Source organism: Mirounga angustirostris, unplaced genomic scaffold, assembly GCF_029215605.1.
Source record: "Mirounga angustirostris isolate CCGP_5_RB_7025 unplaced genomic scaffold, mMirAng1.0.hap1 SCAF_9, whole genome shotgun sequence".
Lineage (NCBI taxonomy): Eukaryota > Metazoa > Chordata > Mammalia > Carnivora > Phocidae > Mirounga > Mirounga angustirostris.
Window position 1 is genome coordinate 104,006,227 of NW_026991717.1, and position 487,587 is coordinate 104,493,813.

Genomic DNA, 487,587 nt, shown 5'->3' on the forward strand with positions numbered 1-487,587 from the left:
AGGGGCAGAAGTAGAGGGAGAAGCGGACTCCCTGCTGAGCGGGGAGCCAACTCGGGGCTCCATCCCAGGACCCTGGGATCATGACCTGAGCTGAAGGCAGACATTTAACCGACTGAGCCACCCAAGTGCACCCCATTCACAAACTTTTAAACAGAACTTTAATAGTGGTTAAAATGGGCTGTCATGATAATAAAACATTTTAAAAAGAAAAAAACTATATATATTCCAGATAACTTCTAAACATTTTATCCTTTTTAGTCATCTATCAAAACTTCAATGTTATTATGGGTACATGTGAATTTTCATCTTTAACATTTAACAGTTAATTGTTTTTATGGCTAGTTATATGTTACTATACAAAGAAGTTTTATTTTTAAGTGAGGGGCCAGAAATTTTGTTGTATACATTGTCTGGCATATAGAACACTACTTTATTCATTGTAAAAGTTAAATATGTAAAAAATGATTTATGTTGTCTTGTTTCATAAGTGGAGAGACAAGTGATATCAGGAAACTAAGTCTACAATATTTTAAATATTTGGGACCAAGTGATTAGTCCTCAGCAGATAATTACAGGAAATATTTTCTTTTGGGAAAATATTATAATATCTGAATAGTTTTTTTAAGTCACATACATGACTAAATATTTGTAGATTTATAGTATGTAGTTTAGTTTTACAATATTAACATTTGGTCCTCAAGACAACCCCATTTGTGGTGGGGAAGCTATTCCTGTCTAAAACAATAGAAACAAACTGTAATAGGGTTGAGATTTCTAACATCAGAACCTAATCTAACTCCCCTGCTTCTTCCATACTACTACTCTGTACAGTAGACTGTTCAAGATGTTCAGATACAGCAGTAGTTGAGATGAAATGAATAGAATGAAAAAGTGCTACGTGAATTGTGTTGAGTTTAGGGCAAGATATATAATAAAAAATTTAGATAAAATAAGTAGGCCTGCAAGATCTTGTCCATTTTTGCTAAAACCAACACTCCATGATGCTTTATATAACTTTGAAGTATTTGGACCAAATGGATGTCGTCCTGTGGTGACTCAGGATGGATCATAAAAAGAACTTTAGTCAAACTTACATGGCTTCTTTGCTGTCCTTTCCCCTGGGCCCACATTCATGTATAACTCTGATGAGAAGGAAAGAACAGCAAGTTTACGGGGCGCCTGCGTGGCTCAGTTGGTTAAGCGACTGCCTTCGGCTCAGGTCATGATCCTGGAGTCCCTGGATCGAGTCCCGCATCGGGCTCCCTGTTCGGCGGGGAGTCTGCTTCTCCCTCTGACCCTCCCCCCTCTCATGTGCTCTCTCTCTCTCATTCTCTCTCACTCAAATAAATAAAATCTTTAAAAAACAAAAAACAGCAAGTTTAGACAGATGCCTGTTAGCGAAGTGCAAGCACCAAAAGAAGAGTGTTTGCCTCAATACTAAGTGGAGACTAAGACTTCTCAAGGCAGTGTAGCCTCCAACTTGATACAGATCTTTCAGCCGGTGGGAGAAAAGAGTATTAGTCAACTAGGACCGCCATAACACAATACCCCAGACTTGGTGGTTTAAACAAGAGAAGCTTATCTGCTCACATTCTGGAGGCTTGAAGCGCGAGAGCAAGGGGCAGACAGATTTGGTTTCTCTTCAGGCCTCTCTCCTTGGCTTGCCAATGACTGAACTCATGTTGCCTCTCCACAAGGTTGTCTCCTGTGCGTGTCAGCCCCTGGTGTCTCTCCTAACCTGCTGCTATGAGGAAACCACTCAGATTAGATTAGGGCCCACTCTACTGGCCTCCTTTTAACTTCGTCCTGGCTTTAAAGGCCCTATCTTCAAATTCAGTCACATTCTGAGATACTAGGGGTTAGGGCTTCAACGTGAATTGATCCCGTAAAAGAGTTCAAAGAAAGGAAAACTTTGAGGAGGTAGAAACACTGACTATACATACTGAGCCCTTGGTCCTGGAATGTTCACTACCCGACTCAATGGTAGGGAAGAAGTCGAGTGGGAAGCCCTTGGCCTCACTACAAGCCAGCTTTTCTCAGACCCTTTTGTTTCTTCTGTCGACCCAGTGGACATGAGGACACAGGGTGTGACCAGCCGCGGTTGCTGATGTGCCTCTCAGGGAAGTGAGCATACAGCTTCAAGGACCTCTTCACCAACCTTTCTCTCTCCTCCCACAAATCCACCCAGTGACAGAAATGGTCAGATCCTCACCTCAAACCCTCACTGGTGTGGTCTTCAGAAGCTTTGAAAACAGATTAAGATGGCCCATAATCAATGACAAGACTATATCCAACAGGGCCAAATCCTACTCATTCTGTTTCCCCTCTCAACTAGAGCTCTGCAATCTTACCCATCCACATTCCCCAGAAAGCCTTGTAATAACTATACCAGATATTATCAGAATTCACATAAGACATTCCCCGCCATTTTAAATGCTCCACATTCCGTCTGAATGTGATTTAATTTAGTAAAACAAGAACATTCTCATTATGCTCACAGAGAAATGAAGGCTTCAACACTCCTTGATTCCACATTACTTCTTGATTCCACAGAGAAATAAAATTCACAAAATGTATTCCAAATGTCTGTCTGCTGCTCTTTTTTCCCTAATTTTTCTCTGTTCCATCCAGGAGGGCTTTGGGGGGGGCTTCCCAGTCAGGGCTCCCCCAACAGTGGTTGATTCCAAAGCCAAGTTCCTCATGTATCCCCCCTTTCTAGTGTTCAGAATAATCTACAGGTAGATTAGAATATTGTACTGCCACAAAAGAAAATACAGTACACATTAGGATCTACTGTGACCACTGTAACTAATTACTATCAAAACATAAATCTTCTTATGCAGTAGTATTTTTTAAAAAATCAGTCCTGTCATTGTGGTACTTAGAATTCAGTCCCTGGTGTTATGACACAAATAATATGTAAATATAAGTAAATGATATTTAAATATGTAAATAAAAAACAAATTTTCTAAATGTTTATTTATCAAAGCTTGGTGAAGGCCTAAAATATGTCTTTTTTTTTTCCTTTTTTGCCCTGCATTTCATATAATGCTGGCTGGCAGTAAGGGCGAAAGATGCTGGATAAATGATGACTCCCTGCTCATGCTCTCTCTCTCTCTCTGTATCTCTGTGTCTCAAATGAATAAATAAAAAAAACCTATAATAAATGAGTCGAGACTTGAATCATGATAAAAAGAAATTGATAAGTAAGAAATTAAATTACAAGATGAATGTCTTGATTTTGTTTGAAAATGTAAATATAGTTTGTTCCATGGGACTCTCCAAACCGTAAATGATATATTCAGTGATGCCAATTAGTGCCCTGATCTTCTAGCTGATGGTTGTCTAACTTACCTTATAATGCCAGCACACAGGCGGGTGGAGGGCTGAGTCCAGATCTGGTGTCCTGGGCTAGGTTGGAGGTATGTGGACAAAACCCAGAGTGATGGAGACCTGGAGTCAGATATCTAGGCAAGAACAGTCTTAGAAGGAAGGGGGGCATGTTAAAGTGTCACATGGAAATTAATCTTAAATCATGGTCTAGACACAGAGAATAGGAAAGAATAGAAGAGAAGACACGAGAAGACAGAACAAAGGATGATGGGAGGTAGACTGGTAGAGCCTGGACAAACTCCCAGGGGCAGGATTACTCAAAGGAATGATCCCTGGATAATAAGGGCCCCAAGCCTTTGAGCAATGAAGGAGTGAATAAGAACTCTTAAGTTAGTGGAACAAACAACAGTTTTAATGCTGCTGGTTTATGATGTATCTGCTAACATTTTATCTCTTTTTCTAATATAGTCTAGAAAAGTATTTATCTTTGGAAGAAGTTATTTTTCACTGTAATTGGATCACTTTTGTTTCTGGTATTACCACCATTTGTTTTCATGGCATTAGAGATTTGGACTTACATTGAAGGAATTTATTTTTCATTCACCACCATAACTGCAATTGGTTTCGGAGACTATACAATAGTGAATCTTAATAATCTCGAAATAAGATTAGCTATCACAACAACAGATTGAAAAATAAAGGATCGAATGGAAATTTTAACAGATTTCTTTGAGAGATAAGATGAAGGTCAAGCCCTTTTAAATAAATCTCCATTGTATGAATAAACTCACCCTGTTCTCCTTCCTCTCTCCTCTGCAGTGATCACTGACTATGGGAATAAGATGCAGAGTACTTCCTCTTAAACTGAATGTCTCTGCTTGCTCACATATGATAAACAAAAGGCACATATAATCAAAACACCAGGCACATATAATCAAAACACTTATATCATGTACCTTATATAATTTTTCCAGAAAGTATTTCAAATTCCTTCCTAAAATAAAGGTGGGAAAAGGAGAAGGTTGGAGCCATACAGACACTAAATGTTTTCACAAATATCTGAGTCAGATTAAAATAGCCCATAAGTCATTTTGGATCTAGATTTCTAAATGGGCAGTTATTTTCTTTCTTTTTTTAAAATTAACATATAATGTATGATTTGTTTCAGGGGTACAGGTCTGTGATTCATCAGTCTTACACAATTCACAGTGCTCACCATAGCACATACCCTCCCCAATGTCTATCACCCAACCACCCCATCCCTCCCACCCCCCACAACTCCAGCAACCCTCAGTTTGTTTCCTGAGATTAAGAGATTCTTATGGTTTGTCTCCCTCTCTGGTTTCGTCTTGTTTCATTTTTCCCTCCCTTCCCCTATGATCCTCTGTCTTGTTTCTCAAATTCCTCATATCAGTGAGATCATATGATACTTGTCTTTCTCTAATTGACTTATTTCGCTTAGCATAATACCCTCTAGTTCCATCCACATTGTTGCAAATGGCAGGATTTAATTTTTTTGATGGCTGCATAATATTCCATTGTATATGTATACCACATCTTCTTTATCCATTCATTTGTTGATGGACATCTAGGCTCTTTCCATAGTTTGGCTATTGTGGACATTGCTGCTATAAACATTGGGGTGCATGTGCCCCTTTGGATCACTACATTTGTATCTTTGGGGTAAATACCCTGTAGTGCAATTGCTGGGTCGTACGGTAGCTCTATTTTCAACTTTTTGAGGAACCTCCATACTGTTTTCCAGGGTGGCTGCACCAGCTTGCATTCCCACCAACAGTGTAAGAGGGTTCCCTTTTCTCCACATCCTCGCCAACATCTGTCATTTCCTAACTTGTTAATTTTAGCCATTCTGACTGGTGTGAGGTGGTATCTAATTGAGGTTTTGATTTGTATTTCCCTGATAATGGGCAGTTATTTTTGTTCAGCACTTTAAAGATGCCATTTCAGGGGTGCCTGGGTGGCTCAGTCGTTAAATGTCTGCCTTTGGCTCAGGTCATGATCCCAGGGTCTTGGGATCAAGCCACGTGTCGGGCTCCCTGCTCAGCGGGAAGACTGCTTCTCCTTCTCCCACTCCCCCCCACTTGTGTTCCCTCTCTTGCTGTCTCTCTCTCTCTCAAAAAATAAATAAAATCTTAAAAAAAAAAAAATGTTTCATTCCCTGATTTCCATCATTTCTGATAAGTCAGCTGTTGGTCTTATAGAGGGTACCTCCTTTGAGGTAAACAGCTTATCCCTTGCACCTTACCTGTTTCCCCCAGCACCGCACCCGATTGTAAGCTTTTATCTTGGTCTTTGGTTTTCAGCGATTTATTAATTACTTCAGTGTAGTTTGCTTTGCATTTATTTTGCTTGGGGAATCACAGAGATTGTTGAATTGAGGAATTTATATTTTTCATCTGTTTTGAAAAATTCTCAACTACTATCTGTTTGAATATTGAGTATTCCTTGTTTTCTATTTCTGGGACTCCAATTGTATGAATATAAGACCTCCTCACTGGGTTTCACATGTTCTAATGTATTTTCTGTATTTTCCTTTGTCTTCTCAGGATATTTTTTGTTAACCTGTCTTCTAGTTTACTAATTCTAACTTCTATATGTAATGTGCTTTTAAATCCATTTAATGAGTTCTTAACATAATATTTTTTTAGTTCTAAAATGTCCTTTTATCATCCCACCTTTTTTGGTAGATTTGAATTCTCTGATGAAATTCTTCATCTTTTCATCTATTTTTCCATATTCTCTTATGTTTAAGAGAACATAATCATAGTCTATAGTTCTTATCTACTAATTTCAATATCTGGAACACTTATAGGTCTATTCTATGGTCTTTTTTCTTCTGATTTTTGGCCATATGATTCTGTTTCTTAGCATGCCCAATAATTTTTGTTGTATGCTGGGCATTGTGTAGTTTAGAAATTATAGCTGCTTCAGGTAATGCTATCTTCCTCCAGAGAGATTTTACTGTTTTCTCTGTTAGACATATGGAGATATAGAAGTGTGGGGAGGATAATGAACACCTTCATGCAGTCAAAGAATGATCTGAGACTAGATTGCAGGTTTGGTAAGGTTTGGTCTCCTTTTGGTTTCTCCTTGTTCCCAAATTGTAGTTATTCATGACCTTCAAAGGAAAGCCTGGTATGTTCACAAGGTCACTCCCTTATGTTGATCTTTTTTTTTTTAAAGATTTTATTTATTTATTTGACAGGGAGAGACACCGCGAGAGAGGGAACACAAGCAGGGGGAGTGGGGGAGGGAGAAGCAGGCTTCCCTTGGAGCAGGGAGCCCGATGCAGGGCTCGATCCCAGGACCCCGGGATCACGACCTGAGCCAAAGGCAGACGCTTAATGACTGAGCCACCCAGGCGTCCCCCTTAGGTTGATCTTGAAGCCAATTTTTTGTTTCCTGGTACTTGCATATACTGGAAATTCTGTTCTGCTTTTAAAGTTTTTTGGCTTTTTAGCCTTCAACTTCATGCAGCTTCAAAATGTGGCAATATATTGGAGGGGAAAACAGACTGTAGGTTCTAAACCCTTGAGATCTGCAACTTTGTCAGTGTAGCCATGTAGGACTACCGAAAGCTCTGATGATTTCTCTGATCCTCAGTAGTGTTCTTCTTCTTAGATAAAGCCCAGATCCATAGCCTCTTGCTTGCGCCCAGAATCTGCACAAGAGCCAAGGATAAAAGCAGTTACAGATTTTCTGCCTTAGTTTCCCTACCTGGTATCTTAATCCTCTTAGTCTTCATTGCTTTAGCAACTCTCTAGTGCCTTTAAACATATGATTTTTAAAAATGTATCTGATATTTCTAGTTCTCAGCTGGAGCATTGTTCCATCAGTAGCTACTCCATCATACCCAGAATGGAAGTGTCCCTATAATATTTCTTTTTAATCTATATAGGACTAAAAATTAAGTCATAAATATTTAGCATCTAGATTGATTTTATAAAAATAAACATATTTTGAGGATACACACCTAAAACTCTAAGAACTATTTTTAAATATCACTCAGAAAAGTCTCTGTTACATTTTTTCCAGAGCAGAGATAGTTGGCACTTCCTTGGCATTCAGATAGAAATTTTCTCCTAATTTTATTCTAGAACTTCTCATCTCATATTATATAGTTTACTACTCATCTTTTTTTCTAATCACATTCTCTTATCAGTAAAAAGAATGATAATTTTAAAAATGAAGACATTTTCAAAGACATGAAAGTTTCCCATGTTCATTGAAGAAAATTAAGAGAGCACAGCTAGGTATAGTTTCTAGTTTCTAGTTTGCAGCCTGGCTACAGTTATTTGGGTTCTGGGTTGTTCTCCAGGGGCCAGCTTCTCTTTGCCAGCCCCTGCCTTCACTCAGTGAAACCTGGTTTGCTTCAGGTAGATTCCCTGCGTTCTCCTGCCCTGCTTCCAGGCTTCAGTGCACAACCTCTCTTGCACTTGGAAAACCCACAGTGGGAATCACTCTACAGGAAAGCAAGCAACCATGCATAGCTCTCCTCCTAGGAAGCACTTGTCACTTTCTAAAATTTAGCTCATTTAAGACTTTTTTCCCCATGTCCTCAGCTGTCTGAGTTTATTTAAGTAGAACTATAATCTTGTAGCTTATCTAGTTTGTTGTTGTTGTTGTTGTTGTTGTTAGATTAGCTAGGGATGATAATCTCTTGTGATTTTTTTCTACGTACTAATGCAGAAATTCCTTATACTTGTATGGTTTTTAGTTAGCAAAATATGCACTCAGATTATGTCAGATTATGGACTCTCAGTTTTAGGTATATTTTGCTTTTATTAGTGTATGTCTGCTCATGTACACACACTCATGTGCTTTGGGAGGCAGTATTTGGAAGAAGTTGCATCAGAGACAGTTAACCAAATATCATTTTAAGTCAAAAGTGTGTGTAGCCTTCCAATTATACTTATTCAGTTTACTCTCTGATAATTATACTGCATTAATCTTAGCTGGTTGATTTATGAAATTACAGATAAATATTGAATAACTTAATGTCTGATAATTTAAGATATTTCCTGTTATGTCATGCTCTGATAAGCACAGTTAAATTGTATTCTTGTGATAAATCACAATGTTTATTGTGTTTTGTGTCACTGGTTACTTCTCTTTGCCTTCATAACTCATGCTCTTTCAGCTACACCTCTTCATACATGTAGATTGCAATTGTGAAAAATAAATGATAAGGCCTGGAGGGAATGTAAAAGTTCTAGTATTGAAGTATTAGAATGATTGAATTATGAGTGATTTTCTTTCCCTTCTTCAAAGAGTTCCCCAAGATTTCTAATGATGAAGGCAATGGGGTGCCTGGGTGGTTCAGTTGGTTAAGTGTCTGCCTTTGGCTCAGGTCATGATTCTGGGGTCCTGGGATTGAGGCCTGCATCAGGCTCCCAGCAGAGCGGGAAGCCTGCTTCTCTCTCTGCCAATCTCTCTCTGTCTCTCATGAATAAATAAATAAAATCTTTAAAAGAATGATGAAGGCAATGAATTTACAGAATTTTAAACTCAGATATACAGATAAGTGGCACAATGAAATGAAGTGTATTTTTGTTAACAAAATCTGAATCCCATTTTAAATGATTGTGATATATATTTACCTTTTCTTTTTCTCATTTTAAAGGTTTCCTAGCAGTAGCAATGGTAAATAAATTACTCATTGTAAAATATTATACTTATTATGGTATTCAAAAGGATACTTTTCAAAGGGAAAGAGAATTTTTACCTTCTAGATGTACTCTAAAAATGAATAGAATCTGAATATGTGGAATTTATATTCTTTCCTTGAAATCAGTGATAATTTTAGATATGCTTTATATTAGCTTGTTCTCAGGATCAGATCCTAAAAGGAAGCATTTTTCTAGGTAGTAATGAACAGAAAGAAAATATGATGGAGAAAAGTCACCATCTGATTATTTGCATTTTATTTACCTCTTATCCTTAGTTTCAAATCCTCTAACAGAGAATAAGGACATCACTTATTCAATCTTATTATTAATTTGGAATCTCCATGGTCTTGCCTGGATTGCTCTTCTATTTAACTTAATAGCCAACTTTTTTCAAGAAATGGAATCAAAGCTACATAAAGACACATCTGAAATAGAAGTTGGAGAAGAAAAAAGAAGCCAAGCGCTAAATATCAATGTTCAGTAGGTTTCCTCCACCCAAACTGCAAAGGGTTTCTATAGATCACGTCCGAAAGTGTCAGAACAGGAATGAGGAAAAGAAAAACAACCAGCTATTTCTCCATAAACCTCTTGTGTGCATTATATTTCCATGTTGAAATTTATTCATTTATTTTAATTTTGTGTTGTCATTAAGAAAAATAAGAATATAATGCAAATCTCAACTTTACTTGTCAACTTTCCCCGTATCAACCTCACCCCATATTTGGACTCACACTGGCATTTGTATACAATAGAAGCTCATTCTGAAAGCTGTGCTTGCAATTCTTTTCCCATCATGTATTTTAATAAAGGTAGAAATACTTACAAAACTGTATAGAGCTATTTTCATTGGGATCTGTTTCTTTACACATTATTTCTAATCATCAATCCATTGTTTCTTAAAATTTTGTGTGTTTTTTAAAGCCCTATCAAACCAAAAAGTATATTAACCCCAAAAGTATGGCTTGAGAGATTTATTTCAGAAGGTATGATCTATAAATTATAGCATTATCCTTTTTGGGAAAGTGAGGAAATTTTCTCTTCAACACTATGAAATATTGTTCACGGTGTTCTTTTTTAAAAACCAAGGTGTGAATTCTCTCCCTATAGACACAGGTATGGGTATGGACATAGACAAAGGCATGTTTGTGTCTGCAGTTCCTGGATAAATGTGAGAGCCAGAGAGCTTTTCTGTAGCTTATGAAAAGACCTTTATCTCTCGCAGTGGAAGGTCATAGCTGAACAAGAAGCTGAAACCCTAGTTCTTAGAGTCACGGTGCTCTAGAGACCTTTGAATACTCAGTCAAAGCAGGTCTATTATGCAAAAGCTAGGGCCCTAGTGTGCATCCTGAAGCTTGGGACAGGGAAGTCTGCTGACTCTACATCCTTTACCCCTGGACCCCTGTGCTAGCTGAGGTGACTCACCTTTCCTTGATGAGAGACGCTGCTGTGTACCGGAAAATGCTGCAGGAGCCTCTCCCTGACAAGCTATCAGATGTTCCTCTCAGAAGAAACCCTCACCTCCTTTCCTGTCTGCCAGGTCAACATCTAGAGTTAAATCCCTGCATCAACTTCCAGGGGACATTATGGTCTGATAAGGAAGGAAAGATACTATACAACAAAGAATTGCAAGAATTCGTTGACCTGTGCCTGGGATTTGATTTGGAATGTTCCATGATCAAGGTGTACAAGATGTAAAACTGGTCATACAAGAATCATAAGCTTAGGGGCACTTGCTCACGACAACATTTAACCCTGTATTAGGCTGGGTTTTTCAGAGAAGCAAAACCAATCTTTATATAAAAATTGTTAAACCGGGAGCCCATTAGACTGAGGTGATGTCTAATGCCTTGGCGGCCTAAGTAAGCAAACCAAGACCTAAGTTTCAAGGTTAAGAAATCAAAACCTGAGGAAAACCAATTACAAACAGCTAATTAGACCTTCCCAAATAAGGCAGCTGCCTAAGATACAGCCAATCAAATAATTCCCTTGCTTTGCTTCTGGGTCTTTTCTGTAAGTCCTGCCCCTAGCTCCTGTTGGTGGGGTGTGCTTAACCACTTCTGTTTTGGCACTGCCCAACTCAAATTTATTTTTGCTCAAATAGACTCCTAAAATTTTTAATGTATCTCAGTTTATCTTTTACCAATACGGATCTTCCTTGACTTAAAATGAGTTATGCCTGGATAAACCCATCATATACTGAAAATATCGTAAGATGAAAATACATTTAGTACACCTACCAAACATCATAGCTTAGCCTAGCCCACCTTAAATATGCCGCAAACACTTGCATTAGCCTACTGTGGCCAAAATCATCTAACACAAAGCCTATTTATAACGAAAGGTTGAATGTCTCGTGCAATATATTGAATACTGTGCTGAAAGCGAAAAACAGAATGGTTGTATGAGTACAGAGTGGTTGTCCATGCATCTACTGTTTATCCTCATGATTGGGTTGCCAACTAGGAGCTGGTTAGTTTGGGAAGCACTTGTAAAAGAGATTCCACAGAGGTCCCTAACCCCCCCTTCCACCATGTGAGGACATAGCAAGAGGTGCTGACTATAAACCAGGAAGAGGGCCTCACCCAATCATGCTGGCACTCTGATCTCATCATCCAGCCTCCAGAACTGTAGGAAATAAATTTCTGTTGTTTATAAGCCAGCCAGTCTATGGTATTTTGTTATAACAGCCTGAATAGACTGAGACACTTGGGTCAAATCTGATCTGAATGGCCCGTTTGCCCAAGCAGACCCTAGGATCAGGGGGAGAGGGGGCACAAGGAAGAACACCGCAGCGCCCTCCCCTCTCCCCGCTTTTTTTTTGCTTTGGGATGTATTTACAGGTATAGGGCAAGCAGATGCAACAAGTAGCTTCTCTCCATTTTCTGGTCTCAGAATTGTTTAATAAAGCCCTGTTATTCCCCCTGCCTACCTCATGGTGACAAGAATGTAACTAAGGTGCAACAAGTAAATTTGTCCAGTAGTGACCCTGGGAATTCATTCCAGGTAGCGTGGATGTTAAGATGGCAGGGACTAGGGGAATCTCCCCTTGTGCCAGAGCTTCCCACCCCTGTCCCTGACCCCATCCCCAGGAGGAGCTACAACTTTCCATAGGCCCCAACATCTCCAGGTGCTGAGCTGCCGTGTTTCCCAGACAAATCCCTAAATGGCTGCATCTAAAGCCAGAATGCCTGGCACCCAAACACTCTTGTTTGTTTCTAATGAAGTCAATCTCATGCCTAACCAATAAGAATTGCGGAAATCAATGAAGACTAGTTCTGAATAAACAAGGGTTGTTTATTCAGAGCTGGCTATAGCAAGAGAGTCACCCACCATGACTTGTATTTGGCAGAGACTCAAAGTCAGGCAAGGGAAATGGAAGAGCTTTATAGGGAGAAAAAGGGAAAGCTTCAGGTGTGCTCTCATCAGACACGGTTGGTATGGGGAAGCTGGAAAGGGCTAACTAGAAGCAGAGCATCTCATGTGGTTACCGCGGGGGAACACTTTTGGCTTACTCTGATTGGTCCTGAGCTGGAAGCAGGGGTGATAAAAGGAAGCTGGCAGTCACTGAGCAAGGCCTGACCACTCTGGGCAGATTCCTGCAAATGTGGTGGTTTGGCTTCCCAGACCGGTTGCTGCAGAAGTGGTGAGTCTGGGTTCTATTATCATATATGATCTGGCCATTGTCTGTATATTCAGACTCTCAGAATGGAGAGCAATGGTGGGTGGGAGTCTCCAGACCTACAAAGATTCAGAGATCTATGACTGTTCAGCAGTACCCAGCCCCAGCACTCTTCTTTTGGGAATAGGCCAAGACTGAAGGACGGACATATGCCTTCTCCTGAGCTAAACTCTCCCAGAAAAGCCTGCTCTTTAACCAGTGGTTCTTAACTCAGGAGGTAGTTTTATCCGCACAGGGGATGTTTGGCAATGTCTGGAGATATTTCTGGTTATCACAACTGGGGTATGCCGCTGGCATCTAAGGGGTAGATGCCAGGGATGCGGCTCAATATCTTCTAATACACATGTGACAGCCCCACACAATAAGCCATTATCTGGCCCAAAATGTCAGTAGTGCCAAATCCCAACATACACTGTGGGGTGCTTTGGAATTTACCTTTATTATCCCTATAGAAAGATACAATGAAATGTTCAACAATAATAGGCAATTTCTCTAAGTATATATCCTAAGGATAGAGAAAGCTACAAAAAAATTTTATGATGAATTGTATTACAGGTTTCTTTATAAATCAGAAAAATTGGCAACCACCTAAACAACGAGGGAATGAATTTTGGTCCATCCACCCAGTGGAATATTAGGTACCCTTAAAAATATTTCCTTATATAATATTCAGTGACATGGAAAATGATACATAATTTAATGGTAAGTAAAAACAACTAGGACAGAAAATGGAATATAGCCATACTGTTCAGTGTTGTGGAATTCACCTTTATTCTTGCATGACAACACCACGATGGGACCCTCCCTCCATCTCAGCAGTCTTCCTGGGGATGCAATAGACTAGGATATTAAATGAAAATTGTCCTATTCCAGCTGATCAGAGTTCCCCAAAATTTTAATTGTTGAACCCCTAAAGATATATGTTATGAATAAGTTATTCAGCTCTAGGTTGAGTGTTCAGGTGATCTCTTTTTCTGCTTCATGGTTCTTCTCACAAAAGGTTTAAGGTGCCTGCCTGAACAACCCAAATATATCATGCAAGTGTATTACTCTAGACTTCAGGGAGGATAAAAAAATTTCTTTGAGGTCTTCTTCACTCAGGTAACAATGAATCCTCACTGAGCTATTTGCCTCCTTAATGGAAACAGTTTATTTATACTCATATTGATAAAGATTCTCTAGGGATTTTTTTTTAAGATTCATTTATTTATTTGAGAGAGCGAGAATGAGAGAGAGAGTACATGAGAAGGGGGAGGGTTAGAGGGAGAAGCAGGCTCCTCGCCGAGCAGGGAGCCCGATGCGGGACTCGATCTAAGGACTCCAGGATCATGACCTGAGCTGAAGGCAGTCGCTTAACCAACTGAGCCACCCAGGCACCCTCTAGGGATCTTTTTGATAATTGGTACACATACTTCACCTAGAAGCTAGTTTAGGGATTGTACATAACAAATAGTACTTCTCCCACTGCTGTGTATATATAATGACTTGATCCCTTACATTGCTGAATATAATCCCATATGGCCCAGACTTCACCCATAAATACTTGAGTACATGATCTGGGTGTTATTAGTAAGTCTGTAGTTAGTGTCTGCATATGGCTCCTCTTGTCATGGAAGGCAAAGACTTGTCCTGCTGATCCCATATAGCTAGAAATTGCCTTATTTCCTGAAGAGGAAATGGTCTTGCAGGAAGTGAAGTTATACCTCCACCTATGAACAGTACTGGACATTATTAGAATCAACAGGATCGAGGGAACCATATTGGAAAAGGAGAAAAAAATCAATTAGCAGCTTTTATTTATTTTTTAAAAAGATTTTTATTTTTATTTATTTGACAGAGGGAGACACAGCAAGAAAGGGAACACCAGCAGGGGCAGAGGGAGAGGGAGAAGCAGGCTTCCCGCTGAGCAGGGAGCCCGATGTGGGGCTCGATCCCAGGATTCTGGGGTCATGACCTGAGCCGAAGGCAGACGCTTAACGACTGAGCCACCCAGGCACCCCTCAAGTAGCAACTTTTAAGCAATTGCTGTGTGATCATTTCTTAGTCCCTGTTAAGCCATGTGTTCAGCTTCATTCCCAAAGCCTTTGATACTATAGCTAACTCAAAATATTCTTCTATTTGGCCTCAAGGACTTTCTACTTTGCTTTAAACCTTTCAGTGATTGGTAATACCAAGACTCTCTGTCCAGGGTTAGTCAGTGGGTTGACCTAAAATGGATCCCTCTGATTTTTTTAAAAAATATTTATTTATTTATTTATTTATTTATTTATTTATTTATTTATTTATTTATTTATTTATTTATTTATTCGAGCAAGAAGAGAGAGAGCTCACAAGTGGTGAGAGGGGCAGAGGGAGAGAGAGAGAAGCAGACTCTCTGCTGAGCATGGAGCCTGATGTGCAGTAAAACAATTCACAAAGTGGTTAGGGTCTTCTGTTCAAGGACATCATTAAAGGTATCCTGGTGATACAGTGAATATCACCGTCAGTGGGGAAATACACAGCTTTTCTCCTAAGGTCAGGCACACGACAGGGATGTCCACTCTTACCACTTTTGTTCAACATAGTCCTAGTAGTCCTAGCCTCAGCAATCAAACAACAGAAAGAAATAAAAGGCATCCAAATTGGCAAAGAAAGTCAAACTTTCACTCTTTGCAGATGACATGATACTCTATGTTGAAAACCCAAAAGACTCCACCCGAAAATTGCTAGAACTCATACAGAAATTCAGCAAAGTGGCAGGATATAAAATTAATGCACAGAAGTCAGTTGCATTTCTATACACTAACAACAAAGCAGAAGAAAGAGAAATCAAAGAATCAGTCCCATTTACAATTGCACCAAAAACCATTAGATACCTAGGAATAAACCTAACCAAAGAGATAAAGGATCTGTACCCTAAAAACTATAGAACACTATGCAAGAAATTGAGGAAGACACAAAGAAATGGAAAAACATTCCATGCTCATGGGTTAGAAGAATAAATATTGTTAAAATGTCTATACTACCCAAAGCAACCTACACATTCATTGCAATCCCTATCAAAATACCATCAACATTTTTCACAGAGCTGGAACAAACATTCCTAAAATTTGCATGGAACCAGAAAAGGCCTCGAACAACAAAAGGAATGTTGAAAAAGAAAACCAAAGCTGGTGGCATCACAATTCTGGACTTAAAGCTGTATTACAAAGTATGGTACTGATACAAAAACAGACACATGTATCAATGGAACAGAATAGAGAACCCAGAAATGGATCTACAACTCTATGGTCAACTACTCTTCAACAAAGCAGGAAAGAATGTCCAATGGAAAAAAGACAGTCACTTCAACAAATGGTGTTGGGAAAATTGGACAGCCACATGTAGAAGAATGAAACTGGACCATTTTCTTACATCACACACAAAAATAAACTCAAAATGGATGAAAGACCTACATGTGAGATAGGAATCCATCAAAATGCTGTAGGAGAACACAGGCAAGAACCTCTTTGATCTTGGCCACAGCAACTTCTTGCTAGACATGTCTTCAAAGGCAAGGAAAACAAAAGCAAAAATGAACTATTCGGACTTCGTCAAGATAAAATCTTTTGCATAGCAAAGGAAACGGTCAACAAAACTAAAAGACAGCCTATGGAATGGGAGAAGATATTTGCAAATGTCTTATCAGATAAAGGGCTAGTATCCAAAATCTATAAAGAATTTATCAAACTCAACACCCAAAGAACCAATAATCCAATCAAGAAACCGGCAGGAGACATGAACAGACATTTCTCCAAAGAAGACATACAAATGGCCAATAGACACATGAAGAAATGTTCCACATCACTTGGCATCAGGGAAATACAAATCAAAACCACAATGACACACCACCTCACACCAGTCAGAATTGCTAAAATTAACAAGCCAGGAAAAAACAACAAATGTTGGTGAAGATGTGGAGAAAGGGAAACCCTCTTACACTGTTGGTGGGAATGCAAGCTGGTGCAGCCACTCTGGAAAACAGTGTGGAGGTTCCTCGAAAAATTAAAAATAGAGCTACCCTATGACCCAGCAATTGCACTACTAGGTATTTATCCAAAGGATACAAACATAATGATTCAAAGGGGCACATGCACCCCAATGTTTATAGCAGCAATGTACACAATAGCCAAACTATGGAAAGAGCTCAGGTGTCCATCGACAGATGAATGGATAAAGAAGATGTGGGGTGTGTGTGTGTGTGTGTGATATGGAATATTACTCAGCCACCAAAAAGAATGAACTCTTACTATTTGCAATGATGTGGATGGAACTAGAGGGTATTATGCTATGCAAAATAAGTCAGTCAGAGAAAGACAAATCATATATATGATTTCACTCATATGTGGAATTTAAGAAACAAAACAGATGAACATAGGGGAAGGAAAGGAAAAATACAATTAAATCAGAGAGGGAGACAAACCATAAGAGATTCTTAACTCTAGGAAACAAACTGAGGGTTGCTGGAGGGGTGGTGTGTGGGGAATAGGGTAACTGGGTGATGGGCATTAAGGAGGGCTCTTGATGTAGTGAGTACTAGGTATTATAGGCAACTGATGAATCACTAAATTCTACCTCTAAAACTAATAATACACCATATGTTAATTAAATTGATTTTAGATTTAAAAAAGGAAAAAATAAAATAAAGGTGTCCTGGAAATAAAGAATAATGCCAACGTGATGGATGACTTCTCAATGTAGTATCGGCTAAAAAAAATTGTTTTTAGAGATGGGGGCAGGGACAGAGGAAGAGGGAGAAAATCTTAAGTCCCCTCACACAGGGACTTGATCTCACGACCCTGAGATCATGACCTGAGCCGAAATCAAGAGTTGGTTGCTTAACCAACTAAGCCACGCAGGTGCCCCTGGATCCCTCTGATTCTGTAAAACAAAAATGTATATGGATATTTCTGTTCTAAACAATGTTTGTTTTTCTTTAGTCAGAATCTTTTTCTGAATGAACCACGCACTTTTTTTTATTCTTATGTTAATCCCCATATATTACATCATTAGTTTTAGATGTAGTGTTCCATGATTCATTGTTTGTGCATAACACCCAGTGCTCCATGCAGAACGTGCCCTCCTCAATACCAACACCAAGCCAACCCATCCTCCCACCCCCCTCCCCCCCAGAACCCTCAGTTTGTTTTTCAGAGTCCATTGTCTCTCATGGTTCGTCTACCCCTCCGATTTCCCCCCTTCATTCTTCCCCTCCTGCTACCTTTTCTTCTTCTTCTTCTTTTTTCTTCTCCTTCTCCTTCTCCTTCTCCTCCTTCTCCTTCTCCTTCTTCTTCCTCTTCTTTCTTAACATATATTGCATTATTTGTTTCAGAGGTACAGATCTGAGATTCAACAGTCTTGCACAATTCACAGCGCTTACCAGAGCACATACTCTCCCCAGTGTCTATCACCCAGTCACCCCATCCCTCCCACCCCACCCCCACTCCAGCAACCCTCAGTTTGTTTCCTGCGATTAAGAATTCCTCATATCAGTGAGGTCATATGATACATGTCTTTCTCTTTTTGACTTATTTCGCTCAACATAATACCCTCCAGTTCCATCCATGTCGTTGCAAATGGCAAGATCTCATTCCTTTTGATGGCTGCATAATATTCCATTGTGTATATATACCACCTCTTCTTTATCCATTTATCTGTCGATGGACATCTTGGCTCTTTCCACAGTTTGGCTATTGTGGACATTGCTGCTATAAACATCGGGGTGCACGTACCCTTTCGGATCCCTACTTTTGTATCTTTGGGGTAAATACCCAGTAGTGCAATTGCTGGATTATATGGTAGCTCTATTTTCAACTTTTTGAGGAACCTCCATCCTGTTTTCCAGAGTGGCTGCACCAGCTTGCATTCCCACCAACAGTGTAGGAGGGTTCCCCTTTCTCCTCATCCCCGCCAACATCTGTCGTTTCCTGACTTGTTAATTTTAGCCATTCTGACTGGTGTGAGGTGGTATCTCATTGAGGTTTTGATTTGGATTTCCCTGATGCCAAGCGATATTGAACACTTTTTCATGTGTCTGTTGGCCATTTGGATGTCTTCTTTGGAAAAATGTCTGTTCATGTCTTCTGCCCATTTCTTGATTGGATTCTTTGTTCTTTGGGTGTTGAGTTTGATGAGTTCTTTATAGATTTTGGATACTAGCCCTTTATCTGATATGTCATTTGCAAATATCTTCTCCCATTCTGTTGGTTGTCTTTTGGTTTTGTTGACTGTTTCCTTTGCTTTGCAAAAGCTTTTTATCTTGATGAAGTCCCAATAGTTCATTTTTGCCCTTGCTTCCCTTGCCTTTGGCGATGTTTCTAGGAAGAAGTTGCTGCGGCTGAGGTCAAAGAGGTTGCTGCCTGTGTTCTCCTTTAGGATTTTGATGGACTCCTGTCTCACATTGAGGTCTTTCAACCATTTGGAGTCTATTTTTGTGTGTGGTGTAAGGAAATGGTCCAATTTCATTCTTCTGCATGTGGCTATCCAATTTTCCCAACACCATTTGTTGAAGAGACTGTCTTTTTTCCATTGGACATTCTTTCCTGCTTTGTTGAAGAGTAGTTGACCATAGAGTTGAGGGTCCATTTCTGGGCTCTCTATTCTGTTCCATTGATCTATGTGTCTGTTTTTATGCCAGTACCATACTGTCTTGATGATGACAGCTTTGTAATAGAGCTGGAAGTCCGGAATTGTGATGCCGCCAGCTTTGCTTTTCTTTTTCAACATTCTTCTAGCTATTCGCGGTCTTTTCTGGTTCCATACAAATTTTAGGATTATTTGTTCCATTTCTTTGAAAAAAGTGGATGGTATTTTGATGGGGATTGCATTGAATGTGTAGATTGCTCTAGGTAGCATTGACATCTTCACAATATTTGTTCTTCCAATCCATGAGCATGGAACGTTTTTCCATTTCTTTGTGTCTTCCTCAATTTCTTTCATAAGTATTTTATAGTTTTCTGAGTACAGATCCTTTGTCTCTTTGGTTAGATTTATTCCTAGGTATCTTATGGTTTTGGGTGCAATTGTAAATGGGATCAACTCCTTAATTTCTTTCTTCTGTCTTGTTGTTGGTGTATAGGAATGCCACTGACTTCTGTGCATTGATTTTATATCCTGCCACTTTACTGAATTCCTGTATGAGTTCTAGCAGTTTTGGAGTGCAGTCTTTTGAGTTTTCCACATAAAGTATCATATCATCTGCAAAGAGTGAGAGTTTGACTTCTTCTTTGCCAATTTGGATGCCTTTTATTTCTTTTTGTTGTCTGATTGCTGTGGCTAGGACTTCCAATACTATGTTGAATAGCAGTAGTGATAGTGGACATCCCTGCCGCGTTCCTTACCTTAGGGGGAAAGCTCTCAGTTTTTCCCCATTGAGAATGATATTCGCTGTAGGTTTTTCATAGATGGCTTTTATGATATTGAGGTATGTACCCTCTATGCCTATACTCTGAAGAGTTTTGATCAAGAAAGGATGCTGTACTTTGTCAAATGCTTTTTCTGCATCTATTGAGAGGATCATATGATTCTTGTTCTTTCTTTTGTTAATGTATTGTATCACGTTGATTGATTTGCGGATGTTGAACCAACCTTGCAGCCCAGGGATAAATCCCACTTGGTCGTGGTGAATAATCCTTTTAATGTACTGTTGGATCCTATTGGCTAATATTTTGGTGAGAATTTTTGCATCCATGTTCATCAGGGATATTGGTCTGTAATTCTCCTTTTTGATGGGGTCTTTGTCTGGTTTTGGGATCAAGGTAATGCTGGCCTCATAAAATGAGTTTGGAAGTTTTCCTTCCATTTCTATTTTTTGGAACAGTTTCAGAAGAATAGGTATTAATTCTTCTTGAAATGTTTGGTAGAATTCCCCTGGGAAGCCATCTGGCCCTGGGCTTTTGTTTTTTGGGAGATTTTTGATGACTGCTTCAATTTCCTTAGTGGTTATAGGTCTGTTCAGGTTTTCTATTTCTTCCTGGTTCAGTTTTGGTAGTTGATACATCTCTAGGAATGCATCCATTTCTTCCAGGTTATTTAATTTGCTGGCATAGAGTTGCTCATAATATGTTCTTATCATTGTTTGTATTTCTTTGGTGTTGGTTGTGATCTCTCCTCTTTCATTCATGATTTTGTTGATTTGGGTCGTTTCTCTTCTCTTTTTGATAAGTCTGGCCAGGGGTTTATCAATCTTGTTAATTCTTTCAAAGAACCAGCTCCTAGTTTCGTTGATCTGTTCTACTGTTCTTTTAGTTTCTATTTCATTGATTTCTGCTCTGATCTTTATGATTTCTCTTCTCCTGCTGGGTTTAGGCTTTATTTGCTGTTCTTTCTCCAGCTCCTTTAGGTGTAGGGTTAGGTTGTGTACTTGAGACCTTTCTTGTTTCTTGAGAAAGGCTTATATTGCTATATACTTTCCTCTTAGGACTGCCTTTGCTGCATCCCAAAGATTTTGAACAGTTGTGTTTTCATTTTCATTGGTTTCCATGTATTTTTTTAATTCTTCTTTAATTTCCTGGTTGACCCATTCATTCTTCAGTAGGATGCTCTTTAGACTCCATGTATTTGAGTTCTTTCTGACTTTCATCTTGTGATTGAGTTCTAGTTTCAAAGCATTGTGGTCAGAAAATAGGCAGGGAATGATCCCAATCTTTTGGTACCAGTTGAGACCTGATTTATGACCTAGGATGTGATCTATTCTGGAGAATGTTCCATGGGCACTAGAGAAGAATGTGTATTCTGTTGCCTTGGGATGGAATGTTCAGAATATGTCTGTGAAGTCCATTTGGTCCAGTGTGTCATTTAAAGTCTTTATTTCCTTGTTGATCTTTTGCTTAGAAAATCTGTCCATTTCAGTGAGGGGGTGTTAAAGTCCCCCACTATTATTGTATTGTTGTCGATGTGTTTCTTTGCTTTTGTTATTAATTGCCTTATATAATTGGCTGCTCCCATGTTAGGGGCATAGATATTTACAATTTTTAGATCTTCTTGTTGGAAAGACCCTTTAAGTAGGATATAATGTCCTTCCTCATCTCTTATTACAGTCTTTGGTTTAAAATCTAATTTGTCTGATATAAGGATTGCCACCCCAGCTTTCTTTTGGTGTCCATTAGCATGGTAAATGGTTTTCCACCCCCTCACTTTCAATCTATGGGTGTCTTTGGTTCTAAAATGAGTCTCTTGCAGACAGCATATCGATGGGTCTTGTTTTTTAATCCAGTCTGATAGCCTGTGTCTTTTGATTGGGGCATTTAGCCCATTTACATTCAGGGTAACTATGGAAAGATAGGAATTTAGTGCCATTGTATTGCCTGTAAGGTGACTGTTACCGTATATTGTCTGTGTTCTTTCTGGTCTATGTTGCTTTTAGGGTCTCTCTTTGTTTAGAGGACCCCTTTCAAGATTTCTTGGAGGGCTGGTTTCGTGTTTGCAAATTCCTTTAGTTTTTGTTTGTCCTGGAAGCTTTTTATCTCTCCTTCAATTTTCAATGACAGCCTAGCTGGATAGAGTATTCTTGGCTGCATATTTTTCTCATTTAGTGCTCTGAATGTATCCTGCCAGTCCTTTCTGGCCTGCCAGGTCTCTGTGGATAGGTCTGTTGCCAATCTAATATTTCTACCATTGTAGGTTACATATCTCTTCTCCTGAGCTGCTCTCAGGATTTTCTCTTTGTCTATGAGACTCGTAAGTTTTACTATTAGATGTCGGGGTGTTGACCTATTTTTATTGATTTTGAGGGGGGTTCTCTTTGCTTCCTGGATTTTGATGCCTGTTTCCTTCCCCAAATTAGGGAAGTTCTCTGCTATAATTTGCTCCATTATACCTTCTGCCCCTCTCTCTCTTTCTTTTTCTTCTGGGATCCCAATTATTCTAATGTTGTTTCGTCTTATGGTATCGCTTATCTCTCGAATTCTGCCCTCGTGATCCAGTAGTTGTTTATTTCTCTTTTTCTCAGCTTCTTTATTTTCCATCATTTTGTCTTCTATATTACTGATTCTCTCTTCTGCCTCATTTATCGTAGCAGTTAGCGCCCCCATTTTTTATTGCACCTCATTAATAGCCTTTTTGATTTCTACTTGGTTAGATTTTAGCTCTTTTACTTCTCCAGAAAGGGTTTCTCTAATAACTTCCATATTTTTTTTCAAGCCCAGCTAGTATCTTTAAAGTGATGATTCTGAACTCTAGATCTGACATTGTAGTAATGTCCGTATTGAGTAGGTCCCTGGCAGTCGGTACTACCTCTTGTTCTTTTTGTTGCGGTGATTTTTTCCATCTTGTCGTTTTGTGCAGAGAATAGATTAATGAGAGAACAAAATGCTAGCAGAGTAACCACGTCCCCAGAAAATATACTCTAAACAAATCAGAAAAGACCTGAAGCAGTGGAAAAAGAAAGGGAAAGAGAGAAAAAAGAAAAAGAAAAAAAAGAAAAAGATAAAGATAAAAACAAACAAAAACAAACAAAACAAAACAACAACAACAAAAAAACCCAGAATGTGATCAAATATGATCAGCCTGGTATATAGATCAGTGCCACACACTAGATTTGGGGTGTATTTTGGTCTTTTAGAAGAAAGTGCCTCCCAAAATTTTAAAGAAAGAAAAACTTATATATGTACAAAAATAAGGGTTGATATGATGAAGGGATGGAATATGACTGTAAAGATGGAAATTATAAAAAATTTTATAAAAGGAATTGATAAGAAGTTGTTTGAAAAAAGAAAGAAGAGGATTTAAAAAAAGAAAAAGAAAAAAAAGGAGAGAATGTGATCAGGCAGGGGAGTAGAAAAAACTATATACTAGAGATTTAGGGTATATTTTAATCTGTTAGAAGAAACTATCTCAAAATTTTAAAGAGAGAACAACTTTTATATATATGCCAAAAATACGGGTAACTACTATGAAGGGATAGAATATGACTCTAAAAATGAAAAATAAAAATGTTTTTTTAAAAAAAGGGATTGATAAGATGTTGGTTGAAAAAGGGAAAAAGAAAAATTAAAAATTAAAAAAAAAAACAGTTAAAAAAATTAACTTTGAAAGACTAAAGAATCATGGTAAAAAAGCCGTGAATTCTATGTGCAGTAGTCCCCTAGCGCTGGAGTTCTGCCGTTCTCATTGATCGGTAAACTTGGTTTTGGCTGGCGGTTCTCGCTGATCTTCTGGGGAGGGGCCTGTTGCCGTGGTTTCCAAATGTCTCTGCCGGAGGCGGAATTGCCCCGCCCTTGCCCCCTCCCGGCTGAGTAATCTGCTGGGTTTGCTCTCCGGGGCTTTTGTTCCCTGCGAGCTTTCCGTACAGCTTTGGAGGCGGAGAGTGAAAATGGCGGCCTCCCAATCTCCGCGCCCCGGAGGAGCCGAGAACTCGGGGCCCCGCTCCTCAGTGAGCCCCCAGAGAAAAGCCGTCAGTCACTCCCGTCTCCCCGGTCTCCACCGCGCTCCGTGCTCACCCGGCCTGCGACCGCGCACCTCTGTCTCTGGCACCCGACCCCGGGTGGAGTCTCCAAACCCAGCAGATCCCTGCGGTGCGCTCCCGCGCGGCTCCTCCCAGGGGAGGAAGGTGAGTCTCCCCGGATCTGCCGCTTGTTGGGTCCCTGCTGGAGGAGCAGGGGCCCGACTGTGCCGTGGATCACGGTTTATGGCCACCCCGAGCTGAGAGCCCGCGCCTGGGCTCCGCCTCTGCAGCCGGCTTCCCTGCTGCGTTACCTGGGAGCTCTGCTGCCCTCAGGCACCCCCGGTCTTTCTGTGACCCCGAGGGTCCTGAGACCACACTGTCCCGGAGGGTTCCACCCCCCGCTTAGCCACCAGAGTGACGTCCCTCAGCAGAGCAGACTTTTAAAAGTTCCGATTTTGTGCTCCGCGGCTCTATCACTTGCCAGAAGCGGCCGACGGAGGCCCCTCCCCCGCCGTCTATCCTCCCGAATATCGCACGTCCTACCTTCCAGAAAGTGGTCGCTTTTCTGATGAGAGAGTTGTTGCTCTTCTTTTCTTCGATCTCCTGTTGAGTTTGTAGGTGTTCAGAATGGTTTGATCCCTATCCAGCTGAATTCCTGAGAGGAGACGAAATCCAGGTCTCCTAAGCCTCTGCCATCTTGCTCCGCCCCCCCTCGAACCACGCACTCTTATCACGGAAAGTAAACGAGGCCATTCTAATTTTAATTCAAGTTCAGAGCTCTTCATTGTATATTCGCAAAATTCTTCATGGTGCACGTGGCCAAATATCACCCATATTCTTTCCTCTTTTACCTTTTTCTACCACATGGCAATAGACAGAGGATCTTGTCCTGATGCCATCTTCCTGAGAGAAAGAATCAGGATAACCGAACACGAAGAGCTACAATATTAGAGCTCAGGCCAGGTTCACCCTGGACCACCTCACAGTCCTGAGTGTGTGGAGGTAGAGGGCATGAGGTTCATCCACCACTGCAGCTCAGGCAGGAATTCGCACAGGTTCCTGTGGTGGTAAACAGAGCAGAAGCTCAACTGAGGTGTCACTTTGGCACAACTGGGGACGAGTGCTTCTGTTGTGGCCAGAAAGGTCTGCTCTGAGCAGAGCTTTGGTATAATCTCAAGAAATCAGCTTTTAGTAGGGATGTTCTATAGCCTTAGGGGGATGTGTCTAAGTTCTAGATCCAGAGGCAAAGCAGGAAGAACCATCGTTAGTCCTTTGGACAGGAAATGCTTCACAAAGTCTTCTGGGGATTATCTGCAGAAGGAGGAACCTGGGAGGAAGGAAAGCTATTTTAACCACTAGTGAGAAAGGGCATCATCCAGCAGTTTGATCAGAACATTGGCAGAAGAGGGGCGCCTGGGTATCTTAGTCGTTGGGCATCTGCCTTCGACTCAGGTCATGATCCCAGGGTCCTGGGATCGAGCCCCGCATCCGGCTCCCCGCTCGGCGGGAAACCTGCTTCTCCCTCTCCCACTCCCCCTGCTTGTGTTCCCTCTTTCGCTGTCTCTCTTTCTGTGTCAAAAAATATATATATATATATTAAAAAAAAAAAAGAGGGGTGCCTGGGTGGCTCAGTCATTGGGCATCTGCCTTCAGCTCAGTCATGATCTCAGGGTCCTGGAATTGAGCCCAGCATCAGGCTCCCCGCTCCACAGGAGTCCTGCTTCTCCCTCTCCCACTCCCCCTGCCTGTGTTCCCTCTCTCACTGTCTCTCTCTGTCAAGTGAATGAATAAAATCTTAAAAAAAAAAAAAAATTGGGGGAGCGGGGAGCACCTGGGTGGCTCAGTCATTAAGCATCTGCCTTCGGCTCAGGTCATGATCCCAGGGTCCTGGGATCGAGCCCCGCATCGGGCTCCCTGCTCGGTGGGAAGCCTGCTTCTCCCTCTCCCACTCCCCCTACTTGTGTTCCCTCTCTCACTGTGTCTCTCTCTGTCAAATAAATAAATAAAATCTTAAAAAAAAAAAAAAAAACATTGGCAGAAGAGATATTACTTTGTACTTTTAGGTGGCAAATAGGACATACAGGTTATAAAGCTACAGACTAAAATAGCTAAGAGAACATACTTCAACTGAAAATGTCCAAGTAAATATAATAAAAAGCATATAAAATGACAATAAAGTTAATAATAAGTAATAGGAGATAATTAAAACCAGAAGAGAAATAGAAAGTATGAAAGACAGAAGAGGTTGAGGCTGTTAGTAAGCAATAAAATAAAACTGAAATACAGATGTTGGGACTTATCTCCTGTGCCCCCACCGACCTGGGAGAAGATGGGTTCCTTTGAGCATGTCAGGTACCAAAGCTTCACAGACTTCCTGTTTGGACGGTTTGCCCAAGCTCACTGCAAGAACTCCTGGGGCCATGAAGGTGGGCATATTGTAAACCTTCAGAGAGAAACCTCCGGACGTGGTTCTAGCCACCTTTTCTTCTTGGCCCCAGAAGATATACAAAACCAAGGCCCAGTTCCTTCTCAAGCAGTGTGTTTGGGTAGATGTATATTTTGTGCTTGTTATTTTAATCTTTAAAATTCTGTTATTTTACTAAAAGAATTTCCAATTAACTGAATTGTGTAAATCTGGGCTTTTATTTTCCCATGCCAGGTGAAATCCTTGCTGGTTAGTCACAGAAAACCAACATTTAGAATAGCACCAACAGCTACTTAAATGTAGACATAATATCTAAAAAGAAAGAATTGTGCCTGAAGAACTAGCCTTAAAAATAAATACTTATAAAGCAGTTGCTAATGTTACTTTCCAGTGATTTTCCCTAACTGCCCATCCTTTTAATGTAAATTAAACTCACTAAGCTTAGATTTGTGGATTTGGCACTGTTTGTTAGTCACTTCTCTCTCTCTCTCTCTCTGTTTCTTTATTAGAGAGAAAGAGCAGGGGGGAGGGGCAGAGGGAGAAGAGAGAATCCCAAGCAGACCCCCAGCTGAGCATGGACCTGATGCAGGGCTCGATCTCATGACCCTGAGATCATGACCTGAGCCAAACCAAGAGTTGAATGCTTAACCCACTGAGACACTCAGGTGCCCCCGTTGGTCATTTTCTACTTATGTTATCAAAGGTGGCTGCTTTTAAAATAATAAATACATATAAATCTACTCAGGGATCAAGTGCTCTTACTGGGCAGGCTATAAATGGTCAGTACTTAAATCTTGGGGTTGAAGTTGAAAATGGTTTTTTCCTCATAGCTTTGATGATATTATTTCATATTTTTCTAGCACCTAGTTTGATAAGAAATCAAGTGCCAGTGTGCATCTCACTGTTTGATTCTCATTGTTTAATCCACCCTCACCTATCTCTCTCTCTGTCTCTATTTTCCAGATTTTTTAAAAGATTTTATTTATTTATTTGACAGATTGAGAGAGAGCGCGCAAGCAGGGTGAGCAGCAGGGCAGAGGCAGAGGGAGAAGTGAGGCAGGGAGCCCAATGCAGGCCTCAATCCCAGGACCCTGGGACCATAACCTGAGCTAAAGAAGATGCTTAACCTACTGAGCCACCCACATGCCCCTTTTTTCCAGATTTTTTCCCCCTGAAATTTCATACTAATGATCCAATATATGGGACTTTAATTTTTCACTGTGGCAGGCCCATGGTGATCTTTTCTATATGAAAAGTGGTTATGTTCATCTCTGGGAAACTCTGTTTTACTATTTTTCACACTGGAGTTCCCATTACTGGGTTGATTGGCTTCCTACATAGATTCCCCTGGATCTCATATTTTCTTTAAAAATGAGTTTTTGTCTTGTTGCTCTACTTTATGGAATATTTTCTTGGCTTTATCTTCTAATCCTTTATTAATTTTTTTGTTGGGAGATAATGGCTTTCAGGTCCAAACACTTTTTATTAAAAAAAAAAAAATGTGCTGTTTGTTTTTCCTATTATCCAGTTCTTGTTGTCAGAATAAAATATTTTCATAAGATCTCCAAAGAGACTCATCAGGCTCTCTTCTGTTCCACGAGCTATTTTCTTCAGGCCCATTTATTTCCTGCTTGTTTATTTTGGTCTCTTATTTTGGAGACTAATCTCAGTAGCGTTTAAGTAGTGGTCTTAAGATGGTCATAAATATTTGAGAATGCACAAGCAAAAAGCCATAGCAACTGGTGAGATTTGCTTTTAGATGGCCAGCAGGGGGGTGGTTGGTTGATACAGTAAGAGGCTGCTAAATGCCAGAATGTAGAGGTCTTTGCTTCTGGGGCACTGACTTTCTTTAGAGAAATATCCTCCAGTTTGGGGCTTGGGAAATATAGCAACTATGAAGTGTTGGGTTGGAGAAGGTAAGGGGGTATTAACAGTTCTGCATATAGATTTTTGAATTAGTGCCCATGATTTTAGCTCCACAACCAACTCTTACCCTGGAGTTTCCAAGCCTTGAGCCTCTTTGAGACTAACGCCATGACTGTCTACATATGCTAGCTTCTGGTTTTCTCTTGCTTCTCTATCTGACATCATTCCTCTATTTACTTTCTGTCTTCCCCAAATTTGTTGAAATCTCTTGTCTGCTGTTGGCCTCCCTCCCCTTTTCTTCATCAGTCTGGTTTACCTGAATAGAGTATTATCTTAAAGAAAAGTGAACTTGGTGAGTTGGATGCTGGGGAAAACCTGGTCTATCTATGAATCTGGGTCAAGTTAGAGCACATGATTCTGCAAATCAGTGTGTTGTGCAGAATGTGGTAAAAGAGGAGGGCTGGGACTAGGATGATATGAGTGAGGCACTCATTCATTGCCTTGGGTACAAAATTTAAGGTGACATGCACCAAAAAACTCAATTGAGTCAAAATTATTAAAAGTATCAAAATTTTAAATAAAGACAGGATTAGTAACAGTGCCATTTCAAGTCATACTGAAGTCCAAAGCAATAGGAAAAAATCAGTAATCTGATCCTGCCTTTATTTAAAATTTTGATATTTTGTTCATCATAGTTTTTTGCATAATTTTTTATATAAAAAGGGGTGCTTGGGTGGCTCAGACGGTTAATTGTTCAACTCTTGATTTCAGCTCAAGTCATGATCTTGGGGTTGTGAGATCGAGCCCCACGTAAGGCTCTGCACTGGGTATGGAGCCTGCTTAAGATTCTCTCTCTGCCCCTCCCCCACCTCAAAAAAATATTACACTAACGTATGATGTATCTTGATTAATGAGATTTTTTGGAGATCCCTTAAATTTTGTGCAAGCCGGTGAGATTGAAATAGCTGGCAGAGAGAACAACTTACATAAGTCTTTGCAAATTATAAGAAGTGTTTTATAACCAGTTAAGAAATTGTTGCTCTACCATTTCCTAAAATGTTTCCCTCATTCATAAGGTTGAAGATGGCTCACTATACAAAGGCAGAAATTTACCTAATTGCCTCATTGCCCACTTGGTTAATCTATTTCTAGTTAGGACTGATGATGGGAAAAGTCAGGAACACAGAAGTATAGTATCTGGACATAACAGGTACTAAAATGCTACGTGAATGAATATATACTTACAGTGTTGATACCATTATCAAAAGTGCATAAATAAGATTCACTTCTAAATAAGGCAGAATGTGAAAAATTATGAAACACACAATTAAAACCTATAGTTCAAAAACTGCTTTTAAGCACACTGGTTCAGTTACAGCCAGTTCTATGGGAAGGAAGAATTGAACACTCATATCAGAACCTTTTGTATATCTTTTTATTCTTAGTTATATATATTTATAGTAAATTGTATAAAATTTTCATTAAATTTTTTAAACGCTCAAAAAAAGTGGCAAAGCTGACATACAAATGACCACCACTGAAACAGAATTGAGGAAACAGAAAAGCGGTTTAATGTTTCAAACTTATCCTTTAATTTGAAAATGTAAAATATCAGACAAAAAGAAAAGTTATTCAAGATATTAAAAATAAAAGAGTTAGCAGTATTAAACACTCAATAAAGATAATGAATACCAGAATAAACACTGCTGAAAATGGAAATTAGAACATCAAGAAAAATTCATCAAGAATATAGAGAAAAAGAGAAATGTAGAATTAAGGTGACAAATGCAGAAGATAAAGAAGATACATTAAGCTCTGTAATCATTTTGAAAAATGATCTTCTACCAAAAGCCATCTGCTAAAATTCAGTGTCTTGCAGAGAAACACTTCAGAAGCTAGAAAGACATGCAAAATCCCTTTGCTTAATGGAGGGCATCTTTCAGAAATAACCAGATATGTAACAGGGTTAGTCCCATCTAAGTTAGGAAAAAATTAAGTTGCCCTTAATAACCACTTAAACATTATTTTGAAGGTATTTGATGCAATAAGATAAAGAAGAATAAATTCTAAAAAAGGATGTCAAATAGTTTCCCTAGAAAATATAAGGAAACAACTAATAAACTATATTAGCCAAGAACAACTAAAACACTAAATCAAGTAGGAATCAACCATAACAGTGCCATGTTGGGATAAAAATAAATATACAAATTCTAATAAATTTTTAATACCAAAAATGGTTTTAAATATAATGGCAGACATTAAAAAGATCCATCTCCCATCTTTTTCAATACTCTGTTCAGAGAAGCCAGACTGATGAAGAAGAGGGAAGGGAGGCCACCAGCAGATAAGAGGTTTCAACAAATTTCTGGAAGAAAATTGCTAAATTATAACATAGGAGAACATCTAGGTAACCTTGGGTTTGGTGATGAGTTTTTACATGCATAACACAAAAAGCACAGTCCATGAAAGAAAATATTTGCTAAGTTGGACTTAATTAAAATTAAAAACTTTTACCCTGGCAAAGGCAATGTTAAGAAAAATACTTGCAAAACGTATATCCAATAAAGGACTTGTCTCCAAAATATACAAAGAACTCTTAAAACTCAACATTTAAAAAATGGGCAAAATATCTGGACACACACCTCATCAGAAAAGATACACAGATGGCAAATAAACATAACAAAAGATGCTCAATATTAAATGTCATTAGGGAATTACAAATTAAAACAATAATTAGCTACAACTACATGCCTATTAGGATGGCTAAATATATTAAATATATATATATTTGTATCCCAATATGGCACTATTATGTTTGATTCCTACCTGATTTAAAACACAGCATCAAATGCTGATGAGGATAGGGAGCAACAGGAACTCATTTATTGATGGTGGGAATGCAAAATGATGCAGTCACTTTGGAAGACAGTCTGGCAGTTTCTTACAAAGGTAAACATAGTCTTATCATGCAATCCAACATTTGTACTCCTTCGTATTTACCTAAATGAGTTAAAAATGTCCACACAGGAAACTGCATGAATGTTTATAGCAACTTTTTTATAATTGCCAAATAGGTGAATGGATAAAGAAACTGGCATATCCACACATGGAATTTTTTAAAAAGATTAGCCTGGTGATGGGTATTAAGGAGGGCACGTACTGCATGGAGCACTGGGTGTTAAATGAAAACAATGAATCATGGAACACAACATCAAAAACTAATGATGTACTGTATGGTGACTAACATAAAATAAAATTAAATTTAAAAAAAGAATTATTTTTATTTATTTATTTATTTATTTATTTATTTATTTATTTATTTATTTATTTATTTTAGAGAGAGAGAGAGAACATGAGCAGAAGGGGCATAGGGAGAGAGAATCTCAAGCAGACTCCACACAGGGCTCGATCTTGCAACCATGAGATCACGACCTGAGACAAAACCAAGAGTTGGACCTTAACCAACTGGGCCACCCAGGCACCCCAACACATGGAATATTATTCAGTAATAAAATTAAATGAACTATCAAGGTATGAAAAGACATAGAGGAGCCTTAGGTACATATTGTTAAGTGAAAGAAGCCAGTCTGAAAAGATCACATACATATTGTATGATTCCAACCATATAATATTCTGGAAAGGGCAAAACTATAGAGACAGTGAAGATCAGTGGTTGGGTGAGGTTCGGGGGAAGGGAGGGAGGGAAGAATATGTAGAGTACAGAGGATTTTTAGAGCAATGAAACTGATCTGTATAGTAGTGTAATGGTGGATACATTATATTATACATTGTCAAAATCCATAGAACTGCACAACACAAAGAGTGAACTTGAATGTAAACTAAGGACTGTAGTTAATAATGTTAGTCAATTGTAACAAATGTATCATGCTAATGCAAGATGTTAATAACAGAGGAAAATGCTTTGGAGGGGAAAGGAAGAGGAGGTATATGGGAATTGTCTGTATTTTCTGCTCCATTTTTTCTGTAAACCTAAAACTACTTTAAAAAAAAAAAGTCTATTAAAAAAACCCCACTAAATTGGCATTTTTGCTAGAAGCGTGGTATTTAAAAAAAAAAAAAAAACTAAGTCTCCAGAGAAAATAGAAAATTCTTTATTTTATTTTTTTTTAAGATTTTTTTTTTTTTAAAGATTTTATTTATTTATTTGAGAGAGAGAGAATGAGAGACAGAGAGCATGAGAGGGAGGAGGGTCAGAGGGAGAAGCAGACTCCCTGCCGAGCAGGGAGCCCGATGCGGGACTCGATCCCGGGACTCAAGGATCATGACCTGAGCTGAAGGCAGTCGCTTAACCAACTGAGCCACCCAGGCGCCCTTTTTTAAAGATTTTATTTATTTATTTGAGAGAGAGAGGGAGAGAGAGAGAACAAGCAGGATGAGGAGAAGAGGGAGAAGTGGACTCCCTGCCTAGCATGGAGCTGGACATGGGACTTGATCCTGGGACTCCAGGATCATGACCTGAACCAATGGCAGATGCTTAACTGACTGAGCCACCCAGGAACCCTGAAAATTCTTTATTTTATGAGCGAAATCTGATCCTAATATTTTTGCCAAGGTCAGAAAAAACCTTGTACTTTTTGTCTCCCATAAAAACCACTGTGCTGTACGTATCTTGATTGCTGACACTTTTTTCTGACTTTTCTTTTCACACTATTATGAAATAAAAGATTTCTTTTCTTGTAACGTCAATCCAGTCTGCTCCCGAAAAACAATCCATTAGCATAAAAGGATTATGGGGGCTCATTTTTTGGTTGGTTGGTTAGTTAATGGGTTGGATTTTAGAATGGACTTTAATTTAAAACAGCTTCATCCTTAACCTAGGAGGCCTTTCCGGGCACCAGAAGCATCCCGAGATCCTTGCTTGAACACCAAGCTTTAGATGCTCCACTCAAGTCTTCCTCCAAACCACCATAGTCTCTAACTTAGAGTAATACAGAAGCTTCCTAACTGCTTTCTGCCCTTTCCACACTTACAGTCTATTAGCAGAGGAACAAAAGATGTTCTTTTTAAGCGTTAAGTCAAATGGTGTCATGACTCCCAAAAATCCTCAGGAGTCCCACTCTGGTGCAGCCACACTAGCCTTGCTGTCCCTGGAGCTTTTGCCTTTGTAGATGCCGCTGCCTGGAGTTCCTGTCCCCCAGGGCTAGCTGACTTGTTCCCTCAGTCCCTTCAAGTTTTTGCTTACACGTCACCTTTCAGGATGGCCCACGTTAACCCCTACATTTCAAAGGTTTTCCTCTCTTCTTTGATTTGTAGAAATTATTATTTTCTAATACATGATTTTTTTGTTGTTTATTGTGCTTATTATCTTTCATTTCTAAACTGCAAACCCCTGGGCAGGGATTTTGTTTGCTTTCTTCACAGCTGTATTCCCAATAGCTAAAACTAGCTTGAAACATAGTAGGTGCTCAATAAGTATTTATTGAATGAATGAAATGGACAACAGTGCCCTCTAAGAGCAGATTTCTTCCTGAAGTTTCTATAGTAACACCCGTATTCAATCTGAGCCACTGTATAGGGTGATCAACATGGTTTTCATAGACCTGAATTACCTCTTTAGTAGAAACGGCTCTATGCACTGCACAGCCATAGAATGTAGAAACTGTTAGATATGGCCTCTGCTACTCTTGAATAATTTTTGAAGACCCATAGGCTATGTATCACAATCACATAAATAATTTTTATCCAAGAGCAAGTGTTAAATATAGCCCTGCATCCATATTTTTATTTGCGGTTAAAGGTGTCCAACTTTTTCAACACTAGTTTTATGGTGAAATATTTTCTGAAGTCAAAGAAGCTGATCTACTTATTACCTTTCTAAAATCAAAGAATAGTTACTGTGCATTTGTAATTGTATTTGATGCCTAAGAGTAGAGGAACCGCCACCATCCTATTGATAGTAACTGCCTCAATCCGTTGAGTTCATACTGACATCTGGAGGTCGAGTTTGGTACTACATTTCACTTTTCTTAGCTCTACTCGTGCCTTCAACCCCTTTTTATAAAGAAGTAAAATATCTGGACATTAAAGATATCAAAAAACAGTAAGAAAAAGTTTGTTTCACTTTTTGTATCTTCTACAAGATCTCTGCTGCTTGGAAAATTTGGGTATAACTCTGGGAAAAGAATAACAGTAACTGTGATGAACTGTTCTTGAGAACCAGCTAGATGTCCTGCTGCATTCTAGGGGCTTTGCTTGCAGCAACTGATTTCATCTTCAGACCACCCTATGAAATAAGGACTATTATTATCCTTATTTTACAGTTGAGATGCAGCCTCAGAGTGGCTGGTAATTCCTCACGGTCACTTAGTCATGGTGGAGCAGAAGTGGAACCCAAATCCGTGTGACTTCAGCATCCAGCTGGGGCTGTTGCAGAGGTTCTGCAAAAAGGAATGTGTTGTGGGGTCAAAAGAAATTTCTGTGAAGAATAAAGCACCCTGGAGCCAAGTTATATAATTTCCTAAGTCATAAGCATTCAAAATATGCCATAAAATGTTTCTTTGGAAGAGAATTGGTAGGAAGGGGCAGGAGTGTCTCAGAAACAGTATCATTTGCCAACTAAGTGTGAGGTCTATTTGTGAGCTGTTTTCTTGGGTCAAATGAGTTGGGCCCTACCTGCCCTAACGGGAACGTGAGACACCATTTATTTGAGGCCCACATTTGTGAAGAGCCTCAAATGTAGATCTCCAAATGGGAGATACCGAGCATTCTGCAAGATGATGAATTTCATCTACAATTTCATGCTTGTGTTTGATTAAATGATAGTCCAGCTCCGTCATGTGTTATGAATATGTAACTTTTGCAAATGTAATTATGTTCTAAAATAGCATAATTATGTTGTACTGTATTTCTGCATTAAAAGTAGTAAGTGTAGACATGCTATACTTCAAGTATTATAACTCTTTGGCATTTAAAAAAATGTTAATAAACTAAGAGCCGCCAAAGACGGAAGGGGGCCGCATCACTATTGCCCTTCTAAATGTCCCAACTGTGCAGTTCTATAATTCCACAACTGCACCTGGAACAGTTAGCCAGGAAAGTGGTAATCATTGCTTTAAGGCCCCTCTTCCCAAACTCAGCCTTCCCTTCTAGTAGTTTCTCTTAAGTATTGGCAGGGCTTTGCTGATAAGTCAAAAGCTAAAGGCATGGTTGAAGAAGTCTCTAAGAAATTAGAAGATACTTTGCTTTTGAAAGATGGCTGATTAACTAATGAACTTTACTCAGAGCATTTTGGCCAGTGTGGTTCTTGTACTTGGCTAAAGGGACTTAGCTGAGTTTAATGTCTCTGAATGATTTAATCCTTCCAATAATGAGGGTTTTTTTTTTTAAAGAAAAGTTTTTTGTTATAGTAAGTTGGTAACAATTAATGAATATCTCAAAAGAAAGAAAGTTAATGAATTTTTCTATCAAAATTCATGGTAGGACTGGCAAATGTCAGTAGTCACAATGTTTTCTCTCCTCCTGTTCCTAGCCATATGCCCAGAGATCATAAATGAGGGGATTACTTCTTAAACTTCATCCCTCCATGTTTCCCTCTGTTACAAACTCATCAACTCAATATGTTGACGATAGCAGTCTGGCAAGAGCCAGTGTCTATCTACCAGCTTGGGAGACAAAGGAAGATCTGTTAGGATTAAGACTGTTTCTCATTATTGCACTATATATGGTTTCTGTGAATCAATTAAAGACACTCATTTCACAACCCTTTATGCCTCCTATTCTGGGAAAATGCAATCTGCTAGTATTATTACTTACGTGAGAATCAAATGTATTAATTTGGGTAGTTGGAATAGAAAATATTCAAGCTAGGAACTTCAGTTACCCTTGGCTCCTTACATTCCTTCATACATACCCACACAACCTCTGATATATGTATATAGTCTTTTTTGTTCTTCTTCATAAAAGCACTAAAATCATTCCAAGATCTCTATCCACAATGTAATAGGGTTGTAATTGTCTTCCTGCCTCCAGTATACAACCCTTCAAATGTTCCTTCCATGCTAGTTAGCGTGATCTGGTTAAGGGTGGTGTTGCTTATGTTAAACAGACTGGAGTTTGAACCACAACCCTGTCATTTAATAGTTGGGTAACCTTGGGCAAGCTATTTACCCTCAATTTCCACATCAGTAAAATGAGGATAATAATTATATTTAGTTCATAAAGTGTATGAGTACACTCCCATATATGACTAATAGAGCCTTCTGTAGAAGTTCATTGAAATGTTAAGGGTTTATAGACATAAATTGACCTTTTAAAAGGTAATTTTCTTATGGAAATTGTGATGATTAATTGCATATATCAACTTGACTGGAACACAGAGTACCCAGTTATCTAGTTAAATATTCTAGGTATGTCTGTGAGGATGTTTCTGCATGAGACTAACATTTGAACTGGTAGACAGAGTAAAGCAGATTGCTCTACCCAATGTGGATGGATCTCATCCAATCTATTGGAGGTCTGAAAAGAACAAAAGGCAGGTTAAGGAAGCATTTGGTCTCTCTGACTGTTGTCTTTGTTTTTGTTTTTTTAAGTAGGCTCCACACCCAGCATGGAGCCCAATGCAGGGCTTAAATTCACGACCCTGAGATCAACACCTGAGCTAAGATCAAGAGTTGGACGTTTAGCTGACTAAGCTACCTAGGCACTCTTGACTGTTTTTGAACTGGGATATTGGCTCTCCAGATTCTCAGACTTTTGAACTCAGACTGCAGCTACACCACTGGCTCTCCTGGGTCTCCAGACAGCAGACCATGGGACCTCTCAGCCTCCCTAATCAAGTAAGCAAGCCAATTCCTTATAATAAATCTCCTTATATATGCAGTATATATATATATATATATATATATATATATATATATATATATATATATATATATGTGTGTGTGTGTGTGTGTGTGTGTGTGTGTGTGTGTGTGTATGTGTATATATATATATATATATATATACCCTCCCCCCCATATATAATATATTCTGTTTTTTCTGGAAAATCTTGACAAAATCCAAGGTAGATACTACACTAATTTGTGTAAAACATTTTGAATGTTCTTAAGGTACTGAGCAATTCCAAATGAAATAATGGGATGTGAGGGCGATCTGGCTGCGACATCTGTCACCCCATTGATCGCCAGGGTTGATTCGGCTGATCTGGCTGGCTAGGCGGGTGTCCCCTTCCTCCCTCACCGCTCCATGTGCGTCCCTCCCGAAGCTGCGCGCTCGGTCGAAGAGGACGACCTTCCCCGATAGAGGAGGACCGTTCTTCAGTCAAGGGTATACGAGTAGCTGCGCTCCCCCTGCTAGAACCTCCAAACAAGCTCTCAAGGTCCAAATGAAATAATGTTTCTAAGAATTATAATTTATTAGATCTTATCCAAAGAAAGACATGTGCAACATTAGTTTTTGGCTGTTTATTGAAAGAGGCAAAGAAGTTATGAAACCAATTGAAAGGGTCTGATTTTGTGTGCTAAATAAGGAATCTGCCAGGGTATGAGGGTGATGTTCGCTAGAAAGTTCCAAACATCTTCGTTTGCAAATTTATTCAATTTGGTAGATATGATTTTTGAAAGTCAACACTTTGGAATTTATAATTTTGAAGTCCTAATTCATTTTATAAGAACTCAGGAGTGGTCTTTGGTGTTAGACTACAAAAAGAACAAAATAAAATATTTAGAATATATAGAAGTTCAAATCCCTTAAAATTGAGCACCATGCACTGAGATAACTTTATTGAGATTTCCAATACTGTTCAACAGCTCTGGTGTACTAGATGTCTTAGAAATCTACCTCTGTGTATACATCTATCTTTTTATTACTAAGCTTTATTTTTCAAAATAGACTATTCCATTTACAAGAAGCATTGTTCATTTAAATACCTGGCTTTAAATTTCTCCCAGGAGTGTTATTATGTTCACCTGTAAACAACAGGATTAAACATTGCATTTCTGGCTGTGATTTTGGAAAGTTCTTATCAGGATGCCTTGTTCTGTCAGCATTACTTCTGTTGATGGTATATAATGAGCTCTTGATGGTATATATTGAGGCAGTGATACTGCTGGTTTGCATTTTCATTCCCTTGTAGTCTTTGCTTGCCTGTGAATATTACTGAGATTAAGTAAGCCTTTAGAAGATATTTCAGTATACTATTTTTTTCAGTATGCTATTTAAAACTTTCTAAATACTGTGCCATTTTAGTATGTTCTGGTTAGCAAATATCTATTCTGTTAGCTTTCATACTTGCTTATTGTTGAGGTTTTTTTGCAAGTACTTCAAGCTCTTTTTTAATGGACCTTATTGTTGTGTCAATTTCAGTGAATTAATATCTTTACATTTAAATTGCTGGTGAATGGGTCTGAATGATGACATAAAGCTAGATTCATTTTAAATACAGATGAAATAGGTCATCTGATTTATGACTTCTGCAGTGAATCAATAAAAATGAATGTGTGAAACATATATATATATATATAATATATATATTCACACTGGAATTTAAAGTTCTATATGACTGATTAATCAAAAAGATTTCAAAAACTTTACAGGAGGTGAGAAATTTTCTATAAGTGTTTAATTTAGTGAAATTAATATTCTGCAGCTAGTAACACAAATGAACTACTTACCATGAACTATAATGTATACAGGTATATATTCAAGATGGTTTGCACAGGGCACCTGGGTGGCTCAGTCAGTTAAGCATCTGCCTTTGGCTTGGGTCATGATCCCAGGATCCTGGGATCGAGTCCCCCATCAAGCTCCCTGCTCAGCAGGGAGTCTGCTTCTCCCTCTGCCTCTGCCTCTGCCTCTGCCTCTCTCTCTCTCATGAATAAATAAATAAAATCTTAAAAAAAAGATGGTTTGCACAAAAATATCATGCAATAAACATACAGCATTAAGGAACTGGATATCCATTGTATGGATATGCCACATAGAGTTTATTCATTCATTAGCTAATGGGTATTTGGGTTGTTTCCACATTTTGGCTATTATGAGCAATACTGCTATGAACATATGAACATTCATATATAATTTTTTGTGTGAAGAAATGTTTTCATTCCTTTTTGATATATACATAGGGGTAGAGCTTCTGGGTCATATGGTAACTCTTTTTAGCATTGTGAGAAATTGCCAAACTGTTTTAATAGTAGCTGCACCACTTTACTGTCCCATCAGCAAGATAAGAGGGTTCCAATTTCTCTACATCTTTGCCAACACTTATCATCTTATTGTTATTATTACTCTAGCCATACTAGTGTGTGTAATATGGTATCTTATTGTGGTTTTGATTTGCATTTCCCTAATGATTAATGATGTTGAGCATCTTTTTATATGCTTATTAGTCATTTACGTATCTTCTTTAGAGAAATGTCTATTTGATTCCTTTGCTCCTTTTTAAATTAGATTATTTGTCTTTTTATTGCTGTAAGAATTTTTAACATATTCTGGATACTAGGCCTTTATCAAATATGTTATTTAGTAATACTTTCTCCCATTGTGTGAATTGTCTTTTCACTTTCTTGATAGTATATTTTGACTCAAAAAAGATTTTAATTCTTGATGAAGTTCAATTTATCTATCTTTCTTTGGTTGCTTGTGCTTTAGACAGGACACCTAAAGCACAAGCAACCAAAGAAAAATAGAAGAAACTACTGTCTGATCAAAAGTCACAAAGACTCGGGGCACCTGGGTGGCTCAGTTGGTTAAGCGACTGCCTTCGGCTCAGGTCATGATCCTGGAGTCCCGGGATTGAGTCCCACATCAGGCTCCCTGCTCGGCAGGGAGTCTGCTTCTCCCTCTGACCCTTCTCCCTCTCATGCTTTCTGTCTCTCATTCTCTCTCTCTCAAATAAATAAATAAAATCTTTAAAAAAAAAAAAGTCACAAAGACTCACTCAAATCTTTTCTCCTAAGAGTTTTAAGATTTTAGCTCTTACACTTAGAACTTTGATCCAGTTTGAATTAATTTTTGTATGGGATGTTAGCTTAGGTAGGGGTCCAAATTCATTTTTTGTGCATAGATATCCAGTTGACCCAATACCATTTGTTGAAAAGATTATCCTTTTTCCATTGAATGGTCTTAGCACTCTTGTCAAACATCAGTTGACCACCATAGGAGATAGATAGATAGATAGATAGATAGATAGATAGATAGATAGATAGATAGATATAGATATAGATAAAATACAAAGAGTGAAACCTAATGTAAATCATGGACTTTAGTTAATAATAAATGTCAATATTGGTTCATCAGTTGTAACAATTGTACCACACTAATGCAAGATGTTAATAACAGGGGAAACTATGAAGTGATATAAGGGGGTATCTGGTAACTCTCTGTACTCTGCCCAGTTCTTCTGTAAACCTAAGACTGCTCTAAAACAATTAAGTTTATTATTTAAAAATCAATTGACCATAGATGTCTGGATGTATTTCTCTACTCCTATTCCGTTGATCTCTATATCTACCCTTATGTGAGTACCATGTTGCTTTTATTGCTGTAATGTTGTAATTTTTTAATCCAGGAAGTATGAGTCCTCAAACTGTCCTTTTTCAAAATTGTTTTTGCTATTCTGAATGTCCTGACTTTCCGTATGAATTTTAGGATTAGCTTGTTAATTTCTGCAGAAAGAAAAAAGCAACTGGAATTTTCATAGGAAATTATGGCTAATTGCAACATGAATTTTAATGGTCTATTTATATGTTTAAATCTTCCCTACTCTAATGCTCTATTGTGTGCTCCTTATAAACAGGAGCCAAGTTTTAGTCATGGTTAATTCCTCAGCCCACATCACTTAAGACTTTCACATGGTTAAAAAAGTCTCAAGAAATACTGATTGCTAGGGTAGTTGAGTGACTAGTTGATTGATAGAAAAAAAATCAACTAGTTCAAAGTTTCCCTCACCCCAGCTATTTTATATTAGATCAAATTGAATCCTGTTGGCCAAGTAGCTTATCCAAGTTAACACAGATAGATTGTGGTAGAACACACATCAATGTTCTGCTTCTTGCCTTTGTCCTTATTATGTAGAATACTGATTCTTTTATGTAAGTGTGAGGCATATGCATGTATACGAAGTGGGGTAATACACCTATGTTCTTTGGGCTTTTTTTTTTTTTTAAGATTTTATTTTATTTATTTATTTGACAGAGAGAGACACAGCGAGAGAGGGAACACAAGCAGGGGGGGAGTGGGAGAGGGAGAAGCAGGCTCCCTGCCGAGCAGGGAGCCCGATGTGGGGCTCGATCCCAGGACCCTGAGACCATGACCCTAGCTGAAGGCAGACGCTTAACGACTGAGCCACCCAGGCGCCCCTGGGCTAACTTTTTAAAAATATGTTAATAGTAAGAATAATGCTTAATATGATGATGTTAATTTGAAGCAGTGATGAGCCACAAAATACATAGCCTGGAGATTTGCTTTGTTGCTTTGAAGAATTTATAAACACAAAAAGGCTTTATAAAAATAATCCTTCTTACAAAATACTTTTTTGATATGTTACTGTTGAATTTTGGGTATGTATATAAATACTTAATGTCTGGGGGTCTTTATACAGTATATTTACATATCTCCTTATACGGTATATTTATTCTAAGGTGAAAGTGTACTTATCTATTGGAAAAGACACTAAGTACATGTTGCATGGGATTTATCTTTTATACTGGTATTTTCATTACACATGAATTTTGGATACCTGGGTGAGCAAGTGGTGACATGCTATAAAAGGATTTCCTCTGTTCCATTTTCCCATAATCAGTGTACTCTATGGCCTCAATAAAGGAGAAAGTTGAACAGAAAGGAATTATTTTAGATTCTTTCACGGACTTTCAGATGATTGGAGTTTGTAAAATAGTTTTGGCTTCTAACTCCTATAGATAAATGCTGTATTTCTGGTTATACTTTTACTTCAAATCTTGTTAATTCTGTGGCTATAAATGTTAATAGAATTCCGAGATTCAACTGACATACCTAATACATAGTCACCAAACCCAATGATGCTTAAAGAGATAAATGCAAAATACAGTCCTTCCTTGTAAGTCCAGCCTTCTGTATGCATGAAAAGTAATGATGGTAGCAAGATGAAAATGACAAGTCCAGTTACCAAGAAAAAGATGAGTGTGTAAATTTTAATTTTTCTCTAAAAAAGAAGAAAAATAAGAAAGGAAAGAAGGAAGGAAGGAAGGAGGGGAGGGATTGGGAGGGGAGAAGGAGTGAGGGAGGAAAGGAAGGAAGGAAGGAAAGAAGGAAGGAAGGAGGAAGGAAGGAAAGAGAAAGGACGGGAGGAAGGAAGGAGATAGGGAGGGAGATAGGAAGGGAAGGAGGAAGAGAGATGTTAAAATCAACCCAACTTGGGTCCCTGGGTGGCTCAGTCATTAAGCGTCTGCCTTCGGCTCAGGTCATGATCGCAGGGTTCTGGGATCGAGCCCCGCATGGGCTCCCTGCTCAGCGGGAAGCCTGCTTCTCCCTCTCCCACTCCCCCTGCTTGTGTTCCCTCTCTCGCTGTGTCTCTCCCTGTCAAATGGATAAATAAAATCTTAAAAAAAGAAGAATTAAAAAAATAAAAATAAAATCAACCCAAGTTTAGTCAGAGAGCTATTGACAACTAAACCACCATTTGCACCTTACAGATCCTTTCCTGACCAAGGACTTGCTTGGTGTATCCTACTTCACTCTGATTCACAGACAGACTTCTTTTGCATCTAGGAGTATTTCCCAGCTCAGTAAACTGAATCATCTTCCTCCTTGTAAGTCTCTGTTACTGATCCTTTAAATCAGTTTTCTCTCTTCATGCATTTTAATGAACTTTACATTATTTTCATGTAAAACAATTCCTTCGTTCCTGCCCTCCCAAGGTCTCAGACTATAATGTTCTTTTGCCTTATGACTTGCTTACTCCCACCTCCAGCTCTGGGTCCCACTGGTGTGCAAAAAGGTAGGATGGACAATCACTATTTGGACATTAACTTTTTGAGGCTAATAAATTGATCATATTTTGTTAAGAGACATCCCACCACCTCAAATTACAAGAGAAAATAAATGAATTTTCCCATCTGAAAATTGGATATTCCATTTACAGTTCCATATCATATTAACTAATTAAATGCTTTTTATGATCTAATTCAAATTCATTCAGTAAGCATTTATTGTTTTCTATTAGTATCATGAGAGATACTCAAGAGACAAAGTAAAACAAAGAAAGTTTGTCCACACAGAGATTACAGTTTTGTGGGAGGAAAGGAGAAGAGACAGATAAGTAAACTAACATTAGAAATAACATGTTTTAAACTTTCATTTATAAAGCACTTCATATAGGACAGACACTGCTAAGGGCTATACATACTTTTTGATTTATTACTGTAAAGGGCCATCTTGTCAAAATTGTCTTAAATTTTAGTGTTTATATAATATGCTTATTGCAATGCTGACATTGCATTGTAAGATTTTCAGTACTTTCTAAATTTGTTGGAATATGGAGCTGATGTAATACAATTCTTCTTTGTATTCTTTTCTCTGAAATTTGAAAACAGAGACTCATTATTCAACTTTAGAGATGTTCAAGACTATATAACCAACCCGTGGAAAATTAGGGCAGAATTAGAGGAAAGTGGAAGAATTGGATAGCTAACTTGTAGTATGTATTTTGGGACTGTTAAGGAGCTTTGGAAAGAAGAAGAGATTAATATTCAAAAATCTCATTTTCTAAGGTAACTACTGTTAATAGCTCCTTTTATTTAACTTTGTATGATAGTGGCAAACTCAGAGTATGCTACGTCACTGATAAAATGGTATTTGGATCGTGCTATTATCTGGTACTTGAGTGACTCCGTCTGATGAGTTTGTTTTTTTTTTTTTAAGATTTTATTTATTTATTTGACAGAGAGAGACACAGCAAGAGAGGGAACACAAGCAGGGGGGAGTGGGAGAGGGAGAAGCAGGCTTCCCGCAGAGCAGGGAGCCTGGTGCGGGGCTCGATCCCAGGACCCTGAGATCATGACCTGAGCCGAAGGCAGACGCTTAACGACTGAGCCACCCAGGCGGTCCCTGATGAGTTTCTTTAGACATATCTATAAGCATGTAAATAAGGTACAACCTTGGCCTTGCATAGGCTCTGGAAGGCAACATGCAAGAGATCTTGAGTTTCTGAAACAGCCAAATCTTTGATACCAGACATAATTACAAGTGTTGATAACATTCTTCCAGGGAGGGAAATGGGTAAAATCTTTGCAGATGCCATATGATCTCCTTCCTTGAAGGGGAAAGAAACTTCTCTGGTTGAACTATTTCACAGAGGATTTTTGGTCCCTAAGGAATGCTCAAAGCTCTTGCCTCTCTATTCACCCTCAAGAAAGAATTGTTGGTAAGAATGGGTCAAGTCCAAGAGCATTCACTGATCACTACTGTAGAGTAGGTGGCCAAATAATCTCCTAGGAGTTTCTTTCTCTGGACTCCACTTCCTTGGGGCTAGGGAAGTAACAACTAGCTAACTAGCCACTCTTACTCATCGCTGCTCTGTCCTGAGAAGACCTGGGGCAGCTGGCTTAGAGCAAGCCTGTTTAGACATCAAGCTGACCGTTTAATGATCACTCTGAAGCCAGTAGGTATGAGTCCAAATAGGGCTAGGGCAAGCATACCAAATACACATACACACACACAAATAGTTAGAGGGATCCCCAAGAAAACATAGAAGACACAGAATATCTGAACCATAGGAGTTCGGGAGCAAGTGACCCATAACCTAATGGATAATAAAAGACAAGTTTATTATTTGTTCAATACTACTACTCTTTGGAACCTGCACTTTTTGATGTTTTGTTGTTGATGTTTTTTTGTGACATATAACTTTTAAAAGTATTATCCAGTCATTTTATATCCAGGAGTTTCTCCTAATGAAATGATCAGAAAAGTGCATGGAACACTACATCAAAATAAATAAATAAACAAACAAACAAACAAAAAGAATATCACTAAAGCATTATTTGAGTGAATAATTGAAACTAACATAAGTATCTAACATTAGAAGGGATATGCTGAGGAAAATGGCTCAATAAAATATTTTGCAGTTTTTAAGAATTACATTGTGGAAGTATATTCAATGATATGGGAAATTAATCATATATTGCCGGGCAAAAAAAAAAGACTTTTTTGTGGATTCTGCTATAACCATTTATAACATCTATTTATGGGATAACAAAAAGCAAAATGGAGAGATTTGCTCCTTTGCATATAGTCAACTTGAATAAGTCAGTCTTGCTACTGAATCTAATTTTAATCTCTACATGTTAGTATTTGGTGCCTTATATATAGCACAAGATTTAACAAAATTTCATTTTTCCAAATTGTGGATTTGGAGTTGCTTTTGCGAAACACACAGACATACACACACAAAGAGTTGACAATTTTATCCCTTCTTTGCCCATGGCTCTTAAGTTCAATTTTTATTTTCAATGATATAAAAGAATATGAATGAAGTATCTCTCTCTCTCTCTCTCTCTCTCTCTCTCTCTCTCTCACACACACACACACACACACACACACATACACAAAGGCGGGGGAAGAATGCCTTACCAAAGTTTTACAATTTTTCATGGAGTTCTTACAAAAGTTCCCTTGGTTGCCTGTAGTGATATTTTAAACAGCCTGGCAATGTTAAAGCCATTGCAACATGAGGAGTTCATGTCCATTTAAAGTCATGCCTGGGGGTGCCTGGGTGGCTCAGTCATTGGGCGTCTGCCTTCGGCTCAGGTCATGATCCCGGGGTCCTGGGATCAAGCCCCACGTCAGGCTCCCTGGCTTCTCCCTCTCCCACCCCCCACCCCGCTTGTGTTCCTGCTCTCGTTATCTCTCTCTCTGTCAAATAAATATTAATTAATTAATTAATTAATTTAAAAAATGAAGTCATGCCTGAACTCATATAAATTCATAGTTTGCCTTAACTCACATTTGTTTAGAAGAATGTATTTCAATAATAAAGGCAAAGTAGGCTTATCGACTGTTTCCAGACTACAAAGTAAGGACTGCCTCTGTTCTTCAGGCAAGCTGGTACTTTGATTGATTCTGTCTCGTCAAGATAAAAATATAAGGACATCAAATGATAGAGAATGGTCAAATGGTTTCACCTCTCTTAACCACCCCCCTCACCGCCCACCCCCGCCCCCCCACCCCCGTTACACAGAACCAGTGAATGCAGTTGAACTGCCTGAAGTTAAAATTATTCATCCACTGTGGCCCCAAGCTGGAACGGCTTAGGAATCAGATGACAAAACTCATGCCCTCTGTTGCAAGCAGGCTGTGAAGGCACATACATGACTTGCGTCTTTCCACAATGTCAGCTTTATTCAGTCATTAGCAAGGTTACCGTAACTGTAAAGCAGGTTCAGGATTCCAAATTCAATGACATTTCACTACACATTTAACTTAGTTTCTTACCATCACACAAAGCAAAGTATAATACAAAGTCCTGACAAACAAAATACAACAAGGGGTAAAAAATTAACAAACCAAATGCAGAGTCAGTGCACATGCATGGGAGAGATGAGGACTCAGTCCAGCCTGGGTCAGCTCTCTGAACATGCTGCTTATTATGTTCAAGCAGTGAAGGGTCTCTGTTATGTTCAGAGATCAGTCAGGCAGAGCCTTGGTTGGTGGTTGCCTTTCTGATGCAGTCAGACGTGGAAGGGTCAGCATCTGGAGAGTAGTTTGCTGCAAAAGTCTTCGATTTTTGAAAGCTGCTTAATCAGTCTTAGGCCTTTGCAGGTCTCTTCTGGTTCTGCTGGTTATCAGTTCTGGGAGTCGTCAGCCTGTGCTGGTTCCAGCAATATCTAATCTTAGCAGCAATGCCCTTGGTTGCTTATGTTCCTGCTTGACATGAGTGACTCCGTCTTGCTCTCTACATCCACCAATCACCTGGACTTCTGTGAACACTCCAGGCGATACACCAAAGGAGGTGGTCATTCTGACCCCTGTTGTTATTATCCTCGGGGCAGAAACCATAGATCACGGTGACATCCAATCCCAACATATGGGACCCTAAAAGTCCACGATTCTCTCAATTCTTTTATTGAAATATAATAAGCAAGTGAGAATGGTTTCTAAACATATGATTTTGCTGAGAATTTGCAGGCATTGCATTCTCCATAACTATAAATATGCATCCTATTTTTAGTAAAGGAAATATATCTGAGCATGCCATACTGAGAATAACAGTCATCATTTATTAACCTTCTCTAGTCTCATGAGAAGGAAAATTCCACAGCAGTGCCAGAGGCCTCTGGCAGTCTAAACTGGTATTTCCCAGGAATCTCCTGAGGGTCTTTGGCAATGGCTCTCTTAAGTTATGTTTATTCTTTTTGTAAACCCTGGCAGTTGCTCTTAGTTTAAATTAAAATATCACAGAATTGTCTAAAATTTAGCAGAAACCTATGGTAACTTCTTTCTTTTAAAATCACAAAATTCTCTAGCCAATTCCAAATCCTTCTAGCTGAATTCCAAAGAAACTTGTAGACATCTTAGTTCTATCCGGAGTCCTGGAAAGTCTGACTGGTTCTTGCTTTGCTACTTATCTCACTCGTATGTTGGAAGACTAGATGGAAATGCCATTGCCAAGACCACCTCCGCTAAAGAGAAAAGGCACATCAAATTTGTTATGGAAGACACAAGTGATCTAAAATCACAAATAAAGGGGAAGCTGCATGTAGTGGTGAAATATCATCTTAAAAATAAAAGCGGGTTCTGAATTTGCAGGTTGAAGGGGTTATGACTTATGTAGACAAAGTTCCATGCTATAATAATTTAAATACTTGGCATTCTAAATAAAAAATAAAACGAAATTAAACTAAAAATAAAGCACCTTACTCACCTATTGTGCTTAATGTGGATGTCACAAATGAAAAAGAATTCTTAAAATTCCAACTCAAAGAATTTCATTTAAGGGAATTATTCCGTTTTTTACAGAAAAAAATCAGTGCCTACAAAGTAACACAGAACAGAAAGAAGTAAGCATGAGCTTGATGAAATATATGACCTTTCCCTTAAAGCAATATGAAAAGCAAAGCACCACTGTGGAATTTAGATTCCATCAGCGGATAATAAACATAAGTATTGTCTAATCTGTTAGGAGGTGATAAGAGGTAAGAGCACAATAAGGTGGGACAGGGAAAGCCTCATTGAGGAGATAAGATTTGGGCCAGGACTTCAAAGCAATGAAAAAGTTAGCCAAATATTTGAGAAAAGAACATTCCAAGCAGAGGAAACAACCAGATCAAAGGTAAGAGCCTGGGCTATTCTAGAGACCAAGCGTTGTGACTAGAGCAAAGTTGAGGGCAGAGTAATAGAAGAGTAAATAGAGAAGGATGACCAAATCATGTAAGATTAAAGAGGTTTACCTTTCAATCTGACAGAAATGGGGAGAATCACTGAAAGTTTTGAGCAGGGATGACTTACCTACCAAAGGGATACCAGAAGGATCACTTGGCTGCTGTTATTTTGAAAAGAATATGGAGAACCAAGTCAGAACCAGGTCTATTAGGAGAATATTGCAGAACTCCAGAAGCTCCAGAAGAGACCAAATGGTGGCTCAGTGAGACCAAGTGGGGGTGAGAAGCAGTGAGAATCTGATATGTTTCAGAGGCCCAGCCAGCAGGTTTTCCTGAGAGATTACAACTAAGAGGAAGAGCATAGTCAAGGATGACTACCAGACCTTTCACCTGAGCAGTCAAAAGAATGGAGTTGCCATCAACTGAGGTGAGGAAGGCAGTGGTGACTGGGGTGGGTGGCAAATTCTCCTTTTGAAAGGAAAAGAGTAGGTGCTCATTTTTGGAAATGATGAGCCTGAACACTTTGTTAGACATCCAAGGGGAGATTTCAAATAGGCAAGTGGATTCACAGCCTGGAATTTGTGGGAAAGGCCTCAGCTGGAGATAAAAATTGGAGAGTTTTTGGCACATACATGGTATTTAAAGCCATGAGAGAGATGAACCACAAAAGAAATGAGAATAAATAGAAAAGAGAAAAGTTCTGAGGACTGCATCCAGGAGGTCTTCAATATTATTGAGAAGAATGGAGCCAGCAAATTCAACTCAGAAGAAAAAACAGATGAAACATGAGGCAAATCAGGTTAGATGTGGTATCCTGGAAGCCATGTGAAGAAGGTATATCAAAAAGGAGAGAGGGATCACCAGTGGTAAATGCTGCTGATAGGTCATGTAAGATGAGGCCAGACTGTAAAGAAATTTTAACTATGGCCATGTTTTTGAGTGACTCTATAGGAGGGGCGTGTGTGGATTGCTGGTTGAAATGGTGAACACCATAATCACTTGTAAATAGTATACAATAAATTATGGCATAAAGATGACATTAGGGCTACATGTAATTTTTTTTTTAAAGATTTATTTATTTGAGAGAGCGGGAATGAGAGAGAGAGAGAGTACATGAGAGGGGGGAGGGTTAGAGGGAGAAGCAGGCTCCTCCCCGAGCAGGGAGCCCGATGCGGGACTCGATCCCGGGACTCCAGGATCATGACCTGAGCCGAAGGCAGTCGCTTAACCAACTGAGCCACCCAGGTGCCCAGGGCTACATGTAATTTTAAGTAGTGCAGCGGGCTCTTTTTTCTTGCCTACTTTCCTAAAACTCCATTAAAATAACACTAAAAGCATTCAATACAAAATAATAAAACATAACACTGAAAAGCAAGAATCATAGTTAAATCTAAATTGTGAAGTATTTCCAAAAGACATAAAAGAAATGAAACTGATTACTAAAGAAACAGAGACAAAAAGCCCAAACTCAAAAGAAAAAATAGACACAATCTGCCATAGGGATGAATGCTGCTTTTCACATAAAATTCCCAGAGGTACTTCAAGTTCAGCATCCTTCATTAGACACGGGGCAGGTAGATACACATAGTAGTTATTAAAGGAAGGAAGGGAGGGAGAAAGGTAAGGGGAGGTTTTGTGCCCAATGCTCTCCTTAAGACTTGCCTGACCAATAGCAAAACCAGACAAAAATAACATAAAATGATTACACAACTCTGAATATCCTAAAAACCACTGAACTGTGAATTTTAAGTAAGTGAATTGTAGGAGTAGGTGAACAGTATCTCAATAAAGCTTTTATTTTTAAAGAGCACATAATGATTTATGTAATCACCACTAAAACCAAGATACAGAGCTATTCTGTTGACAAAACACAAAACTCTCCCTCATGCTCCCCCTTGATAGTCACACAGCTACCACCACCACCCCAGCCTTAACTTCTCTTAACCACTAATCTGTTTTCCATCTCTATAATACTGGTTTGATGCTTCTTTAAGAATTCCAGATATTAACTAAAATTTTCTATCTTTTCCTAGATTTTCTTAAACTATTAACCATACTTATTTTAAAGTCTTTAGGTGATAACTCTGTATCAAATCATTGGTGAGTCTCTAATGCTTGTGGTTCAGTTAGTTTCCAGTCAGTTGTTCCTATTTTTAATCATATTTCCTAATTTCTAATTGGCTGCCGGCCATTGTATATGAAAATTTGTGGAGAGACTCTGGATGATGTTATCTTCCTTAAAAAAGAGGGTTTGGGGTTTATTTGGCAGGCAGATGGAATACCAGCCGATCACTTGAATCCTGTTGAGAGTTGATTTTATACTTTGTTAGAGCTTGCTGTATCTTCAGTTTTCCTTATAGGATGTGGTGTTTCTGGGATCTCAACAGACAACTCGGGGTGTTTCCCAAATCCCCTCAAACTTGGTGAGCCTTGAACTCCAACTTGCATCTCCCCGGGGAACAGATGGCTGCTCAAGTCTTCACACAGCTCTTTGGAATCACAGACACTGCTTTCATTTGTTTTTCTGAGGCCTTACTCTGCACATGTACGACTGAGGAGGTGGCCAACAGCCTGAGAGGAATTCATAGTAGATGTGGTATTTGTGAGCTTTCTTACTTTGAGGATTCCTCCTCTCTGGGATTTTCTTCTCAAATTGCAAGCACTGTTAGAGCCCCACGTTCTGACTGGTCACTTCAGCCTCGTAAGGCTACGGCTCTCTGCCAAGACTTACTGCCCTCACCAAGTCAACTGGGAAGTAACTCACAGAGCAGAAGACAAGTAAATGTGGAACTTCGCTCATGCGCTTGCTTTAAATGGTCATTCCCCTTTTGGGTCCGACCTGCTTTGCCTATACTCCTGTGTTTTCACACAGTTATTTTTGCAATATTTGTTTTATTTTGCTTTGATAATTGTTGTCAATGGAAGAGTTGGTCCAGTACTAGTTATTCTTTCCTGACCCTCAGGATATCTTACAGAGTTCCTCTGCCCTTGATGTATCTGCTCTGTAACTTTTCCTCTTCCCTGTATCTGTCTTACCCCCTTTGCATTCTCTTACTGTTTTCTTTATGTCTCCTACCACTAGAAGGGCTTATCTCTTTTCCCTCTCTCTTCAGAGGACAGTAAACTAGTGCTATTATTTATGCAAGTTTAGGTAAAACACACAGGAAGGCATTCTATAAAATCTTTTATCTACAGCTGTCTTTCATACAACTGGCAAATTTATAACTCTCAAAACAAAACCTCTTTATCTCTTACCTGCAAAAAGATTTCAAGCTCTTCTGGAGTTATGTTGGCATAGTTACTCATGAAAGCTTCTCTGGCCTCCAAAAAGGAATTTTTCAACTCCTCCTGAATGTCTGTCTCCAAAGCTTGAAATATATTCGACCCCATCAAGCAGTAGCTCACAAAAGCAATCAGTTATATGTACCTATAGACTGGGAAGCAACCATCTCTGTTAGATAACTAGAGAAAAATGGAACAAGAGGCACAGGAAGCCAGATTGCTTGTCTCCTTCCCCAAAACAAAAGGCAAACAACAAGAAAGGTCTCTTCCCCATAATGAAAAATGTGATCTTATACTTAAATAAATATATAGAAGTAAACAATCCCAAAATATTCACACAAAGCAAAATGAAATTTGAACTCCAGTTGTATCCTGACACAAAGTATCCTTGTCTGTGAAAATATAAGGGGAAAAATTTATTTCTGGGGCATGTTAGTCAAAGTAAGAGTAGAGAAGGGACTTCGTTCAAATACCACTGTTTAATCACTCATACGCTGGCAGTTAGAGGCAGATGAGTCCAGGATAGCTTATTCTTGAGCAATGTTTCTGTACGTTCAAAAATATGGATTATTAGTTAGTTTGCCCAATCCAGATGAATTTGGATGGATTTTCTACCCTGAGGTCTTTTTCTAATCCTCATTTCCTGTTCTCCGTGCTGCTTAGCATGAAGGAATTAAAAGCTACTTATTGAGTAGAAAAAACAGCCATTATTCTTGATGAGACCTGACTCTAACATGGGACCTGACAATGCAGCCAAATGATTGTCCTGCATTTCTCCAAAGAAATCATACAAGTGGCCAACAGACATATGAAAAAATGCTCAACATCACTCAGCATCAGGGAAATACAAATCAAAACCACAATGAGATACCACCTCATACCAGTCAGAATGGCTAAAATTAACAACTCAGGAAACAACAGATGTTGGCGAGCATGCAGAGAAAGGGGAACCCTCTTACACTGTTGGTGGGAATGCAAGCTGGTGCAGCCACTCTGGAAAACAGTATGGAGGTTCCTCAAAAAGTTAAAAATAGAGCTTCCCTATGACCCAGGAATTGCACTACTAGGGATTTACCCCAAAGATACAAATGTAGTGATCCTAAGGGGTACCTGCACCCCAATGTTTATAGCAGCGATGTCCACAATAGCCAAACTATGGAAAGAGCTGAGATGTCCATGGACAACAGCAACAAATGATTGTCCTGATTCTCAGAGAAATTCTTTGGAGATAGCCTTGATTTTTTATACAGCTGTTTCAAACCTACCTCCTTACCAATCTCTTCCATCAGAAACTGAATCAGATAAAATAAAAAAAAAAAGACTGAATCATATCTCAACACTACAAGCCCTTGGCATTGTGGAATAGCTTTGTCATTATTTGATTTACAAAGTAAAATTATATTTTGGAAGTGTCATGGAACAATTAGAAACATTTCCTCAGATAGATATATATTAAAGTCAATATAACAGTTGGAGTACATACTTTGAAATAACAAATGAACCAATATAGAAATGATAGATATTCTTCAAAGGACCAGAAATTTAATCTCTCTATATACAGATATTTTAACTTCCGTTAAAATTATAAAAATAGTAACATTTTTTCCAGATTTTTGGTATGAGTACATTGTTTGCTAGTCTGTGTTCAAAGAATAGTATTAGACTTCAAGAAGAAAAGAGACCCAAGTAAAATAGGATTTATCAGATCCTACTTTATTTTTATTGTATTCTATGAATAAGGAAAAAAAGAAAAAATTCTAAGATTCACTGTAAGAGTAATAAGAAGGAATACACATCCAGTGATTTGTCAAGAAACATTATACTATTAGGAGAAAACAATCTCCAGGCAAGTCTTCGCCCAAAACTAGGCTGTAACTCACCAGGCTAAGCTTCCACTCAAAGAGAACATCTTTAAGCAGTCCTACCTTTAAGTGGGTAGTTTTCCTTATCTTCATTTTTCGTGGTGTGCTTAGGCAATACTCTTTCAGCATATGAGTGGTAATGCAGAACCCTTCTAAGTGATCTCATATCAACACCACAATGACTTCTGGAGCCTTGAATAGCTAGTTCTACAGATAGTCCCCCTCCCCTTGGTTACAATGGATTTGTTTCCCATGGCTGCTGTAACAAATTACCACAACCTTAAGGGCTTAGAACACAAATTTATGATTACACTTCTGGCGGTCATAAATTCAAAGTGGGTCTCACTGAGCGCAAGGCAAGGTGTCAGCAGGGCTATATTCTTTCTGGAGGCATTAGGGAGTTATCCATTTCCTTGTCTTCTCCAATTTATAGAGACTGTCTGCATTTCTTGGCTTGCGCCTCTTCCTTCATCTTCAAAGTCAGCAGTGTAGCATCTTCAAATTTCCCTGACTCCGACTCTTCTACCCCCCTCTTTTATTTAAAAGGACCCTCATGAATATATCGTGCCCACCCTGATAATCCAGAGTAATCTCCCCATCTCAAGGTCAGTTTATTGGCAACCTAATTCCTCCCTTGCCAAATAAAATAACATACATATTAACCAAAATAATATAATTTACAATCTTGGCTCAAGTTAAGGGCTCAATAAAATGTAACTATTTTTAGTACTATGTAAATGACTAGCATAGGGACCAATGTATAGCAGATGGCCACTAAATTCATACCATAACTATGAAGAAATGCTAAGTGTTATTAGTCATGGAGTTATTATGTTTGATATGGGTGCTGCATCACATTCATCTTAGTATTTCTCACAATTTTATAGCATATGTAGGTATGCATTATATATGTCTGCTATTCAGATCAGTCAGAATTCATTCGGCTAAAAATATAACCCCACCTCAAATTTTCTTAAACAAAAATAAGAAATTTATCAGCTCACATACCTGAAAAATGCAGGCATGGATGACCTCTGGAGCAGACATTATTGGTACTTGCCCAAGTACCTACCTCTCTCTCTGTAGTAAAAGTCTGAGGGTTTTTATCTGACTTTGGGAGCAAGACCAGCCATACAAAGGGCAAGGCAGAAGTGTCAAAGGGTTAATGTCCCTGAAAGCAGCCAGAAAACAAAGAACTGGGGAGCTAGTGAAAAACTTCTCCAGCTTCCTAGCCCCTCAAAGAGGATGACTCTGATACATATCCAATACTGCCTCCCAAGATCCTCAGTGGTACTGAGCCCCAGTTGGCCACAATATTAATATGCTGAAAAAGGCATCCTTGATGGTCTTCTTTCACTTCTCAGTCTCTTTTCCTCACCCCCCTTACCAACATTTCTGAGTTCACCTCCCAAATAAATTACTTGCTCTCAACTTGAGAGCATTGTTTCAACATTTGGACAGCAACTCTAACCCCCCCAGATATTGCCCTTAGCTGGTGTCCTAATCAGGTCTCAATAAGGCATTCTACCACGTAAGGGTCAGAGTGATGAGGAATGAACTCAGAAGTTCTTATAGAGTCAAAATTGGAGGAGTGCAGGGATTTAGGAAATCAACGAAAGATGGAATTCATTCTAATGGTTTCTTAGTTTTCTAATCTTCTAATTCTTTCTTAATTTTAGGGGAGATGGGCAAACAATTTAATCATAGTATCCTTCTTGAGACCAGTCTGTTAGGAATCTTGGAAGAGTCATATGAAGAATGTTGAAGAGGTGGGAGTGGAGATCTTCCCCAAGAAGTGGACAGGCAGTTTATCTTCCTGGAAGCATGTCACATTCTGTAGCCAGGGCCATCACATACAGCCTGAAGGTTGTGCATGACCCAACTCCAGGGGCACCATTTACAGAGACTAGCATGAATGGCAGCCCTGGAGTTGTTCTGTGCCACATCTGCATCTGTATAGAGTCCCTTTCTGTAGCCATAGCTCCAGTCCTGATAAGAGTTAAAGCTTAGGAAGGGGTGGTCTCACCAGGTGCATTGTTTTTGTTTTGTTTTTTTTCAAAGCCAAGGACTTCTACTTCATTTTTTCTTTCTTTCTTCCAAGCTTTTATTTGAACTCAAGTTAGTTAACATATAGTATAGTATTGGTTTCAGGGGTAGAATTTAGTGATTCATCATTACATGTAACACCCAGTGCTCATCCCAACAAGCGCCCTCCTTAATGCCCATCACCCATATACCCATCCCCCCACATACCTCCCCTCCAGCAACCCTCAGTTTGTTCTCTATCAGTTTGTTCTCTAGTCTCTCATGGTTTGCCTCCCTCTCTATTTTTATCTTATTTTTCCTTCCCTTCCCCTATGTTCATCTGTTTTGTTTCTTAAATTCCACATATGAGTGAAACCATATGGTATTTGTATCTCTGACTTATTTCACTTAGCATAATACACTCTAGTTCCATCCAAGTTGTTGCAAATGGCAAAATTTCATTCTTTTTGATGCCTAAGTAATATTCCATTGTGTGTGTGTGTATCTGTATCTGTATGTGTGTATGTATGTGTGTGTGTGTATATATATATATACACACACCACATCTTCTTTATCCATTCATTAGTCAATGGACACTTGGGCTCTTTCCATAGTTTGGCTATTGTTGGTAATGCTGCTATAAACATGGGGGTGTGTGTACCCCTTTGAATCTGTACTTTTGTATTCTTTGGGTAAATACCTAGTAGTGCAATTGCTGGGTTATAGCGTAGTTCTGTTTTTAACTTTTTGAGGAACCTCCATATAGTTTTCCAGAGTGGCTGCACCAGTTTTCATTCCCACCAACAGTGCAAAAGAGTTCCCCTTTTTCTGCATCCTCACCAACACTGTTGTTTCCTGGGTTGTTAATTTTAGTCATTCTGATAGGTGTGAGATGGTATCTCATTCTGGTTTTGATTTGTATTTCCTTGATGATGAATGATGTTGAGCATCTCTTCATGTGTTTGTTAGCCATCTGGATGTCTTCTTCTGCCTATTTCTTAACTGGATTATTTGTTTTCTGAGTGTTGAGTTTGATAAGTTCTTTATGGATTTTGGATACTAACCTTTTATCAAGTATGTCATTTGCAAATATCTTCTCCCATTCCATAGGCTGCCTTTTAGTTTTGTTGATTGTTTCCTTCACTGTGCAGAAGGCTTTTATCTTGATGAAGTCCCGATTGTTCATTTTTGCTTTTGTTACCCTTGTCCCAGCGACGTGTCTAGTAAGAAGTTGCTGAGACCAAGATCAAAGAGGTTACTGCCTGTGTTCTCCTCTAGGATTTTGATGGTTTCCTGTCTCACATTTAGATCTTTCATCCATTTTATTATTTTTTTTTAAGATTTTATTTATTTATTTATTTATTAGAGAGCGAGTGGGAGAGAAACAGCATGAGAGGGGAGAGGGTTAGAGGGAGAAGCAGGCTCCCTGCTGAGCCGGGAGCCTGATGTGGGACTCGATCCCAGGACTCCGGGATCATGACCTGAGCGGAAGGCAGTCACTTAACCAACTGAGCCACCCAGGCGTCCTAGATCTTTCATCCATTTTAAATTTATTTTTGTGTATAGTGTAAGAAAGTGGTCCAATTTCATTCTTCTGCATGTGGCTTTCCAGTTTTCCCAACACCCTTTGTTGAAGAGACTGTCTTTTTTCCATTGGATATTCTTTCCTGCTTTGTCAAAGATTAGTTGACCATAGAGTTGAGGTCCATTTCTGGATTCTCTATCCTGTTCCATTGATCTATGAGTCTGTTTTTGTGCCAGTACCATACTGTCTTGATGATTACAGCTTTGTAATACCACTTCAAGTCCAGAACTGTGATGCTTCCCACTTTGCTTTTTTCTTTCTTTCTTTCTTTCTTTCTTTCTTTCTTTCTTTCTTTCTTTCTTTCTTTCTTTCTTTCTTTCTTTCTTTCTTTCTTTCTTTCTTTCTTTCCTTCCTTCCTTCCTTCCTTCCTTCCTTCCTTCCTTCCTTCCTTCCTTCCTTCTTTCTTTCTTTCTTTCTTTCTTTCTTTCTTCTTTGTTTCTTTCTTACTTTTGCTTTTTTCAACATTCCTTTGGCTATTCAGGGTCTTTCCTGGTTCCATACAAATTTTGGAATTGTTTGTTCTAGCTCTGTGAAAAATGCTGGTATTATTTTGATAGGGATTGCATTGAATGTGTAGATTGCTTTGGGTAGTATAGACATTTTAACAATATTTGCTCTTCCAATCCATGAGGATGGAATGTTTGTCTGTTTCTTTGAGGTCTACTTCAATTTCCTTCATAAGTGCTCTATAGTTTTTGGCATATAGATCTTTTACCTTTTGGTTAGGTTTATTCCTAGGTGTCTTATGGTTTTTGGTGCAATTGTAAATGGGATTGATTCCTTGATTTCTCTTTCTGCTGCTTCATTATTGGTGTATAGAAATGCAACACATTTTTGTATGTTGACTTTATATCCTGCAACTTTGCTGAATTCCTGTATCAGTTGTAGCAATTTTTGGTAGAGTCTTTTTATGTGTGTGTGTCCTCTGCAAAGACTGAAAGTTTGACTTCTTCCTTGCTGATTTAGATGCCTTTTATTTCTTTTTGTTGTCTGATTGCTGTGGCTAGGACTTCCAGTAGTATGCTGAACAACAGTGGTGAGAGTAGACATCCCTGTCGTGTTCTTGACCTTAGGGGAAAAGCTCTCAGTTTTTCCCTATTGAGGATACTATTAGCTCTGGGTCTTTCCTATATGGACTTTATGATGTTAAGGTATGTTCCTTCTATCCCTACTTTCTTGAGGGTTTTTATCAAGAAAGGATGCTATATTTTGTCACATGCTTTTTCTGTATCTATTGAAAGGATCATATGGTTCTTATCCTTTTATTAATGTGGTGTATCATGTTGATTGATTTGCAGATATTGAATCACTCCTGCAGCCCAGGAATAAATTCCACTTGATAGTAGTGAACAATTCTTTTAAAGTAGTTTTGCATTTGATTTGCTAGTATCTTGTTGAGAATATTTGCAGCCATGTTCATAAGGGATATTGGTCTGTAATTCTCCTTTTTGGTGGAGTCTTTGTCTGGTTTTGGAATCAAGGTAATCCTGGCCTCATAGAATGAGTTTAGAAGTTGTCCTTCCATTTCTATTTTTTTGAATAGTTTCAGAAGAATAGATATTAGCTCCCTTTAAATGTTTGGTAGAATTTCCCTGGGAAGCCATCCGGCCCTGGCCTCTTGTTTGTTGGGAGATTTTTGATTACTGATTCAATTTCTTTGTTGGTTACAAGTCTGTTCAAATTTTCTATTTCTTCCTGTTTCAGTTTTGGTAATTTGTATGTTTCTAGGAATTTATCCATTTCTTCCAGATTGCCCAATTTGTTGGCATATAATTGCTCATAATATTGTCTTATAATTGTTTGTATTTCTTCCGTGTTGGTTGTGATTTCCTCTCTTACATTTGTGATTTTATTTATTTGGGTCCTTTCCCTTTTCTTTTTGATTAGTCTGGCTAGGAGTTTGTCAATTTTGTTAATTCTTTCAAAGAACCAGCCCCTAGTTTTGTTGATCTGTTCTACTGTATTTTTGAATTCTGTATGATTTGTTTCTGCTCTAATCTTTATTATTTCTCTTCTTCTGCTCGTTTTGGGCTTTATTTCATGTTCTTTTTCCAGCTTCAGTAGAAGCATTTTTAATAATAATGAGAAATTGAAACAGCCTGATCAGTAAAGCATTGGTTAGTAAATGGAATCTTCAGCAGACTTTTAAAAATGTGGTCAATCTATATAAGACAAAAGAAGTGTTACAGATACGTAAAATAGAAGAGGAAGGGTATAAAAGTTGTGCTGATTTTATACTTACTTCTGTATTTAAATGTATCAGTAAGTATGCTTGGGTGTTGACTTAAAGCCACTGTGTCTAACAAAATGACAGCAAGACAGAATTCTCATGGCTGTATCTCCTGATGTCAATCTTTAAAGTAAGAATCCTTTAAAACCTTTAGTGCAAGCTTTCACTAACAAGCTGTCTGTCATCTGTCTAACTTCAGTCCAGGATCATACGGCCCATGTTTATATAATCACTTCTGCTAGACACAGTCTTGGAAAAGATAAATATGATGGTTAAGATTAAATGCAAATGCAAAATGTTGAGTGTCTCTTACCATGTTGAAATGAGATACAGCCAATTCTGCTCTGTGAAATAGGCTAGGAATTAGAATCGCATTTGCACAATAACTAATGCAAGAATTTCTGAATTCTGCACACCAGTGTACTTATCTGCCAGCCCTGACTCACCTTCTCAAGTGGACCTAGTGATTTGAACTAGTATCTTAGGTAGGGACTTGGACATGGCAGAATCCTTGACAAAGGTCTCATTTTGACTGTCTGCTAGGTTTGAATTGGTCACACACACACATTGTACCCTGCCCCTGTCCAAGAAAGCCTCAAGTTTAGTTTAAAATCATCTGTCTGACTGTGTTTTTCTACTCCCCTGTGAATTATAGGTGCCCATCCATACTTTAGCGTATTTGTTGTACTTGTATAGTTATGAATCCTCAAAAATAAAAATTGGCATGTCAGTGATAATTTTGGTTGTTTATTTTTAGGGGGGAACAGATTCAAGGGAGCAAATTAATTGGAATTCAATGAATTTCTTATTTTTACTATATGAGAAAATAACAAAGCTCTTGGAAAAAAAATTGTAGGGAAAAAAAAAATCTGAGAAATTGTAGGGAATCTCGGTTGAATCTAAAAGTTTGGCTAAAGTGCTTAGGCAAAAAAAAAAAAAAAAAAAAAAGTGAAGCTGACCCAACCTGATGCCAAACAGCTGCTTTAAATGTACAGTTAGAAGAATGTCAATTTGTGCAAGAATGACAGAAAAGGTTGATTTTTAAATTTCAAAATGAAGGGAGAAAAGTACCATGTCTACATTAGTTCTAGCATGCCCTTTTTAATAATTTATATTTAACATGTGCATGTTAATGTTTGTTTGCTTTTAAAAATAAGTTCTTGAGCCTTCTAAAAGAACTCTAAACTTAGTACTCTGAATTTTCAGGTTTAATGTAAACCATTTGGGTTTTTAAATGTTCTTTGAAAGTCTCTATGCTTAAAAAGTGTTTCTGTTTGGAAAAGACACCTTCCAAGCAACCAATTAAAATGCTTGAAAATATAGAGCTTCCATTTATAAAAGGATTAAAAACAGTTTTTTCATACAGAAGTTTGAACTGTGTTTTCATAAAAAATGAAAAAATATATTTAACATTTCTCAGTTTCAAGATAAATCCCTAGTCAGTTCATCCAGGATGTTATTATAAATTAAACTATGTTTTAACTTATACTTTGGTTTCTCAACAAAAATTTATGCAAAAAAATAATTCCTGTGCATTTCAGAACTATAGCAGGACAAAATACACTAAGGTATAATCTTTACATGCATAAATTGGAATATAGGTTGAGCTGTATGTAACAGGGGTCCAAAGTAATAGAATGAGTTAGTTAGAAGTTTATTTTTCTGTAGCTCACTGGTCTGGAAGCAAATGGTGTCATGCTGGTTTAAGGCATCTGCTCCATGAGGTTTACTCAGGGACCCAGATTCCTATGTTATTTTACCATCTCTAAGATGTTCCACTTATTCTCATGGTCCATGATGGTCCACTATCTCATCCACAGTTGAAGCAAGGAAGGAAAAAAGAAGGCAGAGTAAGACATACCTCCTCCACTTTAAAGGCACAATCCTGATTTGTACACACTACCATTTATATACCACTGACCCGATCTTAGTCTCAGGGCCCATCTAGGTGCAAGGGAGGCAGGGACTTGGTGGAAATTCAAAATGTCTATCATACAAGAATAAGAGAATGGGTATTGAGGACAGCTAACAAGCAGTTTCTTTCACAGACTGCCCCTTTTGCCACCCAAATACCAACTGACATGACTTACCTTCCCTTTTCCTGCAGGGATGCTGCCAAAGTCCCTTCCAGTTGTATCATCAAGTTCCAAATCTAGGATCTGTTGGTGATGGGCAGTTCTCTCCATTATGTGACTCTTTTTGGTCTGATCAGCTACAGTCCAAGAGAAAGCTCTTTTCCCACCAACAGTGGTAGATTTGGGAAAAAGAGGAAATACACCACAGTTACTGTTTCCAGAGGGATAACCAAGTCCTTCCAGTCAGGGATAGTGAAGACCCCCTGTCCTGGTGATGAAGCATGTCCCTGATTTAGCTCTGAGGGGCACTACCTACTGTCCATGACTCTTAGTGGTAGAAGGTTATTCCTTGCCCATCGATCCTGTGATCACATCCAAAGGCACTGAAGAGTAAACATTTCTTGGGGACCACACAGCTTGTTTGTACAATTTGCTAACTGTTGGAGCATGTTTACAAATCCAGAAGTTGCTTAGGGAGACTAATGTATAGAAAATATAATTTCATATTTATACTTCCAATTCCAGTCATCTCTTCATCTCCTTGTCCCATTTTATTTTTGTACCTCCTTTATCTCAGTAAGAGCCTATTTCTTCCACTTTCTGATTTATCAATTACTTTGACTCATAGAAATACCAATAAAGACATATCGCCAAAAAAAGGACATTATAAGGAAAAGGTTGGTTTCCTTAATGTTTAAAGTGTACTTCTACACACAGAGAAATCAGCAAAAGACAAGAACAAAAATTTGCCCCCAAAATTATAAATGGCCAATGAATAGATGAGCTAATCAAATCTGTCATTGTTCTATTCTGAGAAGAAAATAAGATGTGTAATTATCATAGCAGTTGGCCACACAGTAAGTCCTAAATAAATGCTGTGATAATGATGATCATGATGATTATTCTGGGGAGTAACCTAAAAACAAAGCAATGGTGTACCATTTCTCACATTTTGAATTAGACAGTTTTTTAAAAATAATTTTTAATATAATGGTAACACATAATGTTGGTGACAATATTAAGAAAGCAACTATTCTCATATACTTCCTGTGGAATATAAATTACTATTAGTTTTTGGAAGGCAACTTAAAAATATGGATCAAAAACTTTGAAGTTTTGCAAACTCTCACTCAGCAATTGCATTTTAAGGCAATTTTCTTAAGGGGATAATCAAATAAATGTGACAAGATTTATGTACAAGAATGCTTGCCAGCCAAGAAAAGGGGGGGGGGGGGGAAGACCCGGAAAGAAACTAAGTATCTATCTATAAAGAATTGGCTAAATGAATTATGATGCATCCAGCCTGTTTTAATTTTCTTTAGACTCCCTGAATTGTTCAACTGTTTTAAGCTCTTTTTACCACCAGATATTTATAAAGAAAAATAATTCTAATTATTGGATATGAGAGCAAAATGAGAGCTATAACTATTTTCCAGTGCCATGTCCCACCCCACCCCCAAAGCCTTTCCCCCTTGTCCTGGTAAAAGACTTTCATTGGTCCAGATAGATTTCCCTTCAGAATTGTTGTGTTTTACTCCTCCTGATTCATGGATCATATATGTAAGTCCACAAGATTTCCAACTTAGAATGATGTAGAATGGAAAGGTTGGGCAGGATTTCATTCAGGCAAAATAGAGGTAATACTGACTGCAGCAGCCTCAGTGTGTCCAGAGCTTAGAGCATTTATAGTGTCTCTCCAGATTTCTGTCCACCAGAATAGATAGCTTTTTATCACTGTTCAAGGCTATTACATCAGAAGAGGCAGAGATAGTATCCCTCTTTGGTCTATATTTCACTTTAAGGCTCAGGAAGAGAAGAGCAGGTCGAACTAACATTGGCAAAACTTTTATCTAACATAAGGAGACAAGTCTAATAAATTAGAATATTCTTCTGCGTGGGTCCTGTTGACCTTCACAAAATTATCTTTTAATTTATGAGGATTCCCATTCTCTTAGGTCCTGGTTGCTGTATTTTTACAAGAGGAAAACCATCTGTAGAAGAAAGTTCCTCTTTAATAACCACTTTGGGATCCACTTTGTATCCTTGAGATAATTGTGTGTTAAGGGGTTTTTCCCCCTTTTTTGTCATTGGGTCATGATCAGAGCTATCCAACTCACCCCAAAATTTCAATTACTTTGAATATCAGAAACATGGGAGTGAGATCTGGGTCTCCTTCTCTTGATGCTCTGGGAATTCTCAGGTAAAGCATGTCAGCTTCTGCCTGGACAAGTGCCTTACTACATAATATTTTTTTCTGATTCTAAAAATAATGCTTTCTCTTAATAAAGAATGTATGCAATAAAGGAAGATCCAGAGGGAAAAAGTATTTACATTATTATTACTTCCAACACACAGAGAAAAACATTGTTAATATTTCGATAAATTTCCTTAGTATCTTTTATGCTTATTTATCTATACATTGTTGAATATATAAGGATTATATTCTACGTACACTTAACATTTGCACTAAATTAACTTTATAATAATATTTAATATATACTCACTTAATATTATATCTGAAGTTTCTTAAATTATTTGTCTTCTGGGAGGCCTGGGTAGCTCAGTCGGTTAAGCATCTGCCTTTGGCTCAGGTCATGATCCCAGGATTCTGGGTTCAAGCCCCATGTCGGGCTCTCTGCTCAGTGGGGAGCCTGCTTCTCCCTCTACGAGCCGCTCCCCCTGCTTGTGTCCTCGCTTGCTCTCTCTCTGACAAAAAAATGAAATCTTTAAAAGATAGAATATAATAAAATTATTTGTCTTCAGAAGTATAATTTTAAAGGGCTGCATAACATTCCAATATAGGAATGTACCATAATTTATTTAACCAAATACCCTTTGCTGGACATTTAAGTGGCTTTCTATTCTCCTTCATTACAAATAAAGCTGTAACATTCTTGTACATAAATCTTTCTTTTCATCTCTAAATATATTTTAGGATGTATTCCTTTATAGGGCTTTACTGGACAAGTCTATCCGTAGAACATTTAACATTCTCCTTTATAGAAACAGATCAAAGGGGAATGCACTTCTTATCATCCAGGAAACAAAGATGATGTTTTAGCTTTGACTTTTTTTTTAATTTGTGGTCTAGAAGTTTGCCCTGGAGTAATGCACGAGTAGATAGAAATCAATTTTGAAGTGTCTTTTTCAACCCAAGCTTACTCCTTTCAAATCTGAGAACAAAACATTGATACTTTCTTTTTTATTGATACTTTTTTTATTATTTTAAAATTTTTTATTTGAGTATAGTTGACAATGTTACATTAGTTTCAAGTGTACAGCATAGTGATTCTACAACTTTATATATTATGCTGTCCTCACCACAAGTGAAGCTACCATCTGTCACCATACGCTATTATAATATCATTGACTATATTCCTTATGCTGTGCCTTTTATTCCCATGACTTATTCATTTCATAACTGAAAACCTGTATCTCTTACTCCCCTTCACCCATTTGCCCCCTTCCACCTCTCTCCCCTCTGACAAACATCAGTTTGTTGTCTGTATTTATAGGTCTGATCCTGCTTTTTCTTTGTTTACTCATTTGTATTTTTTTAGATTCCACATATAAGTGAAATCATATGGTATTTGTCTTTCTCAATCTGACTTATTTCACTTAGCATAATACCCTCTAGATCTATCCATGGTTTCACAAATGGCACAATCCCATCTTTTTTTGGCTATGTAATATTCCATTGTGTGTATGTATACATGTGTATAATTTTATATATATATATATTACATCATCCTTATCCATTTGTTTATCAGTGGACACTTAGGTTGCTTCTATATCTTGGATATTGTAAATAATGCTGCAATAAACATAAGGGTACATATGTCTTTTCAAATTAACATTTTTGTTTTCTTTGGGTTAATGTCCAGTAGTGAATTTTTAAAAATTTTTTTGAGGAATCTCTATGCTCTATCTCTATGTTTTCCACAGTGGCTGCACCAAGTTGCATTCCCACCAACAGTGCATGAGGGTTCCTTTTTCTCCACATTCTTGCTGACACTTGTTATTTCTTGTCTTTTTGATTTTAACCATTCTGACAGGTGTCAGGTGACATCTCATTGTGGTTTTGATTTGGATTTCCCCGATGCCAAGTGATATGGAGCATTTCTTCATGTGTCCGTTGGCCATCTGGATGTCTTCTTTGGAGAAATGTCTGTTCAGGTCCTCTGCCCATATTAAATTGGATTGTTTGGTGTTTTAGTGTTGAGTTATATAAGTTCTTTATTTTGGATATTAACTCCATATTGGATATATCATTTGCAAAGATCTTTTCCCATTAGTAGGTTGCCTTTTTGTTTTGTTGATGGTTTCCTTCACTGTGCAAAAGCTTTTTATTTTCATGTAGCCCTAATTGTTTCCCTTGCCTTAGGAGACATATCTAGAAAAATGTTACTACGGCCCACATCAGAGAAATTGCTGCCTGTGTTCTTTTTTTTTTCCTTAAGATTTTATCTATTTATTTGAGAGAGAGAGAGAGCGTGAGCACAAGCAGGGGAAAGCTAGAGAGAGAGAGAAAGGAAGAAGCAGACCCTCTGCTAAGCAGGGGGCCCGATGCGGGGCTTGATCTCAGGCGCCTGGGATCATGACCTGTGCTGAAGGCAGATGCTTAACCGACTAAACCACCCAGGTGCCCCACTGCCTGTGTTCTCTTCTAGGAGTTTTATGGTTTCAGGTCTCATAGTTAGGTCTTTAATCCATTTTGAGTTTATTTTGTGTATGGTTTAAGAAAGTGATCCAGTTTCATTTTTTTTAATGTTGCTGTCCAATTTTCCTAGCACCATTTATTGAAGAGACTATTTTTTCCCCATTGTATATTCTTGCCTCCTTTGTTGTAGATTAATTGACCATAGAAGCATGGGTTCATTTCTGGACTGCCTATTCTATTCCATTATCTATGTGTCTCTTTTTGTGCTAGTACTATACTATTGTGATTACAACAGCTTTATAGTATATCTTGAAATCTGGAATTGTGGTACCTCCAGTTTTGTTTTTCTTTCTCAAGATTGTTTTGGTTATTTGTGGTCTTTTGTGGTTCCATAGAAATTTTAGTATTATTTGTTCTAGTTTTTTGAAAAAATGCTGTTAGTATATTGTTAGGGATTGCATTATATCTATAGTTGTTTTGGATAGTATGGACATTTTAACAGTATTTGTTCTTCCAATCCATAAGCATGGAATATCTTTCCACTTCTTTGTGTTGTCTTCAATTTCTTTTACCAATGTTTCATAGTTTTACAGTTTATTCCTAGGCATTTTATTCCTTTTGGTGCAATTGTGAATTGGGTTGTTTTCTTAATTTCTCTTTCTGCTGCTCTGTTATTAGTGTATAGAAATTTCTGGGTATTAATTTTGTGTCCTGCAACTTTACCAAATTCATTTATTCTAGTGGTTTTTGGTGGAGTCTTTAAGATGTTCTATGTATGGTATCATGTCATCTGCAAATAGTGATTCTTTCACTAAGACAAAGCCCTTTCAAAGAGCAGTAATTCATGGAATGGTAATCTACAGGTCAAATAAATTGGATTCTGGCATAAACCTTAACCATAAAGAATGTTTCAGGTTCTATATTACATTTTAGCTGATTTCAAGTAAAACACTGCAGTAACCTCCTTAGACATGGCATTCAAGCATGACCATTGCAAATGTACAGTTTGGATGTGATATGGGAGCTTAATAAAGGCTTCCATGTTGATTTTCAATGCATAACAGGGGAAGGTGTCCCCACCTGGGAACTGCTTTCCCAACCACTGCTGCAGTCATTCAGGCCCACCCAGCTTATACTCCTTGGTTATACACATTGCTAACTTTGGCTCATCTCTATGTGCTTAAGAAGTACTAACTCCCTTTTTGATAATGTGTTTCATAATGCTTTAACCTCATAGGTTTTTTAGTACAACGCTCTCTACAAACTGTTTTCAGGTACATTTTTAAACAGTGAAAATTCCCCACCCACCACCCCGAAAACCTTGCATGGAGCTCCAGTATATGAGAAAAAACAAAGCTGCTCTGATTGAAACTAGGCAGGGTTTCTTTCCTAAAACTTTATTCATCCCTACTCCCAAGCCAAGTGGCCCCCAAATAATTTCAGAGAATCTGTAAGTTTAAAAACCAGAGGCAAAAAAACAACCAACCAACCAACCACAGGCTTATCCCAAACACAAACTTGGTTCACTGAGAAAGGAAGTGGTAGTGATCATCAAGGTACCCAAAAGCATACCTGAAGCACTCTCAAGCAATTTAACTTTTTTTTAAAGGAGATCTTAAAACTTCAGTTGTTCCATTTACATAACTGGAACTAATAAGCCTCTTAGCATACTTACTTTTTAGATGCTTGCACCTAGTTCAGCACAGACTTCATTTTCCTGAGCAATTCTAAGGGCTAATTAACAGGTCTTACATGTTTTAAGTGCTAGATAATAGTGCTATCCCATTGGCAGGAGGAAGACAGACTGTAGTAGCTTTATTTGGAGCACAAAGGAAGACTAAAACATCTAGAATTTAGACAGTGGTAAATTCTGAAAGTCAATGCAATGTTTACCCAGTGCCCACTAACTTATGGGGTCACCCGACTTCTCCCATACTTCTGGAAAGAAATGATAATGTAGCAAGGTCTTCTAGGCCTGAAATTGTTCCTATTCAATAATGTTATCCTAATGATGCAGAGACTTTTAGTCATCTTATTATGGTACTTTATGGTCTTGTTTTTATTGACATTTATTAACAAAGCATATTGCCTGTGACTACTGACATGGCATATATAGGTGTAAGACAATTCAATTATACTTTAGAACTGAGGGCCAAACCACAAGATATGGAAGCACAGCCCAATATACAACTAACCAGATTACCTCACACAGTCTGTAATGCTCTGGGATTTTCCTTGGGTACTAGGATAGAAAGAGCCACTCTTTAGTTTGCATGTTCTTTTTATTATATCAGAGGATTTTTGAAACCATCATCTCCCAATTCTTAGAAATCCTTAACATGTACATAAGAACTGAAGAACATAGAAACCCTCGAGTCCATGCAATTCAAACCTATGCCCTCTTCAAACATGTAGTTGTCACAATTGGATGAAGGATGTATTAACAGAAAAATTCCAACAGAGCCTGTTAAAGATACAAAGTGTTTTTAATGGCAATGCATACAAAAATATCTAGAGGTGGTTACACAAAGCAGGAGACAACGCAGCATGCTCTCAAAGGTACAGCTTCCCAGATTCCCACGAGGACTGTCACCAGCACTGGGTGAAGATCACAGGCATGAGAAGTTGCCCTTGTATTTCTTATAGATGACTTTGTATCTTTCTGCCTGCCCCCTGCTCCCATCATACTTTCCTACCTGCTGCCAACTGCTCTGAACACTACCTGCTCACCAGCTGCGAGTAACATACAAAATAACCCCAGGCCCAGGGTTCTAGCCCATGGGAAGTGTAGTTCTACAGCATAACCATGCAGACAGAATAAAATGGCTTGTAAGATAAAAGCTAAAAAATGGTAACCAGAGAGTAAAGAGACAAGGGATCTCACTCTGACTTGTTTTGAAGATACTGAAACTTCTCACTGGATATGTTTAAGTCAATCCTTGGCCAACTGTTTGGAATGCCCATCATTTTATTTTATTTTATTTTATTTTATTTTATTTTATTTTATTTTATTTTATTTTATTTTATTTTATTTTATTTTATTTTATTTTATTTTATTTTATTTAAAGATTGTATTTATTTATTTGACAGAGAGATAGAGAGAGAGCACAAGTAGACAGAGCTGCAGGCAGAGGGAGAGGGAAAGGGAGAAGCAGATGCCCCGCTGAGCAGGGAGCCCGATGTGGGGCTTGATCCCAGGACCCTGGGATCATGACCTGAGCCGAAGGCAGATGCTTAATGACTGAGCCAACCAGGCGCCCCATCATCATTTTATTTATTTAATTTTAGCATGTCTTTTATCCCTGTCCACACTACCTAATGAACAATACTACCGGGTTCACATAGTCTACTCTGTGCTTGTTTTGGAATCTGTCCATAAAAGCAAACTTCATACAAAGAGGCTGCATATAAATGGTAGAAAGAGGAAGAATAATTTGATGGTTTATAAATGATTGATGATTGACCAGCTACTTAAAGATACAACTTGAAATTAGGAAAAGAAATTACACATTTTCTCTAATTGGTCACAAATACTAATTTGAAGGACAGATTAAAAATGAAATATAATTTCTTAATCATATGGACTATGGTAAGACTCAGCATTAATAACCAGGTAAGAATCCAACCTGGTACACAAAGGTACAATAGGAGGTTGGAAGCCTTTAGTTAGAGAGTGGTACCAGGTAGGGATAAACCGCAAATGACAAAACACGTTTCCAGAACACTATGTAATACATAAGTATTTGATTGTTCACCCAGTTGGTGATTTTATTAGCTAAGTCCTTTGCTGCTGTGAACATGCATTGGGACAGCATATTGAAATAAATAGTGTATAGTGTGTTTTAGGGACAGAAAGGTGTGTTCCTAACGAGACTTTTTGGAATTCACCTTATTTGTGGGATGTTAGTAATCCCAACATGGCTGAAATCTGTTTCATAGTAATAGATAATTATAGTGATGCAAAATTTTCCCTCTTGATGCCTATTTCCCCCACCAAGCAACTGAAGTCTGTTTGTTTTGTATTTTAGATCTCCAAATACTACTCACAAAACTGGATTTATCCCTATGACTCATACCATTTTTAATTAATATCATCTGTTCTTGTTCTAATTTTGGTTATTGTCTAGTTCAATTTTTAGAAATTAGTTTTCAGTCACTCACATAGTAAACTTAAAAATGGCTTTTGGCTGAAACAGGAGCAGCATCTGTGAGCAATCTACAAAGATTATGAAATCATCATACCACCCAGCAGGTAGAGTGACAGGATCTCCTAGGAAAACCGAGCATGATTATGCCAGGACAGGAATGGCACGTTCCAGAATGGCTGGCATTTGCTGAGCTCTCCTGCATCCACTGTCAGCCCTGTCATGCATCCTACTTAAAGGGCAACCCAGAACATCCTCCCTTCATTTTGTCCCCTAATCTACATATAGCCAAAGGAAGCCGAGGGACCCCAAAATGTGGCCATAAAACATCATGTATTAAATAAAACTGGAGTGGAACTGACATGAGACGGTTGTCCTTGTCATTCTCCTAGGGCCCTTCCATCTGAGATGTGACTGTACTGAAGGATGCAGTTTGTCTCGGGTCAGCTTTCATAGAGATGATAAAATCCCATTTTTTGGCATATATCCTCAAACAATTGACTTTTTTTTTTTATAAAGGTTTTATTTATTTATTTGACAGAAAGAGACACAGCGAGAGAGAGGGAACACAAGCAGGGGGAGTGGGAGAGGGAGAAGCAGGCTTCCCATGGAGCAGGGAGTCCGATGCGGGGTTCGATCCCAGGAACCTGGGATCATGACCTGAGCTGAAGGCAGATGCTTAACAACTGAGCCACCCAGGTGCCCCAATTGACTTTTTTTTTAAACGGGAAGTCAATCCCAGCTTAATCTTCTGAGTAGGAAACTTCCTATAACATAAAACGCAGGCACAAAGGAAAAAAGAGTCTCTATACATCAGTTTCCCTTCCTCTTTTTTAAACAAAATACTACATGCCAACTTGCAAGTGAAGCTTTGAAAGCTCTAATTTTCCTCTTTGAAGCCTCAAAGGGTGGCATTGGCAAGGATAGATCCTATTTCACATATAAAAGCCAGCCGGGTTTCTTCTCAATTGCTAGGAACATCTGGTATCCCTCTAGGGTCTATTTGAGATCCATAATTATTTCTTTACCATGTTAATGATTACAAATATCTCTTTCCCACTACCCTGCTTCTTCCAGACTTTTCTTTCTTTACTCTTGACACACCATTGTAAGAAAAATAAATAAGACAATTCCTAATTCCATGGTTGAAGTCTCTGCCTCACAAAATGATAATCATCAACAGGAAGAATGGTTCATAAGTAATGGTCTGAACAAAGTGATTCTAATACCAAATGTAAGATAATTGCTTTTCTTAGAAACCATCAATCTATTTTTCTATCTTCACTGCTCCCTGTGGATCCAAAATCCCTCTCTCCAGGGATATATTTGGCCTCCAGTATTGTGGGGGAAAATTTTATTTTTTACAATGCCAGTAATTTGGAAAAAGACCACCCAATCTTAATTTGCCTTACTTCCATGTTTTATCTTTCTATTGGCAGGGAAGCCAGATTCTCAAACCAACACCTCACTTAGGCCTGGGAAGATATTTAGCCATAATGGATCTGCCAACCCCTGCCTCCTGAGTATGAAACAGTTCCTTTAACCAACTGGAGACATTCAAGCTGGAGCAGGAAGAACACTTCTTGTACATGAAGGGTCATCTGCCCTATAAACACCTCAGAAATCACCAATAGCCTTTTTACTGAGCTATAGGAGGATTCTACAACTCTAGGATTCTTCAACTCAGTATTTACATGCTATGTCTTTAGCAATAATAATGATAAAACACAAATTCTAGAATGGAAAAAATCTGAGATCTCATTGTACCTGAGACTGGGGGTTTATAGACTCCTGCCTGACATCTGTGGACCATCTTTCCTTAATTACCTAGTATGCTTAGATATTCCAGCATATTCTGGGGAAATTGCAATGGACCATTTCTCCTCAAAGAGTGGTCCAAGAGCTATACCTACCTAAGTGTTGAACGACATTTCCCTTCTCATGACATATAATTAGATTCAGACAAGAGTCTGACACACATTGAAGAGCTGGAGCTATCATTCTGTCTCTTCCCACCCAGAATCTGAGTTTCCTGAGGGCAGGATTCTTGTCCCTGTGCACATGAGAGCCTCCCCAGTGCCTAGAACAGAGACTGGCACACTCAGCAGGAGTTGAATAAATATCTGCTGAATGAATGAATGAGAGAAAACTTTAGGACAATAAATCATCAAAAGTCTCTGTGTGGGACAATCAGTAAATGTGGAGGAGTCCTGAGGATGAGCAGAATAAGTGGACCAGAGTTGATGGAACAAACTTAACAGAGAAGATGGGACTTGAACTGGCCATGAAGGCAGAGCAAGATTCCAGTAAGTGGAAGGCTCTCCACAGAATGGGAGTGGGGTGGGGGATAAGAGCCAGGGCGAGGAGTAAAAGGGGACCTGCAGGGAGATCCCTCTCTCTTTACCTTCTCCAAAGCCTGTCATGATGGTGGAGGGTGTTTTGGTCCACCATCTGGGGTCTGCCTCCCTCAGTGTCCCTTGCAGCCACCTTCATTTGTGGCCACTTTCTTATACCACTTCTTGGAAGTCAGTTACCAGTCCCCTTGCAACTCCTTCTGATAGATGAGCAGAGAGAAATGGGCAGGAGCCCCAGCCCTTCATCCCTTTCTAATCCCCAGTAATCTCTCCTGTGTGTCTTTGTCTTGCTCTCTCCAGAACCTTCTCTCTCTCCTCCCTTTCTCTGGACACCTGGCATCCTCTTATCCATGGGTTTGACCTAAAAGCTTCTGGTGTTTGTGCTTTCCCTACTACAAAGATTCTTGAGGTGGACTTCCAGTATGTCCAGGTAATCTTAGCAAATTGGGGAGAAGGGACAATTCAGGGAGAAAAAAATGTAATTTCTGTAAATTACACTTCCACAATTTCTGCCAGTGGCTATAGACCTCTCTCTGCTTTCCTAAAGCACTTTAGCTATAACTAAATAAATGTAAAACTTGTCAAAAAGAGTTGGAAAGCAACCCAAAATGCTGGGCTCAAACCTGATTTGTGTCCTCTGGGGAATTTAGAATCTTTTTTTTTTTTTTTTAAGATTTTATTTATTTATTTGACAGAGAGAGACACAGCAAGAGAGGGAACACAAGCAGGGGGAGTGGCAAGGGAGAAGCAGGCTTCCCCGCAAAGCAGGGAGCCCGATGCGGGGCTTGATCCCAGGACCCTGGGATCATGACCTGAGTGAAGGCAGACACTTAATGACTGAGCCACCCAGGCGCCCCTGGGGAATTTAGAATCTAACAGAAAATGCTACAGCACAATCAGGACCTTGCTTGTCCGTGACCTTATTAATTAAATACAACAACAGGGGCTGGTCTGAGAGTAGGACTACATGTGACTAAGATAATTAAATTGAGGAAAAAACAAACTGAACTGAAGCAAAGAGATTTGACTTCCTGCATGAGTCATCCAAAGAGAGTGAGGATTTAAAAATTTACAAATTTTTAAGTTTTTTAAAAAAAATCAATGAAATGAAACAAAAACAAAAATAGGTGAGCTAATTTAGACTGAGAAAATAAAGTCAATTCTTCTTTAGGAAAGGAACATCTGAAGGTGTGCTGGGAAGGCAGCTTACCCTGTTGAAGCCTCCTGCCTCTCCTTCAACTGTGGGCCTCCTGGCAGGCACATAACAGCTTCATGTGTAATTGCATTAAATTTGAGGACACTTAGGTGTGGTATTAATAGCATGTCTTGGGCGCCTGGGTGGCTCAGTTGGTTAAGCGACTGCCTTCCGCTCAGGTCATGATCCTGGAGTCCCTGGATCGAGTCCCGCATCGGGCTCCCTGCTCGGCGGGGAGCCTGCTTCTCCCTCTGACCCTCCCCCCTCTCATGTGCTCTCTGTCTCTCTCATTCTCTCTGTCTCAAATAAATAAATAAAATCTTTAAAAAAAAAAAATAGCATGTCTTTGTATTTTTTTCATGGCTTAAGGAGCAATAACTGATTACTGTAGGCTAGAACTGCTTTGTCCTAGAGATACCTGAAAGTGGTCTATTTATCTATTAATCTTTCTGTCCATCTATTGACCAGTCATTTGATTTATCAACCAGTCAATTAACTGATGTATAAATCTTCCTTCCTTCCTTACTCTCGCCCTCCCTCCCTCCCTTCTTGTCTTCTCTCCTTGCAAACTATAATCTAAACTAAACCTAGAGTTAGGCATTGCCTGGAAGTTGAGCTCTGAATTTTAATCTTACCTTGGGTCCTCACTAATAAGATATCACCAATGTGTGTGACCTGTAACTTCCATACCTATTGAATGGAGGGATTAGATTAGTTCCTTACCAGTGCAGCCACTAGTTAAAGGCAAACCTAGCCTCTGGATCAGAGTGCCTCCATAGAGATCCCTGACTTACCACTTCCTATTTGTGTGACCTTTGTCAACTTATTTAACCTCACTGTGCCTCAGTTTCCTTATCTGTGAAAATGAGATCATAATTGTACCTATTGGCTATTTAGAAGATGAAATGAGATATGATATATAAAAAACTTAGAACAGAGCATGGTACATATTAAATGCCCAATAAACATTAAAATTATTAAATTTTTATTTAAAATTTTTTTAATATTTCATTTTTTATTTTATTTTAATTCCAGTATAGTTAATATACAGTGGTATATTAGTTTCAGGTGTACAATACAGTGATTCTGCAATTCCATACATTACTCAGGGCTCATCATGATAAGTGTACTCTTAATCCTCTTCATATAGTTCACCCATCCCCTCACCCACCTCCCCTCTGGTAACCATCAGTTTGTTCTCCATAATTAAGAGTCTTTTTTGGGGGTGCCTGGGTGGCTCAGTTGGTTAAGCGACTGCCTTCGGCTCAGGTCATGATCCTGGAGTCCCGGGATCGAGTCCCGCATCGGGCTCCCTGCTCGGCAGGGAGTCTGCTTCTGCCTCTGACCCTCCTCCCTCTCATGCTCTCTGTCTCTCATTCTCTCTCTCTCAAATAAATAAAATAAAATCTTAAAAAAAAAAAAGAGTCTTTTTTGGTTTGTCTTTTTTTTTCTTTGCTTTATTTCTTAAATTCCATATATGAGTGAAATCATACGGTATTTGTCTTTCTCTGACTTATTTCATTTAGCATTATACTCTCTAGATCCATCCATGTTGTTGCAAATGACAAGATTTCATTCTTTTTTATGACTGAATAATATTCCATTGTATATGTATGCCACTTTTTTATCCATTCATCATCTATCAGTGGACATATGGACTGCTTCTATAACTTGGCTATTGTAAATAATGCTGCAATAAACATAGAGATGCATATATCTTTTCAACTTCCTGTTTTCATATTCTTAGGGTAAATACCCAGTAGTGGAATTACTGGATCATATAGAATTCTAGTTTGTTGAGGGTTTTCATCATGAATGGATGTTGTTCTTGTCAAATGTTCTTTCTGCATCTATTGAAATCATACAGTTTTTATCCTTTCTCTTGTTGATGTAATGTACCACATTGGTTGATTTGTGAATATTGAACCCTCCTTGCATCCCAGGAATAAATCCCACTTGATCATGGTGAATGATTTTTTAAATGTATTGTTGGATTCAGTTTGCTACTATCTTGTTGAGGATTTTTGCATCTATGTTCATCAGAGATATATGCCTGTAGTTCTCTTTTTTTGTAGTGTCTTTATTTGGTTTTGGTATCAGGGTAATGCTGATCTCATTGAATGAATTTAGAAGTTTTCTTCCTCTTCTATTTTTTTGGAATAGTTTGAGAAGACTAAGTATTAGCTGTTATTTATATGTTTGGTAGAATTTGCCTGTGAAGCCATCTGCTCCTGGACTTTTGTTTGTTGGGAGTTTTTTGATTACGGATTCAATTTCATTGCTACTAATCAGTCTGTTCAAAATTTCTATTTCTTCCTGCTTCAGTTTTGGTCGGTTTATGTTTCTAAGAATTTAACCATTTCTTCTAGGTTGTCCATTTGTTGGCATATAATTTTTCATAATATTCTCTTATAATCCTTTGTGTTTCTGTGGTGTTGGTTATTATTTCTCCTCTTTCATATCTGATTTTGTTTATTTGTGTCTTCTCTGCTTTTTTTTATGATGATGAGTCTGGCTAAAGTTTTATTAATTTCATGGATCTTTTCAAAGAACCAGCTCCTGGTTTCATTGATCTGTTCTATTGGGTTTTTTAGTTTTTATACTGTTTATTTTTGCTCTAGTCTTTATTATTTCCTTTCTTCTACTGTTTTGGGTCTTGTTGTTTTCTTCTAGCTCCTAGGGGTGTTAGGTTAAGTTGTTTGAGATTTTTCTTACTTCTTGAGATAGACCTGTATTGCCATAAACTTTCCTCTTGGGACAGCTTTCCCTGCACCCCAAAGATTTTGGATCATTGTGTTTTTATTTTCATTTTTCTCCATGTATTTTTTTATTTCCTTTGTAATTTTGTGGTTGACCCACTCATTGTTTAGTATCATGTTATTTAACCTCCATGTATTTGTGTGCTTTCCAGACTTTTTCTTGTAATTAATTTCCAGTTTCATAATGTTGTGGTCAGAAAAGATCAATGGTATGACTTCAATCCTTTTGAATTTGTTGAGACTTATTTTGTGACCTGATATGTGGTCTACTCTGGAGAATGTTCCGTGTGCACTTGAAAAGGTTATGTATTCTGCTGTTTTAAGATGGAATATTCTTAATACATCTGTTTGATCCATCTGGTCCAGTGTGTCATTCAGAACCACTATTTTCGATGATCTGTTGATTTTCTGTTTGGGTGATCTGTCTATTGATGTAAGTAAGGTGTTAAATTCCCCTACTATTATTGCCTTACTATCACCTACTTCATTTATGTTTGTTATTAGCTGCTTTATGTATTTGAGTGCTCCTATGTTGAATGCATAAATATTTACAATGTTATATCTTCTTGTTGGATTGTTCCCTTTATGATTTTATAGTATCCTTCTTTGTCTCTTATTACAGTGTTTGTTTTAAAGTCTATTTTGTCTGATATAAGTATTACTACTCCAGCTTTCTTTTCACTTCCACTTGCATGATAATTGCTTTTCCATCCTTCACTTTCAATCTGCATGTGTCTTTAGGTCTGAAGTGAGTTTCTTGTAAGCAGCATATAGATAGGTCTTACATTTTTATCCATTCTGTCACCCTATGTCTTTTGATTGGAACATTTAGTCCATTTATATTCAAAGTAATATTTGATAGGTATGTTCTTATTGTCATTTTGTTGTTTGTTTTATGGTTGTTTTGTAGTTCTTCTCTGTTCCTTTTTACTCTTGCTCTGTTCTGTCATGGTTTGCTGGCTTTCTTTAGTGATACACTTGGATTCCTTTCTCTTTAGTTTTGCATATTTATTACTGGGTTTTGATTTGTGGTTACAATTAGGTTTGTATATAACATCTCCTGCATATAGCCATTATATTAAATTGATGGTCACTTAAGTTTGAACCTATTTTTTACTCCTCTTCCCTCCACATTTTAGGTATATGGTGTCATCCTTTACATCCTTTTTTAAAAAAATTTTTAAAGATTTTATTTATTTATTTATTTATTTATTTATTTATTTATTTATTTATTTATTTATTTATGAGAGAGAGAGTGGGGAAAGTAGCACAGGGAGACTGGCAAGCAGACTCCACGCTGAGCACAGAGCCTGATGAGGGGCTCCATCCCATAACCCTGAGATCACGACCTGAGTCGAAAGGAAGAGTTGGACACTCAACCAAATGAGCCACCCAGGCGCCCCTTTACATCCTTTTATTTTATGAATCCCTTGACTGGTTTTTATAGATATACTTAGTTTTACTGCTTCTGTGCTTCCTAATTTTCTTACTCCTACTTATGATCTTTCCTTTCCACTCAAAGGGCCCCCTTTAACAATTCTTGTAGGGAGGATTTAATGGTCATGAATTCCTTTAACTTTTGTTTATCTGAGAAACTCTTTATCTCTCCTTCTATTCTGAATAGTAGCCTTGCGGAATAGAGTACTCTTGGCTGCAGGTTTTTTTCTTTCAGCACTTGGAGTGTATCATGCCACTCCCCTCTGGCCTGCAAAGTTTCTGCTGAAAAATCAGCTGGTAGGGGCGCCTGGGTGGCTCAGTTGGTTAAGCGACTGCCTTCGGCTCAGGTCATGATCCTGGAGTCCCAGGATCGAGTCCCGCATCGGGCTCCTTGCTCAGCAGGGAGTCTGCTTCTCCCTCTGACCCTCCCCCCTCTCATGCTCTCTCTCTCTCTATCTCATTCTCTCTCAAATAAATAAATAAAATCTTTTAAAAAAAATCAGCTGGTAGTCTTATGGGATTTCCCTTTTATGTAACTGTTTTCTCTTTTCTTTTCTCTTTTGAAAAGAAAGAGACTTTTCTCTTGCTTTTAAAATTCTCTCTTTACCACTGTCTTTTGCCATTTTAATTACTATGTGTCTTGGTGTGGACTTCCTTGGGTTGATTTTGTTGGGGGCTCTCTGTGCCTCCTGGATCTGGATTTCTGTTTCCTTCCCCAGATTCAGGAAGTTTTCAGCTATTATTCCTTCAAATAAATTTTCTGTCCCCTTCTTTCCCTTTTGGATTCTGGGATCCCTATAATGCAAATATTATTATGGTGTTACTGCGTTCTCTAAGTCTATTTTCATTTATTATTATTTTTTCTCTCTCCTGTTCAGCTCAATTGCTTTCCATTCCTCTGTCCTTCAGGTCACTGATCCATTCTTCTGCTTCCTTTAGTCTACTATGTATTCCATCTAGTGTATTTTTAATTTCAGTTATTGAGTCCTGCATCTCTGATTGGTTCTTTTTTTATGTTTTCTGTCTCTTTGTTAAAGGTCTTCCTGAGGTTCTCCACTCTTCTCCAGTCCAATGAGTATCTGTATGACCATTACTTTAAATATTCTATCAGGCATGTTACTCATCTCCATTTCATTTAGGTCTCTTGCTGTGATGTTGTTCTGTTCTTTTGTTTAGGACATATTCCTCTGTCTCCTCATTTTGTCTAACTCTCTACATCTGTTTCTGTGTATTAGGACAGTCAGCTACGTCTCCTGCTCTTGAAAGCAGTGGCCTTATGAAGAAGAGGTCCTGTAGTGCCCTGCAGTACAATGTCCCTGTGCACCAGAACCTTGTACTTCAGAGGTGTCTCCTAGCATGTTGCATGTGCCCTACTGTTGTGGCTGAACGGCTTTTGCCTTCAGTCCAATTGTCTGCAATGACTCTCTTTGCCTGTTGTTGGCAGGGTTTGTTCCCTGTGTTGTTTGTGGGCCACTCTGGAGCCACCTTGGGCTTGAGTTGTTTCCAAAGATGCAATAGCATCAGACTTTAGGACACTTTCCCTGTGTTGTCCCCTGAAAGCTTTCATTGATGACCAGAGTCTGCAGTCAGACCAGATGCCTGTCCCCCAGCCCACTGTTGGCACTGCAGTTGGACTGGTGCATGTGGTTATATTCCTCTCTCCCCAGGGTAGGAGTCACTTTAGAGTGGTGCTGGCCCCAGTCAGGGCTGCTTGCACACCCCCACACTTGTGGCACTGCTTTGGATGGGCTCTGGCCAAAGGCACATTGGATGGGTCAGGACTGCAAAAGAACAAGGTGGTGGACTTGTGGTGTTAGCAAGATTGGCATGGTCTGCTGTGGAAGAAGACCTGGAACCAAGGCCTGCCTGGAGGGGGTTTGTCCACAGGGGAATGCGAGGTTGGGCATGCTGTTAGCAAGCTTGGTGGAGAGTTTTAGTGCTAGACTAGTTCCCACAGGTGTTCCTGTATCTAGGCTGGAGGGCAGAAGGGAAATGGCACCTGCCAGCTCCTCTGTTCCCGGAGAAGTCTCCTAGTAATCTTGCCCCTCTAGCACATGCTCTGAGATTAGTAAACAAATCTCTCTCCCATATACCCCAGATGTTTTTCAAACTGCTGCTTCTCTGCTCTATCTCTGCAGGGCTGTTTGTTGTGCTGTCTCTTTAAGGGTGGAGACTCAGTTTCCTCTCACCCTCCCAGCTCTCACAGAACCAAGCCCACTGATTTTTAAAGTTCCAGGTGTTAAGCTTTGATGTTTGTAAAAAACTTGCAAAATTCAGCCCCTCTGGTTTCCAAAGCCAAGTGTTATGGGGATTTGTCTTCCCCCACATGCATTCTCCATGTGGGCTCCCTGATGTGAGACTCTGTTTCTCTCTATTCTCTGTATCTATGGTGTCCCTCCCTTCCTTGGGATAGTCCCTCAGGTCTGTTTAGCTCCCAACCACATCTCCCGCCCTTCCTACCCTCTTTGATGTGGCCTCTTCTGTACATTTACCTATAGAGAGTCTGTTCTTCCAGTCTTCAGGTCATTTTCTGGATTATTTACACTCATGGATGTATTATCAAACTGCATCTGTGGGACAAGATGAGCTTATGGTCCTCCTACTCCCCCATCTTTCCCAGAAGTCAAGATTATTAAATTTTTCTAAGTAAAAACAAAGAGATTTGCCTATTTGAGAGATGAGACTAAATAACTTGGAAGATTAAGTGACACATGGAAACTCAACACCACTGGTTTTCTCTCTGCAGCCTGCTGTTTAGTCTCCTGAGACACCCCATTGTCCTAGAAATGAACAAATCAGGCATGTGCTGTGACAGTGCTAAGCTGATTAAAAGAAATATCATGTTTGAATAAAAAGATAATTAGCTGAAGTGCTTGAAGAATAGAATATCACGGTTACCTCAGTGTTTGCTAGAGAATGCCAGATCTATATATAATAACTTTACATAAAAAGCTAGAAAATGCTTTATAAAATCATTAGACTCAGTGAGCCCACTTTCCTGCCTCAGTAAACAGAATGTGGTGAATATAATTAAATTCTTTTGTAATTATATAAAAGTAACTTTCTATAGAAATACATAAATTATATATATATGTATATATATATAAAACATGTAATTATCTTAAATTCCTTTTAAAATAACAATAATTCTAAAACTTATACTACCTCCAGGTCATGTTTAAATGCACTAAGGGGACTAGTCTGGACCTTCCACTGTATCCCAGCAGAGCCCAGAATAGAGGAGTGTTGATGAGCAAGGGGATTCATGCCTCCCAATTCCAGCACACAGAAATTATGTTGCACGGTCATCACTAATGTGCACCAAGCAATTTTTCATTCACCCTGAAAATGCTTTTTTAAAGCTCCAATCCATGTATCTGTGGTTCTTTTCCAGTTTTTTTGAAAACTACAGACAAATTATCCATTTAAGTGAAAGTTCTAATCACTTGAGTTTCAGTTAACTGGGGTTTTACAGTTTTCCAGGCCTCTGTTCTCTCCATATGTTACTGGTCAATCTATTTCAGCTGCTAACTCAGGAAATGAAGGGGTGAGCCCTGGCACTGCTGTGGCCAACTGCTGTGTCCTGGGAAATCCCAAAGGGGCTAGACAAATTGGAAGCACAACTCCTGGCTGGGTTTGCTAACACTGTTGCCCAACAAACTCAGATAAACTTGTCGCAAGAGAGGCCAATGAGTCAAGAGACAAGGATTTGAAAAAGAAAAAGGGAGAAATTTATTTTGGATGCCAGCAGCCAGAGCAGGTGGCAGGCTCAAGCCTTGACAAGTGACCTCTCTACCGGTAAGATGGACACCTAGAGATTTATAGGGAGAGAGAGGTTTGGGGGGTACATGCAAGAAAGCAAGCAGAAAGTGTGTGATCACAAGTGGGGGTTGGTATGTGTTCAGCGGTGATTATGGGCAGAGAAGGGGCCCTGTGGGATGTGGTCTCTAGGCATTCCATTGCTAGCAGGGCTCTTATGGCCTGGTGATTGGAACCCTCTGGTCATTGCAAAATGTCTTCATCAGTGCCTCAAGGGAGTACAATAAGAAATAAGGACAATAGGTTTCAGTTACAGCATGAGTTAAGTGGTCTTGCCTATTTCTGGTTTTAATTCCTGGGGACTACAGTTGAGCAAGGGAGCTCACTGACACATATGGCAGCAACTGGTAGACCAAGATAAAATGTCAGCTTCCCTAAATTGCGCTCAGAAGGGAGTACCAGGAGAGGAACATGCATTGATTTTAGTAAAGAATTATTCATACTTCGGTTCTGAAGTCAGTCAATCACCATCTGTTGACATATTTGCCACTTGGTATTCTAGGGAGCTTCTATTCTCTATTAAGCCTGAAACTGGGATCACTGTTATTTCTATTTAACTTGCTGTCATGGTTGTTGCTCTGTGTGTATGTGTGTATATGTGTGTGTGTGTACACCTATGTTTATATGTGTGTATGTATGCCTATGTGTGTGTCCAGTCTGAGCCTCTGACCCGTATTGAGCTCAACAATGGAGTAGAGGTGGAGGCTGCTGCTGGAAAGCCACAGAGAGTTGCCACCTGTCCATCTCTGACATGGGTGGGGGAGCAAAGGGAGCAAAATTAATCTTATACAGAAGTTGAGATCACTGATGTCCTCCTCTCTCCTCAAACAGCACCACTTCCCTTAATTGGCTGGTGCTCCCCCTCCTGGTTTCCCTATGGTGCTTTCTCCCTCAGGACTGCCATTTGGAAACCTTGCTTCCCCAGTCCCCTCAGCCACTCCCATGCCCCCACCATTCAAAATGCCTGTTGTCCTGCCCCTTTCTTAGAGGAGCTTGTTCTCAGCTAGTTATCTTGTGGGATGAGATTTGCTAAGGCTCATACTTAGGTTTTAGAGATTATTAACAACTTAATATGTAATTTCTCCTATGTAACAAATTCATATTTAAACTAGCAGTTCTCAAACAGTGTTTTACCTCCCTTCAGTTTCCCCTGTAATCATCTGATGGTAGACTTTTAGAAATCTCAGTAGGGAAGAAGTTTGAAGGGAAAATAAAACTCTTCTGACATCCTCTGTTGTCATCATGAAAGTGCCTCCCTACTTCTACAAGCAAGGCAGGGCCTGGACAGCATCCCCCAATATTCAGAGGTAGCTGCTGCCATTCTAGGATTTATAGTCCATTTGGCTAATTACTTTCTAGGCTCCCCCTGCTAAAGTCTCGGAACCAGAATACCATGTAAGAGAAGTGGTGGCCAGAGATTTGTGACTGAACCCTCACATTGCATCTTTCTCACTGGCTAGTAGCCAGGATTTTTATCACATTTATTGCATATGTTAACATCACCAAAGTGGGTCAACAGGAATGAGATCCACACCTCAACTGATCCAGGTAGAGTTAGGGCAACCAGGGACCTGTTTATTTTAATGTATTTTAAGATGACTCAAGCCCTGTTTACTGTCTGGTTATGTTGCTTAGAAACCTCATAATTCTGACCTGAATCCAAGTTATAAATGGAACGTTTGGAAAACTATGGAAAAATGTTCTTGGAACTCTATTCAGGAAACTTTTTTCCATGTTATCTATATATGACTCTTATATGTAGGTATAACTTCATAGATAATAACTTAAAACAATCTATTTTGGGGTGTTAGTCCCTGTATCATAAAGGAAAACACATTATTCTATTCCCCAAGTTCCTGCCTCAGATTATAAAAGAGACACTTCCACTAAATTGGTGGTGTTGGAAAGAAACTTTTCTCTGCCTTTTCCTCCATTCATTCTCCCTAGGGAGGAATAGTAACCAAAACTAGTGGGCATACCTGGCATCTATCAGGCAGGCGTCACTATGTCAGCAACAACTGCCCATGTGTGTCTTCTTTCTTCCTCTCACCTCTCTCTAGGGAGACGGCCTCCCTGCAGCTACCTATGCCTTCCTCTCCTCCACACTATAAGCCTGCTGGGAAAGGGTCTGTCTTTGCCAGTAAAGACCAAGACTTGTCCAGCTGCTTTGCCAGGACCAGGTAGTATATGCAATTCAAGGCACAAGACTAAAAGAGATCTCTTGGACTCTGTAGTCTGAGCTACATTTTCCAATCCAGCTTTACCAGTAATCAAGCTGTTATTTTGGTTTCTTATTCTTACTTCTCAGTTTTCCCAGAACTTGAAAGAAGAATGTGATTCACTCAAGCCCAACAGATTTGTATAATGAAATGATGGAATAGGAGCATCTTTATACCTGCAAGGAATCTTAAAGATCATGCTAAATAATTCCTGTGTGATTCATGAGCCAATGAAGACCTGGAGGCATTAAGCTACTTGCCCAAAGTTTCTCAGATTTTTTTGTGACCACAATGACAGGAAGACTCTCTGGACTTTGGATTCCGGCATCTCGACATTACTGTTAAGGCAGTGGCCAACCCTGATCATAGGCACTTTAAATCTTTGTGTCTCTCTCCCAACATCACCTTGGGGGACTTCAACATCCAAAGGTGCCCTTTTAGCAAGCAGGTTTCTCAGTTCTGACTTTCCCCCTCTCCAGTGAACATTTGCCCCACCTCACTTGAGCCAATCACTATAAGAGTCACACACAGTATATTTTCAGTAGCTTAAATTTCTCTACCACCAAAATCACTCATTTAAATACTGTTATTTTCTTCCTATCCCCACCCCCCCACCCCCACCTATCCCTCCTGCTTGCTAATGAAATCACCACCACTGCAGCTATTTTTCAGCCACATTGACACCCCCATCAGTTGGCCTCCTCTATTTTCTCTTCCACTGCCCCACCCCCACCACCTTGTTCTCACTTTCTCAATATCAAGCTTAGATTCCAGGGCCCTCATTTCAATCACTTTTTAAATTTATTCCCTTAATCCTACCAACCCTCTGTCCATTCATCAGACCCTAACAAAACAACCTGGGATAAATCTCACTCTTCAACTTCCCCATTCCTGAACTCAGGCAGACGAATACTGCTGAAGAAAATCACACAGGAAAATGTGCACCTCCATAAATTCAAGGTCTCCAGCTTCTCCTGTCATGGTGGCATTGCCTAATAAGCCTACTACATTTCTCTGGCATCTCATTCTCGTTTCCTGTACAATGAAAGTTTCAAAATCTGTATATGCTCCTTAAACCTCTGAATCCTGGGGTGCCTGGGTGACTCAGTAGGTTGAGCATCAGACTCTTGATTTCCACTTAGGTCATGATCTCAGGGTCCTGGGATCCAGCCCTGTGTCAGGCTCTGTGCTTGGCGCAGAGTGTGCTTGTCCCTCTCCCTCTGCAATGCCCCATACTTGCTCTATCTCTCTCTTTTCTCTCTCTCTCTCAAATAAATAAAATCTTTAAAACAAGAACCCCTGAATCCCTTTCTGCCTCTCAACTGCAGATGCCTCTTTGTTTAGATAAAATGTAAATCACCAGGTGAGAACTCCTCAACTCAAAATGACCAAACTCATTCTCTTCTCTTCCCATCACAGTGGAGGTACATGCTTCCTTCCCAGTGTCAGTCTCTTCACCCATGTTCAGGAGTCCATCTCCCTCACCTCTGATAAACCCGATACAGCTGTTCTCTCCGCTGTGCTATAGCACACATAGCATTCTTGAACTCTTCACATACCTGTCAGACGAAATTATCTTTGTTGAGTTGTAGCAGTGAGGGTCATGATGAAATCTGTCAGACAAAATATCAAGGGATACAGATCCAGTGACATGGCATATTCTAGTATTTTTCAAGTGTGTCATCCCACTCATATAAAGCATCTCTATATATAATAAATTATTTTGTAGGCACTTAAGTATGCTAGAGCTTCTATCATCTTCAAAACAAACAGACATATAAACCAGGAGACAGAAATGCTCCGTCCATTGTACATTACACCTCCATTGCCCTATCTTTTCAGAAAAGGTGTCTGTACTCTACGCTTCTATTTCTTCACCAGCTTTCACTCCTTAACTTTCGTCTATTCATCTCCCCACCTGCCCCAGTACCTGCCCCTACTAAACCCACCAGTGAATGTTCCCTTTCTTTTCTCATCTTACTCTTTCAGCAGCATCCATCCCAGCAGACTATCCCTTCCACCTCAAGACAGAAAGATGACATTGTCCTCTCCTTGTTTTCTTCAGAATCCCCAAGCCATGTCTCAGTCTGTTTCACTGCTGCATCCATGGCACTGTGAGCACCTCCTCAATGTCCAAGCTCCGTTACGTTCAAAGCTAAACCGGTGTTGCCCAGGTATTCAAGTCGCAGGCTCACAGCCAATGAGCTGTGGAGGACTTGACTTCACTCTCAACATTTGTGTGGGTTGTGTGTGGCTCAGGTTTATCATTAGAATCCCATTCTGAGGCTTATCAAACTTTGGTTCAGAGATGGACCCGTGATCCAGTTCTAGCTAACAAAAGGAGAGTTTTTGTAGGGACTTCAGAGGGAAAATCTTCCTCCTTCTCTGAGAAAATAATAGAACCACTCTCCTTTCTCAGTGTGAAAAAGAAGCATGTAGCCATGCAAATTTTAAGCAGCTATCCTGCAACTACATAAAAGAGTCAGGCTTGAGAAGGAAGTCAACACCGCATAAGGCAGTGCCCAGACATGGGAAGAAATTGAGAAGTTAAAGGCATGATTAAACTGCTGAATCTAACCAATCCTGAGGCCCACATTCCCACTGGGCTTTCTCATTTCATAACCTGTTATTGCTCGAGTCACTCTGGATTGGTCTAATTATTTGCAGCCAAACTCATTGTTTCTGACTCAGTGACCTATAATTTGTGGATTTCCTCTACGGTCTGATTGTTTTTCTCTTCCCAATTTTCATCCATCCCCAGGGCTCCAGTAACCATTTACATGTTGATGGTCAAAATTGTATTTCTAGACCAGACCTCTCCTCTAAAGGCTAGACATATATATTTAAGTGCTGACTAGGTATCTCCCCATAGGTGGTTCACAGGTAACTTAAACTCCTCAAGTCCAGCACTAAACTGATCTCCAAATTCACCACTTCCCCAGGTCCTCATATACAGCCTGTTTCCCCTACAGGGTTCCCTGGCTTAATAAATGCATGAAGCCTAACCTTTGGAGCCTTCTCTACCTTGCTCCTCATATTCAATCAATCACTTCCTGTCAATTCTACCTTCTAAGTACTCTAATTCATCCATTTCCCTCCATCTTTACTGCCTTTGCCTTGGTCCAAACCTCCAACATCTTTGCCTGAAATATGCAATAGCCTCTCCTAACTGATCTCCCTGCCCTACGTGTTACCCTCTCTAATGCATTATCCACTTTGCAACCTGAAGGAGCTTTAAAAAATGGAAATTTGATCGTGATGTTCTCTGCATAAACTTTTAAAGAGTCCAAAATCATTATAGTTAATATCATCCCTCACATTAATCCTGCCCCAAAACAGTGATAACAATAACAATTGTAACAGTTTCATATTTCATCTATCTTGTTTATTTATCAAACTCCTAAGTTCTTTACAATATTTCATTTACTCTTCCCAATGACACCACAAAGAAGCTATGACATTGTCATTCATTTACAAGAAGGGAAACTGAGGTTAGAGGGGAGATCAGGGAGCTTTCCCTAGGTTACCCAGCTGGAAATCAGAAAGTTGGGATTTGAGCCCAGGTTTGCTTGATTCCAGAGATTGAGTTCTTAACTGGCACTTTGTATGACTACAGGCCTTATGATTTGATCCTTCCTCACCTCAGGCAACTCTTTCCTAGGTTAATAATCCATCCATACCAGTCTTCTTCCTGTTCCTCAAATATGCAGCTCTTCCTTATCAGTTCTTTCTGTCTGGAACATTCTTTCTCTCCCTGCTTCTGAGACAGGTCAGGTATCAGGACTTGCTGATGTGGTATCTCACAGATACTATCAAAAACTCAGGTTCTTTATGCCTTTTGCTGTGTAGTCCACAGCCTCTATTTCATCCTTCTGGGCCATGAAATAGCACATGCAGTACTTGGGCATGCTGCAAAAAAGGCTAACTTGGTTGATTTATTAGATTTCCAATGTCCAATGTCTTACAATGATTTGCGCCATTTGTCCTTGAGATAGTTTGGCACTTAGGGACCAATGGATACAATCTGAATTGCAGGAGCATATGTTTAAGAGACCATATGGTAGAACATTGGAGGACAAAACTGACAAAAGTATGCTACAGCTTGCTGCAAAGTCTTGTGTATACACAAGAGCCAGTTCAGTGTTTTGGCAGCAGATGGAATTTGCAGATAGCCTCCATGGACATCCCAAGTGGCTAGAATTATTATCCACACACCCTTCTTATGGAAATTGATCCAAGTACTTGGATAGACACATACCTCAGACTCTCAAAATTGGAGATATCTGTGATCATCCATAACTTTTTGGAGCAGGCCCTCAATTATCATTCAAACTCAGCATGAAGCATTTTCTTGAAGAATCAGAGAAAGAAGACCTAAATATCACTGTTAAGAAACAGAAAATGGGGGTGCCTGGGTGGCTCAGTTGGTTGGGCGACTGCCTCCGGCTCAGGTAATGATCCTGGAGTCCCAGGATCGAGTCCCACATCGGGCTCCCTGCTCAGCAGGGAGTCTGCTTCTCCCTCTGACCCTCCCCCCCGCTATGTGCTCTCTCTGTCTCTCTCATGCTCTCTCTCGCAAATAAATAAATAAAATCTTAAAAAAAAAAAAAGAAACAAAATGGGGGCATCTGGGTGGTTCAGTCGGTTAAGTGTCCAACTCTTGATTCCACTCAGGTCATGATCTCAGGATCGTGAGATCGAGCCCCACATCAAACTCTGCACTGAGCATGGAGTTTGCTTAAGGTTCTCTCTCTCCCTCTCCCTCTGGCCCTCCCCCCTGCTTGCTCTCTCTCTAAAAATATTAATAAATAAAAACTAAAAATTAAAATCACTTCTGTGCCTTAGCAGTCCTAACTAATCTAGAAAGGAGCAACTCTGTGAACAGGAATTTATCCTTAGGGACCCACACTCAAAATTGCTTCACTACTTTAAATAGCCTCACTAACCAAGCTCAATATGTGTTTTAAGTCCAAGAAATAGCCATGCATTTCCAAGATGATATTCCTGTATACATAGTAAATAGAGTATCAGGCCACTTGACACCATGGTTAACGATATAAAAATTTTAGTTGTTTCTAAGAGAACGTCTTATAAGGTCTATTAATAGAAGTTTCTCAGAATGACAAAAACTAGAGATGGAGATGATTACTAGTCACCAATGGTTAGAAAGGAGTAGGGGGACGAAGGTGACTATGGCTATGAAAGGATGGCCTGAGGATCCTTGTGATGGAACTATTCCATTGCTTGACTGTGGTGGTGGCCACACAAATCTATACATGTGATAAAATTGCGTAGAACTAAACATATACATAGACAAATAAGTGCAGGTAAAACTAATGAAATCTGAATCAAGTTGATGGATTGTATTAGTGTTAAAAAAGTGAATTCCCGGGCGCCTGGGTGGCTCAGTTGGTTAAGCGACTGCCTTTGGCTCAGGTCATGATCCTGGAGGCCCTGGATCAAGTCCCGCATCGGGCTCCCTGCTCGGCAGGGGGTCTGCTTCTCCCTCTGCCCTCTTCCCTCTCGTGCTCTCTGTCTCTCATTCTCTCTCTCTCAAATAAATAAATAAAATCTTTAAAAAAAAAAGTGAATTCCCTCCTCCTATAACTTCAGACTCTCCATTCATTCACTGATTCATATATTCATTTAACATATTTGCTGAGTATATTATATATGAGCCACTATGCCATCAAACTAATTCATCGAAGTTGTGAGATATGCTACAATGAAAAATGTCCAATTCCTGAAGCATGTAAAACAGGGAGACCTCACCTTGTCATCTAGGTCAATGAAGACTTTCCTAAGAGAGCATTGCTTAAGGTAAACCTTAATGGATGAGTAAGCAGAAGCTAGGTAAATAGCTAGGATCTTAGCATTGGGAAAGGGAAGTGTTTCAGGCAGAGAGAATGCATGTGTTCACTCAAGTGTTGCCTTGAGCTGGGAAGCAACATGGCTTAGAGGAACTGAAGGTTGTTCAACAAGACTGGAGCAAAGAGATTGGGGGAGAGAGGTACAAGATGCAGACGAGTTACTCAGGAGCTTGACAGAGTGTTGTAGGCAAGTTCATGGGAGGAGGTGGCTGAGGAGAAGTAAATAAGGTCCCTGGAGATGAGAGTGTCAAGGAAGTAAGACACCAAGCAGTTGTTATGGGCCATCCATATGAACGATGATGATTGTAGGAGTCAGATCAGAGATGAGATAGATGTCAAAGTCTTCTGCAAATGGAAAGAAGTTCTAACAGTGGCACCAAGGAGTAGCTGGAGAAATTTTATCTCATACCCCATAATCTCCATTAACCTCCCAAAGTTACTCAAATAATAGTTGTAGTTGTCATCACCGTCATAATAGTAGTAGTAGTAAAATTATTGATATGGGCAAGAGATTGATTGCCGTGTGGTAGCATAGGAAATTAGGTGTCTTAAATGCTAGATCAGATTGATGCCTGGGGGGAGGGACTGAACTTTTTTGATAGAACTCTCCTGTCTTCAGCTTCTCCCTCTATATTGGATTCTTCCAGTCTATAGGTAAGTCCAGATCTTCCTTATTGTAATATCCTCTCTTAATCCTGCATCTATTCCAGGAGCTGCTCACTGTTTACAGCTAAACTTACATGAAGAGCTGACGGCAGTGGAATGGTGGTGTCAGAGTTGTCCCTGGGGACAAGAGAAGGACATTGGCTACTAAGGTCACCTCTATCCCTGTCTTTCAGCTCCCACTCCCACCCTAGGCTATGGGGGTCCACTGAAATGATGGAAGATTATTTGTATTTTAGCCTGGCTTATGAAGAGAGGAGAAAAGTTGAGAAAGACAAAAACTGCTTCTTGTCATAAGAAGGCAGAGGAGAAACTTCCTGAAGGCATGAAGGTGGGCAGCCTTACCTATCTAGTTTCAAAGGTATAGCCACAGCACAGCACTACTGCTTCTCCACGTGACATGAGATAGAGTAATGCAGAGAAAAGATTCAAGCCCAAGCAGATCACTAGGAAATCTGAAGTTGCCTGACAGCCAACAGGAACGTCCTGCAAAGGATATTGATAGTTGAGGACCATTTCTCTCATAGCATAGCCTTCAGTGGAGAAATGCACCTGCCAGAATTTCAGGGTATTCTTGACAGGATTCCAAGTGCGTGAGCATTTTCACATTAGAAAAAGAAAAATTCCACAGAGCTGTGTATTAGATACAAGGACCCCAAAGATAATAAAGCATTAAAAGAGAAGAATAGGCAAACAAAATGGCAGCTCTAAAGAGGATGTGGAGTTCTTTGTGGCTAACAGTGAAGGAAGAAAGCAAGCAAGCAAACAACTGAAAGCTGAAAAGTTCAGAATCCAGTAAGAGAAAAGAGGCTAGTTATAGATGGTGACTCTGGAATGAGATCAGAGCTGTGGGGCCCCTCCCACACATCAGACACAACCACAACATTCTTAATATTGGGATAGAAGTCTACAGAAGACACACAGAAAGTCAAACCGTCAATGTCCAATCTTCCTTCAAACAGACTTCCCATTTCCAGAACTTTCTCTACCAGAACTCTCTGATGGCATTCCAAAGGAAATTATGAATAATTAGAAAGGAAACCCAAGGAGTGGGGATTCAGATGGCACAGCAAGAAAAGAAAAGAAAAAAAAATTCAAACCTATGTGATGGTCACATAGGTTAATGTCACAGTGACATTTATAACACAGAGAAGTAAGTGACTAGAATTAACTAGCAGACTAATCTCCCAGGTGTTCAGTCTCTCCTAATGAGAATTAAAAGTTACCTGGAAAAACACTTTTAAGAAACTATTCAAAAAACAAGTATTGGCAAGGATGTGGAGAAAAAGGAACACTTGTGCACTGTTAGTGGGAATGCAAACTGGTACAGCCACTGTGGAAAACAGGATGAAGGGTCCTCAAAAAATTAAAAATAGAACTACCCTATGATGCAGTAATATTTACTGGGAATACAGTAATACAGTATTTACCCAAAGAATACAAAAACACTAATTTAAAAAGATATATACAACCCTATGTTTATAGCACCAAATTATGGAAGCTGCCCAAGTGTCCATCAATAGATGAATGGATAAAGAAGATGTGGTATTGGGGTATCTGAGTGGCTCAGTCAGTTAAGCATCCGACTCTTAATATCAGGTCAGGTCTTGATCTCAGGGTCGTGAGTTCAATCCCTGCATTGGGCTCCATGATGGGTGTCGAGCATACTTAAATAAATTTTAAAAGGAAGATGTAGTATATATATACAATGGAATATTAGTCATTAAAAAAAAGAATAAAATCTTGCCATTTGCAACAACATGGATGGAGTTAGAGAGTATAATGCTAAGCGAAATAAGCCAGAGAGAGACAACTACCGTATGATTTCACTTATAGGTGAAAGTTAAGAAACAAAACAAACGAATAAAGGGAAAAAAGAGACAAACCAAAACACAAACTCTTAACTATAGAGAACAAACTGGTTGCCTGAAGAGGGGTGGGTGGGGGATGGGTTAAATAGATGATGGGATTAAGGAGTGCACCTGTTGTGATGAGCACTGGGTAATGTATGGAAGTGTTGAATCACTATATTGTACACCTGAAACTAATACAACACCAAATGTTAACTATATTGGAATTAAAAATTTAGAGAGAGATAGCATTCCAATACAGCTTTTAAAAAGAGACTATTATTTACCTTTTCTTAACTTCAGAATTATAAAGTACTAATTTAATCAAAATATGCTATGTGAGTATTAATGCATGAGCATGGAAAATAATGCAAACTCTAGTCAATTAATATGAAAGCCTGAGGTCGCCTTTTGTTTGAAACATGCCTGATTGTATGAACTTTGACATATTTGGTTAATATTTATGGTGTGTGAATTACACACCTCTCTAAATGAAACTATGTGCAATGTTTTGCAGTTTTCTTAATAGACTGATTATCTTCATACCATCAGGAGAAACTTCAGATTTCCATTTTATGAAGTAAGAGACCAAATTAGCATTCTTGTTTTTCAAAAATGATGAGCATGTATATCAATGAAGTGCTTTGAGGTTTTCATGTTTTATTTGTTTATTTATAGAAAGTATGATGCATCTCTTTTAAAAAACCAAAGACTAACTCTTTGGTTTATAGTTATATCTGAATAGATGTTTGTAATATTTGATCACAGGACATCAATGAAGACCAGCACATGCTACGATAACTTATTGAACATCATCCACTCATGCCGATTCCACCTCCTCAGTTGACAGCAATATGACTTTTTCTTTCATCTTTGTGACAAAACAGTTGGTAAATCCACCTGGTACTTATTTGCATCCTCATGATTTTATTTTATTTTATTTATTTTATTTTTTTAAAGATTTTATTTATTTATTTGAGACAGAGAGAATGAGAGAGCACGTGAGAGGGGGGAGGGTCAGAGGAGAAGCAGGCTCCCTGCTGAGCAGGGAGCCCGATGCGGGACTCGAGCCAGGGACTCCAGGATCATGACCTGAGCCGAAGGCAGTCGCTTAACCAACTGAGCCACCAGGCGCCCGCATCCTCATGATTTTAAACTCCAAAGCACTGCATCCCCATGCCTACTCCTTATGATATACTCTCTTATCCATTGCCCTTCCAGGCACCACACCTTTCTGGTTTCCCATCTACTGCTGTAGTTCCTTCTTCTAAATCTGTTTTGTGGACTTATTTCTGCCCCTCAGTTCAACCTTCAAATATTCTTCAGGGTTCCATCCTCAATTCAATTCAACAAGCATTTTTGAGCACCAACGAATGCACTAGGTGTGATGATCAATGCTATAGATGCAAAGATAAACAAGACATGCAAATCATGAGACAAGCATATCAATAAATAAGTATAATCTATATTTCAGTGCTCCAATAAAAATGTGGGTCTCCGAGGATAAAGTAGTGAACTCTGTTCTCTCTTCACCTGCTCTTCTGTGTATCCTGATTGGGCCCTTTCAATGATAAGAGATGGAAGTTCACACACGTGAATTCAAACGAGGAAGGGTTTATTGTAATGGTACACGTGGGGTGATAAAGGACAAAGGTATCTCACTGGAACCAAAGGAAAGTGAGTGCTCCATTTCCTCTGCCACATCACTTAATGCTGCATTGTACTTTCTTCTTTCTCACAACGTCACTTTGCATTCAGACCACAATGGTTCTTTATGGTGTAGCATCTTCTCAGTGCTCATAACCACTACCAATCGCCACCTTTGCTCAATGTGTACTGACACTGACTCCCAAAGGAGAGAAACCTGATGGGCTGGCTTACCTTTTAGCCCTAGGCTTTGTCAGCCTAAGAAGGGACTCCACTCCCAATCCAACCCACTGTAGCTGGAAGAGGGATGAATACTCCCCTGCTAATAAATCTCAGAGGCTTAGAAAGAACTCTGTTCTCTACCATAACCTATGAAGCTCACATGAACTGGCCTTGCCCACCTCTCCAACTTCATTTCATGATGAAATTCTTAAACTGCAGCAGGGTTTTTTTCCACCTAAGGGTTACTGCATGTGGTGTTTCCACTGCCTGTATCATGAACTAGAATGTGAGCCCATGAGACAGGGACCCTGTCTGTTTTGTTCTCCAAATGATCACTCATGCCTACCACAATGCCCAGGACAATGGCAACTCAAAAAGTATCTGTCAAGTGAATGTGGAATGAATGATTGAAACATAGTAGAAAGCATTAAGGCTTACCTCAACAGCAGAGGCTGTGGATGGGAAGATAGAATTACTGATGTCCAGCTTATTGCCCAAGCATATCTCCTCCCATGTTTCCTACTCCTGATGTTTTTCACACCTATATATTATCAGTCAACATTCTGTTCTCAATTTAAATCTGCATTTCCAACTTCCTCTAAATATCCTCAACTGGACATCCCACAATGATGTCGGACTAACATTTATCTCTCAAAACTGCACCTCTTCCCATATTCCTTCTTTCTTATGGCTTCCCCCATTTAACTACTCACCAAAATCAGAAACATGATAATCATCTTTTCTTGCTGCCCTTATTCATCCCTTAAAACAATTTTCTTATAAAATTCTTTTTATTTTCCCTCTTTAAATGGCTTTCAAATCCATCCTCCCCTCCCCAGCCTTTTAACTGATCCTTGCCCCCCTCTCTTGCTCCATTTCCTTTTTTCTCCTCCCCTCGCACATTGTTCTTCAGGAATATTGAATGCCTACTCTTTTAAACTTCCTTATATTCATGTGCATCCTGTTTCCTCTACTTGGAATGTCCTTCCCACCATCCGCCTTTAACCTGAAACTCCCAGGAGAACAAGTCAACCTTCAAACACTAAATGGACACTCTCTCTTTTGGAAAGAATGATGAAGGAATTGAAAAGGAAATAATAATAATAATAATAATAATAATAATAATAATAATAATAATAATAATAATAATAAGGTTCCTTACTCTGCTTGAAGGCCCTAGAAAAAAGTTTAACAATTTTTGAAGACATGAAGTCCAAGTGCCTGAGCATTCTGCCCACAGGAAGATTACTGTGAAAATACTAAGCGCTATCACAAAGAATCTAGCAAATGAAATTAGAACAACTAAACTGGCAAGAAAATCTAACAACTACTAAGTTCCTGTGGAACACAGATAAACATTTGTCATAGGGATCAGAGGTATCCATGATATGAAACTTTAGGTCCTTAGGTCTGAAAGATATTGCACCAAGTCTCAGTAGCTAACCTGTTAAGCTCAACTCACATCTGAAGTCAGTAAATGAATGGATCTTCAGCACAGTTATGACAAAATAAAACAGCAAGTTTTATACTTACTGTGGCCTCTAAATCATTTTCTCCATGAGGTGGAATGAAGAAAGAGACTGTTCCTAGATCAACTGCAATGTGTTGGGGAGTGTCCCCCACACTACCAACAAGCAATGCTCAGGACGCTGGCTGGGTGTTCTGCAATTCTACTCAATTCTGACACTATTTACCTGGAGATAGCACCAGATTCCAAGGGCTAAGGGCTCAGTCCTACAAGACTGCCCCCTCTCCACTTCAGATGCCAGTCACAAGCCAGGTTATTATCCGTGATTCTGACTAACTAGCTATAACAAAGTTCCCATGATCCCCCTTCTTCCTTGGGATTGATTAATTTGCTAAAGAGGCTCACAGAACTCAGGAAATATTCTACTTACTAGATTAATGCTTTATTATAAAAGGATAAAACTCAGGAACTGCCAGATGGAAGAGATGCATAAAGCAAGGTATGGGGGAAGGGCACAGAGCTTCCACACTCTTTCCCAGGGCAACACTCTCCCAGCACCTCCACATGTTCACCAACCTGGGAGCTCTCCAAATCCTGTCCTTTGGGGGTTTTATGGAAGCTTCATTACATAGGCATAATTGATTGAATCATTGGATATTGGTGATTGATTCAACCTTCAGTCCCTCTCCCTTCCCCAGGGTCTGGGGGTGGGACTGGAAGTTCCAACCCTCTAATCACTTGGTTGGTTCCTCTGGCAACTAGCCCGCATCCTTACGTGCTTCCCAAAAGTCATCCAATTAACATAACAAAAAGCGCCTTTGTGGTTCTCTTCACTTAGGAAATTCCAAGGATTTCCGGAGCTCTGTGCCAGAAAGGGGACAAAGAACAAACGTATTTATTATAAATCACAATATCACAGAAACCATCTATTTTTTTAGGAAAGACATGCTGTTAACAGGGGAAATCAGACCATTGTAGATCATATTAAAGAATGAGGCAAAGGATCTACCAGTGACATAGATGTCACCTCTTCTGTGAACCTTTTCATTACTCTCTAATTCAATATAGAATTAAGTCTCCTATGACCCTCTTCTGCATCTCATAAATACTTATATTATTGTACATATCTCTTTCTTATATCTGTCTCCCCTACTGGATTTTAAACTATTTAAGGACAGAGACACCTTGCACCATTTGTACTCTCTGTGTCTGCTCAGGCTTGACCCTATAGCTGCCTGATGAACTAAGTACACTAAACTTAACTAAAGAACTCTCTGTCCTCCCAGAGATTGTTACTGGCAGAGGAACACTGTAAGCTAAAGTAAAGAATATGCATGTATTTTACTGACTGGAACTCCGATACCTAAGTAGAAGCAATGTCCAAAACAAAGCCAGGTTTCCTGACAGGACTTAAAATCAAGTGTTCTTTGTTTTGAGAATCTATCTGAACCTCTTGCAGCCTTCATCTGCTAACTCTTGCTGATTGCTTAATGCTCTCCAGCTGTTTTCACTCCCAAGCTTTTATTTCTTTCACTGACCACAAGGCACTGAGCAACTTACAAAGAAATAGTATTTTGAATAGAATTATTTCATATATTTACCTCCCAATTTTGCAGCCCTACCACCATCCACTGCAAACATAATCTACCCTCTCTCCATTTATAGCTATGTGAGTATTCCATCACTGTAAATTCCAGTGTAATCCAGAATTCTTCTCTTACATACCAGCTTGGCACATCTATCCATCCCAATGCTTATTGGCAATTAGTTTCTACTCTGCTTTCTTTTATACATGCTGACATCTCTGGTCATTCCATGAACGTGAATTGTCTATGAAAATGACACCAAAGAGGTACAGTCCATTCATAGTTTTTATTAGGTTTTTTAATTTTAATTCCAGTATAGTGTACATAAAATGTTATATTAGTTTTCAGGTGTACAATATAGTGATTCAACAATTCTATATGTTACTCAGTGCTTATCAAGATAAGTGTACTCTTTAATCCCCTTCACATATTTCATCCAACCTCTCCTCTGGTAATCATCTGTTCTCTGTAGATAAGAGTCTGTTTTTTGGTTTGTCTCTCTCCCTCTCTCTTTTTTTATCCCTTTATTCATTTGTTTTGTTTCTTAAATTCCACATGAGTGAAATCATATGGTAATTGTCTTTCTCTGACTGGCTTATTTCGCTTAGCATTATACTCTCTAACTCCATCCATGTTGTTGCAAATGGCAAGGTTGCATTCTTTTTATGGCTGAATAATATTCCATTATATATATATATATATACCACTTCTTAATCCATTCATCTGTCAATGGACACTTGGGCTACTTCCATAATTTGGCCATGGTAAATAATGCTGTTATAAATAGCATGGTGCATGTATCCCCTTGAATTAGTGATTTTGTATTTTTTTAGCAAATACCCAGTAGAGTGATTGGATCATAGGGTAATTCTATTTTTAACTTTTTAAAGATTCTCCATACTGCCTTCCACAATGGCTGCACCACTTTCCATTCCCACTAACAGTGCATAAGAGTTCCTTTTTCTCCACATCCCCACCAACACTTATTGTTTCTTGTGTTTTTTATTTTAGCCGTTCTGACAGGTGTGAGTTGATATCTCATTTTGGTTTTGATTTTCATTTCCCTGATGGTGAGTGATGTTGAACATCTTTTCATGTGTCTGTTGACCATCTGTATGTTTTCTTTGGAGAAATGTTTGTTCATGTGTTCTGCCCATTTTTAAATTAGATTATTTGGGTTTTTGATGTTGTAGAAGTTCTTTATGTATTTTGGATACTAACCTGTTATCAGATATGTCATTTGCAAATATCTTCTCTTCCTTACCAATTTGGATGGCTTTTATTTCTTTTTCTTGTCTGATCACTGTGGCTAGGACTTGCAGTACAATGATAAATAGAAGTGGTGAGAGTGGACATCCTACTCTTGTTCCTGACCTTAAAGGAAAAGTTCTCAGTTTTTCCCCATTGAGGATGATGTTAACTGTGGGTTTTTTATATGAAGCCTTTATTATGTTGAGATATGTTCCCTCTAAACCTACTTTGTTGAGGATTTTTATCATGAATGAATGTTGTTCTTTGTCAACTGCTCTTTCTGCATCTATCGAAATAATCCTAGGCTTTTTATACTTTCTCTTATTGATGTGATGTATCATGTTGATTGATTTGCAAATATTGAACCACCCTTGCATCCCAGGAATAAATCCCACTTGATCATGGTGAATTTTTTTTAATGTATTGCTGCATTTGGTTTACTAGTATTTTGTTGAGGATTTTTGCATCTATGTTCATCAGAGATATAAGCCTGTGGTTATCTTATTTTGTAGTGTCTTTATCTGGTTTTGTTATCGGGGTAATGCAGACCTCATTGAATGAATTTGGAAGTTTTCTTCCCTCTTCTAGTTTTTGGAATAGTTTGAGAAGAATAGATATTAACTCTTCTTTAAATGTTTGGTAAAATTTGCCTGTGAAGCCATCTGGTGCTGGACTTTTGTTGGGAGTTTTTTGATTACTGATTCAATTTCGTTGCTAGTAATTGGTCTGTTCAGATTTTTTATTTCTTCCTGCTTCAGTTTTGGTAGGTTATATGATTCTGGAATTTATCCATTTCTTCTAGGTTGTCCAATTTGTTGGCATGTAATTTTTCATAATATGCTCTTACAATCCTTTGTATTTCTGTGGTTGTTATTTCTCCTCTTTCATTTCTGATTTTGTTTGAGTCCTGTCTCTCTCTTTTTATTTTTATTTTTTGATGAGTCTGGCCAAAGGTTTATTAATGTTGTTGATCTTTTCAAAGAACCAAGCTCCTGGTTTCATTGATCTGTTCTATTGTCTTTTAGTTTCTCTTTTTTTTTTTTTTAAAGGTTTTATTTATTTATTTGACAGAGAGAGACACAGTGAGAGAGGGAACACAAGCAGGGGGAGTGGGAGAGGGAGAAGCAGGCCTCCCACCGAGCAGGGAGCCCGATGCGGGGCTCGATCCCAGGACCCTGGGACCATGACCTGAGCCAAAGGCAGACGCTTAACAACTGAGCCACCCAGGCGCCCCTGTCTTTTAGTTTCTATATCATTTATTTCTGCTCTAATTTTTATTATTTCCTTCCTTCTCCTGGTTTTGGGTTTTGTTTGTTCTTTTTTAGCTCCTTTAGGTGTAAGATTAGGTTGTTTATTTGAGATTTTCTTTTGCTTCTGAAATAGGCCTGCATTGCTGTAAACTTCCCTTTTAGAACTGCTTTTGTAGTCCATCCATTTTCACATGGAAAAGCTACTTGAGGAATGGCTTAATGATAACTGTCCAAATCCCAATGGCCTAATAGAAAGCATTCCTTTTCCATGACAACATGTCTAGCTATCCTGAAAAAATCATGTTCTTTTTGTGTATTCTTTGCCTGGGATGTTTAGCCGAGCATCACTGCCTAAAGAAAAAAAGCAGAGGACTAGAAGTCATGAGTCTAGGGTTCCAGTCAAGGATTCTAGCTCTGTGATCTTGGTCAGGTCACCTACTTCTTTCTGTCTTCATTGTTGATTTCACTAGACAAGCACTTGGGCTAAGAATAAAATAAAATAAAATGTCCAGAATTTGTGCTAAAGGTGCTTTTAGCGTCAAGAACTGTGAAGGGTCTAAGATATTACCATACTTGAAATCCAGTGAGTTGGGCTGCCACAAATTCATGAAAACTGGCAAACACACACACACACACACACAGCCCACAAAAAAACCACACATGAGATTCCTGTATCAGACACAAAGGACTTTATTATGATGACATAGCAAACAACATGAGCATCAGCAGAATTTACATCAGCCGTTCTTGTTCCCAAGCAGCATGGGTATGACACAGATGGACCCAGAAGAAGCCTGCACACAATTGGTTGCATTTTAGGACAGGAACTCTGAGTATAGAGTACATGAATCTTTTATAAGGAGCAATAAGCATGCCTGCCTTTGCTCTAGAATAGACTCTCTATTTCCCAAGGCTGTTTGCTATATAAATATCCTTGAAAAAATAGTACAGAACAGAAAGCAATCAGTGCCTTCCTCCCAAGACATGAAGAAATGGAAGAGACCCATGCAGAACTGTCTCCCAGAATTTAGCAATGTTTATATAAAGGAAGTATTGTGCTTATGCATCACTTTACTGGGAAAACTATTTCCAGAAGATGTACTTAGTTATGATCTTTCATTAGAATTCAAATTTAATGCAAATGATAACATACCTTTTCTATAAGCATATAGAAAACTTCACTTTTATAGGAGCCTTATTCTCTCAAACACCAAGCATAAATATTTTATCTATTTAATGAGATTTCATGTTGAGTTTTTACCATCTACCTTTTTTATGAGGCCCTAATATGGACCAGACACTGTGCTAGGTATTTGCTTGACCTGTATAATCTCATTTTATCTTCAAAAAATACTGTGAGATAGGTATGATTCGACAGATGTTGGAAACTGAAGCTAAGTGATCAAAATCTAGGTACTTCTGCTTCCTAAAGCCATGCTTTTCCACTAACTTGGTAGCCAACCACTACCACTGGAAGTCAAGTCACATTGATGCCTGAAGCACAGTCATTGACATTTAAAGTTCAGTAAGTGCTGCCTGAACATGAGTCTTTCTTACTGTCTACAGCAGGGCATCAGTTCTTAGTGTGGACGGGAAATATCTGGGGAGGATGTGAAGATATGGTCTCTTGGGCTTCAACCCAGGATGTTCTGATTTACCTGATCTTTGTTGTGGTCCAATAATCTCAATTTTAAACAAACTCTTCAAAGTGTTTTAATGCAGGTGGCCCTTGAACTTCATCTTAGAAACACTTGGACCAAGCTATAATGAGAATGATATAAGACAAGGTTGCCACTCTAGAACAGATTACAGATTCCTTTTACAAATATGAGAGTGCTGATTCGTTTGGAGAACTACTAAGAAGCTAATCAGAAAGGAAAATGCAAGTCAATCAATCAATTAATTAAAAACATTTTATCAACTAGATACAGGATTTGGCTATAAAAAAATTACAGGAAAAGATAGTGTCCAAAATACATAAGGGATCAGATTCATTATTTCATGATCTAAATTAAGGATTCTAGATCCTGAGTCTATTCATAAGGAAAATTTATTTCTCACTTCCCAAAGGTTTTATGAGAAATAATGAAGACTGCCAAGCAGAGAACAATGTGAAATTTGCAGCCTCTCTGAGCCTCAGCAAAATGGAAAAAATAAAATCAACTTCTTAGGGTTGTTATAAAGATTAAAATTACTTTTCCAGTGCCTAGCATAGTGTCTATGATACAGTTTCATATATTTTTCAAGTTTGTCTCTAACATAGCTGAATAAAATCACTGATATTTAATGATGTCGTGTGTTTTATAAATATAATCTAATTGTAGAGAAATGAGATGTATTTTATTTTAAATGAAGGATATAGATAGAAAATAAGAAAAAGTAAAGGTTGCAGTATATCTCAGGTTGATATTTAAAGGTCACTTGTTCTGTCTGAAAGCTGCCATGTATAGTCCATTTTTCTTTTTCATTTTTGCTATTCAATTTCTGTCTTCAGTATAGTGAGCTGAATGATTCCTTTCATGCCCTCTACTGGATACTTTAAGTTAAGCATCAATAACACTGCAAAGTAACCAAAATAATGGTGTACATGATCTTTAAACCTTCTTCCGTAGCTTTTATTTATTTATTTTTTGGGGGGGAGGCATAGTATACTTTATTGATGGTACATGACAAGGTAGGGGTCCCCAAGCCCCTCCCCTTCTTCAGGGGATCTGGTATGGAAACGGTGGAGGTCGGGAGATTCTCAGTGTTTTGGGGGATAAGTTGGGGCAGGGACTCCCCAGCAGCTGAGGGCCTCTCTCTTCCTCTTGCTCTCGCTGGGGCTGGTGGTCCAGGGGGCTCTTACTCCTTGGAGGCCATGTAGACCATAAGGTCCACCACCCGGTTGCTGTAGCCAAATTCATTGTCATACCAGGAAATGAGCTTGACAAAGTGGTCGTTGAGAGCAATGTCAGCCCCGGGATTGAAGGTGGAGGAGTGGGTGTCACTGTTAAATTCGCAAGAGACAACCTGGTCCTCAGTGTACCCCAGGATGCCCTTGAGGGGGCCCTCTGATGCCTGCTTTACCACCTTCTTGATGTTGTCGTATTTGGCAGCTTTCTCCAGGCGGTAAGTCAGATCCACGACGGACACACTGGGGGTGGGGACACGGAAGGCCATGCCAGTGAGCTTCCCATTCAGCTCAAGGATGACCTTGCCCACAGCCTTGGCAGCGCCACTGCCCTTGACTACCACATGCCATTCACCACATTTTGACCTCTAGCCATACTCTGGGTACTCCTTGGACTTCCCCACAATCAAGCAATTAAAAGGTTAAGGCCTGGTCTATTTGCTCCAGGAAATTGCCTGACCCAGTCCACCCAGCCCTCTAGATCCTTCTGGCCCTGTAACGGCTACATGGCTACAGTCCTGTCTGAATTAAACATGACCTTCAAACATCACTCTCGTAGTGCTACTGCCTAGCTGCAATTTAGCAAGGCCAGAAAAGAAAGAAGGGCTTCCAGTTCTCAGCCTATGTTTTTCTCTCTACATAGCAGTAATAGGTAAGATTTAGGGAACACTTATGTGCCGGGCACAATATGCATTTTTTTTTTCATCCTTATTTTACAGATAAGTAAACCAGAAACATCTAGTAACTTTCATGAGATCCCACAGATAGTGCATGGGAAAGCTAGAATTTGAAGCAGATCTGACCAATACCAAAACCAGCTATTGGGTAAAATTCACCCAATGTTGCAAGCTCAAGACAGTCCAAAGAATATGCAGCAGGCTCTGAAGAAACTTCCAGCAAAGGAATTCACAAAATGGTTTACACAGAGTCAGGATCACTAGGAGGAGTATAGAGTCACCCAACGTGGGAGGTGGACAGTCTCCTGCATTTCTCACCAGATGGTCTCCATTACTCTCAGAAGCACCCTGTACTTCAGAGAGGGCAAGGGAACTAAATTTTGGAATACCTGGGATGCCGTTCCCCTTGAAACCAGATGGGAAGAGAGGTCCCAGACTCCTTCTTCAACTTTTTTTTAAGTAGGCTCCATGACCAACATAGAGCCCAATGTGGGGCTTGAACTCATGACCCTGAGATCAAAATCTTAGCTGAAATCAAGAGTTGGCCACTTAACCCAGGGTCCCTCAAGTTGCTTGTTAATATTGAGTTATAGGAACTTTATAAAAAGTGCAGTTATAACTATAATACAAATATAAAACAAACATGTATCAAACTTTCCATTTAATTCATTAATTAACTGAAGAAATTGGTAATGAGGACCTCAAATAACTCAACAGGAAAACCAATTAAATGGACATAATACATTGCTTAGTGGTTGAGAGAATAAGGCTCTATCAACAAGCAGTTCAGAGGAGAAGCCAAAAAGCAGAAACATTTATAAATCAGGAACATGGAAATGAATTAGCAAATGGAAACAAAACTGGTGCTTTTTGGGAGGGAAGAGGGAAGAAAGTCAACCCTCCACTGGGCCGAATTTATTTGTGTGTCTATTGACATATTTGCATTGCTTTCAGTTTTCTACAAGTTGACTTTGCTCTCTCCAGAATTGTAAAATAGCCTCTTCAAAGACAAAGGTACATATTACTATAGGCAGATAACCCCCAGTCATTACAGCATTCCCTCAAAAAAATATTACTCTTGTTTGCTATTCCAATGTCTTCAGTGTTTCCTTACATGGATCAAGTGGAAGAAAAATTAACAGGATGGATCCATGAGCATTGTCCTTTCCTTAGGAGCATTTGCCATTGGGTTTGGCTCAGGGAATCAGTAAGAAAAATTAGGAAAGTTCACAATCTGCTCGTCAGCACCAGTCCCAGCATATTATTTCAGAGATGAATTATAAAAGGAAAGACATTTTCACATTCATTCATTCATGCAACTCATTCTTTTTTTTTTTTTCTTTAAATTTATTTGACACAGAGAGAGAGACAGTGAGAGAGGGAACACAAACGGGGGGAGTAGGAGAGGGAGAAGCAGGCCTCCCGCTGAGCAGGGAGCCCGATGTGGGGCTCGACCCCAGGACCCTGAGATCATGACCCGAGCCGAAGGCAGATGCTTAACCAACTGAGCCACCCAGGTGCCCCTCATGCAACTCATTCTTATTGACACCTACTACATGCCCAGTTCTAGGAAAACTACGAGTCCACATGAGTTTACAGAAAACTACTCAAGTAACTGTAAATGAAAACATTTAACTGCAAATAAGGTGAGCTACGAGCCTGAAAACACAGTGTGGAAAATCCTGTTTACCTCTTAGGCAGGCTGTCTGATCAGCTTGCTCACCCTTTTTTTTTTTTTTCATGACTGATATGACTTGTCTGTGAATTTCTCCATCTATTCCTACCATCCCCAACCCTAATGCCAGAACATTCTTGGTCATGGTAAAGTTTCTATTAGAATACCTGCAGTAAAGTAGTAGGTCTTAAAGCTAATATCATGGTGAGCCTGGGGTAAGATTTTTCTTTAATATCAAAATCATATCCCTCTCCAACAAAAGTACAAGTAAAGGACCTTACTTCCAGGCCTTTATCTTCAGCCATCTTAACTAAGATATTATTTAGACTTGATTTCAAGTTTGCAAACTTCAAAGCAAACCAGATCTGTATTGATCAAAACACAAACTACGGTTGGGCAGAAGTGCCACTGAAGGGCTGAAAGAAAGGTAACATGTTTATACCAGCAGGTGGCAGTGTTGCTTCTCCAAATAGCTCACAGATCAGCAAGGCTCTTGAATTTCAGGCTAGAAACAAGGTTAGGCTATTTTGTGACTAATTCTGGGCCTGGTTCAGGTGTATACTTTACAGAAAGGAATGTGACTTAGTGCTACTTCAAAGTTCACCATCATAGTAGTACTCAAAATATACACAGAAGTAAAATATAATAAGAATTTTTTTAAAGCCCAATATGAGTCTCAGTAGACGTGTACTGAACCTACATAGAAGGTTCCCTGCTAGGAGTTCTGTGTGGAAGACATAGAGAAGTAAAGGGCCTTAATTCTTGAGAACTTTGGAATATACTTGGGAAGAAGAACTATATACATAAAATCATCAGAATTCATCTTAAAATTCTGGCCCCAATCTAGATGCTTCTGGATCTTTCCTCCTCTGAAACACTAAACTGGTTGCTTTCTGTCTAACCCATAGGGTCTTTCTCCATCCTTAGCTTATCATGGCCATATTTTCTTTACCACTTTCACTTGTTTGACTTGAAATATCTCAGCGCTTTATATTTCTGGTACTGGAAGGCAAAAAAAAAGTCTTAGTGTAGCCCCTTCCCAGTGGAAATAAAGGCCGTTTTTCAACCTTTATTCCCAGACAGCCAAAGAGCTCTGAACTCCAAGATCCTGGATGATTCCTGACTTGAGCTTTGCAGTCGTCCCAAGGCCAGCATGATATTTCCCACAGAAACCTCAGCAGCCTGACCATGCTTAACAAAAGTTTAGCAGCCAAGAATTTTAAAAGAAAAAAAAAAAAAAGCTGATATTGCTTATACTCCCAACATCAACCATTTCACAAACTGCATTTCAGGGTATTTACTAACTAATGTTCTGACAAAGAATAATAAGCAGAAGCTCCTCAGCTTGCCTAAAGAACAACAACAATAATAATAATTAATAGCCTGTTCTGGGTCTTTCTCTCATGCTAAGGCTCTTATTTGGTTTTGATGAAAAGCAAGTCACTGTAAGAACACTGCATCTATGTCACAAGGCTCAGACTCAGAAAGCTCATTAATCTCAGTGAGTATCTCTGGCACAACTTTGCCTAACTCCAGAATTCACATAGCTGGGGTGGAAGAGGCCATTAGTTGTATGTTATTTCACGATATTTACAGACCCTAGAAAAAATGTAGCCGATTTACACACTGTCACTGAAATCTACTGCTCCATCTTCTCTCCACCAGCTCTCGGGTTTGAGATTGTTGGACTAGTTGAAGTTCATTGCTGAGAACACAATGGCTGATGCTACAGAGTGGGGAGTGCCAGGTCAGCAGCATCAGCAACTGGACCACTAAAGCCACATGAGCCTGCTCCATAAATGCCCATTTTTCATCTTTAGTGGGCTTCAGAGTTAAATAGCTAAGACAGACAATGCAAAGAAAAATATGCCTGCAGTAAAACATGGAAACTACACAATGGCTAAAATTAAGTCTTCATACCAATCATGCATTTTTAATGTGAACATTTATGGAACTCCCCCTTAATGTTTAGACAGTATTTTTCTTCATTGGTTATTTATGATGCTTTGAGCTGGGAACACAAGCTATATGAGAAAGCCAGAGAATGGGATTTACTTAACAACTGACAGCCTTGTCCTATCGTAAATAACAAAGAGAAAGCCCATCCTCTCTTCAAGCTGCATCTTGATAAATAAACTTAAAAAGAAAAAGCTACCAGACCTCATCACATCTTTTTTCCTTCCTAGCCTGGAAGTCCCTATTACATAATGTCTGATGGGTTTCTTTTCTCCACTAGGGGATCTCTGCCATGTTACTAACTTAATTGTGCCATTTTATTATTTGGAATTTGAATATGGGGGAAACCATTTCTAATAAAATTGAAGAGCTAATAATTGAATGCCTTCAGATAAGTCAAAATAGCTGGGGGTGGGGGGAGTGCTGGAGATTAACATAAAATTAGATCTGAGAGCAGGAAAAAAAAAAGGAAGGGGCTTGAGAACCCCAGGAGTGAAACTGTCCCCCTTGTTTGTTCACTTCTTCAGTGTTGATGTTGACCCCTCTTTGAATGCAGTCTTTATTTTGGAATGTGAGTGTGAGATTCCCTAGGAGAGTATTAAAGGTCTGCAGTGGACATTGCCCCGGGACTGAGCTTCTGCAAACAAATTCTTCCCTGTAAAAATGAGTAACCGAGCCCACGTGCTAAGGCTCAAGGCTGGACCATTGTTTATTTATTTGCATGTCTCCCAAATGAAGATACATGTCCTAAACAGCCATCCAAGTAATTCTGCCACCTTTGGAGAAACGGAGACTGATGTGGGCGCTGAGTCTCGAGAAAATGAGTTAATGCCCACTTCACCCTCAGGATAAGCCCTAGAAATACTTAAGATGCCTGGAGTAAACAGGAAAGCTGGAACTCACCAGAGGGAACTTGGGAGGCAGCTTATTTGTGTTTGAGGAGGTGATCCCGTGAGTCACTCGTGACCGTTCCCGTGTTTAAAGGAGACTTTCCAACTTCTGTTCTTACAACGCCAAGAGATTTTGCACTACGTGGTAAATAAAATACAGCAAACAAGATAGAGTAACTGCTTTTTTTTTGTTAAGGTTTTTTATTTATTTATTTGACAGAGAGAGACACAGCTAGAGAGGGAACACAAGCAGGGGGAGTCGGAGAGGGAGAAGCAGACTCCCCTCGGAGCAGGGAGCCCAATGTGGGGCTCATCCCAGAACCCTGGGATCATGACCTGAGCCGAAGGCAGATGGTTAACAACTGAGCCACCCAGGCACCCCCAGTAACTGCTTTAAGTAGTTTCATCAGCCAACTACCCACCAGGCATGGTGGTTTTCCTCTACCCGACTCTGTCCTGATTCCAAATCTTCACAGCAGATTTGCTGATAACGGTGAACTTCACTTAGCCCATACCAGACAGACTGTGGGGGCCATGTTGATGTCTACCTTTTGTTGAGCTCATTCTTAAAATAGTACCTTCCTGCCAGGGCACCATCTAAGGTGACACATATTGCCAGAAGAGAGCAAGACAAGAGGGGGCAAAACAAGTTAATGGAACTACACCACTGACATGCCCTCAGAAATGGCTCCAGATGTGAAGATTAGCTGGGCTGGCCCAACAGAAAAATTATCAAGATGGAGACTTTTGGATTATGCAGATCTCCTTGCTATGTAAACTGAGGGTAAGGACTTCAATTTCTAGAAGAATTTCCAATTCCATTTCTGGAAGTATTCTATAGTTTCAAACATAGACTTGGTCCTAACCATCTGTGGGTCAACATATATAACACCAATAAGTGTTTTTTCAAAATAAAATAAAATCACAATTATTTCTCATTCTGAGTAGTTACACCAAAGTGTTCACTTTGTGAAAAATTATTGAGCTGTCCACTTAAAATTGTGTAGGTTTCCATAGACTTCAAGAAAAAGTTTACTTAAAAAAAAAAAGGCAGAGGATTGTTCTAGATATGGGGTCAGCAAATTATGGTCTGTGGGCCAAATCCTGCCACCTTCTTTTTTTTTTTTTGACCATGGGCTATGAACGGTTTGTATATTTTTAAATGGTTGAAAAAGAACAACAACAAAAAATATTTTGTGGCACGTGAAAATTACAGGAATCTCATAAATAAAGTTTTAAAATAAAGCCCATAAAGGAAAAACTAAGAGTTCTTCCCCTTAGGTCAAGAACACTATAGGGATGTCCACTCTTACCGCTATTGTTCAACATAGTACTAAAGTCCTAGCCTCAGCAGCCAGACAACAAAAAGAAATAAAAGGCATCCGAATCACCGAGGAAGAAGTCAAACTTTCACTGTTTGCAGACAACATGGTACTCTATGTAGAAAACCCAGAAGACTACACAAAAAATTGCTAGAACTGATACAGGAATTCAGCAAAGTCGCAGGATATAAAATCAATGTACGGAAATCTGTTGCATTTCTATACACTAATAATGAAGCAACAGAAAGAGAAACCAAGGAATCAATCCCATTTATAATTGCACCAAAAATCATAAGATATATAGGAATAAACATAACCAAAGAGTTAAAGATCTGTATGCTGAAAACTATAGAATATTTATGAAAGAAATTGAAGAAGATACAAAGAAATGGAAAAACATTCCATGCTCATGGATTGGAAGAACAAATTTTGTTAAAATGTCTATACTACCCAAAGTAATCTATACATTCAATGCAATCCCTATCAAAATAACACCAGCATTTTTCACAGAGCTAGAACAAACAATTCCAAAATTTGTATGGAACCAGAAAAGACCCCAAAGAGCCAAAAGAATGTTGAAAAAGAAAAGCAAAGCTGGAGCATCATGATTCTGGACTTAAAGCTCTAGTACAAAGCTGTAATCATCAAGCCAGTATGGTACTAGCACAAAAACAGACACATAGATCAATGGAACAGAAGAGAACCCAGAAATGGACCCTCAGCTCTAGGGTCAACTAGTCTTCGATGAAGCAGGAAAGAATATCCAATGGAAAAAAAACAGTCTCTTCAACAAATGGTGTTGAAAACTGGACAGCATCATGCAGAAGAATGAAACTGGACCACTTTCTTATACCATACACAAAAATAAATTCAAAATGGATGAAAGACCTAAATGTGAGACAGGAAACCATCAAAATCCTAGAGGAGAACACAGGCAGCAATCTCCTTGACCTCAGACGCAGCAACTTCTTACTAGACAGGTCTCCAGAGGCAAGGGAAACAAAAGAAAAATGAACTACTGGGACTTAATCAAGATAAAAAGCTTTTTGCACAACGAAGGAAACAATCAACAAAACTGAAAGGCAACTGATGGAATGAGAGAAGATATTTGCAAATTACATTTCTGATAAAGGGTTAGTATCCAAAATCCATAAAGAACTTATCAAACTCAACACCCAGAAAACAAATAATTCAGTTAAGAAATGGACAGAAGACATGAATAGACACTTTTTCTAAAGAAGACATCCAAATGGCTGACACAAGAAAAGATGCACATCACTCATCATCAGGGAAATACAAATCAAAACCACAATAAGATACCACCTCACACCTGTCAGATGGCTAAAAGTAATAACTAAGGAAACAACAGATGTTGGTGAGGATGCAGAGAAAGGGGAACCGTCTTACACTGTTGGTGGGAGTGCAAGATGGTACAGCCACTCTGGAAAACAGTATGGAAGTTCCCCAAAAGCTTAAAAATAGAACTACCCTACAACCCAGCAATTGCACTACTGGGTATTTATCCCAAAGATAAAGATGTAGTGAAAAGAAGGGGCACATGCACCCCAATGTTCATAGCAACAATGTCCACAATAGTCAAACTATGGAAAGAGCCAAGATGTCCATCAACTGATGAATGGATAAAGAGATGTGGTATATACATACAGTGGAATATTACTCAGCTATCAGAAAGGATGAATACCTACCATTTACATCGACATGGATGGAACTGGAGGGTATTATGCTAAGTGAAATAAGTCAATCAGAGAAAGATAATTATCATATGGTTTCACTCATATGTGGAATATAAGAAACGATACAGAGGACCATAGGAGAAGAGAGGGAAAACTGAATGGGAAGAAATCAGAGAGGGAGACAAACCATGAGTGACTTGTAACTATGGGAAAGAAACTGAGGGTTACTGGAGGGGAGGTGGATGGGTGTATGGTGTAACTGGGTGATGGGCATTAAGGAGGGCACGTGATGTGATGAGCGCTGGGTGTTATACGCAACTAATGAATCACTGAACATTATATCAAAAACTAATGATGTACTACATGTTGGCTAATTGAATAAAAAAAAAAAAGAATCACGTCTTTGGTGGTCTTATGTCCTTTGTCTCCTTAAATCTAGAACAAGTTGTCAGCAAACATTTTCTGGACCAGATATAAATACAAATATTTATATATAAATAATATACTATGACATAAAAATAATATAAGTATTTTAGGTTTTGCATGTCATACTTTTCTTTTGCAACTACCTAACTCTGTTGTTATAGCATGAAAGGAGCCATAAATAATATGCAATAGGAAGGGATGTAGCTGTTTCAACAAAACTTTATGGGTTTTATTTATTTGTTTATTTTAAATTAAATTAAGGATACTTAACATATAGTTTAGCATTGGTTTCAGGAGTAGAATTTAGTGATTCATCATTACATATAACACGCAGTGCTCATCCCAGCAAGTGCTCTCCTTAATGTCCATCACCCAGTTACCCCATCCTCCCACCCACCTCCCCTCCAGCAACCCTCAGTTTGTTCTCTGTAGTTGAGTCTCTTATGGTTTGCCTTCTTCTCTGTTTTTATCTCATTTTATTCTTCCTTCCCTTCCCCTATGGTCCTCTGTTTTGTTTCTTAAATTCCACATATGAGTGAAACCATATGATAATTGTCTTTCTCTGACTGACTTATTTCTTTTAGCATAATACCCTCCAGTTCCATCCATGTCGATGTAAATGGTAGGTATTCATCCTTTCTGATAGCTGAGTAATATTCCACTGTATGTATATACCACATCTTCTTTATCCATTCATCAGTTGATGGACATCTTGGCTCCTTCCAAAGTTTGGCTATTGTGGACACTTGCTGCTATAAACATTGGGGTGCATATGCCCCTTCTTTTTACTACATCTTTATCTTTGGAGTAAATACCCAGTGGTGCAATTGCTAGGTTGCAGGGTAGCTCTATTTTTAACGTCTTGAGGAACCTCCATACTGTTTTCCAGAGTGGCTGTGACAATTTTCATTCCCACCAACAGTGTAAGGGGCTCCCCTTTCTCTACATCCTTGCCAACATTTGTTGTTCCCTGTCTTGTTGATTTTAGCCATTCTAACTGGTATAAGGTGGTATTCTCATTGTGGTTTTGATTTGTATTTCCCTGATGGCAAGTGTTGTAGAGCATTTTTTCATGTGTCTTTTGGCCATTTGTATGTCTTCTTTGGAGAAGTGCAAAGACATGATTCTTGACTGGACCTAGGTCAGAAAAAAAAAAAAATGCTTTAAAGGACGTTTTGGAAACCATTTGGGAAATGTGAGTACATTCGGTGTAATTACATGGTGTTTTTAAAACCATGTTAAATTTCCCAGTGTGATAATGGTGTTGTGGTTAATATGGGAGAATGTTCTTGCTCTTAGGAGATACTACAACTTGCAAATTGGTGGGAGAGATGTATACGAAGAGCAAACAAATGTATCATAAATGTGACAACATGTTAATAATTACTGAATCCAGGTGAAGGATACAGAGGATTTATCCTACTATTCTCTAAACACTTCTGTAGATGTGAAAGTTTTCAAAGCAAAAAGTTGGGGGAAACAAGAAATACAAACCAAAAACAATAATAGCTTTAAAAGAAGTCACCAGACGGGGGAGAGGTGATCAATTGGTAGGACATGCTGAGGGTCAGTCAGTTAGCAGAAGTGGTTTGAGGTTTGCACAGAAACCTCTTAAGCAGTTATGCTTTGAGGTTTTAATCTATCAGCCCATGGCTCTCATCCTTGTGGCTTTTCTGAATTCTCCTCTGTTTTTTCTGAGCCAATTCCAGACTGCCAGGGGTTTACCAAAGATTTACCTGTTATTCGATCTCCACATTCAAAGCAAAAATGATAGTGTTTATGCTGTCTTTCGAGAAACTAAAAAAATTACCTCCCACATAAATGTACTTTCTAGTTTTTTTCTGGTGGGACACAGAAATCATCATTAGCTGTCACTTTGCCTTTTAAGAATTATTTAATTCCTTGAAGATTTATTATCTCTTTAATCAGAGCATACTCAATGCACCAGTAATGATCAGCAATGTACCAGTAATTATACACCATTTTCAACCTATATTTCATCTTTGAATTTTTATGGGAGCTTCTTTTCTAAATTATGCTTTTGTCTGTGGGCTGTCATTTTGAGGTTTAGGAACCAGCTGAGGTATAGATTATCTTGAAAGGTTGCATATGGATCTGCAAGGGTTTAGAAATTTCATTCAGAAGCACTTGCAGGCAGGGGTCATGAAGGATTTGTGACTCTGGAATGTAATGTCACTCTTGTGACATTATGTAATTGTCACTCTTCAAGACAAGTCCCTTGGCTCCTTGGCTTGTAATATAAAATTTCTCACAATTCATTTTGTCTCAGTTCATCAAGCAGAGACTATGCTTCTCAAGGAAATGAAATCTGTTTCAGCGTTTGTTTTATTAATAAAGTCGATGGTCTCTTCAAAGCAAAAACATAGATCAGAAATCATTCTTCACCACTGGCTCAGATTAAAAAAAAAAAAAAAACTCTCCAACTGTCACAGAAAGAAACTAGGCTTAATTCAATGTAAAATGCATGAACCAGTTTCTAAAAACAAAATTGGAAGCACTTTAGTTGCTATAACCTTCATTCCAGGAAAGTGAGTTATATGAGTGTCATATCGTTTTATGAACCTTGAAGATTAAAATGATTTTTGGTAGACATCATGTCGGCTTCCTATTTGAATCAGTCCAGAATGAAGCTGAATAGAATTATAGGGAAAAAATGAATGACTGTTACTGGCAGTGAAAGAACCGGGCATTGCCAATAACTTTTTAAGCACATATATACACATTTCACACTCCCTTCAAATCTTTTCTTGGTTATATCCACAGAGGCTGAAGGATCTATACCAGTGGTAACCTCTTAAGATTGATTTCTGATAACTCAGACTGCTTGTGGCATGATCCACTGCAAAGTGTGGAAGAAGACAATAGTCATTAGCTCTCTGTGACCCCATATCTCTAATTCCCCTTCAAGGTCAGCAACAGGTAGCTTTACTTTCTACCTCCAAGGAGATGAAGCTCTGATAGAAATGAAATGTTCAGTGAGCCCTGCAAAAAGGGTTTTGCAAAGTAAAGTGCAAAAGTTAAACGATCAGACACAGGTAGTGGGAATAATATTCTATACCTTTCCTTCTTGATAACTTATTTTTATTCTCCTTCTATCATTTATGCTGAATCTTAAGGCTGAGGCATATTGCCCCAGGGAAGAAAAGACACCAAAAATGCCAAGAAGAAAAGAAAGAATCAAACAGTAGGGTTAAAAGTCTGTATTGAATTTCACAATAGGTTATTTATTTATTTGAGAGAGAGACAGACAGACAGACAGACAGAGCACTAGCAGGGGGAGGGGCAGAGGGAGAAGAAGGCTCCCTGCTGAGCAGGGAGTATGACACGGGGCTCCATCCCAGGACCCTGGGATCATCATGACCTAAGTCTCCTGGGATCAGGGCCTGAGCCGAAGGCAGATGCTTAACTGACCACCCAGGCACCCCCCAAATAGGTATTTAAACCTATGCAGGTTTCAGGAGGGAAAAAAGAAAGTTTTCCTGAACTCCAGAAAGGAAAAAACGTGAAGTGCTCAGGACATAGTATTTATATGATAAAGTGCAGTGTCTGATTGCAAAAGTGGTTTTCATGAAACACAGAGAGAAGAGAGAGAACACTGGCGGGAAGGGGCTGGAGAGACGGGAGGGTAGAGGGACTGAAAGGGAGTGAGTGATGCGTGTCTCTGTAGAAGGGCCCTGGCGCTGCCTCCTCTGGGTCCAAATTCCTAGGGGGTGGTGATGGCAAGCCCCAGGAAGATGAGGGAAGATGCGACTGGAGGGGACGGGTGCCCAGCATCCTGTCTGAAATGCTGGAAGGAAATGGCCTCCCTGGGCGCCCCACGCCAATGGGGCGTGGCCATAGTAAAATGGGAACTACGGAGCAGGTGCTGAGAGAAAGGAAGTGAGGCAGACCTGCTTCACACAGACACTACTTTGAGCCCCCTGCCCCTGCAGCACGAGCAGGCGGCCCCGAGTGATCCAGGCCTTGGCTGCGGTGCCAGCCTGCAGAGGAGGGAGGGGGACCCGCAGGAGAGCTCCAGGGAGGGCAGCCAGACTGGGACACGTGATGGGAGAAGCTGACTCTCACAAGCTCGGCAGCAGCCACCGGCCAGAGTTGAGTCAGGAACTGTGTCAACAGGGGAGGAAGCTGAACCCAGCAGAGTGGTTGCCCTGAGGCGAGCCTGTTGTGTGAACAGGCTTTGAGTTACTGTCAACAGTGGATGCCAGCAGAGAAGTGATTGTAGCCCAAAGCTTTCTCTTTCAATGCCAAGATTAAACACAAATCCCCCACAGCCTCTGACCACTCCTGGGGTAGATGGGAAGGACAACAGGGAAGAGATGAAACAAGGAAATGTCTATGTACCCCTAAAGAGACTGAGCTTAAGCTGAATGTGGTGGTTCTTGACCAGGGACATTTGCAAAAGTCTGGAGAAATGTTTTGTGTGGTACAATGGGGGTGGGGAAGCGGCTGATGGCATCAGGTCAGCAGAGGCCAGGGAGGCGCTAAACATCGTACAAGGCACAGGGCAGGCCCCCCAACAAAGAATTGTCCTTGCCCAAGATGTGAACAGTATTGAGGTTGAGAAACCCTGCATCCAAGTGATTGGGTTACCACCATCTGCAGAAATGAAATTATGAGAAATGTTAAAAGTTATATTTTTGCACACCCAAGTTCCTATAACTGAACACACACACACACACATTATAATTCAAAGTACAAAGATGGAGATTTGAAGAAAATGGTGAATGGAACATAAAATGGTGAGGTATAGTTCTGAGAAACTAACATTTAAAGGTCAGGTAGGAAAAACCAGTGAAGAAGACCTGGGGGACGGAGTACAAAAGGCCAAGAGAAAAGAGTGGCTCCAGAAGGACAGAATGGCCAAGTGGGTAAAACACTCTGAGAGGTCAAGATACTTAGTAAAAACTCTATTGGTTGGATTCAACCTCCTGACTCTTAGGGCAGGCGGGAATGCATGAGATGCAGAGAACAAGGGAAAGGTTAGCCCTAGGTAGAAGTTCCTCCCCCACTGCAACAGGAGAGGACAAGAGAAGGGTCCAGATACAAGTAAGTTTGTAAATTTCATTGCAAATAAATTGTGAATTTCCCACATCAGAGGCAAAACCATCTGCTGAAACTGCGAGGGGGAGCGGAGAAGAGAAGGCCAAGGGCATGGACAATTTGAAATGGTAATGGTGGAGAGCTGGTGGGTCAGTCAAGTGAAGAAACATGGTAGGGTGCATGAGCAGTGTTGAGCGCCCACCTGAGACTGGTGAGCACGGAACTGCAGTGATAACCATCAGTGTACCGTGCGGTGTTTAGCCAGCTCTCTTCAGCTGCAGGGGCAGTCACAGAGGAGACAGCGAGATGAGGCAGCATAGGGTTTAGGTGGGAGCAGTGGTTCTTCACCAGGGTTTGTGTCAGAAATCACTAAATCACTTTGGAATTGTTTGGAAACCCTCACACACATGTGTAGCCTCCCTCCCAGGCTCCATAAACCTGAAGGCTACTCTGGGCACTTCTGTGTAGAGGAAGTTCCCCAGTGATGTGCAGCTCCCAGTTAGGAACCACTGATCCATTTAGGGCGCAAACAAAGACAAAACTGGCAAGGGAGTCCACAAGGGAGGATTAGAATGATTGGCAGTAAAATCCAAACTAGATTGGGAAGAGAAGTAGAGACACAGGGTCTCACAGATAAGGATAACACAAATCAGTCAGTAGAGAGGAGGTCTTAATAAATTCAGATAACATGTCCCATGTAGAAAGAGTTCTGATGTCAGGTTTTGGATTCAGCAAATTTAGGGTACATTTCCATTCTCACCATAAATTTTAATCGAGGAGAAAAAAATAACCTGTAATCTCCCATAAAGCTGTGTTTTCTTATAAAAATAGCCCAGAATTGCTTGTCATTTCTTTGATACTAATTAAACAGTGAGGTTTCCAAAGACCAATTATGGCATATAATGCTGCTCATAGGAGTAATAAGCATTTCCCCCATTATTCATACACACACACACACACACCTTCCCATGGTGGATAAAAGACAGAGAGACGAACACTTTAAGCACTGGAAGAGGAAACCCATGATGGCAAGGGCCCCACCCTGACAACTGGAGCCCTGCCACCCTTCGATCATCCCACAGAAGCCACAGTATCTTGTCCTCCAAACGGTGTAAGAGGAACACTAAGGAAGAAAAAACTTTGTGACTTTCTTGTACATCAGGCATTATATGTCTGTACATATACAAATATGACAAAAGGAACAAGAGGGCTGGATCAGATAGTCCCTTGCCATTTCCTTATAAATTCACTTTCATAATCCTTTTGGAGTAAATAAATGATTACTCAAAAGAACATTATTTTAGGTCAGAGGCAGAAAGAAGACTTGAATAACCAGGGCCCTAAGGAATGAATTTAGGACAATTTTTCATCCGTGGTGACTAAATTATTTAGACAAGTCATCTCTTTAAGACCAATGAATTTTTAAAGTTGTCTGGTTCTAATTCAAGAATATTGGCTATGATCACCGACATTCTTATCCCCTCACAATCTTTCGGCCCCACTCTGTCAATGAGGGATTACTCATGGGGTGGGTTCTGTGTCTAACACAGAGCCAGTAGGAGGGAACAGAGCTACGCACCAGCCTTGCGGGGCTGAGCAGAGAACCCGTGCAGAGCAGAGAACCCCTCTGAAAACTGGCCTCCTGGCCAGGCCTATTGTGACTTTGCCTGACACACTTTATGGGATTCTCCACACTGCAGGGGTGGCTTCTCCTTGTATCATTCTCTCAGCGACAAGTTTCTATACTATACTTTAGTGGCTCCTCAGGTTTGGGGTTTTGTTTTTCTGTGTTTCCAGAATTGGGTCCAAATTCACTGGGGTGGTAGAAATACTGCTGAAGGGCAGAGGGCCAGATCAGATAGTCTCTTAAGACCTCCTCTAGCTCTGCTGCTTAATGACTGTAATTTAAGTTCATTGAAAGATGGTGCCAGAACGCTGGGTGCCTCACAATATCTTGTGAATAAAAATCCCTGGAAAAGAAATGTAACTGGTCCTCACTGAGAAATCTCTCTCCAAAAATGAAAATAAGGAATCATTGAGGATATACATGTGGAGATACCAAGTTCTAGACATCAAAGACGAGACCAGAGTAATGCAGAGTTGGAGTATGCAGAGTGGCACCCAGAGATTTGAGAGTAATGTTCAGGTGATGATCTACAGCTCCGGGGAGTCCAGGCCTCAGATACTCAGAATGATTTATGACTGCAGAGCTACGTATAAGAAATTTATTTGTGAGTGAAATAAAGAAAGATGAGCTAGTATCTCAAGTGTAACCCTCGAGAAATAGCTAAGTCCTTTTAGAGGATACAACCTAATATATGAGCATTTCTAATCTTGACCAACCTTCTGGAAGTGGGTACATACTGCATGGGTGTTCATGCAACCAGAGTTATTGCAGATTTCAATTAATTTCATTCATTTGGAAAATTATCTTTTACTTCTGAAACTCATTTGGCTAGACAGTGCCTAAACTAAGGCCTAGAGACATTGCCCAGGGTCACTCAGATCATAAAAAACTACCGAGTCAAACTATGCCAGACTCCTAAATCTGGACACTTAACCATTATGCAATGTTAACATTCTATTAAAGAATTCCATTGTTCATTCAGTCAACTGCTTCTATTGATCAGAGAACCAATGGAAGTTTTAAAGTATGATCAGCCTTGTTTCTAGAAGGCTCACCCTGGCACTGGAGTGGGGGATGACATACGTGGGGAAGAGACTGGTGGTGGGGAAACAGTTCAGGATGCTATTGCAGTAGTCCAAGCAAGACATGAGGAAGACTTCCACTTACATAGTTGCTGTGGAGATGGAGACAAGGGAGCAAATTAATATATAGTTTTATGGTAGAATTAGTAACAATGGACAAGAAGTGGGATAGTGAGGGTTATGGGCAAAGGAATTATTGAGGATAACTCTGTCCTCTAGCATGGAGCTTGAGTGATGACATTGATGGAAGAGGGGAGAGAGGGAGATACAAAGGCCAAGAATGGGTTAATGAGGACAGCAGGGATAATGAATTCCATTTGGGTGCCTAAGGTTGTTCATGCAGAGCAAAAGACAGTCATATGTAGGAGTTGTGACTATATGCATAGAGGTTAAAGTCAAGAGAACAGTAAAACCACCCAGGGAGCGTCTATAGAGTTAGAAGAGAAAGAGACCACATACTGGAACCTGTGAAACACCAGTATTTATGACAGGGGCAGAAAAAGAGGAACAAGCAGAAAACACCCAGAAGCTGAACACTGAGTGGTAAGAGAACCATGGGAAGGGTTTCAGTAAGGAAATGATACAGAGAAGCCAAGCAAAAGAGGTCCAAATATAAATCTTCAGATTTAGCCCTTAGAAAGCTATTAGCACCATGCAAATCGAGCAGGGGAAGTCAATGTCATTTGAGTCATCAAAGCCTATTTCGAATTAGGAATAGACTACTTTCCTGATGGAAGAAGAAGGTTTAAGGAGTCTTGGTCTGGCTTTAAAAAAGTATATGCCAGGCATCTGGTATGCCTATAAATTCAAAACTAGGTGTTTGACTAGATTCAAAACACCAGCATCACTTGATCTAATTTTCTATTTAAATTCAAAGTCAAAATGAGAGACCTTCAAGATAGTAAATGCTTGACATCTCATAATTTTTTAAAGGTTTTATTTATTTTTGCACCCATGCATGAGAGAGAGCACACACACACAAGCCGGGGAGCGGGGGAGGGGCAGAGGGAGAAGCAGACTCCCCACTGAGCAGGGGGCCCAATGGGGGACATGATCCCAGGATGCTGGGATCATGACCTGAGCTGAAAGCAGACGCTTTACCGACTGAGCCACTCAGGCGCCCTCTCATAATTGTTTTTATGTAAGGAAAACAGAAGCATGTTACATAAAGGATAGATGCCCAGAGATTTTTGGTTAATTCAGGACTCACATTTATTTCAAGACTAGTATGATTCAGGACTAAACCTGGTGAGACAGAGCATGTATTTTCATTTACCTAAATGGCTAACAGGAAACTATCATGTACCAGGCAACAAATCAGTGATCCACTGGGCCCACCAATTTTGAAATCATGCTATTTGTGACATGTTTTTAATTTGTGACTTCTCCTCTCAATTTCTGTACATTAAAGAAAACTTTTTAATTTTTATATTATACTATTTTAATATAGATAATTCAAATTCACATAAAATATACCCCCACTGCTTATGTTAAATGTTACTTAATATATTAAATATCTGAAGAGGCTTTTTAGAACCTAATATTTGACAAATCTAATGGAGAATACATTTTTACTTTACCATATTGCTTTGTAAACAAGTTCTATACAAGATATTTTGTATTATCTTTATTCAAATATTGAAGTAATTGAGTAACATCTTACTATTTGATACACTTCTTTAAGAAGCTAATGGAACTTGTAAGGTATTTGTGTCACTTTGAACTAATCTCCACTTTGAGTGGGCCGCCTACCCCCAACCCAGTGTTTTATGTGAAGGGCATAAATTATTCTGTTTTACAGTTGAGACACTGGGTCTCTGAGAAAGTGAAAAAAACAACTTGAGTTATGGGCAAGTCAGAGATTAAATCAGACAAAGAATGGACAGATTTCTGTGCTCTCAGCCTGTTCTTTCCTTCTTTGTTACACCACAAGTAGGCTGCCTTTTTTTCCCATAACCCTCCCCACTCTACCAATTTGATGGAATCAATTGCATTATTTGGATTAAAATAAGAAAAAAGAAGTCCTTGTCTTGTCATTTTCACTTGTGTAACTGGTAAGATAACAATCTTACAATATCTAGAACTCCAAGTATTTGTTACCTCCAAATTGCAAAGGCCAATGATTAATATATAACGGGCCAACATTAACACGTTAACAAAGTTAACATTGAAGTTGACTGGGAAAGAATGGCTACATGAAGTATGTCCAGCTGTAAACATCCCACAGTCACAGAAAATAGGAGGGGCTCTTTGAAGTTGGAAAGTCATTTAGCTTGGAGGCCTCAGAGGAGAACACTTCAACCACAGCTGCTGAGACAAAGGGAAAAAAAAAACAATTTTTCATTCACAATCTAATTCTGCAAAGACTGAGTCCAAACTGATTAGAGGGCATGTAACAGACAAATGGGCTTGAACAATGGAACAGAGTGTGTTTTAAGTTTGGGATTAGGAAACTGGAGCCTCGAACTTTCTTTAGGATTTAAGTTTGGGACTAGGAAACTGGAGCCTCGAAATTTCTTTAAGGTTTTGCCAATGACTTGCATCCTGGTTTTACCCTAATTATCTGTGCCCCTTGTCTCCCTCCAGTGTTTAATCTCTTTGCATATAAAAAAGGGGGAAAGAGGATCACTTGTAGTATGTTTTGTATGATACATACTGAAGTAACAAACTGATAAAAAATTCTGTTCAGTCCTAGCTGGAGACTGGTAGATACGCTAGACCACCAAGAGTTAAGAGAATGGGTGAATTTTTAAGAAGCAATTATTTTCTTTCCTTCATTTACATTTCAATGTGAAAAATATTGGAAAGTACAGAAAAATAAAAATAATTAAAATTCACACATGAATCCAGAAATCATAGCTGTTGACATTGGGTGTATCTCCTTTTAGTCTTACGTGTCTATGTGCTGTGGCACTCTCTGAAGACATACACCATTAAAGAGAAAAAATGTTTTTAGTAAATTACAATCAGACAATTATATATAGTCTTATATATATACAAGGTATATATGCAAGGTATATATATAAGACTATATATAAGCCTGCAATGTTCGCTGAATAGAAAATATCAATATTTATAAAAATAATTTTTGAGGATTTTTCATGGCTCCCATTTTATTCTATTAAATGCACTTAACATTATTTATTTAATCAATCCCATGTTGTTAGATATTTGGGTTATTTTCAACTTTTTGTCACCAAAAAAACATACTGTATTAAATATCTTTAAACATGAATCCTTGTAGCTAATTGATTATATGATTAAGATAAATTTGGGGTATTAAAATCACTAAGTAAAAGGATATGAATATTCTGGGCTCTTGATATATATTACCTAATGGCTTTCCAGAAGGGTTATACCAAATTGTGCTCAGTTCAGTATTGGATAGGAGTGTACATTTCCCTGAATTTTCCTTTTGCTTTCATCTTTAATATTTAATAGGTTTTAAAAAGAGTATTTTGCTTGTTTCAGTTTCTTTGATTATTAATGAGCAGTCTTACTGAAGTAGGATAAATATCTGTGCATTTTTAATTGAATCTCTTATTTTTCAACCTAGAAGACACAATCTACCATCTCATCAAAAGAATTTCTGGAAGATCAAACTTCCAGCTTACAGTTAGGTAGTACTTAGGAATGGAAAGTCCCGGAGGATACTCAGATATCTGCCAATGATCTAGAACAGGAAAAACTGCAAATATACGGTGCCTTTATTCTTGCTCCTCTCCCAGCTCATTAACTGGCAGCCATCACTAACTGATCTGGCACTGTTTTCTCAGTGAGCCTAGGTGTACTCTCAGGATTCTTCTCAGCACTGGTACTTGAAATGGAACCAGTTGGGCCTAGAGTGCAGCCTACAATCCCATTGGAAAAGATAAAGGCAGGGAACTTAAAATGCTACATGGCTGCTGGACTCTCCCTCTGTTCCAGTCCTCTTCCAAATATGTTAGCTACACACAAATGTTCCTATTGTATATACTCCATTAATACACCCACAATGCACCTGTGGAAGTTCTTGCCCCTTTCCATGTCCTCCTTAGCTTCTAGAACAATACTCCTTGAAGATACTTGATAAATAGCCATTGGCCATCTAACAATATGATTGTCAGGATTCTTCCTAGGTTTCTTCATGCTCGATGTAAATTCCTCCTCCAAAGTTCACTGTCCAACATTCAGTTATGTTTCTTCTCTCTTCCTATTCCTTTCCATTTTAATGTCCCTTTGTAATGGAACTTTACCATTCCCTAAAGAGACACCATTTCATGGGAGCCTGAATGGCCGTGTCCATTCAATAAGCCCAGGAGAGGGTGACTACTACGTGGCGTCTTTCAAAATCAATAAAATCGTTTTTGTTTTTTTTTTAAGATTTTATTTATTTATTTGACAGACACAGCGAGAGAGGGAACACAAGCAGGGTGAGGGGCAGAGGGAGAAGCAGGCTTCCCGCCGAGCAGGGAGCCCGATGCGGGGCTCGATCCCAGGACCCTGGGATCATGACCTGAGCTGAAGGCAGTCGCTTAACCGACTGAGCCACCCAGGCGCCCCAATAAAATCGTTTTTATGTAGACCATCCATCTTGGAGAAATGGTGCCCTCTTATTTTGCTGCAGAAGAAGGAAGCAGCTGGTGAAGAGTCAATAATGAGAGCTGAACTTTCGATGAGCACGGAAGGATCAAGCTGGAGGAAGTGATGATGAATGACTAGTCAGCCTTTCTCAGAAAGGAGCTTAGCCTGGACCCCAGTTCCTGCAACTCTACTCTTCCAACTGCTTTCACCACCCACAACCAATCCTGACCTTAGGCAGGAAGGTTTTTAAGATTTTCTAGTCCCAGGGCACCTGGCTGGCTCAGTCAGTAGAACGTGCGACACTTCTTTTTTAATTGATTATTTTTTTAACTTAAATTCAATTAATTAACATATAATGTATTATTTGTTTCAGGGGTAGAGGTCTGTGATTCATCAGTCTTATATAATACCCAGTTCTCCTTATAACATATACCCTCCCCAATGTCCATCACCCACTTACCCCATCCCCCCCACCCCCTCCCCACCAGCAACCCTCAGTTTGTTTCCTAAGATTAAGAGTCTCTTAAGGTTTGTCTCCCTCTCCAGTTTCATCTTGTTTCATTTTTTTCTCTCTTCCCCTATGATCCCCTGCCTTAGAACATGCAACTCTTGATCTCAGGGTCATGAGTTCAAGCCCCACGTTGGGTGTGGAGACTACTTTAAAAAATTGTAAAAAAAAAAATTATATATATATATATATATATATACACTTACATACACATATATGTGTATATATATATATTCTAGTCCCATTTGAGATTCAGTGCATCTGGCTCTGACCTGGGCACAAGAATTGGTCAGGGAACTTCCCACATATTCAATCAGTCATTCAACATTTTTGAGTACCTATTATGTGCCAGACACATAGTGAACAAGACAGGCATGATACCTGCCAAAGGCAATATAAGGAATAGTTTAGGGAAGTTTTAGATACCCCACCATCTCCTTTAGCCCTCCCTACCCCAAATAAATTCCTAGCCCTTCTCATAATCAGATTGTCACTCAAATCTCTTATGGAAATTCTGGAGCTAGCATTTGTCTGATCCCTGCCCACAAAGAACTTATATTAGTGGGTCAAACACCAACAGGTAAGCAGTCAGTGACAACCCAGTACTACAAGTGCTCTCATGGGGGCACTAAGTAGTGCTGTGAACACTCAAGACAGACATTGAACCAAGGTTCACAGAAATGACATTCAAGATGAGACCTAAAGCGTGATATGACCTAGGTAGCAAGAGAGGTAGGGGATAGAGTCCTAAGCAGAGGATTCAGTATCTACAAAGGCCAGGAGGAAATAAAATAGGACTTAGTCTAAGAACTCTTAATTTGGGAGGGTAGAATGTGAATAGGTGAAGGGTAAGGGAAACAAGGTAAATTACAAGAAACGAAGATGGGGAAATGGGCAGGGCTAGATGGAACAGTCGTGGGGTTTGGACTCTATCCCAAAAGAAATGGAAAGCCAATGTGTTTTAAGCAAGCAAATGAACTGATCAGTTTGTGTTTAGAAAGACTCTTCTAGCCACAGGGTGGAGAATGAAGGAGAAAGAAGCAAAGCTAGAGAGGAGGGCTTCACCCAGGCTACAGACGGTCATGTGGTTGGAGCCAGGGTAGTGGCAAAAGGGATGGGAAGTATGAGTGTTGTATTCGTTTTCTAGGGTCTGTATCATAAACCAGTTGGCTTAAAACAACAAAAATGTATTACTTCACAGGTATAGAGGCTAGAAGTTTGAAATCAGGATGTTGGCAGGGTCATGCTTCCTTTGACGCCTCTATCAGAGAACTTGCTTGACTCTTCTAGCTTCTGGCATGTGCCAGCAATCCCTAGCTTATAGGTACACTGCTCTAGTCACATAGACGTCTTTTCCCTGTCTATCTTCACATCACCTTCCCTCTGGGTGTGTCTGTCTCTGCATCCAAATTTCCCCTTTATAAAAACACCAGTATATTGGATTAAAGCCCACCCTAATGACTTCTTTTTAAGTTGATTACATCTATGAAGACTTTATTTCCAAAAAAGGTCACACTCTCAGGTAGTAGGGATTAAGACTTTAATATATCTTTTTAAGGGACACAGTTCAACCCATAACAAGGGTTCTTTTTTACACCGAGTCCCAGGCTCCACTTGACACCCTGGGTCAGATGGGTGCCTTGTTCCCTGGGCCTGGGGCCCTGTCGTCCTGGATACGGCACTGTCTTGTTCTTAATATTCCTCATTCCAAGGGCTAGAGACTTGTCTCAGCCGGGGAAATGGGATCTTTGGGACTTTCCTCCCTACCACTGCTTTTGCCAGTTCAGCTCTCAGAATATTTTCTGTATCTGAATTCCTCAGCCGAGGCTCTATCCATCTTCCACAACATCCCATTCCCAGGAGGCAACATTCCTGTTGCCAGTTGCCATCCCCGACTATCATCTGTTACCAATGTTGCAATCCACTAGGTCTGTACTTCTCAAAGTGTGGTCCATAGACCACCTGCAGCAGAATCACTCAGGAGTACTGTTAAAAATATCATTTATTTTGAGCCACCCAACCCCACTGAATCAGGACCTCTGGCTGCAGGGTCCAAGAGTCTATGTCTCTAACAAGCTATCCTAGTGGTTTTTGTGAACCCTCAAGTTTTAGGAACACTACTCTAGATTATGTGTTCTGCTTACCTGGATTTCCCACCAGGCCCTGCTACAGGTCTGCTTCTCAGAGATGGCACGTTTCTGAAGGCAGATGTTCTTTCCAGTCAGACACATACTGTTATGGTTAAACCAACCCTTCTGAGCCAATGTAGATCTCACAGCCAGAGAGGAAAGAATAATACTGAAATAAACCATTCTTATGAAGAAAAGACCCAAGTATTAGGATTTCACTGAGCCTGGTAAAGATGTATAATTTCATACAATCAGGAAAATGAAATGAGAATAAAACTATTTATTAAGAATACCCCCCAAATTAAAGATCTGAAACAGTATCCATAATAGAATCATCTAAAGATTAAATGTATTATATATATTTATATATGTGTAAAGTGTATATATTATATGAAGATGTATAAAACTGATAATAGAGATAGTCTATCCAGAGCCCTGACCACTTTCCTCATCCCCAACCTACTCCAAAAAAAAAAAAAAAATCGTAGGCTGAAAGTTTTCAGTCACCTGATATTTAGTTTCAAAGATCAAGTCTACCTTAATCTTGGTGTTTTAAAAAATTTAGATTTTTGGAGTTTGGCTCCAGTATAAGTGAGTTACATGACAGATGTAAGTACATAAAAATACCAATTTTTAGAGCATGGTTCACAAATGATTTCTTACAATTTTCCTTGAGGGACTGAAGTTTCAACTCTATTTAAAGCACCAGAAGAGAGCAGGCATGGGGCCCAGTGCAGAAACAGCATTCCTGTGGGTACTGAGTAAATATTTGATGATGTTGATCATGTTCTTGCCCAAGGCTGAGAGATTGTCACCAACAGAGAGGTGGATGATCATCTCTCAAATGGTTTGGTCTTATTTGTACATAAAACTCGTATCAGAGGTGCCTGGGTGGTATAGTCAGTTAGGCGTCTGACTCTTGGTTTTGGCTCAGGTTGTAATCTTAGGGTCCTGGGATCAAACCCCGCATTGGGCTCTGCGCTCAGCACGGAGTCTGCTTAGGACTCTCTCTCCCTCTCCTTCTGCCCCTCCCCACCACACACAGTCTCTCTCTCTCTAAAATAAATAAACAAATCTAAAAAAAAAAAAACAACTCATGTCAGACTTTTACTTATTAGTAACATTTTATGTTGTAAGAAGAGAGGAGTTTTCTAAGCACAGATGCCTACCAGTTATTTGCATGTAAATCCTTTAGTATACAGAATAGGATTGAGAAACTCCAAAACAATGCATGGCTTGATGGAATGACTGATCTCACATTTAAAGCAAAGGAAGCATCAAAGGGGTTATTTAAATAGGGTAAGTCTACATAAACTGACTTGCACTTCAGTGATAGTTCCTGGATATTTCAGTCAAGTTATGATGTTATTCACTTGATTTGCTCATTTTATAAAGATGAACCCTCCATAATTACACTAAGTTTACAGGAAAAGATGCTTCCATTCAATTATTTTTTTAAAGATTTTATTTATTTATGTGACAGAGAGAGACACAGCGAGGGAGGGAACACAAGCAGGGGGAGTGGGAGAGGGAGAAGCAGGTTTCCCCCTAAGCAGGGAGCCCCATGTGGGGCTCGATCCCAGGATTCTGGGATCATGACCTGAGCTGAAGGCAGACGCTAAACAACTGAGCCACCCAGGCGCCCCCTCATTCGATTTTTTTTATTCAATAAGTTTGCATTTCTAATATCAACAACCAACCTGTATGTAACCAGCATCTGGTATGTCTTATTAATCTGTTTTTCACCCTGCTTTCATAATTCAAACATAAACTCTTTTCTTGATATTTTTTTCTGTGTTTTTACATGTATGTTTTTTAACATTTTTTTAAAAGATTTTATTTATTCATTTGTCAGACAGAGAGAGAGAGAGAGAAAGCACAAGCTGGGGGAGCGACAGGCAGAGGGAGAAGCAGACTCTCCCCTGAGCAGGGAGGCAGATGCAGGACTCGATCCCTGGACCCTGAGATCATGACCTGAGCCGAAGGCAAATACTTACCCAACTGAGCCACCCAGGCATCCCTACATGTGTGTTCTTTAAATAGCTGATGCTGGGGTAAAGGAGTTTTATGGTAACAGGCACAGCCAGAGATCGTTGAACCTCTGACTCCACCAGAAACCTAGCAAATTTTACTTGAGTAAGAGGGAGGAAGAGGGAGCTTGTCTTTGCTGCCTTCTGGTCTCCTTTTTGACCTTGGATCTGCCATGTTCACAACACCCTCTGCTGAGTCTCCCCAAGTCGTCCTCTGTTGTGCAAAACCTCTTTTAAAATACCATGTAGGTTTTACTCTCCATCACTCCTACCAAGTCCCCTGTAAAATGGAAGAGATAAAATGCTGCATTCTCATTTTCCCCATTCTATTTCAAGGTATTTTCCTTCGCTAGGAATTAAGAAAATTTAGATGATTAAAGTAGCTCAGAGTAATGTTATGTTATAAAAGAAGAATATGTTCAGTTAAATGTAGAAAGAAGAACAATGAAATAGGATTCTCAGGGGCCCTCAGCATGGCTGTCTTCTTCATGGCCTTCCTTTTCCATGACAGATAAACAAGGGGAACAATTGGGCACCCCATCTTTGAAAGGATGCCTCCTCATCTTCCTACATACTGCATCCATTCCAATCCACTTTTCTGTGATTGGTTAGTCTCAGCCCTTCAGATATAAATATGACTATGCTTTGACGATCTTATGTGTAGACCTCAGAGAGTGTTACTTTGTCATCTGCCACCGTGAAGTGGTCCTCCTAAAACCCAGAAAGAAGACACGAAGAAAGCTTTGGTTTCTCTTCATTGTGTATCCTCTTCACACAAAATCATTTCTCTGGCTTTAAATACTGTTAAGTAATTTGGGAATCCCAAACTATGTAAATAAACACACCCTTCTCTAAGTTTCAGTTATACATAAATTAAACTACTTCCTTAAAAGACTTTTTGGAAAACAGTGGCCAGCTTTGAAAATGTGTGTTCAGTTTTTCACTGAACACAATTCAGAAACAACCCTATGGTAGGTTGTTAGTATTTGCTTTTAAGGAGCAGCTATAAAAGAATTCACTGGGACAAACATTAGGTTGAGTTTTAAAAGACCAAGGTAGTGCGGTTTTTAGTAGTTGCAGATTTTATAAGCTTAAGAATGGTAAACTAGTGTTCTTTACCCTTCTTACTTCTTTTCTAGTGAGACACATTGGGTTAAGTTCTATTTTTAAATGTATCTGAGCCTGTTGAGAAGAAATTTAAACAAAGGCCCGGATACTGGTTCCAGTAAAACTTCAAGCTCCAAGACCAAAATCCAGCACAACTGGCTGAGCTTAGCTTTAGAACAAGCTCAGCTTAGGGACAGTGCCATGACACAGGGCCAATCACTACACAAATCACGTTCTGCCAAGCAGCGTTCTGAGTGCAAGTCTGAATTACTGGAGGAAGGAAAGTTGATGGCATTTCCCCTCCATTTTGAGATTCATCAACAGTGCTTCACAATAGAAGAAAAGAATATGACTGTCGTATAATAGCAGAATGCATTCGTACAGAAGGAACAGTCGGCTTCCTCATGTGGACAGCCAATTCAATACATAAGCATTTCAGGCTGATAAAAGGAGGGTACATCCAGGGGAACCCATCACTAAAGCACTCAGGAGACAAATAGGGATAGAGCCTGATGTAATGTTGCAAGCAAATAACACTCGAAGGCATGCTAACTCTTCCTGTCACTATGCAATACTTGAAGTCTAGAGAAAAACCTTTAGACTAGTAGCTGTGCTGGTTAGAATACAGGTCAAGATCTTATAACCCAACACTACAGTGCCTTAAGTAAGATCAGAATTTATTTCTTTCACACATAATTGGCCAGAGGCAGTTGGGCATTCCAAGGCAAGAAGGTGGCTCTGGTTCAAGGTCAGACAGGAAGCCAGGTTGCTTTGATTTTGTTGCCCTGCTTCCCGTTAAGGAGTTGCTCTCAACCTCATGATCGATGGTGGCTCACTAGTACCAGACCAGTGTCAGTGAACAAAAGCAGGACATGAGAAAAGAGAGGGCATCCAACCTCTTTTTCAAAGACATGCCCCAGAAATCACATGCATCCTGTATCTTCACAGCTAGATGCAAAGTATTGGGAAAAATCTAAAACTCAAGGACTTTTCTTGCTCAGATGGGGATGCATATTGGGGTTCAATTAGAACATTTCCATAGTAATTAAATGACAAGCTTCAGAATACATGTGTGTGTGCACACATGCACATGCACTCTCATACACAGCATTCTTAAGAGTGATTAGGGGCTTACATAGAAGGTAATATTGCCTAATGATTAAGATAGATCAAAGGTAGGGTGCCTGGGTGGCTCAGTTGGTTAAGCAACTGCCTTCGGCTCAGGTCACAATCCTGGAGTCCCAGGATCGAGTCCCGCATCGGGCTCCCTGCTCAGCGGGGAGTCTGCTTCTCCCTCGGACCCTCCCCCCTCTCATGCTCTCTCTATCTCATTCTCTCTCTCAAATAAATAAATAAAATCTTTAAAAAAAAAAAAAAGATAGATCAACGGTAGACTTTGAGGCCAGAGAGACCTGAGTTTGAATCTTGGCTCTATCATTGACTAGATGTATAGCTCTTCTAAACGTTAATTTTCTTACCTGTAAATAGGGATAATTCTTACCTCATAGAAATGTTATAAGGGGCAAATTAAATAACATGTACTATTGGATAATAAAAAATTTTTCTGATCTTTGTCCTGGATTCCTGGCAAGAAGCTTCTAAAACCCTTGGAATTTCCCAAATGTCTTTGTTATTTATGAGCCTCTTGGGTTGCTGAGTTCGTGCTATCAAGATGGAGATGGGTCAGGATAGGGGCTGTTACCCAAAAGACCAACCATGTAATTAGAGGGTTGGGGCTTTGGGCCATGTGGTATCAGCCAAATCTCCCTACCTTTTTGGAGGGCAGGGAGGGAGGTTGGGCTGGAGATTGAGTTCATTCATGTGGCCAATGATTTAATATGCTATGAAATCTCAATAAAAACTCTGGGCACCAAAGCTTAGGGGAGCTTCCTGGTTGGGGAACACAGTTGAGGCCAGGAGAGTGACACACTTTGATTCCACAAGGAGACAACAAAGAAACGCTGCATTTGGGACCCTCCCATTCCTCACTCCATGTGTCTCTTCATTTGGTTCTGATTTGTGTCCTTTAAAGTAAAACTTTAATAATAAGTATAGTGTTTTCTTGAATTCTGTGCTTGTTTTAGTGAATTATCAAGCCCCCAAATCTGTAGCCAGTCAGAAGTATAGGTGGCCTGGGGACTTCCGAAGTGTGGCTGACATCTGAAGTGAGGGCAGGCTTGTGGAGGATCGGGCCCTTCACTTGTGGGGTCTGAGCCAAAATTGAATTATAGTGCACCAGGTGGGGTCAGAATATGTATAAAATGCTTAGACAGTAACTGGAACATGTGAGAGCTTAATAAAGGCTAAGTGCTATTGTTGCTTTTAATTATTATTAAAAAAAATTATCCCTAATTGATTGAATTACCAGAATCTAGTGATGTTGAAATAATCTTTAACTATTATTCTGCAGTCCTTCTCATCAGAGGTTCATAAAAGTTTTCCTCAACATGAGGCTGGCTCCAGGCCTCCTTCTATGAATAGAGAGCTGAAATGAGGGCCTTGTATCCATCCCAAGTTAGTCGACAGCACCCAGTTTAAAGGCTCCCACGTGAGTGCCACTCACAAAGCACGCAGACTTATGAGCCCCTCCGAACTGGGAGTCACCTGAAGAAGGTAGAGGTCACCTCATGGCTGTATTCTGAGGGCCTGCCACCACGTGGAAGGGGAACCCCAGCTCACAACGCCTGAATGGCTGAGGCCTGAGGCAAAGAGGAATTACCAAGATTGGATAAGATGTGGGGAAGATCTTTTAAATACACAAGAGTGGTAGAAAAAAACATGTGATTTGCAGTTTGATAGCACTGTTCAAACCTAGTCTTTGCAACTAGCCAACCACGTGATTGGGGATAAATGTTTTAATCCTCCTGAATCTCAGTTTCTCCCCTATATAAAATGGAATAACAATGAGTCACTCCTGAGGTGGTTGGGAGGCAGCAGGGAGAGGATGCATGTAGAGTATTTGCCACAGTACCCAGCTCGCGGAAGCCGCTGGATGCATGTGAGCTCCCTTCCCCTTTGCTTCATGGGGCATGGTGGGGAGGGAAATCCTTCCACTCCCTTACTATTTAAAAAGCCCAGTGCAAAAAGCTTTCTAGGATCGGATTACCAGTTATTCTTTTCCTGAAAGGCAAGTCTTAGGTTACAGTTTTACTGTAAACATCTCCAAAACACTGTAGGCGGAAAGATCAAGGAGATTTGCAGTTCCTAGAAGGATGCATGCTATCCCATGAAGGTTCGAATTTCAAGGCTGATCTGCTCATGGATTGGATTCTGTCATCGGGAGTTCTCTTTCTCCGTGTGGCTTCTCAGAAGATAATCTGACCTTCACAGTTTATTCCCCACAATTTGTCCCTTTGCACGGGTCGTGTTTTTGATCACTTTGGCATTTAGAGAACATTCCTGTATGGGATGGAACTGAACTGAACTCTTCCAGTAATGAAAAATCTTACTTAGCCAGGGCTTTCAACTCTTCATCTCTCCTGTCTGCCCGATGCGAAAATCCTGCCTGCCTCTATTACCAAAATAGAAATGACTGTGAAGTTCGAGGTCGCTTTCAACAGATAACTATTTATGTGGTGCCCTAGGGAGGCAGGATATAGGTCCTTCAGAAGGAATGTGCTTTTATGGTGCACATGGTCTCTAAGTTGCTAGGCTTAAAAACGTCATTAGACTGATAACTGATGAATGAATAATTAAGTATTTGTAATTAAGGATGTGTGCAAATGTTAACTATAAAAATGTTCACCCCAGTATTTCTCAGTGTTTCTACCTCATAAAATAATAATTCATAAAAGAGTAGTTAATAATTATCGAAGTCTGTATAATAGAATATTATTTAGCCTTTAAAAATGAAGTTGTAGAAGTATGTTTATTAACACATTTGTATATTAGCAATCTACATGTGCAAAATAATAAAATTATGCATTATACAATCCCATCTTGCTTTAAAAAATTATATTATTTGTATATCATAAAAATACCAAGGAAAATGTCTAAAAGGGCATGTACTAAAAAGCAAATGTAGAACTACAGTTGATTTTTACTTTCTTTTTTCTTGAATATAGTTTCAGTCTTTCTATAATGAACACACATTACCGGCATCCTTTTTTTTTTTTTTTTTAAGATTTTATTTTTTAACTAATCTCTACACCCAACATGGGGCTTGGAACTTAGAGCCCCAAGAACAAGAGTCACATGCTCCACCAACAGCCAATCAGGGGCCTCACTGCTGGTATATATTGTTAAAGCTTTTGTTAAAATAATTATTTTCTGACCACCAGACTAGGCTCAGGAGATGTAAGGAAAGCGTAATAAGGTTTCCCGGTGAAAAGAGAGTTTCTATGCTGGAAGAGGTAATGTAACAGAAGAGCAAGCCTCGGCTGAGCACAAGGATGCTGGCATCCATCACACATTCGCCTCTGTGCGAGATAACCTTGGGCAAGCCATACCCATTTTCTGTACATCACTTTTTCCACATGGAAAAGCACAGTGACATTCCACACCTTGATACACTATCACCGAGACTGGGTGCGTACCTCCTGCACGCTCTGGGTCACAGGAAAAACCCGCCACACTGTCAGCACTCTGGATTTCCATTTGTGATGTGAGCTAGGGGTTTGTTGGAGTATTTATTTAGTATTTCTATTTATTTTTGCTATTATTAGATTATGTTCTGGAAACTTTTCCATGCATCATGGAGAGAGGCTTCTCTGTGGGTAATCTCGAATTGGTAATCATTTCCATCAGGAGCAGAGAAGCTGTTTTGCTTTTTGCTTCTCTGTTAAGCTCGAGGAGCTCTTTTGTAAGTCTCGGTATTGCTTGCTTGCTTGTGCAGGCCTTGCTAAAGTGAAATTTCACCAATAGCATGGCCTCTGACAATAGAACTGGGTAACTCAGGGAAAGGGAAGTTAAGAGTTTTTAATGGCTACTTAGACAATATGCGAGCCACTAAAGAGAAAATAGATGACAAAACAAGAGAAATTCCGTAAAATTGTATAGGTTGGTCTTCAGCTTTTATGAAGAGTCTTTATAACTTTTACTTGAGACTCCATGGCTCATAGGCTTGAATTTTTGCAACGTCTAATGGGATGGTAAAATGCTAATTTAATTATTTAGGAAGAGTGGAGAGCAGGGGAATTGCTACCAATTGTTTCTTCAAATTAAACTTAATAGGATAAATCTGACCTTGGGCATTTAAATCGGAAAAAATAACAATGTTGGTTAAGTCTTCAGATGGACTTCGGAGACCGTCTTTCTGATTAGCTCTATAACATGCAGACTTCTCCCTTTGGCAGAAAACCGGAGTACTGGAATTCTGAGGTCCCAGATGATCAATGTCAGGTGGCTAATTATGATTCATTTTCAATTCCAATTTAACCATTAATTGAAGTAGGTATCCTTGACTGAACATTCGGTGCCAGAAAAGCTCAAAAAGAAAACGTGATACACAATCCTCCTGAAAAGCCACTGATGGGTTCCATTATCACCTTTATATCTGTTGCTCCTGGTAGCTATAGTAACTAGCATTTAAGAAACAAACACAAAAATCAAAGTCCTAGGCTGATGCAACGGCTCTCAGATGGCTTTGTTCCCTGTCTAAGATTTCCCTGCCTACTCTTGCATCATATTTCATGTCCAAAGCCTCGAGTGACTAACTTACTGCTTGGGGATGTGCAGGCTAAGGGGGAAAGGGTAGGATGGAGACCACCTGCCCTTTCAGAGAAAAAAACCAATCTAGATGCCCTGTGTGGTTAGGGAGACTCAGCGCCCTCCGTGTTCTGCTGGGAAAGAAAGAGGCTTGTCTGTGACAACTGTTGGCTTGTGAGCAGTGCTTGTCCAGGCCCCTCCGGAAGCGACGGTGGGCTCAGGCCCGCAATGCCTGGCCACAAACTCACCATAACCTTGCTTGGGGGTGGGAGGGTGGGAGGGGTCGGTTCCAATTCTAGCCCAAAAAGGACCAGTGATTTTTCAAGTGTTGAATTCCAAGGAAAAGAGAGGAAGGGAGCAGAGTGGGAGAGGGAAGCTAAGCTAGAACGAATACTCTGAGATTTTCGGGAAAACAAATTGGGCCAGTGATTTTTATTCGGACTTAAGTAAGCATTTTGGTTTATTTCATCTATTTTTGTAGCAGATATGGGCAATGTGTTTAAATGGAAAAGCGGTAAATAGAAACCCTTCCATTCAGGTACTTATATTTTCAGCATAAAGAGATGGCTGACAAACTGTATCCAAGACTGGCCTAGTAAGCTAAAAGCACACTTTTCTGGCATTCCAGTAATTAAGAAAAATTAGGGCACCTCCCAAACAGGTACAGACCCCAAAGTGTCCCTTTTGGAAGACTACATATGACATTACATTGCAGGGACATTAACCTTGCTTGGAATAGTTTTACACACAGAAACCCTTCACTGAACGATAAACTAGTAATTCCCAAGCCTTTCTTTAAAGGGAGCTTAATATTTTGGTTGGCAGATGTGCCCGGGGAAGTATTACATTAATAATACTTGCTTTTTACACAGTTCCTTTCTTCATGAAGTTAGAATGCTTTATGATGGATCAGATTTACCAATTGAAAAGAGAATGAATTCGCTTGAGCTTTTATGACTTACTCTGTCAAAAAAATACTCTAAAGAAGCACAAAAGTAAAGCCCTGATTCATGCCTGAGGGAAAGGCTAAATGATGAATGGCTTGAGAAACATAGAGAAAGTTGCAATATATATAAGGTAATAATCCATTCATCAGATATGGGGAAAATATGCAATATTTCTTTGTTAATGAAGATGATAACTGTGTAATCAGGCCTTGGACTTACCAAATTAGGTTGGACCTACATCCAATGACCTGGGGATAAAAAATATAAAAAATTACAGCCTATAACACAAGTGCTTCTTTTTCTCAGGCCCCAGACTCAATCACATCCATAGGGTAAAAGCTCTCGGACACTGCTACGTGGAGAGATGGCTTGTGGAAAAGAGTTCTAGAACTTTCCTATTTGTCTGAAGTGCTGCGTATGACATTTAGGCCTGAAAAGTTCATTTATTCATTTAGTTCCATGGTCAGTGCCCATGTAAGGGATAGGCAAGGTGAGGGAAGCAGGAGTCCCATCCTATTTATCTTATCTGCCTTTTTAGTGCTAAAGGAAAAAGCAACAACAGTGAAAGAGGTACCACTGTTGGAAATGCTTTTTTGTTTCGGTCAATTGGCAGACAAGTATAATGTGATTTCTTTTTTTTTTTATTTTAAAGATTTTATTTATTTATTTGACAGAGAGAGAGATAGCAAGAGCAGGAACACAAGCAGAGGAGTGGGAGAGGGAGAAGCAGGCTTTCTGCCGAGCAGGGAGCCCGATGCGGGGCTCAATCCCAGGACCCTGGGATCATGACCTGAGCCGAAGGCAGACGCTTAACGACTGAGCCACGCAGGCGCCCATAATATGATTTCTTAATGTAAAGGGACAGATGCCATTTATTGCAGCAATTAGCAAAAGAAGGGTATGGCTTACTGATTGCTATAGCTAAGAGTCGTGCTGATAAATACGAAGTTGACATTTATAAGGCATTATGCCCTGAGCAGTCCAGACATTCACTACGAGGGACACAGGGAGCCAATCTCCAGGTTTCAGTTATAAGTGACTTCGTAAGGCTACTTGCCTGGCTTTTTGAAAGCCTTGATCCAAAAACACAGTGTAAGAAAGTGGTCCAGTTTCATTCTTCCGCATGTTGCTGTCCGGTTTTCCCAACACCATTTGTTGAAGAGACTGTCTTTTTCCCATTGGATATTCTCTTGGGCTTTGTTGAAGATTAATTGATCATATAGTTGTGGGTTCATTTTTGGGTTTTCTATTCTGTTCTATTGATCTGTGTCTATATTTTTGTGTCAGTACCAGACTGTTTTGATCACTACAGCTTTGTAATATAACCTGAAGTCCAGAATTTTGAGGCCTCCAGCTCTGCTGTTCCTTTTCAAGGTTTTTTCACTATTCAGGGTCTTTTGTGGATCTGTAAAAATTTTAGGATTCTTTGTTTTAGTTCTGTGAAAAATGCTGTTGGTATTTTGATAGAGGTTGCATTAAATGTGTAGATTGCTTTGGGTAGTACAGACATTTTAACAATATTTGTTTCTCTGGTCCATGAGCATGGAATGTCTTTCCATTTCTTTGTGTCCTCTTCAATTTCTTTCATTAAGTGTTTTATAGTTTTTAGAGTACAGATCTTCTACCTCTTTGGTTAGGTTTATTCCTAGGTATCTTACTGTTTTGGGTGCAATTGTAAATGAGTTTGCTTTCTTAATTTCTCTTTCTGCTGGTTCATTATTGGTGTATAGAAATGCAACAGATTTCTGTATATTGATTCTGTATCCTGCAACTTTATTGAATTTGTGTATCAGTTCTAGCAATTTTTTGGTGGAGTCTTTTGGGTTTTCTATATAGAATACCATTTGCAAATAGTGAAAGTTTGAGTTCTTCCATGCCAATTTGGATGCTTTTTATTTCATTTTGTTGTCTGATTCCTGAGGTTAGGAGTTCTACCTTCTCACACCAAACACACAAACAAATTCAAAATGGATAAAAGACCTAAATGTGAGACATGAAACCATCAAAATCCTAGAGGAGAATATAACCTCTTTGACATCAGCCATAGCAACTTCTTTCTAGATGTCTCCTGAGGCAAGGGAAACAAAAGCAAAAAAAAAGTATTGGGACTTTTGCATAAATAAAAACTTCTGCACAGCAAAGGAAACAATCAACAAAACTAAAAGGCAACCTGTGGAATGGAAGAAGATATTTGCAAATGTCATATCTGAGAAAGGGTTAGTATCCAAAATCTATAAAGAACTTATCAAACTCAAAAACGAATAATACAATTAAAAAATCAGCAGAAGACATGAATAGACATTTTTGCAAAGAAGACATACAGATGGCCAACAGATACATGAAAAAATGCTCCACATTACTGATCGTCAGGGAAATACAAATAAAAACTACAATGAGATATTACCTCATACCTGTCAGAATGGCTAAAATCAACAACACAAGAAACAACAGGTGTTGGCAAGGATGTGGAGAAAAGGGAACCCTCTTGCACAGTTGGTGGGAATGCAAACTGGTGCAACCACTCTGGAAAATAATATGGAGGTTCCTCAAAGAGTTAAAAAAATAGAACTACCCTATGACCCAGCAAATTGCACTACTAGATATTTACCCAATGAATATAAAAATACTAATTTGAAGAGACACATGCACCTGATATTTATAACAGCATTATCTACAATAGCCAAATTATGGAAACAGCCCAAGTGTCCATCAAATGAAGAATGGATAAAGAAGATGTGACATATATATATATATATCACCCAGGTGCCCCCATTTGCTCAACATTTTATCAGTTGTTGGTCTTCTGACTTTTCCACAATTGAGAAAAAACCATGAGTAATGCAAATAAAGGACATGTCAGAGGTGGACATTGCTATAGTCATTCCTTTTTTTTCTAAAGATTTTATTTATTTATTTGACAGAGAGAGACACAACAAGAGAAGCAGGTTTCCCCTAAGCAGGGAGCCCGATGTGGGGCTCGATCCCAGGACCCTGGGATCATGACCTGAGCTGAAGGCAGACACTTAACAACTGAGCCACCCAGGCGCCCCTCCTATATTCATTCTTTCTACAGATACTTGCTGTATGTGACTGTGCCAAGAGCAAAGCCAGACTCGTCCCCAGTCTATATAGGGTGGAATTGGGGGATAGGAAAGTGTTGAGGCAGGGTGGGACACCAGAATCCCTTCCAAAAAAGAGGTAGTTCTAGAATTGAATCTTGTACAGGAGAGTGGGTTAGAAAGAGGGGCATGGAGAGGGAAGAAGTGCCTGGTAAACGCAACACACCTAGAGCTTCCAAAGCACTTTTCAGTTGCCTACTCTCAAACATGAGCAGCCAGAGATTGCCACTCCCTCAGGAAAGCTCCTAACATGAAAATCAAAGATTAAACCCCAAACTAAAAAAAAAAAAAAAGAAAAAAAAAGACAGTACTTTGAGGAAATAAAAATAATGTAAGAACTCTCCTAAAGAAATCATTATTAATAACTTTATTGAAATTAGGGAAGGTGTAGGGGTGCTGAGTCGCTCAGTCGGTTGGGCGGCTGCCTTCAGCTCGGGTCATGATCTCAGGGTCCTGGGATCAAGCCCCACATGCTTCTCCCTCTCCTTCTACCCCTTCCCCTTCTTGTGCTCTCTCTCTCTCTCAAATAAATAAATAAAAATCTTTTTAAAAAAATTAGAGAAGATATACCCATGAAACAAGAACAGAATGTTATAAAAAACTGAAAAGCAAACAAACAAAAAACTTTTGGAAATAAAAATCGATGTAGAGGAAAAACTAAGGAAATAAAGTAATTTGACTTTTAAGATGGACAAAGCTGAAGCATATTACTATGTTATAATTTTTTTTCATAAAAGTCTACACACTAGAATTATTTCTAATACCCCAAAGAACTGACTATGAGAGAGGAGTATTGAGGAGAAGTAAAAGATTTTATTTCTATTTCTCAGTCTAGAGAGGAAAATTATTGTTTCCCATCCTGTGAGTTCTTGGTCACAAAATCATGTGACAAAAGGTGGCAGGACTCTGTGTGTTATCCGTTAAAGAATAATTTTTACACAAGGATAAAATAATGACTCTCATACAAATATAAAATAAACATGTGAAAAGTACTTTTTTTCTAATGCTAAGGGAACCAGCCAGATATTATAATTGGTTGAGAAGAGAACTCAAAGTACCCATACCTTATAGTGAGAAAAGGAAAGCTGAAATAACTTTGAAGGACAAGACTTGGAAAGTGAATTTTATTTGCCTTAGTTTTGAGAGTGAGTCTGAAAAGAAGCTAGGTAGTGTGTGAAAAATCTTAGTAATATTTGCTCAGTTTTGAGCTTTTTTTATTTGCTTTTTTGTTTGTTTACAGATTAATGCCTTTGCCTACAACATGAAGGATTACTCTTTAAGTGTAATCTGCCTAGATAGCAAAAATTCTGTGCCTTGCATCGGGGAAATACAAATCAAAACCTCAATGAGATACCACCTCACACCAGTCAGAATGGCTAAAATTAACAAGTCAGGAAACGACAGATGTTGGTGGGGATGTGGAGAAAGGGGAACCCTCCTACACTGTTGGTGGGAATGCAAGCTGGTGCAGCCACTCTGGAAAACAGTATGGATGTTCCTCAAAAATGTAGTGATCTGAAGGGGTACATGCACCCCAATGTTTATAGCAGCAATGTCCACAATAGCCAAACTATGGAAAGAGCCAAGATGTCCATCAACAGATGAATGGATAAAGAAGATGTAATGTACACACACACACACACACACACACACACACACTGGAATATTATGCAGTCATCAAAAAAATGAAATCTTGCCATTTGCAACGACATGGATGGAACTAGAGGGTATTATGCTAAATAAAATAAGTCAATCAAAGAAAGACAATTATCATATGATCTCACTGATATGAGGAATTTGAGAAACAAGACAGAGGATCATAGGGGAAAGGAGGGAAAAACGAAACAAGAGGAAACCAGAGAGGGAGACAAACCATAAGAGACTCTTAATCTCAGGAAACAAACTGAGGGTTGCTGGAGTAGAGTGGGGTGGGAGGGGTGGGGTGGGGGGGTGATGGACACTGGGGAGGGTATGTGCTATGGTGAGTGCTGTGAATTGTGTAAGATCGTTGAATCACAGACCTGTACCCCTGAAACAAATAATACATTATATGTTAATATAAATAAATAAAAATTCTGTGCCTTAGAAAAATGTTCTGTGCTCCATGTTGATTTTATTATATCTTTTATTATTTAAGCACCTCCCCGCCAAAGATTCCTCACTTATAATAGAGCTATGGTTCTTTTTAACTGTGTTAGTTTCTGTGTTTATGTTTAAATGCTTTATTGCCACTTTGACTAAATAGGTGACGACGTGCTCTATCACAATCACCCACCCGCTCATCTTAAATGAACATCCAAAACTTCTCTGATAACTTTTTTGACTTCTATGCTTCCCAGAAAGTGGGCTGGCCCTTGACAAAATTGTTAATTAGGTGAATTCTTCTTCAGCTCCTTTCTTTTACATCCTAATTTCTCTTTTTTTGCTGGTTCCACACAGCTCCTTTCAAGGACCCAGCACAGGGAAGTGCACTTGCAGTTGCCCAAGGCATTGCCTTAGCCAAGTGAAACCGATGAAATGGTTGCTGAAGATGGTCCCTTGTCCTAACTCCTCTATCAAAACCCACCTGCCCTGTGTTTCCTTCCCAAGGTCTCCTGTTACCTCTTAATCTGACAAACTCTTCCATGGTAAGGAATCGATAATGGCCCTTCCTAGATCTCATTTGCATTATAGCAGAAGAAAACACTAAGATGTATTTAAGTAGTAGGGTACATATTGAGTACGGTTGTATGTTGGGCATTATGCTCTACGTACATCAGCAGACATGGTCCATTCCTAGAATCAAGAAGCTTACATTCCATTAAGTTAAGTCAATGTGGTAAGTGCTATGGTAAAGTTTTATATAAAAAGTCCCAGAAGCCCTCACCTTTATGTTCAAATAACTTTTAAGAAGAGCACCAAGATGGTTGAATGGGAAAAAGAATATTCTTTTCAACAAATGGTACTGGGACAACTGAATATTTACATGTTAAAAAAACAAAAAACACAAAATTGGGCCTCTCTCGCATACCATATGCAGAAATTAATTGAAAATGTATCAAAGATCTAAATATAAGAGTAAACTAGAAGGGCGCCTGGGTGGCTCAGTCATTAAGCGTCTGCCTTCGGCTCAGGTCATGATCCCAGGGTCCTGGGATCGAGCCCTACATCGGGCTCCCTGCTCAGTGGGAAGCCTGCTTCTCCCTCTCCCACTCCCCCTGCTTGTGTTCCCTCTCTCGCTATCTCTCTCTGTTAGATAAATGAATAAAATCTTAAAAAAAAAAAAAAAGAGTAAACTAGAAAACTCAGAAGAAAACATTAGAATAAGCCTTCATTACCTGGGTTAAGCAACGGTTTTCTAGATACAATACCCGAAGCACAAGCAACCAAATTAAAAATAAATAAGTCGATCTTCATCACAATTATGAAAAAGTTTTGTGCTTCAAAGGACACCATCAAGAAAGTGAAAAGACAACACACAGAATGGAAGCAAAAACTTTCAAATCAAATATATGATAAGAGACTAATATCCAGAATATGTAAAGGACTCCAGAATAGAAATTTTTCCTAAGAAGACATACAAATGGCTAATAAGCATATAAAAAGATGTTCAACTTCCTTAATCATTAGAGAAATGCAAATCAAAATCACAAGGAGAACTTCATCATGCAAATTAGGAGGGTATAATTAAAAGGACAGACAATAACAACTGTTGAGAAGGATGTAGAAAAATTGAAACCTTCATACACTGCTGGTGAGAATGTAAAATGGTAAAGGCACTTTGAAAAACACTTTGGTAGTTCCTCAAAATGTTAAACATAGAGTTACTATAGGACCCTGATTTTCCACTCCTAGATACATACCCAAGAGAAGTGAAAACATGTCCATACAAAACCTTGTACATGAATGTTCATACCAGCATTGTTCATAATAGCCAAAAAATGGAAACAACCCACATGTCTATCAATTGGTGAATGGATAAACAAAATGTCACATATCCATATAGTGGAATATTATTTGGCCATAAAAAGGAATGACATACTGATATATGCTGCAACATGAATAAACCTTAAAAATACTATACTAAGTAGAATGGCAAAAATGGGCAGGGAAAGAAACAACAAATGTTGGAGAGGTTGTGGAGAAAGGGGAACCCTCTTACACTGTTGGTGGGAATGCAAGTTGGTACAGCCACTTTGGAAAACAGTGTGGAGGTGCCTCAAAAATTTAAAAATAGAGCTACCCTATGACCCAGCAATTGCACTACTGGGTATTTACCCCAAAGACACAGATGTAGTGAAAAGAAGGGCCATATGCGCCCCAATGTTCATAGCAGCAATGTCCGCAATAGCCAAACTGTGGAAAGAGCCGAGATGCCCTTCAACAGATGAATGGATAAAGAAGATGTGGTCCATATATACAATGGAATATCACTCAGCCATCAGAAAGGATGAATACCCAACTTTTACATCAACATGGATGGGACTGGAGGAGATTATGCTAAGTGAAATAAGTCAAGCAGAGAAAGTCAATTATCATATGGTTTCACTTATTTGTGGAACATAAGGAATAGCATGGAGGACACTAGGAGAAGGAAGGGAAAAATGAGGTGGGGGGGAATTGGAGGGAGAGATGAACCATGAGAAACTAGGGACTCTGAGAAACAAACAGGGTTTTAGAGGGGAGGGGGGGGGATTGGTTAGCCCGGCGATGGGTATTAAGGCGGGCACGTACTGCATGGAGCACTGGGTATTATACGAAAACAATGGATCGTGGATCACCACATCCAAAACCAATGATGTATTGTATGGTGACTAACATAACATAATAAAATTAAAAGAAAAAGAATATTATACTAAGTGAAAGAAGTTAGTCACAAAAGTATAGCGTACGGTTCTGTTTATGTGAAATATCCAGAATAGGCAAAACCATAGAGAAAGAGAATAGATGAGTGGTTTGCCACTCTCAGGGGCGGAGAGGAGTAAGGGAGTGACCACTAATGGATACAGGGTTTCTTTTAGGGATGATGAACTGTTCAGAAATCAGATTGTGGTGATGGTTGCATAACTCAGAATATTCTAGAAGCCACTGAACTGTATGCTTTAAATGAGTGAATTTTATAGTTTCTGAAATATACCTCAATATATCTGTATATGAAAAAGTCCCAGAAATATGGAGTAAATTTGAAGAGAAGGGAAATCTTTATGAAGACAATGACATTTGACCTATGGATTAAAGGCAGAGGAGTAGTTTTCTGCATAAAGTAAAAGGACTTTTCAGCCAAAGAGAAAGCAAGAGATTGTGAACTACATGGTACAGTTGACCCTTGAACAACACTAGTTTGAACTGTATGAGGTCCTCTTATACCTGGAGTTTTCCAATAAGCACAGTACAGAACTGTAAATGTACTTTCTTTTCCTTATGATTTTCTTAATAACATTTCTTTTGTCTACCTTTATTGTAAGAATACAGTATATAATACATATAACATAAATAAAATGTATTTATTGACTGTTTGTTATCAGGTTTCAGTAGGCTATTAGTAGTTAAGTTTTGGGAGAGTCAAAAGTTATGCATGGATTTTCAACAGCTCAGGGGGCAGCACCCCAACCCCTGCCATGTTGTTCAAGGGTCAACTATATTTGGGAAATGTGTGACCAAGTCATGCCTAGAAAAAGGTTTGTGGGAAATAAGAATAGAAAGGAGGTGGTGTGCCTGGGTGGCTCAGTTGGTTAAGCCTCCGACTCCTGGTTTTGGCTCAGGTTGTGATCTCAGGGTCATGAGATCGAGGCCTGTGTCTGTCCACACTCAGGGGGGAGTGTGCTTGAGATTTCCCCCCTTTCCCTCTGCCCCTCCAGCTCATGCTCTCTTTCAAATCAATAAGTAAATCTTTAAAAAAAAAAAAAAGTAAGAATGGAAAGGAGGGCCTGGATTAGCCAGTCTCATCAGGAAAGAGAAGGAGTGACCAAAAAGGGGTAATTAAAGAGAATGCGATGAAGAGATTGACCACAGAGGTGTGGACAGAGGTAAAAGAATCCAAAAGGAATGATGAAGCTCACCTCAGACCAACAACAGCAGGAAGTTGTTACCGTCCCTAAGCCTGAGGTCGAGTGGAGGAGGCAGGCAATGAGCAGAACTTAGTGAGAGCCATAGCTACAGGAAAGAATCAAATTGATTTGGACGTGAGGTGGAGGAATGCAGCCACTGCCAACCCTTAGAGGGAAGAAGCCCAAGGGTGGGGCAGGGGATGGACTACCATGATTGCTATCTTTCCCACCCTCCAGTATCCTGTCAGCTGACCCACAAGGCAGAGCACAGAACCTGTTGATATAGTCCATGCAGGTCAGCCTCCTGGGGTGGAGAGCCAGGCCAAGTGTGAAGAGTGAGTCTGGAGAGGAAACAGCTCAGGGCCAGATCATAAAAGACCCGTGTGCCTTGCCAAGCAGTCTGGACTTTGTCCTGCAGACAGGAGGAAACCATAAAAAGGGTTTAAGTAGGGAAGTGACTGTAATGTGATAGTTTAGATGGAGAGAACCTAAAACTGGTTCTCAAAGTATGGTACCCAGACCAGCAGCATCTGCATCACCTGGGAACTTGTCGGAAATGCAAATTCTTGGGTCCCCTCACTAAATTATGGGCGTGGGACCCAGCGATCTGTATTTTAACAAGCATCTTCAGGTGTGATTCTGGTGTGTGCTTAAGTTGGAGAACCACTGGCCTAGAACATTATTCCTGAGTCACATGCTCTGCAGAATTACTGGAAAATATTTATGTGTAGTAGATATTCATAGAAATAGTCTGGAAGGATATACTTCAAAATATTAATAATTCTTATCTCTAGGTGGTAAAATTACATGGGTTTTACTTTCTTTTATTTGTATTTTAGTGAATTTTCATAATGCACATGCATTTTGAGATAAGAAATATAAGTTATTTAAAAGAGAAGGCAGTGCTTGCTTCAGCAGCATATACTAAAATTGGAACAATACAGAGAAGATTAGCATGGTCCTTGCACAAGGAGGACATGCAAATTCATCAAATGTTCCATATTTTTAAAAAAATAATTCAAAAATAAAAGAGAAGGCAGAAAATATAATGGAAATATGTTAATACTTAAACACTTAAAATTTTAAAAATATGTGTATATAACTAAATTACCATAAACAAAATTAAAAGAGATGTCAAGCTGAGAAGAATTTGTAAATTATATGACAGTGGGTTGATAAGAAAAAGAATATCCCAATATAAAAGTTGGCTAAAGTTATAAACCATAGTCTAAAAAAGAAGAAATGTGAATGAGAATTCACAATAAGAATGAATAAGAATGTGAATTTTTAAAGATGTGGATATGACTTTTTTAAAAAAATGTTGCCAATAATCAAAGAAATGAAAAATTAAAACAAGGCACACTTTTTGCTTATCTGATTGGCAAAGATTGAGTAGTACAGTTTTGTGAGATTGTGGAAAATGAATATTTTATCATGGTTTCAATAAGAATATAAAGAGTTACAAAATTTTTAGATGGAAATTTCAAAATATCTTCTGAAAGCCTTAAAATACAGTTTTTGATCAGATAGGAATTTTTCCTGAGAATATAATCAGATAATTGTCCATAAGTGTATGTTTACTTAATAAACATTGAAAAGATGCTTAACTACACTACTAATCTGAGAAACTGGACTGAAAACAATAAGCTATATTTCATCCATGACACTGTCAAAGCTTAACATTTTTTCCAATGTCAAGCATTGTCAAGGTTCTGAAAATCCAGATGTGTATTGTTGGTATACCCACTTTGGAAGACAAATTTGACACTGTCTATTAAAAAAAATACTATGCTTAATCCGACCAGTGACTCTCCCTTTGGTGTCTAACCTAGAGAAGCTACACATCTGCAAAGAGAGAGAAATAAGCACATGCATGTTCACCTACTATTCATAATAGAACCCCCACAAAAAAGAGGAGCAGCCTAAATTTCCATACATAAGGAACAGATAAATAAGAGATAGTAACATTGTAGGGGCGCCTGGGTGGCTCAGTTGGTTAAGTGACTACCTTGGGCTCAGGTCATGATCCTGGAGTCCCGGGATCGAGTCCCACATCGGGCTCCCTGCTAAGCAGGGAGTCTGCTTCTCCCTCTGACCCTCCCCCTCCAATGTGGTCTCTCTCTCTCTCATTCTCTTTCTCTCAAATAAATAAATAAATAAAATCTTTACAAAGAGAGAGAGATAGTAACACTGTAATATGAAGGAATGAGTTAGATTTCTATAGAACTACACAGGAACAGATTATCAAAAAGATTACTGAAAGAAAAAGCAAACTACAGAATGATATATGCAGAACAATACTGTTTATGTAAAAAAAATAAGATTTTACTAAATGTTTTTGATACATATATGTTGTATGTATATTATGTATAAAAATGGGTTACAATGTGCACCAAACTCATCATAGTTACTTCTCTCCAGAGAAAGGAGGGGACCAATTTAGAAGACAGTCGCCAAAGGGAGTTTTCATTTTACTTAGAACAGTCTCATCTCTCTTTTTTTTAAAGAAGAATATTTGTATACTTTAAAAATATTTGTATACTTTAAAAACACATGGAAAAGCTGGGAAATAATGTCTTGAAACATCAATAGTAATTAATTTGGGGTAGTGGGAAATGGGTATTAGTTTCTGCTTTTTATGTTTTATTTATTAAAAATTCAAGCTCTTCCCCAAAAGACATGTATATAAAGAATCTTTACCATAGCTTTGTTGAAGAAGAAGAGGAAGGAGGAGGAAGAGGAGGAGGAGGAGTGGGAGGAGGAGAAGAAGAAAGAAGAAAAAAGGGTGGAGGGAAGGAAGGAAGGAAGGAAGGAAGGAAGGAAGGAAGGAAGGAAGGAAGGAAAGGAAAAAGGACAAAAAAATCTGAAAGGCTCTATGGTATATGATTCTGGCTGCTAGGGTTTGGGGGAAGAAGGGATGAATAGGAGGAGCACAGAGGATTTTGAGGGCAGTGAAACCACATTGTATGATATTTTAATAGTGGATATATGTCATGTTATATGTGTTCAAACCCACAGCACGGATGACACCAAGTGTGAATCCTAATGTAAATTCGGGACTTTGGGTGATAATGATGTGTCAGTGTAGGTTCACCAATCATAACAAATGTACCACTCTGATGAAGGATGTAGATAATGGGGAGGCTGTGCATATGTGGGGGCAGAGGGTATATGGGATATTTCTGTACCTTCCTCTCGGTTTTGCTGTGAACCTAAAACTACCCTAAAAAAATAAAGTCTATTAAAAAAAAAACAACCTAAAAGTTCCAACATAGAGAGTTGATCAAATTATGGTATACTGTAGAAGAAAGGTATGGTATACCTTTCCTTTGGTAGAAGAAACTATCATTAACAACAGTAATAATATGAAGACATTTTTAAGTTTACAGGGAAGTATAAGATTAAAGGTTTTTTTTAAGATTTTATTTATTTGCGAGAGAGAGAATGAGAGACAGAGAGCATGAGAGGGAGGAGGGTCAGAGGGAGAAGCAGACTCCCTGCCGAGCAGGGAGCCCGATGCGGGACTCGATCCCGGGACTCCAGGATCATGACCTGAGCCGAAGGCAGTCGCTTAACCAACTGAGCCACCCAGGCGCCCAAGATTAAAGTTTTTAAAAAGGCAGGTGCAGGGACCCCTGGGTAGCTCATCGGTTAAGCGTCTGCCTTCAGCTCAGGTCATGATCCCAGGGTCCCGGGATGGAGCCTGTATCGGCTCCTTGCTCGGCGGGAAGCCTGCTTCTCCCTCTGCCCCTCCCCCTGCTTGTGCTCTCTATCTCTCTGATGAATAAATAAATAAAATACTTAAAAAAAAAAAAAAAGGCAGGTGCAAACAGAATTAATCTTAGGAATCCATTTTGTGAAAAAGAACATTACTGAAAGATGGATCTATGGCAACTTGTCTTATAGCTTATCTTTATTTTCTCACTTATCTTAAGAGAGCCTTATTAATTAAAATAAAGCTGACAAAAGAAAAAGAATCTAGCAAGGGTAGGGAAGAAAGATAAGTCAATGGCACATCTAGTATTGCCCTAGGGGATATTTGATTTTTATTTGGCTTCTATTCCTCCCTTTTGTTATCTGAAAACACACACACACACATGCACACGACTGTCCAGCAGCTCCTTTTCCCAAAAGACACCCAGAATTTCATGCTGCCACGGGAACCCCTATGACGGGCAAAAAGGATTTGAAACATAATTTCAAATGAAAATGCAAGTGATTTATTGTATTACGTCCTAATGTGGGACAGCTGAGGACACAGCAATGTGTTCCATGTATAGGAACCTGGGTTCCAGTAGCCACCAGTATTTCTTTTTTTTTTTTTAAGATTTTATTTATTTGCGAGAGAGACAATGAGAGAGAGACAGAGAGCATGAGAGGGAGGAGGGTCAGAGGGAGAAGTAGACTCCCTGCCGAGCAGGGAGCCCGATGCAGGACTTGATCCCGGGACTCCAGGATCATGACCTGAGCCCAAGGCAGTCGCTTAACCAACTGAGCCACCCAGGCGCCCCGCCACCAGTATTTCTAAACCGTAGAGAGCCAAGCCACCTGACTCAGAATTATCTGGAGTGCATCTTGAAAAGGAAAGCTCCTCCCAAGGCCTGACCCTTGGGGCAAGAGGCCAGGGCACCAGCAGAAATAAACACTCTGGAAGATTTCCTACGCGCTCTCAAACTCAAAAACCTTTGCCAGAGACTAATCACCGAATCACTGGAATTTTTCAGAAACCTGGATTCTTCATTAAAGGGCCAGTCCTAACAATTGAGGTGAGGATAGTGTCTTTGAGCTTGCTTTGAAGAGTCCCAACACCAGAGAGGTAGAAGCTATTATCAGTTACACTCCCTCAGAGGCAGAGCCTTGGCATTTTACAGATGACCAGAGACAGAAGGAAATGCTTTCAGAATGAATTATCTTTAGGGAGCCCCCGATAGGAGAGATAGTATGGGCCAGGGAATTCCTCTCAATCTAAAGCACAGAGGAACGGTGCGGGGAGCCAGGGCCGGGCCTATCATGTAGGTGATGAGCGTGTAAGGACATAAATCAGACTTCCCAGAATGCAGGGAATTCTTCTGATGCATCGCAAAGAAAGTCTGTTTTTGACAAAGGACTGCCTTCAGTCCCAAAGTACCTCAGGATGATAACAAGACTTGCTAAATATTCCTTAGAAAACTCTAAAATGATTTGCCCTATCCCTTTCCTGCCTCCAACCAATTTCTGACCGTAGGATGTGGAGACAGAACAGGAAAGCAAAACATCTCCTCCCCAGTAAATGTGAGTTTTCGCACACATGGAACACCCTCCAGAGTGGAATGTTCTAGACCTCCACTGTTCCCTATGTAACCTTACTGGCCACGTGTGGCTATTTGAGCACTTGCAATGTGGCTGGTATGAATTGAGATGGGCTGTAAGTGTAAAATACATAGATTTTGAAGACAGTGTAAAAAAAAGAATGTAAATTACTTAACTTTTATTTGGTTACATGTTGAAAAGATATTTTGTTAAAATATATTATTACAATTGCTTTCTTCTCCTGTTTTTTCGTACTTTTTTTTTTTTAATGTGGCTACTAGAACACCTTAAAGTATATATGTGACTTGTATTTCTATCAGACAGCAGTGCCTGAGAACGAAAAAGTAAGCAGGTGCTGCCTAGCAAAAATGTAAGTGGGAGATAGGTATTCTATTGCTTTTCAACCTAGCCCAAACTGAAGCACAGCTTCCATTTCAAAAACGTCTCTCTCTGGGCACCTGGGTGGCTCAGTCGTTAAGCATCTGCCTTCGACTCAGGTCATGATCCCAGGGTCCTGGGATCGAGCCCTGCATTGGGCTCCCTGCTCCGCAGGAAGCCTGCTTCTCCCTCTCCCACTCTCCCTCCTGTGTTCCCTCTCTCACTGTGTCTCTCTCTGTCAAATAAATAAATAAAATTTAAAAAAAAAAGTCTCTCTCTGAACTTCTCTCAAATTGCTGAGATTTCTCTCCTTTCCTTTGGTGATGTTCCTCGTGGTGAAATGAGAGATGCAGTCTTATTTTCACTTTTTTCATCTCTCAGTTCTTCAAGGTCAGAGGCCACGGTGCCTTCTGTGTTTTGCATGGCTCTTCACCCACGATGAATGCAAGATAAAGATTTGACCCACAATGATCACCATCTGTGCAAACTCCCTTCTATTGTTCACACCTGACGGGTGTTCATCAGCATTTGTGGTTGTTCATTAGCACACAGGTTTATAGATGAGCAACCATAGCTAATTGATGAGCATTTATTGCTAATGAGTAAAGGCTGATTGAGAGATGATAATAGAGTTCTAGTTAACTCTGAACAATAGATCAAAAGGCAATTCAAGCACCAGAAGACACCTGTTTGTGCAAAGCATAGGGGAGTAAGTATACATTTAACCAGGAAAAAAAGAAGCACTGAGATTAGAATTGTACATAGAGGGGCATCTGGGTGGCTCAGTCGGTTAAGCGTCTGCCTTCGGCTCAGGTCATGGTCCCAGGGTCCTGGGATCTGGGATCGAGCCCCGCATCGGGCTCCCTGCTGGGCGGGAAGCCTGCTTCTCCCTCTCTCCCTCCCCCTGCTTGTGTTCCCTCTCTCGCTGTCTCTCTCTCTGTCAAATAAATAAATAAAATCTTAAAAAAAAAAAAAAAAGAATTGTACATAGAGTACGCATTCAGTAACCACAGCAGGAAAGACTTTGGTCTGAAAAGGGAATAGCTGGCTAGAAGGGATTTTAGACATGAGTTTAGGTTTTAGAGCCGCTTAAGACATGTCTCCTAAGCTGGGCAAAGCTAGAGTCTCTTGCAGCTCTTTGTGTGTTTAATTACACATTGAGCTCTTCTTATGAAATGATAAATAGCTCGTGCAGGTGTGCATACATCTACCCCAGCACACACACGCACACACGCGCACACACATATATGTACACACATTTGCTCACGCACTTCACCTCACACCATCCCCCTTCTATGGCTAAAAGCTCCACAGTTCCCATAAAAACCCCTCATGGGAAACGAGGAGCTTTTCAAATACGAATCTGGAAAAATTTAGAGGATTATAATGTTTAATCTTAAAACATTTGTTATTCTGCTGCTGCTTGTACCAGTGGGCAATTACCAAAACAAGGATTAACTAAAATCCGACTTTGGCCAGTTCAGGAAAATCTGTGGGTCAAGGGGAGGAGTTTGTGAAAATCACAAACACATTTTAAAGGATTAAGCAACTCACTTGCAGTGTTTCTGTGGGACCTGCCCCATTCCCTCCTATTCCAATACTCTCCCCTGCTCCCCCCACAACGCCTACTCTGACTTGGTTTTCATATTGTTTGTTGGTTTTTTGCTTTTGCTTTTTTTTTCCCTGAAGATTTTATTTATTTATTTGACAGAGAGAGACACAGCGAGAGAGGGCACACAAGCAGGGGGAGGGGGAGAGGGAGAAGCAGGCTTCCCGCAGAGCAGGGAGCCCGATGCGAGGCTCGATCCCAGGACCCTGGGACCATGACCTGAGCCGAAGGCAGATGCCTAACGACTGAGCCACCCAGGCGCCCCTGTTTGTTGGTTTTTAAATATTGCAACTAGTGCCAACTAGAAATAACCTGTGTTTGCAAGATTCATTTCTAAAAATTAAAATGATTCTAGAAAATTAGGAGCTATCAGCCATTCACACCTTTGTGTGAACTTGTTCAATGACACCTGAGACCAGCTGTGTTGGAAAAATAGATGGAGGGGCTCTGACCGAGGGGAGGAGAGGGCAAGTAATCTGCTGGACTTGGAGAACCTTCGGAATTCAGACAGACCTTGGAAGGTACCATGGTGAAGAACACTGAGTGCCACGAGGAAATGCAAGTCTGGTGAGAAGGGCACCAGCTACGGAGAGAGCAAGGCCCAAAGCAAGGTAAGGAAACAGATGAGGACACGCTTCACCTGGTTCAGATTCTCCTAGGGCACCATCCACTGGCTCAGGAGAAGGAAAAGGAGTGCTCTTTCCTCTCTTCTGCCCTCTGCATTCCTGCCAAGACTGTCCCCTTTCCCCACCATTCAGACTTCAGGCTAGCACGATTAATGCTGTGACTATTCTGTGGTGTGTTTGCTTTTTTGGTCTAGCCTGGGAACCTGATCACCATTTAAAACATTAGTTGTTTTTTGTTTTCTTGTTTTTTTAAAAAAAAAAAACCCAAGTATTCTCTATTGCAAGCAGGTGAAATGGGCACAAAATGAACTTTGGGGACAAAATAATTCTTAAGAATAAACTACCCATATATATAGTTTGGATAATAGCCTCATGCTTCTGATAAAGTTATCTTTATACTCTTGAGATGATTAATCTATGATCCCTTAATAAAACAGTAATTTTTAATGAAAAAATTCATTTCATAAAAAAACCACATTATCTTTTTAAGTTCATTCTTATCATTATTCTGCAGACTGGTGAAAATGTTTTTAAGAACGGCATGTGGGGCCCTGTTCTAAGCTGCTGCAGCCTCAGTACTAGTGTGGTTTTTCCAGAATTCTCTCTGCATTCCATCTGACGATACCTACCAGGCTGACTTCCTCTCTTCCTGGTTCAAAACCACTCTCCCCACCCCCCACCCCAAGCCTATCACCATGTTTCTCTTTCCTATTTGAGGGAAAATGCTCAGCTCCCTGCACCCAGTAAGGAACTGGTCTTTTCTCAGCTCAGGATCTGATGCCACACTTCTGCCCAAGTTGAGTAAAATGACATGTACTCCATTTCTGGAACTCAATAGCAGAATGAAGCCACAAGAGAAAAATACAGAGCATTGCACAGCGTTTTGAGGAGGGTTGTTCTCTTTTATTACAAATGCAGGGGATGGAGGGTGCCGGTAAATAGCTAACAACTGGGTCTTCAGGGAAAGCTCTAATTTGTAGCATTTGCAGATTTCTATGATGTAACTCTTCCCACCATGATTGATTTCTAGCTACCAATATGATGTCCCTGACTGGACTGACCAGAGTGCAGTTGAGGAGGGATGTACTGCAGTATTCCATGATGTAGTATTTGCACCATTCAGTTTCAGGTGGAATTTCAAGATCATAGATAACAGTAAAATATAGTAACAATGAACATGTGATGAGTTTCGAGTATTTATCACCTTTGTTTTTATTTTTATTTTTTTTTAAAGATTTTATTTATTTGAGAGAGAGAATGAGACAGAGAGCATGAGAGAGGGGAGGGTCAGAGGGAGAAGCAGACTCCCCGCTGAGCAGGGAGCCCGATGTGGGACTCGATCCCGGGACTCCAGGATCATGACCTGAGCTGAAGGTAGTTGCATAACCAACTGAGCCACCCAGGCGCCCTCACCTTTGTTTTTAATATAACTTATTTAACTGTAAGTTTATATAATTAAGTTTTTAATACTAACGGTGTTTAACAACTGGCTCACAGGGGCCCCTGGATGGCTCAGTCAGTTAAGCATTGGACTCTTGATTTCAGCTCAGGTCATGATTTCAGGGTCATGAGATCCAGCCTCGGGTCAGCAGATTCCACGCTCAGATTCTGCTTGAGATTCTCTCCACACACACCCCCCTTCGTGTGTTCTCTCTCTCAAAAAGCAAAACAAAACAAAATCAACTGGCTCACAAAATCCCTGAAATCTAACGATGGGTTTTTGTGAGGCAGGGCCATGGGGCTTTGGCCTGCCACAGATGTAGCTCTACCTTGAACAGGGGACTCTTCACCTATACATTTTAAGTAGGGATATGTATCGTGAAAAGGCTTCTCAAGATGATAGCTGAAGGGATCTGCCACCAAAGTTTTAGGGATACAATCAAACACATTTAAAATCATATATTCATCTGAGACATCTGGGTTTTCTTTAGAGGTTCCCATCCTAGCATTGACCTTACTCAAAGCTCTTCAACTTGCAAATTCTAGGGGGCTTGTAGCCAGAGGTGGGATAGTTTCCAGCATAGTTCACTTTCATGTGTAAGTCAAGAGGGGGACAACCCTGTTATTCAGAATCACTGTTACACGTGAGTGAAAAGTAACGGGGTTATGTTTTACTTCCTTTAACTATGTTTAGATTTAAATGAGTATAATTTCCTAAAACAATAACATAAATCCCAGAGAAGAAAACCTGTCACTTGCAGGAAAGCAAAGCCAGAATAAAGCATTTCAATATCTCCTTCTCCACTTTAGCTGGGTGGTTAGTCTTCTGACAACCCAAAATATTATTTTAGGAGCTTGAGACACAGGGAGAGGGCATAGACAACCCAAGAGAAAAGGTTACAATCACAGTTTGGTGAAGAGAAAACACTCTCACAAAGATAATATGCCATGACATATTGTATGGCATATGTGTGGCTTTCCATGAGAAATTCCACATCACAAGGTTCTCATGTAATACAGGACTAAAGTCGCCCCTAATCTCCAAATCCAGTGTCTAAGGCTAGCATAACCTGCTGTGAAACAAGACTCTTACATAAATCCTACATGCTGTAATATTTCAGCTACAAAGGAGATTATATCTGCCAGGATAATTCCCAATGAGGAAAGTTACAGAAAAAGTAAGTAGAATTCTTTCCCTCCACAGAACACCCAGCCCAACTTCTACGTGTAGATAAGGTTTTGCCACATGGAGACTGACCATTTTGGGGTTAAAGAGCCCACGCAGAGATTGGATGTTTAAAGAGAAAAAGAAAATGAAAATTATGTGACATACTCAGTAGGGGATATTTTGAGAGCTAACTTGGGATGGTTTATCTAAAATGCATGGCCAGGGAATTTTTACCAATGGAAGGTCAGTAGAGTCTTCACATGAGAATTCCTGATCCAGAGTGACAGGACTGTGTACCTGGAGGCAAGACTTCAGCCTTCCAAACCAGAAACAGTCAGCATTAAAGCCATGCAATGCAGAAAGTACTTGGCATTTTCTGTTTGTTTTTCTTGATAAGTTTCAGGTTGCTATCTTCAGTTTTTAGATCCTATCTTTATTTCCTAATCAGATGTCCAACTTCTTTAAATTTATGTGACTATAACATGCTGGTGTGTAACAGTGCTGAGATCAACAAAGCCCATTTTCTCTTGTTTGGGTTCACCTCGTGTTCTGGGTTGAATTTTGTCCCACCCCCCACCCCCACCTCACCACCAAATACATATGCTGAAATCCTAACCCCCAGTACCTTAGGGTGTGACCTTACTTGGAAATAGGGACTTTACAGAGATAATCAAGCTAAAGAGAGGTCATTAAGGTGGGCCCTAATCCAACATGACTGGAGTCTTTATAAAAAGGGGAAATTTGGACACAGAGACAGACACACATGGAGGGAAGACTATGTGAAGAGACATAGGGAATGAACGGCCACATGCAAGCCAAGGAGAGAGGCCTGGAACAGATCTTCCCTCACAGCCCTTAGAAGGAACCATCGGCCCACACCTTGATTTTGGACTTCTAGCCTCCAGAACTGTGACACAAATTTTTCTTATTTAAGCCACCCAGTCTGTGGTACTTTGTTATGAATCTCTAGCATATGAACACACCTAGCATATCCTCGAGGGCCAGATAACTATGGACAACAGAAGGTGCTTCCTTTTCCCTCAGACATTCATTCCTATCTGAAAGTTCCTTCAGCTACCCCATTGACATTCTTAGAATTCATCTCTACCAGTTTAAGTTCCTTTCAGGACATGATTCAGTTCTCTCAGCAAAAACCAGACCTGGGCTAATAGGAAACATCAATCGTAGCATCCACAAATAATAAAACAAGTATCTAGGAAATTTGGCAATACATATCAAAAGCATCCGCGTTATATTTCTACTTTTTTTTTAAAGATTTTATTTGTTTATTTGACAGAGAGAGACACAGCAAGAGAGGGAACACAAGCAGGGGGAGTGGGAGAGGGAGAAGCAGGCTTCTGGACGAGCAGGGAGCCCAATGCAGGGCTCGATCCCAGGACCCTGGGATCATGACCTGAGCCAAAGGCAGACGCCTAACGACTGAGCCACCCAGGTGCCCCTGTATTTCTACTTCTAAAGACATACTCATGGATGGGCACAAAAATTGAAGTAGGAGGTACATCAGAGTTATTTTTAATACCAAAATATTGGAAGTGACTTCTTGTACAATAGATGATTGATGAAATAAAGGATGGTTATCTTGACATAGTATTTTATTATGTAGCCATTAAAATGCAGATGTAAAAAAAATGTACTGACATAGAAAATTCCCAAGATTTATTTTCAAATAAGATAAGCCAATTGTAAAATAAAATGATCCCAGGTTTGAAAGAGGAGGGCAGAGGAAGAACGGTTAATATTTCTCTCTGGTTGGTAAACTTATGGGTGATTTTATTGCCTTAAGTAGCAGTATTTTCTAAATTCTCTATAAAACAACATGAATTCCTGTTATAATTAGGAAAAAAAAGCCCTTGGGTATAAGAATTCATAAAATAATTCTTATGGGCATGATCTTGAGATAATCTGGCCTAGTTTTAAATTTATATAACTATTTCATTTTCACATAATGCACATACATAAAAGCACACAAATTGTAAATGTACAGCATGATGAATTTTCAAAGTGAAATACCCATGTAACCAGCTCCCAGACAAAAAATTTGAGCAATGCGAGCATCCTAGAGCTCTCCTCCTTGTAACTATCCCCTAAAGGTAACTACTCTTCCATCTTTTAACACCATTATTATTTTTACCTATTTTTTAGTTTTATGTAAATATATACAATATATACTCTTTTGCTTAATGTTGTTTTTGTGAAGACTCATCCATATTTTTACAAGTAGACATGCCTTATTCATTCTCATTTTGCCAGATAGCAGGAGTTGCCAAATTATGGCTCACAGGCCAGTTGTTGATTTTGTAAATAACATTTTATTGGACCATAGCTGTGCCCATTTCTTTACATCTTGGCTGCTTTCATGCTACAATGGCAGAGTTGAGTAGTTATAACAGAGATCACATGGCCCACAAGACCTTACTATCTAGCCCATTACAGAAAAAGTTTGCCACCTTCTGCTTTATGGTATTAATTATGTGCCTTTGCCACAATCTATCTATCCATTCTACTTTGCAAAAACAACTGTGCTATTTCTAGTTTGGGGCTATGATGAGGTTGCCAGGTTCAACAAGTAAAACTATAGACTTCCCAGTTAAATTTGAATTTCAGACCAACCAACAATATTTTTAGTATGTCTCAAATATGGCCTGGCCACCCTGGGCTATAATAGAATAGCTATTAACATTCAAATATGTGTCTTTTGGTGAACACATATACACAGTTCTGTTGGGTATATTCCTAGGAGTGAATTGTTGAGCTGTAATATACCTATGTGTACGTTCACATTCAGCAGACACTAATAAAGAGTTTTCCAAAGCAGTCGTTCAAATTGATACTCTTACTGGCACTGTATGATTTAGTTGCCCGTCAGTAATATAGTTAGTTAGTCCTTTTAATTTTAACCAATCTGATGGGTGTGTCGTAGTATCCCACTGCGGTCTTTACTTGCATTTTCCTGATGACTAATTAGTTTGAGCACCTTTTCACATGCTCAATTTCACATGCTCACTTTGAAATGTCACAATTTCACATGTGCACATGCTCATTGACCATTTGGATATGGGATTTGTATGTGTGTATGTGTAGTGCCTAGTTAAGATTTTTGGCCATTTTTTGGGTTGGGTTATCTGCCTTTTTCATGCTAGTAGATGAAAATTTGGCATGATCCGGCTTAAAATGTTGAACTGGAACAATCAGATTTTTTTCTCTTTTTTCTCTTTCATTCTCTCTTTTTCTGTATTTTGACCTGGAAAAGATGTAGAAAAAAAGATGGGTTTCAGCCTGACAGGCTCTGAAAATTCATAAGGTGATAGAGCATCACTGTCCAAAAGAACTTTCTCAAATGACAAGAATACTCTATATCTGAGATACTCAATATAGTAAACCTATCCTCATGTGGCCTTGTTTGAAATGTGGCAATTGTGACGGAGGAAGTGAATGTTACGTTTTATTTAATTTTAATTAATTTAAGTTTAAATAGCCACATAGGGCCAGTGGGGCTACAGAATTGAATAGTACAGGTCTCATAGATGGGCCAAGCATAAACCAGTTATGAATAAGCTAGTATAGGGATCCTAGCTAAGATAGTCAAAGGAGAGTTTCTTCTTTTTCTTCTTCTTCTTTTTTTTTAAAGTTTTAACTTTTTAAAGTAATCTCTACACCCAATGTGGGGCTGGAACTCGTGACCTGGATATAAAGAATCACATGCTCTTCTGACTGAGCCAGCCAGGCACCCCTCAAAGGAGAGTTTCTGTTTCCGAATTCCCAGGAGCCGTTCAGATGAGACTGGTCTAAAGAGTTTTGAGTGGCTGGAGCTATTTTCATACCCCCTTTTACTGTGGTCTGATCTTATTAATGTTCCTGTTCTTAGATTTCTGTAAGATTGCATCTCCCTTGTACTGCCCTGATGCTGGTTTTTCAGCTTTTCCGAGTTCTTAATTAAACAAGTGAAATGAGTCTTTTCCGAGTGACTTTGCTGTGACTAAATTGATTAGTTGGCTCAGAATACTCTAAAGTCCTCTCCCTTGGGAAGAACCAAATTTTACCGTGAAGACCTTGACAGATTTACCAGCTTTACTCAACACCTCTTGGGGTGGCTGCCAAGTTCACAACCCTTTTTCCTCTCTGGGAAGACACCCAGACACACAGGGATAGGTCCTCAGTGACCATATTTAAGCCACAAGATCTTGTCATCTTCTCTACAGAGGAGTGGTTCAAAAACTTTCACATGGTTCTGAATCAGCGGGAGGACTTTTTAAAACATAGATTGTGGGACCCATCCCTGCAGTTTCTTTTCCAGTAGGTCTGTGGTTGGGACCCAAGCATTTGCATTTGTAACAAGTTCTCAGGTGATACTGATGCTGCAGGTCTGGGGCCCCACACTTTAGGAACCACTGCTGGAGATAATTACCTCAGGGACAGTCACCCTGAGATAGGGCTATCAGCTTCTCTCAGGAATTTGTGACTTGGAACAAAGAGATGTGGAGACTGAGGGCTGTTAGAGCAGCGCTCTGGAGAGAAGTTCCAAAAACTATCACTGTTTCTTCTCTGAGCTGGTAGGTGGAGCCTTAGTTACTTAATCCTTTCACTTAATCCTATTACTTTCATTATTTTCCATAAACTGGCCATAGAAAAGTTTCTCTTGCCTGCCCCTAAAAGAACTTGAACTTTAGACACAAGTATTAGACCCAAGAACTTGTGTCTTTAGATACAAGAACTTAGAACTTGAACTACGACACAAATATATCAGTTATGGGTTCCACCAGAAAAACAAAAACCATTCTAAGTATTTAAAACAGACATAATACAGTACAGGGAATTGGTCATGGGGTGATAGAAAGTCTGAGAAGCCAAACAGGCAATGAGAGATTAGCAACAGCAGGAAGCCCCCTCTGCCCCTAGGCTGGAGGGACAAGGGGAGAAGGTGGCATTAACAGAGGCTGAGGTGAACTGGAAGAAGCTGGAACCACAGTGGACCAGCCCAACGTGGGAAATGCTGCTGCCCTTGCCAGAAACATCACCCAGTGGTGGAGAAGTGGAAGTGGAGAAATACCCTGGGCTCACGCTTGCTCTTGCTTCCAACCTCTCAGCAGGGCCTCTCTCCACTCAGGAGCCGGGGGCAGATGGCCTGTGATAGTGACGACAGCTTGGGGCAGTGGGGAAGGACAAGGCATGGATCTGAAAACAAGCCAAGGCCAAGCACTGTTCAATTTGGATTTCTCATTTTTTTTTCCCAAAGTACATTTTGCCTACTTACAATTTAGTGAGATAATATGTGCTTGCTATATAATTTCTAATAGTTTCTTGTTAAGAACAAATTTTTTAAAAATTAGCTTTTTACTGTTTCATAATTACGGTTGACATTTGAGATAATCTTCAGGGGAAAACTGCACATGATAACAAGAATCAGCATCTGAATTTTCAATGGCAGAAATGTTCGTATTTGTCTCATCTAATTTAATGCTCAAAAACCTTGTGAAGTAGGTTTTGTTGTTAACTCCATTTGAAGAATAAGAAAGTCGAGGCTCAGAGGGAGTAAGCAACACAGAATAAGCAAAGTCACATTGCTCAAAAGTGGTAAAATGGCATGATCCCAAACCTGGGCTCAGCACATAACCTCAATTGTTGCAAAATACCAAGCTATTGTGTGAAAACACATGCAAAGCTACAAACTTAAAATTCTTTCTCTGTTTATATCTCATTTCCTCCCTTATCTAAAGCCCAAGGTGTAGAGTAAAACCTTGTAACCAGAACTGAGAGAGGTTATTTTTGAAAGATCAGCAAAATACCCTAAGACACCTTCCCCCTCCTCCACCTGTAGATGGTCAATTAAATCTATTCTCAGTAGTCCCACAGTTCCCTAATTAATAGGCAACGATTATGGGGCAAGACGGGGTCTTTCATAAGATCATTCTAGAATAACAGCAATCATTTAAAAAAGAAAAGAAAAAAGGCAAAGAAACCCTTTGAGCATGTAAATTAAGCTAGACAGAGTGGGTGTTTTTGATGTCTCATGAGACTATTTAGTCACTTAGAATTAAATACAAACACACACAATGAGTGTATATGAATGTATGTGCATGCGTCTCATAGAGAGGAAGAGAGAGACAGTTCCCTTCTGTCTCGATAGAAGTTGTTAATCTCCCTCTGGTCCCACATCCACAGACTGCCTTTCTGCTGCTGAAGAGCCATCTTTGTTTCCCCTGGTTACCAATGAAACCATGTGCAGGGATCAGTTCAAATCCATCACCACTTACAGAAAAATGCTTCCAAATATAACACCTTACTTTCTGTATGTTATCGACATATCTATTGAATAGGAAGGACAGCTCACATGTGCGCATCCACACATTTTTGTGCTTAGAGTCTACCGTATACGATGTCTTTTACATATGGAAAGGAGCTGTGTAACATGGCACATCCCTATAACATTAATTGCTATAGAGAGTGGAATTTTTTTCTGCAGGCAGGCTCCATCCTCTCCTTCATTGCTGAAGACCCAAGAGAAATTGCTGTAAAGTGATTTGTCCTATAAAGTTACTCCTTGGAGTGCACCTCAATAATATACTTTTATCTATAAGGATAAGCCCTGCCTTATAGAGTCTCCACATCCAATTTATTGACTCAATAAATTTCAGGCTTACTGATTATGTTTCCATCTAAAAGCTTTACACAGTTATAAAACTGGAGAGCCTTTAGAATCATTTCAGGTCAAGTTTCTTTCTGAATATTTTTCCACAATGAGCTGCAATACATTAAGCCTACCCATTAACTAGAATATCACCCGTTATACTCTTGATCTGATGGCCAAGGGAACATTTGCATTGTCTGGGTTCCATTTAACACAATATTTGAAATGGATAGAGTAGCTCAGAACATTCAAAGTTATCTTCCTTCACTGGAGAAAAATGTGTATGGTCTGTAAGGAATAGGCTTGTTAAAAGAAAATCAGAATTCAGCACTAAAACTCCTCTCTCAGCAAAACAAAGCATCTCTCTCTCTCCCCTGAGATCTTCAACCAGTTCTGTGAATATTTTTCTCTTGAACCCAAGTTAGTGTTGCATAATGAAATGAAAAAATAAGAGTGATAAGCTTTCCACCAATAATTAGGTGGAGTTGTTTGAAATCTTAATCATGAACTTTTTTGTACAGTCTTCTAGAGATTTTGCTAGTGGAAATAAGGGTGTGAGCTGATCCTTATTTGTGATTGAGATACATCAAGTACCATTATCATTTACCTTTACAACTGGAGTAACTAGATGCATTGATTTCTTTTATTCACTTAAAAAGACACCTGGAGATTTGCTCTCAGTGTTAATTTTTGATAATACTTGGTATTCATTGAATAATGAAAAATGTCACGGTAAAATTTTACATACGAAAATAAAATCTTCCTAAAGGGTCAGAACTCTGCTACACACCTTTTGCTTACCTTTAACTCAACATTTGACTGTATTAAGATCACAGCATTCTCGAACAGCACGATGTTGCTTGGTTTAGGTCATTTAAAAAAAAATACTTGAGAGAAAGGTATGGGAAATGAGGGGAGAGTGTTGTGGATTTAAAAGTACACGTGTATATATGTGTCGTTTATTAAAACTTCAGACAAGGACGTCGTCTTCCTGGGAGTTGAGAGCGTCAGGGCGGGAAGTCAGCTGCAGGGAAGAACAAAAGCATGGCTGCGCGACAGTACTATCTCTGCAGCAGCAGCAGGCTCCCTGATGGAGGGTTGCAGCGACTGCCTGTTACGCCGCCTTTTTACTAGTGACAGCCTCCGTTATTCTGTCAGCTCAGCCAACTAAGCTGTTCCCTGCGTTCTGGTTGGTCACCCGGACTCCGTTAAATGGGAGAAGGAAAGAGGACAGAAAGATGAATTGTACTAAGTGGGGCACACAGGGATTTCTCTTCTTCGGGGCCGGCATCGCCTCATCCTCGGGGACGTGGGGGAATTCCAGGGCGGCTTTTAACCCAGAAACCAGTGCGTCCTATTAATTAGTTTCTACGCGCAAGGACGGCAGTGAAAGGCTTAATCTTCTCTTTCCAGCTGGGGCCAAGAGCCGGGTTGATCAGAACTGCCTGGCCCGTGCGCACCAGCGCCGGACCCCTGGTGGCCCTCAGAGCCCGCACTGGGCAGAGTGGAGGTCAAGTCAAAGGGCACGACGGCAGGGTGCCCTCCCCCCACATCCCCCGCCCGCGCTGTCCGCAGCTCGGCTTCTTGAACGACCACCGCTAACACTGCAAGGCTGGAGGGCGGGGAGGGGGCGGGTCCCGGCGGGGGCGGGACCAAAGGGAGGGGACGAAGCGGCCGAGGAATATTTCGGGAAGTGTAGTTCTTCGAACCCCAGTTAGCGTAGCTACCCGTCTGTGCTTGGGAGACCCAGACTACAACTCCCAGGGGTGTGCGGGCCCGGCTGGGGAGTCCATGCGCAGTGGGCGCCACATTGTATCCTATCAGGCGAGGAGAGGGTGATGTCACCTGCGAGTTGGTAACCTACGAGCGGCTGTGAAGGAAACTGTTTAACCGGATCCCATTGTACCCGGAGCGCAGAGCCGCCTTTCCAGCATGCAGGGGCTGCTCAGGTAAGGGGGACGTGCCGCCTCGCCCGCCGCACTCATTCATTAAGTAGCACCGCGCGGTGGCGCCGGGGTGGGCGCGCTTCTTCGGGCCCGGCGCTGGGTTCGCGGCTCGCCCTCCCGCTGCCTTTCCTGAGCCCCAGGGCCAGTAGGTAAATATTAAACCCGTCCTTCAGGTTGGGTATGGGTGGGAAAGGGACCTAGACAGCTCCCGGCTGCCAAGCTGGGTTTGGGAAAATGGCTGCAAGCGCGGCGAAAAGCAAGGCGAGCCCGGAGGAAGGCGCCCCCGAGGACAGGGGTCCCTCCCTCCTTTCTTTCTGTGGCGCTAGGATGCCAAAAGAGCAGGCAGGGTACCACTCGCCGCCTTGCTGTGGGCTCCCGAGGCTGCGGCGTTGGGGTGCCGGGGCGTCGTGGCCTCGGCTGGGGGCCCTGCCTCGGTAGGGAGCTGCTGGTCCGGGAGGCTCCGAGGCAGGCGTGGTGGACTCGGAGGCGGCGACAGGGAAGGAGGGACTCGTTTAGCCGCCGGCCCGCGTCCGAGCAGAACCCCAAACATCCTTGCAGCCCTCACTTCAAGCTTTATTCGAAAGGGACGGGGTGACTGTAATTCCAAGAAAGTTGGAAGCTAAAGGTCTCACAGGAGACGAGGGAAACCCGCGCTGCGGAAGGAGCATGGGGGTGTTGGCGGACAGCAGTGAGTGGAGGCTGCGCCGCCTGCGGAGCGGGTTTGAGGCGCCGCAGAGCGCTCCCGCCTCTCTGCCTGGGAAAGGTGCATCTTGGTTCCCCCTGCTCTGATTGCTCCCTCCACACAGAGCACCTGAGCGGGGGCGAAGCATCTGCCCGGAGCCCTGGGCTGGGAGGTGGTAAGGCGGTGCGGGGTGTCGAATAATCAGATGATAAGGCTCGCTGTGAGGCAGGAGGGCTGGGCAATAGGCACCAGCTGGTGTCGAAAATCCAACCGCTCGTGATGGGCTTGCCCTTGTACTTGAGACGCGCTCGAGGCCCGAGAACTCCATAAAGTCCTCTGGATTTCCTTTCCCTAGCACTCTCATTCTTTCGTATACTCATTCATTCATCAAACCCTGCGAATGGCTCTTATCAAGTTGCTCACGGCCTGGCGTTGGGGTGTTGTGTTCCCTCACCACCCCCCCCCCAAATATTTTAGTGGGCCCAGGAATAGACACCTACGCTTTCTTTCCTCCAACTCGGTCCCCCACCCCATCTCCACCAGCAGGAGAGCATCAACAAGAGCAAATGCTACCCGTGACCGTTTTGCTCTCATTGAGTTGGTAGTTGCTTGAGCCTGGAGAAGGACCCAGTGAATTGAAGCGGAGTTTGTCTGCAAGATGAATCCCGTTGCCATGGCGACTCCTGTCGTCGGAATCTTAACTGCTCCCACTGCTGTTTCAATTCGATGTGGCTCTGCGGGCAGCTGGGAGGGCGTGGCCAGTAGGTGTGGTCAAATGCTCGTTCCGGGCCCAGCTGCTCTCTCTCCTTCACCCGTTTCACGGCCCAGGCCTCTCGCCACTCTCTTAGAAGTAGCTTGGACACAGTTCAAGACCCCTTTTCCTCTCGTGTGCCCGTACCTGAACTCTCCCCCTCTCCGGAAGTCATAGTTTGGAGCCTTTTTCCTGAGGCAAGCTCTGAAAACTACAATGGAATGATCTTTGCCTTTCAGGCTAGATGCATACTGTTCCTAATAACATACCTGACAGTGTTAGAGGCAGCTTTCTCAAGGAGGGCGTGTCCTCTGTTTTGCATGAAGAGAGCTCTCTGGCCACCAGTAAAGGGCCTCAATTTGCTCTAGGTGCAGCTCTCTGAAAGTTTATAGGGACAATTAATGACTGAAATTGAATTATGGAAGTCAGTATCATCCCTTGTGGTTCTCATAAAATCTAAAAGCCCGCCACCTGCCTGAGGGATGCAGGTCCTTGAGAATGAAGCAGATTGGGCAGGGATCTAGGAGGCCTGGGTCCTGCTGGGACTCTGTCATTGCTGGTTACCCCACCCTGGGGTTAACCTTTTACCTCAGGGGACCTTGGTCAGTAGTAATGTGGGGGAGGGATAGAGAGCGTTTCCCAAAGTTGATTCGCGGTATAGAATCTTGTGACTCTACAAGGACTTGGTCATTGTCTTTTCTCAAAATAATCTGAAGATGAGTTAAATTCAGCTTCTGACACTGTGGCTTTGGGTTAATATCTCTTTGGGTTAATATTACTTGTATGCTTTGACTGGCAAAATAGCCTGGCTCCTCGTGGCAGTCCTTCAAAGTGGGCAAGGCAGCCATAATCCTCTTTATAATAACATTTCTTTTTTCTTTAAACATTTTTAAAAAAGATTTTATTTATTTATTTGACACAGAGAGACACAGCGAGAAAGGGAACACAAGCAGGGGGAGTGGGAGAGGGAGAAGCAGGTTTCCCGCCCAGCAGGGAGCCCGATTCGGGGCTCGGTCCCAGGACTCTGGGATCAAGACCTGAGCCCAAGGCAGTCCTGGGATCAAGACCTGAGCCCAAGGCAGACGCTTAACGACTGAGCCACCCAGGCGCCCCTATAAAAATATTTCTAATATTACTAGTATTATCCCTCTATCTGGACTTCTCTTTATCCTTGTGTCTTAGAATTGTTTAGGTTTTGCTTTTTTATAGATTCTTGATGAATGCAGTTATTTGTAATTTAATTGCATTAAGTATAATTGAATTACACAAATATTTTGTTTACCTTCTACTTTTATTACATACCAAGGTGGATTATCACAGATATTGCAGTTAAGGGGGAAAAGGCTATATCTGTGAGTGTCTATGCATGTGCATTTGTGCTCAGGTAAATGCTTGGGGATGCTGAGTGCCAGGTGGTTGACAATCATCATCTTGTTTTAAGTAGGTGTTTACATCCTCATGAGGAAACAGAATCAGAAATTGTCACTCACTCTTTGTTTTTGTCCTAGAACTTATCATTGACTGAAAATCTCCTTCAATTAATCAATTTTTCTTGTGTCTCTATAATTCTGACAGTTCTAATGTGTGGCTTTTTTTTTCCCACTCCCCTAAGGTCTTTGAGGGCAGGGTCTTTGTCTTGTCCTTCCCTGTCTCTCTAGCAATTAGTGTTTGATCACTGGCAGGTATTTAATAAATATTTGTTGAGTCAATAGTAGAACCATGATTGGAGATTCAAGATTGCATTCTTTCCATTGATAGTTCTGGCATCAGTTGTAATATTCCTGTAGCTTTCTGTGAAGTAGTTTCATCACAGCATAAATGAAAACTCCCATGTAGCACATAACTTGAAGTATAAAAGGCCTCCCGTGTGTTTGAAATAGATGTATTTTGTAATCATTTGTTGTTTGTTTTTTTTTTAAGATTTTATTTGTTTTTTGACAGAGAGAGAGACAGCGAGAGAGGGAACACAAGCAGGGGGAGTGGGAGAGGGAGAAACAGGCTTCCCGCTGAGCGAGGAGCCTGATGTGGGGCTCGATCCCAGGACCCTGGGATCATGACCTGAGCTGAAGGCAGACGCCCAACGACTGAGCCACCCAGGTGCCCTTGTAATCATTTGTTTTTGGAATACATTCACTCACTTAGACTTTTTTTTTTCTTAAAATTCTTGTTACAGTTCTTAATACAATTCTTATTACCCCAAAGCAGATACTTCTGTATTTCTAGATTTCTCTTGTACTATCCTTGACCCAGACACTTTCCCAGGAGGTGTATGACAGAAGAGACACACACACAGGCACACACAGACACACCAAGGGAAAGATAACTAGAGGCTTTTGCCAGGCCACCTCTGGTACCTGAGGCACCAGTTGGGTAGAGGAGGTGGGCAATGGCTCTCTCATCTGGGGTGGAGTTTACCCAAAAACAGGATCAGTTGTCCCATGTGGCTAATGTGAGAGAAGAAATGGGGGTAGGAAACATTTGTCCAATATTTGTAACATTCCGTTATCAGTAGTCAGATTCTGTGGGTTTTTAGAAGTATAAATTAGTAAGGAGGTGCGATACTAGCGAGAGTGCAGTGGGTCATGTCCTTGGGTGGTGCTTACAGGAGCTTAGTGAGTAGGTGCCAAGGAATTTGAATCCTGGCTTTCTTGCTCTGTGGATAGGCTCTGGGTGTTAAGAATGCCTGTGTGTCTGTGTGTGGTTTTATTTGAGCTACTTTGTTTAAAAGGCTGCTTTTAGTGTTGGTACTGTGGTCATCAGAACAAATAAGGTGTTTACAAACAAAACGAGGTTAAGATTGAAAGTGTTTCATTGTGTAAATATTTTGGGGATGTTATAAAGAGTGGCTTTGGCTTGAGAATCTTGAGGTCTTCTGTGAAATCACTTAAAAAGTTACAGCTGTTGGATCAGGGGAAACAAGCTTTCCAACAAAGCTTGGTACCACTGAGAGCCTTAGGTGTTTGGTTCAGGAAAATAATCACAGAGCTTGTAACTTCTGTGGGGCCCTCCCTGGCTTCATCTCATGCTCCTGGTATTTCCAAGTTTTAAGGCTCTCCTTCTATTGCAGGAAACAAAGCAACTTTGCCAATTTAGGTTAGCAAACTCGTTTAAATTCTAGAGAGGGCACAGTCAAAACGGAAATTTTTCTATTCTGTGAATTTTTTTCTTCTCCGAATAAGGGATGTGGACTACTGTCACTTATTTTGGCATTACGATTTCTAACTTGGTAATGGAGGAAATCTTCCAAGTGAGTTATGTATCCTAAACACTCACAGAATCTGTTCTTGGTGATTTTCCCGAGAGCTGTTTAGAGGTAACTGATTGCATAGGTACTGTTTAAGAAATCGATAAGGAGGGCAGTTTCTCTATGTGGCTTGGGGGTATCATCTGGTCGGTGGAGCAGGCTGGGGTGGAGGATACCTCCTTTGAGGTTATATTCGCTTAGCAAGTATACTGTCTTTTTCTGTAGATTGTGTTTAGAGTGGCTGAGGGCAGCTGATAGAGATCTGAAGTGCCTCCCTGCCCCTCTGGTTCCTCCAAGCCACCACTTAGTACCCCCACTGAAAGGGACAGATGCAGATGAGATGCAAGTTGATTTTGGTGACCTATATTCCACTCTAGCAGGCTGTTTTTGCAGGAAAAAGAAAAAGTTTGCCTTTTCATTTTCTGGCATCCTTTCCACTGTTCCAGGAGGAGGGAACTGAGTATTTCAAAGTGAGTTTGCATTCATAGCACCCAGGTCTAAAAATTAGTTAAACACTAATTAATCCATGAGCACTGCAGCAAGTATATGGAGGCCTCTCCCTGCGTCCCCCCTCCCCTGCAGTTAATCTGAGGTTACCCAATACATACTCAGCTTTGGTGACCTTTATTTTCCTTGTTGATGTTTAAGCACTCCTGGTTTTTATAACCATCTGTGACTTTCTGCAGTAATGGCTTCCCTCATTTGGAATGGGTGCTCCTCTGAGGTTCTAAATTCTCCTTGTGCTCTCAGATCCATCTTGAGGAGATTCCACAGATTCCAGGAACCCTTCCCTGCTTCAGCTTTTACTGACCCCCTCTGCTCCTTCCTCCTTAGAGCCCTTAGCCTGACCACAGAACTTAACCAGCATGATGCTAATAGTCAAGGTACGATGCAATAGTCAAGGACCCTTGTGCCGGGTCCTGCCTAATATTTTACATGGGCTTAACCATTGATTCCTCTAACAGCTCTATGAGTTGAGTACTATCATCACTATTTTACAAATGAAGAAACTGAGGCATGAAGAAGTTAAGGAACTTGCCTAGCTCTGGTCATGCAACTGGTCAGTGGCAGACTAGGTTAGGGAGCCAGGCAGCCTAGTTCTTTACACCCACATGATTGCTTTGTCTCTGGTTTTCCTATGTGGTACATTCTTTTCTCTCCATCGAGTTAGGGGGGGATCACAACATCCTTTGTATCTCAATTCTGAAACAGTGCTGGGGCAGTAAGTGCTGGGCCAGTTGAGAGTAAAAATGCTTCTTCAGTTAATGGTTCCTTAAAGTCTGACTTTCTGGAGCAGCAGATGTTGCATGAGATTAAAAATGTTGCATTTGTGTATTTGGATGATACTACTTTTGAACTCCCTCCTTTTGGCTATGTGGGTGATAGGCAAATTATTTGGAAAAAAAAAAAAAAAAAAGAAATGCTCTTATATGCCATCTCTAAATCCATTTGGAGCCTGTCCAGCATTAGACTGTATTTGTTAACTGAGATAACTTTTCAATAGGTTGAATCTCTTATCTGAAAAAAAAAAAAAAACCCTGCTCACCCAGAACAGAGCCACAGAAGCCTGTGACTCCCATAACTTCTGAGCTTCCCTCCTCCTTGTTGTCTTTTAACATAAATTGTGAAAGCTCTTTTGAAAGGGAAATAATGAGAACTTGAGTAGTAGTCAAACATGTAATCTAATATTGGGTTATCCTTAGATATTAAAATAAGCTTTTTTATTGCCCACCTCAGAAGGGAGACTTTTATTTATTTTTACAGTGGAGCAAATTTGGTATCAAATATACGATTGCAGTTCTTCTAAACCATAGCCACTATTGTGATTAAATGTGGAAACCAAGGGAAGCAGGTTCAGTTTCCAGTGTAGTTGGTACGATTTCCTGACTTACAATAGATCTTTTCCTTTTGGCTTAAAGTGGGTATTGTGCCACTTTGACAATATTTAATGAAGACAATTGAGTAAAACTCAAACTGTGTCATTTAGGGAAATAATAGGAAAGTTATGCCCTAACAATATATTGCCAGGAAGAGAAAATGAAAACAAAGGGCTTATTAGCAATTTGGCTACTCAAACATAATATTCATTCAACAGACATTGATTTCAGAAACTTTTTTTTTTTATTCATCTTGTTACACTTCCTGAGTATGTCAGTCACCTTTAGTAATAACCTGAGTTCATTCTGTTCTATAAATTGCACCAGGATTAGAATTGAAGGTACCTTGTATTCTGACAGGTACATAATTAGGGTCAACTGTTAAACTAGTCTTTGTCTTTTTCATTTCTGGGGGAAAAAAAAAACAGTCTTCTGTGTAGTTGGCAAACATTGCCCATCTGATGGGCTTTCTGAATTCAGGCTTCCAAGAGTAGATAGCCCAGATCCCAGCTTTGGGCATTGTCTGGGCAATAGAGATGCCCATCTTTTGTTTTTTGAAATGGATTCTTATATTCTGCTTTTTGGCTAAGCTCAGTTTGGTAGTGATGTGCAAACCAGATCAAGGCCATGGGTTAGTTTTGCCTTGTTTCGGAGCCACAAACTACTGTAACTTTAATCAACCTTTTTTTTTTTTTTAACTTTTTAAAATTTAATTTAGTTGTTTTTTTTTTAAAGATTTTATTTATTTATTCATGAGAGACAGAGAGAGAGACAGAGGCAGAGGGAGAAGCAGGCTCCCCGCGGAGCAGGGAGCCCGATGCGGGACTCGATCCCAGGACCCTGGGATCATGACCTGAGCCGAACGCAGACGCTCAACTGACTGAGCCACCCAGGCGTCCCTTTTTTTTTTTTTTTTTTTTTTTTTAAAGTAGGCTCTGTACCTAAGGTGGGGCTTGAACTTGGAACCCTGAGATTAAGAGTCCCATACTCAGGGACACCTGGGTGGCTCAGTCAGTTAAGTGTTGCACTCTTGATTTTGGCTCAGGTCATGATCCCAGGGTCCTGAGATCACCCTGTGTCAAGCTCTGTGTCAGAGTCTCTCTTTTGTCTCTCTGCCCCCCACTGCTCGCACTCGCTCTCCTTCTTTCTCTGTCTCAAATAAATAAATCTTTAAAAAGAGAAAAAGTTGCATGCTCTACTGACTGAGCCATCCAGGTGCCCCCCTCCCTTTTTAAAAAATTCATCATGCTTTTGGCAACAAAGGAGACTAGACAGCACATTGTGGATATGTTAACGCATCGCTGTCACCAGAATGGCAAAAGATGGTGCCATATTACAAAATGAACTGATGGGGATCTTAGTTTTTTCAGACCCTGTTAAGTTAGAGGCAAGGCTTTGCCAGCACTTTGCCAAGGAACTATATGCTTCTGCAGGTGTCCTATGAAGAGTGAGTTAGAACTAAGAGCAGCTTCCTAAAACTTTGCCAAAGCCCCATAGCCTTGGTTGTTTCTGTTTCTTGGGGATGTGACAAATCATTAGTGGATGTTTTGGTGCCGTTTCTTGGCTTTGCTATTCTTCCATAAAACCTCCGCAGATTTGCATCCTAGAAGAAGAGGGAAGGATGGTGGTCAAAGTCATTCACCAGGTCAGTTAGATTGTTCTTGTGTCTAAATTTGTATTTGTTTCACGGAGATTTGGTAAAACTGAGCAGTGAAATGTTAAGACATGAATTAAATTAGAACCTGTAGTTCTTTTTTTTGCCTTTTTAAAAAAATTTAAAGTTAGTTAACATATAGTGTAGTATTGGTTTTAGGGGTAGAATTTAGTGATTCATCATTACTTATAACACCCAGTGTTCATCCCAACAATTGCTCTCTTTAATGCCCATCATCCATTTAGCCCACCCTGCCCCACCCACCTCCCCTCGGGCAACCCTCAGTTTATTATCTGTATAAAGAATCACTTATGGTCTGCCTTTCTGTCTTTGTTTTATTTTTCCTTTCCTTCCCCTATGTTCATCTGTTTTGTCTCTTAAATTCTACATATGAGTGAAAATATATGACATTTGTCTTTCTCTGACTGACTTATATCACTCAGTATAATACCCTCTGGTTCCATCCATGTTGTTGCACATGGCAAGATTTCATTCTTTTTGATGGCCGAGTAATATTTCATTGTATGTATGTATATATATAATCACAACTTCTTTTCTGCAATAAGAGGATTAGACTAAGGGCCCTTCTAAATCCTGAGAATTTATTACCAAAAATACTCTAAAAAGTTAAAGAAATGAAGCAGACAAAACATTTGAAGGTCCTTGCTACACTCCCTACTCTTCAAAGTTGGTGAAATTGTGGATACAGAAAATGTCATATGGTTTCATCCAAGGTAAGTGACTTTGGATTTATTTTTTTAAATGCACCCCATTATTAGAGGTTATTTGATTTAGGATGATGGTGGCAAAAGAAACAACAATAACATTTCTGTTTATTTCCCATTCTGTTTGTGTGTGGCAGTCTTGTTTGCATGAGAGGTGCACCCCTCCCCCGGCAATTACTCAGTTCTCAGGGGTAATTTGAGCAGAAAGTCAGAGACAGCGTGGAATGAATTGGGCTGGAATTGAAGGTGATGGTTGAGACTGCATCATGTTCAGAACGTTAAATGAAAGGCCTGTTATTATACTTTTGCATTTTAAAAATCAAGGATGGAGATTGGATTGGACTGGAAAACCTCTATGATCCATTTAGGGCTTGACAATCCATGTGCAGGTGACACTACAGAAGTTCCAGGAACTGTGGCAAGAAACTGCCTTGCCTATGACATTTTCTGCTAAGGGATTGGTTTATATAAAAAATATATATATACTATTTTTAGTTTGACCCAGTTTCTTTTCAGGCTGTGACTGAAGCTATCTTTCTAACGTACTCCATCTTTTCCTACTATACTCCTTGAATTGTAACTTGAGCCTGGAGGAGCCATGAACTGCCTCCTTGTCAGGTCTGCACTCATAGCCTCCCTCTGGGCAAAGGAGAAGATTGTCCCCAGTCTGCCAGGTTTCACGTGAGGGGGACCACAACCACTGACCTCACAAAGGAGCCTCTCTTCCCCCTTAACCTCCTAATGAAGAACAGGGAGCTATGTGGTAGCAGAGGGGGGGCTGCTTACATTTTAATCCTCCCAAGCTAGATTGTTTTTCTGCTGGAATAAGTTGGGGAAAGTAGGTGGACTGGAGGACGGAGGGGGTTATTGGGTCTCACTTATCTTATCATTTGTTTCCCTCTGGATTGCGTTTGTTTATACTGCCTCCTCAGGCCAGGAATTCCTCCAGCAGAAAGCATGCATACACACGGGGATATTCAGATCCGATCCGGCTTCCTTCTTCTTGTGTTCCATTTGCTGACTTGGCTTTCCTCTCTGCAGCCTGATCTGAAGGAGGGCTGGAGATACTTAACCTGTTTTTAATTCTTCCGTTATGTGGAAAAGAGATCTTAAAACAGTGACTTGGGGCCAACATGTTAATGTTTTTCTGATGGGAAAAGAGGATGGTGATGAGTAGGTTTAAATTCAACATTTATGTATAACTTATTTCTGTTGGTAGAGAGTTTAGTCATGAATGTTTGACACCTTAAAATGAAATCTTTTCACCTTTTGGTTGTTGTGATGTGATGTAATTGCACAGAGAAAAAAGAAACACCAGTTAATTTTAGGTTCAGATGTGGGTAATCTTAGCAACTCACCTCAAACTCTTCGGCCCCTGTTTCCTCGTCTGTGAGATGATGTGAAAATTACAACATTTTGTGAGCATGGTGTCATAAAATAACGACCATACTTGTATGGCATTGTGTAGTATTGATGTAATGCCCACTGGGTGTCCCTAGGATGGAAATCAGGAAGAGGAGGATGCCATTTTTTTCACCCTCAGCGTTAACCTTGGCCCCTGCTCTTAGCACTATGTATCTGAGATGCCGAAGCGAAACCCTTAAAATCTGATCCCTAGTCTGTTCTTAATTGAACAGTGTCTGGTTATGTTCCCCAGTCCCGGCGCTCAGGAAATTTCACAGGATGTAAGGGATGAGGCTGGACAGTGTTTTGGGGTGATCGTCCAATTCTGTTTAAATTGATAAACTCTTTAAGCCAGAGTTTGACTACCAGTGGTACACGGGATGGTAGCCAGCTGTCATGTTTTGTTTGGCTAACACAGTGTTATTTATTTTTTTTAAAGATTTTATTTATTTATTTGAGAGAGAGAGAATGAGAGAGATTACATGAGAGGGGGGAGGGTCAGCGGGAGAAGCAGACTCCCTGCCGAGCAGGGAGCCCGATGCGGGACTCGATCCCGGGACTCCAGGATCACGACCTGAGCTGAAGGCAGTCGCTTAACCGACTGAGCCACCCAGGTGCCCAAACACAGTGTTATTTTTAAAAAATGATTTTAGGGAGCATTTACACTCTGATTTGGCACGGGCCCCACCACACCCTAGTGCCTCATACACAGCCACTTTATGTGGTATTTCTTTATCTCCTTGGACCTTGAAGGCATTTGAGTTTGCGATCCCTATTTTAAAATAAATTAAAATTGTAATGGAAGTCTCTTCAAACCAGTGGGCTGGCAAATGACCCAATCCAGGGCTCTTCCACTTCAGTGTTATTGGCATTTGGGACAGGATAGTTCTTCGTTGTAGGGGGCTGTATTGTGTAGTGTAGGATGTTTAGCAGCATCCTTGGCCTCTACCCACTAGATACCAGTAGCAACCTTTCCCCCCATTTTACAACCAAAACCGTCCCCAGACATTGCCAAATGTCCCCAGAGGGGCAAAATTGGCCTTGGTTGAGAGCCAGCTGACAGATTTTGGATAGCCTGAGAACTTTAAACATTAGATACGGCTTGGATATTTAGGGATAAATTGGAATTCATCTGGGAAACCGAGCAACCCTGCTGTTTTTATTTATTTGGGCAGTTGGTGAGAGCAAAGTAAAGGTCAGTGGATTAGACCCTGTGAGGTCATTTCTCCATTCTTCCATGACCACTGCCTGGGAGGCCAGCCACATTTTAAGGACATATTCTTGGTCACAACAGGGGACTCCGTGAGACACTGATGCTGGGTCAGGGCAAGCCCACCAGAGCTCGTGGGTAAACAACTTTGAAGCCCATGGCCTGTGTTGATTGGTCAGTAATGTTATCTGTGGATAAGGAAGATGAGGCTTTGGGGAAAGAAAAGGTTGGCTCTGTCATTATTGTCAAAGGCCAAAATGCTTAGAAAAGGGGAGGGGGGCTTCAGCCTTTAAAAATGACAGCTTATCTCACATTAGCAGTGTGGGAAGAGCTCTGAAAAAGATTAACAGAGTAATATTTCATTTTTTTTCCCTCTTCCTCAACCAAGAATGTCTTTAAAAATGGAATCTAAAACTTGGGCTTTGGCAACACTCAAAATTGGCTCTCAGAAAAACATTGGTAAGATTTTCAGTGTACATAAGGGGAATGTTATGAAGTTTTAATTAACTAACCCAAGCTCAGGTCTTGAGCACCTAATGCAAAGATAATGCTTCGGGAAGCACACAGTTTTCAGTTAAAACAGAAGCCAAAGTCCCTTGTCAGAGGGTTAGGTGGGACTTCTAAAGGGGTCCATGCCTCTTACTGAAGGCTGTTTGTTGGTTCTCTGCCCTGCATGGGAGTCAGAATATCCTCTGTGGTGGATATAAAAAGGAGACCTATCAGGATTCTGGTTTAGTAGATGTCTGGGTTTGGACCTAATCTTAAAGCTCCCCAGGTAATTCTGATAATTAGCCAGGACTGAAAACAAGTGGATGAGCAAAAGATCTGAAAAATTTGAGACATTACCTTCTTTTCAAGATGATTCCCTAGGAGATTCAACTTGCACATTCACCTATTGTTTAAAAGAACAGGAAACAAACTACCCCATTACAAATGGCAAACACCAGGAGTGCCTTTGAGATAAAGTGGGTGGAAGGGTGGTAGTAGTAAATGCTTTACTAGGTTCTATTCTAGAAAAATCCACAGCTATGTTTCACTCAGTGAGTTTCTCATTAGACTCTTCTGGCTTCATAAACAGAGGGTGGATTTGTTTGTTACAAGTTTCTTTCCTTAGTCTATGCCATGTGCCATGGTGGAGCCCAGACTACAAAGTCCCAGAGTTATAACTACCAAAGGTGGAAAATAGAATAAAATGGCTCCCTTTACTTGGATTCTACTTAGAATTTCAGATCCAGATTTCTGTCAAGCATAGCAGAGACAAGGGAATAGCTAAGTTTCAGGGGGGAAATATACAGAGCATTTTATGGACCATCTCATAAGCCATGGAAGCAACACCTTAAAATATTCATTCATTCATTTATTCATTTGGCTTGTAGATATGTTTTAATGTTGGGTGTGAACATTTAAGAATGCTGTTTTAAATTCCAGATTTTTGCCTTTGGAATACAGAACACTTGTCTTACTTAAATAAAGCCCAGATCATCCTCAGTCTTCAGCTTCTGATATAAGCAAGTTACATTGTGCAGTAGGGGAAGTCTCTCCAATGAAAGATTTTTTTGCGTTCACTGGCAAGTAGTTTCATGTTTTGTGTATTTGGATCATGTCCGTGTTTTCAAAGGAATGTTCATAGCATCAGTTATAAGAAGCAGTACTCTACAATCCCAAATCACAGTTTTTCCAGTATTTGTTATGCCCGTAGATCAAATCTTCTACCCTCAGTTCTTCCTCAGGTGTTGATTTTGTGTTTCAGGTGACCAAATGTTTTCTGGTACTAGAGAAACATTACATGGTATTAAAGAAAGAATGACAGTTAAAAAGACAGAATACAGGGTTTCTTTTTAGGGGTGATGAAAATGTTCTAAAAATCATGGTGATGGTTGCACAGTTTGTAAATACACTAGAAAACAACTACACTGTATATTTTAAATGGATGCATTTTATGGCATATGAATTTTATATCTCAGTAAAGCTGTTAATTTAAAAAAAGGGCTAAAAAGAATCCTACTTAAGTGCAACCTTAGAATTTTAGACCTTAGGGATAATACCCATGACATACTTTCCCATTTCTTTTCTTCATGTACATCTCAATTTTTTCCCCTAAATAACATATATAAAATGGAGAAAGGATAGTTGTGATGATTCCTTAATATTTATGGACCACCTGAGACATTGGAAACCTTGTTATAAAGAAATGGACTCTGGCTCCTATTTTTTTCACACCTCCTAATCATGAGCCAGGGCATTAAAGGATAGAAAGCTTTGTACTGTTTTATACCTACTGTGATGAAAAGCTAAAGATTTTGGTGATACATTTGGCTTAGTCACAATTTGCCCTAAACTTGTTCCATATGATTATTTTGCAGGATTTTTTGCTGTAGAAGCCTTCACACTGTAAAAAGCACTCAAGTATGTAATCTTGCCTGTAAAGCTAACTGTGTGTGTTGGATAAGGAATATTTCATTTATAAGGGATTATGTAGCTCAGGGTTTCTAAAATTTGGATTCATGATCCTTTGAGAAACACTGCATTAAAAGTTAAATTGCTGAAGGTTTAGGTACTCAGTGTCAATGGGATCATAAACTCATGTGCAGAAGGTGAGCTTTGGGGTACTGTGGTGTACTCTTCGGGTATCAGATGCTTATCCAGGCATATTAGTTTTATTGCTATGTAACAAATCACCACAAATTTAGTGGTTTAAAACCCCACCAGGTCAGAAGTCTGGGCATGCTGTGGCTAGGTTCTCTGCTTAGGGTCTCAGCAGGCTAAAATTCACATGTCAGCTAAGGCTGCAGTTCTCATTTGGGGCTCATGGGTTCTTCCATGCTCCATAGTTGTTGGCAGAATTTATTTCTTTGTGACCATAGGAACTGAAGATAACTAGCTGTCAGCAAGGGACTGTTTTTAGCTCCTAGAGGCCACCCACATTTCATATCACGTGGCCCACATTGGCAGTTCACACATGCATGTTTCCTTTCTTGCAGGCTAGCTGGAGCACATTTCTCTGACTTCCTTTTCTGCCATCAGCCAGAGAAAAGGTGAAGATTAAGGTCTTACCTGATTAGGCCAGGCCCACCCAAGATAATCTCCCTTTAACCATCCAATGTATCATAACCATGAGAGTGATGTCTCCTCATAATCATAGGTTCCACTCTTAAAGGGTAATGGGGAGTGCTACCTGTCATACCAGATAGCAGAAATTACGCCAGTTAACTGTTGATGATTATTAAGATGAACATCCAAAAATCCAGGAAATAAATAACACCTCACAAATATGCTTCTGGACCCCTTCTGTCTTCCTAAAATATCTCCCTCTCAGATTAATGGCTTTCCATTCTTACTTTTCTTGTTTCAAGTAGAGTGAAAATGAAGATATTTTTAAAATGTTTTATTATTGAAAGTTTCCTACACACATACACCCACGTAGAATGACTAATATAGCTAATATGAGAATTTTACATATATCCACAGCTTCATCAATGATCAATTCATGGTGAATCTTTCATTTTTGCCCCCAACTACTTTATATCAACTCCGGGATTTTTTTTTTTTTTTTAAGATTTATTTATTTATTTTGGTGGGGGAGAGAGAGAGATTGATTGAGAATCTCAAGGAGGCTCCAGGCCCAGTGTGGAGCTGTATGCAGTCAGTAGTTGATCTCCCGAACTTGAGATCATGACCCAAGCTGAAATCAAGAGTTGGATGCTCAACTGAATGAGCCACTCAGGTGCCCCAACTCTGAGATTATTTTAAAGCAAATTCCAGACATCTTATAATTTCACCTGTAAATATTTTAGCATTTATATCCAAAAATATCAGAACTCTTTAAAAATGTAACTAAAATACCATTATCATACATAAAATAATTTATATTATTTCTTTAAAATTACCAGACATCTCATCAGCTTTCAAATTTACACTTTTTAAAAAGTTTGTTAACTCAAGATTCCAATAAGGTTCACACATTGCAGGTTTTGTTTTTTGTTTTAATATTCCTTAAGCCTCTCTAAATCCTGTGCAACATTTTTCTTTCTAACATACTTGTGAAAAGAACTGGGTTATTTGTCCTATAGAATTTCCCATAGTCTAGATCTAATTGTACAACATCCCTCTCTCTCTTTCATCCATTTCCTATAAATTAGTTAAGATGAAAATAATTGATGCCACGGACCTGTCTGGTCACTAGCGGTAGAAAAGCTTATTTAGTGAAAGGAATGTATAGATAGATAATTTACTAGATTCATGTTTGGATAGATACTTAGAAAAATATTTGGGAGTAGAGCAAGTATGCTAGGTTTTTTGGACTCGTATTACTGAGAGCAGTTTAAGTGTTATATACTTAGAGTGCATGAATTAATGCAGGTTAAATTCTTATAGGAAATATACAACCTATAGATTCATTAAGTGATACTTAGATTTGCTTAGTTTTTTGGCCTAGTGTTTTTGTTAAATCGGGTTTTAGCTTCCATAAAAGGAAAAAAAATTCTTAAGGAGAAAGGTATTTCATTTTTGAATTTCAGAAAATAACCAGATTTTAAAAATTGTGAAGATCATAAAATAATTGCTTTTTTGTAGGAGGGCTTTGCTAATTATTTATCCGTAGGCTCTCCAAAGACCTATCCTTTGTCCTCAAAGAACATGATGTATATTTAAAATTCTTACCATTGAAATATTTTATTTTTTAAAAATGCAACAGTTAATATTGTTTTAGGAGAACAATTTTATATGACTGCCATTGAAAGAAAGAGGTTATCTAATTTAAATTTTGTTTTAAAGGAAAAAATAGCATTGGGTTGAGATAAGTAACAGCTTAATTAGACCATAATTACTTAGAATAGGGGATACAGACCTTTTTCTATAAAGGGACAGATAGTAAATATTTTCAGTTTTGTAGGCCATGCTGTTCTTGTCATTATTGTAGGAAAAATAGCCATAGACAGTATGTAAACAAATGGGTGTGGTAAGTTGGAGAGAAGTGACATCTTGACAATATTGAGTCTTATCCGTGCACATGGATTCTCTCTCCATTTATTTTGTTCTTTGATTTCTTCATTAGAGTTTTATATTTTCTTCATATAGGTCGTGTACATATTTTATTAGACTTCTACCTAAGTATTTCATTTTGGGGGGTGCCTAATGTCACTGGTATTGTTTTTAATGTCACTTTTCACTCTTTCATTGTTGGCATATTGAAAAGCAGTTGACTTTTATTATTAACCTTGTATCCTGCAACCTGGTTTTTGTTTTGTTTTGTTTTTGTTTGTTTTTTATAGATAGTCTTTATCAAATTGAGAAAGTTCTTTTTTATTCCTAGTTTACAGAGAGTTTTTTTTTGTTTTTTTGTTTTAATCATAATGGGTGTTGGATTTTGTCAAATACTTCTCCTGCATCTATTAATATGATCATGTGATTTGCATACCTGGGATAAATCCCATTTGACTGTAGTGTATAATTCATCTTATATGTTTTTGGGTTCAATTTGCTAATTTTTTTTTGTAATATATTTGTCTGGTTTTGCTATGAGCATAATTCTGGCTTAATAGAATGAGTTAGGAAATACTCTACTTAAATTCTCTGAAAGAGATTATAGAGAATTGGTATAATTTTTTTCCTTAAATGTTTGGTAGAATTCACCAGTGAACCCATCTGGGCCTGGTGCTTTCTGTTTTAGAAGGTTATTAATTACTGAGTTGTCTGTTTTTATTGGTGTTAAGGCCTGCATGCAGAAACTGATCTGTTCCTGGATAGTTGATGCTAAAGAATTATTTTTGGAGTTAAAAAATAAGATTCTCAAAATTATAAAATAAACACATCAACAATTTTATTTACTTATTAGTGAAGGAACCAGTAAGATGTTAGTACCAGTTTAAAAGATAATTTGAAGGGCGCCTGGGTGGCTCAGTCATTAAGTGTCTGCCTTCGGCTCAGGTCATGTTCCCAGGGTCCTGGGATCGAGCCCTGTATCAGGCTCCCTGCTCTGTGGGAACCCTGTTTCTCCCTCTCCCACTGCCCCTCCTCGTGTTCCCTCTCTGGCTGTCTCTCTCTGTGTCAAATAAATAAAATTAAAAAAAATTTTGAAAAAAGATATATATCCTTCTGTCTGTACATCCATTGATCCATCTTCCTGTCCACAAGCAGAAATGCTGAAATAAATTCGTAGTAGATACAAAACTAGTTAATATCCTAAAGGACTATAAAAATTAATGTTTTTTCTTCCTACATGTATGTAAATCAGTTGTATTTCTACCAGGCAAAATCTGTTTGCTTTGTTATAGATAAGGGCCATTACACTGCTGCTGTGTGTTTTTTACAAATTAACTTTCCTACCCCTACAGAGCTATGAAATAGTCTGGCCCAGTGGGTTCTCAAACTTCTTTGTTTCAGGATGCTTTGATCCTATTAAGTATTGAAGATCCCAAAGAAATCTGTTTGTGTAATGTATTAATTAGATTAGAATCAGAATGGAGAAACTTTATTCTTTCATTTAAAAAAATAACGAAACCTATTTTATGTTATCATCTGAGTGATGACTTCATCATGGGTCTTGAAAGTTTTGGAAAATTCCACTGTGTACTTGTTGAGAGAATGAGAGAGAAATGGCAAATAACATCTTGATATTATTATGAAAATAGTTTTGAGCTCATAAACACCCTGACAAGACCCGAGGCTCTCTAGGCCTCCCCAAACCACATTTTGAGAACCACTGGCCTATTTAAAAGGGTGGGGGGGGGAGGTCAAAGATAATCCCTGGAGGACCTGCTAGACCACAAATAGCATTCTACTGAAAAGATACCCAGTAATCTATTTTGCCTGTTTCTAAATCTTATTTTTTTTTTCTTAAAAGTAGTCCCTCCTTTGACAAAATGTCATCCTGCCCAGCATGAGGCATTATCAAGGTTGTTTTCAAGCTATTAAGTCAGAAACTTATTTTTTTATTATAAAATTAATACAGGTTACTATATGAAAAAATGAAAAAAAATAGGAAGTATAAAGGAATAAGAGAAATCTTACCAAGAAGGCAAATAATGTTAACATTATGGGAATACATCTTTATGAAGTTTGAAAAAAAAATTTTGATTATATATTATCTGTCCTTTTTTGCATCCTTCCCCCAACCAAATGTTGTCATAAGCATATTTCATGTTACTAAAACTTTTTTAAAAATTGAAGTATAGTTGACACTAAAACTTTTTATTGTGGTAAAAAATACACATCATAGAATTTACCATCTTAACCCTTATTAAGTATATAGTTCCAGAGTGTTAAGTATATTTACATTGTTGTGAAACAGATATCTAGAACCTTTAATCTTGCTGAACTGAAACACTACCACTTAAACAACTCCCCTTTGCCTCCCCCTACATCTCCCTTTACCCCAGCCCCTGGTAACCACCATTCTACTCTCTTTATCTATTAAAGTGACTACTTTAGATATCTTATGTAAGTGGACTCATACAGTATTCTTTTGTGGCTGGCTTATTTACTTAGCATAATAAGATCCTTAAGATTCATCCATTTTGTAGCATGTGCAGGATTTTCTTCTTTTTTTAAAACTGCATAGTATTTCATTGTATGTATGTACCACATTTTGTTTATGCATTCAACCATTGATGGACACTGGGGTTGCTTCCACCTCTTGGCTATTGTGAATAGTGCTGCAATGAGCATGAGTATGCAAACATCTCTTTTGAGACGAAGCTTTCAATTTTGGGGGATATACCCTGAGCCTAGAACATGGTAGTTCTTTTTTTAATATTTTGAAAAGCTGCCATACTATTTGTTATAGCCCTCGTACCATTTTACATTCCCACCAACAAAAGTGCGCATCCTCATCAACATTTTGGGGATTTTGTGGTTATTTTTTGATGGTAGCCATCTTAATGAGTATGAGATTATTAAAACCCTTAATAAACTTCTTAGATGGCAGCCTTTATTTCCTTTATATGCTGTATAGGATAATCATTTTCCCAATGTCTTTCCATTAAAAACCATTTGAACATCTTTTTCATGTTACAGATTTTTTTTGTTTTTAGGATACATTCTTAGATATGAAATAAATGGGTCAAAGGGTATATAATTTTTAAGGTTTTTTTTTTTTATAAATACTGCCTCAAGAAAAGTTTTGCCAGTTGACTGAATCAGAGTGTTAGAGCATCTTTCATTTCACACCTGTTTATGCTGAGTATTATTATCTTACAATTATCTGTGACTGAACAACTGGTAAGTGCTGTCCCATCATATTTTAATTTGCATTTTAGGAATTTGTTCAATATAACTTTTTTTCTCCAGACCATTTGTATTTTGTCTTTCTCAAACGACCTGCTTGCGCATTTACCTGTTTAAATCTCAGTGTTTTATTTTCTTATTTTTATTTTTTTTTTAAGATTTTATTTATTTATTTGAGAGAGAGAATGAGAGAGAGAGAGCATGAGAGTGGGGAGGGTCAGGGGGAGAAGCAGACTCCCTGCTGAGCAGGGAGCCCGATGTGGGACTCGATCCCAGGACTCCAGGATCATGACCTGAGCCGAAGGCAGTCGCTTAACCAACTGAGCCACCCAGGCGCCCTAAATCTCAGTGTTTTAAATAGATCATACAAAATTAATTAGCTATGCAAAGATGAAGCTACCAGAACTTTTCATAAATGCAGTAAACAATCATGGACCCCATTAGAAGGAAACTTATGAGCCCTTCAGGCACATTTAAAATGACCTAAAATATTTCTCTGTGATAAGGGTCTCTGGCTGCAGATTTGAGTAATTAGTTATCTTAACAAGCCCTTTTCTCATTACGTGAAGGGAAACCTTCGGTCAGCTCCTGTCATTTTATGGCCAATTTGCGTTTCCTGGAGTTTGCCTCAGTTGTTTCTTACTATCTGTGCTTTTTCTGCTGACAGTGAGACTCTGCTACATAGAAGGCACTTGTAAAGGCAGAGAGGACAGGGAGATGATATGTAGTTTTTCCACTGGATTGAACATGTTTGGAAGAATAGGAGGTAGAACAATGAAATAATCCAAATATTATGAGGAGGGAGGCAGAAGTTTGTATTAGAGTGGTTTATGTGATAAAAGAAATGTTATACCCAGTCCTTTTTGTTTATAAATGGTATTGTAGAACAGATATTTGAATGCTTAGCTAAAATATTTAAAGCATTTTGCCTGTACTGCACTCAATATTACAAAACTGCAGTATTTATCACAATACGACTATCTTCACGTCAGTGTGTCATAAGTCCATATTATAGGGGAAATGGATTTTCTCCTGCCTTAAGTGCTCTAGGTTTGTTCTAATTTAAACAGAAAATAATCCTCTTCCAAGCAGAGAGAGAGAGGTTCATGCTTTAAAACTAATTTTAAATAATTATGGTAACCCAGTAATAGAATATAATGCTGTGTCTACCAGCATACTTTAGAGAAGACAACTTAGTGTTATCATGGCTCTGTTCACGTTATTATTATTTTTTTCTGGGACTCTGTTTTGAGGCACTGTAGCTGTCTGTCTTCCTTCAAGAAGTAGCAAACAAAATGCAGAACATATCCCATGGAGCTTTCTGGTAAGGCGAGTGTTGGCCAGCAGTCCCTGCCATGGTCTGACCCAGTGGTGTAAAGGCCTTCGAGAGGATTCTCTGGAGTAAGGGACCATGATCCTGAGGAGAAGGCTCCCTTTGCATTCTCTCTGAAACATCAATTCCTGTCTTTCTCGCCTGGAAGAGTGGCTATTTCTCTCCAGCTGATGGGTTCGTTCCCAGGCACCACTCAAATCACAAATGGTCTGATGCATTGTAAAATTGACTGATGGACTAGAATTCCCAAGAGTACCAAATGCCTTTGTAAGTAGAGAATCAGACAATATTCACACATTCTGTGGACAAATGACATCTCCAGTGCAAAATGGACCATGACATATTTTATCTTAATTTTCTTTTTTTTTTTAAGATTTTATTCATTTGAAACATAGAGAGCGAGCACAAGCAGGGGGAGCTGCAGCAGAGGGAGAGAGAGAAGCAGGCTTCCCGCTGATCAGGGAGCCCGACGTGGGGCTTGATCCCAGGACCCTGGGATCATGACCTGAGCCGAAGGCAGACGCTTAACCGACTGAGCCACCCAGGCACCCTTATGTTAATTTTCTATAATGCTTTCTTGATTTGCAATGGCAAAATCTTGTAGGAAACAAAATAGAGATTATAAAGTCTTATTCTGTGGCTGATAAAGTTCTGGATTAAAAGTATTCAAACATACTTTTCTTATTAATGGTAAGGAGTTCCATATTATTTTATGAATTTACCAAAAAAATTGATTTGAGAAATGTAAAATGCCTGCTCTGTCATTTTTTGATTTAGCCAATCCCTGATAACTCTTATTATAAAAGTTTTAGGTAGAATATATGACTGATGGAGTCACATTTTGTAACTTTATGTAGATTTCATTATTTAAAGGGGCTGGTCCTAAGTATGTCAAGCTTTGACAAACAGTTTGTAAAATATAACATCATTAATTTTCTACCGAGATTGGTAACTATTATTTGGTTTGTATTTACCTAGATTCTTAAATGTATAATTTATCTTCTATTGAGGAAACATTTTTATTTTATTTTATTACTATTATTGTTTTAAAAAGATTTTATTCTTTTAAGTAATCTCTACACCCAATACGGGGCTTGAACTCACAACCCCGAGATCAAGAGTTGCATGCTGTATTGACTGACCCAGCCAGGTGCCCCTTGAAGAAACCTTTCTAATTACCTTGGTTTAAAAGGGACAAAGTATGGGTGCATATTATGGCAACAACGCTACAGTTTTCTTAGTACAATCCTCTAGTTGAGAGGCATGAACTTTTTTGAAGTGAGAACTTTTTTTTTATAGTATCAAATAGAAAGCCCTTATATTATATTAGGAGAACTAATACAAGTAATTAAGTCAAGATTTCAAGCCACACATTATGACAGCTCATGTTGTAGAAAACTCTCCAGTAGGGGAATGCAAACTCTTGAGCATGCTCTCTTCTTGTGTGACTTTGGCCAACAATCTGTTGGGCTTCAATTTCCTCAGATGTAAATGGCGAGGTTTGAATTAGCTCACCAGTTCTGTGACAGTTTTGTTGTCTCTAGTGGTTTTTTTAAAGGGGGGTAGCATTCACTGTCTTGAGTTGATCCTGAGCATTCTGCATCAGAAGCCAGGATTGACCCCTTTTTAGAGCTAGCAAATTGAAATCTGGAATAAGTGATTTGCCTAGTAATAAATTTAGTGTGATGATAGAATCAGAGAGCTCAGGTCTCCACTAACCTCTTAGATGCCTATTTGACACATTCTGGTTGTCAGACACATTCTGGTTGTCCCATACACCTGTCCTTCCCTCCACTTCCTATCCCCTACACAGCCATGGCAGACGTGTTTATCTCCTGCTTATCTAATGTGACATTTCTTTCCTACTCAGCCTGGACATGGCCTCAGAGCCCTTCTTGAAGCACTAGTCTAATAGCCACAGCTAATAGACAGGAAATCTTAACTAGTTTGACATGATAGGTAGTAGAATCTTTAAAATAAAAAGTCCACTGAAGGTTTTTTTAAGGAGATTTACTTGTTTGATTCAAGTGGAATATTGTGGCTTTCTCTTTAGCAGGGGTTCCCAGTGTGATGATTCCTTTTTAATTTAAAAAAAATTCTGGATTCCCACATGACCATGAACTCAGTAACACTTTAAATGAATTTGTTTCATCAATCCCGACATATAGATTCACTTAGAAAAATGGGCATACATACCTGTGTGAGACATTTACATGTCCCTCCCCTACCCCATCCCCACCCACCAAGAGTACAGCATTAGAAACTGTTACTCTCTACCACTTTGTCTTTTTTTCTTGGTTTCAGTTTAAATATATATATTTTTAAGATTTTATTTATTCATGAGAATAAGAGAGAGAGCACAAGCAGGAGGAACAGCAGAGGGAGAGGGAGACGCAGACTCCCCACTGAGCAGGGAGCCCTATTATGGGACTCTATCCCAGGACCCTGGGATCATGACCTGAGCCAAAGGCAGACGCTTAACTGACTGAGCCACCCAGGGGCCCCTCAGTTTAAATTTTAAAAGTAGGATTGAGTTTTTATTTTTAAGGGATCTCATCAGTTGTTTTCATACTATGTACTGTGGAGTCCCAATTCCAGGAGGTGCCTTGGGGAGAGTCCCCCTATCCCCACACCCCTTCCAGCTCTAACCAGCCTGTTTACTTCAAACTCTTCTACATCTTGGGGTCCTCCTTGAGATTTTATTTGGATAAAGGGTTTCACAGCTTTAAAAAACTTGAAAAACACTCATAATCTGACATTCCCATCTTACACAGAGTGTTTTGGAGTTACCCTGTGAACATTGGAGCCAGGGTGAGGACCCCAGTTGTCCGGCTTGCAGGCCACTCTTCATCCCCCTACCCGAGCGGCTATTCCTAGGAGCAGTGGAGGTTGTAAACGGACACCACTGCCTGCTGGGAGTGGAGCACATACTTCTATGGAAAGAAAAATTGTTTACGTTGTAATACCAGGGGAGGGACTCAAATCTGTTTCCACCCTTGAATACAAGGCTGTGTGGTATACATATTTGTAAATGTTTGCCTTGTTTGGGTGTGGGCTTCTCTAACTATTTGGGGTGGGTAGAGGGATGGTGAAGCTTTTTTTTTTTAAACGTTACTTTATTATTTTTTTTTGTCTTTTTTTTAATTTTTTTTTTTTTTTAAGATTTTATTTATTTATTTGACAGAGAGAGAGATAGCGAGAGCAGGAATACAAGCAGGGGGAGTGGGAGAGGGAGAAGCAGGCTTCCCGCCGAGCAGAGAGCCCGATGTGGGACTCGATCCCAGGACCCTGGGACCATGACCTGAGCCGAAGGCAGACGCTTAACGACTGAGCCACCCAGGCGCCCTAAAACGTTACTTTAAAACAGTGAAGAGTGATGCCATGGGCAGAAGACTGCTTCCCTTCTCTCTCCTCCCAGTGCTGTGCTCCTTCCCTGCTGTGTTTGGGGCATGCTTTACCTTGTCCTGATTTTTAAGCACTGTCCAAGCAGAGTCTTTGGTGTCTTTCCTAGATTTTGATATCTATCAAAGGACAACCTCAGTTCAGGGCTCATTTCTCTGCAGTGGTCATCTTTTGCCATTATCGGATCAGCATGCCATCAAGACACCAGCCAACAGGGCGCCTGGGTGGCTCAGTTGGTTAAGCGACTGCCTTCGGCTCAGGTCATGATCCTGGAGTCCCGGGATCGAGTCCCGCATCGGGCTCCCTGCTCGGCAGGGAGTCTGCTTCTCCCTCTGACCCTCCTCCCTCTCATGCTCTCTGTCTCTCATTCTCTCTCAAATAAATAAATAAAATCTTTAAAAAAAAAAAAAAAGACACCAGCCAACAGGATGCTTAACATACCTGGCCTGGGCTACGCTACTCTGCCTGGGGAGTTAGCACACAGCCCAACGTCCCTCCGAGGCCTGCCATGATCTGCTGTGATTTCTAGGATTTGCTTTCCTTGTTGACCTTGGCCATTTGGGGCTGTAGGTGATCCAGGATAGCTGGAATGAGTGTCTGGTGACAGATGGTGGAGGTGCTGTGTACTCTCGCGCTATACCTGGGTGTGGAGTGTTAAGTGCCTTCCCGGTTGGCGGGCCGAGGTGGTGCTGACTGCTCCCGCAGATCCCTGACAGGCCTCTTGCTTCCTGACCCTCTCAGGAAGGTCCTCCTCTCTCTCGTGGAGACGCTGTTCTTTTCACTGCGGCGAAGCCAAATGCCTCATTTTGGCCAACAGTTTCAACTTCTTCCTTTCCCATTTTTTTTTTTTAATTTTTATTTATTTATTTGACAGAGAGAGACACAGTGAGAGAGGGAACACAAGCAGGGGGAGTGGGAGAGGGAGAAGCAGCCTTCCCGCCGAGCAGAGCCCGATGCGGGGCTCCATCCCAGGACCCTGGAACCGTGACCCGAGCCGAAAGCAGACGCTCAACGACTGAGCCACCCAGGCGCCCCCCTTTCCCATATGTTTTAACAGATTCGATGATGAGAAAAGGAAAGGACTTTCTCTGGCCCGGCTCACTTTTTACTGAAGCAGTGGAGCAAAAAGTTAGGAAATAAAGAGAAGAGAGAAAAAAGGAACATAGGAGAATGTTACATCGGAAAACCGACTATTAGATAATTAAGCAGTAATTTTTGCTCCTAAGTCGTAAAGCTGAGATGTACAGGAAGTTTGGGGAACTTAGTGGAAGACTTCATTCAAGCAGGAATTTCTTGCGATTTTCCACATGGCAATTAAAATAACTGCTACCTTTTCCTTTCGTCTGTCAGCTCTCCAACAGTCTATCCTTCCAGGTAAGACATTTCAGGTCTGACTTCTTTTGCTTCTTGATTTCCAATTTTAGTATATGTGCTGCCGAAGCGAGAACTGCTTCTTGATTTCCATCCTCGATTCTTCCCTTCCTTCTTTCTTCTCTTGATAAGATATATTTTACATACGTAAGTCATGTATTTTAGAGTAAATTTGTTTTTTTTCCCCCATTCATGGGCTTATTCAGAGTTGTACAACCATCCCCACCGTCTAATCCTTGAACATTTTCTTCCTTTTAAATTTTTAAAAAAAGTTTTGTATTTACTTCAGTAATCTCTACACCCACCACGGGGCTCGAACTCATGACTCTTGAGATCAAGAGTCGCATGCTCTTCTCACTGAGCCAGCCAGGCGCCCCTAATCCTAGAACATTTCAACTCTCCAGAAAGGAACTTCAAAGGCATTAGCAGTCATCTGTGACTGCAGTCATTCTCCTGCTACTCCCATCCTCACCCCCACCCCCATCTCCATCCCAGGCCACCAGGAATCTGCTTTCTGTCTGTATGGATTGGCCTATTCTGGACATTTAATGTAAATGGAGTCATACAGTATGTGACCATTGGCCTATTCTGGACATTTAATGTAAATGGAGTCATACAATATGTGGCCTTCTGTGACGGGCTTCTTTCACTTAGAATAAAGTTTCCAAAAGTTCATCTGTGTCATAGCATATATCAGTACAACAGTTCTTTTTGTTGCCAAATAATATTTCATTTATGGATATACCACATTTTGTTTATTCGTGGACATTTTGGTTGTTTCCATTCTTTGGTTATTATGAAGAATGCTGCTATCACTGTCTGTGTACAAGTTTTTGAGTGAATGTATATTTTCAGTTTTCTTGGGTAAATACCTAAGAATAGAATTGCTGGGTCATATGGAGACTCTCTGTTTAACATTTTGAGGAACTGCCAAATTGTTTTCCAAAGTGGCTGTACCATTTATTTCCACCAGCAATGAATGAGGGTTCCAATTTCTTTACATCTCAGGTGTTTCTTAAATACTATATTTTTGTTGTGTTTACAGAATGCTTCCTTTCGTCTTAGTGGGTATGGGAACAGGGAGCTGAATGATAATTTTGGAGGAAATGAAACAAATGAAAATCAAATAAATTATTTTCAGATTGGCTCAGTGTAGTTCTGGAAACCTTTCAGCCCTGAGCCTACTAACCTTCCTGTTTGACTGGATATAACATTACCAGGAATTTTACTTTCCTGCTTTTATTCTCCCTGAGGAGAAAAAAGAAATATGTCTTTTCCTCAGCTAGACATGGAAGGTTCAAACAAACATAAAAGACCCCTGAGTTATTAACAATTCCACTGGAACATGTACTTGGTTTATGCCCAGAATAGTTTCTCTCCAGTCATTCTCTTGGTGCTTCCTCTGTGCTGTTCTCCACCGGAGCGTAACCTAAGAGCTGAATCAAGGTTTGTTCAGTCGGTGTTTGGAAAAGAAACGGTGACTGGATGCTGGTCAGCTGGCTCGGGGCCACTGGCAGGCCTGCCCTAGACCATGCTTTCTGCAGGCCGCAGCATCTCAGGCTTGTTACAGGCCTGCACCAGGCATTGGTTTCATTTGCCATGTCTGAGCTCAGGATGAGAAGACCTTTCATAATCCACCGTGGCCTTGAACAGGCAAGTTCAGAGATCCTGGAAATGGCCCAGGACACCAGCCAAAGACAAGATCCTGGATCCCTTGCTCTGTGTGGGACCTGGGGAGTAGGCAGGGAGTAGGACTTGAGAACAACAAGAAATGGAGAAATGAAATGTCCTTTCTTAGTCCTGGTACATAGATATAACTCCCACTGCCTTCTGGCCACTGTTGGTTACTTTGGGTTGTATATTGGCAGTATGTAATCAGATTACTGTAGCAGGGAAGGCCTGCCTCTGATGACTGCCCTTCTCGCGTGCCCTCATTTTTATTCTTGCAGGATAGAACTTTATGAATGATGTTTGCAAGCGTAGATTGCCTCTAGATTTTCATTCCTACACCCAGTGTGAGCCTCTGTCACTCTCCTTGTGACACAGGGAGGGTTGGGAAGGTATTTGTCCCTGGGGCCTCTCCAGCCCTGTTTTCGCTGGTCTGCTCCTCTGAGCGCCGTCTAGTCGTACGTCCTCTGACTTGCCGGAATCCCTCCCTGAAATGACCCACTCAAATCAGGACAGGACCTCCTGTTCCTGTCTGCTCTCCATTAAAAACTGCCCATCTCGGGCACGTGCATTCAAGGTCCTGTGTTATCTCTGTCAAGTCAGTATCTTGCTTTCATTAAAATGAGGTTGGCCTTGTTGAGTGTGTGTGTGTGTGTGGGGGGGTGATTTTTGGACAGCTGCCTATTTATTACACCCCTGCAGATTGCCTATGCACTTTATTATGCCTATATTGCAGAGATTAGGCTCTCTCAAAACAGGTTTTAAGTACAACTATTTCAAGGGTCAATTTCATATCACTGTGAAGTATTTATTGGTATACTTTAAGATTAGAGTAACAGTTGATGTGTTTTCTGTTAGCTATGTCTCTATGTAATTTCTGTAATTGTGTATTTGGCTTAGTTACTTCAATTGGAACTGTAAAGAGTTGAATTCTAAATATATACACATATATTTCTTTTGACTTATTATGGTCCAGCCATGCTTTGACTGGATTGAGAGTTCATAATACCATCCCACACTCCCCCAAATAGGAGTTTCCTGCAGTTTAAACAATTTTAAAACAGATCTTTGTTCATCTGGCGTTGTGTTTGACCTGGTCTTGGGAGAAAGAGAACTGTCTGAAAAAGGCTGGTTCTCATGTGGGTGGGGGTGGAAAACTGGTTCTTCCTAATCTGTACATGTACCTTTTTTGTTGCTGGCCACCGTGAACTCAGAGGCAGCCTGTCTGACCTGCCGGGTCTCAGGTCTAGCTTCCTGTGAGTGTCCGTGACTGACTTCTAAGGCATCAGTCACCGTAACACTTCATACTTCATACCTTCACCTTGAGTACTGTGAGTGGATTTATCTACATTACAGTTTATCCAATATAAGTCCAGTATTATTTGATAAAGGAAAATTGCCCTTTCATCTCTTTGTGATATCTTTAGTGGGCTTCTGACTATATCAGTGTGTGGTTTGTAACTGAAGTTACGAGAAGTCTGAGATTGATTCTTCTAAATAAAACACGTCCTATGCTGTCCAAAATGGTAGCAACTAGCCATTTGGGGCTATTTAATTAATAGTTAGTTAAAATTAAATTAGAAGTGGAATTCATCATTCATGCTAGCCACATTTCAGACCTTCATTAGCCACATGTGGCTGGTGGCTACTCTCTTGGACAGTGCAGAGATAGAGCATGTCCGTCGTCACGGAAAGTTGGCTGACTATAGACTTTTCTCTGTCCCATAAGGGCCAAGCATGATATTAATGACAGCAAAGAGAAAGCTTTGCTTAGGTGAATTCAGGTGCTGGTAAATTATTGCTGCCTATTCCTAGCCTAAAATGAGAGAAGTAACAGAATGTGTCATTCATGCTTCAGTTGTTTCTGGGCAGTGTTTCCTTGCAATGGTTCCGTTTCCAAAGGGTCAACTTGCTCATATTCCAATGCATGTTAGACTTTCTGAAACAGTATAAATAATTACTATCTACCATCCCTTCCATTAGAACTGATACTTCTAGGGGCACCTGGCTGGCTCAGTCTGTAGAGCATGGGTCCCTTGATCTCTGGGTTGTAAGTTTGAGCCCCACGTTGGGTGTAGAGATTACTTTAAAGTAACATCTTTAGTTAATTAATTTAAATAACATCTTTAAAAAAAAAAAACCAAAAACCTGATACCTCTAATTCTGTGTCCAGGAGTGAGATGAGGGTAATTAAAATTTTACCAAGGTATATTTATTGGCCTGTTTCCTAATGGCCGTGAATGTTTCCTAAAGGCACATGAATGTATGAGTTTCATTTTAAGCAGGCTTTGTCTTTTGGGAGATTAGGTTGCATTTTGGTTTAAATTTATGTCTATTGACTTTTAGTTCTTTGGAGATATTTTTAAGACTGGATATTTGTTAACTCTATCTATCTACCTTGAAATTTGTATTCACAAGTTATAAATTTATGACCAGAAGATTTGGGCACAAGTCTTCCACTCCCTCACCCTACCACCAGTGACTATTAAGTTGTTGATGCTTTTGTGTAACTGACATCCAAGGGTTGAGACTACATACAAGCCATAGAACATAGGCACACAACGTGTTAGCTCTCCAGGAAGGTTCTGGTAAATGGACAGAGGAGTGGCAATTAACTGAAAGACCTTTCCTAGCCAATGTAAGCATTCCTTTTTTAACTTCATTACCTCGAATAATTCTCAGTGGCTTAAGAATATATAACTGTGTTCTTTCTAAAGTGGGCATTTGGTGTGGTGATGGTGTGTACATCAAAATTATATCTAAATTCCTCTTAGGCCAGGGGTATGATACTGAAGAGGAATTTAACACTCTCTATCGCCAGCACCCACCCCCTCTCCAACACCATCAACAGCCTATCTTCAGAAACCTTGTACGTGAGGTTATATGAAATTTTATAAATAATATTTTCCTGAAGGCTGGAAAAAACTCCATAGCAATTAGCCAGTTGTTGGCATAAACGTTGCCATGCTGTTGTGTGAGTATCCTGGTTCTTGTTCTCCACTGTCTTCTGGAACAAGCAAGAGCACTTCTTATTTTTGTTCAGCACTTCAAAAAGCAGCTCTTATATTCTCTCTTTCATGAAGAATCACTCATTTTCTTTATTCTTTTATTATTTTTCATGCCTGGTTAGAGTTGGTAGCACTTTTCAAAAAAAATTTTTTTTTAAGCCCATGATAAATTTATGTGTAAACTATGATAGAATACTCCCTCCTCCAAGAGTAAAACTTGAGATAAAGTCTAGAAAATTGGAATTTCTACTCTTCAGAACTGATCTTAGGTCTAGTAAAAAATTAGTGTCAATATCTTTCATATGTTCATGAACATATAAACACATAATGTTTAGTTTGAACATGAACTTGGCTGTCATGTTCTGATTCATTGAGTGCTTACTCTGGCTTCTTGTTCTCAGGGTCCTGCTTTTCTAGTATTCCTTAGGTGTCCGCTCCTTTGCTTCAGGGACTGTACTACTACATCTAGCCATGCTTTTATTCATTTTTAACTCTGATCTAATATCTTGCTCCAAATGCATACATTTACCTTGGCTGGGTGCTAGCCATAGATTGTGTTTGGACCCAAGAGTGATTCCTGTGTTTTTTGAAAACACAGATTTTCCAGAATGGCATCTGTATTACTCATCATTGAGCCATGTTGAAAAGTATTATCTTGGATTTAGTTCTTGATTTTAAGCATTTGATCCACATTTCAAGGCGCCTCCTTCTGTGGTTTTGTTTTACCAGAAGCTTCTGGCAGGAGATAGACTGATCTGAAGAAGAGATCCATGGAAGTCAGAGAATTGATGGCTCTATTTTCTGGACATATCATAGAACTTAACTAAATTTTAAGCTCCTGAAAGGCAAGGACAGTGTATGTACTACCTGTACTTAACCTGTAAGTATTTAATCTATAGTACTTAACTTAAAATTGGCTAACTCCAGAGCAAACATGCTCAGTGTGGGGTTTTTTTGTTTTGTTTTTCATTTTCTTTAACATTTAAGGTACTAAAATTGAATATTCTATATTAAAGATGTTTGCCTAGTTTTGAACAATGATCTGGCTTATTACATGGTTTCTTTATTAAGCATACTCATTGTTTCCAATAATACTTATTATGAGTCTATTAATGATAATTAATAGCTTTCATGAAGAAGCCGGAAATTGAATGTGGTTAGTGAAGCAACACTGATGAAACTCTTTTTTCCTCTAACACAAGGTAGGACTTGGCTATCTCTTTCTTTGCCATTCGTTGCTTCTCCTCTCCACCTTACTCCACAGATTCATTTAGCCCTATTTCTTCCATTACCAATGAGGACCCCTGGAACTAAATATAGTGGCTTTAGGATTCTGGATTTGTCATGATGTGCAGTAGAGTGCTGTGTTTGGTGGGCAGAGATCAGAGCCCAGCAGTGGGCCAGCATTTCCACTACTAGCTCTGTGATTCTGGGCAGGGTTTGATCTAACTACCTCTTTTGTAAAATGAGTATTATGATGCCTGGCTTCCCTGCCTACTTAGAGGAGGCTTGTGAAGATCAGTGGAGAGATAGTACATGGGATCATTTTGCACAGTACTATAAAATGTAAGCTCTCAGTACTAAAAAGAGTGGTAAATTGCCTGTGTTTGTCCATAGGTTGATATTTATACTCACTGAACCCTCTTATTCATGAATGTGTTAAGAAACACAAGCTTTATGGCATTGGGGCAAATAAAAAAAGTGCAAGGAATCCAGTGGGACATAGGCTCAAAATATATTTTAATTGCTTGATGATGCTTTTGCATTTGAATGATCAATGTGGTACTTCTTATTATTTTCCAGTAGTTGAGAATGGAGCTTGAGAGATTTTTCACTGGAGTCCATTTGGTAGACTGCCCCTGGGGACACTCAACTTGGTAGAACAGTATTGAACTAATGCCTGCTTCCTTGGTGTGCTGTTCTCTGGGCCGACTTGGTTTGTACCCCTGGAAGATCATAGAGAAGCCACCAAGTAGGACCAAAGGCGCTACTTCTTTATCCTTTTTCTTTTAGCTGATGCATCAGAATTACTTTGATTGTAAGCAAGAGAAACTAAACTTAAGCAAAAAAGGAAAAAAAAAAAAGTTGCCTGAAGAATATGAGGTAGCCCTTGTACCTGTAAGAAAGCTGGAGAGACTTAGAATTCCGAGGAGAAAGTCTACTTCATCTATCCTAGGTCTTTGTTCAGCATTGGCACATTTTTGGCAGGGTTAGAGGGATAGCAAGTGTGACCCCAAGAGTGCAAGGAGAAGGGGTAGGTGATTGCCTATAAAATCCATATGCCAGACAGGCAAAAACAACACTAGATTTCAGCAGGATTCTCAGTTCTCTGAAATGGGGGGGGGGGGGGCAACTTAACATGCTTTTGTCCATGTATCTGCCAGCATGGGTTAAACCCCCCTTTTACTAACAAGAGAAATAGAAGTTGAGAAAGACCAAAGAAGAAAGGATCTTCATTAGATTGGGAGGCATTTGTCCTGAAAATACAGTACAAGGGCTCTTTCCCTAGAATCTAGGAATGGGCCATGGTACTCAATAGCAATAATATCCCTAGATCATTTTACATCGAGTGGCACTGCCCAATGGTCTCCAGTCATGTCTCTGTCAGATTCTTTTCTCACTTCTGTATTTTAATAAGAAGTGTTCAGCCGGGCGCCTGGATGGCTCAGTTGGTTAAGCGACTGCCTTCGGCTCAGGTCATGATCCTGGAGTCCTGGGATCAAGTCCCGCATCGGGCTCCCTGCTCGGCAGGGAGTCTGCTTCTCCCTCTGACCCTCCTCCCTCTCATGTTCTCTGTCTCTCATTCTCTCTGTCTCAAATAAATAAATAAAATCTTTAAAAAAAAAAAAAAAGTGTTCAGCCTACGTCCAGTGTTTCCAACTAACTACTCTTAAGTCAAAATAATTCATTTCTCCATGGCTTAATTAATATATGGTATACCTTTAAAATAATTCTCTTATGTTCTAATTTTAGCTTCTAATTCTTAATACAGACTCTATTGTAAATACAGTGGGTACTTTAGAAAGTGAACCACCACAGAAATGGGTTTACAGATGAGCAGGAAAGGTGTGGTGTACCTGTCATTTCCTTCCTTCTGTCCCACAGTCCTGAAAATGTGCTTTCAGTGAAAAAGGCGCAAGTCTCTGACTCTCCATCACAGACCACCTATGTAAGTCACCTTCTTGTTTGCTTCCATTGTTTAACTGAGACAACTGGCTGTGAGATTGTGAGATCTACTTTTGTGTGAAAGTCCTGAAGGACTTGTTTGGGATGGCCAGGTATCAGAGGTGTGCTTTGCAAATTTAATTTGTCACAACTCTGAACATCCCTGGAAGTGTTCATTCTGTGCTGCATAAAGTATGCCAAAAAAAAAAAAAAGGGTTTGGATGTGGGCCTGGATTTTTGGGACAGGTAATCTGTAACAACATCCTTGTGTAGATTTCCACGGCATCCCAGACCAGATCTGGTGCTCCTGAGCATGAATAGGAAAAATCTTTCACACTGTAAGTTCTTCCACTAAAACTTGACTCTTCTTGAGGGCAGAGATGGGGTCTCGTTTTCTGTCCTACCATCACTGCTGGGCACCCATATGCACGCCCAGGACTATTGAATGGGTGTTACTCATAGCTCCAAAGGCAGGGTGTCACAGTGGGACTCAGTGACATCTGCCCAGTCATTACCACCAAGCTCTATCTTTGCTTTATACTGAAATAGTCAAGGTGGGACTGTTTTTCCCATGTGACCAAAAGGACGTATTCTTATGCCTTCTCTCTGCTCTTATATAGTGAAAAGGGATCCTTTGGTACTCCATTTCTTTATTTTTGCACTACCATTGTATTTCTATAATTTTAAATAGTGTGCAAAAAAGAAGTAAGGCCCATCTTTTTCTACTTGCCATTGGGGAAAAGATTGACCTCAGCTGGAGGCAGCATGGAGCATAGAATCTGGTTACTAGTAGATACCCTTTAAATATTTTTTGAAGAAGTGCTGGAATTACATATGTCAACCCATAGGCTGTGGGTTTTTTTTTTTAAACACCACTTTTTTTTTTTTTTTTCATTTTTAAGGGGGACGAGGGAACACCCTAGGCAGTGATACTGAAATCTTTTAAATTGTGGCATGATAGGAAAATGTAACCACAGTGTCAACATTCTGTCATCTTCTATTCATCTTTCTTTATGGAAAAAAAATAATTATAGTGGTTCTCACTGACACAATTCCAAGGATTTAATGTTTCCCATGACATAGACATTAAGATGTTTTACCTAGAGATAGTATCAGCTTCTCCTAGAATTTAGAATGACATTCTTGCCCATTATTTTCCTTTGTGTTCCCCTGCCCCCAAGAAAACTAGAGGAAGGAGAAATTGATTTTTTACTATTGGTCGAATATGGTTTAGAGCATCACTTGACTTTATAATATCTGGAAATTCACTTAATTCAAACTGTTTTGTCTTCCCACACATTTCAAATGAACACTAACAGGAAAATACCTCTGTAGATGCAGAAGGGTTATTTTTAGACTGTGCTCCTATATTTGGGCTTCATTGCTCAGATTTTTTTCCCCTAGGGCCAGGGTCATATTTATGTGTGCTATGCTTGATAGCTTTTCCTTACTCTTGTCTTTACTCAAGAACCACCTGGAGGCCAGCACACTCAGTACACATGTCATTTTGTAATCTGAATAAATCCTGTCTTCCTTGCCTGCCTTTTCCCACTGTCCTTCCCTTAAGTGTTGTAGATCAAAAGGTTACTTTGTTTTAGACTTACCTCTGGTTTTAAGTAATTTTTTTCTCCTAGTTACAACTGGCAGTCCTTTGGTAGAGTGAATACTCTCCATTTTTCTCCTCTGAATTCTAAAACACCTTAATTTTTTATTGATTTTTTTAAAGTTATATTACATTTAGAAAATGTTAGGGAAGTCATCTAATAAATTTTTTAAAATGAAGGGTAGAGTATGAATATTGTAGCTGTGATGAGCCAGCAAGTATTGAAACTAAAGTTCTTCCCAGGGTGTTTCTTTAGTTTATGCCGTTTTGCCCAACCTGACACATCAGCTGTGGAAGTTACTGATTTAACACGTTTAGTAATGACACTCTTGGTTCTCACTGAGCAGAGGATGCTTTTTGTAGTTTGTTTTCCATTATATTTGGAAGAAATCTTCCTGACACCACTGTATCATTTAGAATTTGATTTTGGTGAGTTGTAGGTTTGATTTTTGTGAGTTTGATTTAGAAACTCACTTTACATGGCTCTTAAAGGGAGGTAAAACCAAGAATAAAAAACATGCAAATAAGATGAAAAGGAACTTTTCATTTACTTGTGACCTATCCTGGCTCTTTGTATATTCATTCTGCTCTCATTTTGAAGTAAATAAAGTAGAAAGATTTCACTTTTTTTTTTTTTTTTTTACCTTCTAACAGGGGTCAACAGTAATAGTCATAGGTTCTAGGAACTTGGTAAGAGTACATAAGTTTGCATAAAAGCTGCTTGATTAAACTTCTTGGTTGAAATTCAAAGGAAGGAGGCTTAACCCCACCATGTGGGTCAGCTTCTGTTCTTAGAAAATCCTCAGAGACCCTTCAGCAAAGCCATGGCTCTGGATGGTGGTGGCCATGGCTATTTTCCTGCCTATAAATAGTTCACTAGGTTGAAATGAATCCCCCGTTGCCCATTTTAATAGTAGAATGTATGAGATAATGGAACAGCAATGGGGTAAATTTAGTGCTGTCAGCTTACTGGTATAAGCCTTAGTGGATTTAGAAATTTAAGGCCCAGGCGCCTGGGTGGCTCAGTTGGTTGAGCGGCTGCCTTCGGCTCGGGTCATGATCCTGGAGTCCCTGGATCGAGTCCCACATCAGGCTCCCTGCTCGGTGGGGAGTCTGCTTCTCCCTCTGACCCTCCCTCCTCTCATGTGCTTGCTCTCTCTCATTCTCTCTCTCTCTCAAATAAATAAATAAAATCTTTAAAAAAAAAAAAAGAAATTTAAGGCCCATCATTAACTCTCTTTCCCTTGCAAATGGAATTTCAGCTGAGATGGAGATGAGGCAAACCACATGACAAATCCATTATTTCTCTGTGAAAGGGCAGGTGTCTGGATGGGCCTCTTACCACTTCCTTACAAATAGGTCTCCAGTGGGGCCATAGTGGAACTAGACTTAGGTAGCCTTTGTCAACTGGAGGTCTGACTGGGTTGTACAGTGACTAGTCTAAGTGGAAACAAACATTGCAGCTAAGCAAGCACAGTGGTGATGATGACATGGGGGTTGAGAGGACTTTTTTTCAAATAAGGATCCCCTTACCCGGGGAGGTAGTAGTGTTCCACAGGGTAACACGGAGCCTCTTCCTGGGCCTGAGTTTCTTTCTATCCAAGCAAATATACATTTGTAAAACAAAACAGATACTAAATTGACCGGAGTCTTCCAAGTCATGTGAATTTAAGAAGCAGCATTCTATGGCATGTGGGACTCCTTCTATCATCCTGTTGACAGAATTTAAAGTTTTCTCTCTTAAACAGCTGTATACTTGCTGTCAACATGTCTTTTGCTGCTTATAATGATGTAGAAGTTAAGACAGATCAAATTCAAATGTTTCTAGCAGATAGGTAATGTAACTGAGCATGGGAAGGAAAGCAGTCATTCACTTTGCATATTAAACACACAAGAATATTCATTTCCACTTGTCTCCCATTTTTCTTTGGACATGTGGCTCACTGTCTTCTATTTCCCACTTTTGATAGAAATGAAGCCCAAGAAGTATTTTAAGGGGGAAAAAAAAAAGAGCAAACAATAATAATGAAAAATGGCAGCTGACTCCTAGCCTTGATGTTGGAGAAAGAGTAGGCAGTGCTGGGACGATGGCAAACTGTGCATCAACTTGTCGTTGCTTGGGAATGAAAGTTCTGTGTTAATAGGATGTCCAGGGGCGCCTGGGTGGCTCAGTCATTAAGCGTCTGCCTTCTGCTTAGGTCATGATCCCAGGGTCCTGGGATCAAGCCCCGCATCAGCCTCCCTGCTCCGCAGGAAGCCTGCTTTTCCCTCTCCCACTCCCCCTGCTTGTGTTCCCTGTCTCGCTGTGTCTCTGTCTGTCAAATAAATAAAATCTTAAAAAAAAAAAAAAAGGATGTCCAACTACTTGGCAATTAATAAAACTACATTTTAAAACATTATTATTTTTTAAGGAGACTGTTTGGTCTAGTGGTTAAGAGTTTGGCTCTGGAACCAGACAGTGACTTCAAATCTCAGTTGCACCATTTATCACCTATGTGACCTTGGGCAATATACTTAATCTTTGAATCTCAGAGCCTCGCTGTAAAACAGTGCCAGTAATAAAAACCACATCATATAGGACTTGATGAGATAGTCCATTGAGAAGAACTCAGTGTCTGGCATATAGTAAGCATTTAACAAACATTAGCTGCTACCATATTATTAGTCAACACTGAGTAGGTCTAAGAGTTTGTTGGTGGACCACCAAAATGCAACTTCTGTTGCTTATAGACTTTGGAGCTGGCCAGTTTTGGATCTAAGTGATGCCATTTACCGAATGAGTATTTTTGGGCAAATTATATAACCCCTCTGGGCATTTGTTTCTAATCAATTGTAAGTATGGCAAAATAGGACCTACCTCTGGGTTTAATGAGGATTCAGTGAGGTAAAGCATGTAAGGTGATTGGTGCATTTGATTAGTATATTATTTACTGAGCACCTAATAAAGTGTCCACCAGCCTGAAGGTTACTACTGTTTTGTTTTAAGATTTTATTTATTTGTTAGAGAGAGAGCACAAGCAGGAGGAGCTGCAGGCAGAGGGAGAAGCAGGCTCCCCGCTGAGCAAGGAGCCTGATGTGGGACTCGATCCCAGGACCCTGGGATCATGACCTGAGCCGAAGGCAGCAGATTAACCGACTGAGCCACCCAGACATCCCAGGTTACTACTGATTTATCCCTGCTTTACAGGGGAGAAAACTGATTCTCTTGGGAAGTTGCGTGCTGGTTTTTCTCTGGCTTTGCTGTTGCTTGATGGTTCATGCTTCAGCATAGTTTTCAACACTGCTCTTCTATAGCAGTTTAAATCTGCTTATAAATATCCATACCATACCTGTCATCACACAGTGTTCACCGATGAGCGGGCCTTGTTCTGCAGATCTGTGCATTGTCATGTCTTAGTGAAGGCCAGTTGGTTGTCATACCTCCAGAATATCTCGTAACTACTCATTCTCCCTAGATTTAGTTGTTCACTGAGAGTCATGGTTTTATCAGAGCACCTCTGCCTTGGCCTTTCTTCTGAATGCCGTTGACTTCTTTTATTTTTGGATCTAAACATGGAAAATTGTCTTTTCAGATTCATAAATCTTCTAAAAAAAAAAATGAAGAAAAAGAAAGGGCCTTAACAGAGGAGACTGATTTGGTGGCTATTCAGCAACATGTTGAAATTTTCTGCAGTGAAACAGTCCTCCATTTACTTTGGAGATGGCAAACCAAGCCATATGGTGTATCTTTCCAGGCTTTCAAGGAAAATTACATTTTGTCCAAACCAGCCAACTGCTTCGAAAGATTTTTGGTGGGGACATGCACACAGCTGGTACTCAGAGGTGGTGAGGAGACAGACCTCATTTCATTGAATGAATAGCCTAGTAGACTTAGGAAAATAGGCTTAATTATGCTTAATAACGGGAAATTCTCTTTCTTAAAAAAAAAAAATCCCATTTGAAATGGTCACTTTATGTCTTTCCAATGAGAAGAGCAGTCAGTCTTTTTTGGGAGGGGGGTTGTACAGGGAGAAGGGGTAATTACTTCCTTAGCAGAAAATGTCTCTAACAAAGTGTTCTTTCTTGGGCTGCTTGGCATTTGAGCTTCAGGTAATTTTCAGCAGATCAAAAGGAAGTGGCAAAATGAAGTTGCCAAAGCAATCCTTATGCTATGATTAGTCTTTTTTTAATCTAGTAGTGTTTTTTAATAGCTAAGGAGCTGGAGATGGAAATTTACTAGAATCATGATTTTGTTATGATTCATTGGCCCTTGCTGACCCCTTGACCTTATTACCTTATGCCTCTTTCTCTTTTCCACTGTGCTTCAGGTACATTAGTCGCCTTTTTGTTTCTTGAGAAGGCCTAGCATTTCTTCCCCTTGAGCCTTTGCTCTTCCCTCTGCCTGGGATGATCTTTAGATCTTTGCATGTTTGGCTTCTCATCATTCAAATGTCCATTCCAGTGGCATCTCCTGAGCAGTCATCCTCATGACTTTGCATCTCCTTAAGAATTACCACCGCTTCAGAGTCCTTGGCTACTCTCTCTAAATATCCTATTTTATCTATCTGGAATTGAAATAGTCATGGCTGTCTGTCTCCTCTTAAGAGAATATGACCTTGAAGACAGGGGCCTCATCTTTCCAGTTCATTAATGGGTCTCCAGCCCCTAGAACAGTTTCCAAAGATTAATTAATATATGCTTGTATATATATTTGTTGAATGAATGAGTGAATTTATTTTATTTATTTTTTTTTTTTTAAAGATTTTATTTATTTATTTGACACAGAGAGACACAGCGAGAGAGGGAACACAAGTAGGGGGAGTGGGAGAGGGAGAAGCAGGCGTCCCGCAGAGCAGGGAGCCCGATGTGGGGCTCGATCCCAGGACCCTGAGATCATGACCTGAGCCGAAGGCAGACGCTTAACCGACTGAGCCACCCAGGCGCCCCGAATTTATTTTAATATGTGTTTTTGAAAACATCCCCAAACTGTTCTTGTTTCGTGTACTTAATATAGACCAGAGGTCAACAAACTTTTCTATAAGGTGCTACATAGTAAATGTTTTAGGTTTTGGGGGCCAGATATCTCTGTTGCAACTACTCAGAAAGCAGGTACAGACAGTGTGTAAACCTAGGTGTGGCTGTGATCCAGTAAAAGTTCATTTACAAAAATTATTGGTGAGGGGTGGGGTGCTGTATTTGGCTTTTAGGCTGTAGTTTGCCCACCTTTTATGTAGAGTCCATCCGTTTTAACCTATACATTCTAGAGTATATTTGAAAGAGTGAGGTTTGAAGAGTAGCTGTCTTACTTAATTGGAAGCTCTATATGTTCATTTGGTTTACAACTAGGAGAATTATGAACATCTGTTCTTGTTCTTCTAGAAGAAAACATGTAGTGAAACTTACTTGTAGCAGGTCAGCAACATTCCAAAAGAGACGTCTCACAGAGGGTGAAATACATATTCAACACTGTTGTAACAGAAAAATTCATTAGTGATTGAGCATTGCAGTGGAAATACCAGGAGAAATACGTAGGAGAACTGAAAATTGAAAAAGTTTATTTTGACCACTCCTGGCCAACCTAGGCTAATATAGGGTTTAGTTTAGCCTGATGCAGCAGATTTAGGAAATGGAATGATCTGAAATTATGGAGAACTTTATGTACTTTTCTTTAGAATAAGTCAAGGTTACCTTATGCCATTGGCATACTTGTGAAAACTTGAGTTTATAAATGTTTTTGTACCAGGACCGACACTAGTAAGACACTACCAAATGTCTGAACTTCGCTAATAGCCAAGGAAACTGTTAGTCCTGGACCTTCTCCCCTTCTTCCCACCCTGCTGCCCGGAGCAGGAACCAGCTGGTCCGTGGAAAGTCTCTCTGAACTAGCTCTTTTTGTTATTTGAAGGATTACAGATTCACAGATGATAGCCCCAGAGTTTGCTTCTGGAATTGGGTTTCTACTTTTCTTTTATGACTGAAAGAGTTAAAGAAAATGCAATGAAAGTTGACTTGTTCTACTAAGCAGTTAGAATTAGATTATAATAATCTTGATAAAAATCCAGTGGTTTTTTTTTTTTTTAAAGATTTTATTTTTTTATTTGACAGACACAGTGAGAGAGGGAACACAAGCAGGGGGACTGGGAGAGGGAGAAGCAGGCTTCCCGCTGAGCAGGGAGCCCGATGTGGGGCTCAATCCCAGGACCCTGGGATCACGACCTGAGCCGAAGGCAGACGCTTAACGACTGAGCCACCCAGGCGCCACCCAGGCAGTATTTAAAACAGCATCATTAATAAACCTAAAACATTTGTATAGGTTTTTGTTTGTTTTTTGTTGTTGTTGTTTGTTTTGTTTTTTGTTTTTTTACCTACCAATCATTTTAAAGTGTGGTAAACACATTTGTATGGGTTTTTGAGACTAATTTGCTAGGTGAGTGTTCCCCGTTATTAAGAATGTTTAGAATCATTCCTGAGTCTTATTTATAACTTCTATGTCTTCAAATTAGTGTGTGTCATAACTTGTTTCTCCTTCAGAACTACGTGTTCTGGTTAGAATGATTGGTGAGGAGATAATTGACAATCTTGAAGAGTCAGATATTTGTTCTTGACATTGCAGTCTTTCCATCAGTGGGTCCAAAGGCTATTTAGAGAGAAATATTGGAGGCACAAATGATTCTTGTTCTTAACCTAATGGCTCAGGTCCTAGAAAGATGAGAGATGACTGTCTTGGATGTCTTTCATCCAGTTTGTTTGTTTGTTGAGATGTCTTTATGACCTTATGAATGAGAGAAAGTTCAAGGGAGTTTAGCAGCACCACAGTCCTCAGCTAGACGGTTGTCATAGACCCAAATGGAACCTGGAGTTTCTCAGGATGTGTCTCTATAAGGAGCAGGCAGCTGGCTTTTGCGGTCTTTTCCTTAGGCTCCACTAAGATAGAACAGTTCTCTAAAGGCCTATTCATATTTCATCTTTTTTGAAAAATTTCTGAGGTCATCCTAATTAGAAGTGCCCTTTATGTCCTCTGAACACTTAGAATACTTAATACCTCTTTTGTGGCATTTATATCTATTGCTCGGTATTTTGCTGTGTTCATGAGTCTCTTCTCTGTTAGATTCTAAGTTCCTTAATGACTGGAACCAAGTGTGATTTCTCTTGTTTTCCACTCTGTAGAGATAGTCTTGGATATAGTTTCTCTTTGCTCTGTGTTCTCATAGCACATCTACAAGTCAGCCTCTCCCTCTTATCTGTTTGATTTCTAAAAGGCACAGAGTATGGCTTGTTCCACTTTATATTCCTTAATCCTTCATATATAACCCTTGACAAATAGCTGCTTAATTAATGTTTAGATGAGTGGAAGAATCAGTAAAGCTGTAGTTGACCCAATAGAACTCCGGACTACCTACATTTGTATGGTTTTTGCCACTATAGACACCTCCTGGAAGTACAGTGTATTGCCCTCTAAAACATCACATATATTGATGATGCATAATAATCAACTATTTGGAACATAACCTAAATGATGTTTCTTCCATCAGAAGCTTTCAACAAAAGAGCCCAAGGCTACTCTTTGTTAGATAATTCTAGGATGGTCAGGCTGGCAGATCAGAATATTGGAAGAAGGATGGCCTGAATTCAAGTCCCTACTCTGCTGCTTAGGAGTGGTTTGAGCTTGTGGAGGTCACTTTAGTGCTCAGTGATGGTTTCTCATCTGTAAAGTAGAAGTGAAAACAGTATCTGGTTGCCTGTGCTTCTCTTCCTCTCAGAGTTGTTGGGAAAATCAAATGGCGCCATGCATACACAAGTACTTAGAAAACTAAATTACCTTACAAAGGGAATATACTATTACATGTTATGAAATAGGGTGATACCCTATGGTTTTAACTTTTACATTTTTCTTTTTCTTTTTCTTTTTTTTAAAGATTTTATTTATTTATTTGAGAGAGAGAGAGCACATGAGAGGGGGGAGGGTCAGAGGGAGAAGCAGACTCCCTGCTGAGCAGGGAGCCCGACGCAGGACTTGATCCTGGGACTCCAGGATCATGACCTGAGCCGAAGGCAGTCGCCCAACCAACTGAGCCACCCAGGCGCCCATCTTTTACATTTTTCTTGTGGTTCTATAAAATAAATAATCCAACCTATCATTAGGACAGTTGGCTATTACCCAAATAGGGGCCTCAATTCCACCTGTTACACCCAAGTCCTGCAAAAAAGGATAGTAATGCCCGGTTAGTGAAACACAGTTTCCTTACTGCCATGCTAGTTCTTTTCCTAGATGGAAAAAGAGAGATGTAGCTAATGTATTTTAGCCCTCCAGCAGAACATTAAATTCTATTGACCACACCTTTGCCTACTCCAGTTTCTCCACCCCCTTCTTTCTCACCTCCCCCAACTGGTTTGACACCTTTACCTGTGATACGTTCTTTTGCAAGGCCTAATGGTAGAATTTTCAGATTCTTGATACTTTCCTTAAATTGTGCTTTGCTTCTGTCTCCCCCAACCCTTGTTAGATTCCTTTCCTTGCCACACAGTCTGTCTCTCACAAACTCTACTGCTGGGGACAAAATTAGAGATGAATGAGTAAAATTTTGGATTGTGGCCTATCTTTGAGAAAGGGCAGTGGAGTGGTTATTTCTGAATGCTTCCTGCTTAGGCATGATGATGACTTTTACATTCTATATTCTAACTATGTCTTTTCAGCACCATACACACCAAAACTTGTGTTATTTCCAAGCCACAGAGAATAAGTCCCCCATTGGCTTATTTAAGATTCCTGGAAAGTCAGTCTGGCAAAATTTTGTTTCCAAAAATAGGAATCATTTGAGAAAAGAGGTGTTACATTATTCATATTGATTTGTGAGCAGCAAAGTCTTTAGAGCCTTCTCTAAAATGAAACATTTGTGTTTGGATGTATGACTTGTTTGTCAGCTTGATTATTAGGTCAATTCTTGGAAAATAATGCCATAGCTTGAGAGACACGGGTTTGTGGTTTGAGGGGTGTAGTTGGTAGAAAGAGAGTCGGCTTTGGAATGAGATAGGTATGGTTTAAATCCTTGCGGACACCTCCTAGTTCTACGGATTTTCTTGGTTGCTTTCTTTATTGTAAAATTTGACATCTGCTTCCCAGCATGATGATAAAAATTAGATAAAATGATGCATACTGATGTTCCACATGGTCTCTGACACTTGGGAGGCGCTCAGTAAGTGAGAGTTTCCATCTCATTTAGTCAAGTGGAACATGAATCAAGGTTGTTTGTTCATTTTTTGCACTGTGAAGGGACAGAACCCACTTAAATTGGTCTAAGGGAAAAAAGTTCATTGAAACATGCACTGGTAAGATATCTGACTTGAGACTTAGCTGGATCTAGTAGTTAAATGATGTCATTAAAACCTCCTCATCTCCCCATTCCTCTTGTCCCATTTCTCAGTTCTTCTGTTGTCTATGCTGGCTTCATTTTTAGCAGTTTCCAACACATGGTGGAAAAGGCAGCTATTCTAAATTCCATGTGTTTATGGTCCTTGTATCTCATGATTCCAGGAAAAAGAAAGCAACTCTCTCATCTACAGCATCAATGCACATAAAGACCTCTGGTCTTTGTTTTGGGTCCCCATCTCTAGATGAGTCACTGCCCAGGGGATAGAGTGCCTCGGTTGGCCACGCCATTGCCATGTGCCGACTGCTATCAGTAGAGAGGCAGCATCACTTGGTTGACTACCCCTTTAGAATCACATGGAGGAGGAGATGAGGTAGTTCCCATAGGTGTGTGAGTAGATAAATAGGTAAGAAAGGTGTCCATTAGAGAGAGCAATCACAGGTGCCAAGACAGATACAGCATGTTCCCAAATTTTGCTGCGTGTGCGTGTGTGCATATGCACCAGCAAGTGTGCTTTAAGGACTCCTTTAGTGCATTTGGTTGTGTGTTCAGGCTGAGGCCTGTGGTAAACCACAGGGGATCTGGGAATTGCCTGAAATGATACTTAGCATTTTATATGTATATACAGAAAAATATTTCTTTCCCCGAGTGAATGTTGTGCGACATGTTCTCTCCAATACAGTTAATAGGGGCTGTTTCTAAGATTCTGCAAAATCCTTGGCTCATCCTCTGCAACATGTTGGGAAAACTTCAGGAAAGTTCCTTTTACAACTGTCCTTGGAAGATCAGCTGTAGATTCATTCTCTTAGGGTTCCACCACTTCCTATTTCCTCCAGTGGGACCTTTATCTTGACTGATGTTTATTAAAAAAGAAAATATTGGTTTTTGAGACTTGGCTAAAATTAGCTGTATTTTGTAAGATTTGAACCAATTAATTTTGTGGGAGCTTTTGTGTTTGTAATTGATAGCTCACCAATGGTGGTGCATGCTGGTATAAACGACCGGTTGAAGAGGCTAGCTGTTCACATAGTTCTGCTTTTCTCAGGCATGAGGGGCTTCTACAGTGTACTACCATTTTTCCTCTTAATTGTAGAATTGTAGACAGGAGAGAGAATTCTGTTTGACTGGAGCCAATTCAAACATTGGAACCAAAAGAGCTTTCCTGCTTACTCAAAATCCAAATGGTGGTTTTATAGCAATAGGTGGAAAGGGCTATTGCACTCCGTCCATTTTTAGAGAGAGAAATAAGGTGGTGTTGGTTCTAGGCTTAGGAGTTATGTGCAGACTTTTATACTGATCCTAAATCCAGAGCTTATTTCTTACAGCTTTCTAACCACGAACTACCCTTCGTCGAGGTTAATTGTTTCCTATATGGGGATTCGATGCTGTGAGGATTAGATGGCTCAAATAAAGGCAGGAGCAACATGCTTCTAAAATGGGTCCTCTGGTTCACTTCATCGGGTGTTAGAACTGGAAAGGATCCTTGAAGAGTCTCACTTGCCTCTGTAAGGATAAACGGAGTCTCCAAGAGGCTGAACAACTTAACTAGGGTCCCAGGGCTACTTGAGGAACAGAGCTGGAATTCAGGTCTAGGGACCCCTTCAGACTAGTAATTTTTTCCCCAGCTATCCCACTTTTTTCTCCGGCATTATCCCCAAAGCATTGTTTTCCTTATAGCACAGCTCAACTGTGGACTCTTGAGGGCAAGAACCAAATTGGTCTTTTTTATCATCATGTGCCCAGTAGTAGCACGAATTAGCAGCAGCAGTAACAGTAGTAGTTGTAATGGTAGGATGATAATAATAATCATGTCTCTAAGAACTTACTCTGGCCAGACATTATTTTTTATATTTTACATATATTTACTTATTTAATCCAAACAACAACCCCCTGATCTGGGTACTATTATTTTCATTTTACAGATGAGGAAACTGAGCTCCAGACAAAAGGGCCTAAAATATGCCTAGAAGGCACTTGGTAAATATTTGCTCAGTCCTTAGAATTTCCAAAGCACCTTCCTAGTCATTATAGAATGTGATGACACTTCACGGGAGGGCATTATTCAGAGGAAATGGTGGCCCAGAGGGCTCTAAGAGACTGAGGTTGGAGGCATAGTGGTAGACCCAGGACCTACTTCGATCCTTTCCTTCTGACCTTGTTAGGGTCATCATTGGATTTCTACAAAAGCACATCCTAAAGGTTAATGGCGAGGGAAGCTCTGAGGCAGCGTCTGGTTTTATATTTACCCACAGGTTGGCCATTTCCAGCATTCTTCATTGCTTTGTATAGATCCAAATTACTATCTGGTATCAATTTCTTTCTGCCTGAAGGACTCCCTTGAAAGAGTGTTGGCCTTTGTTCTGTCACGTAGTCAAGTTACTTGGGATCAGTGAGACCCTTTTGAAGCTGCTTTGAAGCCCTGGGTCTAGGACTCTTTTGGGACCTTTCCTGATGTTTTCTGTAAACTGGCTCTTTCTACTCAGGCTGGTGGGAATGCCAGTTATTCCCAGCCCAGTGTGAACCCTGGGTTCTTGTGCAGAGCAGTACTCAGCCAACGATTTGAGGGGACCCCTTTGTAGATTTCCACAGTTGCTGCCTCATTCTCCCTGAACTTTATCTCTGACTCCTCAACTTAGCAAGACCACTGAGCTTGGCTTGGCTTGGGTTCCCTCTTCCTGCCCTACTGCCTAGTACGTTGGGGTGATAGTAGAGCTCATCTCACTTGGAATTTCCTTCCCTCAGGGATCACTGTCCTGCAGTGCCTTTTTCTAGTAGTTAATACAGTTGTTTCATGTATTCTGTCCACTTGTCTAGTTATTTGTAGTGGGAGGGCAATTCCTGTAGCAGTTAATCCCTCATGGATGGAGATGGAAGGCCAGTGTCTTGTTTGAGGTTCCAAACATTAGCAGGGTACCCTATGTCCCCTGTTTGTTAAGTACAGACATCACCCTCTACTTCCATTTACTTCCTCTCCTCGGCTATATTCAAGGGAACATGGAAGTTACTGGCAAACTGAATTGTTATTTGAAGCAAGTAGAATCTGCTCTTCCCTGTCAAAGATGAGGTGGAAAATTGACTACTCTGTTTACTCACTGCTCACAGAGCCAGAGTCTGGACCTTGAAATGACGTAAGAAGCCTTGGGCTTGTATGCCTGCGAACTAGCTGTGCTAGGGCAAGATCCACATCTGTTTTGTTCATCCTTGTATCCCAAAACTAAACAGGAGAGTGGGCACATACTAGGCCCATGAATGAATGAATGAATGAATAAAAATGTATAAATTATCACACAGAATTGTGAACTTGGGATTTCTGTGTATGTATGTGGGGGAGAGGAGTGATTCTTGACTGCCTGTGAGTTGTACCTATGAGGAAAAACCAGTTTGACGCCTGCCTGCGTGCGTGCATGCATGCGTGTGTGTGTGTGTGTGTGTGTTTAGGTTGATTACCTGTGGGCATCTCTGTCCTGGGTTGCTTTTCCAGTCTGAGCAAGTACAGTTGTTAACCAGCGTGTTTTTCCACAAAGAGACTGGCTTTTACCTTTACGTGTCACTACTCTGTGAGGTGGGTGGTGTTTGTAAGAGGAGAAACCACAGAAGGAGCCAGTAGCCAGGTTAGCAAGAGCATTTGTCACAACTCTGTCTACTGCTGATGAATAGGAGGGAGACCTACCGAAAAGAGATTGTCCTGGTTGATTATTTTCGTGGAATGGAAAGTGGTGTGTATAAGGTAAATGATGATTTTAGGAGGAAAAAAAAAGAGACACGGGACACAGGAAAAAAGGTGGTGGTATATATGTAGAAATCATGTATAAATAAAAATAAAGCAATTTTTTATCATCATCTTAATGTAGATTGAATGTTCTCTTAAAATGCATAGCCTAACTTTTTTGACTTTGTTACTCTGAGGTCTCTTTTAGTTTTATACCATCTCTTATTTTGACATTAATTTTCTTGTCCTTTTTTTTTTTTTTTTAAAGATTTTATTTATTTTTTAGAGAGCGAGCGAGAGAGAAACAGCATGAGAGGGGAGAGGGTCAGAGGGAGAGGCAGGCTCCCCGCTGAGCCGGGAGCCCGATGTGGGACTCGATCCCAGGACCCTGGGATCATGACCTGAGCCGAAGGCAGACGCTTAACCATCTGAGCCACCCAGGCGCCCGTCTTGTCCTTCTTTAAAAAAAATAGTTACCAGTGTTTGCCTTCATCTTCTGTGATCAGCTGTTATGCTTTCATTTGGTGCCCTTTTGTAATTTATACTCCCCATTACTGTATTTGCTTGCTTATTTAAGATTGGGTCAGAAGCCATGAATGTAAGAGGATACACTGTACTAGTATTTCAGTAGCTTTAGAATTGGGCTTTAGGAAGCAGGACATTAAGATTACTAAGCAAGTTCATTCCTTCTGGGTCAAACTTCCTAATAAATACCTACCAAAAAATTCCATCATTAGACACTTCTAGTCTTTTATATAAATGCTCCTGGGGCTGCCAGCTAGAGAGCGGATTCTCTGAAGATAAAGGTAGCAGTATTTACTTCTGTAGCAAAGAATACTGTGGATTTAAGGGGATTCTGAACTGTACTATTTGGTGAAAGTGAGCAGCTATGTTTCTGTTGCTATGGTGATGAGTTGGCATTGCATTGATATATATAGTATTGTCTTTAGGAAATGGTTTGGTAGCTTCTTCTCCTTTTCTCTCCCCACCTCCTTTTCTAAATTAATTATAAGTATAAAGAAAAAAAGTCATTGTTCATTATTGGTGTTTTACAGTTGAACAGATTGTTTTCATTTTGAGAACTAACAATTGTAGGGGTGGGTGTGGTAAAGTGGAAAAGTGCAGAAATTAAACAACTAAGGTCAGAGTGTAGAAATTCATTGACCTTGGACTGTGTTCTTAGGGGGAGACACTTAAGGATTCACTGCTTCTCTCTTTTATTAATTGAGATAACAAATGGATGTAAAGCATGTTGAAAGTGGCTGGCGTATTGAAGAGAACTGATAAATGAAAGTCATTTAAAAAAAATTTTTTTTTGATTAAGTAAATTCTACCCCCAACATAGGGCTTGAACTCATGACACTGAAATCAAGAGTCATATGCTCTACTGACTGAGCCAGCCAGGTGCCCCAGAAAGTCACTTAATTTTTAAAAGGACTAGTTACTTTCTAAACTTTTGGAAACAGCTTGATAATCAAGGCAAAAAAAAAAAAAAAAAATGTAGTCCAAGCCCATTTTTTTTTTTAAACATTAGAATAGAAGGAACTAAGATACAAACAAGTTTCCTTCCTTTTCCAGTGTCTATTTCATTCTCTAGGAGGAGCTACTTAATGGGTTTTTGTAGCTCTTATTTTATCACAGGCTAGACAATTTCTTTGCATGTTCAAATAAGTATATTCCTTTTTACATTTGTGATATTTTGATTTTGATTCCACAACTTGGACTTCTGATATACTTTAGACCTCTTAATGATAGAAGAGATGTCCCATTATTATTATTATTATTTTTTAAAGACTTATTTATTTGAGAGAGAGAGCACGAGTTTAGGGAGAGGCAGAGGGAGAGGGAGTGAGAGAATCTCAAGCAGACTCCCTGCTGAGCACGGAGCCCTACGTAGGGCTTGTTCTCACGACCCTGAGATCATGAGCTGAGCTGAAATCGAGAGTTGGTCATTCAACCAACTGAGCCACCCAGGCGCCCCTCCCATTCTTTTTAATGGTTGTATAGTATTTCATCACACAGAGGTACCCTACATCATTTAACCAGTCTTACATTGATAGCTTCTTGATGACTTTAGCCACTTGATGACTTTTGGCTGTTTAACAATATTTCTCAGAATATGAAGTACAAATATTATCCTCAGTCCAACTACTCCAGGCTTTGTATATAAGTCAAAGTAACCATTTTTTTTTTTAAGGTTTTATTTATGAGAGAGAGAGAGCAAGAGAGAGTGTGAGCAGGGGGAGGGGCAGAGGGAGAGGAAGAAACAGGCTCCCTGACGTGGGGCTTGATCCCACGACCCCAGGGTCATGACTGAGCCAACGCAGATGCTTAACCAACTGAGCCACCCAGGTGCCCCTGAAGTGACAACTTGAAACAGCTTTTTTTGTTATTGCATTTAGAACAAATTTTGCAAGAGAGGCAGTCTCTTTGGTGTCTACTGAGTTATGCAATAAAGCAATTACTGTTCTCACCTAATTATATAGAAAATTACAGAGTAGGGTGGAGTGGGCACACTGTCTATTATCAGCTTCCTTCACACTTCCCCCTTGATGACTGTGAAATGGCCTTTTTTTTTTTTTTTTTTGGCCTGGTTTAAATCAAGAGTGTAGTAATCCATGTGTCGTAATAAAATTCAGTAAAGATCTTTCTTCGCTATATGTTCAGCTCATGCAGTTTCAGAATCATTAAGCTATGTGAATAACTTCCCAAGGATGTTTGTCACATGGAGAGAAATCACCAATGAGAAAATAGTCTTTATTGTAGCTGCTGGTTATTTCTATTTTGGTGGATTGTTAGCTTTGCTTATGAAAAGAGATGATATATGTTTACCAGTTCACTCACTCAACACACATGTTCTCCTGTCCTTGGCAATGCCTGCTAGCTCTTACAGCTTTCCCCTATCCCGTCTCTATCCTCAAGGTCTATGCATTGCTTTTATTATGTACAGGTTAGGCCGTTTTGATGTTCATATTAAAAGGAAAACACTGTCCTTCTGAGATCACAAGCCTCCTTTGTACTTCCTTAAGACTCTATCTCTGTATGACTTCTTAACTTTCTGAAATGGCATCACTATCCCACTCTTCCAAGGTCATCTGGGATTTCTGGAAGTGACTTGGAACTCATGTGCCAAAGGAACCCCTGTTAACTCAAGAGGTATCAAATCGAGTTCCTTCAGTCTTTGATATTTTCCCAGAGTTTGATAGGCATAACACATTGGGTGATGCTGGACCATTTGTTCATACCTGGTCATCATTGTCCTGTGATTTGTGTGTATTTATTTTCTATTATCTTGTGACGATCTCAGAAAAATCCATTTTACTTTTCCCTTTTCCAGTGTATATTTTCCAGTGTATGCACCCAATGCATTGCTTCCACAGTAATGTTAACTTTGGTTCACTGGGACGGACACCAGTATACCGGTAATCATTTTGCAGTTCTCAGAATCATAGATTTCCTCTCCAGCTGTTTGCAATGAATATTTAGTGATATTTGAAGGAATCAGGTTTCAATTACATAAACTTTGGAAGATGTAGCCAGGAAATAATTAGAATCTTATCTTGTAGGACTATTGTCAGCATTCGGGCTTCAATTTCATAAAATTCCTTGATAAAATCTTGGTTCAGGAAAGACCATCTCTTGCCTTTTATGAATTATGAAATCACCATGTTTTCATTTGGTTCTATAAACACTGTGGTGACTTTTTAATGATTGATAAAGAGGTCCCCACGGGTGCCTGGGTAGCTCAGTCAGTTAAGCCTCTGACTTCGGCTCAGGTCATGATCTCAGGGTCCTGGGATGGAGCCCTATGTCAGGCTCCCCGCTCGGCAGGGAATCTGCTTCTGCTTCTCCCTCTCCCGTTCCCTCAGCTCATGCTTGCTCGCTCTCTCTCAAATAAATAAAATCTTAAAAAAAAAAAAAAAAAGGACCCCAAACTTTTCACCTTTTAAAGATAGAACCTCAGGAGCATGTATTTGGGAAAAAATTGTTGGAAGCCAGCTTTAAAGTTGTTGTAGTCAAACATTCAGTGCCCAAGTAAATGTGGATGATGCATACCTTTTTAAAATTTCCTAAAATAGAGAAGAATTTTGAAAATTGTACTGAATTCCCTTTTATAAAAATATAGTTTTAAATATATTTGATTGCATCGTAAGACTGTACCAAGTACTAAGTTTCATTCCATGTATGAGCATCCTTAAGCCTCTTGTTCTGGGCCATATTTGTGATGCCCTTATAATTTCTGATCCACAATAGAAGTATAAATGAAACAGAGACAGATAAAAAGAGCCAATAGTAGAACTTCCCAACTTTATTTTTAAACTGGCCCTGTGACCAGTTGAAGAACTTCCAACGTAATGGCTTTAGTGAACCCAGAAATTCTCCACTAATTGCCTCTTGGGGTATGCAAAATTTAAGATGAAACAAAACATTTTTTAAAAGTTTGTCACATTGTCATCCCTGTGGCTGGTACCTGCAGACTTGGGAGTATTCTTCCTCTCTGTGTTCATCAAGGTTGCATCTAGCATTACATTGAAGTTTTTATTTATTTTATTATTTTTTTAAGATTTTATTTATTTATTTGACAGAGAGATAGCACAAGTAGGCAGAGAGGCAGGCAGAGGAAGAGGGAGAAGCAGGCTCCCTGCCGAGCAGGGAGCCCGATGCGGGACTCGATCCCAGGACCCTGGGATCATGACTTGAGCCGAAGACAGCTGCTTAACCGACTGAGCCACCCAGGCACCCCAACATTACATTGAAGTTTTTAGATTTGTTGGCTGATGTAGAACAACTTTGAAATGGGCCATTTTGGTGGATCTACAAATCAATATAATATCGACAGTGAAGCTGTCTGCATTTTTGGGCATGGGTTTCAAGTATGCACAAAGCAAGCTGTAATTTTAAATAAGACTAATGAGTTATTCAGGTGTATACTTAGGGTTTTAATGGGGTTATTGGGAAGGCTTGCAAACTTTCTAGTTTCAGTAGAATACTATATGATGTGCTTATAAGAGTTCATTATCCATGTGAAACCATAGGTTCCAAAAACTTAGATGCACGTGGAAATAAGAGCCACTGTTTACTGAGCATCTTCCATGTGCCAAGCATTTGGCTACTAAATTCTTTAACAACTTTACAGTTTATATTTCCAATTCTGGAAGGATTTCTATGCATTCACATATATAGATGTTTGTGTATTGTTACAAATACAGTTTTGTTTTAGCTTTAACATAGATGGTGATACATATGTTTTGCTATGCAGCTTGATTTCTTTCTCTTTTTTACCTCCTTTAGCATGTTAGATCTTTCCCATGTCAGTATTCACGGACCTAGGACATTCTTTGAACCTGGGCATAGGATTCTGTAGCACTGGTTCACAAACTTATCTGTACATTGGAATCACTATGGGCCCCCAATACCAGAAAATCTGATGTAATTGGTATGGAGTAAATAATGCCCGGGCATCGGAGTATGAGAACCAGTGGTTTTGTTTGTTTGCTGGTTTGTTTTTTTATTGGGTGGGGAGGAGGGGCAGAAGGAGAGAGAATCTTAAGCAGGCTCCACACCGGGTGTGGAGCTCGATCTCACAACCCTGAAATGATGACCTGAGCTGAAATCAAGAGTTGGACGCTTAACCGACTAAGCCACCCAGGTGTCCGGAGAACCAGTGTTTTTATATTGCGGGTGTACCAACATTTATCAAAACATCCACCTGTTGAAGGACACATAGATGATTCTCTATTACAAATGATGAATGGGTTTTCTGTTACAGCGTTGTAGTGAATATCTTTGTTAATATATCTCTGTACTCATGTGTGAGTATATCTGTAGGTTCATCCCTATATATGGAATCTAGGAATTCTTAGATGTGGATCAGAGGGCCAGTACATTAAAAACAACAATAGATATTGCCATTTTGCATTCCATTGAGGCGATGCAATTGACTTTCCCAGCCACAGATTATTAGATTGCTCATTGTGGGGCTGAGGTGCGCACCGCACCCCCCCCCCCCCCCGCCGCCTCCATTAAGAAAAAGTTTGTTCTGATTTTGGAGGGTTGTATATCTAAGTGTTTATGGAGGTTCCCAACATGAAGAGAGATTGGGGAAATCCCATGTCGAAGCTTCATTTCTCTTGGTCTTTTTAGTGCTGTGTGCTTTGGAAGTTAGTTTTATAGGCTGACATGACAAAGTAATGCCTTCACTTCCAGTCGTTAGAGGGTATGTGTGTCTCCCATGAAGGGCTGGGGCAGGTTGGATTGAAGAAGCAGCACCCACTAGAGGCACACAACCTCTCAAACAGGTGGGGGCCGGAATGCCTCTTTACTGCCTTATTTCTACACCTGAACTTGCATCCAGTTGAAGCTTTTACCATCATCTTTTCATGAGTCTCTCTTGAAGATTTATGATGTAAAATTTGTAGGTAGAATTTTTATGAAGGGCAGGGTGGTACTTTCGAAGGGAGTTCCAGTTTTCATAATGTGCCTCCGTCATCTGCCCTTCTTGTTTCTGGGTGGCTTCTCCTCGCCTTGTCATGCGCAGGACTCATTAGTAACAGCCTGAGCGTAGGTGTGGTGCTGGCCTTGCCCAAAATGAACCCCTCTGAGTAGTAGGCATTGTGGAGAGACTCAGGATCTAGTAAACAACTCACCACACTGTAATTTTAAACCCAGGAATCACCATGGACCTAGCTTTCTATAAACATTCTTTACATTTGTAATGGCAAATGGTGGCCATGTCCGCACATGTTCAGAATGACCTTTCTGAGGCAAAAGTGTGAAAGCCTGTGGCTCCGGGTGTTTGCAGTAGGTTGTCTAGTGTGGTGATCAATTCCCAAGACTTCATTGGATAGAAGGATGCCTTCAGATGTACAAAGTAGAATAATAAGTAGGTGAGGTTAGTGCCTGAGTAAAATGTGAAGGGGAATCGGGTCGGTGTTGCCAATGTCAGCGTCCTTGCAGTGACTGAGTGGGGTGTGCCGTGTGGTAGCTCTTGGGTAAATGGTTGGATTGAAATACTCATCTGTCGGGTGCCTGGGTGGCTCAGTTGGTTAAGCAACTGCCTTCGGCTCAGGTCATGATCCTGGAGTCCCTGGATCGAGTCCCACATCGGGCTCCCTGCTCGGCAGGGAGTCTGCTTCTCCCTCTGACCCTTCCCCCCTCTCATGTGTTCTCTCTCATTCTCTCTCTCTCAAATAAATAAATAAAATCTTAAAAAAAAAAAAAAAGAAATACTCATCTGTCGAATGCTTCAAAATATACAGGAAAGCTAAGACTTTTTTAAAGTGCCTTTTCCCACATTGCCCCTAAAACTCTCAGAGAATTTCCCACAATTCGCAGATAAGCTGACTAACCTGCAGAGCCCTTGATTTAGTGATGACAACTGCCCTGTAGAGATTAAACCAGCCTCATTCCAGGAATTTGTTCTGCCGATACACACAGGAATGTCAGAGAAAGGAATCTGGTTAACACATTTCCACCAAACAGTAGTTAGCAAATATAAATCCTCCTTCCAACTTTTTAATGTAGTTCTCACTTCCCTTTGTAACGTCCACTTAAAATCCATCAAACATTTATAGAGGACTTTAGGATGTTGAAGTCTTTCCTACAGTTCCTCCAGGAGAGAAGTGGGTGAGCTGCTATTTGAACCCGGGTCAGGTCTCCACGGCTGCCTGTGTGTCATGTTGCGTCTGTTCATTAGTTTTACCCTAACTGAAAAGCACAGACATTTTCCATGAGAAAGATGGGGGTTTCTTAATAGTTACCAGAGAATGAGGCTAAGTTTAACCAAGAACTTTTGTTCCACATGGTGTTTCATTTTCTCTTGTTGCAATTCTATTAATCTTGGCATAAAAGTGGTCAGAAGAACATGAACAGAGGAAGGTAATTAGTGAGTTTTGAATTTTCTTTCAGTAAACATGAACATAAAAAGTCCTGTAGGCAAGCTTTTATTTCTTCATTTTCAGTCCAGAGAACTGTAGTTTACCTAGGATGCCAGTGGACATTCTTCTCCATAAAGGCCTGCGTACAAGTAAAAATTATACCCACTTGGCAATAAAATACCTTGATGATAAAATGTAGTTATGATATTTGAGAGGGAATAAGATCGAATAGCCTCTGGTTTGGGGGCTGTGAGGGTCAGTAGCAGACTTCACTTTCCCAAGAGACCATGTGTTAGGTCCTCACTGGGGAGAGGAACTTATATTACTGTGAAGGTGACATGGCGAGTCCTTGGCCCAGAGTACCTCCAGTTTATCTTCTCTAAGTCCTATTCAGCTTTACTTGAAGATCTGGAACACGTAAGTTTTTCAAACTAAGTATATATCCAACCTCTTCTTTCTCAGGATTTGCCAGAATTATTTCAATTGTGAGAAGGTTCCAAAAAATGAGTAGTCTACTTGTTTTTAGGCACTATCTTTTAATATCCCTTACATTTTTGGTTGTGGATAGCACCAAAGTGTTGGCTACTTGTTTGGGAAGGTCTGAGACCTCACGTACCTGATGTGTGGTCAGTGCAGTGGGGGAGGCCTTTTAAGAGGCACCACATCTGCCTGTTGCCGTGAAGACTCTGACTTCAGGGGTCACTTCAGTGGGGTCAGAAGAGGACCGGAGCACGTAGGGTACAGGCAGTTGTTGGTGTCTTGCAACGTACAGGTGTTCTCCTCTGGTGACTGTGATGTCTCACTCTCCTGGTCTTCCTGAAAGAGCTGCTGGGTGATTCAGGAAAGTTGCTTGTTTTACATGTTTGTTAAAGAACAAAACTTGGCCCGTTGGAAGAGTGAGAGCTTTGATGTGACAACCGGCCACTGAGTTGTAGCTTCCAACGTTTGTGTAACCCCTCCTTTAAATTTGTCTTTGTACAATTTAAGTGGATCCCTTAGTGGCACTGAAGAGAGAAACCTAAAGGGGGAAAACGATTTTCATTTCTTTCGGCTTCGGCTTAAATTTGTTTATTGACTTAACTCACAGACTAGCAACAGGTCCACAGGCCCAAGGGCACACAGGCTGTCTGGCAAGGCTGTGCTTTCTTTGGTGGGGAGCTCCAGTGACACTTTTGGTTTGGCCCTTCTCCCAGATGATCAAGAAGAGATGTCCTGGCTTCCAGACTGGTTTCTGTCACGTGAACAACACATACTTCCTAACTCGAGAACCGGGTTGTATTGGCTTTAGGGATTTATGGCCTAAACCCATGGTTAAAGTATTGAGTCATGACAGAAGAGTCATTGCCAGCTTTTAGGGTGAAACCTGGAAGTCCCCTCCTTTGCTCTTTACATGAACAGGGGATGTTTTCTGGCAGGAGTCTGTGACTTGGGCTTGGAAGAAAGGCTTAATTATGTGCTGGTTGAGGCTTGGGCTGGCTTGAGGGTGTGCATGGACTTCACTTGGGTTCCTTCCTCCCTTATCTAGGGAGGAAGTGGGGAAGGATTGGGACAAGTTTTGGCTTCCACTTTGTGCACACCCCCCGCCTGCACCACTGTAGAGTGGGCACAGAGGAGGGGGTGTGCTTTGCGTTCACTCACCTGCTTTAGGCAGTGGGTCAGAGAGTATCTTCAGGGTGCCTGGGGCTTTTTTGGATGTTTGGGTTTTAGTCTTCCTGTCAATGGTGGGGTGCCCGTATTGTTTTCCTCTTTCTTCAGGAAAGTCAGTGGGCTGAGGGGACTGACTGCAGGGTGTATTTCCAAAAGCCACTTCCAGAAGTGCCCCGTTAGAACATCCTTTTGGGACGGAGTGTGTGGAAACGGATGGCCCTCGGCTGGACATACTTACTGAGAAACGCCCTTTCCGTTTCCTGGTGGAGAGGATGTTGAAACTTGCGGGGAAAACACATCCCCTTTCAAACGTTCCTCCTGCAACCTTTAGACTGTATCCCATGATTTTTTTAAAGCTCCAAATAGTATTTGGCATCTGGTGTGCTTGGGAAATGAAACCAGACATAAGGAATGTGAGAGGGGAGAGAGATGACCAAGGAAAGAAGCAAAGCAGTTTTTTTTTCTTTTCACATTCTTCTTGATAAAGAGAATTTAGGTTAATGTTATCTGTTGTTGAAAACAAAAGTGCATGTCAGGGCCCTTTGGAAAATTGCAAAATGTGGGGCAAGCAGCAGCTCTGAAAACAATAGGTATGGCAGTTAAAATGGAGGGTTCCCCAACCATTCTCTTTAAAGTGGCTCTTAGGGCATATATATATATATATATTTTTTTTTTTTTTTTTTTGCTTGTTCCTCTTTTTATGTCTGTGACATTGTCTTAGAAAGTCCAGAGACCATTTACAATGCAGAAACAATGACATATTTTAGTATTGAAATTAAAATTGGAGAATTAAATGTGAATTGTCTTGATTAAAAAAAAAATAGAAGTGGGTCACGGTATACATGGTCCCCCACCACAGTTGGCAAGTACATGCAGAAACTCTCAACTGTCTAACCAAGTTGGTGACTGGTGGGAACTCAGTCTCTCATTGTCTCCCTTCCGGCAGGATCTAAGTTGTTTCCCTGGAACCACTTTGGTTAGAGGAGAACCTTGATACCTTAGCCAGTGAGCGTATCCCTCAGTCTGGACAGACATCTTATCAATGTGTGGCAAAAGTCCCTGATGAAGCAATTAGAAAGATGTATGCGTCTTTTTTTGTCAACATGATTTCCAAATTTACCCCATACATTAGGTACCAATATTGTGTTGCTTTGTGGGAAGCAAACCTTACGTATCCCATATGTGTTGTGACTTGGCATTATCAAAAAAAAGTGTTAAGGAGGGTTTTCTCGGAGACTGTGAGTTCTCCAATGTTTTATATCATCACGATCATCATATCTATATTCCCGAAAATTTGGCCCTCATTTTTTGACTGTTACCACATTGAGAGTCTTGTTTGTTTTGTTAAAGAGCAGTACAAATGACTCTGATTTCGAGCTAGGCCGCAGATGGATTAAATTTCTTATTCTTTGCTAAGCAAAATGCACCTGCTCCAGAATCTTAAGTAGCTTTTTAATTGCTTCCTTGTGCACGGCATAGCAATAGTCATCTGTAATGTTATAGATGGATTGCATTTTGGATGTCCCAGAAGTGACTTCTTCCCCTCTGCAATGGTGCCAGAAGCTGAGATTAGAAGATGTGTTCTGGTTGAGGGCCCAGCTGTCATGGTGGAATTAGTCCTTTCCCTCAGGCTGATCTGATTAAAAAGGGGCCAAGCTGTGGAAGCATAGGCCCCAGGTTTCAGTAACAGCATTCCTTCTTGATTGGACAGAGTTAGCAACTTAGCTGCTCCCTGAATGTCCTCACTAGGCCGTGATCTCCCTGAATCTGAATTTTCTTCATCTTTGTCTCCAGCATCTAATACTGTGTCTGGCTTACTAAGGTTCAGCTGTGATAGCTGAGGAAGTGAATACTTTCTTGGGCAAAGTGTTTATTGAGTGTAAGGAATAGGGAAAAGATTCTATCAGTGGGTCTATTTCCCATAGAGCTTACTTGTGAGGGTGGGTGGAAAAACCAGGCACCAGCTAGTTCAGCCAGAAAGAAGCTCCTTGCTCAAGGGAAGCTGCAGATACCCGGAGGATGAAGTCTGTGAGGCTCCTGTCAGCATCAGAAAGCTTGACAAGTGGCTAAGGAGCACTTGGCGGTGTGATTGACTTTACATGTCTTGGCATTTCTGAAAAACAGATCTGCAGGCAACTGTGGGAAGAACACCCAGTCACACAACCCTGAAGTTCAGACACGAGACCATCTGTTCACTTAGGCATTTATGTCTTTGCATTCAACAAACATTTATAGAGAATATACCATGTGCCAGGGACTGAATGAAACCTAGTCCCTGTCTTCAGGATCTCATAGTCCAGTGGGGAAAACAGACATGAATTTAAAAAAAATCTAGACAACCAAAAAACACTCAACTATGTATATGGTGCTTGGGCTGTGAAAAGAAATGTGTGACCATTTCTGGGAAACCTAAGGCCCATTAAAATAGTAGTATTTGAGTGGGTCTTAAATGGTGAGTGGAAGATGGTCAGGTACAGAAGGAAAAGAGCGCTCTAAGCTGAGGGAACTATGGATGTGTGGGCTCAGAAGTGTGACTCCTGTCAAGGTATGATTTCTATACGTACACAGGTGTGTGGGGGGCATGTGAGTGGGCAGTGTTCATGATATTGGAAGGCAAGGGTAGAAAATAAAGTAGGCAAGGGCTAGGCCATGGAGGGTCTTATGGTCCATGCCGGAAGCTGCACTGTATCCAGGAGACACTGCAGAGCTGAGTGACACAGTCAGATTTATGATGTGCTGAGAATAAATCCCAGACTCCTCCCTCCGGTGGGCAAGGCCCTGGGGTCTGGGCTCCTACCCTCTCCAGCTTTTTCTCTCTCAATACTGCCATTACTCATTACGCCCCCGCCACACTGGTCTTCCTTCCCTGACTCAGAGGTGCCAAGTTCCCCACCTGCTCTGGGCTTCTGCATATACTCCTTCTGCCTGGAGTCCTCTTCCCCCAACACTTTGCAGGGCTAGTTCCATTTATCCATTAGGTCTCAGCTTAAATGCCCTCTCTTTGGAAAGGCTGTCCATGATCAGTATTCAACGGTATTGAAACAGTATTAAACAGTATGGAAAGTCGCTGTCTCTACCACCACCACCAGCATCCTACCATTTTCTTTCACTTTCTTCTTGTATCCCCTGTAACACTAATTAAAATTAATATAGTTTAGTTTACTTGTTTTTTTTCCATGCCTTTTCCCAAACAAACAGTTTTTCTAAAACTCCCTGAAGGGTACATCATCTCATTTTCGTCCCTCTTTCCTTAGTGCTTAGCACAGTGTTTGGCACATAATCAGTACTAAACAAGCTTTTTTTTAAGAAACAGTTTATTAGCACTGGATGTTATACGCAAACAATGAATCATGGAACACTACATCAAAAACTAATGATATACTGTGTGGTGACTAACATAACATTAAAAAAAATTAAAAGAAATAAAATAAAAAGTTTATTTATTTTTAGTAATCTCTAACATCCAGTGTGGGGCTCAAATTTACAACCCCAAGGTCAAGAGTCTCATGCTCTTCGATTGAGCCAGCCAGGCACCCCAGGACTCAACAAACTTTTGAGTTAATGAATTAAATGATGAATATGATGAACTAGGGCAGTTGTTGATGACTTGCAGCCCATGGGCCTTCTTGGGCACACCACCTATTTTTGTATGGTCTATAAAACAAATTAAAAAAAAATATTTTGTGACATGAGAAAGTTATATGAAATTCAAATTTCAGGGCGCCTGGGTGGCTCAGTCGTTAGGCATCTGCCTTCTGCTCAGGTCATGATCCTAGGGTTCTGGCGGGGTTCCCTGCTCACCTGGGAGCCTGCTTCTCTCCCACTCCCCCTGCTTGTGTTCCCTCTCTCACTGTCTCTCTCTCTGTCAAATAGATAAATAAAATCTTTTTTTTAAAAGATTTTATTTATTTATTTGAAACAGAGAGAATGAGAGACAGAATATGAGAGGGAGGAGGGTCAGAGGGAGAAGCAGACTCCCCGCTGAGCAGGGAGCCCGATGCGGGACTCGATCCCGGGACTCCAGGATCATGACCTGAGCTGAAGGCAGTCGCTTAACCAACTGAGCCACCCAGGCGCCCGATAAATAAAATCTTAAAAAAAAAAAAATTCAAATTTCAGTGTCTACAATAAAGTTTTATTGGCACATAAGCATGCCCATTTTTTAAAGATGCCTGTGGTTGCTTTCATAATAAAATGGCAGGGTTAACTAGTTGTGATAGAGGCTTAAGGGTCCACAAAGCCTAAAATATTTACTATTTGGCCCTTTACAGAAAAGGTTTGTCAACCCCTAGACTGGGGAATCATGGGCCAAAAAGAAGAATTGAAGAACTCTTGTAGTCATTTTGGTGAGAGATAAGGGGAGGCTGAACCAAGGTCATGGCCTGGAGGTTGGAGAGGGTGGGGATTGGATTCCAATTGGATTAAGCATGCAGGTTCCCTGACCTCTGTCAAGCTTCCCTGCCCCATTCCCAACCAGGCTTCTCCAATCAACATCTCCTGATGTTTCCCAGCAAAGCAAGTCTCTAACTTCTCTCTTCCTAACTGCCCCACTCCCTCCCAAGTCCCTCCTTAGGTCCAACATGTGAAATGAGGATGATGGAATGAAGTGATGGGTGTGAATATGCTTAGTAAAATCACATACACACACAGGCAGCTGTTGGGATTACTTTCTCATTTGTGATGTGCTAGAGCAGTTAAGGAGGGTCGGCCAGAAGTGTCTACTGCCACTGAGGGGTCATGGGATGATTATTTTGCTTCCATTTTGGTCTGTATCTGGGAGACTAGGTTCTGATCAGCAGAATTCCAAATAATGTGTATTAAAAATGGCAGCCTGTTGGAAATCTCAACGCTTTGCCATCATCTACAGTTTAAAGATGGATTTAATGGAGGACCTTGTATTTGGAGTTACACAGAAGAGCCAGCATAAAAACTTGGCCTTCCCACCTTGTGCCTTTGTTTGCACTGTTCCAAAATGCTCTGCTTTCCATAATCTATCAAAGCTCCACTCATCCATCAGATACCATTCCCAGATTCTTCCCAGTGGACTTTATGCTTGATTACATAGCACTGACTGGTATGATGTGCCATATGACCTTTGTTACAACTATTTGGTGCACTACTTTCTCACCGGATTATAAGCTCCTAGTGACCCATTTCACTGATGTATCTTTAGGTGCTTATAGTGCCTGGTATATAATAGGTATTAACACACATTTGCCAAAGGAATCCCAGGTACTGCGTATTGCCTCCTGTAGCCTTGCACAAGTACACTCTAGGCCAGGAGGTGTATACTTCAACAGATTGAGATATTGGATGTCTCAGCCAAGTCTTTATTCCAGAGCCGGTTGGATCATCACATAGGGCTACAAGAGGGACACGCTGCCCTTAACATTTCCCTCCCCTTCCCATTCTAATTGCCAGCTTCCTGAGACCACTGTCCCTTAAGTGAGCAGGATCTTGACTCTAGAAGTGTTTGCAAATCCTAGTTATTTATGAGAACTTTTACTGGAGTTTGTATCATTGTATGAGATTGTTTTTAAAAAGCCATATGGCATCATGTTGTACACATCATTAATTCTTTGATTTGCTTTTTTCACTTGACAGTACAACTTGGGAATTTTCCCAAGGGAGTACATATAATTGTAATCTTAAACTATATAATCATTAAAAATCTAATTTTGTGGTAGAAATTCAAATTCAAAAGTGTACAAAATGAAAAGGAATAGTTCTCCAGTCCCCTATTTTTATTTTACAGGCTACTGCTATTATTAGCCCTTTCTTATATATATTCATAAGTACGTATATACATTCTTTAAAACATAATCTTGTAGTATATATATCATACAGCATCTTGAACATGTTTCCATATCTACATGTACAGATACCTTATTTTTAAATGAGTACACAGTGTTCTATTATGTGAATATACTATAACCATGTCCTTATTGGTGAACTCATTTGATCTTTTCTGTCTGAAAATCTCTGAATCTTCTAGTTCATCTGAAGTCACTCTTCCTTTGTTATGAATTTAAATTATTCAACATGATAAACAGTAACTGAGTGCCTCCTTCCTTCCTGGCACTGTGCAGGGCATGAGTGCCAACAATTTGCTTGATGTACAGTTCCTTCCCTTGACTTGGAGTTAATCATGGTCTAACAGGAACGTACTCTCTTGAGGAACTTAGAATGTGATATGAGCTGGAATGAATAGATATGCCTCAGCATACGTATCATTAATTCTACTTTGGGAAGGTAGAAAAGAAGAAATTGATATCAAACTTTAAAGGGTAAGAGATCCTAGATTCCTAGGGGTGAGGAAGAGCAGGTCATTCTTGCAGGGGAGTTAAAGAACAAGACGGGTTGACAAGAAAGAGCATGTGATAGGCAAAGAATGGCCAGTAGCCCAGTGCGATTGGGGGCATATGCTGTGTCATGCAGGGGTAGGGTTGTACTGTTTGCTCAGCAGTTGGTCACAGGAAACATTCAACAAGTGAATAGAAGGATGTGCTCTTTGCCCAGCTGGACTCCAAATCCACTTGGGGTTGTCCTCTCTGTGCCCTACAGGGCCATATCAACCGTCTCCAGTGAAGAGGTCTCTGCTTGAATTGGACTGACTTAAAAAACAAAACAAACAAAAACAACAAAAAAACTTACCCATTTTTTTCTTCCTTAACCATGTCCTGTCTTCTTTTTTGCAGAGTTTAGTCACTTCAAGAAATAGAACAGAATTCAGCCATGGCCCCAAGGAAGAGAGGTGGACGGGGGATCTCGTTCATCTTCTGCTGTTTCCGAAATAATGATCACCCAGAAATCACCTATCGGCTGCGAAACGATAGCAACTTTGCGCTTCAGACCATGGAGCCAGCATTACCCATGCCCCCTGTGGAGGAGCTGGATGTCATGTTCAGTGAACTTGTGGTGAGTCCCCAACTTCCTTCCTGGCAGTGGTTGAGAGCCAGGAGTAGGGAGAGGATGTGCATGGTTTGGTTTGGTTAGCCATGGGCTTGGCCCTTTTTCAGTGAAATGACCCCTTTATATTGGCACCCCAACTGTGAGCACTGAGCCTCCAGAGGAAGAGAAAGAAGAGGGTAGCATTACCACATTGAAGGGCTTTGCTTTAAGTGGAGGGATTTAGACCCTTAGGTCTTCAAATATGTGGCAGAACTGCATCCTAAGTTGCTCTTTCTATTCTTCCCCATTCCAGTCTGAGTCTATATTGTGTGCATAAATAATTCCCTCATCTGCTTCACACCTTCCACAATTCCCTAATGCTTTCTCCACCCCTACTCTCAATGTATAGTATTAATGTCTTTTTAAAAATTAGTCATACTCCTCCTCCTGTCCTCGATCCTTTGATGAAGGACATTATTATGTAAGTACAGTATAATTATTTATCCTAATGATAGGATTGTAATAATAACTGTTGTGGGAAACTTTTTATAGATCCTATCATATTTTAGAATCCACTATACTGAAGTGAGAGATGTATCTGGTATAGGACCCATTCATCAAAAGATGTAAGTGCTTTCTTTAGCTTAGCTTTTCAGGCACTTCTGAAGTAATGTTTCTTTCCATTCTATGTTTTTGGGGATATTATGGCACAGTTTAAAGGGTAGTGGCATGGAAATTAGGAAGACGTTGGTTCGAATTACTGTTCCGACTTTATTATGGAAAAAGCCTATAAGCCTGTTTTCTGGAAAGTGAGAAAAAAATAATGCCTCCTCCTAGTTTGATGTAGTGTCTAAGAAGAATTTACATAGTGGGAATGGCCCAATGCCTGACCCTCATTAGGTGCTCAATAAATGTTACATGAGTACTCTATCCTCCCTTTATCACCACTGGCATTTTGTAATGGAGTTAGTTCTAATCGGACCATTTATATCTGTTCAACAGATATTAGAAAGTACTATCATTTTTCATGACTCTTAGGTCAAGAAAGTAACATAGGTTTTGTTACTGCCCTCCAGGGCTAATATCTGAACTGATCAGATCAGTCCAGCTCTTCTAGACCAGAATTTACCCTATAAGCTTATCATATGAGATAAGCCAATATGAGAGGGTACTATGAAGCTGGTGTTTGAGTTCTGGTCTCCTGAGTGGATTAACGGGCCTGTTACCAACCAAAATTGGTTGGGAAAAGGAAGAAATGGCTCTTGGCAGCATGTTTGTATTTTATGACGTTGATGAATATTTTCAGTGTTTAAGAAATCTCTCTCCTTGGGCACCTGGGTGGCTCAGTCGTTAAGCGTCTGCCTTCGGCTCAGGTCATGATCCCAGGGTCCCGGGATCGAGCCCTGCATCGGGCTCCCTGCTCAGTGGGAAGCCTGCTTCTCCCTCTCCCACCCCCCACCCCCCTACCCCCGCTTGTGTTCCCTGTCTTGCTGTGTCTCTCTCTGTGAAATAAATAAATAAAATCTTTTTTTTTTTTAAGATTTTTATTTATTTATTTGAGAGAGAGAATGAGATAGAGCATGAGAAGGGGGAGGGTCAGAGGGAGAAGCAGACTCCCCGCTGAGCAGGGAGCCGGATGCGGCACTCGATCCCGGAACTCCGGGATCATGACCTGAGCCGAAGGCAGTCACTTAACCAACTGAGCCACCCAGGCGCCCAATAAATAAAATCTTAAAAAAAAAAAAAAGAAAAAGAAATCTCTCTCCTCTCCCGCCTCTGCATGCAGAGACTCTGTTCTAGGTGTTAATCGGGAGGTTCAAAATGGAAAACTAGAACCTGCTCCTAAACAGCTGATAGTTTCAGTAGCAAAAGGGGACTGATACAGGTATAACACCACTAAAGGAAGAAGCACAACCTACTTCTGCATAGATTGTGTATAGATGTGTTGTGAGGTGTAGGACATGGTGATGAGGAGGGTAGTCACAGAAGACTTTCTGGAGGAGGTGAGCTGTGAGGAGCGATTGAAGGTGAGAAAAAAAGTGAAGGGGGTCTGTGTTAATGGCTGTCTCAGTCATCTTCAGGTAGTTCATCCTGTGATAGCAAAACCTCAGTGGTTACGAATGGCAGTGGCTTAGCACTTGTTAATGCTACATGTCTAGCTGTGATTCTGTTTCTCATCATCTTCCATCCAAGACCCAAGCCTGGTGAAGGAGGAAGGAGAGACATGGTAAAATGCTAGCAGGCTCTAAGCTCATGTTTGGAAATGATACATGACACTTCTGCCCACATTTCTTTGGCCATTGAAAATCACCTGGCCACTCCTGAGTTCACAGAGTAAGGATGGATCATTCTTCTGTAGAGGTTGGCACTGCAAATTGCATGGACAGTCCTGAGGTCACTGGGGGGTGGGGGGTGGAGGACACATAATCCTTTTCCAGGGAGAGGCAGTGAATCATCTACCATGATGGCTATCAAGAAGGGCAATAATGATGTATTCACGGGCTTGGTTTTATTTCCCACTTAAAACTATTTTAAAACCAAAAGTCAGCCTAAAGAGATAGATGTCGCTGATAGATGAAGGCCTTCGTGGTGGTAACGGAGCTGGCAGGCAGAGCTAGCACCTCAAAGCACCCACATCCACTGTCTTTTCAATTGTATTCTATCAGACTCAAAATGAGACCTAAGCCAGAGGCCGTGTGGTGGCAGCTCCATGTACATCTTGAAGACAGCTCATTGTTCTGTATTCATAAGGGAGAAAATTCCACTCTCTGCCTTATTGATGTCTTTATTCTGTGTGAAAATTGCCTACAGCTGTTAGCTGTTAAAAAGCCAATGCCAAACCAGAACTTTAAGCTGAAACCGTTGGAAAACAAATTATTTTGAGGTTTATATCTGTCCTGGTGAGTGACGGATGGATTTCTGTCTACTCCTGACTTTAGGGACTTAGACCACAAATCCATCCAATGGGCAGGGGTGTCCTGGGGCAAGAGAGGTGGTTCAAAGCCACTGGAAACTTCTGCCCTGGGTTCTCTTGAGTGTTCACAGAAGCACTTCTGCCTCTGCCCATGCACAGAAAAGGGAGGCCACGTGGGGAAGGGGGTACCGCATGGCCTGTGGGGTCGGACCACTCTGCAACCTGTGGTGGCTTCCTTTAAATGGTTTCTGTTGGAATTTAAGTTTATTGCCTTGCCTATAAAATGGGGATAGTATCGTATCTCAGATAGGGTTGGTGTAAAGAAGATAATGTCTTTTAAAAGGCTAGCTTCTAGGGACACCTGGGTGGCTCAGTCGTTAAGCGTCTGCCTTCAGCTCAGGTCATGATCCCAGGGTCCTGGGATCGAGCCCCACATCAGGCTCCCTACTCTGCAGGAAGCCTACTTCTCACTCTCCCACTCCCCCTGCTTGTGTTCCCTCTCTCGCTGTCTCTCTCTCTGTCAAATAAAATCTTTAAAATAAATAAATAAATAAATAAATAAAAGGCTAGCTTCTATTAGGTGCTTTACACCTCCCATCCTAGTGCAGTGAGAGGAATGGAAAGTAATTCAGGTGTTTCCCGGGCACAAAACCCTAAGCAGATATGCCAGGTTTTTACTTTTCTTGAAAGCTAATCTGCCTGCTGTGAGTGAGCCAATGTGGGTCCTAACTTGCAGGGCATTTGACCTCTGTATCTGTTGGAAAGCATCTCATCACAGCCGGTTGTTGTAAGCTGGTTTCCTTTGCCTCTTCTGATGACGCAGTAATTTAATGTTTTTAAAGTGGTACTGAATAGGTTGCTTGCAGAATTGCTTACTGCAACCTTATCATCTCATAAATAAAGCAAAGCTGAATGGGAGGTCAGCCATGGGAATCTGTGAAGAAGGTGGGCTGCGAGGAGCACCTGCTACAGGCAGTGGAGGCAGACTCATTCCAATTTCAGGATGTAGTGGTTCCTGGGGGTCCCAGTCCAAAAGCCTGCTTATCTTTTTTTTTTTTTTAAATAACAGCTTTATTGAGATCTAATTTACAGACTATATAATTCACCTATTTATAGCGTATAACTCAATGGCTGTTAGTATATTCACGAAGTTGTGCAACAATTACCGCAATAAATTTTAGAACATTTTCATGACATCCAGAAGCAACTCCCTTATCTATTAACTGTCACTTCTCATTTCTCCCCAACTCAACCATCCCCTGGCTACCTCTAATCTACTTCTGTTTCTGTGAATTTGCCTATTCTGGGCATTTCATGAAATGGAATCATATGATATGTGGTCCTTTGTGACTGGCTTCTTTCACTTAGCATAATCTTCAGTTTATCCATGTTGTAGTATATATCAGCACTTCTTTTCCTTTTGTGGTTGGATAATACTCCACTGTATGGACATACCACATTTTGTTTATCCATTCATCATTGATGGACATTTTGGTTGTTGCCATTCTTTAGCTATTATGAATAATGCTACTGTAAACTTCATTCACATACAAGTTTTTGCATGGAAATGTATTTTCAGTTCTCATGGATATAGACCTAAGAGTGGAATTTCTGGGCCATATGGTAACATAATGCTTAGCTTTTGAGGAACTGGCTACACCATTTTACATTCCCACCTGCAGTGTGTAAGGGTTCCAGTTTGACCCCATCTTTGCCAACACTTGTTATTACTTCCTACAGATTGACCTGCTGTTTTTAAAGCTATTCTATATCTCCTGGAGAACTGAGGACATGTAACTTGGAAATTTTTTTAACTAATTAATTATTTATTTTTGTGAGTTGTCGAATAGAAGTAGTCTCTACGCTAACAATTTTTTTTTTTTTTAAAGATTTTATTTATTTATTTGAGAGAGAGAGAATGAGAGACAGAGAGCATGAGAGGGAGAAGCAGACTCCCTGCTGAGCAGGGAGCTCGATGCGGGACTCGATCCCGGGACTCCAGGATCATGACCTGAGCCGAAGGCAGTCGTTTAACCAACTGAGCCACCCAGGCGCCCCTACGCTAACAATTTTTAACTGAGTGATGTATTTAAAAAATATTCAGTTGAGAGCTTTTGTAATCTCTGCTATGTATTTTATGCCTTTCAGGCATTGATCCTTTTTTTCCTGTCTTACCTCCCCCACCTTCTCGCCCCACTTTTTCTGCTTTGTCCTTTGCTTCAGCCACAAATTGTGAGCATAACCAACCTAAGACTCAATACGGTTCCCATAAAATAAGATTATCTATGGTCTTTCTACAGGCTTTTAAAGGTCTTAGATTTCCCCCCCTACAACCTATTTGAAGACTCCTAGGCATTATAACTCTGTAAGTGGTCCTTATTCAAGTAACTTGTTCATCTCAATGTTAGCAAATAGAAGATTTCCTTTAGGATGAACAGAAAAATGTGTCATTAATTGACTGGTCAGTTCTTTTGGGGTGTATGCGCGTGATAAGTGCCTGCTCTATGCCCCAAGGTAACTAGTGAGCAAAGCAGCAATGATTCTTCATGAATTTGTGGGACTGAAGGTCTAGTGTGGGAAACAGGCAACTAAACATGTAATCTTATCCAGAGTGCCCAAGGATTATAAGGGGCTCCTCCCCAGTATATATTGTTGGGGAAGAATGTTCAGTTCCCTTTTTTCATGAGGAGGGAGTCCCACTCACAGGTTCCACATGTATAACCCTAGCTCTCTTATCCAGAAACTCCTAGCTTCTCTTCCGGCTCCTCTTGGGGATATGCATAGTTGAGTCCCTCTCTCTTCCTCAATTCTCTCTAAATCAGCCTCCTTTTAGGAAAACACATTTTGTGGCCCTTGGTGCTATAAATTACCTAGGAGTAAGCCCCCTTGGGGAGTTCTGCAGTTGTCCAGCTGGCAGTAAGTGTCTAATTCAGCATTGAAATCTCAGCAAGGCCACTTGTCCGCAGGTGCAAGGTGGGTTCTCCAACTCCACTTTAATGTGTAAAAAAGAAGGTATTTGATTTCCATTCTTGCTTGGCTCCTTAACTTAGCTGTTGGTTAATTCCAAACTTTCTATTTGCTCACACCTACCCCCAAACCCCACAGATTCCTAAACTAGTGTGGAAGGGTCTTGGAAGGCTTTGTGGAGGAAGTTTCATTTAATGTAAGACATGAAAATCAAGTAGGAATATCCAGGCAAGGAGAAGAGAGGAATGTTACAGACTGTGAGAACAACATGTGTAGGGGGCTGGGAGGTGAGAGAAAGCACGGAAGGCTCAAGGAACAGAAAGCTCCGTGTAGATGGAACATGAAATAGGAGGCTGGGAGGACTGAGGTTTCTGAGAAGAGGTTCTGGAAAAGGGGATGGGGATGATTGTATTATTGGTTTAGTTATATAAGATTCTTATTTGAATGAGAGGAAGGTATCTCTGCTTTCTTACAGTTTTCTCAGCGAACTAAATATATAAAAGTACAGCAGAGTATTTTGCTGTCTGATTACATATACAAAAATAACCATTGCTCTTTGAAGTCTCTGTAAAGTGTTGATAAGTTTAGCAAAAGGTGTCCTGTCTTGTTGAATAGATTCTGTTTTCATTTGAGTCCAGTTGTTGAGGTGAGGTGCTTTCTTGCTGCAATGTATACCTCCTCAGGGTACTTTAATTTTGAAATGAAAAGGAAAGAGAATTACGAGGAGCCCCCTTTTGCTCTTCCACCCAACGCATAGACTCCTGCATACACCAGAAATTGGTGGGCTAAGGGTTACCTACAGAATATTCCACAGTCACAGTGATGCTGGAATTGGTGTCTCCTAACAGGTTCCCTCAGCTCTCTTGCCTTGTGAAACATGCAGATGTTCAACTGCTTTACCTGGCTGAGATTTTAGGTGAGAAACCAGGTTTAAGATAAACCTGGTTATGGTTTTGAAGTGTTTTGCACCAAATCTCCATTCTTCTAGTACACGCATTGTTTTAATGTATTTGGAATCAGTTTCATAGATTTATTAGAGGAAAGCTTTCATTTCTAATACAGTACATCACTATGAATTTATGACTAGTTGGAAATATGCATCATGGACCCGACCTTGCCTAAATCTGAAATGTGACCAATTACATTTTACACTTTTCTGGTTAATCTGTCTTCTTTTGAATTCACTGCTCAGTCTTCATTTATTTGGCCAATGGGTCTAATGTTTTAAGATAATATACTAGAGTACTGTGCCTTCCAAGAAATATAAACTATTTTAAAGAAACTTACTAAAAACTTCATTATTGATCACAAAACTACCATTTATACTATTGAGGATTGTCAGTGAAAATTAAATCTCAATGGGGAATGTGGTGATGCTGGATACCATAGGTTGATGGGAAGATTTGTATACTCATAAATATAATTAATCACTAGACATCAGTTTTATTATTAGTTACTGGGGACATTAGTAGCCAGTATAGAATTTGAGAAATGAAGATAGCAGGGATGAGAGAATTTAGTTGACTTATCAGAATCAGATGAATTCACAGTCAAGGTAAACTGTGCCAAGTGAATTCACTTGGGAATCTACATCAGTAAACTTTTCATTTTTCAATATATTCTGAAGTCACTTTGGTATGAAAGGAGCTACAGGAATCCAAATTTGTCTTACAGATTTGCCGGTGCACAAATTTTGTTCTTTTCCTAGCTATGTGAATTTTTACCCATCTTCTCAGGCTGCCAACATAATTTCATTTATTACTAGGACTATCTTAAGCTCTTTTTAATAAAAATTCTTCCATTATTACTAGAATTGATGACAAGTTTCAACACTTTTTATCTCTTTGTTTTTAAACTCGCCTTTCACACTAAGGCCATGACTAAGAATAGAAAGTTTCTCATAGGAGCTATTCAGTTCCCTGTCTCCAAGAAAAGATGCAAAAGTTGGGTAGCAAGAACATTTAATTTTAACCTGATTGAAGGAAAAAAAAAAAACTGTAAAGAATCTAGTTTTAATCTATTGTTTCTTAGAGTGTAAAGGATTTCTCTCAGTAATTAAGCAGAGAAAATCAGACTATATAAAGACTTCAAAGAAATGTTAGAATAGTCTCAAAGTGTTCAGTTGTCTGGAAGCCAAAAATCAGAATCCAGTGAAAAAATTGATATTAAAATTGTTCTATTTTCATGAGGTTAAAATTCTTTTCGTTTGATAAACCTATAAAGGTCAAAGAGAAATATTCTGTTTAGCTAAAGGACATGATTAGTTGACAATAAAGAAAAATATATATATATTGAATAGGTCTTCCCCTGACTCTGTGGCATTTTTGGATACCTCAACTTGATGAGTTTATAGAAAAATGTTTAGAACAGTATGAAAATATGCAATACATCACAGAGGGAAGTGGGAAAGTAGATATGGGCTTAAATGTATTCAGTGCTAAAATTCCTGTGTAGCAGATGTGAACTGCTGCCAATACACGGTCAGTTCACAGGTCACAAAAAAGTGATCCCAAACCCAGAACTTCATAAACAAATTATTTTGGCCCCGAGAACAGCTGATGGTTTGTGATACAGGGTGATGTTACTATAGGTGGTTTTGCTTGCTTTTATCTGCTGTACTTCCGAATAGAACATTGCGTTACTTCTCAGAATTAGAGTAGGGTTAGCAGTAGATCTTCATCCCAAAGGACAGTCTACGTTTCTTTGTACTGGTTGGAGGCCCTGTCTGCTTAAAGATAGTAAGATGGTCAGCATGGCTTCTTAAGCTCCCCTCTTGTCTTCTGATTTACTAAACAAATCCAGTAAAGCTTAAGGTGAGACCACAAAACCATTTTATTCCTTCTAGTACTAAATTTATATTTTATCTTGCCAGGATCATTCCAAATGTCCTTTCCTATAGGCTATTAAGTATAGATTTTTTACTGCATGTTAGATACTTAGATCAATACACTTATTTCTGGGTGCTTCATAATTTAGATTTACAGGGACTGAAATGGGAGGGGGAGTGTGGAAAGATGGAGGAAAGAAACACGAAAACTTTTTTCTTTTAATACAAATAGCTGCAAAACCATCTTTGAACTAATGATGTTAGAAAATGACTATGAGTCCCCTTGGCCTTGATGAATTTCATTACTATGAATTCTAAAGAGACTGAGCAGTATATACCTACTTACCTGATTATTTAACTTAATCCTCAGGCTACCGTGTGCAGATTACGCAAAGTCAACATACTGTATTGACTTGCCAACTCTCTACATGTCCCCATATAAATCAATACAAGTTTTAAAAGACTGGGAAAATAATTTCATCTCCATAAGTCATGTGGTTTAGTAGGCTTTCCAGTATAAATTTGAAAATGTGTTTCAGTAATGGCTAGAACAGTCTGGTAGTTTGTATAAATAACTGCACATGAAAATATATATCGATGCATTGGAATTCGTCTAAACATCATTTGCTCACATAAAACGTATGTCACATGGCCTGTGGGAGGTAAATGCCCAGTATGTGGATAGTGTATTTCAGTTTTAACTGTCCTCAATTTTATCCACTGTACTTGGAATCCTCCCCTCCCCCACCTTCAAAACCCAGATTTACTCAGGAATTTCAGACTGTTTCTTGATGTGTGTTACAGGAGCTCAGTACCAGTTACATCTTTTAGTTATGATTTTTTGGCTTATGGATAAAGAACCATATCTCTGTATATTTTTTGGAAAATAAGATCCTTAAAAATGTAGCAATTTTTTCCCTCTTGTCCAATTTTAAATGAATCCACTGGAAACATCCTACAGCTGCTGTTTATTTCATTACACAATGGAATATTTAAGAACTAAATTAAACCAAATGACTGAAAGCTTATTTAGAATGTATTTACAAGTTGTTTTCAGGAAAGATGGGTATTTCTTGGATGTAGAAGAAAAAATCAAGTCCTTTACCATCTTTTAAACAATCAGATGGTTTGAGTTTATTCCCATATGGACACTCACTTTGTTAAATCCATCTATGGATAGACACCTTTGCATTTTCAGAGAGCAGAATGACACACAGGCATTGTAATCCGGGTTTTCATCCTGAGGAACCCCAGGGCCCAGAGTAGGGTGTGGCCCAGAGTGGGTGCTCAGTAAATGCTTGTGGCCTGGATGAGTAACTAATTACTAAAGGTTAATACTTGAGATGCTCAGTAACTATTTGAATGCATGCATGCGTGCATCTGTGCATGAATTCATGACTGCTGAATCCTCCAGCGGTTGGGTATATATTCTGAATTATTCTCAAAGTAGAAGTGATGGATTTGGGCTGATCCTTGCACCCTTCCTGTCCCCCATCCACTGTTACCATTCTCTTTAGTCCTACTCTTCATAGGGGAGCACCAAAATATCTAGCATCAAGGGTAACAGCTTGAGAGGATAAGGTTGATAAGGTTTAAGAATTATTTTCTGTCCAGTCTCTCTGCTGTAAGTGACTGATAAATAGCTGCAATGTGGGAAGAGACCTATTGTGCTAAATATTTTTTGACCCAAATAAAACTTAAGTGTTGGCTGAGCTGCCACAAAGTCTCTGAAGAGCTTGCTGAGCAGATGTGGGAAGGGCCTGGGCTGGGGAGAGCACCACAGGTGTCATTCAGGGAAGGGGAACTCGGTTTCACAGTTGCCCCCAGGGCCTTTGGGTGCCTTTCTATGTCTATCACTCTACCCTGGTTCTTTGTCCCAGGAGACAAAGTCCTTCCATTCATTCAGTTAGGGAAACACTGCTTAGAAATTCTCTCAGTTAAGCCTTGTCACCACCAGAAGTTGTACCAGATTATAGATGTAAAAACTGGATATTTAGGTGGCTGGATGGATATTGGGAGATAATTTTAACATATACTTAGGACAGAGTTATTTATTTTAGATTCCTGGAACACTGCTGGTGATGCGTATAATTAAAAGTTAAAGTTGCTCTAATGAGTTCTGGTTGAAATAACACAAGCTATATAAGAAGCCTACAGGTTTAGCAGCAGATTTTGTCTAGCAAACTGGTTATAGTGTGCATTGCCTACTATTAAAGGAAGGGAAATAGTATAAAACACTTAACCATTGGTAGTAAGAAACTAAAAATTATTTCTATTAGTCAGCCTTTGCTTGTGGGATCTCACTTCTTATTTTTATATATCGAATGGAAAACATGTCTGTCAGACACAGAGAACATGACTGGGTATAGGTGGTGGTGAGTCATACTGTGGTATTTCGTGTAGTGACTAAGAATGTTGGCAGAAATCTTACCGGCTGAAAACCTTCAACGTTTGTTCTCTTGTGTGTACACATCCATTTTGGGATTTAAAGCACTCTGTTGTTTTCCATTTATGTTTTTCCTGACTGGTTAGGAGCAGGTAATAAGTCACTGAATGTACTTCTATTTAAACTGACAAATGTGGAATCTCACTTTCAGATTTCAAATGGTTTGAAATGTTTCTCAAGGTCACTGTGGTTAAATTTTAAGAGCTGCATTGGCAGTCCGTGACTTATGGATGTGATGGTCACTTGCTGTGGTAGGGATGGATGTTCATAAATTTGATGAAATGTCTCAGCCTAATAGTACATTTTCTCTCTACGTTTGTAAAACTGTAATTTGGCCTTTTCTCCCATGACATTGTACTTATCACTACGTTATATGACTTAAGGCCTAGTCACTTGTGCCCCCGAGCGTCTGACTTGTTTCTGGTAGTGTTGAGTTATGGGATGAAAGGAGAGGGTTAATGACAGGGTTAAATCCAGAAACAGCTAATGTAGGGTGTATGTTAAGTGAACCTGAGGATTGCTGAGGATTTCCTGTGGGGAAATCTTTGGTGGGTGGGGCTAGGGTGGGTGAATTGGGTCTCCATACTGTGGGCAAATACCTGAAGTATGTAATTTGAAGGAGAAAAGTTAGCTTTGTCTGAGTAATAATAATGGTTAGAAATTCCCTGAGGTCTGTACATTGAGTCAGATGGCTCGTTACCTGGTCAAGACCACTAAAAAGCAAAAACAAAAACACACAAAACAGTAAGTTGGTTGGCAGGGTGACCCCTGGGACCTTTCTTAGCTTCTTGTCTCCTCTTTTTTTTTTAATTCCCCCCCCACCGGCATTAATTGCATGTCCTATTACCTCTGCGTGAATCTGTATTAGTATGTATGTAAAGAGTTAGCTTAACTCATTAGAAATAGAAATCCAGAATTCCTTTGTTAAAGATTTCTTTTGTTGATCTGGAAACTTACTTGTTGGCTCACTGAAATCTATTGATTTGGTGGATTTTCAAAGAATAAATGCTTTCAGTACTGTGTTGGAAGTTTTATAAATAACTCCCTATTTCAGTTTAGCCAAATCTCTAAAAAGAGCTCTTTCAACTCATTTAAGACCCTTATTGTATATTTTTTCAAAATTCCTTCCCTTGCTTTATCTAGCAAATCAATCCATTTCCTTAGATTTATTTGTACTGTGCCAATTGTTTTATGATTTATATACATTTCTTTATAGCGCTGCCTGCTTACTGTGCAGTGTAGGACCAGTGAGATTTCTTTGTACAGAACCTTTCAGAAGTGGGTCTTAATAATATGCTTTGTTTGTGATGAAGCCTAGAACTTTAGTTCCCACAGCTGGGCTTCGCTCGAAGGTCCTTTTTTCTTCATAGAAAATATATAATTTATACCGTTTTTCAAGATACTGTATCTCAAATATAGATTTTATGAACATATTAAAAGTAATTAATATTTTCTCTAAGAAAAGCCTATATAGGCTTTTGTTTGCTGGTTTTAGTTTTCAAGAAGCTTGAGCTCTGAGGGGAAGAGGAATGATGCTTGGTGCGATTGTTTCTCCTTTTTATCACTGGCTAAATTATTTTCCTTCAATTAACTTAAAACTCTGTCCAACAAAAAAATAATATGAAAGAAAATTCTGTGGCCAGTGAAAGGAGCTGGGCCATCCAAGTCTAGGGTGTAGGAGTAGGAACTAAATTTGTTCTGCTCGTCTTGGCATTAATTGACAATCCCCAAAATAATATCCGACTTAGCATGACTGTAAAATAACAAAACAAAACAAAAAGTAAGGTGATCTAGAAGCCTCCAGGATGCCTCCTGGGATTGGGCTAATTACATTTGTTAATCTTCGCGGAAAACTTGCTTATTAATTCACAAAGGCACGGAGGAGCCAACAGTTTTCTATAGCGCCCCCAGTAGGGAAACATGAAAACCAAAACACTGAAAAGGTTTTAATGTATCATTAAATTTAACTTATCACTTTAATATTAAAGGACCTTAGGGGAAATACTATCTCTTGGTCTAAATGGAATACATATTAATAGAGTCTATATAATTTTCAAGGAAAGGATATTTCATATAAGTGATCTTTGGTTGGTTTCAAACAAAAGTTGTGTCTGAAATTATAACAGTTCCCAGAGCAAACTACTTATCCTAAAGGGGACCACATTTTTCCTTTTCTTTACATTTTTTTTTTTTTTTCCAGTCAGGCTCTCTTCTAAGCCAACTGCTGGGTTTATCTAATGTTCAATCAGAAATTTCTTTCCTCGTGGATCACCACATCAAAAACCAATGATGTATGGTGACTAACATAACATAATAAAATTTAAAAAAAAGGAATTTCTTTCCTTGTGGTTTCCTCAAGGTTGTTTTCTCTACTCTGAATTTTTTCTTTTCCTTGGGGGTCCCACAACCAAACTTGATTCTTTTTCTTTAGCAGCCTATTGAGATGTAATTTACGTGCTATAGAATCCACCTATGGTAAGTGTACAGTTCAGTGAATTTAGTAAATGTATGCAGCTGTGCAGGATTGCCACAGTCCTGCTCCAGAACATCTCCATCACCCTGCCCATTTGCAGTCAGCCCTGCCTGCCTCTAGCCCCAGACAACCACCAGTCTGCTTTCTGCCCCACAGATGTACTTTTTCTAAAAAATTTCATGTAAAGAGATACTGAGATCTAGTGATCCTGCCTTGTTTTTCATGATTGCCTTTTCCAATATTTGAATTAAGTATCAAAATAAAAAATCTCTGTAATCTGGGGAAAAAAGAGGTGGGGGACAGCATGTGCAAAAATTTCAGAAGTGGGCAACTTGTGACCAGAAGTGCTAAAGGGTGGCTGGTGGCTAAGCGGTGGTGGCCGTGGCGGTGGTCGCGGCAGAAGAGGAGAAGGGACAAGTCAGCATATCGCAAAGGGCCTCCACCTACCTGCTGAGGAATTTTGGACTTTATCCTGAAAAGAAAGGGAACCACTGAAGCTTTCTATCATCTTGTCTTCCTAACTAGATTCTTAAATTCCATGAAATCAAGGTCTGTTATTCATCTTTGTATTCTTTTGTCTGGCCAGGGTCCTGGAATGGGTAGGACAGCGAGTAAGTGTTGATTGATCTCTAAGGCTGTGATAGTCTCTTAAGAGTCTTGCATGCTTGATTCAGCCATATTATTAAAATGGAATGAGTCAGAGCAGAGATACTTTTGGAGTGGAGGGGTGGGGGTCTTATTACACTCTGGGCCTTGTGCCGAGGCACTCCCAGCCATTATCTAATTCAATCTATGTCATTCTTACTCAGAATCTGCCAGTGACCTCTGCTCTTAAGAGAAAGACCAAAGTTCATAGTATCTTTCAAAGCTACTGTTCACTCACTGCCTGTCGTGCTTTTTACCTATTTAGTTCCTATTCATCTCTCAGCTTTCGCTTTGCTTCCTTGGGGGCAGCCTTCATTGCCCTGCCTTTCCCCACAACAGGTGGACTGTCAGAGCTCAGCTTCCTGTGTGATCATATCTTTGTTCATGTGACTGCTGGATTTCCCTTCTCACTCAAAATATGAGCTCTGTGATACTTTTTTGTCCCTTGCACCTAGCACAATGCCTGGCATTTAATAAATACTCACAAAAAAAAATTGGTTGCGTGAATTCGTGAATCCTCAAGAGATCTCTGTCAGATATATATTATCATTCTCATTTTTCAGGTGAAGAGATTGAAGTCCAGAGGTTAAGTCACTTGCACAAGGTTGCATAACCCATGAGAGCCAGACCTGGAACTCAGGACTGGCTGACAACGGCATCCTCCTCTTTCTGCTAATGGACACTCAGTAGGCTGTGAGTGCAGCAGATGGATACATTTTCATACTTGCATCAGTGCCATGATTTTACCTACCTGCTGAATGACCAACAGAATGGACAACCTGGTGGTTGAGAACATGGGCTGTGTAAACAGTCTAGACTCCAGTACCTCCTCCACCATTTACTAGCTTTGTTACCTTGAGCAAGCTACTTAATCTTTCTATGATTCGGTTTCCCGGAGGATGGGGTAACAGTACCCATTTTATAGGATTGTTGTGAAAATAAATTAATTCATACAAAACAGTACTACTGAGCACAAAGAAAGTACTCAATAGTTGTTAGCTATTACCGTTACCAGTATCCATTATTTCTTCCCCATTTTCTTTTTCTGTAAATTTCTTAAATTTTATTATTTTTAAAAAGATTCATTTATTTGAGGTGGGGGAGAGAGAGAAAGAGAGAGAAAGCATGCGGGGGTGGGAGGGTTGGAAGGGCAGAGGGAAAGAATCTTAAGCAGGCTCCATCTTCAGTGTGGAGGCCATCATGGGGCTCATTTCACGGCCCTGAGATCATGACCTGAGCCAAAATCAAAAATCCGATGTTTAACAGACTGAGCCACCCAGGTACCCCGCCTCCATTTTCTTAGTGTAATTCAAAATTAGATCCAATCGCTTCTCGGCCTTTTGCCTACATCAAGTGCAAAATTAGATCCAAAGACCCTATAGCAATTTTTAATTTTTTTATTTTATGGAAATTCTCTTCTTGAGTAAAACCATCTGCTTCTAAGTCCTAGTTCAACTGTGGAGGCATTATTCTACTTGTAACAGCAAAATATAGTAATATTAATACTTATTAATCCTCTTCGCTGTGAATTTCTAGGTTTTAGGATTCACCTGTTTCTTTATACCTCTGCTCAGATAGCACAAACACAGTGTTGTAGTGTAGTAAAAGATGCAACGTGAGTAGTGCTGTTTTCTCTTACAAATAACAAACCTTTTCCCCAAACTAAGCAGCATATTATCGAGCTGTTTGAATAACTGACCTGACCCCCCCACCCCCCCTCCACCACCACCACCAAAAAAACCCCCGTAATTGTTGGGAAGTGATTTATGTCACATTACTTCCCTCATTCATCAATAGGTGAGAGCAGGTATGACTTATAGGAAATTAAAAAAGGAAGAAAGTAAGAAAAATAATCACTTCACATATTTAATAGTTGCATGCCAAAATCTTAACATTTTTAGCATGTTCCCTCATAATGGGATTTTCTGTAAATATCTTTCATTCCTTCCCTGATTGTTCATTGTTAAAATTCTTAACTAGTTTCTCGTGGTTAGGCTGTCATAGTGCATGGGTGTGTGTTTTAGTGACTTAACTGTTTACTTTGCTCTTAAAAGAAAATAGCACCTGATTTATGTCTAAGTGACGAGAGAAATAACAATACTGCAGCCACCCAGCTACCCGCCCTATGCCAAGCATTACCCCATACTTAGTCCATGTTGCTAATCTTCACAATAGCCCTGCAAGTGGAATGATATGCCCATCCTGAAGATGAGGAAGTAGAGGCTTAAGGAGATGAAGAACTTCCCCAGGAAGTTCACACCGTATCAGGCCCTGAGTGGCTGGGCCCTGGAGGTGTAGGTGGTAACAGAATAAGGCAGAAGGGATAACTAGAAGCAAGCCTGGCAAAGTCAGTTGGGGTTTTAAATGGAAGACCTCAAAGGCAAGCTGAGGAATATGTAATTAATTTTGTCGGGGTGTGGAACTAGTGAAGTTTTTTGAACTGGGAGCTCAAAACAGCACAGGAGCTTGATTTTTAAGGCGCTGGTCTTAAAGTGTCCCCGGACCAGCAGCATCAGCAACACTTGGAAACTTTTTAGATACTCAGATTTTCACACTCGCTCCCAGCGGTTCAGTCTTTAAACACTGGGCAATCAATGATTTAAGGAGTCCTCCAGATGATTCTGAGGTTCTCTCAGGTTTAAGTACCGCTGCTTTAATGAATTCTGGGTGTGCCGTAGGGAGGGTTGGAAAGGCAAGAAGAAGCAGTGGGGAGGCTATTGCCCGGAGCTGATGGAGTGGATACAAGAGCATAAATTTGGGTGGTTTCATTGGGAATCAAAAAAGGAAAAATCGTGACACCTTTCACGAAAGAAATGACAGGACTTGATGATAAATGGAGGTAGGAGTATGAGGTGTGAAGCCCATGTCTACTAGTGGCAGAATTACAAGTATATACCAAGGGCATTCAGAGGGGGAACGTGTTTATGCTCCTCAGGGATCGAAACCTCATTGTGCCTTAATTTACGGCATCTTTTTATGTGCCTCACACCCACCAGTCTGCACCCTCAACTAGGTAACTTTCCCTCTAGTAATAAAAATGTACTAGACGCGGGCGCCTGGGTGGCTCAGTTGGTTAAGCAACTGCCTTCGGCTCAGGTCATGATCCTGGAGTCCCAGGATCGAGTCCCGCATCGGGCTCCCTGCTCGGCAGGGAGTCTGTTTCTCCCTCTGACCCTCCCCCCTCTCCTGCTCTCTCTCTCTCATTCTCTCTCTCTCAAATAAATAAATAAATAAATAATCTTAAAAAAAAAAATGTACTAGACGCTCAATGCCAGTAACAGACCAGGGATGATTGAGTTATTAAATGCCAAGAGCTTTTCTCCAAACACTATATATTCATCATCCTATTGTTGTTATTCATTAGTTATGGATGTTTGTAAATTGCCTTCCCTTAGTGTCCAATCTAAGCTGCATTCCACTGTAAAATTAATGTTTCCAGACACTGATCTGAGAGGCTGAGTCTGGGTTCTGGAGTTTGACAGCTGCGGGCTGAAAACCAGCCCCGTCATTACTAGGTGTGTGGTCTGGAGCAAGTTACATACCCAATCTTCCACCTAAATTTCCCCTAGCTGTATTACAATAGGCATTGTTACTACAATGAGGACATAAATAATGAGTGGACTCAGGGTTGTTGTGGGAACTGAGACCATGCCTGCACAACGCTTGGTGCGTAAAGTTCTGAATAAATATTAGTAGGATTTATGGCAATGAAGATGCCATGTGCTTGTTCACAACCTTCATTGGCTCTCCTTGGTCAAGAGAAGAAACTCCTTATTCTGACATTTATGACTTTTCACAACTGGTCACTCCCTACCTCCCAAACCTTTCATGTGACGATTCTTTGCATCATTCAGTGCTTCCGCTAAGCCGGTCGCTGTCCCCCAAACACAGCTCATCTGTTCTCACACCCCCGCCTTTGGTTCCGTTACTCTCCTCCTCTCATCATGTCCAAGTTCTTCAGGTCCAGCCTGATACCCAGTGTTTGTTGAGCCACCCCCAGTGAACCACCATCTGTAATACGAGTAATCCTTCCAAACTCCCGGAGCTTTGATGGCCTTTAATGCTCACCGGACCCTCTACAGCAGAGCACACTGGCTCGGGTGTTCTGTCTGTGCCCAGCCCGCTTTCCCACACCCTTCGGGAGGTGTAGGGTGAATCTTGTCGTCCTTGCTGTGCTCGGTACTCAGCCCCATGCCAGAGACATGCTTTCTTAGCAGTGGCAACACATACCTTGCCTTCTTGGTCTTTTCCAAGTTCACTGAACTATATGTTGGTGCGGTTTTTTTTTTTTCTTCTTTTCCCTAATGATATTGATAACCTCTCCTATAGGAATAACGTTTAATCTATGAAATACTAATTATTATTTTTTTCCCCTCAGGATGAACTTGACCTGACAGACAAACACAGGGAAGCCATGTTTGCACTTCCAGCTGAGAAAAAATGGCAAATATACTGTAGCAAGAAAAAGGTAAGAGATTCGTTGTGTTTATGGTTAACTGGAAAATGATCACTTTTCATGCCCTTTGCTCTCCCTTTTCACCACTGAAATTCAGACAGCTCTTTGTAATGTACAAACCAGATCATGGCCTCGTTGCTACATGCGGCGCAGTGCCAACAGCTTGGATATTGTTTTTATGAACACTTCGTTGGACACCTCCCCATATCCCCCACACCTGTAACCATTATTTGTAATCCTGTGCAACTGAGACCCAATCTGATAGTGGTGTACACAAAAATCAGAGTTTTCCACCTGTTCTTTCCATAAAAGTTGGTATCTCAGTAGATTAGGAGTAGTATTCTGGGGTCTCAATCTTCCTTTCCCATCTCCTAGCACTTTCCATTTCAGTGACTCTAGGGTGTGGCCTTGTCCTCATGGTCCAAGGTATCTCTCTGGCCATTTCATGTTCTAAACTAAGGATGGAGGAAGGGGGAAGAAGGCGACACACTTCCCCACCTCCCCTCTTAGGGACATGTCCCGGGAATCATCCACCTGAATTCCCCTCATACCCCACTGTTAGCTACATGGCCCCACCTGCAAGGAAAGCAGTCTTTATTTTTGGTCCTGTTACCTTTGCAGAAGGGAAGAATGGATATCAGCACTCATGGTGTAGGCATCACCCCATGGACTGTATCTCCTGCAATAAAGTTCACTCTGCCATCTTTTAAACCCTGTGGCAAATTTGCAGACTGTGCCCACCCCATTTTTGGAACCAGTCAAGTTCATGGCCATCTTTTTCCACTTTTTCTTCTGTTCCAGTAGGAACTTGAATCAAGATGGGGTAAATAGGAAGGGCAGTTTAGCACCGAAGGGAAACGTTACCTGTCCCCAAGGCAGTGGACACTCTAGTTACTCACTCCTGCCCCAAGGAAATAGGAACAAACTGTAGCAATCTGATTTCCTTTTAAGACACAGTATCAGTCAGAGAACCCTCTTCTTATGCGACTAGTGCATTTGCCCATGTGACTGTCTCTCAGCCCCACTGCCTCTTTGCTGCCTTGTTTGGTTGCCGTGCCAGCCTTCCAGGAACATCTCTGCCATATCAAGCCTGCATGTACCCCTTTGCAGCCAGACTTGTGCCTCTCTGGGCGAGCCACCATGGCTTAACTCCTCTTTGTAACTCCAGCATCAGATACATTGAAATAAGTGTATGATGAGCGAACCACTAAGTTGTCATTAGTCTTATACTGAACTGTCAAAAAAAAAAAAAAAAAAAAAAATTGAAAGCACAATTAGTTTTCCACCTGAGCAGTTACAACTGATAAAACTACATGTGGGGTTTGGTTCCGGGGGCCTTTGTTGAGAGACATGTCCAGCTGTAACCTCTCCGTGTGGTTTCTGAGCTGCTACCAGATCAGACTAAGTTGTAGTCTTAAGGATTCCTAATCTAGTAGTAACCAGGAAAATGTGTTTGTGAATGACTTTGTCCTCTTTTCTCTTTGTACATGGCTCTCTCTTGTTGAACTCATTGTCATGGCTCAGGAAACAGATGTAATACACTGGGAAAGAATTTTAAAAATAAAAAGGGTTCAGTTCTGAAAGTGATGGAATTGGATGGTCTTGGAAAACAAGGGACCATCTTAAAGACCTAGCCCCTGGTACTGAGAAGGAAAAATCTTCAAGTGCCTGTATGCACATAGGACATTGTCTATTTTGGCTCATCCAAGTGCAGTTTTTTCTCAAAATTAGGAAACAATATGAAGTGAGGATTGAGAATATACACTGGAGGAAAGGAAAGGGCAAGGAAATGGGAGCAGCTTACTGAGGGGAAAGTTTTCTTCTTTCCCAGATTTTATTACACCCTTGACAGCAATTGAAAGTTAATCATGGAAACTACTGCCCCTTAGATTAGAAAAGGCGAACCCTGGAGGATAGTAATGACCTTGGATGTGCAGCTGCTGCTCATTTTTCAATTTCCAGGCCTATCAAATCCCCTTGCAAACCCTGTCTCATGTGCACATGGTGAGGTTGCCATTTTGTCGGAGGATAGATATGGATGTGGCCACTGGCCTCAGAATCCCGTTCCTTGACGGATGGGCCCTTCCTCCTACTACCTGGCCAGACTGCACAGATCCTTGGAAGTGCAGTTCTCCTGCTCGCTTCACTCCTGCGGCCTGGATTCCTTACGTGACCGCCAAGGCATGGCTGAGTGGGAAAGCCATTTTAACTCTTTAGGGATTCCCATGGATTTATACATCTGCCTCACTTTAAAATGGATGCTAGTTGTTGCTAAATTAAGGATTTTCTTGATTAGAGCTTCTCAAAATGTTAAAACTCTGCTCTGTGTTTGGTCTGAAACTGACCTTTTGGGGCGCTGTAATAAATAGGGAAATAATACAGTGAATACGAGAACAAAAACCTAAGTGTGAAAAGGGCATGATGTTTACCTGTCTTCACGTAATGTGATTTCGTAAGGAACAGGTTGCCCGTTCTCAAAATGGAGCCCACGGTGGCCATCTTTATTACGAAGAACAGACTGTTTTCCTTGGACCATATCTTAGGTAGCCTTTTCAAATCAGGCTTGTCACCAGCAAGCCAAACCATATCCATTTCTCAGGCCAAGGGAAAGCTACAGACTCATGGCTTCTTAGATTTTTCCATCTTTCAAGATTAGAACCCAGGGCATTACAGACATTCTCACACATAGTGAAGCCATAGAGTAAGGGCCCATGAAAGCCAACAGAAACAGACCCATGAGTTGGTGAAAAGCAGGCTTTCTGTGTAAAAGTGCACCGCAGTTGTGGAGGCAAACGAGACTGGGAACTGAGGATGGGGCCAGGCCTTCCTCAGCCAAGTGGCTCTTTTCCACCCAATGGTGACTTGAGTCCCGGCAGCGGCTGTCTGCTTATCAAGCTCTGTGCTCGTTTCTCACACTTGCCTCTATCTACATCTCTAGTTGAAAACCCATTTCCAGAGCCAAAATGAAAGCAGTGAAAGTATTTCTGGGGCTAAAAGAATTGGAAAGAAATTAATTGGAGGCTTGCCTAATTGAGTAATCCGGGGGAGAGTGAGAGATGGATGTTGTGGCCTTGTTGAAAGTCCAAACAAATCTGTAAAAACGACTAGACTGGTTGGTCAGCCATGGTTTGTCCTATGCCGCAGTCCACTGTCAAATGTTTTTTAACTTTCATGAAAGGACCACAAAAAGGTCCTGTTGGTGGGGCTGGAGGTATTTTCAAATAGGAAATGTTTGTGGTTCTTATCTTTAAAGGTAATTCCCTTTTTAGTTCCAATCACAACATACTCTTTTGTTTAAGTGAGGTTTTTCCCAGTCCCTAGCCAGAAACTGCATCTGTTAACAATCTTTTGGATTTTAAACTGAAACTTTTTAAACAATGAACCATCTGACCACGAGAGGCATCTGGCCATGCTTTGTTTGCGTATTGTTAACACGATTTTTAAACCCTGGGAAAAGTAAGGAGAGGGCTTCAGGGAGAGAGAGAAGAAACTGCTTTGTACACTGCGTCACGGCGACAACGATCCTGTCGGCACTGGCAGAAACCTTTAATTGCGGCTCTTCGCAGGGGTGATTCGCTCTGGTTGTGTCACTTACCCGGTCCTTATAGGCATCCAGGAAGTACTTGCTCCCCCTCCTTGAGCTTCCGAGCTTACAGAGTAGGTGAATGGTGCTCCCTGTTAGCTGTAGCGTCATCAGGAATTTGAGGCAAAGATCAGGATTTGAGGAGTGCACCAATTGCCCTCCTTTTGTTTCCGATCTCTAAAGCCAAGCTTTGAGTAAATGGCTTTGGATTCTCCATATTGCATTTCTGTATCTTTTCAGTTCTTCTGCAGAGAAGATGAGTTTTTACTCTGCCACCGAGGGTGTGTTTGACTGTTAGGAGATCTGTAAAGAGGCTTAAACTTTTGAAAAAAGAATTCAATCCTTTAAGAATCTCGTCTAACCTGGCTGCGGTGGAGTTGTTGAGATGTGTGCAAAGTACCAGTCTGGTGCTAGGTACATTTTGAAGACATCTAGGAGAAGGGGCTGAAAATTCAGCTGGTACTTTTTCATTCACTCCCTTCATTTGGTTTACATATCCTATTGGATCACTTCCCCACAAAAAGCAATTCTCCTTTCACCACACACACACAAAGATTAAAATTGTATTGTGTACGGTTGTCAGGATGCAGCTCTTTCAGTTCCTTGAGAGTTGAGGTCCTTGTGCCTTTAAAGGAACATATGCTAAAGTGGTGGAATTAAGACAAGAGGGACCATAGGTTTTCTGCACAACTGTCAGACAAACCAGCTGTAAAATGAGGAGGCAAGATGATACGTTCATCCTCTAGTTGTTTCCAGTTTCTTAATGAGAAGCTGCTGTGGATAGGCTGGGACGAGAAGCAGCGGTTTGGTATTGGACCTGGAAGACCTGAGAAGGAAGAGAAGCTAGGTATCCTTTCTTTACTATAATTGTTTAAACATACAGTAGAGTGAGCTTGGATTTTCAAGTGTTCACCTTATTAGCTCTCAAGATTTGGGAGACGGAATCGGTCGAAAGGCAAAAACTACTTTTCAGTAATTGTATTCTAGAGTTCTTAACAAGTACTCAGGTTGGTTTCCTGCCAATGAGTTTTCACCTGATAATGGATTTCAGTTGGCATTTGTACACCCAAGTGCTAAGGGGTTGAAGAAAGTGGCAGAAGTAGAAGTGATCAGAAATAAGACTGCGCTGTCTTTTGCCCTCTACTTCTCTAAAAGAACAAATGAGGGGAGCACAGAAGCTGGAGGACAGTGGGCATCTCCAGGCTCTGCAGGCTCTGAAACTCTCTGCCTTACCTACATATTCCCTGACTCTGACAGATAAGGGTTTGTGTATAACTCCATACTGAACCACTAAGAAACAGCTAGCTTGGAACATCTGGGGCCCAACTCCATGAAGCCATGCAATTGGTGAAGGGCAAAATGGTTTGTGATTCACCTAAGGTGTATTGAGTACTTCTCTAGGGCAGACTCTTGGCTAAATTCTGGGGATGACTAAACAAATAAATCAGATTTCCTGGAGTGGATGATCCTGGTAGGAGAAGCAGATAAGATCAAATAATTGCCAAGTCTTGTCATAAGCTCCATAATAGGGTAAGCAAACAGGCTCTGGGGCACAAAGGAAGGAGCCACCAATCTTTGGGGGTAGATGTGTGTGACTCAGACAACAGTTCCTTCACCACTTTGTCCTGTCTAGCAGTTACACCAGTGAGAGAGCTGATATTGTCATGCTTTTATCCCATCATCTAGATGCTGGCTCCTTTGTCAACAGTTGAGCTATGTTCACATGCACTGTATACTTTCCCTCTTGGTTTGTACTTTGTTCTTTGTCCCTTTTCCAATACTGAAAAGGTCAACATTAGACTGTTGGCCTAATCTGATCTTCACTAAACACAATTTGTAGGGCTTGTTAGGAAATCTGTAAAGAGGCTTAAACTTTTGAAAAAAGAAGACACAGTGGGGGAAGACTGAAATAACTGAGGTTTGTTCAGCCTAGAGAAGAGAAGGTCAGGTAGAAACTCCAACATAGTTTAAAAAAGAAAGAAAGAAAGAGAGAGAGAGAGAAAAGAAAAGAAAAGAAAAGAAACTCCAACATAGGCTGATGTTCACTGAGCATACCCCAGTGAAACTATGGTAACTGTCAAAATATTGCCAACTTCCTTGGTAAAGTGCAGCTGCCTCAAACCCTCCTGATAAAAATCTCCGTGACAGTCTGATCCTTCCCCCAAGGGTCCACCAGTTTTCCCCCACGATTCAAGCGTTAACTCCTGGCATGGCACCAAGGGGACCCTAAGACGCTGTTCCCACATTAAATCGTTGATTCCGATTCATTGATGCCCATGCTATGCTGGTTGATAAGTATTTTGAACATTGGCCTACGTATGAGGTGCTGATTGACCTGAAGATAGTGATCAAAACCATTTGATAATATGTATTCAGAGCCTGAAACATTCTCCCACGGAAGTGATGAGAAATATTGCAAAGGTCCAGGGTGAGGCAGTTCTTTGTAATGTTGCTCCTGAAAGCCCATGATTGTAACCAACTTAAAAGAGGATGGTTATATTGTAATACACAACCCTAACAAGAGTATTTTGTAGCCATTGAAAAGTCATGTTTTCAAAAGAAATTTTAATGACATGGGAAACTGCTCAGCCTATAATGATAAGGTTTTTTTTTTTTTTTTTTTTAGAAGGCATAAAACCATAATCAGTACGATCAAAGTTTGCAAAGGAGTATAGATAGAGGTAGGCAGACAGAAACAGTTGCTTGGTGGGATTGTGGGTGATTTACTTTAATTTTTTTCTTTGTATAGATATTTCCCAAATTTTCTACAGTACCTTCTCCCCCTTACTTTGGGGTATTTTTTCCCCAGTTGTAAAAATAAAATTGCTCTTTTTAAAACATACAAAAAATGTATTTGTATCAGTCAGGTTTCAGAGAAGCAGGACTACTGGCAGAGACCCACAGAGCAAAGAGATTCACCCTGACATAATCATGAAGCTGACTGGGCACTCTCCATAAGGCTGTCGCCTTTGTTTCTGTTGCTGGAGCTCCATGTCCTTGGAGCTCCATGTCCTTGGAGTTCCATGTCCTTGGAACAGGCAATTGGGAAGGAAGGTGGATATAAACTAGGAGAGAGCAAGGATAGGCTGGAGTCCACAGGACAGACTGAAGCCCAAGTCAGTTCCCTTGGCCTCTGACTCTGGTGTGGGTGTCGTGCAGAAGCCTGAGCCATTCATCCTGGAGCTCAGCACACACACACCTGGCCTAGGAGAAGCTGAAGGAGGAGCCAGGGGAAGGTGGAGCAGTTGCAGACCCGCCTGCTATTCCACACCAACAAGGTGAGCCTGCAGATAAAGGACAACCTGTATGAAGTACAAAATGGCAGCTGCTTCCCTTCCCCATCTCCTGTGAGAATCTCTCTTGTGGCTCACCGTACCCGGCAACCTACCAGAAGGGATATTGTTCAGCCTAGCCAACTCGAACATTACAAAGCCACCACATACTTCTACGGAAATTAGGAGGAAAAATAAATATTATTTTTAAAATGCAACCAGTGCTTGTGTTGTTGAGGCAACTCTCCCCCCCTCCCCACCCCCCTTTGTCTAGCTCAGGGACCTGTTTTTTCCCCTCTATCTCCTCTCTTTTTTCCCTCTTCCCTGGTGACATTAAAACAAAGGTGAATCTGTAACCCACCCAAAGTTTTTCAGTACCATGGATCTATTTAGGCAATAACTGTGAAATCATAAGGATCTTGGCCCTGGTGAGATTTCCTGAGTTTTCTGCCCAGAAACCCACTGAAGCCATGTTTCTCATTCCCCTTTACCCCCTAAGTAGTACAGTCTCAAACCTAGTGACCCATTTCCTTTCTTTATTTTCTTTTTATTGAAAAAGCCAGTGCTATCAAAATGAACACCCAATTTTAGATTTGGAGTCGAAAATTCAAGGATCCTCTGCTTCTGGCAGCCCTTAAACCAATGCTGTATTTCAAAAAATGGTGATTGGTTCATGAGTATTTTTGTGCCTCCTATTCCTGCAGTCCCTTTGTTTATTAACATCAGTTTGGGGCATTTTTTTCCTTCCCAGGGTTAACCAGTTCTGTCATTCCAGCTGTGCCTGCTACGACCCGTCTTGAAGCATGCGGAAGGGTCCTAAGCTAGGAGTTTTGTATTGATACCCAGTAGGCACCCAGCTCCATTAATGAAGAAGCAGTAAGCAAACTTGCCTGTAGAATGAACCAGAACATATCTCTCTTTCTTGGTGCTCGGAGAAGTGAGCAAATCTAAAATATTGTGGGCAATTTCTGTAGTCTTCCGTTCGGGTTTTATGTTCTGGTTCTGTACAGGTCTCTTTTTCAGCCTTGAGATGTTGCCAGTCTTGGGGTGGATTATCTCCAAAGGCCTTTTCAGGCAAGGGATCTGCCCTCAAGCTTCCTAAATTATGTTTACCCCTCATGGTTATTCTAAACTGTATTGTAATGTGTGTGCAACACTTTTTTCTAAGATAAACAGAAGGCAAATAATAGCTATGAGAAAATACTTTGCACAAAGGCCATTTGAAGGGTGACCGGGAGAGGGAGGGTGCCATTTACTAGGGCGTATTTCCGAACCCCTCTGATTTCTCTCTCCTTCTCTGTAAAATGAGACCAACGTCACAGAGTGGTTGTGGAAAGGGAGATAATACAACTTCAGAGTTACCAGAGAGCTTGGGCATGGTCATGACAGTTGTTGCCACTGTCAACTTCAGTGATGGTGACTAGGATCAAAATAGTAGTGTGGACTCACTTTCGGCTTGTTTCCACTCATGCTAGTCTGGGATTCATCTCCATATTCTTAAATCATAATACTTCGTTTTCTTAGAACAGTAGTGAAGATTTCAAAAGCCCCTGCCTTAGTTGAACCTCAGAACCTTTTGGCGGCAGAAATAGTAAGTTAGGAGGATACAGTGTAGATAAGAGAAGAAACCAAGCAAATCTTCGCTGTTACCACCAGAAATTGGTAAAAGGAGGTCCCCTTTATGTCAGAAGTTCTAGGGCAGTGTGATTAACATGTAGTCCCTAAGCTCCTGGGGAGCCCTGAATCTGGTATCAGGAGCACCCTTAATTTATGTTTGGGAAGACTGAGACCCTGAGAAAGTCAGTCTCTACTCCACTTCTTTCTTCTCATTCCCGTGCCCACTGCAGTGCTTCTGTCCCTGCTGACCCCGTGTAGTCCCTGGGAATGCTCCCATCATCAGGCTTGCCTGGCAAAGCAGTTGTGAATACCAGCTGAATTCTGGGAAATGGGTATGTGTGTGGGTTGAGCCAGTTTTTCAATAAAATTAAAATTCCTCCTTTGCTGCCTAGAAAAGGCAAGTGGTTGAAAAATACTTTCAGTTTCTGAAATAAGAGTTTTTAGATGAAAACATTGCTCTTGCTGTTTTTTTGCAGTGGGGAAAAATCCCATCACAGTAGGACACAACACCAAGAGGTTCTACTAAATGAGTCAACTTTACAAATAAGTAATTTATTAGGTTGAAGTAAACTGGGATTACAAGTGCCCTGTTCAGCAGCAACATTTGTCCAGAGTTACAGCATTATAACTCAGTAGTGCATTCTAGCTGTGTGATTTCCAAAAATAAGCTAAGGAAACAAAACTTCAATGTTGAGGAGATAATGAAACAATGTTTTAGCACAGATACCACCATTGTTAGAAATCTTAAACCTAATTACCAGAGCAGACATTCTGGGTTCTGAGAAATTGGCATTCTCGAAAATTTCTAGAAAAGAAAACTAACAAATTTCTGATAACTTTCCCTTCCACTTGTGGGATAAAGTGTTATAAATTTTTGTTGTGAATTTTAAATATACAAAAAAGTACAAAATATAATAAACACCCATGTTGAACAGATGCTAACATTTTATCATAATCACTATGGGTTTTTTAAAAAATAAAGCATTATAAATATAGTAGTGGAAGCCCAAAGGTGACCTATTCTGGAGGTTTTATGTGTTTTCTTTTCCTTGCCCATGTATTTATAACCTTACTCTGCATGTATATATTCATAAACAGTATATGGTATTTCTTCATTTTAACTGCAATCTAATGTTCCATTATATGAACACGCCACAGTTTAATTATTTTATACCCCTTTGGATAATGCTTATTTGCAATTTTTTCATTATTTTAAAAAAATATGGCAATGAACAACCTTGTGCATGTGTTTGAGAATTTTTCTGGCATAAACACCAAGACATGTAATTACTGGGTTGTTTGCTAAGAACATTTTCCCTTTAATTACTCTCCAAAGTTGTTGTAACAATTTATACCTGCAGCAGATTAGTTGCCAACCTCTGAGGGGAGGGAACTGGTATTTTGTTGCCCTGGTCAATCACTTTACTGAAGTTTGAATGTTTCAGATACAAGAAGCTGTCGTTCAGGCTCTTCCATTTTTCTCCAATATGTCTTAGCAAATCAAACTGAAGTAAAAATTACTGGAATAGAAAGTGCTCATTTAAAGAAGAAAAACCCAAAGTTTGGAAAATGAAAAACATTCCATTCAAATACCCATAAAAAGCCATACAAAAGTACAAAACACTGGAAGTGTATAAAAATGGACAGTTCACTCAGCATTATGTTTGTTTGATTTGACTACAAAGGAAACTGCTCTGTGTGTGGTTCACTCTTCCTCTCCTCCAGACCTCTTTGCACCCTCAGTCCCACACCCAGGCAAATTGTGTTTGCATCTTTAGCAAGCTCTTGGCTGATGTCTGCCGTCACCCAACGCAGGAAGTCCCTCTGAGGCACTAGCCACTTCCCTGGCGGGCAAGTGAAGTAGAGGTGCAGAGCCAGCGCATCTGCGCAGGGGAGCCGACCGGCCGTGGTTGGAAATGCCACAGTGGTTTGCGTCTTCCTCTAACCAGAGTACCTTCGTCTCAAGCATCTGTAAAAATCGTGAAAGCCTTCTCCTTTCTCATACTCCTCGATTCCTTTGGATGTTAAGAAATTAAGATGTGTAATTGCTGTGTGTCTGTCCCCCATGCCTGAATTCTGAACTAGTTTCTGCATACAAGTCATTTCCTGGATTTGGGGATTGTTGATTCTTCAGTCTATAAATACTCTAGTTCTTGATAGCATTGTAAAAGCAGCGAGTATGTATCTGCTTTGTGGATACCGTCTCTCTTTCGTGCTTCCTCATACTTGCGTTTCTGCAGTGAGTAACACCCCTTTATCAAAGGCCTTGCTTTCCCTGTAAATAGGGAACACCAAGCTGGAAGGTGGGGGCGGGCGGGGGGAGAGAATGACCCTGTATTTGTATTCACTTAGAATCTCAAACAACAATGAAAACAAGTAAGTGATACAGAGCTGGAAAAAGTAGGCTATCTTGGTTTGACAAATCCATGAATGTGGAGTCATGGGGAGAGAGGGTGTTGTGTGTCCTGTGGAGATCAATTTTTCCCCCTGGAATGGGGGCTAGAGAAGCAGCTCCCCCAGCTTTCACTCTGTGCTTGTCATTCATGCCTACTTTGGTGCTGCCCTGTGGGGAGGACACTCCTACTTGAGCTGCAGTCGCTGGAAAAGATTTGTAGTTTTGGGGTTTGAATGGAATCCCTGGGAGGGCAGTGGTTCTCAGCTGCTGCCATAGAACAGCTATCTTTGACTTCCAAATCTTAATTCGTAAGCAGATTCCTTTTGACAGCTCTGGTACAGAACAGATTCCATCGTGTGTTAATTGCAGAGTTAGGAGTACAGGACTATCTTGGAGCTCTCAGTCTTTGCCATAGAGTACTTGTTAACAGTGCTGCTCTGGAACCAAGGCTCTAAATGCAGCTCTGTGAGGCCCTTTGAGCCCCTTGCCTGTGTGTGTGTTGAAGCACGTAGGCACAACTCTTACTTCACTTCCAAAACTCTGCAATCTGTAGGTGTAGAAATACACATTGAGTTTCTCAGTGATAGTTGTATCTCTGATGGAAAGAGATATTACTGTATCTCACATCTGAGAATCCAGAACTAGCTGCCTATTCTGATTATCACCAGCTCAGTGGGTCCCTGAGGGCCACACAGCACAGGAGACCCTCCAGATCCGTGCACATCCTTGGTTTCAGTATTCCTTAGAACTGTGGCTTCCTTCCCTGGTTGACTGTCTGCACTGTGAATAACCTCAAGCAGAGTTGGCAGAAAGGTTTATCTTTAGATTACCAACTCTGAACACTTGGGGGTTGAAGCCTGGAGCACTTTGAGAAACATTCAGAGGTTACGAATGGAGTCAGTGAGACTAGCGTGATAATTAATTACCAATGTCTGCCATGACACATGATGGGAGAATGAGGCATATGTAGCAAATTTTGCCATCCTTGTCCTGGAGGGCTCCTCTTGCTCCTAGATTGTAGTTGGACGTAAGTATCATATTGCGTGCTCTTCCCCGCCCTGGGTGTCTTCCCTGGTCTTCTGCAGACTCTCTAAGTGCTAAGGCACCTAGTTTCATAGAACGGATACCCCAAGCCTGTCTGATTTCACCATCTCCTAGAGATAGGTCTATGAGGGACATCAGTGGAAGGAAGTATCCACTTTAGGAGAGGTATCAAAGAAGAAAAAAAGCCCCTTTTCCTGAGTTTTTCCTATATTCGCATTTATTTTATTCTTTTCACTGATAGCGCTAGCACACCTAATACTTTGGAATCCATATTCTGCTGAGTGCATTTCAGAGCTTCACCCCCTCGTGAAGTGGAAAGAAACTGAGCTTCCAGTATAACTTAGAATATGCTGCTAATACTTCTAATTTGGGGTTCTCCAAATTCCTTATACTCCAGAAACCTAGTAATTTGTGGAGCTGGAAATGGGTTACAGTAGAAAGTCTACGAAAGAATACCAACTTTAAATTACAGTGTCTTAAATTCTCTTGTTCTTCTTCAATGCAGTATGGGAACAACATTTGCCTTAAGAAGTCTTAAGATCGGCTCCTTTTATCTGTCCTCCTGTGTAAGGAAAGGCTCACTGTTTCCTCAGTCTCTAAGATGTACTTCCCATGTCCTCACATGTAGGCGTTTCTTAGATGGTGACATCTTCCAACTGATGCTTTTCTTTTTTATTTCTTCTGCCGGCAGTGCTGCCACTAATTCAGTAGTAGGCCATAGAGTAAATGATAACTTAAAATCAGAAATGTAGTGATGACTGCCCTTCTTGGGGACAATTAATCCCGTCCTAGCATTTTTCACAGTCCTCCTGAGAATGGCTCTCTGAATGGAATATGCCTTTATGGGCTCACTGTTTCCCCTGATTCTCTGCTTAGCTTAATTACTGTTTTCCAAAGCCCTCTCTTTATAGCCTTGTATTAAGCATTATATTGCAAATCATAAACACACTTGATTGTTTTCCCAGGAGCAGGTTACAGAACATCAAAACCTGCTTTACGACATTCTGAAAGGCTGGTCTGGTAGCAGCAAATCTGGTAGCAAGATGTGAAGCAACAGAGGCATTGACACCACTGATTGGATTTCCACACTGCATACGGGTTTAGCCATGTGTCCAAACATGTTAATTTACCAACCAGCTGGACTGAATTGTACCTGGGTCCGTAGCACTCCATGGTGGCATGTGGGTCAAAGGCTTGACTCTTACCAAGCTACACAGAAGTAATTTGTTTTATGCCATTGTATACCTTTGTGTCATAGGCAACAGGGGAATGTGGGCTTGTATCATTTCTGAAAATAATAATTGGAGAATGTTTCTTTTTCTTTGCCATGAAAGTGAGGGGGAATTGTCATCTAAAATTGGCTTCAGATGTTGAAGTTACACTGATTGAGATTTTTAGACTCCAGTCATATTCCATGCTGTGAAGTGCTTTGCCAAAGAAATGACTTGTTAAAATAAATAAAATAAATGCCTCGTAGTTTAGGAAGTGGACTGTGAAGTCTCTGCTTTTAGTTCTAAGTAAAGATTGTGGCTCTTTTCTTAGATGTATCAGCACATGAAATGCATTTTCCCCCAGGATCCTGTAGCATATGACTTTTAAGATTTTGGTTCTGGAAAGTCAGCCAAGGCTTTTTCAGGAAAGAACAGGGTGTTGGAACAGACTGAGCCCCTGAGCTGTTTCAGAAATGCCATTGGTCTCTTTACTCTTGAAGTCATATTATTACTGTTCTCTATGTTCCATTGCTGCCGTCCTCATAGGAAGACTAGATCTCTTTCAAGTGACGCTCTTTTTCTGGGGTTTGCGATTTGGGGGAGAACAAAAATGATAGATGGCTGAGAAGTAGCACAAGCCTTATTTTTAATGTGCAGTGTTTCATTTCAGCTCACTCAGAAATATTTGATCATTTTTACTAGCGTAAATAAAGCTTGTGACAGATAAAAAATACTAATGGAACATTTTGTGCTATCAACAAATGTCTCAAAGCATTTTTCCCAGTTGAGCTTAGGAATGCTTACATTTGATTTTTATTTTGAAGTTAGAAGATACATTGATAAAGACTGGAGATCAGTAAAAATGCAGGAGAGTTAATAATACTTGGCTGTTTCTTTTTATCATGATGAAAAAAGGGAGTAAAGTCTACAAGTGGGCACAATTCTTTGTAACTGTACTTGTAATAACTGAGAACCTATTGTCAGAAGTTTGTGATATTCTAAGAAACTCTCACGTTTGAAAGCATATTCTCATCGGTCTCATATGTCCTGTTTTCATGTCTCACTAACAAGGAAAGCAGAAGCTTTGTTCTTTTATCCATGTGTTCTAACACCTAGTACAGTGCCTAGGCCTTTATAAAACTCAATAAATATTTATTGGATGAGTAAATGAATGAGAAGGAAAGCAAATGACTCTTTAGATTCAGTTCAGCTCTGAATTTTTTGGACATGTTGAGCAGAGGGATTCTGCTCCTATTGTGCCCTTGAGAAGTCCTGCATTCAACAGTATAGTGTCCCTACTGCTCTCAGTGTAGGCTATGTGTTACTCTTATTTTTTTTTTTTAAAGATTTTATTTATTTGAGAGAGAGAATGAGATAGAGCATGAGAGGGGGGAGGGTCAGAGGGAGAAGCAGACTCCCCGCTGAGCAGGGAGCCCTATGCGGGACACCATCCCGGGACTCCAGGATCGTGACCTGAGCCGAAGGCAGTTGCTTAACCAACTGAGCCACCCAGGCACCCCTATGTGTTACTCTTAAATGGTGTTGGGCTCCAGACCAAACTATTAGGGAACAGTGGTCGGGTATTATAGCTTTTTTTCTGGCTGGGGAATGGGAGGGATTAGGAGCAGGTCTAAACTCACTTGAGCTCACAGCTTTTTGTTTTTCCCCCCTCAAATGAGCTGTGCAAGAATTCTTGGAAATACCCCGACTATTCATCCAATAAATTTCTGGGGAGGATAGAGGACCGGGTGTAACAGTGGGTATAAGGGGGACAGAATAGAGTGGTCTCAGTGGTTTCAAGTCAGAAACTCAGTGATACACAAATAGAAACCATGCCACACAGCCATGGCGAGGCAACGGAAACTGGCAGATTGAGGTGAAGTGGTCAGGAGAGGATAGGTGTTCTTCAGCAAGAGCTTTGGGCAAGCCTGAGCATCTGGGTAATTTAGGTGTGAGGAGCCTAGAGCAGATAGAGTGTTAGTCATACAGCTTGGCTTCCACATCACATTTTTATAGATTGTGTCCTCTTCATCCAGGAAGTACTAGTCATGCATCTGTTATTCTGCTAGAGTGTAGTTATATTGAAATGGGAGGAAAAATGTACTGAAAGTTCTGTCTGTAGCACTCTTCAGAGTATTCTTCACTTTTTACCATCCTTGAGCTATTTAAGAAATCTGAAAAATGTTTAAAAAAAAAAAACTAGTAGCAGTATAATTGATTATGTCCTGATGACCATTTTTGCATTTATTTGCACATACATAATTATATACGCCTTTGCCTTTAGATTCTCTTTTGAACCTGTTGTAACATCTTATTAGTGCCCTCATTTATTAATGAGTTCAGAAAAATCTTTGATATCAGTTCATGCCATGATTTTACCTTTTAAAGATTATCCTCTATCAACATAGAATTGTAAACTTCAAGAATTGATAGAGAAGGGGCTAACTTATTTTAAATGATCTGAGATCTTGAATCATATTTTAGACTGGAGTACATGATATGATAGCAGGAGGCTCTCTGGGAAAATGTGCATCATATATGGATTCTAGTGAGCTTTTTTATATCTGGAAAGAGCAGAGCTCGGGGGTCAGAAGAGGTGTTAAACTTCACACTCATACAAGGAAGAAATTCCTATGATGTTTGAAAGGATGATGTACAGGAGAGAAGCAAGGGCAGGATAAGTGGAATCCAAACACCTGAAAAGCAATGATCCAATAAATGAAGCTTAAACTTCCCAGAAAGTTTCTCAGCAGCTAGTGAGCCTAGGTCCTATTCACCCTTTTTTAAGTCTGTTAACTTATATTTGTGTTTTAGAGATAAAGCATCCTCAATCTTATTAAGACCTATTTTATTATTGAGTTTATGGCCAGTGTTGTTACAATATATGTACTTAATAAAATAATGAACTACATGTGTTTTACTGTGCTTCATGAGATATGTATCTTTTATTCTAAATCATAAATGTTATTTGTTGTGAACCATCAAGAAAGCAAGAACTTGTGTTTCTTCTTGGGTAGATATTTTGGTCAGAAATCTTCCATGTGACCTCTTAGAGACTGTCTAGAGTTACGCATCACTGACACGTGAGCAGATCCCTTTCAGGGGGATTTAAATGTATTTGTTGGAGTTACTTTTGCAAAGAGTAGACATGAGGGTGTGATAAACTTATGGAAAATTTGAGATTTACTTATGAATTGAGGAAGATAAACTTTTGCTATATAGCCAGTGGAGAATTTTTGGCTTGGTAAAGAGAAGACTTTGGGAGGACATAATAGCTTTATTCAAACTGTTTAAATATTTTCAGGGTTATTGTTCATAGGAGAAATTAGACTTATTCCATGCAGTTCCCAAGGGCAAAACTAAGGCCAACAAGTTCTTGAAGTTATAAGGAGACATCTGTCAATTCAGTCTCAGGGAATTTTCTAACAGGGAGGGTGCTGGTTCCAAACATTTGTGGACTCTTTGAAGCCTTCTCTCAGAGAACATAGGATCGATCACCTGCTGGTGACCTTATATGAGGGACCCCCTGTGAGGGGAAACTTGGACTAGGGTGTCTCTAGGGTCCGAGACCTTGCTATGTAATTATGTGATGGCTTTCCTTAAAAACATACAGATGTTCAGCAGCACCAGGAAAAATGGGGAAGGAGATTTGCTCCTCTGACATGGTTCTAAATGCTAAATGTGAAAGCCATTGTTACTGCAAGTCAGCCTCCAGTCTTTCCAGAAACTGACTGATATTCTGAGGCTTAGGAGGAGGTGTTGGGTTTCCTGGCAGATGCAGAAGCTGCTGTTCTGTAATCATTCTTTGTGTGGGCCCAGCCGGATTTGGGCAGCAGACCCACTTGATGTGTAATTGTGCCAGTGGCCAAACAGTGTAACCAGATTGGCAGTCCCAGGGACCACATCACTGTCTTGAAATGTGACAACGTAGGAAGTAGTCTTTGAAACCAACTGCCTCCCTTCGGCAAGCTTCAAATGTAGGGTATAGTTTTAGCCCACTGTGAGGGGCTGGAGGGAAGGCTGTTGGAAGGACTGAGCAAGCAACCGTCTCAGGAATCCAGGTCTGTGGACCTGCCGCTGCTTCTCTTCCCAGTGAAAGAACAAGACAAAGATTTGGAGGCAAAGCTCAGACCAAATGATGCTATGCTACTTTAAAGATTTCATTCATTCATTCATGAGAGAGAGAGAGGGAGAAAGGCAGAGGGGGAGGGAGAGAGAGAGAATCCCAAGCAGACTCTCCACTGAGTGCGGAGCCCGAGACGGGGCTCAATCTCATGACCCTGAAATCATGACCTGAGCCAAAACCAAGCGCCCGACGCTGAACAGACTGAGCCACCCAGGTGCCCCTATGCTATTTTTAAAAAAGTGGGATTAAACTACTTTTCAAGGAGCAGTGAGCTTGGGAAGATGGTGGACTTTTCAGGCATGGTTAAGTCCTGCTGCTTCTCTAGAAAACAATGCAAGTTACCAGGCAAATTCCACATTGTGAGCTGATCCTAACTTGGGGCTGGGCTTTACTGGAGATGGAGTGGCTTCCAGGAGAGGAGAAAACCTGGGAAATAATTGATGACCAAGTTGGAACTTGATGCATTCCCGCCTTCTTGAGAGCCAAGCTTGTTCTAGCATAGGGCCCATGGGCTATGGGCCCATGGGCCAAATCCAGCCACTTAAATGTTTTTGGTAAATAAAGTGTTACTGAAACATGGCGGTGCTCCTCCATGTAAGTGTTAGCTGTAGCCGCTTTCACACTGTACCAGGGCAGAGTTGAGTGGTTGCAAAAGACTGTGTGGCCCCTGAAGCCTAAGACACTTACCTGGCGGTTCACAGGAGAAGTTTGCCAACCCCTGGTCTGTCAGGGTAGTCCCTGCTTCACCATGACTGTCTTTTGAGAAGATGCTGATTACAATATTACTGAGCCAGAAGGGAAAGTCAGCAGAAGGTATCAGTAAGGACTTCCGAAAAATATTTTCCATCTTCCATCTTCCCTGCTCTTCCCTGTTCCTTGGACCTGTTCCTCGGCACCTATTTCCTATCATTCACTTAGGTTTAGTAGATGACACACCCATCAGGGAGTCATACCTAATAGAATAAAATATTTTGGCCCGTCTGCCCCTTTGTCCTTAGTATGCTGTAAAAATTCTAGGAACAGAGTAAATTTAGTTAACATCTGTTGCGTTCGTTAGTATATGGGGCTGGGTCCACGAAAAACAAAATAGCAATGACAATGGTTCAGGTAGCTTTTTTTTTTTTTTAAGATTTTATTTATTTATTTGAGAGAGAATGAGAGAGAGAGCTCGAGAAGGGGGAGGGTCCAAGGGAGAAGCAGACCCCCTGCTGAGCAGGGAGCCCGATGCGGGACTCGATCCCGGGACTCCAGGATCATGACCTGAGCCAAAGGCAGTCGCTTAACCGACTGAGCCACCCAGGCGCCCCAGGTAGCTATTTTGATCATTAACAAGGATGGGATTTCTTGATCCTACATATGATCAGAGTTAACATGTTTTCTAGTACCATTTTCTTCATAAATGGGACAGCTTTTTATTAGTATTTAGTTGCCTTTGTCCTATAATAAAAATTATCAGAATGAATTTTATTTTGTATTATACTGAAACAGTGCCTTTCCGCTGTTGAAGTTCATTTAGTTTTAATATGTCTCTACTATTTTTGAGTTGGTGGTACTATTATACATCGTTAGAGGATTTTTAGCCAATCTAGACAGTGAAAGGATGTGTCTTTCACAAGTATTATCTAAGAACCTCATAGGTTTGTAACAGTGAACGTGGAGATTTATGACTTTAGTTGACCAAGTATATATTGCTTCAGCCTGTGATTTGTGGTCTAGTGAACAACCACAGAACATGTTCTTTGCAATTAATTGACCTTTGTACAACCTATTTTGGGTCTTACTAACAGCATCTGAAACTGAAGAAAAACTCTACCAGTTCTTACATATTATTACTTAGAAAATGATCCTGTTAAAAATTTGCCCTGTGGTAATTTCGAAAGAAGTTATTCTTAAAGACTTAATTTTTAAACTGTGCTTTGAGTCTCACTGAAAGACTTTAGCTGTTACTAAGAAATTGTTTGCCACACAGATATGTAAGTGTGGAAATGTTGAAAATTTTAGCATCTTTCAGGTACATAAATCTTAGTCCAAATCATAAAATTCCTTTACATGAACTTTTGATATTAGGGTTGTAGTGTGTTATAGAAATAGAAAATCTAGTGAGGAGACAATAGGGAAATGTTCTTACATTTTGCTGTGGGGAACAGAGGGGTGCCCCAGGTGTAGAGAACAGAGATATCCCAAATGTTGCAGGATCATGTTAATACAGATCATCTGAAAAAGTAAAGCACTTGTCCTAACAGAATATACAGTGCTTTAGAACTTCTATGAAAATAGTGCATGTTCGTGGCAAAATAAAAGTTTGAATTATACAAAAGTTAGTAAAAGACCTACCCAGAGGTAGCCATTGTTCAATTTTCTTGTGTTTATTTCCAGAAATGTTTGTAGGTTAAGTGTACATTTTTTTATCCTACAGATGAGAAATGATATTCGAAGGCATTCCTCCCTGCCCTGCCCCCTCATACTCTATTTGGTCATTTTGAATGTGACTACGTAATTCTACTTCATTCTGTGTTACTGCTACAAAGTAATTTATTCAGCCATCTTCCTTGCCATATATTTGTTCACTTTGTTACTTGCTTACTCAAACAGCACTGCAGTGAAAAAGGTGTAAATATATAATTGTGGGCTAACTTCCTGAAAGTAGACTTAAAGGAAGGTCACTTCCTTCCTGTGTGTGTGTGTTTTAAATTTGAGCAATTACCGCCAAATGTACCTCCAAATTTTTATAGTCCTAGCATAACAAGGACTTAGAATGGCCATAGCTGGAGATTCTGGAATAGTATCCTTATCATCCTAGCTAACATTTTTCAAGCATGTTCTGTGTGTATTGTTCTCAGTGCTTTCTTTACTTGTAATAATCTATTAAATCCTCACAACGACCCTATGAAGTAGGCACCCATTTTACAGATAAACTAAAACTGAGTCACATAATGAGGTTACTTAACTTGCCTGCCTATAAGTAGTGAGTGCTGAAGATTCAAATATGTGTCTGTTGATGGTGATAGAAAAGGGGAACACAGCCAGCTTGGATTGGTAGAGAGAAATGATCATGACGTGAGAGACAGAAGTCTGGGGCTTAGCTGTGAATGTTTACCTCGGAAAGAGTACAAAGAAATAGTACAGAATTTATTCTTACGGGCAAAGTGATGTTGAGGAAAAAATAAATGCGCTCTTATGCATTTAAAGAGAATCGGAGAGGATCTCTTGGAATTTTTTTCACTAGCCACTGACCAGAGATTTGGAATGAAAAAATGTGCCAGTTGAAAATGAGGCCAAGTTAGAAAAACTGTGTATTTCTTTATCTTCTAAATGAGTTGGTTAATTAAAGCCTGATTTAAAGAAAAAAAAACTAATGTTCTTTTTTTTTTTTTTAAGATTTTTATTTATTTATTTGTCAGAGAGAGAGAGCACAAGCAGGGGGAGCAGCAGAGGGAGAGGGAGAAGCAGGCTCCTCACTGAGCAAGGAGCCCGATGTTGGACTCGATCCCAGGACCCTAGGATCATGACCTGAGCCGAAGGCAGACGCTTAACAACTGAGCCACCCAGGCATCCCAAAAAGTAAATGTTCTTGAAGGTCCCTTGTGCTATACCAGTTTCCTTTTCTAGCAAAGGGGTTTTTGTTTTGTTTTGTTGTTTCTTCAGAATTTGAGACAATGGGAACAAAGTAGATAACAAGAAAAGAGCTTCAAACTAGTTAGTGCAGGCTGAAAGCAAAGTAAAGTGTCAGAGCCTTCATCCAGTGAGAAGGTTTGTCCACCAATATTCTCTTACACATGACTATCAACCTACCAAGGAAATAGCATGAGTTGGATTAGAGAAATAGTAAAATTAATGTTGTTTTTTTTTTTCCCTGTCCAATTACCCTATAAAAGAAGTAGCTATTTAAAGTTAAGTATTTTGTAATTGAGTCACTGAAGAAGATAAATTAAAAAAAAAACAATCATTGGTTTTAGAAATTGGGCCCTCAAACTAAAGACAGTGCACACTGGTTTTCCATGACACCTCACTATTAGAGTTCTGTAGAATCTTAGAGCTTATAGGGACTTTAGAAACCGTCTGGTCTTACCCTCTCAATTTGGTGAGAGAAAAATGAGGCCCAGGGATACTCAAACTTACCAAGAAATGCCAACTGAGTAAACCAAAAAGTAAATTCTGGAATCTCATCTTCAGATGGAAAATCTGGTCATCTTTCCACCATCCCATCGCTCTGAAAATAAGTGATATTTGCAGATATCTAAAAACAGTAATCAGAAGATTTAACAAAATAAAATGTTTATATCAGTTCAGTGCTAATTATTTAATAGACCTAAAGATAGGCATATAAACATAAATGTTTGTAGCACTTTTAAAAGGGATCAAAACTAGATTTTAATACAAATTAACCATTCTGTAGGTAGAATGAAAAAGGATTTAATGTGATTGCTAGAATTTGTATTCTCATAGGGCAAAACCTTCTCTAGATGTCATTTAGTGTTATAATCCGTTTTAAAAGAAGGAAAAATAGCTTTTTTAAAGAATAGAACAAAGCTAATATCCTTGCTTACTAGAGAAAAGTTCAATAGAATCGGTCAAGGCAGTAGTCAAAAGCAGGGTTAGATGTGTATGGTTTAGGGAGGGATTTGTTTGCAATTCCAGTGTCTGGAACTGCTTAGTGCTGTTAGCTCATCTTTAAGCGCTCTTGAGAAATCCCCACGAAGATGGCTATTAGACTGGTGTGTAACAGAACAGGAGAACAGGTTAGGGTAAAGCTTCATAAATGCTGTCTGTATGCACACACATATATATATATAGATAAGGCATTGATAGAGGGGCAGAAGAGGTCCCACAGAAAAAGTCTGGAGAAGAGGGATCAGAGGTCATCCATGTAAGACATCAGACCTTAGAACAATATTCAGAATTAGAATAATATTCAGAAATGTTGAATGTAGCAAAGATAGCAATAAAGGTTTAGGGAAAAGTAAATTCATTTTTGGCCACTAACCATGTTTGAGTTTCTTTCCTTTTTTTTTTTTTTTAAGATTTTATTTATTTATTTGACAGAGACAGCGAGAGGGAACACAAGCAGGGGGAGTGGGAGAGGGAGAAGCAGGCTTCCTGCCAAGCAGAGAGCCTGATACGGGGCTCCATCCCAGGACCCCGGATCATGACCTGAGCCGAAGGCAGACACTTAATGACTGAGCCACCCAGGCGCCCCACCATGTTTGAATTTCTCATACAGTAAAGTGGTTAGGAGTTAAAGGCCAGCTTTGCACTTACTGTATATTGCTTGTGATTAATCTGAGGTCTAATCTTAGGAAAGAGGTTGCCCTGATTCTTTCCCACTGCCTCTGAATTTCTAGCAGGATGACCTTTGGCAACTCACTGGTCTTCTCTTTGCCTCTGTTTCCTCCTCACTAAAATGAGTGAAATAACAGTGGCTACCTCATCTGGTAGATTACATGAAGAACACAGTGCTTAGAACAATTTTTTAAATGTTTGTTCATAAGCTATGAATGTGTTAGATATTACTGTTGCTTCCATTACAACTAATGCAGTCTATACAATCTTGTTTATTTTTCCACTTGTTTCTTCGTAACAAAGAAAATAGAGGGGAGGCAGATGGCTCAAAGAATAACACATGTTAGAGGCTGGTAACACATAGGACCCAGTTGCTTTCTGGGAATATCAGACACCTAGACTTTCATCAGCAGTTTCTTTCATGGACTTCTTAGGAGAGAGTCTTCTCCTCAGCATGCCTCGGTGTCCAGTGCTTTTGAAGGAACCCCCCCGCCCCGCAAGAACAATTGCATTCATCTATTTCTGGCCTGTGGCTCTGCGTAACTATAGACTCTAGCAGCCGCACAAAGTAGGAGCAGAGAATTGATGCACAGATGTGTTTCACTTGGCTACTGGAGTGCACATCTGTACAGAAGGAACAGAATTGCACAGAGGAAACTGGAGACACATTGCCAAAATGAAGAACTCTGAGGATCACCCCCAGGAATATAGTGATAACAGTACTTTCACGAGAAGCTTTTACATACATTAGCTCATTTGATATTCTCAGCACTGAAGCATGTGAAATAAAAATGAAGTTTTCTTTCCCCTGTTTTGACTACAGTATCTAGGTCTACTCTTAATATGTTTACATTACTAAAGCATTTCCAAAGTGTAAAGATTTCTCTCTATATACTAATCTTCAGCTTCTAAAATGATCTCCTGTTCTGTTAACCATGACAGTTAAGCTTACAGCAGACAGGCTCTCAGGGGACCCCAGACACGGGACAGGATTTTGTTGTAGTTTTGGAAACTTGCCCTAGTTTGAGGGACTAGGAAGATCTGGCACCTTCTATTTGATTTTATAGGTTCAAATACTGTTGGCTGTTGCTGTGGGTTTTGGCTTGCTGAATACATTGGTAACAGCGGGGTTTTGCTAACTTTAACACTCCATTTTAGGAGGAGAGAAGGGTTCAGCATTTACACTGCCATTGTAGCTAGTTTATTAACATGTTATATTTAAGCAATATATTTAACCGAGGACTGTTCTAAAAACTCATCAGATTTCCTCAGCTTTTTAAAACCATGCGAGTGTAATGCAGTCCAACTTCAAAGCTGCTGCTATAGCCATTGTCCCCATCATCTGGCTCGTTCAGTCTCCGGATGAAATTCGTGCAACTGCTCAAGTTCAGGTATCTGTTACTGCCAGCTTTTAAGGCACCGTAAGCACTACTTACTTTGCCTGCTTTTTGTGACTACTTAACGAATAGTTTTGAAATTACGTTTCTTTTATCTCGCCACAGTAGACGTGCCTAGAAAGATTTGCTTAGAAAAAGTGTTTTTGAGGTCAAGTATAGGGCTGAAATTAAAAGCCCCGCCTTGAAACTGCTATCCCAAAGATTGGGATTCTGACATCAGTAAATCGGTAGTAACTGCTTCATTGTCTCATAGCAGCTACGTGTACCTGGCCCAGCATCTTTTCCAAGGGCACAGGGGATGTCAATTTTACGGAGGTGCTCTCTGAACGTGAAGCTAGAGAATGTCGAAATTTTCCTCTTCGAGTCTAGTTGATCACACAGATGACTTCCAGCCACTTAGGTGTGCAAACATGCCTGGAAAGCTCCAACTACAATGCCGTCTTCGGATGGACTCGGTGTTGGCATGGAGCAGAAGCCATAGCCCCCTGATTTTGGGGGGAAGTGAGGGCTCAGGCTGGGGGCTACTATCCACAGAAGCCCTGAGGGCCCTGGTGCTGGCTTCAGGTCACCCTGTTTTGTAAGACGAAAGACTGGCCAGAGCGGTTCAGGAAGGGTTCCTGAATTCCTGGGTTCCAGTTGCCGTCAGCTCAGATGCATTTCTCAAACTCACAAGCTGTCACAGCATGAGGGCTGGGCCTGTGAGTAATGTATGTTCATTTTACTACTTTCCGTCCAGTGTCAGGCTTTATTCTACCTTTTCATCGGAAGCAGTACCTAGTTTTGGTTACATCAAATGAAACCCTTCAAAATTTTTACTTTTTTCTGGAGTCTGAATAAACTAACTAAAATAGTCTTAATTAACAACTGGCCAAATCCTATGGTCATTTTTAAAGACAGTTTTCCTTCTTTTGTGGATTTCATCCAGACAAATAGTTGAGCAATGCTGTCCTCAGTGCCTCACAGGATCTAGAGATCCTTTTTCCTCACAACAAACACTGTGCCCTTCCCAATGTTATTGTGCCCCTGAAGGAAAACAATGTCGTATCATAGTGTGGCTAAGTTCCCATTTAAATTCCCCTTTATAGTCAATAATACTGTAAAAACTTTTTTTTTTTTTTTTGAGAGCGAGCAAGTGGGCGGGCAAGCCGGGGTGGGGGTGGAGGGGCAGAAGGAGAGGGAGAAAGACAATCTTAAGTAGGCTCCATGCCTAGGGCAGAGCCCGACTCAGGGCTTGATCTCACGACCTGAGCTGAAATCAAGAGTTGGACACTTAACCAACTGAGCCACCCAGGTGTTCCTACTGTAGCAACATTTTATGGTGACAGATGGTAACTAGGTTTATTATGGTTGCCATTTTGTATCATATATAAATGTCACATCACCATGTTGTACCCCTGAAACTAATACAATACTTTATGCCCATTGTTCTTCAATTTTTTAAAAATATAAATTAAAAAAGTGATAAAATAATAAGTTCCCCTTGATCCATGGTTCAGAAAATGTCCCCTTTGTCATACCTAACTCATACCTAACTCTGACTGTAACTCTGTCTTGTCCCTAGGTGAGTGAACAGTCTGATGATCAGAGCCAACATTTGAAGACAAATATCTTCTATCATTGTCTTCTAATGGCTTATATAGGTCATTGTCTAGATGCTCTGAAAGTCAGATGTGCTTATGGCCGTTGTGTGTATATATCTGGTGGTATATTACTTTTTTTTTTTTGCTTTCTGTTTAGGATCAGGAAGAAAACAAGGGAGCAACAAGTTGGCCTGAATTCTACATCGATCAGCTCAATTCCATGGCTGCTGTAGGTATACTTTCTGCTCAGTGGCACACAGTTTAAAATGCAAATTTAGCACACAATTGCACAATAAATTCATTTGAGTAAGAACTACCAAATGTCATTATCTTTCCAAACTCCATTCCAAACACTCAGTGTTGGTGGGGAGGGGCAGGGGAAGGAGGGCAGCAGTGGTACTTGGCAAAATGATTTTTTCCAGTATGTTTTACATAAAATCAGCACACACTAAAATATATGTGAGTTTAATGTTAAAAGAGGAAATGTAATCTAAATCTGGCTTATGTTCAACTTTAACTTGCAGTTGCTCTCACCAGTCATTTGGAGCGTTGTTATGGCAGTACTATTCTACAAGTTAATACCATTTTAAAATAATACAATGAAACTATTCCTTCACTGTTCTCCTCCCATTCTCCTCTTCACCTCGGACTTGCTTAGTTACTAGATTCTTGATTTTACAGGGCAGCCAGGTACTCTTTCACTCCTATAAATAACAAAGGGAGTTTATGGAATAAGTGGTGAATAAAAGACATAATAATTATGCTGAGATGTCCTTGGGAAATCTTTGGTTAAGTAATTGCTTAAAATGCATTTTCAGTGCCTAAAATACGCCTTCTGATCACATGGATGTCTGTGTAATGTCAGCATTCTGAGCACCTTAAAGGGCACCTATTGATCCCAGCTAAAATATGCTAAAATATGCAGAAAACAAGTCATCAACCTTTGAGCCTTAGTAAATCAGATCCTATTCATGTCGATAAAAACTGGCGATTGCCCGTGGTGCAACAGTCTTTTCCTCTGTGGGTACACTCATGATTTTAAGATCACTCTGTTAGATTCAACTTTGAGTTTATAATATCCAAGCACGATGGTAGCTTCCATAATAAATGCTTTTCTCTACCTTTCCTTTTCTTCCTTCCCCAGGGTCTTTTTGGAGAATTAGCTACTTAACACTTAAGGCAGACATTTAAAAAAAAAACAATATCTAATATTTTGTTGCTGCTGCAAAAGTTAAAAACTGATTAGAATATGTGAATCACTCACACTTTTTTACTAAACTTTCAGAGACCTTGGCTTCTAGTAACTTCCTCTTTTCTAGCTTTTTCTTTGAAGATATTTCTTCTGCTTTTGCACAATGAATAATAAACAGCCTAGTAAATGTGAACGGGGCTGTATAAATTATAGAAGAAACTGCATAAGATTTTGCCCCGAGGATTTCTAGTCTAAAAGCACTGCAGAAAATAACATCCAACATCCTTATCCAAGGCTTCCTACACAATGGCAAAGATGAGAAAAGGGTGATCTCAGCAGTTGTATAAATACGTTAGCAAAGTGTGGGGCTTGTGACAACCATCAGGGATTCTTCTGTGCACAGCCTAAGCAATAATAAGTTAGAGCCATTTACATTTCCTACGTGTGGAGGTTAAGTTCTAAATTCTTGTTCCTGGCTGTTAGGGAAAAAAAAGAGCTGTGGGTCAGGCTGTCTCTCTTTCTGATTAAGTCAGCATTGTTTGATGTAACAAGGGAAGTTGCTTCTTCGTTAATGAATTCACTTCTATAAATGGAAAAGTGCTAAATACTATGGCATTTTCTTTTTTTCAAATTTTGGGGGCAATTAGGTTAATTTGTCCTTTAGTGACTTAACCCATGCCTTGTATGGAGTCAGCCTGGCTCATTTCCTGCACAAGAAGGTCTGTGATGTGTGCTTTGAGCCTCCTTTCTCCTTCGGCCAGCTCCTTGGACAACCCCATGCTGCATTCATGAGTCATCTACATTTTAATTGTATTTGCTTCCTAATCCGAAATCCTTTCCGAGAGTATCTCAAGGCAATTAAATTGTCAGTCATTTTGCTATTCTTTATGTGCTTAACACCTAACAAAGCTTTCTAATGCTCCTTTAAGGACAGAGCTGGTATCTTTCTAGGGTTAAAGGTAAAATGCAGTAACAACTCCTGAGTTAATGAGACCTCAGAACTCCATGTATAACAGGCAAGGAGGTCTGATGAGACCAAAACCCTATGCTGAATTTTCTGTTTTTCTCACCAAATTTGTTGCCACCACCTCCTCCTGTGGTTCTGTCTGGTCTCTCTGCTAACTGTAGTGGAGAATTCCCAATGACACACAGCAGAGAGCCTGAGACATTGTCCCTGGGGACTGGAAAGACATACAGTTCCTCCAAATCGTTTCATGGCCCCACAGCTCAACTTGAGCTCTCTAGCTTAGGGATTTGTTCAAGGGGATTTATCCACATTGTTATCGTCCTTTGTCTTCAGCATCACTAGCGACTACTGACTGCTCTTGAGCGCGCAGCATGTGACAGGCAGTATAACAGGCACTTTACGTGTTGTTTTAAATCCTTCACAAGCACCCCGTGCTGGAAGTGCTATTTATAGAAAGGAGTCTGGGACTTGGAGAAAGGTTACCTTGCCCAAGGTCATCTAATTAGGAACAGTAGAGCTGGAATTTAAACCTATCAGTCTGAGCTCAAAGATTCCATTCTAATTTGCCTCTCACTCAGTTTTTAAAACCCTTTGGCAAGTCAGAGAGGCCTGGTAATCACCGCCCCCCTCCCCCTCCCCCCGCCCCCGCCCCGACCTCCCGACTTTTCTGAGGTGGGGCAGGCATCTGTTTTCTTTAGTGCTTCCAGAATCTGATGAACAGTCCAGGTTGAGAACTGCAGCAGTTCCTGGGCTACGAAGCCATTTGTGGAACAAGTTCAGTTACGTTACGTAAGCTTCTTAACAAGAATGCTTTGTTCTTTGAAGGACCCCGGAGTGATCTGTTGGCTTTTAAAGAGTGAAAAACAGTATAATAAAAAGTACAGCGCAACAGGTTCAAGAAGGACCTGGGCTTCCTTTGGATGTGGCTTCACCGTGCGCTCTCAGGGAGGAAGGATGTGAGGTGAAGTTCAGCGTGCTTAGCAGACTGGCTTACTGATTTCACACCAGTGAAAGGTTTCCAGCGGGAGCTTAGCTCCAGACCCCCAGCAGGAATGATGTCGTGTCCACTTTGATCTCTCTCTCAGATCTGTGTGTTCCAGTATACACCTTAGTAGCTTGTATCAGAAGATGCTCTCCCAGGAGGCACTTTGTCCTTTGCCCACTTCTCAGGTGAGCAGGGATCTAGTAAGTACATAGAGCTCCCAAGGAGGCCACCACAAGCCTCACCTGAGTATGCCAAGGTGCATACTACATGGTTGGCCTAGCAGCTATCTTTAGAAAGGTAGGCATGTCTCCTCTTTCTGTGAAAAACTGCAAATCAAGCCTTCTTCCTAAATGTGAAGCTTGAAAACTTTAGACTTCATATAATTTATTTTATTTTGAAAAGTCACATTAGAATATCACATTCATCTGCATATCCTCAGTTTTCTCAGTATAACGAACACAATCTTTGATTCAAATCTAATTTTATCACATACAGAAAAGAGTGTGTTGCCTGAAAGGAAGGTAATGGTCCTGACACTGGGAAAGGAAATTCTAATTCAATTTTCTTGACTTTTTATAAATCTCCCAGCTCTACTAGCGAGAGACTTAATGTAGTCTGTCTTTATTCAGATGTTCCACACACTCCAATGTTAAAAGAATAAATACGTACATCTTTCTTTGGTATTAGTGAGCCATAATAAGGATTGCGTGTCTTTAATTTGGGTATAGTTTTGTGTGATTAAGCTTAGGGACAAGCAGTGATGTTCATAAATGGCTTGATTCTGAGCTGCAGATTCAAAGTGATTGCTTCAGAGTCTAAAACGAGTTCAGCTGTGCCATAGGAGATTAAACATACTTGGCTGGATTCGGGCTGAATTTTCCAGGGAATGGGTCTCACAGAGCTGTGAAGAAATTTATTGGCTATTTCTGCACACAGCTTCTTCCCCTGCCGTCCTCTGGTCACAGCTGTCCAGGCACATCACCAGCAAGAGGACAGGGTCAGCGGAAACAATAACACGTTTGAAAAACAAGACTTTACTGATTCTTATTTCAGTTGCCTTAAATGATACTGATATATTTCTTTGTTTGGAGCTTTAACCCTCCTAATTGTGAAGTCAAATTTAGGTTTTAATTAACATTTAGTTACTTACTACTGATACTATTAACTTGAAAAAATGAAGTAAAGTCACCCTTTGATGATCTGCGGTCCTGAAAGAAAGGGAGAGACTGGATCATTGAGACACAGGGATAAGAAACAAACTTTTTTTCCCCCCAGTACCCCAGCCTATTTCCCAGCCTCGCATTTTATCAGAATTGGTAGCAGGTAAGGAAACTGAGATCTTAAAAAAAAAAAAAGAATAGCATGTGTTCAGAATAGGATGATGGCAAGGGACCAGTGGTTCTGTGGGTGGAGGCTCCTGAGGCCATTAAGACTTGAGGGTACTTTCAGTACAACCAGTTGATCATGGGCTTAAAGGAATGGAAAATACTTTTTCACAAAGATAAACCTTACTAGCATCCATGACTGTAATGTCAACTGAGATCTGTTTCCTTAGAGCCTTGTTCTTCAGAGTGTGGCCCATAGACCTTGTAACATCAGCACTGCATGGAAACTAGTCAGAAATGCAGCATCTTGGGCTTCCCTCCAGACACACGAAATCAGAACCCTCATTTTAACAAGAGCCCCAGGAGATCCATGTCTACATTAAAGTTTGGGAAGCATTGCTCAAAGATCCCCGGTAGGGAGGGTGTAAGCACCCCCCCCCCCACACACACACACCACAGCCTAATTTCCAAGTGATGTTAAGTATTTACTCTGAAAGAATTGTCCATCTTAGTATCATGTCCGATTTGATTGTTCCTGTTAAATAATTTGATGTAACACAAAGTGTAAAAGATTCTACTTTTCGGCTTGAGGATTCCGCAAACTGCCTTGGTTTGATAGTGTGATAATGTTACTAACTTCATTTGCCAGAATGCTGTATTTAACTGCAGATCCAACCCTCTTTCTATCAAATATAAATAGTAATGTCTTCATCAGAGTGTAGTTATCTCTACTGAAGATTCTAAACATTTCTTAAAGCTTTATTTAAATTTTGAAAGAACTTTCAATAGAGATAACAAATCTGGAATTCTTAGTACTTTTGCTCTATATTTTGGTTTTATAGCAACCCTAGTCATAGATGTACTGATTGTTTATTTGTATTAAAAGTGATATTAGCATGTAATCTGTGGACTTGTCTTGCTTGTACCCTAATTAAATCATAGAATTTGAAGAGGTAACTTCAGTTTTCTTTGCATAGAGAAAATCTCTCCTGGCTTTAGAGAAGGAAGAGGAAGAAGAGAGAAGTAAAACTATAGAGAGTTTGAAGACAGCACTAAGGACAAAACCAATGAGGTAATTCTTTCTTGGGTAGCATGTATTACTTCTCTCTCTTTTTTTCTTTTTTCTTCTTCTGTCCTTTCTTTCTCCCTTCTTTCCTACCCTACTTTCTTCTTTTTTCTGCAATAGCCAAACTTTTAAGGAAGTCTTAAATTAAAAGCATTCCATTGGATCATGGGTGAAATACTTTAATCATTGAACATTGAATAAATTGATTTTCTTCAATTAAAGATATACAGCCAGCTGTTAAGATGGCTAAAATTTAAAAAGAGACTAGCAAGTGTTGGTGCAGATGTGGAGAAATTGCAACCCTTGTACATTGTTGGTGGGAAAGTAAAATGGTGCAGCCACTTCGGAAAACAGTTGGACGGTTCCTCTGAATGTTAAACATAGTGTTGTTCTATCACTGGACAATTCTACTCCTTGATATATAGCCGAGGGAACAGGAATGTTCATGTTAACAGTATTCATAATGACCAAAAAGTAGAAACAACCCAAATTCTATCAGCTGATGAATGGATAAATAGAATGTGATATATCCATACAATGAATTGTTATTCAGTCCTAGAGAGGAATAGACTATTGATAACATGCTAGAACATGGATGAGCCTTGAAAATATTTATGCAAAGTAAAAGAAGCCAGATGAAAAAAGACAACATACTGCATGATTCCATTTATATGAAATGTCCAGAAAAGACCAATCTATACAGACAGAAAGATTAGTGGTTGCTTAGGGTTGGGGAGGGGGGGAAATGGTCTTTTGGGGAAGACTAGAGTGTTATGAAATCAGATGATGTCAGTGATTGCACAGCTCTGTGAAAATCACTGAATTGTACGTTTGAAAATATGAATTTTATGGCATGTGAGTTATATCTCAATAAAACTGTTGCTTAAAAGAGATGGGCAGTCAGCCTCCACTGTGTATCTCCCACACCTTCATTTTCCATTAATTAGTCTTTAAGGTTTGGTGGGATATTGGGATGCTTCTAGGTACATTTCATTAACGTAGGAGCTGTGAATGAAGCCAGTTGATTTAACCAGCTGGACTATATCTGCGTTGTGTGACTGCATGGAATGGCTGGAAAATAAAGATTTCCTTTTCTTAATTTGACTATAAAATGCTAACTAAGAAAAATATACTGATTTATCAAAAATTCTATGCAGTTGTATGACAGAGGTTTTGTAGCCAATCCTAACTACATCAGTGTGTCCCTATTTGTGTGTGTTTGCATTCTCAGATGTTAATAGGTATCCAAGACTAAATAAGTTTGGAAATTTCTGGAGCAGTCATATAAACAAGTTATGTTACTTCTGAAATTTTCAGAACTTCACATTATATGTGCATCGTGAATGATTCTCACTGATCAACTTTACAGTAAATAAATGCCATGGATATCAATTAATATGCAGTAACAAAGGCTTGCTTTTGTTTTGTTTTAGCCATTTATTTATTTAGTTTTTTAAGTAGGCTCCAGGCCCATCATGGGGCTTGAACTCACAAGACTGAAATCAAGAGTCGCATGCTCTATGGACTGAGCCAGCCAGGCGCCCCTTATTTGTTTTACATAGAGGGATTCCAGTAGCATGTCCTACAAAAGAAGAGTTTGCTACAAAATGTTAGTAATATAGATTATCATTTGTTTGACAAATATCCTGGAGCTTAAGGATGCTCTGACTTTCATTGATATGGGTCAATGGTTAACATAAAGGTGTTTAGGGGCTGGATGCTATGATAACACAGGATCAGCAGATGACTTTAACTTAAGACACATATTCTGAGTGTCTTCTTGTTCCTGATTTTACTGTGGTTATATGATCTGTTCATTGTTTTTTTGTATCGGTTGAGATCTGTTTATCTCAAATAGATATTATTTCACATTTCTGGTAGACCTGACCATTGGGTTTGTGCTGAGGAAGAGGTCAGGAATTAAGAAGACTTCATCCATCTAGGTCTTTGGTACTTCAGGAAATACATCTTCCTTTCTCCTGCCCCTGCAAAACTTTTCCTTTAAGGGCTATTAGAAAATTCCAAAGAGACCTAGGTCTGATCCATTTTAACCTTCTTCTCCTGCCAGGTTTGTAACCAGATTCATCGACTTGGATGGCCTGTCATGTATTCTCAACTTTCTAAAGACCATGGACTACGAGACCTCAGAGTCTCGAATACATACCTCTCTCATTGGATGTATAAAGGCGCTAATGAACAACTCTCAAGGTCGGGCTCATGTCCTGGCTCATTCTGAGAGTATTAATGTGATTGCTCAGAGTCTGAGCACAGAGAACATTAAAACGAAGGTGGCCGTGCTGGAAATCTTGGGCGCCGTGTGCCTGGTTCCCGGGGGCCACAAGAAGGTTCTGCAGGCCATGCTGCACTACCAGAAGTATGCCAGTGAAAGAACTCGCTTTCAGGTGGGCATGCTCGCTCTACGCTTTGTCATCCACCCCTTCTGACAGGTGCTTTCCTGGCCCTGAGGGGGGGAACATAACTTGAGATTTCCCTCTGTGGTGATGACTCAAGTGTTTCCTTCCTCTTGGGTTTTAGTACCAGAGTATAATATGCTTTCAATAGTTGATCAACCTGGGATTTTAGATTTACTGAATTTGAAAATATGACCCTGCTTCCTACACATGCTGTAGCAGGTATCTTTTGAATTCACTAAATGCAGTGTTCCCTGAAAGTCTTACAGGTTGCCATTCTTGATTTAGTATCAATATAAACAGTGAGATCCTGTCACCGTATTTATACCCAAATATAAAAAGCAAGCCAAGTCTACAAAGCGCAGTCTTTTGTATTTTGTATACATGTATAAATGAACATAGGTGAGGTAGGAAGTTTGAAAGTAAGAGTTTTTTGAACTAATTTTAGGAAAAATAAAAGGTGGCTTTCTATGGATTAATGTAATTCTGACTAAACACAAGATTTAAAAAATTTACTTCCGAATATAAAAATTAATAAAATGAGCGTAAGATTAGTGATGATTCAGTCCTTTGTTTTTATAGACGTTGATTAATGACTTGGATAAAAGCACAGGGCGGTATCGAGATGAAGTGAGTCTCAAGACTGCCATCATGTCCTTCATCAATGCAGTGCTAAGCCAAGGTGCAGGAGTGGTAAGAGCCTTCCGTACTACTCTTGAAAACATGCATTATTAAAGAATAATCTTTTTTAAAATTTCTATGTACATAGTCCAAAAAGCATAAATATGTGTTTTATCACCCTTTCACTTTCAGGAAAGTTTGGACTTTAGACTTCATCTTCGCTATGAATTTCTGATGTTAGGAATTCAGCCTGTAATAGATAAATTAAGGGAACATGAAAATTCAACATTAGATAGGTAAGTCAGACTGTTATCATCTAATTCATGCTTTTTCCGTGTACGCAGTGCCTGTGAATTGCATGTGACCTTTCTGTAACATAAGGAGCTGGCCCCCAAATATTAGTTCAATGAATGGTGCTTTTATATTAAGACTTTGTCAGTGAAAGAAGCAGCACAGCGTACAGAGAACTTAATGCGGGTTGTGGCATCAGACTGAATCCACATCCTTGTCCTACCCCTTAACTTGCTATGTATTCTGGTCAAGTTACTCAATCTTTCTGAATCTTACTGGTTGTTTTTTTTTCCCCCCCAAGAAATAGTGATAATAATGATGATAATGATGACCACTATCTTTTATGGGCTGTTATGAAGATTAACTATAAAACATGGAATCACTTGGCACCATGATAGGCATTCTGTGAATGTGAATTTTCACTCTCTTGTTCATTTGCTCTTGTTTGCAATCATTTCACTATTTCTAAGATATCCCACTAGCTCTCAGATCTTTCCTTCTACTGCTCCCCTCCCTCATTCATGCACTCTGACATGCTCTTCTCCTTGGAAGTCTATGAACATGTCAAAATACTTTTGCCTCAGGGCCTTTGCACTTGCTATTTTCTCAGCATTAAAAGATCTTCCTACAGATGTCCAAATTGTTTATTTCCTTCTTCCCTTCAGAGAGACCTTTTCCAGCCAGTGTGTGTACACAACTCACCTCACCTCCCATCATTCTCTTTTCCCTTTACCCTGATGTGTTTGTCTTCATAGAACTTACCATCCCCAGTATCTAAAATACATAGTAGGGGTTCAATAAATGAATAAGTGAATGGCATGAATATTTCTTTTGTGGTCTTAATTCATCAATCAGGCAAGTGTAGGTATGTGGGCTCATTTTTCCATAAAGGGAGTCTGTGAGCAGAATCTGGACTTGACTGTTTTTGGATTTGATAAACATTTATTATCTACTATGTACTAGGCATCCTAGGCTCTTAAATTTGTCTCTTATTGTGATCTCATTTCAGTCAGAATATGTCTTTTTCCTTAGAACATAGTTAAGCAAAGGCATTCAAATTTTGTTGTCTTATTTCTTTTAGAGAAATCTGAATATTCAGGAAAGGTCTTAGTATTAATGTCCTGATTCCCATGTGCTTATGTTTGTAGGATGTTCTACTTTTAATAGCTTCTCTTTTATTGGATTTCAGACATTTAGATTTTTTTGAAATGCTCCGAAATGAAGATGAACTAGAATTTGCCAAAAGATTTGAACTGGTAGGTATGCTCACAATTATTCTGATTTAACTCATCAACTCAAGGAATTTCCCTGTTGTAATGTGTGTTGAGTTGACATGGACTTGGTATACCTGGAGGATTAGCTCTGTTTACCTTGGATTTGCTTACCTTGCATTGCAGGTATTGAGGATATTGGGTGTTTGACTTAGATTTCTTTTTCATACGGAATAGGTTCACATAGACACAAAAAGTGCGACTCAGATGTTTGAGCTGACCAGGAAGAGGCTGACCCATAGTGAAGCTTACCCTCACTTCATGTCCATCCTGCACCACTGCCTCCAAATGCCTTGTGAGTGTGTTTGTGACTTACATGTGTGTTTTCAAATGTTTGGACATCATCCAAAGGACTCTGTCTTCTGAACAGTGCTGATTAGTTTGGGTGCACACCAGGGATTCCAACCTTGGTTTTGTGACAGTCCAAAGTGTCACACAGCTCAAGGGGTATTGTGACATTCCAAAACTGAGATGAATTATAACCTACTTTGATTTTAAAAATAAATATATGCCTTGCAACACATTTCAAAAGGGATAGAAAATGCCTCTCAGTCACATAAATGATCATTGCATGTCAGAATTCCAGAAACTTTGGGAAGTGCTGGTGCAGATGTTGTAAACATCTCTGGTTCTGTGGCTCCAGTGGGTGACCGCTATTGAAAAATATTCATCCTAGTTTAGAAACAACTTCAAGTATTTTTCCTCCATTCTTTTCTTTTTTAGACAAGAGAAGTGGCAACACCGTTCAGTACTGGCTACTACTAGATAGAATTATACAGCAAATAGTTATTCAAAATGACAAAGGACAGGACCCCGACACCACACCTTTGGAAAACTTTAATATTAAGAATGTCGTACGAATGTAAGTTTCTTATTTTGTGGTCTGTGAAATAATAGTCACTGTGTAAGATATTTATTTTATCCTACTTTAAAATAGCAGCTGGGAGAACTGAAATGTTCTAGACGTCAAATATGAGTTCCTATATATACATATGTAATATATCTGAGTAACGTCCGGGTTTAAATGGCTTTCATGCACACTGAGGGTTTTCTGTGCAGTGGACTATTTTTGTACCTAGAGAGCATGCATTTTGGCAGTGGGCCTTTTATGGTTTTTTGTAATGAATACTCCTTTAACTATTATACAGGTTGGTTAATGAAAATGAAGTTAAGCAGTGGAAAGAACAAGCGGAAAAGATGAGAAAAGGTAAATAATGAGGCCCCGACAAGAGAAGAGGCCATGTTACTGGTTATTGGGCAACTCTGTTCTCTGTATATTTTAGAAATTTGTGCTGATACTTCTTACTGACTTTAGTGCATCAAAAAGTCTTTCCTTTTCTATGTCTTAAGGGCGTTTTTGCCCTGTTTTCTCTTGAATCGAGCTATTTTAGTTGTCCTGCTGATTGCCAAATATTTTTTCCTTTTATTATAATTATGTAAATTTTTTTGGAAGAGTTTGTAGCATTTGCTGTTTGGTATTCATTGATACAAATTTTCTTAACTACTACTCCTTCCAGCCCTCCCCCCGCCCCATAACTGTTTGTCAAGTCACACTATGTTTTAAGAAATGTCATAAAGAACACCAGGGATGACCCAGAATTTTAAAAGAGAAACCCAGGCCACTTGGTTTCAGCAGTCCCATTCACCATGTGACCTTATTTGGCACCAGTTATGAACAGAAAAATCATGTAGAAATTACTGACCATTGTCGATACATACATTATGAGACATTCTTAGACCAGCTCTTGGTGAGTATTTGAATATGTCTTGGGTATTAACACTCAGCATCAAATGCCAGGAGGGTCATTTGTGCCCATCACTGTGCCAGCTCAGAGAATGGACATAAGTTGCCCCACTTCCTTCAAAATACTAGCAACTAAAGTTGGCCCTTTTGTAAAAACAGTCCTATTCCTGGCCTCTGCTCTTTCACTATGCTGGTTAACTGATTTCCTTTTCCTTGTCCAAGTTATTTAGCCACGGCCAATGAAACACAATAGCACTCACCCCGATATTTAGTGTGTTGAAAAGAGGGTCCAAGAGATGCCAAAGCATTTCCTTTTCCCTCATCACATTTGTCCTTTTCCTTTGAGCAGAAAAGCAGGGCCACCACTGAGAGCAGAAAATACCGCATGTGAAGTACACTTCTGTTACAGGTTCCTCACGTGAATTCAGATTGCTCTCACATAAGTGAGGTTGCCACATACATTTTCATTAATAGATTCCAGAAACTGCTATAGAAAGAAGAGAAACACTGACTAAAAGGTTGGGGTAAAGAGAGATTATAATGAAGAGAAAATGGTCGGGTGGTACTTTAGGGGTACACTGTAGAGCATGGGGATTCAGGGGTGCAAGCTGAGGAGAGTACCTAGGACAGAAGCTTTGGAGTCATTCAGTCATTTGTTCAGTGGATGCTTGTTGAATGCCTGTATGTGTCAGGCACTGTGCTGGGCTCTGGGTGTGTGCGTAAGGAGTCATGTCTTCTTCTCCACTCTCCTCTGTAAGATGCACGTTACACCCAACTCACAGGGTTGTTATAAAGATTAAATGACAAAACAAATACAGAGACTCCAACGTAGTGCCTGGCACATATGGTTGCACAGTAAATGATAGGGACTGTGGTAGGATTCTGAGGTGTACAAGAGGTAATGGCCAAGGTCAGTAAGGTCACAGGGGGTGTGTAAGAAAGGAGGTGCTGTAGATAAAATGAACTCTTTTCTGAAAGCTTCAAGTAGCAAGGCTGTATTAAAGAGGGCACACGTTGATGAATCAGAGTGTGGAGGCTGTGAGGAGATGGGAAGTTCTTTGGACCTGAAAAGTGGAGATAAATGGATGTCCATTGTGGAGAGAATCCTTTCAGCAGCAGCTTACCAGACCTGTATTACATCAGAATCCACTAAGGGGCATTTGAAAACAAATTCCTAAGCCCTATCCTCCCAACCCATAGAACAGACTCCCAAAATGTTAAAATCTCTCAGGTGGTTCTGAAGCACAGCTGGATTTGTCAAAGCTTCAGGACCAATGATAAGAGGCAAGTCTTAAAATTGAGGAAGAGAAATGAAATGGAGATAGAAGGAAAATGGGGTGCAGTGAGGTCGTTTTTAGACACATCTCTGAAGAAGTTGGGGATGCATTCGCAGAGTGGTAGAAGTGGGCTGATGGTTATTTTAACCTCAAGGCTTTAGGCTTGAACTCTTCTCTGTAAACTGGTTTGGGGGGACTCAAAGTAAGAGACGGAGAAAGCAAGAATTTCAATGTGTTATCAGATTCAGAAATAGAGACCAATTCTGTGTAGCTCTGCCCCAGTGGATTATATCTCTAGTGGGTTTACTAAATAAAAAGAGTAGGAATTGGGGCCAAGTATTTGAAATGAAAATCTGCAGCCTAAACTTGATCAGTCCTCTTCCCAAAGCCCCTCACTCCTGTGAGGGACTGGAGTCAGCAGACATACTGGCAATGTAAATAAGCATTTGGCTAAATTGGATGCCTTGTTCCATTAGAGCAGGATTGGGAAGTCAGTAAAACTACAGCAGAGAGTTAATATTTTTCTCCCCAGATTATGGTGATTCTCATGCCCTGCCCTTAAGGTTTTTAATGCTAAGATGATAACATTTGCTTTCACAAGTTTTAAGAATTATTTATCAGAAGCATGAAATACTTCAAGTCCAAGTAGCCTTCTGAGAGGAGAATGGGAGAGGGGACTCCGTGTTGGGACAGATGCCGTCTGGTATCAGCCTTTCCTCACAGAGCAAGATCCTCCCCTTCAGCCCTGTGCTCATTGGACACGAGCCAGCAAACTAGCTAATAAACAATGGCTTCTCTGGTTCTCATTTCTAATTTGTGAAAAGAGGCCCTTTTAATATTTGTTTTCCCTAGAGTGGTTAAAGGGCCATTTTTATGACAGGATCCTGAAGTAAGTACCAAACAAGCCCTATTCTCCTCCACAAATAGGTGTTCACACTAGTGTCCATCTTCAGAACTGTGACTTTAGGGTCTCTTCCGTATTTTACAAAATGTAGCTAATAACGTTGTTCATCTAAGGACCCCTCCAAGGGCGAACACCACTGAGCCTGCAAGTCGCTCCCTTTGATGGAGGAGAGGAATAATATTTACCCAATAAAGAGCCTCACAATCATCCTCAGCCAATTTTCTGTTTAGAGAAAGCACTTCAGCTTTGAAGAGTCCCCTGTTTTCATGTCCCATTGTTTTCTTGTGTAGAGCACAATGAGTTACAACAGAAATTGGAAAAGAAGGAGCGTGAATGTGATGCCAAGACCCAAGAGAAGGAGGAGATGATGCAGACCTTAAATAAAATGAAAGAGAAACTTGAAAAGGAGACTAGCGAGCATAAGCAAGTCAAGCAGCAGGTGGTGGATCTCACGGCACAGCTCCACGAGCTCAACAGGGTGAGGGCTGGGGCCGCGGGCCGGGTCTTCCGTTCCTGGGCAGCTGCCGAGGCCTCACTTACCCTGGAGCCCCTCACCTTAGGCAGACAGCTTCTGCCTGGGGGAATAAATCCTTGTGATTTATCACAGTGGTTATAAGACTCACTCCCTCTGCTATTGTGTGGGTTAGGCAGCAGAGGCGGTGTGGGGTGTGCGTTTTTAATACAGATCCTCTAATCAGAGCAAAGCAAAATCACATTGACTTCTTAAAATGAAAACTGATTCTGTGAAAACCAAACCATGATGTTACAAGAAGTGAGAGATACATGAATGAATGAATGCTTTACAGATAAGCACTGAGGTCCGAAATACAAAGAGCTGCCTCAGTCGTCCATGAAGACCCTAAAGTTCATTTGATTTACTGCCCCTTTAAACCCATTTTCTCAGAAATGTGAATTTCTCTATAACACACATTTTAGGCAAAGTTTCAGACTCTCAGAATCATCCAATGAATTTACGTCTTCCACTGATCTTCTCTTGTCTTTTTTTTTTTTTTTTTTTTTTTTTACCTTTTCAGAGAGCTGTCTGTGCTTCAATCCCAGGTGGACCCTCACCTGGAGCCCCAGGGGGGCCCTTTCCTTCCTCTGTACCAGGGTCCCTCCTTCCGCCCCCACCACCTCCACCCCTGCCAGGTGGGATGCTTCCTCCTCCGCCCCCTCCCCTTCCTCCAGGCGGCCCTCCCCCTCCCCCGGGGCCGCCTCCCTTAGGGGGGATCATGCCACCTCCTGGTGCTCCACTGGGTCTGGCACTCAAGAAGAAAAACATTCCTCAGCCCACAAATGCCCTGAAATCCTTCAACTGGTCTAAGCTGCCCGAGGTAAGCCATTTGTTCTAATTTTCCCTCTAATGGATAGCATTAGCAGCTCACTATGTTGTGCCTGAAAAGGGAAACAGCCCTGGCTATTAAATGATTTCATTTTCTAGTATGGACTCGAGTTCTCACTAGCTCAGATATTTACGTGATAAAACTGAAATAAATGACGTGTTGTTTGAAGCCAGCCCCCTTTGAGCATCTGGTAGAATGAAAAATTAGGGATAGCAGCACTTTGAAGAAAAATAAATAAATAACCACGTCTGTTCTTTTTGTGTATAAACTATAAACTCTAGAACTTATTAACTTGTTGTTTGCAGAATAAACTGGAAGGCACAGTATGGACTGAAATTGATGATACAAAAGTCTTCAAAATTCTAGATCTTGAAGACCTGGAAAGAACTTTCTCTGCCTACCAAAGACAGCAGGTAACAACATGTGCTCTCCAAAATGCTAAAAGAGGAAAAAAAAAAAATCATGTCCTTGTGCACGGTCCCTGGGCCATCTGCCACCCCATGATGTGATAGGCATCTTAGTTCTAGGCTGTTGGGTCTACCCTGGTACGTTCCTGCCAAGCAGTGTGGTGTGTATGTGTCCACATGTGTGTCTAGGTGCCCGTCAGTTATGTGTGTGACGTGTTGAAGCTCATACCCTTGTCTCCATTGATGGAAGGAGTTCTGTATATTATTGTTATCACTTGTGCTTAGCCCAGATGGGTCACCAGGAGCATATACTACTAGGAGAGCTACCTAACTTGTATTGCCCCCTCACAGGGTTTGTTTCTCAAGCCATTTTAGTTTATCTGGCTTTTAAATATATATATCAAAGTGGTTATTATCGGAAGTGGACTGCTCTGAAGTAGATGGAATCTTTAGAAGGGCAGAAGCTTGTAGATAACTAGAATTTGGCAGCTAGCTAGAAACTCGGAGAGGAGTTTTGACTGTATGTCATGAACATGATAGACTCAGAAGTGGGGCTGGGAAGGCAGAGTAAGTTGGTGGATGGCACTGATATGGAGAGGACCAGAGAAGCTTCTGAAACATGAACAGAGCGTTTGTGGTACTAGTGAGAATACTAGTGATACTTGGTGCTTTCTGGCTCTCCGTGTCGATGTGGCCAGGTAGTGAGCATTACGCCATAAGCCCTGGTCACATCTGGGTGGTACCTCTTACTCCTGGAGAGGGCATCTTAGTAGATCCTCCTAACGGTAGACCAGAAGAGGTCACAGGAAGGTGGCTGGGTACAGAGAATTTCAGAAGAACAGGGAAAAGGGGGAGTAGAGTCCCAGTCAATCAGACACCTGGAAAGGGCAACATTGTATCCTAGAGTATGAGCAGAAAGATTCTTCAGGGTGACTGAAGAGATGCTGCAGAGAGCAGAGCGCATCTTAACTAGGAACGCATGGGTGCCAGGCATCTGCCCAGGGGCTTTCCTTGGGCTTTGCTGCGAGACCTTTAATGCCTGCATGAATCATGCCCGGGGGTTGGGGGGGGCATCCTCAGACAAGCTGCACACTTCCTGGTCTGCTTAGGCTGGGCCTGGTTCTCAAGAAAGAGTGTCTCAGAACAGAACGAGCAAGCACCAGGGAGAAGATGGACTGAGACTGGGGAGAAGCAAAAGCTGACAGGTTTTTATTTCAAAACCTTTGATGTATCTGAAATTGAAGAGAAGAGGTAGTGTATGCCTTTTAGCCAGAATATTTTCACTGAGAGGGAAAGCCTCTCCGCAGTGCATTTTAGACTATGTTAGTAAAGTACAAAAATGCAGGTAGTTGTCTGCTATGGTAGCATGACCCTAAAACAGGAGCCCTCAGCTGGGACCTCCCTCCCTCCCCCATAAGTATGAAGCGGTTGTACACACAAAGGAAAACAAAGAAAAAGATGGTAAGACATGTCCAGTAGAGAGCCAGACACTTTAACTTTCAAAGGACAAAGGGTATGTTTTAGGGCCCTCATATGGCAGGTGCTTGGATCATACTCATTCCTGATTGACTGCAATGGGCCTCCTCACTCTGTCTTTCTCTGCTGACCCAGGAAGGTGTTCTCTGGGCCTTGACATGAAGTCATAGGACATTTAACAAATTTCCTGGTAGATTCAAATGATCTTCTGACCTCATTACACATCCAAGTGATTTCCCACTTCAGTTTTAGTCACCAATACTGGGCCATTCTGGTTGCCTAAGGTGAAGGTTTGGGAATTCAGAAAAGTAAATTAAAAGAAGGAAAAACAGCAGTTATTCCAAATGATGCTGTCCAAGTCTGAGCATGTAGGCTGCATTTATTATGAAGGCAGGTGGTTAAAAGGCCCAAGTTTACAAGACTTGTAATTAACAGGCTTTCAGCAGAAGGTGCAGAAGGATGCTGCCAAAGTGCTCTGGGACAAATATGTGGACAGTTCTCAAGAGCTCTGGGAGACAGGGTTGCAGAAAGCCTAGCAATTGGGTAATTGTCTCCTAGCAACCAATCTCTGTTTAAGTAATCAGTAGTCATTCCAGTCAGTATAGACCAGAACATTTCAGTTGTACTTAACACTAAGTAGATGGGTAAGTAGAATCATTTGTGATATTTTCAATAGCACTTCCTGGAAAAAAAATTTCAACACACTTGGCTCAGCTTAATTGAAGTATGTTTCCCCTCTTGCTGCAAGAATTTGAGATGAGATTTTTAAACCACAGATATATTTCCCAAATGAAGGTAATTGGAGCCATTTTATTGAGTTTATTGAATGTCAAGAGACAAAAGAAAAATACAAAGATGCAGACATTCTAGTAGGAATATGTAGGACAGAGTAAAGGAAATGGGGTGCCTGTCATTGAGTGTTCCCTAGTCTCCTATCTAATGGCAGTGTCTAAGACCCGTGCATTTTCATTTTAATCTTGGCAATGCACTATGTAATTATCATCACACTTGAACTGCTCTCTTTTCCACTCCCAAATGAATACTGGGAGCCTATTTTTTTCTATGGTATCTCCTCTTTCTTCCCTCCAGTTATAAAACCCTGGTCAGATTGTCTGAACTTCAGCCAGTTTGAACAAGTTAGTATCTCAGAGAAGCAGAACACATGAATACCATTACCTGCATGCCTGTAACAAGAACACTACACAGAGTAAGATTTTGAACAAAATCTCAGGTATGAGATTAATATAATTTAGGTGAACTCTGGTTAATGATATTTAGGAGAGATTTTAATAAAATATGTACACATACACAACATATGCCCAATTGATCTGAGAAATATTTTATCATTAAAATCAAAGCAGATTATTTATAATGTCCACTTTGTATATGAAATACTTCAAAGGTTGCAAATGTATTAAACTGTTACACAGGCTTATAATGCAACTTGCAGTATAAAAGCAAAGAGGACGACAATCTGCAAACAACCATAATATAGACTAAAAAAGGATGATATTAAGTATCTACTACATTTTTGGTGCCGAGTCTGAAATGCACAGTCTCAATCTCATCAACCCCAAAATTTGGTTCTCAAGGCGCTCTTATACTTACTTTTTATTTAACCCTCACACCAGCTCTATGAGGTATTATTCCTATCTCATCAATAATAGAAATATGGCTTAGCATATACTCAGTGTCTGAACAGGTGGCACAGCCAGGTTACAAAGTGGTGTAAATTTTCAGTTTCACTTTGTTCTGATGCCTGGTCTTGTTCATGATGAAAATCAGGCTTTGTAAAGGATTTTCTGTAATCCCAATTTTAAGAATAAGACCATTTCTATTCAGGATTTTTTTTTCCAGTGTGGCTAGCAAAGGTGTACAGAGCTGATTATGTAAGCTTATGTGCCACATGAAATGGAATTTAATAGTGTGCAGTTATTCCCCTGCTTACATTCCAGAAGTTCATTTGCAAGTCAATTATCTCAGAACCTCTCTTTCTCGTTGAAACTATATTATGCGTGATTTCCAGGCCAACCACAAAAGACTTAATACATAATGTGCATTGCATAGTAGTACTATTTCAGATAGAGTTAAACAATATTCATTTTGGTTTTGTGGGAAATTTTCATGTTGAGATGTTATAAATTCATTCTCCCTATCCATGCAGTTGGGTAGAGGAAAATGAATTTCCTATATACCTAAGGGGAGTCATATCTTTGTAGCAATAAATTAACAGCTCATATCTCCATTTCTTCTCCCAGTTCTTTGCCTGAGGACACTCCTTCTTTATCAGCATATAGTATAACATTTGAAAGCCTCTCAGCTCTGATTTAGGGAACAAAGGATAACTGTTATCCCAAGCTCCAGAATCTGACCTCTCCTGCTAATATGTAAAAGACAAGTCATTCTTGGGCTCCCATTTGGAACATTCAATTCTATCTTCTGATTTTTTTTTTTATATAAATGGTCAAAGAATTTTTTTTTTCTTATTCTTTTTACATTTTCATTATTCTGTAGATCTAGATTTCACATTGAAAAATTATGAATTAGGATATTTTCAATAATCTTGGCCCTTAGCCATGGCACATGAAGAAAGAAGAGAAACTTATGAATGATGGTTTTTCTTAAACCAAGTATAAGGTAGAGGTTCTGTAATTGACTCCATGGTAAGAGTTAATTAAAGGCAGGGTTTTGTATAAATAGTATGTATTTATATGAATAGTATGCATTTTTCTAGAGAGGGATCCCTAGCTTTTATCAGATTTACAAAGGGACCTCAACCTCAAAAAGATTAAGAACCATTCAGGTAAGGATTATTATTATCTGTGAAGTGTTATCATTATGTCATTCCAGAACCTTATCTCTAAGAATCTATCATCACTGGTTCCTGAAAATGCAAGTCCCAACTTTCTATTTACCAAAGCCCTACATCAAAAATCATCTGAAAGAATCAGACATCCTGTTAGGTAGAACCAAATATAGGTGATCCTGCATTGTTTGGCCCAAGCCAATTAGTGAATAATTTAAAGTTTCAAAAAGAATGATAACTTATTGGAAAGAGACCTGGGGAAGCATCATTATTTTTAACATACCCCCTCTAATAAGCTTTGTGATTTCATTTAAAATGTGTTGGTTAAAGGGCCCCTAAAGAAGGGAAATCTCAAGGCTAACAATTAACTAAAGTCTCCCATGGCGTTCCTCATCCTCACCTCTGGAAAGATAGGATATAATACTTAGCTTTTAACTGTTACACTTAATTGCTGCTGCTGGTAACAAATGGGAGATCTTGACCAGCTGTGAAAAAGAGAGCAATAGGAGAAAAAATGGGCTTGATCAACAGCTTGAAAGATAATTGTATTGTATGATAGCTTCCAAGTATTGAGCTCATAAATATGTGTCATGTACTCTACAAAATGCTTTACACGAATCATCGTGTTTTATCATCACAGTAATAATCTAGTTGTTAATTCCATTTTGCAGATAGTAAGACTGAGCTGCAAGCCTCACACCTAATAAATGATAGTTGCCTGATTCCATAGCCCACAACGGTAAAGGTCAGAAGTCTTAATTTTCTGACAGTGGGAACTTAACAGAGACTTAAGTTGCTAGAGAACTTCATAGAAGTTTCTTCTTTGAAAGCCAGACACTAAGAGCTGGATCTAAATTCAGCTAGCAACTTGTCTCTTTGAGAGAGAGAGAAGTTGGATAAGATGACTTCCTGGAATTCCCTTCCTGCCCTTGGAAAGAGACACTGCTTTCCGAGGGCAAGTGTCCTAAGGAGTTTCAGAGTAGAAAACCTGGTGGTTACAACCAGGACAAAAGAAAACCATGGCATCAGAGAAGAAGAAAGGTTTCTTGTGGTTATCCACTTATTTTTAAATGCCATTCTAGAGAAGCAATCCCTCCTTGTGTGGGTGGAGCAGAAGAGGGACACGTTTTGTTTCCTGCTGGAAATGATGTGGGACAGCTCATCTGTGTAAAATTGGCCTTAGCTGTGCAGCCGGGGCCAGTGAGGCCTTGAGGAATCTGCTGGGCAACTGCTGGTTGTGCAAGCCGTTGGCCTGGAAGCTGGGGTGTGTTTTGCACACCAAAGCTTTACTCATTCCAGCATGGCAGAAATATGTAAAGAAAGCTGTTAACTTTCTCTCAATGTGTCAGTTACTTCTTCCTCTTGCTCTTCTTCGCTCCAAGTCTTGTCTGGAGCATTTCAGGAGGAGGCTACTGACCTCGTGTGCTTGAACAACCCTGAGGCAGCTGGGACAGGGCCACGAAGGGGCTGCACACCACATGATCACTTACTGTCTCTTAATTGCACGGTCTTTTTCCTCATACCTACCCCCAGTGCCACCAGGCATTGTTTGGACTCTTGGGATATTGAGGGTTAATATTACTGACGTATATTGTTGAATTTGTCTGGTGTATTTTCTTAATCCTTCCTTATGGCACAAGAAGACAGGAGATTATTTCAACCCAAAACAAAAAAAAGCATATTTTGCTAGTAGACATGACCATGGGAGAAGTTTCCCCAAGTTGGTGGAATTGATGGATATTTTCTGCTTCAAGTGAAAATCATCATGTTGAATAAATGGAGCCCATTTCTCTTTCAAAGAGAATTTGTTCCTTTCCCAGCTTGGGTCTTTCTGGAGTATCCTAAGTCCTTTCTTCTTTGAATTTGATTTGCCCCCATTGAAAATTGTGTACAGCACATGTTTTCTCTCTTTCCCCAGAATGCTTAGTTCCATGCTCTTCATTGTATCTTCAGCCAGCCTCCCCCATCTTCATCAACTCTCATTGCTGGTCCTTGGGGCATAAATCCTCTCTTACCCTGTGTCACTGATTTCCTTGACTGCTTTGACTTTCTCCCACTTGTTGCTGTGATTTCTGAACTGCATGTGTCTGATTTGCCTTTTCCATGCCTCTGCCATGGCTGTAGGATTTCTTTGTGAACAGTAACTCCAAGCAGGTAAGTAAGCAACCACCTAAACCTTGCTTACTATAACTTCTTGGCTCACTATAAGCTCAGAATGTCTTGGTTATCCAATTTTTTTTCAGATAGTATAACGCAGGGCTTAGGTAATTCCGCATTGGGTTTCAATCCTTAACTGATATTTAGAGGTCTGCCTGAAATCTCAGCCTGACAGGAGACAGTTGAAGTTTGATCACATGGTGCCTCTTACTATAAACTCCATATTGTCTTTGTTTAACTAAACTGTTACACAGTTCCAGAGCTCTTTGGTTTTCTTACATTTTAAAAATGCCACGATCCATTTTTAAAATTGATTCTGACCTCTAATAAAATTAAACTTTCTATTTATCAAGTTAGTCTGTATTTTTCACCTTGATGCCCAGTTTACTCAAATAGTAATTGGGTTTTTTTGCCTCTTCCACCATAAATTATTACTGGCCATCATTGCTTACAGCTTTTCGTACAGCAGCAGCAGAGTATGCAAAGTAGTGTTTTGTTGTTAATTCAAGTAATTTAACTAATGCCTTGAACTGCCCCCTGTCTGTTATGCATCAGACTCCAGGGTGATGAAAGGTACCATCTAGGCTTGGGAGCTTCCTGTTGCACATGAGGACGTTTGGGAGGCTTTATTGTTCAGCTTTTTGAGTGGTCAGGATGCAAATGGTTCTGGAGTGAATGGGCCCTGCAAATGGCCGGGACTAGCAATGGCAAGCCTCAGCCGAGCTTGATTCATAGTGACAGTTCTTCTGTCTGCTATCCATAGGGATTTGGGAGACAAAAGGAGTGCACCACTCACTGATAATTTATGCACGCTTAGCATCTTCAACTTAGAGATGCACTTTGTTCTTCCAAAACTGCTTTTTCAAATGTGGGTGGTCAGCTTTTCTTACTATTTCCCTTTGTCAACTCGATTTTAGCCTTTCGTTTCAACTCCACCACTTCCCTGTGCTCCCTCCCTCACCATCTCCGCTTCGCCTGTGTGCGTGTGTGTGTGTGTGTGTGTGTGTGTAAACAAAATACAAAGGAAAAGTGTGTATCTGAAGTTGGAATGTCCCTGTTTGACTTTGATGGATTTCTTTCATGCTCTTTATAGAAAGAAGCAGATGCCATTGATGACACACTGAGTTCCAAACTTAAAGTCAAAGAACTTTCAGTGATTGATGGTCGGAGAGCTCAGAATTGCAACATCCTTCTGTCGAGGTATTGTTGGTGTTGAATAAACATTTCTGGTAGGACCAGCTTTCCTCTCCTGTGGCTCCAAACCACATGTTTGTACTTATTCTTTTAACTAGACTCTGCTGAGATTCCGTTCTTTGGATTCTCTTCTGTCTAAGGTGAGGAGAACTCGTGGCCCTCACTTTCCCTGTGTGGAATGCATCAGAGCTGGATGCTTCCTTTCTCAGGGTTTAATTTCCACAGACTCCAGAAGTTAAAGAGCAGAACATCCCAAATCAGTGTTTTGTTTATTTTCCAGAGAGCCTGTAAAATGGACTTTACCTTTATTTATATTTCCTGGCTTTAGAGATATTTTGATTGTTGAGTAACACTGTCCCAGAATCCGCAACAACGATGACAGCTCTTTGTTTCATTTTGCTTTTCTGTGTCACCTTTTTATACTTCAAGTTTCTGATTTCATGCTCTTTTTGAACATTTTTGTGACTAAAGAGATACGTAAATCTCAAACCCCAGTGAAATGCTAATTTATTCATTTCAGCCCTGTTCAGAAATCTTTCTCATAATTAACGAACCATCACGGCCTTGGAACTTGAAAAGAAGAAAGGAAATTTGGGAGGCTGGAATCTGCTTGTAGCTTCAGGCACTGTGTCAGGTCATCCTGGGCATTTCAAGTAGCTTTTCTGTATCTAATTTCTTCTTTTCTCTAGAAGGGACTTTTCTGTCAGGCAAAGATACTTAACGCTTATGAGGTGAATGAAGATCCTGAATTTGGGGGCATTAAGTATATGTCGCATTGGTCACGTTCTGGAAAGAATGTTGTATATGTATTAAAGCTGGTGTAAGGTGGCTTCGCTTTCAGGGAGAGTAAAGAGGGAAGGTGGCAGTCTTTATTTTTTATTTATTCAGAGAGCGCAAGCAGGGGGAGGCGCAGAGGAAGAGGGAAAGAGAGAATCTCAAGCAGACTCTCTGCTGAGCGCAGAGCCTGACGTGGGGCTCGATCTCACGACCCTGAGTTCATGACCTGAGCTGCAGTCAAGAGTCAGACATAACCGACTGAGCCACCCAGGCACCCCGGCGGTCTTTATTTTTTAGATGGTCTTACAGTGAGTTTCTTTTAACACAAAGCACTGCTGCTTGGTTTACAGCATGGAGCTTGATTATTAGCCAGATATATATGACTTTAGGGAGCAAGTGTTTCTTTTAGTAAAAGAGAAACTGAAGCTTAGTGAGATCCCTGAGTTTTAATACAACCAGTAAGGTAACATGAACCATCCTGTTAGCATTTCTTTTTTTTTTTTTAAAGATTTTATTTATTTGACAGAGACACAACGAAGAGAGGGAATACAAGCAGGGGGAGTGGGAGAGGGAGAAGCAGGCTTCCCGCCGAGCAGGGAGCCTGATGCAGGGCCCCATCCCAGGTTAGCATTTCATTTGTGCCTCTGGCTGGAAGCTGTGTAAATGGCCAGGCCCTCTACTTAGCCGCAGTTTTTCTCCCTGAACACATGCTCAGGAAGATACTAATGAAAAATCTGAAGGTCTCCTTATTTTTATCTTCAATGGTATGTACAGTTCGTTTTGTTATAATTTCTTTTTACAAGTCACATTCTTAATAGTGACATTAAATGAAAATTTGGGGAAAGTTTTTTTTTCCCCCTAAAGCCTGGAATTTCTGCCTATATTTTCTGCTTTTGCAGTCTAGAGGAACACTTTTAAACAGCTTAACAAAGGGAGCTATCACTCTGAATTTCTATAGTACTTAAGTGCTCGTCGCAGTAAAATCTGTGACCCAGTTCCTCATAGACAGATTATTCTCAGCATGAGATGTCAGTGAGGATAATAATACTAACACTAGTTATAGATAAGGTTACAACTCTTTCTGGCAAATTTCCCATCTCATTATTGAAGGAATTATTTCCAATTTGTAGTGTGCCAATTTCCTTGTTACCTCAGAAGTGTCAGAGCCTAAGGTGACTTAGAACTTGTGTGTATCTAAACTCTCTCTGGAAGATAATTTTGAGAAATTGCCTTGTATCTGTTAAATTATCTATTAAAATCCAATTTAACAAATGAGTGTTACTATAATGAGCATAATTAAAAAGTGTATTGTACATAACAAGGTAATTTTAAGTCCCAGTTGACCTTATAGCGATTAGACCTTACGGATCGGGTTCTAAAACCATCTTTCCCACAGAGGATTCAGCCCTACATGCTTTTCTGCTCCATGATCAATGGGTTTACTCCTGTCAGGAAAGCACAGAACTGACTTGTAATATGCTATGTGGTAAAGGTAATAGAAATAAAGCAGATTTCATTTTTTTGTTTGTTTGTTTGTTTTTTAAAGATTTTATTTATTTATTTGAGAGAGAGAATGAGAGAGAGAGAGCATGAGATGGGGGAGGGTCAGAGGGAGAAGCAGACCCCCCGCTGAGCAGGGAGCCCGACGCGGGACTCGATCCCGGGACTCCAGGATCATGACCTGAGCCGAAGGCAGTCGCCCAACCAACTGAGCCACCCAGGCACCCCGAAGCAGATTTAGTTTTAATTTGGGTTATATTTAGTTGTTTAACCAGTCAGCAGTTCACCTTGCTTTCATTCCCCTCTCTTCGTTGGCAATGCGTTACTACACACAAAAGGAGCTAGGGGCTAGAAGGAAGAAAGAAATCTATGGAAGTGTGTGCGATGCTTTTTTCTTAGAGTTACCACTTGGGAGCATTTATTTTCCTGGCACTAGGCAGGGTGCCACAGAGTGGACTGTGACTTTGAAAGTTCATGGCTCACTGGAGAAGAGAAACGACAGGCACGGTGGCTTGGGAACAGCTCAGGCCTAGGCTGATCTGACCAGAAGGAGCCAGGAGCTCAGCCAAGTGAGAAGGACACTGACGGAGCTCACCAGAGAAAGGGGGCCTCAAAGAGTGATAACAGTTACAGGGTGGGAGCGGGGGGGCGAGGGGGGAGGCAGTTCCAAAGAGGGGCACCACAGAAGCCAAGGCACCCGACAGGTCAGCGCACAGCTGATGAGAGCCCTGCGATTGTAGCGATCATCAGTCATAAAGAATGAGACTGAGCAAGAGAGCCCGGGACCCATGCCTGGTGCCTTGGTGAGGGCATTGCTGAGCCAGGGTCAAGTCGTGCCCTCCTCATCTGTAGAAGGGAGATGGGCAGAGGACTGGCCTTGCGGCGGGCTCTCGGTGTGGGAATGTTAGACCTGGTGCGTGTGAAGCAGTTGCTGCCGGGACCCGCATGCGGTCGCTGCTCAGTCAGTGGCCTGTGATCCCATGGGATCAGGAATTGGTGCAAGTTGTTTTAATAAGGTCTGAAGTCTGCTCTCTAGGTTTTGCAGGAGAGGTTGGAAGGGGTCGAGAGCTGGCCGCGAGAGCAGCCACTAGATAGGAGGCCCTTATGTCCAGGTGAGACCTGACGAGAGACAGAATTGAAAGAGACACGACCCTCAGTAGGACTTGGACACCGGTGTTGTGCATGGGGACAATGAATAGGAGTGTTTCCAAGTGGATGTCAAGATTTCCTTCCTTTCCACACTTACTGTCTTTCTTCTTTTCTACGTATTTCATTCCCCGAGACTGGCGACCCTGTCTGTTTCTTACCTTGCTGACGAGGAGTTTAATTCCCAGCAACACCGTGTTCTCCCCATATTCTACCACAGTATAAGCCTGTGATGTATTCCATGGGGAATATTTTAATGAGCACATATGTGTGCAGCGTTTGGTTATCCCTAAAAGCTGGCCCTTACCTCCCACACTGAAGAAGTTAGTGGACCCTTTGGTTAGAGCACCTGCCACAGCCCTGCCCAGAGCAGAGAAGGGAGTCAGAAGGAAGCCCCTCCTGTCCCACAGGCAAAGTGGGGGAGGGACATGCGGGCCCTATACATGGAACTCGCCGCCTGAGTGGCCAGGATCACTTGCAGCTCCCAGGAAGAGACTGCCTGGAAGGTGTGAGTTTGAAACAAAAGCTCCAGGCCACGAGGGACCCTGCCTGTCACAGACTTGCGAGTGGAATGGACATGATGTTCCTCAAACTAAGAACCCCTGCCTCAGGCTGCAGGCGGAGCGAGCAACAACTTACTGGGTATAGGCAGGCGGCATGTGGCAATTTTTTTTTTTAAGATTTTATTTATTTATTTATTTGAGAGAGAGAATGAGAGAGCGAGCATGAGATGGGGGAGAGTCAGAGGGAGAAGCAGACCCCCCGCTAAGCAGGGAGCCCGATGCGGGACTCGATCCCGGGACTCCAGGATCATGACCTGAGCCGAAGGCAGTCGCTTAACCAACTGAGCCACCCAGGCACCCCGGCATGTGGCAATTTAAAATTCACTCTGCTTTATTCCCTAAAACAGACCTCTCCCTTCCCCCCCCCAAAAAAAAAGAAATGTGGAAGCTGGTTTATACTGCAAAATGAACCCACCTAAAATACACTTTTATGAAGTGTGGTGTCGTTCTTGTTTTCCAGATGCTCACTTAACATGGCAGCCGGGGTGCAGTAAACCACACAAAGCTACTTTAAAGTGGGGAGATTTGGCTTACATCCACCGAAGCAGACCTAAGGCTGATCGAGCCATCCATCCCTAACTTATTTTAATTATGCCTGAATGTTCCAATTCTCTTGGCAAATTTTTGAAATACCTGAGTGGAGCAAGGTAGACTTAAATACTGTTTTTAAATGGCCGGTTTGTTTCCTGCCTTGTAAAGAAAGTTGAGGTGGATGTCTCAAAAGTTGCCATCCTGCCAAGCTTTAACAGCAATTAAAACGTTAGAATTGGTAGAGTCCTTAAATTACAGAGATTAGCAACTCATTCTGTGGATGACAGATGATATTAAGAACCCGGCAACCTACAGAACCATCCCAGAGGGCGGAGTCCCCTTCTCCTCTTTCCCCGGGGGTACAGTTTCTTTGTCTGCTCCAACAGGCCACATGCAAAGCAGTATGTTGACAGGTAGATTTTCTTAAGTACTATCCATTAAAGTCCCGAGTCTCTTTGTGGGACACATAAAGAGAAACCAAAATTGTTATGAATTAGAGCCAGTGTGTAGTCCAGACAGCCTCTGGGGGTTGAGAAGCATAAATATATACAATTTCAAAAGCAAGAATTTCTGCACTCCATATGGGGAGCTAATGAAATGCAAATCTGATACTTCGAGTATTGTTCTCACTCCGATTTTCAACTCCTTTTAAATGCAAAACAGAAGGACTCAGCAGAACCACACGTAAAGTAGTTTCTTCGGCTCAGTGTGAAAAGGACACGGAACTAATTTATTTTTTTCTGACAAGTGGAGCTTTTCTCAGGACGACTCTGGATGTTTCCACAGCCAGTTGGTTTTCATTAGTGGCAGTTTCAACCTTCCTTAATGTTCCTCTTCCTTGGCCTTGCATGGCTGAACTGCGGTAGTTGCTCTAACTGCCTCAAAGCCTTCCGTGTCCTGGAATTGAGGGCTACCCAGAGCCTGTTCAGTGAAGCCAGGATACGGTTTTTATTCTATCATATGTCTTACCCATGCCAGTTCGGCTAAATTGTTCCCGTTAACTTGGGGGGTTTTCCATCATGATGTTCTGGTGAAAATGTTTGCGGGGTGATGATTGTCCCAAGAATGACTAAAATAGTCTGAAGTCTGTGCAGGTCCAGGGAATTAGGATGGCACCACACCTCCGACTAGGTGATAGAATGGGTCTCATTTTAGAACATGGGCAATTTTAGGGCACCTGGGTGGCTCAGTCAGTTACGCCTCTTAAGACTCTTGATCTCGGGCGCCTGGGTGGCTCAGTCGGTTAAGCGACTGCCTTCCGCTCAGGTCATGATCCCGGCGTCCCGGGATCGAGTCCCGCGTCGGGCTCCCTGCTCGGCGGGGGGTCTGCTTCTCCCTTTGACCATCTCCCCTCTCATGCTCTATCTCATTCTCTCTCTCAAATAAATAAAATCTTTAAAAAAAAAAAAAAGACTCTTGATCCCACAGTCGTGAGATCTAGCCCTGTATTGATCAACGCACATTCTCTCTCTCCCTAAAAAAAAAAAGGGCAATTTCACATATTGCCAGATGCTATGTTTGGATTTGAAAACATGAGATAAAAGAGAATGCTACTAGTACGATAAGATTCACGAATTTGTCTCTTCCCTTTCCTACTTATTGGCATATGAAAGAGCATTCAGTGTAACTAGCAAGATGGCTGGTTTAAACAAGATCATGTCAAAATCTAGAGAAAGGGACAAGCCAGAGTTGTCCAGAGCGGGGTGTGCATCGTCCCACTCTACTCCAGGGTTCTTTCCTCTTTCTGTGACCTTTGTGTCCACCCCTGCACTCAGGCTGCCCTCTCGTTTATCTGTGAGAACACAAGTGTTTCAGCTTATTATTTGATTCTCCCAAACACTATAACCACCTTTAAAATAAGAACCCTGTCTTCTAATTCTTGGTTAATACTCCTGGGCCTAATCGATGTTGTGTACAGAGAGGAAACTGGTGAAATGATGGGTGTGAGAGTGCTTTGGGAAGTGTTCGTGATAACCCTACTAAGCACGGTGTAACGATCACGTAATTGCCTGTGAATGTGTAGGTTACATTACGAAAGTCCTGCTGCGGCATGTCCCCGGTAGAGTAATACCTCTAGTTTAGTGAGCCTTATCCATGGCCAGGCAGGGTGCTGAATGCTTTACATGCAGTATTTCATTCTGTAGATGAGAAAACTAGGCTTAAGAAAACCTTCATCAAGGTCACACTGGCCCGGCATTGTCAGCCAGGACTGGGGCCCAGCCTGATGCCAAAGCCCCCGCCTTCAAATGTTCCCCGTGAAGGCTTGCTCTGTGTTTGTGTGTTTATGTCTTTATCTCTAGGCCTAAATGTGATTTTTTTTCTTGAAGATCATAGACTAGAACAGACCAAATAATGTTAATATGCCACTTTAGTGGTAGTTTAATAAGGAAGTAAGTTTTGTTTTTTTGTTTTTTTAAGTAAGTCTGGATCTAATGCTTACAAATAGAACAAAAGAGTGACTCTGTTGTTCTAGCTAATAATCTGATTAAGACTTTTCCCCCTGGTTAAGACTATTGGTTGTGTCTAATAAAAACACATTTTTACAAGTATGTTTTAATTTCATGCCTCTTTATAGCCCACACTTTGTTTTGCTGACACAAACAAGACATAAATCCTTATTTAAATTAGTAAATCATATAAATTTATGGTAAACAGAAAACAGATTTGTGGTTTTGCATAAATTCTTCCCTAAAAGATATTAACTAGATAAGCAGATTTGTAAAAGGAATTTGGGGTTAGGAATCAAGAGTTTCGTGTTTGGGGCACCTGGGTGGCTCAGTCATTAAGCGTCTGCCTTCGGCTCAGGTCATGATCCCAGGGTCCTGGGATCGAGTCCCACATCAGGCTCCCTGCTCCGCGGGGAACCCTGCTTCTCCCTCTCCCACTCCCCCTGCTTGTGTTTCCCCTCTCTCTGTCTCTCTCTGTCAAATAAATAAGTAAAATCTTAAAAAAAAAAAAAGAGTTTCGCGTTTGTGTTAGATACTGCCACTTTCCATATGTTTGACCTTGGGCAAATCAGTTAGCCATTCTGAGCCTCAGTTTCTCCTTCCATTAAAAAAAAAAAATGAGCATCACAGTTATTTTAAACCTCTAATGAAATTATGTATGTGAAAACTCCTCATGAAGTGCCTTATGCATTTTAGCCTGCATATTAACTATTGAACTTTTTAATGATAACAGATTTCCACCTATCTGAAAGCAAACTTTAAGCACTCCTAATGAATAATCAAGTTCAGAATTTAGTTTTTTGGGGCACTGGGTGGCTCAGTCGGTTAAGCATCCAACTCTTAATTTTGGCTCTGGTCATGATCTCAGGGTTGTGAGATCAGGCTCTGCGCTGGACGTGGAACCTGCTTGAAATTCTCTCTCCCTCTCCCTCTGTACCTCTGCTTGCGTGTGTACTCTCTCTCTCTCTCTCAAATAAATAAATAAATCTTAAAAATCTTAAAAAAAAAGAATTTAGTTTTTCTCGGTCATCTACAATTCATGGATACTATATATTAAAGAAATCAGTGTGTATCGGTGTTTTCCCTGTTTCTCATCCTCCAACCCCTTACTTAAGGAAACTAAACAATAGAACATAACAGCTTTGTTCTCTGTGTCAGCAGAGCATTACGGAGTCCTGAAAGAATGTTAAAGCAATTTAAAAATACTATTTTTAGGTGTGATATTGTCAGGAAATAAGCTTTCCTTAAGAGATTTTGAGAAAAACAGTTCTTGAAAATCAGCAGCTGAAGTAGCAGAAGGAATTATCTTGCATTAAATTTTAATACTCAAGCCAATATTGTTAACAACAAAATAAAATATTCTTTATCCAGGTTGAAACTGTCCAATGATGAAATCAAACGGGCAATTCTAACAATGGACGAGCAGGAAGATCTGCCCAAGGACATGTTGGAACAGGTGAGCTGCCAGACATATCTCAGAGCATAAGTGACAACTGGCTTTCAGCAGGGAGTGGGATATTGAGAAAATCTGGTTGTTGCTGGTGGATAATTTCCTCATCTCTGAACCAAAGTTGAATGTGGCTGTCTTAAGAGACTTTATTCTCTTGTTGCTCCTCAAAATGTTGGGTGAAAAAGAAGGTCACAAGTTTGTCAGATGCCTGGGACCCACAATGCCAGATTCGGTCCCTCGTACTGCAATTAAGTTATTAAGCCTTCATAGGTCATGCACAATCTATTAGCTTTAGGGAAGTCTGTTGGACAGGAATATGGAGCATCTCACTAGCACTATGAGATCACAGACTACTACATAAACTGATTCATTACTGAATCCTTAATATAGTTTGTGTCTTGGCTGTGACTCACCATTCCTACACCACAGGAGTTACTGTTAAACCCCCTAGCTCTATCATCTGCATCAAAATAATTCATATTAACCATGGCCAGACAAGCTGAATGGAGCGACCTAGCCTCTCTTCATGCAGTATTCCTGTAACACGTTCTGTGGAGCTGTTCCAACTCTGTTATGTGTTTCTCAGCAGCTTTGTTCAGTTGTCCCCTAAATGACAATGTTGTTGAACTAGCAGTTGGTTCAGGGATTATTACCTGTCTCTCGGTCTGGCCCTAAGTTTTTCTGTGCTTTGTGGAGATCATCTCCACTTTCTGAGACTGTTCTGTCTGCTTGTCTCATTGTCCTTGGTACAAAATCCTATTTTGCATGATTTTGGTTTAGAGGTCCACATCTGTTAGTGCCAAGTCCACTGAAGGCTGACTGTGGACCCCAGAGATCATGATGCCAGGCTGAACTTGAGGTCTCAGCTGTAGGCATGCTCAGCTCCCAGAAGCAGAGGAGGAGGCTGTTTTGTGTTGATAACTGTGATCTTGGGTGGCATGGCTGCTTATGCATTTTCCATAGTGTTCTCACTGCTGTCCGAAAAGGCCTCTGACAGAGAAGGGAGGAGTGATGTGTGCGGTGTCACCACACCCCAGTGCACCTGCCCCACCTAAAACCTGCAGCTGCAGTCGTCCTGGGGGAAACCCTCACACTTAGCGATGGAATAAGTTGTCATGCTGTCCTTTCTGAGGTTTGACTTCGTTACCAATAGTCCATGACACTGTATCCAAGCCTGTTAGGATACTTTGTGTACAAATAGTTTAAAAATAATTCCTAAACTGAAGATTAATTTTTTAGAGCATTTTACAGCTTCTCTGCATATCCTTCCCTCTCCGTCTGCAACTAGTCCTAACAAGGGTCTCTGCCCGGAAGTGTGGCCCAGACCCCCTATGCCCCTCTCCAGCCCCCAGCTGGCCCTGCACTCTGGTTGCCTGCATCAGAAGCTGCTCACACGGGAGGGAGGAACTATGCAGAAAGCTGCTTTGGTCCTTAGGCCTTCAGCCCCTGTTGACAAGGTCATATGTTTAAAATTCCACAAGATCTGTTTACTGTGAAATCGCATCCAGCAAAATTCCTCCTTGAGGGAAGGGATTTCAAGATCTTGCCAAAAGGGCTTACAGTGCAAAGAGAATGTACTTCAAATAAATACAAGTAAGAAAATCAATCTACTGAAGCAGAATCTGGGCAAGTGGGAAACTTTTGACCTGGTCTACCCTGATAATTCTGTGTGTCTTACTTTCTGGTCATCTACCATACTCTTTCTTTTCCTCCTTATTCTACTCTTCTTCCTCTGCTTCCTCTTCCTTCACACAGTACTTCTCCCAGACAAACTTGAAGCTAGCATCTCTTTACTCCTAGTTATGATTTGCATTTGAACCACATCATTCCCTCCTCTCCTGCTTTTAGCTGCTGAGCTCAGAACTCAGACGAGATTGATACCCTCCTCTTTCTTGGAATGCATACCTTTCTCCTCATTCCCAGGTGTTTGTCTAACTCTTCATTCCTCTTTTAAAACTATCCATACATAGTCTATCACTTGACTCTGCTTTGGGAAGGACTGAACCCTTAGCATGTGCCTCTCACAGTGTCCTAAACCAAAGAGAGCTAGTGATTGTGTTATCGTGAACAGGGGCCTATGGGCTTAGCACACACAAACCATTGTGTGTGTCTTGGGGGTAGGGGGAGTCCCTCAGACTAGAACTGAATTTCCTTGCACAGTAGATAAAAACAAGGGGAGAAAACAAGTCTTTTTCTCTCTCTTCCTTCTCCCTTCCCCTTGCCTTACTACCTTCCTCCCTTCCTCCTTGAACTGAGGAAGAGCAAAAAGATATTTGTCCTGTCCACTGGCACCTTTTGAACACAGGAACATAAATGCCTAGAATCTATCAGGCCACCAGACCAGCGAGTCCACTGGCATCCACATCCATTACATCCCATCAGGAAAGAGGGGGTGTCTCTGGCCTCTGCTCTGGCCCAGCCCTTCCTTCTGCTCAGGGACCCAGCCAGATCAGAGCACCCTATCCCCCTCTCCTCGATCCTACACCTTTTCCTCTTGACTCTTAACTTGTTCGAGTCTCAACCTTTCACAAAACACCTTTTAATACCACACATGCCCATCTAGCTACTGTCCTCTCTCTTTTTTGATACAAGCAAAGTTCTTGAAAGCTTGTCCACACTCACCTCCTGTTCACTTTTCCTCACCTCCCTAAAGCTGTTCTCACTAAGGACTCGCCACCTCCTTGTTGCCAAAGCTAGGGGGCTCTTTGCAGTCCTTATCTTCCTTGATTTGCTACTGGTACGTGACACCAATGGCCACTTGCCCCATGGTGAAATGTGTTTCTTTGGCATTTCATTGTGTCCTCTGAAGGTTCCTCCTCTTGTCCTCATTCCTCAAACACTGACTTCTTTCCAGCCCTGCTTTGTTTCTCTTGATGGTTCCCCTGGTTACCTCACTCACATCCTTGCATGTTACAGCCAGTATCGATGCTTTGTCTTCCAAACAGGTCTCTTTAGGATGTCAGACCCATTTGTCCACCTGCCGACTAGGAATCACTACTTGGTTCTCTTGCCAGTATTTCAAACACTGAACTCACTTTCTCCCCACCCACTCTCCTCCAGCCATTTCTTCCTGGGTTTCCTGTTATGCTCTGTATACATTGTTGCCTAAGCCAGAAGCCTGGACCTTATCCTTTTGACCCTCTACCATAATCCATCATCCATCAACAAGTCAGGCCAGTTCTGTTCAATTCCCTAAATAGCTCTAGAATCTACCCACTACCCAATCCAGGCCACTGTCCTCTCTCACCTGGATTATTGTACCAACAGTCTAATCACAACTCCCTAATACTTTTGATCTTTTCTAATTCTTTCTCCATCCTGTGAGCGTGGTGGTCTTTTTAAAATGTTAATTCGTTCCCCTACCTAAGACTTCAAGTTATATCACAGAACCCTCAAAGTAAAGACTGAACTTCTTATAAGGTCCTTGCTACTCCCTGACCTTGACCACTGCTGCCCTCCCCCCTGCCATTATAGCTGTTCTACTTGCATAAATGCTGTGCCGCCCACTCCAGACCCTGGCACATGCTGTGTACTCTGCCTCGAATATATTTTCAACTGCACACCATTCACCTGTAGTTCTAAGTCTCTTTCCCTGCTGATGGCACCCAGACTGATTGCCTTTTCTGAGGTCCCTTCGTTAAATCCAACAGACTTTGGAAACCTACTAAATGAACCATCCAAATGCCAGCTTCAAGTTTTGGGGAGGATCTTGGGGTCCAGAGTGTCAGTGTCATTAAAAAATGTGTATATCCAAGGGCATCTGCCAGAAAATAGCACACATGGACAAGGCTGTGGGTACATATACACATATTTGTGACTGTAAAGGAAATCAGACACAGAGTACTTTTTCAACTTTAAATATTATTGCTATTTCTCCCACAATCCATGCTCATTTCTTCCGCCAAAATAAAATACAGAATCAAAAACTAAATCCTACTGTGTTCTTCTCATCCATCTCGACATGGAGCAAAAAAATGAGATGGAATTAGATAAGCAGAGAAATAAACAAGTTGAATGGAAAATACACATAGAATTAGTCATTCCAGCATGATGTAATAGAAAAAAGCATTGAGCTGGGAGTCAGGAGACCTAAGTTCTATTTCTGACGATTACATGAACTTTCTTTGTAATCCTGGGTAAGCGGCTTTGTCTCTCTGGACCTCATTTGCATCATCTTCTAATGAGAGTGTTGAATCTCCCAAATCCCTCTAATGGTCTATGCAAAATGGATCCGGGTAAAGAACTTCCACAATCTGATATGAGAGACAACATAGAATAGAAAGGTGCCAGGAATGAATCTTATACCAGTTTAACTACTTGTAAGTAAAAAAGAAAAGATTTTTCCCCCAGTTTCATTGAATATTACTGACAACATCACTATAAATTTAAAGCATACAGCATAGTAGTTTGATTTACAAATGTGAAATGATATTGCAATAATTTTAGTAAGTACCATCTGTCATGTCCTATAGATACAATAAAAAAGGAAAAAAAAATTCTTCCTTGTGATGACAATTCTTAGAATTGACCTTCTTAACAACGTTCCTGTACATTATATAACAGTGTTACATCCCTCATGCTGTACATTACATCCCTAGAACTTAGTTGTAACTGGAAGTTGGTACCTTTAGACCACCTAACTGGAAAGATTAGTCATTTGTATTATATCTTAACAATGACCTGTAGCAGAGTTTATAAATTAAACAAAGTTACAATCTCATCTTTGGGGCAAATTAACTGAAAGAGTGAAAAATTACTGCAAGAATTTAGTTATAAACCTCAGTTTTAATATTTGTGTGTACTTTTTAGCTCTTGAAATTTGTTCCCGAAAAAAGTGACATTGACCTGTTGGAGGAACATAAACATGAACTGGATCGGATGGCCAAGGCTGATAGATTCCTTTTTGAAATGAGCCGGTAAGTTTGAAAATGCATAAAATGTGAACATGCCCCTTACCTTTCTTGGGAAGTTAAACTTCCGATTCTGTTTGAATTATTTGGGCCAGTAACTTGGGTTAACTTAAACCCTTTTTAAATTACAGAATCTTCTTAAGTCTGAGTTGTGTGGAATTTGTTTATGTGAGTTCTTGCCCATGGGTGAGCCAGTGTTAGCATTTCTTCATAATTACCTCTGGTTCTGGACCTAAACAACTCATAACTTTTCCTGGTTCCAGATGGTGTCATTCTCCCCACCACTTTGACTGCTATGGGATTGTATCTCACTCCTCTCTGTACCTCAGCATCTCAAAAAATGGACAGACTCAGCAGTGTCGACCTGAAGCCCACATACATGAACAGCTAGGGTCTGGATGTCAAATCATGACACATGCAGACATCTCTAATCAATCATGGCACACTTCCCACAGAGCCTTGGCAAGCATTCTCAACCCTTCTCCAGAAAACCCAGAGGCAGCCACTGCTTCATAATTTTCTTTGGCATGTGAGCTGAGTCTATTTGCCATCCCAGGCCTGGAAAATTGATTCTGCATTAGACAAGGACCAGTGGTCCTGAGACTGTCCTTCAACCCCAGGGCAGAGCTCTTCCCCCGAGTACCAAAGGCCTACGAGTGTAGCCAAGAGGAAAGTGTCTCTCACTCTACATTTCTGTCATATCCAGACTTACTTTTGTTGTTGTTCCATCTCAACTTGCCATTTTATATACTACTCTAGGACAAAGGCTGGTTTTGGAATTTTGACAGGTGTGCCCAGCAAGCCTGTGTGTAGATAAATAGACGATCACCTGCTGTCATTTTGTAGTTGTCTAGATCTGTGCATGCATCCTCCCCCTTGATCTTCCCATCAGCCCCGCCAGGAGGGCTGTTGGGTAGGGAGGTATTCTCTTCCATCTAATGGAGGAGTTTAGTTACCTATTGAAGGTCACCTAACAAGAGGAGAACCTGGGCTGCAAACCCAGGTCTGTTTGATTATATGGGGCTACTGGACTGAAGTTTCCAATAGAGAGCAGATAAGGCAGTGATTTGATTTCAGAAGGCCTTGGCAAGAATGCCTGCCCTCATCCTTTCAGCAGCAGCAACTTAGTGTGACCAGGGGCCAGTTTGCATCCTGTTATCTCTGGTCACTGGTTGCTGTCTTGGAAGGCAGAGCCTGCCAGCCCTGAGGAAAGCAGATAGGGAGCTAGTTGTAAAGAAAGAGGATGGTTTGGGGACATGAGTGGGGAGTGTATGATATGAGGAGAGAATGATGGAGACAAGTTTTACTCTGCAGCTTTGCCAAAGGCAGACTCTCGAAAGTTAAGCATGGGAGAAACTTAGGAAACAGCCCCTTATTTGCAGCAGTATGGGGAGAGGCTTTATATTTTCATTCCTTTTTATCTCCTCTGTTCACAAGAGCTCCTGGGACTCTGAGGAGGGGAGGAGGCAACTTTCCTTTTCTTTTAGCAGTTGCCTGATCTGTTTAGAGCTAAGGATCCAGCTGCCATTGCCCAAATACCCGCTGTTGGTCGAAGGGAAATGGGCTCTCCAGACAAAGTGGCCTCATTTCCTGTGCTCCTGTCCAGGAGAGGGTGAGGGGTGTGTGTGTGTGTGTGTGTGTGTGTGTGTGTGTGTGTGTGTTTTGGGGGGGCATGCTCTAAGGTACCTCCATATCCATTGAATGAACATAGACATCTTAAGTAAATAAATGTTCATCAATACATGCTTGCTCTTACAGAATTAATCATTATCAGCAAAGACTACAATCACTGTACTTCAAAAAGAAGTTTGCAGAGCGTGTGGCAGAAGTGAAACCTAAAGTAGAAGGTAAAGTCAGGCCTCCAGATTGAAAATGATGTTCATCATAAGTGCCCATTTGCAAATACAATCCAAGTGCAGATAGTAAACAGGATCTGTTGGGTGATTTTTTTTTGCTTAAAATCTTTTGGTATGCTGATGGGTAATTACTTAAGGTCCACACTTGGCCCTCTGGTCTAGCCTGGGTTCTGGAGCTCACAGCACATCTCCTGGGCTCCTCTGTAGAAGTGGGCTTTTAACTTCCTGGGAGTTGGTGAGAAATATATTTGACTGTTACTAGCGTTAAATCTATAACTAGCTTTATCACAGTGGTGCTTTACTAGATATTTCTCGGGGAAGATTTAAGGCTATTAAATTTTTAAGTGTTTGAAACATGGGCAGCTGAAGAGCACAGCCACAGAGTGCAAACTGGACTCAGGACTGTGCTCAAGCCCCAATCCCTGATGACAACAACAAGCTGTAACATGAAACACATTTGGCCAGGTTTTTTTGTCAATAGATTTGATCAATAATCCTGTTGATCTGACTTACACTGGGCAAGAAAGTGTTTGCACAGGAATGTGGGAAATGCAGTCACTTTCTGTGTGTTCTTAACTGCTTATGGTTGATGAATCAGCCAAGAAAAGGACTAAGAAAGGATAGGATTGTGCAGCTACCTGTGGGTCAGCTGGCTCTAGAGCCCTGTCCCCTCGCTCTCTGCTTCTGGATTAGGTGTTTTGTAAGTGCTCCCTGGTAGTCCAATGACCCAGTCTTACATCTTCAATATCTGCTCTCAGGTGTGTGGATTTAGGATGGGTATCACTGAAGAGTCTTGGTTGTAGTAGTTGTGTTTGTGTGTGCTTTATTTTGAAGCAATTCGTTCTGGCTCAGAAGAGGTGTTTCGGAGCCGCGCCCTGAAGCAGTTGCTGGAAGTGGTTTTGGCATTTGGAAATTACATGAATAAAGGCCAAAGGGGCAATGCATATGGATTCAAGATCTCCAGCCTAAACAAGATTGCTGACACAAAATCTAGTATTGACAAGTAAGTACGGTATCTTCCAACACTTGGAGGATCCAGGAGCTGAAGTCAGACCCCTCTGGGCCTCCTGGGCCTCCCTGATACTGCAGCCCCTGGTTTGCTTGTCTCTCACTCATGTTCTTTCCCTCTCCAGCACTGACTTCTCTCTTCTCTCCTAATCACAAATAACCCTAAATTCCCATCGGACCAATTATCCTTCATCCATTTTCAGTCCCCAGGGATAGCATCTAGTCTTAAGTTTTTGGGTTTTCTTGGATAAACTTTGTATTATAGTGTAATACACTAAGGACAAGTCCACTAGTCAGAAATGTACAGCTGGATGAATTTTCACAATCTGAACCTCTATATAACTAGTGCCCCGATCAAGAGACAGAATGTGACCCGCATGCTACTGGTCTCTTCATGACCTCTCCCAGTCATGACCCCTCCACAGAGAACTCTGTTCCAGGGAAAAGAAAAAAAAAAACTGACAGCTGATGAGAGAATGTGAAGCTTGTTGGGGTTTTAGGATATGCCTTCCTTCCTTTATGCACTGAAGCTAGCAGCTATAAAAAATTATGAGGTATAAATGCATTTTGGCTGTTGGTATTAAGCTGCTCCTTCCAAGACTCCTCAAAATGTTTCCTAGAAAGTGTGTTTTAGGTGAATGGATTCTTGTTAGAAACACCGAGAGGTGAAAAATGCTCTGGTGTCATTAACAGGTAGGATCATTAGGCGTAACAACACTAGTTTCCCAGGAAGCTCTGTTTCGCTAAGGTTCTTACTGACTTCAAAGCCACTTGCATAATTGTTTCTAAGGTGAATTTCCCTGCATCCAAATTCTTTTTAGAAATATGGGCTGTTCACCCTAATTTTCCCTCACTAGTAAGGCTTTTTACTCTATATTTTCTATAAAATTAGTGACGCATAGCATTATGGCAACCCTGAATCCATCCCATAAGAAATAAGCCGTGTGTCAAGTTGTAGGGCTAAAGCTTATTTTTTGCCTCATGTAGAGAGAAATTAACAAAGCACAGCTATGATCACCACCTTATTTTTAATGTAAGCGCTTGATCCTTCCAGAGCGCTTTTGCATTTGATTGTGTGGCATACACGGGCCAAAGTGCTATATCGCCTGTTGTCAGATAAAGAAACCGAGGCAGTGTCAAGTGGTTCATTTAGCTTGCCTAAGATCACAAGCAAGGTATTTGGCCTCTGCAGGTATTTGATGCCTGTTCTGCTGCCCTCAGCTCTACTCCAACAACAGATGGATTATTCGGAAGTTGTAGTAGATCGCTGCAACATCTTAGCTGCATTTAAAGAGCAGTCACCTTTTTAAGGAAGGGTGTTCTCTTCAACTCGGCTTGCAAGTTGGAGAGGAAGGAGACCCTCACTACCAGTTAGTCCTCTCTCTCCTTCTCCCTCCCCCATCCCCCTCCCTCTCTTTCACCCCCTCTCCCCCTCTTCCTTCTCTCTCTTTCCCTTGATACCCTCCGCCCCCTCATTACTGATAACCTGGCACTTACTATGTAATTATCTGCTTATTGAAGTTACCATAGAATTTAATACACAAGCCTTTTCAAAATAATAAATTAAAAACATTTCTGATCTCTTTTTCCTCTTCTTCCTGTGAATATTTGGTCCCTAGAAATAGTACCAGTGTCTTATAAACCCATAGTGCCTAGCAGAGTGCCTTGTTTATAAGCAGTCACTCAGTAAATGCTCAGTTGAATCTAATCAGACCGTATGAGAGTGGAACAGTTAGCAGTGCAGGGTACGTTCACTCTGCTTTAAATGCTTGTTTCCGGTCATACCAGCAAATAATCAAATGTGTGGCTGTTTTCATTCTTCAAGAATTTATATTCAGTCAAATGAGGTGTTATTTGGATAGCAAATAAAGGTGAATGTTCTGATCTAGTATGAAGTCTTTCTACACTAAGAAAAGTATATGTGGTTAATTAAATTTAGTTTCTCTAAACAACAAAGCATCTCTGTGAAAGAATGAAGAGAAATGGCTCTACCCTTTCTCATAATGGTAGCTGGGATTTGGTCCCTTCTGCAGGAGGCACTTGGGCCGACACTCAGATTCTGTGAACAGCAACATTGGAATGGAAGGATAACAGCTCAATATCTGCAAAGTAAATGGCCAGAATCATTAGCCACTGCTTTACTTGTCTGAGCTATTGTTTTCTAATTACTTCTTGAAAGCAAGAAAAAGGAAGGAAAAAATTTTTTCATACGTGGGCCAGTTGACTCAGAGAATGGGATCACATTGACTTCTGTGAAGATGCAGGGGCAACCAGAAATGAAAACCATTTCATTATTATGGGAAAGGAAATTATTTGACAACTCTGCTTCACTTTAGTTGGGGGTGGGTGCGGCTGTTATGACTTAGCCTCGTAAATTAGCAAACTGCCTAAAAATTATGAACATGTCTTTAAAGAAATACATTTACGTCCTCTTGATTATGGTAACTTTCAGTAGACTAGTGGTTCTTGATCCTGGCTCTTAGAATTACTGGGGAGTTTTTAAAAATGCTCGTGCCTAGCCCCACCCCCATTCCAATGAAATGAATCTCGGGTTGGCCCAGGCATCTGGGATCCAGGTGACTGTAATGTGCCCTGGAGTCAGGGACAACGGGACCGGACTACCACAGCTTGGCCTAACAGACGGTGTTATCAGGCATCCACTTTTTCAGACCAGGTCAGTCAGGGTTCAGTTCTGTCACCACCAAAGAGGGAGCTGGGTTATACAGTTAGGAGCTGAAGTGTTGCTAAAATTAGGAAGTGGATTCTTGGCTGCAAGGATGTCATAGTCATGATGGCACAGTCCTGGCCCACTTCCAGGCCCAGCCCTACAGCAGGGGACCTCCTAACTTTTTGACCACCCTTTGCTACAACCACAAAACAGATGAGTCCGAGGGGACGAAAGCTAGCAAAATAAATGAGTCAGAGGGGGAAAAGTTATCACAGAGTTGAAAAAGCTTAAATGAGAATTATCAATAAATTCTTATCAGTGAGTCGCTGCCCTGTACTTTTAGATGTGAAAAATAGCTGTCCTTTTTAGTGAATTAAGCATCCCTCTGTCCCCATCCCCCCCCCCCCATCCTTATTGTGAGCCTCAGGGCACACCTTGTCTTTGGTAGGTATGTCCCCACTGGCAGGGGTTCCACTTCATTTCCATCATCCAGATTTTGAAGGATGCTTGTTATGAGGCAAAGTAGTAAATCTTGACCCCTTTGCTTTTGAAGATACATGCTTCCTTTTGTCATATGGTTACGTAAATCTCATGTAGGCTATCCCCTATTCCCTTCTCTTGAGAATCCCTGCCTTGGAGGAATCTCCAAATTTCGAAGTGAATGCAGGAATATAGCATTCTTGCAGGTTCAGCCACTTGAATATACATATCATATACAGATATTAACCATGTTTAATACTTTTTCCGTTTTTTAATTGTAGGAACATCACACTTTTGCACTATCTCATAACTATTGTGGAAAATAAATACCCCAAGGTCCTCAATCTAAATGAAGAACTGCGGGACATTCCTCAAGCAGCAAAAGTAAAGTAAGTACTTACAGGGATTGTTTTAGTTTTTTTAAAATCACTTGAACTGTGCTTTAGCGATTGAGGTAGTTAGCTGGCATTGCATGAAGAGGGTCCTTCTGTTTGCTTTCCCCTGAACAGCATATGAAGTAAAGTTTGAATCCTATCCAAGTCACTGAAATATGTTACATGGTTTTGAATATATATGTTTTCTAGCTCTTTTGGACTACTCCTGCATGTAATTTTTAACTTCCAGAAAACCTAATTTTCTGAGTTATTAAGAGTATAAGAAAGGAATGTGGTTTCCCTAGTACTTTTGAAAGGTAGTTCTATTAAATACAGGTAGGAGCACCCTTAGTCAACGAGGATACAAAGCTAAGCAAATAGAACTTAAATGTCAGGACGTTGCTAGTAATTTTCACATGTGCACACACTCTCAGAAACCAAGGCAACCTTTTAATGGAAAGCAGTCTTTATGCAAATGAAGAAACTAAAAATAAAATGGAAATTTGCCAAACTTTCACCACAAGACTTCACACCACTTTTCAGAGACTGAAGAGCAGGCAATTTTCCTTGTTGTTCTTCCCTCCTCCTTTTGGCCCTTTAAAAATGTGTGTGTGTGTGTGTATGTGTGTATTTAAAACTGCATCTTTTTGCAGTGATTTTGAAAAGTATGATGAGCAGGCTAATTTTTCCCTCTTTTTGTAGAATTTATAGAAATGTGAGACATGAAATTAAAAAGTTAACTGAAATATTGGTGAATTTGTTTACATCTGAATTATCTGAGAGGATTATGTTAATAATCTCTGATGTTTAAAAGCCATCAAATGGAAAGTTTTATAGGAGAAGCCCAGGAAACTTTCTCTATACAAAAAGACAGTGAAATCTAGTTAGTACAACTTTAAGAAATATCATTGTTGATTGAAATTTAAGCCATCACCAGGGTATCCGCCGGCTCAGGCAATAGAGCATGCCACTCTTGATCTTGGGGTTGAGTTTAAGCCCCATGTTGGGTGTAGAGATTACTTAAAAATAGATCCTTTAAAATAAAAATAAATTTAAGCCATCACCTTATAATATTCACATGACCAGAGCTTCAGTGAAGAGCAATGCAGTTATTATGAAGAGTACAATATGAGCATGATTGTGGATAAGAGTTTCTTTTACTTGTTCGAAGGGAGCCGTGAATTGCAAAAAACTTATTTCCACGTATAATAATTTGCTTAAGTCAGATTTTCGTGAGATTGAAACCTGAAGTATTTTTGTACAGAAGGGAGACATTTCTATTTTGCTATTTTTAATCTATAAAATATACCTGCTGGCTGTGGGAAACAGAAACCATAATTCCATATCTAAATTCCCTAAATTTAAAATGTTATCTTTCTGTGAGATCGGAGCATGGAAGGGAATTTTAAACATTTAAAATAAACTAGTGTGGACTTCCAAGCAGGAGATATGTAAACCCATCATCTATTTAATACATTTAAGTCACATGTTGGTTACTAAAATGTTACTATTTACAACAGCATGACTGAGCTAGACAAAGAAATAAGTACCCTGAGAAGTGGCCTGAAAGCAGTAGAGATGGTGAGTATGTGTTTCTTTTTCTTAGCCCCAGTCTCTTCACTACCCCTAGTGCTGATGATGTCCAGCATGGTGGTATGCCCAGGAGAAACATTTATTGATTAAAGAAATAACGAAGTAAGAAAACAAGAGCAGTGAAGAAGCAAAGGCAGGTTGTGTCACCCTGGTGACTCAGCTCCAGGACGTCTTGGGGGTATCCCAGGAGCAGGAACCGGGGAGCTAGGCCTAAGATTGCACCAGTTTTCTTACCTGTAAGGCAGGGCTCATTAAAGCAGATTGGGCTAGATAATCTTCAAGGATCCTCTCTGTGTCCACGTTCTATTAATAAGTGATGTTCTTTCTCAGAAGAGCAGTGGAAGACCTCTGTTGTCTTGGAGTTGGTCCTTTGGGGAGTATTTATTGAACAGACAGACAGACATTTGGGTGTACGGTCCATTCTCAAGGCCAGGAGTCATGATGATTCAGAGTCCTTGCCCTCCAGGTGTTGCAATGGCCGAGAGCAGTAGGTCTGCTCTTGAGAACACATCCAGATAAGCACAGTGATTACAAAGATGCCTTGAGGAAGAAGGGTGGATTTAGGTTAGTCCAAAGCTTGTGGAATGATTGGCATTTATTAGAGGAAGCTTCTCTTCTGGAGGAGATGAACTTTGAGCTGTGACTTAGGAGGAGGGTGGGGTGAACTCAGGTACACAAGAGCGAGGTTGTCCCAGGGCCAGGCCTCTGTGGAAGGAGAACAGGCCATGCCATTGGAGGCAGAGGAGTCAGTGGGCTTACACATGGCCCCGGAGGCCGAGCGCCACGTGGGTACCACCCAGTGCTGCCTCGAGCCAGGAGGCAGGTCAGGACAAGGAACCTGCTCAGGAGAGTGGTCCTAGCTCTGGCTTGGCACTAGACAAAGGACACTGCTCTGCAGGCAGCTTGGAAGGGTGCCCTTCTCTTAAGTATCTTTCAGATCATTTATCAGCAATGTCATGAGGACCCTCCTCCTTTTTTTTTTTTTTTTAAATAGTAAGACTATGCCATTGAAAGCAGTTGATGTCAGGGGCGCCTGGGTGGCTCAGTCGGTTAAGCGGCTGCCTTCGGCTCAAGTCATGATCCCAGGGTCCTGGGATCGAGCTCTGCCTACTTGTGTTCTCTCTTTATCTCTCTGTCAGATAAATAAATAAAATCTTTAAAAAAAAAAAAAAAGCAGTTGATGTCACTAAAGACAGAACTCTATAATAAAAGTTAAAGTCACAATGTCTAATCTTTTTCTGTTTATTTTTAATAGGGAGCATGTAAGGTTTTGTTTGTTTGTTTGTTTGGTTTTTGGTTTTTTTTTTTTCCTTTTTTGGGGGTCGGGAATGCTCTTTCAAAAGTAAAGGAGATGAACTGAATGAAGTCTTTTTCTGCCAACCCCAGTAGGCCAAGACACTGAGTGAGCAGCAAGTAGGATGGTGCTTCTCAGATTTCAGAGGCCCAACTGGATAAGGGCAGTTTGGGATGAGACTTGTTTTATAGCCTTCTCTTGGTTCCCATTTCCTCCCAGTGGAAGGCTTTCTTGAGACTAGTGTGGCAGTTACAACAGCCCTAAAGCCTGGTCATGGATGCTCTGACCTTTGCATCTAAGCTAGTTCAGAGCAAGGCATGGGGAGGGGTCCTGGTGGGGAGGAAGTTTTGGGTTTGGGGTCTATTAAAAGTAGTTGTGCTGAAATCTCTCCAGCACCTGGGTCATGTACACTGTAACACATTTTTCATAGGAAAGGGGCTACAGAAACCTTCCCTTCCCCGAGCATACATGTCAAGATGGAGCACCCGAAGGAAATAATGGGAGGCAAACCTTGGCCTGTCTAAATATTCATGAATCCTAATTGTGCTTGACACAAATGGATTATATTGTTTGAAGATACCAAAGATGGAGTTCTTAATTTGAATGGAATAAGATTTTACATGAATGAAACACTTTAAAATTTTATATCTCTGTGCCTCACATACATACATGCTCACTTTTAAGGCCAAAGCGCTAGAATTGTGGCAATTTATTCCAACCAGAGCAAGTTCCATATTTTATAACTTTCCACTTGTGTTATTTCTTCGATTCTCATGGTGATGTGGATATTGCCTGCTTTTTTTACAAGTGAAGAAACTGAGGCCCAGGCCACTTGTCACGGATAAGAACCAAATCAGTGGTGGAGCTGAATCAGAACCCATAGCCTGTGACCTCTCCACTCCTGCTTGTTAGTGCCTCTGCCAAGGCAGTTATGGAAGAAAATAGGTGCAGGTTAAGTTAGTTGGTGCCCAGCGTAGCTGTTGCTGAGACTGTGGAGTCAGACAGATCTGAGTTCAAATTCTAGCTCTTTCACCTATCAGCTTTGAGCTAAGCTTTGGCTTTGAGCTAAGAATTTAATCCCTCTAAACTTCAATTTATGTGTCTGTACAATGAGGACAATAATCCCTCACTCACAGAGGGTGGGATTAAGAAAGTGCATCTAGCAATGGTTGAAATTAATTACTAAAATTAGATTTGAATCATCTGTGTGTTCATCACCCTGGTAATGGAGAATATGGGTAATTAATAAGACACTGATACTTGTCTGTTCACAAAAACAAAATAGTGTAGACAAGAAGAAAAATGGTAAATGATTATGGTGCCAAACACTACAGTTGAAATTCCACTGACCCAGATATCCGCATGGAGAAGAAAGTCATTAGACTTGGCAGGAGGGAAAGAAGGAAAAATCAAGGAACCAGAATTCTGAGCATAGAATATCAATAATCAAACTACCTTGCTTTCAGTCACACACCTTTGGAATCCAATTTGCTCTCCTTATTTAGCTTCTATTAATTATCTAAATGCTAATCTACTTACGTCCTAAAGCTAGTGTAAGAAATCACACTGTTAAAGTACTCAGATAATTGGCTAAATTGCTGTTTGCAAATATGTGGGTGCACGTGGGCATGGCTCTGGCATGGTAGACAGAAGGGCCGGGGGACCTAGGGTATCACAAAGTGTTTTAGAGTAGGTTTTGATGTGTTCGTCATTCTGACTTATTAAATTCGAGGTATATGGAAAATCAGACAAGGTGAGTCCGCATTTGCAGGCTTCCTTGACGTTATCCACTTCCTGTGTTTAAGGAGCTGGAATATCAAAAGTCTCAGCCCCCACAACACGGAGACAAGTTTGTGTCTGTTGTCAGCCAGTTCATCACAGTGGCCAGCTTCAGCTTCTCTGATGTGGAAGACCTTCTAGCAGAAGCTAAAGACCTGGTAAGTTGCCCCTTGCATACTGAGTGTTGTTTAACAGGGCTGATACCTGCAGATGTTCAACATTTTCATATCCAGGGCTGTGATCAATTGAAATACACCCTTTTTGTCTGACTGGCTTGTGTCGCCTTTAGGTTAGCAAGACCTCAGAGTATCTGGATGGTGTAAGACCAGTAAAGATTTTGCAATTTTCTTATGGTTGATTTTGGGTTAAAGTTACCTCTGGGAACCAGAAGAGTAGATTACGAAGACCAGAGGCAGGATAAAATGTGAGATAGGTGTGACCAAGGCCACGTGTCCCAGTACCTGTAAGTTATATGCTCTCCCAAGATAGAGACTTAGGGCAGGAGATTCCCTCTTAAAATCTCCAGCAGAACTTATTAAAGGAGATACACTTTTTTTTTTTAATGTTATGTTAATTACCATACATTACATCATTAGTTTTTGATGTAGTGATCCATGATTCATTGTTTGCAGATAACACCCAGTGCTCCATTCAATAACGTGCCCTCTTTAATACCCATCACCACGCTAACCCATCCCCCCACCCCCCTCCCCTCGAGAAACCTCTGTTTGTTTCTCAGAGTCCATAGTCTCTCATGGTAGGAGATACACTTTAATTCACAGCCTCATGGCAAGAGGCATATGTCTTAATAATACAGCACTTTATATGATTTTTGCTATTTCAAAATTTTGTTTTCCTCTAAAGGAAAAGTTTCATTGGCAATAACTAGGACCTTAGCTCCTCCCCCTCCCCACTATTTCCTCTTCCAAAATACATACACATTTATATACATGTGCATGTACACATTCGCTCACTTTCTCTCACCCCGCCTTCTCATTGTTAATAAGTGATCTTAAGCCCCTACCCCAACCTGTCGAGCTCTTCCACTATGCTCATCTCTCAGTTGCCACAACAGTCTTTAGCTTTAACTTTCCTTTGAAACTTGAGTAATGGATGTCATTTCCCTGTAATCATCTGTTTAGTAATAGAAATGGATGATTGTTTATGTAGAGTGTATATACACAACTGCTTACAGTTCAGAAGAAGACTGTATTAGGATACATTAGCTAGTCTCAACCATAAACCCCACCTCCAACATGATCAAATAAATGGAAAGATAATGTGTGGTCAGAGGACTGCTGTTAAAAGTCCAGCTTCTGCTGTCCCATGATTGATGTCAGCAACCTCCACTGCCATCCCCCCGTCCCCCACCCGTCTCTGAGGTGTGCCTCACCACTTCGGATGACACAGATCTGTAAAGGAGGGGACTCCTCCTCCCAAACCAGGCAGTACAGAATCTACTGCTTTGAGGGCTCAAACATTTTTATAAGAATCCACCCTACAGTTGATTTTTGATGTAAAAACACACACTTACGCACAACCTACTATTTTTTTTTTTTTTTTAATTTTAGTGTGGGAACTTTTAGTCTGGGACTAGTTTTCTTCAGATTTCTAAGACTAAAATATACATGACTTCATCATCACTAGAATTCCTAGATAAAAAGATCATTCAGGATGGCTTGGAGTGCATGAACTTGAATGTTTTAGAGACTCAGTTGTAGGCCGTCTAATGCCATTTTGTTCATACCAGAACTTTTAGAAATTAGCTTATAAAGCCATGAAGGCAAGCTAGAGCTTTGCATGTGGCATGTGAACAATGTATTTGTCCCTAAAGAACTCTGGTTTCCAATAGAATATTTCCAAATAAGTAAAACATTGAGAACAACTCCTCAGTGAAGAGAGAAACGGCAAAAGAACATTTTTATTATAAATTTAAAGATATGACATGACAACTATAAGACACACACACATATAACTTTGTAATTGTTTTATCTCAGAATAAATATTGAGGGGGAATTGGAGGAAGATAGTCAAAAAGTACAAACTTCCAGTTATAAGATAGATAAGTATAGGGGTTGTAATGTACAACATGATGATTGTAGTTAACACTGCTGCATGCTACGTTTGAAAGTTATTAGGAGAGTAGACCCTTTTGTGTGTATCTGTATGGGGTGATGGATGTTAACTAAACTTTGGTAATCATTTCACAATATATTGAAGTCAAGACATTACGCTGTGCACCTTAATTTTATACAGTGCTGTGTGTCCATTATATTTCAGTAAAACTAGGGCGAAAAAATAAAAGAGAATAAATGCTGAAAACATTTACTAGAGGGAGATAGTATTACTGAAATATCAGAAAAAAATATAATAAAGGCAAATAATGCAAGAAAAATAAAAGCAATTAGGAAATCTTGGGTTGGGGGCACTGCACAAACACTTCATAGTCTAAATGAAGAGAATTAAAGATCTGGAAAATGTTAAGTAGTTGATTAGGCATAGGGAATGAGAATTCATTTGACTCTGAAGCTGGAAACACCTTCCTTAGCAGCTTAGGAGTAACAGCATTAGATCCTTACAGAGGGAAGAAAAATTCTAACAAACATTGTGACTGGCATTGAACATTATTTGGCTAGTCATGATACCACTAAGACTCCTAAAAGCATGCGATCTTGAGTTATGAAGATAACTACCAGGAGAACTAAAACTAGAAGAGTACAGCATAGGGACTATAGTCAGGAATAGTGTAATAACATTCGGTGACAGATGGGGACTACACTTTTCCTGGTGAGCACTGCATACTGTATAGAATTGTTGATTCATTGTGTTGTACACCTGAAACTAATGTAACACTGTATGTTAATTATACTTCAATTTAAAGAATTAATATATTAAATAAATGGATACATTCACCAATCCAAAGGAAAAAAGAAAAACCGAGGAGACTGGAAATAACTATTCTGTTACAATATACATATATTTGTATTAATTTTTTTAAAATTCTCCCTTAATATTTTGCATTTTAGCTATTTTGAGAGGATTTGCACCAAGAAGGTTCTCTCTTAACAAAGGATTTGGAATAAAATTGTATTCTCAGTCATAAATTCGGTGTTGCATTAATGATTCCGTAGTCCGTGACTGTTTTCTAGCTGAGGCCCAGGAAATATCACAATACTAGCATTACTTAGGATTAGGAAAAGCAGCTAAGAAGCACTGGATCCCATTTGCTTTTGATATTAACCATATGGCACCAATAAATGATATTAAACTACTTCAAAGAAAAGTTAAAAGTCCAAGTTTCCCTACCCCTGCCGAGTTTGCTATTAGTTTTATGTCTTGAGTGCTCTGCCCTATGATATTTTGCTTTCTTGTTTTTACTACTGTTTAGTTAATAAAAAGTCAGAGTAGGTCATCAATGGTGTTAAGCTGAAATGAGGTGGAAAAGAATAAATGGTTTCAAAAGTCAAGGAGTATTAAATTTTTTACTTTAGTGGTGATTGATGGGCCTGTTCAGCAACCAAAGATAAATACAGGCTCACTAAAATCCAGCAAGTTATATTTGACTCTTTTTGAGCTTCACTACTTCTAGAGAGATTTCTGTTTGATCACAGAATTCCCTTGGAACCCTGAACTTCTTAAAACTCACTTTTTTCCCCCCAGTTTACTAAAGCAGTGAAACACTTTGGGGAAGAGGCTAGCAAAATCCAGCCGGATGAGTTCTTTGGCATTTTTGATCAGTTTCTTCAAGCCGTGTCAGAAGCCAAACAAGAGAACGAAAACATGAGAAAGAAGAAGGAGGAGGAGGAACGCCGTGCTCGCATGGAAGCCCAGGTAAGAGAATGAGGACGTCAGCCGTTTCCATCTCCTGGAAGTACCATGTACCAGTGCTGCCTCTCCTTGGTGTGTAGATGGAGCTGTGATGTGCCTGCAGGAAGGAGGGCATCAAGGTGCTCTCTAGAATGCTGCTCGGAGTTTAAATCAGTATAAGTTTCTCTTGGGCAATCTGGCAATGTATATCCAAAGCCTGAAAAAATATATTTCTACATCCTCTGACCTGGAGTTTCATTTCTTAGAAGTTATTCTAAAGAAATAATCATAAGTTTGCCCAAAGAGAACAGCAGTCTTTATAATAGCCCTCACATGGAAACAACCTGAACATTTACCAACCAGGCATTAGCTTCAAATGGTACAATAGCTACATAATGGAATATTTATTCAGTCCTTTAAAGTCATGTTTTCAAAGAATATTTAGTAATAAAAGAAAGCTAACAAAATTATTTCTATGTGAAATCTTTTTTTTTTTTTGGTAAGTGTTAATAAGGAAAATGATAGTGGTGGGGTATACCCCCAGCACGTTCACAATGGTTATCTCTTAACAGTAGGATTAACGATGATTTTCCCACTCTTATTTATATGAATTATCTAAATTTTCTATAATGTACGTGTATAATTTGGCTTTCCATAAACTCGTGTGTAGCAGGCTCCAGGCATCCACAGGAGATAGAAGCTGAGCCTTTGATGTGAGGACAGTGGCCCGATGAGCATTTGCTTTAGTCTGTCTGTACCATCAAAGAAACCAGTATTTGGGGTCTGTTCAGTGATAACTTCCTGGTTCCATTGTAGCAACAGGAATTGCCTCGATTGCTCTTGTTTTAACTAGAATATCATGAGGTTTACCTAGATTCTAGATGGTGAGTGTCTAATTACAAAGTAGTGGTCGTCTTTCTTCATTATTCATTGCTTCTACAATAAGACCTCAAGTCCCAGTTCCCCCTCTCTTGTGAGGTCCGAGTGGCTTAGCAGCTATTGGATGCACATGGGTTGATGTGACTGGAGTATGGCCATACTTCAAAGACTTCATCTCCACTGAAAACAAAACAACACTTTGACACTTCTGTAAGAGGATGCTTTCTATTTGCAGCTCAAAGAACAACGTGAAAGGGAACGTAAAATGAGGAAAGCAAAAGAGAATAGTGAAGAGGGTGGAGAGTTCGATGACCTGGTTTCAGCTCTACGCTCAGGAGAAGTATTTGACAAAGACCTTTCTAAACTGAAACGGAATCGCAAGCGTATTACCAACCAGATGACGGACAGCAGCCGAGAGAGACCAGTCACAAAACTTAATTTCTAATTTTCCTTGGATACTTTTTTAGAACGCTCATTAGCAGCCCTTTGAAGTGACTAGAACTTTTCATTACACTGCCTTGCAATCCAAACAGTGGCAATTTCTTCCTTCATCTGTGAGTGAATGCGTGAATGTATGTGTATGTAAATGTATGTGTACATATATATTAAAAAAATGTATATAGAAGTCTGAGTGTTGTCTGGAGACCTATATGTATGGTTAAAAAAAAAAATCTATGTTAATGTATGTGCTCAGAAACCCTTTGTGTATGCATTCATAATGAGTATGGCTCATTTTCTTCCCCTGAACACCACGGCTATTCAGAAGCACAATGCTATCTCCTGAAAGAGATGACAGAGACATTCCCTAGAGTAAAAAGGAAAAACAAAAGCAAAAAAAAAAAGAAGGCTTGAGAAATATTTTATGGTTTCCAAGCTTGGTATACTTTGAAATTATTTTCACTGGTGAAACTGGTGTTGGAAAAATATAGATTTAAAATGGTTTTTGATAGTTGACAATGTGACACTGGTGTAGCCCATCAGTGACTGATAGGACCAGCTTAGAATTTCCGACATTGGTGTGGGGGTGCAGTCTGTAAATGTTTATTGAGAACATCTTGCACACAATCTGAATTATGTAGAATGTCAATCAGACTTTTTTTTTTTAATATATTTAAAACTTGGGCATCGATTTTTTTTCCCCTAATTTCATCGAGTTCTCTGCCAAGCGCTCTTGAAGATTTCTTTACATTGCTTTTGAAAAGAACACTATTTATCTGAATGCAATTCATGCTCTTGTTAAAGAACAAGGTTGCCAGAATGTGCTTGTTGTTATAACAATAGAGATATATAAACTTTAAAAATAAAAATTTCCCACCCAAGACCTAAAAGGAGGGATTCTCTGAAGGGATAAAAATTATTTAAAATTTTTTATGGGGTGCCTTTTTTTTCTTTTCTTTTCTTTTTTTTTTTTTTTTTTTTCCTATTTTGTAGGACAAGCTGCATCTTCTGTCTATATGGGTCTGGACTAAAGGACACTTAGTGAATGCACAGAATGTCAACAACACCAACAGAGATGCCAAGATCTATTTATCTCTAAGTATGTTTGAAGTGGTTTGTTGTTTATATGTTGTCATTTTAAATTGTGTGTCAATAAAGCTACCTGTAAAATTTCAGTCCAAAAGATAAAGCTCTCAGGGAGAAATGAATAAAAACAATGAACATTAGAAAATAAAATATAGATGCTTACCATTAACCTACCAACTCTTAATATCCTTAAATTATATATAAAGAGGACTGTTACTTTTTTTTTTTTTTTGGCTTTGCTTTATTTATTTGTAGTGGGGGAGGGGGGCTAAGATTCTCTCTTTTCTTTCTATCAATCCTGTTGTGGTTGGGTTTCCTGTGGAGAGAGTAGTTTGTCCTGTTGCACTAGAACATTATTTACTCACTAAATTGAGTCAGTCAATTAACAAATATTTATTAAACACCTACTATGTGCCAGGCTTAGTAGGGCTACAGTAATAAGCAAGACAAAGTCCCTGCCCCCAAGGAGCTTATGTTCTAATGGGGATAAAGGGGTGAATAGAATACCAATATGCGCTGTACAGGAATCATGCTATTTAAAAATGATCTGTATAAACTATAATGCTTAGTGCAGATGGCAAGGTCTCTGCACTATGTGAAAGCTGTGAAATAGTGCTCTAAGAGTTGTCAAGAGCAGTGGTTTTACATTTTTTTCCCCCTCATTGCAAGCTTAGAGACTTTCTACCCATTTTATGGAAGTAAATGACTCTAGCTAATAAGGCGGTCATAAACTCACAGCAGAGGTTGTGCTCCCCAGCCCCTAGTAACCAAGGTCTGCAAATGCACCGGGTTAAAGGTGCAGACAGAGACTTTGCTCCAAAAGGCTTGAAGATTAGGAATGGGAGATGATGGTGGATGTGTCTATTCCTTAACAAAAGTGCCTCTATTTTCTTTTCTATTTATAGCAAGAGAAATTTGGTCTGGCTCAATTTTGGAACTGTATTTTGAAAATGGCTTTGTTTTACAGTTTAAGGAATGGACAAGTGGATGGAGTGTCACATAAAGGAGCAAGCCCGTGTAGTGTGTCCCTCTTGCCCTTTGTAATCATCTTCATTTTGATACGGCCATCCTGGTAGGCCTTACCATATCCATTTTTGGTTTCTTTCCCCAAAAGCTTTGTGCAGGTAATTCCATGTGCCATTGTTGAAAAAAAAAATCTACTTTTTAGATTGGTGCTGGTGTAAGTAGCCACTTTTCTCTCTTGGGTGTGTATTTTAAAGTTTTTTGTTTGTTTTTTTAAATTAATGCCAAAAAGAAAGCATTATAATTTGTAAACTTAATTACATGTCTTGTATCTTATTAGCTTAGTAGTTGGAACCTCTTAGTCTTTAGGTGCAAGACTGTTGTTATAGTACCAAGAAAAAAAATGTTGTATGTGCTATGAGATTGTACTTTTTTTTTAAAAAGCAATATGCAATAAAGAGACGAATTCATTGGGTGTATGTATATGCTCTCTGTGAGTTATTAAAACAGCATTATCAAACTTCTTTGTACTTTGCACTATTAAATATTGACAATTGTTTGCTAAGTCAAGAATATATACATATTTTTTAGCTTGTACATACTGGACCTAGAATTGTACAGTTTTTTGCTATGGTAGCATTCAGTATGTTCACAGACTGATATATGCTACCTCTTTCTGTCACTTTTCTATAACCTCTTTGTATGACTCCATAGAGTTACAGTTTCTCAGCATGGCTACTGGTGAAATTATTCAACTGGTGATAAGAATGTCTGGTCTCGAGAATCAAAATTGTTTACATTTTGAAGCATTTCCTTTTTTAAAATTAATTTATGATATAGGTCAAGATGAGAAGTATCACCTGTGCAGAACAAGGGATGTGTATTATATCCTCTGAAAATTGGGGCTTTTTCTTGGCCCCACATTGCTTTGGCTGCCTGGCCATCCTCAACCCAATTTGAAGTCAAGCTAAAAACAAATTGTCCTGGTGGCTGATAGAGGACCTAAGCACTTCTGATCTTTGGAATGGACTCATGATGGTCTTAAAATTGCCAACTATCTTGTATTTCATCTAGTCCGTGGGCACTGCTTGGTATTCAAAGACGACTACTTTTCTCTTATGGAGGGCATTCAGATGGGAGAGAGCTTTCTGCATGGTAGACAGTTTTTTTATTCCATCCCATAAACTGAACGTACAATTACCAATTTGTACATTTGGGTGTGGAGCTGTGTACAAAACCACCTAGACCCTCAGTTGCTCATGGAGTATTGATAGAAGTAGAGAAAAATATGAAACTTTCAGATCATTACATTTCCTTTTACATCTTCAATTTCTCCTAAAAAAATCATTGCTGGGGGAAAATGTACTTCTGTTAAAGGGACGAAGCTACTTGAAACCTCCAGGACTTTGCTCCTTTTCTGTAACATGGGTTTATGTGACGCAAAAGGTTAATCTTTATTAAACTAGTTTAAACGCAGTTATTCAAAAGATCAAGTTCTGAGTTTTCTGAGTAGGTTTTTTTTTTTTTTTTAATAACATCAGCTGTTTCCTACCACGTAGTAAACCTAAAATAAGAACTCCCAAGGTTTAACAGCTACTTGATACCATTCAGTTCCAGATCACTAGCTAGCTTCAAGAACCACTGGACTGTGTGTAGATCTAAAGTCAGGGTTCTAGGGTTTTTTGCATCCAAGTCATTTATAGACCATCACTATGTTGGGCTAGGTGCCCATTTTTTCAAAGTGGTGTATATATTGGTTTGTCTCTATATCCCTGTGCCCCTGTTAATATGAACTCTAATGAAGTCTAAAAACCTGGTGAGTCTACCATTAAGAGATGGCTTAAAATCTATAGTTCTTTATCTTGGAGAAAGTTTAGAACCCCTGGAGGAAGGAGTTTCCTGTTTATAAGGATTTTCATGTTTTTCATAGCAAAGACCAATCAGAATTATTTTTCACTGGTCTTGGGGGGAAAACCTCGATCTAACCTTTGGTCTTTTCCCTGACATACTTTTGTCTACTGCAATCAACTATGTTTCCATGGTGTCAAACAAACAACATGAACATAGGATTGCACACTAAGGGTTTTTGACAAAGGAGATCCTTATTTTTATCAAACCTTGATACAGTTTTCTTTCCCCATGGGAAAAAGAGAGATCCCCAAGTATAATTTTGTCATGTCATTTACATAAAGTATTTGTTTTTTATGCTTCTATGCCTACAGTTTCTTCTACTGGAAGGAGGAAGAAACAGTTCTGTATTGGTCTTCGGTACCATCTCCCATTTCATTTATACCCATTATGGTCATGTGGGGACATTGCTATGGCAAAGGAACCTGCAGTCCCCCCACCATGGGATGGTAAGCATCTCTTGTTAGTGTCCTCACCCCATTCTCCTACCCCCACCTCCAGTGTAGAGGAACTGCCCTGACTTTCCTGGGATGGGAAGGGGTGCCCGGAGAGGAAGTGATTGTAATGCTGAGCAGCAACTCAGGAAGACGGGCACAGGGGAGAGAAGGAAGTGTCTCCACCAGCTGCTTAAAAAGAGAAAAGCCTGTGTGTGGATGGCCAAGACACTTCCCTACCAAATTAAGTCAAGTTGCCTTACTCCCTTTTACATAATCCTCTTAGCTAAATTCCCTTTGATGATTTATTGTGCCCTTTGACTTCCCCAGTTCATTCACATCCGTGTGTATCACCCTATGTGTAAAGCCCAACAGGGTAGCTTCTCACACTTCCTTGGACTTCCATTCAGACCAGTACCCTTTGAGACTTCAGCCCTGTCTCTAAAACCTCCTGATTACCTCTTACACCCAAAGGATCTTGCTGTCCATTCCTTAACTCTTTAGAAAGCAGGGGAGTGGAGGTGGGGGGTCAGAAAATCACTAGTAATCTAATTCACACTTAGGCAGTTCAGATTATAAGCCTTTAGGATTTCCAGTTTGAGTTTCTGCAAGTTGATTGTCATCTGAAGGCTCACAGGAAGAGCCTGTCCTTTTTCTCTCGGTCTTTCTTCCCTCCAACCTCCACCGTAATAAAGACTTCATTATTAAGAATTCTCTTAAAACACCTTTTGCAGAAAACAGCTCTCCTACTGCCTTGAATGAGATATTTCACCCTGAAAAGCAACAGCTGTTTAGTGACCTGACATTTTTATGGCTGGTGAGTTCACACTAAAAGGTTGGACTTCTAATGTCTGCTAGAGGCGTTGTTAGGAGTGGGGGTCCCTGCTAAAGGATTAATGCACGTAGGAAAGGAGATTCTCTTACATGACCTGGGGAAATGATGCTTCGAGGGCAATTAGCATTGACTTTCTTTCAAAAGAACATGCCAAAGGTGACCCTCATCATGGACTTTCCTACAGGAATGTGGCAAAGGTGAGCCTGAACAATCCTGAAACTACCTATAGTCATTAAAGGATTCCCCGCGGAAGACGACTGCCAAGTTCCCTTGCGCTGATTTCTGAGCAACACCAGAACCTAAGAACTCACTTCCAGAGTTTGTCTGTAACCCTAGGCACGTCTCCCAAACACCTTTTTTGGGAAGTTCCAAAAGTTCCGCTGCAGGATGTTGTAGTCCTGCCTCTGAGGCCCGAAGTCCCTGGGAGCTAGGGAATCGTGGCAGCCAACTCCCTCGCTGAAATTAAACCCACTTCTCCTAATTGCACAGTTCCCCAGCCACAGCCGAAAGCAGAGCCTCTGCCCTGGCTGCGTGGAAGGAAAAGGTGGAAGGTCAATGGCTGAGGGCGGATTCCATGTCAGCAGCGAAGAAGCTCACGTGAGGGCTTCCTTTTGTTTTACCAGGTAACTGGTAACACTGATCCCTAGAGTCCCACCGGGTCTGCACCAACACCACTTACGTGCATTATTTAGTCAGAAAATCAATGTATATCATCAACGGGGCTTTTCCCTGGAGAGGTTGTGGTAACCCAGGAGGAGTGTGGTTGGAAGAGGAGGAAGGAACAAATCAAAGTGAGTGGATGGGCCCCAGCGGAATGCCGCGTTCTAACAGGTACTGCCTTGTAAGAGCAACTCCGACAAAAGAAAATGCATCCCAGTGAGGAGGTTTGGAAACTGACTCAGAAGCATCCACTGACAAGAAACTTGAAGCCTGCAAAACCCATTACTAAGGCGACAGGGCAGCTGGCCTCGTATCTGAAGAGGGCGAAGACTTATTCTGCCTACACCAGTTGGCAGGGCTACAACCAATTGGTGAAAGTCACCAACAAATTGAGGTCATCTTTTTTTTTTTTTTTTTTTTTTTATAAAAACGTGGAGCCCAATGCAGGGCTTGAATGTCCCACCCTGAGATCAAGACTTGAGCTGAGATCAAGAGCCTGTCACTTAACTGATCTAGCCCCCCAGGTTCCCCTAGAGCTCATCTTGTAGAGAACTTTCAAACTCCTTGAGCTGCCGGCCATCAGGCTGCTGCCTCCTGCGATAATGAGTTCACCCATCCTTAGAGACCTTCAAACCTGTAAACTCAGAAGTTTGGGACTAAGTGACAGGTTGGATAGATGATTTTTTTTAAAGCTTTTTACTTGGAAATAATTTCAAACTTAGAAAAAAATTGCAAAAATTAAAATAGCGCAAGGAATATCTTATGCCCTTTTCTCAGGTTCACTTAATGTTAACGTTTTACCCCGTTCGCTTCATCATTTCTCTTGTTCTCCCTTTGTGTGTGTGCGTACAGATAATGTTTTTTTCTGAACCATTTGAGAGCAAGTTGCTTACATCATGGCCCTTAAAATTCCTGAGTATTCCAGTGTGCCTTTCCTAAGAGTAGGAAACCTCTTGTACAGAACCTCAGTACATTGACCGACCTCATGACTTTATATTGATATTTGCATCTAACTAACCACCCAAGTTCCAATTTTGTCAGTTGATAGAATAATGAATATCCTTGATAGCCTTTCTCCCCTCCAGAAAAGGATCTAGTCCAAGATCAGATAGTGCTTTAGTTGTCATATTTTCCAGACTCTTAAACTCTCTGATCTTCGTGTGCTGGGATAGTGACAGTTTTGAACAGTAGTCCTCTGGGAGGCAGAATGTCCTATGTCCTAATTCCCAGAACCTGTGAACATGTCCCCTTACACAGCAAAGAAGACATTGCAGATGTGATTAAGTAAGGATTTTGACATAGATTATGCCAGATCAGCCAGGCAGGCCCAGTGTAATTACAAGCATCCTTTGAGGAGGGAGGTAGGAACCTCAGAGACAGAGAAGGAGATGTGAGGACAGAGGCAGAGGTTGGAGTACTGTGATTGCCGGCTTTGAAGATGGAGGGGTACCACAAGACAAGGAATGCAAGGCCCCCCCCCCCCTTTTTTTAACTAGAACTTCCTTTGTATTGTGTTTGTCTGAGTTTCTTTTTTGTTATGTTGAGGTTATCCGTTGTGTGCTGGAATGCAGCATGGGCACAATCAGAGAATCCCATCCAGAGGCACACAATGTTTGTTTCAAAATTGCTTCTTACATAACACGACAAAAACCTAACCTACTAGAGGATACAGAATCTATTCTGCCCTCTTCTGCTTCCCCTCCCCACATCCTACTCTGTTCCAGACTGAGGATGTATGACCAAAAACTGTGTTCATAAGTTACATGGATGGGTTCATTCTTTTTTTCTCTCCCTTTGGTGTGGTTATAGTAATCATTTGAAATACACTCTGACTCGTTTGTGCCCATTTTCTTTCAGTGTTACTTGGATTTTGTCTCCTCATTCTTATTTAATTTTTATTTATTTTTGAACGTGTAGGCTACTAACAATTTCAAAACCAAAACTATATGAAAAGGTATATTCACTGAAGTGTCACCCTCCTGTATCCTTTTACCCCACTCCCTATCCCTACCCTTCCTTGTATGTATCCAACTTTAGTGTTTTCTGGTTTACCTTTCCTTTGTTTTTTTTGTAATGAATAACAGATACATGTGTGTTTACTTATTTTTCCCTTTTTTTTTCTTTTACACAAAAGATAGCATGCCACATGTGCTTTTTTACAGTGAGTCTTTTACACGTAATACCTGCTGGAAATTACCCTCCCTATCCATTCATACAGATCTTCAACCTCACTCTTTTTTTTTTTTTTACTGCATTGTTTGCAGGTAACACTGCTTATTCAACCAACCCCAGTATTCTCCAATTACATATGTCGTTGCAGTGAATAACCTTTTGCATCTTTCTTGTTGTTGAAGTTCTATTTCTAGTCTAAATTCCTAGAAGTGGGATCGTTGGGTCAAAGAATAGACACGTAGGTCATTTTGTTCAAGATTGCTAAATTCCCCTTGTAGGGATGGCACCGTTTTGTATTCCCACCAGCAGTGTGTATGTGTGCCTGATGAATTCAATCCGTTCTCACAGTCTCCGCTGTCACCATCCCGGACACAGCACCATCCTCTCCCTTCTGGGTTATGGCAATGGTCTCCCAACTGGTCTCTTTGCTTCAGCCTTTCCCCCACTTCCCCACACCCCACGGTCTGTTTTCAACACAACAGCCAAAGTGATGCTTTCAAAATGTATGTAAAATCTTATCACTCTACTTAAACTCTCCAGAGGCTTTCTATCTCACTTAGAAGTCAACGTGACAGTTCTCACAAGGGCCTCCTACACCCTAAATGATCTGGACACTTGCCAGCACCGTTCCCCCTCTGACCTCATCCTCACTACTTTCCCTCTTCCTCCCTTTGCTCCAGCCGCACTGGCTTCCTCTTCTTCCTTGATCATACCAAGGAGGGGCCTACAGCAGAGCCTTCGCATTTCTGTTTCCTTTGCCTAAACCACTCTATCCTTAGCTATGACATCACTTTCGCTGTCACCTCCTCCCCACCTTTCTTCCAACATAACCTTCTCGGTAATGACTTCCTTGCCACTCATTTTACAACTACAACTCACACCCTTCCCAGCACCTTTCCCTACTCTCTGTTCTATTTTCTTCATAAGACTTATATATATTTTGTGAATCATTTGTGTAATATGTCACCTCATCTTACCCAACCCAGTAAAATAAAAGCTCCATAAAGTCAGAGAAGTTTGTAGTGTTCACTGAAGATTTGCAGCACCAGGAACAAGTTCTAACATACTGGAGGATCTCAATAAATGATCACTCTCTTTCTCTGGCAAATCGAATATACAAACAGAGTTGATGTGAATAATGCAATTGATGAAATTGATCAATAGATGTATTTTAAACAAAGATACAGTTGAAATGATAAACCCCTCTTTCAAATGTTTATGGTAGTGTTTCTCAACAGTAGCTGTTATATTTTATGCTAAATAAAATTCTTTATTGTGAGGGCTATTGTGTGCATTGTAGGATACTAAGCAGCATCACTACCCTCTACCCATTAGCATACCTCCCCGAGTTCTGACAACCAAAAATGTCTCCAGACCTTGTCAGATGTGACCCTGGGGAGCAAAATTGTCCCTCGTTGGGACCCACTTGCCTATGGTTACATTCCCAAAAATGAACCACACATACACAAAAAGAACAGAATTTAACAATAAAAGTTTAAGCAAAAAACATCATACTCATTTGAGAGGAACATCCTCCAAAAAATATTGGGTCAGAGTGAACTAAAACTACATCTAAGATCTATTTATAATAAGGGTTGCCAGATAAAATACAGGACACCCAGTTAACTTGTAATTTCAGATAATAAATCATTTTTTTTTTAGTACAAGTACATTCTGTACAGTATTTAGGACATACACTAAAAATTTAACGTTTTTCTGAAATTAAAAATTTAACTGGAGATCTTATTTTTTTTTTTGCTAAATCTGTCAAGTCTTATTCATAAAATTATGAATATAACATCATTACATATAAAAATATAGCCACTACACACAGAATATAGCAAAAACTGTACTCAAAGGCAAAGGCATGTTTGCTGATGCCTTCATTTCTTAAAAAGAGAAATGACTAAAAATGAACTAAAAGTTTGACTTAAAAATGAGAAAACAACCAAAATCAAACAAAGGAAAAAAAACAAGTACAGGTCTATCTCACAGCTAAGTTAAATTGAAGGAGGAATCATGCCCATTCTAGCCTTGTCAATAATTCTCTAAGACTGGTGACTCTTGGACAGTGCTGGATACATTCTAACGACGCTCCACATCTGCTCACCCTTCTTCTAGTGCTCCATCAACATCTTCTATTGATGTCTCTTTCCTTTAAATATATGACTTCCTATTTTCATCATGTTGTGTAATGTCCATCAGATTTTGTCCCCCTGGTCTTTTGACTAGAGGAAGCTCTTAAGTCACAAGTAGAGATATTATTGTTTAAGCTGGTGACTTCAAAAGGGGCCTACTTCACGCCCATTTAGTTGACTTAGTTAGGTTAACTGAGACCTAAAGAATCTTCCTGTCCCACTTATACATGATCCCCCAGCATCTTTACAGATGAGTCCAGTGTTTTCTAGGCATTTCCCTCATCCATCCTTTTACACATTTACAGGGAGCTTTCAATGCCTCTCTAAAGGCATCAGCACTCAAGAGACATGAACCTGTGAGTGACTGGACTCCCCGAAGGAAGTGATTCTATCAAGCAATTTTGAGAACCAGGATGGGAACAAAGAGGTAAGGCCTATTGTGTACAATTGGCTATCACCATATTGTCATTTCCTGGCCAATGTTCTTCTTATCAGCAGTGGCTCTGTTGCTGAATTTCAATTGGAAAGAGCATTACAAGGGGGGAAAAATCCAAATCTTTATGTAGTATTTCCTAGGTAGTAAACACAGGATTTCCTGCATCCGAAATGATTTCAACAAGTTGCCTGTTCCTTCAAACATGATCTGGTAAAAAATGTGGGCGCTGTTCCGTTAAGCAGAGATAAGCTTGTTGATTGAAATCTCCTCCAGCTGAGCAAGGGGTTTTGCCAAGTGTGCATCCGAGTTCACAAAGCTGTCCAGCCCCACCAGCCTGTGAGCCACAAAAATGAGCGAGCATGTCACACTGCTTTCTACTTGGTCTTAGTATTTCATGTGTTTACGTGTCTCCCCAGGTAGAGTCTAGAAGTACTGAATCGCCCTTTTCTTCTAAGAGTGCCAGTGAGCAGTGTGGTGATGAATCAAAAGGTAAACAAATGCTTTGGGTTCATTGGTTTTAGAAATAATAAGACAGGGGGACGTTCTGGAGAATTGGCATCGAGTTTTGGAACTCTGGCATTTGCAGCTCCCAAGCTCCAAAGGAAGGAAGTGTGTTCTGTCAATGGAGGGGCAGAAATCTTTCCCTCTCAGACATAACTCTGGTCACACCAGGATAATTTGCAAATCTGCATTAGAAGCAGTTCCTTTCCCCATTTCCCATTCCTAACAAGGTGCTTAAGATAAACTAAGTGAGTGGAATTCTCTCTCCAGACTTCAGTCCCTCTTTGTTTTAAAATCCTTTAGTGAGTTCCTTCCGGAAGCCTGGGTTTCATAATTCCCGGTCCACACTGCTGGCCTGAACCTCATCTGTACTTGAGTCATCACGATGATGAAACCAAGAGTCACAGCAACTGCTCCTGTTTGCCAAAGGGTGGAGGATGTACCGATTGTGATTACATCACAAGCCTCCAGAAACACGGACTCCGTGCCATTATGAGGAAGTCACTAGGCAGGAAACTGTTCCAGAAAAAGTCAGGGTAAATTTTTGAAGTAAGCGTGTGTAATATTCTTTCTACAGCGTTGCCCCAGCTACTGGCAAATATAAATACCAGCTATGTACCTGGACACAAGTGACTGTGTCTTTGGTTCACAGAACACAGATCTGCAGCTTCGGTGAATTACCACCATTCACTTTGTTAAGTCCCCTGGGCTTGGTTGTTAAGAATCCGAGGATATCTATCTGTTCATTCTGTCTCCAAGCTTTAATGAACTTATGAAAATGAACTTGTTAAAATGTGACTATAAATATTCATGATTAACATTTGAGATAACAAGAACTCCCGTTTAAGAAGGCAAGGCACTGTAAAAAGCATTTCCCATAAAACGACCCAATAAAAACCCTATGGCTCCCATTTTTACAGGTGAGGAAACTGGGAAGATTAAGAAATGCACCTAGTGTCACACAAATTCAAGATAATCTGACCAAAAAATCTAAGCCCTTAACACGTGTTGAATAAACAAGCAATTGCAAAAACATTGCTATTATCCTCCCAATTTCGTTTTCACTTCTATGTTGGTGCTACTGTTTTCTGAGATTAAAATTTAAAATTCAGACAGAGCCTGCAGCTAGCTTGCTGGGGCCACTTTGGTTTGCTGTTGCAAGAGGAAATTTTCTTTTTCTTTTTTTGGCAGGGGAAAGACGGGTCAAATTTTTTCCCATCTTAATCAGTATCTTAGTACAGATTTTTCATTTTAAAAAACATTTTCTTTTTTTTTTCATTATTTATTGGGACCTATTTGACATACAACATTATGTTAAGTTTCAGGTATACAATATAATGATCCAGTGTTTGTGTGTATTGCAAAATGGCCACTATAATAAGTCTAGTTAACATCCACCACAAGCATAGTTACAGAAATTTTTACTTGTGATGAGAGCAAATGGAAAGAGTAATAATAACAGGAGTCCTAGAATCCTGGGTCCTGGGGTTGGAGGGGACACATGTTTTAGTTTCCTGTGATCAACTTCCCCCTTCTTCTGCTACCTCAAGATGTCCCCACCCCTCTAGATCAAGGGATGGACATGTGAGCCAAGCAAGGCGACCAGAGCTGAGGAGCACAAGTCTGGTTCCGGTGACAATCCCTGAAGAGACTGCCCTTGCGTTCTGGCTACCCACAGCTCCGGAGCTTCCCAGGTTCCAGGCTTTTCTGAAGCATAGTTCATTAGCTTTCCCAGCAATCGGAAAACTGGCCCAATTTGTTGCTTGGAACTGAAGACTCCTGACTGATGTAAGTGTCTAATTCCTTGTGGTCAAGGGACCGAGGGGCCAGGCAAGCAAGGCACTAGGCTTCCTCTTCTGCTTCAGCAAACGACTCTGTTTGAACCAAGGTTTTTATTATTCAAGTCGGAAACATCACGTATCTAGTCCGAACGCCCTCAGTCCTTTGCAGCTCACACTGACCAACCAGCTCAGCTCTTGGGGCTTTTAATTTGGGCTTTTATATTCATTTTGCAAATGAGTTAAAATGTGAGGAGAGAGTTTACTTATTTATTTATTTGAAGCCTCTTTAATCTTGCCACTGTTTGTACCTAACTAACCAGTAGAGACATGGAAACAACCACCAACCCAGCTCACCTGTTGACAACGCTTTCAAACTTGGTTCCGACTCACATCTGAACTTCCTTTTAAACAACGTATCATCATCTTCAAATTATAAATGTACAACAGCGCATTTGTGTACATACTCAGCATTGGTGCTCTTCAGGGTTTCCTACTCCATGCTTTGCCAAAAGAGATTTGTTCAAGCATTTATTCTTCAGAGTAGTTGAATTTGAAATGTATAGAATTTTAAGGGACCGTTCCAAATTCAAAACTAAATCTCAGGATGCTGAACAGAACATTTAAGCTCTACCCCTATTCCTCATGCTATCCCTCCCCCAGAACGCTAAGAATCCAAAGCTCTTTGTAAAGCACATAAGGACAAAAAGCTGATTTGTTTTTCTTTTAACTTGAGATTGGATGTAATCTTCTATTTAATAGTGGATATCTGTCCTTTTCCCTCAAAACTAGGTTTATCTTTTTTCTTTCTATTTTGATAAATGAGCCAAAGTCAATGTGAAAAATTGAAGGACCTCTAAATTGTTATATCAGGGTTGGGGTGGTTCTCATGGCATGGAAACTGTAACAGATAGTTGCCTGTATAGGAACAAATTGAATCCTAAAAGTTCCGATGGGAGTTAGTTGTTTAAAACTTGAAACATATTTTCCACCGAAAAATCATGTTTAAAATGATAGCCATGTTCTCCAGTTTAGCCTACAAAGGGCTTTCAGACTATTCAGTAGTCCTGGTATTATAGTAAATAGTCCTAGTTTATAATGGAAAATACAGGAACAATGTTAAAGTTTGACACCCCCTTTGTTGCCCTTCCCCCTAGCTTCCCAGGGCCCTTCGCTTCCCTAGATCTCACCTTGGGTTCTCTCTCCAGCTTGTACTACCCCCTCCCCCCAGATGCTACTACCCTCTGGTCCCCTGCAACAAAACTACATTGGGGGATTACTAAAATGAAGTTATTAAGCCCCATCTCTTACATAGAAATTTCTAGAAGTGGGGCCAAGGAACCTGCATTTTAGCCAGCTCCCCAAATGATCCTTTTACATGCTGAGGTTTGAAAGCCACTGCCGTACGTGTTTCGGTTTCTAATTTCCGACTTCCATCTGACCACAAAGCCAAACTTCTATCCATTCTAGCAGGCTGATCTCAGGCAATAAATTAATGTGAGTTTGCTGAAGATTTAGGTTACATCATCCTTGGGGTTCCTGCTCTTTTCCCTGCCTGTGGAAGCTCCTGACCTAAAGATAATTATTTTTAAGCACTAGATCTATTTCTCTGCAGATAGAAATTGAGAAATTGGTGGGGAGAACATTAGAATTATTCTATAGAGAGACTTTCATCTTTTTAAAAAAAATAGATAAAAGTACTTTTTAACCTGGTAGGTGTTTTGTGACAGCAGAATTTTTAATGACTACCTCACATTTTAATTTTATGATTCTGACAAGTTCCCTATCTGTTAAATATTTATCAGTATTATAAACAAGGCTCTGATGAATATTGTTCAATATCAGCCTTTGCCAGGATCTCTCACTTTCCCTTGGGGTTCATTCCTGGAAATAGAATTCATAGTTTCTCACTGCAGATTGCTAGAAGGCCCTCAGATGGATTGTACCAGTTTGCACTACCAGCATCTGGGTGTGAGTGTGCCCTTCTACTAACCACACCGTCATCAACATTGAGTAATAACAAGATTGGAAAATGTTTTTTTTAAGTTAGGGGTGATCCAAGCTGTGACTTCAAATAACAAAGGGACAGGGAGGAGAAAGAAATTAGAGTTGTGGGCAGAGCCCTGGAGAGGATGAATTGGGAGCTGGATGCATGGTACCTGGACTTGGTGACTGTCCGTCCATCTGGGTCTCGGTGAACCACGCCCATGGGAAGGCTGCATGGATCACGAGGCTGCAGTCCAGGCAGAAGCACGCACCTGGCAGTGCCTCTCCTACATTTCCAGGCGGTTACTAAACAGTGGTGTGCACATGTCAATTTGGATAAAAATTACACAAGGCAAGATTAAAACTCAGATTCCTAGATCCACCCAAAGATCCTGACTCAGCATGAGGTAGCACAGAGGAATTTACATTTTTATTAAGAGCCCTGTGTGAGGGGCGCCTGGGTGGCTCAGTCGGGTGAGCATCTGCCCCTGGCTCAGGTCATGATCTCAGGGTCCTGGGATCGAGCCCCTGGGCTCCCACTCAGTGGAGAGCCTACTTCTCCCTCTCCCTCTGCCCCTCCTCTTGACTTGTTCTGTCTCTCTCAAATGAATAAATAAAATCTAAAAAACAAACAAAAAAACAACCCATGTGAGTCCACCTCACATGGTGCCCAGGGACCTCACTTGAAGAAATATTAAACTGAAGGAAGAGAACATCTCTGGAGTGCCAGCCCTATAAACCCAAACTTATTTTATCTCAGGAAATTACTCCAGTACTGCTCTTTCCAGGAGGAATCTGCTCTGAACAGTCTCCCAATGTTGTAATGATTCTTTTGTACTATTTTGAAACGGACACCTGCACTCAAAGGCGGGACTCCTTGAATGATGCACTATACAACCAGCCCCGCTTTCAGTCCAGCATTGGGGCTGAGTTTCTTCAGCCGGACACAGTTCTCGTGTGTAAGCCTAAGCTGGTCTTCTTTTCCTCTCAAGCCTCATTCATGAGCCCTAACCTGGTTTGGGTTTGGTATTAGGTTGGCACTAACCAGAGAGCAACTACAGCAAATGCGGACAGAGACTTCCAATGGCACATTCATTTGTGGTAGACAAGTAGTCTGTGAACGAAGGCTGCAGTGTGTGTAGAGTCAGGGACTGTGGGCCTTTTGACATCCTAGGAAAGGACCCCCAGGCTAGGTGTTGGCAGCCCTGCTGTACTGGGAAGACAGAATCTGCATTAACATCCACACTCCACATGTGCCCGTTTCAATTACCATCTCCGTGTGTGCTTAAAGGGGCTCTGTCAACATTGCTTAGATGTGAAGATCAGTTCAAAGAGGATTAGTGCAGAACTGATGTATAAGACAAGCCTTAACCTCAGGCAAAATAGGTAGTTATCCACTGTTATGGACTGAATCGCATCTCCTCAAAATTCCTATGTTGAAGACCTAATGCTCAGTACCTCAGGAAGTGACTGTATTTGGAGATGCTTAATTAAGGTTAAATGAGGTCACTAGGATGGGTCCTAATCCAACATGATTGGTGTCCCTATAAGAAGAGAGTGGGACACAGATGCACACAGGAAAGACCATGTGGAGATGGACGGAGACAATGGCCATCTCCAAGGAGCCAAGAAGAGAAGCCTCAGAAGAAACAACCCTGCTGACACCTGGATTGCAGACTTCTAGCCTCCAGGATCATGAGAAAATTCTGTCGAAGCCACTCAGTAAATACTTCGTTATGGGAGCAGAGCAAACTAATACACCCACTAGAGTATGATGTCAACACATTTTTCTCCCCTTGGTCAAGCCTGGAATACCTCCATTAGAGACAGTCGGTCCTTTGGCTTTCTCTGGTCAGTTTAATAGTTTCTTACTTAATATTAATATCTCTCTCTCTCTCACACACACACACACACACATGCACACACACACTTGTTGCTTTTTCTGGACCAGGCAGCTGACTTCCTCATCTCTATATTTTCAGGCAACATATCGAGATCTCAATCTAGTGGAATTCAACAAACATTTACTAAGTACTTATATATGCCAGATATGCCAAGTGATAGTGATTTAAAAATAGAAGTTGTAATCCTTTTATCTGAGATACTCACTGTCTGGAGAGGGACAGCCATGCACGGTTTCCAGGCTGTGATGGAGATGGCTTTCGGACAATAGGGACAGGAATGACCAATTTTGCCTGGGGCAGCTGGGGGCAGGCGCTTCACAGAAAAGGTAAAATTAAAAGGATGAGTAAAAGGTTTCAGACAAAGAGGGAGATTCTGACGAAAAGGAATAATAGGCACCAAACACAACAGTATCAAATGAAATATGTTAGGAAATGATGAGAACTTCAGTGGGGCTCAAGGGTAGGGCTGTTAAGAGAAAGTCAGGTGGCCACATGAACCATCCTCAGGATGGTGGAGCAGGACAAAACCACTCTGCCTAGCACACAGTGGTCAGGAGGGATCTCCAATCTCCTCAGACTCTTTCGGCACCTCTGGAACAAGTGGACGGTCCCCGCCAACCAGAACCAGCCAAACCCACTCCTGTGCATTGGCTCTTAAGCACACGAGGAGCCCAGCAAAACAGCAGTCCTACCTCTCACTCTCAAGCAATCAGGGTTCCCAGGCCCCACTTTCCCCTTCCGGGGGAGATGAAAAGGAACCAAAATCAGAGAGAACCTTTAAGCTAGCCCCTAACGTCTGCTCAGGAGAACATAATGTCTTTATTGCTGTCCTTGTGTCCAAGGATCATTCAGCTTGTCAGAGATCCTGATGGCGTTCCTCCTCCTTTCTGTGTGGTCACACCAGAATCTGTGTGTTTTGGCAAATAGCTGATATTCTTCCTATTTATAGACTCTTTCCCATGTTACTCACTTACGGGGTTTCTGTGGTCCAGCGTTCTGTCAAGTCCCAGCTGGCTGGGAGTGCGTAATAGCCATTAACACTACAGCTGCTCCTTTTATGGTCTCGGTGGACAGCCCGTTGTTAAATGCGCCTAGATAAGTTTAGAACTGCTTGTGTGAAAGCACATATATCCAGCTGGGTAAAAATGCTCATTTGTGTTAGGTGCCTTTCAAAATTAATATCGAAGCCAAAAATAAACCTTCCCCATTACCCAAATGATAAACTATTCATTTTTACCTTTTCAATATATAAAAGAGGAAAAAAATTGTTTTTGAAAATGTATCTCCTGACTGAGCTACGCCAAAGCATAATCTTTGATTAAAGTAAAATATACCAGGGGACTGAGCCAATAGCCAGATGCCTTTTTCTTTTTTATCTCTTCTTTTTCCTTGTAATCTGTTTCAAGAAAGAAAAAGTTTGGTAGGAGTCTCTTCAAATGTTGAATTTCCCCTTTCAAACAGAATTTTTTGCAGCTTATGTAGCCACTGACTAGCATATCTCCGCATCCCATAATAATCCTTGATATCATTTTGACTACTTCTTAAAATAACAGCTTTATTGAGATACCACTCACATACCATACAGTTCACTTGCTTGAAGTGTACCTTTTAATGGCTTTCAGTATATTCACCAAATTGTGCAATCATCACCACAATCACCTTTAAAACATTTTCATCACCCCACAAAGAAACCCTGTGCCCTTTGGCAGTTACTCCTCATCTCTCCCCACTTCCTTCCCCTCCAGACCCAGACAACACTACCTTCTGTGTCTATGGATTTGCTTCTGCTGAACATTTCATATAAATGGAATTATATAATACATGGTCTTTTGTGTCTGGCTTCTTAGCATGTTCTCGTGGTTCATCCATGTTGGAGAATGTGTCAGTATTTCATTCCTTTTGATTGCTAAGTGTATTGCTGAATACTCAATTATATGGATATATCAGTTTTGTTCACCCATTCATAAGTTGATGGACATCAGGTTGTTTTCACTTTCTGGCTGCTATGAATAATGCACAAGTTTTTGTGTGGACAGGTGTTTTCATATATTTCATATGAAGTGGAATTTCGGGGTCCTATCAATTTGACTGCTTTCCAGTGTTAAATGAGGACACCTCCATATTTCATAACTGATGAACACAGGGGAAGGTATTGGTTAATGCTCTTCTCAGGGACATAGAAAAGAGTTCATTTTGTTGCCAACATTGCTACATAATTCTCTGGCTGAAATAAGAACTGGGTAATAACTCAGTGCTGACTTAAGACAAATCAGCTGGTCAGTAACCATGTCTACTGATTAAGAAAGCCTCTATGCTACTCAGACATACAAACTACACAAACCAGATGTTTAATGTCAAAACTCAAGCTTTCGGTGAGAAACCTTCTCCTCCTTTGTGTCATAACTTAATTGCTCAATTGCTAGATAGAACACGATGATTTCCAGAGAAGACACAGAGACTATAATGGAGGGATGTTTTGCCATTATTTTCCCAACACTAGTGTTGCATCTTTTCTATTTATCTGTGGGACAATTCATTCCAACACTGAATACCTAGAATGTGCCAGTATTTGTGTTCAGTGCAGGGGAGGGGGATAAAAATATGACTAAGACGTGGCCACTGTCCTCACAAGCCCACAGCACCAGAGATGAGCTCACCAATCACTGATGCTAGGTCTGTATTATTGCGTGACTATGCAGATGTAGGACAAAGTACCACTAGTTGGGACCTTAGGAGAGACCTCAAAGAAGAGGTCTTAGAGGATGAATAAGTTTTTGATACACAAATGTTATGTGTAGAAGACACTGCAGAAATTCACATGAAGGAAAATGCATGAATAGAGGCAGATAAGCAAAAAAATATAAGGTGTATGTGGAGAGTTCAGATTTAAATTTTCTCACTATTCCCTACCAACCATAATGCTTTGGACAATTTACCTGAATTTCCCAAGACTTGGTTTCTTCATTTGTGAAATGGACAAAATAATATCGTTATATATGTACATATTTTTTTAAGATTTCTTTCTTTTTTTTTTTTTTTAAGATTTATTTCTTTCTTTTAGAGAGACAGAGAGAGAAAGAATCTCAATAAGACTCCCGCTGAGCATGGAGCCTGACATGGGGCTCAATCTCACAACCCTGAGATCATGATCTGAACCAAAATCAAGCATCGGACGCTTAACTGACTGAGCCACCCAAGCACCACTATTTTTTTTTTTTTTAAGTAGGCCCTATGCCCAGTGTGGAGCTTGAACTCATGACCCTGAGATCAAGACCTGAGCTGAGATCAAGAGTCAGATGCTTAACAGACTGAGCCACCCAGGCATTCCTACCATTATATGTTTTAAGGATTAAACAACATAATATATTTTAAATGTTCATCACAATGTCTAAAACAGGAGCGTTCAATAAAATGTTGGTTTCAAGTGCTTTGGTTGGAATATAGGTAGGTACAGAGGAGCAGAAAGTAGGTTGGATCCATAAGGCAGTGAGCTTTGATGGGGGATGAATGTAGAACTTAAATCCCTAAGCAAAAAGAAATTGCAAAGATTTTGGAGTAGGGAAGCACCATCATTGGACCTGGGCTTGGGCAGAGCATGTAGAATGGGATAAAATCTACTCTTTAGATCGCTGTTGCCATAGTCCTAGGGAAAGGTAATGAGGACCTGAGATAAGGCAGGAGGTATAGAAATTTAAATGCATTAATTAGAAAGGCTGGTTATATGGAATATAGCAACTGCCTACATTTTGGAGGCAAAAGAGAAGCCAGTATTTTTGAGCCTGTGTCCCTGAGTCAATAGTAATGCTGTTAACCAGGAAGAATACATTCAGAGGAGAGCTCTGAGGAGTTCAAGGTACACATGAGACACTAGGGCAAAGGTGACAGGCAGACAAGTAGAACAGGGACTGGGGCACGGAAGAGAAGGGCAAGCGAGAGTTCCTGGAGCTCCCTGCCAGGGACGATTGATGGAAGTGAGGGTGTGGGTGACAGATCTTCACAGAAGAGTTAAGATTGCCATAGAGAAGAAGAGAAAGCAACGAGAGAGATGAAACCAGTCCTGTGTGTCTGGAGAGGTTACCAACGGGAAAACCCTTCACAAGCTGTCGAGTACTGCAAAGACTCAAGCTGATGAGAAGCAGAGGAACGAACAGCTGCTGTGGAGAAGGTCACGGGAGTCCTTTCCTGAACCAAGGTACAATTGTGATTATTATTATTATTTGGATAGTTCTGATAAACAAATGAAATAATCACACTGCTAGTCCTTGGATCAGATGAGATAGCAAAGGATTCCTTAAACCAAGCTATTTTTTTTTAACAAAATAATTGTTCCTGTATACTTCAAATAACTGTGTTCATCATTCTAACTGCTTCTTGAGTCTGCAGTTTAGCCATGTGTCCAAATTAAGTCATGATGCTCGGTGGCTTTTATGACAAGGCATTAGTATAGGATTCAGTGGTTCTATCCACCGTCCCTTTCTTTGTTGGAGACAACTTCCAGAATAAACTCATTTTTTTTCCATCACATGTTTTGTATCAAGTCTTTGAAGCATAAACACTTCCACGTTTTAAAGTTTGTAACCAGTCAAAGGATGATGGCTTATTGGTGGCATCCGCCTCTTAAGTTATAGTGAAATCTTACTTGATGTCTCCCCAGATGTTCATTTGGGAGGTCAGACCCTGAGGCTGGAGGAAGTCAGGGACCATAATGACAGGAGGTCAAGCACTCAACACCTGTAATCACAATGGTTTCTCCCAAGGATCTTGAGAGGTAATTACTCTATCTCTAATTTTCAGACAAGGAAACTGTGACTACAAAAAGTTAAAGTTGACCAAGGTCAACATCTAGTAAGTGGCCAAGCTGGAAATTGAACCTCTGTTTGTCTAGCTCAAGTGTTTTTTTCTACTACATAACTTCTGTCAGACGTGTTGAAGATTTCTACAGTGTTTGCTGGGGTCCCTGACGCAGCAATACTCAGATTCTTCAGGTGATGGAGTAGCTGCAGTTCATGGATATTGAATTGTTTCCCCCTGAAATCATTCAGGATTTTACCATTTGATGCTACATTCACCATTCCATGTATTTTTCTGGATACATTTTATTTTCAAAAGCCTCTATAACTGAATTAAATCTATACCTATTTCAGGTTAATTTTATTTTCTATGCCTTTCTTAGATAAATCTGTGATGAGAGAAGGGTTAAAATAAATCTCATCAATGGAAAAATGAGTCTTAGATATAACTTATTACATAAATGCCTTTGATAATCAGGATTGCAGAAATGAAAAAGATGAATTTGAAAATACTTAGCCTCAATAAAGCTCTATTCTAAACATGGAAGAATTACTAATAGTCGTATATTTCAGTTTCTTAAGAATATAAGAACACTTTGTACAAAATATATGACAGATCAGAGCAAACTAAGAATTCATGTGTAAATTAAATTAGGAATTTAATACCTTTTATGCTTCCCCCAAACAATACTCTAAAAAAGTCTCACTTGGCTCTAGGGAAGTAAATACACAGTAAAGCATGCTTAGTGAGGTCTGCAATTTTACTAAAATAAATCACTACTTGGCAACATTAAGGGGAAACAGTAATTTATAGGGCTGCAGTAAATACAAGTTTTTAAAATTATGGTCTGTCTTAGGGGAAAACTACCCCCATACAATGCATTTACAAGAAAAAAAATTGGAAAGGTTCAGAAGCCTGGGCACTTAGTATATTTTGCAGTGGCATAATATTTTATTGCCATCATTATTTGCCTAAGTTAAAGTGCTTATCAGACTTGATCTCAGCCCTAAGAAAAAGTAAAGTAAAAAAAAAAGTGGCATTCAAAGGAGACCTACCTCATTAAAACAACATTCCTGATCTTCATATTTGAGGTGTTCTAAAGTTTTCTAAGCTCTTTATCATACTTCTCAAAAAACAGTTCCTTGCCTGAAATAAAAAATTAAACTATACAGATTTATAAGCCATTTGACAATGGTAATTTGTAAATTAGGTTGGGCCTAAAGATGAACCACCGTGTTTTATTAAGATTAAAACTAGTGTCCAGTCGCTGTGGGGGATTTTCTTCTCTCTGGCCAGAGCATATTTGAAAATGTTTCCTGTTATGGCTTTAGTTACAGAGAGTTAAATACAGAGCACCCCCCGTGAGCTCACATAGAGTTGTGTGTTTCTGTACATCACCCCCGCATGAGCTTCATTTCATTTCTTACCAACCTAGGCCCAGGGTCATCCATATTAAACCCTCTCTTGCTGATACCCACATCTCCCTTGAGCTCCAGGCAAACTTCTTCCTTGGATTAACCCATTGTCTGACTTTTCAATGCCTTACAAAGTGCTGCTATGCCCTGATAATATAAAACAAAGAACACACCCAGTCATGTGGATTAGAGCCCCCTCAAATTCCAGTTCCCTGAGTGCCCCTCTTCCCCCGCCCTCAGCTCTGTCCTACAGGCTGCCTTTGGCCAACCCTCTCTTCCCTCCTCTTCAGAGACTATTGCAAACCTCCTTCTCCTCCTCCCTCAGACCCCATCAATTCCCCACATCCTGGGCTCTCAGCACGTCCTGACTCAAAAGTTTATCTACTTCTCACCCACCTTCATTCCTTTCCTTTCTCGGGATTCTTGCTCCATTACTATCGCTCTGGTCTGGAGTTCTCTCTCTCTTTCTTGGTTGAGTCTTTTCCTTACCAGACACAGACTCTTCTGGATCCCCTAGCACCTCCCTGGTCCACTCCTTGGGCTGAAAGCCCTTGAAATGTAGGTGGTTTCAGGTTCTTTCCAAAGCTGTCTTCTTCATATCTCTTTATACTTTCCTTGGGTATTCATATTCACCCTACACCAGTCAGGGTCCAGTCAGGAGATGGAACCACGCCAGTTATTTTAACCATGAGAAATTAATATAAAGAATTGTTAACTAGGCATAAAGTTGTTAACTAGGAAACTGTAAGGGTGAAAAGAGAATCCTAAGATATGGCAGAGATATGGCACCCACAGGAAGCAACTCCACCTCTAGGGCGGAAGGAACAAAGGGAGAGGTTGGGCGGAAGGAACAAAGGGAGAGGTTGGATTTATTAAAACTAAGAGAAAGTTCCTGTGGGGTGGGACCCAGACCTGGTGCGGTGGGGCAGGGGGGTAGGTGCAGGGATGGAGGGTATAGCCGGGCGTTGGAGGGTCTCTAAGTAGGGATAAGAAGAAGATCCTTGTGCAGGTGTTAAACAAGCTGCACACTGGATCCTGAAATGAACAGTTGCTGGAGTGAGGAAGTGAGGTCAAGCGTGCTCATACCCTCTCCTTGCTCCAGTTCGGAGCCTCCCTCCATTGGCAGAGATTAAGAAGGAGGCAACAGGCAAAAGAGAAATGTGATTTTCCCAGTCCCATCTCTAGCATCTGAACATGATCATAGAGAGTGAATTTGGATGGAGAGATAGAAATTGGCACAACCCCATAGCCTCAAAAACTACAGGAGAATTCAAAAAGCTATTTCCCTCACCCAAGCCTTGCCCTTGTGCCCCAGACTCATTCAGTCAACACCCTGTTGGAGTATTTACTTGAATGCCCCATAGTTACTTCAAAGTCACCATACTCTAAATTGCTCTCATTCTCCTCCCAGGCCTGTCCCCTTCTTCCACCCTGCCTTCTCCAGCTGAATAAATACCACCATCACGTATATGTGGAATACATAAATGTTACTTTACCATTGACACCCCTGTCCTTCACCTTCCACACTGAATCAGTCATCAGAGTACTCCCACTTCCCTTAACATTCCTCAGGGCCATTCCTTCCTTCCTCCCCATCGCCACTCTCTTAGTCTATACCTTCATCATTTCTTACAGGATTAAGGCATAGTCTTTTAACTACTCTCGCTATCAAAATTAAATTCTTTTTGGCCTGACTTAGAAAGCTCTCCGGTCTTAATTCCTATTTCTGCTTCAACCCCGCAACCACCCCCACTCCCTTGATGAGTTCAACCAAAATTCAATGACATGAGCACCCTGCCCCACTTAGTTTTCCTTGACCTTGCAATATTCTCCCTTGCCTCTGCATATTTGCATATCCCATTTCCCATTCTGGGTTAATCTTTCCATTTCCCACCTCTGACTCTTCTTCCCCTTTCCAGCTCCTTCCCGTCCTCCAGGACTGAGCACAAGCTTTGACTCCTAGGAGAATTCTCTCCATCTCAGCCCCCATACCTAGTCCATCTGTTAGTGTCGCTCCCACACGCCCCCATAGCCCTTTCTGGAATTCTTCTTGGCGGTATTGCTGAGCAGTTTAGCATGGAGCCAAACCCTATGTTCAAGTCCCAGCACTCCAGCTTGCTGTCCGTGTGACTTTGGGAACATTATTTAACCTTTACCACCCCTCAGTTCCCATGTATGTAAATGGGGGCTCATGATAGTACCCTCCTAATAGGTGGCTCTGCAGACTAATTGGGATATTTGTCAATGCCCCATCCAAGTTTTTAATCAATCTTTTCAAGGTGTCTCTCTCACTTTTCTGGCTGCTGGTACAGCAGATGATTTTGAAGCCAGGACACAAATTGAGAGAATGCTGCTTTAGAACAACACTGCTCTTCCGCTGAAACTCGTAGCCACATTGATTTTGGAATAGCCAGGACCAGACAGATATGATAATTGCCTTGATTCCATAGTTATCTGGGGATGGGCTCAAGTCTCACATTTTTCTGAGGCACCAGGTCCTCCTACTTCCTCTAGGAAAAAGGGGGAATGCTTTACCAGCCCTGGATCCTCTGGCTGGCGTTAAAGTGAGTTTGGTGGGAATGACATTAACGTTTTCATGGGAATGATGGAATTGGCCGGCACCCTGTGTCTGCCTTCCAGTTTTGCTGGGGTACCGACTGGGCCCGGGGAGGGGAATCCAATGAAGCATGAGTGAATGCAGTACGAGAGTTTCCCCAGGGTCCAGTCAGCCAGCAGGCCTCTGTTCTCCCTTGCTGCAAACACTCCTCCTAAACATTTACTTGTGTTTTCAAACCCAAGGTCCGATGGGAACATAAAATATATTATTCCAAAAGACATAACTCCCCCAACTAACTCCTTCTGCCACACACGGAGAGAAAGAAAACCACACGCAAGCCAACAGCATGGAACTTCTCCAGCGAGCCTTCTGACCACCATGTTTGAAGGCCTCAAATATAGCCGTGGGGACCACAATATTTGGGGAGGTACATGTGCAGAAGGAAGACACACATGAATCTGTTTTGTTTTGATTTTCTTTTCACCAGACCTATCCTTGACTTTTCACAGATTTCCCAGCAGAAGAATTGAGATGGATGATAATACGGGAGAAAAATGTTCCACTGTGGCCAGCTCGTGTTCTTTTGGAGAGCTGTTTGCACACATGTCGAGAGGCCGCCAAGAGCCCCAGTTGGCTCACATAGTGGGTGGGGAGGTCACGCCGCTCCCTGGGACCTGGGATGGAGTGACCTCTGTCTTTCGATCCCCCCCGGGGAGGATGCAGCTTACGCTGGCTCATGTCCTGCCACAGGCTGTCACCTCAGATGGCCTCACTGAGGCCAGCTGGAGTTACCAGCAAGTTCGCGTCAGCCTGGTTCCATAATGCCCTCGCGTGTCTCCCCTCGGGGGGTGCAGACTGACACTGCCACCACGGGGCTGTGGAAACTACTAGGAAAAGTGAAGTAGAGATACCTTTTTTTTTTTTTTTAGATAACACTTTTTTGACCTCGCTCACAAAGTCTCTCCTTAATGAAAAAGCAAGAGGGTCTGAGTATGGGAAGAAAAGGCTAAAATACTAGTGTCTCCAGGGGAATTTTCCTCCAGAAGAATTCAAGATCACAGTGGGACTCATGCTCCCTGGGAACAGTTTATTTTCTAATAATGAACCTATAGAATCACAAAATCGGACCGTATGTAAGCATTTTGCATGTATTCGTCATCACTCCTAGATGTTACAAGTATATTATATTTACATCTAAGGTATTACAACCAAATGATGAGAGCCTTTACTTCTTTTTGCTTCTTATTCTTCCACACCAGAGTCCCTCCTGACTGACGTGTGGAAGGATAATGGACATGCTGGTCCTACGTGAAAGGAAACTGTGGTCCAGACTTCAGGTGAGAGAGGTTTTAGCCATTTTTAAATTAGTAGGAGATAATTTTCATTTTTAAAAATTAGAGTCAGTTTGCATTCATTCACTGTAAGGAAGTAACACAGTTAAAAAACACGTGCTGGCTTTTGAATGCATTTTTATATAGATGTAGTTGAGTCATTTATTTCTAATTCTGAATTTAGTTTTTGTCTAGGATTTTGGGTAGTCAAGTCATTTCCATATAAAATAATCTGCAAAATAGGTGAAGTTGACTTCATATCTTTTTAAGCAAAGAAAACCTTTTTAAAATGAAATATTGTGAGGCGCCTGGGTGGCTCAGATGGTTAAGCGTCTGCCTTCGGCTCAGGTCATGATCCCAGGGTCCTGGGTCGTGTCCCACATTGGGTTCCCAGCTCAGTGGGGAGTCTGCTTCTCCCTATCTCTCTGCCGCTTGTGCACTCTCTCTCTCTCTGTCTTTCAAATAAATCTTGAAAAATAAAATAAAATGAAATCTTGCTTACAACCCTAATATGTAAATAGGTTTAAAAACAACAGAATGGCGGGGCGCCTGGGTGGCTCAGTCATTAAGCGTCTGCCTTCCGCTCAGGTCATGATCCCAGGGTCCTGGGATCAAGCCCCACGGTCCTGGGATCAAGCCCCACATCAGGCTCCCTGCTCGGAGGGGAGTCTGCTTCTCCCTCTCCCACTCCCCCTGCTTGTGCTCTCTCTAATTGCTGTCTCTCTGTCAAATAAATAAATAAAATCTTAAAAAAATAATAATAAATAAAAACAACAGAATGGCTTTGGCAGAAGCAGAGGTTACAACCGCTGAGCCTGGCTCTCTCGGCTGTCCTGTCCACCTCATAGTGACACCAAAGGCATGCGGGAAATAAACAAATGAGCACATGGGAAGATGTTCACCATCATTAAGCCATTGGGGAAATTCAAATTAAAACCACAATGAGGTATCAATACACACCTATCAGAATCATTAAATAAAAAAAGAGTGACAATACCAACTACTGGCAAGGGTAAAAAGAAACCAGATCACTCATGCCTTCCTGCTGGGAATATAAAATGATACAGCTACTCTGGGACGTAACTGGGCAGTTTCTTAAAAAAAAACTAAACAGGGCCCCTGGGTGGCTCAGTTGGTTAAGCGACTGCCTTCAGCTCAGGTCATGATCCCAGAGTCCTGGGATGGAGTCCCGCATCGGGCCCCCTGCTCTGCGGGGAGCCTGCTTCTCCCTCTCCCACTCCCCCTGCTTGTGTTCCCTCTCTCGCTGTGTCTCTCTCTGTCAAATAAATAAAATCTTTAAAAAAAAAAAACTAAACATACAACTACTATACAACCTAACAGTTGCACTCCTGGGCATTTATCCCAGAGAAATGGCAACTTATGTTCACACAAAACCCTGCTCACAAATGTTCCTATGAGCTCTATTTGTAATAGCCCCCAAATAGAAACAACCTAGGCGTCTTTCAACAGATGAATAGTTAACCAAACTATGATATATCCATACTACAGAATACTACTCATCAATAAAAAGGAAACAATTATTAATATATGCAACAACCTGGATCAATCACCAGAAAATTATGCTGTGTAGAGAAAGGCAATCCCAAAAGGTTACTTACTGTATGATTCTATTTATATAACATTCTTAAAATGACAGAATTATAAAAATGGAGAACAGGTTAGTAGTTGCCAGAGGTTAAGAATGTGGGAGGGAGATGGATATAGCTATAGAAGGACAACATGGGGGCACCTGGGTGGCTCAGTTGGCTAAGCGTCCAACTCTTGATTTCTGCTCAGGTCATGATCTCAGGGTGGTGAGATCGAGCTCTGCATTGGGCTCCACGCTCAGTGTGGGGTCTGCTTGCAGTTCTCTCCCTCCCCCTCTGCCTCTCCTCCTCCTCTCTTTCTCTCTCTCTGAAATAAATAAATAAAATCTTAAAAAAGAAAAAGGAAGGACAACATGAAGGCATCTGATGGTGATGAAAATGTCCTGTATATTGTCTGTATCAGCATCAGTATCCTGATTTTAATATGGTACTATAGTTTTGCAAGATGTTGCTGTAGAAAAAACTAGGTAAAAGGTACATGGGATCTGTCTATTATTTCTTACAACCACATGGGAATCTACAGTTTCCTTAGAATTAAGTTTAATAGTAATTTTTAAAAACTACCAGAAAGGTTAATCTCTCTAAATACTGTATCTATGATTCTGAGTTACTCCATACAGCTATGACTTGGATGTCCCTTGCCATGGTTTTACCCTGTTCAGAACTGATGCAGATATCACTCTGGAGGGGGTCATGATGCCCTCTCAGGCAAATGCCAGGCTCCAGGTTGAGCTCAACTTTCCTCCTTTCCAGTTGAGTCAAAAACACTTACTTGTGTTGATATCATGAATCAACACAGGATTCAGTGCTAAAAATGAACCAGCTGTTTTTAAAGCCCCTATCTTCTCTTAACTGCATAGATATTCAGGTGCAAAGGCAGTGAAAGTAAATGAGATAAATAATATCAACGAGAGATGATTGGTTGGTTGGTTGGTGGCATGTACCCGCCCAACTCCAAAATACATATTATGTACTGTGCTAGGCTGCATTATGGCCCCCCAAATCGTTCCATGTCCTAATCGCTGGAACCTGTGACTATGTTAGCCTTACATGGCAAAGGGACTTTGCAGATAACGTAAGGCTTTTGAGATGAGGAGATGCTGGGTTATCTGTGTAGGCCCAGATAAGACTCACAAGAGTCTTTACAAAAGGGAGGAAAGAGGTCAGAGAGAAGGCAATGTGACGTTGGAAGCAGAGATTAGAATGATGTGGCCCTAACCCAAGGAATGCTAGAAGCCTCAAAAAGCTAGAAGGGGCAAGGGGTGGATTCTTTTCTGAAGCTTCCAGAAGGAAGCAGCCTCCAGACACCTTGATTTTAGCCCTCTAAGACTCATTTTTAGACTTCTGACCTCCAAACTCTAAGTAAAGAATAAATGTGTGTTGTGTTGAGCCACTAAATTTGTGGTGATTTGTTAAAAACAGCAACAGGAAATTAGTACATATACCATAAAGCTGTTAAATTAAGAGAGGAGAAAATAGGGGTGCCTGCTGGCTGAATTGGTAGAGCATGCAACTCTTGATCTCAGGGTTGTGAGTTCAAGCCCCACACTGGGTCGAGAGATTACTTAAAAATAAGAAATCTTTTAAAAGAGAGAGAGAGAGGAGAAAATAGAAAAAGCAAGAGATTATTCTATTTAATTTTATTGAAATATTAATTTATAGGCAAGATTTTCTTTTTATAAACTGCATGTAGACAGTATACTTGAAAACTTACAAAACAAAACCTCAATCAACTCCCACAGCAAGACATTGGATCATCTCTAATAATAAAATTTTTTGAACTCTGCTAGTAAACAAGCCCATATTAGGAATTATTTTAAAAATTGTATTTGGCATTTCTATCACTTGTCTTAGCCTCAGTAAGAGTTGAGCTCAATATTCTCCCTTTTTTGTATTTCCATTTTGGAAAATCAGGAGTCATGTAAGTTACAGTAAAATTATTTAGGACTGTCCATGCATTTCTCTGTTCTTCCCCTGTTTCATATTTTGGAGGCAGCTTTACATTCTCTAGCATCACTCCCTTTACCATTAAATCACCATCATTCATTTATTCATTCAATGGGCAATTACTGACATATTACACATATATACATATATACACACACACACACATATATATAAGTATACATACATATCGTTCATATAGAGAGAGAATTAAATTATTCCCTTTATAGTAGATATGTTGAAACAGTGAAGATTCTGTTTGTCAAAAAGATGAATCTCAGAACACGACCTCATGTCCTAGAAAGATTCTTTAGGACATTATCATTATTTTTTTTAAGACTTTATTTATTTACTTGCCAGAGAGAGAGAGAGAGCACAGCAGGGGAAGCAGGGGGAGCGGCAGGCAGAGGGAGAAGCAGGCTCCTCACTGAGCAGGGAGCCCAATGTGGGACTCTGTCGATCCCAAGACCCTGGGATCATGACCTGAGCTGAAGGCAGATGCTTAAACGACTGGGCCACCCAGGCACCCCTCTTTAGAACATTACTAAACAGTGGTTTGAGAGCATTTAGGAAAGAGACCGTAATCCAGGAGTCAGCAAAATGTTTTCCTGGTGGCTTCTAGCATGACTAACCAGATGGAGTAGGCATTCACCTAATATAGGAGCTTCTGAAAAGTGCTGTTGTCCCAATATACTCCACACCCCACAGGCTCCAACTGGTATGAGACTCTGTTTCCCACAGAGTACTTAGGAATATGTGAATGCCTTGCTTAGAAAAAATGTTCTTGCCAAGCTTATATAGGTATGACTTAAAAATTAATCACAGTATACTTTGTAAATTTGCCACACTGGTTTACAAACCACAGCATAGCAAGGATAGCCCTACAGAATCCTTCTAGAGCATCTACTGAAACATTCCCAGGGAACGGGACCCTCTCTCTCTCTCTTCAACCTATTCATTAGACATTTCGTTTACATACAGCTAAATTCTGCCTCTGTTTAACATCAACTCTTTGTTCACCTATAAATAACAAATAAAATTCTGTCTCTCTATTCTAAGACTTAAAGATAGCTATCAGCTCCTCCTGCCTAAATCTTCCTTTTCCCAAGTTATCAATCATTAGGGAGATGCAAATCAAAACCACCATGAGATACTACTTTAAACCTATTAGAGAGGCTAATATTAAAAACAAACAAACCAATAATCCATAACAAGCATTGATGAGAATGTGGAGAACCCTAATGCACTGTTGGTAGAAATGTAAAATGGCAGCCAACTTTGGAGAAGTTTGGCAGCTCCTCAAAGTGTTAAACATAGACTTACCATTTAACCTGACATTTCACTACAAGGTATATACCCACGAGAAATGAAAACATAATGTCCACACAAAACCTATACATAATGTTCATAGCAGCATTCCTTATTCATAGTAGCTAAAAGAAACCCCAACCTACTCATTAACTGATGAATGAATAAACAAAGTACAGTATATCTATACAACGGAATATCATTCAGCAATAAAGAGAATAAAACAGTAAAAAGAATGAAATGCTGACACATCCTACAACATGGGTGAACTCCGAAAACAAGGTTCATTAATATGCATGAAAGAAGCCAGTCACAAAAACCATATATTGTATGATTCCATTTATACGGAATGTCCACAATAGGCCAACCCATGGAGACAGAAAGTAGATTAGTGGTTGCCAGGGGCTGGGAGGAGAGGGGAAAGGGAATTGACTGCTGGAGACCATGGAGATTCTTTTTTGGGTGATGAAAACATTCTAAAGTCAGATGTGATAATGGTTAACAAACAAGTCTGTGAATATACTAAAACTGGCTGAATTACATACTTTAAAGGGTGAATCATATGCATGTGAATGATATCTCAATTAAGCTGTTATAAAAAAACATAGATTCTGAACAACTTTTACAATTCTGCTTTATAATTTACTATCTCTCAGGCCTCACTGACATCAATATAGCTGTGAAATGAACTTTTCAAGACATCGAATGTAGAATCTCCCATTTAGAAAAATAAAATTTCAACAAAACAATTTTTAATAAATTCTGAAATTTGTCATATTAGACACATTAAACCAAACTATTGAAAGCATGAGGTTGAAAAATAATAAACTTTAGGCTTAAAAATGTGTGTCATGACTACAAAGCATAGTTGAAACATTTTTTTTGATAAATTAAAAACGTGAAAAAGTAAAAGCATATCATCATTGGTGTTTATATAATTAACCTCAGATGTTATGAAAAGAACTAAAGCAGTTTGTTTGATTTGGCTGAACATACATTAATTACTTAAAAATAAAGCATAGCCTAAAATAAGCATGTTTAGAATGTCTGTCCAGTGATTTAGAATTAACAAATATTATTCTGTTGCTTAATCTTTCTATTTGTTTTATTGAGGTTGGCTAAATTAGTTAACATAAACTCAAACACAGCATATTTCCAGCATTTTGATAAAATGTTTCACAAACATATACTTTTCTACATATGTTTAAAATAGCTCTCTTACATTGTATTTCCCAGGAAAAAGATATAGTGACAGAAATTTGCATACAGGAAGTTTATTGTAAAGTGGTCTCAGGAATAAAAATTGTGAGGAGTTAAAGAAGCAGGATTGGGCAAGAGAAGTTGAACTATGGGGAAATTGCAAGGAAGTCTTCAGCAGATCCCACAGAAGCTCGGGAGCTTGGATAGTCCTTCAGCATTGTCCCAAATTCAGGTAAGAGGACTGGATTTTTGTACTCCCACATAGACCAGCTACTGGGTTTGGGCTGCTTCTGGAGAGTGGGTACAACCTTAGGTGAAGCAATTCTTTTCCCCTGAGGGCAGTTCTTGGGGAGGGATTAGCTATGAGCCATCAACAGGTAATACTTCTGCAAGCTGGGGAAATGAGTGCCTTGCTCCAAAAGGGGGTATCCAGACAAGATACCACAGTTCACCCCTTGCATTGCTTGGATTCACCTGGATTCCATTGATTCCATCTGAGGACCATTTCTTCAGGATTCTGGTTGGTTTCTTTTCCTCAGGAAACGTACAAAGAAAAAGTTAGCCGGATGAAGTATGATCCTCACTATGGCAGTTAATCTCAGGACTGCAATGAATATTCAGCATCTCCCTTCCCTTTTAACAGCCTAAATTCTCCTCATCCTTGGCTAGAACTTCTGCTAGCCCCATTGGCTTACCTGCTTAGGTGACCCAGATCCTCATTACTGTATGATCCAAACTCCTGCTCACTATGCCCTCACCAAGGTCAAGTTGTGCACTTGCTCTTTTACTGTCAAATTAGGCAGGAGAATACTACAAAAGGTCCAGTAGATCACGTAGAACCGAACCTGTTCTTTCCTTCCCCGTTGTGTAACACAGTGCTGCCTCCCGCAGTGGTTGTTTGCAATGCAGCCCAAAAGCATAGCTAGCTTCCGCCATCTGGGGCACCTCACACTAAGGTTACTGATATTTCAGTGTATACTAAACAAACATCTATCTTCCAATTGCGCCCTCTATATCTTTTCAACGACACTTTGTCGACAACCAGAATGCCAGCACATTATTTTAGAAATGTTGAGAAGTGGAGAATCTGGGGCACAGTTGATTGAGCATCCAACTCTTGATTTTGGCTCAGGTCATGATCTTGGGGTGGTGGGATCAAGCCACGCATCAGGCTCCATGCTCAGCGGGGAGTCTACCTGAGATTCTGTCTCCATCGCCCTTTGCCCCTCCCCTCACTGATGCATGTGCTCTCTCTTTCTCTCTCTCTCCCTTTCTGTCTTTCTCTCAAATAAGTAAAAAAATATTTTTTAAAAAAGTGGAGAACCTGTTCAGGAGGAATGTACTCTCTCTCTTTCCCATGTTAGCTATGTTATTCCAGGATGAAGTTGGTCATATTAACTCTTTCTTCCAAAGGAGTATAGCCTAATTTTTAATGGACTGGTTGGGGGTGGGGGGAGGGAATTTCACTGCATGCTAACTATCTACCAAGTTCCCCACAATTAAGGTGGATATTTATTTAGACAAGATGCATCAAAAAAGTAAGGTATACAGACATCATCTCTGTCCATGCTATCCTGGTTTTCAAATATTTTATCTATCACACCTGCAGTTTGATCATTCAAAGGTAAAATGTGGATACATAAAGTTGATTAGTCTTTTTGGCAGCAAAGACAAAGAGCTAGTCTGGAATCTATTTAGAACTTATTTGACAGCATTGACCTCAAGTTCACCTCTGTTATCAATTTAAATGCTTGGGTACACAAGAGTATTTGATTTTTTTTTTTTTTTGATAGGCTGTCAGGTTATCCACTTCATGTCAAATCCAGCATCCTGTGTTTAATTTCAAATTATATTTGTCCTGCATTTATCCCACTTAATGGTTTTTTAAAAAGCCGCGCTTGACTCTGACTTTTTTCCTTTACACATTTCTCAGGAAAATTTTGCAAATAGGCTGATAAAGTAGACTATATGGAAATGAACAAATATATTTTTATCAGCTCCTTTAAAATATGTAGACATGCAGTAATACAAAAACATTACCCCAATTAGGAAAGCAAGAGGAAAAATAAAGTTAAATTGGAGAATGTTTTTTGAAACAATGTTATAGTTTAATAGTCCAAAGTAGCTCAGTTCTATTTACTTAGGTTTATGGATAAACTTACAGAGCATGAGAGGAATAGTGTAAAAATAGAATGAACTAAGAATTTATCAGCAACCTCATTTACTTTATTTAATAAATGTTGTGGCTTCCCTCAATCTACATGCTCCGCAAGACAAAACAACAGTTTCCCTGCTTTCCATTAGGGTCTGAGAGCCTGGCACATGGCAGATGCTCAATAAATAGATGTCAAACTAATAAATGCATGAAGTTTTTATTGCTCATCGGACACCCCATAATTGCAGGCGACTTCTCTCCTCCCCTCTTTTTATCTTTTAAAAATGTTCTTTATCCCCTCCCCCTCCTCATCAGTCCCCTTCTCTGTCTTTGCTTTCACTAGGAAGGGATTTCTTCCCCTCCCTTCTTCTCCCTTCAAAGTAGGTCACAGGAAGAAATCTAGGAGACAGTCAGGAGGGAATGTTCAGTAGAGAACAGAAAGTTTACACATGATCACAGAGACTCCTCCTCCACTGTTTTTGCATTTTTGCCAAATTCAGAGAACCCTGAATTTACATAATTTTATTTAGTGTTTAAAAGGGCTGTTGTCCTGTCCTGTGGAGGCCTCACATAATTAAGACAAGAAATCCACAACTGAAAAACACTCCCATTCAGCCCTTGCCCCAATTTCTAAAAGAACCCGACCACTCCCATTTCCCAGAGACAGTCTTTGTGGGACAGTCATCTGTGTTAGGCTTAATATAAGACTCTAAGACTAACCTCCCATTTCCAAAACAAAAGTGGGAGAATCTTCCCTTTCCTCTAAAGAGGTGGGTCTGTATACAAGTTAATAGCAATCACGGTGAGCTTTGACACAATCACCTGTCCTTTCTCTGGGGACGACAGGAGAGGCGCTCCCAGCCATGCAGGGGACAGAGGTTGCAGGTTTTCACCACCACACGCATCCTGGGTGGCGTACTGGCAGAGGGAAGGGAGTGAAGTTATTAGGGCAGCCTGAGCATCCCCAAGGAAACCAGATTCTTCCACGTGCACAGGGGGCAACTGTGAGTCTCAATGAGTTCTTGACCACTTGGCTCAGGCTGACCTGAGAAAGGCCACTAGGTCTGCTCTGTCAGTAGGGCCAGCTAGGTGTGCTTGTGACCTTTTGGAAGAGTGACCAGACATTCGGAAGCTGGTTGCGTGGGCACCCAGTAATCATTAAAAAGTTATCACGGGAAGCCAATTTCACTCTTACATTTCAAACATAATATTGATGCTTAAATTCAACTGACTGGAAAAACAGAGACCCATCTGGCAGCAGAGGGGCTGATAAGGACAAGGAAGACAGCCTAATGCATATAAATCACTCTTTTTGTGAGCTCCCGGTTAAGACTACCCTCACTGCATTTCCTCTCATTTCCTCCTTCCTCCCAAACCTTCACCCCTATTCACCTCTCTCTCCACCCACCCGGGCTCTGGCTTCCAATACCAGTATTTCCAATACCAGTTGTGGTTCAGCTAGAAATTAGTGAAATAACATATGCCAATGATCTAACAAGGCACTCAAATGCTAGCTACGTCTAAAATCCCACTCTCTAAAGAAGAGTAAGATCTTAGAAGACTAAGACTCCTCAATTACAAACCTACTTCCATTTTCCATGTAAGGAAATTTGCCTTATTTCTCAGTTGCCTGACATTTTATTCACACATCATATGTTATAAATGATTTAAACACAAAGCTAATTGAACATGTATAGCACTAATCATATTTTAAGTTTTTTTTCCAGAGAATTGAGGCAAAAGAAAAAGTTTAACATCGTACAATGTTACATCTAGTTTTAATGTCGTACATTGAGAAAAATCTTAATTGTATAAATTATTGTGTATTTAGTCAAATAAACTTATGGCCATTTAGAAATGTTGCTACCAATATTTTAAGATATTACATCATCCAATAAGAAGTATTCACTAATTTTAAAGGGGGATATTAAAACAACGACATGGCCATATGTGTTATTAAGAAAAGAGCTACTAAACTGGTAATAATGAATGGTTTGCCATCCAAAGGAAATAAATTGAGCCAAAGTTTTTCTTATTTGACTTGGAAAGCCAAAGTTGAACCTATGTGACAACTGTTGGATCAAAGTAATAACTGAAGCATAAGAAAATTTCTTTTTTTTTTTTTTAAGATTTATTTATTTATTTATTTATTTATTTAGTTGAGAGAGAGAATGAGCCAGGGGGAGGGGCAGAAGAAGCAGAGTCCCCCCTGCACAGGGAGCCTGACCTGGGGCTCAATCCTGGGATCATGACCTGAGCCAAAGGCAGATGCTTAACCAACTGAGCCACCCAGCACCCCTTAAATTCCTTTTTATTAAAATTACCAATCTCCACCTTCTTCTCCTCTGTCTTGCTCTGTATACTCAGCTTAATTTAAATTGTGGACTTAACACGTGATACATTTTCCCTAGCTTTTCATAGCACTAAGATGATATGACTTTTTTTATATGAGAATGAGAATCGAACTGTAATCAATAAGAATGTAAATTCATTTAAAGATTGTGGGAGTTTAATGCATCAGATGGGCTGCTTTTGAAATGGTTGTACTCCCCACTCCCCCGGCGCCCCCGCCCACTTTGAAACCGTTGTACTTGATGATGGAGCCTCCTTGTGGGGAGTTAAGAGTATTTCAGGCTTTGTAACTACAGGTGAAATGCTGTTTAACATCCCCTCCCTGCTTCACAATGGGAGCGTGTGTCGTTGTGCTGTCAAGAAATTAGGTATTTGTGGGATTCCTGGGGGGCTCCGTCAGTTAAGAGTCTGCCTTCAGCTCAGGTCATGATCCCAGGGTCCTGGGATCGAGTCCCGCATCGGACTCCTTGCTCAGTATGGAGCCTGCTTCTCCCTCCGCCTGCCGCTCCCCCTGCTTGTTCTCTCTCCCCACCCCCTCTGACAAATAAATACATAAGAGCTTTAAAAAAAAAAAAAAAAAAAACTTAAAAAACGAAATTAGGTACTTGACTTGGGCCCCTGACATCCAGAAATGGGCAGAAGCTTAACACCCACCAGGGAGGAGTGAACGCTGCCATCTCTCCGTTAGTTTGTCTCTAGTCCCTGAAGCCACAGGTAAAGCAGGGTTAAAAATGTTTTCAGTGACACTGATTGTTAGGTTCCTCAAGAGAGAACAAGAGGATGGTTGTTTCCTTTAAGCTGGCCCATGTACTGGGACCTTTGAGAACACATTAGGCAGATTTTTCTCTTGGCCAAATGTCTACCATCCATCTGTTATAGTCACCAGTGGTTCTTTTTTCCTGCAGAACACACAAAGTGAAGGAGTTGGGTCACAGTGACTGCAGGAGCTACAAATGCAGACCAACACTAGTGTGTTCTTCACAATCTGTCACCTCAAGAAGTATAGCAAGTTGTGCTGTGGCTTTCTAAAGTGGTGCCTATTGCTTCATAAAAACCTAAATAGAACAAATATAATAAATTTTCTATTTACAAGACAGTTGCGCCTCAAGAAACTTTTCGGCGCATACTAAAACCTTGTTCAAAATACAGTGTTTCTATGCAGAATGGATTCGAGGTGTGGAATTACATAATGATCCATAGATTATCAGCTGTTTCAGCATCTGGCAGGACGTTTGAAAACCGTCTGGAATGAAGGACCATTCTTCATGGGACAGTATTCTGTTATGCTTTGCAGGACATCTAGCATTCCTAGACACCACTCACTATGTGCCAGTGACATTGTGACACCAAAAATGCTCCCACAAATTTCCAAAGTACCCCTTAGGGAGGAGTAAGACTCATTGATAAGAACGACTCTGTCTTCTCATCATGGCCTTCACTGTCAGATTCATGTTTTGTTTTGTTTATGTTGGAAAGGCCAAGATAATGAGAAGACAAGCCATAGACTGAGAAAGATATTTGCAAGAGATAAAGGATTGTTATCCAAAACAGACAAAGAACTTTTAAAAACTCAACTGTAATACAAGGCTTTTCTTCGCTGTTTCTTTCCCAGCTTCTCTCTGGTCAACCATCTGGCGAACGTTTTAGCTTGTATCTCTGATGAAGCTATTAGAGGCTTCTCTGAATTTTTTACCACCAAAACTCCATTGTTTTGAGAATGCCCTTAGACTTAAACTTCCCCACACTCTCTCTCTATTAAAGTTAGTTGCTCTGGGGAGAGCTTTAGCATTCTCTGTTTAAAGTCCTGTCTGTACCCCTAGCCAAAATACCTGAGCCAGAGCCCTGAGGCTGGGGGCAGGGACAGTGGCCCGCTTCTTTTGGAGTGACACTGCACTTCAGGAGCAGGGCACTGCAGGTGGGCAGTAGCCTCTGGTCTTCTCAGCTTGTCTCTCCCAAGATGGAGTCTCCATCCTACAAATGAGCTGGGTGGAGGAAAATCATGACGCTGGTATTCCCAGCATGCCATCCCTAAGGTCAAGCATCTGCCCTATGGATGGGGGCTAGGTGGGCTACCCTCACCTGGAATTTAGCCTCTGCAACATGTAGCTGACAAGATGAGATATTCTCATGGCCGGTTCCTCCCAGGGAGATAACACAGTCCTCAACTGAAAGCTGGGAAAGAGGGAGCGGAGTTTCTGTCACACTGAGCTGGGAGCAGGGAGAGGGGGAGTGGATTATAATTCAAATGCCACTGACTCTTGCTCTTCTTATTGAATTACAGTAGATTTTCTCGAATAAATGTTTCTTCATTTGCTGTCTGCTGTTATGAATTTCCAGAGACTTCAAATGGCTGCTTTTTAAGTACTTTTGATCAGTTATACTTGTTTCACTGGGTAGTGGGTCCACAGAGATCCTCACTGCCATTCCACAAATGGAACTCCCCCTGTATACTTGATATATCATTTTGACTTATTGACCTAATGATATCAAAAATATCAAATAATCAAAAATATTTAAAAATAAGTTTTAAAAAGCAGCCGGAGACAGCATTATGGGTGTGGCACAACCCTCCATGATGCTGAGATGGAGTAATAATCTTTTGTGTTCAAAGAGGAGCTCTGGAGTGGTCCACAGCTAGAGCTGGGTCCTCCTGGATAATCATGCGGCAAACTTTGGATGTGACGACACTGATCAGTGGAGGCCAGTAAGGGATGGATGACCACTGAAGGTTGGTGTTTCCCAATGCTTGGTGCTAAATAAGCCCCCAGAACCTAGATACTGCCATCTTAAGTGTCTGCTATGTGGCCGAATGGAGGATTGGGCAAAAATTGAATTGCATTAAAACGACAACTTTCTTGCACCATTAAATTTATAGACTAGGGTTTAGATCAGCTGTAAAAGTATAGGCAGGTTTTTTTTGGACAAGTTCGGCTGAAGGCAGGGAGCTGAGGGAGAGAAAAGGGAAGAAGGAATAGGAGAGGCTTTCGGGTTTGTTTTTTTTTTCCCTTGTAAGTGAGAGCTTATGGGCTCATGGGAGGGATTTCGTTTAATGAGAAAGACTAAGGATACCAGGGAAAGATCATTGATAGCATGAGATTCCTAAGGCTGGAGAGGGCACTGGTTTCTTTACAATTGGAAAGACAGAGCTGAGGACTGGTATAAATCCAGTTTAGTTTGTAAGCTTTGATGGCTAAAATATGAAGGTCTATGCATCTGATGGCATCTACTTTTCTTGGTGAAGAAGGAGCAAAGTCCTCTTTCAAGAGGGGAGTGTCAGTTATAAGTTCGAGCAGAGAGTCTGAAGGGTCACTAGAGTGAGCAGCAAGTGAGCTGACAAGCAAAAAGGTTCAAATTGTTGGGTGGGGGAGAGGGGCTGGAGAGGCCATGGACTCTAGGTGCAGAGAGTACTAATTGATCTATGACTCTTCTCTAGTTGTGCTCAGCTACTCTGGAGCAGGAATGGAGAAGACAGATGATCGGGGTCATCCGGGTCTGGGATTATTCCAGAAAATAACTGCTCAGAATATCTTCATATACTTTAAAATCACATATCTTATGTTCTCTATATCAAACAAATCCTTTCTTTCACATTTTATGATATCTGTTTCCCCATCCCTTTGATAATTGTCTTTATCTTCTCTGGACCTTTTCCAGGTTTCCCATTTTCTTTTAGTGAGGAAGCACGTGCAGTGGTTAAGGTAGGACGTCTGGCACCAATTTGCTAGGTACAACTCTTATGTCTAGCACACACCTCCTGTGTAACCTTAGGCAAATCACATAGCACCTCTGTGCCTCAATTATCTCATCTGTAAAATGGGGGGTAGTGATAATATAGTACCTTCCTAGAGAGTTGCTTTGAGGATCAGATGGGGTCATGTATGTACTATGCTGAGTGTGACTTGTTGCTGTTATTGTCATTCCAATGAAACACCCAAACTGGTAGCAGAATGAGACATGAAGGATGACATCCTGGCCTTTATGTGTTATGCAATATTTAATACATCCCAATATTTCATAGCTTCTCTTTCTTCTTTTAAACAAAATCACTGTATGTACACTCAGTCAGCTTGAGAAAAAGTCTAAGTCTTAAATTTGAGAGTCATTTGTTCTCCATCTTTTATTCAAGGCATTATTTTCTGTCTCAAAGTATTTACAGCTGGACCAGATTGGTTGCTGGCCCTTACATATCTTTCGCTTCTAAATCCATCTCTTTTGATAACCACTTCGAAAATGCTATTACCTTTTCTTCCCCGCAGGTAGAGTCCTGATTAGGGCCAATTTTTATAAAGCACAAGATCCTCAGTTAGACTGTAAGCCCTCTTAAAGCAGATGCTGTGGTTTCTACCTTTCGGTAGCCTGAGCACCCAGGAAGTTGCCCAGTGTAAAGTAGGAAATAAAAACTGTAGATGATGGTGGTGATGATGATGATGGTGATGTTGGTGATGATGGTGATGGTAACAGAGGTGATGATGTTGCTGCTGATGAAGATAATGATAGTACCCCAAGTTCTCATCCTTAGTTTCCCTATCCACTGAACTTTTGGGGGGCAACAGAGGGTAGAGAAGAGAAAATAGGGCTCCAAAGCCGGACGGACTGTGGTTCAAATCCTAGTTCTATCACTGACTAGTTGTATAGCCTCAAACAAACAAACAAACAAACAATAATGTAATTTTTTAAGCAACTTATTAGCACTGTTCTCTCTTTCCCCTCCCATTTTTGCTTACAGCTCCTGGCAGAATGATCTCTTCTCCAAGCTATCCCTTTTGTAAAACTTTCTACTACTACACACCAAGAGTTAGGATGGGCTTCCTTTCCTGCCTTGAAGTCCTTCGTGCCCCCACCTTGTCACTTCCAACCTCTCCGATTTTTCCTTCACTCACCAGGGAAGTTTATTCCATGCCATGTTTATTTTTAAATATCTTCCTTCGATTTCTCTTTTCAGGCAATACCACATTCACCTCCTTCCCCTAAGATCCCTAACTCTCTTTCTGCCTTTACTCACAGTTGCTGAATTCCTATTCTCTGATAATTTTCCTAACTGGAAGACTTTATCATTTCCTCCGAAATGCCAGACATGACTTCCATTTTCTCAGAATGCCAAAAACCACACAATTGTTTTGCCTTTAACAGACAAATACTGTAGGTATTTGTTAAATGTTAGTTCAGCTGCATTAAGTCTGTGTGTGTGTATATATATATATACACACACATATATATATGAGTGCTAAAGAGGAGAGATTATCTCATCCACTTTGTACTACATTGAGTGTAGCAAGATATATACAGATAACTTATAAACTTATGATTGTGATGATGCCTTGAGCACGGGAAAAAATTAAGTATCTTTAGCTCTGACACGAATCATGTATTTCCATCTTTGATTACAAAATAGTGACATACACCCACCTATCACACAAAAGTTCAAATACTCATTAACATCTTTAAATACAAGGAAAAAATGGTGGCTATTTCACGTTGAAATCTTTATATGATAGCTGATGTCATGCCATATCCAGTTTATTTTTTTATTATGTTATGTTAATCACCATACATTACATCATTAGTTTTTGATGTAGTGTTCCATGATGCGATATCTAGTTTAAAGTACTTATTCCAGTAAGGCTGTGAAATGTTGAAGACAAGAGGGGCAGGTGGAGGAAAGGAAAGAAAGAGGGAGAAAACATAAAAATATCTTTTAAAATTCTGAGTAAATGATTCTGTGAATAGTGGCATTTAATGAGAGAAATTTCACACACACAAATCGTGAATGGTGCTTTTGAATTTTAAAAAGTATCTTTGTTTTGCACATTTCTGAAAATATCTCCGGCTTGATTGAAGTTTCTTTCTGACTTTATGCCCGAATTATTAACACCCTATTACATGTAATAATACCATGTCTATTCTCCCTGTCTAATAACAACCACATTTTTTAGACAAATCATGTTTATAAAAGCAAGGATTCATTTTTTTTCATAAACTTCCAAATGTAGGAAAGTATAATGCTCTCGAAAGCTCTACCCTTATTCCAAGAATACAGCCACTTCTCAAAATATTTTTAGAATTCTTCTTTGTAATCATCTTGGGTTGTGAGCCACATAGGAAAGCCAATCTTGTTACTTCATAGGGCTCTCATTTTTGTATACATAAAAAAAAGTGGCATTACTCACCTGATTCAATCAACTTGACTTCAAATTACATTTTTGGCTGCATTTAAAATTCAAATTTACCTCAAAAGGCAAGATTTTCTACTATGAAAGTTTTTTATATATATAATATGAAAATACTCTGAGAACAGCATTCCCCCCAGTGATTAGAAACAAAAGTAGCAGGTGAGGGTAAGGGGAAAGCTTTAAAGCTTCCCAAGGCAGATAATTTTGGCGGTAGAATGAGGGGCATTAATTTTTAAAGTATAATCTTGGAATATGTTTTTAAACAGCCACACTTCTTTATGTTCATACTTCTCCTTGCCCTTCAGATGGTTGATTTTCTGGTAGTAAGACACAATTTCAAAATCCTAAAATGGTTTAAAATGGGATATGAATATAAAATTTCCCACAAATGTTACAGGGACATGGGGTGGGAGGAAGTGCACCAAAGTGTGTAAAGATAAGAATTTTTCGTTTCTAACCTGAGCACCCAAAGCATGTGTCAAAGGTGCGAGTTCTAACAATCTCCAGTTTTGTCGGATGCTGGTGATTTGGAGGGGCCTTCAAGTAATTCTGAAGGTCTCCATTCTTTCCTGAAACGCTATGTATTTGAACAAATCCTGGTTACATTCAATGATTTTGTTTGTTCGTTTCACAGTGTGATTCCTGTAATATGAGCTTATCAGTAATTGCGAATTCTATTTTTGTCATTTTTGGCACTTACAGTTCACAACGCTTGGTTGTGTGGTTCGATACTGTTTTAATTTTTGCATTTTACATGTGTCACTTTTGAAGAAGGGCACATTGTCTTGTACGTCGTTTTGGGGCAAGTGGTAAGCCTCCCCCTCCGTCTCTTTTTTTAAACGTCTGGCTTTATGAAATACACGATTCTCCCCGGAATCCTGCATCATTAAACGGAGCAGGTGAAAATCTGCCTTCACAAGCCATGCATCCTGGCCCTTCTTAGAGGCTGGTATCCCCCGCTTGGGATTTAGGTTGTTTGACCGCTGCTGTCACAGGCCCTGGGGGTCCCTCCCTGCAGAAGAGCACAACTGGATTTTTTCGGGCCCACATGGCCACATCCCCTCCCATCCCGCTGGCCCGGCTGGAAGAAGACATCCTGCTGCAGGCTCCCAGCCGGTTGGCATAGCGGTTTCGAAGGCGACTGCGGCTTCTGGCCTGCAGCCGGGGGCCCTGGCTGGGCAGGAAGGCGTCCACGTTCCTAGTCCGGTAGCCCTCTTCCCGGTTGCGTCCCAGGAGCATCGAAATGTTGGGGTTGCGCATGGCATAGATGACAGGGTTGATGGCCCCATTGGCCCAGGTCAACCAGACAGCCACCACGTTGAGGAGCGAGGGGGCTTGCGTGGCCTGGGCCTGCCGGGCCGCGGCCAGCAGCACCAGGAAGCAGTAGGGCCCCCAGCAGCCGATGACGAAGACGATCATGATCAGCACGGTGGTGGCCGTGCGCACCTCGCTGAAGAAGCGCAGCACGCGCGCGTACGTGGTCAGGGGCCGCACGCGCACGTCGCACAGGCGCACCGTCCTGCAGATGTGGTAGTGGCAGAAGCACATGAGCAGGAAGGGCAGCAGGTAGCAGGCCACCACCAGCCCCACGCTGTAGGCCGCGCCCAGCTGCGCGGGGTCCGGGGACGTCCGGTACAGGCAGCCGTGGAAGCTCTGTGCCGCCGGGGGCGCGCGGGGCGCGCGGAGCAGCTCCCAGGGCAAGGAGAAGCCCAGGGCCGCCAGCCAGGCGCCGGCCAGCAGCTGCAGGGCCCGGCGGCGGCCGATCTTCTCCCGCGGCGGCCGCACGATGGCGCAGTAGCGGTCCAGCGAGATGAGGGCCACGCTGAGCGTGGACACGATGCCGAAGCACGAGCTGAAGAAGCGGCTGGCGGCGCAGAAGCCGCGCCAGGGCCCCGCGGCCGGGGAGGCGGCGGCGGCGGCGGCGGCGGCGGCGGGGGCCGAGCCCCCCGGCGGCGTGAAGAGGTCCAGGAAGGCGGCGGGCAGGCAGAGCAGCGCCGTGAGCAGATCCGACAGGGACAGGGACAGGATGAAGGCGTTGGTGACGGTGCGGAGCTGCCGGTGCTTCACGATCACCCGCATCACCGCGCAGTTGCCCAAGCTAGACAGCAGGAAGATGAGCAGGAGCACGAGCGCCTGGGCCGCCACCGCCGCCCCGTGCGACAGCAGCGGCGCCGCCTCGGGTCCCTGCGGCGGCCTCCCCGCCGCCCCCGCCGCCCCCGCCGCCCGGGGCCCGCCCGGGCCGCCGCCAGCCGAGGCGCCAGTGCTGTCGCCCCCGCTCCCGTCGCTCTGGTTCCCCAGCGCCGCGGCCGCCGCGGTCGCCACGGTGCCGAAGGACAGCACGGCCGCCGCCGTCGCGGCGGAGGAAGTCCCGCCAGGTGCGGCGGCCGCGGAGGGGGCTCCGGGGTGTGGGCTGCCCAACGAGGCCATTCTCGCTGGCGGGCGGGCCGGCGGCGGCGGCGGCTCCTCCATTGGGCCCCGCGGCGGCTGCGGCTGTGTTCATCCCGCACCGGGGGAGGCGGCCGCAAGCCCGAGCGGGGGTGGCTCGGGCTGGGGTGAGAAGCCTCTGCCGGGCGTCGGGCTCGGCGGGAGGGGTGGCCGTCGCCCCGGACCCCGCGGATTCTTTGACGTGGGCTCCAGACGTTGCCGAGGGAACGGTGTTTACGCAGGAGCGCGGGGCGGGACGCCGACCCAGTACCCTCCGAAGAGCCGGGCCGCATCAGCCCTCCCCGCGGTTATCCAGCCAAGGGGTCTGGGCTTCAGAGGGGGTCGGGTCGACCCCCTCGGGGCCCTCATTTATATGAGGGCCAGGAAAAGCGGGGCCGGCCGTCATAGAAACGACCAAATTCAACAAGGGTTCACCCTCAAGCTGCCTTGTTGGATACAAATGTCCTACAGGGAGGCCTTGGTTGTGCTTCCTGTTGTCGTTTCTGGCACATGCAGGTAGGAAAGGGATCTAGAACCTGAAGTGAAAAGCAGTCCAAATCCGGAGATTTAAACTTTAGGGGCAGAATAATATGAACCAGGTGTTCTCAAACTTGAGCATGCAACAGAATCAGGTAGAGGGCTTGTTAAAACACAAGTGACTGGGCCCAACCCGAGTTTCAGATTCCGTAGATCTAGGGTCCTGTCGCAGAATTTGCATTTCTAACAAGTTCGTAGGTAGTGATGATATTGCTGGTCCATGGACCGCACTTTGAGAACCACTGAGGAATGAGCTTATTAAAATGCACATTCACTGGCTGACTCCTAGGATTACTGAGGATGGGCCCATGAATCTAAACCCCACAGATCTGATACAGGCGCTCTGAGGAGCTAGGATATGGATCTTGGAGGCAGCATGTCATCTTATTTTCAAGGGCCTAGACCTCAGGACCATAACGGGTTCACACATGGTGGGGAGCGGGGAGGCGGAGGAGGGGTAGGGAACAATTGGCATCCTTCCTCAGTTCTCTGGAATGTAGTGTGTTTTGAGTGTCAAGTGCTACCAGCCAGGGGGTCACCACTGATGCAGCTCCAGGTATCTGGCTGGGAGATTCAGGAACAAAGAGGTCCCTCCTGCCCAGGGAAGCTGCATCTCAGGTTCCTGAGCAGAGCCTCTAATGGGGAGAAATGTGATAAATCCTTAGGTTCTTTAAAACCACGGTTTTCAAAGTGTGGACCCTACACCAGCAGCATTAGCATTACCTGGGACCTTGTTAGAAATGCAGATTCTCAGGCCCTACCCCAAATCTACTGAATCTGAAATCTAGGGGTGGGGCCCAGCCACACACCCTGCAAGTGATTCCGATGCACAGTATAGTTTGAGAAACACTGCTCTAAAGAATGACCAGTGTACTTGCAGATCTTAGAATCACTGATATTAGTGCTTTGGATGCTTATTTCAGTGAGGAAAAATATCTTACTGGAAATTTGCAGTGTAAATAGAAGTTTATTTAAGGTGGTAAACTAATGCATTATAGGAATGCATTATTAGATGTTTAGCAGTAGCTCTAGCCTCTACCCACAACATGCTAGTAGTGACAACTAAAAATGTCCCTGGAGGGAGGCAGGATGACCACAACTGAGAACCACTGAAGTAAGACAAAAATATAGAACAGATGAATTTATTTAGCAAATCTCTGTGCTAGGTTTTCAGAGATAACAAATAAGGATCTCAGCCCAAAGAAGCTTACAGTTTTAGGCAAACACAAATATAGTACAATATCATTAGTGTTGTTTAAAAATATAATGAAATTCTATAGAGGTGACTGACTCTTCCTAGGGTAGCTGACGAAGACTTCACACAAGTGGTGACATTGGACTCTCCAAAAAGAGAAGACAGGGAAGGACATCTGTGCAAGTCTGAAGGTCAGTGCCTAAGTCCTTGACTCTTGAGTACTGGTGAGTGAGGTTAGGGAGTGAAGAGAGAAATAAATGATAAAATGATAAATGATAAAAGTTGACTGGGGCGCTCTTATGAAGGCCTCACATGCCATGTTACAGAGATTGAACTGCATCAGGGGCAGATGGGGTAATGGCACTGGTCATTGAAGGAGTTGAAGCATGGGAAGGCGGTGATCAGGTATGGCTCAGGAAGATGAGAGGGACCTCACACTCTCCTGGTTTTCTGCCTGCCTTGTTTGCCTCAGTGTCCCCTGCATGTTCACCCCCATCATCTGCCTCTAAATGCTAGAGTCCATGGAGGCCTAGTCCTCAGCAGCTCTGAACTTCCTCCCTCATCTCACTCACACCCAGAGCTTTGAAAACTATATATTCATAGCTCCATATTATATCACCAGCCTCAAGCCCTATTGCTTGTTTCTTGGCATCTCCCCTGAATGTGCAAAAGCAGCTCAAACTCAACATGACCAAAATGGAATTCATGATCCACTATTCCTAAAAACCCTTGGTCCTCAACCTCTTGTATCTCAGAAAATGGCACTATCTTCCATCTAGCTTATAAGGCGAAAACTTAGGCTTCTTTCTTTCTTTTTGTTTTTAAAGATTTTATTTATTTGACAGAGAGACACAGCGAGAGAAGGAACACAAGCAGGGGGAGTGGGAGAGGGAGAAGCAGGCTTCCCGCCAAGCAGAGAGCCCGATGCGGGGCCCGATCCCAGGACCCCGGGATCACGACCTGAGCCAAAGGCAGACGCCCAACGACTGAGCCACCCAGGCGCCCCCTTAGGCTTCTTTCTAGATTAATTCCTCTTCCTCACCACCAGCCCATGTCCAATTTTTCACCAAGACTTAGGGATTTTACTTGTTAAGTATCTTTCTACCCATTCACTTCCTCCATCCCTTCATCTTCCACCTGAATCTTAGCTCTCACCCTCTCTTCTTTAAACTACTGCTGCCACTCTGAACTGGTCTCCCCACATCCAGCCCCTACTCTACACGGTAGGCAGAATGCCTTTCAACAAAATAAATTTGGTCATGCCAGTCACTTACTTAAACCCCCCTAATGACTTTCTCCTTTTAATTTAGGATAAGGACCCCAATCCTTAATATTTCCTACAAGGCACTGCGTGAGCCGACATCTGCTTCCTTTCTGGTCTCATTTGGGGCCCTGTTCCTTCTTTTTGCCCCAGTCTAGTCACACTGGCCTTTTGTGAGTTTTTTAAACCACCCCTCATAGGGCATTTGCACATGCTGTCCCCTCTGCCTAGAGAGCTCCATTTCCTCTCTTTCCCTGCATTCCCTTGCATCCCTGTCTCCACATGAATGTTAGTCTCTCAGAGGAAGCCTTCCTCGGCTTATAGCACATCAGCACTGTCTATAATTACGTTTTTGTGATGAATCATTACCTGCCTCCCACTGTAGACTGTAGGCTTTGTGAAGACTAGAACTTTGTCTGGTTGGCATGTTATTAGATCCTTAAGACTTAGCAGTTTTCGATACACAAAACCTATTTTTGAGTGACCATGGGAGGAGAATCTGGCAACCAGGAGACCAGTTAAGAAAAGGCATTGTAATAGCCCAGAGGAGAAATGAAAAGAGTCTGAATTAAGGCTTAGTGAAGAAGAAGAGATTTTAAGGAGGTAATATATGGATTAGGGTCTTTGGATATAAACAATATCCTGTCTCACTTAAGCAAAAAAGGGATTTATTGGAGGGATAGGGGGAGTTCACATTACAAAAGGATAATCTAACAGCTAGCCCCAAGAACAAGAGGAGTCAGGGCAGAGATAGCAGGTCGAGAAGCAGAAACAAATGGAGGGTGATCTCTTTAAAGCACTATTGGAGTAAGTCCACTTCAGCCATTTTTCAGACCTTATGTCATTTCTCTCAAGATCCCAGGTCCAGGGAGAGAGAGTCTGGCAGTCCCAGCAAAGCTGCGTGCAGGGGATGGATAGTTTTCCACAGGAAAAGGTGAGTGTTGTTGACAAAGGGAGGAGAAAGGAATGATGCCAGCCGAATCCACAGACATCCACCTCAGGAGCATCAACAGACAAGATGAAAGGGCATGAACAAGAAGCCAAGGATAAATCGCAGGTTCCCAGCTTGCAGGATGGTGGTACCATTCATCAGGTTAGAGAATACAGGAGGAGTATTCTAGGGGGCGGATGAGTCTGACTTGCCCACCAAGTAGTTGACCTGCAGTATGGCTCTGAACCTTAGGACTTAGGGATTTGGAAGTTTTCAGCCTCTCTCTACAAGAGAGAAAAGCATGAGCATGGATGTGATGACTAGGGACAGGGTATTGAGTGAAGAGAGAGAAGAACCATGGGTGGAATGCTAGGGAGTAGAAAAAATTAAGAAGCAGGTAAAGGGAAAAAAGCCAGGCAGGTTAGAGTGACATATTTAATGAGGCACACTGGCCAATTGAGAAGTCAGAGGTCTTGTGTTTTTGATTTTCATTTTGTTTTGTTTTTCAAAGTAAGGTAATTTCCTCAGCCTCTTCTGAAGAAGGAAAGTTGCTGTGACCATGAGGTCACCTCGTGGCCAAGAGCTCATAGGCTCCTTATGTATTTTAGAGCAAAAAGGAGAAGGCTCACCTGTAAAGCCTGGACCCAAATGGGTAACTAAAATAGATTGTTTAGGAAGTTTTGCTACTCAAATGCAGTCCTACTAGTCGCATCAGCATCACCTGGGAGCTTGCTAGAACTGCACCACCCCATACCTAATGAATGAGAATCTGCAGCTTAAGATCCCCAGGTATTGATACACACACGTATGAGAAACATTGTCCTAAAGAGGGATGGTATGGAATTTGTGGGTTTTAGGAGTTGAAGAGAAGGGTGCCCCAACTCTTATGGAGTCTAGAGGACTTGGAGCCAAACTCATTGCAACTTCATGGTGAAGAGGAGATGGCCCTGGGCCCACACAATTGCAGCACTGGTGGTTACTAATGGGGACTGAGTACTAAGCTCATGACCTTGAGAGCTTCCCTGAGTGTCTCTATGGCTGACCCAGCACCAAGGGCATGTAGATACTTGCTCTAACATGAACCACACTTGGCTGCCAGGAGTCCGCAGCAGCATCCACCGTGGATTGCATAAACCCTCAGGGGGCTGTTAGATCTGGCAGTTAGATCAAGCATAATTTCCAACAAATAATGACGTAGAAACCAAATGACAATAGTCAAATAACAAATGGGAAGACGAGAAAATGTACCCAATGAACAGAGAGTCAGGAATATAGAAATTTGACTACAAAGAGAAGGAAACAGGGGTGACAGCAAGCTAGAGAAGGAAGGCAGACAAAGGATGTTTTGCATCATTTTGTTTATGATGAGCACATTTAAGTATCTAGAGCTAAGAGATCAGTGAGGGAAAGGAGGTTGGCTTGAAAGAAGTTAGTTAAGGAGGCAAAACACTTACCAAGGATAGTAAGGGATAGTTGTGAGCAATATTTAGAAGGTAGCCTCAGCGGGGCTTTGTGACTGGTTAGACACAAGGGGGGGGGGGTAGTTAATTTCCCTAGTGTTGACGCCAGGAGAGGCGGTGAAGTACAGAAGGGGTGAATATTACCGCAAGGGTTTGGCTCTGGTTTGGATTAGAATTTAGGAAGATATAGGCAATGCCTACTTTTTAATGTAGATAAGTTAATATGACTTGTGAAATTTGGAGAGAAAATAGTAGTTCTATTCTCATTTAATTAATTTATTTATTTAAAAAGATTTTATTTATTTATTTGACAGCAAGAGAGGGAGCACAAGCAGGGGGAGTGGGAGAGGGAGAAGCAAGCTCCCCACTGAGCTGGGAGCCTGATGCAGGGCTCCATCCCAGGACCCTAGGATCATGACCTGAGCCAAAGGCGGATGCTTAACTGAGACACCCAGGCACCCCTCTATTTTCATTTTAAAAAGAAAGTACAGCAAATCTCTCTAATGTGTGGAAAATTTCTTGTCATAGTAAGCTAGTGATAGTTTCATTTGTTTGAAGATAAGTGATTTCTTTACCACAGAATTTTATAGAAAATGAGTGGAAAGCATTAGTTTTTGTATAATAGGAAAATCAAGAACATTAACTATAAAGTTATAAAGCTATAAATCTTTCATTTTGGTCTGGTAATTCAATCACAGACTTAATAACTGGATGACAAAATGAGTTAAAATTAATTACTTCAGTTTCTGTATGCTCAGAAAAAAAAATTCACAGGAGTCTACTGACTACTGAGAGCATCACATATTGAATAACTTTTAAATACCTCATTTTATAGTGAATGAAAAATGATCAAATTTTATTTTGTTTATTTATTTTCAAAGATTTCATTTATTTATTTTAGGGAAGAGAGCGCAAGAGAGAGCACAGGGGCAGGGAAGAACAAAGGGGGAGAAAGAATCTCAAGCAGACTCCACGCTGAGCCTGACTCAGGGCTCGATCTCACGACCAGGAGATCATGACCTGAGCCAAAACCAAGACTCAGACACTTAACCAACTGAGCCACCCAGGCACCCCGGCCAAATTCTATTTTTAACAGGTTCACAGACAATTAAGTAGCAAGAATTAATAGTTAACATTTCTTTCGGGCTTTAAATGTACCTGGCATGTAGTTGCTAGTGTAGGAGACTCACCCTACTCTAGTAATTCATTGATTTCCACTGTGTTTATAATGCAGTCAACAATCCCTTTTATAAAAGCCTTAAAGATATAACAGAAGTCTGATTATTCATTGGTCTTCTCACACCAGCTTCTGGCACTTCAGTTACCTTGGAGTAGCAGCTGGACTTTGCAGCTATCTAGAGCTAAGAGATCAGTGAGGGAAAGGAGGTTGGCTTGAAAGAAGTTAATTAATGAGGCAAAACACTTACCAAGGATGGTAAGGGATAGTTGTGAGCAATATTTAGAAGGTAGCCTCAGCGGGGCTTTGTGAAGAGGAGATGGCCCTCGGCCCACACAATTGCAGCACTCATCTTCAAAAAATGAAACTATCACTATCTTACTATGACAAGAAATTTTCTACACATTAGAGAGATTTGCTGGTACAAACATCCTGGTAACAGCTGTAACATCTGTTCCAAGAAGCTGACCCACCCCAGTCCTTCCCAGGCTATGTAGGCTAAGTGTTTAGTACCTTATAATAATCCATCTCCCTTACACCCTGCTCAGAGAGAGGACATTATCTTACTCAAAAACTAGAAGACTAAAATAATGAACTTGTAAGAGTCATTGTTGTGAGGGCTACAATTCAAGCTATTATTCAAAGAGCATCTAAAACAAAATATTACAGTAAGTAGCATAGAGTAACATTTTAAAAGTAACAGGACTAAGATATTAATTTTACATGATATGTTAATAACTAGAAAAATATTCTGAATTTTTAGCATTTTGTAAGTTAGACATGGTGACATTTATACCAATTACATGTGTAAATATGAGGTATAATGATTATATTTAGTTACAGCATACTGCTTTAGAAGGAAAAGAAGTTGTACAATTTAGATATCGTTTTCCACATAATTCAGAGAAAGCCCTGAAAAGTACTGAAGTCACATGAGAAGGAATCCATCCTTCAGTGGGTCGTCATCTTCCACTATAAAACTTGCTGTACCTGTGTAATGGGCTTGTCCAGACACTTCCACTATAACAGCTTTAAAATCCCCACATTTTGCTTCCTGAGAAAAGACGAAAGGAATATAATATCAAAATACTGCACTTATATTGTGTCTGGCCTAGAGTCATATTCTTGATTCTTATCCTTTTAAAGAAAACCCAAGGCTTAATCTTGTAGGTAATGGGAGGTTTTTAAGGAGACTGACATGATCAGATTTGTGTTTTAGGTAACTTTAGCTGTAAAATGAGGACAAGTCAGAGAGAAAAGCAACTAGAAACCTAGAAACTTCTTTAGAGGTAACCTTCATTCATTGATGAACTCTAGAGTCACTAGGGCAGTTTTTAGGGAGGATGGAGAAGAACAAAACAGAGATACTTTGCAGGTAGAATTGGCAGGCCTGGGGACTGATGTATGTGGGAGGTGAGTAGGAATGAGTTCAGTGTGAGCATCGTTCCTAGTTGGGGAGCAAAGCAGGGGCTCCCATTAACCAATAGGGAATTAGATGGGAGGAGCACATTTAGGGAAGAAGGAGGAGCTTTTTAATGAGATGACATATCTCTGAGACGGTCATTTCAAGATGAGTTTGGTAGACATTGGGAGTACGAGTGTTAGACTCAGGAGAGAGGCACACACAAGTAGGCATGGGAGGGATGAAGGCTCAGGAGTCATCATCAGTGGGTGGCTGGGAGTTGAAGTCTCAAAAGTGGGTGATATTGCCCCATGGCATCAAAATGTAGAGGAGGTGAGAAGGAAACTGAGGATGAAATGCTGGAGATCCGTAAGCGGAAGGGAAAGAGACCAAGACGGTACCATCCGAGAGCTTGGAGGAGTCCGGACAGAGAGGAGAGGTGTGTGGTGAGAGTAAAGATGTCTAATTATTAACTGTAAAAGAAATAACTCCAAATCTTAACTACAGAGTATCCTTTTTATTTCTTAAATTTTTAAAATATTTTATTTATTTATTTGACAGAGAGAGACACAGTGAGAGAGGGAACACAAGCAGGGGGAGTAGGAGAGGGAGAAGCAGGCTTCCCCACGGAGCAGGGAGCCCGATGCTGGGCTCGATCCCAGAACTCTGGGATCATGACCTGAGCCAAAAGCAGACGCTTAACGACTGAGCCACCCAGGTGCCCCTATTTCTTAATTTTTTAAAGATGTATTTATTTGTTAGAGAGAGAGAGAGAGAGAGAGAATGCGTGTGCAGCATGAACAGGGGGAGGGGCAGACGGAGAGGGAGAGAAGCAGACTCCGGGCTGAGCATGGAGCCTAGGTGGGCAGTGCTTGATCTCAGAACCCCAAGATTCTGACCTGAGCCAAAATCAAGAGTTGGACACTCAACCAACCGAGCCACCCAACTGCCCCTTATTTCTTAATTTTTAAACATGAGAATAACTAAATCTTATGATAAAATATCAGTTATTAGATTAGGATACAGTAATTTCATTATCTTTTTATAAAGCTGCTGTAATAAAAGCCTCATTGAAAACTTGCTTTGTCTAATAACAATATAGTAGTGCTTAACAGTGTAGGGTCTACACAGAGAGGTCCACATTCAGAGTCTGGCTCCAATATTCACTAACTGTTGGATCTCTGGCAAATTACCTAACCTCCTAATTCTCCATTTTATCATCTGTTTAAAAAGGATAATAACAGGGTTGACCTGCCAAGATTCTTATGAGGATTAAAATGGTATGTATATATTTATTTTATTTTACTGTATTTATTTATTTATTTTAGAAAGAGAGACACACACACAGAGGGAGAGGGAGAAAGGGAATCTTAAGCAGGCTCCACGCCCAACTCAGAGCCCAATGTGGGGCTCAATCTCACAACCCTGAGATCATGACCTGAGCTGACATCAAGAGTTGGACACTTAACTGACTGAGCCATCCAGGTGCCCCGAGAAGGTATGTATAAAGTACTTGGCTTGGAACTTTACAGTGAAGCACCCAATAAATGTTGTAGATTATTTTGTCTTCAATCTCAACTTGAAGACAATGTGTTCCAAATTTTTGCATATGACATAAACAGTTTGGTATCTCATAAGATCACTATATTAAATAAGAATCCCTAACTTAAAAGAAAATTCAATATTCAGAAAAACCAAACTTCAAAACAGCTATATTAGGATATAAAAGTCTATATTAGGATAGATTTCTTTTGTTTTGTTAAAGGACTCTTTATGAATAGATTCATTTAGTAAATGTACCTACTAAATTCATTCACTAAATTTACTTAGTGTAGATTTCATTTACTACTATTTATTAGTAAATAGAATTTACTATTTATTTCTGTTAGCACATTTAAAACTTAACTCTATTACAAAAGTTTTATTTTTTACAACTTTTCAGGACTTTCACATCCTAGTATAAAAAATGAAACTCTCCTATAGAATAAAAACAAAAAAAATCCAAACCCTAAGTTAGTGGTTCTCGAACTTTTTGGTTTCAGGACTCCTTTATGCCCTAAGATTTGAGCATCTAGGGGCTCCTGGGTGGCTCAGTTGATTAAGCATCTGCTTTCAGCTCAGGTCATGATCCCAGGGTCCTGGGATCGAGTCCCACATCGGGCTCCCTGCTCTGTGGGGAACCTGCTTCTCCCTCTGCCTCTCCCCCTAGCTTGTGCTCTCTCTCCCTCTCCCTAACAAATAAATAAAAAAAATAAAATAAAAAGATTTGAGCATCTAAAAGTTTTTGTTTATGTAGGTTATATCTATTAATATTTACTATATTGGGAATTAAAGGTATTTGTTCATTAATTCATTAAAAAATAATAAACCAGGGGCGCCTGGGTGGCTTAGTCATTAAGCATCTGCCTTCGGCTCAGGTCATGATCCCAGGGTCCTGGGATCAAGCCCCGCATCGGGCTCCCTGCTCAGCGGGAAGCCTGCTTCTCCCTCTCCCACTCCCCCTACTTGTGTTCCCTCTCTCGTTGTGTCTCTCTCTGTCAAATAAATAAATAAAATCTTTTTTTAAAAAAACAAAGTAAAAAATAATAAACCCATTATATGTTAACACAAACAACGTATTTTGGGAAAATAACTGAATTTGCCAAAACAAAACAATTTTAATGAGGAAAATGGCATGTGTTTTACATTTTTGCAGACCTCCTTAATGTTTGGTTTTACAGAAGACAGCTAGATTCTCGGATCTGCTGCATTCAGTCGGTTGGCTTATCACCTATCGTGAAGCCTCTAGAGAGTCCATGGTACACTCGTGAGACAATAAATTGAAAAGCAAATAATATCTTAATGTTAATGCATACTAAGTTTTAACCTTGTGGACCCTTGGAAAGGACCTTGGGGACCCCCAGGGGTTCCAAACCACACTTTGAGAACTGATATCCTGGCTGAACAGAAGTTTTTACAGGCCTGCTTTAAAATTCTCTTTCGAGAGCTGAGTGAAGAAACTTACCCAACATCCAGCTCAGGCCTCTTCAGTTTCCAAAGTAACAGACTTACAAAGAGGAAGCTAATGGCGTCACTCACCCTCACAGCCTTCCCCATGAATACTGAGCCAGTTGCACTGCTTTTAAAGGCCCTGGTCTGGTTCAGTTCTAGAAGCCCTTTGTGGTACTGTAAGGCAATTCGGGCCGTCACTCCTGAGCCAGTAGGACTTCTGTCCACCTGTTCCAGAGTAAATGAAGATAAGAGTGTTCACCGTGTTCCAATTCCATAGTGTCTGGCTTTTGTGCCAAACGTTACAGTTTTAATACCTGTTCATCTGCAAACACGCAGATGTTGGCGGTTGGCTCCTCGCTGTAAGTGTCTTTTCCATCTGTTAATATAGTTCCGTACAGAAAGGAAAGGTCTTCACTCTCAGGATGATTAATTTTAAACTGCAAATGACAAAGAAAATTATCGTGTAATATAAATTGTCATGTAAGATTACACGTAAAATAAATATTTTGATTCAAATTTATCTTTATAAATAATATAGATGGGGTACTCGGAGGCATAACTTTTCACTCTGTCATTTTTAAAACACCTTTTGGGTCAAGGCAGTAAATGATGTCTTTGTCTAGATGAATAAACATAGTTTCATTGGAAGTTGGGATTCTTATCATACTCTGAGTCCTTTCTAAGGAATTTGTGCCGCGTGTAGCCTCTGCTGAAGGAACAGTCCTGTTATATACACACACACACTCCAAGCACTATTTTACACACACACACACACACACACACACTCCAAACGCTCACACTCTTTGAAGCACTGACCCCAGACTGGCCACGGCTCTTCCAACAGGACAGGCTAAGGCAGTCCTGTGCTCCCTCTGAGGAGCTTGAAGGGGATAAGGTAGAAGAACCAGACAATTAACACCTAGAGCCGAAGTTAATACCGTGGGCAGAGACGAGGCCTTGGAAGAGGCTGTGGGAAGGCTGTGAGGGTGAGTGACACCCTTGGTTGCTTCTTTGCAAGTGTGTGACTTTGGAAACTGAAGAGGCCTGATTTGGGTGTTAGGTAAGTTTCTTCGCTGAGCTCTCAAAAGAGAATTTTGAGCAAGCCAAAGGTACAAGAATGCAGAAGCTATTGGGTAAGAGAACAGTTGGATGAAAAAAAAAAAAAAGATCTGTAAAGGAGGAAGTCAGCTGGCGCTACAGAAAGCAGCACATACGCTCAGAGAAGCATGCCCTGGCATGGTCGCTAAGTCACCTCTGTGGTAAATCGAGGTCAGGCCCAAGTGTGCAGTGCTTCCTGCTCTTCTCGGGAGGCCTAGTTTAACTTTTCCTCATTTTCTGTGACATCTGTTAGCTCTCAAACTATAATCTTACTTCCATGTGCATCCTTACAATCAGTACATTCCACTGCTACTTACCTGTCATCTGAAGCAAGTGAATAGATTTGGTTCTAAAAATCCAGGGTCCATCGAAAGCCAAGTTTAAGCGGTCTTCCTGCTGGATCTTTGTTCTCCATCCTCTGAAAGCCCCATGCCACACCCCCACCACAGCATCATTACCTCGCACTCCTCATGGTATTCTTCCCCTCACCAGACTGAGCTCCCGGAAGGCGGGTTTGTTCTTTCCTGGAGTCCCTAGCATCTAACATAGCATCGTGTGCGACTCACTAAGTTCTAGGTAAATGTTTGTTAAAAGAAGGAAGACACCTGAAACTAGTATTACACTGTATGTTAACTAACTGGAATTTAAATAAAAACTTTAAAAAAAAAAAGAATAAATGAATGAGGATGAATGTGTACTAACTTCAGCCCCCACCAAAATGGCCTTTCCCTGAATCTGCATCAGCAGTGTGAATGGTCAGCGGTTAACAAAGTAGTTCTGCTGCCTGATTCAGCACTAATAGATGATGCTATATATCGTCATCTCATACGTGGTTTTCTCCTATTTCTCTCAGAATCCCTCCCCCCTCGAGGTCCACCCCTTCTCCCCTTGGTCAGAAGTTCACACTTTAATGAGAAGTTCAAAATTACTCCTTTTATTAAGAAAACTATGCCTTTTTCTCTTGATCTCATTAAAAATAAAGTTATTTCATGCCAAATTTTAGCTCAAACTGTAAGCTGCTTAATGAATAGAAAATTGATATAAATTCAGAACCTCAGAAGTTGCTATGATAAACTAATTCTAGCTATTGGTATTGACAGTCCTAGATAAATGACAATTTAGAACAGGAATAAAGTATATATTTTCCTCTTGTTTAAGTCACAAATTATGTTAAAGTCTCAGGTATGTTAAATAGGCCCATAGTAGTTATTAGTACAAGTATATTAGGCACTATCTTTCACAAGTTATTTTTTACTTAGAATAGTGATTAAATTCTCATATGCTAAAACATTCAAATACTGTATATGAGTTTTATTTACAGGTCCCAATGTAAAATGGCAGACTTGTGCTAGAAATGAAAGAATATTCTAGATATATTTATTATCCAAACTGATTTTATCAGAATAGTTTTCCCAAGCCAAAATTAGACTTACTTGAGTAGTTACTTAGGTAACTTCTTAGCAGTATAAGAAAAATTTACTAATTAGGAATTAGTGTTCTCTGTGAAATAAGAGAAAGTCTGAACAGATTTAATGAAATCTATTTTGTGAGCTATAATTGACATTCATTATTTGCAAGTTTTGCAGAATGACCACATATAGCAAAGTATATGCATTTCAAATTAGTGAAATACTGTTTGATACATTTTCTATATGTGTAAATAACCACAAATTATACTAGTATGTATATAATTAAAGTTAATAAATTACTTATTGAACATTTATTATAGGTTGGCATTATTCTAAATCCTTTGAATGTATTGACTGACTTCATTCTTATAACACCCTATGAAACAGGTATTTTGTAATTCCCATTGCACAACAGGAAGGTTATGTAACTCATTCAAGGTTGCAAAACTTACAAGTGGCAAAACTGGGACTCCTAGATAGTCTTGCTATAGAGCCCAAGATTGTAACCAGTACCTTATTTTTAGTCCTACTAATAATTTAAATATGTAGATATTTAACTGCGTAGACGTGTAATTTATATTCCCTCCATGCCGCAGAGGAGGGCACGTGTGATGAAAGCGGTGTTTGTACTGACCTGAGCTTTGACTGCTTCCGTCACTGCACTCGCTGCATCCACAAGGTCCCTTGTCTTTGCAGAACAAACGTCAAGTCCTAACTTTTCAGCACTAACAAATGCATAAAATGCTCCACCATATGCAATGTCTACCACCATCTTTCCATGACCAGGAACATCCACTAAGAGATCTAAAAAAGATGTGTTTGAAAATAAGTTTGTTGGGGCGCCTGGGTGGCTCAGTCGTTAAGCGTCTGCCTTCCGCTCAGGTCATGATCCCAGGGTCCTGGTATCGAGCCCCGCATCGGGCTCCCTGCTCAGCGGGTAGCCTGCTTCTCCCTCTCCCACTCCCCCTGCTTGTGTTCCCTCTCTCGCTGTGTCTCTGTCAAATAAATAAATAAAATCTTAAAAAAAAAAAAAGAAAAGAAGTTTTTTAATAGTATTTTGGCAGTACAATTCAGAGCATTTTTAATATGTATATTTTGGTGGAGGGGTACATTTTCCTATCACAGAAAGGAATGAAGCATTTTTGAAATGAGTAAGCATCAAATAATAATAGACATTTAGCTGAGTGCATCTATTTTTAACTTAATGATACATAAGTTTTAGAACATCTAATGCCATGTTTTTCTTAAATCGTGTAAACTTATTTTGTTAACCACTTTGAGGATCTTTGCTAGAAAACCTCATAGAGGCAGAGAGAGGGGAAATCCTGGGACATCAATGTGTGAAAACAAGGGCAGAAAATGAAAGTCCCCTCTCATACTACTACTAGGAATTGTTCAAAGATTTTATTTGTTTATTTGTCAGAGAGAGAAAGCAAGAGAGAACACAAGTAGGGGGAGCGGCAGGCAGAGGGAGAAGCAGGTTCCCTGCTGAGCAAGGAGCCTGATGCGGGGCTTGATCCCAGGAGCCTGATGAGGGGCTTGATCCCAGGACCCTGGGATCATGACCTGAGCTGAAGCCAGATACTTAACCTACTGAGCCACCCAGGCGTCCCTACTAGGAATCGTTTAATATATGATTTTGGATCCTATTCACAAATTGGCTTTCTTCAGCTGTAATGTCAAAACAAAATGAAAAGATTTTTCTATGTAAGTTATATATACTAATTCACCTATGTATTTTCATTTCATGAAAGCATCCTGCAGGCAAATACTCAGAATAAAGCCATTATGGAATCACTGATGTCTACAGTATCATTTTGTATCAGGGTTTTAAGTATTCTAAGTCCTCAACTTACCCAAAGTTTCACCTGAAGGTCAGTTGTTTGAAATCCTAAATTCATATTTCCAAAAGGAATGGGGTTAGATGATATTTTAGGATATTCAAACTGTTTTACCCGTTCTTGCATCTTCCTTTTCCTCCTCCCCAGTTCAAGCTGGCTTGGTGATCACTGCCTCTGGGGGAGATGTATGGCAGGGGAGAAAGTAGGTTTTATGGAAACCTAAGATCTGGGGGGAGAGAGGTTTGTTGGCCTGAAGGGTCACCATATTTCTCTTGGTCAATAGAGAAATTTCCTCTGGACCGAGAAAAGAGTTGGCAGGTCTGGAGTGCAGAGGACCTGTGTTGACTTCCCCACAGTACTACAGGGAGGCTATAGGGTGTGAGAGAGATAGCAAAGAGGAGGAGAGGCAGGGACAGGGGCCACATGGTCAGGGACAGATGATGCTTCACTGGTTGACCATGCAGGCTGATGACTAAAAGGCCCTCCTCTCCAAAGCCTTGGCTCTTCAAAGAAACCTTTGCTACACATGTATCAGGAAAGGGGACAGCATGTAGACAGATGAGGCTAGGTAAGTCAACAAGGCAGAATGGGGCCTCAAATGCAGAAATTCTGAAAAATAAAATATTGCTTATATGCCTGAGTTTGCACCCTGACTCATACAAAGATACCAATCAGTATGCTATCCATTCCAGGCTGGCCCCCAGAGCCCTTCTAACACATGGTGTGTCAAAACAGAGCAAGTTTATAATCAAGAAAGTAAAATATGCCCGTGGGGCTTAAGAGGAACTATGAATGAAACATCTTTATCTTGATGCTGGTGCAACATAAAAATCAGACTTAATGAAAGGAGAATGAGGACATAGATGGAAATGCGGGGCTGCTGGAAGCTGGAAAGCTAAGTGTGGCTTTGGTGTCCTCATGTGTAACATGGAACTGCTGTCCCCGCCCAAAAGGACTGCTGTGTGAATTCCATGTGATAATGTGTGGGGAGTGCATGGCACAAATCAGCCATACATTAATGTTAATAGTAAGGCCAAAAATTTAATTTCCAAAGGGAATAGGGTTTTTAAGAGGATATTTACATTTGCTAATCACCATAGTCTTCTCCCAGTTTCATTCACTTAGTTACTCATTCAACAAATATTGACTACCTACTGTTCTAGCACTTGAATACAGTAACAAAACAAAGTTTTCATTTTAGCAGAGTGGAATGGAAATGAACTCAGCAATCTTCTGAGGTGGGTACTGTTGTCATCTTCATTTTGCAGATGATGATCTTGAGGTGTGGAATCCCTATTGCAAGGTCATCAAGATGGAGATGGGACAGAGCAGTGATCTTGAACACTTGTCAGTCCACTGTTTTAGCATTTTTCAAAGTACAGAATTTAGGATCTTTTTTTTTTTTTAATGGAGGGACTCCTTTCTTTTCTTTTTTTAAGATTTTATTTATTTATGTGACAGAGAGACAGAGCGCAAGAGCAGGAACACAAGCTGGGGGAGTGGGAGAGGGAGAAGCAGGCTTCCCTCGTAGCAGGGAGCCCGATGCGGGGCTCGATCCCAGGACCCCGGGATCATGACCTGAGCCGAAGGCAGACGCCCAAAGACTGAGCCACCCAGGTGCCGCAGGATCTTTTTTAATGACTCAAAGTGACCATTACTGCCCACCAATTATTGTATAGTCACACAGCGCTGCTCTCGGGAACTATGGTGCTTACAGATTGGCTGCCCTGACCCAACCAGCCCTGAACTATGATGTCGTTGGTGATCCTGCTGCTAGCTGTCATTTCCCGCAAATCTAGAGCACTTCCAATCTGCTGCTGGGGTTGCCTAAGGAGAAACTGGATAGCTAAACTATTTAAACTGCTGAGATTTTCGAGATGCAACCTAACCAAACTCCTGTCTATCTCAAGTGCCCTCCCAATCCGGATGTGACACTGTTCTCTCCTAGAGGGCAAAGTGCCATCAGTTCCCCCAGGGGAATTCTTCATCAACCTAGGTGTTTCAGCTGCCTGAGGTTGCTCTAAGACTGACAAATGCCTGGGCTATTACTGCCTCATTCATAATTAGGCTAAGCTAGAATCCAAATCCTCAAGAAAGATCAAGATCTAATAGAATGCCCCCGATGTTTATAGCAGCATTATCAATAGCCAAATTATGGAAAGAACCCAAATGTCCATCAACTGATGAATGTATAAAGAAGATGTTGTATGTGTATTTATATGTACGTATATAATGGAATATTACTCAGCCATCAAAAAGAATGAAATCTTGCCATTTGCAACAATGTGGATGGACCTAGAGTATATTATGCTAAGCAAAATCAGAGAAAAACACCGTATGATTTCACTCATGTGGAATTTAAAAAACAAAACATGAACATAGGGGAAAGAAAAAAAAAAGGGAGGCAAACCATAAGAGACTTAATGATAGAGGACAAACTGAGGGTTGCTGGAGGGGAGGTGAGGGGGATAGACTAAATGGGTGATGGGTATTGAGGCACTTGTGATGAGCACTGGGTGTTATACCTACAGTCTTTCTGTCTCTAAAAATATATTTTTAAAATTTCTGAGTGTTTTGCATACTATCATTTAATCCTCACCAAAAACTCAGTGAGATAACAAATGAAAAAATATCGGCACAGAGAGGTTAGTAATTTGATTAAGGTTGCATAGCTTAAAGGGGTTGTCAGTATTTGGACTCACACAATGTCTGTTCCTGTTTCTTAAAGAATAAGAGCAGCAACATCTGTATCTTCCCAGTTTATAAATTGCTTAGTTCATTCATTCTTATTTAATTATTTCCCAAAGAAGTGGGGAAGGCACTTTTTACAGGTGAGGAAAACAAGACAGGGCTTAGTAACTTGTCAGGGGGGTAATGTCTAGTAAGTGTATTCTGAATCAGCCAATGAACCCTGGTACATTGGCTGTTCTTTGCTCTTTCCTTCCTCAGACTCACCCAACTGTGAAATCTCTAGGAATGCCTGACAGTGGGGAACGAGGCGCTGAGTAAGGGAGACACGGAATTCTGTACTCCTCGAGGCTCTCTCAAGACCAAGACGAAATCTGTGGGATAATCGAATTGCATGCACGGCACAAATCTGCAAGGCTAAGATGCTAACACACATTTGCATTGATTTTATGTTTTTATTAATCGCAAAGGCTCGTGGGTGGGTTAACTGCACTGCGTGAGTTCCAGGCCAGAGAGACGGTTAGTGTAGTTAGTTGCTTCCCGGAGCTGGGAGGGTCTCCCCGTTTACCTGTGGCCAGCGCGAAAGCTGGCACGCTGTGGAAGCGCACCGGGCCGCGACTGCGGCCGCCCTCGCATTCCACGAAGGCGGCCACCAGCCCGCACGGGCAGTGGATGTTGACGCGGGCCTCGCGGGCGCCGGCCGGGGGTGCGGGTACCAGCCCGAAGTCGAGGGCGAAGCGGCCCAGCGCCAGCACTGCATGGCCGCACATGGAGCTGTAGCCCTCGTTGTGCAGGAACAGGACGCCCAGGTGCGCGTCCGGCAACTCGCTAGGCACCAACACAGCCCCGTACATGTCCCGGTGCCCCCGAGGCTCGAACATGAGCCTTCGTCGCAGGTGGTCAAGGTGCTGGCGCATGTAGCGCCGCTTGGCCAGCAGCGTGGGGCCGACCACTTCCGGACACCCAGCCAGCACGATGCGCAGGGGCTCGCCGCCCGTGTGCATGTCCACCACCGACAGCGCCGGCGTCCCCGGGTCGTGCGGGGGCAGCCGCGGCAGCGCCAGCGCCCTCTCCATCGCCTGCGTCCGGGAACGCGACCACCTCCCCGCCGTGCGCTCTTCGAGCCTCCAGCCCACCCGCCTACTCCGCGGGAGAGCTTCAGCACTTGAGGCCGCCTCCGGGGCGGGGCCTCCGAGAAGAGACCAGGAAGGGCGAGGGGGCGGGGCTTCACGTGGTCGCCCGGGTTACCAGGAGGCGGAGCCGCCGAGGCGGCTGTGGCCCGGATGTCCGGGCGCTGCCGGCGGCTGATCCCGGAGCTTCTTCGGGGAAACCTGCAAGCGGCCAATGGGTGAGTGGTCGCCGAGGTCGCGGAAGCCGTTTGTCTTAGTCCCTGCTTCTTCCCCACGCTGGCAGCTTTGGGCTGTGCTCGGGGGGCGGCCTCCGGTTAGCGGCGCATCCTTGCCCCTGGCTCGCACCGTCTCGGGCGGGCCCTCATCTCCTCCCGGGGTCGGGCTGGGCTCGGCCCCCTCGGGCTGCGGAGGAGACACGCCGTAGAGGGGAGGCGGGCTGTGTGTGCCAGGGCAAAAGGCCAGGCCTTGGTTGTGTTCAAGAGGTCACTTCAGTCCCTTTGTTTAGCATTCGTGAGGGTAGACTTCAAAATTGAAACAGCGGGAGTCAGTAAGTGCCAACAAACAGGAAAGGGGGCGGAAACTAATTGCTGAAGTCGCTCGCTTCTGCATCAGACGTTGTTTAGAGGGCCCTTCACAAGGGGCAAGACCGTTGCAAAAAAAAGTCTTAAAATTTTAGCCACCCTCCAGTAAAGGGAAATGGGAGGGGAAATTGAACGGACGCGGGGAGCCTTGGTTTTGTTTGGTCGGTGATGAGCTGTTGCTTTCACTTTGGTGATTTTCAGGCCTTGGGTGTTGAGAACTTTAGGTTATTTACATTCAGATGTATTTATTAAACACCTACTAGATGCAAAAACCATGTAGAAGAAGCCTCCAATTCGTTCACTTCTGTCTTCTCAAAAACTCTGAAACCGTTCGTTTTTGTCTGTTAGTAGTTTAGGACATACTGGTTACAATTGATTAAAAAGTATATGCCAAATAAGGTAAAGAAACCCATGGATTTTAAAAATTCAGAAATTTGGTAAAAGTGAAAATATTAACTTGAAACATTTTAGTCAGTGCTCTTTATATTGTTTCTCAGCAGCACAAGGAGAAAGAAATCAAAAGTCTACTTGAATTTGAAAGGAGAAAGGACATTGTGGACCAAGCAGTCTCTTGTGAATTCATGAAGAATTAGGGAAATTGTTCAAGAATAGTGAAAGGAAGGAAAAATTCTCTACTTTTAGGGTCTTCCAGCTGGACTAAAAATTAAGTTCACATGAGACAGATTAACAGAAAAAAACAACAACCAAGTTTTATTATGTGTGCATGGAGGCCCAATTATGAAACTAAGACTTAAAGAAATGACCAATGCGGGCAGTTCTTTATACATTATCGACAGAGGCAATAAATTTGTGAGGAATTTATGGGAAAAGGACAACAGGTGTTTGGGCTAAGGTTTGGGCTAAGATTAGCAAAAAAGTAACAAGGTTTATTTTTGCAGCTTTTTTGACTTTAAAGTCATTATCGCTGGTAATAAGGATATCTTTTTACTGCTTTCAGGGGGACGGAGGAGGTCTCAGTGTCCTTGCCCCTGTTGTTTCTTAAGTAACTTTTATTTCAAATAATATGCCAAAATGGTACATTTTGGGAGCCTGTCCCTTGACCCCTACAATAGTCATAAAATGCATAATTTTCCAAGTTAATTCACATTTGACCACAGTTGTTTTGGATTTAGGTTCTTTGAGGGCAGGGACTCTTGTTATGTTGCTCTGTGGATCTTTAGAAGTTCCTAGCCAGGGAATCTGATACTTAATGCACGTTTATTGAATAAGTGAATCGATGAACGACGGAAAATCAGATGTCTCTGATGAAAAAAACAACCTCCTTTAATAACTTCTTGATGAGGTCAGAGACAATCTGCAGGCACTGAGGTTTTTTTGTGAAGAAAGCTGCTTTTTATTTTGCCCAAGCTTTGAGAGCAGGGGGTTGATTCTAAGGTAGTTCCCAAATATAGGTCAGAGGCCCAGTGACAGCCTTGATGAAATTTTCCCCTGTCCTCAACAAAAATGACAAAGTTAGGACAATGTAGTAATCTTTTTCTAAAGGTGAATTTATTTACTTTAAAGGCCTGTCCTTTATTTTGAAATTATTGCTCTTCTGGTATTAAAATGTGTTCTATTATGAACGAAGGTGATATTTTGTGTGTGTGTCTCTGTGTTGTATATGTGCACACTTAATGTTCTGACTGGGCAAAATAGGGGTGGTGATCCTCTATTAGTTTTCTAATTAAAAAATGGAAATGCGGGCGCCTGGGTGGCTCAGTTGGTTAAGCGACTGCCTTCTGCTCAGGTCATGATCCTGGAGACCTGGGATCGAGTCCCACATCGGGCTCCCTGCTCGGCAGGGAGTCTGCTTCTCCCTCTGACCCTCCTGCCTCTCATGTTCTCTGTCTCTCATTCTCTCTGTCTCAAATAAATAAATAAAATCTTAAAAAAAAAAAATGGAAATGCAAAAGTCTAGACCATCTAATCAAGGGGGACTAGCTGCTGGAGCCATTGGAGACATACCAGGTTAAGCTTTGAATTCTGGGGATAGATCCCACTTTGCTGGTTGATGGGTCTTAACCATAAGGAATAGCATTAACAACAAGATTTCGGTATAACTTTCTGCAGTGGCACAGTGTAAAAGGGGAAATTTAAGTTTAAAAATAAGTGCATCGAGACTTTTGTCTAATACGTATCATTTTTAACAACTGTGTTGAGATATTTCTGCCAAGTGCTTCAACTGCTTATTACATTATTTTTTATAATCACAAAAGATGTTACTTTACTGGCATTTGTTTTTAAAAAGCTGTCGATATTCAACCAGCATGCCTTGGACTTTACTGTGGGAAGACCCTATTATTTAAAAATGGCTCAACTGAAATATATGGAGAATGTGGGGTAAGTCTTAATTAACATGTGTATGCTATTTCATTGCTAAAATCTTTTTGCTTTTGAAATATTTTCACATGTAGAATATCTTTTTTCTTCAGTATACTCATTAATTTATAAAAATATGAGGCATTAATAAAATTCTTATCTGTGTTGTATTGTCTATAATACATTTTTCTTGACAGTCACAGTTAAGTATTTTTTAAATCATTTTATAATTTTATAATTTCTAATTATTAATGCTGTAGTGCAGTAACTTGGGCAGTAAGTTAACATTAAAACTCAGAACTTTTCTCTGTAATTATTTTTATATAGCGTTATTAACTAAGTTTATCATTTAATGTTAGTCAACTATTTGTAACTTAGCAAAAGGAATCTATTAAAAGTGTTTACAGATACACCAAATAACAATGTAGATTTATTTTACATATGCACTTTTTTTATTTCTAAAAGATGCACATGTGTACATGTTTAAACTGAAATGGGATGTCTTTATAGAATGACTTTGGGATATTAATGTTCTAAAAAATATCTGTACATAAAATATTGTTTTTATATTGTAGGTGTGTCCAAGAGGACAGAGAACAAATGCACAGAAATACTGTCAGCCATGCACAGAGTCTCCAGAACTTTATGATTGGCTGTATCTTGGATTTATGGCTATGCTTCCTCTTGTTTTACATTGGTTCTTCATCGAATGGTACTCGGGAAAAAAGAGGTTAGCACTTTCTATGAATGTATCTGGATGGACTGATGTTGGAATAATGATCATTTAGAAGACCTTATTAAATAATTATACTTGTAGTGAACCTGTTTTTGCTTTATATTCTGATGACTTTGACTGTGGCAAGAAAACTTAAGGATAGGGTATGCCTCAGTAATATAAAGGGAAATATCTTTTGTTTTACTCTAAATGATCTTGAAGGAATTTTTTTTCATTTCTCAATTACAGTCTTTATGGGTTTTCTACAAAGAATTGGTTATGATTACAAACTGTATTGCTGTAGAACAAATACTTCGTGATTTGATTTAATACTAATAACCTAGTATAATGTAGTTAAAATGATATAGCTGCAACCTAATTATGAAAACTGATACTAGAACATTAAACCAACAAGCATTTATTGAGCCCTGTGTTTTTTGTTTAGAAGATCAGGGGAGGAGGTACAGAAATAACTGATGTGGTTTATACTTGTAATCTTGTAGAGAAGACAAATGTGTATACAACTAATTATAAATCAGTTTTAGAAGTGTATAAACAAGTGTATAAAAGTGTTATGAGGGGTGCCTGGTGGCTCAGTGGGTTAGGCGTCCGACTCTTGGTTTGGGCTCAGGTCATGATCTCAGGGTCATGGGATCCAGCCCCGTGTAGGCTCCGTGCTCAGTGGAGTCTGTTTGAGATTCTCTCTCTCCCTCTTCCCCTCCCCCAGCTTGCACTTGCTCACACTTGCTCTCTCTCTCTTTCTCAAATAAATAAATCTTTAAAAAAAGCACTATGAGCAAAATGCCCTAGAATCACAAAGAATAGAAGAGATAAATTGTGCCTGATGTGATCTGAAAGACTTCAAAAAAACATTTTAGGCAGAGGAAACAGCATGAACAGTGGCATGGAGGTATAAAATGTGTGCTGTGTTTTAGGTGGGACTGGAAGTAGTCTGGGGTGGTCAGAGTGTGGATTGCACATCAAAGAAAGGTAATAAACAGGAGAGTGGGAAAAGTAGGTTGAGGCCAAAATGTGAAGGTTGGTTTGTTTGTGAGAAAGAGAGCGCAATCATGCAAGCAGGGGGAGGAGCAGAGGGAGAGGGACAAGCAGACTCCGTACTGAGCATAGAGCTTGATGTGGGGCTCCATCTCAGGACCCTGAGAACATGACTTGAGCTGAATACAAGTCAGTCTCCTAACCGACTGAGCCACCCAGATGCCCCTGGAATGTGAAGGTTCTTGATGAGGATGTGAAGTTTATACTGGGAATGCGGAGCCACATTAGTACATTTCAGCCCTACTGGCTTTTAGTTCCTCTAACTTCTCAGCATCTTTCCAGCCTTAGGTCCTTTCCCTTTCGCCAGCTCTTCTCTGCCTCAGATGTTCTCTTGTCCCTCTGACTGCAACTTTTTACCTAGCTGTCCTTTTCCTTCAGATTTCAGTTGTTGTAGAGGCCTTCCCTGACCCAGTTTAAAGTAGGTCTGCCCCCCTTATTTTTCTTTTTTAATAACATTCTTCATTTTATTGTTTTGGGTTTGTAGTTAGCACTCAGCACAATCTATAGTTAGGTTAGTTTGCTCTGATCTCCCGACTAGAAGCCTGTGAGGGCAGTGGCCATCTCTGCTCTCCATGGACTCTCCAGAGACCAGCACGGCAGCCGGCACGCAACAGATGCTCATTTAGTATTTGCTGAGTGCATGATTTATTGGTGAAGGTTTTGACTTAAAGAAGTAGCATCACTGGTTGTGTAATTTTAGGAAGGTAACCTCTATAGAGGGTAGGTGAGAGGTGCAGCATATTAGAAGACTGTTTCCAAGCAGGGATGGCCAGATTCCAGTAGTGTGAATGGGAATGGAAAGGATGGGCTGATGGAAATAGAATTAGTAGTTTTCTGTCCACCTAATAAATCCAGGCTGATTATTTATATTGGAAAAGCCTTTGTTCTTTTTCAGATGGATCCGTAAAAAGGTTTTTTAAAAAGTAGCTCTCATCTTTTAATTTCTGTTATAGAATGATGAGAGATGAGGGCAAGAAAGGAGACGTGATAAACTGAAAGCTAAAGTGGAATAATTGCTCAGCTAGTTGTTTGGAACTTCTCAGCCATAAGCAGGGAAAGATGGGGGTATAGAGATGTACCTCCCCAAATGCATTTGAATTAAAACATCAGATATGTTTTGAGGGACAGTGTTGGAGCAGAGGGTGGGGTTTGGTTTGAGGGTAGAGCAGAGGAGTGAGTAGTTCTCAGGCAGGAAAGCAGGTGGGTTTAAAAAGAAGGAGTTTGCATAACTTAGGTGTGCTTTGCCTAGGAAATTGGCAGCAAAGAACACAAGAGCCATCTCTTGAATTTTCCTGAGATGTTGCCCTTATAATCAAGGAAGTAGAGGCCTAGCTGTCTGAGGCTAGACCAGTGTTTCTCAACCTTTTATTCATTGTCACTTCCTTAAATAAGGAGCCTTTTTAGATACTTTTTTCAAATTCCACCTTCCCCCCCATGAAATTTTAATGTCATAAATATACTGCTTATTTGTTTATGTTGTGTATGCATCTATGTGCTATATATAACAAATGTAAGATTATTTTATCCCCAAGAACCAATTCTTGCCCTCTTAGGAGGGCTTGGTTGGCTAAGCGACTACCTTCGGCTCAGGTCATGATCCCGGGGTTCTGGGATCGAGTCCCACATCAGGCTCCCTGCTCAGCGGGGAGCCTGCTTCTCCCTCAGCCTCTGCCTGCCATTCCCCCTGCTTGTGCTGTCTCTCTCTGTGTCAAATAAATAAATAAAATCTTAAAAAAAAAAACCTTTCCTTTCTGGTACTCTTGCTTTCCCCAGAGTTTAGTATTAAATTTGTTTTTCTTTAAGGTCAGGGCAAAGATAAGCAGAATTATATATTTTTATGCAGTATGGTCAGAAGCTGTGCTTCTTATGTGATTTTTTTTTTATATAATTTATAACTTTTAGAACGTATTCAGCAATCACTAGGGATGTTTGCAATGTGCCAGATGCTGTACTGGGTTGCAAGATTCAGAGATGACTGAAACGTGGATGCTCCCAGTATAGTGGATGAGATAGAAAAGCCATCACAGTATTTGTGAGGTTCTGTAATAGGCTGGCATGAAGAAGAAAGAAGTTAATTTTGCCTTCTCAGAATAGGGCACTGTCACAGAAGAAAAAACTGACTTTAAGCTGGACTTTGAAAAGTGAATAGATTTTGATAGGAATTGAAGAAAAAGTCTATCAGCAGGAAAAAGATGTGCAAAAGTATAGAGGCAAAAAGCGCACAGTGTAATCAAGAAATGAGAGCTGAGGGTCCTGTGAGAAATAGGGACTAAATGAGACCGGGTTATAAAGAGATTTGGGACTACAAGAGTCTTAGGAAAGATTCATAAGACCTGGGGATAACTGATCTTGACGGATACACAACTTGCCAGATAGGTGAGAGAAGCATGCCCACATGTGTGGAGGCGTGAGGAGAAAAGAAATGTAGCATGGCCAGGAGGTGTGGAAAATAATGCAAGTAAGGAGTATTTTTCCTGAAACACAAGACGGGACTCTACGAAGGGGAGTTTTAGAATCCAGTTTTGTTTTGTAAAGATCATGTGGTTGGCTGCAGACAGATTGAAAGGGGGCATGATGAGAAGAGATGAATAAGGTTACTAAAGTAATAGCAAGAAATGATGAGGTTGGGATGTTGTTTCTAAAAATATGAATTCTATAAGGAAGCAAAATATTAAATTATATGAAATTGTAAATGTTCACGTATTCACCATTTCCATCTGTGTAAAATCATGCAGGAGTTTTTCCAACAATATGAGCTAATCAGGAGCTCCAAGTGACCCTCCTGCAAGAAATAGCTGAAGTTTGGAAAAGACATACTATTTAAGACCTTGCTGGTCTCACTGGAGGCAGGGGAGATCTCCAAGAATTCATTTTTAGAAAACAGACAAGCCCACCCTAAGGTGGGGCCAGAGTGACAGAGCAGACAGTAGGAGTGGGAGCACTGCCTGTGGTTAACTGCTGACAGCAGCAGGTGCTGAATGGAGGCAGCCAGTGCGAAGCCTAGACTCTCAAGAGGCTGAAGCCCAAGGTAGTGGTGGGCATGGCTGCCGACAAAAGCAGCAGATCCTCTTTGCTGGAAAGCTTCCCCCATTCTCAGTTTAGGCCCATAAAAATCTTACTCATTAATATCTATTAATGACCTCATACTCCATGAGAACCAAATAAAATCAACACGATGACTGTGAGTGGGTAGACATAACCAACACTGTAGTTATACTTCCAAAGGACTGCAGATAAGGGACTTTCAGCTACACAGTATAAAACTGCTACCTTTGTAGTGCTTAAAGAAATAAAGGATGCAGTCCTAAAGACCTCCAAGAGTCAACAAGAGATTATTAGGAATGAACAGATTGGTTTAAAAAACAAAAGGAACTTCTAGAAATGAAATTTAAAAAATGGTAGATCAATCAGATTAAACAGTTGAAGACAGAATTAGTGAATTAGGAATTACATGTATCTGAAGAAATAATGCAATGCTGAGAGAAAGGGAGATAGAAAATATGAAATATATTAAGAGCAATGGAGCATAGAATGAGAAGCTGTAATGTGTGTCTGTGATTCCTGCTGGGAATGCACCTAGGTTCAATTAGACATTCAGACTTCAGAGACTACCGTAGGTCATACCGAGCACCAGTCTGCCCGGAAGAGCACAGCTTGCCTGCAGGGCAGCGTCAGCTTTTGAAGCAGTTGAGTTCAGCTGCAGGAAGGTAAAATCCATACTGAGTGGGTGTGGGAGTCCAGGCTTAAGGTCTTATGCCCTAAAGGAGCCATTCTTTCTGTAACCTCTCTGTAAGGATAGCTTCCAGAGTCCTGCAAGGGACATGCCAATTACAAGAATCGCTGAACTCAAGAAAGCCGGACCATGGTGTCCCCATCAGGTATTTATTGCTTATTTATAGTTCTCCCCGATCCAGATACAGTTTACCAATCAAGGGGTTGTTTGTAGCCTAAGCAATGTTACCTGGCAATAAAGTTCGACATTTTACACTTCTCAGGCTTCCAGAGGAACTAAGCTAGAGTTAACTGAAAGTCAGAATCTCATGTACGGAGGAAAAGTTTTATTAACTCTTTGTGCATAGTTTCTAATCAGAGTCTTCAGAAAAAGTAGAGAAAAGGAAGGAGAGCCAATAATTAAAGATATATTAGCTTCGGGTTCTACAGACATAGTGAAAAACAGATTTGCAGAATTGCTCCTGGGGAAGCAAAACACATTCCAAGCAGAATAAATAAGAAGAAATTCTCACCTGTTCACATTAAAATTAAACTGCAGAACACCAAAAATAAGAGACCACATGGTGCTCTGGCCAGCGGCCCCCTTTGTGCCGACAGCTGACATCTACTCCAGCCTCACAGGTTAGTCATTTTGAACACGGCAGCCCAGTCAGGCCTCCCTAGATGACTGCATCCCAGATTGGTATCACATGGAACAGATAGAGCTGATCAGGTGAGCCCAGTCAAACCGCAGACTAGTGAGAAATAATCAGTGGTGGTGGTTTGCTATGCAGTGATAGATAACTGAAACATTGTTCAGAAAGAAAGCTCAAAGGCATCTGTAGACTAGATAATAGAAATAATAAGAGAGTTTCCTAAAGAGGCTGGCTGGAAGATAAATATACAGGATCAGTTATCTCCCTATATTTCATATATAGTACCATGGTATTGTGAGATAGCTAAGACCAAGGTAGCTAAGCTACATTGGATTCATATTGTGGAACATGACAAGCGAATTCTAAAATCTATATGGAAGTGCAAAGGCCCAAGACCACTGAAGAAGTAGAAGAATGTATGTAATATCAAGAATTATTGTCATATTCTTTTGTCTCAGGGATAAAAATGGACCCAGGAACAAAATACAGAACCTAACAACAGACCAGTTATCTATGAAACTTGGATGGCAGAAGTGGTGTGGCAATTTGGGCGGGGTGGGGGGTAGGAGGGACAGTAAGCTACTCAGTGCTGCTGCTGGGACAGTTGGGATACCCTAGTGGGAAAATCTAGTCACACCTACCTAATCCATTCTAGGTGAGTGAAAGATTTAAATGTGAAAAGCAAAACCTTAAAACTTTTGGAAGAAAACATAAGTTAATATTTTTCTCAGAATAAGGATTCCTTGGAACATTAAAATGCTAACCAGAAATTTAAAAATTGATATATTAAAATTTAGAACATCTGTTCATAGATATCACAAGAAAGTGAAAATTCAGCCTATAAGCTGAGAGGAAGACATTGGCAACATAACTAAAAAAGCAAATGGATAAACAATGGAATGGGCACACAGTAGAATATTATACAGCAGTGAAAATGAGTGAACTTCAGCTATAAGCAATGGCATGGATGAATCTTAGAAATGTAATTTTGAATGGGAAAAAAATCTCAAGATGAGTATCACTTTATAGTGCTTAAAAATTAGCATAACTTGGGGCACCTGGGTGGCTCAGTTGGTTAAGTGTCCAATTCTTGATTTCAGCTCAGGTCATGATCTCAGGGTCGTGAGATTGAACCCAGTGTCAGGCTCCATGCTTAGTAGGGAGTCTGCTTGAGATTCTCTTTGCCACCCTGCTCACATGTGCATGTGTGCTCTCCCTCTCTTTCAAATAAATAAATCTTAAAAAAAAAAATAAGCAAAACTAGACAGAGTGGTTTTGAAACATAATCTAATTGGAATAAAAACTTCAGAAAAAGTGATAAAGACAACTTAGTATAATGGTTACCTCTTTGGGGAGAGCCAGGAGTGGGAATGAGGAAGGAACAGAGGTAAATATAGATTGTTAATGTTCTAGTTACTGGGTTAGATGATGAGCTTATAATGTTTACTATATTGTTATACTTTATAACTAATATATATTATATATAAGCTTTTATGTGCTTTTTATATTTAAGATAATTTAAAATGACGCATAGGATAACTAAGACATTCTTAACAGTTTAGCAAGTCACTAAAGATAAAGGAAGCCCTGAATTTCTGCTCTTCTATACATTTTAGATAATACTGGCACAGTGTTATCTGGGATGCGTATCCCTTTTTAGTCCAGAAGGTTAAACTCTTCTCAAGTGGTTTTCATGTTTGACTTTTCTTATCTATTTAGGGGATATTTTAGTTTCAGGATTTATCAGTTAAAATTTCCTTTTAGACTCCATATTTTGAAACATATAGGTTTTCTTAAAAGCCATCGAAACACTGAAAATTTTCTGGTAATTGTGCTGCTTTTGTTTTCCTAGTTCCAGTGCACTTTTCCAGCACATCACTGCATTATTCGAATGCAGTATGGCAGCTATCGTCACCTTACTTGTGAGTGATCCGGTTGGTGTTCTCTATATCCGTTCATGTCGAGTACTGATGCTCTCTGATTGGTACACAATGCTTTACAACCCAAGTCCCGATTATGTTACCACAGTGCATTGTACTCACGAAGCTGTTTACCCGCTGTAAGTATTTATATAGACTAAAGATCATTTAAAAAATGGTAATTATAGATTTTATTTGTTTCAACAGATTGAGTATTGAAAAATGGCTTCCAGGTACTGGGGGAGATATAGAGAAATGATTTTCTTCTCTTGAAGGATACATAGTCTAATAGAAGGGAGTAGAAATACATTTTAGTATAATACAAGTGAAAGTATTTTTGTATTGGTGTTGAAGTGTGTATAAGCATTTCTAAAAGAAGCAATATCTGTTTCTTCAAAAGGGAGTTATAAGGAAAATCTTTATGATATGCAACAGAGAAGCAGTATCTGACATAGAGGAAAGAGTATGGGCTTGAGAGGTAAAAACAGGCATGAGTTTGAATCCTGAGCTGCTGTGTTAATGTGACCATGTTAAGAGCCTCTCATAACCTCCGCTTTCCTGTTACTAAAAATGGGAATAGTGGTACCTTATAAGGTGATTGTGAGGATTAAATAAGTCTGCACATATCAGATACCATGTGCAGTGCCTTACATACAGGAAGCACTTAATAAAATAGTAGCTGGCATTGTAATTAGAGTGCTTGGGTTAATGTTTTCTTTTGTTTTTGTTTTTTTCCAAAACAAATGTTTATAATTTCCATGAGAATGTTTTGTTTTAAAAATACCAAATTCATAAGACTCTGTATAATACTATCCCAGACTACTTCATTTTTAGAATTTCTCCTGTGTTCATTTTGATGTGTTTTTCTTGGTAAAGGTGTAATAGAAGAGTCAGGTATTTACATTCTCATAGTTATAGCAAGTTACCATTACATAATATGCTCAAGAAAATAACCCTTTTTATGCAGGTTCTTAAGAGTACTAAGTGTGAAAAACACTTGCACAAATGTAAAAAGGTAATTTAAAAAAAACCAAAATTTCAGATACAGAGATAGGAACTTCTTTCTGTCTACCATTAAGCCCTGTAAATTATTTATTTCTTGTATATATGCTGTCTGTCTCTATATATACATAAAATTTACATACAAGACTGTATATAAAAGACCCATAATGCATTCTTGGTTGGTGTCATAGGGCTAAAGCTCTCAGCTTCGATTATTCTCTTCTCAGACACTATCCAGGGGACTGCAGAACTTAACCTGGTCCTATTTAGAGAGCTTAAAAAGGGAATCAGATATCATATATAACTATCTTATTTAAAACAAAATCATATTCATTTACTGCTGGTGCACATATATAGGTGTTTTTTATACTATCCATAAAGCATATAGTAGGAGAGTCAACAAATACTAAGATTAGAACAGAGACGGCAAATAGGTGCTCTTGGCTCTCATTCTGCGGCCATAACAGCCTCCTCACAAAACTTCATTGATCAGGGTATGTTCACCATCTTTGAATTAAGTAGATATTTTTTTTCTCAGCAGCTTTAGCAGTAGTCACTGTGCCATGGCCTGTCTGCCTTGTTTTATTAATCCTACAGAACAGTGGTTTTTGAAAATTATGAAAAAATTTTATGGTATCAACATTGGGTTTATACCTATTATTTACTTTACATAGCTATTTAAGTGTAACTATATGGCCAGACTGGGGCTAAACTTTTCAAAAAGCAGCAGGACTACCCGGGGCACCTGGCTGGCTCGGTCAGAGGAGCATGTGACTCTTGATCTCGGGGTTTTGAGTTCAAGCCCCAGGTTGGGCATAGAGATTACTAAAAAAAAAAAAAAAAAACTTAAAGCTGCAGGACTACCAAAAGTTATCGAAATTTTTTTCTTTTGTGAGTCAACAAAAAGTAATGGCACAAAATTATCAGAAGCCTTTGGAACACTATTAACATTGACTAATGCAGGCTATTTTCTCCATTGGTATATATAGCCTAGTTCCTTACAAATTGAAAAATACCAAGACACTTTACTGATAATTGTAGTTTTGAGGGGAACTTGATTAGATGAGACATGGAAAAGCATGCAAATTTCTATTATTAGAAACTTACTATAAAAATATTTACATTACTAAAACCTTATGAGTTAATAGGTTGGCTTAATACACTTTTTAAATCTTCTTTAGCATTTTTTATTTTAAATTGATCAGTAATAGGTATTTTGAAACATATTTTCAGTGTTACAATTCCTTGTTTTATTTTACAGATACACCATTGTATTTATCTATTATGCATTCTGCTTGGTATTGATGATGCTGCTCCGACCCCTTCTGGTAAAGAAGATTGCCTGTGGGTTAGGAAAGTCTGATCGATTTAAAAGTATTTATGCTGCACTTTACTTCTTTCCAATTTTAACTGTGCTTCAGGCAGTTGGCGGAGGCCTTTTATGTAAGTTTGATGGGTCAAGTCAATGAAATATATTTTTATGTGTGATAAACAGTATTTTCTCTAAGTATAATTTTGGATCTTTTTCTTTAAAATCGTTTTTTTAATCCTTGAAAATATATATTTTTGCTAAAACATAATCAGTCTTATAAAAAAAATTAAAAATGGGCTTCTTGGAATGGAATAGATATTCTCAAACTAATCAAAGCTGATTTCTATTTAAAGAATACTTTGAATCTGAAGCTTTTAATCTAAGTAGGAATATTTTAAAAACCTGAGTATAAATTAAAAAACAAACTTGTTTTTGCATATAATAAATAGAAATTACTGTTTTTTGGTTTTTTTTTAAGATTTTATTTATTTGACAGAGACAGCAAGAGCAGGAACACAAGCCGGGGGAGTGGGAGAAGGAGAAGCAGGCCTCCCACCGAGCAGGGAGCCTGATGCGGGACTCGATCCCAGGACCCTGGGACCACGACCCGAGCCGAAGGCAGACGCTCAACGACTAAGCCACCCAGGCGCCCTAGAAATTACTGTTGATAATATATACTAACATATATTATCATTAAGTTATGTCTTCAGTTTTTGAGTTACTTTATTAAAGCCTTTTAGGTACAGTAAAAGAATCCTCAGTATATTCTTTATTTTAATATAGCCATTTATTTATTCAGCAACTATTTAGACTGAATTTTGACTCAAAAGATGATTAAGAAAAAGTTGTTAAAGGACTGACATACTAGTAGGAAAGCTATAAGTAGCTGAGAGAATGTAGTATAGTACTTACTTGAATATGTGACATTGAATATTGCAGGGATGTTAGATGCCATCTTTTATGTGAAGCCTACCGGGGTACAGAGGGCAAGGCTTCTGGCCTAAAGGAACTAGGAAAGATTGGCATCACTATGTAGTGTGATAATGAATTTGGTTCTGGAGGAGGATGGCGCTGGGAAGGTGAGCCAAGGGAAGACGAAATTGGAGACTAGTCAGAGGTCTGTTATCCCTCATATTCTAGTTTATAGATGTATTGTTTCAGTTGGCCTGCATAATATTTGAAAATGTGTAGTTCCTTCTAGCTCCTACCATTCCCTGTTTTCTTGGATTTGGCCCACTTCCATTATTTACCTGCCTGGCTGGCCTCTGTAGGTGTTTGAGGTTGCTATTCTTGCTCTAGGGAATAGAGACCTACTCTTTAAGGATTTTAGGCAGAAGAGTGACATGCCTAGGTTTGCATTTTGGAGAGAGAACTTGATAGCAGTGTGGAAGACGGATTGGTGGGGGAAGAGGACCTGGGGAATCAGTTAAGAGGTTATTGCTGCTAGCCAAGTCTGACTGTCTGGCCGAAAGCAGAGAAACACTGGGAATGGAGAGTATTTTGAAGATAGAGTTAACTAAACTAGGTAACTGATTAAACATAGGGGTGAGGGAATAGGACGAAAATATGATAGAGTAGCTTTCTGACTTAGTAACTGGTGAATAGAGCAACAGAAGCAGATATTAGAAGAAGCAAATAAAAGAGGTTGATGAGAAGTGAATCCAGTTTTAGCTGTTCATGGGATATTCACAAAAGTACAGGTAATTATTTATACTAGTCTGGCGCTTAGGAGAGCTGTCTAGGCTGGAAAAATTAGGAATTGTCAGCCCGCACCCTGTGTCCTAGACTGCAGGTGGTGCTCTTGTGTAGAACCTCTCGAGGGGAAAAAGCTGTGGAAAGTGGGCCAGGGTTTGGGACATTAGCCCAGGGAGACTGCCAGATCCCGTTGCTTCATATACTGGAGCTGCCTGTATTGAAAAATGCTTTTTCCCACACTGAACATCAGATCAGGCTTTGTCAACAAGCCTCTGCTCAAAACACATTCGTTGTGAGGATCAAGGAGTTAGTGTTCATTTGCACTAAATATAAATTTATGCAGCCTGCTGAGATTAGTCACAGAGGATATCATACCAACTTGTAATTTTATATTGGAAAAAAAAAAACATAATTTTGGTTTGTAGGGGTGTCTTAGTCACTTCAGACTGCTATAACAGGACCATAGACGAGGTGGCTTGCAAACAACAGAAATTTTTTTCTCACAGTCCTGGAAAATGGGAAGTCCAAGAGCAGGGCACCAGCAGATGTGTCTGGGTAAGAGCCCACTGTGTCCTCATGTGGCAGAAGTTGGGGGGGGCTCTCTTATGTAAGGGCACCAATTTCATTCACGAGGGCTCTACCCTCATGTCCTGATCACCTCCCAAAGGCCCCACCTCCAAATACCATCACATTGCGAGTTAGGATTTCAGCAGGAGAATTTTGGGGGACACAAACATTCTGTACATAACAAGGAACTGTAAGTATCTGAGCAAGTAGAGCAGCAAGTGGCTTCGGGTAGCTTAAGCTACCTGGGTCTGGGGAGACAGACACTGGAGTTATTAGGAAGAGGTTGGTGACAAATTTTACCTGCTTGGAATTATTGAAGCCAGTTTTTAAGTGTGATCCGCATTCGAACCACTAGGGGAACTAAAATGCAGATTCTCAGGCCTTACCCCAAGGCCTAGTTCCTCAAAATCTCAAACTGTTTTACACTCTAGAGTAAGAACCATGCCTGAGCCCAAGACCACCGTGTACTACCCACAAGTTTGGGCCTTGTTAGAAACTTCCTTCCCCCCCCCTTTTTTTTTTAACTTAGATGGCTTTTTACTACTCAGTCTTAAATTTGTATCATTAGCAACATTGTTTATAAATTAAATGGGATTTTTTTTTTTGAATGGTTGGCTGAGGACCTAATAGCTGTCTATGAAGTAAAATGTTCTAAATGTCAAACAAGACATTCAGTTATTTAGTAAGTTGGAATTGGGCCCGTATAGATAAGTCAGAGTTTCTGGCTTCTGCTTTCTGAATTAATATTTGAAATTGTTCCAGATGGGTTCCACTGCAATGTAGAATGATTAGTGGTTTCATAAATTGAAGTTGTTTTCAAATAATTATATGAAAAATAATTCAAGATTTTATTCTCAATTTGTTCATTTGTTTTAGTGTGCTATAAATTGAAAACATTTTGGGGCACCTGGGTGGCTCAGTCGGTTAAGCGTCTGCTTTCGGCTCAGGTCATGATCCCAGCGTCCTGGGATTGGGCCCTGCATGGGGCTCCCTGCTCAGCGGGGAGTCTGCTGCTCCCTCTCCCTCTGCCTGCCTGTCTGCCTACTTGTGATCTCTCTCTCTCTCTCTGTGTCAAATAAATAAATGAATCTTTAAAGAAAAATTGAAAACATTTTAAGAGAAAGGTAGTATTTTATAAGGAAAACTTTGAAGTAGAAATATCTAGAATTTTGACATAAAGAACACTGAATGATCCATTTGTCCTTTGAGGTTTATTGATACATGAACTTTTCTAAAGAGTAATTAAAGCTGTATAGCTTTTCTAACCAATGTCCTCCATCTGGACCACAAAACAAAATTGAGTAATTACTTTCTCAATCCTCCCAAGTTTGGTGCATACTAGTATTCTAGATGCAGACAGAAGTTAATTCTTTACAGTCAATGGATGCCTTAAGGTAGGATCTTCAAAGCTGGGCCAAGGATAGTTTTACATTTTTAAACAGTAAAAAAAAAAAAAAAAAAAGAAGAGTAGTAATTCTTAACATGTGAAAATTATGTGAAATTTGGATTTTATTATCCCTGAAGTTTCATTGGGACATAGCCACACCCATTCATTTATGTATTGTCTGGCTGTATTCCATTACAATGGGGACTTGAGTGACTGAGACAGTGAGTGTATGGCCCACAAAGCCAAAAATATTTACTATCTGGCCCTTTACAGAAAGCTTGCTGACCCCTGCCTTAGAGCATTAGGACTTAAGTCTCTCATAGGACTGGTTGAGAAAGTTTTCACCTATGGGGAGAATTATACTGTTAGAATTTTTTTGATGGTTTATTCAGGAAATTTAATTTTCATTATTATACCAATGTTTGTTTTTCAGATTATGCCTTCCCATACATTATATTAGTATTATCTTTGGTTACTCTGGCTGTGTACATGTCAGCTTCTGAAATAGAGGTAGGAAATCTTTTTTTCCTTTGTTAAAGGTTTTTCTTTTTAATAGATTTTAATAACTGAATAGGAGAATAGTACATATGATATGATATGGTACAACTGATTGATTTAGTAATGGCTAATTGGTTGGCTAATTGATGGCACTCAGTAGCTTTTAGCTTAAGTTTATGAAAGGTTGTATATTGGACTGTATTTGCTTGGGAAATTATGCAGTAGTCTCAACTATCCAGCATGTTGGAGAAAAAACAATCATTTCACATAATTTACCCACATAGAAAATGTTTATTATTGAAATGTTGAAAGTTATTAATACTATTTTGAAGGAAACGTGAAATGCTTAATTGTATATAGAACTAATTTTACACTTTATTTTACAATGGCAACACTGACAGTCATCAGTAATTATATACATTTTGTACTCTTCTATACTTTGTTCCCAATTTTATTTTCTTGATTATGGATGTTTCTACTTTTGCACTCTAATATTTTGGTGATTTGGAAATAATGTCATAGTCACATTAGTTTTGATACTGTTCCTATTTTGAGATCTCCATTTTGTGCCTCTTTTTAGTATTTTAGTGAAAGGCCACTGTTAGAACTCTTTGAGTTATTCCTTTAACTTAAAAGGAATAAAAGTGTTGCTTGCTAATCTAGTGCCTTGGCACAGTCTTCAGGTGCATACTACTGTTGATAAGATACGTGCTGTCTCATAATTCTTTCATAAAAAAGTTCAACCCAGAGAAAGTTAAGTTACATTAGTGAAAGAATGAGAGGGAATGACTTTCAGGTAGAATAATAGTAGAGGAACTAGACAATATTTTTATGGTGATTCAGATCTTTTCATTTGTATACTATCTCCATTTCTCCTTTGTAATCTTTAATCAACAATACAGCGTGTTTAAAGAAGATAAGCAAATTCATTTTGTCACTTTTATCCACTCTAAGGAAAGACTTGAGGGAGGAAATGATTGGATATTTCAATAAAATGAAGTTTTTGAATTTTTATTTATTATCTATACTATGGATAGTTAAATTAGCTTGAAACTTATCTCTCTGCTTCAGGAATCTCTCCTTTATAAAATGTTCATGTACTTCAGTTAGCACTCTATAATGAATCAGAAATAGGGACCTGAATCAGGAAAAGAAAATCTAGTTCTAGGTGAGTTGATGAGTCATTTAATAAGAGAAGGTTGGTAACCTACTGCAGATTACACTTTAGTGTGTTTATTAGCACTTTTAGATACTACTTTTATAATAACTTGTTCCCTCCAATTTCTACATATTAGAGAGCTGTTTAAAGATTAAAGGAAATCAGACTGTTCACATGTCATTTCTGCTCCAATTATCCAGGCAGCAGACTCCCAAGAATACTAGAGATTGAGGAAGTTGGGTGTATATACCTCCTACTTCCTGCCTATAAGACTCAGCTACAGTGGATCAGGGCAGGAAGAAGGCACATCATGTGGAGTTCCCTTCTAGTTCATATCTCTCAGAAGAAACCATAGTGTTTCCAGGGTTGAATGGTGATGTGGACTAGAATTGAGAGACATGGGCTCCTGTTTTGGTGCTGCCCCTGAATGTTTATTATGGCTGTCGGGAGCCTCGGTTTCCTCATCTGTAAAGTGTAGTGGCTAGACTGAGTAATTTCTTGAGTCCTTTTTAGGTCAAACATTGTGTGATTCTGAGGTTATTGTGTGGAAACAGTACATTTATTTTTATTGGAAGTATTAACATACAGTGTTATATTAGTTTGTGTACAATATAATCATTCAACAGTTTGATATATTACTCAGTGCTCATCACGACATGTGTACTCTTAATCCCCTTTTTTCACCCACTTCCCCCTGGTAACCACCAGTTTGTTCTCTGTGTTTGAGTCTTTTTTCTTTTGTTTTTGTCCTTTTTATCCTTTGTTTCTTAAATCCCACATATGAGTGAAATCACATATGAGTGAAATCATAATGTCTTTCTCTGACTGACTGACTTCACATAGCATTATACCCTCTAGGTCTATCCATGTTGTTGCAAATGGCAAGATCTCATCCTTTTTTATGGCTAAGTAATATCCCATTGTTTGTATGTACCACACCTTTGTCCATTCATCTATCCATGGACACTTGGGTTGCTTCCATATCTTGGCTATGTAAATAATGCTGTAATAAACGTGGGAGTGCACATATCTTTTCAGATTAGTGTTTTCATTTTCTTTGGGTAAATACCCAGTAGCGGAATTTGGTAATTCTATTTTTAGTTTTTTGAGGAGCCTCCATACTGTTTTCCACAGTGGCTGTGCCAGTTGGCATTCCCAGTGCACGAGGGTCCTTTTTCTCCACATCTTCACCAACGTGTGTTTCTTGTGTTCTTGATTTTAGCTACTCTGACAAGTGTAAGGTGATATCTCATTGTAGTTTTGATTTGCATTTCCCTGATTAGTGATGTTGGCCATCTGTATGTCTTTTTTGGGAAAACTGTCCAAGTCCTCTGCCCATTTTTTTAATCAGATTGTTTCTTGGGTGTTCAGTTGTAGAAGTTATAGGAGATATATGTATCCACATCCATATTAATATATATGCCCATATATATTAATATATATATATATCCATACCCATATTAATCCCTTATCAGATATATCACTTGCAAATATCTTCTCCCCTTCATTAGGTTGCCTTTTTGTTTTGTTGATGGTTTCCTTTACTGTGTAATAGCTTTTTATTTTGGTGTAGTCCCAATACTTTGCTTTTGCTTCTGTTTCCCTTGCCTGAGGAGACCTATGTAGCCAATGTCAAATCACTGCCTATTTTGTTCTAAGAACTTTATGGTTTCACGTCTCACATTTAGGCCTTTAATCCATTTTGAGTTTATTTTTGTGTATGGGGTAAGAAAGTGGTCCAGTTTCATTCCTTTGCATGTAGGTGTGCAGTTTTCACAGCACTATTTATTGAAGAGACTGTCTTTTCCCCATTGTATATACTCTTGCCTCTTTTGTCCTAGATTAATTTACCATATATGCATGGGTTTATCTCAGGGTTTTCTATTCTGTTCCACTGATCTATGTGTCTCTTTCTTTGCCAGTAGCTTACTGCTTTGATTACTACGGCTTTGTAGTGTATCTTGAAATCTGGGATTGTCATAACTCCAGCTGTTTTTCTTTCTCAAGATTGCTTTGGCTATTTAGGATTTTTTGTGGTTTCAAACAAATTTTACAATTATTCTAGTTCTGTAAAAAAATGTTGCTATTTTGATGGGAATTGCATTATGTAGATTTCTTTGGGTGGTATAAACATTTTAACACTTGGGTCTTCCAATTCGTGAGCATGGAATTTCCATTTGTTAGTGTCACCTTCAGTTTCTTTCATCAGTGTTTTATAATTTTCAGAGTACAGGTTTTTTGCTTCCTTGGTTAAGTTTATTCCTAGATGTTTTATTATTTTTGTACAATGTAAATAGGATTGTTTAATTTCTCATTCCGCTACTTCGTTATTAGTGTATAGAAATTCAACATATTTCTGTTCATTAATTTTGTATCCTGCAACTTCATTGAATTCATTTATCAGTTCTAGTAGTTTTTTGGTGGCGTCCTTAGGGTTTTCTGTATATAGTATCATGTCGTCTGCAAATAGTGGAAGTTTTACTTCTTCCTTACCAATTTGAATGTCTTTTATTTCTTTTTGTTTCTGTAGCTAGAACTTCTAGTACTCTGTTGAATTAAAGTGGTAAGAGTGGATCTCCTTGTCCTGTTCTTGATCTTGGAGGAAAAGCCCTTGTTTTTTCACCATTTAGTAAGATGTTAGCTATGGGATTTTCATATACAGCCTTTACTATGTTGAGGTACCTTCCCTCTAGACGAACTTGGTTGAGAGGTGTTTATCACAAACGGATGTTGTGCCTTGTCAGATGCCTTTTCTGCATCTGTTTAGATGATGCTATGGTTTTTATCCTCTCATTAATGTGATGTATCATGTTGATTGATTCGCAAAGATTGAACCACCCTTGCCACCTGGAATAAAACCCACTTGATTGTGGAGAATAATTTCTTTATTGTTCCATTTGGTTTACCAATATTTTGTTGAGGATTTTTGCATCTATGTTCATAAGAGATATTGGCCTGTAGTTTCCCCTTTTTGTGGTGTCTTTATCTGGTTTTGTTATTAGGGTAATGCTGGCCTCATAGACTATATTTGGAAGCTTTCCTTCTCTTATTTTTTGAAGTAGTTTGAGAAGAATGGGTTTTAATTCTTCTTTAAATGTTTGGTAGAATTCACCTGTGATGCCATCTGGTCTTGGACTTTATTTTGTTGGGAGTGTTTTGATTACAGATTCCATTCCATTGATAGTAATTGATCTGTTCAAGTTTTTTATTTCTTCCTGGTTCACTTTTGAGAGGTTATATGCTTCTAGGAATGTATCCATTTCTTTAAAGTTGTCCAATTTATTGGCATGTAATTTTTCATAATATTCTCTTAACATCCTTTGTATTTCTGTGGTGTCGGTTATTTCTCCTCCTTTTCTAGTTTTGAGACCTTTTTTTCTTGCTGAGTCTGGCTAAAGGTTTATCAATTTTGTTGATCTTCAAAGAGCCAGCTCCTGCTTTAACTGATCTGTTCAATTTTTTTTTTTTTAATCTCTATTTCATTTATGTCTGCTCTAATCTTTATTATTTTCTTCCTTCTACTGGCTTTGGGCTTTGTTCTTTTTCTAGCTCCTTTAGGGGTAAGGTTACATTGTTTGAGATGTTGCTTATTTCTTGAGGTAGGCCTCTATTGCTATAATCTTCCCTCTTAGAACAGTGTTTGCTACATCCCAAAGATTTTGAACCATCGTAATTTTCATTTGTCTCATGTATTTTTGATTTCCTCTTTAGTGTCTTGGTTGACCTATTAATCATTTAGTGACATGTTGTTTAGCCTCCATGTATTTGTGTTCTTCCTAGACTTTTTATTGTCATTTCTAGTTTCATACCTTTGTGGTTGGAAAGATGCATGATATGATTTTGACCTTTTTAAGTTTATTGAGACTTGTTTTGGGGCCTAACATGTGATCCATTATGGAAAAGATCCCATGCACGCTTTGAAAAGAATGTGTAATTCACTGTTTTTGGATGGAATGTTTGAATATATCTTTTAGGTCCATCTGGTCTGATGTGTCATTCACAGCCATTGTTTCCTTATTGATTTGTCTGGATAATGTATCCATTGATGTAAGTGGAGTATTGAAGTGCCCAACAATTACTGTATTACTGTCAGTTTCTTCCTGTCTGTTAATAGTTGCTTTATGTATTAGGTGCTCCTTTTTTGGGTGCGTATTTATAATTGTTCTATCCTCTTGTTGGATTGTTCCCTTTATAATTATGTAGTATCCAGTATCCTTTTTGTCTCTTGGTACGGTCCTTGTTTTAAAGTCTTTTTTGTCCAATATAAATATTGCTAACCTAGCTTTCTTCTAACTTCTATTTGCATGATGTGTTTTTCGTTCCCTTCACTTTCAATCTTGCATGTGTTTAGGTCTGAAGTCTGTTAAAGGCAGCACTTAGATGGGTTGTTTTTTTATCCATTTAGCACCCTATGTCTTTTGGTTGTAGCATTTAGTCCATTTATACTCAAATTATTGATAGGTATATACTAATTGCCATTGTTACTTGTTTTACTGTTATTATTGTAATTCTCTGCTCCTCTTCTTTCTCTTTCTCCTGTGGTTTGATGCCTTTAGTGTTATGCTTGGATTTCTTTCTATTTGTATATGTATTATAGGTTTTTGATTTGTGGTTACCATTACATTCATATATAACTTCTCATGTGTATAGTAGTCTTACTAAGTTGTGGGTCACTTTAGTTTGAACCCATTCTAAAAGCGCTAAATTTTTACCCCCCACCCCTGCCATGTTTTATGTATATGATGTCCTACTCTACTTCCTTTTGTGAGTCCCTTGACTGATTTTTATAGATATATTTGATTTTACTGTTTTTGCATTTTACTCTCCATACTGGTTTTATATGTGGTTAATCTTTAATTACATGTTTGCATTTACCTGTGACATTTTTTCCTTTCATAGTTTTCTTACTCATGGGTTTTTTTCCACTCAAAAGAATTCCCTTTAACATTTCTTGTATGACTGGTTTAGTGGTTGGGGAAACTCTCTCTCCTTCAATTCTGCATAACAGCCTTGCTGGATAGAGTATTCTTGGTAACAGGTTTTTTTTCTTTAGGCATTTTGAATATATTGTGCCACTCCCTTCAGGCCTGCAGAGTTTTTGCTGAAAAATCACCTGATAGGCTTACAGGGTTTCCTTTATGTGTAATTGCTTTCTTTTCTCTTGCTGCTTGTAAAATCTCTATCATTACTTTTGCCATTTAATTATTATGTGTCTTGGGTTTTGTTAGGTGCTGTCTGTGCTGCCTGCATCTGGAGGTCTGTTTTCTTCCCCAGATTAGGGAAGTTTCAGCTTTTATTGCTTCAAATAAATTTTCTGTCCCTTTTCTGTCTTCTTCTGGGATCCCTATTATGTGAATATTATTATGCTTGATGGTGTCACTGAGTTCCCTTAACCTAGTCTCATTTTTTATTACATTTTTTTCTGTTTGTTTGCTGTTCAGCTTGGCTGCTTTCCATTACACCAGTCTTCCAGATCACTGATCTGTTCTTCTCCTTCCTCTATTGATTCCCTCTAGTGTAATTTCCATTTCAGTTATTAGTTCTTCATCTCCAAGTGGTTCTGTTTTGTATTTTTTATCTCTTTATTGAAGGTCTCACTGAGATACTCTGTTCAATTATGACCATTATTTTGAGTTATCAGACATGTTGCTTAGCGCTCTTTCATTTGGGACTTATTCCTCAGTCTCCTCCTTTTGTCTTTTTCTTTGAATTAGAAAAGTCAGCTACAGCTCCTGATTTTGAAAGTAGTGGCCTTATGAAGAGGTCCTGTGGTGCAGTGCCCCGTGTTCACCAGAACCAGGTGCTTCAGGGCACACCAGGCAGGGTTTGGTCACTGTGCTGTCAGTCTGGGGCCACCGAGGGCCTGTAGCTGGGCAGGATTGGCAGTCAGACCTGATGCCTGCCCCCCTTCCGTCTGTTGGGGCTGCAGTTACATCACTCTCCAGGGCACTGCTCTCCCTTCCCTGTCCCTTGAGAGGTTTTTGCTGGTTGGTGGGGCTGACAGTCACACCAGATGCTTGTCCCCAGTCTGTTGCAGCGACCGTGGCAATGATCGGCAGGGTACTTCCTCTGCCTTTTCGGTTATAAGGTTTGGCTCTTGGGCACACTGGCGTATGTGATTGTCTTCCCCTCTCCCCAGGGCAGGAGCCACTTTGGAGTGGTGCCATCTTTCCTGAGGTTGCTTGCAGAGTGTGTGGGGGCAGGAGCTACTTTGGAAGGTACCTGCTGAGTGAATCTGCAAGAGAACACGGGTTGGGTGTGGTGCTAGCAAGCTAGGTGGAGAGTGTGCTGCTGGTTCCTGCAAGTGTCTGGGTCAAGGTTGGGATATGTGCTAGTTCTTTTGTTCTTGGAGAAGTTTCCTAAAGATCCCTACCGTGCACATTCTGAGATTAGTAAATCTCCTTCACATATACCCCTGGTGCTCTTCAAACTGCTGCTTCTGTGCTGTGTCTCTGCTAGGTGGTTAGGCTGGCTCTTTTTTGTTTTCTTCAAATTTTTATTTAAATTCTAGTTAGTTAACCTATAGTGTAATATTGGTTTCAGGAGAATTTAGTGATTCATCACTTACCTGTTATGCTGGCTCTTTAATGGCTGGGAGTACTCAGTTTCTCTGTTATCTTCTGGCTCTCCTGGAGCTAAGTGCCCCTGATTGTAAAGTGCCCCTGATTGTAAAAAAAACTCTTAAGGCCCGCTGGGGAACTCATTCTCCCAGTGTAGGGTTGCTGGTGTGGGGTCTGATCATGTGGTTTCTTCTGGTTAGTCTCTCTCAGGGCTGAGTTCCTAACCATGTCCCCACCCTTCTTACCCTTTTCGATGTGGCCTCCTCTCTACAATTAACTGTGGAAAGTCTTCTGCTGCCAGTCTTTGGGTCATTTTCAGAGTTAGTTGCACTGATGTGTGTTATCTCAGTGAATCCATGGGATGAGGAGAGCTCAGGATCTTCCTGTTCTGCATCTTCCCAACAAATAATGCATTTTAAATTATGATGTAATAAATTATCTAGCTTATTCAGCCCAATAATTTGTTTTCTTTTATAAAATTATATAGAACTGCTATGATCTTCTGGTGAGAAAGAAAAGACTTATTGTTCTCTTCAGCCACTGGTTACTTCATGCCTATGGAATAATATCCATTTCCAGAGTGGATAAACTCGAGCAGGATTTACCCCTTTTGGCTTTGGTACCCACACCAGCTCTTTTTTACTTGTTCACGGCAAAATTTACCGAGCCTTCACGGATACTCTCCGAAGGAGCCAATGGACACTGAATGTGTAAAATGCATTAATACTCTTCTGTTGTACATGGAGGTAAGATTGGGTTTTGTTTTTCTGTTTTTGACTTAACAGACTTTATGGTTAGACTTGGAAAATACAAACTGCTGTAGTAGTGTGTTACGTAGTATAATACACTGTATACTTTAGCACTCTGTGACACTATAAGCATGTTAGGAAGCACTCGCCTCCGGCAACAATTTAGTTATTCTTTAAAGCAAAATCGTGTTTCTCTATACTTTGACAAGTATAATCTGAAATCCTTAGCATTGGCCTAATTGTGCATGTCTGTTGTATTTCAGTTTGTTTTTCAAATATGATGAATTATAAGGACAAACATACCTTGTGGGTCTGATAGCAAACATGGAAATGAAGTATGTTGTTATTTATTTTTACCAATACAGTATTTTGATAAAAAGAGTATAATTTATATAACGGATTTTCTGTTTATAAGTAGTTTGGTTGAAGACATCTGATTGTTTCTGTTAAGAAAAACAATAAAATGCTTAACTACAAAAAATCTCAGATGTTGACATTTAATTGTATTTTGTCATACTAATTGTTGAAATAATTCAGACTATTAAGTAGTAAGAGGAGTAGTTCTTTCCCAAATGAATAAATACATGTATTCACATAGTCCCTTCCTCTTTGGTCTCATTTTTGAAGGATATATACACAGTGCCATATTTTATTGATCCTGAAACTTTTTTCACATTGTGACATCTCTGAATTAGGATGCATCTTACAACTGATGCCTTCTTAAACTAAATACAGAATATATACAATATATAGTTTTCCTGTGGTTAGTTATCGATAGGTGTGCACTGCGATTTTTATGCCCGGAAGCCTTTGAGAGATTCATATGGGAGCAAAGTAAAGTCTTAGGCACTTAACCTAATAATCTGACCATTTTATCCATCTGTATTGTTTAGAAGGTTATTTACCGATTCTGTTTAGTGGGGATTATGCAGGTTTGTTAATCAACTTAAGACATCCATGGACCATTGCAAAATATGAAAGTGCACTCACTTGTTTTGTAGTTTTGTTTTTGCCTTTTAAATTGACAGCAGGTGTAGCCTTGAAGTTATTTTGTTAGTTTTTCTTTGTTAATGTTTTTCATAGTACATTCAAACCCCGGGGGATGGACTTTGATAGGAATGTGTTTCTTCTTTTCTGTAGGAGTAAAAATGTGAAAATTCTGTGTATGTCACACAAGTTTGGGTTGTTATTAGTGTACATTAAAATTCTAAATTTCCCAAAGAATCCTCAATTGGACAGTTGTATAACCTGGGACTTGGTATGGGGAAGGAAAGCGTAGGGAGCCATGTATCTAATTACCAGGACCATATCTGTCCCTCTACATTCGGAGCCATTTTAACAGTTATCTTCTCTGATCTATTCTAGCAGAAAAATGCATATGCAAGAGGAAAAATCATGCAAGTAATTATAATTCTTCAAATGCAAACAGTTTCAGGAATACTTAAATATGTATCTGCATTTGCTTTAAGAACAAGACCAGAACAATTCATAGCAACTATGGTTGCCAATGTTACTGATCTGTTAAATCGTGATCATTAAAAATACAAACAAATCGCCCTACTCAGCTTTGTTCAGTTTTTAAACTCTCATTGCTATAGTGCATGGTAATTATTTGCTAATCAGTGCTGGATAGGTAACTTAAAGGTCAAATATTTTGATTAATTTGGGTCAATTGATAAATTTAACAATTACATGGTTATATATTTGTCTAAAACTGTTGGTTTGCAAGATTTGGCTGCCCATTGGAGCCCACTGGAGAGAGGCCTAAAACATGCCTGGTCCTGCCCTGAGAGATTCAGAATTGGTCTAGGGTACAGGCTGAGCAGAAGGATTTTTTAAACCTCTTCTAGGTGATTCTAATACTTGAGTATGGCCTAAACTCTTCCTAGTTCAGATCTTAATTTTTCCAGGAGACCTTTTGAAAATTTTTCAGCAAATGATTTTTAAAATTATTTCTTACTGAAAGTTTCTTTTCCAGAATTAAATGATCAAACTATATCAAGTCCTTTTTATCACCATAACAAAAAGATAAGTGACAGTGTATACAAATTTGGTATTTCTTTTAAAATATCCCTTGGCCTAAAAAAAAGTCTTCTGTAGCGCACATATCAAGTGAAAATATTTGATTAATACACAAATTTATCTAACTGTAACTTAAGTTATATAAGACGGGGACTTTTAGAATTTTAAAATTTATTTTTAATACTTCTTAAAAAATAATGTATACTATTTGATTTAGGAATACACCCTAAGAATTAACTTGTTTACCTTTTATTTGCTTGCAAGAAGGAATGTTAACGCAAAAAGTAACGATCTTTGTTTTCAAGATGAAGTCTGGCATTTTAAGTTGTGACAAGCCTGTCCTCCACATGTGCCATTCGGAACCCCCAGCAGATACCCACTCAGCCATGCAATCGCAGTCCTCAGCCAGGGCACGTCTACTGCCCTTTCAGGAAGACATCCCTGTGTATTCCCAACACCTAAAAAAAGACTTAGAGGTGCCTCTTTTTACGCTCTCATAGCCACTCACTAGAAGGAGTCCCTTGTATTTGAATCCGCTATTTCCTTGTTTGTTCTCACAGTGTATGCACTTCGAGGTTCAGGGACCAGGTCTTATTCAACTTAGTAACTGCAGCATTTGCTCTAGTGTCAGGCTCAAAGGTGCTCCACGTGTTTCTGGAGCTGGTGCAGTGTTCCTGAAGGAGAGGGCCAGGACCTGCATGGCTGCAGTGACAGATGATGTCCAGAAGAGGACAGGCAAGGGCTGTTGGGCTGGAAGAGATCAAAGGCTTCTCTAGAAGTCCCATCCCTGAGAGCAGCCATTCAATAGGGAAAACCCAAAAGCTAGATTACAGGTGGCTCAGAGATGGTCAAGTAATCCAAGGAGCCATGGTTGACTATCACCTCCCACAGGAGGGCGCTAGATTTCAAGCAATCTGAGGAGTGCCTAATTTGGGTCTGATGCTTTGTAACTTGCTGTTAACTATCTGTATTTTACAACCAGGGAAACTGGGGAGTAGAGGTTAAATAACACGTAAGACACAGAACCAAGATCTGAGCCCAGGTCCACTTACCTTCAAAGCCCACATAGTGCCAATGTTCCAGGAGCAGAAATAAGTGGAGTTAGAGAAGCCAGAAACCTTCCTTGTGATCTCAGCTCCATTTCTGGTCCTTCAGAGACCTCTTCCCCATCCCTTAACTAGGGTCAAGTCTCTTTCCTGGTTAGTTTCTCTCATAGTTCTTTTGGTCCACCTGTAAAATCCCTTGTTATAGGGATTTTTACATACATTTGTATGATGATTGATTTTCCCACTATACCAGGAGCAGGAAAACTACAGCCTGAGGAGTTCTCTGACCCACAAACTCTGCAAATGGCCCAGAATTCATAACATCATCAATGACCACTATCTTCCTACTTTTTGACCCTTCTAACCTTGGAGCAACCAGAGAAAGCCAAATATGCTTACTAATCACATAGGATGTCCTGCTCCTAGTTAGCTGTCCCCAGGCTCCCCATGCCAACAACCTCCAATCAGAGCATAGCTGACACCTTCCCTTTTCTTTCACAGTAAACCTTTCCCATCCCCTGCCTGCCTTTGGATCTCTGCCCAAAGCAAGTGATGGTGACTCCACTCCCTTGCTGTACCAGGCTTTATGCCTCAGCTTGTTTGCATGTAGTTGGTCTTTATTTCCACACTACAGTTCTCTACTTTCCATATAGTTATCAATAAGACCATCCTCAAAATATGTAAAAAAAAAAAAAAAAGGGGGGGGGGATATGGTAAGTTACTCAGTGGGCTTAGCTTTTCAATATCGTCTATTTAAATCTGTTCCAACATAAAAGATTCCATCAGGTTTCAGACAAAAAGGGAGGACTCGCTCATGTGAAAAAAAGTGCAATTGACACTTTGAAGTGATTTAGCTCTTAAAATTCTGCTTGATCTACAGTTGCTGGGGATGGCCTGACTTACCAAAGACAATTTTGCCAAGTGACCAGGGCCCACCAGGGACCTGCTATGCACTTACACATGATAACTATCACCAGGCTTGAGTGGCACCACAAAAACAGCTTTTTGGCTTATAAGAAAGTTTATCCACAAGCATCTTCATTGGTCATGGAAACATTATTTCTTTTGTCAAGCAATACCCTCAGAACATTGGTTTCACCAAATACTTCAATCCTATCACTTTCTATCTCATTTCACTTTCTACAACTCACCTTTAAAATTGTTTATCTAATGGTGACATTCATTAAAATGAAAACTCAATAACCTTACTAGGTGATATTTCCATTTCACCACTTTCTCCTATACTCCATTCTCCTCCCTTTCCCCAGTCCTTTCTGCTGCCACCAGCCCGCCTTCCCCAGGGATTCTACCCCTGGCTTCTCTGGGTTGTACCTGTGCAAGAATTGACCTCCTCTTCCCACCACAGCCAGAATCTGGACAGAGTTCTGTGACCCTCATGTCTCACATGACATATCTTCTGTTTACGAAGATAAGGAAGTGTATAAAAGGATTTAAAAAGACTTCTTTGGAAAATGTTTAAAATAAGCTTCAAAAAATCAGAAAAATTAAGATTCGGTTATTTAGAAAACTCATGTAGGTGGAAGGGAGATTTGTCCAACACTGTTGCATTACCACGTTTGACCCCACAAATGAGAAGCAATATTTAGGTGAATGTGACATAAATTGGGGATGGATTATTAGGGATAATTATGTTATTTGGTTAGTTTTTAAATGCCTGTTTGATATTACTGGTTACAGTAAAATAACAAGAAGTTCTTTGTAACCCAAAACTTTTGAGATGTTACTTACTGTGGAGGTCTATTTCTGATTCCTGTTCCATAAGAAAATGCAGCTCTTCAAGATTCCCTTGTAGCCAAATGCTGATACGCTCAATGTTTTCATCTCTTTCCTTTAGCTTCTCTATCAGGTTTTTTATTTCTTGCAAAATCTCATCACCACTGTTTACCAGTTCCTTTAAAAAATAATATTTTGGGGTGTGTGAATATAAATTCCAGATAAATAAAAACATTCTGAGTCAATCATATCCAAGACAGAAATATTTATGCAAAATTGATATTATTCATGCAAAATAAATGTCCACAGCACATTTCACAAAGTTCTGTAGAAGATCTCAGAAAAATGGATTAGCAAATGAGAATTTAATGGAATGCTCACTGAACTCTAACTTTGAATTGGGTAGGATGGTGGCGGTGGCGGTGAGGGCATAAGAAGCCAGCTCACCTTCAGAGCCGCATGGAACTGCACAGCATATTCAGCATGGCTTACAGCTGAAGAGAAAAAACTTTGGAACCAAGCTGGATCTGAGGTTTAAATCCCCATAAGTTCATTAACTGTTTGGTCTTGGGCAAAGTTACTTAAACTCTGAACCTCAGTAGCTTCATCTGAAAAAGGTTAAAGGCTGAGAGCCAGGATCATATGTAAACTTTAAATACTCCAAGTGGCAAAACCAGGATTTAAACTCCAGCCTATCAGACTTTATAGTACGGAGCGGTGGAGAAGGAGCAGGGCTGGTAAAACATGGAGGACAGATGGACTTCAGATCTGACAACTTTGTCCTAAAATAGTATGTGTTCAGTTTGTGTTTGCAGGTGGGGGTGAGATGTCATTCTCTTTAAGCAAACTGGTAGAGTAGGAAGACAGTCTCCCAAAGGGTTAAGATTTCATAATGACATTTGACACCGCTAAAAATAAGACAGCAGTTGCAAATGGAGTCACTGAGGCTAAGCCTCACATCACCAAACAGAATTGATTTAATTACAGTTTTGGCGCTCTCAGAAATGGAATTTTACACCAGTCAGTCAGGAATCACCTAATCAGCACTAGTTAGGTCATCTGCCTAATAATCCCTGCCATCCCCTAAAGGAACGTAATCTTGCAATAACCAACCTGCTTTTTGTGCTTAGTATAACTTCCGGGTTCCTGCTCCCTTCTGCCTATAAAAGTCCTCTGTTTTGTATAGCTCTTCAGAGCATCTTTTAATCTGCTAGCTTGGATGCTGCCTGATTCATGAATCATTGAATAAAGCCAATAAGATATTTAAAATTTACTCAGTTGAACTTTGGTTTTTTAATAATACAAAGCACACGTGTTAAGATATGATGGTTGTACTAACACTGTCACTCCCCCTCAATCCTGACCTCCTACCTTATGCAGGCACACGTGTACACACACACACTTATTAGGTAGGTGAATATTTTTAGGAATATTATATTTATGGAGGCAAAATAAAAAAAGCTCACCTTAACTGTAGTCTGAAATTCAGCCCACAAATCCAAATACTGTGCTAAAATAAAGATTTTTAAAATGCAAAGGTTACAGAAATAATGTGAAAATGTTTACAAAAGTAATGCTATTTGTTTTTCAAAAGTTGTGTTTATCTAAAACTTTCTACTTCAAAATGACAGAATAACTGGATCAGACTTGCCCTCCCACTGTAAACAAGGAGGAAATATATTAAATATTTTTTTATTATTTATTTTTTTTAGTAGGCTTCATGCCCAATATGGGGCTTGAACTCACATCCCTGAGATCAAGAGTCACCTGCTCTTCCGACTGAGCCAAGCAGGCACCCCAAATACATCTGTTTTAATATCCAGTTTGCAGGTACTGGAGAACAGGCAGCACAGAATGGGATACCTGAAAGAAGGGTGACAAATGAGGCAAACCTTATGATCACTCGGCTTTCTGCAGGGGGTAATTTCCAGACCCAAGTGCAAGCAGAACAAGGCAGGTTTGCACACAGACACAAAAATCTGTACAAAGATTAGCAAATTGAATCCAGCAATATATAAAAACAATAATAGCTTTTGAACAAGCGGGTTTTATCTCAGCAGATTGGTTTAACATTCAAAAATGAATTGGTGCAATTTACCATCCTAACAGCATAAAAGAGAAACCCCACCAGGCACTGCACATCTTCATGACCAACAGCCTCCAATAAGTACCTCGGATGCCCAAGCCCGGGTGCCCCTGCTTGGCACCACTCTGCAGGTGTTGTCACGCATCATTCCTAGGGAAATTAAGTGCATCTGTGCAACTACACTGGGTTTGCATCTGGTTTCCTCCACACTTGCCCCATGAACCTTTTCCCTTTGCTGAGTTTACTCCGTATCCTTCAGTGTAATGGACACTAAGCATAACAACTTGAGCCTGGTAAATCCTAGCTGATCAGTGAGCCTAAGGATGGTCTTGAGGACCCCTAATACAGCACCTAAAAGCTGCAAAATCTTGCTAAGAAAAATAAGTTCTAAATAAATGGAGAAGTATACTGTGTTCTTGGATTGGAAGACTTAATTTTGTTAAGATGTCAATTCTCCTCAAATTGATTTACAGATTCAACACAAACCCAATTAAGATCCCAGCAGGTATGCAATTATAGATTAATAAGCTGACTTTAAAACTTATATGAAAATCAAGGGACCTATAATAGCCAAAATCATTCTAAGGGAGAAGCACAATCGTGGAGAACTTATGCTACCTGATTTCCAGGCTGAACGTGAAACTACAGTAATCAGGACAGTGTGGTATTTGTATAAAGTCAGAATAAGGAACAGACTTATAAAATTGATTTTTGAAAAACTTCGGGTAGTACAATGCTAAAAGATAGGCTTTTCAAAAATGATGTTAGAACAACTGGATATACATAAGAGAAAACATGAAATTCAACTCTTCACACCGTACAAAAACGTGAGCTTGAAATGAATTGGAGAACTAGACATAAAAGCTAAAACTAAAAACTTATAAAGAAAACAGAAAATCTTTGAGAACTTGGCTTAGGCAAAAACGTCTTAGGACACAAAAAGTACTACCCTTAAAAGATGAAATCAATAAAGTGACTTTTCCACAGGAAAAACTTTTGCTCTTTTCAAGACAATATTAAGAAAATGAGAAGTCAAGCCTCATACTGAAAAAGGACTCATTTCCAGAATATGCAAAGATTTTAACTCAACAACACAAACAACACAAAGTAATGAGCCAAAGATTTGGACAGAAATGTGGCAGACTGTATTTTCCAGAGATGGCCCCACAATATACCCCATCCCACATGCTCTTCCCACAACGTGATGCCGACACCCCTCCCATTAGCAGTGGCATCCATGTCGCCTCCCCTTGGACCTGGGATGTTAGCTTTGGCACACAGCAGGCCAAGCAACTACATGGAGACTCTGGCTGTGAGCCAACAGCAACACCAGTCACACTGAGTGAGTGGATGTGTCTTCAGATGACTCCAGTCCTCAGCTGCTGAGTTACCCCCAGCCACCAAGTTGCCCCAGCTGCTATCATGTGGAGCAGACATGAGTGGTATCCACCAGGTTCCGACCAAATGACCAATTTAGGAGCAAAGGAAATGATCTGTAATATTTGTTATGCTGCAATAGATAATTGGTTCAAGACACTTCACAAAGGATGAGATACAAGCATCCAAAAAGGACATGAAAAAATACTCAGCAGCATCAGTTATCAGAGAAATGCAAATAAAAATCACAATGAAATACCATTATAAAATGGGTTAAATGTTAACAATTTTAAGTATTTTGACAATTTTAAATGTTGGTGAGGATGTGGAGTATCCCATTGCTAGTAGGATGAGGAATTTGCACACCTACTCTGGCAAACTGTTTTGGCTGTTTCTTATAAAGTTAAACATACACTAACCATACACCCCAGCAATTCCACTCCTCAGTATTTACCCAAGAGAAATGAAAACAAATATTCACAAAAATACATGTAAGCATATAGTAACCAAAAACTGGAAACAATCCAAATGTCCTTCAAATGGTGAATGGATAAACAAAATACAGTATAGCTACATAATGGAATACTACTATACAGCTATAAAAAGCAGCAAAGCAATGGCACATACAACAACATGAATGGATCTAAAAAAAAGTTTCCTGAGTGCAAGAATCTGGGTACAAAAGTGTGAGTATTCCATCATTCCATTTGTATCTAATCCTTAGTGACAGAAAGCAGATCAGGGGCACCTGGGTAGCTCAGCTGGTTAAGCTTCGACTCTTGGTTTTGGCTCAGGTCATGATGTCAGGGTGTGAGATTGAGCCCCTACATCAGGCTCCATTCTCAGCATGGAGTCTGCTTGAGATTCTTTCCCCCTTCCTCTCCTTCCCTCTCTGCTCCTCCCCCTGCTCTTGTGCTCTCTCTCACTCTCAATCTCTCTAAAATAAAAAAATAAAATCTTAAAAGAAAGAAAGCAGATCAATGGTTTCCAGGCACCGGAGGTAGAGTGGGAAACCAACTACCAAGGGACATAAGAGAATTTTTCAGGGATAAAATGTTCTCTATCTTGCTTGAAGTGGCAGTGGTTACAGTGGTATGTACATTTATCAAAACTCGTTGAACTTTAGATGGGTTCATTTTATTGTATGCAAGTCAGTAAAATTTATTTAAATAAACAAAAAAATTATTTTTTATATGTTCAGATCACCCCTAACACATTACTTACTCTGATGAGCCGTCAGTTGACAAGACAGGTCACTTGACATGGACTTGAGGTCTTTTCCTCCTTTTCCGTATTGCTCTATCTTGTTCTTCATGTATGCAATATACTGGAAATGAAAGACATGTGATTGCTTTAAGCAGTTTAGTTACTGTAAATTATTTATCCATGCAGTCATTTGGCACACATCTATTGATTCTTTTCCATGCCACTGACTGTTCTCAGAACAAGGGTTATAGTGGTGACCAGAGCCCTTGTCAAGCCTACATTCTGGTGAGGGAGATAAAGGATCCAGCTTCCCAGTAAACATTTAAGCATCCAAATAAACATGGCATTCTGAATATAATTTGCCACAAAAAGAAATTAAAAGGTATTCTGCCTAAATGCATTGTGCCCACAAACAAAAAAGTGTTCTGTATGCAAAATGTGTGTGCAGGAAATGTACCAAGGCAGCCGTGCTTCCAGACTGGAGGAGATCGTGTAAGACTTCAGAGAGAGGATTTCTCAAGTCTGGAGACCCCACAGAATTGCTCACTCCATTCAGATGTGTCACTGGGCTGGGTGATGGTGGTGGTAATGGTTTGGTCAGTATTAAAGTCGTTGCTTTCTTTTCTGACCACCCAATGCTCAGGCAATGCTAAACTCTAAAGTCTCTGGGAACTCTGAAAGCATGGGCTTTGGATATAAACATGACACTGGCTCAGTTTCAAGAGGGAAATAGTCAAATACTACAAATCACTGATAGAAAAAAAAATCTTAGAAATCACATCTAGTACCACAGGAGACACAGAACTGTTTATAAGCAGGTTATAGGGTCTACTCATGGGGCCTTGATCTTGTGTCAGTCTGCATGGCTTCTTGACTGGTTTTGTAGTAAACCAGAGTAAAAACCCCTGTAGGCCAAGTCAAAGTCGTCATTCCTGCCCCTCTTTGAATGTGGACCACAGTTTGTAAGACTTGCCTAGTTCGGCTGGTTTCCCATAACTCTCAAATGTGTAAACATACTGAATTCTAATTTATCCATTTATTTTCTCATTTCCTCAGCTAGGTGATGAGCTTCCTAAGAACTTGGGGTGGTGTCTTATTGATCTCTCTATTCTGAGCCTTCCCCAAGGACTCAGTGGGTGCTTAAAATGTCTGCTGAGAGAAGCAATGTAACCAGCAGAACAGAGTAGGGAGTGAATAAGATAACAGCATAGCATCATTCAGGACCTAGTAGATGGACAATAAATTAGAAAACAGAACCTTTAGGATCAATTTTTCACATAGTCATCCATTTGCTTATCCATTACCAAAGTAGCAAAAAAAATTCCAAGTATTTTAATAAATAATCTATGTCATCTTGATAGGAAGACAATCTTGTGGAATATTTCCATGGGCAAAAGAAATGCCTTATAAGACTGTTTCAAGGACTAGAAGAATGAAGATGTATTGCACATGTGCAGGTTAGTGATGCTGGTACCTGGGCTCTGGAGCACATTTACCTTTTCAAAGTACATTAGTACCTCTTATGCCATATTAACTCTGCCAAAAGCACATAATACTGGTGGACAACTGCTGCCATTTACCTGATGAAAAAGAGTACCCAAACAGGTAAAAGATTTTTCCCTTACTTAGAGTCTTACTGCCATTGGACTGTTTTTATTTTTCTAGCTATTAAAAATTATTAAAAATGTAGAGTCTCGGTTTCCTCATCTATAGAAGGGACATAATATATTATCCACATTAATGGGTTATTGTGAGCATAACATGGGACTGAATCCCTTTTCCATGTGAGCCATTGTGCAAAACACTTGGGATACATGGATACAGATCCTCACCTTGAGGTCATTGTGGTTTACTGAAAAAAATGATACAATCAATACAAAACTGACAGACAACCTAGTTTTTAAATGGGCAAAACACTTGAACAGGTACTTCACAAAGAGGTATACAAAATGGCCACCAACATATAAATAGATGCTTCATCAATCAGCAGGAAAATGCAAACTAAAACCACAAGGGATACCACTACACACTCTCCAGAATGGTTAAGTGGGAAAAAAAAATAACCAAAGTTTGGTGAGAATGTGGAACCAGTGGTGTTCTCACATACCCAGCTGGGAGTGGTGATTTCTGCAACTTCTTTGGGAGATGGCACTGTGCATGAAAGTGGATGGTCCACATCCCTATGGCTCTGCGATTCCACTTGAGGGGTATACCCAACAGAAATATGTACATATGTTCCTGAAAACACATGTACTAGAATGTTCATAGCAACTATATTTGTAATAGCCCCAGCTAGAAATTCTCTAAACCCCCAGCAAGAGAGTATATAAATTGTAGTATAGTTATACACTTGAATACTATATATGGCACTAAGGTCAAACAAACCATAACTGCATTCAATATAATAAAGATATACCTTGCAAACAAAATATTAAGCAAGAGTGCATATTGTATCATTCCATACATATAATGTTCAGAAACAGACAAAACTAGTCTTTGGTCTTAGAAGCCAATATACTGTTACTTTACCTTGTGGGGAGGTTAGTGACAGGAAAGGACATAGAAGATATCTGGATACTGTTAATGCTTTGTTTCTTGATCTGGGTGCTGGTTGCCCATGTGTATTCATTACGTGTTTCACTTATGATTTGTGCACTGTTTCATATATAGTCTTTATTTCAAAAGTTTTAAGAGATATAATCTCCTTTTCTCTTGTAACTATTATAGGTCTAGGCAATTAACCAAAACTATCATGCAAAGTGAAGTGCCCTTGAACTTACTTTTCTTAATTTTTCATTTTCCAGGAGCAAAACATCTACTTTTAAGTCATGCACATAGATTTCATTTTCTAAGTTCTTTAGAGTTTCAAAATGATTTTTAATCTTACGGCTTTCTTGATCTCGTAAGTATTTGAGTTCTTGCTTCACTTTTTCCTGCTCAAACATAAAACCCACAATTATCTCAGAGTTAAATAAACAGGGCACCAGTGTATTAGATTGCCTGAACCACATTCAGAGAGGGGTTATAATTAATTCCTGAATCATCAGCAGAGGCTATGTATATCTTCCCTTAGAAAAACTTGATATTTAAAACTCCAGAGTTGATTCAATTCTGGGAAGATGGTGTAGTAAGAGGATCCTGAGCTCATCTCAAGCCATGGACACACTGAACTAACAGCCATATCTGTGCAACTATCTTTGAAAGTGACTCAAAGACTAGCAGAACCAACTTTCATAGAGAGGGGGCCACACTGAAAAGGGTAGGAGTGGCAGAGACATGGTTGGGAACCCAAACCCCAGCAAAACCAACCACAAACAGGAGAGATACCACAAGAATCCAGAAGATCAGACCTCATGCCAGGCACCCCAGGCATGAGGGACCCACACTGGAAAGACAAGTCTCCATAACATTTAACTTTGAAAACCAGTGGGGCTTAAATTCATGAGTCTTTACAATCAACAGGGCTTAACTCTGGTACTTTAAAAATCAGTAGGCTTAACTCTGGGAGAGCTGGAGTGCTAGAGGACAGTAGGAAACCGGGTCTCCACCCTTCAGGAGCCACCATAACAAACAATCCTGCTGAGACACAGCATAGAAGCAGCTGTTTGAAAGCACCTGGGGTATACAGGAAGATTTATTTACTAATCTCAGAACATATATTGGAGGGGCAGGGATCTTTAGGAGACCATTATAGAACAAAAGTGGTGGTGGGTGCCATTTCTCTTCCTCTCTGCTTACCCCCAACCTTGTTCGCCAGACACTTGCAGGAAGCAGCATGAATGCTCTCCACCTATCTTGTTGACTAGAGCCCTGCCCATGTATTCCCCTGCAGACAGGCCCAATCCAACCTGCCATAACTCCGAAGACATCCCTCCAAAGTGACTCCTGCCCTGGGGAGAAAGGAAGATATCCACAAAACATGCCAGTGTACCCACAGTCCCAGCAGCTGAACCTTATGGCTGGCAGCACAGTGAGAGTGCCCTGCTGATCAGTGAGCTGGCAGCCCCAGCAGGCTGACTGGGGGCAGGCATCTGATCTGAGTGCAAGCCCCGCCCACCAATGAAGCCTCTCAGGGGACAAGGAGAGTGACCTACGGCTCTGTGCAATGACAGCCCCAGTAGATGGGCTGCGAGGGGGCATCTGGTTTGAACGCTGACATCACCTAACTACAAGCCCTCAGCAGCTCCAGACTGTCCCTTTAACAGCACAGAGACCAAACCCTGCCTGGTGCACATAAAACAGGCAAAGAGGGCCATTGCAATGGACTTGACTATAGGGAAACGTGGTTCAGCCACAACAGTGGGGCGAACACAACCCACAAAGGTTAGATGCCATTGAAGTGCCCAGCTCTGGTGAACAGGGAGCACTGCACCATTGGGTACCACAGGACCTTTTCTTCATAAGGCCACTACTTACTTTTAAGATCAGGTGATGTAGCTGACTTTTATAATACATAGAAAAACAACAACAACAACAACAACCACAGAGTTAGACAAAATGAGGAGGCAGAGGAATAAGTGCCAAATGAAAAAAACAGGGATAAAACCACAGCAAAAGAGCCAAATGAAACAGAGATAAGCAATATCCCTGAAAAACAACTCAAATTAATGGTCATAAGGTTACTCACCAGACTTGAGAAATGAGTGGAGGATCTCAGACCTTCAATAAAGAGATACAAAATATAAAACAGAACCAGAGATGAAGAACTCAATAACTGCAATGAAAAGTCCACTAGAGGAAATCAAGAGCAGATTAGAGGAGGCAGAAGAACAGATCAGTGATCTGGAAGATAGATGTATTGGAAAGCAACCAAGCTGAAAAGCAAACAAAAAATATAATAGAAAATGAGAATAGGTTAAGGGCACTCAGTGATGTCATCAAGCATAATAACATATGCATTGTAAGGATTCCAGAAGAGAGAGAGAAGGAGGCAGAAAATTTATTTGAAAAAAGTGATAGCTGAAAACTTCCCTAATCTGAGAAAGGAAAGAGACATCCAGATCCAGGAGGCAGAGAGAGCACCCAACAAAATTAATGCCAGGAGGTCCACGCATAGTAATTAAAATGGCATAACATAGTGATAGAGAGAATTTTAAAAGGAGTAAAAAAAACAGTATATACAAGGGAAATCCCATAAACCTATCAGCTGATTTTTCAGTAGAAACTTTACAGGCCAGAAGAGAGTGGCATAACATAGTCAAAGTGCTGAAAGAAAAAAGAACCTGCAACCAAAAATACTCTACTCAGCAAAGCTGTTACTCAGAATTGAAGGAGAGAGAGTGTTTCCCAAAGTTAAAAGAATTCATGACCACTAAACCTGCCTTATAAGAAATGTTAAAGGGAATTCTGTAAGTGGGAAAAAATGGCATAATCAGGAGTAAGAAAACTATGAAAGGAAAAAAATTTCACAAGTAAATTCAAACGTATAGTAAAAGTATATTAATCACTTATAAAACCAGTATGGAGGTAACGCACAAAAGGAGTAAAATCAATTATATCTATAAAAATCAGCCCAAGGATACATTTTTTTTTAAATGTAAAGTATGACATCATATACATAAAATGTGTGCGGGGTTAGTAAAAACTTAGTGCTTTTAGGGGCATCTGGGTGGCTCTGTCAGTTAAGCATTGACTCTTGATTTCAGAGCTCAGGTCATGATCTCAGGGCTGTGGGATTGAGCCCCAAGTTGGGCTCCATGCTGGGCATGGAGTCTGCTTGAGATTCTCTCTCTCCCTCTTCTTCTAACCCTCCTCCCCCCTTAAAAAATAAAAATAAATGGTGCTGGGAAAACTGCACACCTACATACAAAAGAATGAAACTGGACTATTTTACTACCTTATACACAGAAATAAACTCAAAATGGATTAAAGTCCTAAATGTGAGACTGGAAACCATAAAATTCTTAATGAAAACATAGGCAGTAATTTCTTTGACATCAGCCATAAAAATATTTTCCTAGATATATCTCCTTGAGCAAGGGAAACAAAAGCAACAATAAACTACTGGGACTACATCAAAATAAAAAGTTTTGCACAGTGATGGAAACCATTAACAAAACAAAATGCAACCTACTGAATGGGAGAAGATATTTGCAAATGATATATCTGATAAAGTGTTAATATAAAAAAATATATAAAGAACTTATACAACTCAACACCAAAAAACCCAAACAATCCAGTTAAAAAATGCACAGAGGACAGGAAAAGATATTTTTCCAAAGAAGACATACAGATGACCAACACACACATGAAAAAATCCTCAACATCACTAATCATCAGGGAAATGCAAATCAAAACCACAATGAGAGATGGCAGAATAGGAGAATCCTAAGCACACTTTGTCCCACAGATACACATAGATAGCACCCACATCAGGGCAAATAACCCAGTAAACAACCTGAAAACTGGCAGAACACACTCTCCACAGCTAAATGTAGAGAAGAGGCCACATTGAAAAGGATAGCAAGGGCAGAGACATGGTCAGGAGCCAAACTGATCCATAGGAGGGAGGGACTATAGGCATAGAGAGGGGAAAGGAAAAGACCCCTCACCAGGCACCCCAGACATGGGGGGCCCGCATTGGGAAGATGAATCCCCACAACATTGGCTTTAAAAACCAGATGGGCTTAACTTTGTGAGTTCTTACAGTTAGTGGGGCTTAACACCTAGAACTTTAAAAATCAGTGGGTTGGGCTCTGGGATGGGTGGAGAGCAATAGAAAACTGAGTTCCCACCCTTAAAGATAAATCACAACAAACAGCTCCACTGAGATGCAGCATGGAAGTGGCAGTTTGAAAAATGCCTGGGGTACACAGGAAGGAGATTTATTTACCAATCTCAGAGCATGTACTGGAGGGGCAGGGATCTTTGGGAGACTTCTCCAAGAACAAAGGGATTGGCAGGCACCATTTCCCTTCCCAGACCCCCATACTAGATACATAGACACCTTCAGGAACCAGTGCAGCCTGAACACTCCTGCCTAGCTTGCTAACAGCATGCCCTGCCCTTATGCTATTCCTCACCCCCCCCCCCCTCCAATATGGTAAGGCAGTTTTCTAACGTGGCTCCAGGTCCCTCCCACAGCAGACCAGCAGTGACCTTGCTGGCACCTCATGCCCCACCTCTGCATTCTTCTACAGACCTGCCCTTGGCAGTTCTCCAGGCCACAGGTCCCCTCCTGCAGCAGACCAGCACACAATTTTCTAACAACATGCCCTCACCCGTATTCTCTTGTAGACCCACCCTTAGCAGGAGTGCATCCAAAGCAGTGCCCCAAGCCTGGCAATGTGCAAGCATCCCTGACTGAGGCCAGCACCATTCCAAAGTGACTCCTGTCCCAGGGAGAGGGGAAGATAACCATACACATTTGTCTGATTTAGACCCCAGCAGTGGGCTGGGGGCAGACATCTGGTCTGACTGCAGGCTGCACCCACCAATGAAAGCTTCTCAAGAGGACAACACTGCAAAGCACCTTACAGTTCAGTGCTACCACAGCTCCGGCAAATGCCTAGTCTGACTCAGCTCAAGCCCAAGGTGACCCCAGACTGGCTCACTAACAGCACAGGGACAAAGTCCTGCCCACAATAGTCAGAGAGAACCATTGCAGACAGCTGGACTGAAGGCAAACATGGTTCCACCACAGAAGTAGGGTGCATGCAACACACATAGGAGACTGCTTGAGGCACCAATTTCTGGTGAACAGGGAACACTGCACTGCAGGGCATTACAGGATCTCTTCTTCATAAGGTCACCACTTTCAAGAGCAGGAGACATAGCTGATATTCCTGACACATGGGAACAGACATAGAGAGTTAGTGAAAATGAGGAGACCGAAGAATATGTCCCAAATGAAAGAATAGGATAAAATCACAGCAAGAGAGACAAATAAAATGGAAATAAGTAATAGGTATGATAATATAAAGTAATGGTCATAAAGATACTCACTGGACTTGAGAAAAGAGTGGAGGACCTCAGTGAGACTCTCAACAAAGAGATAGAAAACATAAAAGAGAATCAATTAGAGATGAAGGGCTCAATAACTGGAATAAAAAATACACTAGAGGGAATAAACAGTAAACTAGAGAAAGCAGAAGAATGTATCAGTGACCTGGAGGATAAAGTAATAGAAAACAATCAAGCTGAGCAGGAGAGAGGAAAAAAGACTAATAAAAATGAAAATAGATTAAGGGAACTCAACGATATCATCAAGTGTTATAACTTTCACATTATAGGGATCCCAGAAGGGAGAGAAAAGGGGGCAGAAAATTTATTTGAAGACATAATAGCTGAAAACATCCCTAATCTGGGGAAGGGAATAGACATCCAGATTTAGGATGCACAGAGAACACCCAACAAAATCAACCCACAGAGGTCCACACCAAGATATGTGGTAATTAAAATGGCAAAATGTAGTGATAAAGAGAGGATTCTTAAAGCAGCAAGAGAAAAGAAAGTTACATACAAGGAAAACCCCATGAGCCTATCAGATGATTTTTTTCAGCAGAAACATCACAGACAGATGGGAGTGTCATGATATATTTAAAGTCTAAAAGGAAAAAATCCTGCATCCAAGAATACCTTATTCAGCAAGGCTATCATTCAGAATAGGAGAGATAGTTTCCCAGACAATCAAAAGTTAAAGGAGGTCATGACCACTACATCAGCCTTACAAGAAATGTTAAGGGGGATTCTTTTTTTTTTTTTAAGATTTTATTTATTTGCGAGAGAGACAATGAGAGACAGAGAGCATGAAAGGGAGGAGGGTCAGAGGGAGAAGCAGACTCCCTGCTGAGCAGGGAGCCCGACACGGGACTCGATCCCGGGACTCCAGGATCATGACCTGAGCCAAAGGCAGTTGCTTAACCAACTGAGCCACCCAGGCGCCCGCGGGGGATTCTTTGAGTGGAAAGGAAAGACCATAAGCAGTACTAAGAAAGTAGGAAGCATAAAAGTATATCTATAAAAATCAGTCAAGGGATTCACAAAATACAAGAATGTGAAATATGATACCATATACCTAAAATGTTGGGGGTGGGAGAGAGTAAAAATTCAGTGCTTTTAGCATAGGTTCAAACTTAAGTGACCATCAACTTAATATAAACTTCTATATGTATAAGAAGTTATATAAATCTAATGGAAACCACAAATAAAAAAACCAGTAATAGATATGCAAAAAATAAAGAGAAAGGAATCTGAGTATGTCACTAAAAAAGCCAGCAAAATGTGAAAGAAGCAAGCAGGAGGAAAAAAAGAACAGAGAAGAACTACTAAAACAACAATACAACAAGTAACAAAATGGCACTAAGTATATACCTATCAGTAATTACTTTGAATGTAAATGGACTAAACACTCCAAACAAAAGACATATGGTAATGGAATGGATTAAAAAAACAAGACCCATCTATATACTACCTACAAGAGACTCATTTCAGTCCTAAAGACACATGCAGATTGAAAGTGAAGGGATGGAAAAGCATTTACCATGCAAATGGAAGTGAAAATAAAGTCAGGATAGTAATATTTATATCAGAAAAAATACACTTTAAAATACTGTAATAAGAGAAAAAGAATCATAAAGGGAATCATAATCATAAAGGGAACAATCCAACATGAAGATATTTGTAAATATTTATGCCCCCAACATGGGAGCACCCAAATACATAGCAAACAACATCAAAAAAGAAACCATAGTAATACAATAATAATAGGAGACTTTAACACCCCACTTACATCAATGGATAGATCATCCATACAGAAAATCAACTAGGAAACAGTGGTTTTGAAGGACATATTGGACCAAATGGATTTAACAGATATATTCAGAATATTCCATCCTGAAACAGTGGAATACATATTCTTTTCAAGTACACATGGAATATTCTCCAGAATAGATCACATATTAGGCCACAAAACAAATCTCAGCAAACTCAAAAAGACAAATCATACCATGCATCCTTTCCAACCACAATGCTATGAAACTAGAAATCAACCACAAGAAAAATCTGGAAAGAACATATATATGTAACTTAAATATGCTACTAAACAATGAATGGGTCAACTAAGAAATCAAAGAGGAAATAAAAAAATACATGGAGACAAATGAAAATGAAAACATAACAGTCCAAAATCTTTGGGGGTGCAATAAAAGCTGTTCTGAGAGGGAAGTTTATAGCAACCCAGGCCTACCCCAAGAAGATCGAAAAATCTCAAATAACCTAACCTTATACCTAAAGGAGCTAGAAAAAAAGAACAAAGCCCAAAGCCAGTAGAATGAAGGAAATAATAAAGATTAGAGCAGAAATAAATGAAATAAAAATTAAGAAAAAAAAAACAATAAAACAGATGGATAAAGTCGGGAGCTGGTTCTTTGAAAATGTAAACAAAATTGATAAACCGTTAGCCAGACTTATCATAAAAGAGAGAGAGAGAACTCAAACAAAATCAGAAATGAGAGAGGAGAAATCACAACCAACACCACAGAAAACAAAACAGAAAAGGATTGTAAAATAATATCATGAAAAATTATATGCCAACAAATTAGACAACATAGAAGAAATGGAAACATTCCTAGAAACATATCCCCCAAAACTAAATCAGGAAGAAATAGAAAATTTGAACAGACTGATTACCAGCAATGAAATTGAATCAGCAATCATAAAACTCCCAACAAACAAAAGTCCAGGATGAGATGGCTTTGCAGGTATATTCTACCAAACATTTAAAGAAGAGCTCATACCTATTCTTCTCAAACTATTCCAAAAAAATAGAAGATGAAGGAAAGCCTCCCAATTCATTCTATGAAGCCAGCATTACCCTGATACCACAACCATGTAAAGACACTACAAAAAAGGGAAATTACAGGCCAATATCTCTGATGAACAGAGATGCAAAAATCCTCAACAAAATACTAGCAAACTGGATCCAACAGTACATTAAAAAAATTATTCATCTGGATTCAAGTGGGATATTCCTTGGATGCAAGTGTGGTTGAATATTTGCAAATCAATCAACATAATACATCATGTCAACAAAGGAATGGAGACAAACCATATGATCATTTCAATAGATGCAGAAAAAGCATTTGACAAAGTATGACATTTTTCATGATAAAAACCCTCAACAGAGTAGGTTTAGAGTGACCATACCTCAACATAATAAAGGTCTTATATGAAAACCCCAGAGCTAACAGCATACTCAATGGTGAAAAACTGATAGCTTTCTCCCTAAGATCAGGAAAAAGACAAGAACGTCCACTCTCACAAGTTCCCCCCCCCCAACATAGTACTGGAAGTCTGAGCCACAGCAATTAGACAAGAAAAAGAAATAAAAGGTATCTAGATTGGTAAGTAAAAATTTCATTGTTTGCAGATGACATGATACTCTATATAGAAAACCCTGAAGACTCCACCAGAAAACCACTAGAACTGATAAATGGATTCATTAAGTTAGCAGGATACAAAATCAATATATAGAAACCTGTTGCATTTCTATACACCAATAATGAAGTAGCAGAAAGAGAAATTAATGAAACAGTCCCACTTACAATTGCACCAAGAATAATAAAATACCTAGGAGTAAGCTTAACAAAGGAGGTGAAAGACTTGTACTCTGACTATAAAACATTGATGAAAGAAATAGAAGATGACACAAACAAATGGAAAGATAACCCATACTCACAGACTGGGAGAACAAATATTGTTTAAACGTTCATACCACCCAAAGCAATCTATGGATTTAATGCAATCCTTATCAAAATACTAATAGTATTTCTCACAGAACTAGAACAAATAATACTAAAATTTGTATGGAACATCACAAGACCCTGAATAGCCAAAGCAAGCTTAAAAAGAACAAAACTGGAGGTATTACAATCCCAGATTTCAAGATATTCTACAAAGCCATAGTAATGAAAACAGTATGGTAATGGCACAAAAACAGACATATAAACCAATGGTACAGACTAGAGAGCCCAGAAATAAGCCCACAATTATATGGTCAATTAATCTTCAACAAAGGAGGCAAGAATATGCAATAAAGACAGTCTCTTCAACAAACAGTGATGGGAAAACTGTACATCTACATGCAAAAGAATGTAGCTAAACCACCTTCTTACACCATACACAGAAATAAACTCAAAATGGATTAAAGACCTAAATGGGGAACCTGATACCATAAAAATTCTGAAAGAGATCATAGGTAGTAATTTCTCTGACATCAGCCACAGCAACATTTTTCTAGGTATGTCTCCTGAGGGAAGGGAAACAAAAGCAAAAATAAACTATTGGGACTACATCAAAACAAAAAGCTTCTGCACAGCAAAGGAAGCAATCAACAAAACTAAAAAACAACCTGATGAAGGGGAGAAGATATTTGCAAATGACATATCTGACATACACTTTTAGTATCCAAAAATATAAAGAACTTATACAACTCAACACTAAAAAACCAAGTAGTCCAATTTAAAAATGAGCAAAAGACATGAACAGACATTTCTCCAAAGAAGACATTCAGATGGCCAACGGACACATGAAAAGATGCTCAACATTACCCATCAGCAGGACAATGCAAACCAAAATCACAATGAGATAGATATCACCTCACACCTGTCAGAATGGCTAAACAAAAAACTCAAGAAACAACAAGTGTTGGTGAGAATGTGGAGAAAAAGGAACCATCGGGCACTTTTGGTGGGAATGCAAATTGGTACAGCCACTGTGGAAAACAGTATGGAGTTTCCTTGAAAAATTAAAAATAAAAATACCCTACAATCCAGGAATCGTACTACCTGGGTATTTACCCAAATAATATGAAAAGCTAATTTAAAGGGATATATCGACCCCTTGGTTTATTGTAGCATTATTTACAATAGCCAAGATACGGAAGCAACCTAAGTGTCCATGGATAAATGAATGGATAAAGGAGATGTGGTATATATATACAGAATGGAATATTCCTCAGTCAAAAAAACAAATGAGATCTTGCCATTTGCAATAACATGGATGGACCTCGAGTGTATAATGCTTAGTGAAATAAGTCAGCCAGGGAAAGACAAATACCATATTGATTTCACTCTTACATGGCATTTAGAAACAAAACAAACAGAAAAAAGTACACAAACAAAAAAACAGACTCTTAAATACAGAGAACAAACTGGTGGTTGCCAGAGGGGTGGTGGGTGCCAGGATGGGTATAGTAAGTAAAGAGGATTAAGAGTACACTTATTGTGATGAGCACTGCGTACTGAATAGCATTGTTGAAAGATCATATTGTACACCTGAAATTAATATAACACTATATGTTAATTATACCTGAATAAAAAATAAATAAAACTCCAAAGCTGATTTATGGAAATTTTTTCATAAACTCTGGGAAGCAAGTTAAGACAAGTTGTTGAAACAATTTCATAAAATAGAATATATTTGATATATGAACAACTGTATGGCAAAAATGGGGGAGAAAGAAGTGGACTTTATTGAGCCTTTTTCAGGGAAAATTTCGTATTTCTTGAGGAGAAAAGAATATTACTTTATGGATTTTTCAGAATTTTCTACTGAATTCTGTATTTGGTTCTTAGTCATTATACTGTTATAAATCACATAATCTTTAGTCATTGTATAATCATCATTAGCAGAATCTTACTAAGAAAATACAATTGCATATATAATATACTTACTAGTACTCTTCCCCTTCATCTTTCTCTATATCCACAACATGTCAAAAGTTACTTTTGATATCAGTGCATCTCAAAAAATAGAATGTTTCTATTTTTAACTGGCCAACTCTACACACATATGTTTATCATTAACTATTGATTATACATTTTAAAAAGGTAGTAAACGTCTCTTTACCTTCTCTCATTTCATATAGACCACTCCCTCCCCACCTCTGCAACCTCTGTGCACTTATCCTGGTCTTCACAGGAAATTACAGAATAACAGATCTGAAAAGAACCTTAGAAAGCATCTTCCAATCTCTAACTTAAATAAGAAAACTGAGCCCCCCCCCCAATGATTTTCCCATGATTACATGTTAGTTGCGTCTAGAGTCTCTATGTTTACATACATACACACACACACAATTACAGTTTGTATATATCAGTATTCTAATAAATGAAAGAAGGAATGCATTGACTCTTTACCGTGTTGCTAAAATATCTCGAAAAGTCTTTTGCCATTTGAGAAATGTAATCATTTAGTAAACTCTGTTCCTGCTTTTGTGCTATAAGAGAAAAAATAAATACCCACAATGTTTAGCTTTAAAAAATGAAAATAAGGCATGTGCCTAATTTTAAAAGTCATATACTATTATAAGGCTTATAACAAAAAACAGACGTCAGGTGCTTTCCAATGTAGTACCCACCCTTATGTTTGACTCCTCTGAATTAACCATTTTTAAACTCATTTTGACTTTTCCTTTCATTTTTTTAATAAATGCTTATATGGCTATTTCTTGATTTGTCATTTTAAGACATTTTCTACTTTCTTCCTAATATAGAAGAGAACATAGAATGCTTACTCCCATTCCCATGTCCCCCTCCCACACTTACAACCTACCTCTATGTTTCCCCCTTCTAACCTCCCCATAAATTCATGTTTTTTAAAATGAATTTTAACTATTTAGATTATGACAATGTAAATATTATTCACAGATGAGACAAATGGTGTTGTATAATTATACCTCCTCTCTGGTATAATTTTTTGTTTTTCTAGGAGTTAAAAATAGCCTCACTTTTTTTTTACTTGCTTAGTTTTCCATGTACACATTAATTCATTAAAATCTGTAATAGAATTGTAAAATCTTCCAAATATTACTTCTCATGTGGTCAAACACCTTAGGTGATCTATCAGCTCCATTCACCTTCCCTTCCCCACTGCTTTCTGTGTTTGTTTTTCTTTAGGCCTCCTGCACGGCTGAACACCTGGGACTTTCCTTTGCATCCCCCTTATGCTGGACTCCGGTTTCCTGAATTTCACATCGTCCTCTTTTTCTTGATTTATTCCCTCTTTGCCGAAGCAAGTTTTGTACTAACTTCTTGAGACAGAGTAAATGAAACATTTTGAGGTCTTATATATCTGAATGCAGCTCTATTCTATATTTGTACTTGACTAATAGTTTGGATGGGCAGCTAATGTTGGAAAGTATTTTCTCTCAGAATTTTGAAGGCAATGTCTTCTAACGTTTAGTATAATATTACAGTTAAGAAGTCTAAAACCATTCTGATTACTAATATTTTGTGTAAGATCTGCTTTTTCTCTCTAGAAGCCTTTGGGATATTTTTTTTCCTCCTGAAATCCCAAAGTGATGTACTTAGTGTCTTTTCTTTCAAAAATTGCACTGGGGATTTGATGGGCCTTTTCAAATAGAAAAACCATATTCTCCAATTCTGAGAAATATTTTTGTATTATTTCTTGGATAACTTTATCCTTTGCATTTTTTTCTATCTTCTTTTTTCTGGCCTTCCTGTTAGTCAACATCTCAGAATAGTCTTCTAATTTTCTTACTCTTTTATCCTGTTCCTCACCTCCTTATTTTTTGTTCTATTTTTGGAGAGATTTCCTCAACTTTTCTTAGAATCCTCCTATGGAATTTTAAAATTTTGGTTGTTATATTTTTCATTTCTAAGAACTCTTTCTTGTTTTCTGTTCTTTAAGCATCTTGTTTTTTCATAAATGCAGTATCTTTTTCCTCTACAAATATAACTTTTATATCCTCCATAACATATAGAATGTATACTTTGTATAATATGTAGAGACTATAAATACACATTATATATAATATAGAGAGAATATATATTCTCTGAGAATATATCTTTAAAAGTATTCTCAGATTCTTTGTGTCATCTATGTTTCCATCAACTTCTGTTTTTCTGTCCGCTTTAGTTTCTACCTTTCATTTTGGAATTTTTCCTGAGGTGTCTGGTCATCTTTGATTGTCTAATCCTATTTAAGCATGAGGCACTAAAATTTCAGTTCCTGGGTGGGCTTCACTACACAGTAATCAGGAAGGGACAAGGCATTTTGTTGGGGGAATCCTTAAATGTTAGATTATGTAGGGCTTTTCTCTGAGATGGTTTGGTTTCCTTAGAGAAGAATCCAACCACCTCCTTCTTCAGAGTGGGGAAGGGATTACAGAATAGTCACACACAACTGGCTGGCAGCCTTCGTCAAGCTGAGCAATGGAAGGGGTCTCTGTACAGCATCTGTCTTCTACCCTCAGTCATATTTGCTATCCTGCAGTTTAGAATCTGTTGGAAGGAATAGTCACTCAGCTGCACAGAAGAGGGCATCTGACCTGCAGGTCTCATTGCTTGTTATAAAGATTTTCAACCAATCTTCAGCCCCGTGACTCATCTCAGCTTCAAGGTATCAGGGTCCTCCAATGCCCAAGACTTGCCCTGGCATTGTCTCTCCTGTGAAGAGAACATCTTGCTTTCATGGTATGCTTTTTTGCAGGCACTTGCTATTCATATTTCTCTTCCTGTTAACAAATCTATCCAATTACACCTTCTAAAAATTTGTTGATGCTTATTATCTGTGGATATCTTCTCTGCCAGTCTCTGTACTTGTGAGTTTATAACTTTTTTCCCTAAAAAAACATCTTTTACATATATTTTTTATGAAGTTTCATTAGGGAGAAAAGACAGATGCATGTTTTACCCATCATATTTAACCAAAAGTCATTGCATTGTTTTTTATATGTACTGAGCCGATTCTATCCTCTGTAAGTCTCACTGCTGGCAGGTGAAGCATATTTTCCTACTCTCTGGAACACATTGCTCTTATGGTCCCTTTTCTACCTTTCTCTTGCCTTCCCATCTTTTCTCTACTTTCTTTTTCTTTTTTTTTTTTTTAAGATTTTATTTATTTATTTGACAGACAGAGAGACAGTGAGAGTAGGAACACAAGCAGGGGGAGTGGGAGAGGGAGAAGCAGGCTTCCTGCGGAGCAGGGAGCCCGATGTGGGGCTCGATCCCAGGATCCTGGGATCATGACCTGAGCCGAAGGCAGACGCTTAATGACTGAGCCACCCAGGCGCCCCTTTTCTCTACTTTCTTTAGTAGTTCTCTCTTTTCTTTGCCTCAAGAGAATCAGAACTTGCAATATATGGCAATACATTGCTTATTTTCATACTCATCCTGTTTCTTACATCCTCCACCTAGCACAAGAAGGGACGGGAGGAAAGATTGGGGATGGACTACATGTGTATCATGACTCTTTGTAGAAGTAGCAAACAAACAAACAAACAAACAAACAAAAATCTACCTGAGTTAACTAAATGAAAATCTGGCAATAATTGGAAAATCAATGGAGGAATGGCAACCAGACCAATTATCCAAAGTACTTATTCTTATAACCTTATATATTTTTTATTTTTATTTAAATTAAATTTAATTAACATATACTGTATTATTAGTTTCAGAGGTAGAATTTAGTGATTCATCAGTTGCAGACAATAGCCAGTGCTCATTACTTCAAGTGCCCTCCTTAATGCCCATCACCCTGTTACCTCATCCGCCATCCACCTCCCCTCCTGCAACTCTGTTTGTTTCCTGTAGTTAAGAGTCTCTTATGGCTTGTCTCCCTCTCTATTTTCCTCTTATTTTCCCTTCCCTTCCCCTACATTCATCTGTTTTATTTCTTAAATTCCACATATGAGTGAAATCAAATGGTATTTGTCCTTCTCTGACTTATTTTGCTTAGCATAATAGCCTCTAATTCCATCTACATCATTGAAAATGGCAAGATTTCATCTTTTTGATGGCTGAGTAATATTCCATTGTATGTATGTATATATATACACCACATCTTCTTTATCCATTCATCTGTTGATGGACATCTGGGCTCTTTCTGTAGTTTGGTTATTGTGGATATTGCTGCTACAAACATTGGGGTGCAGGTGCCCCTTCAGATCACTAAGTTTCTATTCTTTGGATAAATACTTAGTAGTGCAATTGTTGGTTATAGGGTAGTTCTATTTTTAATGTCTTGAAGAACCTCCATACTGTTTTCCAGAATGGCTGCACCAGCTTGCATTCTCACCAACAGTGTAGGAGGGTTCCCCTTTCTCTGCATCCTCACCAACATCTGTTGTTTCCTGACTTGTTAATTTTAGCCATTCTGATTGGTGTGAGGTGGTATCTCATTGAGGTTTTGATTTGTATTTCCCTGATGCCGAGTGATGTTGAGCACTTTTTCATATGTCTATTGGCCATCTGGATGTCTTCATTGCAGAAATGTCTGTTCATATCTTCTGCCCATTTCTTGACTAGATTTTTTCATTTTTTGGGTGTTGAGTTTGATAAGTTCTTTATAGATTTTGGATACTAGCCCTTTATCAGATAAGACATTTGCAAATATCTTCTCCCATTCCATAGGTTGCCTTTTAGTTTTGTTGACTGTTTCCTTTCCTGTGAAGCTTTTTATCTTGATAAAGTCCCAATCATTTTTGCTTTTGCTTCCTTGTCTTTGAAGACATGTCTAGCAAGAAGTTGCTACTGCTGAGGTCAGAGAGGTTGCTGCCTGTGCTGTCCTCTAGGATTTTGATGGATTCCTATCTCACATTTAGGTCTTTTATCCATTTTGAGTCTATTTTTGTGTATGGTGTAAGAAAGTGGTCCAGTTTTATTCTTCTGCATGTTGCTGTCCAATTTTCCCAACACCATTTGTTGAAGAGACTGTCTTTTTCCATTGGGTATTTTTTTTTTAAAGATTTTATTTATTTATTTGAGAGCGAGAATGAGAGAGAGAGAGAATGAGAGGGGGAGGGTCAGAGGGAGAAGCAGACTCCCTGCCGAGCAGGGAGCCTGATGCGGGACTCAATCCCGGGACTCCAGGATCATGACCTGAGCTGAAGGCAGTCGCTTAACCAACTGAGCCACCCAGGCGCCCCTCCATTGGTTATTCTTCCCTGCTTTGTCAAAGATTAGTTGACCATAGAGTTGAGGGTCCATTTCTGGGCTCTCTATTCTGTTCCACTGATGTATGTGGCTGTTTTTGCGTCAGTACCATGCTGTCTTGATGATTACAGCTTTGTAATACAGCTTGATGTCCAGAATTGTGATGCCTCCAGCTTTGGTTTTCTTTTTCAATATTACTTTGGTTATTTGGGGCTTATAATCTTATATTCTTAAAATTCACTTTCCTTGGCAATTACCACTATTCACTTTAAAATATTTGTTTTACATTTCAATATACTGGGTTTCTATAGGATTGTATCTTTTTGACACAGACAGTTTTGATTTCTATCCCTGTGCTCAGTGGGGCATCTACTTAAGATTCTCTACCTCTCCCTATACCCCTCTCCCTGATTGTTTGCTCTCTCTCTAAAATAAATAAATCTTTAAAAAAAGAAACAAAAAACACTCCACATGGTAGCAGTTAAAGGAGTGTTTTCTACCTTTACAAAGTACAGAGAGAAACCACATAATACAGTTGCTACTAATTCTTAAAGTCTTTAAAAGAGAAAAGGAAAAATTTAACAAGAGCAACAGTAAGACTGTGATGTAAAGGAGAAGAAATTAGTAGATGAGGCAAAAAGTAGAGAAGAGGGAATTAAAGGTGATAGGAAAAGTTTGGAGAATCAGCTTGTGACTGATGACCCCCCTCGTGTTAGAAGACAACAGGAAATCCTTACCTGGGCTTAAGGTCAATTCCTAAGAGCCTCATACATACCTGTAATAATATTACTGAGCTCTTCAAGTTTTCCACTTTTGCTTTTGTACTCTTCTTCTGCCGCTTGAAGTTGTGGAAGACACTCGACTAGCTCCTCTTCCTTCACTTTATTACTTTGCGTTTCCTCAACAAATCTTTTCTTTAAAGAAAAAAAAAAGCTAATTGTGAGCACAATTTTGGAGAATGTACACAATTTACACTCCAAAGTAGAATGTAAGTTCTTCAAGAGGGAGAGTTCTGCCTTAGTGTCCTCTTACCCTGAGATGTACAGAAAGGTATCTGCCACACACTACGTATTTGAAAAGTATTTGTTGGCTGATTGACTCTCTGGCAATCTATAAGGTAAGGAGATTAGATTCAATGGGCTCTCCAAAGATCTATTCAGTTCTCTGGCTCTACTGCTAAGATCCCATTAATGCTACCCTAAACACCTGTTTGAGAAAATCTTAGTTGATCATATTTTATGGAAAAAAAAAAAAAAACAGGGAGCAAAACAGAATACACACAAGTCCTAAGAAGTGTGGATGTAAGTAAGAAATGGGGAGGGGATAGAAATAATTACATATATTACTACACTAAATGGGCAGAAATTGCCCCAAACAAAACATGAAGATGCTCGCTTAATTATTCAGGTTTTATTTAGTTTCAAAGGGAATAATAGTTGGACCTCTCTTAGAAAGTCAGGATGGGTTTATAATGGTGACTACAGCAGAGACAGCCAGCTGACATTTACGAGCTATTCTCCTGTCCTTCAATATCAGGACTTCTTGCCTCTAGTTTAGCACATGGCTGCCAGCTACAGCGATTTCTCAGCTTTCTTTGCAAGTGGGTGTGACTAACGAGTTTGTGAGCTGAAGTGATGTGTGCCACTTCTGGGTCCTCCCCCTTCAACAGGAAGCAGCATGTGTCCCCTTGGTCCTTCCCTCCCTCGCCTGGCTGGAAAAGAACGAGAAGGTAAGCTGCTACTTGGATCCACCAATGTTAGCCTCATGCTGAGGATGGCGGAGCTGCCCTGCCAACCTTGGACCCTTCCCTTTGGCCTGTAATGGGAAAGAGAAGTAAACATTTCTCTTCTGTAATGATCACATCAGGGGATCTTCTCAACTAGATACTCAGACTCTTAAGATTTGAATAGGTCATACTTGACCCATTTTATTCGTAAAAAAAATTTTTTTTACTTTTTATTTTTATCCAAGTTGCATACACACAGAATCCAAAGGAACCCCCGAGTATCAGGAGGGCAATGCTTGGCATGCTTCCCCAGGGAGGTACCCTCAAACACAGCTGACCAGATGCTAGTGTCCTTTGACCCCCAACAAAGTGATAACTCAGATGGAAGAGGAAGACACCCACATAGGTGGATGGGATAGCCTCCCTGGCTTTAAAGTCTCATGCTCAAATAGGAACAACACCTTTTGGGTATACCTTCTAGGTCCCCGGAAGGGACATGCCCACTTAGAAGAGGCACCAAGCCCAGGGAAACCCAATGCTCTAGTTTCCCACCAGTTATTCTCCCCATCAAGATGCAGCATACCAATCATGGGTCATTTTATACAAACAATGTTGCCTGATAATACAATTTTAGTTGTCTAATTTTACCAGGCTCTAGGGAATGACCCAGAAAGTTAAGCCAAGGTCAATTTCCCAATAAAGGAGAGAGGGTTGCTAACCCTTAACTACACGTGTCTTGCTTTTGTTCACTGTATCTTGGCATCTCTTTGATAAAACAGATTGTCTGTGCCCTAATTAATACAGTGAAGTGCCAGCCTAATATGTCCCCTCCCAAACTGCCATTAAGTCCTTAGGAATAAATACAGAAAGACAAAAAGATACATAAAAACACCGTAATTTAACAGGGCACCTGGGTGGCTCAGTCAATTAAGTGGCCGACTCTTGGTTTCAGCTCAGGTCATGATCTTGGGGTTGTGGGACTGAGCCCCACACCAGGCTCTATACTGTGCAGAGTCTGCTTGTCCTTTTCCCTCCCCCTCTGCCCCTCCTCCTGCTCACGTGCTCTCTTTCTAAAATAAATAAAATCTTTAAACAAAACACCACCATAATTTAAACCTATTAAAATGCAGAATCGGGAGTAAATTTTTCCATGCTGCAGTGTTATGAAACTCAACTGTGTATTAGCTATACTACGTTCTCTAAGAGAATAGCTTGGGGGTCTCAGGAGGTATGTGAATGCACGAATTCATCCCCATCGCCTACACAGACTTAGCTGCTAGCACTGCCCTGACAAGAAACCACGCTCTTGTTTCATGCTTTCGGGGAGGGTTTGGGTACCGGGTGCTGCTGCATCTCAGGCACGTTAGCCTGAGTTGTCTACTGGCTCAGTCAGTCAGAACCACAGCTTCTTCAGCTCCTTCAAGCTTCCCCCAGTCCTGAGCCACATGCACACTTAGTTCAGTGATGATGGGCTCTGGCTTTTGCCACAACCCCTTGGAATTGGAGCCTTGGAAAAGAGAGAGACTGATGCAGGTCCCTGTCCCTGCTCATAGGGATGAGTTCCAGCTCATCCTGTGACTTCCTGTCCACCTTCCCTTCCCACCTGCCTGCCCTGCAGCCTTCAGCCCCCAGCTCCAGATGGGAAGCTGACAGCCTCACTAGACTGTGTAACCAGCTCCCCCCGCTGCAGAAGGTCCAATCCTCTAACGGACCCCTTTCCTGGTGGCTCTGCTGCTCAGACTGAACCCTGCCAGACACGGGGCTGTAGGGCGCAGCAGATCCACTCGTGCTCACTGCGTCAGCACTGGATCAGACTAAGGTAGAAGCCTGTGGCTCCTCATGCCACGGCACCGAAGGCAGAAATGGGACTCCAATTTCCAATTTGCTCTGGGTTATTGATGAGGATTACCAAGGGGAAAGGGGGGTGTTGCTTCATAAAAGTGGCACACAAGCTGCCATCTGTCCATGCCTTTGTGTGAATTAGACACAGGTGGGCACAGCCCTGCAGCGGGCGCACAGCCTGGCAAGCAGGGAGGACGGTCTACTGATCTCGCCTAATTGCACTGTTTGAGCTCAAATGCAATGTTACTCAGCGTCCTTACCTTACTGCTGACTTGAAGGGGCTTGCCTCCATTGGTTTACCATTAAGGATGATGGTAAACCCTGTCAGCTCTATCTCAAGAAATACCTGACATGCGGACTGCCTACTTTCGATCACTTCCTCAGTCACCACTCTGGTTCAAGCTACTTGAACCACTTGGAATATTGCCCTAGCTTCCTCATTGGTCTTCCTGCACCCACCGTTGCTTTCCTAAATTTTACTCAACATAGCAGCTAGAGAGATCCTACTTAAAAGAAAATCAGATTATTTCAGCCCTTCACTCCAAACCCTCTTCCGGCTTGCCAGCCCAGGCAGAGAAAAGACAAAGTCCTCCCAATGGTCTATAAGGCGGTAGACCTGGGAACGCCCCTCCCTCTTGGATCGCCCCTCAAGGGATGACTCACTGCCTTGTGGCAAGGAGTGTGGCCAGCTGCCAGCCTCCAGGGGTCGCTCCTTCGGAGTCTCCTTGGTCATCTAGTGAAGGTCATGCTCTTCGGGGGGTGGCCCCCCCCCCCATCGACTGAGCAAGGTGGTGCAAGGGTGGGGCCATTTCTGCCCCAGGCAGGGCTCCGCTAATGGATAGTCCTTGCTTAGAAGCCCCCCACAGAGAGCTTGAGGGTTCCATCATGTCCGCCACTTGTTTATCTTGTTTATTTTCAATCTCCCTCCACTGGGATGTAAGCACCATAAGGGCAGAGTTTTGCTGTCTTTTTGTGTGTGTGTGTGTGTGTGTGTGTTTCAGCATCTAGAATACTAGGCACCCAGACAGATGACAACCGACAGAGAACCGCTTCCCGCCCTGACTCCTCTCCCTTGTTTCTTCTAAGTTGTCTGAATTTGTGCAGTGCTTTCTCTCCCTTCTTTGTTCCCTGACTTGTGCCAGTTTCCAACTCACCTCTTCTTATTTCTCGCCATCCCCTTCAGACACCGCTTCCCTGAGTTCCGAGATTTCTATGTTGCTGATCTTCCTTGGCACTTCTACGAAATTCCAATTTTTTTTTAAATTTATGGAGGAGCATTTGATCACAGATGTCATGCGTTCCAGCACCATCTTTCTGAGCGTTCTTCAGTTGTTGGAAACTTCTGTTGCCCCTTTGTTTCTCTCTTAGTGTTTTTGTGTGGAGGATATGGCTGCTCCTTTTCTGTCATTCCTATTAGAAAGCACTGGCTTTTCTTGGACCAGTTAACTGCGGACGGTTTCTGCAGGATTTGGTGAGGGTTGTGCAGGGAGGAGAGGGCTTGGCAAGATCTAAACTTTGAAACGTCAGGACTCCCTGCTTGCCCCGCTCCGGCAAGGGACTGTTGTCTTCAAAGAAAGCCCCTCTTTCATGCAGCCAGGCCTCTTCCTCTTCAAAACGAATCAAGTTCAGGAGGGCTTCTCCCACCATCCCTTTTCTCCTCATTCCAATGTACCAAGTTAGGTCTCCGAGAAACAGCCCCTTACCTTTCAAGGTAAAAGCATCACCTTGAAAATGGGTGTCTTCTGTTGTGTTTCCAGAGACCAGCCACCTCTGGGCCCCCTGGGTACTCTCCGTGCCTTTTCTCTCCACCTCACCCAGCATCCGTGCTCATCCCATGCGGACTGCCTGGTAGCTCCAACTCAGTGGGATGCCCGCTCTTTAATGAGGATTGCTGAGTTTGGCCTGATTGGCCTCCCTCACCCCTTGCTGCTTTCCCCAGCCAGTCCCGTGCCAGCTCGCCATGGCTTCCTGCTGTCCTCCACCTGTCCCATGGACCTTGCCAGCACTTCTACCTAACGGGGAGTGTCTGATTTTCTTTTCTAACTGAAAAAAAAAAAAAAAAGTTTTTGTTGCTCTTTTTTAAGGAAAAAAAAAAAAAAGGAAGGATCATAATGAAATTGTAGCCTTGCTCACACTGGAAGATTTTACACTGAACTGAGTAGAATAGCATGAACTATACCCCCTCCCCCCATAGATTCATCTAAAATTATTCTTAGATGTAAAACAAAATTTACCTCATACTTGCTCAACTCTTGAATTAACTTGTTTTCTTTGACAATAAATTCCTCCTTCTCTTGTTTTAATTCCAATGTAACTTTTTCAATCTCTGCCAAAAATTCACTGATCTCTTTTTCTCGTACAGTGGTCTAATTAGAAAAGAAAAAAAAAAAACAAAACACCAAAACCTGAAGATTAGCCGTTTGCCTTTGTATCTGTCAGCCTTACATTTTCAAACAGCCAAGAGTGAATATCTCTTTGCATGAGACTTGGTTCCAGTGTTAGGTTATATTATTTCATAGTAACCACTGAGAGGAACACTTCATTTTCCCTGCAGAGGTTAATTTAGTCACCAAACAATATCTATAAACTGCATGAGGAAATGGGGAATGGGAGTGGTGGGGGCCGGAGGGTGGGCAGAGGGCCACTACTAGAGCTGAATTAGTGATGTTTGGTCTTTTTTTTTTTTTAGAGAGAGAGTTTCCCCAAAAGTTAACATCAAATAAGTTTCTGGTTGCCTGTTTCCAAAGCATCTTCTAGAGAGAAGTGCTACTTTGTTTGCCAAATCCCTACAGTCAATACACAACAAATAGATACATTTCTTAAGAAAGTTAAATAATTCACTCTAAACATCACCAGAAATGAAAACATCTTTTAATAAGGTAAGGTTTAATTAGGCATTGAAGGAGAATCACTGATACGCAGTAATAATTCTAAGTCCATACTAATATGGAGTAATACTATTAATTCCCCTGAGTTCCTTTACCTCTTGTAATAATTCAGTGCGTCTGAATTCCGAAGTCTGAATTTTATCTAAAATTTCTCCTATTTCAGTGTTTAGCCTCTTTATCCAACGTGCATGTTTTTTTCGCAAACAAGCCACTTTCCACTGAGTTATAATACTAGAAATTAAAACACAAAGAATCATCATTAAATTGACATAACCGTTTCCTGAAAAGATGAAGGAATTCAAAGCAAAACAAATCTTACTATGATTATACAAAACTGTGCTCTTGGTGATGCGGACCATGCACATCAGCTGAAAAAATAAGCTGAAGTGCTAACTGTGTCAACATGGTCTGTCTTCACCAGCTGCTACATCTCATGGGCCGTGTCGGTACGTCCAGCAGGACAGTGGACAAACCACACGTGGCAGCTCCCCTCCTTTAGGTAAAGGATAGAAATGGGGAAGGTTCAGGGGCGGATGGCGGAGAGAAGAGACCCAGGCAGAAATAGTACGGAAATTCCCTAAATTACCCAGAAGGCTAATTAGGGATTTCAACCTTCTGGGTTCTCAAATTTTTCTCTCCACTGCAACATAAAAAAGCTACATTGGAGAAGGGTCAAAATGTGCAATTGGAGTCTTATACATGATATTAATAGCAATGACAACAACAGTAAAATACAACTAAGCTTTTGTGAATACTTCCTAGGTGCCAGGGAGTCATCTCGATACTTGATATAGACCATCTCCTCTACTATTCATGGTGACCTCGCGGGGTGGGTGCTACCATCATCGGCTACTTGATAGGAATTGGAGCAGAGAGACTGCTCAATAACGCAGCCTCGGTCACAGAACTAGCGGGAGACAAAGCAGCCAAAGTAGCCCGTCTCCAGAGCCTGTCCGTTTATCCGCGCTCCTCTGTCCCCTCCCCTACTGGTCCCCACAGAAGCCTGGTGAGCAAGAGGCACTGCACAAATCTTGGCAATTTCACTCTTTGGTGAGTTTACTCGATTGAAATGGAAAACTCTGGGTCTGTTCAATGCCCCAACATCAAACTAACAAACACATCTAGACCTGAGAAAACTCACACAATTCAATTTAGGAAACTAATTTCCTTGGACCCTAGCAAGCAACAAGTACCCTGATTTCCTCCCTACTTTGGGGCACTGTTCATTAAGATAAACATATACTACTCATAACACAAATGATTTTTTTTTTACCATCTCTGATTTTCTCTTTCCAGGTTATCATTCAGGATTTTTATTTGTTTCCGATAAACTGCTTTTGTTGCTCTGAAAACAAGAAAACGTACATTGGGTTTTTGCATTCATGGTAGCTAGCAGAATCTATAAAAGACTTTATACAACCTTCTTGTGCACAAGAAGACTACCATCTAATCAGGAGACAAACCAAACCTAGTGAAACAACTAAAGGTAGTGGTAGACTCAGAGAAAGATAATAATGATTTCGTACAAGTGCAAACTGACTTTGCAAGTATCATGGCGGATACCCAAGGGAAAGGAAGAACAGATTCTGGGGAGGTAACTGAGGAAGGGTTATTGGAGGTTAATGTTTAACAGAGGGAAGAAGACAGATTCCCAGAATGGAGGTGGAATTCCACCATGGAAAGGGCGTCATCATTTGCAAAGACATGGAAAAGAAGAAGTGAAGACTCTTCTGACCAACAGAGACTTGCTGCAGACAGAGGACATCAAGGGAGGTAATAATGGTGACACAGGATGGGTAAAGGTCAAAAAACTGGTGAGGAACTTTGGATTCTAGACTGAGTCTTGATTTGATGCAATGTGTAATTCAGAAAGCCTATATTGATTTTTGTACCAGGGTTAAGTAGCAATTGAGGATGGAAGATTTTCTTGTGAATCTAGGATGGCTAGAAACATGAAGTCTAACACAGGTCTTAGAAGCCTTGATTATTTTTATTCCCTTTTTCCTATTAGTGCTTCATATGTAGAAAAGTAAAATGTGATTTTATGCCTTTTGGAAAATAGAAATATTTATAACTGAAACAGAATGTGTAATGTTGTGAAACTAGAAATATAACCATGTTCCTGCTTTTTTTCTCTGAATCATAGTGTGGGCTCTTGATTTCCCACCTCAATAAATCTATTACCCTCCCCTGGAACTGCAAGGTTCTTCACAATGTGCCCCAACCTCATTGATTTTATTTACTTACGTATTTGGTTTAATCCACCAAGGAGTTGAACTGGTTTAAAATAACGGAACAGTAATATAAAAAGTCCTAAGTGGAAACTGATATTGGGTCATACATTTAGCTCTGAGCTTCCTGGTGCTCAGAGCAATGATGGCGTAACAATTGGTTACGGAATCTGCATTACTCATGTGGAAAATAGGACCCCTACTCAACCCAATTCTGTTTTCCTGCTCTTTCACAGGGAAGAGTTCATAGTTTCTCTTCTGAAACCAACATGAGAAATGTCTAAATATGCGGTTTAACAGCCTAAGGACAAGCAAACCACACATCCTGCCGTGTTCTAGATTTCTGTTGGTACAGGTCAAATTTGATCACCACTATCTTAGTTCTATAAGCTAGTTCCTCTACTGCCCTATATTCAAATAATAAAATACATTCAAATTATAAAAACGAAAAATACGCAATCCCTTTTGATCCAGTAATTCAACTTTTAGGACCTTATTATAAAGAAATAGTTGTATAGGTGGACAGAGATATACATGTTAAAGTATACCTTTATGTGATGTGAACTTTGAAAAGTGCTTGTATATAGAAAACACAAAAACAAAGTCCACCAGTAGGGTACTAGTTGAATAAAACATAGCATAATCTGTAAAAGAAATATTATACAGTTAAAGAGAGGAATGAGGTCCCATATACATGAATTTTGTCTTCTTCTGAAATCATTTTAAAATCAGTTAAGTGTTTCCATATCCCTTTCACCAATTTCTCCAAATGTTACCATTTCCTGTATTTGTTTTATCATTTTCCCAGACATATTTTTTCCAGCTTCTTGAGATATAACTGAAACATAATATTGTGTAAGTTACCAGATGTAAGGGCAATCCAGTTTTTGGATGTACAAACACACTCCTATATGGAAAGCATGCATAGCAAACTGCTAACAGTGAGATCTCTGGGGGGAGATGGAGATTAAGGTAACTTTTAGTCTTCTAAGTTACACATTTCCATATGTGAATTTTAAAATCAGGTGCATTACTTTTTTAATCAGAAAAATTAAAGGGATTTAGAATGGCAGAAATGAACACCATAGGGGGTCGGTGTTGTGATAATGTTCAGGCACGTTCTTGTTACTAAACTGCTGATGACTGGTCCATTCTCATGTCCAGCAGCTTGTATGGAACTTCGGACCTGCCTATCCTTTCAACAATAGATTCAATGATAATAACTCTTCTAGACTCTAAAACAGAGACAGTGAATTATATGCCTCCTTTTCTATAGGACATCAGAGGTTATCAGTTGTATTGTTATCATATATTAAAAAATAAAAGCAGAGAAGATGAAGATGAAAAGTTTCCAAGGCAACAAACCTACCGATGAAGATCATGGAGCGTGACAAGTCCTTCTTCCATATTTTTGATGTCTACTTTTCTTTGTGATAGGAAGTTTTCTTTCTGAGTAATAAATGCCAGTTGTTTCTGATTTCTACCAGGAAAAACACAGAGTTATCATATGTTGAAGGGTGAAATCATCATTTTTCACTCCTCACCAAGAGGATATAGAATCACAAATAAGAATGTAGAAAGTAGGCTGGAAAGTTCAGCTCATAAACTACTTACCAAACAAATTAGTAAAAATAGAAACAAAACCTTTTTGCTAGTGGTGGCTAAATCTAAACTTATGAAAATCCCCAAGCCATGGAAAGAGCATTAATTGCAATAGTAATCATAAAACCGCAAGAATTCTGTAGACTCCATCCCTCCGGGTGGGGACATCTCTTGTAATGCATTTATCAATTCTACCATGTTCTTTTGTGAAAAGTGAAGGAGTCCGTCAGACCAACTTTAAATACTAGCTTTATCTCTTTCTAGCAGTATGACCTCAAAAAGAAAATCTGCCTGTGGATGAGCCTCAGTTCTCCATTCATAAAATAGCGCCCATAATGCCTATCTCAGCAGGTATCAGGATTAAATGAGCTGTCAATTGCTCAAGCCAGTGTGTGGCGTGGCACCCACGAGGCATTTTATAAAAAGTGGTTATATTTTGCCTCCAATTTGCAGAGAGAATAATGGGAAGTGTACAGTTTTGTTTTTGTTTTGTCAGTTTTTTCCAGACATTGAGAGGGACATTCCTGTAACAGAAAGTGCTCTGTTTGTAAGTGTCTCATCTTCTTCAAAATGTAAGTGTCCCATCTTCTTCAAAACTGCTATGGACTGAATTGTGTCCCCCACAAATTCATACGTTGAGGCCCTAATACCCAGTTTGATGGTATTTGAAGATGGGGCTTTTGCAAAGTGATCAGGTCACCTGATTAGATGAGGTCATGATGGGGTGGGGGCCCTCGTACCAAGAGACACCAGAGAGCCTGTCCTCTCCCTCTCTCTACCATGTAAAAACGTAGTGAGAAGGCAGCCGTGTGCAAGCCAGGAAAAAGGACTCTTAATGAGAACCTGACCATGCAGGCACCCTGATCCTGGACACCCAGCCTCCGGAACTGAGAAATCAGTTTCTGCTGTTGAAACCATCCGGTGTATGGTGTTTAGTTATGGAAGCCCCAGCTCTAGACAAAAACCAGTAACAACAGTTAAATGTTTTAGTGTTACAATTATTTCTCATCAGCACATTTTATGATTAAAACTGATAACTTAGTATTGATCTGGGGGAAAGTTTTGCCTAAAGAACTACTAACAACAGATTCTCAGTAGGCAACTCAATTGGGTTTGATACAATGATCGCAACAACTCTCTGCACCTCAAATACTGCACGGACCACAAACTCAGTTTCACAGAAGTGCGCCTGGACGCTGTAATTACGCTTCCCTGTGATCTAACTTCACCTGTAGTGATGGATTATTACTTAGATAATTCATGCTTGCAAGATACTATTCTGTATTCATTAAGAATCTATTGGTGAGGGCGCCTGGGTGGCTCAGTTGGTTAAGAGACTGCCTTCGGCTCAGGTCATGATCCTGGAGTCCCAGGATCAAGTCCCGCATCGGGCTCCCTGCTCAGCAGGGAGTCTGCTTCTCCCTCTGGCCCTCCCCCTTCTCATGCTCTATCTCATTCTCTCTCAAATAAATAAATAAAATCTTAAAAAAAAAAATCTATTGGTGAATGCCCACTATTTTCTAAGCCGTGTCCAAGGGGATATAGCAGTGAGTAAGGCGGGACAACTACCCTGATCTGGTCAGAGTTCAGTGGGACAGAGAGATCAGTACCCCACGGATTACAACACAGTGACTGATGAAAAGGAATGGCATCAGAAGGATGTTTCAGAAGGATCATTCTGGTGGAAGGGAGGGCAACAAGTGAAGGGGGGTAAAGCTGACAGTGGGAAGAACTTTTGAGGGACAAGCCAGAGCAAAGAAGTTGAAAGAGGTGACAAGAATGGAGTTGGAGAGGAAAATGGGATATATTTGAGAAATAGCGGGGAGGTAGAATCAACAAGCCTTGGTGTTTGAACGGAGTCCAACAGAGAGTAAAAGATAGGAATTTCCTTGAATAATTTCCCAGTCTCTGGGTTAGGGGATTGTGTCAATGACCAAAGCCTTCTCTGAGATAGGGAATAGAGGTGCAAAGCCAGTTTCTGACAAAGGTGCCTCTCACAGTTTCTCTAGACAGTCTCATGGGGTAAAAGCAGGATTATTATTTTTTTTTTTCAAGAATCTGATTTAGAAGTAAATGTAACACACACGGTGTTTATGGATTTGATCTGACCCGTAGGAGGAAAGCATTACCCAGTATATAGAGAGGCAGATTAGGAGTGTGTTTATTTATTCTGGGGAAATAATATTTCACTGTTGTCAACAGATTTGAAAACTAGGATAAGGTGAAGTGGGGAGTCACCATTTTGTGGCCAGGGAAAGCACCCCATAAGTATGGCATGTCAATTCATATACGGATCGTGGATAGAAACATACTCATTGTAAATTTTCTGTTTCTGCATAAAAAGTTTATCCTCCTCACTTAAGACAATCTTATATTGCCTGGTAAGAGTATGCAATTTCTCCCGTAGGTCTTTGTTCTCTAAATGATTTTTGTGTAGTTTCTCAGCCATCTAGAAAAAAAAAAAAAAAAAGCAATTGAAGTAAAGAGGACTTGCTTCACATTTCCTTTGAGGGGTGTCAGTCACATGGGTATATTACCCAGAGCACTGGGTATATTACCTAGCACACAATGACTATGCCATAAATATTGAGTGATGTAATTCTATATTAAATATGCAATTATACATCTTGGGGCCTCTCCTATAAATTATGACGGAAGTGTAGAAAGGTAGTAAACACTGATGGAAAAACCACAGAGTAATAATTCATATTGAAATAAGAACTGGGATTAATAAACTGAGATCATTCAGCAGGATCTGTATGACATCAACAGAAGCTCTGGCTCAAAACCTCTTTGATGAGATACTATGGCTGCCTCTTGTTAAATATTTCTATTCAAGGACAAAAATAGTACTCATTAGTGAACTTTGTACTTAAGAATTTTGTACTTAAGATGTCTCTATTGAATTGCTTCAAGTGAGGTAAGAAAGTCAGGTTTAGTACGAGTGATGGGCTGAGTAGTTCAAAATAACTTCCTGGCTGAGGATTGCTAAAATAGCTGGATGAAAAAAAAATCTTAGAAGTGCTGAAGAACTAACAAGATAATGAGGAATTCTATAAGAAACTGAGAATCCAGAGTAGTAAATTACTCTGAGGACATTTACTGATATGGAAGAAACCACTTGGAAATGGGAATTTATTTCTCTTACTTGACAAGAGGGGCAAAAATCAACACTTAGAGCTCATCCAGGTGTTGAGTCTGAGAAACCTTCTACCACTTTAGTCTGGGATCCCAAAAAGCTTCACACTCTGGAGAAGGGTAAGTTGGAAGTTAATAAGCCATGGTCCAGCCTGATTTTGATCACCAGGGAACCTCAAGGTGCATTAAAGTGGTTTGGGATGGGTAATACCCCAGCCATCTGATGGAAATGAATGAAAGTCTGTTTCTGAAGAAGATACAATCATCCTAAGCTTCAAACTGTTTCTACATTTGTTTTTCGAATACAATGTCTATGTATAGTTTTCTACTAGGAACAGAAGGAAACAAGACAGCATGAACAAAAACTGGCAGAAACAACAGACTGCAGGAACAAATTCTATAAAAACATCTGATAGTGAATGGAATTAGACACTGAATATATAAATACTCTGCTTACTATAATCGAAGAAATATTAGAAATACTTGAAAATTACAGCAAGGAATTAGAAACAGTGAAGAATGACAAAGTAGATTTGAAAATTACCAGTTAAAAAATGCAATAGCCAAAATTAAGAGTGGAAATAAGGCCACTCTGCCCAGAATACAGCAGGGGGAGACAAAAGGTAGAAAACACAGGAGAGAGGGTAAACTACATAGAGGAAATATATATTAGTACAAATAATTGTACAAACACACACACACAATGTACATACATATAATCAGAGTCTCAGAAGAAGAGGAAAGAGAATGAAATATGTGAACAGATAATGACTAAGAATTTTGCAGAACTTATAAAATATAGCAATTCATGAATTTAAGAAGCCCAGTGATCCCACACAGGAGAAATAAAAAAGAAAACATGGACATATCATAGTGAAACCGAACAACTAAGTCAAAGGGAACAAAGAAGACCTAAGGTAAATGAGGTACACCATGTTCATGGATTGGAAGCTTCCATATTGTAAGAATGTAACATTCTCCCCAAACTGATCTATAGATATAATGCAACCCCAATCAAAATGCAAACAGGTTCTTTGGCAGAATTTGACACACTGATAGAAATTCAAAGGCCAAGAATAGTAGAAGCCATCTTGAAAAACAAAGTTGGATTTATACTACTAATTATAAAGGCTTATGTTAAAGCTGCTAATTAAGAAAATCTGGTTTTAATATGAGGAGAGACAAGTCCAAAGGAACGTAAGAGAGTCCACAGATCTACACACATATTTCTGATGTATTTATGATCTACATTTGATTTATGACAAACATGCCATTACAATATAGGAAGAGGCAAAGACTGTCTTTTCATTAAATGGTGCTAATTAACTGGACAACCTTACAGAAAAATATGAGTCTTGACCACCCTCTCACAGTGTACACACACACACACACACACAGATCCCAGATCGCTTACAGTCCTAAATGTGAAATGTCAAACAATAAAGCTTCTAGAAGATCATGAAAAGAGAATATCTTCATGACATAGGACATAAAAAACAAGAAGGAAAAGATTGACAAACTGGACTTCATTATAATTAATAAATTACATCCATCAAAAGATAGATATGTGCATAAAGACTGTACATTTACAGTGTATGTGCTGTTCTGTATCTGTATAATATTTTACAATAAAAAATTAAAATAAAGTTAAAATAGAATTTCATGTCATCATTGAACTTGCCTCTTACACCTCATGAGAATTAAGATTGGCTGCCACCAAGAGTCCAGTGAAAATAATAAATAAGTCAGAGCCCCAATCCCTTTGAAGCAGTCACTGACTTGTACTCAGGGAATTTGGCTGAGGGCTATGTATTATGGGGAAACCCCTCTGCATTTGTCCCTACAAGCAAGTAAGCCATGACAGGGTAGGGGTCCTGAGTTTTCCAGACAGTTGGGGGGCTACAAACTATGGAGCTGTCATCTGAACCCTGCCTAGCAGCTCCTCCAATAGGAAATAAATAGAAAGAAAAAGAAATCCTTTGCCCAGAGAATGAAAATCAACTTTAAAAACCAACTAGCCAACCAACCAACCTTGTCTAGTTTCTGTCTTTCAATATCTTCACAACTAAAAGAATTAGAGTAGGTCTAAACTGCAGAGAAGCCATCCTTAATGCTATTAACTCATAACCAAAAATGGAAAGAATTTAATTGGCTCAAATCATTCTTCTGGAAGAGATCTGCCTATAATGTTTTATATTCTATTTGTCATGCAATAATATATTATGAGCTGTTGCTTATTTAGCCAAGACCCTTTTGTTGGACTTCAATTGTATCTTCCCTACAATTTTTCAACTATCATAATGAATGCTTTACTGAATACCTTGTGGATAAATTTTAGTTTACACCCATGATTATGTACTTATGATATTTCTTTTAACCTAAGATTTAAAGTGTCTAGAGATTTCTCTCAGGGCCTAAATCTGACTCAAATATTTCATGACATTATTAAGTGTGGTATGGATTGCTAGACTTTACAGGTACCACAAAACAGCAAGGAGGTTCCATTTAAAAAAAAAAAAATTCACATGAAAAATATCCATTAGTCTGGGTATTTCTAATGTAAAATAATCACAAACACATGACAAGTTACCAAACAAATAATTCATCTTTACATAGACAACATTCATTCTTTCATATATTTAAAATACTTTGGGAGGTGATCAAAATCTTTAAATCAATTATTGTGAATGATCATGATTATTATTAATTCATGAAAAATCTACTTTGGGAAAATTTCACATTTCTCAAATATATTTAAAATATTAACTAAAAATGAATTATAATCTAAAAGTCATAATTTCCATCTTCCTACCTGCTTTATCTTCTTCAAGAATTCATCTTTTTCAATACCAGATGAACCTTCCAATTTTTCTTTTGTATTTACAAAAAATTGTCTATGATCAAAGGAAGCCAAACAGATTCATATTAGGGCATGTTTTCCAGCAAAGCCACATTTATTTATGACACCAGAAACTTCCAGTCCCCATCTTCCTATGTAACATATTGATATGTTCATTAAAATAAATAAAAAATTTTACTCTTTGGATGAATTAATACTTCCTGTATATATTAAGAAACAATTATCCAACATTTGTACTCTGCAGGTGTTATAGGTACTAGAGATATAGTGCAGGCAAAGTCCCTACCCTCATGGAAGTTACACTCTAAGAAGTAGTCAGAATAGAAGTTATCAAAATAATAATGATAATAATAAATTTCAGGTAGTGCTAAGTGCTTTAAAGAACACAAAGTAGGGTGAAGGACAGAGAAATCGTGAGAGTGATGATGCTACCTCAGACAGGTGGTAAGGGAAGGCCTCTTGAGATGACTTGTGAAGAACCTGAATGATGAGAAGAGGCCAGATAGGTGAAGATCTTAAGTCGTCTTTCATGTACAAGGTACAGCCAGTGATAAAAATTCTGGGGCTGGAACAAGTTTTGTGTATTTGATGAGGAGAGGATTATGAGAAGGCTGGAGAGGTAGACGGAGACTAGATCATGTAGGGGCTAAGGACAAAGTGGAAGTTCAGAGAGAACCAGGGGAGGATTTTTTTTTAAGCAGAGGAGAGAGATGAACTGAGTTACATCTTATAAAGATGACTCTTGCTACTTAGTGGAGAAAGACAAGAGTACAGGAAGACAGACTATGCAGAAGACTAGGGCAGTGGTCCAGAAGAGAGAATGGTGGCTCAGACTAACATTGTAGTGGAGGAGGTAGTAAGAAATAGTTGGATTCAGGATATATTCTGAAGATAAAGGCAACAAGACATACCTTGGGATTTGGCTGGCATTTGAGTTGAGTTAGGGCTAGTTAGTTGGTTAGTTGGGTTAGGGTTAGGAAGTGAGGAAAACAGGAATGGTAGATGACTCCTAGGTTTTCAGCTGGAGTAACTAGGTAAATAGTGAGATGGAAGACTGAGGGAAGAGCTGTTTCAATGAGGTGGGAAATTAAGAGTTCTGTTCAGGACACATCGTATTTGAGATATCTAACAGATATCCTCCAAATGGAGAGGTCAAATAAACTGTAGAGTCTATGTATTTGCTACTCAGTGCTGGATATATAAATTTGGGAGTCACTGGGGTACAGAAGATATAGAAAGCCATAAGAATGGATGAAGTCATGTATGGAGGATGTGAATAGAGAAGGGCCAAGAACTCCAAAATTCAGACTCAGAAAGAAGAATAAGAACAATAAAGGGTCCTGAGAAAGAGCAGTGTAGTGAGTGACATAAAGGAATATGATGTTTAGGAGGCCATGAGAAGAAAGTATTTCAAGAAGGTGGAAGTGTGGGGCACCTGGGTGGCTCAGTCGGTTAAGCGTCTGCCTTTGGCTCAGGTCATGATCTCAGGGTCCTGGGATGGAGCCCCACATCGGGCTCCCTGCTCAGTGGAGAGTCTGCTTCTCCCTCTCCCTCTGTACTCTCTCTTTCACTCTCAAGTAAATAAATAAAATCTTAAAAAGAGAAGGTGGAAGTGAGTCAAATTCCGTTAGGAATTCAAGAAATTGAAGGAATAGACTAGATCATTAAAGTTTGGCAGGATGGAATCATTGGCAATCATGACAGTTCTGAAATCATTTCAACCCTTATAAAAAAAAGCATCTATATTTTTCATAGTCTCCTGCACTGCAATGGCAAGTATATACTCTGGGTCACAGACTGCATGTCATTTATATACAATACTTAGCTTCCAGTCCCCCACTTCGTATGTGCTGAAAACCAGCTGACTGGCAAAGAAAGACCATACCCATTTAGAAAGGTAGGCACTGAATTTGCCTTTATTATGCAAATACATCATGTTGGACATCAATAATAATAATGAACGAGGTTTAGACTATCAATGCCTCCTATGGACTTATGGAGCATTTGAGGTACTCCTAACTGCCCACATTCAGATGGCTGAGTGACTTTTTGTTTTTCCTTAATATTTGGACCTCAAAATATGTAACAAGCTTGCAAATTAAAGATTTCATGGGGGGAAAAATTAAAGCTTATAGATTAATAGGAAGATGAATTTATGCAGATTATTTTAGTTTCTTGTATAATTTACTCTTAAAAGAATCTTATAGACTATTATAAAACAACACTGTTTGACTCTTCAAATCTACCAACCAAAATTTAGGTGCCTTTTCCCACCTCCATAGATAGAGAAAATGAACTAAAGGAGAAATATAAAATGAATGTAAGAATTTTCTTTTAATTTGCTTGGTAGTAAAGAGGAAAAAGTACAGTTTTATTAATAACAAGGGGGGTAACCTAAAACTTCAATCACCAAATTAATCAAGCGTACTTCTCCTCAGGGAGATTCCATATGAATGAAAACTCTTGAAAAGCTGGGATTGAAAAAAAAATGATGTGCCATTAAAAATAGATCAGTGAGGGGTGGCTGGGTGGCTCAGTCAGTTGAGTGTCTGCCTTTGGCTCGGGTATGATCAGGTCATGAGTCCTGGGATCAAGCCCCATGTCGGGCTCCCTGCTGAGCGGGGAGTCTGCTTCTCCCTCTCCTTCTGCCGCTCCCGCTGCCTGTGCCCCCTCCCTCCCTCCCTCTCTCTCAAATAAATGAAATCTTAAAAAAAATAGATCAATGAACCCCGATTTCTTTCTTGAATATATATATATGTATATTTTTTCAAGATTTTATTTTTTTGACAGAGAGACATAGCAAGAGCAGGAACACAAGCAGGGGGAGTGGGAGAGGGAGAAGCAGGCTTCCCGCGGAGCAGGGAGCCCGATGTGGGACTCGATCTCAGGACCCTGGGATCATGACCTGAGCCGAAGGCAGACGCTTAACGACTGAGCCACCCAGGCGCCCCTTTCTTGAATATATTTAAAGCAAATTAGCTAACAAGAAGACTGCTTATAAATAAAATTTCAAGCAAGGTTTTTTTTTTTTGTTTTTTGTTTTTTTTTTTAAGATTTTTTATTTATTTATTTGACAGAGAGAGACACAGCGAGAGCAGGAACACAAGCAGGGGGAGTGGGAGAGGGAGAAGCAGGCTTCCTGCCGAGCAGGGAGCCCGATGTGGGACTCGATCCCAGGACCCCGGGATCATGACCTGAGCCGAAGGCAGACGCTTAACGACTGAGCCACCTAGGCGCCCTCAAGCAAGGTTTTTAATCATAACTCCTAGAAATAAGTTAAGAGCTAATCTGTATCTTCCTCCATGATTATTTGCTAGTTTTTCTTTAAAATATGTATGAACTAAAACTAGTGAATCACTTTCAAAGAAAGATATTTTTTTTATTCTGAGTTTTGATTGTAGTATTACTTGAGCTTTTATACTTATAAATCTGGTACTGAGTATAAAGATTATTGCTTATTTTATGGCCAGATGTAGGTAGAACAGCACTGTATTGTGCAATTGCTGTTTTAGAAGATATAATTTTAATTACAATACATTTGATCCTATGCAGGAATAAGCCATGTTATAATAAGATTCCACATGTGAAGTTACTTGCCTTTTGGGGAATCTACTCAAGTCCAAAATTTGTCTTTTAAACTGTCAGCAAAACCTGGGGATAGGCCTGGAAGCCATATTTTGTACTATAAGACCCCGCCTTCCTTGTCAGAGCTGGGCCAAACACCTTCTGATGAGAAATCTGGGAATTCTCCTGGGAGAAGTCTGTGGGTCAATCTCCAAAGATAGATGGACCTGCAACAGGTAAACTCAGAGGGTTTGGAATGGCCATGCTCAGCCATGGGCTTACCTACAGAACACTGTATGTAGGTAAAGACAGAATGAAACATGGACCTGAAAAGGAAGCAGAGACTGTTTGCCTTAGGGTGGGCAGATTTCCTCAAGTTTATGGTTCCAGTCCCATGGGTAAAATTTTTGCCCTGAAACTTCCTTGTATTTTCTAAGTTCTGTAGGTTGACTAAGAACAACTGTCATAGCAAGGGTAGGTGAGCCTTATAGGAGGTCCCACTAATGCCTTCCCCTGGGGGCATATTTGTCTGTAGGGAATCAGGACCTGAAGTGAGAATAATTCATTCCAGAGAGTCCCTCCCTTTCCCTTAAATGACTATATCATCCTCAATTTTTTTCTCTTGTTTATCTGAAAAATTGGTTAATTTCCAAATGAAGAGGTGGTTTTATAAAGCTATCACAAATTTTAGCAAATTAAGAGAATATAGTTTTCATCTAATATTAAAGATTTTTTTTTAAAAGAGACAGAACATCTAGAAATGCTTCAGTAAAAATAAATATCAAACTTACAATTTATCCTCCAGTATCTTACAGGATTTCTTCATTTCTTCGAGCTCTTGTTCCCAATGTCTTATTGATTCTTGTAGTCGTGATATCTCTAAATTGTGATCACTAAGAACCTATTGAAAATTCAATAAAATGATGGTATTCAATTGTCACCAAATGATTCATGACAGTGTTTGATTCACTAAATATTCATGTATTATCCACTCAACTTTTACATTGGGGTTATCCTTTAGCAAAAATAAAAAGCAATCATTAAAATGGTTTCTTCATAAAACAAACCTGGGCAGAAATAATCCTGAAATCATCAGGAAAAAAACCAACATTTTGGAGAGAGCCTAACCAAATATAGCAGCGAGAATGCGAAAACTATAAAAACAACTTTCAAGATATGAATTCATTTTGACTACCTTTAAAAAAAAATCCAAACAAATCTATATCTTCATAATCATCTTCAAAATACTCTAGGATATTAGAATGAGTATTACCAAAAAAGTAAAAACAAATTACCTTGAGAAATATGCTTCTATTGAAGAGAATTTTTCTTATTTAATCAGTATTTCAGAAATGCAATAGTTGGGTACTGTGATAAAATGTCAGCATGATTTAAAAGAATGAAGTATGATTGGAGAAAATTAATAATAAAACATATTTTTACAATGCAGTTTTGGAATAAAGAAAAGGGAAGTCACGGGTGCCTGGGTGGCTCAGTCAGTTAAGTGTCTGACTCTTGATCTCAGCTCAGGTCTTGATCTCAGGGTTGTGAGTTCAAGCCCTGTGTTGGGCTCCATGCCCAGCATGGAGCCTACTTAAAAAAAAAAAAAGAAAAAAGAAAAGGGGAGGCAAACATTTATAGAGCCTTGGGTCTGCATTTCAGCTGTGGGGAAGAATGGAGGGGGGAGAGAGGTGATCAGACAAGTTCTTCTGCTCCCCGGCATGGAGTGATCACAGGCAGACTGTGTAATGCCATCTAACCATGCACATCAGTGTGGACTCAGAGAAACACCTGCGGGGAGCACAGAGGGGCTCCCATTCTTACCAGGTGAGACAGGTGGCCAAAAGCTCCCCCCCAGCTATTCCTTCCTTGAAAGCACCCACATGCCTCCACTTCTGGGTCATAACTAGTTTCAGAGTCAACAAGGGTCTGAAATCCTAGAACTGCCAGCAACATGAGCACAACGTCTAAAGGATCTCCTAAACATCAAACACATCGTTTATTCTTTCTTACCACTGTGCTGGTCATAACTGTTTCTTTCATTTTTGACATTTTAAGTTTTAATGTATCCAATTCTTTCTTCTTTTTATAAGTCTCTGTTCTCTTAAATTCACAGAAGTTTTTATATCTCTCAATCTGTAATGATAAACATGATAAACCAATCCAAAAACTTATGAGAACAAAGTTTAGGAAATCTTTTTATTTTGTTAATCTAATTCATACTAAGTATACCATGGTCGGTCTATCAACAACAACAACAAAAACACACCCCCCGCCAACAGGGTTTGCTTGTTTTGCAACACCACAAGAAAGATAGTGAACTACAAGGAATAAATTGTAATTATAAATGTTGAAAGAGTAAATTTATAAGAGCAATAAAACAATGATCATTAGTAGCAAATTCTAAAAGCAACTGCCATTGTAGCAATTTACTAGTAAAACACCATAGCAACGGCCACCAGATTTATAGTGTGCTAATAATAATAAGATCAGGAAAGTCAAAGAAAAAAATGACGAATGATCTGGAAATCTAAATTCACATTTTTTGGATGGGAAAGAAAGCAGACTAAAAACAGGGTAAAAAATCACTGAAGACTGGGCAGCTCACAATCTTGGACAACTTCTTACCATCCTACCAAGATCAAACATATTTTGATTACTTGTCAGACCCAATGGAGTGAGTCATCCTCTTATCAAAATCAAACACATCAATGCATTTGTCTGGCAAAATGAATGATCAAGAACAAGCTAACTAATGGAGTAATAAGGCCTGAGAAAGCATATTCAATTCTGTACTAAAGAGTTATGAAAACATACACTTGGGTGGCTTTCTGTCAAAGCCAGTGCACCCGAAGTGTCTTATGAATGAACATGATCATGGTCAATGATCTCAGCACCAGAGCACCATTGCATAGGAATGGAACTTTGGGATTAATCCATTTCGTTGAAAATCAGAATTCTGTGTTCATTCTTCAGCCAAAGACTTCTCCCAAGGTCTTGTGGTCATAGACATAATATTAGCAAAAAATATTTTGTTTGGTGTTAGGGGAGAGCTTACAATTTGAAGACTCTGACAGCTGTAATAGTTTTTCCTTTCTCATAGGAAGTAAAGGAAATTAACAGGCTGTTACCCCAGCCTATCATGTGCGTTCAGTGAACGTTGGTGGGGGCTACACAGGTTGCGAGCACCAGCCAATTTTCTGCATGACAGTCATGCCCGTGCCCACCACAGGGAGGGCAGCGGCAGGGACCCGACAGCAATTCTCATCATGAGCCAGGCTGCCACACATGGGGGAGAAGGAAGACTGCTGGGAACACCTCCCCTGGAGAGAGCCCTGCCTCTCCTGGGGTAACAGAAGCACAGCAAAGAGGAACCGTCACGAGCCACTCTGATGGTGAATTTTAATTAATATAGCCCAGCAGACACCAAGATGCGGTAGTCATTCCCATCTACTCTCCCAAAATCGCTAGTCTCAAGATACTCTTTTCTGTTGCAGCCTGTGGCTCCACCTAGCCCTTCTGCAGGCTGCTCTGCTCGGATGTGTTCAGCAGGAGCTGAAGGCTCTGGCAGCGTGGATCTCCCTGGTCTTGTCCATGGTCAGAATGGTCAGAGGCAACGAGATGCCACGAAAACAAGATCCTTGTCCCTGTAGGGCTGCCTATGAGCAAGGGGCTACCCTAGTGTGACAAACCCCGTCACTCATATTCTTTCCCATGACCTCAGATGCTATGACACAATCAGTGTCTACCCCAAGGGTCCCCGGTGTGCTTGCATCTCTGCATCACTGTTCACAGGAGATACCGCACGGGACGCTTGCTAGCCTTGCGAATTTCCTGCCTGAGATTCCACACGATTCTGTAATTTTTAAAAAAGTAAATCATGCCACTTACCTCTTCATCCAGATTTTGTTTTCTTTTCAAATATTCCTCTTTTTCTTTCTCCAACTGTTCCTCTATTTCTTCGAGATGTCGTTTTTGCAATTCTATTTCTTTTCTCTCCGAGTTGATTTTGGTATAAGTCTCATTGATGTAAACAGTGGTGGTGGCCTTTTCTCCCATCGTGTGGTTGAGTGCCATCACTAACTTTTCATGCTCCCTCGCCAGCTTCTCTTGCTCTTCACTAGGAGAAAAGAATGGTTCATGGAATGAAAAGTATGGTTTTTAGGAAAGGAACTTAAAGTCTGTTTGCCGAGATAAACACCATACAGAGGGAAACTGTAAGGAATACTTAAGTTGTATTTGTGATCACTTAAACTTGGCTGAGATGAGGACAGAAGGAAACACAAGACAAATGTCAATCTTGCACCTGTTTACTGCTGCACAAATGTCATGGGGTCCTGCCTCACCCCACCCATCCCGTTCCTCGTAGTAACTATGGGATGTTTTGGTTTAAGGTATGCAAGGATTCAAAAACAGTTTTGAGATGAATGGAATCTGACCAGACAAATGGTTTGATAGGTAGCATTGCCATAACTATCTTATCCTGAGACATGCAACCAAGCCAAAGGAAGGTAAATATCTCACCATCCCTCCAGCCACCTTCTGATGCCAGTGCCCTGCAGGGAGGGCCCAGGAGAAAGCAAGCCTTCCTCTGATGGACAAGAGTCAGGGAGGAGAGAGCAGAGTCTGTCTTCACTGTTCAGAAGATGCTTGAAACCTAACTTGAACTCTCTTATTCCCTCCTACCTGCCGCCAAATCTGAGTTCAGGAGGAGACATTAACTTCACCTATCCATGGCTAGCCACATCCATCTGAAGAAGACCTTAAGACAGTGAGAAATATCTACCCCAGGGCCAACAATGCCAAGACTGGAAAGAGGGACAATTGGCGCCATTTCTAGATTTTTCTTTTTTAAAAGCTTCTACACTGTTATGACCTTTTTCCTTTCTCCAATCCCCAGGGCTAAAGACTTCAGTTGTTCAAGGGGATTGTGTGCAAAGGCTCAGGAAAATGGTAACAGGTTGTTGGTAAGTTTATTTTCCAGAAGTCAACTCTACCACAGAAATGCAATTAAAAGCCCAGGCTAGAGAGGGTCCGATAATGGGTGCTTTGTGCGTCTAGTAGAGGAAGCCTTCTAAGAATGAGTCAACCTAAGGATGGAGTAGCCTTAGTAGAACTAAGCTAAACAAGTCAAATAAAAAAAAAAAAACAAAAAAAAACACACCAAAAACTAATTAGGTGTATTGAGGTGGGTTGAGAAGAGAGAACTCAGCAACCAAACACAGGACCTAAGAAAAACCCACCCAAAGAGCTTGCCATTTTGGGGGACTGTCCAGGAGAGGACCACCTGTCAGAGAGTGTTGGCATCTTGATGTGCATCTTTCTTTGAAAAATAGATGCAGTGAGATTGTAGCTTGGTGATGCTAGCTCATCAAGCAACCCACCTTATGTTTGTCATTTGCCTTTCCATAAAGATTTCTCTAGAGCAGGGATTCTGAACATGTGGTCAGGACCAGCCCCATTAGCATCACCTGGCAACTCGTTAGAAATGCAAATTCTCACTCCCATCCCCCACACCTACTAAATCAGAAATATGGGGTGCTGCGGAGCTTTCTAGTAATTTGTGTTTTAATAAGCACTCCAAGTGATTCTGATGCATCCTCAAGTTTGAAAATCACTGGTCTGTAGAGGTGTGATGGTGCTGGCCAATTGACCTGAGTACTCCAGCCTGGATATTATCTTCCTTGTTATTAGTTTAGGAATCGATAATATAGTTCACACAGCAGTCTCTGGCTAGCAAATCCACATTGTGAATCCCTAAGAGGGGTTAGAATTCTCAAGCTTATGTGATCATGAACTTTCTTTTTCATGGAGCATCCCCCAGAACAGGTGTTCTGAGGGCCTAATTGGGGAAAGTCGTCCCTGGGCCTCGAGGTCTCCACATAATTCCTTTTTTTTTTTTTTTTTAAAGATTTTATGTATTTATTTGACAGAGAGAGACAACACAAGCAGGGAGAGTGGGAGAGGGAGAAGCAGGCCTCCCGCCGAGCAGGGAGCCCGATGTGGGGCTCGATCCCAGGACCCTGGGATCATGACCTGAACTGAAGGCAGACGCTTAACGACTGAGCCACCCAGGCGCCCCTTCACCTAATTCCTGATGCTTTGATATTATGTGCACCAAGCGACCTTCTGATCACTTTAGCTTCCCAAGAAGATTTTTTTTTCTTTCATAGGGACTCTTCCAACATTTCTTCCTCTGACAAACTGACATTCTGATATTTATGCATCAGTCTTACGTATTTGCTCACAATGCTGAGTTGTTCCTAAGGTTTTGTTGGTTTTCCTTTCAGAATGTATCTTTTCCTCCACGAGATGCATAAATTCAAACTTGTAATCCCCACTTTACAGGTGGAGAAAAGGAGGCCCATGGGGTGAAGTCCTGGCAATACAGCTCAGGGATAAAGGAAAGAAACTAACAGGTGTCAGAATCTGAGCTACAGCCAGTTATATATATCATCTCATTTAATTACAGATGAAATCTGTAATTAATTCTCTGCTGGGAACCAATCCCATCCCTCAGACCTCCAGTAGTTTATGGCTGAATACCTTTAAGAAACTAAACTAGCTACAGTGTATCTGGTTTGATACTGTATTTCTAATACAATATCCAGCCAAATTTCTTGCTTTAGTGGTTGAGGTTTGTAAACTTGATTTTGCTAAAGGGGAATCTGAAACCACTGTGCACCTCTACCTTTGGAGGTGGCACGTGAGTCATACACAGTAGGTGCTGCTGGGAAGCTGGATGGTCTCTGAAACTTGACAGGTCCCCTGACTGCAGTGGTTGAAGATTTTTTGCTCTCCTCCCCAGCTCTGTGCAGCCATCACATACCCCTCATCAGCCAAGGTCATCTGCTCCAGATGATACCCACCTCCTACTTGCCCCACACCAGCACAGACAAGAGGACAGACCCCTTAGGACAATTTTCACACTCTAGCCACAGACCCCAACTCCCACAAGTACTGAATTAAAAAAAAAAAATACATACCCTAGAGCTTCATTAGTTCTTTTCAGATCAAGTATTCTCATCTTCAGAGACTGTATTGCATCATTCATCCTTGTAATGTCCGTTTGTATTTGATTTATCTCAAAAAGATTTAATCTGCGTGCATCTCTGACACATTCTTAAAAGTAAGTGGAAATGTTTCTAGATTATTTGAGAAGTGGCACACTTCATACTGACTTTCCAAATCATGAAAAAATTAGGTCTTTCTTTGAAATACTCTTTTAATTATGTCCCTGTAGCAGACACCTCTTACCCCTTTGGGTCCTTTCAGTCTTACCGATCAACTATTCCCCTCACTTCAGCTGCTGCTATGGTGACCGGCTTTCCATGGGCTCTCAACGACTTCACACTGGTGTGGTCTGGCAGCACCTCATTCCTGCTTATTCTACACACTTCTCACCTCCTGTCCAGGACCTCCTTGTCACCTCTCCCATGGGACTTCTTTAAACATGCACACCCGTGCACATGTAACCCAAAGTGTGGGAAGCAGGCAAATATCGGACCCATGACGGGCAGGAGCTGGTGCCTGGACGGTCCAGGAGAAGGTGGAACGGTGTGTCCTGGGGGCATGTTCCCATGCTTAATGTGTTGCATTTAGCGGCAGTCAGCATCAGGTTGCACCGCAGATCCACTCTCCCTTCTCCCTGCTTTTGCCTCCTTATCCTGCCCTCCTCCTCCTCCTTGGGTTGTGCTCCCAAATAATAGTGCAAAGCCTCTGGCTCCGCTTTCTGGCAAACTCAGTGTGTTAAAGAACTAATTATTCATCAACAAATAACACATCCATGTGATCACATAAGACTTCAGAGGCTTACCTCAGTGCATGATAGATGCAAAAATGATTTTTTTAATACCGATGTTTAGAAGGTACTGGACTACCCATTTCTACACAATAAATTCTCTAGAAACTGGCTGGTAGCTCCATTTGAGAGAGCTAGGTTATTTTTCCAAGGCTACTGGTTAAGTTTGCTCATTGTAGCAGCACTTCCCAAACTTTTAAGTCTCAAATATGCATATATATATACACATATATATATATACAGATCCTTTTCAAGATTTTATTTATCTATTTTTAGAGAGGGGGTATGAGAGTGCGCATGACGAAGGCAGGAGCAGAGGGGGAGGGACAAACTCCACATGGAGCCTGATGTGGGGCTTGAACCCAGGACCCTGAGGTCATGACCTGAGCCGAAACCAAGAGTTGGATGCTTAACTGACTGAGCCACCCAGGCACCCCAAAATACAGATTCTGATATAGTAGTTCTGGGGTGGGCCTAGAGATTCTGCATTTTATAACAAGCCTTCAGATGCTGCTGATGCTGCTGATCCATGAACCATACTTTGAGTAACAAAGTTTTATAATGTAAGACTAATTACATTTATGTGGGTATCAAGAACCTCTTTAGCTAGTATGCTCTTTTCTTTTCCTTCTAAATATTTTTCCTGATTATAAAAGTAAGCCAAAATAGTCTTAATTCTGCCTTCAGCCCAGATTCTTCTAAGTCTTGTTTTTTTCTGTATATAGAGTTTATTGCATTTTCCCTGACACACTAACACCATGCATATTGTTTTATAACTAACTGTGTCACTCAGTGTCTAATTGGGGAGATAGAAATCTTACAAATTGAATAGGGAAACCGTAATATAGGGAATTCGTAAGCCTAACAGAGGACTAGAGTACTGAGGGATTGGACAGGAAAAGAGAGAACTCTAAAGGCTCGGGGAGCAGTAGTGTAAGGGGCATCTAGTACCCCTAGGGCTTAGACAGAGTTTGTTTGAGGAAGCAGCACCTCCACACCTGAGAGCCAGGCCTCATTGGAAAGAGCTGTGGCTCACTGGATGGCAAAGAAATTCACGAGCTGCTGGCCTGGTAGAACTCATGGAAATCTGGCTTCTGGGGGAATTGACGGCCCGTCCACAGGGAGTTGCTGGGGAATCTGTTCACAAGCTGCTGCCTCCCTGGTAGCAATCCGCCATGCAGCCACCCCAGGGATACTGGAGGGAACTGCTGGGCTCTGCGGGGGGCTCTGTGGGGGGCTCTGCGCGGGGGCTGACGTGGAACAGCTGTGTGCACTGCAAGAGCTGGCCAAGCTGAGCACCCTGAGGCCAGAAAGAGTATCCTCTCCCCTTTTCCCTCCAGTATCCTTCCAGTGCCCTCTCTTGACAAAACTTAACATTGTGCCGGCTGGTAAAGGGGGAAACGACAGGGCCCAGCTCTCTCAACATGCAATAGGCAAGGAAGGTAGATCTGGAGCTGCAAGGGAATAAACGGATAACTGGAACATCCACTTAAAAAGTGTTCTGTTGCTGTTGCTTTTGTTCGTTTGCTTTTAATCTAGACCACTGGGTGGGGGAGGGGGGGTTAAATGGCAATGAGCTTTGGAGCTGTGAGGACACTTGGGAGTCGTTCTTGAGCAGGGGAGGCGGGCCTTTGTATTCTCACAGTGACTGCTCCCTGGACATGCGCTGCACCTGAGGAGACAATGGACCAGGATGGGGCAGGGGACAGTGTCAAGCGTTTCTCTTGTCTAGGGCAATTCCTGTAGAGGACCTGAGCTGTGAGCCTTGGCCAACACTCCTGGCAGCTGGTGAAATGAAACTGAACGCTTCCCTTACACCAAATACCAAATTTAACCAAAAAGGAGTCAAAAACCTAAATGTCAGACCTAAAATTTTAAAACTCTTAGAAGAAAACATAAGAGATTGAAATCTTCAAGACACTGGATTTAGCAATGATTTCTTGGATAGGACACCAAAAGCATAGGCAGCAAAAGAAAATATAGATAAACTGTACTACATCAAAATTTAAAACTTTTGGGGGCGGATGGGGTGGGCTCAGTTGGTTAAGCATCTGCCTTCGGCTCAGGTCATGATCTTGGGGTCCTGGGATCGAGCCCCACTTTGGGTTCTCTGCCCAGAGGGGAGTCTGTTTCTCCTTCTGTGCTTGCTCTCTCACTCACTCTCTCTCTCTCAAATGAATAAAATCTTTTTAAAAATTTAAAACTTTTGTGCATCAAAAGTCAATATCAACAGAGTGAAAAGGCAAACCATGGAATGGGTCAAAATATTTGCAAATCATGTATCTGATAAAGGGTTAACATCCAGACTCCATGAGGAAGAATTCCCACTACTGAAAAACAACCCAAACAACCTAGTTAAAAGATGAACAAAGGACCTGAATAGATATTTCTCCAAAGAAGATAAGCCGATTACCAATAAGCACATAAAAAAAGCCCAACATCACTAGTCATTAGGGAAATGCAAATCAAAACCATGATACCAATTCACACCCATTGGAATGGCTATATCTAAAAAGCCAGAAAGAATAGAAAAGAACAAATGTTGACAAGAATGTGAAGAAATTGGGATCCTTGTGCATCGTGGGTGGGAATGTAAAATACTTCCGCCACTATGGAAAACAGTATGGCAGTTTCTCAAAACTTAAAGTAAAAGTACCATATTACCATACAATCCAGCAATTCCCTTCGGCATATAAGCCCAAAAGAATGGGAAGCAGGGACTCAGACTGATATTTGCACCACCATGTTTATAACAGCTTTGTTCACGATAGGTAAAGGATGGAAACAACCCAAGGGTCCATCCAGTGAATGAACAGATACACAAAACACAGTATACACATACAATGGAATATTGTTCGGCCCTAAAATGAAGGAAAATTCTGACACAAGCTACAACATGGATGAATCTTGAAGACCTGCCAAGTGACATTAGCCAGTCACAAAAGGACAAGTATTGTAAGATTCCACTTATATGAGGTACCTATAATCCCCAAACCTACAGGGAGAAAAAGTAGAATGGTGGTTTAGGGGAGTCAAACTGCCTAATTTAATTGGATAAATACCAATTTGGAATGGGTTGATCTACATATCATTAGTCTATTTAGAAACTAAACTATATAAATTCAAGTTTTATATATATCATTTCCATTTAAAATGTAAGAGAACATTATTACGGATCTGTGTTTGTGCTGTGTACTCTTTCTAGCTATATTTTGACATGACCCAACTATTAAACTTGTCTTGTTAAAGTAGTAGGCTCTATTTTCTTATAAGATAAACTAAGTTTCTATGGTTGATAACCTTAAAAGTACCTTCCAATTCTCTGCCAATGTTACTGGGAAGAGTTTCCAGTAGAAAATATAGTCTGCTGAGTTCCATGCTTTCAATTTCTAGGAGATCAATTGTGGCTTTTCTCATTTCTTCCTGAAAATTTGAATTACATATATAAAAAGTTAAGGCATTAAACTAATAAAATTGATTTCCTAAGCAATGCCCTATTATAAATATTTTCAGAGATCAAACTTTGATTTCCATTCAACACCCTCTGCTCTTATTTTTATTTGGAACAGAAAGTGTGAAAAATCCCTCTTCTTATTTGAACTAGAAGGTGTGAAAAATCACTCTTCTATAATCAGTTTTTAAGATAAGTCATTGTTAATTTCTCAATCTCTGATTTTCTTCTCAGAAATCTTTTCTTATGTTTTTTTTGTATGCAGTTTCAGTCAATTTAAAAGGAGAGACTCCAACAAAAAGGGTAATGCTGAGGAAAAAAGCTGCTTAATTAAAAGCTGGAAAATGCCTATAAAAATATGCTTAGGTATAAAGAGAACAATTTTTTTTATACATACCCACAAATCCAAACAAATAGTCTGGTAGGGATTTTTGTGCTTTGTTTTTTTGGTGGGGCTTATTTTAAAAAAAGAAAACCATCCAAAAATCTGTTAGTGGAAAAAATAGATAAATCATCTCTTAAATAAATGGTCATAACGGCTATAGTTCTTTTATGACCTGAGAAATCGCCATTATATTTTATGAGTAAAAAAAAAAAAGATTACATGCAGCCACTCTGGAAAACAGTATGGAGGTTCCTCAAAAAGTTGAAAATAGAGCTACCATACGATCCAGCAATTGCCCTATTGGGTATTTACCCCAAAGATACAAATGTAGGGATCTGAAGGGGGTATGTGCACCCTGATGTTTATAGCAGCAATGTCCACAATAGCCAAGCTGTGGAAAGAGCCAAGATGTCCATCGACAGATGAATGGATAAAGATGTAGTGTATATATACAATGGAATATTATGCAGCTATCAAAAGGAATGAGATCTTGCCATTTGCAAAGATGTGGATGGAACTGGAGGGTATTATGCTGAGTGAAATAAGTCAATCAGAGAAAGACATGTATCATATGACCTCACTGATATGAGGAATTCTTAATCTCAGGAAACAAACTGAGAGTTGCTGGAGTGGTGGGGGGTGGGAGGGATGGGGTGGCTGGGTGATAGACATTGGGGAGGGTATGTGCTATGGTGAGTGCTGTGAATTGTGTAAGACTGATGAATCACAGACCTGTACCTCTGAAACAAATAATACATTATATGGTAAAAAAAAAAAAAAAAAGAAGAAGAAGAAGAAGATGATGATAGCAGGGGGGGAAAATCAGAGGGGGAGACGAACCATGAGAGACTATGGACTCTGAAACAAACTGAGGGTTCTAGAGGGGCGGGGGGTGAGGGGATTGGTTAGCCCGGTGATGGGTATTAAAGAGGGCACGTTCTGCATGGAGCACTGGGTGTTATAGGTAAACAATGAATCATGGAACACTACATCAAAAACTAATGATGTAATGTATGGTGATTAACATTGTAAAAAAAATCTAAAAAAAAGATTACATAATTGTATATATAGCATGATCACTTTTCTATAAAAATATAAAATTCAATACAGGCATCGTCTAGTCCCTGGAAGCAGGAAAGACATTCATCAAAGAGTTAATTATGATTATTTTAGGGTGTTGGGATCATGGTGGTTTTTACTTTCCTTCTTTTACTTGTCTATTTAAAAAGTTTTTTTTTTCTTTCCAGGGTAAATATGCAGTGCTTCCAGAATAGTGAAAATTTGTTGCTTTATAAGATGGAGGGATTTGGGCGCCTGGGTGGCTCAGTCGTTAAGCGATCCCAGAGTCCTGGGATCGAGTCCCACATCGGGCTCCCTGCTCGGCGGGAAGCCTGCTTCTCCCTCTCCCATTCCCCCTGCTTGTGTTCCTGCTCTCACTGTCTTTCTCTCTGTCAGATAAATAAATAAAATCTTTAAAAAAAATTTTAAAAATTAAAAAAAAAAGATGGAGGGATTTATCTCTAAGAGATTTCACAGCTCAAATATTACATGGAGATATAGTAGATACTTCAATAAGCCACACTAAATATTTTGACCCCTTCAAACCCAGGAGGAAAATATAACTCAAAGAACAAAGCAGAGGAAGGTCTCCAGGGTACCACGGTGGGGCTCCACACACACACACACACACACCAACTCCCAGGCTTTACATACATGTATTCATTTAACTGGGATTGCAAAGTACAATGCTGTGGTACACATACATCTATATAGAATCACAGAAAAATATCAAGGAGATGAACTTTTCTCAGCAGTCTGTAGACTCAAACTCATTGACTTTACAGTCACATTTCTGCATTTTTAGCTATTTGATATGTAGATTCTTCAATACGTTTAAATCAGATGAAGAGACCTCACCCTTCTCACCCTGCTGGGGGGAAGCATTGTAAACATCATCCAGGGCCACGTAGAGACATGTGTGTGACAATTCAATAGGAAATTCTTTAAATATTTCCTTGATGGGGCCCAGTGAGCAGAACAAAGAGTTGGTTTGTTTGCACTGACGAGCACGGTCTACTTCAGTGAAAGAGGCGCCAAATCATCTCTCAGCAGTTATGTAAGAAATTACTTCCAGAGAACTGAGTGAATAGGCCCCGCGCATGGCTTCTCTACTGGGGGCACGCCTTTGCCCATGTGGCCCACCCCTTCCTGGAGCTCCGCTAGCAGCAGTACTGCTCTCCTAAGCGGGCGTGCCCTCCCTCGTCCGCAGCACGGGTCCTTAAGGCAGGGTCCTCGGGGAAAAGCCGGCAGCACCCCCCCGCTCTGGACCCTGGGGCACACGCTTAGTGAACGGAGATGAACACTTTCTCCGCTCAGGGTAAAGATTTTCCCTATTCATCTATTCAAGTATCTTGAACAGAGTTGGTACTAAATTAAAAGTTGATGAAGAAATAAGTGGAAGATTGAAAAATAAAACAGTTCTTGGGCGCCTGGGTGGCTCAGTTGGTTAAGCGACTGCCTTCGGCTCAGGTCATGATCCTGGAGTCCCGGGATCAAGTCCCGCATCGGGCTCCCTGCTTGGCAGGGAGTCTGCTTCTCCCTCTGACCCTCCCCCTTCTCATGTGCTCTCTCTCATTCTCTCTCTCTCAAATAAATAAAATAAAAAAAAAAATCTTAAAAAAAAAAAGAAAAAAAACAGTTCTTATAGATAATACAATACCAATTTCTTAACAGCGATAGCAATGTCCTTAAGAAAGGTCTTAGCTTCTTCGTTGCATTTAAAGTAGTCACTTTGTAGTGATTGTTCTAAAAAAAAAAGAAAGAAAGAAAATGAAGATCTCTTATTTTTTTGTCCAAATCCCATTTAACCCTTTAGATCTAGCTCAAATGCCTGCACAGCTGAAAATTATATCTTCTATCTCTGAATTCTTATAGAACTTAATATGAATCTCTTTTGACTGTATTTCCTAATTCATAGTATTCTCACTTAGGTATATATTTAATGCTTCTTGAGGACAAACTCCTCTTGATATTCCATCTTTGCCTCTCTCATGGGAGAAAGAAGGAATCTATATAGGACAAAAAATTCAATAAATATTTATGAAAGGAATAAATATAACATGCCTATAATATAAGTTTGAGAATGTTTTCATAGTATATATATTTATATTTGTATACATGTAAATATAATATTTTGCCAAAAACCCACTCATTTATTTAACTGTTTCAAAGTCCCTTATGTCATTTTTACTTCTGTGCCAATATTTAAATCCTGGGATGAGAGTAAAGATCTGTAAAACTGGTAGGCGTGAGGTAGACAGAGCTTTAAGGCCTTTTCATTCATTGACATATGAAGGGTCTCTCCTTTCCCTCATACACTGTAAGTAGGAAGCACATGAGAAGAGAGGCTTATGAAATGTCAGCAATGGTAATGAAGACTGGATACGTACTAAATGGAAAGAAGGGGAAAAAGACAAGAGGAGGAGAGAGAACAGAGGAAGCTCTACTTACCTTGGCTCTGGCACCCCTGAGTTACCCGGACTTTGTCCACGTGAATTCCAGGCCTGCATCTTCACGTGTGGGATAAGTTTGATGGGATTAATGCTTTGCATGCATTATCTAAGTTGATTACTATGATCTTGTGATGACTCCAATTTCACAGCTGAGAAATCTGACTTTTCAGGTTATGTCATATGTTCAAGGTCACAGAGCCCATCACTGAGAGAGTCTAGATGCAAACACAGGTGTGACTCCAGAGTCCTTGGCCTTCATGGCCATACTCACCCCTCAGAAGTGTAAAAAACAATTTCTGCCCTCAGTTCCAGGGAACTCAGATGCTCTTAATGAACTAAGCTCTCAAACCAAGTGAAAGTCAGTTACTGAGTTTGCAAGCAAGCAGGTGTTTGGAAGGGACAGGCCTTGCCTGTTATCACCTTCCCCTTCTTCTAATGGAGTCAATGAGCACAAGCTGTTCCCACTTGCAAATGGGCTGGAGAGCTGCATATTTTCTAACTCCCACAAGAGGCTTAATGAAGTTTCTTCCTACAAAAAACTTCCTGAGAGTCCAGAAATTATTAGCAGAAAAATATTTGCACAGAAGTACTGGGATGAAATGCACATGCTGATCAAGTATGAAGAAAGTTCAAGACCCTAGCTCTACCATGGCCAATGATAGTGACTCGTTTAGGTCTTTTTGGTGGTTAACATCCTCCATGATGGTACTCATGCAAACCTATCTCACAGGAATTGTGAAGTTAAATTAGTATATCTAAGAAGAAAAAAGAAACGACCCCAAACTAACAGTAACATTATAAGAGAAATCAATATGATTACCTTGAAGCCATGAGATGCTGATAGTAAAGCAAGGAGAGGCTTTGTTGTTTGGCCTAAATGGTTTATGAGCTAAACAAGAAATGCCCTTTCCTGGACCATATCTTACCTTAAACTTAGGTGTCTTAATTACAGGTTCAGCTTTCTAACTGAAGAAGCATTTTAACCTGGCCCCATCCAAGGTTATTATGTTTGCATCTCCTCAACATCCTTGTCTAATTTTCCTTGTTTAATACAAGAGGAGCTTCTTAAACACTCCCTTTCTTGTTTGCCTGTTAAATTCTCCACTTTATCATGACAAAATGTTGGAGGAAGTTAACTTGCAAAGAAAAGAAGGGAGAAGCTGAAATTAAATGCATAATCTAAATGCAGGTGGGCAGCCCAGTCGCAGGCAAATGGCAGTGGCCCGAGAGTCCAAGCTTTGCCTGGAGTTTGTCACCAGTTGCTAGTGTGAGCCGGGCCAAGTCACTCCATTGGCACTAGAGGAGGAGAGCTGAGCCCTGGGTCCCCCCGCGCTGCCTCTCTCTCTCTCTCCCCCCCAAGGAGCCTGAGAGGGCTCTGCCGTAGCGTGGACACCCCGGGTTCCCGCAGGAAGGCCCCGGCTGAGGGCCCCCCCGCCCGGTGCCGGCTGGGTGCCACCTCCGAGGCGCCGTCCCTCCCGGCGCCCGCAGGCGTCTCACCCACAACCAAGAGCTGCTCCAGCGCCGCGGTCGCCACCGACGAGCCCAGGGAGGACGGGAAGGTGCACAGCTCCAGCGAGGGGCCGGCGGAGACGGCTGCCTCCCGCAGCGCCTTCTCGCCGAGCCCCAGCTCTGGGGACCAGGAGCTCAGGGCCATCTTGCTGCTCCTGCGCGGTGCCTCTCAGGCCTGGCGCCAGGACGGCCGGTTGCCACGGGCGACAGAGACGCCGAGGCCCGTGCGCCCCCGGGGGTGGGTGCCTCCCAGGTTCTGTTAACTTCAGCCGCTGTAATTACGCGATCCTGGGGGGCGGGGCCGCTCTCCCGCCCGCCCTTCCGCCTTCCGTTTGCCTGTCTGTTCGGGTCCTGGGCGTTTGTCTGGAGCCCTGGAGTCCTAGTAATGCTCACTTGTGAACGCATCTCTGTGCCAGCGCCTGCAGGAGGGGCTCTGATTTCCACGGGGCTTTGTGAGGCAGGTCCTACTAGCTCCGCTTTTACGGACTGGGGAACAGGCGGGGATGACTAAGTGATCTGCCCACGGTCACAGAACATGATTTTGGATTTAAAGTGGAGTCCGTATAGATCTTCCCACTCTGCTGCCAAACCCATCTCTGTACTCTTCTAGAACCTTCCTTGGATCTAGTCTATCACTGAGCGCGTTTTACCTTGAATCAGTGGTTTTCCTCTGTCCTCTCATGAAACGGTGAGCTCTTGGAGGCAGGGATACTGTTTATTTTTTCTCTGCATCTCCAAATTTCAGCCCCGTGCCAGGCTCAGATTGAGGGCAACCATTAGTTCCCCTTTCCTCTGGCTGGCGCCAAATCAGCAAAGATGACTTAACTCTCTTCTTAAAACTTTACAGACGGCAGGGTGCCTGGGTGGCTCAGTTGGTTAAGCGACTGCCTTCGGCTCAGGTCATGATCCTGGAGTCCCGGGATCGAGTCCCGCATCAGGCTCCCTGTTCGGCAGGGAGTCTGCTTCTCCCTGTGACCTTCCCCCCTCTCATGTGCTCTCTCTCTCTCTCACTCTCTCAAATAAATGAATAAATAAAATCTTAAAAAAAAAAACAAACCTTTACAGACGGCAAACTAAAATCAGATAGTGACAGTGACAATAGCTATCATTTGTTGAATGCTTCCTACTTTGCAGGCACCTTCTTAGTCCTTTACAGTAACCCATTTAACGTTTACAAAATCTGAGGTGGTGATGATTTCCCACTTTCCAATGAGGACACTGAGCCTATGCGCCGAATCACTTTGCTATACTGCCTTGGAGGAGACCAGCATGTCAGTAACAAAACTAGTTCTAGAATCCAGGCCTCCCTCCAGGGAGAGCCGTATCCTGGCGGGGGACACTCTCCTGGGTCCCCTCTTTTGCTAGGTTGCGTCTATTGGCATTCCGATCCCCCCCCCCCCCCCCCCCCCGCTTTTCTGTGCGCTCCTGTGTGTGGCAGAGGCAGCAAGCCCGGAAACTGCACTTCTCAAACGCTCTTGCCAGATGGTTTCCGAAGTCCCACCAGGAGGAGACACTGGTGGGACATTAGCCGGCCAAGAAGCCATTTCTGGGCCTGTCTCCAGGAGAGGCCACAGTGGAGTGCAAGTCCCCGTAGTTTTGGTGGCTCCAGAGACAGCAGCAGTGGGAGCCGGTGCCGCTCGCTCTCGGCAGCCGCTCAGCAGTCGGCGTGCGCACGTGGGCGCAGCCCAGGGTTGTGGCCCCTTTCTCGTCTCTCCGGCGCCTCCCCGCCGTCCGCTTTCGTTTCTATGGCCCTTGTAGCACTTTCCCCGTGGGAAGCTCCTCTCTTCTTGAGCTACCCACACTGGTCCCCGCAAGCCAACATGTATGCTGTAACCAGAATGTTCTTCCTGCTCATCACCTCATTTGGACCACATTGCTCTCCACTGTCTATGAATGAGGCCAATCTCTAAGGGGGCCTTACTGGATTTGTTTTAGATTTTATGACTTTTTCTTTTTTTTAAGATTTTAATTATTTATTTGACGGAGAGAGAGAGAGAGAGAAAGCACAAGCAGGGGGAGCGGCAGGCAGAGGGAGAAGCAGACTCTCCGCTGAGCGGGGAGCCCGATGTGGGGCTCGATCCCAGGACCCCGGGATCATGACCTGAGCCAAAGGCAGATGCTTAACCGACTGAGCCACCCAGGTGTCCTTAGATTTTGACTTTTTATGTCTATTTTCATTCTTTTTCCTGAACATGTTTTCTGAGGTGTTTTCAGCTTCTACTTTGACTCATCGTTCCTTCTATGTGGGATGACCTTTACAAAATCCAAACCATCCTTTAAAAGGAACTTTATTAATTCCCAAATAGAAACCTGGGCAAACAACATGAACAGGCACTTCATAAAAGAAAAAAAATTCTCAAGAAATATATTGAAAGAACATTTAAAGAAATTAGCAAAGAAAAAATAATATACCCATTTGCCTCATTATATTATTAAGATTAAAAAGAATAATAATTCAAAGTGTTGACACTGAGAGTGTGAATTACTGTACCTTGTCTGAGGGACATTTTGGAAATACATATAAAGAGTCTTAGCATAAAAAAAAAGAAGAGTCTTAGCATATAGCAATAGTTCAAAGAATTGTTCTTAAATCATCACAAGTGTGTCCAAGGACATGGGTATGATCTTGTTTATTTCAGTTCTATTTTCAATAGTAAAAAATTACAAACAGCCAAAATGGTTTATAGTAGGACACTAGGTTTAAATAACCTAAGGGACGTCTGTGTGGCATATCCTAGGAAGCAGGTCACCATGTGGTGAAGAGCATGGTTATAGGGTAGTTAAAATGAGTACTACCACTAACCACTAACGGTGTCTCTTGAGCAAGTTAATCTCTCTATGAACGCCCTCCAGTGTCCTTGCTCTGAAGGGATGGTGGTGGTAATAATAGCTCTTAGTTCGTAGGAATGTTGTAAGGACTAAATTAAGTGAGCACTTAATGCTGTGTTCAACACATGGTATTTACTCCAAAAATATTATTCAATGGTAAAGTGATAATGTGGTAGCTATTAAAAATAATGGGTAGAAATCTACACACATTTCCCATGAGGTTAAGTGGAAAAAGCAAGTAGCAAAAGATAAGTGTAATATTCAATTTTTATATATCTATATACATAAATAAGTATATAGGTAGATCTCTATATGCATATGCATGCGGAGTGGTCTGGAAGGAATTGTTCACTAAAATATTCACTGTGGTTAATCCTGGTTAGTAAAATAGTGGGTGTGGTAGGTAAAATAATGCCTCCCCAAAATGTCCTAATCCCTGAAACCTGTGACTATGTTATATTACGTGGTAAGGGATAATTAAGGTTGCAGATGGAATTAGGGGTAAAAATCAGTAGACTTTGAGATAGGGAAAGTATTCTAGATTGTCCAGATGGGTCCAATGTAATCACAAGAGTCCCTGAAAGTGAAGGAGCAAGACAAGAGAATCAGTATCAGAGTTAGAGACTTAAACTACCTTGCTGCCTTTAAAGATGGAGGAAGGGCCATGAGCCAAGGAATGCAGATGGCTTCTAGAAAGTGGAAAAGGCAAGGAAAGAGATTCTCCCCCCAAAATTTTCAGAGGAACCCTAGCCTTGCTGACCCCTTGATTTTAGCCCACTGAGACTTCTGACCTCCAGAAGGGTAAGATAATAAATCTCTGTAGTTTTAGGCCATTAAATGTGTGATAATTTGCTATAGCAGCAATAGGAAACTAATATAATGAGTAATGTGAACTTATTTCTGTATTTAAGTATTTCTCCATAAGGATGTATACCTTTGTAATTAGAAACAAAGTAAAGCTTTTTTAAATTAAAAAATAAAGAAAATATACAAACTTAATATAGTTGAGTATGTAAAAAAGCTTTCTGACCCTTCATTGGCTATAGATGCTGTTCAATGAGTCAAAAGCCACATCTCACTTCTCTTGTGCATCTTTTTAACTTCAGTAATACAGATACATTCATGTTCCAGTTAATTTTTTTAGGTTTATTTATTTAGTAATCTCTACACTCAGTGTGGGGCTCCAACTCATGACCTAGAGATCAAGAGTCACATGATCTTCCAACTGAGCCAGCCAGGCGCCCCTGATCCAGTTAATATTTTTAAGGCAGACTTTTGCTTAGTAGCCAGGATAACATATTAGAATTCCCCAGTCCCATACTGCGATTGATTTTTTGGTTGAGTTGTGGTTAGCAAGTTGTTTCTGTTTACCTTCTGCTGCTGAGGGGGCCAGGAGAACCCAACTACTGCCTGGAGTTTGACCCCTAACTTGTATAGGAATATATATACCCCTGTATTTAGGCTCATTGCAATTTCTGCAGTATCTGAGGTCTACATGGGCTTTGAGGATGATTTTGCTCTTTTTGTTGCTTCTTTCCATAAATCTAGTACCTCCAGGGAAAACCTCAACCTCTTAGTTCTCTTTCTAGACCCTGGGTTAGACCTGGCCAAGGTACTATTCTTTTTTTTTTTAAGATTTTATTTATTTGTGAGAGAATGAGAGACAGAGAGCATGAGAGGGAGGAGGGTCAGAGGGAGAAGCAGACTCCCTGCCGAGCAGGGAGCCCGATGCAGGACTCGATCCCGGGACTCCAGGATCATGACCTGAGCCGAAGGCAGTCGCTTAACCAACTGAGCCACCCAGGCACCCCAAGGTACTATTCTTGATAGATGTGTCAAACATCTCCCATATGGAAAGTGGTTGCATGTTGCAGTGCTTTGTGTTCAGTATACCAGGATCCATGATGATTCAGACTGGACCCTGCTCAAATCCTCGAGAAGTGAGAATTCTAGCAAGCTGAGTCTGTGTCTTCCTCACTCTTGACTCTACCAGTGTCAAGTAGAGGGCCTAATGTCTGGCATATGACCTTGCTTCCCCATCAGTGGTTGGCCAGTAAGACCTTTTTGTCTAATGCCCTGCCATCTTTAGCATGTTGTGTTTCATCCTCTGGCTTGTTCCTTCATGGTCACAGATGACTATCGTAACCCTAGACATCATGTCCTTGTACAAATTGGGAAGAAGTAGAAAGGGGAGTCATGTAGAAACCCCACTTTCCC

At 40.4% G+C, this 487,587-nt stretch overlaps 6 protein-coding genes, 1 long non-coding RNA gene and 1 other non-coding gene across 16 annotated transcripts; 4 read left to right on the forward strand and 4 right to left on the reverse strand.

The window, feature by feature from the left end:
- Positions 1 to 102,811: 102,811 nt before the first annotated feature.
- On the reverse strand, positions 102,812 to 103,380 carry LOC123862192 (glyceraldehyde-3-phosphate dehydrogenase-like). Its single transcript, XM_045901797.3, has one exon. It carries the CDS (start codon positions 103,323 to 103,325, stop codon positions 103,008 to 103,010), a length of 318 nt encoding a protein of 105 aa, XP_045757753.2. The 5' UTR covers positions 103,326 to 103,380; the 3' UTR covers positions 102,812 to 103,007.
- A 43,065-nt stretch (positions 103,381 to 146,445) lies between these two features.
- Positions 146,446 to 146,548, forward strand: LOC123862554 (U6 spliceosomal RNA). The gene has a single exon (XR_006795258.1). It is a non-coding gene; the product is annotated as a U6 spliceosomal RNA (small nuclear RNA).
- A 17,942-nt stretch (positions 146,549 to 164,490) lies between these two features.
- DAAM1 (dishevelled associated activator of morphogenesis 1) lies at positions 164,491 to 329,132 on the forward strand. 4 transcript variants are annotated; one of them, XM_054513734.2, is made up of 27 exons: positions 164,497 to 164,646; positions 195,925 to 196,075; positions 198,301 to 198,364; positions 229,242 to 229,461; positions 248,085 to 248,174; positions 273,825 to 273,896; positions 279,114 to 279,208; positions 281,271 to 281,604; positions 282,196 to 282,306; positions 282,427 to 282,530; positions 283,715 to 283,781; positions 283,974 to 284,091; positions 284,520 to 284,658; positions 284,945 to 285,003; positions 288,012 to 288,199; positions 288,756 to 289,055; positions 289,370 to 289,477; positions 297,004 to 297,110; positions 305,440 to 305,524; positions 310,328 to 310,434; positions 312,187 to 312,275; positions 313,119 to 313,287; positions 316,722 to 316,829; positions 318,335 to 318,395; positions 321,507 to 321,638; positions 325,141 to 325,311; positions 326,402 to 329,132. In XM_054513734.2, exons 4-27 carry the CDS (start codon positions 229,279 to 229,281, stop codon positions 326,609 to 326,611), a joined length of 3,207 nt encoding a protein of 1,068 aa, XP_054369709.1. In that variant the 5' UTR covers positions 164,497 to 164,646; positions 195,925 to 196,075; positions 198,301 to 198,364; positions 229,242 to 229,278; the 3' UTR covers positions 326,612 to 329,132. The 4 variants fall into 4 exon arrangements, with proteins under 4 accessions (XP_045756919.1, XP_054369709.1, XP_045756918.1 ...); XM_045900962.3 differs by lacking the exon at positions 198,301 to 198,364; XM_045900963.3 differs by lacking the exons at positions 195,925 to 196,075; positions 198,301 to 198,364 and having other exon boundaries at positions 164,491 to 164,646.
- A 9,113-nt stretch (positions 329,133 to 338,245) lies between these two features.
- On the forward strand, positions 338,246 to 378,175 carry LOC123861652 (uncharacterized). Its single transcript, XR_006795084.3, has 7 exons — positions 338,246 to 339,525; positions 346,467 to 347,597; positions 348,060 to 348,173; positions 352,678 to 353,301; positions 353,428 to 353,505; positions 359,595 to 359,790; positions 374,497 to 378,175. It is a non-coding gene; the product is annotated as an uncharacterized LOC123861652 (long non-coding RNA).
- Positions 369,471 to 372,951, reverse strand: GPR135 (G protein-coupled receptor 135). Its single transcript, XM_045900964.3, has one exon. The coding sequence runs from the start codon at positions 372,702 to 372,704 to the stop codon at positions 371,175 to 371,177; it is 1,530 nt and encodes a 509-aa protein (XP_045756920.1). The 5' UTR covers positions 372,705 to 372,951; the 3' UTR covers positions 369,471 to 371,174.
- A 1,666-nt stretch (positions 378,176 to 379,841) lies between the features above and the next one.
- Positions 379,842 to 392,663, reverse strand: L3HYPDH (trans-L-3-hydroxyproline dehydratase). The gene is made up of 5 exons (XM_045900967.3): positions 391,218 to 392,663; positions 386,755 to 386,924; positions 383,928 to 384,050; positions 383,701 to 383,838; positions 379,842 to 380,274 (listed from the first exon to the last, which is right to left on the reverse strand). The coding sequence occupies exons 1-5, from the start codon at positions 391,723 to 391,725 to the stop codon at positions 380,149 to 380,151; spliced, it is 1,065 nt and encodes a 354-aa protein (XP_045756923.1). The 5' UTR covers positions 391,726 to 392,663; the 3' UTR covers positions 379,842 to 380,148.
- JKAMP (JNK1/MAPK8 associated membrane protein) lies at positions 391,861 to 453,804 on the forward strand. 6 transcript variants are annotated; one of them, XM_064571121.1, is made up of 9 exons: positions 391,861 to 391,997; positions 394,609 to 394,700; positions 395,255 to 395,409; positions 400,245 to 400,328; positions 402,670 to 402,876; positions 405,000 to 405,181; positions 409,133 to 409,209; positions 417,404 to 417,662; positions 453,785 to 453,804. In XM_064571121.1, exons 1-8 carry the CDS (start codon positions 391,994 to 391,996, stop codon positions 417,620 to 417,622), a joined length of 1,020 nt encoding a protein of 339 aa, XP_064427191.1. In that variant the 5' UTR covers positions 391,861 to 391,993; the 3' UTR covers positions 417,623 to 417,662; positions 453,785 to 453,804. The 6 variants fall into 6 exon arrangements, with proteins under 6 accessions (XP_064427191.1, XP_064427190.1, XP_045756924.1 ...); XM_064571120.1 differs by lacking the exon at positions 453,785 to 453,804 and adding an exon at positions 419,031 to 419,239; XM_045900968.3 differs by lacking the exon at positions 453,785 to 453,804 and having other exon boundaries at positions 417,404 to 418,151.
- Positions 418,656 to 483,510, reverse strand: CCDC175 (coiled-coil domain containing 175). The gene is made up of 20 exons (XM_045900966.3): positions 482,530 to 483,510; positions 480,240 to 480,325; positions 476,996 to 477,107; positions 472,870 to 473,005; positions 469,775 to 470,003; positions 467,897 to 468,019; positions 466,675 to 466,784; positions 462,272 to 462,353; positions 458,634 to 458,770; positions 456,089 to 456,199; positions 453,762 to 453,833; positions 452,584 to 452,719; positions 451,835 to 451,966; positions 446,808 to 446,946; positions 441,275 to 441,354; positions 429,917 to 430,069; positions 427,155 to 427,257; positions 423,934 to 423,977; positions 422,483 to 422,645; positions 418,656 to 418,799 (listed from the first exon to the last, which is right to left on the reverse strand). The coding sequence occupies exons 1-20, from the start codon at positions 482,684 to 482,686 to the stop codon at positions 418,711 to 418,713; spliced, it is 2,394 nt and encodes a 797-aa protein (XP_045756922.1). The 5' UTR covers positions 482,687 to 483,510; the 3' UTR covers positions 418,656 to 418,710.
- Between the last annotated feature and the right edge of the window lie 4,077 nt (positions 483,511 to 487,587).

Bases quoted from the DNA above. Each gene is read 5' to 3' on its own strand.
- LOC123862192 (XM_045901797.3), bottom strand. From the start codon at position 103,325: ATGGCCTTCCGTGTCCCCACCCCCAGTGTGTCCGTCGTGGATCTGACT.
- DAAM1 (XM_045900963.3), top strand. From the start codon at position 229,279: ATGGCCCCAAGGAAGAGAGGTGGACGGGGGATCTCGTTCATCTTCTGC. The intron at 273,897-279,113 runs GTAGGTATACTT...TTCTTTGCATAG, and splicing joins AGCTCAATTCCATGGCTGCT to AGAAAATCTCTCCTGGCTTT. The intron at 288,200-288,755 runs GTGAGGGCTGGG...TTACCTTTTCAG, and splicing joins AGCTCCACGAGCTCAACAGG to AGAGCTGTCTGTGCTTCAAT.
- GPR135 (XM_045900964.3), bottom strand. From the start codon at position 372,704: ATGGAGGAGCCGCCGCCGCCGCCGGCCCGCCCGCCAGCGAGAATGGCC.
- L3HYPDH (XM_045900967.3), bottom strand. From the start codon at position 391,725: ATGGAGAGGGCGCTGGCGCTGCCGCGGCTGCCCCCGCACGACCCGGGG. The intron at 386,925-391,217 runs GTAAACGGGGAG...CATCTTTTTTAG, and splicing joins AGCTTTCGCGCTGGCCACAG to ATCTCTTAGTGGATGTTCCT. The intron at 383,839-383,927 runs GTATTAAAACTG...ACTCTGGAACAG, and splicing joins GCGTGTTTGCAGATGAACAG to GTGGACAGAAGTCCTACTGG.
- JKAMP (XM_064571121.1), top strand. The intron at 395,410-400,244 runs GTTAGCACTTTC...CCTCTCTGTAAG, and splicing joins TGGTACTCGGGAAAAAAGAG to GATAGCTTCCAGAGTCCTGC. The intron at 409,210-417,403 runs GTAGGAAATCTT...AAAATTATATAG, and splicing joins TGTCAGCTTCTGAAATAGAG to AACTGCTATGATCTTCTGGT.
- CCDC175 (XM_045900966.3), bottom strand. From the start codon at position 482,686: ATGGCCCTGAGCTCCTGGTCCCCAGAGCTGGGGCTCGGCGAGAAGGCG. The intron at 477,108-480,239 runs GTATTGTATTAT...TCAAATTTTCAG, and splicing joins CTATCGCTGTTAAGAAATTG to GAAGAAATGAGAAAAGCCAC. The intron at 418,800-422,482 runs GTAAGTAACATC...TTACTCCTACAG, and splicing joins ATCAGAAATAGACCTCCACA to AAAAGAAGAAACACATTCCT.